This window comes from Talpa occidentalis, unplaced genomic scaffold (assembly GCF_014898055.3).
Source record: "Talpa occidentalis isolate TD23 unplaced genomic scaffold, MPIMG_talOcc4v2.1 talOcc4.11, whole genome shotgun sequence".
Classification (NCBI taxonomy): Eukaryota; Metazoa; Chordata; class Mammalia; order Eulipotyphla; family Talpidae; genus Talpa; species Talpa occidentalis.
Genome location: NW_023601104.1, coordinates 29,326,539 through 29,810,505, shown reverse-complemented (window position 1 = coordinate 29,810,505; position 483,967 = coordinate 29,326,539). Strand labels below are relative to the sequence as shown.

General features: G+C 42.2%; 9 protein-coding genes, 1 non-coding gene and 1 pseudogene across 27 annotated transcripts; 7 read left to right on the top strand and 4 right to left on the bottom strand.

The window, feature by feature from the left end:
- Positions 1–679: 679 nt before the first annotated feature.
- Positions 680–79,465, bottom strand: TRIP4 (thyroid hormone receptor interactor 4). Of its 3 annotated transcripts, none has more exons than XM_054688042.1 (15): positions 79,403–79,465; positions 79,010–79,053; positions 75,890–76,027; positions 57,435–57,604; positions 56,369–56,502; positions 49,139–49,351; positions 46,574–46,652; positions 42,996–43,125; positions 39,796–40,011; positions 35,700–35,826; positions 31,817–32,004; positions 27,776–27,900; positions 24,612–24,703; positions 7,423–7,525; positions 680–984 (listed from the first exon to the last, which is right to left on the bottom strand). In XM_054688042.1, exons 3-15 carry the CDS (start codon positions 76,015–76,017, stop codon positions 917–919), a joined length of 1,773 nt encoding a protein of 590 aa, XP_054544017.1. In that variant the 5' UTR covers positions 76,018–76,027; positions 79,010–79,053; positions 79,403–79,465; the 3' UTR covers positions 680–916. The 3 variants fall into 3 exon arrangements, with proteins under 3 accessions (XP_054544017.1, XP_054544018.1, XP_037358593.1); XM_054688043.1 differs by having other exon boundaries at positions 79,010–79,025; XM_037502696.2 differs by lacking the exons at positions 75,890–76,027; positions 79,010–79,053; positions 79,403–79,465 and adding an exon at positions 59,666–59,813.
- Positions 63,612–76,794, top strand: PCLAF (PCNA clamp associated factor). The gene is made up of 4 exons (XM_037502694.2): positions 63,612–63,774; positions 64,064–64,144; positions 66,452–66,614; positions 73,347–76,794. The coding sequence occupies exons 1-4, from the start codon at positions 63,729–63,731 to the stop codon at positions 73,390–73,392; spliced, it is 336 nt and encodes a 111-aa protein (XP_037358591.1). The 5' UTR covers positions 63,612–63,728; the 3' UTR covers positions 73,393–76,794.
- Positions 67,858–231,695, top strand: CSNK1G1 (casein kinase 1 gamma 1). Of its 14 annotated transcripts, none has more exons than XR_008549166.1 (14): positions 67,858–67,953; positions 127,421–127,821; positions 154,068–154,108; positions 159,959–160,028; positions 187,580–187,731; positions 189,054–189,288; positions 194,137–194,222; positions 196,311–196,395; positions 196,664–196,812; positions 198,009–198,116; positions 213,871–213,981; positions 219,044–219,150; positions 219,264–219,694; positions 219,891–220,010. XR_008549166.1 is itself a non-coding variant. In XM_037502693.2 (13 exons), exons 2-13 carry the CDS (start codon positions 127,641–127,643, stop codon positions 225,975–225,977), a joined length of 1,380 nt encoding a protein of 459 aa, XP_037358590.1. In that variant the 5' UTR covers positions 79,620–79,782; positions 127,421–127,640; the 3' UTR covers positions 225,978–231,695. The 14 variants fall into 14 exon arrangements, 5 of the variants coding, with proteins under 5 accessions (XP_037358590.1, XP_054544024.1, XP_054544025.1 ...); XR_008549168.1 differs by lacking the exon at positions 67,858–67,953 and adding an exon at positions 68,851–69,181; XR_008549165.1 differs by lacking the exons at positions 67,858–67,953; positions 219,891–220,010 and adding exons at positions 79,620–79,782; positions 225,923–225,939.
- LOC119238723 (coiled-coil-helix-coiled-coil-helix domain-containing protein 2-like) lies at positions 165,887–166,415 on the bottom strand (annotated as a pseudogene).
- Positions 231,696–234,838: 3,143 nt separating the features above from the next.
- PPIB (peptidylprolyl isomerase B) lies at positions 234,839–240,936 on the top strand. The gene is made up of 5 exons (XM_037502677.2): positions 234,839–235,048; positions 235,730–235,843; positions 236,708–236,801; positions 239,897–240,081; positions 240,595–240,936. Exons 1-5 carry the CDS (start codon positions 234,914–234,916, stop codon positions 240,715–240,717), a joined length of 651 nt encoding a protein of 216 aa, XP_037358574.1. The 5' UTR covers positions 234,839–234,913; the 3' UTR covers positions 240,718–240,936.
- Positions 239,327–244,168, bottom strand: SNX22 (sorting nexin 22). Its single transcript, XM_037502678.2, has 6 exons — positions 244,094–244,168; positions 243,696–243,779; positions 243,181–243,285; positions 242,571–242,665; positions 241,956–242,023; positions 239,327–241,532 (listed from the first exon to the last, which is right to left on the bottom strand). The coding sequence occupies exons 1-6, from the start codon at positions 244,166–244,168 to the stop codon at positions 241,411–241,413; spliced, it is 549 nt and encodes a 182-aa protein (XP_037358575.1). The 3' UTR covers positions 239,327–241,410.
- Positions 244,169–257,763: 13,595 nt separating this feature from the next.
- SNX1 (sorting nexin 1) lies at positions 257,764–293,403 on the bottom strand. The gene is made up of 15 exons (XM_037502675.2): positions 293,209–293,403; positions 278,746–278,857; positions 274,577–274,701; positions 274,002–274,068; positions 269,081–269,124; positions 267,262–267,403; positions 266,222–266,300; positions 265,687–265,762; positions 263,975–264,088; positions 263,672–263,765; positions 262,433–262,638; positions 259,944–260,087; positions 259,287–259,367; positions 258,818–258,889; positions 257,764–258,199 (listed from the first exon to the last, which is right to left on the bottom strand). Exons 1-15 carry the CDS (start codon positions 293,365–293,367, stop codon positions 258,149–258,151), a joined length of 1,566 nt encoding a protein of 521 aa, XP_037358572.1. The 5' UTR covers positions 293,368–293,403; the 3' UTR covers positions 257,764–258,148.
- LOC119239591 (U6 spliceosomal RNA) lies at positions 275,328–275,437 on the top strand. Its single transcript, XR_005123877.1, has one exon. It is a non-coding gene; the product is annotated as a U6 spliceosomal RNA (small nuclear RNA).
- LOC119238718 (spliceosome-associated protein CWC15 homolog) lies at positions 285,692–287,886 on the top strand. Its single transcript, XM_037502676.2, has one exon. It carries the CDS (start codon positions 285,749–285,751, stop codon positions 286,442–286,444), a length of 696 nt encoding a protein of 231 aa, XP_037358573.1. The 5' UTR covers positions 285,692–285,748; the 3' UTR covers positions 286,445–287,886.
- A 1,171-nt stretch (positions 293,404–294,574) lies between the features above and the next one.
- CIAO2A (cytosolic iron-sulfur assembly component 2A) lies at positions 294,575–308,650 on the top strand. Its single transcript, XM_037502674.1, has 5 exons — positions 294,575–294,880; positions 299,834–299,998; positions 301,780–301,829; positions 306,190–306,235; positions 308,187–308,650. Exons 1-5 carry the CDS (start codon positions 294,757–294,759, stop codon positions 308,282–308,284), a joined length of 483 nt encoding a protein of 160 aa, XP_037358571.1. The 5' UTR covers positions 294,575–294,756; the 3' UTR covers positions 308,285–308,650.
- A 19,521-nt stretch (positions 308,651–328,171) lies between these two features.
- DAPK2 (death associated protein kinase 2) lies at positions 328,172–434,862 on the top strand. Of its 3 annotated transcripts, XM_037502671.2 has the most exons (12): positions 328,493–328,528; positions 337,099–337,195; positions 392,607–392,828; positions 400,348–400,486; positions 414,303–414,432; positions 416,026–416,074; positions 416,861–416,887; positions 418,979–419,131; positions 420,057–420,102; positions 431,290–431,379; positions 431,490–431,573; positions 433,705–434,862. In XM_037502671.2, exons 2-12 carry the CDS (start codon positions 337,119–337,121, stop codon positions 433,783–433,785), a joined length of 1,098 nt encoding a protein of 365 aa, XP_037358568.1. In that variant the 5' UTR covers positions 328,493–328,528; positions 337,099–337,118; the 3' UTR covers positions 433,786–434,862. The 3 variants fall into 3 exon arrangements, with proteins under 3 accessions (XP_054544002.1, XP_037358568.1, XP_037358566.1); XM_054688027.1 differs by lacking the exons at positions 328,493–328,528; positions 431,290–431,379; positions 431,490–431,573; positions 433,705–434,862 and adding exons at positions 328,172–328,202; positions 421,415–423,481; XM_037502669.2 differs by lacking the exons at positions 431,290–431,379; positions 431,490–431,573; positions 433,705–434,862 and adding an exon at positions 421,415–423,481.
- The last annotated feature ends 49,105 nt before the right edge of the window (positions 434,863–483,967 follow it).

Genomic DNA, 483,967 nt, shown 5'->3' with positions numbered 1-483,967 from the left:
CTGAGATTCTGACAGCTCTTCTGAACGGCCTCAGAAAAATGTGCTTCACTAAGTGAGGCCAGACTGACTAGTGAAAAACCTCATTTCAAACCAACCTCCATTTTTTTCAAAGCTCATAGCTTCCTAGGGTGTGGATGTTTCAATGGGTTTGTTTTCAGGATTTGAGTTATTTGGATGCATTTGCTGAAGGCATTTTATTTTTCAGTTTGTTTCTAATTTACTCCATCCAAATGATCCTTATGCAATACTAACAAAATAAATAGTTTTTGTGCTGCTTTAGCAGGTGGCTCCACCTCCTTCCAGTCTGATCCCTTTTATGTCCTAATGCCTCAAACTCACAGAACAAAGTGGTGACACCTCCTCAGGTTATTCCTTCCAGACAAAAATCTGCTTGACTTTTGAAGACTGTTCACTTCAAGAGATGTTGAACTGGAGCAGGAAACTTGTTAAAAAAATTGTCCAATCATGGGATTGTATAAAGCATAGTATTCCTCAAATGTTTTAATACTCTACCAGGCTATCCCTTTGAAAATATACTTTAAAATTCAAGTGGCCCCCTCAAAACATCGCTAACCTAGGTTAAGAATTTTCCTAACTACAAATCCAAGCCTCAGAGAAAAAAGTAATTTCCAACTTTTCCCTTTCTCTTCTGATACCAGTCTAAGAAAAATGTCAAAGATTTAGAATTTTTTAAAATACATTTTTATAAATAATGTATTCAAAGATTTTGACCCACTACATAAAGTAAGAAGCCCATTCCTTAAGAAAAATATACAGATTTTGGTAAGAGTTTAAATTCTGAGAGATTTAAGCCTGATGCCACTCCTTCAGATTTCTGCTTCAATTCCAAAGGACCAGTGGATATCAATTTTAGTACACAAAACTCCACTATGCTATATAGTTCCTTTTTCCTGGGTCAGACAGCTTTATTCTGCTTCATTAACCCCTTCTTTGCTCCTTGATGGATCTTGGAATCCAGTTTCCCTGTAAGGGAGAAAAAGAAGCCTCATTATTTATTTTTTATATTTGCAATGCAAATCTTTCGTGGCCTCCCAGGTCTTCTGGTTACTGTGTTCCTGTCACATTCAATTATCTTGCTTCAGGACTCAACAATTTCAAACCTCAGTGTTTCATTCTATAAGAATGAGGAAGCAGTGGGAACATGTTATAGGGACAAACAGGTGTGCGCGTGCATATACACAATGAATGCTGGCATAAAGAATCTATAACTTAATATTTCTAATTTTGTATAGAAAAGAAACACATTTTTTCAGGATGTCTGATGCTAAGGCAGGTTTTAAAAGAATACACACATACAATAAAGGAAGGCATTTCACACAGTAGGAAACCCATTCCTTTGACCTGTTAACTGGATGAACATAATGCATGAACCTCCCGCACAGTGAGAAAAGCAGTTCAACTCACCCTTTTGTTGCCTCACACTTAATAGGGGGAGTGACCTGAAACAGTGGAGTAGAATCCACATGAATGCTTTACTGACAAAGGGCCCCTATCACCAGCTAAGAAGGGCAGGGGGCATAGGCTTGAAGACACTTCTAAGTGTTAAAGTTAGAAAACAAGCAACCTTCCTGTCCCAGGTGACCCTAATGAGAGATACTTCACTGATGTGGTCTCTGACCCCTGACTCCTCAGATCTACCAGAATAGAATTTGGTTCAGTGGCAGCAGCTCAGGAGCCATCCATCTCACAAAGAGAATTTTAACAGAGTTCCTGTCTGTCTGGCTTGAGAACAGAGATTGTAGGCTGCTTTCTCCCACAAAAAGTCTCATTTAAGACAACATGAATGAGGTTGATGAGAACAGAAACAATTCAGTTCAGGCTCAGCTAAAATAAATAAATAAATAAAACAAAACCAAAAAACAAAACAAAACAAAACAAGAATCTCCACTTCAAAGACAGCCAGGTATACTAAAGGTCCAAACCTATAACCACTGCCCCTAGTATGTTATCATCCTCATTTGCTGTAATCAGGTATAAAAAAAGCACTTTCTTTCTTTATGGGCCAGGAGTCAGGAGACCTAGTTTTTAGTCCACCCTTGTCTGGTATTAACTAGCTGAAGGACCTAGGGCAAGGCATGCAGTCTCCCTGGACTTCAACATCCTCATTTGTCCAACTAAAATAAAAATAATATATCCTCACTACTGCACAAGGCGATTGTGAAAAAAAAAAAAAAAAAAAAAAACATCAACCTAACAAATTTCCCTGTTAAGATTAGTTTCTTTTGTTCCTCCACATCTCTATAGGGCTACACCTGCCTCTAGAATAACATTCCCTTTGCTGGACTTCCTCGGAAACCATCACTAAGTGATACCCTGAATGCAGTTACAATGCCGTTGACTTTAATTTGGGCTTTAGAGCACAGAGTATTCCCAGGGATTTAGGAGTTCTTTCATCCCCCAGGCTGCCTGGCTGGAAATCCAAATATGTGCCAGCAATCTGGCAAAGAGCTCTATTATAAGGCAAGTTTGTCTTTGTATCTCTAATACTACCATAGTGACTGCCAAATGGTAGGTGCTCAATAAATGTTTTCATTAAATCAATTAAAGAAGGTAAACATTACAAATTTCCAAAATCTTTCAGTAATATGGACTAAGTAATCAAACATAGCAATAAACATAAATATCAATGAACATAAGAGTACCCATTGTAAAGATAGTAGTATCCAGAGGTGCATAATGCATGTCATTCAGCTTTTTAGGATAAGTTAAAACAGAATTTAGAATTCCACCTAGGACTATAGACTTGTAGTTCTCTGTGTACTGAATAAGTTAGAAGACCAATTCCCAGTTTTAGTTTTGTGACTATCTAGCTGTACAACCTTGAGGAAGTTACTTAGTGACTCTTGTCCTCATCTTTTCCCATGCTAAGAGGAAACTGGACTACCTAGTACTGAAGGCCCCTTCCAGCTCTTATGATATTGTGCCCTAAAACTGAAATATAAAGTGGAATAATTAATTTCTGAGGCAATTTAATAAAGTGAAAAGAGCAGGAAACCTAGAAGCAGAAAGACTTAAGCAAAATACAACTTCTGTAAACCTGTTTATTCAACTGTAAAATGAAAGGAGGTAAAAGTTCCTGCTAACTTACAAAATTATTGAGAGGATTACAGTAAGTGCTTCAGATATATATAGCATTATGCCAAATATTTTACATACACTAAGTTGTTTAAAAAATAAATAATTAAGGGCCTCCCCAGTGGCACAGCAGTTGAGCACTGGGTTGCAAAGCTACGCACAGCCTCTGCAGCGCCGGTTCGATCCCCGGCCGCTGGGCAAGGGTCCCACATGGCGCGCAGACCTCTCCTGCCGTGCGCTGCTCCCGTCAGCAGTGTACTTCATCGGTCTGCCTGTTCTGCTCTCTGCTCTGGCTCTGGTGAATTCTCTCACCCTCCCGTGCTTCTTACTGATGCAGTGCTTGTATAAATAAATAAATAAATCTTTTAAAAAATAAATAATTGAAATAATACATGCTAAAGTGCTTCATATATGCAAAGTCTTCTGAAAAAGCCAGGATAGTCATATTGTTGATGCTGAGGTTTAGGAATTATGTTTCTTAGTTATGGTCTTAGCTTTAACTTCTAATTTACCATATAAGTCTAGGGAAGCCTCAACTATTTCAGCTTCCTACATTTAAAAAAGAGACCTTATCTTCATACTCTCAAAGCTTCACTGTTTAAGAATAGTCCAAGTATAATTTACAGAAAAGACCTCAAGTGAAACTAGTTCAGCTTACTTCTATGCATCAGAACAAGCATTCAATGGCAGACAAATTTATCTCTGGCTTCAATGATGATGTCAGAAAATGAATAGGAGGAAGGAGAAAAAGAAGAAGAAGGATTTCCATGGCATTCCCAGGGGTTCAAAAATTCTTTCATTCCTTAGGCTCCCTAAGCAAATGAGATATATGCCAGCAATATGTGAGCACCTTAAAAGTGGGACTTCTTTGGATCACACACATTTACAAAAGTGACTACCAATATTGGCAATTCTTAGGCCAGAGTGTGGGAATAAAGATAAAGGCCTGGGAATTCTTGCATAAAGAAGTGGTCATGGCTGCGCTCAGATTGCAGGAACTCTGAACTCTGAGTTCTAGTTCAGCCTAGAACTTGGGATCTGGATATTTATACAATAAACATCCTAAACCTCTGTATTCTTAAAAGCGGAGTGATAGTGCTTAGTTTATATATTTCCCCAACATTTTTGCATTTAGTGCCTAAAGCATTTCAGTGTTAAACTATATCCTCAATAATGGTGCAAAAAGGAAAATCAAATGCATATGCAGCAGATGAGAAGTTAAAATGGGAAATAGTAGTTGTCATTAATTGATATAACTCTCTTAGGGATTCTCACATGCGTTGCATAAGATACATGGCATGAGTTCATTGAGCATATCGTTTATTTAAAGAGATAAAAATATTTCCCATATCTCTTAGTGCATTCAACATATATATTCTACTATACTTAACTTTTTTGCATTTCCTAATTTGAGCAGATATAGTCAAGTGTTATCATATTGTATATTGCCCATTTTAAAATTATTTCAAGAAACACAATTACCCTCAGGTCACAAGAGTTCAAGTTTATGTCCGAAAACATAAATCAAGATATATGCATTTAGGGGGCCTCCATGGTGGCGCAGGGGTTAAGGGAGTTAACACACATGGTGCAGCAGACCTCTCCTGTATTGCCCACTGTTCCCCTCAGCAGTGAATTTCAGTAGATCTGCCTGTTCTGCTCCCCATTCTGTCTCTGGTGAGTCCTCTCACCCACCACAACTCTGGCCTACACCCCAGTTCTTGTATGCATAAATAAATAAATCTTAAAAAAAAAAACATACATACATTTAAGGGGTTGGGGGGGTGTGTGAGAGAGAGAGAAAGAGAGAGAAAAGTAAATGGTTTGTATTCTAAAAGTTTATATTTTCCTCTGTGGCAGTGCTTAAAAACTTTTCCATCTATAAACTACTGGAGATAGCTTATACCCTAAGGGAAGGAGGCTCTGGCAGAGTGTAAAGTAGTTAAATATGGTAAGGAAGGATAAAGGAATGAGGAGTTAGATAGGATACAGGAATGAGGAGTTATAGGGAATAGTTTGTTTGTATCAGACAAAATCCTCAGGTAGACTGGCTCCTCTCAACAGAAATTTTGGTCTGAGACACACAGGAATTGATTAGCCTGTTTTTTCTCTCTTTTTTTAAATTTTTGCTGCCTATTGTTTAAGATCAATGTTTTGCCTTGTCTGGTCTACCATGGAAGAATCTGCTGACTCACAATATCTCTTTAGCCCAACTGTTCCCAAAACAAGCATACAGCTCATTTTGGCTTTTTAAAGGTGCTATTATTTTTTTAAATTTTGTTTTTTATTTTTGTGTAGAACATGGGTATAGGTGGCAGGTAGGGGGAGGAATGAGAGAATTGATCAGAGTGGGGAGCAGAACAGGCAGATCTACTGAAATACACTGCTAAGGGGAGCAGTGGGCATGACAGGAGAGGTCTGTTGTGCCAGAGATTGAACTTGGGTCATAGCAGTGATAGCTCTGAGACTTAAACCCCTAAGGTGACCAGGGAATTCCTTTAAAGCTATTATCTAAGAGAGGGTCTCCCTGGTGGTACAGGGGTTAAAGACAGCGCTATCAAGCTATCGCCAGCCACTGCAGCACAAGTTCGATCCCCGGCTGGTCAGGGAGCTACCCACATGGCACAGCAGACCTCTCCTGTCTGGCCCACTGTTCCCCTCAGCAGTGTATTTCAGTAGATCTGCCTGTATTGTTTCCTGCTCTGTCTCTGGTGAATCCTCTCACTCCACCCCTACCTCCACCCCCCGCCCCACATCTCTGACCTGCACCACAGCTCTTATATACATAAATAAATAATTTTTTTAAAAAAAAAGCTATTATCTAAGAGAAACTGACAAAAAAAGGCAGGAGACTATTAAAGCTTTCTCCTAACAGTACCACTCCCTCCGCCTTTATTAAATTTTTTTTCACCTTTATTAAATCTTTTTTTTTTTTTTTTTTTTTTTATTTATTTATACAAGCACTGGGTACAGTCAGAAGCGTGGGAGGATGAGAGAATTCACCAGAGCCAGAGCAGGGAGCAGAGCAGGCAGAAGGACTGAAGTACACTGCTGAGGGGAGCAGCGGGCGGCAGGAGAGGTCTGCGCGCCATGTGGGACCCTCCTCTGGTGGCCGGGGAGCAGCCGGGGATCGAACCGGCGTCGCAGAGGCTGCGGGCAGCTTCACAGCCCAGCGCTCAACCGCTGCGCCACCGGGGAGGCCCCACCTTTATTAAATCTTATGGAAAAAATGAAGACCACATATGCATTGCCTTTGAGTAGAGAAAGTACTGAAAAAAAAAATATGAGAGAAAAATATCTAAACTCTATTTACAGAACATATTCTCACAGGAGCTTAAGCAATAGATGAAAACCAAGATAGGGTAAATACCTAGGAAAAGTAACTGGTACTAAAGATAAAGTAGCAGTGCATCTGGAAAAGAAGACCTATCACATTTTACTCCTGCCATCACTGTTGCCATCAGTACCTAGAGTAAGGTGAGAATGGAATGAAGTAAGGAAGGGTTGAGTGCCACAACTCAAAAAGGAGAGGAAAGAGAGATTTAACTTCTCAACAGTGGATGTGAAAAAAATGATTTTCAAGACCTACTGGTCACCAGCTGGAGCAAAGTCTAAAGTAAGTAATTTGTGTGAGTCAAGGGCAATTCATGTTCATATTTTCTGATTTGTGGGTATCTCAGGAATATGCCTCATAATTCATGGTGGTTGTCTGAATTTTGTAGTGAATAAAGATTAACCCAAATTCATACTTCAGGCATTTCATTTTGTGATCAAAAACTGTATTACTCAAAGCTTAGTCAGCTGACCAACAGCATCAGTATCACTTTGGGAGAGGGCCCAAAACAAGTATTCTAACAGCTTTCCAGGTGATTTTTATTTACATTACAGTGTGAAAAGTACTTCCTAGAAAATAGATTATAAAATAGTTACTTAGTCCCCAAGGTACAGGGTGAGGTAGAGTGGAGCACAGCTGATGACAATTCACACAATAGGAAAGCAATGATACAGAGTCACGCAACTATAACTGACATGAGCAAATGGGAGAGTTACTGATGTTGTTTTTAAAAGGAAATTAGGCAGAGACACAATTGTTTCTTGAGATTTCTCTGAAACAGAAAAGACTGCTATAGGATTACACAAAGGAAAAAAAGTTGGAACTTGAAAGGCCGTATTGTAGCCAACCGAACATTAAAGTTATTGATAAATAAAGTTATATTAATCTTCCAACACTTGAGATGCCATAGAACAGGGCAGAAGAGAATATTTTTCAAAAGTTTAATGAGATGTAAAATAAAAAGAAAAAATTAGATCAAAGCTGTGACTTACAGATTTTTGGATTTCCTTTAATAGGAAACTTCACAATCATTTCCTGGGGATTTGTGCAGATGAAAACAAATGGAGAATCAGATTCTTGACTCATGTCTGGATACTGTGAAATATAAAAATAAAAAGTTCAAGCTAATTGGGACATATTTTGAATTTCAAGAAGCTCAAATGATGTCCTAGCTTTCACTTCCACATTCTTATTATAGTACTCTCCATATCAGGTAAAGAGGACTATGCTCAACAAGCAAGACCAAAGCTTCAACTTTCACCAGGTCTCAGTACAGTGTTCTATTGCAGTCTGTTGCCTAATTTTCCTAACTTTCTATAATGATAACAACTTCAAAAAACAAAAACAAAAAAAACCTGACATCTTCCCTGAAGAATCAGAACTGATTGTTCTTTTAATATAAGTGACTGTGAGATAGGAGACTCAGAGATCTTCAGGAATATTAGGCACTCCACCCCCACCCCACCCCGGCCCCCAACCAGGTTCAATTCAAATGAAGCAATGGAAGACTTAAGAAAAAGGAACATTTGTGGAAATTATGCCAAAAACAGTCAACAGAGCCCTTCTCTCACTAAAGGGAAGGAAAACAAAACAAAACAAAACAAAACAAAAAAAAAGCAAAAAAAAAAAGTAAAGGGAAGGCAGATGATTCATTCTGAAAGGTATGAACAAGCAAAAGCTGTTTTGCTGGATGCATTCCAGGTTTTCTCAGGGTGAAAAGGTAAACTGGTAGAGCAATTCTGAAAATTATTTAGAAACCTCCTTTGGATGTCTTATCACAAAACAAATCAGTGTAAATACTTAAGACTCTTATTCCTTCTGCAAAGAAAAACAGAGAAGCTCAAATAAGACTATGCTGCCATTCATTCACAATTTCAGGAACTAAAGATTTACAGAAAGTACTCTCTAGCAATGCCCAATTGATCTGATGTTTTACTACTTCCTATCTTGGGATGTCTATGTGTGGCATGATGGACAAAAATGACTGATTATGGGTCAGATTTCACTACCAGAAAAGCCTTTCTCCTAGTAAGTACCATCATAAGTATGAAATTATTTTCCACTCTTACTTAACTGCTATGTCCCCTAAAGACCTGAGGTTCTAAAGAAGAAATGAAGGTTTTAGTAAAATAAGAAAATTTAAATTTCTTTGTAACTAGAGGAAGTTTAAACAGTTAAGCTTCTTTACTGACCACTCTGTCATAGATGGTAATGCTGCAGAGAAAGGATTTTTAAGCTTTTGGTCCTGCTTACATATCATCAGTATGGGACAGAGCGCAAGTATTTTGATAAAACATAGCTTAATATCAAGTATCTGACACAGCTATATCACTGGCAGGGTTTAAAAAGTTCAGGGCCTCCCCTGTTGGCGCAGCGGTTGCACGCTGGGCTGCAAAGCTGCCCGCAGCCTCTGCAGCGCTGGTTTGATCCCCAGCCACTGGGCGAGGATCCCACATGGCACGTTGACAGACCTCTCCTGTTGCCTGCTGCTCCCCTCAGCATTGTATTTCGGTCCATCTGCCTGTTCTGTTTCCTGCTCTGCCTCTGCTGAATTCTCTCACCCTCCCCTGCTTCTGAATGTACCCAGTGCTTGTATAAATAAATTTAAAAATCTTTTAAAAAAAAAGTTCATGGTAGAAAATGAAGACAAAAGATGAAAGGGTAAATTCTCTACTTATCACCTCATGTTTAGAAAGAAAAGGAAGGTCAGGGGGCCTCATTGGTGGCCTAGGGGTTACATCCCAGTGCTATCACCTCTATGGCCTGAGTTCTATGCCCGGTCAAGGTACTAACCCACATAGCACAAAGACCTCTCCTGTCTTGCCTGCTGCTCCCCTAAGCAGTGTATTTCAGTAGATCTGCCTATTCTGCTCCCCACTCTGTCTCTGCTGAATCCTCTCATTCCCTACTCCTTTGGCCTACACCACAGTTCTTATATCCATAAATAAATAAAAATAAAGCTTTAAAAGAAAAAATAAAAGAAAAGCAAGGTCAAAGAAAAGCTGAGGTGCTCTTGCATAAATAATACCAGAGGCTGGCGCAGCAGACTTCTCCAGTATCGCCAGCTGCTCCCCTCAGCAGTGTATTTCAGTAAATCCACCTGTTCTGCTCCCCACTCTCTCAGGTGAATCCTCTCACTCCCCCATCCTAGTATCTCTGGCCTATACCCCAGTTCTTCTATGCATAAATAAATAAATCTTCAAAAAATAAAACCAGAGGCTGCCATTAAGATCTTTTTTTTTTTTTTTTTTTTTTATTTATTTATTATAGAGGCATGTTTTATTTATTTTTTTCTTTGTTTGGTTGGTTATACATGCACTGGGTACAGTCAGAAGCGCGGGAGGGTGATAGAATTCACCAGAGCGGGGAGCAGAGCAGGCAGAAGGACCGAAGTACACTGCTGAGGGGAGCAGCGGGCGGCAGGAGAGGTCTGCGCGCCATGTGGGACCCTCCTCCGGTGGCCGGGGAGCAGCCGGGGATCGAACCGGCGTCGCAGAGGCCGCGGGCAGCTTCGCAACCCAGCGCTCAACCGCTGCGCCACCGTGGAGGCCCTGCCATTAAGATCTTAAACCTAATTCAACAGAAGACAAACCAGCAGCAGACTCAATTACCATCTCCTCAATTCTGCCATCTTCTCTTTGTATTAGAAAGTGTTGAGCAAAGGACAATATTGCCAGGACCTCACAGCTCTGCTTTTCCAAAACTACAAGCCATTTTAGTTATTGTCTCCTCTTTCTTCTGCAATAAATGTTCTATCTACTAGATCAAACCCAATAACAAACATACATTCTGTAATGTCCACCATAAACAAAAACTCCTCTCCAGATCCCACATTCTTCTTCAGTAACTGCCCAATTTCTCAGATTCCTTTTACAACAAAATTTATTCAAAAATTATTTGTACCCTGCCTCAAATTGCTCTCCTATTTTTTCTTGAATTCACTATGAACAGGTTTTCACTCCTATCACTCCACCAAAACTATTCTTGTAAAGGTCATTGTTCATTTCCATTTTGCTAAATCAAATGATCAGTCTCCATTTTCATCTTAATTGACATATCTGTAGATTTTAACAGAATTCATCTCTTCCTCATGGTTGAATACACTCCTCACTTGACTTCCAGAATATTATTTTCATCCTGGTTTTGTCCCTTTAATGACTGTTCCTCATCTTCCCATGCTTTAAATGTTATTTGTGCTGCAGGGATCAGGCTTCATACCTCTTCTCTCTATATATTCACAATCTTGGTGATCTCCTTCAGACTCAGAGTTAAAAAATAAGGTCCAAAGGCCTCCCTGGTGGCACAAGGGGTTAAGACGCAACCTATGAAGCTGCCCACAGCCTCTGCAGCAAGAGTTCTATCCTCTGGCCGGCCAGGGAGCAACCCACATGGTGCAGCAGACCTCTCCTGACTTGCCCACTGCTCCCCTCAGCAGTGTACTTCGGTCAATCTGCCTGTTCTGTTCCCCACTCTGTCTCTGGTGAATCCTCTCTCCCCCAACATCTCTTGCCTGTACCCCAACTCTTGTATGCATAAATAAATGAATCTTAAAAAAAATAAGGTCCTAGATTTATAACATTGCGAAGAAATGGATGTTAACTAAGTATATTGTGGTAATCATTTGAAATATATACATATTGTGCACCTAAACTAATCTTGTAAGTCAATTATATCTCAATAAAACTGAAAATATAAAGTCCTGAAATGCTAATCAAAACCCCAATGAGATACCACTTCATACTGACAAGGATGGCTATTATAAAAGAAAACAAAATTTAAAAACAAGGGAAAAAACAAGTATTGGTAAGGATGTGAAGAAACTGGAACCCTTGTGCACTGATGGTGTGAATGTAAAATGGTGCAGCCACTGTGGAAAACAGTTTGCTGTTTTTCCATTTTTTTTAAAGATTTATTTATACCAGAACTGGGGTACAGGCCAGATGTGAGGGAGGGTGAGAGAGGATTCACCAGAGACAGAGTGGGGAACAGAACAGGCAGACTGATGAAATACACTGTTGAGTGGAGCTGCGGGCACGCCAGGAGAGGTCTGCTGCACCATGTGGGACCCTCGCTGGCCAGCCGGGATCGAACTGGCACTGCAGAGGCTATGGACAGCTTCACAGCACTGCGCTCAACAGCCTGCGCCTCCAGGGGAGGCCTCTTTTCATATATATATATATTTTTTCCATTAATATTATATATATATTAAAGATTTATTTATACAAGAACCAGGGCACAGGCCAGATGCGCAGGAGGGTGAGAGGATTCATCAGAGACAGAGCAGGGAACAGAACAAGAAGATCTACTGAAATACACTGCTGAGGGGAGCAGTGGGCGAGACAGGAGAGGTCTGCTGCGCCGTATCGGTTAGCTCCCTGTCCAGGGATTGAACTCATGCCACAGTGGCTGACAATAGTTTGATAGCACTGAGAACCCCTGCACCACCAGGAAGGCTCCCAGTTTGCTGGTTTTTCAAAAAGTTAAATATAAATTACCACATGATCCAGCAATTCCACTACTATACCCAAACATCTGAAGGCAGGGACTCAAACAGATAATTGTACACCAATTTTTTGTATAGCAGCATTATTCACAAGAATTTCCACAATCCAATATCCATAAATAGATGAAAGGATAAATAAAATATAGTGTAGGTATACAGTACAATATTATTCAGCCTTAAAATGAAATTCTGATACATAGTACAACATGGATGAACGCTGAAAAATTATGCTTAGTGAAATAAACTAGACACAAAAAGGCAAATATTGTATGATTCTACTCATATGGGATACTAAGAATGACAAATTCAGAGAGACAGAAAGTAGACTACAGGCTACCAGGGAGTAAGGGAAGAGGAGGAAAGAATTATTATTTAATGGGTAGATAGTTTCTCTTTGGGATGATGAAAAAGTTCTGGTGATGGTGGCACAACAATGTGAATGTACTTAGTGCCACTGATCTGTACACTTAAAATTAAATTTTATGTAAAATATACCACACACACACACACACGCACACATAGAAGTCCTGGATATCCTTTCAAACCTGAGCCTCTCTTATTCATACCCCTTTAAAATAACTAAATCACTATTCTATCCTTCCAATTACTTAAGCCCAAAATCCCACAACCAGCCCACTGGGAAATTCTGCCAACTCTACCTTCAAAATATATACAGTATCTCACCACTTTTTTTTCAAACACCACTTTTTTTTTTAAAGATTTATTTTTATTTATTTACACATACAAGAGGTGGGGTGAAGGCCAGAGGTTCAGGGGGTGAGAGGATTTCACCAGAGACAGAGTGGGGAGCAGAACAGGGGCATCTACTGAAATACACTGCTGAGGGAAGCAGTGGGCAAGACAGGAGAGGTCTGCTGCACCATATGGGTTAGCTCCCTGGCCAGAGATGGAACTCATACTGCAGTGGCTGGTGACAGCTTGATAGTGCTGAGACTTTAACCCCTGCATCACCAGGGAGTCCGTATCACCACTTCTTAATACCTCCATGGCTATTACCCTGGTCCAAGCCATCATAATGTCTCCCTGGATTATTACCACAATAATCTCCTAATCGTTTTGTTTCTGTCCTTAAACTTCCTCTTATCTATCCTCAACAGAGCAGCCAGAGCTATTTTTTCTAAAAATCAGATCATGTCACTCCTTCACTTACAACTCATCAACAGCTTTTCATCTCAGTCAAAGTCCTTACCATAACCTACTCTAGACAATATGCCTCCACTCCCCCACTTTCTTTTTTTTTTTTTTAATTTTTATAGAGGCATGTTTATTTATTTATTTGTTTGTTTTGTTTTGTTTATACAAGCACTGGGTACAGTCAGAAGTGCGGGAGGGTGAGAGAATTCACCAGAGCCAGAGCAGGGAGCAGAGCAGGCAGAAGGACCGAAGTACACTGCTGAGAGGAGCAGCGGGCCGCAGGAGAGGTCTGCGCGCCATGTGGGACCCTCCTCCAGTGGCTGGGGAGCAGCTGGGGATCGAACCGGCGCCGCAGAGGCTGCAGGCAGGTTCGCAACCCAGCGCTCAACCGCTGTGCCACCGGGGAGGCCCCACTCCCCCACTTTCAATGTACTCTAGCCACACTGGCTTCCTTGTTCTTGCCTCTGGGTTTTTGCATTTGCCTATTCCCTCTTCCTGGAATATTTCCTCCCCGAAGGTATCCACGTACTTCCCGCCTTCTCTCCACAGGACTTTGTATAGATATCAACTTCATAATGAATATTCCCTGATCATTTTATTTAAAATTGTACCACAAAATTAATAATCTGGAACTTTTAAAACTCCTATCCTTCTTTATTTTTTCTGATAGCATTTACAATTATCTGATACTATATAATTTAATTTTTTTTTAACTTGGCCTCCTCTTACTAGCATGAAAGTTCCATTGGTGGCAGGGATTTTTATGTTTATGTCTGTCTACTCCACAGCACCTACAGTCATGATAAGTATAGCTGAATGAAAGAAAAATGAATTTGCCAACTTAAACATTAAGGTTATCTTTTTTTTTTATAGAGGCATGTTTTATTTACTTATTTATTTGTTTGGTTTTTTTGTTTGTTTGTTTATACATGCACTGGGTACAGTCAGAAATGCGGGAGGGTGAGAGAATTCACCAGAGCCAGAGCAGGCAGAAGGACCGAAGTACACTGCTGAGGGGAGCAGCAGGCGGCAGGAGAGGTCTGCGCACCATGTGGGACCCTCCTCCTGTGGCCGGGGAGCAGCTGGGGATCGAACCAGCGCTGCAGAGGCCGCGGGCAGCTTTGCAACCCAGCGCTCAACCGCTGCGCCACCGGGGAGGCCCAACATTAAGGTTATCTTAATCATGCTAAATATGCACAGGCTGAGAACTGGATACTCTTAGACTATAACTATGGGTAAAAGCAGGGGCTACATTATAATCTGTTATCCCTCAAGCTAAATTAAAACTTTTTGTGTCTTGGTGGCAAATGGCGAATGAGGTTCAATGTTTAATAAAAGCTATAACAGAATAAGCAAATGTCAAATAATGAGAATTGCAAAAATGATGAGTAAATGAAATTACAGAACAAGAGGTTCCTTGGATACATTCATGCCTCGCAATAAACATAAAAACCAACTTTCCCAATTGAATTTATCCAAGTTTCACATGAATATCCCTTTTCCCAAGCTCCTCTGCTGTACTTCAGGGGCCTTTCAAGAAACAGGTGAAAAGCAAGGCAGCCTGTGAGGAATAAAGAAAAGTAAAGCCTATGCATTGGGAGACTACCTGGTAAGATACATTAAAGCAAAGTTAGTCTGACAGAGCCTCAGCACTTCCAAAAAAGCATAATCTCTGCACATAGTCTGGGCACTGTGGATCACATCATACACTAACAAGTCAGAGACCTGCAAGAAAGGGATTTGGGATCTGAGCATCAAATGACCAAAGTGCAGCTGGCCCAGAAAAAGAATGCATTAAGAGAAGGGAAGCTCATGTTTGTGAAGAATGTAGATAAACTCTGGATGTCATATTATCTAATTTAGAGAGGATACTAGATTAAGGGTCACTGAAAGCACAAAATACAGGTTAGGAAATGTGGGTTCTAGGATCAAGCAACTCAAAAGCAACCATTCAAATTTAGTAACAGACTATTCAGGAAGTTGCTGCTGTTCTTGCCTATAACAACATGACTCCTATCACCTAGTTTTCAGCCTGACAAGTGGGGGAGGTGGGCTTACTCTTCTTTCACGCCTCATAAATTTCATAGCTGTCTAACATAACAGGTAATTAACTACTAAACAACCATTTTCTTCTCCTCTCCAGAGAGAAATTGTTCACCAGTCATCTAGAAAACATTTCTTTTGTCATTTTCTTTTTTTTTTTTTTAAAGATTTATTATTTTTATTTGTTTATACAAGCACTGGGTACAGTCAGAAGCGCGGGAGGGTGAGAGAATCCACCAGAGCCAGAGCGGGGAGCAGAGCAGGCAGAAGGACCGAAGGACACTGCTGAGGGGAGCAGCGGGCGGCAGGAGAGGTCTGCGCGCCATGTGGGACCCTCGCCGGTGGCCGGGGAGCAGCCGGGGATCGAACCGGCGCTGCAGAAGCTGCGGGCAGCTTAGCAACCCAGCGCTCAACCACTGCGCCACCGGGGAGGCCCTCTTTTGTCATTTTCATATGAGAAAAGTTTAGTATTTTTTGGCAACCACAATTGATTCAGAGCCAAAGTGGGCATTTTCACCAACTGTGCAAGCTTGCATTTAGTCTGTGTACTGAAATGATCAGTAACTCCTAAATGATGTCACAATGAATCCCCAGATGACCTGAAATCTTACACCTGTCTCCTGAGGATTAACAGCTCAAGCATTCAAGAAGGAATTCATTGACAAAGAACATATATTTGCTGTAGGTTTTCTTGGTTTGAACTTTGGGGAACTAGATAGGGCATGAAATCAGGCTCTGAAATCTACTTAGTTGAAAACCAACTCCAAGAAGACTGAAGTGATAGTACTCAGAAAAAGAGAAGGAAATGAGTCTGATAAAAAGGCCATAAGCAAAACAGAGCCAAAGAAGCATATCCTGAAAGTAACTGTGTTCTGTAATAAATAGTTCTCATTTACATTTTACTTCAAAGCAATTTAAAGTGTTCCTTGGATAACCAAACCTCAAGCCCCACTCTGGTGAAAGGTTTAAAGATTTTTCACATCAGAGCAACACACTGATCATGTCACTTTGACCAGACAACTACTGTGTATTTTAGTGGGGCTGAATAAAGATGATGCCAGCTGGTGCTAGTGGGATAAAACTCCCAAGCATCAGTACCAGCACAAATCATGTGCAGAGCATCAGAGTCAGGGATTTCAGCTCAATGCTACAAAGACAGTGCATATCTGCTCCAGGTGAAAAGAATAAGGGACTAGCAACACACACATTATGGGTCTTCTAGTTACCTATGGAAGAAGATCTCAAAGTCACATAGTAATCCATTTTCCACATTACTACCAGAGTCCTTTTCCTCAAGCAAGGATCTGACAACCTTTAAAACACCTGTTCCCCATTCCACAACAGATTACAAAAAAGTCTTACCTCAGTAAGCTATCCACCATATAACCATAATATACTTTTCCATCCTTATTTGCAGCTTATTCCTTTTCAGCTATACTTTTTCTTTTTAAAAGATTTATTTATTTATGCAAGCACTGGGGTACAGGCCAGAGATGCGGGAGGGTGAGAGAATCCACCAGAGACAGGGCAGGGAGCAGAACAGGCAGAAGGACTGAAATACACAGCTGAGGGGAGCAGCGGGCGAGACAGGAGAGGACTGAGCGCACTATGTGGGAATCTCCCTAGCCAGGAATCAAACGGGCACCACAGAGGCTGCAGACAGCCTCACAGGGCTGCGCTCAACCCACTGCGCCACCGGGGAGGCCCTCAACCACACTTTTTTCTAAACAAATTGGTTTGATATTATTCCCCTTTAGGGCCCATAACTTCCCACTGCACATTACTTCTTCTCCTTGGAATACGCTTTTCTATCAACTAAGTAGGAAAATTTAACAGCAATCCCAATTCTACCATTTACTAACTGATAGTATGCAAGCTATTTTAATTCTGAGTCTTATGTTATATTGTCTCTAAAAAAGGAGTAAGTATATCTTGCTTGGAGTTGTGAGCATTAGAAAATAATATACATATAAGTATGGGCCTCCCTGATGGTGCAGGGGTTAAAGTCTCAGCACTATCAAGCTATCACCAGCCACTGCAGCATGAGTTCAATCCCCTGCCAGGGAGTTGACCCACATGGCACAGCAAACCCCTCCAGTCTCACCCACTGCTCCTTTCAGCAGTGTATTTCAGTCAATCCGCCTGTTCTGCTCCCCACTCTGTCTCTGGTCAGTCCTCTCACCCACTGCACCTATGGCCTACACCACAGTTCTTGTATGCATAAATAAATCTTAAAAAAAAAAAAAGTACTGGCACATAATAACAGATCAAAATGTGATAGGATTTTTTCATCACTATCCTTGAAGGCTAATATAAAAGCCATCTTTTTAATAAAATCTTTGAGGAACCCTCCCAACTGAAAGCAACCTTTTCTCCCCTCAAATTCCTTGGAAGAAGTCTTTACTTCTTTTAAGACGGTTATCTTTGTTTTGTATTTTTTATTTGATTGTTTATATATCTTACCTACCTAGTGGTCTTGCAAATAGCCTGAGGACAGAACCATTGGCTGATCTACCCTTTCTTTTCCTTTAGTGTCTAAAATAGCGTGGAAATATATAGCAGTCATTTAAGTATTTTTTTTAGATTTATTTATTTATTTATACAAGAACCGGGGTACAGGCCAGATGCGCGGGAGGGTGAGAGGATTCACCAGAGACAGCAGGGAACAGAACAGGCAGACTGACGAAATACACTGCTGAGGGGAGTAGTGGGCGCGACAGGAGAGGTCTGCTGTGCCATGAGGGACCCTCGCCAACTAGCCAGGATCAAACTGGCACTGCAGAGGCTGCGGACAGTTTCACGGTGCTGCGCTCAACCGCTTGCACCACCAGGGGAGGCCCAGTCACTTAAGTATTTCTTAATGAAAAAATACACAGGAAAAAGAATTACATGTTGATTTTCAGGTGAAAAGTGAACATTAAAGAGTTAACATAAATGCACAAAAAAGTAGTAGTTTTTCCCTCCTCTCTTCAGGATAAGTACAACACAAAGCAAAAAGCTCTTTTTGAATTCTTAAAAAATATACACTGTCTTTCTTAAATCATTAAATGAGTACTTGATAATCAGGTTACAAACAACTCTAAAGATAGTCTGTTCTGATCTAGAAACTCTAACAAATGATCTAGTCTTCATTAGAAATCTGAAAATAGGGCCTCCCCGGTGGTGCAGCGGTTGAGCGCTGGGTTGCGAACCTGCCCACAGCCTCTGCGGCGCCGGTTCGATCCCCGGCTGCTCCCCGGCCACCGGAGGAGGGTCCCACATGGCGCGCAGACCTCTCCTGCCGCCCACTGCTCCCCTCAGCAGTGTACTTCGGTCCTTCTGCCTGCTCTGCTCCCCGCTCTGGCTCTGGTGAATTCTCTCACCCTCCCGCGCTTCTGACTGTACCCAGTGCATGTATAAACAAAACAAGCAAACAAATAAATAAATAAAAACATGCCTCTATTAAAATAAATAAATAAAATTTAAAAAAAATTAAAAAAAAAAGAAATCTGAAAATACACTTCCTGTCTCAAGTGAGCTGTGATTTAAAAGAACTGCCTAGGAGTAGGCTAGTTGTTGCAGACATGCAGTACCCCTCTAAGCTGGGTCTCCAATACAGACCTAATGATCCCTTAAAAATGTCTATTTTAGGTCCAGGGATTAGCATATTTTTCTCAGTAAAACAGAGAGGACATCTTCACATCTTTAAAAAAAGAATTTGGGGGGCCTCCCTGGTGGTGCAGGGGGTTGAGCACAGCACTGTATGCTGTGCTTATATGCACCCCCAGTTCTTATATGCATAAATAAATCTTTAAAAAAAATTGGGGGGCACTGAATTTTTCAAGGCCAATGGCTAACTTGAATATTGCTTATTACTTCCGTCATTCTCTAATCTCTCACCTCAGACTTATAGACAGTTCATTGGCAATAAAAGTTTATGATTTACACAAATGAAGTGATATCTGCAATATTCCTGAAGGTCTGCATGGCATTGATACTCTCATAGAAAAAAGGATAGGGCCTCCCTGGTGGTGCAGGTGGTTGAGAGCAGCGCTTTAAAGCTATCCGGAGCCTCTGCAGTTCTGGTTCCATCCCCACCGGCCTCGAAGCAACCCACATGGTGGGGCAGACCTCTCTTGTCTCGCCCACTGCTCCCCTCAGCAGTGTATTTTGTCAGTTTGCCTCTTCCCCGCTCTGTCTCTGGTGAATCCTCTCACCCTCCCATACATCTGGCCTGTACCCCGATTCTTGCATAAATAAAAAAAATAAAACTTTTTTTAAAAAAGAAAATACTTTAAAAAAAGAAAAAAGGATAAGTAATACTACTGTCTTTCCCAGTAGAAGATTGCAATTCTATTGCTGATGTCAATATAACCACCCAGCAGAAGTGCTTCAGCATAATTCCTTAAGGATAGGATCCAGGCTATTACAAAAATCATAGTATCAAATGGACTGAAGGGTCAGTAAGCTGGTAGCAGAGAAATGGTTCAGTACAGAAGAAATAGAATAATCAATGACCTTGGAGATTTCAGGCAAATCAGATTTTCTATTGAAGGCAGGGATAAAAATAGCATGAACACAAGACAGACACTAGAAACAAAAGCCACCAACTCAACTTTTTGTTTGAAAACTTGTTAGGTCTAGAGAACTGTTGAAACCACAGCTGCTAATGGTTATGGATTTGGCAATCAAAATGTCTTTGTTAAAAAAAAGTTTTAACTGCCTTACTATTGAGGTTACAAACCACAGCCTGATGCACTGTTATAGTCAACATCCTCCCTGCTGTTTTTGAGAGCTTACATCTGCTGCTGGGAGATAAAATGCTGGCAAAAGGCATGGGCTCCTTCCAGGGGAATACAGGAGAAGTTTTAACTAGATGGCTCTCATCTACCTTTCTCCCAAGAGTTGAGCCCACAGCCTTTTCTTAATCATCACTATCTTGTCTAGATAGATCCCCTGCCATGATACTCAGGAGGGTTGAGGGTTTAGTGGGATTTTTTTCTGGCACAAATCAGCCATGCCAGCCATACTAAACTTAGAAGATAAAAGACAGACAAGTTCTTAGCTCAGGGGAAAATATTTGAAGCATATATTTTTAAAGTCACTTTAAGTGCACTTGATTTTTAACAATCACTAATAAAATTTTTTGTGCATTTTTTAAAGGAAAGAAATGATCACACTACACCAAAAATAGTAAGGGCTTAGTATACTTTAACTAATCAAAGAAAGGCCAAGAATGTGATGTCAGGAAGTAAATTACTGAGTTTCTTTGGCAAAGGAAGGTTAGGAACAGGATGGGGAAGTAAAATGTGGTCCAAATCACATAGGAGATTAATTTCAGTTAAAATAAAAATTACTAGATCTGCAGAGGTTTTCAAAGAAAATGTAGTTCAGCATGTGGAGATGCAGAAAGAAGACATAGGTCAGGAAACTGTTTCCTGAATGGTTCTCCCTCAGTGAGCTGTCCCATATATGAAGATAAAGGAAAATCAAATATATCCAGATTAGTACTTCCTAGACTCTCTATGCCACAACATATCAGCTTTGAACTATGTAAGTAGGTAGTATGTGTGGGGGAAAGATTGTATAGTCAAAAAATTTGGGGGGCCTCCCTGGTGGACTAGAGGTTAAGTCTGAATGTTATCACCACTAAAGCCTGAGTTCCATCCCCAGCCAGGGAGCTAACCCACATATGGTACAGCAGACCTCTCCTGTTTCGCCCACTGCTCCCCTTAGCAGTGTATTTCAATAAATCTGCCTATCCTGCTCCCCACTCTGTCTCCAGTGAATTCCCTTACTCCCCCACACCTCTGGCCTATAACCCAGTTCTACTACACAGAAAAAAAATTTGGAGAACACTCATGTTACTTTCACTAAATATATCAGTCATAATACTAACTAGTATATAAAGCACTCTAAAAGTTCTGCAAAAAACAAATCTGTTTAATCCAAATACACTGTCCAAATGTATGTCTCAATTAACCTAGAATAGTTTGGGAAATGTTAGTCTAGAGCAATCATTCCTAAACTCTCAACTCATTTTTGCACAAATAAGAATATTGGTCACAAAGACGATGCAATCACATTGCTCACATCATAGAAACCCAGTACAACCAGAAATAGGTGGATCACCAACAGATGGTTGAGACACTTCCCAAAAGGAAGCCAAATACCAAAAGTACTACTTTTAAAAGTGATAAATTCCTTTCCTAATACAAAATCCTCAAACAGTGCTAAAATCAGTTCTGGATACATTCAAACACAGAAAAGAAACCAAAAGTACAGAAAAGTTTATCATAGGGAAAATGAGAATGGGATTCCTGTTTGATGAGGATTAATAATTTTTGGCATTTTGGGATATTCAATATCAAACATCAGAAATGTATAAGGAGTTGCCAGAACCTCCAGCTGGGAACATATGGGATGATTTCTACACTTCTATGTATTGCCCTGAGCATTCCCAGGATAAAAGATAGAATATAAACTCAAGGAGGAATATCAAGTTGACCTGAAAGAGAGGTATCCTTGAGAAACAGAAAAGATTTGTTTTATCAGATTTCTAATTCTTGTGACACTCCATAATCAGGAGTACAGTTTCCTACGCTTCTCTACACAAATTTATATAACAAAAAAGACTGGTAACTGTTCAGTGATTGGCCTTGTATCAGGTAGTGGTTTGAATGATCAACAAATGAGAGTAAAGAAAGGGCCCTCACTAAAACCAGTGGGTTTGTGCTGCATACAAGAATATCCTAAGAAGAAAATATCCTTAGAATATCCTAAGAAAAAATATAATTAAGTTATACTAAGTTGTTAACAGGTATGAGAGCTGGGCCTCCCCTGGTGGCGCAGGTGGTTGAGCGCTGCATTGTGAAGCTGTCCGCAGCCTCTGCAGCGCTGGTTTGATCCCGGCCGGCTGGTGAGGGTCCCACATGGCGCAGCAGACCTCTCCTGTCTCACCCGCTGCTCCCCTCAGCAGTGTATTTCGTCAGTCTGCCTGTTCTGTTCCCCACTCTGTCTCTGGTGAATCCTCTCGCCCTCCAGTGCATCTGGCCTATATCCCCATTCTTGTATAAATAAATCAATAAATCTTTAAAAAAAAAAAAAAAAGAATATCCTAAGAAGAAAATATCCTTAGAATATCCTAAGAAAATATAATTAAGTTACACTAAGTTGTTAACAAGTATGAGAGCTGGGCCTCCCCTGGTGGCGCAGCGGTTGAACACTGGGCTGCGAAGCTGCCCACAGCCTCTGCAGCGCAGGTTCCATCCCCGGCTGCCAGTGAGGGCCCCACATGGTGCAGCAGACCTCTCCTGCTGCACTCGCTGCTCCCCTCGGCAGTGTATTTTGTCAGTGTGCCTGTTCTGTTCCCTGCTCTGGCTCTGGTGAATTCTCTCACCTTCCCGCACTTCTGACTGTACCCAGTGCTTGTATAAATAAATAAATAAATCTTTAAAAAAAAAAAAAAAAGTATGAGAGCTTCCATAATTATAAAGCTTATAACAGTGTAAGGAATTTTTAGTTTTTATTTATTTATTTTTAAAGATTTATTTATTTATGCATATAAGAACTGGGGTACAGGCCAGAGGTGTGTGTGTGGGGGGTGATTCACCAGAGACAGAGAGGGGAGCAGAACAGGCAGATTGACTGAATTACACTGCTAAGGGGAGCAGCGAGCGAGTCAAGAAAGGTCTGCTGCGCCATGTGGGTAGCTCCCTGGCCAGGGATCGAACTTGTGCTGCAGTGGCTGTGGATAGCTTCATAGGTTGCATCTTTTTTTTTTTTTAAAGATTTATTTATTTACTTATATAAGCACTGGGTACAGTCAGAAGCGGGAGGGTAAGAGAACTCACCAGAGCCAGAGTGGGGAACAGAACAGGCAGAACGAGAACCACACTGCTGAGGGGAGCAGCAGGTGTGGCAGGAGAGGCCTGCGTGCCATGCCGGACCCTCCCCAGGGGCCGGGGATCGAACCGGAGCCACAGAGGCTCCGGGCAGCTTCGCAGCCCAGTGCTCAACCGCTGCGCCACTAGGGGAGGCCCCATAGGTTGCATCTTAACCCCTTGTGCCACCAGGGAGGCCCTATAATTATTTTTAGACTAAATGAAAGGGAGAAGACAAAAATGGGCAAAAGGCCCATAGAGGAATAAAATGGGCTCAGGGTATGGAAGACAAAGAAACTCCATGTCAATGGTTTTGCCTAGGTCTGAATCACACAATGAGAGCAGAACAAAAGGCTAAGTCAAAGCTTATGCCAAAATGCATACAACATAAAAGTAATCAGAAAAGGGCTCTGGAGGCAATCCATAACAAAATGAACGATAGAAAACTAGAGGGATAACTGTTGGCTAAAATCTTTAAGGAAAGGGCAGAAAGGGTAAGACACAAATAGTTGGTTTTTTTTTATTTAAAGCAGACAGTAATAGGGCCTCCCTTGGTGGGATAAGGGGTTAAGTCTCAGCACTCTAAAACTACAGGCAGCCATTGCAGCACAAGTTCTATCCCAGCCAGGGAGCTGACCCACACGGAGCAGCAGGCCTCTCCTGTCTCGCATGCTGCTACCCTCAGCAGGTATTTCAGTAGATCTACCTGTTCTGCTCCCCACTGTGACTTTGGTGAATCCTCTCACCATCCCTCTCCCCCTGGTACCTCTGACCTACACCCCAGCTCTTGTATGCATAAACAGATAAAATAAATTAAAAAAAAAAAAAACAGACAGCAATAGCAATACAGAAAAGCAAAAAAGTCTGGAAAACAAAGTATTGAGAAAATTAATATTTAAGCACAATTTCTTAAACACAGCTGTGGAAGTCCTACTGCCTAAAGTAATACAATTTCCTATTCCTAAAGAATAGGAAATGCACACAATTAGATAAGACATTTCATGGTTCAAGGATGGACTTTCTCATTTTGGATTTCTGCTAGTCTGTGTCTAAACATGAAGGCGGTAAATTGAGTTTCCAATTAAGTCCTCCAGCTCCCTCTGCTGTTCATAAATATATTTTAGTTATGTATATATACCCTCCTCCCCGCAACTTTAGACAGTACAGGCAATCAGAGTTCAAACACAGTTGCCCATCACAAATTCTCTGTCCTGAACCAAATGTTCCTGAATAACAAATCCTATGAGCCCATTACCCAAAAAAAAGCATTCAAGGGATAATGAAGGGTTTCTTTACCAAAAGCAACAAGGTTTTATTAAGGCATGAGAATCCTATACTTCCTAGCTGGATTGTGTCAATAGCTTTTTATGCAGAAATGTATATATTCCAGTTCCCAATGACCAGAAACCAAAGCATGACTGTTTTTTGTATTTCTGACCTATTCTTCTCTCTCCCTGATATTTCCTTATCTTTTAATAAGGAATCTTTTAATTCTCCTCATATGTGTAAATCAGATACCAGTATCTTACTATCTCCAGGATATTCTGCTTTTTAGGATGTACAGGTCAGTTTTGGTGGCAAATCAAGTATCTGTCCAAGAGAAATATTCTTTACTCACCTGATCCTTAAATTGATTCTGGGACAAGCAGTCAATTAGGTCCACACAGCCCAGGAGACAACCTGATGGATAGTCGTTGGGAAATTCCACATCTGAATAAAAAGTAACAAAAGGATTGGATAAACTTCATGGGTAAACCTAGAACTCATCAATATGTAATTCTGAACAATAACTTTATTATCTATTTGTAGACACAGGAAAACAATGGGGCTTCTACTTGAAATAAAGCTGTTTGTATTTTAACAATTTAGTGAATGGCTGGCTGGCTTGGTCTAACTACCCACATCCTAAGCTAGGGAATTACCTCAAAGAGCCATCAAAGTTCATAGCCATCCGACCTGAAACCATAAAATATATAGAAAGAAATATAGGCGAAACACTACATGACATACACCTCAGTAACATCTTTAAAGACACTCACCCAAAGCAGTGATAGTGAAGGCAAAGACAAACAGCTGGAACTACATCAAATTAAAGAGCTTCTGTACAGCAAAAGAGAAAATAACAAAAACAAAGAGAAACCCCACCGACTGGGAGAAAATTTTTGCACATGACACTAATGATAAAGGACTGATCACAAAATTCTACAAAGAGCTGGTGAGACTCAACAAAAGCAAAGAAAATAATCCAGTCAAAAAATGGGCAGAAGAGCTAAAAAGAAACTTCTCCAAAGAGGAAATGCAAATGGCCAACAGGCATATGAAAAAATGTCCAACATCACTTGTAATCAGGGAAATGTAAATCAAAACTACAATGAGATACCATTTTACACCAGTGAGAATGGAACATATTAAAAAAACTAGCGGGCCTCCCTGGTGGCGCAGCGGTTGAGCGCTGGGTTGCGAAGCTGCCGGCAGCCTCTGCACTGTTGGTTCGATCCCCGGCTGCTCCCCGGCCACCAGAGGAGGGTCCCACATGGTGCGCAGACCTCTCCTGCTGCCCGCTGCTTCCCTCAGCAGTATACTTCGGTCCTTCTGCCTGCTCTGCTCCCCGCTCTGGCTCTGTCTCTGGTGAATTCTCTCACCCTCCCGCACTTCTGACTATATCCAGTGCTTGTATAAATAAATAAATAAATCTTTAAAAAAAAAAATAAAAAAAAAAAATAAAAAAACTAGCAACAACAAATGTTGGCGAGGATGTGGAGAAAAAGGAACTCTCCTGCACTGCTGGTGGGAGTGCAAATTGGTCCAACCACTATGGAGAGCTGTGGAGATTCCGCAACATGCTAAAGATGGAGCTTCCATATGATCCAGCAATTCCACTCCTAGGTATTTACCCAAAGGACACAGAATCATTAATTCAAAAGGGCACCTGCACCCCTATATTTATAGTAGCACTACAGCTATGGAACAGCTAAGCTATGGAAACAACCCAAATGCCCATAAATAGATGATTGGATCAAGAAGATATGGTACATATATACAATGGAATATTGCTCAGCAATAAAAAAAGATAAACTCATGCAATTTGCAGTAACATGGATGGAGCTGGAAGGGATCATGCTCAGTGAAATAAGCCAGATAGAAAAAGAAAAATAGCACATGGTTTTACTCATAGCAGGAATTTAGAAAACCTAAATAAGGGACCAGGAAAAAGACTAATAATAAAGCAAAAATCAAAATCAAGAAGCAACTATAAACCAGAGACACACTATGGGGTAGGGGGTCGGGGGAAGGAGGGAGGAGAATCAAAACAAGGGAGGTAGGAATTACACGGCGACTATAACCAAGAAGAAAATGCATACATTGTACAAAAATGAAAAATGATGTAAAAAAATATATAAAATAAAATAAAAATGCTAATAATAAAAAAAAGAGCTATCAAAGTTCATTCTAAATAATCAATTCCACAATACTCACCTGGATTAGACTGGAGTTTGGTAATGATAGATTTTAGAAACAACATACAGGTGTCAAAAAAATTTATAAAAGTGTAGTAAAAACCATAAAAATATCAAAATAAATTTAAAACAAGTAAGTCATTATTGGCCAAGTTAGAAAAGTGTTTTAAGGAAAGATACACTTTTGATTTCTGGTGATTTCTTGAGCTTAGTTTCTAAAGAACTTTTGAAGTTCTATAGTCCTATAATTACCTCCTCACTCTACTTTCAAAACTATGTAAGCTAGGTAAGGGGAGGGAAACAGGCCATCCAAGAGTGAGAAATGTTTTTCAGGATCCAAATTTAGTGTGCTTAGGGTGAGTCTCAAAATATGCTGCTTAAGTCAACCAACTTTGATTTGTCCAAATTTGAAGGCAGATGTCTGCTTGGGTCACTTCTCATAAAAAATTCTCATTTGTGGTTGTTCTCCCCAATCTGAAGATTCTAGAGGTTAGTCATTTAATTCTTATAATAAGAAATATAGAGAGCCTCCCTTGTGGCGCAAGGGGTTAAGACACAACCTATGAAGCTATGTGCAGCCACAGCAGCACAAGTTCGATGCCCGGCCAGGGAGCTACCCACAAGGCGCAGCAGACCACTCCTGACTTGCCCGCTGCTCCCCTCAGCAGTGTATTTCAGTCAATCTGCCTGTTCTGTTCCCGACTCTGCCTCTGGTGAATCCTCTCACCCCCCACACCTCTGGCCTGTATCCCAGTTCTTGTATGCATAAAATAAATAAATATTAAAAAGAAAAAAAAAAAGAAAAGAAAAGAGGGTCTCCCTGGCCCAAGAGGTAAAGATGCAACCTGTGGAGCTGTCCGCAGCCTCTGCAGCACAGGTTCGATCCCCGGCCAGGGAGCAACCCACATGGTGCAGCAGACCTCTCCTGCCTCATCCACTGCTCCCCTCAGCAGTATATTTCCATCTATCTGCCTGTTCTGTTCCCCATTTTGTCTCTGGTGAATCCTCTCACCCCCCACACCTTTGGCCTGTACCACAGTTCTTACATGCATAAATAAATATTTAAAAAAAGAAAAGAAAAGAAATATAGAGAAAACTTTCACAAATTAAGATATGCTGGTAGATTTCTGGTGTTTGAGACAGCTATTTTTATTTTCACCAATGGCAAGTCAATGCTTTGAAAAGGTGTCCAATTTGTTGCTAAACAAACAAACACAAAGTTTATAGTCTCTTTCAGCCACAAAAGCCACAGGAAGAAGAAAGTGACAGAAGATGAATGTGAAGACTGCTCCAGAGAGTAAGACTAAAAGAATACAGTTGTTACCTTTCCCACGAAGAAGATGATATGTAGCCTGGAGTTCTGAGACTTCTTGAGGGGAGGGTCTTTTCGCTGTGGCTGCAATCCAAAGTCGTCCTCTGTGAGGAGTGTACCAACTTCTGCCCTCCACCCTTAAACAAATACAAATTTAGTAAGAAATATCCAAATTCTGACTTCCTGGAAGATCTCATAACAACAAACCTCGTGCCAAATTATGCAGTTGAGTCAAGAGATTCACAGATGACAACTCACCAGGAAGGTTACTTTTGGAGAAAAACATTTCTCCGACAATACCCTTCACTTGAGTATGAACTCTGTTCTCTAGTTTCTCCTATCATAGAACAAAGATAATCCACCTCTTTGAGCTCCTGACTAATTTTCCCCTGATGTCTGTAACTGAAATTTGGGGCTTTCAATAGCCCTGGGATTTTTAAAAATATTTTATGCATCCACAAAAATGGAAACGCTGCTTTTGAGACTAACGTTTTAGTCGAACTTGAGGCTAACTTATTCCTGGAGGATGTGTTAATTGTTGTCAAAATTAACAGATAAATATTCACCTAAACATAACTCCCTAAAAATGGTACTTTTGGGACCTTCCTGGGGCACAAGGGGTTAAGTCTTAGCACTATGAAATTATTGGTAGCCACTATAGCATGAGTTTGATCCCCGGCCAGGGAGCTAATCCACACAGTGCAGCAAACTTCTGTCTCGCCCACTGCTCCCCCCAGCAGTGTATTTCAGTCAATCTGCCTGCTCTGTTCCCTACTCTGTCTCTGGTGAATCCTCTGACTCCCAGCACCTCTGGCCTACAGGCCAGTTCTTGTATGCACAAGTAAAAGAAAAATGTTTATCACCTTTACTCTTTAAATTTCAGGCACATCCATTTATAGCCCTCTAAGTCTTTTATAAAGGGTTATGATCTTTGTGGAAAATTAAGCAACTAGCTTGCTATTTTTAAGTATAATAGAATACATTCAGGAGTCATTACTCTCCAAAGGCTGTAAGATGTTTCTCTTTTAGTTCCCAACAAATAAAATAAAGTACTTTTATGATATAACCTGTTATACCATTCTTATTATAGGAAATAGAGTTGTCAATTTCTTCTCTTAGTTTTCTAAAAAAGATGAATTGGATGAGTGCCAGATTTATTGGTGCTCAATTAATGAGGAATGACCAATATATCTCTTCCCTCTGCACCAAATAATATGAAGGGTTACTGGAAAAATGGCCCCACATATGTGGTGAAACCACCCACTTTATCTCTGTGGGATTAGGGATTTGAGGCTGGACGTTGCTCATCCTGCTTGTCAGTGAGAAAATCTGAATAACACATAACCAAACAGAATAAAAGAAATGTAAACATCCTGATTTTCCCACAATGACAGAAGTCAGGCAGTTTAGTTTTCTTTGGAAAAGAAAGACACCTAAATTGCAGAAAAATGAATGAGAAGAACAGATACAGAAGACCTATTTGCCCCAGATCTTCAAATGCCATATGCATTTTCTGTAATGCGATACACATATGGAATACGAAACAATTAAGAACCAAATCAAGAAAGCCTGGCCTTTAAGAGGAAAAAAAGGGGAGGGGGGGAAGAAGGTAGAGCATAGCTAATAATGCAAATACTGAGGTAGAAATTATTAAATGCTGAAATAAATTTTCTTTCAGAAAAGCAGAGAAATGACTTACACCAAAAGTGTAAGAGTGGAAGAATACTTTGAAAACTTGAAGCCTACTCTGTTTCAAACTAGCTTTAATTCAGACAAAGCTACTGTTCTTTGCCTGTTCTCATTTGTCCAAGATGGTAATAACATTGGTCTGATCTATTTCATAGACCCACTGCTTTGAAAACTGTAAAAGTTCTACTTAAATATAAGGTAGTACAAGTTTGGACACAGTTAGACATACGAAATTATTATTTTTTAAAGATTTATTTATTTATGGATACAAGAACTGGGGTATAAGCCAGAGGTGCAGGGGGTGAGGTGAAAGAATTCACCAGAGAGAGCAGTGAGCAGAACAGGCAGATCCACTGAAATACACTGCTGAGGGAGCAGTGGGCTAGGCAGGAGAGGTCTGCTGAGCCACGTGGGTTGGCTCTCTGGCCGGCTGGGTATTGAACTTGTGCTGCAGTGGCTGGTGATAGCTTGACAGCACTGTGTCTTTAACCACTGCGCCACCAGGGAGGCCCCAGACATATAAAATTCTAATAGATAAGAAGAAAAGAGATACCTGTATCCCTATGCTCACGCAGCACTATTTACAATAGGCAAGATATGGAAGCAACCTAAGTGTCCACTGACAGATGAATAACAAAAATGTGGTATTGTATATACAATGGAATATTATTCAATCATAAAAAGAAATTCTGTCATTTGCAACAACATGGATAGACCCTGAAGGCATTATGCTAAGTGAAAGAAGTCAGACAAAGATAGACAAATATTGCAGGATCTATTCCACTTACAGGTGGAATCTAAAAAGACTGAAGAGAGGACAGATGGAGGACTGACAGAGGTGGAGGGTAGCAGGTGGGGGAAAGGGGTAGAAGTGGTTAAGTCCTAGAGCAAGTAAGTGCTGGATGGAATGTACAGCATGGTGACTGCAGTTAACAATAATGTATTGTGTATTTGAAAGTTGCTAAGAGACTAGATCTTAAAAGTTGTCATAAGAAACAAAAAAAATTAACACCTATGTGAGGTGATAGGTATTAACTAAAGGTACTGTGACAATCATTTTGCAATGACTGTCAAATCATTATGTTGTACACCTTAAACTAATACAATGTTATATGCCAAATATTGCTCAAGAAAATGGGGGGAGGGAATGATTGTCATAATAAGTGAATAAAAAGGAAAACAAGTATATATTATGACCTAACTATGTAATAATTTGCACAGGAAAAGGAATAAAACTCTTCAAAATGCGGGTCTCCCTTGGTGGTTCAGCAGTTGAGCGCTGGGTTGCGAGGCTACCCGCAGCCTCTGCAACACCAGTTCGATCCCCGGCCACCAGAGAGGGTCCCACAAAAAAAAAAAAAAAAAAAAACTCTTCAAAATGCTAATAATAACTGTTTCTAGACTACAGATGGTCTTTTGTTTTCTAGCTCTTTTCCAATTTTGTTTACATTTAGAAAAAAAGGAAAACTATTTTTAAAAACTGAATTGAGAAGAAGCATATAAAACCATGGAATAGTAGTCATTACTATCACTGAACGCTATAATACCTGTAAAAGGTAGGACAACTCAACTCTGTTAACACAGCTACTTCTCCCACTTTTCACAGAAAAGGAATTGTGATAAAATGTAGCTTTTTAATAAGGTTACCCAGATAGGTAGATATATATATATATATATATCTGAAAAACAATACCAGTTAGGCTGGTGTCTTAAAAAATACATAAAAACTTTGACTTTCAAATAGGATCAAACCATTATAAAGTTCCTGAGTGGTATATTAGAAAGGTAAAGCTAAGAGAAGTTTTATCAACAGACTTTCCTTCCAAACATGAAAAAAAAGAGGTATTCTATACTTTGTTATGATTAGAATCATTAGTCTTTCTAACCTCAGTTTTTTAAGCAATTCAGTAAAACAACTACCAAGTATGTAATGCGAATATATTGCTTAAAGGTCTGTGTATGGAAGACTATTACCGTGAGATTGGGGGAAATTAAAATTTTTTTTAAAAGATTTATTTGTTTGTTTGTTTATACAAGCACTGGGTACAGTCAGAAGCGCAGGAGGGTGAAAGAATTCACCAGAGCCAGAGAGGGGAGCAGAGCAGGCAGAAGGACCGAAGTACACTGCTGAGGGGAGCAGCGGGCGGCAGGAGAGGTCTGCGCGCCATGTGGGACCCTCCTCGGGTGCCCGGGGAGCAGCCGGGGATCAAACCAGAGCTGCAGAGGCTGCGGCAGCTTCGCAACCCAGCGCTCAACCGCTGCGCCACCGGGGAGACCCAGGAAATGAAATTCTATTCCATACTTCTAAAACAAGTTTATGCCATATGAAGATCTTCTACTGCAAAAATAAATTTCTGTCCTTACCTTTTAATCCCTCGGACAAGCAGAGAAGCCCAGGGCTGATGCATAGACAGGCACCAACCACCATCAAAGCCTTCCTGAAATTCTTGGTCCTGGATTCGCAGCTGGTGCCGATGGGAGTTGAACTCTAGCTCTGATCCTGCTGCATGGAAAATCTTCTTCTGGGAAGTTGCACCTGTCTGGTCTATCCACTATAGAGGAAAGAAACCAAACATAGAGTTCTGTCTAAAAAGGAGAGAACCAGGGTAGATATACAAAATGAGATGAATGCTAATAATGAAGAAAACATAGTGGGAACATCTTAGAAAAGTTTATCCCATCTTTGTCTGAATTAAGGACAAAAAAGAGAAGAAATAAATTCAGTAGGAGTCCCAGGTATAACAAAGTCCCATTTTAAAGGATTACTAGAATACTGAAATCTTGGCTTCCAAATATTTCAACAGCACAATTCTCAGATCGGAATATTAATCTGTAATTATTACCACTTTTTACTTATTAATGATCCATATTGGATTCTGAGCAATTTCCAATATAATCCTATGAGTCAAATTAGGGTAATGAGAGACCCAATATTTTGGTCCACACATTCTTTGTGTGCTTAGAGGCAGAGTCATATGCTGATAATCGTGATACAGCAAAAGAGATGCTGTCAGGAGCAGTAATTCTACGTGAAGTATTCTCTTACCCTGAAATGAACACGTGTCCCCCAATAGAGGATGGAGCACTACTGAAACAAGGTTCCCATCATGGAAAGAGAATAGAAAATTACAGGGTACAGGTAATTACAGGAGACTGAAGAGTCCTGGCAGTAGTTCAGTCACAGAATGACATAGGTTAGTTTCTTCCAGGACAAGAAAACTGAGTGTTCAAAAATGAAAGAAAGAGAGAGAGCCAGGCTCTATTAGGATAGTGAGATTTGGGTTAGCTGTCTTAACATTTTGTTTTACCTAATTACCTAAAAATTTATAAGAAAAAATGCTAGAGTAATTACCTGGAATCTCTAAACAATAATTTAACCTATAAAGGTTTCAATTTTCTTAACTGTGAAATGGTGGTGTTAAATTAAATAAATCTCTAAGATCTTTCCAGTAAAACTTATGACTCTAAGCAGTTGTGTCATCTCTCTAAAAAAACATGTATTGAAAAGTACTGAGTAAAAAGTATTGAGTATCTCACTATATGAAAAGCATACAAAGTAGAGAGCCATAGAAGATATTTTTTAAAACAGGGGTCTTGCTTTCAAGGAACTTACAATCCTAGTAGAAGACAAACACATAAATAACTATCCAAAATATAAGGTAGAATTGAGTAAACACTGCACATGGATTTAAGTTCTTAAATAGAAAGACAGGAAGAACATCAGAAATAAGTGGTTTAATAAAAATGTCAGTATTTGAGTAATTCAGAGATCCAAATTCTCTGGTCTATCTCTACTGCAGCTCTTATTTTTATTACCTGATTTTTCTATTCCCACAGCTACTTTCCTAGATTAATCTCTTATTAAAACAAAGAATCCAAGGGAAAAAAACAAACAAATCAATAAAAAAAACCTAGAAATCTTACTGTAGAATTGTGGCTACCAAAGGGAAGAGGGAGGGGACACAAAGGACTATGGTGGAGGACTGTGGGTGTTCTTATGGTAGGTGTGGTGTGCTGACATTCATTTGAGGAGCTGTGATCCTATGCCTCTGAATCACATACAATATTGTAAACCAATGTAACCTCAATTTGAAAAAAAAAACTGTCACAGAGGCTGCTAACTGGTCTCCTCACCTACATTTTTAGCTTTTAAATAAATCTCTAGAGCTACAATGCTAATTTGGGCACTTATCATCTCTCCACTGTGTCGTTGCAATAATCTTAGCAATTTCCTTGCTTCTAGTCTTATTCTTCCCCCCAAACCATTCTCTGCATAAGCATGGATGATATGCCAATCTTTTGCTAAAATTCTTCAAGGATTCCTTTTTGTTTACTTTACAATAAAAACTCCTTGGTATAAAACATAAAGAAATTCATAAGATGTTGCCTACTGACTGGATTAAATAGTATCCCCCCCAAAAAATTTGTGTTCACCCAGAAGTTGTGAATGTGAACTTATTTGGAAATAGTCTTTGAAAACGTAATCAAGTTAAGATAAGGTTATACTGGATTAGACATCAAATCCAAAATGGTGTCATAGAAGAGGAACATACAGAGATAAAGACACACAAGAAGAAGGCCATATGAACAAGGAAGCAGAGATTAAAGTGACACAGCTACCAAAACATGGGATGCCTGGGGGCTACCACAAGATGAAAAAGGCAAGTATTTTCCCATAGAACCTTTGGAAGGAGGGTGGCTTTGTCAACACCTTGATTCAGACTTGCAGCCTCCAGAACTGTAAGAAAATAAATTTCTGTTCTCTGACGCCACTCATCATTTTGCTATGGCTGCCCTAGGAAAGTAATACATTGGACTACTAACTGAATTACTAATAAAATGAACTTCCAACAATTACTTGTGATTTCCCAAACCTACAAAGCTCGCAAGCTAAGCCTTTGTCTATGTTATACCTTCCACTTGGAATTTCTTCCCCATATTTGTCAGCTTGGAAATTATTATTCACCCCTCATGTCTCCTCTGAAACACTATTTCTTTTGGGACTCCTCTAGTGAGTTTATGAACACTCTCCTGAAATCCTACTATATGCATGACATCTATCTATTAAAGCAACTATCTTAAGGAACTGAAATATCTTATACTTTAACATGTTTTTCTACTAAATTTGAAGCAATTAAATACTGGATTGGGCTTTTACCTTTTAATTTCCCAGCACCATATATGCAAAAAACCTTGCATATATGTAGGCTGAATGAGTATCTCCAGTTAAGCTGTTCAGAGAATTGCCCTGATTGCATCTCTCTGCTTAAGTACCCTTTATGATTCACATTTATAAAATAAAAATGTGAAAACTTTCTAGCTAAAATTATAAGTTCTTTTGTTCAACCTATCTAATCCTACTTTATTCTCCTAATAATCCCTTTTGTGAGTAGTATCTAGGCAGCCCAAATTCACATTCCATATATGTGAAATATATGCTTTGATGATACATGTTTATTTATTTTTTGAGAGACATGCTTTCATGATGTACATACATGTATATATGTGTATGAAAGCATGGGTGATATATATATGTATATACGCATACATACACATATATATGTATATACACACATATATACATATACACATATATATGTATATACACATATATACATGTATATATCACCCATGCTTTCATGTAACCATTCCTAGAGATAATTCTGCCCAGAAAGAATCCCCCCCATGCTCAAAAGACACATTTTAAAAAATATTTACTTTTAATGAATGCCAACTTCCCTCTAAAACCTCTTTTATCACCTTCAACAAGAATTAGACTCTTCTCTGAGTTTCCACTGAGTTTCTTTGTATCTTTTCTAGTATTAAAGCTGCTTATGTAACCTTTTCCCCTATTAATCTGTAAGGTTTTTGAGGGTAAGAGCAGTATCTGCCTGATGACTTACTACTGTGCTTGTAAATGGCATATGCTCAATGAACTTTATGGTAAAATGAATGACAACAATGAATATGTGAATTAATGTATTAATTTAAAATACCACTCTATGGGCTACCCATATTGTATAAGAGACAAAGAACATTAACAAAATCCTCTCTTGGGAATTAATCAGAAGATAATACAGGTCAACTTGCCAGAAGTGCTGCAAAAAAATTGGGCCAGGGAGTAAGACAGGAGGGTGAGTTAAAATAGCAGATGAGCATCTAGAGCCTACAAAACAGACACACTTGAAAGGAGAACTTTCTGGGCCCAATCTTCTTTCATTATTAGTTACAACAAAAGTCCACTAACCTGGGGAGGGGACTGGTACAAGTTGGGATTCACCAGAACTCCCAAAGGTTCATCAGAAGATCTATCCAATTTGGTCATTGGTTGGTACAAGGTTCCATTGGCAATGGCCTGTATTGTCTCATCTAGTCTGTGATAACAAACCAAAAGGATGCAATAATTGGTAATGTTCAATGCACAGTATTTTCACCCACATAAAAACATTCAACAGTAATAAAATTTGAAATTCAAAAAGGAGTCTCTGTGGGGGCCTTGCTGGTGGTACAAGGGGTTAAGACGCAACCTATGAAGTTGTGCACAGCCACTGCAGCATGAGTTCGATTCCCTGGCCAGACAGGGAGGTGACCCACATGGTGCAACAGACCTCTCCTGACTCGCCCGCTGCTCTCCTCAGCAGTGTATTTCAGTTAGTCTGCCTGTTCTGCTCCCCACTCTGTCTCTGGTGAATCCTCTCACCCCCTGCATCTCTGGCCTATACCCCAGTTCTTGTGTGCATAAATAAATAAATCTTAAAAAAAAAGGAGTCTGTGGATGATGTTCCCTGCTCCTCCATCCCAACTTCTTTCTCTTCACTCCACAAACCCTAAGCAATGTGAATTTGTAAAAATTTTGAAACACCAAGAAAATGGGTAGGGCACACTATAATTCATCTGTTTAATAAGACCATTAAAAATGCCAAGATTAGGGCCTCCCCGGTGGCACAGCGGTTGAGCGCTGGGTTGCGAAGCTGCCCGCAGCCTCTGCAAGTGCTGCTTCGATCCCCAGCCGCCGAGCAAGGGTCCCACATGGCGTGCAGACCTCTCCTGCCGCCCGCTGCTTCCCTCAGCAGTGTACTTCGTCAGTCTGCCTGTTCTGTTCTCCGCTCTGGCTCTGGTGAATTCTATCACCCTCCCATGCTTCTGACTGTACCCAAGCTTGTATAAATAAATAAACCTTTAAAAAAAAATGCCAAGATTATAAAAGCTGCCAAGAAATAGTCCAATCCATAGAAGAGTCTCTATGATAGGCTATTTACATAACACATTCAATTATTCCTCTGCCCATACTGGATACCCTTCACTCCTCCCTAATTATCTGAATTCTATCCTGCTTCAAGGCCCAGAAGTTCTAAAGAGGCCCTCTAGTGGCCAAGCATAAAAGTTCTTACTCATTTTTCTGAAGTCCTGTAATACCTATTGATATAATATCTAAATAGTAATCACATACCTCCCATGTTATCCAGTATTAATAGTGTCTGTTTTCAGTATTTGGCTTAAACATATGGAAGAAAGTGATGGTTCTCATTTCAATACTGTGCAACATTCCCTACTGGTAAGAGATAATAGGTCCTGCAGAAACCTTACCCTATTCTATATTTTAGCCCCACATTATTTATTGATATATTCCATAACCAGATGCCTGACAAATGTCTGTAGATAGTAATTTTGAGGCACAATATAAAGCTTCTACTAACAGGAAAGGGTGAACTTGACCTTAATACAATTAAAGAAATATCTCATACACAGGACTACTTAAAGGTATGCAGGTCATGGTTCATGCTTACAAGAATTTTTTAATCTAATAACAGGTTTAAGACAGTTATAAAGATTAATAAAATGTGGGTGAAAGTACTTATTACTATGAGCAGGCACAATCCATCTGATAATTATTATCACATCATCCTATGTGTTATAACAAGTAGGTTCAAGGGAAAGGTAGATATTTGAAAGGCAAATACTAAGGGAGGGATTAACAAACCAAGGTAAAAATAGAAAGAAAGGCATGAAACTTAAAAAATAAAACAAATACAAGAATTAAAATTTGAAGAAAAGGTGGGGTGCCCTCCTGGTGGCACAAGGAGTTAAGTGTCAGCACAAAGAAGCTATCCTCCACCACTGCAGCATGAATGCAATCCCCAGCCAGGGAGCTACCCACATGGAATAGCAGACCTCTCCTGTCTCGCCCGCTGCTCCCCTCAGCAGTATATTTCAGTCAATCTGCCTGTTCTGCTCCCCATTCTGTCTCTGGTGAATCTTCTCACCCCTTCACCCCCACGCCTCTGGCCTATATCCCCGTTCTTCTCTGAGAAAATAAATAAATCTTCAAAAACATAAATAGGGCCTCCCCTGGTGGTGCAGCAGTTGAACACTGGGCTGCGAAGCTGCCCGCAGCCTCTGCAGCACTGGTTCAATCCCTGGCCACTGGCAAGGGTCCTACATGGCGCAACAGACCTCTCCTGCCATGCCTGCTGCTCCCCTCAGCAGTGTATTTCATTGGTCTGCCTGTTCGATCCCCGGCCACCGGCGAGGATCGCCACCAAAAAAAAAAAGAAATCTTAAAAAAAAAAATCCTGGGGCCTCCCTGGTGGCGCAGGCAGTTGAGTGCTGCCCTGTGAAGCTGTCCACAGCCTCTGTAGCATGGGTTCAATCCCGGCCAGCTGGCAAGAATCCCACATGGTGCAGCAGACCTCTCCTGTCTCGCCCATTGCTCCCCTCAGCAGTGTATTTCGTCAGTCTGCTTGTTCTGTTCCCCACTCTGTCTCTGGTGAATCCTCTCACCCTCCTGCGCATCTGGCCTGTACTCTGGTTCTTGTACAAATAAAAAAATCTTTAAAAAAAAAAAATCCCATTAGGGCCTCCCCGGTGGCGCAGCGGTTGAACGCTGGGTTGTGAAGCTGCCCGCGGCCTCTGCGGCGCCGGTTCGATCCCCGGCTGCTCCCCGGCCACAGGAGGAGGGTCCCACATGGTGCGCAGACCTCTCCTGCCGCCCACTGCTCCCCTCAGCAGTGTTCTTCGGTCCTTCTGCCTGCTCTGCTCCCCGCTCTGGCTCTGGTGAATTCTCTCACCCTCCCGTGCTTCTGACTGTACCCAGTGCATGTATAAACAAAACAAACAAACCAACCAGCAAAACAAAATAAATAAAGCATGCCTCTATTAAAAAAAAAAAAAATCCCATTAAAAAAAATAATAAAATGTCCATTTTCCTGATATCTGGTTGGGCATCTTTTCAAATGTTTATTAGCTATATGTATTTCACTTACAAATTGTCTTTTTTAGTCTCTGCTTATTTTTCTACAGGATTTTATTCTTTTAATTTGTAGGTTGTTTTATATAGAATTGGTAGTGCTTGTTGACAAAACAACTATCTTTTGTCAATATAGTACTATCATTTTTACCTTATTTAAAATACTGCGACTTTTTCACATTGCTTGTCTGATAGGCTAAGTGTCCTTCCATATTCCCTAGGCAACTGAACTACCTCAAGCTCTCCTTGGGAGGAACAAATTTTTATTTTGTTTTAAATTTTATTTTAAACCCAAATGTCTGAATGCTTTGCAATGTCTAAGAGTTTAAGGCCCCGGGTTTTTTGTTGTTTCCTTTTTCATGGAGTGGTTATATTCATGGAGGGCTTATATTGACAATAATATATAATGCACATTCTTTTTTTTTTCCTGAAGAAATTTCCTTGGACTTTTTTTTCTTTTTTGGTGTATGAGTCAATGTGTGTAAAAGTAGGATTCATTGATCAAAAGAGCAATATGTTTTTAAAAAAAAAAATCTTAGGTCTTTTTGATTTCTGGGCTTTGTATCTTACTTTGAAAAAGCTTTTCACACCAAAACTGTAGCTATATTCTATATTTTTTATTGCTTTCTAATTCTTTTATTCCTTATACCTTTAACTATTTAGTCAAACTTATTATCACAGATGGTTTGCAGTAGAGAGCTAGTATAGACTTTTTCCCAGCTATGCTACCATACGTTTAATTCTTTCCTTACTGTTTAGATAAATCACAAAATTTACACATATATAAACACATGCCCTCCCACAACACATATACACAGGTCTCTTTCAGTATTCTACTTAGTTTCATTGTTCTGTTGCTATGCTCAAATTATACCTCATTAATTTAAAAAGTTTCTTATAAAACTACAGGAGTTAAATAACTTTCCTTCACTGTTCATTTTCAAAACGGTCTTAGCTATTACTACATGTTTTTATTCCAAATGAATATTTTTAAAATCAACAAAAATAACAGATTTACTTGGTGGGGGTGGGGCGGCAAATCCTTTACTGTCAAACTTTTCCTTCTTTCAGACCCTTTCTGGAGCTACCTACTTACCTGCTGTGATACTCAGCTAATGGATTTTCATCTTCCACGATCTTCCTGCCTGCAAAGTCAATGGTGATCTTCTTAGAGAGGCGAGAGGCATGTCGAAATTCTCTCAGCTCTTCCTCTCGCTTTTGCAAAGTTTCTCGCTCAATTTTGGACAACCACTGGTTAGAATCACTGGCAAAGTAATCTGACTCGTCATCAATGACTTGGGTCCTTCGAATGCTAAGAAAAGGGGGAAAAAGGAACAAATGGTAATTAGATTGAGAAACAGGGACTTACTCTCTGGGAAATTGTCTCAAGGTAGCTCACTGTTACAGTTATTGCCTTAAATACAGATGACTAAGAAGGTTCCAAAAATCAGGTCAAGTTCTGCTTGGTCCCCCCTAATCCAGCACTGCAGTTTGCACATGAATGAGTGACTACAAGTGAGTAAGTGGGGAATTCTCTCCATCCAAATTGATTTTCCTGGGCCTCCTGGTGGCCTAGGGGTTAACTCTCAGTCAGTACCAGCCAGGGAGTTAACTCACATATGGCACAGCACACTTCTCCTATCTTGCCAGCTGCTTCCCTTAGCAGTGTGTTCCAGTAGAGCTACCTGTTCTGCTCCCCACTCTGTCTCTGGTAAATCCTCTTACCCCCTGTACCTCTGGCCTACACCCCAGTTTTTCTAAAAACAAATCTTTAAAAAAAAAAAAAGTTGCAGGGTAGTATCCTCTTGGTAAGAGCTTCTTATTCAAAAATAGATTGAGAGCCTTCCTGGTGGCACAGGGGTTAGAGTCTCAGCTCCATCAAAATATTGCCAATCACTGTGGCCTGAGTTTGATCCCTGGCCAGGGAGCTAACCCACATATGGCACAGTAGACCTCTCCTGTCTTGCTTGCTGCTTCCCTTAGCAGTGTATTTCAGTAGATTCACCTGCTTTGCCCCCCATTCTGTCTCTGGTGAATCCTCTCACCCCCGCACCTTTGGACTACACCTCAGTTCTTGTATGTATGAATAAGTGAAAATAAATCTTAAAAAAAAGATAAATTGAAAAACAAGATATAGGCATCCCAAGTAGAGCATCCAGCTCTTCATTTGCTAGAAAACTCTTTCATACTCCACACTAAGAAGGTATCAAATGCCAAAATGTTTCAATGGCTAAAATCTGTGAACTAATTTATTTCTTAGCATTTGTTATTCTAAACATATCATACCTAATTCTGGGGCAGAACTGGACAAAAGACCTGAAACCATAAAATATATAGAAGAAAATATAGGTAAAACACTACAAGACATACATTGCAATAACATCTTTAAAACTCATCACCCAAAGCAAAGAAAGTCATGGAAAAGATAAACACCTGGGATTACATCAAACTGAAAAGCTTCTGCACAGCAAAAGAGATATTAACAAAAACAGAGAGACACCCCACTGACTGGGAAAAAATCTTTGCACTCCAGTCAACTGATAAGGGACTGATCACAAAGATATACAAAGAAGTCACACAACTCAACAAAAACAAAATAAACAATCCAGTCAAGAAATGGGCAGAAGAACTTAAAAGACATTTCTCCAAAGAGGAAATGCAAATGGCCAACAGGCATATGCAAACATGTTCAACATCCCTTATCATCAGGGAAATGCAAATTAAAACCATATTGAGATACCACCTTACACCAGTAAGAATGGCACATATCAAAAAAAACAAGCAACAACAAATGTTGGCGACAACAACAAAAGTGGTGAAAAAGGAACTCTCCTACATTGCTGGTGGGAGTGCAAACTTGTCCAACCACTATGGAAAGTTGTCTGGAGGTTCCTCAGTCTACTAAAAATGGAGCTACCATATGACCTGGCAATTCCACTATTAGGGATCTACCTAAAGGACACAAAAACATTGATTCAAAGGAACACCTGCACCCCTATGTTTATTGCAGCACTATTTATAATAGGTACAACCTGGAAACAACCCAAATGCCCAAAAATAAAACTGGATCAAGAAGATGTGGTATACACTATGGAGAGCTGTGTGGAGATTTCTTGACCTACTAAACATAGAGCTGCCATATGATCCAGCAATTCCACTCCTAGGTATTTACCCAAAGGACACAGAAACATCAATTCCAAAGAGCACCTGCACCCCTATGTTTATAGCAGCACTGTTTATAATAGCTAAGCTTTGGAAACAACCCAAATGCCCAAAAATAGATGACTGGATCAAGAAGATGTGGTACATATACACCATGGAATATTACTCAGCATTCAAAAAAGATAAACACATGCAATTTGCATCAAGATGGATGGTGCTGGAAGGGATCATGCTCAGCGAAATAAACCAGAAAGAAAAAGAAAAATACCGGATGGTCTCACTCATAGCAGGAATCTAGAAAACTTAAATAAGAGACCAGGAAAATGAATAACTATAAGAAAGTAAAAATCAAAATCAACAAAAAACTATGAACCAGAGACACTTTTTGGGGGGTGGGGGGCGGGGAGGGGAGGGATTGGGGTCAAAATAAGGGGATTGCAATTGTATGGGGAATATAAAAATAAAATTTATTTAAAAAAATAAAGAAGGAAGGAAATAAAAAAAAGATGTGGTACATATACACAATGGAATATTATTCAGCAATCAAAAAAGATAAACTCATGCCATTTGCAGAAATGTGGATGGAACTAGAAGAAATTATGCTCAGTGAAATAAGCCAGAAGGAAAAAGAAAATATCGGATGGTTTCACTTATAGCAGGAATATAGGGGAACCAAATAAGACATCAGTGTGAAAAAATAGTAACAGTACAAAACACAACAAAGTGAAAACAGACAATTATAAATTAGGGAAATACTGCAGGGGAGGAGACAGGAAAGGGATCAGAGGGAGGGAGGGAGGAGCACAGGGGACTGAGGTGATGGTGCATGGGTGCATTGGTGAAGAAAACTCTATGGGGACTACACCTGAGGGGGTGGGGGGAAGCAAATATCGTTTAAAAATGAGGGATCAGAGGGAGGGAGGGAGGAGTACAGGGGACTGAGGTGATGGTGCATGAGTGCCTTGGGGAAGGAAATTCTATGAGGACTCAATCAGAGGGGGTGGGGGGAAGCAAATATTGTCTAAAAATGTAAAAAATGATAACTGTTAAAATAAAAAATATATATATATAAAAAGAACAATGATGGAAAAAGTAAAAAAAAAATTAAAAATTAAATAAATAAACATAGCATACCTAGTTCTATCAAACTCTAACAGTTTGTCTTTATGCTGGATAGCCTTCTCCAAACCAGACTTAATTCGCAATTCTTGATGAGGAAGCAGGTCCTTGGTAGGGATATCAACCTTTCCAGAATTCTCTGTCCCTGAAATTCAATAAGGAAATCAAAGAGTGTCATTCTATAATGCAAATTAGTTATATCACTGTGCCACAAAGAACAAAATATTAGACCTAGCTTTGTTCCTGGAGGTCCAGATCATTTATTTCAATGGAAAACAACCAACCTGCAGATCAAGTTTTAATTGTAAAGCATCAAGCAGTGGTTGGCATATTAATAGGTTCTTAGTAAATGTTAGGACCCATTTCTTTCCTTATGGAAAGATGAATCACTAAGAATATCAAACACATATTTAACAACACAAAATAAAAATGCCTTCTAAATGAGAAACTTTTCTGAGTAGCGCTGAATAACACCACTAAACATACTTTTACATAACAAAACTGAAAACCAAATAATAGAAGAAAAAAGAAATGCAGAAAAAGTGACAAATTAATAATGAGAACCCATTAGATGCTATCACACATAATATATTTTGTTTTTATTTTTTAAAGATTTATTTTTATATTTTTATGCATACAAGAACTGGGGTGTAGGCAAGAGGTGCAGGAGGTGAGAGGATTCATCAGAGACAGAGTGGGGAGCAGAACAGGCAGATTACTGAAATACACTGAGGGGAGCAGCTGGTGAGACAGGACATGTCTGCTACGCCATGTGGGTTAACTCCCTGGCCAGGGATGGAACTCATACCATAGTGGCTGGCAATAGTTTGATAGTGCTGAGACCTTAAACTCTGTGCCACCAGGAAGGCCCACTTAATATATTTTAAAAGCATAGTAAATATCTCACAATAGTGGACCTCCATGGTGGCCTAGGGGTTAAGTCTCAACACTATCACCGTGAGGGACTGAGTTCAATCCCTGCCAAGGGAGCTAACCCACAAATGGCACAGCAGACCTCTCATATTTCGCCCACTGCTCCCCTTTGCAGTGTATTGCAGTAAATCTGCCTGCTTTGCTCCCTACTGTGTCTCTGATGAATCCTCTCACTACTGCACCTCTGGCCTCCAACACAGTTCTTACACACACACACACACTTTTTTTTTTAAGATTTATTTATTTATACAAGAACTGGGGTACAGGCCGATGTGCAGGAAGGTGAGGGAATTCACCAGAGAGAGAGCAGGGAACAGAACAGGCAGACTGATGAAATACACTGCTGAGGGGAGCAGCGGGTGAGACAGGAGAGGTCTGCCATGCCATGTGGGATTCTCGCCAGCCGGCCAGGATCAAACCCATGCTGCAGAGGCTGCAGACAGCTTCACAGTGTGGTGCTCAACTGCCTGTGCCACCAGAAAGGCCCTAAAATTCTTAATTAAAAAATAAAATCTCACAAAAACACTGTAAGGTAGCTTGTGTTATCTTTGTTTTACAAATAAACTGAAGTTCACAGATGTTAACAAATTTACTGATAACACTCAGAAATTAGAAAGTAGAAACTTAGGTCTGTCTAACTCTAAAGCCCACATTCATTCCTTGGACCATGTACTATCTTCTTTGTGACAGCATATCATAAATCTCTGTATCTCAGGAAATTTCTGAGCCAGAAATTATGATAAAGTCAAGATTTAAAATGTGTTAGGAAAACAACTAGGCTATAATGAAAGCTGACCTGTCTAAAATCTCAGGCCTGTTCTAGGTTCCATCGAATTGTTTTAAGAAAAAGAGATTCTTGTGTTCCAAATATAAGAAAAGTATTTAGAACTACCTTTTCTCATAATGATCTGAAAGAAATCATAGTTGAAAAAATATGGAAACATGTTTAATCTCAATAATAAATTTAAACCACAAAAATTAAAAAAATTTGAAATGTCAAAACTCAATAGTGACTTCAGAATTTATTCCAAGGAAATAAATAGATAAATTAACAAAGGTGATCACTTGTAGTGTTATTTATAACTTGAAAGAGTCAAAATATTCAGTAACTGAGAAACAGGCAATCAAATTACAATAAATCAAGTTAGACTATTTTTAGTCATCAAAAACAATAAATATATGGGCCTCCATGGTGGTACAAGGGGTTACGACACAACCTGTGAAACTATCTGCAGCCACTGAAACACAAGTTCAATCCCCGGCCAGGGAGAAACCCACGTGGCATGGCAGATCTCTCCTGACTTGCCCGCTGCTCCCCTCAGCAGTGTATTTCAGTCTGCCTGCCTGTTCTGTTCCCCACTCTGTCTCTGATGAATCCTCTCACCCCCCACACCTCTGGCCTGTACCCCAGTTCTTGTATGCATAAATACATCTTTAAAAATATATATATATATATGAAGATATAAACACTAATCATAAGGTATTAAGTGAAAAAAATGAAAAGAAAAATTCTATATACATTATGTTGCTACTTTATAATACCAATCGATATACCCGAAAACTGAACTAAAGTGGAAATAAAATATTTTTATAAGTGGAAAGTAATGAGTACATTGTTTTTTTCCTTTAAATAATGTCCTAACTATATTTATCATGTGTTCTTTTTTAAAGATTTATTTATTTGTTTATACAAGCACTGGGTACAGTCAGAAGTGCGGGAAGGTGAGAGAATTCACCAGAGCCAGAGTGGGGAGCAGAACAGGCAGAAGAACCAAAGTACACTGCTGAGGGGAGCAGTGGGCGCGGCAGGAGAGGTCTGCACGCCCTCTGCAGGAGAGGGTCTGGGACCCTCGCTGGCAGCCAGGTATTGAACCAGTGCTGCAGAGATTGCAGGCAGCTTCGCAGCCCAGCGCTCAACCGCAGCACCACCAGGGAGGCCCAATCATGTGTTTTTCAACTATAACCGACTTAAAGAGTTGAAAAAATTGTACAGTTTCTGTGTAACTTTTATTCTGCTTCCCTATTAATATCTTATCTTACATAATCATAGTACAATTTTCAAAACTAAGAAATTAACATTAGTACGATACCATTAACGAAATTACATACTTCACTCCGATTTTGAGATCTTTTCCATTATTTTTCTATTCTGGAATCTAGTTCAGGAGCCTACATTGCAGTACATTGTCATGTCTCTCCAGTTTTCCCTAATCATAATTCTTCAGTCTTTTCTTGTCTTTCATGACCTTGCAAATATCATGTTCTTAAATTTTCACCCACTGTTTTGCATTCATTGGGGAATCTTGCCTGTGGCAACTACTACTACTGTGGTGTTCTAATGGTGATTTCTACTCCCCTCATTCTTTTACTTCATTAAATGGAATTCTGTAAGAAAGAACTGTTCCTTCTTCTCTATTTACTGACTGATCCAGTTTATTTATGAGAGTATGGTCTCATATATTAATATTTGGGCTATAAGCCAATACTATTATTAATTTTTTGCTCAGTATTATGTGATTTTAATAATAACTTCTAAAAAAAGTACTTATAGAATAAATGAGTGAATAACCTGCACATCAGAGTATAGGAAAGAAAAAAAATCACGAAGACAACAAAATGTATCCATCATCATAGAGATCCAATCTGGGATTGTTGCTCACCTGACATGAGCTTCTTCAGCAGTTTCTGGCTCTTGTTTGAGTCACGCTGTAAAATATCCTGTTCCTCACGAGTACATACCTATAAAGTAATAATCCAATACTTAAATATATTGTTTGCTTGATATATCCCCAAATTACATATTAGATATAGCAATGACACTGTTTTTTTCCCCAAACATGCCAAAAAATATATATCCTGATGAATTTTGTCCCAATCTCTTTCCATTTCTCTCTTCTTTTATAAACCATAGACAAAACTGATCTCACTGCAAGTATACCTGAATGACTTCATAGTTTGAAAAAATACCTAACCTAGTTTCAAAGGACAAAAATTGGCCCTAAAGGACAAAAAATGGCCCACCATTGAGACCTTTTCGTCACAAGATTTATTTTATTTATTTATGCATACAAGAGCTGGGGTGCAGGCCAGAGATGGGGGGTGGTGAGAGGATTCACCAGCAACAGAGTAGGGAGCAGAACAGGTGGATCTACTGAAATACACTACTGAGGGGAGCAGCAGGCCAGACAGGAAAGGTCGGCTGCAGCATGTAGGTTAGTTCCCTGGCCAGGGATCAAACTCGTGCTGTAGTGGTTGCTGATAGCTTCACAGTACTGACATTTAACCCTTGTGCCACCAGGGAGGCCCAACACTTTTTTTTTAAGTCTTACATTTTTAACCATGAAATCTAATTCTTACAGGAGAAAATGTATGCAGATGTCTTATAAGAAAAAAAAAAAAAACAGAAAAAGCAAATTATGTTGCCACCAGTGAGAACCAGTCTAGTTTTTATATTTTCTTTGCCTTTGCATATTATCTACTTAAAAATTAATATATTAAACAAAGAAATACTGTTTGCTTACAATAAAATCACTGCAATTATAAAAAGGGGAGCTAAGAAAAGATTACTTAAAAACAATTTCATACTGAGGCTATAAAACTATAAGATGTCAAGGTCAATCTGCTTTATATTACTGTTTATTGAACTGAACAATTCAAGGAAACGGAAAACATAATACTTCCTAGGCTTTGCCTCAGTGGCATAGAAACTTCCTCCCAGCAACTGTGAATGTTTCTCTAGAGAAAGTCCCCCAAGGAAAAAGATTCACCAACATTTTATTAACATTTTTAATAGTAGGCACTACATTTTTCAGGTTATATACGATCAGTTTATTCTATGAGCATATTGAAAAATTAAAGATTTACAGACAAGAAAAGCAAAAAAACATAAAATGGGTGCTTTTACCAACTCAACACCAAATGCCACTGCTTCTGCCAGCCAGCTCCACTGGCACAATAAACTTTCTAGACAACTCATTAGAATGTTTGTAATCTAGTCATTACCACAGTACTCTTGAGGTCATTCTCTCAGACAAAGGAGGTATCCTGAAAACAGAAGCTATAATGACCTAAGATTATGTCACAGTGGCTGTTTCCCTAGCGGCATGAGTCACATCTGACGACTTGGACAAATTTTGATATTTCTGGCCCTTAAATTTTCTTGAACTTAATCTAATATAAGACTTAGATCCTTCGGGCCTGCCTGGTGGCAAAAGAGATTAAGTCTTAGCACTATGAAGCTATCTGTAGTCACTGCAGCATGACTTAGATCCCCAGCCAGGGAGCTAACCCACATGGTGCAGCAGACCTCTTCTGTCTGGCCTGCTGCTCCTCTCAGTAGTGTATTTCAGTAGATCCGCCTGTTCTGCTCCCCACTCAGTCTCTGTTGAATCCTTTCACCATCCCCTCTCCCCTGCACCACTGGCCTACACCCCAACTCTTATATGTATAAATAAATCTTAAAAAAAAAAGTCTTAGAGGGAGCCTCCCTGGTGGCGCAGGTGGTTGAGCACCACGCTGTGGGGCTGTCAGCAGCCTCTGCAGAGCAGGTTCGATCCTGGCCAGCCATCAAGAATCCCACATGGCGTGGCAGACCTCTCCTGCCTTGCCCACTGCTCCCCTCAGCAGTGTATTTCATTCAGTCTGCCTGTTCTATTCCCCGCTCTGTCTCCAGTGAATCCTCTCACCCTTCAGCGCATCTGGCTTTACCCCAGTTCTTGTATAAATATATAAACCTTAAAAAAAAAGTCTTAAATCCCTCAAAAATGTAAGTTTTCAAAACTCTTCTCAATGACAGGCCTTAGTATTAGGATAAAGCCTTGAGTTTTTGACTAATCAAATTCCTGCTACTATAGTTTACTGAATATCTTAGAAAAGAAATTTATTAAAAAAAGAAAAATGGGGCCTCCCCGGTGGCACAGTGGGTTGAGCGCAGCGCTATGAAGCTGTCCACAGCCTCTGCAGCGTCAGTTCGATTCCTGACCGGCCAGGGAGATTCCCACATGGCACAGCAGACCTCTCCTGTCCAGCCCGCTGCTCCCCTCAGCAGTGTATTTCAGTACTTCTGCCTGTTCTGCTCCCTGCTCTGTCTCTGGTGAATTCTCTCACACTCCTGCTCCTCTGGCCTGTACCCCAGTGCTTGTATAAATAAATAAATATTTTTAAAGAAAGAAAAGAAAAATGCTAGGAATGTGAATGGCGTAACAAAATAGAAGAGAAATATTTACCAGCGAACCACAGAATAGGCAGGGGCCAGAACCCTCTTGTTCACAGACAATACGTCCACAGATCAGACAGTTATTGATCAGCTTGTGCTTCTGGCCCAGGCAATCACATGGGTGGCGGCCAGGGATTAGGACTGCAAGTCTGTCCTGTCCCTCTTTTGTATATAAACTGACAAACTTCGTCTTCTTCTTTAAAGAGTAGTTGTTCTCTTGAGCCTAATTGTACAAAGAAAAATGAAATAACATCAAGTAATTAATGACAGTGAAAATATTCAAGAGGGAGAAAACTTTATTTCTGTTCAATAACAGCTTATATACTGCTTAGGAACCTTGAAAGAAGGGAGGAGTGGAAGAAAAATAAATTAGTTATAATCAAGGGTCTGAGGAATGGTAATGCTCTGGAGAAACTAGGTTATTACCTTGCCTTTTTTTTTTCTTCTTTTTTTTAAGATTTATTTATTTATTTATTTATTTATTTATACAAGCACTGGGTACAGTCAGAAGTGCGGGAGGGTGAGAGAATTCACCAGAGCCAGAGTAGGGAACAGAACAGGCAGAAGGACCAAAGTACACTGCTGAGGGGAGCAGCAGGCGGCAGGAGAGGTCTGCGAGCCATGCAGGATCCTTGCCAGCGGCCGGGGATCGAACCGGGGCTGCAGAGGTTGCAGAGGTTGCAGAGGCTGCAGCAGCCTCGCAGCCCAGCGCTCAACCGCTGGGCCACCAGGGGAGGCCCTTACCTTGCTTTTTTTGCTAGTAGCTTTCATCGTCTATTACAGTTGGAGGGGGGTAAATGTAGTAGGAAAATCTGTTTCTATGATATATTTAATCAGAGCTAAATTGGAGATCATAAGAAAAAAATAACTCAAAAATGATAAGATTTGAAAATATGAAAAATAAAACAAGAAAAAAAAATACAAACTGATTTAATAGAGAGAAGACAAATAACATGATAGAAAAAAAAAAATGGGTAAAAGACCTAAACAAGAACTTCATAAAAGAAAAAGCCCAAATGGTCAAGACACTTGAAAAGGTGCTTTAGTAATCAAGATAACGTAAAATAAAATCATCATGCACTACATACCAACCATAATGGCTAAACTGAAAAAGACAGAAAATATGGAGTGCTGGCAAGGATAAAAGTACGATTAGGAGTTCTTGGGCCTCCCTGGTGGCGCAAGGGGTAAAGCACCGCACTATGAAGCAATCCACAGCCTCTGCAGCAGTTCAATCCCCAGCCTGCCAGAGAGAAACCTACATGGGGAAGCAGACCTCTCCTGCCTCGCCCCCTGCTCCTCTCAGCAGTGTTATTTCAGTCTGCCTGTTCTGTTTCTTACTGTTTCTCTGGTGAATCATGTCACCCCACCCCCAGCATCTCTGGCCTGTACCCTAGCTCTTATATGCATAAATAAATAAATTTTTAAAAAAAGAGTTCTTGTACACTATAGGAGGCAGCATAAACTGTTATCTACTAAAGTTGAATATGTGTATATCCATGACCCAGGAACTCAACACTTGGATATATATAGTCAACAAAAATGCAAAATACATTAATCAAAAGACATGTAGAGGGCCTCCCCTGGTGGCACAGGCAGTTGAGCGCAGCGCTGTGAAGCTGTCCACAGCCTCTGTAGCACAGGTTAGATGCTGGCTGGCAAGAATCCCACATGGCGTGGCAGACCTCTCCTGTCCAGCCCGCTGCCCCCCTCGGCAGTGTATTTCAGTCAGTCTGCCTGTTCTGTTCCCCACTCTGTCTCTGGTGAATCCTCCCACCCTCCTGCACATCTGGCCTGTACCCCAGTTCTTGTATGCATGAATATATAAATCTTTAAACAAACAAACAAACAAAAAGACATGTAGAATGTTTACTGCATCAGTGGAACTAAAAACTAGCCAGATGTTCAACAGTAGAATGACATATTCACTTAATAGAATTCTAAGTAGCTGTGAAAGTGAAAAAGTATTACAATATAAAACAATATGGATAATTCTCATACGCAGCGTTAAATGAAAAGAGTACATAATATTTAGCTTAATTTATACAAAGTTCATAAGCAAGCAAAACTAATCTATAGCATTCAAAGTCAAAAAAGGCGAGCCTCCCTGGTGGCGCAAGGGCTTGTTAAGACGCAGCACTGTGAAGTTACCCGTAGTCACTGCAGCACGAGTTTGCCCCGTGGCCAGGGAGGTGACCCACGTGGCGCAGCAGACCTCTCCTGACTCACCCACTGCTCCCCTCAGCAGTGTATTTTAGTGATCCTCCTGTTCTGTTCCCCACTCTGTCTCTGGTGAATTCTCTCACCCCCAACACCTCTGGCCTGTACCCCAGTCTTGTATGCATAAATCAATCAATCTTAAAAAAAAAAAAAAAAGAAAGAAAGTCAAAAAGGTGTTTCCCCTTGGTGGGGGTTGTCATTTTGGGACATATTGGGACACTAGTCTAACAGGGTGGTCCCCAGGAAAGGGGGAGGTTCCAGGTTTCCTGCCCCATCCGAAAGGAGGGTGGAGCTGAGCAGGAGAGAAGAAGCTGCAGAGGAGACTGAGGAAGGAAGGAAGCCAGATGGAGAGCCAGAAGGAGAGCCAGAAGGAGACCTGGAGGAGGCACATGGAGTGGAAAGACACGTGAAGAAACTGCCCTTGCCTTTTGGTTGTGGACTGGTTGATATAGATGTGAGTGAGACCCACAGGGAGGTGACAATGGCAGTTTTGGTCTTGATTTTGATTTTGCTCTTTTCCTCCCAGACTTGTCTGATCGTTTCTGATCTTTTTCTGTGGGTTCCCACTGGAAGATGCTTTAGACCTTTGGCAGGCTTTGGGGCCTTGTTCTGGGCCAATCCTGCTTGGGTGGACTTTTACCCACGAGGGGTCGGGTAACTTTGGGTGCTCGATTTAGAAACTATATTCTTTGCCTTTTCTGTATTGTTTACTAATTGTATTAAAGTTCCTTTACATTAAGTCTCATATGTTTTGTGTTGATGCAGCAGATGGCAGAACCCATTTAGAGCAGGCAGGTTTACGGGGTCTGGGGTGTCCCTCTCCCTGCCCTGTACATAACGACTAGTAATGTGAAAAATTATCTGTTTATGTTATAAACACATCTGTGTTTATGTTATAAAATAAAAAGGTTTTGGGCCTCCCCAGTGGCGCAGAGGTTGAGCGCTGGGTTGCGAAGCTGCCCGCAGCCTCTGCAGCGCCGGTTCGATCCCTGGCTGCTCCCTGGCCACCTGAGGAGGGTCCCACATGGCGCGCAGACCTCTCCTGCCGCCCGCTGCTCCCCTCAGCAGTGTTCTTCGGTCCTTCTGCCTGCTCTGCTCCCTGCTCTGGCTCTGGGGAATTCTCTCACCCTCCCGCGCTTCTGACTGTACCCAGTGCTTGTATATATAAATAAATAAATAAATAAATAAAATAAATCTTAAAAAAAAAAAAGTTTTAAAAAAAGGAAAAAAAATAAAATAAATAAAATAAAAAGGTTTTAAGCAGAATCATATTTTCCAACCTGTCTTAATCCACTCAGGTTGCCATAACAAAAAATCACAGATTGGGTAGCTTATAAACACCAGAATTTTATTTCTTATAATTCTGGAGGTTAGAAGTGCAAAGTCCAGATCAGGGTGTCGGCATGGTTGGTGAGGTCATAGGTCACAGAACTCCTCACTGTATCCTCACAGGGCAGAAGGAGCAGGGAACTCTATGGGACCTCTTTCATAAAAGCCCTAACACCATTCATGACGGTTCCACCTGCATAACCTAAGAACTTCCTAAAGGTCCCACTTTCTTTTTTTTCTTTTTTAAAAGATTTTTAATTTATTTATTTTTGTGTAAAACAGGGGTGTAGGCCAGAGGTGCGGAGATGGGGGATGGTGAGAGGATTCACCAGAGACAGAGTGGGGAGCAGAATAGGCAGACTGACTGAAATACACTGCTGAGGGGAGCAGTAGGTGAGACAGGAGAGGTCTGCTGTGCCATGTGGATAGCTCCCTGACCAGGGACTGAATTCATGCTGCAGTGGCTGCAGATAGCTTCACAGTGCTGAGACTTTACTCCTCGCGCCATCAGGGAGGTCCCTGTTCTATTTATTTCATGGCAATTTTCGCAGTGTGTAATTACTTTAAAAAGAAAGTCTGATTGTCTTTTGTAATTTTCATCCAAACCACTAAAATATAAATGCTGAGAGCAAAAAAAATTAATAATTTAAAAAATTACGATATAAGGCTTTAATAATTTCACCCATTATTTTATCACTCTGACTAGACTAGCTATTTTCTATATACTTCCATTCTTTCACTTTATTAAGATTATGCTTGGAATCAGCACTTAAAAAAATATACATTCATATACATATAAAATATATCTTTTACTTAAAAAACAAGTATTTTACAGATAAGAGTAATTTTTTAAAATACTCAAAATTATGTTCAGATAATTACAAACCTACATATAAAAACTTCTGAATTATAACAAGAAAATTTAGGAGCCTATCTTTTACATTTTGGAGTGGGAAAAATGTCGCAAAGGCTTTAAGTATGAAAAACAAAAAAATACAGCAACATAGTTGACCACAACAAGATTAAAAATTTCTGTGGGTCAAAAGATGACACAGGGGCCTCCCCGGTGGCACAGTGGTTGAGCGCTGGGTTGCAAAGCTGCCCGCAGCCTCTGCAGTGCCGGTTCGATCCCCGGCTGCTCCCCAGCCACCGGAGGAGGGTCCCACATGGCGCGCAGACCTCTCCTGCCGCCCGCTGCTCCCCTCAGCAGTGTACTTCGGTCCTTCTGCCTGCTCTGCTCCCCGCTCTGGCTCTGGTGAATTCTCTCACCCTCCCGCGCTTCTGACTGTACCCAGTGCATGTATAAACAAAACAAACAAACAAATAAAATAAATAAATAAATAAATAAACATGTAGGAAAAAAAAAAAGAAGACACAGAAGACAAAACACAGACTAGTATATATTTCTACATATAACAAAGGATTAACATATATAGTCATATATAAGAATTTTTATAAATTAATTTGAAAAGACCATCAACCCAGTAGAAAATCAGGTCAAGGACATGAATAGGTAATTCAAAATATATGAAAAAGGCAAAATCAACAGATCCTCCAAAATGATACTCAGCAACTATTCAGAATTCATGGATATGCAAAGTTCAGTGAGATAACATTTCTTATATTTAAAATGGGCAAAACTTTAAAAGTCTGACAATACTAGTATTGGCAAAGAAAAAGAAAAATCTCTTACACTGATGGTAGGAAAATAAAACTGGAACAAGTACTTTAAAGGTTAATTTGGGAGTGCCAATGAAAGAAAAATTAACAAATCCTATGCTATGACAAATCAATTTAAATAATAGGTAAAAAGAAACTCTCAAATATACACAAAGGAAATTTGTACAAAAAAGCTCATTACAGTACTATTCATAATAGCAAACCATTATAAACCACAAAAACATAAACTTATGGAGAATAAATGGAAAAATTAAATCAGTGGAATATTATATAGGAGTTCAGAGAAGTAATAAAATCAGTGGACAATTCTCAAAGCTGGTATAAAAAAGGTTTGCAAAATGACAGTATATCATTTATCTACATTTTTAAAAAAGATTTTTTAATTTTATTTATTTTTGCACAGAAGAGCAGGGGTGTAGGCCAGAGATGCAGGGGGTGAGAGGATTCACCAGAGATAGAGTGGGGAGCACAGCAGGCAGAGTTACTGAAATACATTGCTAAGGGGAGCAGTGGGCGGGACAGGAGAGGTCTGTGCCATATGTGGGTTAGCTCCCTGGTCGGGGACCCAACTCAGGCCATAGAGGTGATAGTGCTGAGACTTAACCCCGAGGCCATCAGGGAGGCCCCCACCATTTATCTAGATTCTTAAAAACTCACACAATACCATATATTCTTAGTAGACTCTTACACATGAAAAAGTAGTATACTAGGATTTATAACAAATTCATGATAGTAATCACCTCAACTCAAATGACTAAAATTGAATCTGCCGTATGACCCAGTAATTCCACTCCTAAAAGACAAAAATACTAATTCAAAAGGAAACCTGCACTCTTATGTTCATTGCAGCATTATTTACAATAGCTAAGATATGGAAACAACCTATGAGATGAGTGGATCACGAAGATGTGGTATATATACACATACCTATTCAGCAATCAAAAGATAAACTCCTGCATTTGTGGTAACATGGATGGAGCTGGAAGGGATTATGCTTAACAAAGTTAGCCAGAAGGAAAAAGATAAACATCAGATGGTGTCACTTATATATATGGAATATAGAGAAACCAAACAAAGGATCAGTCAAAGACAAATATTAAAACCAACTCTTGAAAGCTGACCATAGATCTGAAGCATCCAGGTTTGGGGAAGGGTGAAGAAAAGGAGTTGGACGAGAGCACAATGGACTATGGTGGAGAACTATGGGTGTTTCAGTGGTGGGAGAGCAACAGTGACCACACCTGAGAGGATAAATCCTATACTGTGAAATATTAACAAAGATGTAAAACATGGTACTTCATTAAATTAAAAAAAATAAAAGATGTGGGCCTCCCCGGTGGTGCAGTGGGTTGAGTGCTGCACTATGAAGCTATCCGCTGCCTGTGCAGTGTGGGTTCGATTCCCAGCTGGCCAGAGAGATTCCCACATGGCATGGCAGACCTCTCCTGCCTCGCCCACTGCTCCCCTCAGCGGGGTCTTTGGTCCATCTGCCTGTTCTTCTCCCCACTCTGTCTCTGGTGAATTCTCTCACCCTCCCGCGCCTCTGACTGTACCCCAGTCCTTGTATAAATAAATAAATCTTTAAAAAAAATAATAAATAAATAAGATGATAATAATGACAGTGACAATGGTAGTGTGGTGATGGTGGTATAGCTAGAACCGTGCATTCATTTAGTATAAATACACACAAAATGTTGAAACTGAAGCTCTGGTACACCTCATTAAATATTTTCCATCACACATATATGTGTGTATGTATGTACATATAGATATACATAGATATCTATATATCCCATCTCTAAGCAAAGATGTCCTTAAAAATAGTTAATCAGGCTACCAAAGAAAACTACCATATAGGTAGTGTCATCATTACCACTTTCTCTCCATAAAACTCATGCATTGGTGAAAAACTGCCATTCTAGACCAAACTGTACACAATGTTTTTTGAAACTTATCAGTCATTTCCTCTTCTCCATAAGGTCAGAAATAGGTTCATTATATAAGCACCCACCTTGGCCAAATCAAAAGGGGTTTTGACTTCTGTGGTTGTATCAGATTCAGCAAATGCAGGAACTTCCTGTCTGTTTCTCCCTTTCCTCCTACTCCGCTTTAGTTGGTCTCCTGATCTCTGCCCATCTAAAGTTTCTTGAAAGAAAAGGGGGGAAAAAACATATACAAAGATAGATTGCTAATAGTTAGATTTACTGATCAATAGCTAATGAAAAAAGGCAATAGTTAGAAAACAATATGAAGAGAGATTTTTAAATTACATTTTCCTCTCAATTCAAAATGAAATTTAAATCATTATTTTCAATAAAGACTACTGGCTAAACAAAAAGAAGACTACTGGCTAGAATTAAGAAGGTAGACCACCCCAGTGGTGCAAGGGATTAGGTATCAGCACTATGAAGCTATCAGCAGCCACTGCAGCATGAGTTCGATCCCTAGCCAGGGAGCTGACGCACATGGCAAAGCAGACCCTTCCTGTGTCACCAGCTGTTCCCTTCAGCAGAATATTTCAGTCAATCTGCCTATTCTGCTCCCGGCTCTGTCTTTGGTGAATCCTCTTACCTCTCCCCGCTGCACTTGTGACCTGCACCTCAGTTCTTGTATGCATAAATAAAATAAATATTTTTTTAAAGAATAGATTAGAATTAAGAGGGTAAATTAAAATCTGAATATTGTAGATTATATAATAATAATGACAAATTTATTTTGGTGTTCACCTTTTGCACTAAATAGTCCTAAATGCTATTCATATTAAAATCAATCAAAATTTACTTCATACAGGTATGTATATACCTGAAAAGTATTTCTTTAATCCATGTAGAATTTTTTCCAATTGTTCTGAAGCAGATATATTTGTATCTACAAAAAGATATATTTGTGATATTTTCTAAATTATAAGTCTGAACTAGAACAAATATTCATTAGACTGAGAACTGAACTAAAAATAAGCTTACATAGGCTTCTGCTTAAGTTAGCTGTGAGGAAATACAGGATGACAAAAGTACTATACACCAGTTCATTTATCAATAACATTTCAACCTTTACTTAGTTATGTTAACTGAACTTACCATCTTTTTTGAAGGACTGCAGCAAAGCATGAGAAACCAACTCTTGATCATTTCTTTGCCATTTGGTTATAAGTTCTTCTATGAACTGACCTTTTTTGCCCTCATTTCCCTGAAGGAGGTCAGTAACATATTCTCGAATCTCTTCTGCACTCTCAATTGACAGAACATACCTCAGGAAACAAAGTTGTTGAAATAAAGTTAGTTTATGCTATAAAGTCATTCATTAATCCATTACAGTACTTACTTTGAGCCAAGTTTTTTTATCATATAAAAAAAGGATATAAATTTAATTAGGTAACTAATCATCTACCTAACCTTGTATTTCTAGAAGCAAATCAGTGTTTTGAAAATAGGACGGTAGGGCTATCCTTAACATAGGAATACTTCCTGTAACTACTTATTTGCTGTCATTATCATAGGAACAATACAAATTACTTAATCTTTATATTGGAATATCTGAAATTTCTTTTTTGCTAAAAATACGAATATATACTACAATCTAATAAGGTATTGATATAATTGGTTAGTCGATTTCCTAAGAACCAAGTCAAGATTACATCAGAATAAGCAGATCTATTTTAAGGAAATGTAACAAAGGGTTTCCAACAGTGGAAAATAGCCTTATGTGCAATAACCAGTGAAAAGATAGTAAGTTGTTCAAACAGTGTATTTTATGTAGCTTTAGTGCTTATTTTAAATTTTGGACACTTTCATCTAACATATTTATGAAGAATGTAGGTATGTAGCCATACTTCATGCTTCAACGTTTTGTTTTGTTTTTCAGTTCAGTAAATGGAATGGTTTTCTAGTGCTTGAAATGTACAAGAAATTTCAGATCACTCCTCTTTCAGGAGTGTAAGTTGAGCTGAGGAAAAAATAAGGTCGCAAAATGAGCTGTTAAACCACAGCCTATGAGAATTAGAATTTTTCTGATACTGGGTAAACAAGCAAAATACAATTGGATTCTGAGATTGAGAAAACTGCATTTCTCCACCTCCATCGTAGATTCATCAAAAATAGCCTCAACCTTTTTTTTTTTTTTCAACTGATTTCTTTGGCATATTGCAAAGTCTCATCTCATTTGATAGCATTCTACTGTTCAAAAAAAAAAAAAAAAGTTTGAAAACTCCTTAATCTGATCTTGCCTTCAAACAAGAATTAAGTCAAGCAATATGTTTTGACTGGGTTTGTTTGTTTGTTTGTTTTGATAGTCTGTTCCACTTTTGCCCTCCCCCAATCTTTTAAAACAGGCTCTCTTAATTCTTTTATAAGTTTGTTTTCTCCCAAACGCTGAAACTCACCTACAGTAATCCTAGATTTCCAATTTAGGTTTCAGAATCAATGAACAAGGAATAAAATCAGGATACACTTTCAGAGTCCTTGATCAAGTAAAATTTTTGTAGACTTTGTTTCCCTCAGCCTGAACACTGTACTCCCATCTAGTCATATTTTAGTTCAGGTGAAAGTCATCTCTTGAAGTAAACTTCCCGAGTTTTCAAACCAAATCAGGGTCCTTTATTCAGTGTTCCCACAACCTCCTGCACTTCCCCACCTCAGCACTCATCAACCAAACGAAACCTAATTGTTCCAATCATTGTTGCCCCAGCACCTGTCAAGCAGTGGCGCAACAAACATTTGTTAAAGGAAAGCAGATTAAATCATGTCACCATCTCCATTTCATAAGAATTATAAAATATTAAAGATAACTATTCATTTAATAGATGAGGAAACTAAAGAGAGAAATTAAGTTGCACAAGGTTCCAAAACAGGTAAATAACAACAAAAAACCGAACCAGAACTCCCGAGTGAGGAGCTATTTTCCAAATACCACGCTGCCCCCACTTATATTTTAGATCCTATTTGACACAATCCAAACCGGGAAAACTAAAATGTTCATAGTAAGGATTTTCTCTACAATTTGGCTCCCCCCTTCTCTCCAGAATTTATAAAAAAAATGACTCCTGGAGTTGTTTTACAGGTCTAATTACCAAGAATTTGGTATTTTCCTAAGGAGGAAAAAAAAGCGCCACCGGCCGACAGTAGACCGTGAAACTCTATTACACAAGCTAAACTATAAAGCAGGACGTCAAAAACCTGCGCCTTAGAGACGGATAGCAGCCCTTTTATCATTTCTTTACTCTCTTCAACTTTTAGTCCTCCCCGCTTTCCTGTTCGCTCAACCAGTGTACAACCCGGCCCGCCTTCCCGCCTCCGACCCAAACCGGTCTCACTGCATGATCTCCTCGCTGACATCCAAGCCGAAAGTTTTCCGCAACTGCTGAGTACACCAGCCCACCAGCTGCTCCCGGGACGCCGCCCCAGCCACCGCCATTTTCCCCAGCCGGAACCAGCTGGGCTGCAAAAGCCGCGCGTCCTTCTTTATACTAGTCCCCTTCGCAACACTGACCTTGATCAACCGGGTTCCGCCAGCCTGCACCGCCCCCTCCCCGCCCCCGCGATAGCTCCACCCCCCACCCACCCCTGCTTAGATCCCGCCCATCTGTACCGTCTCATTCTCCTGGCTCCCTGGTTTGATTACTCTTGCGCTAAAACTTCATCCGCGCGCGATTCTTTCACAACTACGGATGTAGCACTCAAACATTCTGCTGACCAGACAGCACAAATACCTATAAAAATTATAGTTTAGGGAAAAAAAAAAAAAGCTGAGGGTGTGTGCGGTGGGGCGGCTTCCCTGATGGCCCAGAGGTTAAAGACAGTCTTAACAAGCTATTGCCAGCCACTGCAGCATGACTGATCACTGGCCAGGGAACTGACCCACATGGGGCAACAGACCTCTCCTGTCTCCCCCCCGCTGCTTCCCCTCAGCGGTGTATTTCAGTACATCTGCCTGTTCTGCTCCCCACCCTGTCTCTGGTGAATCCTCTCACCCTCCCACACGTCTGGCCTACATCCCAGTTCTTGTCTGCATAAATAAATAAATCTTAAAAAAAAAAAAGAAAGAAAGAAAGCGGGGCCTCCCTGGTGGCGCAAGGGGTTAAGTCTCAGCAATATGAAACTATCAGCAGCCAACCGCAGCACAAGCTCCATCCCCAGCCAGGGAGCTGACCCACATGGCTCAGCAGACCTCTCCTGTCCTGCTTGCTGCTCCCTTCAGCAGTGTATTTCAGTCAATCCGCCTATTCTGCCCCCCACTCTGTCTCTGGTAAATCTCACCTTTCCCGCACGTCTCTGGCCTATAGTCCAGCTCTTGTATGCATAAATAAAAATAAAATCTTAAAAAAAAAAACTGTTCTGTCCATTCATGTAAATTAAAAAAAAAAAACCTGAGGGGCCAGCTTTTAAACTGTCCTGGTATTATGTAAAAATTTAAAATGGCCCTTGTAAGCTAGATAAAGTTTGAAGAATTTGCTCTGGTGGTAGTGGTTTTATTACTACTCTGTGTAGTCTGAAAGTACACTACTACAATTTCTATTTAATTTTTTGGGTCACGTCTTTTCCAGGAGAGTGAAGACAACTCAGCAAGTTTGAGGGGTGGAGTGAAGAAGGACTGTAATAAAAGATGCTGGGTTTGGCATTAAGACCGTTCATGTGAATTCCTTAAATTAAAAAATAAAATTCTTTAATTTTTAAAGAAATTAAAGGTGTTTCAACTCAAGGCGACCAGATTTAAGGGTCTTTTGCTATTCCCCACTCCACTGGAACAGACCAGGGAAAGTAGCTAGACTTTTCCAGAGAACATACTGTCTTCACATATACTTCGTCCATAAATTTAATTGGTGTCTTTGTGTTACATTTATCGCTTCTTCATTAGGCTAGTTAGGCTCAGTAATTACATTAAATTGACTGCTTTTCACAAGTTTGTGCTATTTTCATTGATACAAATATCAGTAAAAATAATGAAAATCATATGACTGCATTGAGTTACATTGACTTTAGATTGTCTTTGTTATTCAATTGTAAAATACGTGATTCTTTAAAAAAAAAAAACCCACAAGATCCTCTGTGGGTGTTCATTAATAGTTGGAGCAGGTTGTCTGTCTTCATGAAAATCTGCTACATATAATACTAGTAACATACCCAAATCTTTTATCTGTTTCTATATCCTTTCAGTTCCATAACTAAACAATTTCTTGAGACAGACTACAATCTAACTTTTTTTGCACGAATTTATACATTATGATGAAACGACTAGATCCTCAAGGATAGGTGTTCTTCCTTCATATGGCAAATATTAGTGATTATAATCTCAACTTCCTAATGTATGTAATGTAATGCCACTTATAGTCTTATTTAAAAAATAATTTTCTGCCTGAGCAAAGCAAGCATACCTACCTAACATTATTTAAAAGTATTCTTTAGTATAAATTTGGCCCGAAATTTCATTCACACATACTAGTTTTTTCTGAATGGTCTAGGCTTTCAAATTTTTCAGTTTCATACTATACAACTTTTTTTTTTAACTGCAAAGGAGAAGGACTTCTGCAAAACTGACATTTAAATTTAGAATTTTGAGGCCTCCCTGGTGGTGCAAGGAGCTAAGCACCGCACTATGAGGCAACCGCAGCCTCTGCAGCACAAGTTCGACCCCCAGCCTGCCAGGGAGCAACCCACATGGTGCAGCAGACCTCTCCTGTCTCACCCGCTGCTCCTCTCAGCAGTGTATTTCAGTCTGCCTGTTCTGTTCCCCACTCTGTCTCAGGTGAATCCTCTCAACCCCACCCCCCCCGCCTGTACCCCAGCTTTTGTATGCATAAATAAATCTTAAAAAAAATAAATTTAGAATTTTTACTAGGCATCGCTGCTTTTTCCTATTTTTTCTCTAACATGCGTCTTTTACTATCACAATCATTGTTAAATAAACACACAAACAAAAACAAACACAGCTATAGTATTGAATAATGTGTAGACTGTCCCTGGGTGCAAAGATTTACTTGAAATTTTTCCTAGCAGCTTACTGGGCCTGTGGACTAGGGGGAAAGACTAGCAGATCAGCTCTGCACTTCCAATAACTGCAGAGATCTGGGATATGACTTCAAATTAAGTGATTCAGATTACTTTGTGAAGCCACTTTAACGGAAAAGAAAATTACCTGCATTGAAGAAAAACTGTGCTTTGAAAGCGGTATGAGGATAAATGACAAAGGAATTCCCTGGGGCTTGTTGATTTTTCCTGTCGGAATTGGGTTGTAATCTTAGACTCCAGGGTTTAAACAAAATACAGGTAATTTCCAATACACTTCCTATTATTCTAATGTTAATTAGCCTATTGTCTCAATTCTTTAATTCTAAAACACAAAGGAGTTGTTGATTCAGTTAAAGTACTGAGCAGCCTGTTTTCTAAGTTCCTAGTACCCTATTTTTAGGTTCAAGCACATTTCTTTGGAGACAATCAACATCGTGTTTTACACTTTCAGAATTGCCTTTCATGTGAGCATTTAACAAAATTCATCACAAGACAAGCTTATCTAATGTTTTATGCATGGTATTCACAGTGACAATCACGCCCTGGGGTATTTTGAGTAATTAGAAGATAGGCATAAGGACAGAGAACAATCATGTGCTCCCATTCTAGAGTACACTCACGACATGCCAGGGATGTACCTTTAGCACATTTGGCAAATTTTTCAGGGCTTCTGAGACCATTCAGGTCTCCGGAAGACATTTTATTGATCTGTTTCTTTCCGGTGTGTATGCATGTAAAAGGCATCCAGTTTCCCTTTAACCCAGTTTTTCTCCTTAACCTCGCATTCTAAAGACGTAGCCAAATGCTGTAAATAAACTGTCTCTGCTTCCTTTTCACCGGAAGATTGAGTATGTTTTAGTGTGCGTGTTGCACTGAGCATTCGTGCCTGAGGCAGCCACGTTCTCTTTATTTCGCCTGGCAGCCAAGAAGAGTACGCTTTGTTTCAGGTTTTACTCTCAGGAGTCAGTCAGGGAGGGGTCTTTGGAAGAAATATTGGAATTCACCGTCTCCGCGTGGGTGTCTTTCTCAGCCGGCTTACGCTCCCCAGCTCAGAATCTGAGCCCCCGAAGTGTGCGCCCGGCGAGGTGCCCGGGCCCCGCCCGCCCGGGGCGGGCACGAATCACAGGCGCCCGCGAGTTAATGGACGGATCCGCGCGGCGCCTTGGCCGCGGCCGCCCGGCTGGAGAGCGGAGATTGGTGGCGGGAGAGCCCCGCGCGCCCAATGGAGGCTGCCGCCCTGGCGGGTCCGCGGGGCGCGCGGGAAACAGACCAATATAAACTGTGGCGGGAGATTCGTTTTCGGGTCCTTGTCCCGAGCAGCACCCTCCGCTGGGAAGCCAGTTGGTTGCTCTCCTCTGCTCGTCCGAGAACATGGTGCGGACTAAGGCCGACAGAGTCTCAGGCACCTTCAGAAAAGGTGAGGCGGCCAAGCGACCACCGGAGAGAGGGGCGGTCTTCTGCGCCCCGGCCGCGGGTTGGAGAGGACCGGGCTCCCCGCGGCCCGGTCCAACGTGTCCCACCCTCCACAATAGCGCCTCGGCCCCTGGACCAGAAGGAGCGGCGGGCTCGGGGGAGGGTTGTCCCCCTGGTGAGGGTCACGGGCCTCTGCTCTCTAAGAGCCTAGTTGGGGGGCCGTGGTGGGACCCAGACTGGGGTCCGCGCCTTGCCGCCCCAGTTCTGAACGTTTCCTTTGCCTCTCTTCGCAGTGGTGGCTTCCCGAGCCCCCCGGAAGGTGCTTGGTTCCTCCACCTCAGCCACTAACTCCTCGTCGCTTTCGTCGAGAAAAGGTACAAAGCGCCTCTGCATGCTCCTGGACGAAACTCTAGAAGGGCATCAGGCCTGGCACCACAGTCCTCCTGACCGGCGAGAGCCCTGACCCACAGTGGAATTTGTTCCCCCGAGATCCTAACGCCTGAATTTCTAACTTGTCCTCTGTTTATAAGGAGAGGACTTGGCCTTTGGCGGGCTGGGGTAGAGGTGGGGGTTGCTTGGAAAAACATTTCAAATCTCGGGGTTAGGGACGTGCACGGTTGCGCTTCAAATCTGTTTTTCTTTTCTGGTTTAGCGTTTTAAGTTTTCTTAATATTGACTCTCTCTCTCTCTCTCTCTCTCTCTCAAGCGATTATGTAAGTGCTCTTTTACAAGATGAAGAATTAGAACGATAGTTGAGTGCTTGAGTGTAAATCATGTCTTGTAAGTGTAAACGTTCATTTCTGCATGTTTTTCTTGATCTCTCTCTGCCCCTCTCTCCCACACTCTCTTTTCCTCTCTTTCTCTCTCTCTCCCCATCCACCCATTCTCTCTTTCTCTTTCCTTGCTTACGTGTGTGCTTTCCAACTCTGCCGCTGCTTTGGGACGGTAAGAGCAAAAACTGGGCCTGGGGAAACAGCTTCACATGCTTCTTCTGTGCAAGGAGAGTTTATGAAAATGCTGTGCCATCCAGCGCCTCATTCCTTTCAAGTAGGAAGCTGGGCGGGCAAGAAGATTTAATTCCAGTGAAGTAGATACACTTTTAAAGTAGGAGCACTTTTAAAGGTTTCATGGGTTAAGTTAGCTTAGAATTTCCCCTATTGTGAACATTTCATTAGAAAAGTGTTTACTGTTTTAATCTCTTTAGATAAAAAGAAATAGGTCAAAATTGTGAAATACATGAATTTATTGAGAATGGCTGATTAAACTCCAATTAAGACCACATCCCACTGTCCACTATTCAACCACTAGAATCAGCTGATCAGGCCCTGAATATGTGTGTGGGACAAATGCACCCATTAAGGCATTTTACAGATTTCTATTTTTAATAAGCAAATGTATGAAATTGTTAGCACTTTCATTTTAAAGATAAGGAAATGGCTTGCATACATTGTCATGCAACTAGTCAACAGAGCTGGGTTTGAATCCTGTACTGAACTATGGTTTGCTGCTATACACTTTCTAGTAATAAAAGAATTCCCATAAGGTTCCTAGGAAAATTACAAATGAAAGGATCGCTGCTTTTTAAAGGCCATTTGTACCTTTAAAAAAGTACAAGCAATATAATTTCAGTCCACACAGAAGCAATTTTTGCAAAGTTGCAAAACTGTTAAAGTTTGTGACAAGTGTGTTTGAAATAAAAGATAAATCTAGTAAACTTGCTCCTCTTGGTCATCTAATTATTACTTATAAAGGAGCAGGGCTTTTTTCTTAATTGTCCCTTTATAATACTTTTTAAAAGTAATCAAGGGCCTCCCTGGTGGCGCAGCAGGTTTTCTGTAGCGCTGTGAAGCTGTACGCAGCCTCTGCAGTGCGGGGCTGATTCCCAGCTGGCCAGGGAGATACCCACATGGTGCAGGGAGATACCCTCTCCTGTCTCTCCCAGCTGCTCCCCTCAGCAGTGCTTTCGGTCAGTCCCCACTCTGTCTCTGATGAATCCTCTCACCCTCCTGTGCCTCTGGCCTGTACCCCAGCTATTGTATAAATAAAAAATAAATCTTTAAAAAAATAAAAGTAATCAAAATTGGATATATTTTATGTACTGAAAAGGAACCAAATGCTTTGGAAAGTGGAACTTATTTTTGTGGAAACTTGCACATTGTTGTATACTTGTCTTGCCTTTTACATGTACTTTATCTAAATTACCTTATATAAAAAATTGGCATTTTTTACACAATGCCAGCTTATATTAGGAAAAATGTGTGAGACTTTAGAATGTTCTATGTATTATTTAAGTGCTCTGTGGATTAAATATGAAAAATATTTTCCAGTTGTAAAAATTCTACTGACACTATTTTTCAGAATAAATGATAACTGTAATAAAGAATTATACATTATATCTAATAAGATGCACAATACACTATAATGCATAATACATAATGTAGTGTTAGTGATTTAATAGTTTCATTGTCACATTTTTTAATTCTTTAAGATGGATGTAATAATACATAATGTAGTGTTAGTGATTTAATAGTTTCATTGTCACATTTTGCAATTCTTTAAGATGGATGTAATACCATTTAATACCTTTAAGATTTGATGTTAAAGAAAGAATTAAGTTTCCCTATATGAACTGGAGTTTATATTCTTAGTTCTCATTAGTTCCATCTTTTTATATTTTATAGCTGAAAATAAGTATGCAGGAGGGAATCCAGTTTGTGTGCGTCCAACTCCCAAGTGGCAAAAAGGAATTGGAGAATTCTTCAGATTGTCCCCTAAAGATTCTGAAAAAGAGAATCAGATTCCTGAAGAAGCAGGAAGCAGTGGCTTAGGAAAAGCAAAGAGAAAGTAAGTTTTTATACCCTGGAATATAAAACAAAAATTTATATTCTTGAAAATAAAAGGCTATTTCATGTTGAATAACTTTAGTTTTTCTTTGGTCGGATAAGAAAATACAAAGGAGGTTCTTAAAAATTGTTCTAATCTATTATGAGTCACTCCAAATTTCAAAATGTAATTTTTACTCATAGAGGATCGTTTCCCATTTAGATAAGTGCTATATTATTAACCATGAACTTCCTGTATTTATTCTTCAACTTTTACTATCTATTTTCTATAGCATGTTTTTCAAAAAGCAATTTCCATTTGGTTTTTCTAACTTGAGTTCCATTAGTCCCACCCCTCAAAAAACTACTACTTCAACCTCCACAAGAAACATATAACCAATGTAGAAAAGCTGGAAAATATAGAAATGCCCTGCACTTAGAAACAATAAAAACTAACACCATGGTGCATTATTTTTTTAACAAGTTCTCTATAAATACATAAGAATACTTCAAAACAAAACAAGGTGGAAATAAAACTACACAGAGTTCCATGTGCAAACTGTTAATGAAAATAATTAAGTCATCGTTTTAAAGCTTTAATGACATGGGCCCTCCCTGCCCCCCCCCCCCCACTTGAGTGCTGTGCTGTGAAGCTGTCCGCAGCCTCAATAGTGTGGGTTTGATTCCCAGTCCGCCAGGGAAAAACCCACATGGTGTGGCGTCCATCTGCCTGTTCTGCTCCCCGCTCTCTCTGGTGAATTCTCTCACCCTCCCGCGCCTCTGACCTATATTCCAGTTCTTGCGTAAATAAAAAAATCTTTAAAAAAAAATAAAGCTTTTATGACAGGAAAATACTCAGAAATGTTAAGCAGAAATTCTAGATACAGAAGTACAATATTTATTGTGTAAAAGACATGTATATAAATAGGCCATATCTGTATAAAATATACTACATATCAATAGTGGTTATCTCTATATAAAAACCTCTCCTCACACTTGCGTACTCTGTGCTACCAACTTTCAACAAAAACATACTTTTAAGAATTAGGGAAAAATTAATGCCACTTGGAAAAAAGAAACAACGGAAACCTGCCTTAAAAAAACAGATTTATAATTCATGGCTTAAAAAGAGGTTTATAAATCTAGGCTCTAAATAGCTTTGAAATATTTTGTTTCAAAAACATTAGTTGCCTGGGGTTGAGGGTAGTGAGCACAGGTGGGTGGGTGGTGCTGCTCACTGTCACTGCCATTGTGATACCCCTTGACTTAAGACCCTCTAGCTACCTTCCTGGCATCAGTCACCCCTGGACCAGCCACCCCTCCACCAGCCAGAAGCCTGTGGTCCTCCAGCACACCAAACAGTGAGCCTAACCCAAAGCTCAAGTCACCAGCATGGGCAAGGGGCTAGTGGTTATTCTCAGTCTGGGGCTGCTGCTTCTGGTGCTGCTGCTACCCATGACTTAATCGTTTGTACCTTTATATAGCTGGCCAGATCCTCCACCCCTCCCCACAACACAGCCCAGCACTGGCCTGCAGCCAAAAGTCAATCTCCTTTTGGTCTTGTTTGCCCTTTTACATCTCTACTTTTAAGAGTCAGATCAAGGAAATATCTATAGTTCACCAAGTCCAGTGTGGCAAGGGGAAAACAGGTCTTCATCAAATCTACTAATTCTATTAATTAATGCAGAAAATATTGGGAGTTTCAAATTGGACTGGTTTAACAAGCATCTTAAGGATTTGACAAAATAATGAATGCCAATATTAAATCTGCTGGACTTTGATGAACAGTACTGGAGAAACAACATCGAAAAAAGTCAATGATGTGATTAAATGTAGCTTAAGAAATATGGACACTTAAAACTCTACCTTGAAAAATCAGAATAATTTCACCCTAGTCATGTGAAAAACGATGAGCTGTGGAAAGGAAATTTTGTTTTCACTTAAATCTAGACAGCCATAAAATTATAACTAATATAAAAAGCTTCCATATTTCTATGTATGTGTACTTTGAAAGGAACCACCAGGTGTTACTGTAAATCTTCTTTGTATTGTGTCACCTTTCTAATTTAGTGATGATATACTCTTTTTTTTTTTTTTAAGATTTATTTTATTTATTTATGCACACAAGAGCGGGGGTGCAGGCCAGAGGTGAGGGAAGGTAAGAGGATTCACCAGAAACAGAATGGGAAGCAGAACAGGCAGGTTGACTGAAACGCACTGTTGAGGGGAGCAGTGGGCAAGAGAAGAGGTCTGCTGTGCCATGTGGGTCAGCTTCCTGGCCGGGGATCAAACCCGTGCTGCAGTGGCTGCTGACAGCTTCACAGAGCTGAGACATAATCCCTTGTGCCACCAGGGGAGCCCTGATATATTCTTCGTAAAGTTTTACACTTTTAAGTTTTGACTGTTCTCTTGGGAACGTAACCCTTTGCCCTGGGTGTTTTGTTTTGTTTTTTTTTTTTTTAAGATTTATTTATTTTTATGCATACAAGAGCTGGGGTACAAGCCAGAGATGCGGAGGTTGAGAAGATTCAACTGAGACAGAGCGGGGAACAGAACAGGCAGATTGACTGCTGCTGAGGGGAGCAGCAGGTGAGCCAGGGGAAGTCTGCTGCACCATGTGGGTATTTCTATGGCCTTCCGGGGATTCAACTCATGCTGCAGAGGCTGAAGATTGCTTCATAATGCGGTGCTTAACCCCTTGCGCCACCAGGGAGGCCCCTGCCCTGGGGTTTTTGATTTGACATTGCATTTGACTTTATGTAGTTACTGGCATGTGCTGCAGCAAAAATGGATTTGAATTTACTACAAATCCAAACATGGGTACTTCTTGCATGTACACGTAAAAGTCAAAGAACAGGTATTTTCTATCATACATCTCATCCAGGAAGAGTTTCAGATTCAATTAGCAAACTTGGGTCACTAATTAGATTCCATAGATTAGATGTGCATGAACTTTAATCTTAAAATACTGCTTTTTATTTCTGTATATGTTGAATAATTTTTATAACTTAAAATGTGATCTATTTTGAAGGCATATTTGACAAATCTTAAGATTAAGATACAAATATATGAAGTGGGCAAAAATATATTTGAGGTTTTAGGGAAGTATAGGCTGGAAACTTGTTGCATTAAAATCACAACTCTTGTGCTCTTTCTGTAAATATTAAAAGCCAACAATAAAATTATGAGTCAGAATAGCTACATTTGGAATACATTCTGTATCAGTCAATATTTTTAGATAGCTAGAATCTGGTCCTGATTCTGGATAGTAAAACTTTACAACCGCCTCAATGTACAGATACCTTTTTAGAAACATACACTCCATGAAATCTTTGGTTCACATGTTCACACACTGATGCTTAGATGTTCTGGTATTCAATGTGGACAATAGTATTCTTAATATGTTTTAAGCCAGTATTAGCCATCTTTAAAACCTACTTGGAAACAGCCAGATCCAACATATCTCAAGCTAGTAAGATCTTTGTGTAAGAATGAACACTCATCCTGTTTTGAGATGTACATTGTATTTGGAACTGATTTGCATTGAACACAAACTGAACAAAAATAAATGGCTGAAAAAGCAAAATACTTGACATATAAAATGATTTTTATGCATATAAAGTTTAAGAATTATTGAATACTGTTCATGAGATCATTTAGTAAGTAGTTATTGAGTGCCAGCTATCCATTTTATGAGATATTTAAAAGGAATGTCATATGCTGGAGAAGTAACTGTATCTGAAACTTCATGCTATATGATAATAGTGTTATTCAAAAAAATCAACAACCAAAGGGAATAGACTGGCCTAGCCTCTATGTAAAACAGTATGGCGGTTTCTCAAAATATTCACAGTAGATCTACCATATGATCCAGCAATTCCACTCAAACCCAAAGAATGCAAAAACTCTAATTTGAAGGGGTATATGTACCCCTATGTTCATTGCAGCATTATTTACAATAACCAAATTATGGAAACAACCTATGTGCCCAAAATCAGATGAGTGGATTAAGAAGATATGGTATGGATGGGCCTCCCCGGTGGTGCAGCGGTTGAGCGCTGGGTTGCAAAGCTGCCGGCAGACTCTGCAGTGCCGGTTCAATCCCCAGTGGTTCCCCGGCCACCGGAGGAGAGTCCCACATGGCGCGCAGACCTCTCCTGCTGCCCGCTGCTCCCCTCAGCAGTGTTCTTCGGTCCTTCTGCCTGTTCTGTTCCCGGCTGTGGCTCTGGTGAATTCTCTCACCCTCCCGAGCTTCTGACTGTACCCAGTGCTTGTATGTATAAATAAATAAATAAATCTTTAAAAAAAAAAAAAAGATATGGTATGGAACCACAATAGAATACTATCAAGCTATAAAAAAAAAGATGAAATCCGGGGCCTCCCTGGTGGCACGAGGGGTTAAGACGCAACCTATGAAGCTGTCCCCAGCCTCTGCAGCACGAATTCAATCCCTGGCTGGCCAGGGAGCTACCCACATGGTGCAGTAGACCTCTCCTGACTTGCTCGTTACTTCCCTCAGCAGTGTACTTCAGTCAATTTGCCTGTTCTGTTCTCTGCTCTGTATCTGGTGAATCCTCTCACCCCACACATCTCCGGCCTGTACCCCAGCTCTTGTATGCATAAATAAATAAATCTTTTTTAAAAAAAGATGAAATCTTGCCATTTGCCACAAAATGGATAGAAATAGAGGGGATTATAGTAAGTGAAATAAGGCAGAAAGATAAATACCAGATTACTTTACTCAGTGCAGAATAAAAAGAAATAAAACAAAGTAACAGACAAAGCTAAACTGAAAGAAACCCTAGAAAGTTGACTGCTGAATTGAGGCTGGGGAGGGGAGATGGACAAAGGACTATGGTGGAGGATTATTGGTGTTTTGTTGTGGTATGGGTGACATGTATCTGAAGAGGTGTAAGCCTATTATATCATAAGCAATTTGTAAACCAATGTTACCTCAATAAAAAATAATACAAAAACCCACAAAACCTCAAGGGATATGTTTTTGAAGAGAGTTCTTAAAAATAGATTTCTTTTTATGATTCTGTAAGTCTGTTCTAGTTCCTTCTCATTATCTGGCACCATTCTTCCATTGTCGTTCCCCCTTCTAATAGAAACAAACTAATAGTCAATACTAGCTTTAGACTATACAATCCTCTGGGTTTTTTTTTGTGATTTTCATTAAGGAAATAAAACATTTGGCACTATAACAAAATATGCCTATATCATTGATCATTATAACAATAAAACCTCTATTACAGGTTTTCTATCACATAAAGGTTATAGTCTCATAAAGAATTTTAATCCATGGCATAACAAATCTGTGACATAAAATTAGGCAATTGAAGTTTACTTTATTCTGTTAGGTCACATTCTTAGATTTAGTTTAGGAGTGTTTTAATTTACCCCTTTAGTGAAAAAGGAAATCAGTTTAAAGAAGTTTACAAGTCAGATAAATTCCCTGATTCATGAGCTGGAATATGGCTATTCCTATTTTAATTTTCTCACAAAGGCAAGGTAAACATCCATCAGTTACATTGGGAGAGTCAGAATCAGGCTATCTACTCAAAACCTTGATCAGTACTATCATGCCTGGTAAACTGTTAACTCAAAAAATAAAAAAGTTACAGGAAGGAAAAAAACAAGGTTATAATGCCTAAGGGATAATAACAGGCTCTTTCAAAAAGAAGGTTTGGGTAATGACAGCGTTCATTATCTTGATTTAATAATGCCCAGGAAGACACAATGAAGGCCTCTTGGTGAGCCAATAGTTAACCATAAAAATACACCATGTCAGAATACCTTCACTTTAACTTACTATTTTTCACTAGCTAGTTCTAACACCATGCAGTCTTACTGGATTTAATTTCAAAACTCATTATTTTAGAGTAGGTCTCACAAATCTCCATCAGCTCTAAGAAGCAATTCTGACTTAATGATTGTTTTTTTTTTAAGATTTATTTATTTATGCATACAAGAGCTGGGGTACAGGCCAGAGGTGTAGGGGTGAGAAGATTCACCAGAGACAGAGTGGGGAACAGAACAGGCAAATTGACTGAAATACACAGCTGAGGGGAGCAGGGAGCCAGTCAGGAGAGGTCAAACTGGTACTGCAGAGGCTGTGCACAGCTTCACAGGTTGCGTCTTAACCCCTTGCGCCACCAGAAAGGCCTCTTAATGATTGTTTTTAATTGATTTTTTTCCCTCTGAAAAGTGTAGTGGCTTTGAGATAATACATGTTTTTTCAAAAACTATGAATCTCATCAACTTAAATAATTTGGGGTTTTTTCAATTTGATAGTATACTAATATGGTTCAAAAGGGTATATACAGTTAAATATGACAACTTGCTATATATTTTCTCTGCTCAAGTGGATTGGTTACTTTTTTTGCCTTTTATTATCACAAACTTCTTACTGAAGGATCATGCTGTTTATCAATCCACTTAAAAAACATGTTGAAAAATGCTATAGAAATACAGATTCTCTTTTTTAATAAAAATAGCAACATATCCTAAATGAGAAGCACTGACTCAACAAAATGAACAGACAAAATAAATTGTTAAAAATTTTGTTGCTTACAATTTGAAATTTGTAGATGTTTGTATAATGAAATTTGGTTTTCTCTCAATTCTGGTCACTTGACCAGACCCACTATATTATCAATTAATATTCCTGATTATATATAAGCTTGTAAATACCGTTTTTTTAAACAGTTGATGTTCAGGTGACTATTGAAGTTCTCTATTTTTTTCACAGAACTTGTCCTTTGCAACCTGATCTCACAGATGATGAAAAAGAATAGAACTTTCTTATTCATCCTTGATTATGTCTTCTGTTTATTCTGGTATTCTAGGATGTAAATTTGCATTAATGTATTTGTTTCAATTATCCTTGCTGAATAGGTATTTAATTAAAAAAACAGGACTTACATTTAGTAAATCAAAAGTAAGTGGTTATGATATTGGAGAGTTTACAAGATTAATTATGGTTACTTAGCTTAGTATTCAGTCTATGCAGTTATGGTTTCTTTTACCTGTTATTAGATTCTTGTTATTGCTAAAAACAAATCATTGTATGGTATTCTAACTATGAATCTGCTGTATTTGAGATTTGCTTAGATCTTTGTACTGCTGAAATTTTTATTGGCATTTGATTATTGGAATGGTGCCATGTTTTATTTGCTCTTAAAAGCAGTTAGATTTTTGCACATTAAAATTTTTCAGTATTAATTAAACTGAACCTATACTTTTTTTTTTTTAAGAAAGGGGGCCAAAGATGCATTGTTGAAAAAATTAGGATGACTATCTTTTTAGAAAAATTTTAGGGCAATTTGATCCCCGAAGACTTAAATGGTTGATCAAATTCTAACAACAAAAGGAAAATACCTGTACAAAACCAGGCAGAAAGATTCCATAGACTACATTAAATGAGAGGCATTCTCCTAGAATATGCATTTGATTTAGTGTCATAGACCTTTGAGCCTATGATTTTAAAGTTGAAAATAAATAAAAAATGAAAGGCATATCATGCCATAAACTTAGAGATATGTCTAAAGTCCTTCAAACTACCATTATATTTTTCAAGATAACTAAGGCTATAATTGAAGTGGTGTATTACTTAGTGTTAGATACTCTTCTTTCCTCATTACACTTTTTGCTCACATATTGTCAAAATTAACCATGTTTTGATAGGCATGTTTTTTCTGATTTGTTTTTAATAAAATAATACTTATTTTCACAATAGGCTATCCATTTGTGGATTTTCTAAGGTTATATCCTACTAGATCCATTCATTCCTTCCAAATACAATTCAATGTATTGACCTGATTTTATTAACTTCCAAACCAATGATTGTAGATCATATTTTTTGCTTTGTCTTTTAGAGATGGGTACTGAACAAAATGTTTCTGGTACTGAGCAGTTTTTATTCAAAGTACTTCTTTGGTAATTAGGCTTCTTATTAAAGAGTAGCTCAAACCAAATCTATTAAAGTCAAATTTTGATGGGTCTGCAACATTTGCTGTTTTCACTTACTGAGAGAAAAATATGGCAGTGTGCCCAGTGAAGCCTAATTTTGATAGGTGTTAATTGATAGTCTTTTAAAGTATATCTTACTTGATGATGTGTTAGTTATTATGCAGAGGTCCCATATAATCTGTTTTCTTGTCAAAGCTTTTCAAAAATGTAGATTGCTCCATAGGAACTATATAAAACCAATAAAGTTCAAATGAGTAAAACTTTAAAAAATAAGCTATTTTTTCTGAAAACAAACAAACAAATCTAAATTAGGCAAGTTAGCCTCTTCTAAATAAGGGAAATACAGAAGACTCCCTATTTACATTGAAATTGAATTAAGAAATCAAATTTATAAGTTAATAGCAATAAGATAATTAAGTTAAGCTTGTAATTTTTTAGTGTTCACAAAGCTTATCTGGTTTTCCGTGTGTGTGCGTGTGTGTAGAACTGGGGTGTACACCAGAGGGGTGGAAGGTTGGGACATGAGAGGATTCATCAGAGACAGAGTAGGGAGAACAGGTGGATTTACTGAAATATACTGGTAAGGGAAGCAGCAGGTGAGACAGGAGAGATCTGCTGCAGCATATGTGGGTCAGCTCCCTGGCCAGGGATTGAACTCAGACTGTAGCCATGATAGCTCTGAGACTTAACCCATAGGCCACCAGGGAGGCCGTTGATTTTCCTCTTTGAATGGATTATTCAAATTACTATTGCTAGTGATAAATTCCTCACTAAGCAATGGTTAAAAATACTTTTCTGGAACTTTGAATGCTAGCATAATGTGAGGATCATATGTATTTTGTGTTTCCATAGTTTCACAAAGGAAGAGCAATATTATAGTAAAAATTAGCATGCTTAAAAATATATTTACAAGATGTCAAATGTGTATCATTTTTATTTCGTTTAAAGATTTATTTATTTATACATACAAGAGCTGGGGTGCAGGCCAGAGATGTGGGGGGGTGAGAGGATTCACCAGAGACAAGAGTGGGGAGCAGAACAGGCAGACCTACTGAAATACACTGTTGAGGGGGGCAGTAGGGTGAGACAGGAGAGGTCTGCTGCACTATGTGGGTTGCCTACCTGGCCGGGATTGAACTCAAACTCGTGCGGCAGCAGAGAACTTCACAGTGCTGAGACTTAATCCTTTGTGCCATCAGGGAGGCCCGTGTATCATTTTTTAAAAGAGAGAAAATAAAGCTTAAATTAACTGGACCTTAACCATATGTCTACCTATATCAGTTACAAATCTCACTACACTGAGAATCCTTTAGGGTAACTCACATTTGGAAAAATTGAAGTTTCAGTTGTGCCTTGGTCGAATCAACTTTGGTTCCTTTTACCTTTGAGGATAGCATATAGAGGTGGGAGAAATCTTCACAGTCAAAACTGGGCAGAATGTTAAAATTCATCTTGCTCAACCTAAGGCAGTAGCAATTATTCATTAGATGGTCTGGCTTTTTAGCTAACCACTTTAATCGTGAAAAATATTATTAATTAAAAGTCTGAATTTTTCTAACTCCTATTTTTGTTTCTGTCCTTGAAATAACAGAACAAGTAATTTTTTCCACATGTCCTTCAAGTATTCAAAGAAAGCTGTCACATCTTTAACTTTCTCTTCCTAAGATAAACATTCTATTGTTTATGTCACATGCATGTCTTTTGTGTAGTATACTGCTTAACTAAAATGGATACATTTCTCCTAGCTGATCACAACAATTCATTAATTAAACTCAATACTAGATTCTAGTTTTGGTATCTTTTATATCTGGAGAGGTAAGTAGAATTCAAGTATTAATTATTTTAAGAATGTTACTAGTTAATGAATAACAATAGTGTTTCCCAAAAATAAATGTTAGATACCTTAGTTCTTAAATGATTACAGAGCACAATAAAAACATGAAAAAAGTTTTCAAGAGACTGGGAAAAAAGGCTGAACATCCCATATAATCTTTAGGATGACGGTATTATACTGACTATGAGGCTATTTGATCTGGCAATATTTATTGTTTCATATTAAGAATATGGATCCTGGGCCTCTATGGTGGCACAGGGGTTCAAGTCTCAGAGCTATCAAGCTATCGCCAGCCACTGCAGCATGAATTCAATCTCTGGCGAGGGAGTTGACCCACATGGTGCAGCAGACCTCTCCTGTCTTGCCCACTGCTCCCCTCAGCAGTGTATTTCAGTAAATCTGCCTGTTCTGCTCCCCACTCTGTTTCTGGTGAATCCTCTTACCCCTCACACCTCTAGCCTGCACCCCAGTTCTAGTATGCATAAATAAATAAAAAAGTAAATCTTTAAAAAAAAAAAGAATATGGGTCCCCCTAGTGCTGCTCATAAAAATCTTAAAAGGTATAGTCAAAATCTTAAAAGGTATAGTCAAAACCTTTATAGTTACATCTTTATGTGTGGATTTTGCTGTACGTCTATAGAGGTCCCCAAGAAACTAGCACGTTGAAATGATATAATTACAGAAGTCATGTGACCATCTAGGAGTCAAGCCAGTTATTCATATACCTATGTGAAAGTGATTGAATAAATAAAAGTTGTAGGAAAAGTCTAAGGGAGTAAGTCCTATTTCTTCAGGCAATAGGAAAAATGAATGATTCATTGGGATTTGCATTTCTATTGGCTTGAATTACCACATTTAATCTTTTTTTAACCACATGTAATCTTAACTATTGATTTTAACCAATAAAACACTTCTTCCTATAAAACACATTTACTATAATCATGTTTAAAAATTTTTAGAGAGAGCCAAAGTCCACCATAGTTTTAAATGAGTCATTGCTCATTGGACTTATAGTTTTATTTGCTTTTTTTTAAAAATTATTTATTTAGTTATACAAGCACTGTGTACAGTCAGAAGCGCGGGAGGGTGAGAGAATTCACCAGAGCCAGAGCGGGGAGCAGAACAGGCAGAAGGACCGAAGTACACTGCTGAGGGGAGCAGCGGGCAGCAAGAGAAGTCTGTGCGCCATGTGGGACCCTCCAGTGGCCGGTGGCCGGGGAGCAGCCGGGGATTGAACCGGCGCTACAGAGGCTGCGGGCAGCTTTGCAACCCAGAGCTCAAGCGCTGCGCCACCAGGGAGGCCCAGTTTTATTTGCTTTTTTTAAAAAAAATTCTATTTTATTTTATATATTTTTTACATCATTTTTCATTTTTGCACAATGTATGCATTTTCATCTTGATTATTGTCCCCATTCAATCCCCCACCTTATTTTCACCCTAATCCCTTCCCCCATTTGCTTTTTAATTTAAAGTTTTTTTGATACTTAAACCTGTTGGCAATTAAAATATCAAGCACTAGTTTAACATGGTAACAGGTTTATCACTTGTCACTTTAAGTTAGGTTTTTAAAAGAACAATTAAGTACTCAATTACTCAGATTCCATTTGAAGTGTGTGTATACTTCCACAAATATGCATGTCCACAGCAAGGTTTGAAATGTTTTAGATTCATTAAACAACCTACTACTGACATTTGAATCTCAAATGATATCCTAAAGGATTTGCTAAACTAACTTCTAGGGTGAATCCATTTAATGCTGTCTCATGTGTACAGGAAACCAACAGACCTGCTGTTTCTTTAAAGTTACCAAAGCTCATTTCCTCTGCCCCAGCTGAGGTGGACAAGAATCTAATATCAGTGACTAAGAGGATATAATGACCAATAAAATTTGAGTCTGCATTTAAGTATACAAATATGCACACAGATATGAATATACATATAATCATTTCTGAAATGTGGACTTAACCACTTACAGTAAGTAAGTTTTTATTATGTATGTAAAGTCTCATTATGACCACTCTGATAAGTATCAATATGTATAACCTTAACCTTAAATGTTCTTGTGTGATATATAAACTTTAATTCCAAAAAGAAAAAAAGTTGGAGCCTGCATTTACAAGTTCATTCACTGCCACAGAATTACGTTTCTTAGGCAGGCATATTCGAGGAGAGTCATGCCAAGATTTTTATTCATTTTTCACGGAATACCCAACTACACATTTCTGAATATTTAACTGAGATAATGATATGGATAATTTTTCTAAAACATCATTATTAACTACAATTCCCTAGCTAATAATTTCCCCAATATTTCAAAGCCTTTATCATCCCAAAACAAGAATAAATGAGGTCTCATTAGTATGTTTCCTGTCCACAGTGTAAGTATGAAAGTATTCTGAGAGGAGGATTAGATGTCTTCCTCCTTCCCAAGCTGGATTACGGGCTTTCCTTTGGTCTTTACTTAATACTTCTAAGTGGTTATTAAAATTACTCGATTCACAGTGAATCTTCGCTTTCCACTTACAATTAGCTAGGTTATTTTCCAGATCATACACAACATGTACAATCCCTACAAAAGAGAAGGAAGGCGAAGACAAAATTTTTCTCACCATTCCGTTGCAGGGGCTGTCACAGAAAGAGGTGCATGAGAAAGCTTTCATAACATATAAAAGGATATTTAAAAAAAATTCAGTTGAAACTCGACTGAAAATCCACAAGAGGGAGATGCTTGCTAAACCGCCAGAAAATAACTCCCACGAGGGACCGGATAGAGCTTAAGCAGGAGCCACTGAGTCTGCCTCAGACTCGGCGTGGGGGTGGGGAGAATGCGGGGGGGGGGGTGGCAGGTGTATATAGTATCTAGGGGCTGGAGGGAAGAGTCTAGCTGAAGGGATAAGCAGGATGGGCTTCGTGACTCTGACAGGGAAGCGTGTGCCCGTCTCAGAGTCCAGAAGCAGAAGGTAAGAGGGTGTAGCCAAAGAGGAGCACACGTTCCCAGCTACCTCCTGGTAGTCCCAGAAGAAATGGGGGTGGTTGTCTTTGAAGGTACTTCCGCTTAGCAACCCCACGCGGTTACTAAGGAGGGGCAGTGGCAGGGGTGACCCGGAAGTGGTAGTGTCCATTTCTCCCAGTCGCCTTCAAGTTCGTCCTATCGCGAGCGCCAGGGCGCCGTGCGCCGGGCCGAAGGCGGGGCCAGGGCTAGTGGTTCCTGTTCGGCTACAGCCCCCCCTCGGCTCCTCGCCTTCCCCCTCCCCTCCCGCACCTCCTCCCTCCCGCTCCTGGGAAAGAGAAGCCGCCACTGCGGGTGGGTAGAGAAGCACTAGGCACCTCCAGGAGGGGACTGCGCTCGCCCCATCTGAGTGCCGGAGCACAGCCAGACCAGGTACCCGCTTCAGCTTCGATGGGGTCCGGGAGGCTGGAGCCTGAGGATGTGTGTGTGTGTGTGTGTGTGTGTGTGTGTGTGTGTCTCTGTGTGTGTGTGTGTGTGTGTGTGTGTGTGTAGACTGGTGGGGGGGGCCCCGCTCCGGGTCCGAGCGGGGGACGCCGAGATCCTGGGTGGGGCGCAGGCCGGCAAGTGGTATCTCTGGAGGGTTGTAGGGTGCAGTGAAAGGTCTGGGGGACACCCCTGGCGTAGTGTTTGGTGTGGCCGGGTGAGGATGCGGAGGAGGCGCCCACCCTATACTGAAGACTCCGGCCGGTGCGGACGGCGAGTTTGCCACCTGAGGGGCTCGCTCTGAAAGAGGGAGCATCTTCCACGGCCAGGAGCAGGACATGGACCTCCGCTGGGTGACTGGGGCAATCCTGTGCTCCCAGCGCCAGCTTCCCCTGCCCACCCCGCTGGGACAGAGCCCGACTTCGAGGGGTGGGGGTTGCGAGTCGGCTGGGCACAGTGGGGAGCCGCCCTTGGAGGAGCGAGGGCTGGTGAGTGGGTAAGAGACCTCCCTCCACCCAACTTCCATGCGCTTCCCCCCACTTCTTCCCTTACTGCTCTTAATCCAGCGTCCTACCGGAGCGGTAGCCCCCAGGTGGGCAGGCTGCTCAGCGTGAAAGATAGGGGGTGGAACTAGGTTTGTTGTCCCTAAATGATACTTCAAATGTTTGGGAAGTGCCAGAATAGCATATTCAACGAAGTCTCCCAGTTTGATAATAAATCTCGTATAAATTATCATAGAAAAGTGCAATTATGAGAAACACCAAGGCTAGTTTGGCATAACCTTGTTCGGCAAATATACGTGTCTATAAAAAAAAAAAAATAGACTGGGGGAACCGTAGAGGTCTAGGCGAGACATGTTGAGGCAAGCCTTTTCTAACCTCTTTCTTACCTGCCATTAAGCCTGCCCTAGTTTACATGAAGCAAAAAGATTCTCCACATTTATATTTAAGTCAGTGACTGAGTTGTAGGTACGGTGTGGTGATAGATGTCTCAGAATAGATATGTGAACGTTCAGAAGATTTTCTGCTGTTGAGCCTGCCTCTTAATCTTTTAAGGAGATAATTGTGGTCAAATGCAAGTATTAGCCTTAAGGTAGGTAAATCTGGGATTGAACCCAGACTGTGCCACTGGGTAGTTGTTGACCTTGGGCAAGTCATGGAATTTACTAGAGATTCAGTTTTATCATAAGTAAAATGAGTTGAAAAATTCTTACCAGTGTTGTAAGAGTCCACTTCAAATGGAAGCATTTTCTAGTTGAAAGATGAGTTATTAGCATTAATCTTACATAGTAAAGGTAGCACAATTTTGTGGAATGAGGTTTGAGAAAGGAAGGGAACTAGGTAGTATTCCAAAACATACGTGACTTCTAAAAATTCATCCAAAATAATAAATAACATGAAATTCAATTATCAATTTCTGAAAAACTCTTTAAAATAAAGCAGAATATGTGCATTTATTGGAAAGACCAAGGTATGTTTCAGAGGTTTTTCTCAGATTTGTGGTATGCTTAGTGTGGATTGATAAGAAGACATTTAAGGGCCGCCCCGGTGGCGCAGTGGTTGAGCGCTGGGTTGCGAAGCTGCCCGCAGCCTCTGCAGTGCCGGTTCGATCCCCGGCTGCTCCCCGGCCACCAGAGGAGGGTCCCACATGGCGCGCAGACCTCTCCTGCCGCCCGCTGCTCCCCTCAGCAGTGTACTTCGGTCCTTCTGCCTGCTCTGCTCCCCGCTCTGGCTCTGGTGAATTCTCTCACCCTCCCGCGCTTCTGACTGTACCCAGTGCTTGTATAAATAAATAAATAAATAAATAAATGTAAAAAAAAAAAAAAGACATTTAAAAGTAATGTATGTAAATCTTAAACATCATATGTGTCTGAAGAGAATTGAATTTGGGGCATAAATGGAAGTAGTATTTGTAATTGTAAGATTAAAATCAACAACACTAGCATGACTCATCTTAAAATTAGATTTAAATGATTAACAAACTTTACAGAATTCTTATATGTATAATATGTAAAATAAATGGAATGACTTTCTGCCTTTAAATCATTCGTGATGAGACTATAGAAATTTCGGAAACATGACGTCTTTGTTTTGTAGACAGACTGTAAAGTTATGTGTAACCTGTCATATTTCCAGGGAATGTAATTTGCTTTTTGATGTGACTTGGTATTTTTACATTTTAAAGTACCTTGTATTCAGAGACCGAAAATCACATAATTTTAATCATAGTCTTTTTTGTGTGGCATGGGTAGGAATTTTGTAGTTCAATACATCTTTTTAGAGAGGTTTATAATTTTGCATAATTTTAAGTTATTTTCAAATTTATTTCTTCCCCATTTCTTTATCTTTTAAACAGTTGAACTTTCCCATTGTTAATAAAACTCTCCAACTTTATTGTATGTTTCTTTTTTTTAATTAAAGATTTATTTTTATTTATTTATGCATACAAGAACTGGGGTGTAGGCCAGAGGTTCAGGGAGTGAGAGGATTCACCAGAGACAGGGTGCGGAGCAGAACAGTCAGATCTACTAAAATCCACTGCTGAGGGGAGCACTGGGTGAGACAGGAGAGGTCTGCTGTGCCATGTGAATTAGCTCCCTGTCTAGGATAGAACTCATGCCACAGTGGCTGGTGATGCTTGGTAGCTCTGAGACTTTATACCCTGGGCCCCCAGGGAGGGCCTGCATGTTTCTTTCTTTTTTTTTTCTAGTTTTTTACTTTCTAAGATTTTTAAAATTTTCTTATATTGTTCTTTATTTTTGTACAATAGTTGATTTCTCTGCTCTTGTTTAGTCCCCATGAATCTCCCATCACCACATCACACGTGAACCATCACCATAGTCCCTTATGCTCTTCTGTTCCCTATTTTGACCCATATCCCTCCTCTTCCCCTGCTATATATTGCATGTTTCTTGAAAGGAATACTATCCATTTTTAATTTTATTCACAACAGTATTGATCAAATTGATAAGTGGAAAGCCATATTTAAAATTATTAAAGTATACTGTTTTTTGAAAGAGTTGAATTCTGCTTTTGCTGTAGTAGCAGATTCTTTTGGTAAGGTTATTCAACTTTGTAAGTGACTTTTCTGAGACTGTAAAGTCTTTGATGTATAGATAAGCTTTTTGCGATGTTATTCTGGATCATCATCTTTGGACTTTTGAAGTTGGCCATGTTATCTTGTTTACTTAGTAAAATGATCGGAAGTTCTGCTTTGCCTCCTATCTCCCACCTTCTCATAAATTTTAGCAAACCATTTATTTTGTTATAAGAGATGGGATACTAGATTGTAGCCTACAGTAGAGACTATAAGACATGGTCCTTTTTTCAGTGACCTTTTCACTCAAACTAAGTATGTGGCCATTCCAAGGATCTTTGCAGTTGTCAGTTAATGGAATTTGCTTGTCAGGAAATCTAAAAATGACTAAACCTCCCTTTGCTATCTCTTAGATAACCTCAAAGTTTTAGGAAAGATTGGAAAGGTTTATATACCATGTACTAGAATCGTATAATAAGCACAGTACAGTTGATTTTATTGGTACTTTCAACTTGGGAATAAAATAATTACTGCGGAAGTATTTTTAAGAATGCCAGACAGGACTTTCTCTTTACTGAAAACAAATTAGTATTCTTTCAGAGCTTTTTACTCCTTTAAAGCATATTTCTTTTATGAAGATACAAGTTAATTTCTAATAAGAATAAATAATCAGTGCCCAGAAAAAAAAGACTGATATGATAGACAGATTTTATTATTGCCAATCTTAAAAGAAACTGCTTCAGTGGCTTCAAACAAATAAATAAAAGTAGATTTTCATTAGAGAATTTCAGAATGTGTGGAACAATAGTTTTTCTTTTTTTTTTTTTAACTTCTCACTTATCTCTACTCATTTTGGCCTAATATAGAAACTTTGAGAAGCTGGGAGGGAGAAAATGAATGAACTTACTTCAGAATTGCCATTTTAAGATTATTTGGAGAGCTAAATTGGATTTTGACATTATTGGGATTGTATTCAAGATGGACTCAGTAAAAAAAAAAAAAATAGATGCCATCTGTTTCAGATTCCTTATTCCCTCACCCCCTTCATATTTTGTGTTTTTGAATTCATCAGATTATTTTTCAAAAATAAAAATCCTCAGTAGATTCGTTACATAATTTCAGCTCTGTAAATGAACCATGTAACTAAAAAAACTTGCATTTATATTGACTCACATAGAATGATCATGTACATTGGCAAAAGGTAACATTTATTTCAAACTATCTGAACATTAGGTGGCTTGATGCATTTTTGTCAGCATTCACTTAATAAACCATGTTTGTCAGTAATGCTTACCATAGTCTGATTGTTGATAGAAGTTTCTAAAAGTGGCTTATGGAAAAAAAGAATAAATCTTTGTTCTCTTGGTGACTTAAAACACCAGAAGAAACGCTTCTACTTAGGTTTTTAACTTAGTGATAAGTCTATTTAAACTTACTCTCTCAGTTTTGTCTTACCTTAGCCAACTGCTATCGTTTTCATCTATAGCATACATTGTTACCATATAGTTCATAGGGTGCATATTTACCACTTTTCCGGAGGACAGGCTTTTGGGTTTACTGAGATGGAAAAGACTGTAACTTGTTCTGGTTAAGGTACTTGGCACCTAGAGTGGACCAGAAAGATTCAGGCATTTTTGACAAACTATGAAGTAGAACTAGTGTGGTGTCCCAGAAATGGCCTGAAGAAGAAGGCATGTGGATGGGAGAGCCGAGCTTTGCAGGAGGAGGTTCTGGTGTTGTAGGAAGACAGGTGGACTGCCCCTACACTGCTGAAGTCTCTTCCTAACCCTGAAGCTCCAAGTAAGCAGGGTAGTTATCACAGGAGCTGGGGTGTCAGGGATGGGAATTGTTCTCCAATAATTGCTCATCCATCACAATGGAGGCACAGACACTGGGGAAAGGGCTATTCTCTTGGATTTTGCTTTGGCCAGAGAAGCTAAGTGAACAGGTAGCCATTGCCCTTGCCATCAAAGAGAACTTGGGGCAACACCTCTGGGTGCTGGGTAAGCTGTCAGAACATTACAGTTTGATGTAAATTTTCCAAGAAACATAACCACATAAATTTTCCAAGATACATAAATAGCATTGGATACACATTGATTTCCGTAGCTTGCACATTCTAACTCTTTAGCCTAGAAAAAGGGATGTTGAGGACTTTTGGAGCCTCTGAATGAAAGAAAGTACCACATATTTTTGTCTGTCTTGATAAGTTTACCATTGCACATTAATTTGTCTATTGGCATTGATGAATGATGTGAAAGTGTTTTAAGTTTTTGTTTGTTTTGTGTTTGTCTACGATCATCACCAGGTCCCATTTAGTTCTTTAGTTCTTTTGGCTAAATTGCTAATTGCTAACCATAACTGTGGTCAAGCTGGATTTCTTTTCTTTTTCTTTTTTTAAGATTTATTTATTTATACAAGTACTGGGGTACAGGTCAGAGGCATGGGAGGGTGAGAGAATCCACCAGAGACAGAGTGGGGAGCAGAACAGGCAGAATGACCAAAATACACTGCTGAGGGGAGCAGTGGGGGAGGCAGGAGAGGTCTGCCGCGCCATGTGGGAATCTCCCTGGCCGGGCTGGAATCGAATTGGTGCCGCGTAGGCTGTGGACAGCTTCACAGTGCTGCGCTCAACCTGCTGCGCCACTAGGGAGGTCCAAGCTGGATTTCTTACTCATTTCCTAGAAGACATTCTCTAATCTAGGTGCTAGCAATCAGATATGTGTGACTAGTGATAGGAAAACGGCAGAGAATTAAAGTTAATTTTTTTTAATAGAAACATGTTTTATTTAATTGTTTGTTTGTTTTTTGTTTTGTTTATACATGCACTGGGTACAGTCAGAAGCGTGGGAGGGTGAGAGAATTCACCAGAGCCAGAGCGGGGAGCAGAGCAGGCAGAAGGACCGAAGTATACTGCTGAGGGGAGCAGCGGGCGGCAGGAGAGGTCTGCGTGCCATGTGGGCCCCTCCTCCAGTGGCCGGGGAGCAGCCGGGGATCGGGGATCGAACCAGCGCCGCAGAGGCTGCGGGCAGCTTCGCAACCCAGCGCTCAACCGCTGCGCCACCGGGGAGGCCCTAAAGTTATTTTTTTATTTAAATATTTTACATATTTAAAGTTAATTTTTTTTTACTTTGTTAGAGTTTCTATAAGTCTAATGTAGCAATGTCTGCTTTTTGAGATTGTAGATGCCCATTTTAAAAAATATTTTTTAAAGATTTATTTTATTTATGCATACTAGAACCGGGGTATAAGCCAGAGGTGCGGGGGTTGAAAGGAGTCACCAGAGACAAAGTGGGGAGCAGAAAAGGAGAATCTACTTAAATACACTGCTAAGGGGAGCAGCAGGTGAAACAGGAGAGGTCTTGCTGTGCCATGTCGGTTAGCTCCCTGGCCAGGTATCGAACTCATGCCACAGTGGCTGGCGAAGCTTAATAGCACTGAAACTTTAACCCCTGCACCACCAGGGAGGCCTAAATGATGCCCGATTTTTTAAAAAACAATTAGGAGTTTACTTTATAAACAGATTTAGATTTACAGAATTTGATCAATAGAGTTCCGTATCTCAAATCTATATACCATATAAACCATGCCATTAACGTCTTGCATTACTGTGGTGCATTACAGTTAATGAACCAACGTTGATGCATTATTATTAACTCTAGTCCATATTTTTCATTGAGGTACACTCTTGTATAGTTCTGTGGGTGTTAAAAAATGCATAGCACGTATTCCACTATTACGATTTTATGTAGAACAATTTTACCACCCTTAAATCTCCTGTGCTTTACCTATTCACCCTTCTTTTCCTAATCACAAAATCCCTGGCAACACTGATTTTTTTTACTGTCTCTGTGGTTTTCCCTTTTCCAAAGTTTCATGTAGTTGGAATCATATAGTGTGTAACCTTTTTATTTTATTATTTATTATTTTTAATTTTTAGTTTTTTAAAGATTTATTTATTTATGCACACAAGAACTGGGGTGCAGGCCAGAGGTGTGAGGGGTGAGAGGATTCACCAGAGACAGAGTGGGGAACAAAACAGGCAGACTAACTGAAATAGACTGCTGAGGGGCGCAGCAGGTGAGTCAGGAGAGGTCTGCTATGCCATGTAGGTAACTCCCTGGCTGGGGATCGAACTCTTGCTGCAGTGGCTGCAGACAGCTTCATAGGTTGTGTCTTTTTTTTTTTTTTTTTTAAAGATTTATTTATTTATTTATTTATTTATTTATTTATTTATTTATTTATTTATTTATATAAGCACTGGGTACAGTCAGAAGTGCGGGAGGGTGAGAGAATTCACCAGAGCCAGAGCGGGGAGCAGAGCAGGCGGAAGGATCGAAGTACACTGCTGAGGGGAGCAGCAGGCGGCAGGAGAGGTCTGCGCACCATGTGGGACCCTCCTCCAGTGGCCGGGGAGCAGCTGGGGTTCAAACCAGCGCTGCAGAGGCTGCGTGCAGCTTCACAACCCAGCGCTCAATCGCTGCGCCACCGGGGAGGCCCCCGGAGGTTGTGTCTTAACCCCTTGTGCCACCAGAGAGGCCCAGTGTGTAACCTTTTTAGATATTTTTTCCCCTTAGTAATATGCACTTAAACTTCCTCCATATTTTTTTGTGTCTTGTTAGCTCATTTACTTTTATTGCTGAATAGTTTTCCATTACATGTATATACCATAATCGTTTATCCCTTTGTCAGTGGGCAGACTGATGGGCACCCCAAGACTCTCAAGCTTGCATGCTCTAAATTAATTTTGCCATCCACTGCCTAAAGACAAAACATACTCTTAGTGTGTAAGACCTTCAATAGAAAAGAACTTTAATAGAATTAGTATGCAAGAGAGGGGCCTCCCTGGTGATTGAGTGCAGCGCTGTGAAGCTGTCCGCAGCCTCTGCACTGCCGGTTCGATCCCTGCCGGCTGTGGAGCAACCCACATGGCGCGGCAGACCTCTCCTGTCTTGCCTGCTTCTCCCCTCAGTAGTGTATTTCAGTCAGTCTGCCTGTTCTGTTCCCTGCTCTGTCTCTGGTGAATCCTCTCACCCTCCTGCACATTTGGTCTGTACCCTAGTTCTTGTATAAATAAATAAAGATCTTTTTTTTTTTTTGAAAAAAAGAAATAGTATGCAAGAGAGAGAAGAAAGGATAATAGTTTCCCAGTGAGACCCCCAAAGTTACCATCCCCTATGGGTTAATGGCATTGGCCCAAAGCAACAAATCCAAGGCACCTTCTGGTGGAGAACCATAGGAAAGAGGCAGAAGGAGCCAGGCAAGTCTGAAAGGAAAGGAGCAAAGTCAAGGTACAAGTCATGATAAAGGCTGCAATTGTCGACCTTCCCATGGGTCTCTCACCCACATCTTTCAAGTGTCTCCTTCCATGTTCCCCAAGTTACCAGTACAAGTCCAAGGCCCAGAAGCAAGCATGGCTTCTTCACATGTCTCTGTTTCATGTGCCTCATGCAGGTCTTCTCTTTCAGTCCTTTCTAGCACCCTCTTCAGCCCCCACCTTTCAGCTCCACCCTTCATTAAGTGAGGCTGAGAACAAGGAAGCTTCCCTTTCTATGGAGATTATACTGTTTCATCTTCACTTGTTGAAGACATCTCTACTGCTCCCATTTTTTTGACAATTGAGAATAGAGCTGCTATAAATACTTAGGTGAAGGGTTTGGTGTGTACATATGCTTTCAGCTTCTTTGGGTAAATACCTGGGAGGGTGGTGGATTATATGATTGGTGGATTGTGTGATAAGGCTGTTTAGTTTTGTAGGAAAATGCCAAACTATTTCCAAAGTGGTTGTACCATTTTGCATTTTTATCAGCACTAAATGAACATTCCTGTTCCGCTTTCTTGGCACAATTGATATTGTTAAAGTTTTGTACTTTAGCCATTCTAATAGGTGTTTTAATTTGTAATTCCCTCATGGCATACGATGTTGAACACCTTTTCATATTTTTATTTGCCATATTATATCTTTGGTAAGGTGTCTGTTCACATCTTTTGCCCATTATTAAATTGGGTCATTTTCTTATTGTTGAGTTTTAAGTGTTCTTTTTATATTCTGGATACAAATCCTTTATCAGATATGTTTTTGCAAATATTTTCTTCCAGTCTGACTAATACAATGCCTTTCATTGTACAAAGGTTTTTAATTTTAATAAACCCCAACTTATCAAGGTTTTCTTTCATCAATCATGCTTTCGAGTATGTATCTAAAAACTCAATGTCAAACCCCTAGATTTTCTCCCATGTTAACTTAGGGAATTTGGTAGTTTTGCATTTTACATTGAGAAAGATCCATTTTGAATTAATTTTTGTGAAAAAGTTAAGACTGTCTGTTTTTGTCTTTTTGCATAAAAATGTCCATTGTTTAGTAAATTTTTTCCTGTCCTACAAATGTTAATAAGGAATTTTTTTTAAAAATTTCATTTTCGGGCCTCCCTGGTGGCGCAGCCATTGAGCGCTGGTTTGTGAAGCTGCCCGCAGCCTCTGCAGTGCCGGTTCGATCCCCGGCTGCTCCCCGGCCACTGGAGGAGGGTCCCACATGGCACGCAGACCTCTCCTGCCGCCCGCTGCTCCCCTCAGCAGTGTGCTTCGGTCCTTCTGCCTGCTCTGCTCCCCTCTCTGTCTCTGGTGAATTCTCTCACCCTCCCGCGCTTCTGACTGTACCCAGTGCTTGTATAAATAAATAAATAAATAAATCTTTAAAAAAATTTCATTTTCCACAGCAAAATTGAGAGGAAGGTGTAGAGATTTCCCATCTACCCTCTCTTCCCCCCCCCACATGTGCAATGTCCTCTGTTAACATCCCCCACCAGTGGTACTTTTGTTACAATTGATGAACCTGCATTAACTAACACATCATAATCACTTAATCATCTATAGTTTACACTAGGGTTTATTTTTTTATATTGTATGTTCTGTGAGTTTGGAAAAATGCAAATGATATCCATTAGTTTTATATCAGTGGGTTTTCACTGCCTTAAAAATCATCTGTGCTGGGCCTCCCTGTGGCGCGGGGTTAAAGTGCAACCTATGAAGCTAGCCGCAGCACTGCACCATGAGTTCAATCCCCAGCCAGGTAGCTACCCACTTAGCGCTGCAGATCTCTCCTGACTTGCCTGCTGCTCAGCAGTGTATTTCAGTCTTTCCTCCTGTTCTGTTCCCCACTCTGTCTCTGGTGAATCCTCTCACCCCCCCGCACCTCTGGCCTACACCCCTGTTAAAAAAATAAAATAAAATGAAAATCATCGTGCTGTGCTAATTCATCCCACTTCACCCCAGTTCCTGAGCATTTTTTCAGATTGATTTATTTATGCATACAAGAACTGGGGTACAGGCCAGAGGTGTGTGTGTGGGGGTGACAGGATTCACCAGGGACAGAGTGGGGAGCAGAACAGGCACTCAGAAGTACACTGCTGAGGGGAACAGCAAGCGAGACAGGAGAGGTCTGCTGTGCCATGTGGGTTGCTCCCTGGCCGGCTGGGGTAGAACTTGTGCTGCAGAGGCTGCGGAAAGCTTTATAGTGCTGTGTCTTAACCCCTTGCACCACTAGGGAGGCCCACCTGAGCATTTTTTATAAGAAACTAAAATACATAAAATATTTTGTTGAGGGTGATATTGAAAAGATTTTTGTAACATATCATGTAATTAGGACTGTTGTTCAGAGTCTTGATTTTCCCTTTCAAAAAGCTTGATAGTAGGTCATTAAATGTTCATGGCAGTGCTTAATTTTTTGAGATATATAATAGGACATTAGAAAGTAGGAGCAAATGTGGTACCACCCATATGACAGTTGCAGGTGATAGGAGCTCTAAATTCAGAAATTTTGAACTGTCACTAAAGTTACGGTCTTTTGCCACATGCGTTTTATTGTGTAGGGTTTCAGCTATATAGATTTTTTTTAAAGATTTATTTATGCATATAAGCAATGGGGTACAGGTCAGAGTTACGGGGGTTGAGCAGACTCACCAGAGACAGAGTGGGGAGCAGAACAGGCAGATTGACTGAAATACACTGCTGAGGGGAGTAGTGGGTAAGACGGGAGAGGTTTCCTGCATCATATGGGTCACCTCCCTGGCAGGGGATTGAACTTGTGCTGCAGTAGCTGCGATTGCTTCATAGTGCCAACCCTTAACCCCTTGTGCCACCAGGGAGCCCCCTCAGACATATAGGTTTCATGACTGTCTTCTTCACTGTTTGCTTCTTCCTATTACCCGTGTTGAAGACTATCCAGAAGCTTGAGCTGAAAAGACTGAGTAGGAAAAGATGTCATGCATACTGCTGGACTTGCCTGATTATATCCAATTCTTACTCAGTGGACTGTCTATTCTAAAAGTAATGGAATGCTGTCCTGAGACACTTCCTCACATAACCCAAGTAGTAGTTGTTAGCTAGACTCCTCTTTCAGTTAACTTTATAACTGTCCTGAATTTCTAGGATATCTTCTGTTTTCCAAAGCATTAGCCTTGATTGGTATTATGACAGCCAAATAGTCTAGTCATTTATGCAAAAAATGTTTTAGTAGGTTCACATTTGTTGGATTTTGTTTGCTTTTTCACCTAGTTAATAATAGACACAAGGAAGGATCCATTTGCGTGAAAGCACTTAGGTTTTCCAGAGATAGATGCTCTCCAAATCAATCAATACGTAAGTTTACTTTGTCTTTAACGGATCCATCTGGTTAATGCTGTGTTTCTTGAGTTTCATAGATTATGGAATCATGAAGCCTAAAAGAAAACATGGAGATGGTTGTAGATAGAGGCTTTAATTTTACAGCTGAGACATCTTAAGTGGAGAGAGGCTAAGTGACTTGTTCAACATTGTAGAGCTAACGAGTCAGACTAGAACCCAGGTTTTCTGAATTGCAGTTCAGTTCTATTTCTGATGTAATACAGTAAATTGTTCATTTTAGTTAGTGAAGAAGTTAGAATTTTACAGGAGGTAAAATTACCAAGATTATCAAACTATTACAGTATTAGAATTAAAATATTTGATTGAATTCTTAATTTCTGAAGTTTGTGGTTTTTTTTTTTTTTAAGTACATGGTGTCACTGTATCTTTAGAGCAAATTTGTTGTTTTCCGTATTCTAGGTCGAAATCAGCTAACTAAAAAATAATGAAGATAGTATAGCCTATATTTAGCAAGCACTCATTGGCTGCATTAAAATAAATCTTAATGTATTTTTTTTTGCACAGTGGAGATAATTGGTTAATATTTAATGGCACAGAGCAACAAATGAAATGCTCTATGTGGTGTGGTGTATTTATAAAACCAAAGTGAAGTGTTACGTAAAAACTTAAAGTGCGGATTAATTTAATATGCATCTGGTGAAATCAGGGTTTGAAGGATGCACATCTGTTGAGAAAACAAATCATAGAGCTATTCAGAGCTTCAGCATCATTAAGTATGTGTGCTTTGATTCTAACTAACTGTTTTGAAACAGTTTAATAGATTTAGAAAAGGACATTTGCTCTAAGGAAGCAACTATGAAGCCATTATGATGCTATTAATCATTTTATTATAGCATTTTGATATAGGAGTATTTTTCTTCCTAATTCATTTATTGGGGGAAGGAAGGAGTTAAATAACTTGCCATAACAAAATGAGTTTGTTGCAGAACTGTATTTAAAAGGGGGGAGGAGTACAGTTTCCTAAATTGGGTAAGTTAGAAATATCTTAAGCCTCTGAATTCTCATTAGAATTCACAATCAATGAAGAAATAATGACAGTTCTTACTGTGTATTCACTCTCATATGAGTGCTGTAGGAATACAGAAAATGAAACTATGATCTTCAACGGAGTTGGAGAAACATGACTTAAAATGAAAGGTAGAGAGTAACACAGTTGGATAGGTAATTAAGCACAAGTTTCATGATATATAATATGGAAACTCCATAGGAATTTAGAGGGGAGAAAATTCAATGAATGTTCATATTTCTTTTTTTTTTTTTTAAAGATTTATTTATTTATACAAGAACTGGGGTATAGGCCAGAGGCGTGGGAGGGTGAGAGAATTCACCAGAGAGAGAGCAGGGAGCAGAACAGGCAGGCGAACAATAGACACTGCTGAGGGGAGCAGCGGGCGAGTCAGGAGAGGTCTGCAGCACCACGTGGGTATCTCCCTGGCCTGCCGGGAATTGAACCGGCGCTGCAGAGGCTGCCAACAGCTTCACAGCAAGGTGCTCAACCTGCTGTGCCACCGGGGAGGGCCATGTGTAGAATTCTTTTGTATTACTAAAAGATATGAATGAATAAGGCCATTTGTACAGGCATAATTTAGTGGATATAATCTAGCAGCTGCAAGGGCCTGTCCTAAAAAACTGTTAGTGAAAACATGAAATAGTAATAAGGGTGATGGCAGTTCATTGTAGTAAATGCTTTGATTGGATTAGTCTTTTCATAGGCTGTATGTAAGTTTCCCTTCCTACTAACCTTTGCTGTCCAAAAAGTAACTTCATTTCATTCTCACAGCAAGCCATGAGGTGTGGCTTTTATTCCCTTTTTACAGATCAGGCAGTGAGGCAAAGAAAGGAAGTTTTCTTCTGAAGTTCACACTGCTGATTAGTCATAGGGTATCATGCTCAAATATCTCTTTTCTAAAGTCTCTTTTAAAGAACCAGCTAATAATGTCTGGAGATTTGAGAGATAATGAAGACTGATTCTGAAAAGTTTTAATCCCAAATGAAAAGAGCAGGAGGGGGAAGTCACAGTAGGAAGGAAAATAGTGCTTACAGTGGCTAAGAGGGCAAATCATTTAGCCCATTTAAAACTGCCTGGTAAAAATTATTGAGAAATAACCAATGGAAATTTTTGTGTTGTGCTTTTTTTTGGGTAAGGTTTATTTATTTATGCATACAAGGGCTGGGATATAGGCCAGAGGTATAGGGGATGAGAGGATTCACCAGAGACAGAGTGGGGAGCAGAACAGGCAGACTGACCAAAGTACAGTGCTGAGGGGAGTAGCAGTCGAGTCAGGAGAGGTCTGCTGGGCCATGTGGGTTGCTCCCTGGCCGCCCGGGGATGGAACTCAAGCTGCAGAGGCTGCGGATGGCTTCATAGGTTGAGTCTCAACCCCTTGCACCACCAGGGAGGCCCTGTGTTGTGTTTTTAAGGTATGAAATTCCAAGTAGCTTGTTATAACTGAGTTTCTGGATTTTGTTTGGTCTTTGTGCTCATGGAGACTAAATTTGAAGAAGATAGCTCATCCAACTTTTAAAAAGTTATCTTTTCCATTTTATAGTAAATAAGTTTTTGAGTAAATTATGCCTGAGAAGCTTTCTACAATACCACTCTTCCCTCCCTGGAGAAATATTGAGATTTAGAGAAGGGCCAGGAGCATCTAAATCTTAAAATAATTAAAAAAAAATATTTTAGTGTTACTTTGTTTTAGTTGGGAAGCAGTAAGTAGTAAAATAACTTGACATGTTTGGGTAATTGCTTTCATAAGTTCTAGTGTCCTCAAATTTTATTTTTTGATTTTTATATTGAGGTAGAATTCATATAACATAAATTTAGCCAAATGAACAGTTTGGTGGTATTTGGTACATTGACAGTGTTATGAAACCTTAATCATCTTCTGGTACCAGAAATTTTTCATCATCCCAAAAGGAAATCTCAAACTTATTAAGCAGTTACTTTGTTTTCCCTCTCCACAACCCCTAAAAGACACTAATCTATCTCTATGGATTACCTATTTCAGATATTTCATATACATGAAGTCATTCCATATGTGACCTTTTGTGTTTGTTTCTTTCACTTTGCATAATGTTTTTTAGGTCCATCTATGTTGTAGCAGGTATAAATCTTTATTTTTTTTATGATGGAGTAATATTCCATTGTACGGCTATCCCGCGTTTATTTATCCACTCATCAATTGATGGATGTTTTGGTTGTTTCCACCTTTTGATTATTGTGAATAGTGCTCCTATGAACATTATAGTACAAGTTTGAATATGTTTTCAGTTCTTTTGGGTATATATGCCTAGGAATCCAATTGCTGGGTCATACGGTAATTCTACATTTTACTGTTATGGAGCTGCCAAACTGTTTTTCACAGTAATTGTATCATTTTATATTCTCCTCAGCAGTGTTCAAGGGTTTCCATTTCTTTATATCTTTGTTATTTTGTGCCTTTTTCAAATTATAGCCATCCTAGCAGATATAAATGGTATATCATTGTGGTTTTAATTTGCATTTCCCTAAAGTGACGAATGATGTTGAGCATCTTTGCATGTTCTTACTGGCCATTTGTTTACCTTTTATGGTGAAATGTTTAGGTCCTTTGCCAATTTTTTTTCAAGTTTTCACTTAATTATTTATAATTGGTCAGATTTTATACTCTTAAGTAGATACTCATTAAATGTAGTTCTCTACCTTAAGCTGCCACTTTTCTGAAGTGATTACTCCACAGATTCATGTAATGGTTCCTTCTCTTCCTATATTTGCTTTTCTTAAAAAATTGGTGGTAAAGATTATATAACCTGAACTTTACCATTTAACCTTTTTAAAGTGTACAATTCTAGATGCTTGTATAACCTTCACCTTTATGCATCTCCAGACTTTTCCATCTTCTACAGCTGAAACTCTGTTGAACATGGTTGTGTGAATATCTATTTCAATTCCTGTTTTTATTTCTTCTGGGTCTGTACCCAGAAACCACCATACCATTTTCCACAGCTGCTTTATCATCTTGTATTCCTGTCTTAGTGCTTCTAATTTCTCCACTTCTCCAACAGTTATTGTTACTTGCCATTTTAAAAACAAATGCTAGTAGGTGTAAAGTGGTGTCTTGGGGTTTTAATTTGCATTTCCCTAGTCACTAAGTATCTTTAGTGAGATAGGTACTAAAATTACTAACTTTTAAAGATAACTAGAAGACAGTTATTTCTTCTCTAATCACTAGAGATGCTCAGCATCTTTATCCCTCTTGCTTCTTGGCAATTTTTTTAAAGGATTTATTTATTTATTTATTTATACAAGCACTGGGTACAGTCAGAAGTGCAGGAGGGTGAGAGAATTCACCAGAGCTAGAGTGGGGAACAGGCAGAGTGACGAAATACACTGCTGAGGGGAGCAGCGGGAGCGGCATATTGGCCATTTTTATAAGAGTTTTACAGTTTTAGCTTTTACATTTAAGTTTTTGATCTGTTTTGAGTTATATGGTGTGAGGTAAAAGTCCAACTTCATTCTTTTTGCATGTGGGTATCCAGTGGTTCCAGTTCCATTTGTCAAAGAGACTGTTCTTTTCTTACTGAATTGTCTTCTCATTTTTGTTAAAAATCAGTTGACCAATAAATAAATAAATAAATAAATAAAATCAGTTGACCATAGCTGTTTGGGCTATTTCTGGACACAAGGTTCTGTTCCACTTATCTGTCTTTATGTCAGTGCCACTCTGTTTTGATTACTCTATCTTTGTGGTAATTTTGAAATCAGGAAGTGTCTTCTGATTTTCAAGATTTTTCTAGGTTCCTTTTTGGCGACCTAAACCCACTTCCAAATGATGCCATACTGCTTATGATTTGTGCAGGTATCTTCTAACAGGATTCTCAGTTCCTCTCTCTTGTCCTCATGACATTTGTGGGTTCATTTTGCTTATCCATAATCTATAATCACCTAATAGATTTTATTTGTATTTTGAACCAGTAATTATTATATTTATTAAAGAAAAACATTTGCTGATTGATATTCATCTTTCTTCTTTCTGAAGAAGTTCTTTTGATGTTTCTTGTTAGGCAGGTCTAGTGGCAACTCAATTTTTCCTAGAAAATGACATTTTTTTTTTTAAATAATAAATTTTATTTTTATATTCCCCCATACAACTGCACATGCCCCATTCTGACCCCAATCCCTCCCCTCCCAGCCCCCACCCCCCAAAAAGTGTCTCTGGTTCATAGTTTTTTGTTGATTTTGATTTTCACTTTCTTATAGTTATTCATTTTCCTGATCCCTTATTTAAGTTTTCTAGATTCCTGCTATGAGTGAGACCATCCGGTATTTTTCTTTTTCTTTTGGCTTATTTCGCTGAGCATGATCCCTTCCAGCGCCATCCATGTTGCTGCAAATTGCATGTGTTTATCTTTTTTGAATGCTGAGTAATATTCCATGGTATATATGTACCACATCTTCTTGATCCAGTCATCTATTTTTGGGCATTTGGGCTGTTTCCAAAGCTTAGCTATTGTAAATAGTGCTGCTATAAACATAGGGGTGCAGGTGTTCTTTGGAATTGATGTTTCTGTGTCCTTTGGGTAAATACCTAGGAGTGGAATTGCTGGATCATATGGAAGCTCTATGTTTAGTAGGTCCAGAAATCTCCACACAGCTCTCCATAGTGGTTGGACCAGTTTGCATTCCCACCAACAGTGCAGGAGAGTTCCTTTTTCTCCACACCCTCGCCAACATTTGTTGTTGCTAGTTTTTTTAATATGTGCCATTCTCACTGGTGTAAGATGGTATCTCATGGTAGTTTTGATTTGCATTTCCCTGATTACAAGTGATGTTGAACATTTTTTCATATGCCTGTTGGCCATTTGCATTTCCTCTTCAGAGAAGTTTCTTTTTAGCTCTTCTGCCCATTTTTTGACTGGGTTATTTTCTTTGTTGTTGTTGAGTCTCATCAGCTCTTTGCAGATTTTTGTGATCAGTCCTTTATCATTAGTGTTGTGTGCAAAAATGTTCTCCCAGTTGGTGGGGTTTCTCTTTGTTTTTGTTATTGTCTCTTTTGCTGTGCAGAAGCTCTTTAATTTGATGTAGTCCCAGCTGTTTATCTTTGCCTTCACTATCATTGCTTTGGGTGATGTGTCTGTAAAGATGTCTTTGATATGCAGATCACGTAGTGTTTCACCTATATTTCCTTCTATGTATTTTATGGTTTCAGGTCTTATGTCTAGTTCTTTAATCCAAGAAAATGACATTTTTAACATAATGTCACAATTCTAGACAAACAATTCCTCCCCTCCACTTTTTGTTGCTGCTTGTTGAGGTGGTGGTTGTTGGTTGTTTAGTGTCTTTTCTAAACGACTTTCATGAAGCGTGTATGGTCACTGAAGTCTGTTCTGTTAACTAGTGTTTTGTTTTTTTTTAAAAAAAAAAAGATTTATTGATTTATTTATACAAGAACCGGGGTACAGGCCAGATGTGTGGGAGGTTGAGAGGATTCACCAGAGACAGAGCAGGGAACAGAATAGGCAGACTGACGAAATACACTGCTGAGGGGAGCAGTGGGCGAGACAGGAGAGGTCTGTCGCGCCATGTGGGACCCTCGTTGGCCGGCCGTTATAGAACCGACGCTGCAGAGGCTGCGGACAGCTTCACAAGTATGGCGCTGAACTGCCTGCGCCACCAGGGGAGGCCCTCAACTAATGTTTTAATCAAGTCTGTGCATGTTTGGTGCTCAGGAAAGAAAAAGTGAAAAAAAGAAAAAGATACTCTCTTAAATTTGACTGAATGATTCTGTGTTTGGGCACTCCTTGAACACTTAGCCTGACTAAGGTTTGCAACCCTGCCTTAGCCTTCACTTCCTGGTTTGAGGAGGCAAAAACTTAGTGTCTTCTTTAGGCCTTTTCTGAGCATGCATCCGGATCTGGGCATGTATATTGCCTTGATTTCTTGTTAAATAGAGAACAAGGACCATTTCTCCCTACATATCTCCTTTCTCAATCTCTTCCTTCCCAGGGCTTTAGTTCTGTGTCTTATCCTGTTTTCCTCTGCCCCAGGTTGATTGACCTTGGAATGTGCCAAATCAGGCAAAAACAAAGGTAAAGTCCTTGTGCCAGTCAGTCCTGGAGAAGGTTGCCTGTCAGCTCATAACATTCAACCACAATACTTTGAAATGGAGGTTTGTATTGCTCTCCTAGTACAGTTGGCCACATTAGGAGTCCAGCTGCCATTATCACTGCCTCTGCTCCACTGAGCAGTGGGGATGATAGGTGAGCAATTCACAGCCTTGCAATACTCTTTTACTGCAAAGTAGCAACTTCTTTCCTTGCTAAGTCTTCCCTTGGTTGTGGTAACTTTTTGACTACATTTTAGAGTTCAATAAAATTTGATTCAGACACTTGGGCCAACTTAATTGTTTTTTGTGGAGGGGATGGAGCCCAGGTTTTCCCTTCTCATCACCATTTCTAGTGATGTTCCTGCTCCCCTCCTTTTTTTTGTTACTCTACTGAATCTTTTCAAAACTTCCAACTTAGTCTTTATATCTTTTCAAGAGCAACAGCATATATAAGAGTCATAAATAAAGAGCAAAAGTAAACACTGTGTACCTGTGACTCAAGAAAAAGAACATTACCCAAGGCCTTAGAAGACTCTGCCCCTTCCTTTTTCTCTAATTGCCTAATACGTAACTACTCTCCTGAATTTTGTGTTAATTAGATGTGCAAATAAGTAGGAAAATAGAACTAGAAGAAAAATTAATAGAAATGGGCACAGAAATGCTGAGATGATGGAATTAACACACAATTATAAAGAAATGAAATAATTATAAATGAATATATTATTTAAAGATTAAAGTCAAATGTGAAAATACTGCAGAGGGAAATGGGCATAGGTATAAGAAAGAACCAAATAAAACTTTTATTTTTTTAATTAAAATAATTTTAATTATGTTTTTTATTGTGATATTTGTATAACACTGTGTATGTTATAGGGATCTAGGTCCACACTTCCACGTATTTATGTTCCAGATAAAACTTAGAGGGCCTCCCTGGTGGCACAAGGGGTTAAGATGCTACCTATGAAGCTGTCCGCAGTCTGCAGCATGAGTTCAATCCCCGGCTGGCCAGGGAGCAACCCACATGGTGCAGCAGACCTCTCCTGACTTGCCCGCTGCTTCCCTCAGCAGTGTACCTCGGTCAATCTGCCTGTTTTGTTCCCCACTCTGTCTCTGGTGAATCCTCTGACCCCCTGCAACTCTGGCCTGTACCCCAGTTCTCATGTGCATAAATAAATGAATCTAAAAAAACAAACAAAAAACTTAGAGCTCAGAAATACCTGAACTGTTGTTTTTAATTCAACATTATCAGTTTTTCTTATGCAGGTTGTTTATATAATCTGCCATAGTTCCAAAAATGGAATTATAGTTCCATTTTTCCCCTTGCAAGTTTTTTTTTTTTTTTTTTGGTATGATGATTCTCAAACATTCCTGTTTAACCAGTTTTGTCCTTTTTTAGATATTAATTTTACCCAGTGTAATAATTTTTAAAAACTGGAGTCATGATTTTATCTTAATTTTAATTTAACCAAATGAAGAATATCAATAACACTGTTTTTCAGCTAATAAAATATAAAAATATTAAGATTCCAAAAATGGGCATGTAACCAAGATGAATGTTGCATTAGTAAGGACCAATTATGGGTCAAGTAGGAGCTAAGTATTTATGACAGAAATAGTTCAGAATGACCATAAGCAGAAATTGTACTTCATGAAACATATCCACAATTATACTGTATTTATAGACTTAATACAGATGAAATATATTGACTTAGTATATTTTAATTAATGTGATAATAAATAACATTTTATATGTTTACTGTATGTGTAGTTAGCCATTATCTTAATCTTGAACTACACACTTTTAATTTTGCTGTGCTATATCCTTCTAGAAACTTCCTGTTCTTGTGATGGTACCAACAGCGTAAAACTCTATATGCACTCAGCTACGACTAAACTAAGGTTCACATCCTTGGTATTAAAATACTACCTCCAAATAAAATAAAATACCACCTCCCAGCTACTAAATTTTTCTTAGTTGCTTAAAATCTTTCTAAGTTGTCTCAGTTACCAGTACTGATTTCAGGGCCCATTGCAATTTGTCTTTGTATGGATCAGGATAAGGTTCACATTTTTTCCTTTTGCTTAAAAATTTTTAATTTTTTTTCAAATATTTTGGACGTTTTTGAATATTCACATCAATTAATGGCTATGAAAGTTGAGATAACAAGTATTGATTTAGACCACTGGCTTTTTTATGATTAGAATTTAGATTTTTTTAGCCCTTAGTTCAGTTCTTGCATTCAGTTCTTTTTTATGAGATGTTCTGCCCTGTCTCACAAAGGCACAATCATGTGTACCTTTGATTTTATTCCATCAGGTTTTTTCGCATTAAAATGTATTAAAGTGTTGAATTGGTTATTTAGAATCAAGTATTTTTCATTTGTAGGGAGCTAAACATAGAGTCCATGAAACCCTTAATACTAAAATTACATTCATTTTACACATTGTTATGAAAATCTGTGTCTAGGATGACCAGTTATAGAATTCAGAGAATTTAATTTTGTCTTTGACTAGAGTGCTGGAGACCTCAGATTTTACTTAGACTTGCGTCTGGTCTCAGGTACGCCCAATAAGAAATAATGTGGGCCTCCCCGGTGGCGCAGCGGTTGAGCGCTGGGTTGTGAAGCTCCCCGTGGCCTCTGCGGAGCCCGTTCGATCCCCAGCTGCTCCCCGGCCACCCACCGGAGGAGGGTCCCACATGGTGCGCAGACCTCTCCTGCCGCCCGCTGCTCCCCTCAGCAGTGTACTTCGGTTCTTCTGCCTGCTCTGCTCCCTGCTCTGGCTCTGGTGAATTCTCTCACCCTCCCGAGCTTCTGACTGTACCCAGTGCATGTATAAACAAATAAACAAACAAATAAATAAATAAATAAAAATACGTGCCTCTTTAAAAAAAAGAAAGAAAGAAAAAGTTCTGGTTTTTAAACAATAATTATACCTCTGTTAATAGTTGGTCTTTGTCAAACTTGAAGTAATTTTTCAAGAACTACAGTACATGTACAGCTTTACTGTACATATGACTGATAGTTTTATAACATTCTGAATCTAATATAATTTAATTGCAATATGACAATTAAGTTATAAAAGATAAATAAAGCTTTTGACATAATGTGTTCTAACCGGTGACTTCTTGTTTTTGTGGTGGCACTTTCATTTAACTCTTGGGTTACTGTTTCCTTGCAACTGTCTTTGTTAATTGAAACAGTAAGAGTTTCTGTTATTTGTAAGCTGTTTACAGAGGTAAAACATCTTTATAAAGTTTCAACATTTTCCATTTTTTTTAAGATTTATTTATTTATGCATACGAGAGCTGAGGTACAGGTCAGAGATGCAGGGAGTGAGAGGATTCATCAGAGACTGAGTGGGAACAGAACAGGCAGGCTGACTGAGACACACTACTGAGGGGAGCAGCAGGTGAGATAGGAGAGGTCTGCTTCGCCATGTGGGTTGCTCCGTGGCTGGCCTGGGAATTGAACTCATGCTGCAGAGGCTGCGGATTGCTTCATAGTGCTGTGCTTAACCCCTTGCGCCACCAGGGAGGCCCCATTTTCTAAATTTTTAACAAATTATAAATGCTTGTATTTTTACCTCCATTGAGACATTGGCAGTTTAAGGTGTATTTTCTCAAATTCAGTATCCCTGTATATGTCTATATGCTTATATGCCTATATATACACATATATATGTATGTATGTTGTTTTAAAATTCTCTTCTTATATTATGGACCATTTGTAACTTTCTCACTTAAAAACACTTTGTTTTCCCCTTAATATTGTCTCAGCATTTTGTCATTGTTTTAAGGGTAAGATAATTGTTTGATTTGTTTTTTCAAGTAATTTATATGGGTATTTTATATGAAAGCATCATAAAAATTTTGAACAATATAGGAAAGTTATAAAGAACAAAATAAAATCATGTATAATATGTCCGTGAGAAGAATTATTAGTAGTTTTCAGTTTGCTTGACTATATGAGATGTTTATAAAATATACAGATACGTAAGATGTATCAGGAGACATGAATATGTTTTTAAATAGTATTTGAGAAATCATTCCATATCTTTAGCTAATTAACAGCTGTATAATAAGAATTGGCACTTTTTTTTGGTTTTTAGTTTATTTCAAATTTTGCTGCTATAAATCCTTAAATAAACATCTTATTTTTTTAAAAGATTTATTTTTTGTTTATACAATAGCCTGGGTACAGGCTGGAGGTGCGAAAGGGTGAGAGGATTTACCAGAGACAGAGCGGGGAGAAGCACAGGCAGATGGACCAAAATATATTGCTGTGAGGGGAGCAGTGGGTGAGGCAGGAGAGGTCTGCCTACCATGTGGGATTTTCGCCAGCTGGCCCGGATCAAACCCGCGCTGCAGAGGCTGCGGACAGCTTCATAGCGTTGTGCTCAACCCACTGCGCCACCTGAGAGGCCCCTTAAATAAAAATCTTTTAATGTTAAATTTTGATTATTTCCTTAAGCTTTTTTCCTTAGGACTTAACAGGAAACTTGGTAGTGTCTGCTGATGAGACCTCCTTTAGTTTTTTGTTTTTTAAAAAAGATTATTTATACAAGAGCTGGAGTACAAGCCAGAGGTGCAGTGGGGGGCGGGGGGGAGAGGGAGAGAGGATTCACCAGAGACAGAGTGGGTAACAGAACAGGCAGATTGAATGAAATGCACTGCTGAGGGGAGTAGCGGGCGAGTCAGGGAGGTCTGCTGCACCATGTTATTTGCTCCCTGGCCGGCCAGGGATTGAACTTGTGCTACAGAGGCTGCAGATTGCTTCATAGTGCTGTGCTTAACCCCTTGTGCCACCAGGGAGACCCCAACTTTAGTTTTGATGTGATGCAACTAACACGTGGTTCTGAAGGTTGTTGGGTTTTCTATTAAGAATTATCACCAACTACAGGGAAAAAGCCTCCATGATGAAAACAATTCTTTACTAAGCAAATTATTGGTAGAATCAAAATCATAGAGGCACTGGCTAACTTAACAAAGAACAATTTGCTTTAGAGGCACTTATATTTGACTAATTATAGATACTTCCTAGTATATGTATTAGAAATGTACTCAAATTAAAAAAAAAATTCCTGACTTGGTTTTGAATATATAAAATTGCATATCTTTTTTACTTTGCTTTACTGTTTTTAAATGATTGTAATTAATAAGTTGAGAAATGCACATTGGGCTAATCTTCAAGCTAGTCTGCCTTTTTAAAACCTAAGCAATCTCTTAGGAATTAGGAAAGCAGTGATCATTTTCAGAACACAAATCATATATTTGTGGACTGCTTCTGGATCTGTTGTATTTCACCTAATTATGAAATGAACTGGCCTCTGCTTACCCAACCATAGTTTACACTCATAGGAACTTTTATAGTTTTGTTTTCCTAGAAACTTCATATATACACCGCTGAGAACTAAAACTTTTCTTAAGAATATACTTCTGAAGTTTTCAGGAATACAGTCGGCTAGGACTGCTGCATGAGTTCCATCCCCAGCAAGGGAGTAACCCACATAGCACAGCAGACCTCTCCTGTCTCACACCCTGCTCCCCTCAGCAGTGTATTTCAGTAGACGTCTTTTGCTTCCCCCTCTGTCTCTGGTGAATCCTCTCACCCCCCACACCTCTGGCCTGTACCCCAGTTCTTATATGCATAAATAAATAAAAATAAATGTTTTTTAAAAAGAGAAAAATACAGTATTTCTCAGATATCAGAAAGGGTAACCTCACATCATTTGTTTGATTAAGAGTTCATATGTGACATAATGTTCTGAAATTACTTCCTCCTTTTTGATATTTCGTTTCTTTTTCTAATTGAATTGACTAGGAACATTGGTGGTTATTTTTATATTGGTTTCTGTTTAAGTATAAAGTATGTACATCTTAATCTTAGTTTTAGGGTTTAAAAGAATAAACTCCAGTTTTCTGGCAAATTGATCTCTTAAAATTGATCTCATAATTTCTTAGTGATTAGACTAATGAGGGATTATTATACTTAAAGATATTTACATCTGTGCACACATAATGTTTGGCATATACACACACAAATAGGTATGTATTTAGTTAGACATACATCTAACAATTATGGTAGGTAGAGGTATGACTAGATTAGAAGGTGGAACAAGGTGAAAGCTAATTGTGGGAATGAGTAGAAAGATTATGTAGGTATGTGTGATGCGTAGTTGGGGGAACCTTTAGATCAATACCTAATAATTTTATCCTTGGAAGAGTCATTAAAAGAGTTTTTCATTTTTTATTTTAATATCACATTTCCGGGCCTCCCCGGTGGCGCAGCGGTTGAGCGCTGGGTTGCGAAGCTGCCCGCAGCCTCTGCGGCGCCGGTTCGATCCCCGGCTGCTTCCCGGCCACCAGAGGAGGGTCCCACATGGCGCGCAGACCTCTCCTGCCGCCCGCTGCTCCCCTCAGCAGCGGTCCTGTACTTCGGTCCTTCTGCCTGCTCTGCTCCCCGCTCTGGCTCTGGTGAATTCTCTCACCCTCCCGTGCTCCTGACTGTACCCAGTGCATGTGTAAACAAAACAAACAAACAAACAAATAAATAAAAACATGCCTCTATAAAAAAAATATATATCACATTTCCTTTTGCATTATGTACATATCATATTGTACATATCATACAAAGATATTGTCTTTCAGTTGTTCAGTTTTTCAGTTTTTAAGAGTGAAGATTTTATGTAACTGGTTAAAATGATTTATGATTATTAACAAATGGTATAAAAGGAAAAGGGGAAAGTAAAACCCAGGTATCTTTTATATAATAGTATTTTTCCTGTTCTCAAATTGTAAAGCATTGTTTTGGGCACAGACTTTTTTGCAACCAAACGTACAGATTTATGTGTTTTACTACACTGTCTTGACAATTGAATTTGGCCCAAGCTTATGGGAATTCTGTGGGCGTGTATGTTTGACCTCTGAACAAGCTGCTAAAGAAGGGTTGGTTTTAATTAATGCTTCCCAAAGCAATGCTAAAATATGAATTTTGGCATGGTCTTTGTTTGCCGTTTTGTTGTGGGCCTCCTAATTGTCTTCCTTTGTGCCTTTCTTGGTTTTAAAGAAGAAACATCCTTTTTTCTTAGTGTTTTTAATATTTCAGAGTAAAACTGATATACTTGTTTCTTATTTTAATATAATGGCATTGAATAAAGAGTTAGTGACACCGACACCTTTTCTTTTGAGTAATGTGAGCTTCTTTTCTCTTCAACTTCCTTCAAACATTTTTTCTTGGGTTTTTTTTTTTTTTATGGGGTTTTCAATTGAGGGTTTTTTTCCCAGTCAAACTACTACTACTGCAGATAGACACAGAAGACTTAATGACTTCTTTTTTTTTATTTTAATTTTTATTTATTTATGCCTACAAGACCTGGGGTATAGGCTATAGGTGCAGGGGGTGAGAGGACTCATCAGAGACAGAGTGGGGAGCAGAATAGCCTGATTTACTGAAATACATTGCTGAGGGGAGCAGCAAGCCAGACAGGAGAGGTCTGCTGTTGCCATGTGGGTTAGCTCCCTGGCAGAGATCTAACTTGTGCTGCAGTGGTTGCCCATAGCTTCATTGTGCTGAGACTTAATCACTTGCACCACCAGGAAGGCCTCTTGTGTTTTTCTATAAGTATACCTAATGTTTGTTGTTTGGCGATAGTACCATAAACACATTTTTGCAGTCTGTAAAGCTATCTTTAAAAAATTAGGACTGTTGGGAAAGTTTTGGGGTTTTGAAAATTGCTGGCAAGAACTTGAAAGTAAAAAAAAAAAAAGACTTAAAAAGGAATTTTGGATGAAGTAGAAGAGTAAGGAAATGAACTGTACTAGAAAGGTAGAATTTCAGAATCACTGGTGTAACAGTGTTGCATATATTATCAGCTCAGGAGCGATAGTTAAAAAGTCAATAGATGAAAGGAAATAATAAAATTCTGAGAAGTTAATGACATAGAGTTCAACAAGACAGTCAAAAAGACCAGTCAAGAGTTGGTTCTTTGTAAATAAAAAAAAAAAAAAGAGTTGGTTCTTTGAAAAGATTAACAGAAAAGACACACTTTTAACCAAATTCAACAATGAGAGAGAGAAAATGCAAATTAATTAAACTAGAAATGAGAGTTTACAGCAGATACTACAGAAATAAAAAGGATCATAAGAATATTACAAACAATAGCAACAAATTGGACAATCTAGACCAAATAGACAATTCTTAGAAACATACTGCATTCTAGAACTGAATCAGGAAGAAATAGAAAACCTGGAAGACCCATGACAAGTAAGAGAAATCGTAATTAAAAGCTTTCCTCAAAACAAACGCTAGGACCAGATGGCTTCATAAGTGAATTCTACTAAATGTTAGAAGAAGAATTAGTAACTATCCTACTCAAATTCTTTTATAAAATTGAGGAAGGAAGGGGTCTCCCTGGTGCCGCAAGGGGTTAAGTCTCAGAACTATGAAGCTATTAGCAGCCACTGCAGCACTGAGTTTGATCCCTGACTAGGGAGGTTACCCACATGGCGCAGCAGACCTCTCCTGCTGTGCCCCTCAGCAGTGTATTTCAGTAAATCCACTTGTTCTGCTCCCCACTCTGTCTCTTGATGAATCCTCTCCCCCCCTCCCCTGCCGCACTCTCTCTCTGGTCTACACCCCAGCACTTGTATACATAAATAAATAAATCTTTAAAAATAAATAAAATAAAATTGAAGAAAGATAACTTCCACAGATTCTATAAAACCAACATTACCTAATTTTGAAATCAGGTAAGGACATCACAAAGAAAACAGCAGTATCTGATGAACGTGCATGCAAAAATCCTCAACAAAATCTTGGCAAACTGAATCCGACAATATATCAAAAGAATCATAAATCATGATCAGGTAGGATTTATTGCAGGGATGCAAGAATGGTTCAACATATGCAAATCAACACATATGATGCGCTATGGAAATAAAAGGAAGGACAAAAATCATAATCTAAATAGATATAGAAAAAACATTTTACAGAGTTCAGCATCCTTTTATGATAAAAATACTCAACAAAATCAGTCGATAAGGAGGGTACTACAACTTAACAAAGACCATATATGACAAACCTGCAATGAGCATCATACTCATTGTTGAAAAACATTTCCTCTGAGATCAGGAACAAGACAAGTATATTCACTGTAACCACTACTATTCAGCTGTCTTTTTTTTAAAAAAGATTTATTTATTTATGCATACAAGAGCTGGGGTGCAGGTCAGAGGTGCGGGGGATGAGAGGATTCACCAGAGATAGAGCGGGAAACAGAACAGGCAGACTGACTGAAATGCACTGCTGAGGGGAGCAGCGGATGAGACAGGAGATGTCTGCATCACGAAGTGGGTTGCTCCCTGGAGGGCCGGGGATGGAACTCAAGCTGCCAAGGCTGCAGATTGCTTCATAGTGTGGTGCTTTAACCCCTTGCGCCACCAGGGAGTCCCCACCACTACTATTCAATATAATGTTGGAAGTCCTACCCAGAGCACTTAGACAAGAAAAAAAAGTTGGTCTTTAAATAGGAAAGGAAGAATTAAAACTATCACTGTTTGGGCCTCGCCGGTGGTGCAGCGGTTGAGCGCTGGGTTGGGGGAAGCTGCCCGTAGCCTCTGTGGTGCCGGTTCAATCCCTGGCTGCTCCCCGGCCACTGGAGGAGGGTCCCGCATGGCGCACAGACCTCTCCTGCCGCCTGCTGCTCCCCTCAGCAGTGTACTTTGGTCCTTCTGCCTGCTCTGCTCCCTGCTCTGGCTCTGGTGGATTCTCTCACCCTCCCACACTTCTGACTGTACCCAGAGCTTGTATAAATAAATAAATAAATCTTAAAAAAAAAAAAAAAGACACAACTATCACTGTTTGTGTTGTCATGATATGTACATAGAAAATCTCAAAGATTCCAGTAAAAAGCCATTTGAAATAATGAATGTATTCAGTTAACATGCCTAACATAGAGTATTGGACTGTATGATAATAAAATTTACTTCACATATTAATTCAGCATCCTCTTGATATAACTTGAATATATTTATATATGAAAATGTACTCATATTTCCTAAAAGAATAAATTTTCTTGTGATAATCTGTGCAATTGTTACACAGTCAGCTATGAATCTTAAGAACTGTTGAAGAAGTTGGATAGGACTCATTTATAAACTCACACTACAAGAGTATGCCATCTGTTTCTCTTCCTATAGGTTTTGGTAATCACTATAGTGTTTATAAAAGCACAGTAGTATGACTCACATGGACTCCTGAGTCAGTTTGAAGTGTCCTGACCCACTGCTTCTTAGTTTTGTGATATTTTTACTTGGTTTCCTCATTTGTGGAATGAGGATTATAATAAAAATCTTACTACTTTACAGGCAGAAGAATTTAATGAATTAATATATTTAAAGCACTTAAAGAGTGTCTACGGCCCAATAAATTTTAGATATTATAGTTCTCACTATTGTGCAGTGTGACAGATATGAACTGTTTTGAATTTTTCATTTTGGATTATGAAGTATATTTGGGGAATAATAAAATTCATTGGGAAAGAATGATATTGTTTGTATTTAGAATACTGGGAGGTATCTATTCCATTTGATCTGTCATGTAAGCTATAAAATAAGAGAATAAGTAAATAATGGCCCTTTGAAGGAAAGAGAAGAGTAAATATAATTGAACATTCTAATCTGATGGATGAAGTTGCTTAATGTTTAGACAATGCTTAGTAAATAATTCTTTGAGACTTGACAAAAATTAGTGTAGTACTTAATGCTACAGCAGATTTTGAAAAGCAGCTCTTCAAGTTACCAGTAAATATTGTGGAACCATGAAGACTCATTCAAGACAAAACTGATATAGTGTGGTACATTTTATATTGCTGTGATTAATGCACAGTCCTATATTAAACTGAGAATAAAAACTTGGTTTGTATGAACCAATTAAGAGGCACAGTGTTGGCATCTTTAAGAGAAAGAACCAGATTCTTTGTGGATATTTCATGTATAAAACTCAGAGAAACCTAAATATGGGGACATCAGTATTATAAGCCTTTATGCTCTGCAAGAGGAGAAAAAACATGTTATAGAAAAAGGATTTCAGAAGGTGAAAGATACTTACTATTTAGGATAATTGAGTTGAGAAAATGGAATAAAAATACACTGAAATGTTACATAAGATCTAATTAGAGCCTAGAGGCACATTTGTGAGATTCGTTACTGCTCTGTGTGGCTGCCTTATCAGTAAGCTAGAGGGAAATAAAGAAAATTTAAGCTTTTTGTACAGAATCATTTTAACTCCAGTCCTCTTCCTTTTTCTGTAACCCAAATGCTGCCTTGCTTGCTCAAGGAAAGTTTAAGGCTATGTTCATTTCATAATGAAAGTCTTTATGAGAATTAATGTTAAATCTTTGGCTAGACACTTTTAGAAGGGAATTTGCAATGTCTGTGACCTTACTTAACTCAATATCAGAAGTAGCTATTAATCATCAACCACGGATTTGTAATTTTTTTTATATTATAACCTTTTTCTTTTATAAATCCATTTCATTGTATAAGTGCTGTGTTATCTAATGTGGGATAATCTTTTATTTTGAATGCTGTTCATTTCTAAATTCAAATGTCTTGTCTCATTTGGATTTGACATTGAGAAATGGGGATTTTCTTTTGAATAAGAAACAGAAGTGAATTAAATTTAATTGGCATTACACCCATAATATTTTGAACATCTCTGTAGAAAGCATATTCATTATTTCGGATTCTCACTTTCCTCATTAAGAGTTGTTTTTAACAACAAATGTTGGTGAGTGTGTGGAAAATAAGGAACCCTCATCTACTCTCTTAAGAATGTAGATTGGTTCAGCCCCTTTGGAAAACAGTATGGAGATTTTTCAACAAAATTAAAAGTAGATCTATCATATAATCCAGCAGTTCCACATCTTGGTATCTACCTGAAGAATGTAAAAACACCAATTCCAAGACATACATGCACTCCTGTGTTCAGCACTAACTACAGTAGGTAAGCTTTAGGAACAACCTAAGTGTCTGAAAACAGGTGAGTGGATTAGGAAGATGCTGTGTGTGTGTGTGTGTGTCTGTCTGTCTGTGTGTGTGTGTATACATACATATATAAACATATACACACATGTTGGAATATTGCTTAGCCATAAAAAAAGATAAACTTCCCAATTGCAATAACATGAATGGAACTGGAGTGGATTATACTACATAAAATAAGTCAAAAGGAGAAAGACAAATACCAGATGGTGTCACTTATATGTGGAATGCAGAGAAACAAAACAATGGATCAGATCAAACCAAACCAATGACAAATGCTAGGAATCTGTGGAGGTGAGGCTTTCAGAGGGGGAGAGCAGAGTGGAGAAGGTGTACAATGGACTGTGATATGCGTTTATAATTTAACAAGAATAACAAAAGTTACAAAATTTTATGAAGTAGCAAGAAGTCAATTCAAAATCTAATGGGTGAGAATTTGGATTAAACTAGAATTTATCCATCTTCACCGTCAATTTGAATGTTCAAAGTAAATAGTACTTGAGGAAAGAAGATACTGTAAATACAGGCTTATACCCATTAGCCTTCAACAACTTCCTCCCTAAGAATAGAAAATAATGAATTAATAACAAAGTAATACTAAAGGAGTAATTATTAGAATGATAAAAACAGATAACAAACAGTCCTAATTTCGTGCTATAGATTTCCAAGGAATTCTTCCAGCAACAGTATACTTTGGACTAGATTGAAAGAATACAATTGCACTGTTCTTTCCAAGAGGAACATAAACTATTGTGAGAACCACAGTTTGAAAATGTTACTATTATATCGAAAAAAAGTTATGGACATGGTTTAATTGTATCTTGAGGCCAAAAGAGCAGAGTCATAACAGAAACTATATATGACTTATATTAATTTATTTCTAAATACTTATATTTAAAATTATATGTGTGTTTTTCATCCCTACTGATAAAATCTTTTTTAAAAAGATTTATTTATTTATGCATACAAAAGCTGGGTTACAGACCAGAGATGTTGGGGGGGAAGGGGTGATAGGATTCACCAGAGACAGAGTGGGGAACAGAACAGGCAAACTGACTGAAGTACACTGCTGAGGGGAGCAGCGGGTGAGACAAGAGAGGTCTGCCTTGCCATGTGGGTTTCTCTCTGGCTGGCCTGGGATCACACTCATGCTGCAGAGATTGTGGATTGCTTCATAGTGCAGTGCTTAACCCCTTGCACTACCAGGGAGGCCCCTGATAAAAACTTGCTGTCACAATTGGTTTACTTCTATATGGAAGCAGCCTGTATACCAAATTTATGTGAACAGGATTTAGAGATAAGAATCCAAGGCAGGAGAAATAGTTTCAACTATTTAGCATTTGCTTAAGGCACTAGCTCTCTGCCCATCCCTGTCCAGGTGGTGAGATAAATGCAGTAGAAAAATTGATGAGATAAGTATTTTCCAGGTAAGCAAACTCAAGAGAAAAATAATTGTATTAATTCTGGGACAAAGATAGACCCCATTTGGTATCTCCAAGTTAAAAAATTATTTTTGAAACAAAAGATATGATTTAAGTAGATTTATCATAATGTATGTGATTTATGTCTCAATAAATTATTTAAAATACACAAATGAGATCTCACAAAGAAATTTTACCATAAAAAGAGGGCATAAATATATAATTCAAGGTCCTCCCCTGGTGGCATAGTGGTTGAGCGCTGGGCTGCGAAGCTGCCCGCAGCCTCTGGAGTGCAGGTTCAATCCCCGGTCACCGGATGAGGGTCCCACATGGCGCAGCAGACCTCTCCTGCCGCACCCGCTGCTCCTCTCAGCAGTGTACTTCGTCAGTCTGCCTGTTCTGTTCCCCACTCTGTCTCTGGTGAATCCTCTAACCCTCCCACGCTTCTGACTATACCCAGTGCTTGTATAAATAAATAAATAAATAAATAAATAAATAAATAAATAAATAAATCTTTTTAAAAAGATATATATATATATAATTCAAGTGATGAAGAACATCAATGCAGCAAACAGAAAAAAAATTTTGTCACTAAAAGGAGAAGTAGACCTGTTTCCTAACCAAAAAATTCATAGACATACTTAAAAATCACCATGTACTTTTGCTTTTCATTGTTCAGGAGTATGGTCATAAGGCCAAGAACTATAAAAACTTTGAGTTAATCATCATATCCCCAGTGACTATTCTAGTATAGACATCTAGGAGGCACTTACGAAGTTTTGATGATTGAGTTAAGGACTCTTAGTAAATAAAGTTGCTTTTACTTTTCCTTTCTGAGTCCTGGGAATTATACATGCTCCTTCAATAATTGCTGTAGTTCCTTAGATTTTTTTTTCCTATTGAAGCTCTTATGCACTAAGAGTCTCTTTTGTCTTTATGCAGTGGATGGCAGCCCATTTAGAGCAGGCAAGTTTGGGGGTCCTAGGGTGCTCCTCATTCTGCCCTCTTAACACTATAGTATGTAGCATTTTCATATTGGCATATTTCATTTACTTTAGGCTTCCTTTATGTCTTTTCATGGCCTGATAGTTCATTTCTTTTTAGTGTTGAATAGTATTTCATTCCCTGGATGTATCACAACCTATTTATTCATTCACCTAGTGTGATGGACATTAATGTTCTTTGCATATTAAGAGTTATCTTCAATTCCTAGTCTAATAATTATCATCTTTGCGATGGCTCGTTCTGATACATACTCTGTCTCTTCAAATTGGGTTTTTGTTTGTTTGCTTTTTAGTATACCTTGTAATTTTTTTTTTTTGATAGCCAGATTTGATGCACCTAGAAAAAGGAAGTGCTGTAAATAGGCCTTTAGTAATATCGTGGTGAGGTATGAAGGGAGAAGCAGCATTCTGTAGTCCTGTGAATAGATGAGCTTCACAAGTATGCCTCAATTTTTTCCTCCCCCATTGGTTGGGTCAGGATGACTAGAGTGGTTTGGAGTTAGGTATTTCCCGTCTACAATGTAGAATGCTAGAGGGCACTGGAGTTGAGTGCCCTCAACTCTTTCAGAGTTTTCAGTATCTCTCCATCAATGTTGAGTCATTAGTGCTATCATTGTTTTGATTAATGTTTTAATGTTTGTACAGTGATTAGAGGTGGATATTTTAGAGCCTCTGGAAGGACTAGGTTGCTACTTGGCTCAAGCTAGAGCTTTCTCTTTTTATCATATAACAACAACTATTAAATTTCTCGTATTGTTTTTCATTTTCTGAGGCCAATTGTGTTGGGTTTCTCCAGCCAGTTTTCCTAAGTTATTTGGGGAAATGTCTCTTTGCACCACAATAGAGGTTTGGCTGCTACTGGTTCCTTTAAGAGGAACATTCTTTGTGTAATTATCAGCAAGGTGATTTCCTTTAACTTCCAGAGAATCAACTTTAGAATGCTCCAGAATCTTAATAGTAGCCAAGGTAGAACACAAAAGTATAGCATCTAATAATACCTAAACATAAGGGCTGTTTTTAATTATATCTCTGTTAGAAGTAAGGAAGCCTCATTGCATCCACAAAATTGCAAAGTCATGAGCTACTCTGAAAGTATATGTTCATGCTACTGGTTTGGTTTCTGACTATAATATCCTATGGGTTGATAGTTGTCCCCACTGTGTTTTTGGTTGATTACCCCATGGGTATTCCCTTTCCTTTATATGTAAAAAAGAAGAAGGGAATGTGGTAATTGGGATGTCCAAGGGCATATGGGTTCATTAAAATCTCTTCTAGGGTTTTATTTTCTTTAAAGATTTATTTATTTATGCATACAAGAGCTGGGGACAAGCCAGAGATGGGGGGGGGGTGAGAGGATTCACCAGAGAAAGAGCAGGGAACAGAACAGGCAGACTGACTGAAATACACTGCTGAGGAGAACAGCGGGTGAGACAAGAGAGGTCTGCCTTGCCATGTGGGTTGCCCCTGGCTGGCTGGGGATTGAACTCCTGCTGCAGAGGCTGTGGATTGCTTCATAGTGTGGTGCTTAACCCCTTGCGCCACCAGGGAGGTCCCTCCTCTAGGGTTTTAAAGGCCACCTTGCCCTGTTCTTCCATAGAGTTGGAATTGATCTTTTATTTTTTTAGTATAGTAACATTGCATTATAACAGGTTTCAGGTGTGCATCATTAAAAATCAACATGTATATACTGCATTAGGGATATCACTAAATGGGGTGGTTGTTTTTTGTGGAAAAAAAAAAATATACAGAGGTTTCGCCATTAGAGAGAAATTAAAATCCAATTTCAGCAATAACTTGCTAGTCCAAGAAAATCTCGCTGTTGACATTTAGTTTTGGGTTTGGGGAAAGTTAGCCTGTGTGGATTTTAATGTAGTCCTTTTCTTTATACTTGATCCCCTAAATACTGAATTTGGGCTTGGGCAAACTACAATTTTTCCTTGGCAACCTGTGTACTTTTAAGACTATTTGTGTTAACAAGTATACATTGTCTTCCTGTAAGGTGGTATGGGAAGGAAAGCAAAGCAGCAAATCATCCACATATTGCAAAAAGAGGTAGAGCCCCTGGAGTACTTTATATTGTCCAGATAAGTCTTCAGGATTTGTAAGAAATAAGAAGGTAAAATCCTGAGGCATCACTTTCCAGAGAGGTAATTTTAGACTTATGTTAATGTTTGGAGGCTTCAATTGATGAAAATGCTTTCCATTCAGTTTTGGCAATTTCAAAGCCATGGTTGTCCAAATTGGTTTTTTTTTTTAAAGATTTATTTATTTATGCATATAAGAATTGGGGTATAGGCCAGAGGTATGGGGGGTGAGAGGATTCACCAGGGACAGAGTGGGGAACAAAAAAGCAGATTGAGTGAAATACACTGCTGAGGGAGCAGTGGGCAAGACAGGAAAGGTCTGCTGCGCCATATGGGTCACCTCCCTAGCCGGGGATCGAACTCGTGCTGCATTGGCTACGGATAGCTTCATGGTGCTGCATCTTAACCCCTTGTGCCACCAGGGAAGCCCCAAATTGGTTCTAAAAAAACCAATTTTGGGAAGTTCAAAAGTTCCTCATGATGGCCATTGGTATTCTAGGATACTTCTGGTTAATTTAGTTAGAAATGCGCATGAGGGAGGGCCTTAGATTTGATACATGAAGCCTTAAAGTGAACTGCCAATAAAATATTGAGATAAATAGGATCCTTTTTTTTTTTTTTAGAATCCTTTTTTTTTTTTTGAGCAGAAATTTCCAAATGGCACAGCCCCAATAGGGACAGTCTGTACAAGGAAATCAGGCTGAAGGCCAACCTAGTACTCAACAGAAGCCACACAATTCCAGTGGAATAGCCTGTTCCCAGAAGTAACTGAGTGCCCAGATAGATGTTATAGTCCTAGTGGAATGATTTCAAATGAATCAGTCAGACTATCACAGATCTAATAGGATGTCCTGATTTCCAGAGGATATTAGGCCAAAGTACCAAATGGGAACCCCCAAAGAGAACAAGGCTTTAGACAAAAGGAAAATGTCTGAATAGCCATGAGAGCTCAAACTCCAAGAAGCCATGGTTGGATCCAGAAGAAACTTACCCTCAAACTCTAAGAATGGCAAAAAAGCAGTGAACTCAGTGGGTAATGGCCCCTCTTTGTTCATCAGCCTTGGAGTTGTTGGGCGTCTTCTCTGCATCCCCATAGGGGCCACCAGATATAGTTACCTCAACAAATAAGCAAATAGTTCATTAGAAAAATGGGTTTATTCAGAAATAACAGAAAGCACTTATGAAGTATGGTCTCATGATGAAACACATGTATACTTCCTCAGAATAAAAGAAAAAAAACTTTTAATAGATTTTAGAAGGGGCTGTTGTAAATGAAGAATCCTTTGGGGGAAACTGAAAGTTTGGAGTGTAGTGACTTCTCCTTTGGGTTATGATGTTCTCACACTGTACTGAGCAAGAAGTAGCAGCTTCCACCTTCCTCCTGTTGAAGAAACCAAACATAAAGCATATCTCCTCTGTTTGGATTCGGGATTCTGTAATGTACACTAGTGCTTATGTGTGAGAATTCTTTTCTAGATTCCTGACCTCATTTAAATAAGACTTCTGTATATTAATTTTCACAATGTGGAATCTAAAAAAACTGAACTCTTATAGAAATAGAAGAGATTGGTGCTGCTAGAGGAAAAGGGTGGTGGTGGTGGTGGTAAGTGAAATGGATGAAGATGATTTAACTTCCATTTACAGATAAAAGTTAACAGTACTCTATTGTATATTTGAGGTTTGCTAAGAGAGTAGATTTTAATTCTTACCACACACAAAAAAAGCATAGCTATGAGGTGATAGATGTTAAACTAAATTTATTGTGGTAATCATTTTGTAATATATACCCATGTCTAATCATGTTCTACACCTTAAATTAGTGCAATGGTCAATTATATATATCAGTAAAACTAGGGAAACTAATTATCTGGTGGAAATGGACTAATAGGCAGTGAGGGATGTAGTAGTGAGAATTGGAGATTCTCAATTAACACTAATAATTGTTATTTATGGAAAAGAGAAACGATAATAATGCCAGAACATGTGTTGTTCTTCCTTTTCATTATAGCACTTAGTATTTTTTTACTAAAATAAATCAATTTGATTACTTGCTAGATTACTTAAAATGAGGTTCTTATTGTGTCCTTTTTTGGGGGCAAAAACCAAAGTGAGTTACGAGCCTTTTTTTAATGGTCTTATAATTTTTTTGTTGTCATAATTTTTAAAAAGATTTTCTTAGCACACACACACACAAGCTTGTGCAGATATCATTTTTACTGAATGTTTACTAAACACCTTCTTTGGGTATGATACTGCTCTTGAAATTTATCCTTTGTTCTAAACATCAATTTAAGTTTTGATCTCTGAGGAGCTTGCAGTGGGTATTTCAGATATTGTTGCAGACACTTTGGGCAACTCAACATAAAAGGGATTTTGCTAGGGATTCTGGGAAGAATTTTCAACCTTAACCCAAAATCAGACACAAATAGCTATTGCCCTTTAATTTCTGTTTTGTGTTCTGGTGTGGAAAGTGATCCCTGATCCTGAAACTTGCAACCAAACATTCTGTTGTACTGTGGCGCACATAGAACTAAAACTGACATATGGTAGATGAAGGAATGATAGAAGAGTCTGGTCACTTTGGAAATTGTTTAAACATATACCCTAACATACAGTCCAGCACCTATATTCAATTTCATCATAAGTTATATAGGGAGAGATTTAGAAGCCTAATTGTCTTGACTATCAACAAAGGTCAAATGTGTTGAGGTGTTTACCCTAAGTGAAATAAATTAGAAAAGAAAGATAAATATCTTATGATTTTACTCACATATAGAATATAAAGAAACAAGGCAAATGACCAAACAAAAATAAATGCTTAGATTCTAACAACAGCTGATGGTTACCAGGGTGGGAGGAGTACAGGGGGAAGGTAAAAGGAACTGGTAGAGGGGATCTGTTGGGTGGTGGTAGATGGTAACTAGCATGGTGTGATGTATACATTGTTGAGACGTGATGCTTTCCCCTTGAAATATATAGTATTGTAAACCAGTATTACCTCGATGAAAAAAGTAGACTTTAAAAGTTAAGTTTCTGTCTCATTTTTGACAAGGCAAATATATGAGACTAAAACAAAATATAAATCAGTGATCTATTTTCACATGCATCTGTTCTCTCTTTTAGAGTGACTTTGGGTCAGGTTAAAACTCTTGGTTTTGATCTGTTTCTTTTATATGTTGATTTGGGCTATTTATTAAAAATATAAATTTCTCCCATTTCAGTGTGATATCTTCTAGAATGGTCTATGAAAGAAACTTTCTCATTGACCGCTGCTGAAGATAGCCCTGTTCCTTAACTCTTACGTAAACCAGGCAGATTTGATATCAGTTCTGCATCACAATTTGATAAATTGGATTAGTTGATTTTACTACTAGTAAAATTGCTATTACTTTGCTTTTTAGTATTATTTTTTTTCTTTAATTGAAGTTAACTGCATAAGTTCTAAGGTTACATTTTCTTTTTTTTTTTTTTTTAATTTATTTGTTTATTTATTTATACAAGCACTGGGTACAGCCAGAAGTGCGGGAGGGCGAGAGAATTCACCAGAGCCAGAGCTGGGAGCAGAGCAGGCAGAAGGACCGAAGTACACTGCTGAGGGGAGCAGCGGGCGGCAGGAGAGGTCTGCGCGCCATGTGGGACCCTCCCCCGGTGACCGGGGAGCAGCCGGGGATCGAACCGGCACTGCAGAGGCTGCGGGCAGCCTCGCAACCCAGCGCTCAACCGCTGCGCCACGGGGAGGCCCTACATTTTCTAATATATCCACATTCAAATATCCCATCACCAATTATTCGGCCTTTTTTACCTCTTCCCTTCTCCCCCCAAATTATTATTCTTTAATCTACCAGAGAACTTTCACAATTTCCAGGTCAAGTAAGGCATGTGTACGAATCTATTTTAATTCATTAAGTAATTAGTGCTTTATTGATGAGAGTGAGCTTTCTGGAAATGTAAAGCAGTTCCTGAAATGAATAACTTGATTATAAAAGTTTGTGGAAAAATAGCTTTCCTTTAACTTAGCCAAGCTACCATACATGAAAATCAACTCAAAATGTTTAAAAGTCATGATTGTAAGATCTGAACCTATAAAATATATACAAGGAAATATAAAATGCATAGAAGAAAACATACACACTGCATGACATAAACTTCAGAAATATCTTTGAGGATTCACCCTCAGCAGCAAGGAAAAGAAAGAGGATAACATTTGAGACTACATCAAAGTAAGAAACTTCTGTATATTGAGAGAGACCCAAACAAAGAGATACCCTGCAGATTGGAAAAAAATATTTGCACACCATGCATCTGATAAGAGACAGATATCAAGGATCTACAAAGAGCTCATACAGCTCAACAACAACAACAAAAAAACCCAAACTAATCAAAAAATTGGCGAATGAGCTTAATAACCACTTTTCTGAAGTGGCCTACCTTGGAAGACATTTTTTTAAATAAGACTAAAGTATAACTTAATGTTTAACTGTTTTTTTGTTTTGTTTTGTTTTGTTTTGTTTTGTTTTGTTTTACTTATTTATTTATACAAGCACTGGGTACAGTCAGAAGCGCGGGAGGGTGAGAGAATTCACCAGAGCCAGAGCGGGGAGCAGAATAGGCAGAAGGACCGAAGTACACTGCTGAGGGGAGCAGCGGGCGGCAGGAGAGGTCTGCGCGCCATGTGGGACCCTCGCCAGCAGTAGGGGATTGAGCCAGCGCTGCAGAGGCTGCGGGCAGCCTCGCAACCCAGCGCTCAACCGCTCAACCGCTGCACCACCAGGGAGGCCCTGTTTAACTGGTTTAAAGCTAACCTTTTCACATATTATCTGCTAGTAACTATAAAGAAATCATTTTATATCCTTGTGAAATGAAAATCCTTACTTGCCTATGTCTTAACAGTAACTAAATGAAATAGCAACTACCTTCTTGCTATGATGAATCTAAGTGTTTTTAGGTTTCATTAGGACTCTCTTTATATTTATTATTTTGTATAAATATTTAGTAATGTCAGTGGGAGTCTGTTTTTTGTTAAGTAGGGCCATCAGAATTATTATTCAGTATTTATTAAGTTCCAATTATATGTAAGAAGCTAAAGGAAGTATGACAAGATCCTTAACTTCCAAGACTTACAGTCAAATTGGATATTATAATACTTTTCAGTGTAACCTGGTACATGATCAGTGGCAAACGTGTGCTACTGTGATGTTTCCTATGTCCTTCAAAAATGTCATAAGAATTATAAGTGAGGGCTTAGGTAGGAGGCCATTCTAGGCATAAGGGTTGAGAATGGATGCTCCTTATGTTTATATAGTAGCTTTTTAATGCATGCATTTAGTGATTTGAAGTGATTTATGATAGAGAATTTGTAATTGGGAGTAGAAAGTAGTTTTGATCAGTGGGTGGTATAAACAAAATAGGACTTTTAAGAAGTTAATCAGTTAATTAGTTCTATTGCTTAAATAATAGGTACCACATAAAGTAGTATTAAATATAATTCATCTTTTGTGTTTATAAGTAAATTGTACTAATGTCCCACGTATCGATTATAAATTTAAAATCATAACAAAGAAATTTAACATCATAAATGTGAGGTTTTGCCATGTTTGTGAGAGTAAAAAGGATTCTTTTGGTCTGCAAGCAGGAGCTGAAAAACATCCTTTTCTCAGATGAACATGGTTTTGGTTTTATGTAGGTTTGTAACTTGGCAAGTACCGTATGCTTTTGTAATATGTACATGCAAGTAAACATTAGTATAGCAAGAGCTGTGTGTGATTACTCCACCTAATGTTATAGGAGTAAGTGCAAAAGAGAAAGTAAATGACAATTATTATAAATTATAAAAATAACCTCCATGCATTAGAAAAAAATCACTGAACACAAATGAAAAATATGAAGAGTAGTAGACAAAGTAGGATAGTTTTCCAGATCTTACAGTGACAATTTATGAAAGTTTGGCAATTAGTTTAATTTTCACAAATTGTCTGGATAAACTAAGATGCATCTGTTTTCTGTGCTCAGAACAATATATAAGGTAGGAAACTATAACCTTATTGCTTCTCATACATAGATACAATCCCATCAGTTACGATGAGACTATCTAAACAAAACATCTAATTTGGTTTCTTCTTTTTAAAAAGAAAATCTCAAAATTTAATTTACCTTTCAGTATTGTGTGATGGACTTTAAATTAACAACAAAGATAATTAGAGGATATTAGATACCATTGGCAGTAAGAATAAGGCAATAAGAATGGGGAAAAATAGAAATTTATAAGTTCTTATGGAATTCTAGTAATTGCTGACCTCTTCTCATTGCCCTGATTCCCCCAAACCCAATACATATAGTGAGTATGGATGTATTGCTCCCTGAATTCAGAGAAATACATTTTATTGATGATTTGCTTTTTGGAAGCCCAAATCATCATGCTGTTTTAATAATGCAAAGTTTATTATAATGAAGTAAATAGTTTCTATTCTTACATCATACGTCTATTTGTTCATTTTATTCACAGGTTTGTTCTTGTTCTTATACAAAGCAATTAAACCAATTCTTCCTTAAAATTTTAAGAAAATAATTAAAGTGACACATAAGTATGTGTTTTATGTAATTGATGATGACAATATTTTTTGTTAAGGATTCTTGCCTGGATTATCAAAAACGGCATTGAGGGGCCTCCTTGGTGACGCAGGCGGTTGAGCGCCGCACTGTGAAGCTGTTCGTAGCCTCTGCAGTGGGTTCGATTCCGGCCGGCCAGCAAGAATCCCACATGGTGTGGCAGACATTTCCTGTCTCGCCTGCTGCTCCTCTCAGCAGTGTATTTCGTCAGTTTGCCTGTTTCTGTTCCCCACTCTGTCTCTGGTGAATCCTCTCACCCTCCTGCGCATCTGGCCAGCACTTGTATGAATAAAAATTTTTTAAAAATCTTAAAAAAAAATGGCATTGAAAGGAGATCGTTTCAATCTGATCTCAGATTCAGTCCTGATTTGGGACACTGATGAATTCCAGGAGGGATAAATTGTTAGGTTTCTTTTTCTCCTACCACCATCTCTTATAGCTTCCGCTTAACATCAGAAACTTCACTTTTGTAATTACTGTCCTATAGCTTTTATACATGTTTTGTTGAATCGTCTAATATGTAATTTTTTTTTAAAGATTTGTTTATTTATGCACACAAGAGCTAGGGTACAGGCCAGAGATGCGGGGGGAGGGGTGAGAGGATTCACCAGAGACAGAGTGGGGAACAGAACAGGCAGACTGACTGAAATACACTGCTGAGGGGAGCAGCAGGTGAGATTGGAGAGGTCTGCTTTGCCATGTGGGTTGCTCTCTGGCCAGCTGGGAATCGAACTTGTGCTGCGGATTGCTTCATAGTGTGGTGCTTAACCCTCTACACCACCAGGGAGGCCCCATTTACTATGTAATTACCCAATATTGTCTTTGTCATTCTGATTTGGTTTCCTGAACATCATTCCCTCAAACTCTTTCCATTTTGCTGTAAATGGCAACCTTTTGTTTTATGGCTGAATAATAGTATTGATTGTGTGGATATACTACATCTTTTTAATCCAGTCCTCTATTGCTGGGCACTTAGGTTATTTCCATGTCATAGCTGTTATAAATAATGCTACAATTAACATTGTAGAACACATAATTTGGGGATTTATGGTTTCAGGTTCTTTAGAAACATACCCCAGAGTGCGATTGTTGGGGAATACAGTAGTTCCATTTTTAGGGTTTTTTTTTTGCTTTTTTTTTAAAGATTTATTTATTTATGCATACAACAACTGGGGTACAGGCCAGAGGTGTGTGTGGGGAGGGGTGAGGGGACTCACCAGAGACAGAGTGGGAAACAGAACAGGCAGATTGACTGAAATACACTGCTGAGGGGAGCAGCAGGCGAGTCAGGAGAGGTCTGCTGTGCCATGTGGGTAGCCCCCTGGCTGGCCAGGTATCAAACTTGTGCTCCAGTGACCGTGGATAGCTTCATAGATTGCATCTCAACCTCTTGTGCCACTAGGGAGGCCCTCCATTTTTAGTTTTTTAAGGTAAATCCAGATTGCTTCCCAAAATAGCTGCATCAATTTATACTACTACCAGCAGTGTAATAGGGTTCTCCTGACTCCTCATCCTCTCCTGCACTTGTTGGGGATCTTTTTAATATGTACTATTGTTGTGGGTGTGAGATGATACCTTATTGTGGCTTTGGTCTGCATCTACCTTATTAAAATAAATGATAAACATTTTTTCATGTATCTATTGCCTTCTAAATACCCTCTTTGGTGAATTGTCAGTTTAGATCTGCTGCCTATTTATTTATTTATTTTTAAGATTTATTCATTTATTTATACAAGCACTGGGTACAGTCAGAAGCGCGGGAGGGTGAGAGAATTCACCAGAGCCAGAGCAGAGAACAAAACAGGGAGACTAACGAAGTACACTGCTGAGGGGAGCAGCGGGCAGCAGGAGAGGTCTGTGCGCCCTGTGGGACCCTCACCCGGTGGCCGGGGATCGAAACTGGCACTGCAAAGGCTGCGGGCAGCTTCACAACCCAGTGCTTAACCTCTGCGCCACCAGGGAGACCCGCCTATTTATTAACTGGGTTTTTTCTTTTCTTTTCTTTTTTTAAGATTTATTTATTTGTTTGTTTGTTTGTTTTAAAGGAACCCTTGGTCTTTTTTTTTTTCCCCCGAAGATTTACTTATTTATTTACATAAGCACTGGGTACAGTCAGAAGTGCGGGAGGGTGAGAGGATTCACCAGAGCCAGAGTGGGGAACAGATCAGGCAGACTGACAAAACACACTGTGAGGGGAGCAGCGCCATGTGGGACCCTCGCCAGAGAGCCAGGGATCAAACCGGCGCTGCGGAGGCTGCGGGCAGCTTCACAGCCCAGCGCTCCACCGCTGTGCCACCAGGGGAGGCCCAAGATTTATTTATTTTTATGCAAGAGCTGGGGTACAGGCCAGAGGCGCAGGAGGGCGAGAGGATTCACCAGAGACAGAGCGGGGAGCAGAACAGGCAGACGACCAAAATACACTGCTGAGGGGAGCAGTGGGCAAGACAGGAGAGGTCTGCCACGCCATGTGGGCATCTTCCTGACTGGACGGGAATCGAAACCGCGCTGCAGAGGCTGCAGACAGCTTTACAGCGCTGCGCTCAACCCGCTGAGCCACTGGGGAGGCCCTCGTTTTCTTTTTTTAATATTTATTGCATAGACGTGTAGGTCAGAGGTGCAGGGGTGTAGGTCAGAGGAGCAGGGAATGAGAAGAGAGGATTCACAGAGACAGAGAGGGGAGCAGAAACGGAGGATTTACTGAAATACACTACTGAAGAGAGCAGTAGGAAGACTGGAGAGGTCTGCTGAGCCATTCATGGGTTAACTCCCTGGCTGGGGATCAAATTCAGGCCACAGTGGTGATATCACATGCTGAGATCCCCCTGTTTGTTTTCTTTTTAAAAGTATATCTTCAGGGGCCTCCCTGGTGGCGCAGCGGTTGAGCGCTGGGTTGTGAAGCTGCCTGCGACCTCCACGGCGCCGGTTTGATCCCCGGCTGCTCCCCTGCCACGGGAGGAGGATCCCACATGGCGCGCAGACCTCTCCTGCCGCCCGCTGCTCCCCTCAGCAGTGTGCTTCGGTCCTTCTGCCTGCTCTGCTCCCCGCTCTGGCTCTGGTGAATTCTCTCACCCTCCTGCGCTTCTGACTCTACCCAGTGCTTGTATAAATAAATAAAAATAAGTCTTTAAAAAAAAATAAATCTATTCATGTTTTCTTTTGCTGTGTAAAAGCCTTTAAAATTAGATAATTCCATTTGTTCCACTTCTGTTCCTTGTCATAGGGGTTGATTCTCCCACAGACTTGCCAGTGTTTTCTTCTATATATTTTATTGTTACAGGTCTTGTATCTAAATCTTTAATCAAAATTAAACGTTTTTTTGTTTTAGAGTTAGAGAGTGATGCAGCTTCATTCTTTAACATGTGTCCTTTGTCCTTCTAGTTTACCCAGTACCATTTGTTAATAGATACTTTTCCCCAGTGTATGGTCATGGCTACTTTATCATAAATTCAGTACTGATAAATTTGTGGATGTATTTCTGAGATTTTGATTGTTCCATTAATCCTTGTGTCTGTTTTGATGCTAGGACAATACTGTAATTTCTGTTGCTTTGTGGTATGATTTAAAGTCAGGTGAAGTAATGCTTTAGCTTTTTTCCTTTCCCTCAGAATTGTTCTAACTTTTCTAAGACTTTTATGGTTCCATATAAATTTGATTATTTTTGTTCAATTTTTTTAAAGAATATTTTTGTTATTTTCATGAGTGTTGCATTAAATTTACTGCTTTCGGTAGACATTTTGACTGTATTGACACTTGCCATCCATGAGCCTGTTTTTCTATTTCCTTATGTTATGATCAAATCCTTATTGACATCTCCTGGTTTTCATTGTGGAAGTCTTTGTTTTTTTTAATCCGACTTTTCTTTATTATTATTTTTATATTAATTTTTTATTTTTTACATCATTGTTCATTTTTATTTTTTATTTATTTTTTAAGATTTATTTATTTATTTATACAAGCACTAGGTATAGTCAGAAGCACAGAAAGGTGAGAGAATTCACCAGAGCCAGAGCTGGGAGCAGAAGAGGCAGGGTGATGAAGTACACTGCTGAGGGGAGCAATGGGCGCGGCAGAAGAGGTCTGTCACGTCATGTGGGACCCTCGCCGGTGGCTGGGGATCGAACCGGTGCTGCAGAGGCTGTGGGCAGCTTCGGAGCCCAGCGCTCAACCACTGTGCCACTGGGAGGCCCATTGTTCATTTTTAAACAGTATTTGCTTACCCCCACCCCCTTAGGTGTAGTCCCCATAGAATTTCCTTCACCAATGCACCCGTGCACCATCACCTCAGTCCCCTGTGCTCCTCCCTCCCTCCCTCTGATCCCTCTCCCTCCTCCTTCCCTGCAGTAGGTCTCTGACTTATGTCTGTTTTTGTTTTGTTGTGTTTTGTACTGTTACTATTTTTTTACACTGATGTCTTATTTGGTTCCCCTATATTCCTGCTATAAGTGAAACCATCTGATACTTTTCTTTTTCCTTCTGGCTTATTTCACTGAGCATAATTCTTTCTAGTTCCATCCACATTGCTGCGAATGGCACGAGTCTATCTTTTTTGATTGCTGAATAATATTCCATTGTGTATATATACCATGTCTTCTTGATCCAGTCATCTATTTTTGGGCATTTGGGTTGTTTCCTATTGTGTAAGTCTTTCTCCTCCTTGTGGCTTTGGCCTTAGTCATGAGTTTTATGTTTAAGATTTTTTTGTATCTCAGTTGTTTTTTTTTTAACTTTGGGTTGAGCTTTATGAACCGTTAGTCTTGGACTACTTTATACCTGTAGGGTTTTGGAAAGTCCTTCATAGAAGTAGTTCACTGACTTGTTTTGGATTGTTTGATTGCTGTTAGTACTTGATAAATGGTGGGGATGGGAAGAGGGAAAATAAGTAACTTCATTTCCGATAGATTCTGTCCAAATTAAAGGAGCTTTTAATTATATTGCTCTCAGTTTATTTAATTTGCTTTAATCCCACCATATCTTCCTGTTAGTTGATATTGAAAAGTCAACAGATAACTTTCTTTTGGTTCATATGCACTAGAAAAAAGCAATTTATATATTTTGCATTCTCTTAGCTGCCATGGTCTGCAGTCCACTGAGCTAATTTTTTTTTAAAGATTTATTTATACATACAAGAACCGAGGTACAGGCCAGAGTTTTGGGGGTTGAGAGGATTCACCAGAGACAGAGTGTGGAACAGAACAGGCAGATTGACTGAAATACACTGCTGAGGAGATCAGCGGGTGAATCAGGAGAGGTCTGCTGTGCCATGTTGGTCACCTCCCTCACCGGGGATTGAACTTGTGCTGTAATGGCTGCAGTGAGCTTCATAGGTTGCGTCTTAACCCCTTGCACCACCAGGGAGGCTCCTTCACTGAGCTAATGTTAACAGATGAATAACTGGTTTAGATAAACCTGTTGGAGGACAGCAAGCCAGAATTAGTATATAAAACAACAAAATTAGTATATAAACAGAACAACAACAACAGAATTAGTATATAAAACAACAAAATAACAACAAAAAGTTATTCCCCTTGCTCATTTTTTGATAGAATCCATTCTCATTAGTGGTAACTTTCTTAATTCATTTTAAAATTTAATTTTTAACTGTATGTTTTCTTGATTTTTTACCTAGGTTAAAAATACCTTTCTATACATGAGACCTACAGACTACATGTTCTACAAGAACTAATCAATGGTTTTCTATTCCCTGGAGCTACATTAGAAACATAAATATGGTGCCAAAAGAACTCCTTCCCTTTCTCTAACTACAGTTAATTTGAACATAATTATATATTGAAGAGACGTATACACACTGAGGCTACTCATTGCACAGAAACTCTGCGTTTAAGATCATGGACCATACTAGTAGGGAAAAGGATGAAAGACAACGGACAACCAAATCCATGGCTCAACGGAGTACACACTCTTCCCGACCATCTGGCTCCTCAACATCCTCTGGGGTTCTTATGGTGGGACCCAACTTCAGGGTTGGCAAGAAGATAGGATGCGGGAACTTCGGAGAACTCAGATTAGGTAAGAACTTACTGGCTTTCACTAACAGCAGCAGCAACTATACTATCCTTGGTGTATTTTAAAATAAGCAGCTATAATTTTATGAGAAATTTTTCTTTAGGAGGACCTGTTACAAGAACTAGAGAATTTGTGAAGGAGACTATAGTCATTATCTTTTATAAATGTTATTTAAGTTAATGTCTCTTCATGTCTGGTAAATTTAAAAATTTCTCACTACTTCTGAGGTTTTATGATGTAGAGCAGTCTGCATACAGATAACAGTGTAATGAAGATTTTGACTTAGTTGTTCTAAGATATAGAACTCTGAATTATTTCTAATAAACTCTTAAATATTATTGGTCCATGATAAGACCTTGTTTTAATTCATATTCTACTCCTAATAAGGGAAGAGTAATGCTTACTCATAATATCCAGCGTTAGTATGCAAGTATATGCATCTCTTTCAGAGAGGTTTTCCTGCTGATAAATATTTAGGTTTCTTCTTGGAAACCCCTCCCCCCACCATATCAGGATTGAGGTATAACTCCACGGAGAAATTATACAATTTTATTTCCCAATCAAGGAAGTAGACTGTCTAATATTACATATGACTTTATGAGTAAAATAATGAATGATGATAAATCAACCAGTTTGAAGATGTGGAATTGCAGAGAAAATACTTTGGTTATTTATATCCTTTTTAAGGATCTCCCTGGGTGAGTGGGGAAGAGAAGATGAAACATAAACGTATGATGTTGGACATCAGCTTGAAGAGTGTGAAGAGGTTTCCTTTTAAGCTAAAATATTTTCTTCTTCTTTCAGCTAATGAGATGATGGGTTATTGTCATAAACAGGAGGATGGGAGAATAGATTATTATTGTTTGTTATCTCTACTATCGCCAATGATTTTGAGAGCTTCAGGGAAACATCATTGCACTAGGCAGAGATCACTCAGTACAGAATTGAATTTAGGGATGCTGAGAATGAATTTATTTTTACCAGTAGAAGGCTGGCAGCCTAGCATTTAAAAAACCTGACTAGGATAATGAAAGCCTCTTTATATTTAGTGATGTGTTCATGTTCAGCTTAGCAAAACCAGCAGATGCTACTGAGAACAGGAGTAAGATGTGTAATTTCACACTGTTTGACTTCCTAGCGACTCATGAGTTGCTTTAGCAGTTAGTTCAGTGAATATTCATTTATGGAATGGATTGACTTTGCTCTAACATCATAGTAGTATTTGCATTAAATAGATTATGATATAAACATGTACAAAATTACTGCTGAGAGGCAGTTTATAATGCCTCAGTTTATAAATTCATGCATTCTTAAAACATCAAAAATTGTTTAATTCCTATAAACGTGATCAAAAACGTTGGCTAGTAAAAACCAGAAATCTTTTGTATTTAACCACTTAAGTCTGGATTTATATTTCATGATCTTTAATTTTACATGAAAATGAAAAAATCCATTCATTTAAAAGGATAAATCTGTAGTCCATGTGTATTTTCAGAGTATCAGAATGATGTGTTTTATTTCCTCTCATGAATCTTAGGGTCATTTTGTAGTTCTCTTTATGATTTGCTTTGTAGTAAGTAGAAAGATCTTACCTTTCTTTTCATTTGGTTTTATTCTTGTGTGCTTATCAGGTTTGTAAAGGAATTATATTTAACAGAAACCAAAAAAGATACTTTTAGAATTATTTGACATCTATCTAACAATAGAGTGTGCTGTAAGTCATATTTTATCATTCTCTTGCTCTTATGTTAATAAGTAGAAATTTTTTTTTTAATTTTTTTTTTATAGAGGCATGTTATTTATTTATTTGTTGTTTGTTTGTTTGTTTGTTTATACATGCACTGGGTACAGTCAGAAGCGCGGGAGGGTGAGAGAATTCACCAGAGCCAGAGCGGGGTGCAGAGCAGGCAGAAGGACCGAAGTACACTGCTGAGGGGAGCAGCGGGCGGCAGGAGAGGTCTGCGCGCCATGTGGGACCCTCCTCCGGTGGCTGGGGAGCAGCCGGGAATCGAACCGGCACCGCAGAGATCTCGGGCAGCTTCGCAACCCAGCGCTCAACCGCTGCGCCACTGGGGAGGCCTGTTAATAAGTAGAAAATTATGTAGACATTAGAAGGAGTAAATTAGGAACCATAAAGTCAACGTGGGTGCAGATAGGATTTGACCATGACTTTCATGCTTTCTTCTTTAGTGATACTTTCTCTTATGTCCCTCCACCTACAAGTGCATTTCTGCATCTGAGTGTTTGCCCTTACAGTTCCTTCTGCTCATAGAATTTTTTACCCCCAGATTTTGCTTAGCTGGTTGCTTCTCATCCTTCTGGCTTTAACTTATATTTACCTTCTCAGAGAAACCTCTGTGACTTCTCCCCCTTCACCATTTAAAGTAGAATGTTTCTCCCCTAGCCTTATTCTGCCCTATCAGACTGCTTTATTTTATCCATGTTTTCTTCTTAACTGAATATAAGTCCCTTTATGGCCGGGGATTTTATCTTTATTTGTTGTTGTTTTGTGTCTGTTGGAAATACAGATAGTAAGATGAATGATAAGAAGGAAGAAAAAAACTATGTGATGTGAACTTAGTGTATTCCCTTGATTCCAGACCAAAAACTTAGAAATAATGTAATGATTAGTATGTTAGTTCTCTGTAAATCCACCCCATCATCCACATAGCAAACATGCCTGTTTTGCTATTCTTTGGGAAAAATACAACAAATAACAAGACATAGTTTCTATCCTTAAGAATCTCAGCCTAGTAGGAGAGGGAAAGAGAAAAACAAAATACAGTATAAAGTAATAAGTTTATAATAACTTTTATAAAAACTACACTGGCAGAGGAAGTTAATGAAAATTTCAGACAGGAAGTATTCATTGATAGAGAGCCCGAAAGTACTTAACACTGTTGGACACAAGGAGGAAGCCTCTCCAGTAGCAGACTAGTTATATGTCACCTGATTATGGGGTGTGAAGTGAAAGAAAAGCAATTGCTGAGGCTGTTAGATAGGTTGGGATCAGACTGTGAAGTGTTTGCATGATATTAAGGAAATTGGACTTTATTCCTTTAGCAGTGGAGTAGAATCATCAATGGTTTTACAAAATAGTGCTATGATCTGGTTTGTATTTTTTTTTTAAGATTTATTTATTTATGCATACAAGAACTGGGGTATAGGCCAGAGGTATAGGGGGTGCGAGGATTCACCAGAGACATAGTGGGGAGTAGAACAGGCAGACTGACTGAGATACACCACTGAGGGAAGCAGCAGGCAAGACAGGAGAGGTCTGCTGCGCCATGTTGGTCACCTCCCTGGCGGGAGGTTGAACTCATGCTGCAGTGGTTGCGGACAGCTTCATTGTGCTGCATCTTAACCCCCGCGCCACCACTGGTTTGTATTCTTAAAGGATAATTCAGGTAGTTGTAAGATTAGATCAGATGGGAAAGAGGTTATATTTTATGGATCTTGCTCTAATTATAGTACTTGTCACATCATATTATCTTATTTAATCTCTCTACCTAAAGAGATGCTTGATGGTAGTGATTTGTTTTATTAATCGTCATATTTTCAACTCCTTTAACTGTGTGGTACTTATGAAATATTTGTTTGACCTTTTAGCCCAAGTCAAAAATGACTGGTGCCTAAGTTCTAGCTTTGAAAATGACAGCGGGAGGGAGAGGAAGGAATGAAGGAAGGAAACATTTCGGAAGTAGACTATAGGGAAGATTTGCTCACCAGCTGTTTGAGAAGGTATCAAAGATGACTGAATTTGCCAGCTTGGGGAGACTAAATGAGTGAGAAAATCTTAAATGGAGAGAGAGGAAATATAGGACTAAAGTAGGTGGAAGGGAACAAAGGTAGAATTTGTGAATATATTGACTTTGAGGAATGTACATCATGTATGTATGCATAAATGTGAACCTAGACTTGTTCAAGCTTGAGATACGGATTAAGAAATCACCATGTAGGTGTTAATGAGCCCACATCATGGATGATGCTTTGTGGAGCTTATATGAGTGGGAAGAAGAGGATGCGTTTAAGGGATGCTGGAAGAGGAAGAACCTGCAGAGTAGAGAGATTGAAGAATAAAGAGAAAACTTTTTGAAGGAGTGCGGGTGTTAATAAGAAAAGTCTTAAGCCTTAAGGTTAAATAGGTGCCAACTAATTAATTATTGTCATTGGTCTTTCACGTCTGGTTATATATTTCTGAGATGCTTCATTTTTTTTTCTTTTTTTAAAAAATTTTTCTTTACCCTGTCATTTTATTTTTAAATGAGTACATTTATTTTATAACCTGAAAAAAGCAAAAATATTCCTAAAGCATGATTTTTTTTAAAAAGCTCAGCATATAGTGGTGATTTTTTTTTTAAGTTTTATCTTTTTTGCATAGAACTGGGGTGTCGGCCAGAAGTGTTGGGGGTGGGGACAGGACGCACCAGAGATGGAGCAGGGAGCAGAACAGGAGGATTTACTGAAATACACTGCTAAGGGAAGCAGCAGGCAAGACAGAAAAGGTCTGCTGCGCCATATATGTGGATTATCTTCTTGACCAGGAATTGAACTCAGACCATAGCAGTGACAGTGCTGCGATTGAACCCCAACACCACCAGGGAGGCCCCACTGTGGTGATTATTATGTTTATTGACATAATGTTGAGTTACAATTCTGTGTATGTTTTAGGGATATAGCTTCACACCTCTGTCAGTGTACTTTAAAATGAAATTTTTGATTGATTGCACATAGCTCACTGGCTTACCAGGTCCTTTATGCAGGTCATTATACATGATGACACCAATATAACACAAGTTCTAGTTTGGGTGTCTCCATTTCCTTCCCCTGAGTTGTGATTCCCCAGTGGCTGCCAAAGCCAGATCAGGGTTAGAATAGGGTATATGGTCATCCTGTAGGATGGGAAAAGAGGAAGGTTTCACTTCTTTACAACCAGAACAACATCCTCGTCCTTCAACGTACAGTCTTCATCCACTTTTTGAGGATTGAGTTTCACAGAGAGACCCCAGACCAGAGTGTATTTAAATTCTTTGAAGGGCCTCCCTGGTGGTGCAAGGGGTTAAGACACAATTTATGAGGCTACCCACAGCCACTGCAGCATGAGCTCGATCCTTGGCCAGAGAGCTACCCACATGGCACAGCAGACCTCTCCTAACTCTCCCGCTGCTCTCCTCAGCAGTGTGCTTTGGTCAGTCTGCCTGTTCTGTTCCCCACTGTCTCTGGTAAATCCTCATCCCCCAACACACCGCTGGCTTGTACCCTAGTTCTTGTATGCATAAATAAATCAATCCTTTAAAATAACCAAATGCTTTGAAAAGATTTTGGGGATTATTTATGCAGAAATCCTCCACAGTGATCCTGGAGTAAAGTAGCACTGTTGGAGATGTGTAATCTGGCAACTGACCTTTGGGTTTGGTATAAGTCCTCATTAGTTTTGGACCCTTCCAGATCATTTCCAAAAGATCATCAAAATTCTAGCAGTGATGGGTAGAGATGGGTACGCCATGAGGCACCTTTTAGGTGATATCCAGTTACTCATTGGAGATCTGTTCAATTTTATTTAACACATAGATACAAGAGATATAAACTTATCTCCTTTCATCACGTCACTGAGGTCGTCTGCTTGGTATCACTATGTAGAGTAACTCTGGCATTACAAATTTTGTTTTCAACCAGACTGCTCTTCACGGTTTCAGCATCCAGCTCACTTTGAGGGCGGTGGAAGTGAGATTAATGCCTCTTTTATCATTTTAAAGCCAATTTTAGGGGGTTTGTTATAAAACAAAAATTTTGAAAAGAAAGTATCATGCTTGTTGTCACAAAATTGTTTCCATTTCTACTTTAGAAGTAGAAAGTAGAAGTAGAAAGTACTACAGAGATAACCACTGATTTTGTTTACTTAATTTAACTTTCCAGAATTTAAAGATGTATATCAGGACATGCATTAGAAATATTTAGAAATGCAACCAACTTGTGCTAAGTACAATAAGCCTGTCTTTAATCCTTAATAGAGAATTCGTTTCAACTTAAAAATAGATCATTCACTTTTAGTCTTTATATTCAGGAATTTATTTGATGAATCTCAATATACATATAAATTGTTTCTGCTTTTTAATATTATAAATAACACTATACTGAATATCTGTGTTGAAACTTGTAGTACATCCTTCTGGTACAAACGATATTTTCTTAGGAGAAGTTCTGGAAGTTGTGTCAGAGGATATACAAATTTGCAGTATTATCACAAATTGTCAATTTGGTTTCTTTGTATTTGGAGGGGTTATTTCCCTACTTCTTCAAAAACCTTGAAAATTATATCTTTTCATCTATGATAGTCAAATAGAGGTAAATGGCATTCCATTAAATGGGCTTATGTTCATGACTGAACATAAACATCTTTACACATTGCGTTTCTCATTTTAAGAGTTGCTTCTTTGTGGCCTTTGCCCATATTTGTATATATGTTTCATAGAAATTAAAGCATTTTAATTGAAAGAATTTTGAAGATTTGAGAAAGATTGAAGCATGATTATGGATAAAATCCATGGGAGGATGCAAAATCCATAGGAGGACACAGTGGAATGTGAACAGATTTACAGGTTGATTTTTGTTTTTTATTAATTGAGAAACATGGGGTATATTTTGAGGGCTTATTAAACTTTTCAGTCTTCTGCTGAATCAGGTGTGGACACAATCCTGTAAACATTAAGATATGATTGATTCCATTTCTCCAGAATTAAGAAAATAAATGTCTCTAGTCTACAAATAATGGCTTGTTTTCCTTCTGTGTTGGAAGAATAAGTAGATAAACTTTCTTTCACATCCTAATAGGTATGTACCTGTATTTATGGGAGACCCCTTAGACTAGATAGTCTTGCATATAATTTTAATAGTCTTCATATTATCCTTGTGAGTATTATAAGATATTATAAGAGAATGTTTTTACTTGGCCAACAAAAAATCAAGGTACCAAGGAATTGACCTTTTTTTGCTCTTTTCTATCTTTGGCATCTGGTAAAATGTGCAAAAGTACATTAGCACTGAAAGATGTTTCTAACAAAGGTAAATTGACTAAAGGTAGCAGTTTGTCCTGTGACACACTCCTCCCTGGCTTCTAAAATAAGACACTTATTCCTATGACTAAAGTAGGGTGTACACTGACAATTTCTCTGCATATTGTCTCCATATCTGAATTATCTATCACTCATAAATCCAAGTTGCAATATGTAACTTTAGCTATTTTGGGCAGTTGTGATCATTAATAGTTTACAGATGCATGTGAACGATTGCATGTAAACTTAAAGCAGTTAGTTGCATACTTAATCCCTATTTCCCCCTACAAGGAAATGGGAAAGGAAAATGAGCAGGCAAGACTGCATTTGTTATCTATTTTATGTATTGAGTTTTCAATAAGATTTTTGAAAGATAGATACAGTTCTGCTACATTTAAAAATTTTAATAATCACTCATCTGAAGGAATGTAGGCTTAAGATTATGCATGAGATTTAAGTCTTTTTTCTCTATTTTTGAAAGTAAAGGTATTATAAAATCAAATGCTTCATTTTTACTCATAATTTCTTAGGAAATCTAACATTTTGAACAAATAGAACTAAGATTAAGGTTTTGTGTTAAGGTTTTTCTATAAATTTTCAAGTAATTAGGATCTGAAAACAGATTTTAGAATTCAGGCCATCCATTACTGTGGTTATAATTAAGAATCCTGGAATCAACTTGTCTTTTTAAGTTTCTCCCCCCCCCCCCCCGTTCTAAGATGAAGACAGTAATAAAATCTGTCTTACAGATTTTTTTAATTTTTAATTTTTTGTATTTAAAATTTTATTTATTTTTGTGTAGAACAATTGGGGTGTAGACCAGAGGTGCAGGGAGTGAGAAAAGTCACCAGAGACAGAGTGGGAGAACAAGCAGATCTACTGAAATATAGTACTAAGGGGAGCAGTGGACAAGACAGGAGCGGTCTGCTGTGCCATATGGTTGAGCTCCCTGGTTGGGGGATGGAACTCAGACTGTAGTGGTGGTAGCACTGAGTCTGAACCCCTAGGCCACCATGGAGGCTCTTACAGATTTTCTGTGGAGATATATAATTGCCTGAAATTGATGCATATCGAGTTCTTGGCTTGTATACGTTATACAAAATACTGTTTAATATTTTGTTCTGATTTCTCCCCAGCTTTGTGTGAAGGAAATTTTAAAAAATTTATGAGATGTTAAAAAGAATAGGAGGAGGGAGTAGGATCAAAACAAGGGGGGTGGGAATTGTATGGGGACTATAACCAAGATGAAAATGCATACATTGTGAAAGATGAAAAATGATGTAAAAAATATATAAAATGAAAAAAAATGAAAGAAAAAAAAAACAAGGAATGTGGAAACAATAACCATAAAGAAGAAATAGGATGGTGAATGTTTATTTATTGACCAGTTGTTAATATTTTGTCTTGTGCTTTATCTCTTTGGAAATATATGTATATATGTGTGTGCTTGTAATTTTGAGTAAGTTTCAGACATGACAAAATACACCCTTCCCCCATAGAAAGGGATGTTTATGTTACAGACATGACAAAATACACCCTTCCCCCATAGAAGGGGATGTTTATGTTTCCATTTTACAGATATATATATATATATATATATATATATATATATATATAATAGATTACATTTTTTGTTTCAGTTTCACAATATTTTGTGGAGGGACTCAATTTAAAATTATGACCTCAGATAAATTCATTTTAACTTTATTGGAAAATTTACAAATGTGTATAAAATTATTGTTCCTAGAAGTTTAAATTTCTTTTGGAATTACCCCCTGTTCTAACTCAACCACAATTTGTTGAGGTTGAATAGCTTTAATTGGATCTTGAGGAGGAATTCTTTCTGTCAGTAGCACAATTCATCAAAAACTGGTAGGAATAAACCATTTAAATCACTTTCACTGCTGCACAGTATGTCACTTTAATATGGTGATTTTGAAATATCACAGACATGGAACTCACATTATTATGCATGGACATCTTAGCTATTTAATCAAGAGAATTTAACAGTAAGATTTCCAGGCTTGCTAAACAAATTTGAGCAGGACTATGTAACTAGGATGATTATGAACAACACCAGTTTATGGAAAGAAGGTTTGATTATGAGGAGAGTTCAGACTCATTTAAATGATGTTATCATCATGTATCCGAAGGAGAAAACTATCTGAATTCTTCTCGCCTTACTGTTCCAGAAAAACACAAAATTCTTATTAAAGGAAGGTCAGTGCACTGCCAGCCATAGTGGACTTTCGAAGAGCAGATTGTTTAGATTAATTCATTATTTTCCCGAGTGGAGTTATTAGGGCAAGAGAACGCCATAGATACATATTTTTTATAATTTAATTTTAATGACAATACCATGTGACATAGATCTTAAAGCCCTGATTACGACAGGTAAGCATTTCAGCTCCTTAAAGCATGTCCTATACATACCTCTTTTTCTCTAAATATTGGATTTTTTTTTCAAAATTAGATATTGTTTATTGATTTTCTCTTATACACCTTCCCGATCACATATACTCTTCTCACAGTCTCTCATTACACGTATGTCATACTTTGTTATCTATATGCCTTTCATTAATTCTTACTCTCAAGTCACTAACAAAATTATAAAGTTCATGTGAGTATCATTAAGTAAGCTTACTGTTTAGATTCCCCCACAGTATATGTCAGTTTTGTCATGTCTGATAAATCACTTATCCTTTACCTATTCACATCTCATCTTCCAAAATGCTCATATCTCTAGTCTGTTGTTTTCCTCGCTTGCTTTGTTCTTTCTCTCTCTCTCTTTCTTTTTGTTTCTTTGGTCATTTCAGTGAGGTTTTTGAAACAATAGAGATAAATGCCTATTTCTTACCTGCTATGTTAAATCATATGTCTCTGTATTATACTTACATTTATTTGATAAGCTTTTGTGATATTCTAGTTACACATACAGAAACATGAGCTAGATTATAAGGTAAGTAGATTTGTAGTTTATTTTCATTAATCATCTTCACCAAAGAGAATTAGTTAGTGGATCATTGTCATTACTGATGTTTAACAGTTGAATTCTTTGGTTTGATTCCATTCAATTCAACCATAAATTGAATGGAGAACTTTGATATGAATGTAATCCTCACATTACACAGAGCTTGAGGTAGGGCAGCTAATACACTGGTGGTTAACAGAATCAGGACTCTGAATTATCTTAAAAAAGCAATGAGTTAATCAAAAAACCTGGCCATGATTCTGGCCATGATTCAAAATCTTACTGTACAATTCCAGGTCTAACAATTAGATTAGCAATAAAAGATGACTGTTTTTAGTAAGAAATAGGAGTTTAATAAGAAATAGATGTGCAAACTCCCAAAAAAGCTCATGGTAATGTGGACTGATTTTATATGTGTATATATATTTATACACATATACAGACACATATAAATTCATATTTACATCAAAAATTCCAGAAGAGTTAAAGTAATATTTGATTTTTAGACCTATAAGAAACCTTGGCATTGTCTAGTCCAATCTTTATTTTAAAGATGAGAGAAACTAGATCAAATGACATGGTCATGATAAAATAAACTAGCTTGCAATGGGGTTGAAACTAGAGCCCAGATCTGGACATCACAAGCAGGTATTTCCATTATATACTATAGCCTTTTGGCTAAGTGTGCTGTTGAAAATACCACATGCTGAGGTAGGAACATAAGCTTTAAAAGGACATTAGAAGAAGTGTCTAATTCCAAAGGTGATAGTAATTCACATTTAATACAGTTACCTCTCTGGCTTTTAGGGTAAACTGACCCCACCTTTAATCTTCAGTGATTTTCTCTGTGGGGAGGAAAAGCATTGATTAATTGGTTAATTTATTTTAATTATTGCAAAATATGTATATTGAAATTAAGAATAAAAATGAAAGTAGAGGATATTGTAAACCCCAGTACCTTTCTCTACCCCTAGTCTTTTATTTAAATAAGGTGTACAGTGGGAAGTGAAGTTAGAGATGTGAGAGTGCCTGTTCTTGTCTAGCCGTGGGCCATGGTACAAATTTTGTTTTTATTCTGTAGACAGTGAAACAATTGGAAGGAATTCCATGTCATTGCCCTCCCCCAAAACCCCTTCCAGCATAAATTAATTAAAATGTCTGATCTTGCTTTCCTTTCCCCAAAAAAGTGTAATTTTTCTGTTTTTTTTTTTTTTTTTTTTTTTTAACATGGAACTATCTTTTATTCAGGGTGCTGATTACTAAAGAATTTTTGTGGGAGTTGCTCCAATTTTTCTGCTTGGCAGAGAGCTGAAGTAGTAAATGCTTTGTGATTTAAAGTAATTGTGTTTCTTTTATTAAAGGTCTCCTTGGTATATGCCCAAGAGAAATGAAAACATATTCACACAAAAATTGTACATGAGTGTTCTGGCAGTATTATTTCATAACCAAAAGTAGGAACAACCTAAGTGTCCATGGCCTTGATTAATAGATAAACAAAATGTGATATTATTTGACTGTAAAAGACTTGTTGCAACATGGATGAACATTATGTTAAATGGAAGTAGTCACAAAACCACGTATTATGTGATTGCATTTATATGAAATATCCAGAATAGGCAAGTCTGTTGGGACAGAACATTGATTAGTGGTTGTTAAAATGCAAGTATTGGGAGGTAAGGAATGGATGGGACAATTTTTGAGTGTGTAGGTGATAGCTAGAGAGTATTCTTCATGAGATGATAAAAGTTTCTGAAATTGATTGTAGTGATGGTTGCGTGAACTCTGGACATACTAAAATGCAGTGAATTGTACACTTAATGGATGAATTATATGGTGTATATGAGTTACATTTCAAATCATTACCCCCAAAAGTATATAGACTTAAAATCGATATGTAGACTTTCTAGTATAATTATGTAACTTCATACAATATTATGTTGGACTTGTTTAGGAAGTAGTGTAATCACTTGGTATATATTAAAGTGATTTTTTTCTCCCCTGTGAGGAGTTAGAATTAGATTTAAAAGTTTCAAATCCCATCACATTTGAGAAAATTTTAGTTTTTAGTAAATTATTTTTTTTTAAGATTTTATTTTATTTATGCGTACAAGAACTGAGGTGTAGGCGAGAGGTACAGGGGGTGAGAGGATTCATCCATCACAGAATGGGAAGCACAGGCAAATCTACTGAAATACACTGACTGCTGAGTGGAGCAGCGGGCAAGAAAGGAGAGGTCTGCTGCACCATATGTGTTAGCTCCCTGGCTGGGGATGAAACTCAAGCTGCATGGCTGGCAATAGCCTGATAGTGCTGAGACTTTAACCCGTGCGCCACCAGGGAGGCCCTTTAGTAAATTATAGATTAAAGATGAAACTTCATTTATGGTCAGTCCTAAGTTTTACATTGTGAATCATGATTTAGTATTCTTTTATTTATTTCACTGTTTTCATATCCACTTTAATAACAGAGGGAGGTTGTCTTACTATTTTTTTTTTTCTATCAGGCTTTTACTGTAAGATGAGACAATTCTTGAATAGAGATGGTATTGCTTTGGTGTTTTTTTCTTATTCCCCACAAGGAAAGCTTTTTTTGACTTTGAAGAAGAATCTGGTGACCATCGGCTAAGAACCATCAGTTCTAGCCACTAATGCAACAAAAGTTTTACTAAAACATATTGCACTTGTCTAAATTTCTACAAGTTATTTAGCACAGTCATTGAATTGTTTAGGTTTAAGTTATTTATACTTTATTTGAAATTAAGTTGTTTGCTTTTTTTTTTTTTAGGTATAAACTCATTTTTTATGATACTTTGATGTGGTCTCTCGAAGGACTGTTCTCCCATTACATTTAGGGTGTGACTCAAAATGACAGTAGTTGCTATTACACTCACAGATAGGTCTAAGAATTTCTTGTTTTCCTAAAAATTATATTATTGGGTCTGAAAAGAATTACCTGAATTTGTTTTTTTTACAGCGTTATAGGAATACAGTGTAAAATCTAACATCTTAACCATCTTTAAGTGTACAGTTTTGTAGGGTTAAGTATATTCATTTATTTGTCAAGCAGATCTCCAGAACCTTTTCATCTTCTCCAACTGAAACTATATTTATTAAACAAACACCCCTCTTTCCCTTTCCCTGCAGCCCCTGGTAATCACCTTTCTGTTTCTATGAATCCGGCTACTTTTGATAATCTTTTTTTTTTTTTTTTTTTTTTGTGGGACCCTTGCGCTGCAGAGGCTGCGGGCAGCCTCGCAGCCCAGCGCTCAACTGCTGCGCCACCAGGGGAGGCCCTACTTTTAATTATCTTAAAAAAGTAGAATTATACAAGTCAGAATGACTGTTCTGCCTAAAATGATAGTACAAATTTAATTAATCTCCATCAAAATACCAGCAATATTTTTCAAAAAAACTGAACAAGATATATTGAAATTTACATGGAACCACAGAGGCCTTGATTGCAAAAGTAACCCTAAGAAAAATGGAAAGAAATAGAGGTCTCATGTTACTTGACTTCAGACTTTACTGTAACACACCAATATTAAAAACAATAAGGTATTGTCACAAAAACAGACACATGGACCAGTAGATCAGAATTAAAAGCCCAGAAATAAATCCACATGAATACCTAATGTATGGTAGCTCATCCATGACCATAAAATGGGGAAAAGACAGTCTCTCTAATAAATGGTGCTCTTTAATAAATGGAAAGCTACACATTAATAAATGAAGTTGGATTACTCACCAATACCATACATAGAACTAAACTCCAAATGGATTTAAGATTTAGATATAAATACTGTATACATAAATATTACTATAAAATAGAGTGGAAAACATTGGTGAAACGTCTCGCTATTACTCTGTTGGTGGGAATGTAACTAACAATAAAGATACTTTTGGTGACTCAATCCCTGATTGGAATTAGATTGTTAAAAAGCTTTCTACACAGCAAAAGAAAATGCGGGATAACTTAAGACATCCAACTGAATGGGAGAAAATAGTTACATAATATGCAAGTGATAAGGGGTTAATATCCAAGATATATAAAAAGCTCTTAAAATTCAACAAAAAGAAAATAAACTCAATTAACTAACAAGCAACAGGTATGAACAGTTAATTCGCCAAAGAGGATATCCAGAATGCCAAAGACTCATGAAAAAGTGCCTGTTGCTGCTTACAGTAAGAGAGGATGTAGGTTAAAAACAATGAGGTACCATCTTGTGCCTTTGAGAATGGCACATAATACAAAGACCTCAAGAAGTGCTGGAGAAGATATAGAGGGAATGGAGCCCTATTACAGTGGCTCCATACAGTGGTGGGAATGTAAACTGGTGCAACCATTATGGAAGGCAATCTGCATTTACCTTAAAATATTAAAAATGGAACTCCCATATGACCCAACAATCCTACTCTCATAGTAGCATTATTTACAACAGCTAGAATGTTGTTGTTGATGGGTGATTGAACCAAGAAGATGTGGTATTTCCACATCATGAAGTGCTATATAGCCATAAAATGTTGAAATACAGATATTTTCAACCAAAATTGAGGAAGTTCGAGACAATTACAGGTAACAAAACAAGTCAGAACAATAAAAGCAAATACTGGGCATTGACTTAGTAAATAATTTTACACACAAAATACTTTCTAAAACCTGTGGATGTCGGGTCTCCCCAGTGGCGCAGTGGTTGGGCGCTGGGTTGCGAGGCTGCACCTCTGCGGCGCTCGTTCGATCCCCTGCCACTGATGAGGGTCCCACTTGGCGCGCAAAACTTTCCTGCCACCCGCTGCTCCCCTCAACAGTGTACTTTGTCAGCCTGCCTGCTCTGCTCTCCCCTCTGGCTCTGGTGAATTCTGTCACCCTCCCGCGCTTCTGATTGTACCCAGTGATTGTATAAATAAATGAATAAATCTTTAAAAAAAAAAAATAAAACCCGTGGATGTCGATAAACATCCTGAGGCCCCTGAAGTTAAGAGCAAGTAGGTAGAGGGCCTCCCTATTATACCTATTTATACCTATTTATTGTATAAATAAATTTATACAATTTATTGTATCAATAAATAAGTAAATCTTGTATAAATAAATAAGTAAATCTTTAAAAAAAAAAAAGGGAGTAGATAGAGAAAGGAACCAGGGGGTATAAAGGACAATGGTGGGGAAAAATAGATAACAAATTTGTTAGAGAAGTAAAACATAGACATAAAAACTTTGAAGATGGTGCTTTCTTAAAGTCTATTATATACTCAACAAGTACAAATAAAATATTCTATAAATGACTTAGTGGAAGAAAATAAAAGAGTGTGTTGGGCCTCCCAGTGGCACAGCAGGTTGAGCACAGTGCTGTGAAGCTGTCTGCAGCCTCTGCAGTACTGGTTCAATTCCCGACTGTCCAGGGAGCAACCCACATGGCACAGCAGACCTCTTCTGCCTCCCCCGCTGCTCCTCTCAGCAGTGTATTTCAGTCAGTCCACCTGTTCTGCTCCCTGCTTTGTCTCTGATGAATTCTCACACTCCCACGCCTCTGGCCTGTCCCCCATTGCTTGTATAAATAAACAAATCTTAAAAATAAATAAATAAATAGTATATGTCAGATATGAAGAAACTTATAATGGCCTGGATTGAATACAGCACCATGACCGTCACAACCAAAGCAAAATGTATGTTTGCAATATTGAAAAAAAAGTGCTGAAACTGACTTCAATGCTGTATTTATTGCTCATTCTGTGATGTTTGCACAATGACAGTGTCAACTTATTTCTCAGAATGTATCCCAGACATCAAGTAACGCAGGACTGTAATGTCGCGCAAAAGAAACCAGACCAAAAAAGAATGGCTATCATATAATTCCATACATAAATGTTAAAAATAGGCAAAATCACTTTTGTTCAATTGCAGTCAAAAAGATTACTTTTGATGATGGAAGGTGGTGAGAATTATTGACAGGAGAAAGCACAAGAAAACCTACTGAAGTGCTGCAATTGTTCACCCCTTGAGTGGTGACATAAATCCTGTATGGTTATATTAAAAAAAATCATCGCTGAACTGTGTATTTAATATTTGTGTACCTTATATAAGTAATAAAGTACCTCAATTAAAAAAGAAAAATACATGTAAAAATGCCAAAAAGTCATATCATTTGTAGAAGAGGATTGAAGTTTGTTTTTCAATATCAGTTCTATGTGTCAGTGACCCTCACATAACTTTCCAACTGCTGTTAGGAGCACCTTCATCACAATCTCTGACTGTTAACAAAACTGAAAATACTGTGTTGGACTCTTTAGGAAATTGTTCAAATAATTAACAATAAAGCAAGACTTTAAAAGAGAGAAAGAGAGTAAGTTAATATCCCTATTTATGTAAATAGTTCCATTAGGATGAGAAAAGAATTTTATATAAACACGGGACACAATGTGCAGCACTGGGATCTGCGATGCTTTTAGCATACTGACTTTTCCAATTTGTACATTCGATGAATGCCTAATTTTACGTATAAATATTCTACTCCTAGTATAACTTTGTTAATAATACCTGTATTTCCCATTAAAATTTGCATTAACATATAAAAAGGGAGGTTTTAGTTCTTGACAGAAAACTGTTAATAAAATATTAGCCTATTTTGGCCTAATGATTAAGTCCAGGTCATTGATAATTGATGATCCATAGTTTTAGTTCTTCTAGAATCAATTGATTTACCTTGAATTCTGTTCATAGTTTTTTAACTTTTAACCCTTTTTATTTTCCTAATGAACATCTGGACTTTTCTATTTGAATAGCTGAAATGTCAGCAGTATTGTCAACATCTCTTGTCTATAGGTCTCCATTTGGTCTTTTAATTTTCCAATTTATACAACAGAAGTCTTCAAATAGCAAGTAATCCTTTTCTGAAAGAGCACTTCAAAATCCTTTAGAGATCATAATGAAACCTTTATTGATGAAATGATAAAATATCTGGGATTTGCTTCAAAATAATTCAGTTATTGAAATTGGGTGAGGTTACATAGGGGAATCATTATATAACTGATATTTTGCATAATAAAAACTTAAAATTGCATAATAATTTTTTAAAGGATTTCAGTATTTTTCTGCCTCAGAGCATCACGATTTCCAGAGTGATTCATTCTAATTGCAACAGGGTGGTCCCCAGGAAAGGGGGAGGTTCCCTGCCCCACCCAAGGGAGGGTGGAGCTGAGCAGCAAAAGAAGAAGCTGCAGAAGAGACTGAGGAAGGAAGCAGGATGGAGCCAGGAGACCTGGAGGAGGCGCATGGAGCCTAGAGACACGTAAAGAAACTGCGCTTGTCTTTTGGTCGTGGACTGGGTGACACAGATGTGGGTGAGACCTGTGGGGAGGTGACAATGGCAGCTTTTATCTTGATGTTGATTTTGCTCTTTTCCTTCCGGGCTTGTCTGGTTGTTTGTGACCCTTTTTTGTGGGTCCCCACTGGAAGATGCTTTAGACTTGTAGCAGGCTTTGGGGCCTTGTTCTGGGCCGATCCCATATGGATGGACTTTTACCCACGAGGGGATGGGTAACTTTGGGTGCTTCATTTAGAAACTAGACTCTTTGCCTTACCTGTATTGTTTCCTAGTTGTATTAAAGTTCCTTCCCATTAAAGTCTCATATGTTTTGTGTTGATGCGGCGGATGGCAGAACCCATTTAGAATAGGCAGGTTTGCGGGGCTTGGGCTACCCCTCTCCCTGTCCTATAACAGAATCTTTTTTCTTACCATTGTAATATAGAAAGTTACATGCATTTACTTTGTAAATAAAGCATAGGGTTCTATAAGTACTTCACAGGCTTACCCTCTTGAATTGGAGTATGGGTTTCTTCTTTGACCTCATTTACAAATGACTTCCCTTGTCCCCCCTTATCTTACTCTACTCAGCCTCACTCCAGATCTTCAGCTGCCCAAGACCCTCATTTTTCTAACTTATTGCTCAGAATATTATGTTTAATAGTTAGGAAACATAGAGTCTAGTCCAGTCACTGACTTAAGCTTTTCATCTCAAAATGAAATAATTAAAACTCCTTTCCAAAAGTTTTTTATTGATGATGGCTTTTTTTTAAAATTATGGTCCAACTAAAAAATAAATACTAAATTGTGACCTAATATATACCTAATTAAATAATTAAATAATACCCTCAATAGGAGTGATGGACTCTGATATTTTTTATGTTATATTTTTTTTCTTCATACAACTTATTGGTCTAGACCCAGTGAATTTATTTATTGCACCCTCCACTAATGGATCTCGCCTTGTAGTTTAGAAAATATTTTTTTGCATGTTAATAGTAAACATGCTGTATGTTATTACTAGTGATGTTAAGCATGATTTAATAAGATTTTTTATAATAAACTGATACTGATAAGTAATCTTTTCATAAAACTTGACACACAGAAGAAATTATCCTTGCTGTTAACTGCTAACCATTTGTGAAATGTTTTTGTATAGTATATTAATACACTAGTAGAATTAAGTGAGTTAAAATTGAAAAGGCCTCTGACCTTTTTCTTTAAGGTTGTAATGCTCTTATCTTCCTTCCTCTCTAATTACACTGCCCACTTAAAAGGATGCTCTTTGGGTGGTGGAGGCAATAGACCAGTCTGTTCTCTGTGCCCTAAATAGACATAGTAACTGATTCAAGTTACATGAAAGTGGTTTCTTGTTTTAATTACTAATTGCTTCAAGTTCGTTTGGCTGGATTTTTTTTAACAAGTTCTAGGTAGTAATTTATAAATGTACTACTTTTACTTTAGGGCAAGAAAATGTGACAGCTGGAGATCTAACTAAACTGGGAACCCGAGGCTGTATGTTCCTTTATCAGTGTGACTCTGAGAACTGAGACCTGCTGGTTCTTTGAAATAATGCTGTGTCTGATGAAGCTTACGGTAAATGTTGTCTCTGTAGGTCACATACTGAAACAGGAAGTCTTCATGCAGTGAGTTTTATTGGTAACATCACATCTAGGACTGCTCCTTCAAAGTTTAAGATATAAAGCTCTAAAAAACTACGTGTAATGCAGTTTCTTTTCCATTATCAATGAAAGAACCCACAGCCAGGAAGTGAGCCTGGGAAAGCATTATGGATTTTATGCAACAGATAGTAGAAGTTTTGATTGCTTGAGATTGTGCCATCTTATTGATGGTATTTTTCTGCTCATTAAACTACCTGCCTTTCTTACAGTTATTGATAAATGTTTTCTCTTTTTAGCTAAAACAATTATTTGTTTTCTTCTTTTAAAAGATTTATTTATGCATACAAGAACCGGAGTACAGGCCAGAGGTGCGGGGGTGAGAGAATTCACCAGAGAAAGAGTGGGGAGCAGAACAGGCAGATTGACTGAAACACACTGCTGAGGGGAGCAGCGAGCAAGATAGGCGACATCTGCTGCACCATGTGGGTATCTCCCTGGCCGGCCGGGAATTGAACCCACACTGCAGAGACTGCGGATAGCTTCACAGCACTGTGTTCAACCCTCTGCTCCACCGGGGAGGCCCTAAAACAATTATTTATTTTAAATGAGCAGGATTTTAACTGTCTTTCAATTAAATTTTCCTAGAGCAAAATTTGTAAAGGTGAAGCTGAATGATAATCTAGATTGTTCCACATGACAGCATTTTGTATTGGCCTTTTCAGTTTTGATGATGCCTCCTAGCAAAGGTATTCATTTGAGTGATGCATAGCTAAAGAGAATTACTCAGTCGCCCCTAGTGTCTCTTAAGAATAAGGGTAATTGCTTTGTAAGAGGGTGACATTTGTTCCATTCTTCTGGTGCCCCCAGAAAAAGTAAATACAAGAAAACTAGCATTTTGTAATCTGCTAGCCATCGTATTTGGTACTGGCTCTCTCATTTATTATACTTCTGTAATTATATTCTTTTATACAAATATGAAAACTGAACCTGAGAGGCAGTTCATAATTTGTTACTTTAAGATTTAATGAGAACTTGGAGGAAGGTATCGTAGAATGAACATTGCCTTCTCTTCTGGTTTTCTTTCTGCTCTCTACTAATTAAGAATATTTTTTTGACCCTTCTTAACCACTTATATTTACATGTAACCCAAAGATTGTAACTTTTTCTTCAAAATGGCTTGGCTATAAATCCTTGGTTTTTTTAAGTTCTAGGAATATTGCTTATATCTACAATAACAATAAAAGTGATAAAAAATAAGTGTAGCTAGCACTTTGCAGTTTACAAAGTATTTTCACATATTTTACTTGTGTGATTTTCATAACCACACTGTATATAGTAGATATTATTCTTTAAATAGTCCATTATAAAAAAATTCCTATTCATCTTTTTTTTCTTTAAAGATTTTTTTATTTATGCATACAAGAACTGGGGTGTAAGCCAGAGGTGCAGGTAGGAGGTGGGTGAGAGGATTCACCAAGGAGAGTGGGGAGCAGAACAGGCAGAGCTACTGAAATACACTGCTGAGGGGAGCAGCCGGTGAGGCAGGAGAGGTCTGCTGTACCATGTGGGTTGCTCCCTGGCCAGCCAGGGATCAAACTAATGCTGCAGTGGCTGGCAATAGCTTGTTAGCGCTGTTTTTAACCCCTGCGTCACCAAGGAGGCCCTCATCTTCTTTCTAGGTATTCCCCCATCTCTTCTGTTTTACATACTGGGACCAGATTAATACTTTTTAAATACAGATTTCACTGCTACTTTCACTACTTTTTCTCTTAGCATGAGAACCTTGGTAGTTTCACAGCAGGCCGAAGTATGAAGTAAAAAACTCCTATATTCATAATCTAATTTTAAACTAGGAATAAAACAGTGAATTGAACATTCTTTTTTTCCTTCAAGAAATTCACTCCCTAGGGGAGGTAAAAAGATACATGAACAATTATATGTATGGAAGTTTGTGAAATTAGTTGCTGCCTCAGTTTTACAAAGTATATTTAGAAAAGGGATTTTTTAAAACATAGAACCACAGAGAAGCAAAAAAAAAAAAGACAAGACAAAAACATTAGAAATGGTTAAAAAAATTGGAAGCTGTAAAGGAGATAGTTAAGTAACTGACTTAGCATTTCAGAGAGAGCTGAATGACTGAAAGGGTAGGCAGTTTATAACATCAGCTATATCAGTTAGGTTCAAAAACTGGAGACATTAGAAACTTGAGAAAGTTGAGATGCAGAAAGAAAAATGTTAACAAGTCTTTGTATGAAAGCAATTAAATAGCTGAATGCTCCTATGAAAACTGGGCTGCCCTGCTGAAACCCAAGGAAAATGAGAAAAATGTTTCACATGGAAAGATGAGGCCACAGGCTATGAAAGAAGCAGTACATGTCTGGGGGTTCTATGAACTCTTGCATTTTTCCTTCAAAAAAAGCTTACTTATAATTTCTACAGTATAGGAATTTTGTTTTACTGTAAAAAATATTTTCCCAAATCTTCAAAGAAAAGTGAAGATCCAGGAAAGGTGTATCTTTATTATCCTATAGTGTATGCCCCGGCACACCTCCATGTACCTTTGGTTGTGTATACCTTACAGTAAGAAACTGGCATTTGAAGTTATTCAGACCCTGTCTCTATTGGATCTTTTTTTTTTTTTTTAAAGATTTATTTATTTCTTGTTTATACAAGCACTGGGTACAGTCAGAAGCGTGGGAAGGTGAGAGAATTCACCAGAGCCAGAGCGGGGAGCAGAGCAGGCAGAAGGACCGAAGTACACTGCTGAGGGGAGCAGCGGGCAGCAGGAGAGGTCTGCGCGCCATGTGGGACCCTCCTCTGGTGGCCGGGGAGCAGCCGGGGATCGAACCGGCGCCGCAGAGGCTGCGGGCAGCTTCGCAACCCAGCGTTCAACCGCTGCGCCATCGGGGAGGCCCTCTATTGGATCTTTGTGGCTTTGTTTCTTACCATTTCTTCCCATATGCCTTATGCTCCATTCATATTGGTCCACTCACAATATGTCAAATTCTATCATTTCCTATCATGTCTGCACATCACCATTCAAATTTGTACACAGTTGTGGGAATGTGGACTGGCCTAACCCTTATGGAAAACAATATGGAGTCTTCTCAAAATATAAAAAGCAGATTTACTTTATGATCCAGCAATTCCGTTCCTAGGTATCTACCCTAAGAGTGCAAAAACACTAATTCCAAGGAATACATGCACTCTTGTTTTCGTGCATTGTAGCACTATTTACAATTCCAAGTGATGGAAACAACCTGAGTGCCCAATGATAGATGATGGATTAAGATGTAGGGTGTGTGTGTGTGTGTACATACATTTCACATATGCAGTAGAATACTAAACTATTTAAAAGAAAAAAGATGAAATCTTACCATTTGTGACAACATGGATGGAACTGAAGGGGATTATACTAAGCAGAATAAATCAGGATAAAGACAAATACCAGATGATTTCACTCAGGAATATAGAGAAACAAAACAAAGATACAGACTAAACCAAACAAGTCCTAGAATCTGACTATAGAATTGAGGCAACTGGAAGTAGAGGGTAGAGGTGGGGGGTAAAGGGGAGAAGAGGCACAGAGGATTATGGGTGCTGTGGGTGTAGTGCAGTAATATAAATCTGAAGAAATTTCAGCCTATATATCACTGAATCATACAGTGTTATAAACCAATATTACTTCAAAATATACAATAAAAACATAAAGTGACTTAAAAACCATATTTTTTTTATATGAAATGTTCTTTATTCTCCCTTAGTTGATCCTTCAATCTCACTTCAAGTGACACTTGTGCATAAATGCTTTCCCTTCCCTCCTGTAAGCTCCTTTCTTAACTTGTTCTTTTTACATACTTATGACATTTAATATGATTTATTTAACAAACTTTTGAACCACCATGTGCAAGGCCATGTGTGAGGAGCTGGAATACAGTCTTTGAAGATGAGAACTGTTAGTCATCTGAGGTATCTATTATCTGCATATGATTGGTATTAAATATTCAAGTTCTTTCCCCCAACTCTGGGTCTCTTGTTTTTCTAGCTAATCTTTTCTGTTTCTTCACAAATTGTTGTTCAGAATCACAGGTCTGATCTTGTAACTAACTCAAAAAACTTTTATTTTAATCTTTAAAAGAGCATCGACAACTTTCCTAATATTAACTCAACCTTGCTTTCCTATTCTTTTACTGTCCTAACTGTTCCTTGCCCTCCCTACCCATCCTGATCCTCTTGATGCAATTTATTGTCTATATAATCCCCAGACCATCCAGTGTTCTCAGCCTATACCATCCCCTTTCTCATTTTTTTTTTTTTTGCTCAAGCACTTTCTTCATCTGTTAAATGCCTTCTTTTTTTAAGGCTCTGGTGGTGAATTTAGTCTAGAAATAAAGTATTTGCTTCCAGAGACTACTGTAATTGCCTTTTTTTGATCACAGATCAGAATACAGATTTATTATTCTGCTTACACTTAAACTACCACTTTACTTCACATAAAAGTGTCTGCTGCACATACTGTGAATGTTAATTCTTTGACAATGAAGGCCTACTGTACCCTGAATGAGTAAGGGATGAATTTTGGTGCCCACACTTCCCCATCCCTAGTAATTACTAGTTCTAAAACTTGGGGGAGGGGTCCAATTTAAGACCTAAACGCATTTACACTTTTAAACTTGACTGTTTCCTCTTATGGTAGGCCTTATGCAAAAATTGGTTTTAAGTTACAGTAATAGCTTTATACAGAGCCAGGAAGGGCTCTCCTGAAAAATCTTTACTAACATCCTATGTGGTATAAAAGAAGTATGTGACCAAATGGGAGTTTTAATCTGCCTTGGAGCTGACTGTTAACACTTCATCTATTCCTCCCTTTTATTAGTATCCTTTTCACGATTTCATCATATATTTTTAAAAAACACTTTTTTGTGGGGATTTTATTCAGATACACAAATTACCTTTTGAAGCTTAGTGTAATTAATATATATAGAAAAAAGCCTAGTTTTGCTTATGCTTTTTTAAAAAAGTTGTTCACCTTATGGTTTCATAGTTGCTTATCTGGCAATCTGAGAGTTCTCTTATGTTATTTGCAGATAAAAGTTATTCCTAAATTAGTGTGCTCTTTGACACATAACGTGTCAGCTTGATAGCAGTATTAAAATATAGTGATATAGTTTGCAAAGGGCCATCTGTTGTCTAGACCTTGGTAAAAATAGCAACTTATATTGCAGTTTTTCCCCAAAATGAAGTTTTCCAACAGGTCTTTGAATAACATAATTTTATTATAATGTTGATGAGAAAAACAATCCTGGTGAGCACTGAAAATAATGATATTATTCAACCACCTGCTTTTGTTTCACTTAAAGTTGCAGATTCCAAGCACCTATTAATAAGATTTACTGTGCATCTTATAAAAATCAGAAAATATTAAGAAACAATAATTTTAATTTCTTAATTTATATCTTTTCCCACGAATGTTCACATATGTAATATTTATCTTTTTTTTAAAGATTTATTTATGCATACAAGAACTAGGGTACAGGCCAGAGGTACAGGGCAGGGTGAGAGGATTCACCAGAAACGAAAGTGGGGAACAGAACAGGCAGACTGACTGAAATACACTGCTGAGGGAGCAGTGGGCGAGACAGGAGAGGTCTGCTGCGCCATGTGGGTAGCTCCCTGGCAGGCCAGAGATTGAACTCATGCTGCAGAGGCTGCAGTTAGCTTCGTAGTGCTGTGCTTTAATCCCTTGTGCCACCAGGGAGGCCCTGTAATATTTATCTTTATCTTAAAAGTAGTCATATGTACATACCTGTAACTTTTGCTTACTGAAGGTGTCTAAGATTGCAGAACTTCATCTTAAGTACTATAGGGAATTGAGAGAACTATTAGGTAAAAACTATCCATGAAGATATTCATAGTCTAGTGGATTAAGGTAGGACAAACTATGTTTCATATACTAAACACTAAGAAGGAATTAAAATTAGCCTTTAAGAGTAACTGGAGGTGGGGAGGTAAAGTGGCTTAGACTCAGCATGTTACATAGACACACTAAGTGATAGCTGTTCTAATCCACATCTTCAAGTTCTTGCACTAGATGCCTAGAAAATATTGATTGCATTTACACAAGTAGAAGAGTTGAGTGGAAAATCCATTAGTATTTCAGGAAGAACTTTAAGATGCTTTTTTTAATGCCTTCTTTTTTTTAAAGATTTATTTATGCATACAAGAGTTGGGGTACAGGCCTGAGGTGTGGGGGGGTGAGAGGATTTACCAGAGACAGACTGGGGAGCAGAACAGGCAGTTCTGAAATACTTTGCTGAGGGGAGCAGCAGGCGAGGCAGGAGAAGTCTGCTGCACCATGTGGGCAGCTCTCTGGCCGGGGATCAAACGCCTGCTGCAGTGGCTGAGGACAGCTTCATAGTGCTGGGACTTAACACCTGTGCCACCAGGGAGGCCCTAAGATGCTTAACTGTTATGCAGATAGAGAGCTGTTACCTGCAGTTCTTCATATAGTGAGTCAAAATAGCTTTGAAAATCATCTACTTACAAACATTAAATGAGTTTTTCAAAAGGAGGGTTGGACAGTATTCGGTTTTATTTCACAATGTCCTATGCCAAGTATAGTCAACATTAAATACTGTGGCAAAAATACAAATCCCCATTTGTCAGTGAGTTAGAAAAATGAGGATTTATTCGGGTTTATTATGCCAAGAGTTAAAAAATGTATCTTTGAAATTCTGGCATTTGTTATTCATTGCTTAATAGTTGTGAAATATTAAATAATAAAATGTGTGTGAGAGGGAATTTTTGTTTTTTTTTTAAAAGATTTATTTATGCATACTAGAACTGGAGTGTAGGACAGAGGTATAGGGGGTGAGAAGAATTCACCAGAGATCGTGGGGAGCAGAACAGGCGGATCTACTGAAATACACTGCTGAAGGGAGCAGTGGACCAGGCAAGAGAGGTCTGCTGCACCATGTGGGTTGCTCCCTGGCCAGCTGGGGATCTGCTGCAGTAGCTGTTGATAGCTTCATTGTGCTGAGACTTAACCCCTCTAGCCACCAAAGAGGCCCCTTCATTTGTTTTTTAACAGAAATTCTCTACTTAAATTTCCAAATTCTCAAGCTGTTTTTGTTCTTGTTGTTCTGGATCTCATTACTTCTGTTTAACTTTTCACTTATAAATCATGTTTCATACATGTGAACAGCATTGGGAATGTGACCTTTCTCATAACCCTGTAAGCTAAGATTTTTGCTTTGCCTTTCCCAGAATGAATGTCACTAAAACATATGCATTCTGCTTTTCCCTAGGTAAAAATCTCTACACCAATGAATATGTAGCTATCAAACTGGTGAGTAGACTCTATTTTTGTGGTAATTATGTTTTGGTGCTCTCACCTCTTGTATATCTTTTTTCAGGAAATAATTGCATTCATAAAAATACTGAATTTTTTCTCTTGCAAATGATACAACATAGTAATTTTCCTTCATCTATAGTGTTACAGTGATGAATTACTACATGTTTTATAATGCTATATACATAGCTAAAAATGCTAAGCTAGTATGTTATCAATGATAAATCAAAAAATAATAAAAATAACTGGAAGAAAAAACTTAATGGGTAACTAGTAATTTCTGTGAACTTTGTATCTTTCTCAGTGCTATTTTAATAGATAAAATCATTTGTGAGTTTCTTCTTAGACGTGACTGATCTGTTTTTGAAATGTAAGGTATTAATATACTTAGTAGTAGAGAATCAAATGTCATCTAATCATTGCCTTAAAAAGTTGTGAAGAGTGAAAAACACATCATGTGGTCAAATTTGAAGCAGAGAGTTCTGGTTTTGTCAGTACTAATCTTAAGAATAACGAAACTAGTCATTAACATTAGCTTCCTATCAAGAAAAGAGAATTCATAATTATTATTTTTGGAGAATTAATGAGTCTTTAGCTTATATTTAAGGTTGATATAAAACTGTTTCTAGTCATATGAAGTTATCGCATATGAATAGTTTCTATAAAACATCCATTTTGTAAATCATTGTTAAGTTGGAAGTATGAGGAATTAATGGTTGCAGGAAGGGTCATGTGATATCTGAATGCTGTTCTTTTCTAATGAATTACACTTAATACATCCACACCTGTCTGTGGTTGTTTTTTTTCCCCTCTCTCATTCAACTTTTAAGTTTGTAGGAGAGTTAGAATTACTTTGTAAAGAACTAACAGTTACCAGATTGATTCTCTATGGTGAAGTGGACAGGGAGCAAGGCTTAGAGCAGATAGCTGCTAGGGGACCATATAAACATATGTTGACTCCAAACTCTTGTTGAAGAAATGGGAGCAGGAAGAAGTAATTCGTGTGACAGTGCAGGCCAAGTATTTTCTAAGATTGAATATCAAAAGATTAACCATATTTTTTCACTTACAGGAATTTGCTTATTCTGTGAAAGTGTTCTCTAACTCATTTTTCTTTTTAGTTTTTCTGTTTTATTACTTTGGTAAATTAGAATAATCTCAGATTATTTGGAATTAGAAGTAGCCCCTAAAACACTTCATAAAGCATTGCCTCAAAACTGTTTATTGTCTCTATTTAGCAAAGCTTCTTTTGAGGCTTTCTGTTAGGGGGTTTTCTTTTCATCTCAATTTCTCCTTTAATGTTCATACTAGTCAACTTATATAGATAAGTTTACTTAGCATATTGTTATCATGACTAATCATTTCATTTAGATTTTGTTAAGCCTTTATTTTACTTTGTATTTAATTATCCAGTAGTTAATGTTTCAGTAGTTAAAGCTAAAAATGTATTTGTTATCATTTAGATGGCACATCTCAATTCATTTTTCTTTCAAATAAATCTTATATAAAGGTATTTTAGAGGATAGCAATCTTGTTTATGAACCTTCTTGCTGTGGCAGTATTCTCTGTGGGAGATATGAGGGCAATAGTTGAGCCCCTTCCATTGTACCCCTACCAGGTTGCTGTCTTCTGTTGGTTTAGGATTTCAGTCAGGCATGAGTGTTGCAGAATAACTGTGATTTGGCAAATAACCAGCCTTCTATGAAAATGTAATCACCATTTGGCACATAAATACAAGGAAGCCCTGCTTCTACTGTTTAGTTCTACTTTGGATCTTCATTGTAGGCACTTGTTTCTTGGATTTCAAAGAACCTTTTTAAAAAATATACTGTGTAAGGGAAACCCCTCCTTTCCCCATCATGGAGTTTCTAGGCTTCTTTTTAATGGAAATTTTCTAACTATTGTTTTCAAGCAAATAAACAAACAAAAAACCTCCATGTGCTAATCTTGCTGCCACCATAACTGTAGACTAAATGTTTACAATGTCCTCTATTATAGTGCTTCCAGAAGAGCACCTTGAAGCACTCAGTTGGCTGAGCAGGCTACAGCTATATGCAAAAGGGCTTGGTTAAAGGATATAAATGCTTTGGTTTGCGATAAGAAGCCCCTCTTGTCCAAATTTATGTGATGTGTACATCCATTTTTAGCCCTCTAACTCTAAGTGTTTTTCCTTTTTAAAAATCTCGTAGCATATTTACTCAAGGCCAGGTTGAATGTTTCTCATTAAGATTTCCAGAATGAACTTTGAGAATACTGTCTTCAACAAGATCTATATATATTTTTTTAATTGACTCTTTCTAGAAAGAACATTCCTCTTTCTAGTCTTTAGGGCAATTTGGTTCCATACTGATTTGTTTTCACTGTTCTTTTTTTGGTTTCTTGTGTATCACTGGTGATTTTGCTCAGGGTAAATTCTGTAGTTGACTGCTTTGATAGTGATATAGTAGAAGATCTGAAACCAAATGGAGACTTTCAAGAGTGATTTGTTTGTATCTGAAATGATATGTAAAGAAATAACTCCTCACTATAATTTTATGTACTATTGAGTATAATCTTGAGAAGATTTAAGTTCAACCCTGCTGATTTTACAATCAAAGAAGGGTATATGTTCTTCTTTCATATCATTCTTTTGGAAGATGAAAGGAAACTTCTGAATTCTTTGACTTATGGATTAATTCTTTATCTTAGAAAAATGCAAAACTTTCAGGTGGGTTCAGAAAGAACCTTCAAAGATGAATTCAAAGAGCCTAATAAATAGGACTGATTAGGAAAGTTTAAAGGAATTGAAACTATTTGCCTATATACTAAGAAATGATTGAATATTGAGGACATAAGAGAAAAAGGCTTAGGTGTTAGTATTAGGAATTTAAATAGGATATTAAGACCTTCCAAATCATGAGACTTGTTAAATATTAACTGAAATTATCAAGGGAAGCTATGGAAGCTCCTTCCTTGGAGATTGTCTTAAACATAGGACAATAGGGGCCTCCCTGGTGGCCTGTGGGTTAAGTGTCAGTGCTGTCACTGGTAAGGCCTGAGTTCTAACCCAAATAAGGTGCAGCAGATCTCTCCTGTCTCTCCTGCTGCTTCCCTTAGCAGTGTATTTCAATAAATCCTCCTGTTCTGTTCCGCACTGCCTCTGGTGAATCCTCTCACTGCCTGCACCTCTGGCTTACACCCCAGTTCTTCTACACAAATATAAATTAATAATAAATTCAGGATTGTGTTAGGGTGGGTGGTGTGCTTCTAACATAGATCCTATGGCTGAAATTAAAATATAGAATCTGGCTCTCCCTGGTGGTGCAAGGGGTTAAGTCTCAGCACTATGAAGCTATCGGCAGCTACTACAGCTCCGATTTCAATCCCTGGCCAGGGAGCTAACCCACATGGCACAGCAGACCTCTCCTGTCTCACCCACTGCTCCCCTCAGCAGTGTATTTCAGTAGATCTGCCTGTTCTGCTCCCCACTCTGTCTCTGGTGAATGCTCTCATTCTCGCCCCCTCCTCCCCTGGACTACCTCTCAGCTCTTGTATGCATAAATAAATAAATCTTTAAAATAAAAATAAAATATAAAATCTATTTAAAAAATAGGACAAGTAGCCATATTGGGGAAAGGACAATTTTTTTTTTTCAGTAAACGCTGTTGGAAAAACTAGATACCCACCTACAACAAAGTGGAACCTACTCAGCTTACTCAAAATGGATCGGAGACCTAAACATAAGAGCTAAAACTATAAATATCTCAGAAGAAAGCTTTGGGGAAAAACTTTGACTTTGGATTTAGCATTTTTTTTGGGTATGACTAAAAAAGGACAAGGAACAAAAAAGGGTAGGTAAGTCAGAGTTCATCAAAATTTAAAAATGTGCTTTTCACTTTAAGCTGTGAAAAGACAACCAATGAAATGGGAAAAAATACTTGAAATTCATATTTCTTATAAGGAGTTGATATCTGGGATTTACCTTGTTGTTGTTTTTTTTTTAAGATTTATTTATTTATGCACACGAGCTGGGGTACAGGCCAGAGATGCGGGGGGTGTGAGGATTCACCAGAGACAGAGTGGGGAACAGAACAGGCAGACTGACTGAAATACACTGCTGAGAGGAGCAGCGGGTGAGACAAACGAGGTCTGCTGTGCCATGTGGGTTTCTCCCTGGCCGGCCGGGGATCGAACTTGTGCTGCAGAGGCTGCAGATTGCTTCATATTGCTGTGCTTAACCCCTTGCGCCACCAGGAAGGCCCGGATTTACCATTTTTAAGTGTACAGTTCAGTAAGTAGCATTCAATACCTTCACATTATTAAGCAACCATCATCCATCTCCAGAACTTTTTCATTTACCCCAACTGATATTCTGTACCCATGCAACTTTCCTTTCCCCATTACCCACTGTGTGCTGGCAGCTACCATGCAACTTTCTTTCTGAATTTGACTACTCCAGGTACCTTTTATAAATGGAGTATTTGCTCTTCTCTGTCTGGCTTTTTTCACTTAGCACAATGTCTTCAAGGTTCATCATGATGTAGCATGCGTCAAATTTCTTTCTTTTGTAAAACTGAAGAATAATCCTTTATATTGTATGGAACAAAATCACATTTTGTTTATCCATTCATTTGTTTTTAGATACTTTGGTTGTTTCCACCTTTTGACTATTTTGATTAATTTTGTTATGAACATCAATTTGAGTCCTTGCTCTTGACTCTTTTGGGTATATAGAAGTGGAATTGCTGGATTGTGTGATAATTCTGTGTTTAGTTTCTTGAGAAATTGCCATACTATTTTCCACACAACATTTTCCATTCCCATTATCATTATGCAAGGATTCCAGTTTCTTCTCATCTTTGCCAACACTTGTTATTTTCTGTGTTTTTGATAATAGCCATCATGATGACTGTGCAGATGTATCTTTTAGGGTTACATTTGTGTGGGGTTTTTTTGTCTGTTGCCTGGTATATTGTCAGTTCAAAATAATTAACTACCCAATTTTCAGAGTTTGGTGTAGAGCAAAATGTGGTAGTTTGCCTGCTTGATCTCTGGGGTCTTTAGAAAATTGTTTTTGAAAACTTGAATACCATGTTGAAGAAATTACCTGTTTTAGCTGTGTTCACCATCTTTAAGAATGTCCTTAACAGCATTATTCATAATTGTGCAAAGTGAAAACAGTTCATATGTACAAAAATCATGGTGTGTATGTATATATATCCATACATACACACATGGAAACTTCACAATCATTAAAAATAATATATAACTGTACTTGTTATAGAACAATTTCATTATTAAAAACATTACGGAACAACAAATAGAGTGTGATCTTATTTATTTAAAATTACATTTTAAATCTGTATTGTTTATAAATATATATGTATAAATAAATATTTGGGAGAACATCAAAATGTTAATTTAATAATGCTTCTCTTTAAGATGTCAAATTTCTAATTGTCACATTTGATTTTTTCTGAGAAAATAACATTTTTCTAAAATTAATAAAGCTGTTTACCACATAAAATTAATATTAAAGCAGGTAGGAAATACACACTAGAATTTAGTGAAAAAGAAAGATTTTGCATCTGGTTTCCTAGAAGGATACTTCTTGGTAAGGGAACTAACTTTGAATGATGGCCCATCCAAATTATTTTTATTTAAATATCCCTGAAAGGGGTTGTTAAGTAATTCAGCATCATCTTCTTGTAGCTGTGCTTTGTAAGAGAAATTGTGGTAAGAAAATACTATCATATTTGAATATCATCTCTAAACATTAAGTGATCTTAGTCCTGGTTTACTCTGAAACCTGGGAATGGAAAAATACTCTTTGTCTAGATCTGATCACAATTTCTCTTTGGGTTTCAGGAACCAATAAAATCACGTGCTCCACAGCTTCATTTAGAGTACAGGTTTTATAAACAGCTCGGCAGTGCAGGTAAGTCAAGTCTGTTTTCTCCATTTACTTAAAGTATAACTTACTAGAAGCCCTAAAATACACAGATTTTCTTGTCTAATCTTTACCAGACCATATTTCTCCTTTGCTTGTTGAATAGGTAAATAAACCATCGTCAACTAAAAAACTAATTGTTCTCTTACTCCTGGAGGAGCAGTTTTTAAATTTTTTATAGTTAAATTTATTTTCTTATATCATTGTTCCTTGTTGTACAATATTTGATTTTTCCCCTCAGGTGTAGCCCCCATAGTTCTCCTACCACCATAGCACCCCTGATCCATCATCATAGTCCCTTGTGTTCATCCTGCCCCTGTTTGGACCTCTTTACCTTGTTTTCTCCTGCTGGATGCCTCAGATCTATGGTCAGCCTGCAAGTTTTATCTTTTTCTTGACCCTTTGTTCTGTTTGAGGGGCACTTTTCTTAATTGGAGTCTGTGATGTCATGACCTTACTCACAGACCAGCTTTTTTTTTTTCATGATTATTAACATGTTTTTAATAAAGTAGGACTAATTATTTTAAAATTCATACTGTAGTGATTTTGCATATTGATGCATATTACTCATTTTCTTCATTTAATTGATTGTAATTATATGTATCCTTCAGCAAAATAGATGAGTAGAAATACATTTTGGAAGAGAACCAATTTATTGTTTTCTTAACAGAGAATCCAATCATATTACTAAAAAAACAAGTAATGAGATCATATGTATGTGTGTGTATGTATATATATGTGTATATATAGATATATCCATAAATGTTCTCATTTAATTAGAAAAAGAAAAAAATTACAATTTCAGAGCCATACAAAGAAGGAAAAGCATTATTATTGATTTGTGTATAATCATTTTATTAAGTTTAATTTTGGGGCAATTAAAAACTGTAGAAAACTTTTAGATGCAGTATCCTGCTTAGATTTTTTTATCTGCAAAATTGGATCATTTTAAAGAACCTTTGAGTATAGAAACTAATTTTAATTTATTCTACAGACCAGCTTTTGAATGTTTTCACACACCTGAATACATAAAACTTGGGCTTTTACTTTTTTGGTAGTTTATTCATACTATTTTTATTTTTTTTGTATATATCAAAACAAAGGAAGAGGATTTGCAGGCTTTATTTTACCAAATTGAGACTATATCTCTTTTAAAGATATATGAAAGTATGCATTCCAAAATATCCTACTACTGTCATTTTGTACATTTCTCTCATTAATTCGTAAGACCTATTCAAGTGATCATTAATAAAGTATAACCTTTGAGTATTCTTTGCAATTGAATTTATAAAATGACTATTTTTTATCTAAAAGCTCTAATTTATTTTTATTTTTATTTTATACATTTTTTACATCATTTTTCATTTGTGCACAATGTGTGCATTTTCATCTTGCTTATAGTCCCCATACAATTCCCACCCCCCCTTGTTTTGATCCTACTCCCTTCTACCTCCCCCTCCACCGTAGTGTTTCTGGTTTATAGTTGCTTGTTGATTTTGATTTTTACTTTATTATAATTAGTCTTTTTCTTGGTCCCTTATTTAGGTTTTCTAAATTTCTGCTATGAATGAAACCATCCAGTATTTTTCTTTTTCTTTCTGGCTTATTTCGCTGTAAAGGCTCTAATTTCTTAAACTTGCTGACTTGCAGAAAAATACCTTGACTAAGCAAACGTTACCAATTCTAAAGAGATTATACCTATAGGATACCTCTCTCAAAAAATGAACTCTTTTAATACTTGTTTTATTAATTGACATTAGTAGACATTCCTCTCCTTTATGCTTTTTCCATTTTAAAGGTATTTTATATGAATGTCTGAAACTTGGCTTCTATTGCAATTACCATTATTGAAGGTACTACTGTAGGAATTTGAGTGTCACTTTCTAGAGTATACAGAATTATTTAGGAAACACTGGATGTTATTCAAGCTTTGTTATGCCCTGACCATGACAGTAATCAACCATAATCATAACTTAGGGAGTCCAGAATGGGCATTTGTTTTTCATTGCACTAACATGAGTTTTTGCTCACAGTAGCCTCTCATTATTATGTCTTCAATGATTGTATACTTAAATATGGATTCACTCGTATAAATTTGGCAACTGTGAGTTCATAGGACATACATATTTAACTTGAGCCTAGTCTTCCCACAACTAAACTTTAAAGTTGGCTATTATGTTGTTTCTGGTTTCATAAATTTCAGATTGATAATGATCACAGCAGACTTATGATAACCATATTTATACATGTCTCATAAATCTGTGGTACAGGTAAAAACATGTACATCTAATCCAGTTTAGAAGTTTGAGTGGACCTGGGGAAGTCCAGACCATTTTGTAAGATTTCCTCTGTAAACCCTTCCACATATACCCACCAGATCCACAGGCCCATCTTCCCTTTTTAATCTCATGTACCTGCTCTGTAGGAATAAAAACTGTGCTTCTGGGTTTGTTTCCTCTCCAAATACAAGACAACATTGAAGATTCTCCATGCGCTGAAAACAAGGGTTAAATAAGGAGAATGTTGAAAGAAAGGGTGCTAAAGCAATTATCTCTCTCTTAAGGCAGCAAGAGAAAAATGGAACATGTGAGACTAGAGTGTCCATTACAGTCACTGGGAATAGAATGAACTGTTGTAATAGTCAGGCCAGCTATTGGCACATAGTCAAGAGTAGGCTGACCATCATTGGTCTCTCTCCATGTACCTCTTCTTACAGTCATCCTAAACAAAATCTTCTATATCTTAGAGGAAGTTCAGTAGTAATTCCTGACCTTTTTCCTGCTTTTGGTGATTGTCCCCTTCTCTTAAAGTAGCTCTGGTTGATTGGTGTCATCTTATTGCTCTTGCCTACAACGAACAAATAACCATTAGCTTTTCCAAGATAGGAGGAACTTTAGAGATCTGTTACAAATTTCCACCCTGTGTAAAAAGTGTACCTCGAGTTTTTCTAACAGATGGCCATCCATTTCTGCTTGACTACCATTAATCATCTAGTTTATTGCTCTTCAAGGTAATTCAGTGTTGAAAAGCCCAAAGTACTTGGAAGTTCTTCATTTTGGGTTAAAATTTGCCCTTTTGTATTTCCATGATGCTCAAAAGCATTCATCACAGAGGGCCTCCCCGGTGGCGCAGCGGTTGAGCGCTGGGTTGCGAAGCTGCCTGCGGCCTCTGCGGTGCCGGTTCGATCCCCGGCTGCTCCCCGGCCACTGGAGGAGGGTCCCACATGGCGCGCAGACCTCTCCTGCTGCCCGCTGCTCCCCTCAGCAGTGTGCTTCGGTCCTTCTGCCTGTTCTGCTCCCCGCTCTGGCTCTGGTGAATTCTCTCACCCTCCTGTGCTTCTGACTGTACCCAGTGCATGTATAAGCAAAAAACAAACAAATAAAAAAAAATAGATAAAAAAAAATGCCTCTATTAAAAAAAAAAAAAAAGCATTCATCACAACTGTTAAGATGCTGTTCTCTCTAGTACTCAGTTCCAAATCTTCTTTTGAGCCATACATACTCAATTCCATCAGTCTTTTTGCATAACATGATTTTACAGATACTTCGCTGTCATTGCTCCAGTAGCAAACATCAGTGTGTGTGCATGCACATACTTTCCTAGTTTTGTGATGTTCCTTTTAAATGAGTCTCATAAAACAACACCAGTAACTGGATGTTGAGACAGTGGGGTTAGTATCTTCCTTGATCTGGACACAGTATTTCTATTAATTTACATTAGCTGTTTTAACAGCCATTTACCATACTTAACTGATTATGCTATTATGGAGTTTTACTCAAATAGACCCTAGATATCCTCTTTATATATAAGCTGCCATCAACCCAGGCTTTCTGTATTTTGTAGTTATATAATTGGCTCTCGAGCACCTAAACCTCTTAAATGTCATCTTATGCCATTACTACTAACTATTGAGGTACTTCTCAATACTGATTCTGTTACTGAGTATACTATATTTTAATTGCAGTTATATTCCTCATAAAACTGTAACATATTCTTGAGAACAAGGCTTTCTTCACCCTTATGTCACAAGTGTATCTCTAGGCCTGACATAGTCAATCACTATGTAGTAGGCACTTGGGAGGTATTTTAGTAACAGAAGTTAGGAAGATTTGATAAGCATGGATTTTTAAAAATTTTTGCCAAGTAATTAATAAAACTATTAATTATGGGTGGCCAGAAAAGAGAACTTATTTTGAAAGTAGATTAGTTGGCAAGAAAGTAGACAAGATTTCACCATGTCTCATTATAAGTGTGAGCATGAACACTAGATCTTGTTCATAACTTACAAGCATGAACATTTTGCTCCCTGTTTTTCCAGAGTGAGTTCCCAGCTATAAATGTGACTCATTAGTAGTTAATGTTTGAGTGGCCAAAGCACATATGCCACTGTCTTCAGAACCAAGGTGATGTTGTGGCATTGTAAATAAACAGCCTTACATGTCAAAGGCATACAGTGACCAAAATAATGTAATCAGTGTTTTCACTCACTAGTGCTTTGTCATTATTATCAACACCAGTGATGGGCAAAATATTTGGATACCATGACAAGGAATACCTTAAAAATAAAGTCTATTCTGACATAAGTTTGTTCAAGGAATTAATTGTAAAATTAATGAACAGAATCCTTTGGGAGAAAGGATTATGAATCTGAAGGACAGTGTTATTGCTGTTGTGTTAACAGAACTTGAGACTTTAAATTCCTAAAATAAGAACTTTTAAAAAAAATTTTATTTATTTATGCATACAAGAATTGGGGTATGGGCCAGAGGTGTGGGGGGTGAAAGGATTCACCAGAGACGGAGTGGGGAACAGAACAGGTGGATCTACTGAAATACACTGCTGATGGAGCAGGTCTGCTGAGCCATGTGGGTATTTCCCTGGCTGGGGATCGAACTCATGCTGCAGACGCTGTGGATAGCTTCATAGGTTGCATCTTAATCCCTTGTGCTACCAGGCAGGCCCTACAATAGGAACTTTTTGTTGGCTTAAAGGTATGCTCATTTCTTCCTTAAGTATCCCATGTCTTAATTATTATCTTGGATTTTGAATCTAGAAATTCATATAGTTCTCTACTCAGGTGGAGATAGGACAAAAATGGCAGCACTGAATGATTGTGAATGTAGGTCAAGTTGAAACTCTTTCTCATTGTCCCTTCTTTTCCTTTTTGATCTTTAACTCCTTCCCTTCCATTCCACTCTTTTCTATAAGAGGTAGTCAAACTTCAGACTTACATTTGCTGAATATAGCTTTCCCATCAAGAATTTTAAGACCTGATTATTTGATTTGCCATGAGGATTAATACCTCTAAGATAATTATTGAACAAAGTAAAAGGGGTCTTGACGGTCTTGAATCTGAGGACCTTGATCTTGGTTTATCTATCAACATATCAAATAGCTATCATTTTTTCCTTTTTCATTTATTATTGAATCCAAATTATAAAACATTGATGGATATTTTGAGAAAAATGATGATCCACTCTCAACACGCTAAGTCTGCTGCATTTCGCTTGAATATATCCTTTCCATATGCAGACATATTTCATAACATTGGTTCACGTATAACTGCATGTCTTTCATTTAACATTATAGCATTTGTCATGATTATGTGGTCTTCATGTTTCTAATTTTTTTTTTTGGAAGAAAATCACTTTTTTATTCACACACACGCCACAAAAGCAGATTTAAGGAAGTCAAACATTTTTCCCAGCCCCAAACTCAGTATCATTTCAGTGAACTTCTAACAATACCTTCTTCCATTGTAATGAAGCCATTAGTGATAGATTTAGCTGGTAGCTTTATACTTTGCATTTCACTATCATTTATATTTTTGCGTTAAATTAACTTCGTCAGGAGAGGTGATTTTCCATGCCTTCAATTTGAACTTCTTGATTAGGCTAATCCATTTGCAAATCTGCACTGTTTGAACACCTCACTGAAACCCTCACAAAACTTGAGGTCACCCTGGTTCTGGGCACACTCCAAAAACTGCTTCATCTCATAGTGGCATGGGCCAAACTGCTGCTGCTGCTGCTGCTGCTGGTATGCTGGTATGCTGGCTGGGTTCCCTGAGGTTCCTGGTAAGTGATGTCAGGCCTTAACGGACCCAGCATTACTTCCTCCACTGAAACCCCCAGTGATGGCATGACCTATTGTGTGTCCAGCAGCAGAGCCCATAGCCACACCTGCTGCAGTGGTTGCCATCTGGGCCATGAGTCCTGGCTGACGGGGAGCAGCAGCAGTTATGCCAACAGCAGATGGGGGAGCTGCTGCTGGCAGCTGAGCTGCAGGTGCTGGCCTGGGTGCAGCTCTCATCTGAAGTGCCCGGCTGGCCGGATGGACCATGCCGGAAGTGCGTCTCCGGCTTCCACGCGGCATAGGAGCGGCACAGCGGCTCGGCGTCGAGAACAGCGGCACTCAGAGACCCAAACTCCATATTTCTAATATTTGTACAATTTCCCATTACGTTCATAGACTATAATTTAGGCACCCATTTTGTGTTGTCAGACATTTATATTATTTTATTTGAAGAAGTCATTTTCCCCTAGTGGTTTCTGCTACTTGAGTATTGTAACTCAAATCTTTTCTGTCTATATTTTCTTCCATTTACTCCCTATGTGGTATGAATATTTTTATAGGCTTAAAGAGCTATTAAGTGATAGATTAGGTTAATTCCAAATAATTCCAGAACAAAAGTTTTTGAAATAAGTTACAAGAGGAAAAAATATTAGAGGAAGATAAAGTTTGACTTTGTGTAACAGTGTAAAAGTAATATAAATATTCATTAATGTGGAATTGGATAAATGATCATCTATTTATATCATAGCTTTAACTATTAAAAGAAGATAGCCCTGTGTACTAATATGGAAAGATGCCATAATTTATATATATATATATTTTTTAATTTATTTTCTTACAACATTGTTAATTTTTGGACAGTATTTGGTTTCCCCCCTCAGGTGTAGTCCTCATAGTTCTCCCACCACCATAGCACCCGTGATCCATCTTTACCACCCTTTGTGCTATTACCTGCCCCATGTTAGCCTTCTCCTCCCGCTCCCCTGCTGTATGCCTCAGATCTATAGGTCAGCTTGCACGTTTTGTCTTTCTCCTAACCCTTTGTTGCCCCATAAACTTGTGGTGAAAGGGTTTGCAAAACACTGTAGCATTGTCCTATTACTACAAGAAAAAATGTATAATGCATGTCCGTAAGCGCATAGGAAATACCACAGTGAATATACAAAAAGTGTAATGACAATTACCTTTTAGAAAAGTATTAGAGCAATGGTAAATAGTGGCATTCCTAAGTTTTTACTTTAATTCTTTAATAATCTTGTATTTTTTGTCCTGATCATGTATTATTGTTGTTACTATTATTAATTTTGAAAGGACTGCAGTGAATTAGTCCTTAAATTATCATAGCCTCATTGTAGAGAAAGTCCAAGGAACCTGTCACTGACCCCATTCATTCTGAGCCTTCAGTTAAATCATAATAAAGTCTTGAAATATTTCCTTTCTTTCCAGATCTCTTCTTGTAGGAAGAAAAAACCAAATTGTGAACTAGAATGAGTTGTCTTACGCAACTGGGTTTCTTATCTTTTGTGGGGAGGGCAATTACCATGCATAAGTTAAGTAGTCACATATCCTGAAGGGAGATTTGTACACTGGGTAGAAAGAAGACACGACTTTTTATTTTATTTATTTATTTATTTAGATTAATTAATTTATTTATACAAGCACTGGGTACAGTCAGAAGTGCGGGAGGATGAGAGAATTCACCAGAGCCAGAGTGGGGAGCAGAGCAGGCTGAATTTCCGAAGTACACTGCTGACGGGAGCAGCGGGTGGCAGGAGAGGTCTGCGCACCATGTGGTACCCTCCGGTGGCCGGGGAACAGCCGGGGATCGAACCGGGGAGCAGCTGGGGATCAAACCTGCGCTGCAGAGGCTGCGGGCAGCTTCACAACCCAGCGCTCAACCGCTGCACCACTAGGGAGGCCCAGACACGACTTTTTTTTTTTTTTTTTTGGAGAGAAAGACTGAATTCTTTATTTTTTCTTTTTTTTTTTTTTTTTTTTTTTTAAATAATAAATTTTATTTTTATATTCCCCCATACAATTGCAAAAGCCCCATTCTGACCCCAATCCTTCCCTTCCTGCCCCCCACCCCCCAAAAAGTGTCTCTGGTTCATAGTTTTTTGTTGATTTTGATTTTCACTTTCTTATATTAATTTTCCTGGTCCCTTATTTAAGTTTTCTAGATTCCTGCTATGAGTGAGACCATCCGGTATTTTTCTTTTTCTTTTTGGCTTATTTCATTGAGCATGATCCCTTCCAGCGCCATCCATGTTGCTGCAAATTGCATGTGTTTATCTTTTTTGAATGCTGAGTAATATTCCATGGTATATATGTACCACATCTTCTTGATCCAGTCATCTATTTTTGGGCATTTGGGTTGTTTCCAAAGCTTAGCTATTGTAAACAGTGCTGCTATAAACATAGGGGTGCAGGTGTTTTTTGGAATTGATGTTTCTGTGTCCTTTGGGTAAATACCTAGGAGTGGAATTGCTGGATCATATGGAAGCTCTATGTTTAGTAGGTCCAGAAATCTCCACACAGCTCTCCATAGTGGTTGGACCAGTTTGCACTCCCACCAACAGTGCAGAAGAGTTCCTTTTTCTCCACACCCTCGCCAACATTTGTTGTTGCTAGTTTTTTTAATATGTGCCATTCTCACTGGTGTGAGATGGTATCTCATGGTAGTTTTGATTTGCATTTCCCTGATTACAAGTGATGTTGAACATTTTTTCATATGTCTGTTGGCCATTTGCATTTCCTCTTCAGAGAAGTTTCTTTTTAGCTCTTCTGCCCATTTTTTGACTGGATTATTTTCTTTGTTGTTGCTGAGTCTGATCAGCTCTTTGCAGATTTTTGTGATCAGTCCTTTATCATTAGTGTTGGGTGCAAAAATGTTCTCCCAGTTGGTGGGGTTTCTCTTTGTTTTGGTTATTGTCTCTTTTGCTGTGCAGAAGCTCTTTAATTTGATGTAGTCCCAGCTGTTTATCTTTGCCTTCACTATCACTGCTTTGGGTGATGTGTCTGTAAAGATGTCTTTGATGTGCAAATCCCGTAGTGTTTCGCCTATATTTCCTTCTATGTATTTTATGGTTTCAGGTCTTATGTCTAGTTCTTTAATCCATTTTGAGTTGATTTTTGTGTATGGTGTGAGGTAGTGGTCAAGCTTCAAACCTATTTGAACTTTAAGAATTAGACTACATGTTACTATATAGTATACATCCTGTGATATTTATACTTGGAATCTTTCTCAATTCCAGAAGACATAAACATTCTTAGGCACTAATTATATTACAAATATAATGCTGGAAAAATGGACAGTGAATCAAGATGGGAATACTAGCTAGTATTTTTACATCGATGGCCACAGTTAGGGGGTAGATTTTTATTTGCAATTGTGCTTCAAATTATTGAGCCTATGATTGTTGGAAAACCTCCAAACTTGCTTCAAAGAAAAACAGTAGTTTTAAATGTTAAACTCTGCAACTATATGTAATGACTATGAAAAATTATGTTTTTTTTCCTTACTGTTGAAAAGTAAAAGTTTTAGATTTTCTTCATGACTAAACTAAATACATTCTTCAGTTTTGACTTATTTTTTGTTTCATTCTTTGCTATAGCACTGTATTTTAATTTTTGAAGACACAAAGGGCTTTGGCATTGAGCACAGTTGTGCTTTTCTTTTCAGATGTTTCTTTAGATTATTCTGAGTACACAAGATTAGAAGTCAGGGACTTAAAGATTGACTCTGGATTCCCTGGAATTTGCTTGCCCTCCTGGTAGCATCTATATTTGTTTGGCGCAATGGGCCAGCTTTACAAGAAAGAATAGCAGTATTTAATCATGGTAATTAAAGGCTAGAAGCCTTGCAGTCTGCACATGAAAGCAGCCTGTGTTGTAACCATCTTTCATATTTTCTTCAACCATCAGTGTTGGATTAATTGTATTATAGTCACCATGGATAAGTCCCGAATGTGTCTTTCCTATAATGAGACTGTTTGTAGATTTCCCTGTGTTGTCATGGCCATTTACTTAGGAAAGTATATACATTGTGAATATTTACATTTCCCAACCCACAAATCTCTTAGCCACTACCTCCCCATTTTTATTTGTATTCTATTATATAAGATAGATATGTGACAGGTTTGGGGCAGAGATAGTCAAAACCAGTCACCTAAACAGAGAGGAAGCCTACACAAAGGAAAGGAATAGTACGTATATAGGGATCCATGGTTGGAAATGTGCTGGTCACGTGATAAGGGCCTGTAGATGCTTGGCGATTATATATAAAACAAATAAACCAGAACCAAGCATGCAGCTAAAGTGTCAGGAGACTGGAAAGGGGGGGAGAGTATGAGTCAGCAAGGGCAGGAACAAATTGAGAAATGGAGGGAGATAATAGGGAAATTGCAAGAAAATAGGACTCTAGGTACAGAAATGAGAATGCAAGTAGATAAAATGTGAAGACCTCTGACTTAGCCCACAGGAGCTATGAAGTTGCTTTCTATTCCTTTTTTATAGCTAACTTTCTTAGGAACAATAGCTTTAAGCAGTAACTTTGACATTTTTAGTAAAAGTATTGGAATAGGTTATGGTAAATTCTCACCACTTCACTGAGCATTTAAAAAGGCATAACTATAGTACAAGTACATTACAGTGATCTCTTTGCTTCTGGAGCCTTCTTAATTGTACAAAGAAATCCTAAAGGTCACAAAGGAACTCCCATTGGTTAGACATTTAATTTTAACTCTACCCAGAATCCTGCCTGAGGACAATTTTCAAGGGCTCTAGGAATAAATATCTTAACATAACTGATCTGAGCCTGACCTGCCATGTCCTGGCATTCCAGCAACTATACTAATGTGCTAATGACTGTTCTGCTTTGGCTCTCTTATAAAGGAGATTCTCATCCTCAAGCAGAGAAAAGACAGCAAGATACTTAATTGAAATTTCATAGTGCAACAAAGCCCATGTAAAATCTCACTGGACATAGACAATAAGTAAATTTAAGTTTCCAGTAGGTATTTTATATGGTTGTCTCATTTTTGCCATCTTTGAGCACAGGGAAATTTAGTAACTTATGTAACTAGGATCTCGGAGTAGGTAAACCTGAGGCAGGAATGAATTTGGCCCTTGTTTTTATATAGACATTTGTCTTGTATATATTTACCCAGCAAATGCCTACAACCTTAGTCCCATTATTCCTTACCTAATTATAATAAAATGGTGGAAGATAAGTTGTGTAACTTAACTTATTTGAACGATTTCTTTCTAAAGTAAATTAATCCTTTACATTGCGTGTGTGTGTTGTGTATTACAACTGAGAAACTCAGAGTTACCCTATGCCAGCCATTTTCACCCAATGAAACCTTTATGCTGTAAATAAAGTGTTGATAATCAGAGTTTGCAATTTTGAAGTTGCTGGAAGGGAATGATTTTATATGCCTTCAAAAAATTCAGGAGGTGCTGATTGGTACCAGAAAAAACATTGAATCTAGGCAACTGTAAACTAACAGGAACATGGTTCTACTTCAGTAGAGAAATAAAGTCTAGATCTGAAGAAATTGTAAGGAAGTGTGGGATTGACAAAACCTTCCTATAGTGTTGTAAACTTCCTTAGAAGTGCATTATAAGTAAGCTGGGCAAACACAAACAGTTCACAGGAAAATTAAGAACCTCAGAAGAGATACTGAAATCATGAGAATCTTAAAATAGAAGTGAATCTAGTTTCAAGATTAGTTCGAAACAAGTAATGCACCTCAATATCAGAAGTCCCACCATTAGGAGTACTCAAGGAGTTTAGAAGTAACCTTTCAATCTCCGTTTGTGTATATTAAGTTTAGATAGCCATGAAATAAATGGTGAAATAGTGAATTTGGTGAAAAAGTAAAATCTGTATCCATTGTGGCCATGTGTAAGTTTTTCCAGAAGTCTCTTTGTCAAAGATAATTATGTAAGGAAGAGACACATACCATTTGTATATTTAGGGAAAACTGTATTTATTAATTAATATAAATGGACAGCCCTGAAATTACATCTTGAGGACTGTGGAGATAGACACTTGCCACCTTTAATTATAGGCAGTTTAGCTAAGTAGAGACAGCCAAGAGTTGGAACAAGGAGAAAACTTTAGCCCAAGTTTTTCAGTTTTCTCTGACTCAGAGTTAACCATGTACGCCACTCAGATACCTCTCAGATTAATTGGCTGCTGGAATAACCTAATAATCAGGCAAATAGCTAGCTGTTATAGATCACACCTATCTGCTAGTTTATATGTATCTTATTTAAAATGCAAGGATTTTTTTTAAAGATTTATTTATTTATGCATACAAGAACTAGGGTACAGGCCAGAAATGTGGGAGGTGAGATTTTCACCAGAGACAGAGTGAGGAACAGAACAGGCAGATTGACTGAAATACACTGCTGAGGGGAGTAGCGGGCAAGTCAGGAGAGGTCTGCTGTGCCATGTGGATTGCTCCCTGGCCAGCGATCGAACTTGTGCTGCAGTGGCTGTGGATAGCTTCATAGGCTGCTTCTTAACCCCTTGTGCCACCAGGGAGGCCCTAAAATGCAAGGATTTTTTTGTTTGTTTGTTTATACATGCACTGGGTACAGTCAGAAGCGCGGGAGAGTGAGAGAATTCACCAGAGCCAGAGTGGGGAGCAGAGCAGGCAGAAGGACCGAAGTACACTGCTGAGGGGAGCAGCGGGCAGCAGGAGAGGTCTGCGCGCCCTGTGGGACCCTCCTCTGGTGGCTGGGGAGCAGCCGGGGATCGACCCGGTGCCGCAAGGTCCGCGGGCAGCTTCGCAACCCAGCGCTCAACCGCTGCACCACCAGGGAGGCCCAAATGCAAGGATTTTTAAGAGAGAAGGTTTTTGTACCACATCTTCTTGATCCAGTCATCTATTTTTGGGCATTTGGGTTGTTTCCAAAGCTTAGCTATTGTAAATAGTGCTGCGATAAACATAGGGGTGCAGGTGCTCTTTGGAATTGATGTTTCTGTGTCCTTTGGGTAAATACCAGGGAATATTACTCAGCATTCAAAAAAGATAAACACATGCAATTTGCAGCAACATGGATGGAGCCAGAAGGGGTCATGCTCAGCGAAATAAGCCAGAAAGAAAAAGAAAAATACTGGATGGTCTCACTCATAGCAGGAATCTAGAAAACCTAAATAAGGGACCAGGAAAAAGAATAACTATAAGAAAGAAAATATCAAAATCAACAAACAACTATGAACCAGAGACACTCTATGGGGAATGGGGGGAGGGAAAAGGAGGGCTTGGGGTCAAAATAAGGGGGTTGTAATTGTATGGGGAATATAAAAATAAAAATTTAAATAAAATTTTTAAAAATAATAATTAAAAAAAAGAGAGAGAAGGTTTTTGTAAGGAAATCAACATTTAAATAGAGTGGTGTCATGTGAGGTTGGGAGCTAAAGTTAGCACACAGGTGAAAATCACCACAGTCAAAGTTAGCCTTGAAAAATCCCTTAAATCCATAGAGTATATTATTTAACTAGATTTGTATATATGATCATGTTCTGTAAATATATACTACCTATTATAGTAGGGATGTATTGTATATAGAGTGGTGCAGAGTTTATTTAATACGGTAGACAAATCTGAAAATTATTTTTTTTTTATTTTCTTAAACATTTTTTGACCAAGCATAGATTAAATTCAAAAAAGTAAATTGGGTTTTGTTTTTTTTTTTTGTTTTTTTTTTTTTGCCTTTCCACATCACATTCCTCCCTCACCTTAACTAATTTTTATGAAAATCTTGACCACTCAATACTGTTAACTCTTTTATTTTCTATTTTTTACTGTTAACTCTGCCTATTTTCTACCTGTAAGCTCCCTGAGAACATAGTCTGTGTCTCATTTATCCTTTTTTCTCCACCCCACCCCCCGAATCAGCTAGTGTAGTGTCTTGTACATAGTGAGTGTAGAAGGGGCCTCCCTGGTGGCTCAAGGGGTTGAGATGCATCACTATGAAGCTATCCGCAGCCACTGCAGCACCAGTTTGATCACCGGACAGGGAGGTTATCCACATGGCGCAGCAGACCTCTACTGTCTTGCCTGCTGCTCCCCTCAGCAGTGTATTTCAGTACATCTGCCTGTTCTGTTCCCCACTTTGTCTCTGGTGAATCCTCTCACTCCCCCACACCTCTGGCCTGTACCCCAGTTCTTGTATGCATAAATAAATAAATCTTTTTTAAAAAATTATAAAAATTTAAAAAATGGTTAAAGAGGAGGAAGATGTATATTTCTTGGTCAGTGCCACTTTGATTGCAAGTGGCAGAATCTTCTCATTTGAGCTTAGACCCAAAAGGGAGATTTACTATAAGACTCCAAGAATATATCTTGGAACCAATACAGGAAATACATGGGTCTCACCAGGGGTGGAACAAAACACTTGGAAAACGTATAAGGACCAAGACAAATACTCTTTGTTCTTGACTTTCTGTCTAGCTCTTGCTGACTCTGACAGTCTTTATTTTATTCTCTTTCTGACTAGGGTCTCAAGATCCCTTGTCTCAACCTCTTTCACCTTTTTTAAATTTTGCTCAACATCACCAGCCTTCTCTGTTTCTCTTTATATTTGATAGAAAATATCCTTTCATATAGCCCTTATCCTTGATTGAAGAACCAGCAGAGATCATCTGTCCCAGTTGCAAGTCTCTGGAAAAGAGACTGGCTGACATCTTTGCAGTCTTGGTCCAGGTGTCTTATCTTAGTTGGGAGTTAGAGTCATGTGTACTCTACCACTCAGCAGAGAGCAGGTTCTCTAAGAATGTGCTTAAGAACTGGGAGAAAATAAAAAATGGGAAGCTTACTTTTCATTTGTTCGCTAAAAAGCAAAACATTTTGCTTGAGACATTTTAACATCTTGATATTTTCCAAGTGGGGAGTAGAGTTTGAAAATAACAACTGTGTGGTGTTCTGGCATTGTGCAGTGAAAACTCGTAGACAGAGCCTCTTTTACAACTAGTATGCCTGTATTTATTGTACTGACATAGTCTTGTTAGAAAAGAATAATCTTAGAGGAAAACTGCTTTTGTCCTATCTTAAACGATGCAGATTTCCTACTTTTGAGGGGTCTGGAATGATGAATTGAGATCTAAAGCTGTTTGTGCCTAACTTTCACCCTTTGAAGGATCCACTCCTTTCAGGGTGAGTAGCCTGTTTGATGTAAGTAAACATTAGGACAACAGCAAACAAAGGTTATAGTCCTATTCTCTGGGTAAAGGGTGAGGAGGATGTTTGAAAATATCCTAGCCTTTGAGTGCACTTTGCAGAAGGAGCAGCACCAGTGTGGCTGGGAGCAGGACCTAAATATAAATATATGTCTGAGGTGGTAATTCAATAGCAAGAACCTGCAGTTGGTATATGAAAAGCATCTCTGTCTTATAGTATCTGGAACAAATTTCAGACAAGGAAAAGTCTGATGTAGTTGTGTCTTTTCCTTTGAGAAAGAGAGGGAGAGACTGACAAAGTCTGCATTGACCAGTGAGTGGGGGAGTTAGTGTGCGTGTCCAAGTCTACATCTACATTGTCCAGAAAAAGAAAACATTTTTAAGGGACAATTAAAATGCTTCCGTTGATGTTACAGTATAAGTCTTGCATGTGGCAAATGAATAATTTCTTCTTTTTTTTTTTTAAGTAGAGTTGTCTTATTTACTAGACTTAGAAAGGTGTGATTCACATACTCAGTACTAATAAATGCTACTCCTTAGTGGAGCTAATTTAGTGGTGACGGTCCTCTGAAATTCTATCCATTCTTCCAAGGAGAGAACATCATGACCTTAACCTTTATTAACTACTAGGTAGCCAAAAAAGGAACTCTTTCTGAAGCCCAATACTCAGTACACTATTGGGCTAGATTAAATTCTATGGTTGTGTGTCCTTTGTGTGTATTTTTTGTTGTTTACAGCAGTGGGATAGTATTTCTCATGACTAACAATGTGCTTTATGATATGACAAAATCTTAAAAAAAATTCACATATAATGCTGTAAGAAAATTGCTTATGTGTTAGAGTCAAACCCCACATGACCTTTCTCTGCCTCTTAAAACTCTCAAATAGCTCTTAATAATGTGAGGCATATAGAGTAGTACATGCCTTCCACCACATACCTAAAGGTGTCCCTCTGCCTCCTGCCAAAAAAAGAAAAGCAACTTCTATTTTCAACATTTTGTTGGTGAAAACTTATCCAATAGTTTAATTGCAAATAGAGTGTTGTGAGTTTAATATAGAAATTGTTTAGCTTGCATACACTTAACAGTAGCATGAAGTACTAACACTTTTTCATTGCATTGTTTTGCAAAGTGTAGAACTGCTATTTGCTCAGTGTGAAGGCAGAATTTGGTACTTGTATTTGTCTTCCTTTAAGGAAATAGAAGGTAAGTTTCCAAAAATAGATTCAAGTAACATTTGTAAATGGACTGAGCTAGAGAGTTGTGATTAGTTCCAGAAAACTGTAAGTGCTCATGCAGGCAATGGTTTGGAAAAGGTAAATTACAGAAGCCTGTCAGTGCTTGATTGTAAATCAACACAGATCCTAAAAGTTCTAATGTCTTATTTCTCCCTTAATTCTAGGTTATACTTTTTTTGTTTTTTCCCCCCACAGTTGTATGTTATTGTTGTTATAATTGACATATTGTATTAGTTTCAGGTGTGCAGCATAATGATTCAATATTTGTATATATTGGGAAATGATCTCCACAATGAGTAGTTATTTACTTTTCGGTTTTTGTTCTTCCCCCTCCTTTTGTGTACCTGATTGTTTCTCTTCCTTCCAAACCCTCATAGACATTCTTCAGGTATTAAGCATGGTTTAGTGACTACCCTTAGAGAATGTTTGTCGAGGTTAAAAACAGGAAAAGTTACAGTTCATACTAAGTTCAGTGAGTATCATGGGACTGGCCACAGCCCTCAGTCACTAACTCATGGTTTCTCACAGTTAATCATTAAGAAGGATCTTTGAGCATCCCCCCAAATTATGAAGTACTCTGTAATGAAAGGGATGAATCATAGAAGTGAATTCTTATCGGCTATGAGAAGGTAGATAGATGCATGTACTTACTAACTTGCATTAAAACTTCATGAATTCTTTCCCACTGTCTGTCAGTGTCATTGGTAAGAGAGCATTTTCCTTAAGTTCCAGTAACAGACTACATAAATATAGATTACTTCTCACACCTGCTATCAAAATATTAACCCATAGCTAGCAAAGCCATTTCATATTTGCAGAAAATAACCTGTAGCATGCTTCAAAACCAATGAAAAGATCAGTTTTTAACATTTGGGACCAATTACATTGCCATCTTCTTTCAACAACTCCTAACCAAGAAATTTATATTCCAGCCACTTAAAAGAAGTGTTCAACTCTGTGCTCCTTCGTGCTTTCAACATTCTGACACACTTTAAACATTTCCCTACATTTTCCGCTTTCTTTATTCATCTTATTGCTATAATTCATCATACTTTACCAACCTGTAGCAGTCTCTTATTAATAATTACTTTAGTCATAGTACAAGTAGATGTTTTCACTAACAACACATGCTGACCATTAGTTGTGTCCATAGTACCAGGCTGGATAATTTGGGGGGCGGTCACAGAGTTATAAATAAGATGGTCTCAGCCCTTTGGAAAACTAAAGATACAAAGGAAATTTAATGTTTACTGAGCTGTCAGCATTTTTTTTTTTTGTAAGGCAATGTTTAGCTATTCTTTTTTATTTATTTCTTTATACAAGCACTGGGTACAGTCAGAAGCACGGGAAGGTGAGAAAATTCAGCAGAGCCAGAGCAGGAAGCAGAACAGGCAGACCGAAGAAATACACTGCTAAGGGGAGCAGCGGGCTCTGCAGGAGAGGTCTGCGCACCATGTGGACCCTCGCTGGGGATCAAACTGGTGCTGCAGAGGCTGCGGGCAGCTTTGCAGCCCAGTGCTCAACCGCTGCGCCACCAGGGGAGGCCCGTGTTTAGCTATTCTTTTTTTTTTTTTTTTTGAAGATTTTATTTATTTATTTATACAAGCACTGGGTACAGTGAGAAGCACGGGAGGGTGAGAGAACTCACCAGAGCCAGAGCGGGGAGCAGAGCAGGCAGAAGGACCGAAGTACACTGCTGAGGGGAGCAGCGGGCGGCAGGAGAGGTCTGCGCGCCATGTGGGACCCTCCTCTGGTGGCTGGGGAGCAGCCGGGGATCGAACCGGCGCTGCAGAGGCTGCGGGCAGCTTTGCAACCCAGCGCTCAACCGCTGCACCACCGGGGAGGCCCCAGTGTTTAGCTATTCTTAACAAGAGTTCACTAATGTAAGTATCTGGCTAAAAGTGAATTGATATTTTTTGAAAGTATATATAAAATGATGTGGAAGTTCAAACGGGGAAATAGTTTCTAATTCTGACAAATAGAAGGTTTGCTGAGAGGGTGGGAGCTGTGGGGCTTTGTAAAAGGGGTATGATTTTTTTTGTACATGTTCAAGTAGAATAGTAAAGAAAGCTTTCCAAGTACAAACAAGCTTAAGGCCCAAAGGCTCAGGTATGTGTCTGTTCATGCATTTATTAAAGGAGTATTCCTTGAACATCCCACTTGGGGTAAGTATTATTCTAAACTAAGCCCTCAGGATACAGTAGTGAAGAAGCATATGCACTGCCCCTAACTTCTCTTCTAAAAGTAGACAACCTGTGATTGACTCTAGATGAGCAGAACAAGTAGTTCTATAGAGTTAAGGGGGAGAAGAGAGTTGTGGGCTTAGAGAAGTCTTCTTGGTTGGATCATGCAGATTTGTAAGTATAGAACCTGCTTCCTTCTCCATTTTTCTACGTAACTCAACCTCGTTTATAGCTTTCATAACTCCTTAAAGAACTGAGAACATGTGCCTTTTGAGCTCCTGAAATGTAGCTAATCTGAATATGCTGTAAGTATAAAATACACACTGAATTTTAAAGATTTAGTTCTCCTCAATAAAAAATTGATTATAATAAATCCAATTTCATCTGTTTTTTCTTTTTAAAATGTGGATTCTAGAAATTTTTAAGTTAAATCATGGTTTTCATTTGTAGCTTATATTGTATTTTGGTTATTCTGCTGAAGTGTGTTCCTGATACGTGCTTAGAAGAAAATACTAGGAAAGTATGCATTAAGGCAATGTGGGTGTGTAACAGAAAAAAATCCTTATTTTTCCTTTTTTATTCCTTGGGTCTTTTTATTTGCTCAGATATCTCAGACTTTTCAACTTTATTAATGACCTCTGCCACCATTTTTAGCAATATTTGTTTAATCAACTGGTAGTTGAAAATTAAAAGAAACTACAGATGAAAGCAAAATAGTCTTAATTTTCATAGTTTCGAAGAGCTCTTTACCCTGCTTTTACCCCTGTGCTTTTAGCAATTTACATACTTGTACCCTCAGCCTACAAGATTCACTCTCCTCTCTAGCCTAGTCAGCTCTTAACCTTCCTTCAAGACAAAATTAGCAGTCAAACTATAAACTGGAGACATTCATTAGGGGAAGGGGAAAGAAGGGGATCAAAACAGGAGGGAAGAGCATAAGAGTTTGTCTGTGGTGGTTCACGGATGTCTTGGTGGTGGTAATTTTATGGGGACAACACTGTACAAAAATGAGCAATAATGTAAAAATAAATACATAAAAGAAACAAAGAAAAGACAACCTATGAATCCTGCTCTTCCCCAAGCCCTCAGGCAATGTTAGATAACCCCCTTTCCTATTCCCATAGCACTTTGTTCTCACTTGTGATGTTTGATGAATGGACAAACTGACCACCAGACTCTGAATTTGAACTTGAAAGCAGGTACATTTCAGCACTTAGTCCTCAGACTAACTGAAAATTGGCAACATTAATGAGTTCACTTTGCTTCCTTGCAAGTCTTCCTGCTTCCTCAGTGACCAGAACTATAAGGTTATCTTGAGTATTCCATCTTTTCTTACTGGAGAGATATTTGGGTAAAGGCTAAAATGAGAAAATGATAACAGCCTGCAGCATCTGTTTAGTTGACTGGTTCTGCGGCCAGCCACTTAAGCTCTGCTTTCCTACTCATAAAATGAGGGTGACACTTGGTACTTTATTCTCCCAGGGCTGTTTTGATGCTTAAGGAAGGATGTTGAAACATTAGAGAGCTCAGGGGTAGGGATACTCTGCTTTTGTACTGTGATTGGACTGTGTACCTTAGTGGGTTTTGTTTTTTCGGTTATACTATACACTTATTACCAGGATGCTTCTAGGAACAATCTGTTAAACGGGGCCAAAGTTAATGAAATCCTATGCTTTTTCTGCTTTTTATACTTTCTGCATTAATCTAAGGTAGCCAAGCTGCCTTCTGAGTTTCTAAATGATGTGTTTAACTTCTTAGACTTCATTTGTCTCCTTGGTAGTGATACCAGGAAAATACCACTAATGCACTCCTGATGTGGTCTTACCATGCTTTTGTAAGGGAATATTGCTTTCTTTATTACTTGAGTTTATAATCTGTCAGCATCACCATTATCTTGTGATTGTCAGTTAGATTCATGCACAGACTATGTTTTTACTGAATATTTATACAGTCAGTTGAGCTCTTATCAAAATAATGTGACCGACTAATATTTACTGCCATTCAAGATGGCAATGAACTTGGGACATGGGTAGGTATATGTGGTGTAGTAAAAGAACCTGAGACTTGGAGGCAGAGTTGGGGTTTTAGGGCTTCACTGTACCACTCACTTACTGTATGTCCTGAGCAGGTTCAAAGCTTTGAACCTGCTTTGAGACTCAGGACCTTAGTGATTGTGTGTGTGTGCACGCACACACACACACATGCATGTGTAATAGAGACACTATAAAAGCTCAATTTCTATGCCTCAGAAATGTGAGATTATTCCTCTGTTCTTGCTTATCCTTACCTTTTTGTCCCCCCCTCATAAATTTGAGCTCATGTTAGCAGCAGATGTCTAGTGATATTCCAGTTCACAAGAGACGTATGAACAAGATGATTATAAAACGTTTTTCATTATAGTACAGTGTATCCTGACTCCTTAATTCTGGGTCTGGCTGTTTTTCTTTATTAAACCAGCATTTTGAGTAGTTCTTGTGTTGGACTGGCTTGTGTTATAAAGAGGCATTTTTCAAAGTCAGAAGTGAGAGGGATTCTATTTTTTTTAAAGAGAAATATAGGTATTATCTCATATATTTTTTTTAAGATTTATTTTTTTATGCCTATAAAAGCTGGGGTACAGGCCAGAGACGCAAGGGGTGAGAGGTTCCACCAGAGACAGAGTGGGGAACAGAACAGGCAGACTGACTGAAATACACTGCTGAGGGGAGCTGCGGGCGAGACAGGAGAGGGCTGCTTCGCCATGTGGGTTTCTCCCTGGCCGGCTGGAGATCGAACTTATACTACAGAGGCTGTGGATTGCTTCATAGTGCACCTCCCTTGCACCACCAGGGAAGCCCTTATCTCATATTTTTGTAATGAGTAATGCATTGCATAGATTTAGTTTCAGAGTTTTGAACTCAGTACTTTCCTTTTACCCTTTCATTTCTTCCAATGGAATATTATATTGTTTTTTCTGCCTATTGTTCCTGCTCTCTTAAGTGGACTTTAATATTGTTATTATCCCTATTGATAATTCCCCATGTATTATACATTAATTCTCTGATCTCTCACAAATGCTAAAGAACATTCAGTAGTTGTGCCGCATACCACTACCATTGATGAAACCAAAGACCATTTAATTTTTGAGAGAAGCGATTCTACTATCTTTAACAATTAAAAAATCAAACTGTATAAACAAGACAAGAAGAGGGGGTTGCTAATGTCATGTCCTTTAAGATTTTCTCAAGCCCTGGCTTTTAAAAGATAGTCATCACCAATATAAACTTAATTTTTTCATAAAAACATTAATATAGATGTTATTTTTATATCCACATATTAATGTAGGTATGGGACTTACTTGAATTTGCTTCACAGCTAGGTAATTTAGTTTTTAAAAAAGAATGAAAGGCTAATTATTAGGCAATAATGTGATCAAATTACCACAAGCTTCAAGGTGGCTCTATTTCAGTTCTCAGCCTTGATGTGCATTTAAAAATATCTCTACTTAGAGTAGTTACTGTTCATAATGTATTTTAGAATCTTTTTAGGTAACAGCTTGGATGGTGATGCTTTTTTTAAAAAAGCCATTATCTTTGATTTGGTGTATTTAACCCAAGTTAAATTTATGACAGACTGAAAATTAGCTATAGTGTTGTACACCTCACTTCCTGTTCTGTGCAATTTGATGTATGTGTGAGCCTTGTGTCCTGCAGGTTTTATAAGAATATGTTACTAATGGATGAAAAAGCTGTTTCATAGTAACCTGCAATAATATACAAGTTAACATGTGCAGTATGTATATGTGCAAAATATATATTATATATGCAAAATATATATTATGTACTATACATGTTATATATGTGTTATATGTAATATACAACAGACATATAATATATGTCACATATATGCAGTAGTTTGGATTTCTAAGAGAATTAACCCATGACTAAAGGAAATAAGTTGGAATTTAGTGGAAATTCTTCAGAAAAGGAAATTTTAGGATACACTTTTTTAATTTCCAGGTTTTTACACTGTTGATCAGTTTATGAGGGAGACCTCATTAGTGCTTTATTTTCAGAGCAGTTGAGAGTTTATAAATCTACCTTGGTTTCTGAAATACCATGAATCAAAGAATTCATCACATTCACATACACACACACACACACACACACACACACTCTCACACTGCTCATCTTTCTTACTTCATTCCCCTTATCTCATAATTACTTGCAGGTAGTATCTTGTTTACTACATGTATAGCTTGTGTTGCATTTAAGAGCCTGCCCTCATACCCAGTCTTATTAAATGGATTTCTCAGCATAATGTTAATGAATTAAACATCACTACTGGGTTTGAGATGATTCTGCAAAAGATATGAAATATAATACACAAGATCTCTCATTTAAATGCAGTCTAGGTGATAAGTCATTACTCTGCCATAATCTCTGACCAAAGACAGACTTTCTTATTAGTCCTGTCTGTGTCTTTCACTACCAGCACTACCAGGGCAATCATGCGAGAAATGAGGCACAGAATGAAACTTGCGTGGGCATCTTTCTGTACAGATAGTTCTAATGAATAACGGCTACATTTCCCAAAGAGACTTTCATACTCATCAGCAAATTTTCTTTGATATCTAAGAAACCCTAAACAGACAAGTCTTTTAACCAGCCTTTAAATGGTTACCTTCAAAAAGTATGGAGTTCAGTTCTGATGTGAAAACACCTTCTGGGAGACTGGTCTGTAACAGTTTTCTGAGTCCTCAAAATATTTTAGTTATAAAGCAAAGCAATGCCCTTTTTTTTTACCTGTTGGATAGAGTTTTCCAGCTGAGGTTGCACTTCAGATTCACCTTTGAAACTACGATTATGTCCATAACTAAAAAATGTGGTTTAGTAAGTTTGAATTTAGTCACTGCATCTGTTTTGTAAAGATGTTTCTCATAGACAGACTTCCAGTTGAGTACTTTCACCAACTGACAGTTGAATTTGTACCACACCTATTCTGTATATTGTGGAGGTAAGTTTCATTCATACTGGTTCTATGGGTTCATAAAAAGGAACATAGAAGATAGCTACTTTAACTATAGTGAGGGTTTTCAATTTTAAAGGGAACCAGTCGAACCCACTTTTCCTCACAAATGAAAAAAGCAGAGAGGTGAAGGAATTTTCAAAGTTGGTAACAAAGAATCAAATACTACATCTAAAGCTCTGACTTGTGCTTTTTCTAGCCATCTAAAACCTGGACCTAATCCATCTCTGAGAAAAGATTCCAAGCCATTCAGTAGTTCAGAAGTTGTCTTGAGCATCCCATAGTCTGCCTTTGTATTGCAAAGTCTCAGTATTTAATAAAAGTAGCAATAATGGAGCCAGAGGAGCTCCTCACATCTTTGAAATAGGAGTGATGTAACTCATAGCTAGAAGTTATAGATGAGAGCCTCCCTGGTGGCACAGGCAGTTGAGCACAGCACTGTGAAGCTGTGCAGCCTGTGCAGTGCAGGTCAATCCCGGCCGGCCCGGGAGATGCCCACATGGTGCAGCAGACCTCTCCTGTCTCACCCGCTGCTCCCCTCAGCAGTGTATTTCAGTCAGTCTGCCTATTCTGTTCCTTGCTCTGTCTCTGGTGAATCCTTTCACCCTCCCGCACATCTGGTCTGTACCCCAGTTTTTGTATGCATAAATAAAATAAGTAAATCTTAAAAAAAATGTTACAGATGACATCCAGATTGCTTTTGTGAGTTCTTTGTATACATGGACATTTCTGATGAGAAATGCCTAGTTTTACTACTAAAGATTGTTGAGAACAGGAAGATCAATTTTCTAATTTAAAATGAACCTTAAGTATCTGGCAGCAAGAGTAACAAATTATGCCAGTGTATTTCCAAGCAGACCTGACTTTGAGCTTTTGCTTCAGAAGGAGAATATTGTGCCCAGATTTGCAATCTCACCAATTAAAGGAGTAATGTATTTATTATTAGGATTAGGTTTGGTTGTTAAAAAATCCAAAAAGTGAAGGTTGATATTTCCTTAGGATTAAAAATGTTGGGAATCCCAACATTAGTGTGGTTACTTCACAGCCACCTGGGACTCCAGTTCTTCTCTTTGTTCTATCCTTGGTACTATGTCACATCCTCACAGTGTGTGGTACTTCTAGATGGTTTGGGGAGCATTAACAATCATTAGAGGGATACCCTCCATTTGAGTCAGCTCCCTCGAAAGAACTTTTCTTGAAGCATCCATCCAACAATTTCTGTTTCCTTTTCACTGGTCATTCCTATTATCAAAGGAGTTATAACAGAAAGTTATAACAGAGTTATAACTTTCTGTTATAAAGTTATAACAGAGCAGGTTGAAGTTATTACGAAAGAAGGATGAAATGACAATTGGGCAGGCAGCTAACAGATCTCTTGTAACCTGTTTTGAAGAATATGATATTTATATTAGGAAAGTTAACTTTTAGTGACATCAAAAAGTATTGCATAGGTTATAAATTTAAAATGATTCTCAGTATACTTCTACTATGTGTCTGATTAAGAACAGGACTAAATCTCTGTTAGTATTCTGCTTTGGATTTCTCAGAAGAGTTCATTGGGAACAGCTTTTAGGTTTTGTATATTTTAAATAAACTGAATGAGTTTTTCACAACAACAAGGGGAAAAGACACTTCAAATTAAATCCTGTTTCCTCTTGGAGATGGGGAGAATCAAAACAACCACAAGGACAATTGAACGAAATTTATTGAACTAGCAGAAGCAAAGTGTACTATATTAGATAATATGAGCTAGGAATGAACATATTAAAACATACAAGTTGTTTAGCATCTAAATGGAACAAGATAGGGCCTCCCCAGTGGCACAGTGGGTTGAGCGCAGCACTGTGAAGCTGTCTGCAGCCTCCACAGCGCCGGTTTGATTCCCGGCCGGCCAGGGAGAATCCCACATGGCGAGGCAGACTTCTCCTGTCTCACCCGCTGCTCCCCTCAGCAGTGCTTTCAGTCCATCTGCCTGTTCTGTTCCCCACTGTGTCTCTGGTGAATCCTCTCACCCTCCTGCATGTCTGGCCTGTACCCCAGCTCTTGTATAAAAACAAACAAATCTTTTAAATAAATAAATAAATGGAACAAGATAAACCGATACAGTACATGAAATAATTAAAGACATGTTATAATAATGAATCATACCAATTCTAGAGAGACCTACCCTAGAGAGCAGAATGGGCACAATGTTAGAGTTTCAAGTACTAGATTTTTTTTTTTTTTTTCATTTGGACTGCTCTAACAAAATGTCACAGGCTGGTGTGACTTATAAACAACACAAATTTATTTCTCTCAGCTCCAGAGGCTAGAAGTCTGAGGTGTCACAATGGTTTTATTCCATGAAGGCCGTCTCCGGGATTGCAGGCACCTGACTTCCTGCTAGGTCCTTACATGGTGAAGGGGACTACAGAAAACTACAGGGTCTCTTCTATAAGGGCACTAGTCCTATTCATAAGGGCTCTGCCCTCATGACCTAATTACCATCCTAAGACCCCACTCCTTATATCAGCACCTGGGCATTTGGTTTTAAGCATATGAATTTTGGGGGAACACAATATTCAAATCATAACAGATATAAATTATCTTTCTCTTTATTCTACCTGTACATGAAAAGAGAGTGGGAAGGTAGAGTGAATTTTGATATCTAAAAAAATTGAAAGCAGTAGCAAGGAGTAATCTACAGCATATACAACTGTAGACCACAGTATACATAAATATATAAAGTGGAAGTGTTTCTGCTCTATGAGACCAGATTTTTAAAATATTCTGTAGTCTCATTTGTACCTACTGTTTACATGGTGCCATTAAATGTATATTTACTAAATGCCTCATATTTACAATACACTTTGAGGAAATTCATTCGTAAATTACCATTTAGATAAGAAAGTCTACATTTTGGCTTCTTATAGCTATGAATTTCAGACCTAGGGAAAATCTAACCTGTGATTCCTCGCTCCCTTCGTTTTTCCTTTCATAATTACATATCAATAATCAAGCAAGCCCTGTCTTTTTTTTTTTTTTTAAAGATTTATTTATTTATGTATGCAAGCACTGGGTACAGTCAGAAGTGCGGAGGGCAAGAGAATTCACCAGAGCCAGAGCAGGGAGCAGAACAGGCAGACTGACGAAATACACTGCTGAGGGGAGCAGCGGGAGGCAGGAGAGGTCTGCGCGCCATGTGGGACCCTCACCCGGCAGCCGGGGATCCAACTGGTGCTGCAGAGACTGCAGGCAGCTTCGCAACCCAGCGCTCAACCACTGCGCCACTGTGGAGGCCCTCGAGCCCTATCTTTTGACTTTGCTCCTGCTGATAGAAAACAGACTCCCCACGAGAAGGGCCAGGTTGCACCCCTTGACCTGAACCCTTCAGTCTGTTTTCCTTGGGCAGCAGTTGCAAAGAACTCATGTGGCAGTAAGCAGAGGGCGTGCTAATGAAACCAGCTAATGCAACAAGTGCTATTAGCCTTGCCTTTGACCTTAGTGAGCCATCCTTTGAACCTTTTGTGACAGGGCACTTTTGAGCATCCTTGGAGGAGAAATAGTCTACTCTGATCCACCAGTGGATCAGGAGCCATTCTCTGTCTTACATAGCAGTGGAAGGGCGTATGGCACTCTGACATTAACTCTTATTTGAACACAGCAATGATTTAGCCTTTCCCACCCGTTATTTGTTCCCTTCAAAATTGTAGCGTTCAATTTAAGTTCTTTAGTAGGGATTATGAAAGAAAATAGAAATCTCATAAGTTATACTTTTTTAATATCTACTTAGTGTTGGTACAGCTGTCTCACATTTTGGTTTTTGTGTCACCCACTCTGTATCCCATTTCCTTTCTACTTTCAGGTGAAGGTCTCCCACAGGTGTATTACTTTGGACCATGTGGGAAATACAATGCCATGGTGCTGGAACTCCTAGGTCCTAGCTTGGAAGACTTGTTTGACCTTTGTGACCGAACTTTTACTTTGAAGACTGTGTTAATGATAGCCATCCAGTTGGTAAGTTGGCATTGCCATTATGCACAAGGATAGATGGGTCCGCTAGGGACGTTCTTGTGTACTGTTTGGCGATTTACCAGCTGTAATGACACCTAGTGAATTCATATTTACAGACTTGATGGCATTCTAGGAAGCTGACTGAAATAAAAAGGGTTATTCCAGAGAAGTCACACTGCATCTATTGTTTGCTCTATTTAAAAAATGTGTACCTTCAAGCAATACCCTGTCCTCAACTGAAGTGGAAGTATATGATTTAGATTAGGAGAAAGAGGATGATTAGGTAAAATTATACAAGTACTTTTTGATGTTTTATTTGTAAGTTTTAAGTACTTGCTGTAAGCTTTCATCATAAACCTCCCACTTCCCTCGCTCTTAGATCCAAGAAAAGATCAGAGGTGACACCCATTGCCCTAACACTCAGATTCCCAAGTTGTGTGACCAAGAACTAACTTACCTTAATTCTCTGGCTTCCAGTTCTCACAGAGATGGACACAGCTGAAGAAACTGTTCTCTCAGATACTGTCAAATTACATACCATTGCCAGCTTAAGGAGTAGTTATGACAGTTCCTTTGAGAAGTTTGTCAACCCCTCAGAGGCAAGATGCACTTGCATCTTTATTGATTTGAAATCATAAATGGTTTTACCTACTGTCTAGTAAAAACTTGGAAATGTTAGAAAATTGACCATGACCTTTCAGTACAAAATTCATGTCTGAGCTTTCCTTTCTATACTAAGTAGAAAAACTTTGTTGATAGAAATGAAATTTGAAATAATTGTATGATTACTATTTGGTGCTTTATTTACTTTGAGTATAAACACTGTACTTCTACCTCTGTTACTAACTAGCTGCATGATATTTGTCCATTTCTCTGGGCCTCTCTTCCCTTATTTCTGCAACAAAGAGAGCTGGGCTCTAGGGAGTCCTGTCAGACTTGAAGGTAGCATCTATCTTCCAAGGCCATCCACACATTCTGATATCCTATCTGGGAATGCTTCTTGCCTCTCAAATGGTTACCTTCTAAAGGACCATAAAAGCAACTAATTCTGTTCATTTGTGAATTGTGACAAGAGATAAACTAGCTTTCTACCTGAACTGTCCCATCCAGCTTCCTTTTATCTTGATGTTACATATGTATTTGTATCAGAACATATTTTCTGGTTTGCAAGAGTAAAATGACTTTGGGTGGTAAAGAAGAAATTAGTTTCATTTTTTTATGTCAGTAATAAAAACCTGGGCTAATAAAAGAAAATGTTTTATTTTCCAGTATAGTTCCTTAGAGTATTTCCATTGTGTGTGTGTGTTTTTTTTTTTCTCTTTCAGCTTTCTCGAATGGAATATGTGCACTCAAAGAATCTTATCTACCGAGATGTCAAGCCAGAGAACTTCCTGATTGGCAGACAAGGCAATAAGAAAGAACATGTTATACACATAATAGACTTTGGTCTGGCCAAGGAATATATTGACCCTGAAACCAAAAAACACATACCTTATAGGGAGCATAAAAGCTTAACTGGAACTGCAAGATATATGTCTATCAACACTCATCTTGGCAAAGGTGTGTTTATTTTCTGCTCACAAAAGGTGCAGGTTGTTAAAACAACTCTTTATTCCAATAACTTTTTTGTCCCCATTGTGCATTACAACTTGTGGTTCTCACTGCTTTACACGGTAAATGATTTTTATACTTGAGAAGTTAAGATGGTAAGTTAGTGCCTGTCCTTAGCATCCTATTGACAACTTAAAGATTTTTAATTCTTTACATTTTACTTCCAGAAACTTAGTTTCTCTGCAGTGTGGGTACTTCATTGTTGTATTAAGTCAATAGCATTCTAGTAAGTTTGGTAATGAGTTTGGCATTTACATAGACACCATCCAAAAAATGTCAGTCCTGGCATTTACATAGACACCATCCAAAAAATGTCAGTCCTGAAAAGGACATATGGCTGGTATCTGCTCTGTGGAAGAATAGTTTACTAAGATGTGGTCTAGGCTGCTGTTCACTGTGCATAATTCTGTGAGTATTTCTTCACGGCACAACATGTGTCTTACTCAGTGAAAATATATTTGCTTCCCATGAGTCTTACATTTTATTCAGGAGAGACACTTTGTACATGTATTGATTAAAAACTCTAATCAAGGCAGAGGGCTTTACTTGAACTACCAAATAGTCATTGTAGGCAGTGTGAGCCCAACAATCAGCTCTGGACACCTACTTTTCCACAGCCAGAGGGTCTTTGTGATTTTCCAAAAGTCCAGGGAACTTCTTTTCCATGAGTACTCTGTCAGATCCTCTACTGTTCAATAACCTTTATTTTCAGCAAATTTTTGAAATGTGAACATAATTGTTTCCATGGAGTGTTCTATTTAAGATTGCATTTTGTGAGGTGTGTTGAAATCTTGGCCAGGAAGCACAAGGGGAACCCTCAGCTGGGACAGTCGTATTAATGAAATTTTGTGCACTAACAAGTCTTTTACAGACTAATGCAGATATCTAAACAGTTGCCTCACTGAGTAAGCTGCTTAGGTATTTAAATGAGGGTTCTAGTACCAGTGAAGAGTAAAAATGACATTACAAAGTAGTTGATAGAACTTGAGTTGAAATCATTAATGCTGTCAGGGTTTTTTGGCAATTACATGGAGTTCTCATTAAGTAAATATAGCATTTTAAAATTAAACTAGAACGTCCCCTGACACTTCTTATTGTCACTTTGGACAACTTACTTGATCTCCTTGGAATTTATCTTTAAAACAAGAAGAATAATTCACAAGGATATTTTGAGGATTAATGGGTAATATATGTAATAAGCTCCCTTACATTGTGCTCACTATTCCTGTGTCATTTCCTTTTTACAAGGAGATAGATTGTGCCATAACTAGTAAAATGATGGTTGTTTGGTTTAGCTAACAAACTCTGGAAGTTGTTCCAGGGCTCAGCAATTCGTATTCTGATTTTATTATTGTTAAGAAAGGCAAGAACAGACAAGGGATGAGTATCCATGTTATGTTTGTGTAAGATACAGTATATTGGTTAAGAAAAAGGATGGAAATCCTGACTCTTACTTAGTAACTGTGATTTTGGTGCAATAATCTTCCTCCCCTGACCTGTTAACTATAAAATGGGTGTGATTGGTGACAATACCTTATAAGGTAAAAGGATTTTATGAGCCGATATATATATAAAGTATTCATCATAGTGCTTGATAACAGTACAGATTCTGTAATCGTAGTTGTAATTTTTTTAGTCAACGAAACATTTTAAATATCTCTGTCATCATACTGGGTTCTTTTATCTTTTGTCATATAGTCTTTCTTGCTGAAACTTTGAGATTGTCTCCAGACTTGAACTTACTGAATTCTAGAGTTTTTCAGATCTGTTCCAACATATCGCCTTATTTTGTCATTTCCACATTATAATGAATACATATAAGTGGCTGTCACATACTCTTTATACTCTGGCCCAGGACTCAAAGCAGAGAGGTTTCCATGGAAATTCTAATCCTATTGATTTTTAAATATGTAGCAACCTTTACATTGAAATGAAAGAAGACTGGGAAGTGTATCTTCAATGACTTGGAGAGAATTACCTGTTAATTTTGTGAGGGAGGAGAACAAGGGATGAAGCCTCCTAAACCTGACATTACCATATCAGCCACCCTTCCATTGATTAAACTCTGATTACAACAGCCCATTTTGTATTATTTACTATACTCACGCTAACAACCAAAAATAGGATGAGAACACTGGGTCACTTTGCCCCTTTTCTTCAATAAAATATATTCATCCTAAATAAAATCAAGAATATGCTTCATGGGTTCATGGGCCTCCCTGGTGGCACCAGGGGTTAAGACGCAGCACTGTGAAGCTATCCGCAGCCACTACATCATGAGTTTGATCCCCGGCCAGGAAGGTGACCCACATGGCACAGCAGACCTCGCCTGTCTCTCCTGCTGCTCCCTGCAGCAGTGTATTTCAGTAGATCCACCTGTTCTGCTCGCTGTTCTGTCTCTGGTGAATCCTTTCACTGCTTGCATCTCTGGCCTGTGCCCAGCTCTTGTATGCATAAATAAACAAATCTTTAAAAAAAAAAAAAAGAATGTGCTTCATGTAAACCATGCACATCTTTCTGATTGGTTGAAAGTAAACTTTTTTGGTATTGAAGAATTTGTGTTTTTCTAGTATCACTGGTGTGGAAGCATTTCTCCTTTTGAAATGAAAATATCCTGCATGAAAAAATGAGGGTATGTGGGAATGTGAACTGAGCAAGTTTGGTGTGTTCTGAGAAATGTGAAAATAAAGCCTGGCTCTGGTTTTCATTCTTATTTTTTTTTCTTGAAAGGCCTTAATGACTAACGTTATCATAGATTATTTTAACACTTTAGATCTGTAAAATGACTTCCCAGATTATCTAAATCAACTACTTTATTTTCAGATTGGGAAACTGAGGGCCAAACTAGGGCATTTGGCCATGCTTAATTTCATATGGATTAATGAAAAGATGAGCCAAGACCTCAGGAATTATGGTTTCTCCGGTTATTCTATATTCCACAGCTGTTTTTCATGGCCTCTGGTGTTTGCAGTTATTTATTCCAGTGGGGTGTGAATGTGTTTATTTCTTTTGTTTTTTCATTTTTTAAATGATCTCATTTTATGATGGCGCATTCCTCTGAAGAGAATTAGTTCTTGTTTATACTGAAAAGTTGGGACTTTTTTCTGTAGGCTTAATCAGTACTGAAAATATGGAGAGTTTTGCCCTCTAGTGCACAGCCAACTAAAGTGCAACCATTTGCCCAAGTTTTTTTTTTAATTTACATTTTTTAATTTAAAATTTATTTTTATATTCCCCATACAATTACAACCCCCTTATTTTGACCCCAATTCCTCCTTTCCCCGCCCCCACCCCCTATGTCCAAAATTTTTTATTACCAAGGGGCCTCTTGTTACAGGAAGTGGATATAAAAATGGAGAGGCCATGAATAGGTGTGATCCAGTGTGAGAAACTAATGGATGTGGTTTCTCTTTATGCCTTGATTTTTGGGAGACCTCAGCTCACCCTGTTTGTTTGTTCTTTTTTTATTTTTGCATCTTTAGGTTCTCTTAACAAACTGTTGTTGTCTAATGGCTTTTATTTTCAAGTAGATATGAAATTTATTGCAAACTTAAAGCAAACCATGTAGCAAAAAAGCTTCTGATGATGTTGTTTTATTTCATTCCTATAAGATTTATTTCAATTGATGTGCATTCTTCTATTCTGTATCATTTTATCTCTTGTCAGGATGCCTTCCCTTCCTATTCATGATGACCTTTCAAAAAACTCCTTCAAACTGCAATTTAGAAAATTGCTTTTTCTTTCTTCATCTACCCTATAGATTCATTCTTTTTCATGCAAATTTCTCATAATTGGAAGCAATAGTTAAACTTGTGCTTTTTGTATATTGAGTTAGTTGGATGACATTTCCCTGCCTCTTTGACTCTCTTAGGTTTTATTTTCTGCACAAAGAAAACATAGTAAAGTTTAAGGTAACTGCTTGATCACTATTCTGTAATTTCTTTTGAAAAAGCCCTAAACTTGAATCTGAAAAATATATAAAATGAGGTGAACCATAATTGGCAAGTTATAGATAAAGGCATGTACTCGTTATATTCAGTCTGACAACCAAAGAATATATAGGATGTTTTCTGAGATGCAGTAACAGTTCTTAACAGTTCTTAATCATTTTCAGCTTCCCAATTAAAAGAAGGAAAAAAACAGCAACTGGTTTTACTTAATAAGCTCCCAGAATACAGGAATCCTGCTAATGTGCCTATAAAGGGCACCTTAATAATAAATTAAACTTTTTTCTTTAGGTGACTATGGAACATGGTACAAACGGAATGGAACCAAGAAAGTTTGCATTGATGTTTGCTTCTATAAAACTAACTTTTAAGTGTTAATTTTTCTGATGAATACAAAATGCTAGGCATTCTTCAGCTTGGGTCTTTGCAAGGTTAACCATGATGGATTATATTAATCAGCTACTTAATCTGCTTCTCACTTTTCCTAATGGTAACCAAAGAGTAATTGTAGCCCGTATGCTGGAAATAACATTTCATTTAAATTATTTTACTTTCAGGGAAGTAGCAGCATTGAGTGGAGGTAATTACTTACTGTTTAGTGATTTGGACTTGGTTTTAGTTTAGGAGTCACTCTTTTCACTTGAAATGTACTGCTAGTGACAGACCTAAGCAAAGGAAATACACATTGTTTTTCATTTTTATTTAAAATACTATCTCTGGTTTAGATATACCAGAATTAGTAAGTAGAGCCTTTCCAGAGCAAAAGGGTTTCTGAAGGGATTACTTGGTTTTGAACCCCTCTCTGCTTTAATAACTGCAAACATAATGTGTGATCTGTCTTCCCTTTTAGAGCAAAGCCGGCGGGATGATTTGGAAGCCCTAGGCCATATGTTCATGTATTTTCTTCGAGGCAGCCTACCCTGGCAAGGACTCAAGGTATCCTTGAAAGTGCTCAGTGGAGGGCTTTGTTTCAACACTCAGTTGTTAATGAAAGGGATGCTGGCTTGAAGTCTGTAAGAAGCAAAAAGGGGAAAATAGGCTACAGAGATGAGAAGTGGGACTAGTTACAGTAGTCTCTCCCGTAAATGCTCACTTGGGCTTTTTCTATTAATCCTTCTTTCTGGTTTTTTGGTTTTTTGTCTCTTCTCTCATGCCTCCCAGCCTTGGCAGTGTTGCTTTTCTCTGTGTGTCAGTATTTTTCCTCCATTGCCATTATGTAGCAGGAAGACTGTTCCCAATGTGTTGGGAATTTGTGGAACAAATTGATGACAGCAGCTGCTACACATTTTAACAGCAAGGCCAGCAGGGCTGGGTGTGTCCCTAAGGGGAACTGGAAAATATGTGTTCATTCTAAGTAGGCTAGAGCCCACCTGAACTAAAATGAAAATTCAGGCTTAGCTTCTCTGTTCAAGTGTTTTATTGAATAAATACCTGTGCAGACAATAGCCACTCCTTGTGAAACATGTAATTTAAATAGCTTCCCTTAGGTAGGTGTCAGTATAGTGCATTTGTGTCAAAGTTTAACTTTTAATTATAAGTGTTGTAATTATTTTGTGCCTCTAGCTGTTAGGTTAGGAAATGGTGCACTTCTAATCCATTCTAAGTCCCATTAGATAGTTAAATGTGAGACATATTTTTTTACTTGTAATTTATTTCAACATGTTAATATGGAAAGAAGATTAATCAGTAGCTTTGGGTACTCCTACACCCCCTCCCTCCCTCCCTCCATAAGGGCAGAATGATTCATTTTGCTGTGCTTTCTAGGACATTATTCTGAAAAGTAAGGCTTCTTTTTACCCCTTCCTTTGGGGAAGGTATTTTTTCTTACCTCTTTAGTTCTTCTACTATCTCCATGGTCTTTTCCTAATCAAATTTATGTTCTTATTGATATTGACAGCTGTCATAGTCACCTCTTATTTGTCCCATTATATAGCTAAATAATGCTTTTCTGTGTTACTGCCAAACTTTCTCATGGTCCATAAATTATTTTAGTGGTAGTTGTAGATGTAAAGTTTCTTCAGCTTTAAAACACTATTGCTTAAAATTGGGTGCAGCAGACTAGAGCCTCACGAGAATCCCTAGAGAACACTGTTGGTCCAGAGTCCCGGAGCCTTCTCTACAGCCTTGAGCGTACCAGACTTGGCTGCTTTGAGCCTTTGACATATGTCAAACCTCTTAGCCATTCCCTATCAAAAATAACACTTTCCCCCTCTAAAAGTACATTGTGAAAAGGCACTGTTTTCCATATCTTGTTATATTTTCAATTCAGCTTCTCAATATGTAGTGCAACCACCGATCTGCCCCACTTGGATTAGCAATATTTTTAATCTTATAGATCTGATCTAAGAAGAGAAAGGCTGAATCACTACTGAACCCCAGTGACCATAAGGTTACTAAGAGAATACTGAGCTGCTGCATTCCGAAAATATTGCTACATAATATTTTTAGTTTCTTTTTTGTTTTTTAAAGATTTATTTTTATTTATTTATACAAGCACTGGGTACAGTCAGAAGCGCGGGAGGGTGAGAGAATTCACCAGAGCCAGAGCAGGGAGCAGAGCAGGCAGAAGGACCGAAGTACACTGCTGAGGGGAGCAGCGGGCGGCAGGAGAGGTCTGCGCGCCATGTGGGACCCTCCTCTGGTGGCCGGGGAGCAGCCGGGGATCGAACCGGTGCTACAGAGGCTGTGGGCAGCCTCGCAACCCAGCACTCAACCGCTGCACCACCGGGGAGGCCATATTTTTATTTTCTTATCCTAGTTATTCATCTCACTATATTTGTTGGTATTTGTCTGACGCTACTGAATATATTTGCAAGTGAAGTGTTCCAAAATAGAGCAGATGTTTATACATATCTAAATACATCATCCCTACTGTATTTCTTATTTGTTAGTGGTAGAGAGAAAAAAATTAAGGCTAACAAACCCTGCCAGTTTGAGTGAAACAACCATTACATCCCCAAATATATTGGACCTCCCATATTTACCACCTCTTTCCAAATAACTTTCTCTCTTTACTCTCTACAGGCTGATACATTGAAAGAGAGATATCAAAAGATTGGTGACACCAAAAGGAATACCCCCATTGAAGCTCTCTGTGAAAACTTTCCAGGTAGGATACTAAAAAGACATAGCCATTGTAACTAAAACTTTCAAGCAGGTGGAAACCATGATCTGTAGCTCTAGATAAGACCATTCTCCCTCGGATTTATATTTCCTGTTATTGTTATTTAGACCAAGATAGGTTTTATCAATTCGTTTGGTCCACAAAGAAAATAGTAGTGTCAGATAGTTTGCACAGATATTTGTTGCTTGACCCATAGCTTCTCCCCATGGAAGGTTTCAGCCAATGAGATGATCTTTCACCTGTCTCTTAACAGAGGAGATGGCAACCTACCTGCGATATGTCAGGCGATTAGACTTCTTTGAAAAACCTGACTATGAGTATTTACGGACCCTTTTCACAGACCTCTTTGAAAGGAAAGGCTACACTTTTGACTACGCCTATGATTGGGTCGGGAGGCCTATTGTAAGTATCCTCTATTACCTCCTCATGTCAGTCCAGCATTGCTCCACCCCTTTGGATTTGCCAGACTTTCTGCTTAAGTCTTTGAAGAAATAATTCCTTTGACTGTAGACTTTACATTTACCTGCCTTTTCAGGGTGATGCCATAGGATGCTTTTACTAGCAAAAGCAAGTAGAAATAAGTTCTTTATATATATATATATATATATATATTTAAGGAATAGAAATAGCTTTTTGTAAAAAAAGATTTATTTATTTATACAAGAACTGGGGTATAGGCCAGAGGCGCAGGAGGGTGAGAGAATTTACCAGAGGCAGAGCTTGAGGCAGAACAGACAGACAGACAGAAGACACTGCTGAGGGGAGCAGCAGGCAAGACAGGAGAGGTCTGTGCGCCATGTGGGTTTCTCCTCCGCCGGCAGGGAATGGAACTGGTACTGCAGAGGCTGCGGACAGCTTCATAGCGCTGCACTCAACTCTCTGCCCCACCAGGGAGGCCCTTTATATGTTCTTAAGATTATCACCAGTATGGGCCTCCCTGGTGGTGCAAGGGGTTAAGCACCACACTATGAAGCTGTCCGCAGCCTCTGCAGCACAAGTTCAATCCCCGGCCGGCCAAGGAGCAACCACATGGTGCAGCAGACCTCTCCTATTTCGCCTGCTGCTCCCCTCAGCAGTGTATTTCAGTCCGTCTGCCTGTTCTCTTCCCCACTCTGTCTCTGGTGAATCCTCTCACCCCCCCACGTCTCTGACCTTAACCCCAGCTCTTGTATGCATAAATAAATAAATCATTAAAAAAAAAATAAGAGTAGCACCAGTATGTCCTAAAATACCAGAATCCTACATAATCTGTTAGGGTGCTTCGCGTCAGCAGGGGTGGAACCTGGCACATTAAAAAATTTCCAAATTTGCTCTTCTGGTCTGGGTTCTATGGGGCCTGAGTTAATATTAAGAGACACTACCGCAGGACAGTTGTTTTCATCCCCCCCCCCCAAAGATAAGCTACTCTAGAATGAACTTTTGAGGGCTAACTACCTCCCTTTTACAGATATGCAAACTGAGAAGATAGGAGGGCTTGACACTGCTCTTGGGGGCCGAAAAGAATAATTATTACAACAGAATTAGAATAATACTGTCATTTGCAGAGGCATTGACTTGGACCTGTTTTCCCTCTTTGACTTACTGTCATATTTTTCCAGCCTACTCCAGTAGGGTCAGTTCATGTAGATTCTGGTGCATCGGCAATAACTCGAGACAGCCACACACACAGGGATCGGCCATCACAACAACAGCCTTTAAGAAATCAGGTATGTGTGGGACTCTTGTTTCAGACATTCCCCATTTTCATGGCTAATACTACAGCCCAAATTCTTCAGCTTCTTTTGTTTAAGACTACTTTAAAGACAAAAGGCTTGCTGTTTCTCACTGATGTGGTGGGCTACCTCTCAGGACTGTGTAACAGCTCTGAGATATGATTAGGTGCCTTGCATGAAACATTCACTCTAGAGAATCTGGGCCTATTACAATCTATTGACTGATGATATGCAGGGTTGCCCTCTTTGGGTATCATCTGTAGTTGAGTGTGGAGCTCTTGCCAATGATGTTTTTCCTTGCTAGTTAAGAAGGATGGGGAATTTGGACTTCTAACTGACCTAGACATGAACTGGCATTCCTACCCCACCTTTGTCCCTGAACCCAGGTTCTAGAGCTAGCTTAAGATCTGCACTGGACCTGCAGTGATGACTCAGCATTGCTTTAGGTCACTCCAGAAGAGTCATCCATCCTTTAGTGTTCATTGTTTGGGGAACTAGTGATCTGAATGAGAGACATATCTCAACCTAAAGACACAGGAGATAAACACACACAAGAAAAATATTGGGGACTTCCCCGGTGGCGCAGCGGTTGAGCGCTGGGTTGCAAAGCTGCCCACAGCCTCTGCAGTGCCGGTTCGATCCCCGGCCGCTGGGTGAGGGTCCCACATGGCGTGCAGACCTCTCCTGCTGCCCGGTGTTCCCCTCAGCAGTCTACCTGCCTGTTCTGCTCCCTGCTCTGGCTCTGGTGAATTCTCTCACCCTCCCGCACTTCTGACTGTACCCAATGCTTGTATAAATAAATAATCTTTAAAAATAAAAAAATATTGGCAGATCTGCCAACATTTAAGGAAAGTGTAACTGAGAAGTTAATATGACAGTGATTTTTTATCTCTATATCACATGTATTACTAAGAGAAAAATGAGGATTTTAGTAAATGTATTTATACATAAACAAGTTTATATCTGCACACATACATAGGTACACATACACATAACTATCATCACTTATCAAATGAGTTTGTTCTGCCTTACCTGGACCTCACTTTTGTGTTCACAGTCATTTTTACAGTTAAATGCAAAAATACATCTATCATCTCACAGATGAAAGGGTTGAAGAGCATATGTTAAAAATAATATATAGAAGTACATCTTCACACTGAACAGGTATAGATAGACACACCAATAAACCATATTCTTGGCAACATGTATAGCTTGGTAGGTAAGAAAAAAATCTGTAAAAAGGAAGGAAAACTGTGTATTAAAGGATAGGTAAAAAGATGGTGTTTAGCCAAGTATGGACACTTTTTGGGTACGTAGGAAATACTTTTTAATCAAAGTAGTTGGTTAAGGATTATAATTTGACTTCTAATTTGACAATAGAATACTGTTGATTTCTGCAGTTGTTTTCTCCCACTTCCCTTTTAAAAGTATAGTTGAGTACAGTTAAACTGATACTTTTATACATTGCTCTTGACTTTGCAAATGTCACAAATTCTCTAGAAGGTAATTTGATAGAGTTACTGTCTTCTCTGATATAATAATCTTATAATCAGTCATCATAAAATAACCCAAGATATAGATTGTTATATTCTTGAAACTGTTGCAGTGTCGTTTGTAGCAAAGTTTTAGAAATGATCTACCTACTCAGTTACAAGGGAATGGTTATACGGATCCAGCTCAAACCCTTTATGGTATAAACTGGATTATAATAAATATGATTTGTAATGCATTTATTTAGTGGAATATTGTGTAGCCTCTTAAAATAATACTTGGAAGACATGTAGCTACATGAAGATGTTATGGTTTATATAGTGAAGAAATCAGAATGCAAAATGATAAATGCCTCATGATTTCAAGGGAAGAGAAAATCAGTGGGAAGAAATGCCAAAATATTAATAAAAGTAGTGTAGAAGAGATAGTATAGTGTGTGATGTATCTCCAGACTATTCTATAATGAAGTTATGTCACTTTATATTGCAAAATGCATTCAAATAGGAAAGTCAGAAACCTACTGGTCTCTGGGAAGAGTTCCTGGAAATTGAGATGACTGACTCTGCTTCATCTCAATAGGGAGGCTTTGAAAATATTGTCCATTAATTGCTGTTTTCAGAATTACCAGGGAAACCTGGGTTCTTGACCTTCTCAAGACCTTGGCTTTTCCTTAAAAAGAAAAAAAAAATAGAAAAGGTATGGAAAGGAAGAAATTTAAGTGATCAGTGAAGTTAAAATCAACATATCTGCCTACTCAGATATCAAGAATATTTTAAAACTAAAATATGTATTTTCTATAGTTTTCTTTGTCTTTTCAGCTTTAGTAAAGTCATAATCAATGCTACTTGTTTTGAATAGTTTTGTTTTTTTTTTTAAGATTTTTCTATTTATTTATACAAGCACTGGGCACAGTCAGAAGCGCAGGAGGGTGAGAGAATTCACCAGAGCCAGAGGGAAGAGCAGAGCAGTAAGACTGACGAAATACACTGCTGAGGGGAGCAGTGGGCAGCAGGAGAGGTCTGCACGCCATGTGGGACCCTTGCCTAGCGCCAGGGATTGAACTGGCGCTGCAGAGGCTGCGGGCAGTTTTACAACTCAGCACTCAACCGCTGCTCCCCTGGGGAGGCCCTGTTTTGAATAGATTTTTGTTTATTTTTTTTTTAATTTTTTTTAATTTTTTTTTTAATAGAGGCATGTTTTATTTATTTATTTATTTGTTTGTTTGTTTGTTTGTTTGTTTGTTTTGTTTATACATGCACTGGGTACAGTCAGAAGCGCAGGAGGGTGAGAGAATTCACCAGAGCCAGAGCGGGGAGCAGAGCAGGCAGAAAGACCAAAGCACACTGCTGAGGGGAGCAGCAGGCGGCAGGAGAGGTCCGCGCGCCATGCGGGACCCTCCTCAGGTGGCCGGGGAGCAGCCGGGGATCGAACCGGCGCTGCAGAGGTTGCCGGCAGCTTCGCAACCCAGCGCTCAACCACTGCGCCACCGGGGAGGCCCTTGAATAGATTTTTAAAGGATGGGAAGAGAAATGGTTAAAAATAGTGATTGCCATGGTAAGAAATAAGGTCATACTTAATACCTGAGTAAAAGTACAGTGAATTACATTAAATTTTTTACTAAAAGCTCATTACATCAGTATTTGTAATTAGGAAATCTCACCTCCAAGACAGTATAAGCTTCTTTATGAAAAACTGAATCTTTGTCCTGAGCGGAGAAATCAAACATTGTACAAAAATTAACAACGATGTAAATATAAACAAGTAAGATTTTTTAAAGATTTATTTATTCATACAAGAACTGGGGTACAGGCCAGATTGTGAGAGGATTCACCAGAGACAGAGTGGGGAGCAGAACAGGCAGATGAAATATACTGCTGAGGGGAGCAGTGACGAGTCAGGGGTCTGCTGTGCCATGTGGGTCACCTCCCTGGCCGGGGATCGAATTCATGCTGCAGTGGCTGTGGATTGCTTCATATTGCTGCGTCTTAACCCCTTGTGCCACCAGGGAGGCCCCTGAATAAATAAATTTTTAAAGAAACTGAATCTTGAAAATCTCTAACTTTTTTCTTTAAGGGTATTTAGTATCCCTCATTTACTAAGGGATTAGAATTCCCCACATTAATACAATTTTATATCTCCTTCACAATAGGGTTCTGAATCCTTGCTAGTAGAATTCCTTCTTCTTTGTTCACTGTGGGGAAATGGATTTATTATATCTATTCAGCCTTTACACTATATCTTAATATGTGGTCTCATTGTTTTAATTCCATCGTTAGGGTTGTTTTCTTCTGATTTTTTTTTAATTGAGCCAAACGTGTCCCTTTTATGATTCCAGGAATTGAAAGCAGTATGATTTATTTAGACTAATCCTTTTCACATATTGAAATTAGCAAAAGGAGAAAACAAAATCTCTCCTTGGAGATTTAAAAATGGTACTTACATTACTTTAGGGACAGCTAATTTTTTTTTTTTTTTAAGCAACGTTGACTCAGTAAATCTAGCTGAGAATCTGCTATGTGAGAGTATGTTTTGGTGAAACTAAGATAAGTTAGGAGTTCTTGACCTCAAAGAACTTGACATGCAAATAAGCCAAGTAGCCAAGTAACTATAACTAAGTCAGTCACCAATAATTATCCCTAGCGATTGGAAAGAAGCGTTTCATCTAAGCTGAACATTACAGAGTTTTACCCCCCCCCAAAAAAAATCCTGCATTTGAAGTGTTTTTTGAAGAATTAGGTGGAAATAAAAGAAGCATACCAACCAGAAAGAATATATGAGCAACAATAAATGTATCTGATTCCATTTTCTAAAATTCATAGTGTGAATAAAGGAGACACGGCTCCAAAAATGAGTTGAAGTCATTTGATGAAACTCTTGGAATGCTGAACTGAAGAGTTGATACCTAATTTCAGTAGGAAATAGACACTAAAGTATTTTGGACAGAGAGGTGATGTGATCAAAACTTTGCTCTAGAAATTTTTTGACACAGATAGTAAGAGCCCAGCAGCTAGCATTATGACCAAGAAGACAGTGAGTTTGCAAGTGGTAAAAAGGGCCTAGATACATTGTAGTAGTAAGAGTGAAATAATTAAAAAATAATACAGGGCTACAATCCACCAGAATTAGCAGTCTACATGTTGCTAACATTTTCAGCCTGAATAATTAGAAGGTAGATGTGAAAGTTGGAGGAGGAACTTGGAGTTCAAATTTAGATGTCTTAAGTTTGAAATACTGTCAGTATATTTGAGCTGAAGATGGCTATCAGGCAGATGATGGCTGTCAAAAGAGCCAGAGAGATACTTGAAAATCAAAGCATAGAGATGACATTGATGGTAATGCCTAAAGAGACTCCTTATTCTGGGTGAATCTGCCCATCAATCATGTGTTAGTGGAGCAAGCAGGGGTATGTGCAGGCTATTTAGTCCCATACTTAGACTAGAAGGAGAAAGTAGGTTTTACCTTATCCCAAGACTTACCTTTTTGGGGCCTCATCTTTCTCAAGTATGTAAGCCTTTTAAGGCAGAGATTTTTGTTTTGTTCACCTCGATATCACCTAAAACAATGTTTGCAGTAGTAGGCACTTGATAAATAATTGTTTGAATTAATCTGTCAAATGATGAGTGTAGATGAAGCCCAATGTTTTTTTAAATACAGATTTTTGTTTAATCTTCTATGAAAAACAAATTTTAAACTTTCCTTCCTACTTATTTTCAGTTCCCACAGGAACCATTCTGTCTTGTTTGGCAGCCAGAATAGGGCTGGGTTGTCTGTTGAAGGGGAGGGGTGGAAAGAAAACACAGCATGCTCATGCTGCAAAGTAAGTTTCAGTGATTGTAATAGTTCTCCTCTGCCATTAGGATGAGAATTTTGCTTTGGTGGCCTAGGTTGCAGGTATGTGAGTTGAATACTATTGGTTCTTAGATACATTAATAGACCCCAAGTATGATTCTCAAAGAATACATTTAAACTCATCTATATTAGACCTGATTCTAAAACTATTTTAAGGGCCTCTCTGGTGGCATAGGGGTTAAGTCTCAGCGCTGTCACCTCCACCCCTGAGTTCTGTCCCTGGCCAGGGAGCTAACCCACATATGGTGCAGCAGACCTCTCCTGTCCCTCAGCAGTGTATTTCAGTCAATCTGCCTGTTCTGTTTCCCCACTCTGTCTCTGGTGAATCCTCGCACCAACCCCCGCCCTACACCTCTGGCCTACACCCTAATAGTTCTACACATAAATAAATAAAAAATAAAATCTTAAAAAAAAATATTTTAATACCAAGTGCTTAACCACAATTTTTTTGAAGATTTACTTTACTCACATAGAGGAGTGTGATTAAATCAAAAGTTTGAGTGCAAGGAATATTCCTTAAAGCTAGAGCCATTCAGAAAGGTCACAATTGGGTTATTAGCTTTTTTCATCATTCTACCCTTGGCATTTGTCCTTTCCCAGTTCCACGAACAGCTCATGTTCCACTGGCTGTTCCTCTGGTTCCTCTCTAAAGAACTCTGCATTACCATCCAGATAATGAAGATAATGAAAACTTTAATAATTCCACCTATTTCTACCTGCCAAAGTTTCCTTTGTACTCTAATCAAATTCAATCAAGAAGTAAAGGCTGCCCATATCCAGAGATCTAATATTAGAGTGCAGTTATCACACTGTTGAAGGTATTCATTGTGCTTTTTCAACACATTAAACTTAGTCTATTGTGTTCACTGGAATGTGCATGCAGCAGTACTCTTTCAGAATGTTAAATCTAAGCTTGTGACAATCCTTGCCTGGGTTAATGCTACACAAACGTATGCTACCATTACTCAGCAATTTTGATAGTTTCCTTTTTCTCCCACTGACCCCTTTTATTTAGTAATTTTCTGCTGTCATGTGAAGCAAGGGAACTTTTCCTTTAGAAGGTTAGGGAAAATAGCTCTGTTCTGAGAATATTGGCCATCAAGAACCATTAAATTGTACCAGACATGGTATTCTATCCTTGATAATAGTGAACCTCAAATATTACTTGTTCATTTTTATAAATACAGCTATGTTTTAAGAAAGGAGCTTATTTTTTTGTAATGTTCTACTACATGAACTGTTCTCAATAAAGCTGATCGTTCATCCTTCCAGGAGAACCACATTTAAAAGTACCTCAGCCTCTTAGAAACACACACACACACAAAAAAAAAAAAACTTAAAAGGGTCAGGGGTGGGAATTGTATGGGGAATATAACCAAGATGAAAATGTATACATTGGCAAAAATGAAAAATGATGTAAAAAATAATTTAAAAAAATAATTAAAAGGGTCAGATCATACTGAGTTTTGAAGAAGAGCTGCCCCTAGTAAAAAAGTGGTTCAGATTTCCTTGTATCTAGACTCCAAGGGATTGGATTTGTGGAACATACAGCTTTAGAAAAATACTGTGTTTTAGTGCCATCATGTGCTTGCTTGATGAAATTTGTCATGAATATAACTTTTCCAAAAGGGAGATCAGGCCATATTACCAAATAACCAAGATGACCAGAGATATCATAATGAAATGGTTATCTTTTATCACTTTGTGCTTTGAAGTTCTATTGCCTTAGAAGATCAAAAGCTAATTATTTCTTTTACATAATAGTGCTTTATTTTCAGCAAAGTTCAGAATTTGCTCACTGAAGGGACAGATACGGTTGCTCAGAGATAACTTGCCTCCTTCTGATCTTTGTGTAATTTCCTAACTTGCTTAGCAGGAGCTCAGGTGTAGAGATTGCACACTCACCCTGTCACTCTCCAGCACAGAGCTTTATGCAGAATGGTACTGTTCCTCCTCGTTTCTGCACTTTGACTCCAGGGGGAACATTGAAACAAGCAAGTACAAAGCTAAAATAAAATCTTCTTAGCTTCTGCCACCTAGTCAATGCTGCTTACTTCTGCTCTTAATTCTCTGTTACATATTAAACATTCTCTTCTGTCTATGTGCATTCTTTAATATTTTGTATTTCAGTAGACCCCATGGTCTGAAACATGTCCTTGTAATGAGTGACCTGATTCTGAAGTAATCCTACTTAGATAAATCATCGTTCTTTAAGGGAGTGAGCAATCTCATACCATTTTCAGTAGGAATGGAGCAGAATTTGAGTAGAGAATTGCAAGCTTCTAGAATGGTTCCTATGATTTTTCTTAGAGAGACACAGAAGTGATAGTATTGTCTCTATAGTACTGCATAGTATTCAGCATGAGAATAATTCCTTCCAGATTGTTATCAGTTATTTTAAACATCCCAATATTTAATCATTTTGTAGAATGCAGAAAGTCACTGTTTACATATATACCAGGTTGCATGAAATAATCCCTTTCTGGCATGAGAAAATTGGTTCCATTCATGAGGTTAATAGAAGGAAGTTTTAAATTTTATTACAGCATATACTTTGATAACCATGTCAACTTTTTTCATTTCGTATCTGTTGCTTATATACCAAAAAAGTTTTTTTTCCCCCTTTAAGGAAAAAGTTTTTTTCCCCCTTTACCATTATTGCTGCCTCATACCCGTACTACCTTAATTTTTTTTTTTTTAATGTGGAAGTATGGTAAGACAAAATGTGATCTAGTGTTTCTGTTGCTAACCTGTTGGTACTAGTCAGTCTCTGTTTTTGTTAATTATATTTGAACGTTAATTATGAAGGAAGCCTGAATGGTTGAAATGCGAGGTCAAAATATTCTGTACAGGTGTCAACTTTAGAAGTATTTTTGGAGTCCAGAAATAAATTCACACTTTTCTGGCAGTTAATTTACAAAAAAAAAAAAGGGGCCAAGAGTATAAAATGGAGAAAGGAAAGTCTCTTTAACAAGGGGTGCTGGGAAAACAATAGCCACATACAAAAGAATGAAACAAGATCACTGTCTCAAACCATATACAAAACTTAACTCAAAATAGAATATACTTGGCTGTAGGATCTGAAACCATAAACTACAGAGGCAAAACACTACAATATTGGTTTTAGGAAGTCTTTAGGAACTCGACTCCAACAGCAAGGGAAATAAAAACAAAAGTAAACAAATGGGACAGACTACATCACACTAACTGCACAGTGAAAGAAATTTTCATAAACGAAATGACACCTACTAAGTGGGGGAAAATATTGCACATAATACATCTGACAAAGGGCTAATGTCCAAGATCTAGAAAGAACTCCTACAACTCAGCAAGAAAACAAACAGCCAACTAAAAATGGACAGAAGAGCTAGACAGACACTGCTCTAAAGAAGTGTGGCCAACAGGTACATGAAAAAAATGTTTGTCATCAGGGAAATGCAAATCACACCAAAATGGGATACCACCTCCTATGAGAATGGTCCTTGTCAAAAAGACCAGTAGCACCAAATACTGGCAAGGGTGTGGAGAAGACACACTGATGGGAATGTAGACTGATGCAGCCCCTATGAAAACAGTATGGAGATTTCTGGAAAATATTAAAAATAGATCTACCTAAAAATAAAGAAATAAAAATAAATTTACAACCCAGCAATCCCACTCCTACATATCTATCCCAAGAGCACAAAAACACTAGTTTGAAGGAACATATGCTCCCCTGTTGCAGTACTATTTGCAGTAGCAAAGTAATGGAAACAACCTTAGTGCCCAACAAAAGATGAGTGAATTAAGATGTGTGTATATATAGATATATAGAGAGAGGTGTGTACACACACACACACTTACAAACACAATAGAATACTTAGCTTTTTTTAAAAAAGATTTGTTTATGCATACAGAAGCTGTGGTGTAGGCCAGAGGTATGGGGGGGGCGGGTGTGTAAGAGGATTCACCAGAGACAGAATGGGGAACAGAACAGGCAGACTGACCAAAATACACTGCTGAAGGGAGCAGCAGGCGAGACAGAAGAGGTCTGTCTCACCATGTGGGTTGCTCCCTGGCCGGCCGGGGATTGAACTCATGATGCAGAGGTTGTGGATTTTTTCATAGTGTGGAGCTTAACCCCTTGCGCCACCGGGGAGGCCCCAATAGAATATTTAGCTTTAAAAAAAGATGAAATCGGGCCTCCCCGGTGGCGCAGCGGTTGAGCGCTGGGTTGCGAAGCTGCCCGTGGCCTCTGCGGCACCGGTTCGATCCCCGGCTGCTCCCCGGCCACCAGAGGAGGGTCCCACATGGCGCGCAGACCTCTCCTGCCGCCCGCTGCTCCCCTCAGCAGTGTACTTCTGTCCTTCTGCCTGCTCTGCTCCCTACGCTGGCTCTGGTGAATTCTCTCACCCTCCTGCGCTTCTGACTGTACCCAGTGCTTGTATAAACAAACAAACAAATAAATTAATAAATAAATAAATCATGCCTCTATTAAAAAAAAAAACAATTAAAAAAATTTTAAAAAGATGAAATCTTGTCATTTCTGACATGGATTTAACTGAAGGAGGTTATGCTAAGTAAAATAAGAAGAATAAAGACAAATACCCATGATTTCACTCATAAGTGGAATATAGAGAAACAATACAAAGGAACTGAAAAAAGTAAACCAAAACAAATTCTAGGAATTTGACTGCATAATTGAGACTTCTGGGTGGGGAGGGTGAGCCAATGGGGGGAGGGGAGAATTGTCTTAGAATATTATGGGTGTTTAAGTGGTGGGTGTGATGTGGTGACATATATCTGAAGAGGTGTGAATCTATACCCTCAACTCTTACAATGTTGTAAACTATTGTCACCTCAATATATAATTAATTTTTCAAAAGATTTAAAAGTATTTTGGGCTTCATAAACATGAAATGAAATGTAATCAAAATTAATTTATCAAAATAAGTTTTTATGAATAATAGGATCTGGTCATGAGTTTGCTATAGCAGGAGAAAGATGTTTGCCTATCTTTTGCTTCACAACAATAGCATTATCTCCAAAAAGGATTTGAAATAACTTTCAAGCAATAAGTAAGGGTAGTGTCTGCAGTATTTTCAGACTATGTTTTCCTGCCCTCTTATTAGTGTCAGTCTCCCCACGGTCTGTCCACCCATCCCTTCCAAATGAGTGCTGGCAGAGATCTGTTTCTTCTGTCCTGAGTACAGGTGATGTGGTTTTTTTTTTTTTTTTAACCAGGTTTCTATGTTTTCCCTTAAGTGTTTTGTTAGTTTTGCCTCTAATATATTAGGTGTTGGATTGCTGCTTTCTTGTTTCCCCATTGACCTACTGCATGATAAACCAAGCATTTCCTTGCAGGTAATACAATCACAACTTAAAATTTTAAAACATTCTCCCAAGGAATTTCTACTACTTGAGATTCTAGCTCCTGCCTTTGGGGACTTAAATATATCATGCAGACCTTTCCATTTTAAGTAATGCGGAGAAATTGATTTTGTTGAATGACTCTTTTAGCCATGGAATTTCTGATTAGCTTTTAGATAAATGAATGCATGATCAATCTTAAATATGTAGGGTTTTCATTTCAATCTCCTCTACTGGTTTACTTAGTATAACCATTGATAGCTCCTGTGCTGATTGTGCATAGTCATAACTCCTCTGTACACAGAATTGCTTACAACACTTTTCAAGGGAAGGTATACTTGGAGAATATGGTAGTTGTTGACATTATTTGGTTTCACCTAGCTCCTACACGCATAATTGCTTTCTAAAACTAACAGATTGGTGGCAAACACAGGCTGCTGGCTGAGGCTATATTGCTATAGCCTGAGTTTGATCCCTGGCCAGGTTGCTGACCCACATATGGCACTGCAGACCTCTCCTGTCTGGCCCACTGTTCCCCTCAGCAGTGTATTTCAGTGATTCAAAAGACCACCTGTACCCCTATGTTTATTGCAGCACTATTTATAATAGGTAAAACCTGGAAACAACCCAAATGCCCAAAAATAGACGACTGGGTCAAGAAGATGTGGTATATATACACAATAGAATATTATTCATCAATCAAAAAAGATAAAATCATGCCATTCTGCCTGTGCATCTGCCTTTTCTGCTCCCCACTCTGTATCTGGTGAACCCTCTCAATCCCCTGACAAACCCCCCGCCACCTCTGGCCTGCACCCCAGTTCTTCTATGCAAAATAAATAAATAAAAATATTTAAAAAAACTAAAACTAACAGATGACCATTTTCATGATGTCAACATCTCGATAGCAGTCTAAGCTTTATATGAAAAAAAAATTCTCTAGATAGTAAGCCAATAGTATCAGGTTTCATGCCTGTCACTTGATTTTGCTGCATTCAGTGGATATAGCAGGTGCTGGAGGGGAATACTGTGGTGCAGTGTGTTCCTCATTTGTCACAGTGGAAGCACTTATGATATAATCTGCAATGTTAGCATTTTCCCCCCCTCTTAAAAATGTGCTATTTAATGGCACATATCAAAAAACAAGTAACAACAAATGTTGGCAAGGATGTGGTGAAAAAGGAACTCTCCTGCATTGCTGGGAGTGCAAACTTGTCCAACCACTATGGAAAGCTGTCTGGAGGTTCCTCAGCCTACTAAAAATGGAGCTACCACATGACCCAACAATTCCACTTTTAGGGATCTAAAACACTGGTTTTTAGGACACAAAAACACTAATTCAAAAGAGCACCTGTACCCCTATGTTTATTGCAGCACTATTTACAATAGGTAAAACCTGGAAACAACCCAAATGCCCAAAAATAGATGACTGGATCAAGAAGATGTGGTATATATACACAATAGAATATTATTCATCAATCAAAAAAGATAAAATCATGCCATTCGCAGCAACGTGAATGGAACTAGAAGGAATTATGCTCGGTGAAATAAGCCAGAAGGAAAAAGAAAAATATCAGATGGTTTCACTTATAGCAGGAATATAGGGGAACCAAATAAGACATCAGTGTAAAAAAAATACTAGCAGCACAAAACACAACAAAGCAAAAATGGACAATTATAAATCAGAGACATCCTGCAGGGGAGGAAGTGGGAGAGGGATCAGAGGGAGGGAGGGAGGAGCACAGGGGACTGAGGTGATGGTGCACAGGTGCATTGGGGAAGGAAACTCTTTGGGGACTACACCTGAGGGGGTGGGGGAAGCAAATATTGTTTAAAAATGAACAATGGGGCCTCCCTGGTGGCGCAAGGGGTTAAGCACTGCACTATGAAGCAGTCTGAGTTCAATCCTCTGACCAGCTAGGGAGCAACCCATATGGCGCAATGGACCTCTTCTGTCTTGCCCGCTGCTCCCCTCAGCAGTGTATTTCAGACTGTCTGCCTGTCCTTCTCCCCACTCTGTATGTGGTGAATCCTCTCATCCACCCATACCTGTGGCTTGTGCCCCAGTTCTTGTATGCATGGATAGATGAATCTTTAAATAAAAAACTAAAAATGAACAATGATGTAAAAAAATTAATTATTAAAAAAAGCACTATTTAAAAAAATAGCACATTTCTTTGAGAATGGAGATGGAGTGTGACTTTAAAGTCTTTGAAAAATGTCTTGTTATTTTTGTGTAGACAGAAATCTTAATTCTTCAAAAAAGTTGCTTAGCTCAAGTTGTTTAGTTGATATAAATAAGTACGTAGTCCTGTGAATCATACAGTAGCATCAAACCAGACTTCTGATACTTGTATCAGTAAAAGAAAGAAATGATAGTCAATCAACTGTCCAGGGTTTTGTTAAGTTTAAACACATATCAGTGTTTTATGTACATTTCTTGGCTTTCTCAAGTGTATCTGCCTTAAAAGCAAATGCAAAACAGAGAACCTTTATGAGAGAACTAATTGTATTGATCATATATGTCATAGAACTCAAAACAACACTTAATGACTTATAAATATCTGAATATTTTTTAAGCATCTACATTTTTTGGTAGCTGACAGTTCTGTAATAGTTTAGGTACTTAAATATTCCAAAACAGAAAGGTCCTCTAAAGAGAACAAAAGAGGCTATCACTAACAGATACTAGTTATAAATATTCTAATATTAGAGCAGATTGATTATCAGATCTCTAGTAGTGAAAATAAGTGGGATTATGTGCCTCCCTGGTGGCGCAGGCAGTTGAGCGCAGCGCTGTGAAGCTGTCCGCAGCCTCTGCAGTGTGGGTTCGATCCAGCCGGCTGCAGAGATACCCACCTGGTGCGGCAGACCTTCCCTGTCTTGCCTGCTGCTCCCCTCAGCTGTGTATTTTGGTCAGTCTGCCTGTTCTGTTCCCTGCTCTGTCTCTGGTGATCCTCTCACCCTCCCGCATATCTGGCCTGTACTCTGTTACTTGTATGCATGAATAAATAAATCTTTAAAAAAAAAAAAAGAAAAGAAGTGAGATTAAATGCCCTCCAAATATAGACACTGTCAATAAGTTTATAACATAGTTATCATTATGTTTTATGCCACAGTCTTATTTTAGAAAATGAAACATCTGAACCTCTGTTGGCAGAAATAATTGGAAGAGAATAATATCTTGGGTAGCTTTGATTCTCTTGAATATTCCTAGCAGCTAAAACCAAACCCCCCTTTTGTGAGCATGTATAGCTCTCAAGTTAATATATAGCTGCCTTCTTACAGCATAAGCTCAATTCCCTCAGCAATATCAGAAAAAATGGCCAGAATTCCTCAAAGTGCTTTTCCTCATGTGCCTTCATATTCCATTAATAGAGAACATAAGTAAGTTATAGCTGGTATATGAGACATTTTGGTGACTTACAGATGAGCTTAAACAATTGTCAATGACATACGGGAGAGGGAGAGTGAATATAAACCTCAAACCACTGCTTCACTTTTCTTTTTTATAGAGCACAACATTTATAGCTCTGAACATTTCTAAGATTTATAGCGTCCTGACTTGTTTTCATGTAGAGCAGCAATATCACATCACAACCCCTGCTGCTGTTTATATCAGCAGCAATTAAAATTTGATTTACTAATCCTCCTTTGCTGCCTCTTGAACTCCTCATTTTCCATTTTTGGAGAGCCTTAGAATTGTTACAGCCGAGCATCATGATTTTAACACCTCCTCAACCATCTGGCACAGGGAAAGAGACATCTAAACAGATTCTTTCAAAACAAAAATCACATATAAGCAAGATCAGAATAGTGAGAGCTAAAACAAGTAAAGGAATGAAGAGAGCCTGAATGACAACAAAGGATAAAGCAGAACCCAAAAGAGGGTTTGAATTGAAAGTCCTACTTTTCTTCTTTTTTTTTTTTGTTTTTTTTGTTTGTTTGTTTTTATTTTTTACATCATTGTTAATTTTTAAACAATATTTTCCCACCCCCACCCTCTCAGGTGTAATCCCCATAGAGTTTCCTTCCCCAGTGCACCCATGCACCATCACCTCAGTCCCCTGTGCTCCTCCCTCCCTCCCTCTTCCCTCTCCCTCCTCCTCCCCTGCAGGATGTCTCTGATTTATAATTGTCTGTTTTTGCTTTGTTGTGTTTTGTACTGTTATTTTTTTACACTGATGTCTTATTTAGTTCCCTTATATTCCTGTTATAAGTGAAACCATCCGATATTTTTCTTTTTCCTTCTGGGTTATTTCACTGAGCATAATTCCTTTTAGTTCCATCCATGTTGCTGTGAATATGAAAGCCCTACTTCTCCTGGGAAAAAAATCTGCCTTTGTTTTCTAGAAGAAGGAAAATCACAGTAGTCATAACTAGAAACTTTTTCTAATTCCAGACTAGAACTGTTCACTTTAGGAATCAGAAAAATGTTGTAATGTGTTTTGTTTATTTGTTCCACCATCTTTTCATTCTCTTAACATATGAATTTGCTTTTAAAATTAGGCTTTATTCATTCTTTTAGATAAGAAAATGTATTTCAACCACTGCCACTGTCATTTTATGTTAGTAGAAAGTCTTGTGAAGGTTTATTTCGAGAATAGAAGATTCGCTACTTAAGGAAAAGTCATATTATTTTGATCCTAATACCTGATATTTTCTGCTTTGAGAACTGTCCATGTAGATAGATCTTTAATCAGTGAAGTGATTTTAGGTATGACTGTTCAACAATCTTCTTATTCTGAATTTGATCTGCTTAGTGGCTATTGAATTTTTACCATTATGCAATCCTTAAAAAAATGATTCAAACTTCTGTTTTTTCCCCCATTTTCTCTTAATTATTGTTCATCTTTGTCTGGGTGAAGATGATGTGCTATAGATAGTCATGTGTTGGCTGAAATGAATGTGGGCAGGCTAACGTGGTGCTTTGCAGCAGTCAACTTGAAATAAAAAACAAACCCTCAGGGACACCAATGTACTTGATTTTGTTATTGCTTGCTGTTGCTTCATCTTTCCTTCCATAATCTTGCTCTCATGCTGCCTCATGCCTGAGCAGACTGCATCATCAGAGCGTCGAGGAGAGTGGGAAATCCAGCCCAGCCGGCAGACCAATACCTCATACCTGACGTCTCACTTGGCTGCAGACCGCCATGGGGGATCAGTGCAGGTACTTACTGCCTTTACTGCATTTTCTTGGCCATCCCAGCTTTATTGGTAGAATGTTGGCTTGCTTCTGAAACCTGGGTTCCTTTGGAATGGAAACTTACAGTGAGGTTGAGCCTCTTCTGTAGTTAACTGAAATATTTGTATACTGATTTTCTGCCTAGATGATTTGTAAGAGTCACTTGTTAATGATTGTTGCTTGTTCTCATTGACTAAGAAACATCTATATTATCTCTGATGTTGATTTTTGGTTAAACTAATCCTACAACCTTGAACCACTAGGGATAAACCATAAAAATAAAAAAGTAGTATTGTGTTAGTGCCAAATCTGTGAGTTCTAAAGATCTGAAACATATAGTTAGTATTTTTTGGACTAGTATTTAAAGGACTAGAGAACAGAGGACTGCATATGTGGCTCCTTCCATGATGATCTGTGCCTTAGTGCATGATAAGGTGAGAATGTTAGAAATCTGGCTGTTGCATTTTTCTCTGTGGTATAAGTGTGGTTTTGGAGAATTGTTTCTGATTTCATTTGGATTATTTTGAATCTCTGTTCACTCTAGTCCTAAGAATATCTTGTGTCTTTTAGTTTTCCTTATATATCACTATCTGATCATCTTAACCTAAGTATTGCTTTCATACTGGTAAGTGACACCACCTCAAGTGAACCCACCACAAGTAATCCCAGAGCTACCAATATAAATTCTTACAAAGGGGAAGATAAACCTGTTGCATATAGAAATGCACTTTTAGCAGGCCTGGTTGTCCAAGATATGCCTTTACAGGCAGTGATTCACTGAAGATCGTTTTTCTATAGGAAGTTAGTACAAAACTTTCATCTATAAAAACCTCACAGGAGCATATAGGTAAAAAATAACAGATCTACTCTGACCCTCTCCTAATCCAACACTAGAAGAATGGTAAAGGGAGTTTTAAGGCATAAATCCATATATGGAGAGAGAAAACAGAAGAGACAGAAACAGTGACAAATGTTAGAAGCCAGAAAGCAGCTGGGCAGGCCCAAGAAAATGGATTTCTGAGAATCTCAAAACAATGGAATCATGAACCAATAACGGAAAAGCCTAAGGAGTCTATTTTCCTTGGAAAACTCCCAAAGGTTCAGGAATTAGCCTAATATAGGGAGAGGAAGGTGTGGAAGGGCACGCGTTAAAATAAAGATTGGTTGAAAGTTTTGTTTTTGTTTTGTTTTTGAAGCTATAGACTTCTAGATGTATTCCTCCTCCCTCAGCAAAAACAAAGATTTCTTCTCTGGAGAAGGCAAAATAAAGGGGCTCTAGGTTTGGGGGTACAAGGCAATTAGAGGAAAGTATTATATTGAAAACAGGAGATTAAATGAATGTGTGCTAAGGAAAGGTGAGTTCATCTGACATTAAAGGGCTGTGTTGTGTTCAGAAAAGAAGGACAGTAGTATAGGCTACTGAGTGGGATATAAACACAAATAAGAATTGTGTGCAAAAAAATGAAAAGAAAAAAAGTATTCATACTGGACTGCCTTCTTCCCCCATTTAGTTTCAGAATGATGATATTCAGGCAGGCGATTACATCAGTCTTAGGGACTCTGACCAGCCCATATGAAAACATTGAACATACTGATAACAGGGTTTCCCTGATGAAGTGACCCAGCAGATCCTTCTGCAGTGAGATCCACACTTAGTGTCCCCACCCATTTGTAAAAATTTTTAAGTATAAAAATAACATTTATCTACCATTATTTTGTTTTGTTGTTTTTTAAATTTATGTATACAAGAGCTGGGGTGTAGGCCAGAGCTGCTGGGAGAGGTGAGAGGATTCACCAGAGACAAAGTGGGGAGCAGAACACGTGGATTGACTGAAATACAATGCTGAAGAGAGAAGTGGGCAAGACAGGAAAGGCCTGCCAAGCCATTTGGGTCAGCTCCCTGGCCAAGAGCTACTACTCATGCTGTAGTAGCTGCAGATTGTTTCATAGTGCTAAGACTTAATCCCTTGCGCCACCAGGGAGGCCCCTGATCTACCATTGATTTCAACAATGGTAATACTGATTTCAATAAATGTAATATCAATTACAATTCTTATGGAGGGTAATTTGTCACTATCAAAATCTTAAACCTTTGTATTTTCTGATAGAGTGACTCTAGTGTCAGATAAATATCCCTCAGAAATGGTGGGCCTTTCTGTTGGCCTAGGGGTTAAGTCTCAGTGCTATCACTGCTATGGCCTGAGTTTGAGCCCAGCCAGTGGTTTGAGAAATTGTACCTGCAACCTGAAATAGTTAAGTGAGTGATCTAAAAGCTCAAATTAGTGCATTAATTCTCAAGCGTAATTTAGGTGCTATTAAATTTAAGGTTATACAACTGGCAGTAAGATTCCCATTTGTGCCTGAGTCATTCAGGATCAGATGGTCATTGATATAGACAAGATGTCAAATCTCTAAAATTGGAATAACCTGCTCTTCTTTAGATTACCCAGTGCCATTTCCTGTAGGCCAAGTGGCAATTCATAGCAAGGAGGAATTAAAGCGTATCAGACATGTGAAATTTGGTAAGCAGACACCATGACCTAGAGTCGCCAGGTAACTCACAGTGGTGATGCTTGCTTCTGCTTTGTTCGTGTTGTAGAATCCAAGACTTTGTATTTTATATCTTGTCTAGTACCTGAATTATTCATTAACAAACTTAACAGTGATTTCTCCTTTAACCATTGTGCTCAGAGTAAACTTAGAGGTATTATCACTAGTGGGTAACAGGATGTGCTCACAAGAAGCAAATGGAGGATGGAGAAATGACTAGGATAGCATTTTTTAGTGCAGGATCTGTGGTCTTCCTATTTGTAAACCCTCTCTCTTCAACTTCTTGTTTTCACTGAGCTTTTGTCAATTTTTTATTTTGCAATTCTCAAGTCTACAGAAAAGGTGTACAGGAAAGGTGGGGAGGGATGCGTGGGATGCATTAAAGTTATATAAATTCTCAACCTAAATTAACAAGTAATATTAAGATATTTGTCTTATTTGCTTTAATTCTGTGGAGAAGGGTATTGTTGCTAAACTATTCGAAGTGAATCCTTACATTTCATTTCAAAATACTCAGCCTGAATCTCCTAAGAACAAAGACAATAACAATTGTCATATCTAAGAATAGTAATAAAAATTCCATAATATTTGACGTACAGTCCATATCACATTTCCCTGAGTTGTCCCCCAAATTTTTAGTATTCAGAATCTAATCAAGTTTCATGCATTGCATTTGATTGTTATGCCTCTTCAGTCTCTTTCAGTCTGTAAGTCACTCCTCTCTTAAAAGGAAAAAAAAAGATTTTTAAGATATAAGTTTGTTTTGTTTTGTTTTTGAAGCATCCAGACTTGTCCTAGAGAATATCCCACATTTTTGATATGTCTTTTTTTTTTTTTTTGTAATACTTACATTACTTTCATGCTTGTCATTATGAGGTAAAACCTTTGACTATACAGTATTTATACTAACATTATGTCATGTCAGGAGATAAATAAGGTTAAGTAGTTCCACTAATCAGAGATGCTAAATTTGATCACTAGAAGAAATTTGGGTCTCCCTTGGTTAAGTTCAAATGTAGGCTTCTTTGACCAACCATATAGTATTGTTTTAATTTTTTTTTAACATGCATTGAGACTGCTAGTAAGTAGTATTCACTTTTTCTCTTTACCCCAAAAGCTGCTTATACTAAACATTTCCTACCTTCCTCTTTATGACTATATAGGAAGCTTTTACACATTAATTGCTGCTTAATTGCTGGTGAGGACCCGAGATGTAGAGGGAGAGAAGAATAACATTAGTGGAGGGGGAATAACAGTAATATGAACATTTATTGAGCCATTACCGTGTACTGTGACACTGGGCTAATCACTTTTTATGGATTGTCTGCACAGTAACCCAATTAGGTAAGCAGCATTGTTTCCCCATTTTACAGATTAGGAAGCTCAGGCAAAGAAAGATTGAGGATCATGCCCAAGGACCCACAGCAAGTAAGTGGGTTCAAATCCAGGACTAAGTAGAACCCCTTGCTTACTTACTGTGCTCTGCTGCCTCCATTGTTGTACACATTGTAGCAGACACTGTCTCGTTCATTTTCTAGTGTGATGCTCATCTCAGCTAGTAAGAAACAGTCTCAAATAGATGAAGTTACTTATCCAAGGGCATATGATATCTGAACCATTTATCCTATTTTGTGGTTCTCTTCCATGTTTCAGCCAAGGTCTTTAACAGCAGAGTGATTTGTCCAGCGGGGTCCCTTTTCCCACTCCCCAGCACCCACATAAGCAGGAATCATGTGCTGGAAATGAAACCAGGTGGCAGAAGCAGCTGCACAAGCAAGAGAAGCCTGCTCGGTTCCACAATACCCAGATGACAGGAGTGAGAGCCTTCAGTTACAATTCGGGGACCATCAGTGAGAAGTGGGATGACACTGAACCTGAAATAAAAGGTTGTTGAAATAAGACTGGCCTTCCAAGGGAGAGCGTTTCCTTACCGTCTGCCCTCTCACCCAGAGCACATGTGGCAGTTTTGTTACTTGAGTAACTTCAAACCAGTGATCAAAGCCATGAAGAAATTTCTGAAGGAAAGTGTGATTGCTTGTAGTTTCTTGTGCCCACTATTGGTTTCCTTTTTAGAATTTTTTAACATCATCACTATATCTATATATATATACTTATAGCATAATACACTGAGACAAGTAGAATTAAAGAGAGTTACATGACCTATTTCATAGAATTTTTGTGAGGATTGAATTTACAGATTCCACACTCTCACACACACACAATATAGCAGAGTGCCAAACACAGTAGGCATTCAGTATGGGAGCTAATTACCATTAAATCATTACATTGTTGACTTTTGTGTTCTCGCATGATAAAGGTTTGGGAGCCTTCTCTAAATTAGGACAGTTGGTCCCTCAACCCAGGAAAACACTCTAGAGACTGCCTGACTAGTGCCTAAGCTAGAGACTAGATCTCCCTTAGTGACCCTTTCTTGCACTGGCAGGAGACTGACTCCTTATTGCCATGGTATGTGTCACACTCTGTCTTTCTTTTTCAGGTGGTTAGCTCTACCAACGGAGAGCTGAACGTTGATGACCCCACAGGAGCCCACTCCAATGCTCCAATCACAGCTCACGCCGAGGTGGAGGTAGTGGAGGAAGCTAAGTACGTTCCTTTCTCAAGGGGGCTCTTGAGTCATAGGTTGAAATCTTTTCTCTGTCTCCTCTTCTCTGTGTGCTGCTCATTTCAGACTGGTCTCCTCATGCTTGTATCCACAGCTTTCTTCTTTGGACCATTTTGTTTTTGCATGGTACCTTAAGGCTGCTGCTGCCCTTCTTTAGCTGTGATTTCTGGGAAGACAATCACATTTTTCCAGTCCACATGGGGCAAAGGACATAGTGAATCAAAAGACTCATGACCTGAGAACTACACTAGATAGTAACCATGGGCCTCTTGGGGCCCTGGAACTTCTTGTTCCATATGGAAGACAGAGAAAAGTCTGCTTCTGGACCATGCTGAGCAGCATTCAATTTCTGGCTCTTAGCTAACAACTCGGTGTGGTATAGTCCTGGAGCAAGGGTTTCAGAACTGTTCTGTTCTCCCTTAAACGATTTTGAGTTCAGAAAGACTCACAAAAGTCAAGAAAGAAAAATACTCCTGCACCTGTGAGTGAGAGTCTTGGAAAGGAAAGGAAATCACTAACCAGAGGGTAAGGAGGTTGCCCCACTCCCTTTTCTGCTTCTCTTGCATGTGTATGTCTTGCCTTGCCTGTCTCTTGCTGCTCTCTGCATGGTCTGTGTTTAAACTCTTAGAATCTGGGTGGAAGGTGAAATAACTGCCCATTCTGCTACAAAGTCAGCAGTTCCTATCACTTCTTTCTCTTTTTTGTCCCATTCCAAATTTAGATCCAGATTTAACCCCAAGAAGACATGAGGTAGTGAGAGAAAGGGGCTCTTGACGAATCAGCAGGTGCTGCCACGCCTGATGTGGACCACCTCTTGTATAACCCTCTGAGAACATTCAGGCTATGCAAGTATCTTATTCTCTGAAGCACACAACATATTGATAGAGATATTGTGCCCAGGTTGTCTCTTGGGTCCCCAAATAGCCTAACTAAAAGACATAACATTCTTAGACGTATAGGCATAAGGCAGTGAGAGGCCAGTGAACCCGACCTGCATTCTTCTTCCTTCCAGAGATATATACTTTGCATGGTCGTCCATGCTACCCCCATTCCTCTGCTTTCTTGCCCATCCTTATGATGAGCTCGCTTTGCTTGCAAGAGGTCCTTTTCCTTGGAAAACCAGGACTTGAGGATTCTACCCAGTAGAAAAACTGAGGATGTCCAAAGACTCTCTCCTGTTGAGTCCCTCTTGCCTATAGGCAGCTTCAAATGTTCTTTTCCCATAAGGAGGGCAGGGGGAGTTTTTAATGCCAGGAGGAAACCGTTTTTAGTAGACAAACATGCTCTTCATTTGCAGGAACTTTGGAAATTTTAATGATACTCATAGTTTTTCAGTTTCCATAACAAAACTTCATTCTTCCAAATAAGCTACCTCTGGGTTCTCAACCTTGGCTGCACTTTGGAGTCACCTGGGCATGTTAGAAAATACAAATACCTGAACCCAGGTCCTAGAGTGTTTCATTTAATTTGTCTGGAATGTGCCCTGAAGAACTGTAAAAGCTCAGGTGATTCAAATATAGCCGGTTGCAAATACCTACACTAGGTGTATCTGATCTAGTGTCTGGGCTTGAAAGATGGCCATCCCCATCCTCACCCCCACTTCACTCACACATCACCTTTCTGACTATTGCTTTGAAGGCTCTGTATTAATAGCATACTTTGAATACCACGAGTGAATAGGCTTTTAGCCTTATAATATGCACTATACAGGTTTATCTTTGGAACCCATTCATCTCATTTCATTTGGTAAGTGTGTACACTAATTTTGTATGTGGTATGGTGTTTGTGTCCTGTGTGTAAGATGGGGGCCATTCACACAAAGAGATTCCAATCTGGTGTTTTCTGTTCTGTTATCATCTAAATCCTAGGATATAAAAAGTTTATGGAGTTGGCAAAAAGAACCACTATGTTTCTTTGCTGCTACCTCCTTAAAGGTGGCAGCAAAGGTGTGGAAACCAGAGGGGAGCAATTGTGTTTGATTGAATGTCATCCAAAAAGCTCATAGTTCAGAGTGTTTGTCTGTTGGTTTCCCTAGTGACTTCTTGAGCTACCAATCCAACTTGTTAAGAGATGTTAAGGCATAGCCACGTCTCTTCCTTCTTGGTCTTCTGTGTATACGGAGGGGAAGAGAGAGCTGGATAGTAGCCAGGTGCTTGGTCATTTTCAGGGGGAGAAGTCACAGCTGGAAAATACGAAGTGCCCCAACCAACCCTCATTGAATGCAGCAGTGATGCCTTTTGCCCTTTCTTTGTGCGACAAAAGGGTGCTGTCACTTATGTTAAGATTCAGCTCTTGGGTACTGAGGAGACTGTGTGATACCTTCACTTGTAAGATTCTGTTTTGGGGTTTCTCACCCAGCTTGTTTTGTCTGAAGGAAGATTGAAATAACAGAGTGTTGGTTTTTGCTTTATATACCAAATGAACATCAACCATCTCTTTTTCTCTAGCTATAGAACTCAAGTCTTATTTAAGTGTGATTGGAAAGGTGGTGAGCCAAGGCAGCTTTATGGTTGACTTTTGTTAGGGTTAAGAACACAGGAATTTTGTGGTAGCTCTGACTTTAGTTATAACCTAGCAATTGTGGACCTCATTTCCCTTAACAATTAACAGGAGTGAGATTTAAGCCCTTCTGTGGACTTACTGAAGGTCTGATACCTTCTCTCTCCCTCAGAATAGTTGGGAGATTAACATCATACAGTAAGACTTCTTGTGGGAACCAAAATGACACGGCCTCGGTATTTGATTGAATTCTTACATGCAGGATCATATGTTCTTTCTTCTTCTTGGAAGTTGCCCAGGAAAGCCCACCCTGGAACTCCCCACTCTTTTCTGTTTTGCCTTACCCCTTGAGAAGGCAATTCCAGTTCCCACTTTGATACTTCTATCAGGCTCCTGTCCCCTCCACTTCAGTGTGGGGATCAAATGGCTTGGGCCTACTCACCCTACCTCGACAGAGGAAGAAAGTAAACACAGACACATACTGCATGTTTGCATGGCTCACAGGGAGTCGCTTCCCTCTCACCTCTGTGGACTAATATCTCTCTTTCTCTTCCTTTCTGTGTTTTTCTCTTTATATACTCTGTAGCTGCCTGAAAATGCTCAACCTGTGGTGAGTCCCTCTCTCCAGTCCACATGCTAGGGGAGCGGACCAGACTAGGCTGGGATTGGCCAAGCCAAACAAAATGCCTTAGGAACACTGAATGGCTTCCCTATGCCACCTTGTGCCATAACTACCCAGACTGGGGAACTAAATCTACAAGGTGGGGATGGGTAGGCCTATACCCAGGAATCAATCTCTTCCATCTTTCCTTTTAAACCTACCCAATTGCTGCCTCCTTCTGTCAAAACAGTGTCCCATGGTATCCAAAATTATTTATTGTTAGCTGAGCGAATTTTCTCCCAAATTAGTACAACCAGATATTATTATCAGACAGAAAGGGACAGAGGTAGGAGGATGAGGTTACTCTATCAGTTGTTTAGGTTATTTCTCAACCTGAAAGATAAGTGTTGCCAGAACATCTCATATTCTGCAGCTTGGTCTCTGACCTGGAAATTGGCTGCTTTGGAAAAATCTTGTCTGATTCACCTGGTTCTTCCATCTATAAAACAGGAATCTCTTGAAGAAAGAGAACTCCTTTTGGGGGGAGAGATGGACATTTTGTTGTTGTTTGAGTTTTTTGTCTGTTTTTTCTTTCTTTTTCTTTCCTATAAGAGAATATAGTGGGTCAAAGGCTAATTTGTCTATGAGATATGGAGCCTCTCCTTCCCACTCCTGGGAAAGACTTCTTGAAAGCCTTCTTAGAAACTCTATGGGGTGTATGGGAGGAGATGCCCTGAAAAATTAATGTTTGGTGAGTCACATTCTTGCTGCAGGACAGCGCCCCTTTCCCAGCCCTCTTCCTGGACACTGTCTGTGACCTTCCAGGTGTTCCTGAGCTAGTCGGTCTGTTCCAATCTGAAACTGTTAACTCTCCCTCTTTGTCTGAATGCATAAGGTCATATTCTCTGTACTGATGACAGCCTTCTGGACTCTGTAACTACCTTGTTTCTGCTTGTCATTGGTGACTGGGTTGGCCACCAGTTTCTGAACCCCAACTGTCTAGGCCTAGTTGCTTGTGGGATTTCTCTGGAATAGGGCTATATTGAAATTAACAACTAGGTTGTATGGAGATAGTTTATAGTCTCTGACTTCAAAGCACATTTGGCCCATTTATTTAGCAAATATGTGTCTGCATAATCTGACATTACTATGGTCTGTCTTTTCTTGTGAGATGTCAGTTCACATGATCCTTACTGCAAATACCAGGCCTACTGTGTGCTCATCCAACTCTGTGCTTGGAACTCTATGGGTCCCAAAGCCTGGCCCAGAGAGTTTAGGTATGAGCTGGCTGGAAAGATAAGATACACGTATTTGAATAAAACATGTAGTTCTCCAAGACATTTACATTATTGTCCCTTGAGATCACTGTGAACAGGGATGGTCAGGGAGGTCTTCATGAATACCATGGAACCTGAACCAAGTATTACAACAGGGGAGAATACAAATACAGCAAAGAAGAGCAGAATAGCAAAGGAATAGCAAAAGGGGACAACCCAGGACATAGTGAGAGAACGGTATGACAAAGGTAATGGCTCAGAGGCCTGGGGGAAGAGCACTTGCTGACTTGTAAAGAGGAGAACTACATCAATTACACATCACAAATTTATGATCATCCAGTCAAAGCATCAACTAAAAGGAAACCTAAGACATGAAGAGGGTTCATCACTTTCCTTCATTCTCTTCTGAGAGGAAAATAACTATTATATAGTCTGTCAGTGGACTTGGTCCAGATTCTAATCCAAATTAACATTTCCTGTTGCTTTAGTCACCAAGGAAACCCAAGGGTTGAAGAGCAGATTGGGTAGAATTATTAAAAGCTTCTGCTATTGTTTGAAGCTTTAGCTATAGTTATTAGCAAAAATTAATCTGGGTCTATAAACCTTAGCAGACTCCTCCAGTTAGATGAATTAAGCATTGCACATGAGGTTATGATATGCATGTAAGCAGATACTGATTCTTATCTGGAGTTGATAAAAAATTGTATAATTTATAATGGGCCAAAAAGTATTTCACATTATTTTATGACTGCTCTTACTTAAAAACACAAAAACCTCCTCCAAAAGTAATAAAAAGAGAAATTTACTTAAATGCTAGTAGATCCCTCTGAGATGATCATGCTTAACAGGAAGCAGGGAACTCTATTAATAAATACTGGCGCTTCTGTGAAATTTAATTGTCTCATTTAATACTAATACTGTTTTAAACAATCAAAAGCATTAGTCATTTTTATTTAAAAGAATTTATTCAGTCTCCAAATACACTAGTATTTCCTTTATTTCAGTGCTTAATTTATAGATAAGATGAACATTGTGTTGCTGTTGTGTAGATGTCTATTTCTGCATTCTAGGAAACTTTCTCTGAAATTTTAATAATTCGTCCATCGGGTGTATGAGTACCAAAAGTTCTGACTTAAAAAAGGAGGGAATCTTAGTTATACTGGAGAATTTAGGGGTGAAGGAATTAGGCAACAGTTCTCTATTCCCGTATGAATCCTATATGAATATTCCTGGCATTAAACCCAGAAGAATCAGACAAGAGACCCAAAGATAGTTTTCTCAGAAAAGCTTTTTTGTTCAAAGGTCCAGCAATTCTGCATTATATTTCCAACTTTATTCCTTTTCATCTCCTGGCATCTTTGATTCACCCACCTTCTACCCCTCACATTCTCATTTCTCATATGTCAGCTTCCTGAAAAGGACATATCTTTTGCACTAGCCATGCACTAGCCCTCATCACCACCTTCTGGAGTAGTTGCAGCCTAAGCAAAAGATGCTTCCTGTTCAAAAAGAGTAAGGAGGGGACACTCTGGCTTAGGGATGTGCCAGAACTGTGACTGTTGCCCAGGAGTTAGCAGTTGCACGACCGATGAGGAGAGCAGGTGCAAAACCTCCACCCTAAGGCAAGGCAGTCCTTTAACCTAACCTGCACAGCAGCAGTAGTCTCAGGAAGATAAATTGAGAAGGATCCTGCAACTGATACTCAGCTCCTGGGCTGTGGCATCAACTCTCTCTGAAGGAAGAACGGGCTGTGCTTGATTTCAGTCAGGAGATTTGGACTTGGTTTGTCACTATTCATGAGTCAGGGCTTTTGTCTACTCGAGGTAGCTCAGTGGGGGTGGGGCTGGGACCTGGAGAGTTCTTAATCCTTCATTGATAACATCATGAAATTCTAGAGTTCAGTCATACTTTCCATGGGATTTGTGTGCCTTTAGTAAACTCCATCCCCACTGGCTGTAGAACTTGCCAGTGAACCTAAGTAATTTTTTCCTCTGTATCAAGGAGCAGGCTATTCTTATGTAGCCCAGAGTACCTCCAGGCTAGGTATTAGATAGAGATGAAGCATCTGGGTAAGGTATTAGACTAGGAAGTAATAAGCCCTTTTTGTCCTTCTCAAAAGCCTGTTTTGACCCTTATGAGCCTACTACATTTGATAGGTTTGGTGGCTGCAGAGTGAAATGAAGCAGCTATTTCCTTTGGCTTTCCTGGAGAGAATTGCCCACTGCTTCCAAAATGTGCATTTGTTAATGGCCAGCAACCCTGTGGGTGGGTGCCGCTGGGGGAGAATTCCATCCCCTGCCATAAGCAGAAGCAGGCAGAAATCTTTCGGAAGCTGCCAACCTCCTGCACTGACTTGCAATGTTTCTTGTGCTCCAGGTGCTGCTGTTTCTTCAAGAGGAAAAGGAAGAAGACTGTTCAGCGTCACAAGTGACCAGTGCCTCCCAGGAGTCCTCAGGACCTGGGGACTCTGACTCAATTGCACCCGCAGCTCCTGCCATTTGTCATTGGAAGGGACTCCTCTGTGGGGGAGGGTGGAGATCCAAACCAAAAAGAAGAAAACAGATGCCCCCAGAAGGAGCCAGTGCGGGCAACCTAGGCCCAGTGGGTCAGTGGCTGTCCCCACCTGCCTGAGGCTCTGAGCAGGTCCCAGAGCTGCTGCTCCTAGCTTGCCCGTGGGGCTGCCTGGTTGACTCTCCTTCCTATTGTTTACAGTGAAGGTGTCATTCACAAAAACTCAAGGAGACTACTCTTCTCTTCCCTCCCCTCAGTTTACCCCTAGTTCTTGCCCTCAGTCCCCTCCAGCGTTAAAGCTTGTGAGTTCAAGTCTTTGTCTGCTGAAGGAGCTCTAGAGGCTGGGAGTGTGGCCAAGAAGGTAGGAGGAAGATGGCAGAAGGGGACTGGAGAAGAGCCTTCTCTACCTACCAGTTGTTACTGACAGTATGGCTCCCTCTTCCTCTGTGCCTGTGCAGCCTCCATCCCCAGCTGGCCGAGGGGTGCAGGTTACCCTTCCTCTCCCCTTATCCTGTGAAGTTACACTGTAGGACACAAGCTGTGAGAAATCTGCAGTCTACTGTCCCTATGTGTTGGCATTCTTAGCTTTCTTGACAAATGAACTCTGTTCTCCAGATGGTAGTAGGACAATGCAAATTGTTCTGAGCAAAGGAAAAAAAAAAAACTGACTTTATTGCACTTTTAGTTGTTTTTTTTTTTTTTTTAACAAAAACATGGCAGATGCATATTGTGTCTGGTTATATTGGGAGTTTCACTTTTTTTTTCTGTTTTGAGTGGGATGGGGCCAGCCAAGCCATTCACAGAGAACATGGGTCCAGAGGACATTCTCAATGGAAAGAGTTGGGTCTGCAGCACCCAGAAGAGAAGAAGCCAAACTCTCTGTCATTCTGGGTGGAACACTCAGGTTGGCAAGGAAACATACTTGAATTTTCATTCATCTTCTCAGCTGCTGAAGAATGTCCCTATTGGAGCCTCTTGACCTCATCAGCCTGCTGTTTGGACAGCTTAGCTCTCTGGCACACAGGATGAGCCCGCCACGCCAGACTGTGATCAGGAGATAGTTTATCCCAGAGAAGGAGATGCTTAACAGAATATCTGATCTGTTTCCTCCACTGCCAGGGATTTCCAACTAGATAGCCATCTGACTTCCTTAGTGACTTGGGGAACCAAATTAGGATGAAATAGCCCCACCATATGACCACTAGTGGACAGAGAAAGGAGGAAAATGAACCTGCCTTCCAATTGCCAGAGGAACCTCGGATTTGGCATCCTAGGGCCAGGAAAAGAAAATTGGTGTGTACTGTCTGCCCCAATAGCTGAGTTACAGCATTTGGGCTGGTCTGCCTTATCACAAACTGGGCCCCTGCAAATGCTCTCCCAGTAGGTCAATAGCAGTAGACTTAGGACTCAATACATGGGACTGCAGTGAACAAGAGTGTAAGGTCTGTTGGTGCTGGGAAATTGTAGGGAAAAGGAAACTGAAATGAAAGGTCTTCAGTTTTCTTCCTGGAAGGTGGCCATGTATCTAGAGCATGTTCTCCCCACTGAAGTGTCCACCTCCTTCCATGGTATGCTCGCCTAACATACTAGCACAGAGGGTCTTGGTTCTTCCTCACTGCCTGAAAACTCAAAAACAGAGAGAGCCAATCTTCTCATGCTCAGTTTTCATTTGAGTTCCGTGGCTTGTCTAAACAGTGACCTTTCATTCCAGGTATCAGAGAGGAAAGAGGATTATTTACATCAGGGAACAAGCTCTTGTTTCTTGGAGTAGAAAGAGCTAACTACCCAAGGAAGATAATGGCCAGCGACTTAGTCTGATGAGTTTTAGAGCACAGAAAGCACTGCCTCTGGCTTGAGTGTAGGGCTGTCACTTAGACTAGAGGATGTAGGGGTTCTTTCTGTTGTGTTTCCTGACAAGTCCCTGATGTACCTTAGGTGGAACAGAAATAGCATTAGCATGAATGAGTTATTGCACTTCACCTGTTCCATTAGGCTTTGGCTAGGAAATGTCATTTTACTGGCTTCAAACCTGCTTAGCTTATGGAAAGATAGTAGTTTTTCATTTCTTTAAAAAGAAATTTTCTGCATACAAATCAGTGTGGCTGGGAGACTCGGTGTCATACCCGTTATCCATACAGGTTTTGAATATTGGGGTTTGCTTCCTTGACATTACCTAGTAATGAAGGCACCATCACCAAAACTTTCACAGTTTCTCAGTTGGCATTTGGACAACTCTAACTTCCCATATAGAAATTTTAATTTCCTCATCCCTGTATAGCAAAAGCCTTGCCTCTCAAGGGAGGGCAAGGGGAAATGGTGGCAAAGTCTGGAGCATCCTGAAACTCCATATGCCACTAAGTGCCTCCCCACCCTCCTCCTCGTGCTTCCACAAAAAGCAAAGGCAGTGGCCAGCTTGGCTGCAGGGCAAACCCCCCTTGCAACTAGGCTTGTGACGTTTTTTGGTCTTAAATATTCTTAAAGGCTAGCTCTTGAGGGATTGAACCTGAGCATTTGAGGAGGTTCTTCCTAATGCACTGTTCTCACATTCTGTCCCCCTCAAATCTTTTACTAAATATTTGATTTTTATAACAAAGGTGAAGAGCCCCAGGACCTTCTGGCATGGAGGGTAGTAGTGGTGATCCTCCCAGGACCTTTGTAACTCCAGAATGGTCCCAGGTGCCTGAGAAATTATGTTGACTTTCCTTGAAATTAATAATACATAAACACACACCTAAGAAGCAATGTGGCCATCAGTTCCATCCCCATCAGGTCATTAGCCCCATGGCTATAGTTGCTTAACTATAAACCTCAGCCAGATTTTTGGGGTTGGGCACTTCACCCACCCACCCAAATCCACTAGCTCTATAGTTTTGAGCTTTCTCCATTTCAGAGCTATGATTCCTAGGGATCTTTTTCCGGAGGAGATGGAGGGAGCTGTTTGAAGCAATTCTTTCTGAGTTAGCATTAAGCACTAGCTCAGCATTTGTTCGTTGAAAAAAGCCCTTCATGTTCATACCATTAAAAAGACTTCTTCCAAGCCCTGTAATCCCTCAGGCATTACATCCTGAGCAGATTGAGACAAGCAGTACAGGAATCCACTAAGGTATAAAGGGTCCTTTTCCTTGTCACCAAAACATGACTTGCGGCTGTAGCCTAAGCACCTAAGGTTGATGGCCTGCTATACACACTTTCCCAGTGACTTCACTCCAAACGGTTCTGCAAGGGTGGGCAGAGCACACCAGCAGCCAGTGTGCTTTCATGGCTACCTGAATTAACATTCTCCTGCCATTTTGGATCTATCTGGGAGTAAACAAGGTCTAGGGAGGTGAGGCAAGTCAGCCAAAGGAAGTGTCTTGTCCGTAAGTTGCAACAGTTCAGTGGAAACATACACTGGTAGTGCATATTCAGTGTTGATTCTCAGAGTTAGTAACCACTTTTAGTGTCAGAAATACTCAGTGATGGTATGTTCTATCAGTTCTATCTATCTTCTTACTAAAGATCATAGCCTTAACTTTTTTATATGCAAAAGATATAACCTATTCCCCCTCCCAGTGAGCAAGCATGACCCGTATTTTTCAAAAATCAGTACTTCCATGGCAGTCCAGAAAGCATCTCTTCAAAGGAACTTGATCTTCTGATGTTCTCTCCCACGCCCTCAGGCCTCCTGTTTCCTAGTCAGCTCTTCCATTTTCATATTATTTAAACCAGTTTCCCATTCCTAAGAAGTTGCCCTGACAGTGTCCTTTCCAGCGTCAGAGCCATGTTAGGGCTAGAGTTTTTCAGATCAGAAGCTTGTAGCACCATGCAGCCAGCATTGCCTTGGCCAGGCTGGGGCCACCATCCCCACCATTGCCACGAGCTGCGCAGATGAATTCCAAAAACCCTTCGGGAGCCAGGGCTAGACTCCCCACCCAAACTGGCTATGTGAACACAGGTTCCTTTCTCGGAGGTTCTTGATTTTGTTAACTCTAGGACTCCAGGAAAGTCCCATCTAGAGGTTGATGGCAGTCCCTCAGTCTTTCCTGTGATGGGTTGGTGGGAATCAAAATGGGATATGGTTTTGTTTTTCTTGCATTTGGGGAGGGGATGATTTTGCTTCTGAATTTAAAAAAAAAAAAGGCAGAAAGCATGGCCCTCCTGAGGGTTTGCAGTTATAAGCAGTGTTTTAGCCATAAATAAGGGATCTTGGAAGTCTTTTCCTAACTGCTTTACAGGTGACTGAAAGCAAAAGAATAGGTTTCTCCATTGTATTCAAAATAGTAAGTAGATTGCCATGAATATAGACAGTAGTAGACATATTCCCTAAAAAGCAACCAGGAAATCCACTCCAGTATTTGTGTGTCAGCTTACAAAGGAAAAAGTGAAGATGTGCTCGATTTATTTCTAGTTTGATTATCAAACTTGGTGTTACAAAGAAACCTCAATTCTGTGGACAGAATTTTTTTGTTATTTTCCCTTTTTTACTTTACTCCTCACAATCATCTTTCTGGTGCCATTTCCACTTTCAAAGTCTCAAGAGTAGAGGGTTATTCGTGGTAATCAACGGCGGTGTAGTGCAGCCATCCCAGTGACACAGAGGACAGCTGTCCTGACTGCCCGTTCCCCCCCAACCCTCTTTTTCAGAGCAGGTGAGACATTTTCAGTGTTCCTCTTCATGAGCTCAGACCAAATCCCAGGCCAGCCCTTGCATGGAAATATTTTTTAAGGAGCTTATCAATCTGTTAGGAATGTCTCAGGAAAGATGAGCCATTTCTTTAGGGGGAAAATACATGTACAGATGGGTGTGTGTGGTGGTATTAGGATGCCTGTGTGTGTTTGTGTACTCATCTGTGCGCATTTCACTCCCATAAAGACTCAGCCCAGGCTGCTGGGACCATGTGTTCCTGAATATTCTAGTAACAAGCAAGCTTCTCAAATTAGTGTCAGAGCAAGTTGGCTTTGGGTATGAGCCCCATTATCAAGCAGAAGAGTAAACAGAAAAGATAGAGATGAAACCAAAAATATTATAAACCTCCCCCAATGGAAAATAATGTTGACGTATGAATTCCCATTGGAAATATTACAGTGCTCTAATTTATTATATTATTATTTTGTCTGTTTCTTTAATCTTTTCCATTGTACCTTTAAAAAGATGCTGGGATATTGATTGCAATTTTTGGAAACTAGATGATGTATAAATCAGCTGTGGAAATCAATTTTAATTGATGTGTGGATGTGTCCGATTATTGTTAAATGCATTTTTTTCGCCCTTTGTTTTAGATGTGTAATGTTTCATAAACCCTGGCACTGGTGGAAAAGCTCAGCTGTGAAAATGAAACTTGTAGTATTTTTTAACATGAATGTCAATTTCAAGTGTATTTGAAATGGTTCCTTCAGGAGAGATTGTACACTGTTAGGAAAAACTCCTCTGCAGAGGAAGTAGCCTTCTTTGGAGAAAATGGAAAATGGGTCTTGATATGTTATCTCAGAGTAGCCCATTTCCTAGGGCACCATGGAAAACACAAATGTGATCTTTAAGTATAATTCTTCCCCAATTTGGGGGAGGAAAGGATTCAGTTTGCACCCCTTTTGTATGTAAAATAAAATGTCTTACCTTTGTTGGCTAATGCTGCTTCGTTCCTTCGTTCGTTGGTTGGTCTAGTTTTACTCTCCCCTGACTAACTTTTTTTTTTTTTTAATAGAGGCATGTTTTATTTATTTATTTTTTTATTTTGTTTATACATGCACTGGGTACAGTCAGAAGCGTGGGAGGGTGAGAGAATTCACCAGAGCCAGAGCGGGGAGCAGAGCAGGCAGACTGACGAAGTACACTGCTGAGGGGAGCAGCGGGCGGCAGGAGAGGTCTGCGTGCCATGTGGGACCCTCCTCCGGTGGCCGGGGATAAGCCAGGGATGGAACTGGCGCCGCAGAGGCCGCGGGCAGCTTCGCAACCCAGCGCTCAAGCGCTGCGCCACCGGGGAGGCCCAACTAGGACTAAATTTTAATTTAAGGCTCCAGTGAATGAAAATAACACCTGATCCTTTAGCATTCTGACTTAGTCCTTTGAGTTGAACATTGCTGTCTCCTATGGGTCACTTTAAAATAATTATTCCTGTCAGAATTTGGACATTCATCATTTACGTATTAGTTAGGTGGTAAAACATTAGGAAGACAGCATCTGCTTTATGGAGCAGCTTTGGAATAGTAGCACTATACTTCTGGACTAGTCAATACCTGTACAGACTGATGCTATAACAGGGTGTGCAATGTAAAACCATAGTATATGGCCACAAAAGAACTACCAATCTGGGTATCATTGGATGTTTTAGATTTTTCTGTTACTACTGAACTACATAGTCCTCAATGTTGTCAGCAGGGTCTCAGAAATTGAAATTGAAGCAAAGTAACAACCAATTTTACCAGTAGGCTAATTGGTGAAATGAGTTAAGTTTGCACAGCATTATTTGTGGTCACAAAAACATCACCAAACTTCTAAATAAAGGCCCAAATCACTTCCAGTATTAAACAATCATTTGTACTTGTTCATTCACTAATTTCCCAACCTACATATTCCTGTTCAAGGTGGTGGGTGTCTGGAGCCCACTCTGGCAGGTACAAGGTGGGAACTGACCCTGGACAGGGTGCCCTTCCATCACAGGGCACATTCATTCACACTCACTCGGACTGGGACAGTGGGGACCCACCCGTGAATCTAACCTGCACATCTTTGGGGTGTAAGAAGAAATTTGAGTTTCAGAGAAAATTCAGAGCGACATGACAAGAATGCGCAAACCACACTGACATTGGCTGGGAATTCACTTTTTCTCATGAATGTTATAACAATAATATGAGCAAAAAGACATTATCGGAGGACTTGCATTACTTAATGATTTGTTTTTTCACAAAAGAAGCAGAAAACACATTTAAGATCATCATGAGGAAAATCTCACATTCAGAACATTTTATCCATCAAGCTTATTTTTTTCTCTCAATAGTGGATAGGTAGGGGAAAGGCTACTTTCATGCCATTTTTAGCACTCACTCGTGGAGGTCGGCACACATTTTTCTCTCACTGGATAGCAAGATGAGACCAGAGAGTGGAAAAAGCGTTGACCAAAAAAAACAAAACAAAACAAAAACATAAACAAAAAAAAAAAAGGGAGGCAGTTGTGGGCAGGGTTGTTTAGAAGATGATCTTTGTTAGTGTGACAGTTTTACCTGACTGAGGTGGTCTGGACCAAGGTGTGAGGATTACAAATAGTAAATATGATTTGTATTAATAAGAGAATTGTCTGTGGAAGCTCTTCAGCCTCCCTCGGTGACCTCAGTGTAAGTTGATGCCAGTGGCTATGCATAAGCTCACACTCAGGTCAGCATCTCATATAGAGACCAGAGTGCAGAGTTCATGCAAACAGTAACATGCCTACTTAGAATCTTGCTGTGCAGACCAGGAATTTTTATAACATCAATCTTTGAAAATCAGTTCTCTCTAGAACATTTAATAACAGCATAGATCCAAGTTCTAGAAAAGAGATGTGAGTGTGTAACTTTTATTTTTCTGGGTAAGACTCCCGCTATTGAAATATATATTGTAGACTGGAATACCACCAAGTGTGGGCGTGAAGATCTGAAATAACACTTGGGGATATCAGATGACTGACTCCACATTTCTGAGGGTTTCTAAGAAAGGGATACTCAGTCTCAGTCATTTGCTTGTATTTCCCACCTCAGTGCTAATGTGAAGATACACAACCAATATTCATGGAGCATTGAGCCCCACAGTGGGGTTGGGGGAGCTGTATACAAAATGAGTGCAATACAGTCCCTTGGAGACACACACACACACACACACACACACACACACACACACTGTAGTTACTTGGGGAAGTAGGTAATAAAGTATGTTAAGAATCAGAGGATACAATATACACTGACTCATACTGTAAGATCATACAAAGGAGTGAAAACTGGGTAATAAAATGACTGGGACTGGGCCTCCCCGGTGGCGCAGCGCGTTGAGAGCAGCGCTGTGAAGCTGTCTGCAGCCTTTGCAGCGCGGGTTCAATCCCTGGCTGGCCAGGGAGATAACCCACAAGGCCCGGCAGACCTCTCCTGTCTCATCTGCTGCTCCCCTCAGTGTATTTCAGTAGATCTGCCTGTTTTGCTCCCCACTCTGTCTCTGGTGAATCCTCTCATTCCCCACACCTCTGGCCTACACCGCAGTTCCTGCATGCATAAATAAATAAATCTTTTTTAAAAAGAAAAAAGTTTTTGAAGCAAGTTTTACAAGACTCATAAAAAAGCTGTATAAGGGTAACTATGAATACCCTGAGTTTTTGTAAGCTGCCACACTTAAACCCAATCTGGTAGCGACTAATGCTTGACTAGCCCAATACAGACGACGACAAATGTCCTTTGCCCCTATCGAGGGAGTTTCTAACTAAGTACCTACCTACCAAGACCCGCCAGACTTCCACTCGGGAACAGGGAAAGTGGAGCCCGGCCCAGCCGCGGTGCATGCTGGGGCTTGTAGTCTCCTCGGGAACCCAATCTCCGTGCTCTTTGAGGAGGCACCACCTTCCGCCGTCCCAGTGGGCGTGGCAAACTGGGGAGCCAATGAGGCCGCACTAACGTGGCAGCCACCCACGAGTCCGCGTCTCCGCCCGCCCGCCGGCCAGCCGGGCTCCGCCCCCCGGCGGCATCTACCACCCGACGCCGATCTAGAGGGGGGAAATGGGCCTCGCGTGCCACGAGGACGTGGGAAGAAGCCCCGGTCTCCCCTCCACGGCTGCTCTCAGTCGGCGCCGCTGTCCACGCCGCCGCGTCCCCACCCTCTTCCGGCTCTCGGCTTCCGGGCCGCTTTCCCTTCTGCCGTGGATGCTGCGCCTGTCGGAGAGGAACATGAAGGTGCTTTTCGTCGCCGCCGTCATCGTGGGCTCTGTCTTCTTCCTGTTGTTGCCAGGCCCCTCTGCGGCTGATGAGAAGAAGAAGGGCCCCAAAGTCACCGTCAAGGTCCGGCCGCCCCACCCCTCTCCCACTTGCCTGGCGAGGCCGGCCCTCCGGCGCCCCTGGGTGCTCGTGTTCCAGGCATTTAGGCTTCAAGAGCTCGGATCTGGGCGTCCTTGTCTTTGGCTCAGCCCCTCCCGAGGCTCCTAGCCGGGACCTCGGGGATGGCCGCCCCCATTCCGAGAACGACCCGAATCCTCCCCTGACTTCACAGCCCCTGTCTTGGGGGTCCAGCTGGGACCGGCACTGTCAGTTTCTGCAGCCTTTTTGCAAATGAACCGCTGTGCTGGGGAAAGGGCGAAAGATCAAGTCTACTTGCCAAATTTTAGGCACTTGCAGTTGCAAAGCACAGCAGTTAGTTTTAAATGTGCATGGTGAGGTTAGGCTCTCCTCCTTAATTTTTTTTTTTTTTGATCTTCATTTCTAGACTCTGGACCCGTTATTTAGAGCAAAAATTGCTATCCTGTAGTCCAAGGAGAGCGTAAACAAACACTTTCCAGGAAAAGGGTCTGGAACTTTAGATTCTCGTAGGGTTTTTTGTCACCCTCTTCAGAACCACTGCTCGAAAAATAGGGCTATTTTCTCTCCTAACCTTAGGATAGCTTTTTGGGCCCGACCCTTCTCTAGCAACACCACCACCCTTCCCACCCCCAAAGATGCTAAGTGTGAAATGATCTTTTTCCTCAGGTGTACTTTGACCTGCGCATCGGAGATGAAGATATAGGCCGGGTGGTCATCGGTCTCTTTGGAAAGACTGTTCCAAAAACAGTAGATAATTTTGTGGCCTTAGCTACAGGAGAGGTAAGTGGCCAAAGCAGAGTAGTCAACTCAGAAAGCAAAATGGTGAGCAGAGTTGGCTCATCCAGAGCTATCGCTGAGGACCAACTGCTGTCCTATGACACTGGGAATTCAAAATTAACGTAGAGATATTGTGCATTTTTAAGAAAATTTTTCATCTTTAAGACCTCGCAGCGACCAAAGAGAACATATCTGTGGAAACTAGTTTGTGCTCCTTGAAGCAGAGTTTATTCTTTTTTTTCTTCAAAGATTTAGGGTGTAGGCCAGAGGTGTCGGGGTGGGGGGCAGTGAGAGGATTCACCAGAGACAGAACAGGGAACAGAACAGGCGGATTGACTGAAACACACTACTGAGGGGAGCAGTGGGTAAGACAGAGGTCTGCTATGCTATGTGGGTCAGCTCCCTGGCTGGGGATTAAACTCATGCTGCAGTGGCTGGCGATAGCTTGAGACTTTAACTAACCCCTGCGCCACCAGGGGAGGCCAGGGTTTATTCTTAAGAGTCAGGTACTGAGAGCTTCCAGGTGCCCCATTTAAGAAAGTTGGTGTTCCATCTTCCCATTGAGTCATTGTGTGACCCTTTTTGGGGGATTGGGGGCATTTTTCTTGCATCTGTTCTTATAAATAAAAAATAAGGGAGATGCATAAAGGCAGAGAATGTGGAGTCTCAGCCTTTCCTGGATCTGTGTGATCCATGCCTGGCCTTTTCATAGCTGCTCACTCCATAGTAGCATACTGAATAATGACTGTGGCTGGCAGCGTTGTCTCTTGTGTGAGCAGTTTCTGTGAATGGGGTTCCTGCAGGGATTATTACTTGTCCATATGCTACCCCATGACACTTCCCCACCTTCTCATCCTTATTTTCTAGAAAGGATTTGGCTACAAAGACAGCAAATTCCATCGTGTGATCAAGGACTTCATGATCCAGGGTGGAGACTTCACCAGAGGAGATGGCACTGGAGGTAACCTCAGGTCCTCCGGGTAGAGGGTTCTGTCAGGGAGGGCTGGACTGTGCTGGTTAAACAAGGCCTCTTTCCCAGCAGCAGGCCTGTCACCAACATTGAGACCAACTACACCTTTCTTTGTACAGGGGACACAGGCTAAAGGAGAGGGAATAATTTGTGGGGGCAGGGGGCATAAGAGGATCTTGTCTAGCTGGACCTGCTGGTCCAGGTCTACAGCATTAGTGACTTCTCTCTACTCCTCCTGGGGATAGCAGACTGAAACCTGTGGGTAGCTTAGCAACATCTGGGTGGGCCACCTTCAAAGGGAGGGTGGGAGAAGTTGGTCCTCAGCAGTCTCCCACCATAGCCTCGGTAACAGCTAAGTCTTACCTCTGTTTCACTTGTACACATAGGACAGACAGACACACCCTGGACTCACCACAGTTCACCTCACAGTCAGGTGTGCAGCTTGCTGCCTCTTAGACAATGGCTGCAGCTCACCTAGCAATGAATATTCATTGGGCCAGGCTCTGGTGGTTGTTGAGGACACACAATAATTCCTTCACACTTCATTTTTTTTTTTTTAACTTTTTTTTTTTTTTACTTTTTTTTTTTAAGATTTATTTATTTATGCATACAATTGCTGGGGTACAGGCCAGAGGTGCAGGGGGTGAGAAGATACCAGAGACAGAGTGAGGAGCAGAACAGGCAGATCGACTGAAGTACACTGCTGAGGGGAGCAGCGGGCAAGTCAGGAGAGGTCTGCTGCACCATGTGGGTTGCTCCCTGGCCAGCCAGGGATCGAGCTCGTGCTGCAGAGGCTGTGGATTGCTTCATGGTTCGGTGCTTAACCCCTTGTGCCACCAGGGAGGCCCTCCTTCACACTTCTAAAACCTGAAAACTCACAAATGGGCCCCAAAACAGCTTTCAGGATTTAGGCTCAAGTGTATCATCTAGGTGGAAAGAACTGAGAGAAAATACTGAAAGCCACATGACATCACTAGAATTAAGAACTAAATAGCAGCAGCAGTGAAGCGAAACAGACAAATCACTGTATTCATGAGTCATGTTGGGTGGGATCCAGTGACTGCCACCTTTTCACTTCATTGACCTCGGGTGAGTCCTCTGGGCTTCGGTTTCCTCCCTGTGAAGTGGGTAAGAATTATGTGTGCTGTGCGGGCTAGGGGAGATCTTGAGTGTGAGGTGCTGGCACATGGTCAGTGCTCAGGGACTGTCAGCTGTGAACCTTGTGAATAGGGGGAGGGATCAAGATGGGTCCTGGCTGGGGAGGATGTGAATGGGGAATGAATAGGGTTAAGGTGTGAGCCCCGCTTTGGTCTTGGCCAAAGGTGGAGTCTGGGGAATGGACGCAGAGCACACATCAGGAGCCCAGAGTGGCAGCCCGCTTCCTCCAGGCAGTGAGGATCCAGCACAGACCTGAGAGAGGGTGACCTCTGGTTGCATGAGAGAAAATGAGAGCATGAGAGAAAATACTGTAGAGATAGGAGCAAGCAGATGCTGGGGGGATTAGTGTGGCTCTCCCTCAGGAGCACCATGCGAACCCCGGGAAAGGATGGCCTAGGGGGTAAACAGATTCGAGAGGCAGACCACTTTGGTTTGAATCCCAGCTCTGCACTTCCCAGCTGGGGTACTTTAACTTTTCTGTGCCTCAGTTTCTTCACCTTTGAAATAGGGTGGTTTTCCTGTGTGTAAAAATGCTTGTCACGTTTGTCTGGCTTGTGCTGTTAGCACCGTCAGTGTGAGCTATCACTGCAGTGGTTCAAAAATGGCATGTGCAGGAATGGTAAGAAAGAGGAGTGGGGGATGGGGGTGGGGACACGGACAGTGCAGAGGAAAATGTCAAAAGAATTAGCTGAAGCTTAGAGAAAAAGGTGATGTTGAGTTTCAAGTGAAGACCTGTCCATTTAAATTTGGAACTCCTTGCGATTTTTGGGAAATGGTTGGAGTGAAGGACATAGATTTCAGGGTTTTCTGGATAGCCACGATAATTAATATCATGCAGTTGGTTGAGAGTTACAAAGGGGATTCTCAAAAATAGAGGCTTCTAGATAGCAGGAGCCATTGCCTGCTGGTGGTCTAGTTTTCCTTCCAGGTGGGAGTGAAAGGGGGAGCACAGGCCAAGACAGCCCCACCCGCCAGAGTCTAGTAGTTCTTAGTCTTCAGTCTTTCCATTTACCACACAATCAAAAATACCTCTCTGATTCACATCAGTCCAGGATAATTTCCTAAACTGCCTTTATTCCCTGGAAGCCCAGGATGAAAATAAGTGTACTGAGGAGGAAAAGAGTTTCATATGCAGATAAGTTTGAAAAGTGATGGATAGAACAAAATGAAAATGACTTGCATCTGGGTCTCTTGGGCCTTTAGGTCACCGCTGGCACGTTGCACCTCTCCTGGAGGTTGCAGGAGAGAGGGGTGGGGTATTCCTCCTGGAACCAGCTTTGGGAACTGGTTAGGATGTCTGGTTTCTTTTGTCATATGGCCCGACCCCAGACCCCGCACAGACAGACACGGTACACATTTATAGTCACCTTTTATTTTCTGTTCATTCACTGATAAGGGGCTCTTGACTTTCTGGAACCTCTGTGAAGCCCCTCAGCCCCTTTTCTGCCTTTCCCTGCACTCTCCCACTCATCTCCCTGCTTTCTAGCTTCTCAGTGTCTTGTGGTCCTTGGAAGAAAAGATGTTCAACCACAGCAGCCCTCCTTTTCTGGAGCATTCTTATCCCCACCCCACACCTGCATCCTGCCCAGCACCTCTCTCCACCGAAATGTCTCCTTGACAGGCCTCTCAGACCCTAACAAGGGCACCATATGTTAAATGTGCTTTATTTAAAAGCCATAACACTATATTCTCAAAGTAACCTATCACATGAGTCGCTCACTAAATTATCCCGGACTTGTACCCACTGGGTCTGTCAGCATGGTTTGGCTCCAGAATCAGAGGATGGAAGAAGACAGCTTTTATGTCCTGGTAATCCACTTGAGCCTGGCCTGTCACAGAAAACAGGTTGAGGCTCTGGAATCCTTACCCCAAAGATCTGTTTGCTTTGAGTTGACCCAGCTCCCTCAACCTGTTGTCTCTCTTCCCAGGTAAGAGCATCTACGGTGAACGCTTCCCCGATGAGAACTTCAAGCTGAAACACTACGGGCCCGGCTGGGTGAGCATGGCCAATGCAGGCAAAGACACTAATGGCTCCCAGTTCTTTATCACAACAGTCAAGACCGCATGGCTCGATGGCAAACACGTTGTGTTCGGCAAAGTTCTAGAGGGCATGGTGAGTTCGGGAGACGAAGGCTACACCTGGCGACTCTCACCAGGGACTTGGCGCAGATACGGGGCAGGGGTTCCACCTATAGGTCATCACTTTCCCAAAAGAAAACCCGCAGATTCAGACCAGTGTTTGTGGCTTTAAACCTGGAGGAGGCCAAAACAAACAGCCTGCTTCTCTAGACCTGCCAAGTTCTAAATGCTTCCAGGAGACAAGCAGAGGCTGCACAGCTGCGGGTGTCCCTTCTGGTCACCCCCAACCCCATGCATCCCCCCACTCTCCAGCCACCCTCTCCCTCTTCCCCATTTTTGGCCCATCCTGGCTTGTACTTCTGAGGAGCAGAACTGCTGGCAGCCTCTAGTCAAAGCTGGGTTCTCCCTGTCCTGGGCTGACACCTGGCTTTGGATCCAGTAGAATCTTGGTGCCTTGGGTTTGTTTCGTCACTTGGGGGTATTGGCTCTCCCAGCTATACACTGGGGCCTGGCCCCTCACCCTCCTGCTTCTGCTTTTCCATCCCAGGAGGTAGTGCGGAAGGTGGAAGGCACTAAGACAGATGGTCGGGACAAGCCACTGAAGGATGTGACAATCGCAGACTGTGGCAAGATAGAAGTGGAGAAGCCCTTCGCCATCGCCAAGGAGTAGAGCCCCAGGGACTGCTTCCTTTTGAGCGACTGTCCTTGCGGCCCTGTTGCCCTTCTGGGAGCGATGACAGCCCGCCACAGGGCTCCGTGCTGCCTGGGCCCGAGTGCTGGCATCTGATGGAGTGGACCCCTCCCCTCACATTCCATGGACCACCGGCCCAGTTTTGTAACAAACTCCTACCAGTGCTGCCCAATAAAAAATAAAAGGTAGGGTTTTTTTAACCCGTGTGGGGGCTGGGTTCTTGGGGCTACAGCGCCTTTCCCAATTCTGTGTCCCAGCATATCTGGGACTCCAGTGGCCATGGGGGCCTACCCCTCCTTGGCCTCCAGCCTGAACCCTGGCCTCAGATGCTACACACAAAGGATCAAACAGGAGCTTTAGCTCCTTCTAAGTTTTACCTGTTACTGTGCCTCAGCCTTTATTTGCTCCTGCCCCCTTTCTCCTGGTTATGAAATACATTCACAGCCTGTCTAATTTGATGTCTCCTTTTACTCCTTATTCTCTGCTGTCCCTGCCCTGAGTGCAGGTCAGCCAACCCCAACACCTGCCCCTGCCTACTGGGTGCACCTGAGTTTGTACCTTGGGTGGGTAAATCTTGGGCCAAAGGGAACCAGGGCCATGTCCCTTACATTGGGCTCACAGGAATGAGGCATGTGACTGCTCTGGCAGGTGGCCCAAAGACCTTTGGGCTGGTCAAGGCATTGGTGGCAAAGCAGCAGCGTGACAGGGAGCCTCTTGCTGGACTTGAGCTGGACAGGTGCTAAAGCTGTAGAGGCCCTGTAGCACGCCGTTTACCACCATGTTGGGCAGAAGCTCTGTGGGATGGAAGGAAAAGAGAAGGGGTAGTGGGCCACAGGAGATGGGCCTGGCCTCTGACCTGCAGCTCTTTGAGGACCCATAGATAGGTTCAGCCCCCTTGGGACCAGGAGCCCCTGCCAAGGCAGCAGGTAACAACTGACCACCCCAAGTGAAGCCTTGGCATTCCTGGTTCACACTCTGTTCACATCTGCTTGGCAAAGCCAGGCTGCTGAGGAGTGGAGAGCAGGCTTATTTCACTACGTCTGTTCTCTAGGGGAAAACTCAAAGCAGGTTCTGGGGTGAGTAGCACAGGGGCAGCAGGGTGTGTGTGGCATGAGGGAAACAGGAGGTGCTGCCTGGGAGCTAAGAAGTGTTAAGTCTCCCCTCTCCTCACCTCCTGCGCCCTAAATAAGGATTCTAGGTCAGAGGAACTCTCTCACCTTGGGAGGGGGTGCAAATGTAGGGATCCATGCAGAAACTGATGACAGGCCTGTGTTGCAGGTGTGAGCTAGAAGGAAAAAGGGGATTGAACTTTAGAAGACAGGGCAGGGATCAAGATCACCACAGACCCAAAGAGGAGAGTGGGAAGTGGGCTGAGAAGCACCAACAGGAAAACCTGGGCCACAGGGACAGGCCAGAGGCTGCAGGCCTGGCACCTGGTATGTGGCCACCAGGGGGCAGCAGGAGCTGGGTGCTGGCTGAGCATTGACTTGCCTGCTGTGGCTAGGTAGGAACTCCCCCAGGGAGCTGAAAAGAAGAGAGCCGCTGTGAGTGCCTGGGGAGGCTGGGGGAACAGAGAGTGAGGAAGGGGTGGAGACAAAGAGGCCCAGAATTTCACCTCCCAGGAGACCATTGATTCTATTTCTAACAAGCTCAGTTCCGGAGGCAGCTGGGGTAACCGCGCTCTCCAGAAAACAGCCCCTCACCCAGGTCAAGAAAACTGACAAAGGAGATTATGTCTCAAAGAGTCAGGTTAGGGTCTGGCAGAGGTGAGACCCTGTCCTCCCCAACACCAGCCCCTCTTGTGCCAAGTCACGGTCCCTGGGGGTGCTCACCCCCAGCTGCTGGCCTTGGGGTCTGTGGGGAAGTGGCGAAGACTCAAGAATTCCAGCAGCTCCTTGGGCACATCTTGGTTCATGTGTAGGACACCCTGGAAAGGAAGACAGGAAACCTGTGTTCAGACCTAGCTATGGCGATACACATCACACAGTGCAAAGTGAAAATGTGGGGCCCTTCCAAAACGACTAAGAACTGCACAACAGCAAAAGCAGAGCATTAAAGCAAGGTGGGGGCACTTCTGAACACTGCCCTGGGTGACTAAGTGGGTGGAACCCCCAAGAAGCCAGCCAGGCCTGCAATCAGCCTCACTGTGGGGGGATGGGGGCAAGGGTCCTCACCCTACATCTCCATGAGGCGGCAGCACAGGATCTCACGCTGGAGGGGGAGAAAACTAGCTTTAATTGAACAGGGAACACCTGCCTTCTGGTTCCCTCATTCCATCCTACAATCCAGAGAGGGATGTTTGGACCCATCCCTCTGCAGAAAATTGGTGCCTGGGTGGGAAATAACATGCTCAAAATGTAGGTCCCTCCCAGGTTCCCGTAACTCTCTGGGTCACACCTCTAGGTCAACAGTTTGGGGGCCACCCAGCTGACCCATGCTCACCTGGATATAAGCCTCCAAGCCCTGCCTCCTCTGTTCCAATCCTCTGGTCCTCCAGTTGGGCAGGCGTTTCGATGGGAAGTCGGGCACTTTGTACAGTTTCTTGATCTGCCAGCAGGTTACCGCGGTGCCATCACAGCATAGCAACTGGGCCCCAAAGCTCACTTCATCCTAACCAAGCGCTCTCCCCAATTCCACCCAGTCTCTTCCCCCGCCCCACCCCACCCCAAGGTTCTGCTCTGGGAAGCCTGGGATGATGGATGGTTAGGACAGGAGCCAGAGAGGTCCCAACACCCCCAGTCGCCTGAGCGTGGACCCGTCACTCTGGCACATGGATAATGGGGCTAGGACTTGCGCCCTCCCCGCAGGGCGCCCGGGGGTCCGTTCCCAGGACCAGAGCCCCCCAGGGACTGGGGTGATGATGGGGATGGCCAGGCTGGGAGCCCAGCTCATCTGCCTGCTTCCCAGAGGCCGGGCAGGAGCCGGGCGGGGTCGCTGGGTGGTCGGCGCCGCCTCACCCGCTTGTGCAGCGCGTGGAACTCGCTGTAGCGCCTCAGCACCGTGTGCCTGCGCCCGCGGCACAGCACCTCCACGCGGAACACCTGCGGGCGCGGGCAGCGGAGCGCGCGCGTGAGGACCTGCCCCGCGACGCACCCCCTCCCGCGCTCGAGGGCACAAAGCGGCCGGGAGCACCGCCGCCCTCCGGGGACCCTCCCGCGCTCCCCACACGCTGGCGCGGCCGGCGGACCCGCCCCTCTGCTCCGCTCTCCGCGCGGGACTAGCGAAGCCCGGCCGCCCGCGCCCCTCGGCCGCCTGTCCCCCCGCAGCCCGGCGCCCCAGCTGGGGCACCCGGTCCCCCTGGGCGCGGGGAAGTCTGGCGGGTCCCCGCGCCGCTCGCAACCCGGGCTCCGCTCACCATGCGGCCTTTCTCTGCGCTCTGCCCGGGCCCCTCGGCCTCGGGCCCCACGGACGGGATGTGAACTTCCAGCATCCGCATCCAGCGCTCGCCCCTCCGCGGGTCGCTGCTCCGCGGACTCAGCCGCGAGACCCCCGCGGCCCCGGCCCCGCCCCTCGGCCCCGCCCCCGACCCGCCGGCCCCGCCCCCGGGCGTTCCCGGCCCCGCCCCCGGGCGTTCCCGGCCCCGCGGGGCCTGGCGGGGTGCGATGAGGCTGCCGGGGTGGCCGGAGCCGGGCGCCGCCCCAGAGCCTCGGGAGGCCGCCGCGGGTGTGGGGCCCTAAGCCGGAGACGCACCCGTCTGTCCCATATTTACTGAGCACCCACTTAGGCCGGGAAGGCGGCGAGTCAAATGCTCCTCCGCTCCTTGTGGAGCGTCCACGGAGGACTGGGACCTGCGGGCTCCGGGCAGCGGCGGGGGCGGGCCCGGGTGTGGGCACGGCCCCCGGGCCAGTCGGTGACGTTCCTCACACCTTCCCCCCGGCCGAGGCGCTTCCACCCCCTTTCCATCGCGTTGAACCTGGACCCCGGGAGCGCGGGGTGATGCTTAAGCCAATCTGACTTTGATGGCCTCCTGCTCCGGCACCCACAGTTCTCTCCCTTCGTTCGGTTTTTTCATCCATCCTTTCAGCCCTCGCCAATTTCAGGTCCAGTTTGCTCGCAAGAGGCAGTTTAGGGATCCAGGCTTTGCTTTGGGACCTGACTACTTGTATTTCCTTAATTTTCTTGCTTGTTTGCAAAACCGGGACACTCTTTTTCCAGCTGGAGTGTGTGAAAACGGAATGAAATGAGCTGTGTTAAACCCTTAGCACAGGGCCTCCCCGGTGGCGCCAAGGGGTTAAGACGCAACCTGTGAAGCTGTCCGCAGCCTCTGCAGGACGAGTTCGATCCCCAGCCAGGGAGAAACCCACATGGCTCAGCAGACCTCTCCTGCCTTGCCTGCTGCTCCCCTCAGCAGTGTATTGCAGTCAGTCTGCCTGTTCTGTTCCCCACTTTGTCTCTGGTGAATCCTCCCCCTCCCCAGACTTCTGGCCTGTAACCCGGTTCTTGAATGCATAAATAAATAAATCTTAAAAAACAGAAAACAACCCTTAGCACAGTAGGTAGAGACAAGAAAATGGCAATTTGGTGCCTGTCCTGCAGAGGTATGTGGTGATGGTGTACAAGGCCATGAATGGGGGAAACCGGTTGTGTGGTAGCACTTGGCCTCTCTTGCCCACCTCTTTAGGCAGGGTCTTCCAGGATATGTGGTAGGACTCAACCGATAACTCTCACAACCCACCTCTCAGCCTTAGGGGCTGTCCCTTCCAACAGCACCATGACAGGAGCACACCACTCCACTGACTTCCTCTACAAAGACCTGGGTGGATGGGCGCTTCTGCCTCTAAGAAGTCACACCTAGCTGAAGGCCTGGTGGGAAGTAAGAAGCAGAGACGTCTTTGGGGGTAGAGGACAACTGACTCACCCCTCCCCCACTAGTGCAGAGGCGCTTCTGTGATGGAACAGAAAATCTCCATTCCCACCCCCAGAAAGAAACTGAGAGGATGACCCCAAAAGGAGGCAGGTGGTCTCACCAATACTGTGTCCCTCACTTTCTTCCCCCAAACTCCATCTCATATGGGCTCCAAAATCAGGAAGTTTTACCAGATCCCGGTGTGGCCCCCGGAAGGGAAATGACCCACCATGAGGGGAAGTGCTGGAGTTTCATTTCCTACTTGGGCCCATCACTCAGGGGACCCAACCCTTTTCCACCTGCAGGGCCTCCCCTGCTCCTGCTGTCCAGGGAGCACTCTCTTGTGACTCTCAGGTCTTCTAGATTTCTGGATCAGCCATCCTAATGAGTATTCCTCTGTCTCTACTACCACCCAGAAAACTGTCTCCTAACGCACGTTTTCCTTTCCTCCCTCCCCTTCTATGCCTAGCATCACAAGCTGTCACAGCATCTGCTTAAAACCTTCCATTGCACTTAGAACAAAACCCACTTCCCCACCCCAATCTACGAAATTCTAAATGACACCCTTCCCACCCCTGGCCTCCAAGTCACATCTCATTTCCTACATTAGACTCCAGACACAGCAAACTCCAGTTCTTCAAACCTAACAAGCTGTTTCCTGTGTTAGAGCCTTTATATGTGTGGTTTCCTCTTGCTGGAACATTTCCCTGACTCTTTACCTGATGGACTCATCTTCCAATTCTTAGCCTAACGCTCATCTTCAAAGAGGCCTTCCTTCCCGACCCCATCATATTACCCTAGCATATCACCATCGATGCTCTTATCCCAAATGAAAATACTGTTCCTTTATTGTGGGTCTCCCTTGCTTTTCCCAACTCTGCCCTGGACAGAGCCCCAGCAGGCCAGGGACCTGGTCTGTCTTGTCAGCGTCTGTCTCCACGGTGCTAAACATTTTTGTTGGTTGAAAGATGATATGAATGAATGTGGGAGGATGGGTGTTGGGAAAAGGCCAGCGAACAGAGGAGGGGGGCCTGGGAGAGAGACAGGGTGGCAGCAAATCTTGCCAAGAGGGTAGAGGAAGGCCTGCAGGAGGTAACAACAGGACTTCTCTTCCTCGCTGCAGAGGTACGCACCCAACCCACACATTCTCTCTCTTTTTGCAGACTGTTGTCCACTTTAATAACTCACTGAATTTTCACGTGTTCCTGATAACCCTGGAGTCAATGGATTGTCATCACCAGTTATGCAGGGAGATCTGAGGTAACTGATGTGCACCACATCTGCTAGTAAATCTGCAGCGCCTAGTGCCACAGCGTTCATGAGTGATGGTTGGAAGGAGACATTTAAGACATTTAAGATTATCTTTGGGGACTATTTTCTTTTTTAAAAAAATTTATTTATTTATGCATACAAGAACTGGGGTACAGGCCAGAAGTGTGGGGGGGTGAGAGGATTCACCAGAGACAGAGTGGGGAACAGAACAGGCAGACTGACTGAAGTACACTGCTGAGGGGAGCAGTGGGCATCAGGAGATGTCTGCTGCGCCATGTGGGTTGCTCTCTGGCCAGGGATTGAACTCATGCTGCAGTGGCTGCGGACAGCTTCATAGATTGCATCTTAACCCCTTGAGCCACCAGAGAGGCCCAATGGTAACTATTTTCTTATAAAGAGGAACACATGACATGATTCTCCAAACTCCAAAACTGTCATTATGGTTAAAGGAAAAGCTTATTTTGTGTACACTTTAAGCATCAGCCAGCTCAGTGTGTGAGCATCATGCTAAGTTCCAGACTCCATGCAATGGGTGTGGAGACCGTCAAAGTGACTTCTAAGTTTAGAATGAGTTGCTTGACAGCACAAATGCTTTGTCTTTTCTCCATCACTAACATTTGAATTTGTTTTCCAAGTTTCTGGGTGAAAGTTGCTTTAAATTACTAGAGCAGTGGTTGTCCAACTTTAGTGGGCATTGCCATCTACAGGGCCTGTTGGACCTCATTTCCTGAATGCTGAGACCTGGCAGGGTGCCTGACATGGTGCGTTTTTCACAAGTTCCCCGTGAAAGCTGCTAGTTGGGGAACGCACTGAGGACACCTGTCTCGACTCCTATGCTAGCTCCCCTAGGGAGCAGGTCACACCCAGCCCCCTGAGTAGAAGTGGGGGCTAGAGGGCCTCCCCTGGTGGCGCAGCGGTTGAGCGCTGGGTTGAGCACTGGCCTGCAGCCTCTGCAGCGCCAGTTCAATCCCTGGCCACCGGAGAGGGTCCCACCAAAAAAAAAAAAAAAAAAAAAGAAGTGGGGGCTAGAGATGAGGACAAGTCTGGAGCAGAGGGCAGGAAAGACTGGGGGCAAAGATGCCCCCCAACACACACACATACTGTTCCTGTGGCTGCATGCAGAGCCTCCCCACTCTGCTGTGACTACACAAAGCCCCCTTTCACTGGCAGGACTTCTCAGGTTTGGTTAACCCCGCTAAGAAAACAAACAGCTCTTGGGGCACAGCGGCGCCACTGGCACAGAAGCTGATTCTTCTCCTGCGGCAGCAGAGGCGGTCAGGGCCAGAGGGGGACAGCCACCCAGGTTCCCAGTGCCAGGCTGGTCCTGGGAGGTCAAATCCAGGTTACCTGGGCAGCCTTGGACACTCCCTTATCTGCACAATGGAGACATGTGTCACTGAATGACTTCATGCTTCGGAAGTGCCTATGGTCTTGCACACAATAAATGTTAGCTATTCTTATTGGCATTACACAAAGTAATTGTTTTTTAGGCCCCTATGGTGGGACATTAGCAATTACACATGGTTCCTCCTAATATCTTGTTAGTGATTAATTTTTTTTTTAAAGATTTATTTATTTATACAAGAACCAGGGTACAGGCCAGATGCACAGGACGGTGAGAGGATTCACCAGAGAGAGCGCGGGGAGAAGAACAGGCAGACTGATGAAATACACTGCTGAGGGGAGCAGCAGGTGCAACAGGAGAGGTCTGCCGCGCCATGTGAGACCCTCGCTGGCTGGCTGGGATCGAACCCACGCTGCAGAGGCTGAGGACAGCTTCACAGTGCGGTGCTCAACCTCCTGTGCCACCAGGGAGGCCCAGTGATTAATTTTTGAAATAATAAAACCAACTTCTATTCCTCTTTCAGTACCCAGATTACAAGGTAAGCCTTGAAAAAAACTATTAGCTATTTCAACTACTAACTCTGACTTGGATTTTCCTTATTTTCTTAATGTCATGCCACCAAAAAAAGAGTAAAAGAATAAATTGGGGGGGAGGGTGGAGAATAAATGGAAAGCAGAGGTTGGTGTAAACTGGCAACTATCCTGTTCATCCTCACAGACTCAGGGAGTATTTAATGACTGCCTTTTTAATAGGTACAGCTTATACATTTGAAGTAATATAATAAACATTTTTATGTTTTGAATATTGGCCTTTGGTATAGATGTTGAAAACTAGTTCTGCTGCTAAAACGCTTCAAATTATCCAGTTAGTCTAAATTCATTTTATAGGTGGAAAACTGAAGTGTGAGGAGGATGTGGGTCCTGGAGAGGCCTGTGTTAGGAAGGCGCCTCTGCCAGGCATGTCCTGCCCCAGCCATGAGCACAAAGTTGGGGACAAGTGGGCTCTCGCCCTGGGGTTGCAGCCAGCAGTTTCCCGCCTAGGATCTCCCTGCTCCAGGTGACAAAGCAGCTCATCTGCTTCAGACCACATAACCCAGGCTGAGGCAGGGGCAGCAGTCAGAGGCCACCCCAGCCACCTGGCATCCAAGGCAGTGCAGTTTCTCAGGAAGATTTTTCTAGTGCCACAACTCATACCTCTCAGACTGAGTGGACCAACCAATCCACCCCTCTGGTGTGCCCAGCACTGGGGTTCAAGGAACAAAGACATACCCTCAAGTCACTGGGTTGTATCATGAAAAGATCTGTGGGAACGAGAATTGAGGACAACAGCATAATCAGGCCAAAGGCCAGGATGGGCGCAGTCCCAGGCCTGGAGGTCTGGAACGGAAGCGCCCCCGCCTCCCACTCTAGCCCTGGGTGCTGTGGTTTCTCAGCAAATGGAGTTTTCAGTCTCTGCCATGAATAGTTTCCAACTACTCACCAAGCTGTCTTCCAGCTTCTGCTCCTGCTCCAGGCTGGGCCACACTGTGCAAGTCTGGGGAGAGTGTATTTGACAGGGGCTGAAGAAGCTCAAACACCCACAACATGAGATGGGTAACTTGTCCTTAACAGGCCACAATAGCATGGATTTAAGAGAACAGCTTCGCAGGCTAATGTTTAGGATCCTCTTATCCATCCCTGGCAGGATTGTGGGGTGGGAGGATGCTTGGCAAACATTGGTCAAGACATTTGGGTTCAAGTCTTAGTTCATGGGCGTGACCTTGGGAAAGGTGTTTAAGGTCTCTAAGCTTCCATCTTTTTTTTTTTTTTTTTTTTTTTGGGGACCCTTGCCGGCAGCTGGGGAACGAACCGGTGCTGCAGAGGCTGCTGGCAGCCTTGCAGCCCAGCGCTCAACCACTGCGCCACCAGGGGAGGCCCTCTGAGCTTCCATCTTTAATGTAGATAAAGGTGCCCACTTGGCAGGGCCATGGAGCTGGATTAGAGAGGATTCAAAGCCTGAGGGCACAGAGTATGTGGCTTAACATGTGGCGACTCTAATTATTAGGGGTGGGAAGGGACAGACAGGGGCATCCTGGAATCTGTCCTGCACATGTTCCTGGCTGCTAGATGCCTCATCACTTTCTTGGGGAGACACTGCCTATGTGCCTGTGGGAGAGCTACTGTGAGGCCCCTGTGGTCATCACTGCTGTCACTCATAATGGAAGAGGAAGCTCAGTGCTCTGGAGCTAGGACAGCAGTCATTTGGAAACAAACGTCACAGCCCTTTAGGGGAAAGATCCTCTCAACTTGAACAGGGTCTCTTCTGTGGGGTTTTTCCTGGACTCCAACTGCATTGCATGGAGGCTGAGCTGCTGGTTTCCTCTGAGCAAATCTCAGGTAAATTGGTGGGGAGGGGTGCTTTCTGCCCTAGAGGTCTGACCACCAGAGGAGAGTATTTCCATAACAGGTAAGGCAAAGGGGAGGAGCCCTGTCTGGGGCAAGCTAGGGGGCAGGTGGCTATTACTTCTCAGCCTGTGGGTTCCACCTGGGGCACTGAGCACCAATCCTGCCATCCACAGCAAGTCCAACTAAACACCAAATTAGGCCCAATTTCTGAATTTCTTGAAAACCCCCAGGGTCCGCAAGCTTGTATAACAATCATCACCAGAGCTGAGGAGCAGTCACCGGCCCTGGGAGGCGAGTGAGATCATGTCAGTGATATCACACACACGGGTGAGAAAGAGCAGAGGTTAGGAGGACACAGGCAGTGCCATACCAGAGTTATAGACAAAGGGAGGGCTTCCCATCCAGTCTGAGGTGGGTTGGACAGGATCAAAGAAAGCTTCCCAGAGGATGTACGTATAAAGTAGACCTCAAACGATGCACTGGGTTGTTTCCCCATAATGAAAATAGTTTTATTTAATTTTTACGATTATCAAAATACATAGAACTTCCAAGCAACATAAAATGGTATAAAAATTTTAAATAATGCAAAAGCTCATCCCTAGAGGTAATCATAGTTAACATTAACAATTCAATCAACAGCCTTCCCATATTTACATAATTTTATATAAACATGGACCATGCCATACATGTAATCTCTAACCTACTTTTTTTCCTCTCAAAAATGTTTTCCTAGTCAATGAATACATCATCTCCAATGGCTATATAAGATCCAATTATATTATGTACCATAATTCATCTAATCCCTTCCTGCTGTATGTGTAGAATGTCAGTTTTTTTTAAAGATTTATTTATTTATGCATATAAGAACTGGGGTACAGGTGTGGGGAGTGAGAGGATTCACCAGAGACAGAGTAGGGAACAGAACAGGCAGACTGACTGCAATACACTGCTGAGGGGAGCAGCAGGCAAGACAGGAGAGGTCTACCTCGCCATGTGGGTTTCTCCCTGGCCGGCCCGGGGATCGAACTCGTGCTGCAGAGGCTGTGGATTGCTATGAAGTGCGGTGCTTAACCCCTTCAGCCACCAGGGAGGCCCTAGAATGTCAGTTTTTATAACTACTAGCAATACTATGATGGGCATCTTTTATAGCATTCTTCATGGACTTGGTTTCCAGAAGCGTCTATGGGAAGCACCAGTGAATGTTCTCACACGTTGGCCAGTGCCTTCCATCTCTATTACACTTCCATCCCCACTGGGAGATGGCCTGTTTCAGAGAGGTACCCTTCTGAGACTGCACAGGGAAGGGAGCTGAGAAAGGCTGCTGCAGGCACAAAGCCCACCATCACCAAGGCTCTCACAGGCCCCACGGAAGTGAGAGAGGCAAAGCATATCAGGGGTCAGTTTCCATGAGGTGTCAGCGTTGTGGTGAAGGCCCAGGTGACAAACAGGGAAAAGGAGAGAGACCTGGGTCCTTTCACAGATGGCTGTGCGTGCCAGGTGGCAGAGTCTGCAATTAGAAGCCACTCAACAGCTATCTATTGGACACCTATTTTGAGCCCGAATCTTTGTTGGGGGGCCATGGAGTTATAAAGATGTACCACTTCAGAAAGTTTGGAGGAAAGCCACCAGAAGAACCAAACACCTGGCATCACAAGACATTGAGAGCTCATGTCTGGACCATCCCCTGGGGGCAAGGACTGGAATGAGTTGTCCTCATCTATTTCTAATTCAGCTCAGGCTTGACTACCCAAACATGGAGCAGAGAATTTTTAGTCAGTGACTCAGACCAAGCCTCGGTCATGCACGTGTCCTTTGCTCTGGGACGGATCACCATTATCCTCCCCTCCTTCCTGTTCCCCTAGACTGAGGTCTATTCCCACCACCTTCAGGCCGATATCCCTCAAAATCCACGAGCTTTACTCTCCAGTGGGTCCTAAGAACACTCGCAAAGGACACTCCTTTCACCCAGCAGTGCTTTCTCTTCCACCAGGTCCTGGTCTAGTCCCCAGCAGATCTGCTCTCCCTATTTGAGTTTCGGGCCTCCCTGGGGGCGCAGGGGTTAAAGACAGCGCTATCAAGCTATCGCCAGCCACTGCAGCACATTGATCCATAGATCCTCGATCCCCGATTCAGGGCCGATCCTGGCCAGGGAGCTACCCACATGGCACAACAGACCTCTTCTGACTCGCCCATGCTCCCCTCAGCAGTGTATTTCAGTAGATCCGCCTGTTCTGCTCCCCACTCTCTTTGGGGAATTCTCTCACCCCCGCACCTCTGGCCTGTCCCTCAGTTCTTGTATGCATAAATAAATCTTGAAAAATTTGAGTTTCTGTGAAGGTATTCTTTAATTTCTTTAGGTTTTCCAGCTGCGGGCTGCATTCAGAATGAAAATCTCCCAGAAAGAGCTTGAAGTTACAAGTATCTATCTGTAAACAACACTTCCTATCATTTCTTTTTTTTTTTTTTTTTAAAAGATTAATTATTTATTTATACAAGCACTGGGTACAGTCAGAAGCGCAGGAGGGTGAGAGAATTCACCAGAGCCAGAGCAGGGAGCAGAACAGGCAGAAGGACCGAGGTACACTGCTGAGGGGAGCAGCGGGTGCGGCAGGACAGGTCTGCGCGCCATGTGGGACCCTCGCTGGTGGCCGGGGATCAAACCGGTGCAGCAGAGGCTGCGGGCAGCTTCGCAGCCCAGCGCTCAACCTCTGAGCCACCAGGGAGGCCCAACACTTCCTATCATTTCTACTCATTTATTTTGTCATTGGATACTTGTACGGACTGTTGGGGTCTCTTCAGTTCGGAATCCTCATCATCAGATTTTGAAGCCCAGAGATTCTTGGGGGAAATAACCCCAGGGGAAGCCCAGGCTTATCTCCAGCCCTTTTCTCTGAATCACCTGACTCAAAATAGGTAAATAAGATATCCCCATTTGAGAAGGCTTTGTCTGCTTTTCACTCCCTTCGGTCCTTTCCCGAGCCCAGCAGTGAAGCTCCCTCCTCCTGTGCTCAGGACTCCATTTGCTCCCAGACAGGCTCTGGTGACTATTCCCTTTCTCTCCTCTGAATCTTATTAAGCCAAGGAAGTCTGACTCACCTTTCAATAAAACAAAGCCTCCTTTGCCTCTGCATTTCCCCACCTTTAAACACCAGCCTCCTTCCCCATTCAGAGGAGACTTTTCCCACCACCATCTGAACTCTCTGTCCCTCTGCTTTGCTTCCCTCCTCCTGCTCCAAACCATTTTTGTCTCCGGCATTACCTCTGTCATAAGGGCTTCACCCTCGACCCTGAAACTTAGGCCAGAAACCTGTGGGTCATGTTAGCGCCCACCCTCAGGTCTCTCATCAGTGACCAGGTCCCAGTGGTTCCATCTCCACCTCCCTGGACACACCTTTGAGATCCAACCCTATTACTGCTGTCCTCCTCAGTTATCTGGCTGGTGGGGAATCTGGTTGTCTCCTTGCCTCCAGTCTTAAGATATGTCTAAATCACACATGTGATCAGGTCATTTCTTAAGTTCCTTCAGTTGTTCCCCACACGCGCAAGGTCATGTGTTCTAAGTTCCCCACAAGTCTCATCAAGCACTATGTGATCCAGCTCCCGCTTCTCACTCTATGGGCCACCCACTGACTTGATTCTGGCCATATAGCCACTTAAATTTCCCTGGATGCACCTACCTCCCATTGCAAGGAGAGAGAGAGGCAGAATGTCCCAGCAGAAGGGGCACACATCTGTTCACCCTTAAGACACAGTCCTAGCATCCCCTTCCCTACAGATTTCTTCCTCCTGAGGTTCCAGGTGGAATGACTCTGTTGTTTGTGACATTATTCCCTGCACAAGCCTTTGGTTCAATGCTCTTAGCCACAATTGGCTATCTTGATTTCCAGGTCTGTGAGCTCTGCACAGAAATGCACAAGCACTGCAGATTTCTGGCCCGGTCAGTCTTGGGATGCAGGAGGCTGAGAAGTTCTGAAACCAGGGGAAAGTCCATCCCTCTGGATGGACTTGTACATCAAGATGATCAATGGATGGAATATAACAAAGCAAGGAGAAAAATTTAAAATAAAGTCTCTTTGGAGAGGAATTACAAATATAGAAAAGGGAAAAGACTAGAATAAATCCTATGGGGCATGTCTGGAAGGACTAGTGGTTTTTAATAACGAATTCTTTATGCCATCTCTCTCAATATTCCCATGTGTCATTATTTCCTTGCTCTGTACGCTGAAAGCCCAGAAGCAATGACTCTACTGTACCAATAAGCACACTTAGAACTCAGCTCTTGGTTTCTAAATATGATTTCCATTAAAAGGTACCAAGACTCCCTGGAGAAAGGGTTGATTCCAGGGAAGACATAAGATAAGCCTGGAATATTTATCTTATCAGGAAGTAAGAAGAATTCAAAAAATGAAGGGGACATGTTAAAAACACGTAGGAGCCTGCTGGAAATCTGGGATGGTTTGAGAATCAAAATTAATCAAAGCGATACCATGCATCTTTGAGTAAAATAGTATTCCCTCATCCATGTGATAAAATGGACTAATATATAAGAGGAAAAAAGATGCTTGATTTTCTTCAGCAGTAGAATGTCAACCACAGAAAAAATTATGGATTAGATAACCACATTGGGTGAGGAACAAAATATCTGTATGATCTCAAAGTATCTCCCCATAAATAACTTGTTAATTACAAAGGGGTAGTTTAAAATGGAGAAGGCTGGCAGACATAAAGTGATCTTAACTAAGAGATCAGAGTTAACAACAATGAAAGGATGGATCAACATCATTTACCAACTTACAAAGTACTGAGGAAGGACAAATCATGTCAGTGACATGCCTGTCTTAGTCATGTGGAATCTCGAGACCAATCTAACTTGTGAAACATTCCGCAAAATACCAGGCCTGTATTCCTTAAAAAAATGTCAAGGTAGGGCCTCCCTGGTGGCACAAGGAGTTAAAACGCAACCTATGAAGCTATCTGCAGCCACTGTGGCATGAATTCGATCCCCATCCAGGGAGCTAACCCACATGGCACAGCAGACCTCTCCTGACTGACCCGCTGCTCCCCTCAGCAGTGTATTTCAGTCAGTCTGCCTGGTTTGTTCCCCACCCTGTCTCTGGTGAATCCTCTCACCCCTCCCCCACACCTCTGACCTGAACACCAGTTCTTGTATGCATAAATAAATAAATCTTTAAAAAAAAAAAAGGTCAAGGTAAAGAAAGGCAAAGGCTGACAAATTCTTCTGGATCATAAGGGACACACATGTCATCATGTGTTACAAGTAAACGGAACACATGATCCTGCCCCAGGAAAAAGAGAATCACTATAAAGGCCATTACTAGGAAAATTAACACAATTTAAATATGGACCCTGGGTCAGAGAACAATGTTATTATCTGTGTTAAATTTCCTTAACTTGATAACTGTGCTTATATTTAAGTTATGAGAGAATGTCCTTGTTCTTAAGGAAATGGATACTGAAGTTTCTGGGGTAAGGGCATACCATGTCTGCAACTTAATTCTCAAATAATTCAAAAAATACAATATGTAAATATAGATATGGAAAATCACTAGTCATAAAGCAAATAGTGTAAAATGTACACACTTGGTAAATTTGGGTTAAGGAAATATGAGGGTTCGTTGTGATATTCCTTAACTTTTCTATAAGCTTGAGATATTATTCAAATTTAAAATGTTACCAAACAAACCAAGACGCCAACAACAAGGGATTAATCAGAATTATGGTACAGTTGCTTTATGAAAGTTTTAAAATTCTATAGCCTTACAAATAATGTTTGTGAATATATAACAGTGTAGAAAATATACTATATACATATACAGTGTTAAGGATAAAAGATACAAAATATTTTGTATGAATATTATTACCACTATGGAAAAGAAAGACTGGAAAGATAAAATCAAAGGTGGTAATAAGGATAATGTGAATAAGGACAAAATACCTTTTTCTAAGAAAAAATTGAAAAAAAATACTGCCAGCATTAACCAACACCCCTCCCCTGCCCACTCAGGTGCACCAACTGGACATTTGGGCTATTTCCCATATTCTTGCGCCTCAGGTTGTCCTTCCACAAACTTTAACCACCCACCAAAGAGTCCGAGTGGTTCTAGAGGGCCTGTGGCAGAGGCAGTAGGCCTGAGAGCAAAGAGGTTCCCATGGCAGGCGGTGTGCCAGCTGCCCCACAGAGCAACCTGGCAGTGCCTCTGGCCAGTGAGTCTAAGCAGCTGCGGACACAGCTGAGGGGAAGCCGGCAATTATGCATCTGGGATGTGAGCCTCCCAGCCTCAGCACTGACACTCCCTTCCCCCACATTTGGGCACACTTGGGGCCTCTTGTTCGCATGTTCTCTCCTGAGCACAGTCAAGCTTCTTGAAACCTCTAGAGGTTTAGGAGCTTTTGGGTGCTCTTATCTAGAGGCAGAGTCCTGGCTCTGGTGTCTGTGGGGAGAAAAGTGTTAAGTCCTTATCAGCCCTTTGCACCTGACATGAGCCACTCCACCAAGGATGTGTAGATGGGTGGCAAGAGTGTTTAGAACATGAGACTTTGCTTTCACAAGACATGACTCAGAGAGCCCTGGAGAGCTTAAGGAAACAGGAAAGAAAGAAAGGAGAAAGTCTGCCTCCTTTGCAAGCGACTCAGTTTTGCCCTCACAAGAGATGTCTTTTAACACATTTTCCTTAGGCAGCTCTTTCTGCCCATGTGTGTCTGTGTAAGCGTCTTCTCCCTTCCTTTTCCTAATAAACCTGTCCTTTTAAAATGTCAAAAACCAAAAACAAACTAAACTTTTCCCCTAAAGAAGTACGGGTATGAATTAAACAGACTAAGATACCCTCAGAACAGGCAGATCAGGTAAGGAAAGAAAAAGAAATCTGGGGTGAGGGAGCGTAGTAGACTGCAGTGGAGGTGGGAAACCTGTGGTGATCACACCTGAGGGGAGAAAGCCTATACTGTGAACAAACAGGGTTATTGAAAAAAATTAAAAATTAAAAAAAGAAAAGAAAAAGAAATCCCTGTTCTATAGGGAAGCAGCAGCAGAAGTCTGTGAGCCCCACTGGAGAGAAAACCCTGCACCTGGGCAGTTTCTTGTTCAGGCATATTCCAGACCTGCTTCCCAAGTGCTCCCCAACCTGAAGTGAAAAGCACCACCATTCTGAGTCACATGACCTGATTTTAAAATATTTTATTAAACAATCTTTTCATGGCACCATCAGGAGTAACAGAAAACATTATTCCCAGTTCCTAACCACATCCTGAAAAATATACATTTGTATTTATATATTTATATCAATACTCCACCCAATCTCGTAATTCCACCACCTATTGTAGGTCTTCTGCTTAAAGCAAGAAACTATTCTCTCAGGTAAGAAAATATATATAGAAGCTACATGAAGTAATGGTTAGAATGACTGGGACAACGTGGTCGAGGGGCAGGGAGGAAAGGGTGGAGTCCAGGCTGGGCAGGATGCATCACTGGGGTCCAGCAGAGGTGGAAGAGGACAGTGTATAAAAAGGCAGCGTCAGGCAGGTGGGCTCTGGTGTCTTGGTCCATTAGGAGATGGCCTTTGCCTCGGGAAGGAAGGCTTCCCAATACTTTGCCAACTGTAGAGAAGTAGGGACAGTAAGCAAGTGCCCCCATCCAGTGGCAGAGGCTGAGTCTTGGAGGGGAGCAAGTATAGTCTGGGCACTCCCCAAGTGCCTCAGCCATCCAAAGAAAGGCTTGAACTGAGGAAAAAGGTCAAGAGTGCACCTGGAGACAGATTAGCCAGTTGGCCACAATGCCCTCATCTCTCTCTTGACTTAGGGGCAGCATCAAGTACAAGGACAGTTTCTGAAGAAAATCCTGGTTCTGTCCCATGACAGTTCTGTGGGGGCCACGGCTTTGCCTTCCTCAGTTAGCTCCTTACAATGGGGGTCATTGTCCCACATAACATCTGGGATCTCAGCCTCAAAAGGATTAGGTGTTCTTACTAGGAGTAGAATTTGGGGTTTGTTCTTAAAACCTTGCTCATTGTAGGATCAGGGCAATACTGTTTAGCAAAAGACTATGTTGGATGCTCATGTTAGAGCAGCAGGGCCTACTGTACCTACTGTGCTACTATAGTACAGTAGAGTAGAGTAGAGAGTAGAGCAGGGCCCAGCCTGTCACTGAAGGCCCAGGCAGGCAGCTGGTCTTTGGAGCAGGTAGTGGAGTTAAAAAGTCACGCACAACTGACATACCTGCTGCTGTGAATACAGGAGTGTCTCAAGGTACTTGATCACGTGGTTTTTGAAGTCCTTTGATTTCTCTTTCTGTAGGAGACAGGATTCGACACTGACATCTAGGCCATCACGCCTTTCCCTCTTGATAGTGTGGTGATGTTTACTGCTGACCAAGGTCTGAACACAACCTCAGAAAGCAGAGTAAGCTGCTGAAATCACTTTATTTCCAGCCCAACAGCCTCTGCCAAGCTCTCCAAGGCTTTCTTGGAGGGTGGGAGTTGAGGAAAAAGGACAGGTACCTGAGGGTATTGGCAGCTGCAAGGTTTGTTTTGTGTCCAACTGCTGTGTTCAGCAACCCTCCCCCCACCACACACACACACACCCCCATTCAAGACAGCCAAGTCACTGGCATCTCCATCTGTCTCCCTGTTCCACATTCCTAAACCAAGCACTGCATCCTATGTGAGAAATAGGATTTCCATCTCACCTCAAATCGTATCACCTCTTTTCGGACCACAGTTGAAATCCTTTCAAAGTCCCTTTCATACTGAGTCACTCGAGACTCCCACTGGGAAGAAAATAGGAAAGAAAGGATCACAATGTTAAGGACTCTTGCTCAGCCTTTACCTTTGGACAGCTACTGTATACCTGAGATCCCAATGGGTCATTATGTTTGCCCGTCCCTCTGGGTAAGATCAGCTATCATGTGGAGATTCAGCATATAAGTCGGCATCCAATGGAAGGCCACTTCCGAGGTTGGCTGGTAAGAGACGCCATATGCCTCAGGCCACGCTTGGTCTCCAAGGAAGTTCTGATACTTCAGAGCCTCCAGTCAGGCTCACCAGTCAGGCTGAGAACCCCAGAGAAGTAAATTTATCTCTAACCGGGGAGCCTAGCTGACTCACCTTGGGACTTTTCAAAGACCCAGGACCACTCCTGGAGAGATTCTGATCTGGCAAGTCTGGGTAGAATGGGTAGAAATGAGGAGGGTCAAGGCCTCAAGGTGAAACTTCCTCAGCAGACATGGTCCTTAAGACTAGATCAGTTCCTGGCCTGATCTGTGGGGTTCTGGGCATCTAAGAGGGATAGGCCCCAGGCACTTTCAGGTCCCACGCACATGTCAGACTACCTTGGGGAACCTTACCTCTACAATTTCATCCTTGGCCTGTTGCAGCTTGTCAGGCTTATTGGCCCACAGCAGCCGAGCCTCAGCCTCTCGCTTCTTCTGCAGTGTGGCCTGAGCATCCTGCCAGCGCTGCCATGTCTTCATGCGCTGGTCAAAGGCAGCCTGTGGGGATGGGTTGGGGGTGTTGGGGAAGAGCACGACAGTCCTTCAGGAGCTCCGCTGGCTCTCCCAGCTGCTGTGCCAGGGAAGGACTGAGCAAGGGCAGGTTCTGCAGCCATGTGTTAGTGCCCAGCTGGGAAGTTTAACATCAAAAAGCACAAGCTTGGGTAAGACTCCTCTCCAAGCTTCCAATGGGCCAGGGCCATGCTGCTTCATGCTACTCCCAGGACTGGATGGCTGGGAGCATGTTAGGTGGTCTGATGCCAGTACTCAGTGATATGGCTTCTGAACTGCCTCCCTCAGATCAGGCAGGAGTCTACACACTTTCCCTGAGTGCCTGCATTTGTCAGAACTAAGAATATAGTAGAGAAAGAACCACATGGTCCTGCTTTCATAGAGCTTATAATCTAATTACCAATAAATAATTACAAGCATGGAGAGTACAGAGAAAAAAGCATGGTACTATAACAAAGCAGGAACTAGCTCAGTCTGGGAGATTTAATCAGGGAAGGTCAACCTAAGTAAGCAACCTTTAAACTGACACCCAAATAACATACTGGGTTAGCAGAACAGATCTTTAAATAGACATTAAAAGCCACCACAGGGACACATTGCTTTCACCCCATCTATACACTCGACTACTCTAGGCTACCAAGGCCCCAAGCAGCAACTTGAAGTCTTCTAGCTAGTTTTCAGTGTTACCTGTCCCTTGACAACTATCGACATTTCCAGAGGACAGCTATTGGCCTAAACAAACCATCCCCACTCCTGCCAACCTGGATGAAAGAAATGTGCCTAGAGTTAACCCCTTCTCTCCCCTACTGTTTTCTTCCTCATGTTTTCCTAGATATTTTCCAGGCCTCTTTAGTGTGGGCCTTTGCCAAAACTTAAATCTCAGGGAGTAAAAATGCCACCAAATTCACCTTCCCTGGCACTGTTACTGCTGCTTACCTGTAATTTAACAACTCAGTGTTAAAGGTTTAGGTAAAGGGTGATTTCTTATCCAAGTAAGACTCAAGCCTAACCCCCCGGGCTAAAGAGGTATAGCTTCAGGTGTAAAGAAAGGCAGAAAAAGAAATATTTGCAATCTCTCTCCAATCCCACTGACAGTCATCAAGAGGGCAGGTGAAGGGTCCCTGAGAAAAGACCAGCTCACAGTCTGGGCCCAAAGGCTGCCCCCGTTCATGAAGCTCTAGGCTAGGCTTCCGTCACTCCATCCATGCAGTCCCACCCTGCCTGGTGGTCGTGTCCATGAGCTGTGCTCTGCAGTGACCCCCAACAATGCTCCTCTCTGAAAGCTTCCCCAGAAAGTCTTTCCATCTAAGCTGCCTGACCAGTTCTAGGACTTCAATAGCAGGTTATTCTGCCAGCCTCTTATCACTCTGGACTAGCAGCAAAACTAGCAAACCAAATAGCAAAGGGAGAGGACAATGAGCAATCTCACAGGCTATATTAGCAACTCCACCGTGGAGGAAAAGGAGGGCCCTGAGAGCAGCTCTGCTCTTGAAGACACAGGATCTCCCAGAGAGGGAGATGTTGGGGATAGGGAATGGCGGTGACTTTGTTCCAATTCAGAGTCTCGTGCATCCTGGTCCCAAGACAATCAGGGCCATACTCAAGCCCTTATAGGGCAGGCACCAGGCTCCCTCTTGGCTCTTTCCTGTTTCAGGGAGGCCATGCGAGAGCTAATTCCACTGCCTAGTCAAGCTTCCTTGGCCACTCTGAAAGGTCATGGGAAACCAGACTGCCCTGGTCAACAGGAGAAAAGGTGGGGTGCTCGACCTGAGGGGCAGGCTGCAGTGTTGTTACCAGTGCGGTTTGCACAGCACAAGAAGGGCTCTGGTGACAAGCTCTCTCAGCCCTTGGCCACACTCCTCCATGCAACACCAAGCCAGTTCTGTGCAGTTACCTGACTGCCCGCACTGGAGGACAAGCGGAAGCCAACAAGTGCTCTTACCAGGGCAATGTCGTCGCTTACTGTTAAGGAGGCAAAGACCAAAGGACTGAGGAAGTCACTAATCCAGGGGCCAACTCAGCAGGTCTGTAATAAGCCTTGTTTGAAGAAAGGAGCATAGGGAACACTGTCTAGCTTCCACAAAAAGAGGGGGGCCTACCTGGAAGTACAAGAGTGGTCTTTTCTCTAAATTCACTTAACAAACTGGCTGTGGGTCTCGAAATGCCTCAGTGATTACTAGCTAACAGTTAAATGGATTTTCTGGTTCACAGGATACCCTCTTTCTTGAGAGAAGGAAAAATTATGCCTGTTTCAAGGTATAATGGATGAAACTTTCTTAGGAAGGTGATGAACAAATTGAATGAAGGGAAGGAGAAAGAGGATTCAAGCTTACTCGGACTATGGCCAGGAGGCGAATGTAGTCACTCAGGAGTTCAGCAAGGAGGAAGAAGTCATTGTTGGCCTGTTCGTGGTGGAGTTGCTCAATTTTTTCTTCCACCTCGGCCAGCTGAGAGAGTGCCCGTGACAATGCTGTGTTGTCCTCGGAGCTCCCAAGCATGGCTAGACTCTTTGCAAACTGAGCTGTGTTCAATGCTAGCTCTGGAAGGAGGAAAACAGCAGAGGTCTCTGATCTCACAGGAAAAGGGACAAATGAGTATGTACTGCACAGCCTGTCTCAGCAATGCAACCCCTGTGCATCTGACCACTGTGGCTCTGCAACCAGGTTACTTACACTACAGCCAACCGTATTCAGAAAGTGAGGGGAATGCAGCCGGGTCACACAAGCAGGGAAAGGCACACACTGTCCTAAGTTTCACTAGGTTAGGCCCACCTAGAAAAAATGGTGCCAATATTTCTAAAGAACCAGGGATCAGTTGATACAAACAGGACAAAGAAATGACTTTGATTTTTATATTAAAGCCCACAATCAATAGCCTGTCTGCTTGAGAGAAAATGAATGCACATGCACACCGCATAGTCCTGTATGTCCTAGAGCAGGACAAACTTATTCTGTGAAGAGCTAGATATTTTCAGCTTCAAGGGCCACATCTGGCCTCTCTCTCTTTCTTCTCATCCCTTTGTAATTGTAAGAATCGTGCCGAGCTCACAGCAGAAGCACCAGGGCCAGATCTGGCACACGGGATCGGCCTCATTCCAAAGGATTTCTGCCTGTTTAGATTTCTGACTATTGCTAAGTGTAAGGCAGAGAAGGTAAGCATTCAAACTTGGCAAATTTCACTAATTCTTAAGCAAATCCCACCAAAGGTAAAGGGTCAGGAGACATCTCTGGTTTCCCTATAGTGCAGGCTTGACCATGTAGCTAAAGCATGTGATGTCATTTGGATACAAGTCATCAACTCAAGTCACACCTACAGAAGCCCGTGTCCTGTCTCTGAGACGGTTCCCTGCATCCCTCCCAGGTAGAAAGCACAATGCCCAGAGTGGCTGAGTCATGTTCCGTGCCAAGAGGTACAGGGCATATCCATCTGATCAGAACATCAAGGACCAAGTGGGCTGAGAATTTCAACTTGACTGGCCTAGAGGCAAGGGAACGGTGTGTCCTCTCATCCACCTCCAGTTCACTAGAGACGTCAATTTACCCCAGTTTCAAGTGCATTTCAGAGTTTGTTACCTTTCCTATGGTTGACTAGAGTTTCTACAACAGCATGCAGTTTCCGTAAGCGCTGCTCCTCACACTCTACCTCCTGGAGCTTCTCCTCAAACCACTGAAACACACAAGTCCACAGCTTTTAATGGAAGTTATTCATATAGGTGCAGAGCAGTTTTTCCATAGTAATTTTGTTTTGTTTTGTTTTTTTAAAGGGGACTGAATTGTCTTTAAAAGTCTCAAGTCTCAGAAATTTCAGGACTCCTCAGGGCCTTTATCCCATAAGCCTGAGGGGGGAAGGAAATTGAGAGGCTCGGGGCTACTCACAATGTCCGATTCATTCATCTTGATGGTCATTTTGCTGACTGCATCTGTGGCTTTGTTGAACATCTTTAGGAGACCAGCGCCACTCAATGTCTGAGTACCCACGGCGCGTGGCAGCTACAAGACCAAGAAGGCGGGGATGGCAAGTTATCTGCTGCCCCTATTTTAGGTTCAGAAGAATTAGTATCCATCAGATGGCATGCCCGAAACTTGCCAAACAATATTTTTGAACTGTTGTTGTTTTCAAAGGCAGACAAATCTATGATGAGCAAGTGTAGAAACAAAAATCAAAGGACCATGTTAAAGAGAATTATAGGAAAATTTTCAGCTTTTGATCTGTGTGTAGAAAGTAAAGTAAAATATGAATAATATGTGACCTGATGTTGAGAGGCCTGCCCACCTGGGCATGAAAAGCTTAAGCATGCTTTCATTAGAAGTAAAAAGTTCCTTTAGATAAGCAAATTCTGTACAAGCTGGACTTAAGTACAGAATATTTATTTGATCAGAACATCAAGACTTAAATATTACTCTTGGGTATTTCTCAGCTTGGGCTCATCGCGCTCCCTGGGGGACATGTGGCCATATCTGGAGAGGGGGTGCCATTGGTATCTTGTGGACAGAGGCCATGGATGCTGGTAAATCTCCTATAATGCACAAGACAGCCCTACAACAAAAGAATGATCCAGCCCAAAGTGTCAATAGTGCCACTGTACAGATAGCCATATTCTAGAGGTCAAAATTGGAGATGAAGGAATGAAAAGGAAAAATGAAGTTAGGAATCCCAGAGGAGAAATGAAAAGATCGAAATGGCTACACAGAAAATTTTTAATTAAAAAATTTCATTGGGTAGGGGGGAACTCCATATCTTTAGTGCTGTCTTCTTTGTTAGCATGATATATAATATGCAAATTAAAGAAAAATAAAACAAAATGAAGAAGTAAACAGGATAGTCCCACTGTATCATTTATTTCCTTCCAGTTCTCTTTCCTATCATACAAGTGTTTTATTCCAGTGTTTCTTTTGCTCTTTAATGACTCTTTATACAGTTGTATTTATATGTTATTTCATTTTTTATAATTCTTTTAGTATATGTTTCTAATGAATATATATGAATGTTTCAGTATACTTTCTGTTTATGATGAGAAATTTGTTGTATTGGTATATTTTACTTAATTCTTTAAGTAAAACAATTAAGTTAGCTACTGGGCCAACTCCAATTTTTTCATACTCAAAACTAGCCAATGCATAGCGTATAAGAGAGACCGTCCATTTGAATCAATACTTTTCTTATGTGGCAGCTCTGTGGTCGTGTTAACTGCACCAATGCCACTCAGCTCCTGGCAAAAAATAAGCATTCAATTTGAACCAAGCAGCAACTTATGAAAAATATGCCACGGACTTGCCAAATGATCACTTTGTTAAGCCAGTGGACAAAACCAGGGTGCAGTTTAACCTCTACAACCAGCTGCTTTTGACTATGGACAGAGCTTCTGTTATTTCAAAGGCTGAAAATTACCTGTTACCTCTTGGAGGCTTACAAACTAGGAGGTAGTCTGGAAGATTATGTGTATGTTAAGTGTTTAAATATTTGTACTTTTTTTCCCCACACTTATTCAAATTTTACTAATGTAGATGTAAAATATTTATTAAATGAACTAGCTTCATTTTATTAGGAATACATATAATTTATATAATTTGGTTTGTACAATACTGACCTCTTCTTTTTCCAAGAACTCCCTGACATCAGGGTCCTGTAACATGGTAGGATGGTTCACAATCCTCTGAAGGTACCTATAAGGTAAATCATCATTGGGTGAACTGATTTGCTCAAGATTTGGGTCACACAGTGCTGGCAGAGATACAACGTCTTTTATTAGTTGAAAAAGTCCTCATATAAGGAAACTTGAGTATGACCCTGCTCATAAACACATTCAAGTTCATGTTCTTCACATTTCCAAAAATGGAAGAAAAGTAACAGCTCTGAAAGAGACCCTAGAACTATTCATACTGGATTGTCCAAAAAGACTATGATGGTCTGCTCACTCAGAATGGGGGGAAATAAGACAGCCCATTTCTAAGGCAGGAAAGTAAGAGACTAAGGAAGGGTTAAAAATAACACAGAGGTAGAAATCCTTAATTCACTCAAGTTTCCTCTTTATTAAACTAAGCAAATGTCTCATACTTAAGCCTCAATTTCAGCTTCTCATTAGTCGCTGTGCTAGTCAGGAAAATAGTCACATGGCACTTAACCTTTCTAGAGCAGCCCTTCGTTTTTCAAGAAATTCTGCAGAAGAAGAATCTTCTTTTCCAACTTTCACTTTTGTCATTCCTGGAATGGAATTTAGAAAGTAAACTAACCATAAATCGTCAAGAAAAGGATAAACCTGTAAAAAAGAAGTCCACAGATGGAAAAAAATGAGAACACTACAAAACACAGTCTAATGCCACTTCTATGCTATGAGTAGGTTATTTTTTTCTTTTTTTGAAAAAAAAAAAAAAAAAAAGATTTATTTATTTATTTATACAAGCACTGGGTACAGTCAGAAGCGTGGGAGGGTGAGAGAATTCACCAGAGCCAGAGGGGAGAGCAGAGCAGGCAGACTGATGAAGTACACTGCTGAGGGGAGCAGAAGGCGGCAGGAGAGGTCTGCGTGCCATGTGGGATCCTCACCCGGTGGCCGGGGATCGAACTGGCGCTGCAGAGGCTGCGGGCAGCTTCGCAACCCAGTGCTCAACCGCTGCGCCACTGGGGAGGCCCATGAGTAGGTTCTTAACCTACTCACAGGTAATGATTGCTCACAGTGATCACTCATTGTAGTGACTGTAAACTATTCATGAGAGCAATTGCTTCAAAGTGCTGAAGATTCTGAACTCTAGGATTTGCAAAGTGCCTATTTTCTAAGAGGGGGCCATGAGACTCTGAATATAGATTAACAAACATCAACAGGCTAATGGAAGGCTTCTTGCCTCCCTTGCCCCCACCTAAAAACACCATTTAAAACACACACACACTCTCTCTCTTTCTCTCTCTCTCTCTCTCTCTCTCTCTCTCTCCCCCCTCTGGAAGCTAAAACCTGAGCTTCCTACTGCACCCAAGGAAAAGAGAACACGTGAAAACATGCTCTTTCTCCAGATTCCATGTCATTTATAAGAGAATGCTGGAAATATTTCTTTTCTAAACATAAGATTCTAAAATGTTAATGGAAGTAGTCTCATACATTAAGTAGAAAGTATATTGCAGAAAGAATGTAAAGGAACAAATCCAAGCAGAATTAAAGCCACAGGCTTACCTATTAGGCTCTTCTCTGGTGGAGGAGGGACAATAAAGCCATTCTGAGAATGTTTCTCTGAAAGCTTCTCATAAAGACCCAGAAAGTCACTAAATCTTCTTTTCACTGCAAATTGTTTACTTCTGAACATTGGTAAGCTTGTCTTGGGAACAGAAAAAACACAAGGCAATTTCATTTCAAATAGGGGATGTATATCTTTAAAGTAATCCAGTTGACATCAAAGGAACCCATGCCCCAGATTCCTGGCCTTCAGCCACCAGGCAAATAATTTTCTCCAAGGCTGAGATTCTTAAACTTTTTTGAGCTATATTCCCCTCTGGTTGTTTGGAAGTCTATGGAGCTCTTTTCAGAACAATGATTTTAAATGCCTAAGATAAAATATACAGGATTACAAAGGTACTAACTAAATCCAAATACAATTTTATTCCTAGGTTAATAAGAACCTCTGCTCTAAGGTAACAAGATGCTGAATTTTAGTTTAAAGCTAGAATTGTATGGTCATCTACAACCCATTCATCCTGCACTGACTTATTTAGACTATTAGCTACTGTAATTAAAAGAGTCAAACTAAAGAAATAATTAAACATTATTTCTAAGAGGGAGGAGAATAAAAATCCATACCATAGACACTTTAACCTCTAAAATATCACAGGATCCAGAACTCACAGAAGGTAGGCCAACAAGTAGTATAACAACAATATAAAGGAGACTCCAAGTAAAAAGTACTAGGCCTATATCATGATGAGAGATTTATTTAATACTCACCACATAGGCAAAATTTCAGCAGGTTGACCTTGCCAATTGTTGGCAAAAAAGAGATTAAGCGGGAAAATTTCACACACCATTGATATGAGTATGAATTGATATGAAAACTTTTTAAAAGACTGTATTCCTTTTCTTTAACATCTGTACTATCTATGACCCAGGGGAATGACTCTTGGTTATATACCTGAGAGAAACTCTCCTATGTGTAAACCAGAAGAATGATCATAGTTCATAATTACAAAAACTGTAAACATGCCAAATATTCACAGGAAAACAGAGAAATGCATTATTCTATAATCACAGAATGGACTAACCACATCTATACATAGCATGGATAGGTATGAGAAACAACGCTAGTAAAGAAAGCACTATTTTCAACATGAAACCATTTTTTATGAAACCCAAGAACAAAGAAAAACAGTATATTGGCATGAGATACATATGTGGTGACTTTCCATAAAAGAAATGAGGGACAACTCAGGAGTGGTGGCCTCTAAGGTGTGAGGCACGGGTATGATAGGGAGAAACATGCAGGCAGATGCAATGGTACTCATCTTAATACTGGATGGTAGGTTTGGGGCTTCATTTTTTTATGCTTCATAACCTGCATACAACACTGTGGGCATTTTGTATGCATTAATATTATATAAAAAAGGAAGATCAGGCCTGAGGGGGAAAAGTTTAGGTAAAGTATTGAAAGAAGCTTCATATATGAAACCTCCAAAAAAAATATGAAGATTTGAAACAGGTGAGATAGTTTGGGGCAATCCATCAAACTAGTTTTAAGCCTGTTCCTAAGAGGGACAGGACTTTATCAGATAAACCACATCTTAATTAAACTTACGAAGTTTCACACGGAAGTGTTAGCTCTCTGGAAGAAAAGCGGAAAGGCTCAGGTGAGGTTACCAAGGGAATTCAGGCTTGCTCCATCTTGAGTAAACTTGAAGACGTTGTCAAAGAAGGTAAGGAAATACCCAGAAATAATGTGAATGATGACCTTATTGATAAGAGTACCCTAATCACTGTGGTCATCAGCAGGGTCACTTGGACTCACCTGTGTTGTCACTTTGTAGGCTACATAGGCGTTCATACCATCTCCTGCGGGAGAACAAGAAAGCAGGATTATTCTGTAAACCAAAGCAGTGCTAATCTTGTTAACATTTTACCAGGAATCTCAGGCCAAGGAGCCCTGTATATGAAGGGATACTTGTTGCATCTCCAAACTTTATTTACTATCCTATAATCCAGTTCCTACTTTGCCTCAGGACCTCTGTGGTGCATGTTAAGCCCCCACAGATGCTGGCTGGGCCCCAGTTTGAGCCAGACAAGAGAGTCAGCCCCCTGTTCCAAAGCCAGGCTCCATTTATAATCTCCACAAAGCAGCACTGGATACTGACAATCCATTGGTTGTTACCATGCCAATATTTGGGCTGATTACACACATCTGTCCAAAATCAAACAATTCTCTTGCTGTGTATAGCAGGAGGAGGAGAAGGAAGCAACTGATGTAAAAGGAAACAAGTAGTTCTACCCAAAGCTAGCTCTGGGCTTGATTTGTTCTTTCAGAAACACTATCCTGGTCCCCTCCATTGGTGCTGCAGGACACTGACCTCTCTCATCTAGCATGTTCACCCAGAGCAAAGGGCCTGGCAGGAAGACACTTTGGCGGTCTGATGTCACACAAATCTCTCTTTTCTGGAGGAATTATTTTTCTGAAAAAGCCTTTGACTGTTAAATAATTTGTGATTCAAGCAATTGTTTTTCTCTGTGGTAGTGTTCTGACCTAGACCACTTAGGGACATAAAGGCACCATTGACTCCATGAGCACTGAAAAGACATACATTGGATTCTAGACAGATGCGGCTGTAGTGCTGGACTCTGATATTTTAGATTTTGTTCCCTTCCTCCAATCCCTCAATTTTCCCCACACCAAACAGGAAAACCTAGGTCAATAATTATGCTGCTTATGCTTCTGAACTGATCCTAGAGTGAGGACCCAGGGGAAGAAGGGCCAGTACTGAATCAGCAGGGCCACATTGTACAACTTGGTTTCACTGAGATAGCTAGAAATGTCTGCTTTTGTAAAGTTTACAGAGGTTGGCGATTATACAGGACTATCAATTCCTACCGAAAGAGTGTGTATAAAATGAAAATCATAACCTATGCTTTAGAAATTACCTTATACTGATTACTACTGTTAGTTCTCCTCTAAACCACTTATACTACATTGCCTAATACTCTAAGAATGTTCACCACTAATGTAAGAAAAATAAAATCCTAAACTTTCAGAATAAGTATTCAAAACTTCACTGGCAGCTGAATAGTCATGGTCAAATGTGCAAAAAGGTCAGTTCCACAATTTAATTTCTGCAATTAAATTTTTTTCACAAGAAAATCTAACTGCAAACAAAAGTAGCAACAGGCATACTTCCTGTATATCAGCTGCTTTTACTGAGGCAAGATGTGTGAAAATAGACATACTTGCATGCATATACAGAGTTCCTAAGATCTGAGATGGGCTAGTAATACAGCAGTCCTAAATTTACATTAATTTCATAAATCATTTTAGAGTTGATGATGGCAGATACAAGTTACTAAGGCTCTAAAAAGCACATCCTGGTAGAAATAGGATTCTAATTTATTTAGATGTGTGCAAGAATGAAAAGTACATGTTGAATAAACAGCCCACACAAACAGAAGGTGTTGTTACAAGATCAGGCCTTGAATATGAAAATGCCCTAAGCAGCTGGTTTCTTGGTATCACATTGACTAGGAATCTAGACTATGGTAAAAGAGGATGAAAGCTTATCAAGACTGATTTGGTTTAAATAAATAGGATCTGAGGGATGTTTAAATTACTGCTCTGGGTTAAACTGACCCCTAAAAAGGATATGTTGACAGTTCTAACCCTCAGTACCTCAGAATGTGACTTTATTTGCAAACAGAGTCTTTATAGAAGTAATCAAATAAAAATGAAGTCACTAGGATGGGGCCCTAATTCAATTTGTTACAATAACTGGTGTTCTTATAAAAAAGGGAAATTTGGGGGCTTCCCCGGTGGCGCAGCGGTTGAGCGCGGGGTTGCGAAGCTGCCCGCAGCCTCTGCAGTGCCGGTTCTATCCCCGGCTGCTCCCCGGCCACCGGAGGAGGGTCCCACATGGCGCGCAGACCTCTCCTGCCGCCCGCTGCTCCCCTCAGCAGTGTACTTCGGTCCTTCTGCCTGTTCTGCATCCTGCTCTGACTCTGGTGAATTCTCTCACCCTCCCGCGCTGCGCTTCTGACTGTACCCAGTGTTTGTATGAATGGATAAATAAATCTTTAAAAAAATTAAAAAAAAAAAAAAAAAAAAAAAAAAAGGGAAATTTGAACAGAGAAAGACACTCACAGAAGGAAGAATGCCAGGTGACAACAAAGGCAGAGACTGGAATGATGTATTTGTTAAGTCAAGAAATACATGAGGCTACCAAAAGCTAAGGAAGATATATCAAACTGTCCTTTTCTAAAATATTCAGAGGGAGTTTGGCCTTACTGACACCCTGATTTCAGACTTCTGGTCACCAGAACTGTGAGAGAATATATTTCTGTTGTATTAAGCTACCCAATTTGCTACAGAAACCTTCAAAAAGTAAAACATTCCCTCTTCTGGTTCCAACATTATCACTTGTTAAATATTAAAAAAAAAAAAGTATTATTTATTAATAATTTGCCTTATTTTATCAAGGATTTAAAAGCTATAAGCTAGCTTAAAAATCAATATGCTTGACCTAGGAATCTACCCAAAGGACACAAAAACATTAATTCAAAAAGATACTTGTACCCCTATGTTTACTGCAGCACTATTCACAATAGGTAAGATATGGAAACAACCCAAATGCCCCCAAAATAGATGACTGGACCAAGATGTGGTATATATATACACAATGGAATACTATTCAGCAATCAAAAATGATAAACTCATGCCATTCACAGCAACATGGACAAAGCTTGAAGGTATCATGCTCAGTGAAATAAGACAGAAGGAAAAAGAAAAATATCGAATGGTTTCATTTACAGGAGGAATATAGGGGAATCAAATAAGGGATCAGGAAAAAAAGATAACAACAACAATAATAAAACAACAAAACTAGCAGGCAACTATAAATAAGAGACATTCTGCAAGGGACGGGGAGGAAAAGGGATCAAAACAGGGGAAAGATGAGCACAAGGGACTATGGTGATGGGACACGGGAGAATTGGTGGTGGGAATTTTATGGGGACTACACAATGATGTAAAAGATATAAGTAAAAAAATAAACTATAATAAATACCCCCCAAAATATAACAGCATAAAGAAAAAAAATCAATATGCTTGAAAATGTTCATAAATATTAGAGAGGCAAAGAGAACCTTACACATGTAATCCAAAGTTCTGGTCCAGGTTTTACCATGGACCATACTGCGACCTAGCAGAAAAGTTTTGTTACACCTGTTGGTCCTCAATTTCCTCTATTATAGTATAAGATACTCATAAATATCCTACCAATGCAACAGTCTAGGACAAGGTTAAACTCCACAGATTAACAACAAACCATTTGGCATAAAGTCTAACTAGACTTGATCATTTCCTGTTACTATCTCAGAATAGACAAAGGGCTAGACGTTACATTTTTCTCTTAACCGTGTAAATACCACCCCCTTTTTAAGGAGGACAAGGTAGCCTCTCTGTCAGGAACTAAACCTGAAACAAGGAACTCAAGGCCTATTGCTCACTGCTTACTAATAACTCTAACAACATAGGAAGGCTATTTTGAAAATCTAAGTTCCAGTCAAAGTTAAGTATTGTGATTTTTGAAGATCTAATTTCAATTTGCCCAAAATTTAATCTTTACCTGTAAGAGAAAGGTGCTTGGAAACAGACATGCATACTTCACATTTTTTCAGGCAATTCTTTAGGCAATCAGGAGTATATGACAAATTATTTAGAGTAAGAATTCTAGAGGCCTCCCTGGTGGCCCAAGAGGTTAAGATGCAGCACTATGAAGCTATCTGAAGCCACTGCAGCATGAGTTCGATTCCCAGCCAGGGAGGTGACCCACATAGTGCAGCAGACCTCTCCTGACTCTCCTGCTGCTCCCCTCAGCAGTGTATTTCAGTAGATATGCCTGTTCTGCTCCCTACTCTGTCTCTGGTGAATCCACCCCCCATACCTCTGGCCTGTACCCCAGCTCTTGTGTGCATAAATAAATAAATCTTAAAAAAAAAATTCTAAACTTCTCGGGGAAAAATAAATTCAGTATCCCAAAATTTTAGAATGTGTGTTTTTAGGGTGCTTAAATAGATTTTATGATCTCAAAAGGGAATGAAAAGGTCCATTAACTCTTTGGGAGAGGTAATATTTGAGTTTTTAAAAAGGACATTCTAATAGAATTTGATGTCTCTGATTTTTCTTCTTCTTCTTTTTTTTTTTTTTAAATAGAGGCATGTTATTTATTTATTTATCTATTTGTTTGTTTTGTTTATACATGCACTGGGTACAGTCAGAAGCGCAGGAAGGTGAGAGAATTCACCAGAGCCAGAGCGGGGAGCAGAGCAGGCAGAAGGACCGAAGTACACTGCTGAGGGGAGCAGCGGGCGGCAGGAGAGGTCTGCGCGCCATGTGGGACCCTCCTCCGGTGGCCGGGGAGCAGCCAGGGATTGAACCGGTGCCGCAGAGGCCGCGGGCAGCTTCGCAACCCAGCGCTCAACCGCTGCGCCACCGGGGAGGCCCTGATTTTTCTTCTTAAAGCCAGGAAAAGGCTAAATAAAGTACTGGGATAACTACTGTTTCAGGCCTTAGAAGCATAGCAAACAGTATAATTTCATAAGAAAAATAATGATAAAGTAGTTTACCCTGTCTAGTTCACCTCTGGGGGAAACCATTGCATTAATGATTCATTCCACAGCCTAATATCTTAACATCACACCCTAGCATTACAAAGAGTCTCCAAAACACTTACCTATCTTCTCAGGATCAGTTATACCAACTGTCAAATCAAACTGGTCTTCCTGTTCTTCTTCCTCTAGCTTTTTAAAGAGAAGACAAATTATAAGAGTTGATACAATAAAGCTCTAATTTTACCCATCAATCTTATATCAAAATGACATTAATATGTATCATTCTACCCATGTTCAGCTCTGTTCATTCTCAATAAGCCCTATGAGCCAACTCCCATAATTTAAGTTGGAGGCTGTTCAAAGTTCTCTGTTACATCTAGTCTCTTAAAATCTTATTTTGACCAGTGAGTAATTACTAGATTTTGGATGACTTGCCTCTGCCTGGCTAAGTAGAGAATGCAGACACTGGACTCTTGAATGTGGGTGCTTCAGATAAAAAACATCATTAGTGTTATCCTCTAGGTAACAAATACTCTGCACAAAGAAGAGTTCTTTACTAGATTCTGGCTGTCCACTATCCATCAAGGTCTTCTTCAAGAGTCATAAATATTTTATCAAGGTTCATTACCAACTGAACTTCAGACTACAACAATTCCTAAAAATCCAAAGAAATAAGACCAATACCACAGAATCTCACCTCCTCATAGCTTGGTTGGGACTTGGAATTTGTGGCTTCCTGCGGAAGATGAGAAATGAGCGTTTTGGCTGGCACCTTCTTCTGATTATTTTGTGTACTGTCGAGGGATAGTTCCACTGTGGCATCTAAAATTAGTGGATATTTAAAAATGAAGGTCAACATTGGGTCTTTGCTGGCTAAACTTCAGTTCTTCAGGCTGAGAGGCAAGAACAGCAGCAACTACTCTCGATACTTAGAGGTTCTCAAACGAGAAAAACAAGAATCTAGCTTCACGTGGATAAAAGGGTAAGAAGTGTCTTAGTAGAATAATCTCTTTCCCTTCCAGATACAAGTACTTGGCTACCCTCTCCTACCTAGAACTTAAACAAGACCCAGGTAGCAAGCAAAAAGACCACACAGACAAAATAAGTGTGTTAATTTATTCCTAGGAATATTGTTTTAGAAGCTATATGAACACTATATTCTTGTTATAATTCTTTGTGAAAGAAGATGAAGTTTGGTTATTGGCTTTATAAGCCAATAAGATAAAATAAACAGGTATACTAATAGCAAAAAAAATGACATCAAAGAAAGAGTGAGAATACATGGATTCAAGATACAAACACAGTAACACAAGAAAAAGTACTACTGTCTTCATACAGTTTAAAAAACAGTTTAAGAGTTGCCTTTGTCTACCTGGGAAAATCTCAGCTGAGTAGAGCAATTCATTTCCTAAGTGTTCTAGCGAGGAGACTTTAAAAAGAGCATTATGGTGGTACATTCTTCACCAGCACATATACTAAAATTGGAACTATAAAGAGAAGATTAACATGGCCCCAGCACAAGGATGACACCAAAATTTGGGAAGTGTTCCATCAAAGTAGAACATTATGCACCATTTTAGGCATTTTTTTTTTTTTTTTTAGGAAAATAAAAAGAATGCACTTTGAAATTGGAACAATGGAGCTAGAAGTTCAAAACCTAAACAGCTCAGAGAAGGAAAACATAAATAGCTATTTGGGCTTTCAATTTCAGCCTTAGGGAATCCAAAGAAAGGGTTTCTTTTTCTTTTGTAGACTTTCATTTGGACTAAGATGAAACCAGGGGTGAGGAGGTGGGGGCGGGGTGGTTCTATAAGACATAACCAAGGCCTGGATCAGCCTTCTAATCTTAGAAACATGCCTACAAACAAGGTTACCATACTGTTGGAATTCAGTCCCTCTGAGGAAAAGTATCTGACTCCGGTGTGGGAGTACAAAACAGAAAAATGAAGTATACATAAAGAGCATGTCAGAATGGTAGGACTCTTTGAAATAAGCAACTAGCTGACGTGTATTTAAGACAGTCCTATCATGCAGGTTCCCTCATAAATAATTAAAAAATGAAATAGGTGGTACTGTTCATTGAAAACCTTTGGTTTATTAAAGTGCTACTAAAAGCCTTTTAAGAACTGCACCTGTTCTACTGAAATTAATGTGACAAAGATGTCGCAATTTACATTAAAAATGCTTTGTTATTAATACTTTTGTAAGAGTGATGGGAAAGCCTTTGGACTGTCAGAGAGAGCTTGAACATCACTAACCTAACTATATGGAAAATAAAATCAGAACATTTAAAGTCCCATAGACAGCATCTAAAACATCAGAGAAAGCACTTGAAATCCTAAACTAAAGGTCTCATTGTATACATTCCTTCCCACAGGCAGCTAATGTTCCTTTTGTAGTACTGAGGCAGATATTGATTGCTTATGAAAATGGCAGGGGAAATGAAATAAATCTTCTTTAGCAATAAATATATCCCTAATAAAGGTCTTCCTTTATTCCATAAAACTCACATAGAGGCAACTCAGTCTCACTAAGATTTCAGGACTTCTTGTAAGGAAAGATAACATAAATGTCAAGATCCCAAAGACAGAAAAACCTTAAACTGCCATATAACTAAAGACATTCACTATTTGTATTTCTCTTCCAGAAACTTATTGAAAAAATCATTACCAAAATGAATAGTGTGCACTTCAAGTTTCAAAGATGAAAGGAAACGAAAAATATCCTAAATCTTTATAGTCCTTCTTTTAACATATCCCTTTCCTTCAAATCTCCTACCAGAGTTCAAATGTCAGAGTCTTGACAAGATTTCTTCTCCACCATCTCTTCTCTCCCCTTCTTCTCTATTGTCTCCTTTGAGGATCTCATTCAAGGCAATTTCAACTACCACCCTAGGAAGAACATTCCCAGATCCCCAGTTCTTTCTTTCCCCATGTAGAGTACCACAGTGCAAATCACCTTCTGGGCATTTCGCCTCACACTTCAAATATCTAAAAGAACTTCCCAAAGCCAGTTTCTTCTTTAGAATCTGTTTCTTGGGCCTCCCCTGGTGGCGCAGCAGTTGAGCGCTGGGTTGCGAGGCTGCCCGCAGCCTCTGCAGTGCCAGTTTGATCCCCAGCCACTGGCGAGGGTCCCACCAAAAAAAAAAAAAAAAGGATCTGTTTCTCAAACAGTGTAATTTTCTTCCCAATTCTTGGAATTGAAATCATTGATTTTATTTTCAATACCTATTTTTTTAGACACCCATTATATCCATTCACTAAAACTGGACTTTGTTGATTTCTTTTGAAAAATTTCACCATTCCCTTCCTACTATTATCACCTTATTTTTGGTCTATGCCATTTCATTCCTCAACTAAGTTGTGACTACCTTCTAAAGTCTCCAGTCTTTGGCTGCTATAATCCATTTATACAATTCTACTAGATCAGTTTCCTAAAATATTACTTTATCGCTGTCACTTTTCCTTGTCAGAACTGCTGATGGCTCTTAATTGGCAAGGGTAAAAAAAATCAAGCTCTAGGGCCTCCCTGGTGGCACAGCCGTTGAGCACTGGGCTGCGAAGCTGCCCGCAGCCTCTGCAGCGCCAGTTTGATCCCCGGCTGCAGGGCAAGGGTCCCACATGGCGCGCAGACCACTCCTGCCGCCCGCTGCTCCCCTCAGCAGTGTATTTCGTCAGTCTGCCTGTTCTACTCTCTGCTCTGGCTCTGGTGAATTCTCTCACCCTCCCGCGCCTCTGACTGTACCCAGCGCTTGTATAAATAAAAATAAATAAATAAATAAATAAATAAATAAATAAATAAATCTTTAAAAAAATAAAAATTCAAGCTCTAGTTATTATTGACATCTAAAAACCTCCTAAACTGCATTTCCAGGTTTTGCTTCCATGGTTTCTTTAAGAAACTCCTGCTTTGGTCTACCAAGTTTATTGACTATTCCTTGAAAATACATCTGATACCTCTTACCCAACCATTTATACTCTTTTTTCCTTTATAAATCCTGTTTTTTCCGGAAGTCTTCCTAGATCTAAAAGAGTTTCTCATGGGCACTACCAACATTCTGGCCTGGACAATTTCTTTTGTGCAGGGCTGTCCTATATACTTTAGTGAGTTTAGAGCATTTATGGTCTGTATCCACAAGATACTGGTAAACCTTCCAAGTTTACCAATAATAACCCAAATATCTCCAACCCAAAATATCTCCAACCATTGCCAAATAATCACCCCTAGTTGAGAACAGGAAAATCCCTCTCAAGAAAAAAATTTTGGGGCCCCAAATATTAATAGTGTTGAGATTGAGAAATTCCACTTTACTCTAGTGTTTTTCAAATTGCAGGTTGTGGCTCATTGGTAAATTATTAAATAAATTCAATGGGCTGACACAGCACTTAAAGAGAAATAACAGAAATTCTCATATTGTACTGAAAATAGAAAAGGGCAAGGTATTTAATAAAAAGTTGTTTCAGCTATGTACAAATGTTTTTGGATTATGATACAAAATGATATGTCATGGTCAATATAAGTCAAAAGTCACTATATACTTTAGTCTGATTTCAGACACCTCTGAGTTCCCGTGACTTAATATTCCTAATCTTTCCTCTGGGCATATCTGTATTATTATTTGACAGTTTACTGTTGAAATAACTGTTGAAATAACTATGTATTTATATCATACTCTTGAAATAACTGTGTATTTATATATCTTATTTCCTAAGCCTGTAAGAATCTTAAAGGCAGGGACTGAATTTTACATGTTTTGGGATTCTCCACAGTAGCATCTAACATAAAATTGTGTACAAACACACACACACACGAAACACAATTCTACATATATATTGGTTCCTAGTATAAGTTTGACTCCATACTTGCCTGCAAAGAGATCTTGTGGCTCTTGATCTTGTTCCTCATGAATCCCATTTTCTTTGGAGCCATTGTTGAAGGGAAGAAGGGTAGTAATTCTCTTTGGAGACTGGGGCTTACTCTGAAAACAAGTAGATACTCTAAATAAAATGGTACTATTAAAAACAAACCTAGGAAGTGACTTTTAATGCTTTGCTCATTTGCTCTCACAGATGATTAGGGAAAGACAGGCTCACTGCCAGTCAGTTCAATAAGCAGCAGCAGATCATTATTAATGATTGAAGTACTGCCTCAACGATCACAGAACTAAAAAGAATAAATAAATAACCTTGTGAATTTCACGGTTAATTTCTAAAACTGTAATCTTGCATTTCAATCCTACCCCAAAGCACATGATACCAATTAGGTATGTGGTACAGATAACTTTTTTTTTTTTTTTTAAAGATTTTTATTTATGTATACAAGAATCGGGGTACAGGCCAGATGTGTCGGCAGGTGAGAGGATTCACCAGAGACAGAGTGGGGAACAGAACAGGCAGATCTACTGAAATACACTGCTGAGGGTAGCAGCGAGCAAGCCAGGAGACACCATGTGGGCTGCTCTGCCGCCGATGGGGATGGACCGGCACTGCAGAGGCTGCGGACAGTTTCACAGCACTGCACTACAACCCGCTGTGCCACCGGGGAGGCGATAATTTTCAAAAGAACCGGTCCAAATGCCTTTCTCCTTCTTAGCTGATGACCTTTATTCTTTCAGATGTTGATGGGTCACATTCTAGTGACCAGGACATCACACTGGATACTCAGAATTCAAGCTCTGATCCTTGATTACTTGTGGCGTTGGCTAAACTGTTCACTGGCACCCAATGTTGTGTATATTACTGACCCTTCCCTCCAAAGGCGAAAGTGTTACACTTTACATCTAATGTTGCTATAAAAATATCTTTATCTAGGGTCTCCCTGGTGGCACAAGGGTTTCAATCCAGGCCAGGAAGCTAATCCACATGGCACAGCAGACCTCTCCTGTCATGCCCACTGCTCCCCTCAGCAGTGTATTTCAGTCAATTGGCCTGTTCTGCTCCCCACTTTGTCTCTAGTGAATCCTCTTACCCTCCAGCACCTCTGGCCTACACCCCAGCTCTTGTATGTATAAATAAATAAAATAAATCTTCAACAAAATCTTTATCTTTTCATCTTTAACTTAGAGGACACAATTCTGAATCACATGAACCTCAGGCTATAATAAAAACCAGTCATGCTTAGCCTAGTGGACACATGGTGAAAAACAGTCAGTTGATGGCCTTTATCAAAAGCTCAATGATCAACCACAAACAAGAGGTGGGTGGGGCACCAGAGCCTCAACAGAGTGAACAAAGCTAGATTGTACAGAACTGAACAGAAAGCTGGGAATCCAGCTTCAAAAGCCATGATGTGGTATTGCGGCTTTTGAAGTCATACCCCAAGGCCAAAACAGTTAAAAGACCTGACATAAGGAATTTTTTATGAAACATTTTCTTAACAAATCTAAGGGCATCTGTTCCTCAGAAACAGGCCTTTTCTGATCCAATAGCGCGAACTGAAATGACAGACCTATTGGGTACTCTGAATTTGCCAGGAAAATGACTTTAATCCAATATTAGGGCCACCCTCTGGAAAGAAAATGCTACCAATATTTAGATTTATATTAGTGAACAATGCTTCTACTGGATCTTTTCTATGCTAATAAAGTTTAATGAGCACTTAGTTGTATGTGCCCGAATATTTCTAACAATTCTGTTTGACAGTAATTTTGCCTCCTAGCTGCTGTGATAATCTTACAACAAAACAAATCTTAAAACAAAACAACTCTGCAGGAGTCACACTGTAGAGACTCCTAAAGCAAATAGGGCAAAAACAAAACCCATGTTTCCTTATGCCTCATACATTGCCAACTATGTTCCTACCTATACATGTCTTTCTTAGATATACTCTTGTATAGGAATCTCATAAGAAGCCATTTGATTTCTTTTAATTCAGTTTCTACTGAGTCCAGAGATCTAGGGGAAATTTAGACCCAATATATATTTAAGGATATATGTATACAAATGTAATTTACTGGTAGTTCTCTAGGGAGACTAAAGCAAGGGGAAATGCACAGGTTAAAATTCAGCCATTTTCTAAAACACTGAGAACCCATTCCTGTAATACAGAGATGAATAAAGATAGCTTTCTATTTCTGATTTTCCACCTAAATAGGGAAGGTTAATGACTAAGAACATTTTCCAGAGCAAAATTAGAATAGTAGTCTGTCTTTTCCTGTTCTAATCAGAAGAGATAGAACTACCTGTAATCTCTCCATCAGACCCCCTTCAAGCCCAAACTACAGGCTGCTAGACTTAGAAGTGTAATAAAAACAAAAAAAGACATGCACTCCCATAATAAGTTAGGTAATAACTACTTAATGAGAACAGAAAAATGCTTCTCAGAAATCCTGAGATTCCATCTCAAGAGCACTCACAGCTAAGTTCTAAGAAAACTGAAGATAAATTATTATACTGACTACCCTAACCCTTTCTCTGTGGTTGTCTTAAGAAGTTAATTGTCTACATATGAAACATAATATTGTCCCTCCCTGCCCTGAGACTTTTCTCATGTTATTAAGAGTAACATAAAATCCCACTTTTAGTGACTTACCCCTCTATTGTATGGGTATACTACAATGTAAGTCATTTCTTAAGGATGGACATTTTATCTTATCACAAATAATGGTGTGATGTGTGATATCCATCCCTATATGTAAATCCACGTCTGATTATTCTTTGAGATAGATTTTTAAATAGAATTATAAGGCATAATTTTTTCAAAGGCTCTGCTGCCTTCCAGAAAGACCACCAATTTACAGGTGTTTCCTGGCTCCCACCAGCCGGCCTGCCTCCAGCAACATGTGAGAGTGCTGCACCCATGGCAACATTAAGCATTCTCTCTTTTAAAAACTCTTTGCCAGACTGACTGGTAAGTTATTTTATTTCCAAATGTATACTGGCCACTGAAATTGACTTGTCTTGATGTCCTTTGCCCATTTTTCTATGCTATGTTAGCATTACTTACATGTATACTTTTCTTACATAAGTATGTTTTTTAAAAAGATTTATTTATTTATGCATACAAGAACTGGGTACAGCCCAGAAGTGCGGGGGGTAAGAGGATTCACCAGAGAGAATGGGGAGAACAGGCAGACTGAGTGAAATACACTGCTAAGGGGAACAGCAGGCGAGACAGGTGGTGATCCCTGGCTGGGGATCAAACTGGTACTGCAGTACCTGTGGATTGCTTCATAGTGCTGATGCTTAACCCCTTGTGCCCCCAGGGAGGCCAGGCACCTCTTACATATAAGTATGTTAACATCTCTGTGGCATACTGTGCAATACCCCTCCCCCAACTGTACTTCTTTGCACATTTGTTTTACTTTTTGTCTTATCAAGCTTATTTTCAGTTGATTTAGATTGGCATCTAAGCATTTTTCTTTAGGCTGATGATTATATCCAACATACAGTTGGTCCTCAAGGCATACCATTCTCACATGTTACTTAAAATCAGATTCAAAAGAAGCCGAGAAGTATTTTTAAGGATAAGATGAAATGGACCTCTGTTCATGGTATCCTACATTCACACAGGGCAGATAACAGAAAACAAGTCTCCCATGAGACTAGAGTCTGTAAGAGTTTACCTGTCATCAAAATACATATTCACCTGGGTGTTAGAACAGAAAACATTTTCTATGATGTGTCTACGATTAAAAAGCTAAGTTTTAATCAGTAGTAAGGCATTATTTATATTAAAAAGCTAATTTTGAATTGCCAGTTAAAATTTTAGGAAGGACTTATTTTGGGGACAAGGAGGACACGGACTCAGTGTAATCACTGAGTGGCAAAATCAATACTAATAAAAGTCTAGATTTATAATTTATATTAAAAAAACCTTTTAGGTAGTCAATACTTCCCTCTTGGTCAATAAGTCACATAACTATTCATCTGTTTTGAAGAGTGCTAAATTTCTTTTTATTTTTTTCTTTTTAAAGATTTATTTTTATTTATTATGCACAAGAGCTGGGGTGTAGGCCGGGGTGGGGGGCTGGGGGGAGGGTAAGAGGATTCACCAGAGAAAGAGTGGGGAGCAGAACAGGCAGATGTACTGAAATACACTGCTGAGGGGAGCAGCAGGCACGACAGGAGAGGTTTGCTTCACCATGTGGGTCAGCTCCCTGGCCAGGGATTGAACTTGGGCTGCAGTGGCTGGCGATAGCTTCACAGTGCTGACACTTAACACCTTGTGCCACCAGGGAGGCCCAGGGCTAAATTTCTAAGCAAAGATAAAACTAATCAGTGATGAAAATAGTGTGCCTGTGATGTCATTCTCAAAGGATGGCCCTGCTTACTTGCCCCTGTCACTTTCTCTTTTTTTAAATAAAGGAAACATTCTTTCTTTTAGCAATAAAGTCCTAGGCTAGGATATCCAACACTTGCTAATTCCCTCTGGCTCTTAATTCTAGCAAGTGGTTCCACGGATAAGTCTGACTGAAAGTTTAAGTGCTACTTTTATAATTACAAGAGCAGACTGAGAGCCTAATTATAATTCTCTGCAACTGAACTTGTATTACGAACAAACAGGTATTACTTCCAAATTACCAGCCTCAAACAATGAGGCTCAAGCTACTAAGACAATATTCTTATCTCAGGGAATGACAGCCATGGGTTTGCTATCCCCGAGAGCTGACAAAGGCATTCGGTACTAAAAAGCATCATTATGACTCTGGGTTGCTTCCTTTTAGGTTAACCAGTTCTTCCTCATGTTGCTCAATTGTTACAGAACCATTGTATTACATTTAAGTGCCCTCAAAAGGGTAGTACTATTACAAATCCAAATTAAAAGCTCAGGTAACACTACTTCTGAAGAACTATAATATTCATTTCTGATGGCAAAATAGCAAAGTCTAGTAAGGCAAGATGGCACTATGAAATTGTGAGATCACTCTAATATAAAAAGGGAAAGACCATCAGGGATAAGTCAACCCCAGAAGCTATACCCGTTGATAACTGGGCAGTCTTACCCTTGACATGAAATATTGATCTGGGCCCCCCTGGTGGCCTAGGAGTTAAGTCTCAGCACTATCACCGCGATGGCCTGAGTTCGATCCCCAGCCAGAGAGGTGACCCACATAAGGCACAGAAGACCTCTCCTGTCTTGCTCACTGCTCCCCTCAGCAGTGCATTTCAGTAAATCCGCCTGTTCTGCTCCCCACTCTGTCTCTGGTGAATTCTCTCACCACCACCCTCAACCCACACCTCTGACCTATATACCCAAGCTCTTCTATGCAAAAACAAATAAATAAATATTGCTCCTTTAAAAAAAAAAAAAAGATTTATTTATTTATTTATACAAGCACTGGGTATAGTCAGAAGTGCAGGACGGTGAGAGAATTCACCAGAGCCAGAGCGGGGAGCAGAGGAGCCAGAAGGACCGAAGTACACTGCTGAGGGGGGCAGTGGGCGGCAGGAGAGGTCTACGCGCCATGCGGGACCCTCTTCTGGTGGCCGGGGAGCAGCCGGGGATCGAACTGGCGCCTCAGAGGCTTTGGGCAGCTTCGCAACCCAGCGCTCAAGCGCTGCACCACTGGGGAGGCCCAATATTGCTCCTTTTGCCATTTTTAGTTCTAGAAAGAAATGAGTGAAGTGGGGTGAGTTTTCTATTGCTACTGTGACAAATTATCACCAATTTAACAGATTAAACCATTTAAAATTTAAATTTAAAACTTAAATTTTATAAATGTATTACAGTTCTAAAGATGCAAACACAGGTCTCAATGGACTTTAAAGTTAAAGTGTCATCAGTTCCTTTTTTGAAGTCTAGGGCGGAATCCATTTTCTTGCTCTTTTTAGCTTCTAGAAGTTGCCCACATTCCTTGACTCACTGCCCACTTCCTACATCCTCAAACCCAACAATGTTACATTTCACTGTACAGCTCTTCTAAGAGCAGACATCTTCAGAAGTCACTCTTTAACTCTCTCCCCCATTTCTAAAGGATTCTTGTAAATGACACTGGGCCCACTAAGTTAATTCAGGATAATTTCCCCACCATTTAAAGTCCCTGACTAGCAAACTTAATTCCATCTTCAACCATAACCCCTCTTTGCTTTACAGGTTTGGGGATTAGGAAGCTATCTGGGGTAGTGAAGAGAGGGGGATTATTTTGCCTACCAAAGTCTTTGACTTCTCTCCCACACTATGTTTCCAAAATGGCACAGATGCACTAAGAGCTGCTATTCTTTTTATTTTTTAAAGATTTATTTATTTATACAAGAACTGGGGTACAGGTCAGAGGTGCGGGAGGGTGAAAGAATTCACCAGAGGGAGCGGGGAGCAGAACAGGCAGACGGACCGAAGACACTGTTGAGGGGGGACCGAAGACACTGTTGAGGGGAGCAGCGGGTGAGGCAGGAGAGGTCTGCCACGCCATGTGGGTTTCTCCCTGGCCAGCTGGGAATTGAACCTGCGCTGCAGAGGCTGCAGACAGCTTCACAATGTAGCACTCAACGCACTGCACCACCGGGGAGGCCTGAGCTACTATTCTTGAAAGGACTCAGTGTCCATTGGATTTGAGAATAGGATACATCTTACCTAACAAACTGGGTGATTATATGATTAACCAAAGATTTCACACTAGTAGCCCCTCCCATAGATTACGGACTTAAGAGTAAAGGGTCCTGGATCGGCCGCCGCCCGGGGCCACACGGCGCGCGGTTCGCTTCCGGGTCCGGGCGGGCCGGCGCGGAGGCTGCCGGGAGTGGGGCCGCCATGGCGTCCGTGTGAGCTCGGCGGTTGCAGCGTCGGACTTCGGCCAGCGGAGCGGCCCGTCAGCCCCGGCCCCCCGAAACGCAGCCGCCAGCGGCCCGTGCGAGGCCCCAGAGCCAGGTGCTGCGGGAGCTCCTGCCGTAGCCGCGCCCCAGGACCCCGGCCGCGTCGCTGAGGCCTGAGGATGACGACCGCGGCGAGGCCGACCTTCGAGCCTGCGAGAGGGGGTCGCGGGAAAGGCGAAGGGGACTTGAGCCAGCTCTCCAAGCAGTACTCCAGCCGCGACCTGCCTTCCCACACGAAGATAAAATACCGACAAACCACTCAGGATGCCCCTGAGGAGGTTCGCAACCGTGACTTCAGGAGGGAGCTGGAGGAGAGAGAGCGAGTCGCGGCACGAGAGAAAAACAGAGATCGGCCAACTCGGGAACATACAACCGCCTCTTCAGTGTCAAAGAAGCCTCGGTTAGACCAGATTCCCGCTGCAAACCTCGACGCGGACGACCCTCTGACAGATGAGGAAGATGAGGACGAGGATTTTGAGGACGAGGGTGATGACGACGACACTGCGGCCCTCCTCGCGGAGCTGGAGAAGATCAAAAAGGAGAGGGCGGAGGAGCAGGCCAGGAAGGAGCAAGAACAAAAAGCTGAAGAAGAAAGGATTCGAATGGAAAATATCCTCAGTGGAAACCCGCTCCTGAATCTGACCGGGCCAGCCCAGCGGCTGGCCAACTTCAAGGTCAAAAGAAGGTGGGACGACGACGTGGTGTTCAAGAACTGCGCCAAGGGCGCCGACGACCAGAAGAAGGACAAGCGGTTCGTGAACGACACGCTGCGCTCCGAGTTCCACAAGAAGTTCATGGAGAAGTACATTAAATAGCGCAGTTTTATGTGCTTGACGCAAGACTGAATCGGAGCCCTTCCCCGTTTCACGGGGCGACGCGTCTCCCCGCCCCCGTCGTGCCACCCCCTCGCCGTCCCCCGCCTGCCCCCGGCGGTCTGTCCCCGTGTCCACCCTCTGCGTGTTTCTGGTCGTGTCCCTCGCACCGGGAGGGTCTGCTCGTAATAAAGCTCTAGTGACCGGCCAAAAAAAAAAAAAAAAAAAAAGAGTAAAGGGTCCTAGTACTGGTGAGGGGGGAGGGCCTATGGGTAAATCTATGAACTTGGATGGGAATAAAATTTCAATTTAATTTTCATTAACTCCTAATTGCAATTCAGCATTTTAATCAATTATAAAGATTACAATTTCATTTTCATTAACCTCTAACTGAAATTCAGCCTCTCTTATTCAATTATAAAGAGAGATTATATCGAATTTTCTAGTGTAATTTCTCTATGAAACTTTTTGGGTTTCAAACTAATATAACTTAGAATGGCCAAGAAAACTGCAGAAGGATCTGAGAACTAGTGGGTGCCTTAACTCCTAAGTTGACAAAACAAACCCAGTTCAAATCTGCTCTGAAAGCAGAAGAAGCCCCAGCTGTCCATTTGACTTAAATAAGCCAGAAAAAGTTGAGCAACAGGCTTTGCCTGAAAATGAGATACTTATGGCTACTTGCTCTAGTAACTATAAGCCATTCATGATTTATTTATGCTAAGTTACTCAAGAAGTTTTGAGAACCAAGGGACAGAAATTAGAGTGTTCTTTTTCCTCTCTCCCCCACCAATCTAACAAATCATACATGGCTATCTTAACACCCAAGTAAATAAAGGGGCAATAAGTCCCTACAGAAACCACAAGTCTGACAGCAACCTATGTTGCTTCTCTTATATGTGCCAAACTTGAATTTTAAATACATTTTAAGTTTGGTTCTTTTTAGTCATCTTTAAAAGACTTTTCTCATTTTCTTTCCTCCAGAAGTGCTTTGTAACTACTTTTATTAGTTTTTCCTCCATAACTTTGAAAGCCAGTTAACTGCTAGTACAATTCTATGACTGAGAAGTCAAAGAAAATCCAAATTTATGAGAAATACTGGTTTATAATTTGAACAGAGCATTAAATTGAATCTTTGGACCTAATACACATTCCTGACTTTTCCAAAAATCTTTTATAAGACCTGTGTGAAAATGTGGAATTTCAACCTCTGATTGTTTAACCAGATGTGATGATCATATGATGTGATCTTAGCTTCAAAAACAAGTGTTTGACAGGGGTGGGAACAGCACAAGGGATATGGTGAGGGTACACAGGTGAATTGATGGTGGGAATTTCACCAGGACTATAATCAAGATGAGAAAGCCTGTGTTGTACAAAAATGAAGAACGATGTAAAAAATATAAAAAATAAATAAAAAATAGAATCACACCAAAAAAAGTGTTTGAGACAATATAAAGGAAATACTACACACAACAGAGACATTTACCCATGATTATCTACTAATACTAGCTGTAAATGACTACACCTTTAACTAAAGAAACTAAGCAACAAAGCTTTGTTTAAAAAGACTGTCATGTAGATTAACACTTTCAGAAGACTAGTTAAGAACAGAGAACGGTTAGTATCAAGAAACTTACTGAGAACACAGTACACTAAGCATTTTTCATAACAGGAACTAAAATACTAGCCAGCTAAACTATCCATCTCATAGGCGCTATAATAAAACTTCTAAATTCTGTCAGATCTAAAGATAATGTCCTTATAAAGTTGTCTTAAAAGAGAGCTCAGGTGGAATTGTAAAATGGCATAACCACTATGGAAGACAGTATCGAGGTTCCTCAAAAAATAGAAAATTCTTTTCATGAAGATGGCACCGAAAATAAGAAAGCTCCTGCCCCTCCCAAAGCCAAAGCCACAGCAAAGGTTTTGAAGATCAAGAAAATAATGTTAAAGGCATCCACAAGTACAAGAGTAAGATCCTCAAGTGACCCACCTTTTGGAGGCCTAAGACACTGTGGCTCTGGAGGCAACCCAAATACCCTAGGAAAGGCACTCCAAGGAGAAACAAGCTTGACCACTATACCATCATCAAGTTCCCCCTGACCACCAAGTCAGCCAAGAAGACAGAAGACAATAACACACTTGTGTTCATGGTGGATGTCAAGGTCAACAAGCACCAGATCAAGCAAGCTGTGAAAAACTCTATGACACTGAAGTGGCTGTCAACACCCTGAAGAGACCTAATGGAGAGAAGGCATATGTTTGACTGGCTCCCCACTATGATACCAACAAAATTAGGATCATCTAAACTGAGCCAAGCTAGGTAACTCTAAATATAAACTTTTTCACTATTAAAAATATAATCATCATATAATCCAGCAACCCCACTTCTCAGATATGTATCCAAAAGGACTGAAAGCAGAATCTCAAGGAAATAAATGCACACCTATTTTTATATGAGCACTATTCACTAGATCAAGAGGTAGAAGCAACCCAAGTGTCCATCAAGGGATGAATGATAAACAAAAAATGTGCTACATACACACTTGATGAAATGTTATAAAGCCGCCTTAAAATAGGAAGGCTATTCTGACATATGACAGAACATGGATGAACCTTTAGAACATTATGCTAAGTAAAATAAGTCAGTCACAAAAAAGAAAAACACTTCATGATTTCACTTATATGAGGTTATCTAAAGTGGCCAAATTCATAGAAACTAAGTAGAATTGTGGTTACCAGGAGCTAGGGAATGGGAAAAGGAAATTATTTAAAGGACACAGAATTTCAGAATTCCAAGATAAAAAAGTTCTGGCGATATTTCACAAAAATGTGAACACACTTAACAGTACTGAACTGTATACAATTAAAAATAGCAAGATGGTAAATTTTGTGTTTTTACCATAATGAAAAGAAAAAGCTGATTGTTCCCCCTCAGGATATATGTTATATTGACCACAGATGTGTAAGACTAGATTCTAAAAATACCATACATGCTCTTTCCTATCTGAATGTTAATAACTTATGTTTATGTAATTCTCTATAGCCTATCCTGTCAATCAGAAGCCAATTACTATCCAAGACTTATGAATGCCAATAAAAGTTAGTGTTCTCAACCTTTAAACCCCAGTGGGAATACAAAAATAATTCATATATATATATATTTTTTTTTTAAAAGATTTAATTATACAAGAACTAGAGTACAGGTCAGAGGCGCGGGAGGGTGAGAGAATTCACCAGAGACAGAGCAGGGAGCAGAACAGGCAGACGGACCGAAAACACTGCTGAGGGGAGCAGCAGGCCAGGCAGGAGACATCGGCCACGCCATGCGGGTATCTCCCTGGCCCGCCAGGAATTGAACCTGCTCTGCAGAGGCTGCGAACAGCTTCCAGGGAGGCCCACAAAAATAATTCTTGATTAAGCAAAGACTAATTATTCATATGATTTTTTTATGTCTTTTGCTATTCCTTTTTTTATCCTATATTTTTTCCTGGTCATTTCTCTAATTAATAGGTTTTCAAATCAAGAAGAAGAGTAATGGGGAAAATCAAAAGAAAAAATTACCAGATTTGGTCAAAATCACTCATCTATGTTTTCCTCCTCAGCATGAGAAAGCCTCCCCCAGTTTTCCCCTTTTATATAGAAGGCAAATCTGGTAGTGGTGCCAGCACACTGCAAAAAAGAGATGAGCATATAAGAACTGCTGGGAAAGCAAACAAAGAAATTGTTTCAATTTTATCTTTCAGGTTTAGAAGTACACAAATAAGATCAGTGATGTTAAATGAAGTATAAAAATATATGTAATTTTTTTAGAAAGATTTATTTATTTATATAAGAGCTGGGGTACAGGCCAGAGGCGCGGGCAGGTGAGAGAATTCACCAGAGACAGAGCAGGGAGCAGAACAGTCAGAAGGACGGAAACACACTGCTGAGGGGAGCAGCCCGTGAGACAGGAGAGGTCTACCAGGCCATGTGGGAATCTCCCTGGTCAGCCAGGAATGGAACTGGCGCTGTGGACAGCTTCACAGCGCTGCACTCAACCCGCTGCGCCACCGGGGAGGCCCAAAAATATACATAATTTATAGTTGTTTTAACATGATAATTTTAAGAATTAGGAAAAACAAAGAATGGCTCCAATTTAGACTCTCATTTTGCTAAGGGAAAAATAAATGCTGTCCCAGAACAAAGAAAGTTTTAACTGATACATATTTGGATTCAGGTCCACATCAAGATTCAGGTAATACAGATTCAGGTAATATATTTAGAATTTCAGACAGTAAGAAGTGGAAAGAAGACAAGGTCTGAAGTATTTTTTAATTATCAGACCTTCCCAACTTGATCTTCAGTCTTAAATCAATATCTTCAGATTTGTTTTAACAGTTCTATTAACTCCAGTCGCTCCCATTCAAGTAAACAACTGGTTGCAGATTCTGTGATTTACACCTATCTTTGCATCACATGGGCTGCTCTTTTGATTATAAATCAAACCACATTTTTCTTACTGTATTAACAAAGCCTCTTGGTCTATAAAAAAGAGCAGATGGGATGATTAACAGCAGCAGCTGTTACACCCTTGTCCAGGAAATTATATGCATACCGGAAATGAGTTTTAAATTTTACATGCTTCAGTTTCCCAATTCTTTAATGCCCCTCTTTGCCTCCAACAAAACAGAGTATGAAAATAAACTTAGTTAGATGTTACTGACATCATTTGATAGTTTTTAGTTAATCAAATCAATTACTAGTTTGATAAACTATATTGATCATTTTTAGGGTTAACTAATCTACCTTTCCTTGTGCAGTATTACATTTTGTGAGTTTTATGATTCTTAGAATTATAGTTTACAAAATGTTCAATTGTTGTAAGTGTTTTACAGGTACTCTAATTTAATCCTCATAATAATGGTGGAGGTGAAGTCTATTATTATTCACATTTTACAAATTAAGCACCTTCCCCTGGTTAAGCTAGCTAATATAAAGCTTAGATTTAAATCAGACTTCAAAGCCCACCTTCTTCATTACTTTATTCTTCGATGTAGTTTCTTAAGATACAGAAGTATCTCCTTACATTGGCTCATAACTAAAGCATTTATTGGAATATAACTGGTATATTTAATGACTACTTAACAAGAAATTCACACTTTAAATTGTGAAGAATCCTGGGGTGTTGGCTTCCTTAAGACCTTAGATTACCATTCGGGCAGGGAGCTCAAAAAATGGCTCAATTCCTCAACAACTCTTATTTTCCTAGCTCGAAATCTAAATAAAAATAATTATGCTTTCCACAGTAGAACAAGGTCATTCTCACCACCTCTGCTTCTCCTTAGCTGGAAATCAGACAGAAGGATTTTTACAGTACTACAAGAGAGCACTGATGGCTCTAAAATAATATGGTGGGACCCCCAAATCTCAATTATCTTGAACTTCTTTTGAGAATTCTAGAAAAAATAACTCCTTCCAGGTCCCGTTTTGGGAATAAACCATTTGTCTATGTGATCAATCAGTTTAAGTGCCAGACATTCTATTTTCAGTTATTCAATCTGAATATCTACCATTCCAGCAGTTATCAACAGTAGTTTTTCTTCTTTGCTTATGGGAGAATTACTAAAGATTTGTCTTAAATGGGTAAAGACTAAATTAGCAGCAAGTTATTATTTCTTAGAATAACAGACTTCATTAAACAGTCTGAGCTATTTATTAGCATCAGCGAATAAACTTTTTGAGATGGGATTATGATCTCAATTTCTGAATACAGTATAGGGAAAATTCTAATGAATGGTCACAGAAGTCATTTCCAAGAACAACTTTTTTCCCCCCTGAAATAGACAAATCTCACACTTTTCCAGACACATATTGTATAAAGAATTTAAGGCTGTTTTATTTAGGCACTCACATTCTGAGTAGTCACTATGAGGAAAAGCATTATCCAATATAGAATGAAGCATAAATTCACAAAATTAGCAATGAATAAGTTTTCAACCCGGAATGAATTGTACCAAGGTCGGTATTCTTATAAAACAGCCCAAAACATCTCTACTGGTTGCAGAACTAATTACAGGTCTCCACATTCCACATATAAAGATTTATTTTTTTCCAACACCCAATACTCATTGAAACCTGCATATTACTACGGGAAACACCATTTCTTCCTCCCTTTTGCTCTCACTGAGGTACTGAAGCACTTTTACATGCCTTTCAAAGAGCACTACGAAGTGATTTATCTGGCCCTTTAAATCAACCAACCTCTGACCGGGTTTTCCTAGAGATCAGAAGTCACCTCACCCTTACAATGAAGATCCAGGCAGGGCCTCTGGAAAATACTGTTAAGAGTTGAGCTAATCGAAAGTATTTGTGGGCGGGTCACTGCCCTGGGCCACTCCAGATAACATTATTCGTTCCAGAATCAGTAAGATCCGGCAAAGGAAAGTCTGCATCCTAGTCCCCTGTCGTGACCTACTAATGTAGCTGGGCAGGAAACCACTTGCAAATCGGCCCTGTTGGTTCATGGGGTCATCGCTCCGCAGGGCCAAGAGCCGGGCTCAGCGGTGCTTCGCTGTCAGAGACCTCGGGAAACCACCACACCTCCCGCTCATCACGGTCCGTCCCAGGGATGACTCTGTCCCGGCATCATCCAGGGCCCACGAGGGACGACTGCTGTCCCCGATGCGGGGTCGCCGGGCCCACCCGCCCGGCCTGGCCCCCCTCGCCAGGACTGTCCTCCCTTTCGGGCCGCCCGCCCACCGCCGCCCCGAGGACTGCGAACTCACGGTCGCCGCGGCGCCGGTGAAAATATCCTCGCCCTCGGTGTCACTGTCCTCAACCTCGGGATCCGAACCCCCGGCCGCCCCCTCGGACTCCGGCTCCAGGCCGGGGAAGGGCGGCGGGAGTCTCTCCGAGGCGCTACAGCCACCACCTCCCGACGCCATCTTCCTCCACCCGCGGCGGAAGCCGCAACAACAACTTTATAGAGAGAGCGCGCGGCGAGCAGGGCGTTCCAGGCCGGCGGGGCTGGGATGGCAGCCGCGGGGCCCCGGGAGCCGCGGGGCGGGGGCGCAGGGGCGGGGCCTGCGGGGGTGGGGCGGAGCGGCCAGCGGCTGCAGCCCCCAAATCCCAGTCCCGAAGGGCGACTCGGAGCTCTTTACCCAGGGGTCAGAGGGGGCAGAAAAGGAGGATCGAGCCTCGCTCAGGTTTTTAGGGCTCTGCATAGCTTTATTTTACAGGCTTCTTAAAGAGATGCACTTTGAATAAAGTAGTCTGAAACCTCTATATGCCACTTAGCATGCCAAGTACATGCCAAGTACACGTGCCCTCATAGATTCAATAAATATTTTTGAGGTCTCTGACCAGACTGCACTAAAGTTTCACCCTTTATCCTTTGGAATTTAGTGAAGTCATTCAATGAAGACATACTGACCACCCACTGTGTGCTTGCTATCCGGCCATACATTTGAAATATGCAAATAAAAAGGCCCACCGCAGCTGACACTCACTTCAGGCCTGACTTAGGAAGAAAGCTTTCACCCGGAGCGTCTCTCTTGGAGAAGTAACCTTGGAATCTCCAGCACACGCTCCTCCAACACTAGCAATCAAGATCTCCTTTCCCCAGGATTCATCTTTAGCTTATTGAAGGCGCTGAGAAAGGCAGCAGTGGCGAGTAACAGACCGTTACACACACACACACACACACACACACACACAGCGGACACTACGCGTCCCAGAATACAGCTCTGGTTTTGTTTTTTTAAAGATTTATTTATTTATGCACACAAGAACCAGGGTACAGGCCAGAGATGGGGGGAGAGGGGTTTGAGAGGATTCACCAGAGACAGAGTGGGGAACAGAACAGGCAGGCTGTCTGAAACACACTGCTGAGGGGAGCAGCAGGCGAGACAGGAGAGGTCTGCTGCGCCTTGTAGGTACCTCCCTGGCCGGGGATCGAACTCGTGCTGCGGTGGCTGCGGACAGCTTCATAGGTCGCGTCTCAACCCCTTGCGCCACCAGGAAGGCCCCACGGCTCTGCTTTTTGACGAAAACATCTCACACGCCCCAGCAAGCAACGCGCCTCACGAGCCACGAGCAATTTTTTCTCGCGTCCCGCCGAAACCGAGCAAAGCATGCTGGGGCTGGTAGTCCCCGCGGCTTCCTTCCCTAGGTCCTCCGCGCTGCTCCGCCCGGCCCCGCCTACTCTCTGCTACCCTGGACTTTTAGGCTAGACTTGGCCGGTTTGAAGACCAGGAAGTCGATAAATCGCGGTACCGGCTGCTGAGAGACGGTGGCTCGGGTGGGACAGTCGCCAGGGATGGCGGAGCGTGAGGATGGAGCGAGTGTCCGGGCTTCTCTCCTGGACGCTGAGCAGAGTCCTGTGGCTCTCGGGTTTCTTTGAGCGGGGAGCTGCCCGGCAGCCCCGGATCATGGAAGAGAAAGCGCTAGAGGTTTATGGTAATTAATTTTATTCAGGGCAGCATTTTACGCGGAGGCGGGGGTAATGAGGCCCTCACCTGAGGGCTGGGCGTGGAGACTGTGGTTTTCCCTGCTGTCTTCCGGCGCGTGGGAAGCGTTTCTCCGGGGGTCCTTGAATCTGGAGGCTATGTGACTCTTCTCTGGACTCGGGCTCTTCCTAAACTGTGGGGCGGGCTGAACCTGGAGATCTTAAAAGCTTCTTTCCGCTCGTCTGTCCTACGCCCTAGACTTCTGAGTACAGTACAGGTCGACTAGAGTGCTTGGTTAGGAAGCAAAACCGGCCTGTTTGCATTACTTAATTGAATTCTTCCTTCCTGTCCTTAGTTTCTACAAAAACACTCCTCTTGCCACAGGCACTGCTGGGTGACTGCCCAGTTGGGGACTGGCCCAAGGTCACAGCTACACTTCTGCTGCAGAAGCTATAGGCAGAGTCCCCCGAAAAAGGAGAATGAGAGAGGCTCCTCAATAGGCGTGTCTTAACCCAGTCAAATCTGGAGTGTTACACACACACACACACACACACACACACACACACAGAGCACAATATATATTGCACTGTGTGTGGGTATATATATATGCAGATATATGGAATATATGTGTATATATATATATATATATATATATAAAACATCTATATCATCTGTTTAACCCTTGGGACAGTTTTCATTGTACAGATGAGGAAACAGAGGTTTAGAATGGGTAAACTGCTTCCTGGAGTTCACACTGCCAGTACAGAATCAGCCACGACCAAAGCCCATGTCTTCTAATCCAATCTTAGTGCCCTTTCCACCACTTCACAATTGCCTTGTGATTCTCCTTTTTGAATTTAAGTAGTAGTATTTTGGAAAAAAACAAGTATACTGCCTCTGCCATTCAGAGATTCATGTCGACCAAGGGTAAAAAATCAAATGAGAATACAAACATAATTCAGTAAGGTTTATAGGCCAATAGAAGAAAGTCAGGGATGGAAAATGCCTTTGGAACTAATCCAGTTTATGTCTTTCTTGATGGAGCAGGACTTAATCCCAGCCAGATGATAATTATGAGTGGAATCATCTGCACTGGGCAGGTGGACACATTCCTCTCCTGTCAGAACTGTGTGCAGCATCTAGAGACAGCAGGCACCTGGGATACAGCTTTGGAAGAGTGATGATTCTTGTCCTTAAGCTTATTTTGAGGGAGACTTGCATATGTAAAAACATAATGTTTCTTACTATATATAGTAGTATATATAGTATATATAGTAGTATTCCATAACCTGGAATACAAGATACAGAAATTCAGAGGAAGGAGAGATACTAATCTTTAATTGTGGGATCTGGAAAGATTTTAAGAAGTGTAGGTAGTATATGGATATATCATGGGTAGTGGGCATACTCATCAGAGGAAAGTAGAGCAGAAGTATGGCAGTGAGAAAATAACATGTGTAGGGGAATGGCAGATAGGTGGGGCTAGAGAACAGGAGGGTCTGTGGTGAAAGGTGGAGGGGTCATCAAAAATTGTTTTGAACAGTAGGTTGGAATTGGACAGTGAAGCCTTAAGTATTAATGAAGACTTCAGTATTAGTTCAGAGCCATAGAAGACTTAGTAATAGGAGAGCAACATTACTTTCTTTTTTTCAAGAAATAAATCCAAATCTCACAAACCACTAAAAAACTAGAGAACTTTAATAAAGGGTAAGTTTTAAATCAGGGGTAAGTAGAAGTGAGCCTTACAGGGAGAAGATGTAGAATGAGGGGCAGCAAATTCCTTTTCAAAAAATCCTTGTTTCCTGGAGCTCCGAGATGACACAGTCTTCTGAAGAAGCTTTGTCCTCTTTTTCTTGCCTTAATTTTCAAATTCTTTTTTTTTAAAGATTTATTTATTTATTTATGCATACAAGAACTGGGGTGTAGGCCAGAGGTGCGGGGAGTGAGAGGATTCACCAGAGACAAAGTGGGGAATCAGAACAGGCGGATTGCCTGAAATACACAACTGAGGGGAGCAGTGGGGAGACAGGAGAGGTCTACTTTGCTGTGTGGGTTGCTCCCTAGCCTGCAGGAACTTGTGCTGCAGTGGCTGGTGAGAGCTTCACAGCACTGATCTTTAACCCCTGCAACACCAGGGAGGCCCAAATTTTCAAATTCTATTTGTAATTGAGTGATGAGCCTTAATTGTTGGGGGTAGAGGGGTGTAGGTAGAATTTGGTTGATTAGTTTTTCCCAGTTGCAGTTCTGATTACAGGGGTGCTATAAATATAAAACAAAACCTGAGGCTTGAGAAGATCATGCCCGTTTTATGTGAACTCTCTCAGTTTGTCTCGCTTTCTAACTCATCATTTCTCTTTATCACTCTCCTTCCATCTTTTTCTATAACCTCAGACTAAGAAGGAATTATTGTCCTCTCTAAAGCCAGCTCATATTCCCACACCCTGGGTCTCATTCCTTTGCTTATTTTACTAATCCCCTTACCTCCCCTTCTAATAATTTCTTCCATTTGATCCTTCCCTTTGTGTTATAAAACAGTCATTTCCCTTATTCTTGGCACTGTTCTAACTTCTTCTTAACGCTTGTCCTTCCTTTGCCCCCCACCCCTTCCTTGCCAAAGCTGTAGAACTACAGTTCCGATTCACTGCCTCTTTTGCAAGCTGGCTTCTGCTATCACCTCTTTACTGAAACCTGTTTGGTTTTTTTTTAGGTGACCTCCTGGGTGACAAGTCAAAGACATGTTTTAACTCTCACCAACCTGAATTTTTCTGCAGCATTTGATTTTGTTAACTACCCCTCTCTTGCCCTGCTTTTTGTTTTTCTTTCCCCTTCATTTTTTTTTAAAGATTTATTTATTTATGCATACAAGAACTGGGGTACAGGCCAGAGGTGTGGGGGGTGAGAGGATTTTCCAGAGACAGAGTGGGGAGCAGAACAGGCAGACTGACTGAAATACACTGCCGAGGGGGGCAGCGGGCTGGACAGGAGAGGTCTGCTGTGCCATGTGGGTAGCTCCCTGGCCATCCAGGGATCCAAGTTGTGCTGCAGTGCTGTACTCAACCCCTTCTGCCACCAGGGAGGCCCTTCTTTCCCCTTCTAATCCTTACAATAGGCACTTCTCATAATGCTATCCTTGGGTCCCTTTTGTCTTTACACTACTGATTCTCAAACTGGGTTGTATATAAGAGTAGCCTGAAAAAATTTTTTTTAAGTTCCAGTGCTCAGGTCATACTCCAAATCAGTTGAACTGGAAAATCTGGTGTGGGGCTCAGACATCACTTTTTTTAAAAGCATTCTTGGTAATCCCATTGTTCAGTGAAGGTTGAAAACTTCTGTTCTACTTACTGTTCATAACATTGTTGAATCTTACAGGTTCAACAATCATTCTCATCTTTGTACTCTCTTAAACTGTATGCAACAGTATTTGCTGTAATATTCCATTCGGTTGTCCCTGAAGCACCTCAAAATCCTTACATATAAAATTGACCTTATTTACCCTAGCCCCACCACATTGTCTTTTTATCTTGTCAGTATTCTTCTAAGCACTTACACTTAAAATCTGAGTCATCTTCCTTTCTTCTCTTTCCTTGTCTTCTATATCCAAACTTTTGTCAAATTCTGTTGGTTCTGCCTCTGGAATTCTTCATATATCCCTTCCCCTCTGTTACTATTGTCATATACCTGTTTTAGGCCTAGTTTTTCAGTAGGTATACCTGGCTCTGCTCTTTAGTTCTGAGTGTCAGGTGGTCCGTGAGTTATCAGCTGGCATTATAATGACGTGATGTCTCTTGCCTGTAGCTCACTGAAAAAAGCATTGGTAGTTTGACCCAAATCTTTATATCCTCTTTACTTATACTGGGTTCCAGGCAAACTAAACTTCTTTTTTTTTTTTTAAAGATTTATTTATTTATACAAACAGTGGGTACAGTCAGAAGCGCGGGAGGATGAGAGAATTCACCAGAGCCAGAGCAGGGAGCAGAGCAGGCAGCAGAGCAGGCAGAAGGACCGAAGTACACTGCTGAGGGGAGCAGTGGGCGGCAGGAGAGGTCTGTGCGCCATGTGGGATCCTCGCCCGACGGCCAGGAATGGAACCAGCGCTGCAGAGGCTGCGGGCAGCTTTGCAACCCAGCGCTCAACTGCTGTGCCACCAGGGAGGCACCAAACTAAACTTCTTGTTCTTTACTTTCCTTCACCTTCAATATCAAATATTGAAATATTTCCGCTTTTTAAAGACTTGATTCAGGTTCCTTTCCATAAATCCTGATGCCACTTTCTCTCAAGCTAAAAGTTATTTCATCCTCTTTAGCTTTCTCTTTTTCTTTTTTAAATTTTAATCCATGGAAATATTTCCAATTTCTAATTTTTTTTTGAGATTGAATTTACTTAAAAAAAATCAGTCACTTATATTACTATATACTTCTTTAGCTTTTTTTTCTTACAGATTTATTTTTATTTATGCATACAAGAACTGGGGTACAGGCCAGTGGTGGGGAGGGAGTGAGAGGATTCACCAGAGACAGAGTGGGGAGCAGAACAGGTAGATCTATTGAAATATACTGCTGAGGGGAGCAGCAGGCAAGATAGGAGAGGACTGCTGTGCCATGTGGGTTAGCTCCCTGGCAGGGGATCCAACTTTTGCTGCAGTGGCTGCCGATAGCTTGATAGCGCTGAGACATTAACCCCTGCACCACCAGGAAGGACCTACTTTATTAGCTTTTATAATGATTTTCCCATTATATTCTCTCTGCAGTGTGGGATCTAAGAAATTGAATATAATCTAATAATTGTCCAAGAAAAATTTTCTCCAAATGAAAACAATAGTAGAAATTTCTGTTAGAACCTGGGGAGTTGCTATAGTATTTACTTAAACAAAAAAGAGGTTAGCGTTTGGGATTAGAACTGGCAAAATCATCCTTATTTAGAATACCCAGGTTTTAACATAATTCCTTGTCTGATGATTTTGTAGATTTGATTCGAACTATCCGGGACCCAGAAAAGCCTAATACTTTAGAAGAACTGGAAGTGGTAACCGAAAGTTGCGTGAAGGTTCAGGAGATAAATGAAGACGACTATCTGGTTATTATCAGGTTCACACCAACAGTACCTCATTGCTCTTTGGCGACTCTTATTGGTAAGGTTTTATATATGTATATTTGTGTGTCTGTATGTTTTTGTGTGCATGTGTGTGTGTAAAATTTTCTTAACTATTCTAGCTAATATTAACCCAAATAATAATTAGCATCATGTATCACACTTCATGGTTTACAGAGTATTTTCATGTATTCGTCTTCTGTGGTCTACTAGAGAGTTGATATATTATTAATTTTACAGATGAGGCACCTGAGGCTTAGAGTTTAAGTGACTTTCTCAGAATCATATAGCCAGAAAGGAGTGAAGCTGAGGCTCAAGCCTAGGATCTCCTGACTCCATATGTGTTTCTCCTATAGTTAGGCCATGTTGGTTCTCTCTTTATTTTTTTAAATATTTATTTATTTTTGCATAAAAGAACTGAGGTGTAGGCCAGAGGTGTTGGTGGGTGAGAGGATTCACCAGAGACAGAATGGGGAGCAAAACGCTGCTAAGGGGAGCAGTGGGTGAAACAGGAGAGTTCTATTGCACCATGTGGGTTAACTCCCTGGCCAGGAATTGAACTCACACTGTGGTGGTGTTTATGCTGAGACTTAACCCCTAGGCCACCAGAGAGGCCCCATGCTGTGTCTGTTAAGTGTACATGCCAACAATTACTGGGGAGTGAGTGTGGATCTGTTCCTCCTTCCAACTCTGGAGATTGAAGTGAGTGCTTCTGACTAGCACTGCCTTCATCACCATCTTCTCCCTTTAGCTGCTGTACTGGCTTCCATGTAGAAGACCTGGTAGAAGGGTTTTTTTGGAGGTAGTTTTCTATTTGGGAGGCTGCATTCCCAAAATTTTGGATTAGTTGGCAGTAAGATATAAAATAGGTGGGCCTCCCTGGTGGCGCAAGCACTGGGTTGTCAGGCTGCCTGCAGCCTCTCCAGTGCCGGTTCGATCCCTGGCTGCTGGACGAGGGTCCCACATGGCGCGCAGACCTCTCCTGCTGCCCACTGCTCCCCTCAGCAGTGTACTTCTTCACTCTGCCTGTTCTACTCTCCACTCTGGCTCTGGTGAATTTTCACCCTCCTGAGTTTCTGACTGTACCCAGTGCTCGTATAAATTAAAAAAAAAATTAAATAAATAAATAAATATATAAATAATAAAAAAGATATAAAATAGGTGTCTTTAACTATATATATTGTTTTAAGGAAGATAAAGAGAGTTTATTTCAGACCACATTCATCAGTAAGGGATTGCATAATCAAGGATGGTGTATATGGGGTGAAGCTGAACTTTAGATGAGCTTTTAGGGAATTAACTCTGTTTTTACCTTGCAGGCATAGAGGGTTCCAAATTTGAGAGGCTTTTGTGGTCCTTTTTAAGTTGCTTCTATATGCTCCTGCTTAGTTTAAAATTTTTTGCATGGCCTGACATGTTGCAAGCATTCAATAAAATTTAATGAGTAAGTTGAATGTTGCTTGAAGGTAAATTGATGTACTAGAAAGGATCTTGGCTCTGCAGTGGTCTTTGGTTCAATCCAGCTCTTTCTTTCTACTGTCTACTAACTCAATGACCTTGGGCAAGTTACATTGTGACTCAGGTTCATAATTTGTAGAAGAGGATTGGTAATACCTTTTCACTGAATTATGGCGAGCAATGTGTTAGTTGATATATTAAAATTGCTAGCATGGTCCCAGATTCAAAGGCTCTACATTGGATTGAGCTAAAAATGATTTCAGATACCATATTATATGGGGCCACCTCCACACTTGAAAAAACTGTATGCTTTTTCAAGAAACAATAAGAAGAGATAATTACTTGGGACTCTTTTCCTTTCAGGGCTGTGCTTAAGAGTAAAACTTCAGCGATGTTTACCATTTAAACATAAGGTAAGGAAAATGTGTTTTGTTGTTTTATAATAGCTTTACTGAGATTTAATTCACATATATACAACTCACCTATTACAAGTGTACAGTTTAATGGTTTTTTAGTGAATTCCCAGTGTTGTGCAGCCACCACTACTATCAATTTTGGAATATTTTCAATACTCCAGTAAGAAATCCTAGTAGGGCCTCCCCTGGTGGCGCAGTCGGTTGAGCACAGCGCTGTGAAGCTGTCCGCAGCCTCTGCAGTGCTGGTTCGAACCTGGCCTGCTGGCGAGGGTCCCACATGGCATGGCAGACCTCTCCTGCCTGCTGCTCCCCTCAGCGGTGTGTTTCAGTCAGTCTGCCTGTTCTGTTCCCTGCTCTGTGTCTGGTGAATCCTCTCACCCTCCTGCGCATCTGGCCTGTACCCTAGTTCTTGTGTAAATAAGTAAATAAAAATCTTTAAAAAAACAAAAAAAGAAATCCCAGTTAACAGTTGATTGCCATTTTCCCCCAACTCTTTTGTATCCCTAGGCAACCAATGATCTACTTTTTTGTTTTTGTTTTTATTTATTTATTTATTTATTTATTTATTTTTAATAGAGGCATGTTTTTATTTATTTAGTTAGTTAGTTTTTTTGTTTGTTTGTTTGTTTATACATGCACTGGGTACAGTCAGAAGCGCAGGAGGGTGAGAGAATTCACCAGAGCCAGAGCGGGGAGCAGAGCAGGCAAAAGGACCGAAGTACACTGCTGAGGGGAGCAGCGGGCGGCAGGAGAGGTCTGCGCGCCATGTGGGACCCGCCTCCAGTGGCCGGGGAGCAGCCGGGGATCGAACCAGCGCCGCAGAGGCCGCGGGCAGCTTCGCAACCCAGCGCTCAACAGCTGCGCCACCGGGGAGGCCCTTTGTTTTTGTTTTTAAATATCTTTGTTCGGGCCTCCCCTGGTGGCGCAGCAGTTGAGCACTGGGCTAAGAGGCTGCGGGCGCCGGTTTGTTTCCCAGCTGCCGGTGAGGGTCCCACAAAAATAAAATAAAATAAATAAAAAATAAACATTTTTGTTTATTTTTTCCACAATATAAGATGTCTTCCCTCAGGTGGGGTCAACATAGTTTTTCCACCACCAAAGTACCTACAGTCCTCCACCTTATTCCACCTTATTTTCTCCCCTCTCTATTCTCCCCCTCGCCCTCCTCCACCATCCCTCCTGAGTGTCTCAAATCTATGGCCTGCTTTCCAGGGTCAGTCTTACAGTTTGTCTTTGTCTGATCTTTTGTTTAGTTTCTTGAGATTCCATATATAAGTGAAACCATCCAGTATTTATCTTTCTTATTCTGACTCACTTTGCTTAGAATAATCCCTTCTAGTTCCATCCATATTGCCACAGATGGCATGAGTTTACCTTTTTTGATTACTGAGTAGTATTCTACTGTGCATATGTACCATAGCTTCTTGATCCAATATAGAATTTCTCCCCTTAGGTGCAGTCACCATAGTTTTCCCACCACCAAAGTACCTACAGTGTTCCATCTGTTCTGCGGCATTTAGGTTGTTTCCACATCTTGTCTATTGTAAATGGAATTGCTATAAATATAGGAGTGTAGGGTTCCTTTTGAATTAGTATTTTTGTGCTCTTTGGATTGATCTATTTTTTTTATCTATAGACCTATTGTGGATGTTTGATTTAGCTGGAATTACATAATTTGTGGTCTTTTAAGACTGACTTCTTTCACTTAGAATAGTATCTTTAGGGTTCATCCATGTTGTAGTATATATCAGTATTCCTTTTTTTGTTGTTGTCTTATACTATTCTCATGCATAATTTTCAACTAAAGTAAATGAGTATAGAATGACTTTTTTAGAGATTTTTTTTTTATTGTTTCCCTGTCAGATATAGAAAAGACTGCTATGTCCAAGTGCATACTTCTTTCTTTCTTTATTTTTAATATATTTTTATATCGTTCATTTTTAAACAATGTTTGCTTACTTCCCCTCTTCAGGTGTAGTCCCCAGAGAATTTCCTTCCCCAATGCACCTGTGCACCATCACCTCAGTCCCCTATGCTCCTCCCTCCCTCCCTCTGATCCCTCCTGCCTCCTCCTCCCCTATAGGATGTGTCTGATTTATAATTGTCTGGTTTTTGTTGTTGTGTTTTATGTTGTTATTATTTTTCCCCCTGATGTCTTATTTGGTTCCCCTATATTCCTGCTATAAGTGAAACCATTTGATATTTTTCTTCTTCTTTCTGACTTATTTTACTGAGTATAATTCCTTCTAGCTCCATCCATGTTGCTGTGAATGGCATGAGTTTATTAAAGATATTTTTTTAAAGATTAATTTTTTTATTTATCCATACAAGAGCTGCGGTGTAGGTCAGAGGTGTGGGGGTGAGAGGATTCACCAGAGGCAGACTAGGGAGCAGAACAGGCAGAGCTATTGAAATACACTGCTGAGGGGAGCAGCAGTCGAGACAGGAAAGGTCTGCTGTACCATGTGGGGTTAGCTCCCTGGCCATGGATTGAACTCATGCTGTCATAGCTTGATAGTGCTGAGACTGAACCCGTTGTACCACCAGGGAGGCCCAGTATAGGATGATTTTATACTTGTTACTTTGTTGTCTTATAATAAGGGCTAGTGTTATGCTGCCAGGAAAATTTATGTGGTGTTTCATCTTTTAAAAAAGATTGCATTAGATGATCTCTAAGGTCTCTTACCCATAATAGGGTAAGATTTTTTTTTTTAACCACATTAAAAACGTATATCTCAGTAGTTGGATTTAGTTCATGTTTTAGTGTTCTTGGGAGAGTAGACATATCTTTATAGTATATGTCTATATAAATACATATATAAATAAAGCATATAGCATGCTTTATTTGCCATAGGATTTGTAGTAATTTGTGGACTTGTCTCAAAAGCTTTCTTTCCTGGAGGTTAGCTAATTTGAAGGAAATTAGCTAATTTGAAGGAAATTTGAAGGAGGTTAGCTAATTTGAAGGAGGTTAGCTAATTTGCAGGAAAACTAGGAGGGATAAATGTAGCCTGGCAATACTGCATGAGAAAAGAATGATGCTATATATATTGATTCCATTTTGTGAAATAAGAAACTTCCAACCTTGGGGGGGTGTGTGTATATAAAAAAGTCTGAATTAGATTATATAAGTATGAAAAATGTGTAGAAGAAGTGTTATATAAGTATGAAAAATGTATAGAAGAAGTGGGCCTCCCTGGTGGTGCAGGTGGTTGAGCGCAGCGCTGTGAAGCTGTCCACAGCCTCTGCAGTGCGGGTTCTATCCCGGCCGGCCAGGGAGATACCCACCTCGGCAGACCTCTCCTGTCTCGCCCGCTGCTCCCCTCAGCAGTGTATTTCAGTCAGGCTGCCTGTTCGGTTCCCTGCTCTGTCTCTGGTGAATCCTCTCACCCTCCCGCACATCTGGCTTGTACCCTGGTTCTTGTATAAATAAATAAATCTTTAGGGCCTCCCTGGTGGCGCAAGGGGTTAAGCACAGTTCTATAAAGTTATCATCAGCCACGTCAGCACGAATTCGATCCCCAGCCTGCCAGGAAGCTACCCACATGGTGCAGCAGACCTCTCCTGTCTTGCCCACTGCTCCCCTCAGCAGTCTATTTCAGTATATCTGCCTGTTCTGCTCCCTACTCTGTCCCTGGTGAATCTTCTCACCCCCACACCTCTGGCCTGTACCCCAGTTCTTGTATAGAAGAATTACACTAGATTATTAATACAGCTTTCTTGGGACATGGGGCAGGGAGGAAGTTTAAATACTTTTGATACTGATTTAAGAGAAAGAGGTAGAGTGCAGGGAAGAGATATCCATGAGTAAAATAAATATAATCTGGGCCTCCCTGGTGGCCCAGGGGTTAAGTCTCAGCACTACTACCATGAAGGCCCACTGTGACTGCCTGAGATTAATCCCAGCTTGAAGCTAACCCACATATGGTACGCAGACCTCTCCTGTCTTACCCACTGCTCCTCTTAGCAGTGTGTGTCATTAAATCCACCTGTTCTGCTCCCCACTCTGTTTCTGGTGAATCCTTTCACCACCCCACTCCAAACTTCTGGCCTATATCCCAGTTCTTTTATGCAAAAATAAATAAATAAATAAATAAAAATCTTTAAAATATATATATATAATCTCATTTGTTTAAAACTGTATTTGTATTCATAAAAAAAATATTTAATGTGAATACCTTTTGTAGACCTTGCCCATTGGCCAAAATTTAAAAATCCTGCTAATTTCAGTCCTTGTTTTAGAAAAACTTGTCCCTAAATAGGATTTGGGCTTTTATCCCTCAACTCTTGAGTTCACTTTACATTCTTCTTCACTTATCATTTAATAAATATTTTGCTGTTAATATTTTTCTTCCAGTTGGAAATCTACATTTCTGAAGGAACCCATTCAACAGAGGAAGACAGTAAGTGAACCTTGAATTATTATTAAAACACAACTTCAGGTAGTACTTTATTTTGGATACCAGGTTATTCTGCTAGCCAAGTATTTACTAGGTTGTTTGCAAAGAAGCATAAAAGTAGTTACTAGTTAGTTCTTGAGGTATAGAAATAGAGGTATTTCATGGGAGTAATTTTGTCATTGGAACTTCACGTGAACTAGAGCTAGGCCCTAAGGTTATTAACTAGTCGAGGCCAGTGGCTCTATTATCTATAAAGAATATCTAATCCCACGGATCTTGACTTTTAAGCTCTAAAGAGGGTTTGCTTCTTTTGTGGCAGGATAGAGGGCTGTATACTTGAAATTGAGGTCTAGCAAGTAAGGCTTTAGGGTATCTTGGGGGTAAATATTGTCTCTGTGGGTTAATGTACAAGAAAGGGAGTGGGAGATCTTCTTTATAGTGAGGATCTTTGGCTACAGAGAGAAATCAATCAGTAACCACTTAATAGCAGAGCTGGGGTTTGGGGAAAGCACAAAACAAAATGTTCTACATAGTATTACATTAAAAATAACAGAATTTTATCTATAAATGATAAGAGTACAAATGAGAAATACATTTAAAATGCATATTGTACTTAGCTTTCTTCTCTGGGTAAATTGAGAGGTCAGAAAGCGAGTAGAGGAGAGGAAGAAAGAGTCAGTAATAGAATAAGAGCAACAATAAGAAACACAGAGAAAGACCAGACTCAGAAAGGCATACACAGTAAGAGTTGCAGAGGGGGAAGCTACTGCTTTCAGTGGAAAAGCCCATCCAGGAAGCTCTTTTGGTACTGTCACAGAAACTTAAAACCATCTCCTATTTTCACAGTTCCAGACATCATATAGATTATTTTATTCCTCATCGGCTCAATTTATTCAAATCCCATATGCTAATGATTTCTGTCTCATAATTTAAAGAATAAAAGAATAAAAATAATATCCACATAGGATATTCTTTTGAAATTCCTCTTAATTATAGGATTAACTAACAGCAATGGTATTAAGCCTTGTGATTCTGGGTTTTACATTTAGTAAGTATTTATTGAGTACCTCCTATATGTGGGCACAATTCTACTTTTGAGATATATCTCTTCCCTCATAGAAGAAACAATGAATTGAAATCATTCAAAAGGAGACATTTTAGCAGCATCCCAGAAATGTTAGCCCACATTAAGAATATGGACATTTCTTGAATTCTGTCATCAAGAGTGCTTTTTGCAAATTATAGACAGCAGATAATAGGACAAGCTTTATTATATGAAGGACAGTGCAATCTGTTTTCAAATAAAAAGACCCAATAATTTAATAGAAAGAGACATGAACAGAAAATTCACCAAGAATTAATAAAGATGAGAGAATGTTCTCACAATTAGTGAAGGAATTGTAAATTACAATAACATGAAGCCGTTTTTCACCTCCTGTTATAGATGTGTGAGTGTTTTTATTAACAATGCCAAATATTTCTAGTAACCCGAAAGCTCCGGTATTGCTGTTGGCAATATGAAGTGGTAAATAATATTGAGAAACAAAATGATATGAATCAAACCATAAAAATAAGGTTGTATGTTTAAAGGTACTTATTCTAGCATAGTCTTCAAAATTAATTTAGTATGCTTGTAATGTTCACTGTGCTAAATAATTCTGAAGTTTAAAAAATGGAAGTATAGGGAATAAAACTATGAATAAAACTATATGGAAATATATATGTATATATAGATATATATAGGCAAAAACTACAAAGAAAATTACAAATAGTTGTGGTAGAATAGTAAGATTATAGGGCATACTTTCCTTTTAAGTCTCCCAGAACTTATGAATCGCCATAACCAGGTTTTAGTTCTCAAGGAGTTAATTCTCTGTATTAACATACTGATAAAAATATTGTGTGGGACTACATGTTGACACAGTTCTGCTAATGTTTGCTGTGTGTTTTGCAGTCAACAAGCAGATAAATGACAAGGAGCGAGTGGCAGCTGCAATGGAGAACCCCAACTTACGGGAAATCGTGGAACAGTGTGTCCTTGAACCTGACTAATAGCTGTTTTAAGAGCCACTGAACTATTGTTTAATGTATGTGTTTAAACTCTTTGTAAAATGCAAAAGACTCATGTTTAATATGTAGTTGATTTGTACCTCAAAGCATTTTTTTAAAGGATTATTTCCAACAAGATTTAACAATAAGGCAGTACCTAGTTTGTTTAGTATATAACATTCTCAGGATTTGTAACACTTAAATGAGCAGACAGAAAAATATTTTCTACTTATTATGTGTAAGATGAGTTGCTATTTTTCTGAGGTCCATACTGATACAACTACTTCTCGTGTCAAATAGTTACTGTGCCCAAATGTATTCAGTTTAAATCATTGCTCTATAAAATAAATAAAGAGATGATTCTTATAATGATGCATCTTAGAATTTGTTCGTTGAATTGTAATTTTCAGTGTAAATGTAGGTTCAAAGATATTTCCTTTTTTTTTTTTTTTTTTTTTTGCTGATAATTAAGTATAAATAGAGATCTAAGCACCAAAAGGAACTCTTTAGATCAGACCTAGACCATGTCTTCCTCAAGGAGAGTCCTGGATCCATTCATAGATGTGAAACAAATGTGGAGAGGATCAGCTATCTTAATGTAATTCCAAAGATCCAGAAATCCTCCAAAGAGTTTTAATTAGACTGCTCTAAACGTATGGGCTCTTGCACTTCATTCCGTTTGTTTGGTCATTTAAAATTTAACAGGGTGAGGGCCTCCCTGGTGGTGCAGCGGGTTGAGTGTAGCACTGTGAAGCTGTCCGCAGCCTCTGCAGCATGGGTTCGAGTCCCAGCCAGCCACATGGCGCAGCAGACCTTTCCTTCTTGCCTGCTGCTCCCCTCAGTAGTGCTTTCGTTCCGTCTGCCTAATCTGCTCCCCGCTCTGTCTCATGGTGAATCCTCTCACCCTCCTGCACCTCTGGCCTGTACCCCAGCTCTTGTATAAATTAAATAAAAATCTTTAAAAAAAAATAAATTTAACAGGGTGGTAGACAGCCTCCAAGATAAACCACCAGTGAGCCTTACTTCCTGGTATTCATGCCCTTGTATAGTTTTCTTCCATACTGAAGCAGGGCTGGTTGGTATAATTAATAAAGAATGGCAGAGGTGATAAGAGTATGACTTCTAAGGTGTTGCAGCTTTCACCTTGAACCTCTCAGGTTACACATTCTATGGGATTTTAGCAGCCATGTTATGAGAGCACACAAGTAGTCCTGTGAAGAATTCCACACGGAGAGGAACTGAGGCCTCCCACCAACAACCAACATCAATGTCAGGCTGACATCTTGACTAGAGCCTCACAAGACCCTGAGCCAGAACTACCTAGCTAAGCCACTCCTGAATTCCTGACTGAGAAGCTGTGAGTAATAAATGTTTTTTGCTTACACACTAAGTTTTGGAGTAAGTTGATAGGCAACAGTAAGTAACTAACATACAAGTTATTAGAATGGAGTGCTCCTGACTCTATTTTTTAATTTTTTTAAAAAAAGATTTATTTATTTATACATACAAAAACTGGGGTATAGGCCAGAGGTGTAGGGAGGTGAGAGGATTCACCAGAGACAGAGTGGGGAACAGAATAAGCAGATTGACTGAAATACACTGCTGAGGGGAGCAGCAGGCGAGATAGGAGAGGTCTGCTGTGCTATGTCGGTCACCTCCCTGGCTGGGGATTGAACTTGTGCTGCAGTGTCTGCAGATTGCTTCATAGCGCTGTTTCTTAACCCCTTGAGCCATGAGGGAGGCCCCCTCTCCTAACTTAAATTTAATTGATACTAAGGGAAAAACAGGAGAACTTGTTCCATGTCTTTTTTTTTTTTTAAAGGAGAACTCTTGTTTTTTTTTTTTGTTTGTTTATTTATTTATACAAGCACTGGGTACAGTCAGAACCGCGGGAGGGTGAGAGAATTCATCAGAGCCAGAGCGGGGAGCAGAGTAGGCAGAAGGACCAAAGTACACCACTGAGGGGAGCAGCAGGCGGCAGGAGAGGTCTGCGCGCCATGTGGGACCCTCCTCCAGTGGCCGGGGAGCAGCTGGGGATCGAACCAGCGCTGCAGAGGCTGCGGGCAGCTTTGCAACCCAGCACTCAACCGCTGCACCACCAGGCCCGTTCCATGTCTTGTAAACCTTTTTACCCTCTTTAGTAATACAAGTTTTGAGACCAGAGAGAGGTTTGGTAAGAACATTGATGAAGAAATAATTTATGGTGAAGTTGTTGCTGTGCTGCGTTCCAACCCTCATTTTGACACCTTCTACCACCATCTGCTGAGGGGAATTTTTTTTTTTTTTATTAAATAATAAATTTTATTTTTATATTCCCCCATACAATTGCAAACGCCCCATTCTGACCCCAATCCTTCCCCCCCCACCCCCCACCCCCCAAAAAGTGTCTCTGGTTCATAGTTTTTTGTTGATTTTGATTTTCACTTTCTTATATTCATTTTCCTGGTCCCTTATTTAAGTTTTCTAGATTCCTGCTATGAGTGAGACCATCCGGTATTTTTCTTTTTCTTTTTGGCTTATTTCGCTGAGCATGATCCTGCTGAGGGGAATTTTAAGGGAAGGGCTCAGAGTTTGGAAATGGGTTCTCTCTAGTCGGGTGACCTAAAAAACTGATACCTGACTTGTCCCTGGGAAAGAAAAGAAGTGGGCTAAAGACTGGGGTCTCCTGCCTAGGAAGTTGAGGTTGAGTGAAAGGCAAGACTAACTACTTTGATGACAGAGCCTTCATGGCAAGGGATCCATGAATGTTTTTGTGGACCCTGCTATGTGCAACCATATTTGACATTATTCAACAGGCCATCTGCAGAGCCAAGGAAACAGCAGAAAGGGTCTGGACCTGTACTACCTGAGGCCTGGGGACTGAGGAGAGATGACAGCAAATGGAGATGCATCTGCCAGGGTAAATGGTGCAACAGGAACCTGGTAAGCTTATGAAAATTTCCACCCAAGAGAAAGAGCCAGCTCCAATCACCAGGCAGGCCCAGTGAGCACAAAGCCAACAAGTTAAGTAAGAACTGTCCCATCTCTCCCTCCTCCTTCCCTCAAGGTTTTTTTTTTTTTTTAAAGATTTATTTATTTATGCATACAAAAACTGGGGTACAGGCCAGATGTGTGAAGGGTGAGAGGATTCACCAGAATCAGAGTGGGGAACAGAACAGGCAGACTGATTGAAATACACTGCTGAGGGGAGCAGTGGGCGAGTCAGGAGAGGTCTGCTGCGCCATGTGGGCAGCTCACTGGCTGGGATTCGAACTTGTGCTGCAGAGGCTGCGGACAGCTTCATAGGTTGCGTCTTAAACTCTTGCGCCACCAGGGAGGCCCCATTCCTTCCCTCAACTTCTTTTTTTGTTTGTTTTTTTTTTAAGGATTTTTTTTTTTTTTAAGATTTATTTCTACAAGCACTGGGTACAGTCAGAAGTGCAGGAGGGTGAGAGAATTCACCAGAGCCAGAGCGGGAACAGAATAGGCAGACTGACGAAACACACTGCTGAGGGGAGCAGCGGGCGTGGCAGGAGAGGTCTGCGCGCCATGTGGGACCCTCACCAGCAGCCGGGGATCGAGCTGGCCCGCTGCAGAGGCTGTGGGCAGCTTCGCAGCCCAGCACGCAACCACTGCGCCACCAGGGGAGGCCCCTCCTTCCCTCAACTTCTAAAGCAGTAGAATAACTAGCAAGTAGGGTAGTTGAAAGGAGAAAAAAGGAGAGAACAAAAACTCTTTCCTAAATCTCTATTGTAGGTTTCAAGCCTGAAGCAAGCTTAAGGTAGCAAACTAGTTAATGCCAAATTTGTAGTTTTGACTATTAGATGTGACTAAATACACAATGAGATTTGTGTGATTAAAAGTAACAGGATTCATAGGTCTGCCCAAACCCTCACTCATGGGCAGAGGAAGATCATGCCTTCTCAACAAAGTTTCAAAGGTTAATAGGGGACAAAAATAAACATACAACACTGGTTATGGAAGTCCTGTTTCAACCATCTTGGCTTCTGCCAAAGCTCTGCAACTGTGGGACTGTCTCAGCATAGCTTGATCCCTGTATTCTTTTCTCTGGAGATTGTTAAAAATACAGGGCTTCCCTCGTGGTGCAGAGGTTAAAGTCTCAGCACTATCAAGCTATCACCAGCCACTCCGGCATGAGTTCGATCACTGGCCAGGGAGCTAGCTTACATGGCGCAGCAGACCTCTCCTGTCTAACCTGTTGCCCACCTCTGTAGTGTATTTCAGTAGATTTGCCTGTTGTCCTCCCATTCTGTCTCAGGTGAATCCTCTCACCCTCCTCCACTCCCCCCCACTCCCCATACCTCTGGCCTACACACCAGTTCTTTTTTTTTTTTTTTTTTTTTTTACATTTTATTTATTTATTTATTTTTTAAATATTAAATTTTATTTTTATATTCCCCCATACAATTGCAAACGCCCCATTCTGACCCCAATCCTTCCCCTCCCACCCCCCACCCCCCAAAAAGTGTCTCTGGTTCATAGTTTTTTGTTGATTTTGATTTTCACTTTCTTATATTCATTTTCCTGGTCCCTTATTTAAGTTTTCTAGATTCCTGCTATGAGTGAGACCATCCGGTATTTTTCTTTTTCTTTTTGGCTTATTTCACTGAGCATGATCCCTTCCAGTGCCATCCATGTTGCTGCAAATTGCATGTGTTTATCTTTTTTGAATGCTGAGTAATATTCCATGGTATATATGGACCACATCTTCTTGATCCAGTCATCTATTTTTGGGCATTTGGGTTGTTTCCAAAGCTTAGCTATTGTAAACAGTGCTGCTATAAACATAGGAGTGCAGGTGCTCTTTGGAATTGATGTTTCTGTGTCCTTTGGGTAAATACCTAGGAGTGGAATTGCTGGATCATATGGAAGCTCTATGTTTAGTAGGTCCAGAAATCTCCACACAGCTCTCCATAGTGGTTGGACCAGTTTGCACTCCCACCAACAGTGCACAAGAGTTCCTTTTTCTCCACATCCTCGCCAACATTTGTTGTTGCTAGTTTTTTTAATATGTACACACCAGTTCTTGTATGCATAAATAAATAAGCATTTTATTAAAAAAAATTTTTTTAAAGATTTATTTATTTGTGCATACAAGAGCTGGGATACAGGCCAGATGTGTGTGTGTTTGGGGCGGGGGGGGGTGGTGGTGGTGAGAGGATTTACCAGAGACAGAGTGGGGAACAGAACAGTCAGATAGACTGAAATACACTGCTGAGGGGAGCAGTGGGCGAGTCAGGAGAAATCTGCTGCACCATGTATGTGGGTCAGCTCCCTGTCCAGGGATTGAACTCGTGCTGCAGTGGCTGCGGACAGTTTCATAGTGCTGATGCTTAACCTCTTGTGCCACCAGGGAGGGTCCCAATAAATAAATCTTTTAAAAAATGAAAAGAGGGCCTCCCTGGTGGCGCAAGGGGTGAAGACACAACCTATGAAGCTAACTGCAGCCACTCCAGCACTAGTTCAATCCGCGGCCAGGGAGCTACCCACATGGCACGAGAGACCTCTCCTGACTCGCCTGCTTCTCCCCTCAGCAGTGTATTTCAGTCAATCTGCCTGTTCCCCACTCTGTCTCTGGAGAATCCTCTCACCCCCAACACCTCTGGCCTGTACCCCAGCTCTTGTATACATAAATAAATAAATCTTTTTAAAAAAAAGAAAGAAAAGAAAGTTGGTTTTTGAGGCAAGTTTTACAAGATGCGTTAAAGAGCTGTGTAAGGTCATACTCCAGGTAAATAAAAAATAAAAATACGGCTGTCAGAGAAACCATTGACTTTGTGACACTGGAGCGGTAGCTTTGTGGAAAATGTCATTATCCCTGAATATTTTGCTATGAAAGTTCTCCTTGGCTCCTCTTGGTAACAGATCTTTAAATCTGTTACCCAGCATACATAAATAAATCCAGAAATACTAAAATATTCTGATTTTTAGTCATCACTATCAGTATTTCTTTCTAAATCACAAGTCCACTAGAAAAGGTACTTAGGACAAGCACTAAGTTTCTTCATGGAAGTCTATAATCCAGGCCCAGGGCAAGAGCAAGAGTTAAATGTACCTGGTATATAGCCTGTTTTATATTCTCTCACCCAGTGCATTGGTGTGCATGCAAGTGCTTTCTGACTAGCTGTTTGCTTCTAAAAGATAATAGTAGTCATCATTGGAGGGGCTTTGGACCTTATCTCCCAGGGTCAAGTTCACAGTAATCTCCAAGTTCTGACTATTTCTTATCACTGGAGCCTGATGGCCCAGAGAACTCAGGAAGCCATATATAGAGTTTGAAGAACAGGGCTGTCTCTTCCCCCCTTTCACAAGACCCCATACATGAAACTCATTGCCAGTATAAGATGGCTGATATCTACTGGAATGAGAGATCCCCCAGTCTATGCTTTCCCCAACTTATTGGTGTTCTCATCAATAGATAATTAGCACTTTTTAAGTACCAGGCACTCTCTTAGGTGCTAAGTTTTCAAAGATGAATCAGCCCCTGTTGGTTGTCCTGGAGTTTTTATTTAATGGCCTCTGCTTTCTGTCCCTCTCTGCTGCAAGCAGTGAGTGATGTAGGCTCCATCACATCTAGTACTGAGTTTGTCCTGGTCAGGTAGAAACAAAGGTCACATAGCCAAAACCAAAAACCTTAGGAACTATCTGGTGAGAAGATCACTGATATACAACCAGAAATGGGTCACGTCACTGCAGCTTGTGGGAGTTAGAAGTGATTGCTGTAATTTTGCTTCTGCCAAAAGTCTCTCTCCTCTGCTCCTGCTGTCTTGTGTGACTCACTCTGGATTCATAGTTCTAGGCAGGATCTCTAATAGCCTGATCCCAAGTCATATGTCTGTGGCTGCCAGGGAGGCAGGAGAAAGGAGAATCTATCTTTTTGGGGGCCTGACTCTTTCCCAGCAAGACTCACATGGTGGTAATTCCTCAGTTCCAGTAAGAGGATTCTGATGACTAATGTCCACTACATTAATAATACAGCTAAATGAATTTGTACTTTATCAGCCTTAACAGCACCTACATACAATAAAAAATAGGGTATGTGTACTCACAAGATGTGTTATCTATTTCCATCTCTGGCAGGATCAGCAAACTTTCTTGGAAAAGGGTCAGATAGTAAATATTTTAGGCTTTTCATCTGTGTTGCAACTATTCAACTATGGTGTTTGTAGTGCAAAAACAGCCATGACAATTTGTGAATAAATGAATGTGGCTGTGTTTCAATAAAACTTGGCTTACAGGCACAAATTTGAATTTCATATAATTTTCACATATGAGTTATTCGTCTTGATTTTTTTCAACCATTTAAAAATATAAAAACCATTCTTAGCTTGTGGGTAGTTCAAAAGCAAGCATTGGGTTGGAGTTGGTCTGAGGCCATTTGCCAACCTCTGTTCTTTAAGACTGATTCCTAAATATTATGGTAGATCTCAGACCTCTTTGAGAACTTCATAAGCTTTATGATGGACCAGAACCTCTCCCTAGAGGAAAAAGACATAAAATTTTGCCTGTCACTCCAGGACTTTCATGACTTCACTAAAGAGTCAGTGGCCCTGGACCAATAACTCTTTTCTACAAATAAGACTAGCTGAGCATTTGGTTTTCTCATTCCCTATTAACTCCTCAGAGCCCAGGGGTTCACGACCTTCTTAAACCATAACATGATCGAGAAGTTTTCTCAGCTCCAGTGTGTAACATCTGCTCTGTTACCCACACTGCAGATGTTTTTGGCAGGATACAATTAAACTGTAATTAGGGAAAGACTGTTTATTAGGAAGAGGAAAGCTTGCTATGAAAGTCACATTGCATTCATAGCCCAATTGGTGTCCCTTGTGTTAATCTAATAGCAGAAAACAAGACAGTGAACTGTGAGGGTTGAAATTCATCACTCATGTATCAGTACTGGAAATCTTTCTTAAATTGCTGGTGCGTTTGAGTATTTGTTATGTAATATCTTGCACATATGAAATATTTTACAAATGAAAAAAATTTTTAACTCATGGGCTTTTGCCTAGGCTAGTGGTTGTCTTTGACACAGATAAGACTGCAGAGGTGAACCCAGTCCCTGTGGGAACTTATTTGGGGCAGAGGGGAAGGAGGAGAGTAGCTATTACATGTGAGCTGTGATGTTCTCTGTGCTTGCTAGAAGCATCTTACAGAACTTTGATTCTTACAAAGGAGGTAGCTCAGACCACAGAACCTAATACAACTGCCACATTTTTCTGATCCTAACCTAAGCCACATAATAGCTGTGTGACCTAGGGCTAGTTACCTGACCTCTGTACCTTAGTTCCCTCATCTTTAAAATCAGGGTGATAAAAGTACCTATTTCATAGGATTGTTGTGTTATGAGGATTAAGAGGGAATGCTTGTAAGTGCCTAGCACAATGCCTAGAACATAGTAAATGCTTTATTAGTGTTAAATAAAAATAGAGGAGAGGGCCGCATGGTGCTAAGTTACTTGGAGGCCATTGTTTTCCTTAGTTGGAAAAGACCAACTGACTGCCATTACCTGGTGAGCACTAGATGGCAGTAAAGCACGAGTCTTTAGTGCTGGATTCCAGGTTTCCAGTTGGTCATCCAGTGCTGACAGCATCAGCTGCCCTGAGTATCCCTGGTGCCTGCTCAGCCCATCGCCCCCACCTTCCCTTAACTCTTTCCCCTACCACCACACACATGCACATTCACTGTCATGCTAACCAGGCTGTGCCAAATGGCGCCAGATCACACTGGGTACATTGTAGGCTGCACCATTGTTCGAACGAGGGTGATTAATTATAATCACAGGTTAATTACCTTAGATGTAGAATTATTTTGTAAAAGGTGATGAATAATTTTGAGGCTTATGATACATATTGCTGAATTGCCCTCTGAGGAAATCGTACTGATTGATATCCTACTAAGAGTGGGGATTTGTGTCCCTGCCCTGCACTAACATTGGGTGTTATTATTTTTAAAAAAACCTTTGCCCAAGGTGGAGGATTAAAAAACATCTTTTTCTCATTTATATTTGTTTGCTGAGATTAAACACTGAAAAACATTTTCCAAAATATTGGGATTTTAAAAAATCAGTGTTTATATCCTTTCCCCATTTTTCTATTTATAGATGTTTACTTTTTAAAAAGTTATCTATATAATGTGGATTTTAGCATTTTCTTTTTTTTAATATTTATTTACAATATTATTTACAATATTATTTACCCCATACAAGAACTGGGGTACAGGCCAGAGGTGTGGGGGGAGGGGTGACAGGATTCCCCAGAGACAGAGTGGGGAACAGAACAGGCAGATGGACCGAAGAGGAGCTGCTGAGAGGAGCATCATGTGGGCAGCTCCCCAGCCGGGGATCGAACTCGTGCTGCAGTGGCTGCGGACAGCTTTGTAGTGCTGACGCTTAACCCCCTGCGCCGCCAGGGAGACCCGGATTTTAGTGTTTTCTGTTACATATACTGCCAATATGATTCCCAGTGTTTTGGTTGCATAGTCATGTTCAATACCTATTCAGTTTTGAAGCCAGGTGATATTGAGCGACCTGTCCACATTCAGGTGGTTCAAACATTTAAAAAGCATTTTTCCTGTGTTTCTCTTGAATAATTTATTTCATTTTTTTTTTAGCATTTCAATCTATGAGCCATTTGGAATTTATACTGGTAGACTGTGAGGAGTGGAACCAACTCAGTTTTTATCCAGATGGCTAATTATTATCTTGACACCACTTGTGAAATAGCCCACGTTAACCCTGATCATTATTTTCAAATCCTACTTTATGAACCTTATGACCAAGGCATTATTTTTTATAATGAAGAATGTACAACTTAATTTCTAACAACTGGTAAAGGGTTAAATAACAAACTTCATCCATTAATGGAATCTTAATGTTTTCAAGGACTTTTATTCTTTTATTGGGAGAATTCTCAAGATAAAATTAAGAGAAAGGGAAATATAAAATAATACATACCGGGCAATCCCCTTTAAAAACAAAATGCTTTTATGTATAATGTAGCTAGAAGGAAATGTATAAAATTTAAGAGTAGTTATTTCTGCCTTAAAAATATTTATTTGCGGGCCTCCCCGGTGGCGCAGCGGTTGAGCGCTGGGTTGCGAAGCTGCCCGCGGCCTCTGCGGCGCCGGTTCGTTCCCCGGCTGCTTCCCGGCCACCGGCGGAGGATCCCACATGGCGCGCAGACCTCTCCTGCCGCCCGCTGCTCCCCTCAGCAGTGTACTTCGGTCCCTCTGCCTGCTCTGCTCCCCGCTCTGGCTCTGGTGAATTCTCTCACCCTCCCGCGCTTCTGACTGTACCCAGTGCATGTATAAACAAAACAAACAAACAAAATAAATAAATAAAACATGCCTCTATAAAAAAAAAAAAAAAAAAAAATATTTATTTGCAATGAATGAGTATGTTTTCTTTTAATAATTTGGTAACTCCTATATGCAAAAATACATTATTTTTTTTTAAAGATTTATTTATTTATTCATTTATACAAGCACTGGGTACAGTCAGAAGCGCGGGAGGGTGAGAGAATTCACCAGAGCCAGAGCGGGGAGCAGAGCAGGCAGAAGGACCGAAGTACACTGCTGAGGGGAGCAGTGGGTGGCAGGAGAGGTCTGCGCGCCATGTAGGACCCTCCTCCAGTGGCCGGGGAGCAGCCAGGGATTGAACCGGCGCTGCAGAGGCTGCGGGCAGCATCGCACCCCAGCACTCAACCACTGTGCCACAGGGGAGGCCCAGCAAAAATACATTATTAATGTGGGAGATAAAGAAAATGTATTTTTCCCTTGGGGAAGTTTCCTTTACTTTTATCCAAACTCCTTGGACCTACTGCTCTAGCACACTACTCACCTTCTTGGTCATCTTGAATTTGTTGTTCATTTCCTGCCTATCTCCTTATATGCTCTATATATCTTCCAAGCTTGTGGTATAGTGTTTGAATATATTATAACATCTAAAATTTTGTGTTGAATTATTTCAGACTCATCTTAGTCCCAGCAAAGGTATTTAGCCTTACCTAGGGCTTCAGCCTTTGGCATTGCATATGAGGATTGTTCATTGGAGGCCTCTTTCATTTGGACGCTACCCTAGAAACTGTGAGCTTGGATAAGTCACTTTCCTTCTTTGGGCCGCCTTCTTCCTTCTATCAAATGAAAATATTAAGTAATCTCTAGGGTTCCTTCAAGTTTTAAGTTTGTAACTATGAAGGCACGATGGATCTGGCTTTTTGGGACTTTGAAGGAATTATTAGCATCATTTACAACCACAGGAGTGATTAATACTGATTTTGGTCTACAGTTAATAATCCATTGATGTAAGCAGAATTAAAGATGAGTATAACCCTTTAGAAGGCTTATTAGTTTTCCTTTTTTAAAAGGAATGTTATTGTTCTTAGGTTTTTGTTGTTGTCCTGATAAAACTAGGCTAAATTGGGTCATATCAGCTAAGTTGCCATCTTGCTGGATTCCTGGGGTCATATTATGTTCCTTGTCTACATTAAGGTGAGGTCTGTTGAGATGAGTCAAAATATTAATTGAATATCGTGTCAAGCTCAAGGTCGCCTGCAGGGTGAATCTTACCAAGTTATGGAGTCTTGCTGGACCTTCATCTCTCTCCAGCTGAAATACATGGCTACATCAAGGACTGTGAGTAGAATTTTGTATTAATCTAATCCTTCTACTTCATTTTATAGGTAAAAAAATGGAAGCCAGGTGATGTTGAGTACAGGATTAGGACATATGGAAAGTGACCTGGTTTCCAACTGAGCATTTGCCAATATTCAGTAGCATAATATGGGCAAGTCGTTTCTACCCACTTTTTTTTTTTTTTTTTTAAAGATTTACCCATTTATTTATACAAGCACTGGGTACAGTCAGAAGCGTGGGAGGGTGAGAGAATTCACCAGAGCCAGAGCGGGAGCAGCCGGGAATCGAACCGGCGCTGCAGAGGCTGTGGGCAGCTTAGAAACCCAGCGCTCAACCGCTGCGCCACCGGGGGAAGCCGTTTCTACCCACTTTTAAAGTGAATTAAAGAAGAAAATGTGAAACTTTCTAGGTTCCTGGATTATTTTGTAAGCTAAAGTAGGGGCTGGATAGATTGACATAGAACTTCCTGGCAAAAAAGAAAAAAAGAAAAAGAAAAAGAAAAAAATAGGACATAAAAATTTTCATCAATTTCTGAAGGATGTTACATCCTCATGTGTTCACATTAGTGATATTTTTAAGCAATTTATTTTTTCTCTTAGAAAGATTTAGGAAATACATGCAATGCCCTTTAATAAGTCCTGATACTGAGTAGAAATGAGACTGAGAAAGCCTAATTGAGTCTAAGAACCTCACTACTTATTAGTAGGTCTGAAAACTTCATGAGCATTAAAGGTCATTTAATGAGATGTTTGTTAATTCTTTTTTGGAATGAAAAGGCCTGCATGGATATAAGCTTACTATCCTCAGAGCAACCTCTGTTGTACATATTTTGTTTTATTAATTAATTTAGTTTTCTTTAATTATAGAAGTAAAATAGAAGCATAGCAAAAACAGTTCAAATGAAATATCAAATGAAAACTAAAGGTCTCCCTTTTCACCCACTTCAGTGCTATTCCCCCAATACAACCACCTTCAACAATTTTAATTCTTCCGCTAATTTTTTTTTTAAAGATTGATTTATTTATTTATACAAGCACTGGGTACAGTCAGAAGCGCGGGAGGGTGAGAGAGTTCACCAGAACCAGAGTGGGGAACAGAACAGGCAGACTGACGAAATACACTGCTGAGGGACACAGCGGGCAGCGGGCGGCAGGAGAGGTCTGCGCCCCATGTGGGACCCTCACCAGCGGTTGGGGATCGAACCTGCGCTGCAGAGCCTGCGGGCAGCTTCGCAGCTCAGCGCTCAACTGCTGCGCCACCAGGGGAGGCCCTTCTGCTAATTATTATTATATATTTTATGTTTTATTTTTCCCATATTTTAATTTTGAAAAATTTCAAACTTACAGAGAAGTTGTAAGAATTCACCTAGATTTATCAACTGTGACTAGCTTGCCATATTTAGTGTTCTCTCATTGTACATTTATATGTATATTCTCCTCTTTATTGAGCTGAGGCGCAATTGTAGCTACATTACCATTTTCCCCCCAAAATGCTGCATCATAATGCTCCAAGATTAGGACCGTCTCCTCCATAACCACAATATAATTCTCCCACTCCAGAAGCCACCTGGTTTGAACTCTTGAAACTTTTTTTTTTAAGATTTATTTATTTATGCATACCAGAACTGGGGTACAGGCCAGAGGTGCAGGGTTGAAAGGATTCACCAGAGACAGTGGGAAACAGAACAGGACTGTAGTACACTGGTGAGGGAAGCAGTGGGTGAGACGGGAGAAGTCTGCTTTGGCCCTGTAGGTTAGCTCCCCAACCCTGCCAGCCTGAGGCTGTGGAGAGCTTCTTGAGCTTCATAGTGCTGAGACTTAACCCTTTGTGCCATTTGGAAGGCCTCACTCTTGTTATCTGGTGCCACATTTCAGAAAAAACATTATGTTTTCAGCATCATTGTGCTATTTATGGCTTTGTGTATATATTAACTATTACCTGCTAGAAAAGATGAGGATTTATTACTCAAACTTTCCCCCATTCCCTAGCCTACTCTATTAATATAAGATGAAGTCACCGTAGACCTCTCCTGTCTCGTCTGCTGCTTCCCTTCACAATGTATTTCAATAAATATGCCTTTCCTGTTCTCCACTCTGTCTCTGGTGAATTCTTTCATCCCATACCTCCAGCCTACTCCCAGATCTTCCCAGCAACATGTAAGTTATCCAGTCCAAAGGGATGATTTAGTGTCAAAATAAAACTGGTTATCCAAGAAAAAAAAAGATAAAAATGTATTGTTCACATTATGATACGAAAACATTACAGCTCAAAACTGTGAATTGTAGTGAACATTTCCTTAATTATACATCTTCTTGTTTTCTTTTATAGGATTAATAATCACTTTGTCACTTATTCCTTTAATTCTAAGTACCTATAATAAATCCGTTCCCCAAATTTCCTGTCAAAAATCACCACTTAATAGGTGAAAACACATTCCTGCTATACAGGTTTCACTTATTTTCTCAGAGACGTTGTTCCTGGAGCTCTCTGTTCTCCTAAAGTTTCCCTTGCTTGAATGGAGACTAGTTACTTTCTTGGCCTGCTGAACTGCCATCTTGAGACTTTTGTTCTGCTCTCTTTTCTGTTGAAAGCTCTGTGATGTAGTGGAAAACTCAGTGTGAAAGATGTCTCACTTGACTGCTGGTGCTTCAGCTTTGAGCACATTCCTGTCTCCCAGGGTCAGTCGGGTTCCAGCCAACTCATCATGAAGAGATGTACTATAGGGCTCGTGGGATTCAGAATCAGTGGGAGACTGGAATAGCAGGAAACAAAAAGGTTCTAGAGGCTGGAACAATCTGTTCAGGATGCCTCCACTGCTACTGATGTTGACTGAACATCTTGGCATTACTCACTTGGGATTCAGAGTGCCGGGCAGAAGTATCTAATTGGCCAAGTCAATGGTCTTATAGACACTGGGGCTGGAAGAGGGAGGATTTTCTCCTTTCAGATTTGGTGGTGGGTAGATGGTGCATCCCTTCTGCTTATACCCTAATACCACCGCTGGAGTTGTTTCCTCTCAAATAGGAACAGGACATTGAAAACGAGGCAGAAATGCAAATGTCTACTATACTCTTTGAGTCTCCATTTCCCCATCAGTATAAATAAAAATATTAACAATAAGTCTATAAAAATATTCAACCTGGGGATTAAATGAAATGGGAAAACAGTACTGTGCCTGGCTCATAGTAGATTTGCTATAATTGTTGGTTTGATCTGGGTAGAAGGATGAAAATATTCTGAGGATGGAGTGATAGAAGCCAAAAAATATGAAGGGAAAGAGCTGAGGGAGACTGGGGGTCCCTTAGCCTGGAGGGCAGGTCTGGAGAGAAAGAAGCAAGGGCCAGCCCATTTATCAGAAGCCACTGTAGACATCTGGACTTGACCTCCTATGCCTTTGTCTCCTGGATGCAGCTGCTCCTGGGTCAGGATCTGGAGTCAACATGCAGACCTGGAAAGGCAGGGCAGGGGCCCTGAGTGTGTAAGCTAGGCTACACAGAGGTCAGGGGTTATCAAGGGTGTAGAGGGAGCCTCCCTGAGAGTGCCCAGGTCTGACCATGGTTTCCTTCAGAGGAAGATGAGGAGGAAATGCTTTCCTGCCATCCTTCTTTTGTGAATCCACCAAAGGCCTCTAGTGGGTTCAGCCACATTACCAGCAAAGTGTGGAGAAGGATAACAGGAATGTCTCAAAGGCCTATTAAACACATGAAGGTAAAATCATATTATCACCTCGCAAATAGGACTGTGACATCTAGGAAGAGTTCTGAGGAACTTCCCTGTCTCTGTCCCAGGCACTCAGGGACCACCCCTGCCACATTTGAGCTCCCTTGGGGCTCTTCCCAGGCTCTGGCCTGGCCCCAGAACATGAGATTTATGTGATTTGCTCCCAGGATCTCTCCTCTACTTGACTTTGAGCTCCCAAAATGAGGGAGAAATGAGGGCCTGTACTTTATTTCTCTCAGAGTACTACCCTGGGCCTGGTCCAGGGTGGGCATGAGGAAAGGTTTGAAAAATAAATGAGACTGGAATTGAGCCGTGGATAAAGAAGGGAAAAGGAAGAGAGTATTTCAGACAGTTGGCAGGGATAACATGGCTGGGGAGATATGGCACAAGTGACAGACTATCTTGAGAGATAGAGAAACATCTGTTCTCGGAGGGAAACTGACTTTGTGCCAGTGCTTCCTTAAACATCTTGTGTGGTCCTCAGGCCAATCAGGCCCAAGAGAAAGGTGTAATTATTCCTATTTTACAGCTGAGGCAACTGAGATGCAGTGAAGGGAGGCGACATGCTCAGAAAGTGGCTGAGCAGGAATATAAATAGGCCTGTCTGATTCTTGAGCCTAGAAAAGTATATGGGTGGAAGTCATAGCCCTGAAGGTGGGCACAGTATGGGGGTCCTGGTAAATCATTCAGTGCCCGTGTCACCAACCTCTGTGTCAGACAGAAGGCAGTGACATTTCCTGGATCATGATCCTACAGTGTGACCCTGTCCTGACTTAGGTGGAAATCATGGCAGGTGTTTTTCGCTCTCCCCTCTCCCTTTGGTTTGTTTTTATTTTATTTTATTATTTTCTTGGCAACTGGTTTCATATCCTGGCCCTTTGCACATTTAAGGTTCCTGCCTGCTCTCACCACACTTACTCTCCTACTCTTAAGTTTAAATCAATCTTTCCCTGATGGCCCTTTGTGATGCCTGCTGGAGTAGATCTGATACAGCTTACCCCCCCTCAGCACCTAGCTCCAAGACATGCCCTTGGATGTTTTCAGAGTGAATGAGTGTGCACGCATACCCAGGAAATCTCCGTCCTCCATAACTTCCAGTGAAAGGCAAGACCTCCCAGGCCCCAGCCTCTATCTATGCTCTCCCTTCTCTACTCTATCCCTGTGGTGGGGTCAAGGCCTTGCTGAGTCTATCAAGGCTAGAGATTGAAGCAATTGCCTCTGGGTGCAGGAGCCATTGGAACTTTCTGAGGAAAGAAGGGCTGCCAAGTCAGCTCCATATCCCTAATCCTGCCTGGCCAAGCATAGGAGAGCAGCAGGCCCAAGGCAGGGTGGGCAGGGCTGGGTAGAGCTGAGAAGCCAAGCTATCTTTGGGAGGAGGAGACATCCTGGCTGTCTTCCACCAAGGGGGCAAGCCAGCTGGGGAGGAGGCTGGAACTTCCCATGCCCCCTCCTACCCAGATAGCCTAAGAAAGGAGTCTGAGCACAGGAACCATTGTCAAGAAGTCTGCATCCTAGACTTCATTTAACACTTGCTAAGAATCTGCTCTGGGCCAAACCGGAGAGGCATGGGATGTGAAGATGGGTAGGATCCATTTCTAGGGGGGCACATACTAGGTGTTTAAGAAAGAACACAAATAGCTACTACTCATTGAGCAGTTTGTGCTCAATGTGCCCATTGCTGATCTAAGTCCACACATAGCCATAACTGATTGAATGTTCACAACAACCTGTAAAGATAAGTGCTATCTTTGGGTCCATTTGACACATGAGTATAATGAGGCACAGAGAGCTCAAGATAAGTAAGTAGTGTGCTAGGAGGCATACTCAAGCATCTGGCATCTGAGTGCCTGCCTTTTAACCCTCTGTGCATCCTCTATGACACACATGAGCATCTGTTTTTTTAAAAAAAAGATCTATTTTATTTATTTATGCATACAGGAGCTGGGGTACAGGCCAGAGGTGTGGGGGGTGAGAGGATTTATCAGAGGCAGAGTGGGGAGAACAGGTGGATTGACTGAAATACACTGCTGAGGGGGGGCAGTGGGCGAGCCAGGAGAGGTCTGCTGCACTGTGTGGTTAGCTCCTTGGCTGGGGATTGAACTCCTGATGAAGTGGCTGCTGATAGCCTCATAGTGCTGAGACTTAACCCCATGAGCCACCATGGAGGCCCCTACACACAGTGGCATCTTAATCCCTGCCCACTTCTTGTCAGTGGGTTGTCAGGCTCTGTATGCTTGCCAGACACCTAAGTGTGCTCTAGACTATCACCAATTTTATTGCCCTCTGCTCCCTCTCACAGTTACATCTTTCCCTGTGGGCTTGTCTTCTCATCCTGTGGATGCTTCACGCTCCCAGGATTCACCTGTCTCTCATTTCCTTGGAGTGGCTTGCACAAAGCAGGTGTTCTGATGTCTGCAGATTGGTGGGTTGCTGGAGAATGCTTTCATGTCCCTAGGTCTCTGGAAATGAACAAAGTGGGCCTCAGTGTTGGGGAGGAAGCTAATCTTCCTGTACCCTTCTAGGTCTGTAAGCTGGAGTAGTAAAATTGACACAAGAAAGGTTAGCAAAGAGGGCCTCCCCGGTGGTGCAGTGTGTTGAGCGCGGCACTGTGAGGCTGTCCACAGCCTCTGCAGTGCGGGTTTGATTCCCGGCCGGCCAGGGAGATTCCCACATGGCACAGCAGACCTCTTCTGTCTCTCCCGCTATTCCCCTCAGCAGTGTTTGTGGTCCGTCTGCCTGTTCTGCTCCCCACTCTGTCTCTGGTGAATCGTCTCACCCTCCCGCACCTGTGGCCTGTACCCAGCTCTTTATTTATTTTAAATAAATAAATCTTGAAAGAGAGAAAGAGAGAGAGAAAGGAGAGAGAAAGAAAGAAAGAAAGAAAGAAAGAAAGAAAGAAAGAAAGAAAGAAAGAAAGAAAGATGAAAAGAAAGAAAGAAAGAAAGACTTGAATTATGTGCCCATAGAGACCCAACCATAGAATAGTGGAACCTATCATCTGAGGGTATATAGTTTTTTTATTTATTTATTTATTTATTTATTTATTTATTTATTTATTTCTCTCTGGTGAGAGAATTCACCAGAGACAGAGTAGGATGCAGAACAGGCAGACAGACCGAAACACACTGCTGAGGGGAGCCGTGAGCTAGACATGAGAGGTCTGCCACGCCATGTGGGAATCTCCCTGGCAGGCCGGGAATCAAACTGATGCTGCAGAGGCTACAGACAGACTCAATGACCCATCCAGCTGCAAGTTCTCAGACTAATATTCCAAGTGTCAAATCCAAGCCCCTTGCGTCATGCAAAGGGCTCCTGCTGCTGAAAAACATGTATTAAGCATGAAGTTCAGAGGAGAAGAGATGGAGGGGCTGTATATACTTGGACAATGTCAACTGAGCCCAGTCTTGAATTCATAGCCCAGTCACAGTCCAGGTGAATGAAGAAAACTCCAAAATATTCCAGACCCTTGCCATTCACGTCACTCCTAGTTGCAGCTCCAGGCATTGTGAAACAGGGATAAGTCATACAGGCTGTGTCTGTATGACTGACCCTCAGAATTCCTGACCCTCAAAATGCGTGAATCTAACAAAATTGTTATTTCCTGCCAGCAAGGCTGGGGTGGTTTGTTACATAACAATAGACAACTGGAAATGGGGGAGTAGATGCTTCATCTGAGGATGAAGGTCTTCTTTATGCTGGTGAAACCTTACCATGGGCTGTCCTCCTCCGCCCACTGACTTTGAGAGCCACCTTTAGTCTTGGAATTACTCTAGGTAGCATGATGATCTTGAGAGAGGAAACTCAGAACCTTAAGTGTCCTAGTAGTTGTAAACTTTAAAACTGGAAACTCTGGGATCTTCCTGCAGGCTGTCCCAGAAGCTGGAGTATTGGTCAGCTGGGCTGGGGTAGGGATGGGGTAGGGGAGGGGTTAGGGTTCATTTGTACTGGTCAATATCCTAGCATAGGAAAGGCTAAAGGGGTGTGGGGGGGTGGCTATGGAACAGGGTCATTTACACTGTCGAGGTCTTCTGGGCACATTTTACACTCACTTCAGCTCCACAATAGCTCCATTAGACACTATAAAAAGGGCTGTTTTCCCCACTCCAAGATGAAGAAAAAGCTCAGGTGCCATGCCCAAGATCACACACATGGCATGGCAGCGCAGGACTTTGAACCAAAAATATGACTGAATCTACCACTCTTTCTTCTACGACTGTTTAGAGGAGCCCTGTGTGTGAATTAGGGATGGGAGCTCTGGAAAAACATTTTCATTTCCTTTACCTAAGCTGCCTCTTGTCTCAAGTAAAACTACTGAACTTGGCTTAAGTCCTGCTTCTGCTTCCCACCATCCCCTCCACTCCCATTACTTTTTCCCTCTAGAGAGGGTTGACAGAAGCAAGAGAGGAAAAATTCACTCCCAAGTCTTATTAGGAAGGAGCAGCACCAAGGATAGACCACTTCCTGAGCGGTGGTGCCCGGCGACATCGCCCATTTAAGCCAGTTCCCAGGTGAGGCTCGGCGAAGGGAGCTGACCCGCCCACGGCCACGCAGGGGAGCGGCAGAGCGGGTGAGGAAGTCCCGAGGGTCTCGGCACTGCTCCCCTCGGGGGAATCCCGAAGGTGTCTGCGGGGCAGGCAGCGGGGCCCGCCCCGGGGGCCGTCCCAGGGGGATCCCAGCAGGGGGCGCCGAGGTCCGGCCGGGGCTCGCCTCCAGCCGGCGCCTGGGACTGGACGGGCCGCTCCGCCCCCTCGGCTGTTTCCCGGTGGAGCTGGCCGGCGGGCCCCGGGCGCCGGAGGAGAGCCCCGCGCCGCGCACACCGCCGCGCCCCTCGTGCCCGCCGCGACCCCCGCGCGCCTCGTGCCCGCCGCGCCCGCCGCAGCGCCGCCTCCCGCCGTGAGTAGCGCCCCCTCGACAGCTGGACGGGGCGCGCTGCCCGACTGCCGCGGCGTCCCGGAGTTGGGTTGGCTGGGGCCAAGAGCTTCGGGGCGCTTTTTTATGTACCCGGGGGCCAGCCGCCACGATCCCAGACGCCACCTCACGGTGTATCGGGTCGTGGCCCGGGGCGCCTCAGGGCGCGCTCGGCAACCTGGCACTTGGACCTGAAGGGGGTTGTGGGGGCAGCGGTCCCAGGCTCGGCACCCCGAGAGGAGAGAGAGACAGAGAGGAAGAGAGAGTAAAAGGGAGAGAGAGAGAGAGAGAGAGAGAGAGAGAGAGAGAGAGAGAGAGAGAGAGAGAGAGAGAGAGAGAGGGAGAGAGGGAGAGAGAGAGCGCCTCCAATGCACTGAGGAGTTCTATAACGCTGGAGTCCCCTCTCTTCTGTTGACAGCCCCCTCTGAGCCCGAGGGTGATGATTCCCAATAGGGGAGGGGTAAGGAGACAATTGTCCCCGCGCCCTTGCCATACGCTGTTTTCCCGACTTGCACTGGGTGAGGTGGGGTGATGTTCCCAAAGAGTTCAAGAGCCTGAGCTGGGACCAGAGGAGGAGAGGACTTAGTGGAGGCTGAGGATTTCCTCTGGGGTGATCCTAGCCCTGGAGGCCTTGTAGGTTGTCCCTCAGGAGACCATAGACCTCCCCAACTCTGGTGCCAACTTTGGAGGGCTTGGGGACCTGTCAATAGAAGCCTGGGAGCAGCAGATGGAGTGGCTAGCTGTGTGACTTTCCTAAGCCCTTTCCGCTGTCTGGACCTCAATTTCCTCCTTTTGTCAATCAAGTGGGTTAAACGAAATGGCAGTGGCTTTCAGATATTTTCTCTCAAAGTAATCCTTACATTGAACCCCAATGTAAAGTATGAAAAGTAGAACTGCTCCTGTTCCCTTTCTTTATGGCGGTGGCCCTGAAGCAGACTGAAAATCCCCTGGATTACCATCGGGGTCCCCTTTCTGTGTGGTTCTAAGAAAATGCTGAGCCCCCAGAAATGTTACCTATTATTAAGGCTGGGGAAAGGAAAGAGGATTCAGAGAGTCCATTAAGAGAATTGTAGGCATTGGGCCTCCCCTGGTGGCACAGCAGTTGAGCGCTGGGCTGTGAAGCTGCCCACAGCCTCTGCAGCGCCAGTTCGATCCCCGACCACTAGCCAGGGTCCCACAGTAGAGGTCCAGACCTCTACTGCTGCCTGCTGCTCCCCTCAGCAGTGTCCTCCATCTGTCTGCCTGTTCTGCTCCCCGCTCTGGCTCTGGTGAATTCTCTCACCCTCCCATGCTTCTGACTGTACCCAGTGCTTGTATAAATAAATCTTAAAAAAAAAAAAAAGAATTGTAGGTATTAAGAGGGGCTTATCCTTAGAAACTTGGAGCTGATGGTCTTTGCCTTTAGCCAGAAATTGTAGCTGTGTCCCTCCCCTCTGCTGTGTTTTGTCTTTTCAGGGCCAAGAAGGTTCTAATTGATCACTACACTTTTATCTCATTTTCTCCCCTTTGATTTCATGTTTCTAAACTGGCAAAGTGCAAACTCATCTTGGGGAGAAGTGTTAGGAGAGAACTTTAAGTCATTAGCAGCTGTTTTTTTTTTTTTAATTTAATTTTATTTTTATATTCCCCATACAATTACAACCCCCTTATTTTTACCCCAATCCCGCCTTTCCCCGCCCCCACCCCCCCATAGAGTGTCTCTTGTTCATAGTTGTTTGTTGATTTTTTTTTTTTTTTTTTTTTTTTTTTTTTTTTAAGATTTATTTATTTATTTATACAAGCACTGGTACAGTCAGAAGCGCGGGAGGGTGAGAGAATTCACCAGAGCCAGAGCGGGGAGCAGAGCAGGCAGAAGGACCGAAGGACACTGCTGAGGGGAGCAGCGGGCGGCAGGAGAGGTCTGCACGCCATGTGGGATCCTCCGCCGGTGGCCGGGGAGCAGCCGGGGATCGAACCGGCGCTGCAGAGGCTGCGGGCAGCTTCGCAACCCAGCGCTCAACCACTGCGCCACCGGGGAGGCCCTTAGTTGTTTGTTGATTTTGATATTTTCTTTCTTATAGTTATTCTTTTTCCTGGTCCCTTATTTAAGTTTTCTGGATTCCTGCTATGAGTGAGACCATCCGGTATTTTTCTTTCTCTTTTTGGCTTATTTCGCTGAGCATGATCCCTTCCAACACCATCCATGTTGCTGCAAATTGCATGTGTTTATCTTTTTTGAATGCTGAGTAATATTCCATGGTGGATATGTACCACATCTTCTTGATCCAGTCATCTATTTTTGGGCATTTGGGTTGTTTCCAAAGCTTAGCAATTGTAAACAGTGCTGCTATAAACATAGGGGTGCAGGTGCTCTTTGGAATTGATGTTTCTGTGTCCTTTGGGTAAATACCTAGGAGTGGAATTGCTGGATCATATGGAAGCTCTATGTTTAGTAGGTCCAGAAATCTCCACACAGCTCTCCATAGTGGTTGGACCAGTTTGCACTCCCACCAACAGTACAGGAGAGTTCCTTTTTCTCCACACCCTCGCCAACATTTGTTGTTGCTAGTTTTTTTAATATGTGCCATTCTCACTGGTGTAAGATGGTATCTCATGGTAGTTTTGATTTGCATGTCCCTGATTACAAGTGATGTTGAACATTTTTTCATATGCCTGTTGGCCATTTGCATTTCCTCTTCAGAGAAATTTCTTTTCAGCTCTTCTGCCCATTTTTTGACTGGATTATTTTCTTTGTTGTTGTTGAGTCTCATCAGCTCTTTGTAGATTTTTGTGATCAGTCCTTTATCATTAGTGATGTGTGCAAAAATGTTCTTCCAGTCGGTGGGGTTTCTCTTTGTTTTTGTTATTGTCTCTTTTGCTGTAAAGAAGCTCTTCAATTTGATGTAGTCCCAGCTGTAGATCTTTGCCTTCACTATCACTGCTTTGGGTGATGTGTCTGTAAAGATGTCTTTGATGTGCATATCATGTAGTGTTTCGCCTATATTTCCTTCTATGTATTTTATGGTTTCAGGTCTTATGTCTAGTTCTTTCATCCATTTTGAGTTGGTTTTTGTGCATGGTGTTAGGTCGTAGTCAAGCTTCATTCTTTTGCATGTAGCGACCCAGTTTTCCTAGCACCATTTATTGAACAAACTTTCTTTGCTCAATGCATATTCTTTGCTCCTTTGTCAAAGATTAGTTGACCATAAATCTGTGGGTTTATTTCTGGATTTTCTATTCGATTCTATTGGTCTGTGTGTCTGTTCTTGTTCCAATACCATGCAGTTTTGATGATTATGGCTTTGTAGTACAGTTTGAAGTCTGGGAGTGTGATGCCTCCATTCCCTTCTTTCTTTTTCAGGAGAGCTTTGGCATTTCGGGGTTTTTTGTGATTCCATATGAATTTCATCAATAATTGTTCTATTTCTTTGAAGAATGACATTGAAATTTTGATTGGAATAGCATTGAATCTGTATATTGCTTTTGGTAGGATGGCCATTTTAATAATGTTTATGCTTCCAATCCATGAGCAGGGGATGTCTTTCCATTTCTTTGTGTCTTCTATTTCTTTTAACAGTGTGTTATAGTTTTCTTTGTATAGGTCCTTTACCTCTTTTGTTAGATTTATTCCCAAGTATTTGATTTTTTTTTGTTTCAATAGTAAAAGGGATGCTTTTTTGATTTCTTCTTCTTCAGATTTATTGTTTGTGTATAGAAAGACTACTGATTTTTGCGTGTTGATTTTGTATCCTGCCACTTTACTGAACTGATTGATGAGTTGAATTAGTTTTTCTGTGGAGTTTTTGGGGTTCTTTATGTATATTATCATATCATCTGCAAATAGTGATAGTTTGACTTCTTCTTTTCCTATTTGGATTCCTTGTATGTCTTTCTCTTGTCTTATTGCTCTGGCTAGGACTTCCAGTATTATATTGAAAAGCAGTGGTGAGAGAGGACATCCTTGTCTTGTCCCAGATCTTAATGGAATTGCTTTCAGCTTTTCGCCATTGAGAATGATACTGGCTGTTGGCTTGTCATATATGGCCTTTATGATGTTGAGGTATGTTCCTTGTATCCCAAGAATTTCAAGGGCTTTTATCATGAATGGGTGTTGCACTTTGTCAAAAGCTTTCTCGGCATCTATTGATATTATCATATGGTTTTTATATTTCTTTTTGTTGATGTGTTGGATAACGTTGATTGATTTTCGGATGTTGAACCATCCTTGTGTTCCTGGAATGAATCTTACTTGGTCGTGGTGAATTATCTTATGGATACATTGTTGGATTCTGATAGTAAAAATTTTATTGAGGATTTTTGCATCAGTGTTCATTAGGGAGATTGGCCTGTAGTTTTCCTTTTTTGTGTTGTCCTCGTTAGGTTTTGGTATTAGTGTAATGTTGGCTTCATAGAACATGTTTGGTATTATCCCTTCCTTCTAAATTTTTTGGAAGAGTTTGTGAAGGATAGGCACTAATTCGTTCTGAATGTTTGGTAGAATTCATTTGTAAATCCATCAGGTCCTGGGCTTTTGTTTTTGGGGAGGTTTTTGATTACCATTTCAATTTCGCTGCTTGTAATTGGTCTGTTTAGGTGTTCTATTTCTTCTTTATCTAGCTTTGGGTGATTGTAGAGTTGTAGGAATTTGTCCATCTCCTCTAGATTGTTGAACTTGTTTCCATATAACTGTTCATAGTAGTTACTGATTATTCTTTTGATTTCTGCTCTGTCCGTTGTGATTTCTCCTTTTCATTTATGATCCTGTTTATTTGTGCTTTCTCCTTTTTTTCCTTTGTGAGCCTGGCTAGGGGTTTGTCTACTTTATTTATTTTTTCAAAGAACCAGCTCTTGGTTTCGTTGATCTTTTGGATTGTTTTTTTAGTTTCAATTTCATTTATTTCTGCTTTGGTTTTTATTATTTCTTTTCTTCTATTCGAGATTAGGTTGTTTCTTTGAGTTCTTCCTTGTTTCTTGATGTGAGCCTCTATTGCTATATGTTTTCCTCTTATTACCATTAGCAGCTGTTTTGAACTGATGAGGAAACTGAGCAACAGCCTTGAGAAGAGAGGCTGGGACATTAAATTGAAATCAACCAACATCTATACAGTGCTGGAAATTGCAAGGGGACAGAGGGGCCTCCCTGGTGGTGCAGGTGGTTGAGGGCCTCACTGTGAAGCTGTCTGCAGCCTCTGCAGTGTGGGTTTGATCCCAGCCGGCCGGCGAGAATCCCACATGGCACAGCAGACCTCTCCAGTCTCGCCCGCTGCTCACGCTCAGCAGTGTACTCTGTCGGTCTGTCTGTTCTGTTCCCTGCTCTGTCTTTGGTGAATCCTCTCACCCTCCCGCACATCTAGCCTGTACCCTGGTTTTTGTATAAATAAATAAATCTTAAAAAAAAAAAAAAAGGCAAGGGGACGGAGGTGAGATTGTCACAACCCCTTCCTCACAGGCTCCAAGACAAAAGGTGGGAGGGAGGAAACTCACATTTGTTGGGTCTGTCCAGGCGCTATTTAAAACACCTTACATTTGTTTTCTTGTTTTTCCCACAAAGAAGATATTAGACTTATTGTTTCGTTATGTAAGATTTTGATTGCATATAAAAGTGTGCATCCTATATATCCACATAACTACCACCCAGAGCAAGAAACAGCATTACCAACACCCAGAAATTCCCTATTGTTTTGTTCCAGGATAACCCCCACCCCTACCACACACATGTCACCACTATTCTGACTTCTAGTATCATAGGTTTGTTTTACAGAATATGGAATCAACACAGTAAATAGTCCTTTGTGTCTGGTTCCCTTCATTCAAGTCATGTTTGAGGTAGTGAGTTTTGTTGCAGGTAGTAGGAGTTTGTTTATTCTCGTATTCCATTGAGGATATACCTCAGTTTATGTGTCCATTCTTCTATTGATGGCCATCTAGTTTTTAATGCTTAACTTATTACTAGTAGTGCTACCATGGCCATTCTAACGTGGACTGCTTTGGAGATCATTAGCACACATTTCTCTAGGTATGTCCATAATAACTGCCCAATAATTTTCTAGAGTGGCTGTGCCAGTATATACTCCTCTAGTACTGTGTGAGAGTTCTAGTCACTCCACTTTTTAACAACACTAGTTTTTTTCTGGACTCATTTTCCATGTAAATAATTTGAAATTTAGAAAACTTCTGTGTTCTGAGTGTGTTAGTATGTGGCAGAGGTGGGATTCGAACCCAGGCCCTGTGACTGTGAAATCTGTGCTCTCTCCCCCTGGATTAGACATGGACAAAGATTATGATGGACCAGAATATAATAAGTTCTAACTCCCAAAAATGTATGACGAGCCCTCTCTGGGCTTTTAAAGAGAAGGGAATTTTAACCTGTTCTGCTGTGGAAAAGGGTCATGGAACCTCACAAAGATGGTAGCATTTGCATAGGGCCTTGCAGGAAATGGGTAGAAGGGCTTTCCAGAGGGGGCCCTAAAGGAAAGGACTCAGCTTGAGTGAGGCATGGTGGGGTGAGTTTTGGAGAAATGGGAAAGGTTTATCTGGCTGTAATATAGGCTATGTGAGGAAAGGGGGGAGCTAACCTGGAAAGGTGAGGTGGGGTCAGACTGGTGGATTTAGTTTGTCTGTAGGGAGCTTTCCTACCCCCCACTTCTGGTCATCCAGATGTGGAGTCCAAAGCAGGGGCTCTGGTATTGCTGGGGAGCTGAGGCTGCTTCGAATCCAGCCCAGCTCCTGACAGAGCAAATGGAACTGGCCTTTTGCCAGTGGAGAGTCTTAGCTGTTCCTGGGACCACTCTCAGGTTATGTGACAATAGACTTGTTTGGAGTTTCCTGCTTCTGTCTGGCTGTGTGGAATTAGTAACTCCACTCCCCTGACCTTATCCAAATGGTTTATGTGGAGATAATTTTTCCCCAGCAAAAAGAAGATGGCAGATAAGAGCCCTGCCTCCCTCTGGGTGAGGGTGGTGGTGAGGGTGGATCAACCTTCTGATTCTGCCCAAGCCAAGCTTGCCAGGAGACCCCAAAACTTTTTCCTCAGAAACGACCTGAATTGGTTGTCACAAGGATTGTGTGAGGCCACAACACAAACAGTGCCCTGGGATGAGTCATCCCATACATAGCTTATCTACACCAGATCAGTCTAGAATAGGACTCCTGGAGCTGTTCTTTTCTATATTCTAGGCTTGCTGGGCCCTGAATGGGCACAGAGCAGAGACCAAGCATGGAGGAGGATGTGTGATGGACTTTGGGCACTGACAGGAAGAAGACTGGCAGATTAAGGCCTGAGAGCTTGGTCAGCAATGCCTGGAGGTCTTCAGGAATGTATGTGGGAGGGAGAGAGGCAGGGGGGTTTTGCAGGAGGGCAAGGGTGGAGGACAGAGGGGAGATGATACATGTCCTAGGAGTTAGAATAGCTTCAGCCACATCACATCGATGAGCCGAGATGAGCTCTTATGTAATGGTGCCTCCACCCAGTCTGGTGAAAACAGTCTTTTGGAGCTCATGTGGCCCAGGCGTGGTTGGTATCTGATTGGCAGGCAGAAGAAAAGCTGCCAAAGCTAGCCAAAATGATCTCTGAGAGGTCATTTGCTTATAACTCCTGAAAGATCCATCCACAGGTAGCTGGTTTTATCTTTGTGATTTGAAGACTGTTAATGAGTCCTGTCCTTGGGGTGTTGTCCAGGGTGGCAGGTGGCTGTCCCAAGGATGGGTGAGCTCCTTGGGGGAACAGGGACCCCACAGTAGGATGCAAAAAGCCTCTTCTGGTGGACTGGTTGGTAAGCATTCCCCCATGACTCAGAGCTGTCCTTTGGTTCCTGGGCAAGGCAGAGTTAACTCTATCGTATAGGTGAAGAAACTGAGGCTCCTCTGACAAGAGATGAGGTCACAGAACTTGTTGCAGGCAAAGCTAGAACTAGACCTCAGGCTCCTGACTCCTGGTGCCTGTTGTAATTTGTCACACCCCTCCCGCCCTTCTTTCCCTTGGGGTGATGAGTGAGAGTTTACAAATCAGTTCAGACTTGCAATTGTGTGTCACAGCCCCTGAGGGAGCTGAGGTCATGATAATCCCTTACCTTTCTATTGCATTGGATAGTTTACAAAATAATTTCGTGATTTGCAGTGTTTTGTTTTTTTTTTTAATAGTAGTAACCCCTTTTACAAATGGGGAAGTTTAGTCTCTGGCAGTTTAAATAACTTACCGAGCAAAATTGGGACTGGAACCTGGAAAAGCTAGTGTTCTTTTCACTGCATCACAGCTTTGTCTTTTCTCAGTAGTTCTGAATTTCATGAGAGCAAATTGCCAAAGCTAGTCATGAGTCTGTCTCTGAACTTGTTCAGAGTAGTTCTGAAGAAGTGGGGAGGACTCTTTTTCTGTTTCTTTAACACAGCTGAATTAATATCAGTCAGATAGGTACCATGCATCATCAGCTACATGCGAGACAAGGCTTAAGGGGGCAGTTCTTGAGGAACCAGGTGATTTGTTCCTACAGGAACCTGTAGGTGATTACTCTGAGGCCCAGACTCTTAGGCTTGTGCCTGTTTCCATGGCCATCCTAACCTCAGTTTTGTTACTGTTTCAGGTTTGGATGTCTAGGCCTCAATGAGGAGCCCAAACATGGAGACGTTCAAGCAGCAGAAGGTGGAGGATTTCTACGACATTGGCGAGGAGCTGGGAAGGTAAGAGGCTGTGAGAGGTGGAGGGGGTGTAAGACAGAACCCAGATTCACTTCTCTTGGTGCACTTCAGTTTGGTGTTGGGGAGCCTGGGCTTATTACAGGACTCATGGGAAGCTGTAAATACAACCCTGAGGTTTATTCAATTCCATGGGCAGCTCTGCAAAGAGTCATCTGTCTGAAAATAAAGACTTGCTCAGCAGACGGTGCTAGAATTGTTGATGCTGTGTTTTTAGTATAATCTACAGAATCTAAATGATACTTATTTTTTCTGGTACTTTTCACACAAAGCCCTCGCCACACTCTGGACAGAGACCTGACCTGTTGGTTTTCTTCTGAGTCCCACTTAGTATTCTCCGTGGTTCCCAGGATTTTGTTTCCTAAGCTCAGAGCCTGAATGGGAGGTGAAGTAATCTTCCTGAAAGTGGATTTGCATTGAGTAACAAGCCATATGAGCCTAGTTGTGAAGGTTCCTGGGCTCTGAGCGTCTGGGTACCTTGTCAGGTTGGCTAAGCCCAGAACATAGCCAGGGATAAACTCTGAGATCTGAAAGTAGTTACCAGTTGGAGAGAAATGAAAATTTTCTGAAGTTCTCCTTGCCTACCATTTCTAACAGTTGCTAATATTTAGATGATGTTTTAATGATTATAGAATACCATTCCTGATGTTTGCTTCTCACAACAGTGCATGAAATAGGATTTATTTTTATCCTAGTTTTTTAGATGAGGAAACTGTGGTCCATAGAGTTTAATCAAGTTGCCCCAAGTTGCTCAGATAGGAAGTGACAAGATCAAGATCTGACCTCTGTGTTTGGTGTCTGCATGACTATTATGTGCTCTCCTGTGATACAACATTTGCACACTCACATATATACACCTGTACACCCAATTCATCTCTTCACACACCCCACAGAGTAAAAACCTGGGCGTTTTGGACCTTCACTGTTTCCAAGACACAAACAGGAAGCCTTAACTCCTTTGTAGAGCTCTCTCCAAAGAGAGATCTTTGTAGAGCTCTGCTTATGACCTCTTCCCTCCACTCTCCTGCCGTCTCTTTCTTTTTCTTCCCTAGACAAAACAGAGAGAATTCAAAGTCAGAGGAATCTTAGTTTGAGAAAAATGGGAGGCAGAGTTGCTTTAGTTTCAGGGAATGCTTTACCTGGCTGGCTGGGTAGAGGAGCAAGTAACTGCAAAGACCCTATAGGGACATGATTCCTTAGCCTTCTATCTGAGACAGCTGCCACTGGCTATGTGGGGTCTAGCAAAGAGACTGGGGTTGGGGGGTCAGTTGGTGTATGAATGGAAAACCAGGTTCTTTTAGCCCCAGGTGCTTCTTCTGTGCTCAGTGATAGCAGGGAGAAAGTGGCACCCTCAGCAGCAGGCCCTACCAATGACATGTGATTTGGTGCCTCACCTTGGCCCCATCTCATGCATAGGGTCTGTGCTAAGTGCTGTTGGTACAAAGATGAGCAAGATACGGATAGTCTCTGCTCTCCTGGAGCTCAGCCTGGCAGTGGGTGCAGCCCCACACATAACAAGGGTGGGGCTGGATAGGACTAGTATTGGATGGGCTCAAAACTGAGAAGTAGGGGTGTGGGTCTCTAAGAAGGAAGTAGATGCTGTTTCCTAGGGAATTCATCCGTTATTTCTTCTTAGTCTTGTCTCTCCCCTACTCTGTGCTTGAGAGCTTTTAGAAGTGGAAGAGACCTTATGTTTTCTGATCCTCTACATGCAACAGAATGGGAAGACCCCATATACCTCATAGCCTGGTGAGCTTTGGGTGAGTCCCCCCTAAACACATCCTGGATATAGGGTAGATAAGAAGCAGTAGAGGCCTGAGGCCTTTGGGATGACTTTATATCCTAGGATTTGTGGTCTAGAGATCAGATAAAGTGGAAGACCTTTAGAAGGCCTTTTTTCCAGGCCCTTCATTTGATAATTGAGGAAACTAAGCCTCTGAGAGGGACAGGATCTGCCTGGGGCACTTGACTTCTGAAGTCCCCTCTCTCCTCCCCTCCTTTTCTTCACTTAACATATTCTTGTGCCATAAAATGGTAAACAGACATGATCCTGTCCTCTTGTAGCTTATGATCCATTGGTGGAGAAATTAAACTAAACAAAGCAAGTGAACACTTGCTATTGAAGTGAACTAGGCTATGGAAGAGAACTAGGTGCTCTGAGAGAAAATAGGGTGCTTCGTTTAGATGGGGAGGGCTGCCCTGAGGAGTAGCTGAAGAGTAGACACACAGGCTAAAACAACTGCCTGGACACAGGCCCTGAGGTGAGGAAGAGCCCCAGGAGGCCAGTGTGACCTTGGAATGTGAGCCGGGGGTCCGTGGTGCTAGTTGAAGTTGGGAACATAGGTGGGGGCTGGATTTAGCTGGTGAGCTCCCTGCTAACATAGGGTGGTTGGGAGGTTCGGCTTTCCTTAGAGCTCACACAGCTTGGGGTTTGGGTCCTCTTCCTAGCTGTATAACTTTTAGGACAAATGACTCAATCTCTCTGGGCCTTAGTTTCTTAGTAAGGATTAATAGCAGCACAATCCTCACAGTTGTGGGGACTAAATTAGATGCTGAGTCTCAGGTGTCCCTCACAGAGCCAGGCACAGGGCAGGTCTCAAAGACAAGAGTTTTTGGCCTTTGAAATAAATTTGGGGCCCAGACTCCCACCTCTGCAGTCCCCTAGGAGGAAGGTGTGGGACTGCATGGAAGAACAGTAAGAGGGATTATTCTTATTTTGGAAGAGCTGTTTGTAAACCCTGCCATCAGTTGAGTATCTGAACCTAAACTTAGAGCTGCCTCACTGGTTTTAGCTCCTTATTAAGTCCTTAGCACACAAAAATGAAAATGAATGACAATAATTTTTTACTTTAACTGTAATGATGGATGAAGCTCACAAACAATGTTCAATAAAGGAAGCCAGACGCTAAAGAGTACTGTATAATTCCAAAAAAAGGGCAAAATGAATCAGTTGTGCTAGAATTCAGAATAATGGTTATTCTTGGGGGAGTAGTGACTGGTAGGGGGTATGAAGGCAGTTTTGGGGTGGTGGTAGGTATTGTTTTATTTCTTAACCTGGGTGCTTATATCATGGATGTGTTAATTTCATGAAAATATATCAAGTGGTATAGGTATGTGTACATTTTCCTATATGTTATACCTGAACTGAAACTGTGTGTATTAACAAGCAGTGACCTTGAACTCCACTCCCTGCCCCAATGTGGTTCCTGAAGAATGTGGTTCTGATTTCTTTGGAGGCCTTGTCTGTCATTATCCTACAAGTAAAAGAACATCTGTGAGAAAAGTTGCAGAATCCAGCTTTGGATCTGGGTAGCATGTCCTGGCTGGAGAGTCCCACACTTACTGGGTCTCTTCCTGACCCTGTACATCTTTCCTCATTCTGGCTCCCAGTGCTGAGCTCGAATTCTGGGAGTGGACACTTGGCTGTGCTTGAATTTTGGCACCAGCCTGCTGGGGGGTGCCTGCAGCTGCATGCTGTTGCTGGGAACATTAGGTGGAATGCTAGCCTGCAGATTCTCACCTCTCACAGCCTTGGTAGCCAGCATAGGGCAGAGCAGGGGAAAGTAGGAGCAAGGCTCATAAAGAGAAACCCATTTAAACCCTTGTTTTTTAGATAATGCTAAAACCAGAAGTGTCTTGTTCCAGGTCACACAGTGAACCAGTAATAGACCAAGGTGGGACTGGGGATCTGACTCCTACTCTAGGGCTTTGGCCACTATACCATGAAGAGCCATAAGACACAAAATAATTTTTTCATTTCATTTAAATGCTTCTGGAGGGCCTCCGTGGTGGCGCAGGAGTAAAGACACAGTGCTATCAAGCTGTCAGCAGCCACCGTAGCTTGAGTTTGATCCCCGGCCAGGGACCTGACCCATGTGGCGCAGCAGACCTCTCCTATCTCCCCTGCTGCTCCCCTTAGCAGTATATTTCAGTAGATCTGCTCCCCACTCTGTCTCTGGTGAATCCTCTTACTCCCCTCACCCCTGGCCTACACCCCAGTTCTTGTATGCATAAATAAATAAATAAATAAATAAAAATCTTAAAAAAAATGCTTCTGGGCTTGAGGGAGAATAGATGGTGTGGTGGTCTTTTCTTTTTGACCTTGAAGGTAGGGTCAGAGTGAGGAGGCTGAGCATTTGGGAAGGTGTGATGTTCCTTCCCCAGGGGAAGAGCCCTGATGGATAGCCCAGAGACTGCATGCCCAGGATCCAGGTCATTTAATGTTAGCAGCATGATCAGTGGTTTCTTCTTTTCTGTACTTGGATTATTAGATTAACATAAAATGTTATAGTTGAACTAGATGGCAACAAAAATTTAGTACCAGTCTCTATTCTATAGATGAGGAAAGTGAGGTCCAAAGACGGGAGGTGATTTGTCCAAGGTCACAGAGCAAGTGATACAGGAGGTAGAATTTAAAGAACCTTTTTACCTACACCATGCGGGTATAAGTAAACAGGCAAACACTTATCTTTATCTATCTTCAGTTTTTATCCATAGCCCCCACGTCTCTCAGAGAACCTACGTTACTCTTACCCCACAGAGCCTATCATCCCCTCCCCTCTCTCCTGGCATAAACCCCACTACTTAGAGCTGCTGGGTGCGAGGCGCCCTACTAGACACTTAATCTGAAGAATCTCCTTTTGTGGGGACAGGAGCCTTGGTGCAGGGAATGAGTCACTGCTCTCAAGCTCACCTTCCTAAATGGACTGAGGAATTCCCTGCGAGAGCCCTAGTGATAGGGCGGCCTGGCACGTCTGAGTCTCCCGGCAGGATTCTCTGTGGTTAAATCACACACCACGCTCCGAGCTTAACGAGGGCCGCCTCTTTCAGGAGAGAAACAAAAACCTACAGAATATGTGCTCAGATTTACCCAGGCTGGGTTCCATAGCATCGTCTGGCCTGCAGAGCACTATGGTTAATGTTACAAAGTTCTGAAGAGCTAAAATGAAAAGCTGGGCTCTCTCTGCCCTCCCTCCAAATCTCACACCCCACAGGTAGACTTTGATGATAATTTGTTTTCATTGACTTTTTGTTGTTCATTTGTTTTTGTTTTTATTTATTTTTTTTTTTATAGAGGCATGCTTTATTTATTTGTTTGCTGGTTTCTTTGTTTGTTTGTTTATACATGCACTGGGTACAGTCAGAAGCTCGGGAGGGCGAGAGAATTCACCAGAGCCAGAGCGGGGAGCAGAGCAGGCAGAAGGACCGAAGTACACTGCTGAGGGGATCTGCGCGCCATGTGGGACCCTCCTCCGGTGGCCGGGGAGCAGCCGGGGATCGAACCGGCGCCGCAGAGGCCGCGCGCAGCTTCGCAACCCAGCGCTCAACCGCTGCGCCACCGGGGAGGCCCTGTTTTTGTTTTTAAATGGAAACTTTATTCTTTTTTTTTTTAAATTCAGGTAACACTTGTGTACAACACTGGATGTGAATTAGGGGAATAGGCTCACCCTCTATTCTGTTGTCTTTTTTTTTTTTAAGATATATTTATTTATTTATACAAGCAGTGGGTACAGTCAGAAGCGCGGGAGGGTGAGAGAATTCACCAGAGCCAGAGCAGGGAGCAGAGCAGGCAGAAGGACCGAAGTACACTGCTGAGGGGAGCAGCGGGCGGCAGGAGAGGTCTGTGCGCCATGTGGGACCCTCACCGGGCAGCCAGGGATAGAAACGGTGCTGCAGAGACTGCGGGCAGCTTCCGCAACCCAGTGCTCAACCGCTGCGCCACCGGGGAGGCCCTATTCTGTTGTCTTTTAACTTTTCTAAGTAAAGCAAGTGGACCCAGATGGGATCACATGACATAGCAACCTGCAACTTGCTTTTTTCCTTAATGAAATATGTTGAAAAAAATTTTTACAGCAGTGCCTACAAGACTATGAGACTTATTTTAGATGAAAGTTTTTTTAAAATGAAAAACTGCATAAGACAATTTAAGCCAACAAAAGATTAGCAGCCTTAACCCAGCAGCTATTTTTATTTCTGTCTACCCTCTAATCTGTCCATGGCTATTTCTCATGCCCACACATTCCCTCCTCTTTTGTGTCTACTTGAGGCACACACATGCCCAGAGCTAGCATTCCCTGAAATGCTAAGCTACTGGGCAGGGTGGGGAGGCCAAGGGGCGTGAGAGCAGCACTCGTGGCTGTGGGAGAGCCCAGTGATGAGAATAGGTCTATCTCACATTTGCTTATACAGTGCTGTCAACTCTTTGAAGGCAGGTCCGCATCTGTTTTCCTACTTTGAGCATCATTATTACACTGAGACAGAGGCTAGAGCTCCTCAGAGTTTCTGTGACTTTTCTTTGTTTTTGCTATTTCCGCAGTCTGTTGTGTATTCTCCTATACATATCAGAAAGCCTGAACCTTTTCTGTTGGGTGATGATCAAATGCCACATCCTTGACAAAGCCTGCCATGAAATACTCAATCCCACACCTCCCTTCTTCTGTGGGATTTGATTAAGTGCTAATGTCTCTATTAAATGCTAATGTCATCATGCCTCATGTGCCTCATGGTACACAAAAAGGTTTACCTGGCCATCTTTTCCATTGTACTGAAGGTTCCTCCAACCTGGGCTCTACATAATTCATCTTTTATCCATGCGTCCCCTCTGTTCCCACCACATGGTATCCTTCTGCTCAGGCCTTTCACAATTGATAAATGTTCAACTCTCACAGATGTGGTAGAGCTGTCTGGATCCTGCCTTGAGTTAAATCTGAGGCAGAAAACCTCAGCCAAGCCTCCAGTTCTATAGACCTTGGAGTCCATGAACATCCGGGATTCACCAAACACAAAGTGGGAAACATAGTGTAAAATTTACCTCCATAAACTGGACATCCATTATTGTATTTAATCTTTGCAACACCTTGTGAAATAGTTACCATTCCCATCTTATGGATGCAGAAACTCGGTCTTCGAAATATTAGGTAACTGACTCAAGAAAGACTGACTGAAGACCTTATCAAAGAGAATATAAATGGGAAATTCTACTCTGTGCAACACAGCAAATATCAGAGAAAGTCAGAAATAAAAGCCAGAAACGTATCTGGACAGAGTCCTGTGTGTCTTCCTGGGGTAGGATTTTTGTGCCTCTGATCACACACAAACTTGTATTTCCTGCTGCCAAGAAAGTGAAAGTGACTGACACATTAAGACTCTTCTGCTATGTGTTAGTGAGTGTGCTGAGTACTTCCCATTCTTCTAGAACAATATGAACTGGATCACATGCCATTTCACAGATAAGGAAACTGGTTCACAGTTGTGCCCCAAACAACCCCAAGGGTGAGTGAGTGTGTAGATCAGTATGAGTCTGTGCTCTAGGTCATTATCACAGCCCATTGACTCTTTGCAGATACCCGTGTGCAATGTGCACCATGATGAGTGTGAGACTTAGGGCTCAGCCTTTCCCCTACAGAGTTTCAGGCTTAATTGGAGCCCAGGAGTACTCTACTCAAAGGCTCATGAAATGAAGGGATGGAACAGGCCACGAGCATATCCCCTAAACATGTGCTGGTAGTTCAGAGGAGGAAGCCATCTCCCTGAATTGAGCTCCTGACTGTTCAGCATAGGAAATGGGCAGATGACCACCTCAAGGAGAGGGCTCTGCCCAGGTCTGAGAAGCAGTAGCCTGGGCTTAACCTAGACCTAGAGTCGAAGGGATGGGGCTGCCAGGACAGGGGACTGGATCACACAGGCTGAGGATGAGAGAGGGAGGCACTTATAACACGCATTGTTAGGAAAACAAAGCACAAAGCCACTCAAAGTGGCTGCACTGCACAGGCTTCAGCTGGCTCTTGGAGCAAATGGCTTGCCCTAAGGGGTCGGTCTCATCGAGCTGTTTGCTGTAGGGAAACTGTCAGAGCTCTTGTGTGGGGGTAGCTGAAAACATTACATGCGCAGTCTGTTGTGTGTTCTCCTATACTTAATTTTCCACAGTTTGTGAATTGTGTATTGTGGTTTTTTGACTCAAGATTGTTTTATGTATACCTTTCAATGTATCCAGATATATAACTTAAAGATAGTTTCAAAATTAATAGAAAAATTGTAAAAATAATAGAACTTCCATATCACCTTTACCAGACATAGCGATTTTTAATATTTTGTCACCTCATCCACCTTCCCCCATCCCCTCTTCTCCTCCTCTTGCTTCTTTTCTCCTCCCTTTCTTTTTTGCCTGTCTAATTGTCTATTGTTGCTTCTGATCCATTTAAGAGTAGGTTGTAGACATTATATCTCTTTATGCTTTTCCCCCCTCCCTTACATATCTCTTTATCCTTTAATCCTTGGTTTGCGTCTCCTAAGGAAGCGGATATTTTCAGAACCACAATACAGTTTTCAAATTCAGGACATTTAACTCTGACATAACATTTTGATCTAAGCCCTCCTTGCTTTAATTTGTCGTTTTTCCTACTAGTATTTTTTATAGTAGTTTTTCTCTTTGCAGTTCAAGACCCAGTACAGATCATGTACTGCATGTCATTTTCACAGTTTCCTTTAACCTGCACAGTTCCTCAGCCTTTCTTTGACTTTCAAGACACTATTATTTTTGAAAAAAATAAAATAAAATAATGCTGGCCTTTTGTAAGAAAAAAAAATAGATCCAGTCTATATACTTTTGTTAACTTCATAATATTCTGCTGTATGGATATTTTCAATTTATTTAACTTTCCCCATTGTTTATCTTTGATTAAAAAAATATATAAATGTTTCTGTGAACATATTTGTTTAATTTCCTCTCTGTACATTGTTTCTGTTGGCTGTATTCACAGAGATGGAATACCAGGTCAAAGCTTATGACTGTGTAGTGGTTGAGACTAGAAATACTGGCCGAGTTTACCAGATCATCATCGTGTACTTATTTCCTTATGGCTTTGCCTACACTCTTTCATTGCTCTGGTGTATCTTTGGTAGTTTCAGAGTTCCGTGAGGCTACATGAATTTTTTCACTATGGGAAAATTAAAAGTGGTTGAAGTCTTCTATGCTTAACTTCAAACTTGATTCTCTCTGCTGTATTACTTACTCTCATGGTCTTTACATTTCATTACATTTTCAGTCATATTTTCTTTCTTTCCTTTTTTTTAAATCAAGTGCCATTGTTTTACATGCTTGTTAATATTTTGACAATATAGGATTTCTCCCCTCAGGTGTAGTCACCATAGCTTTCCTACCACCAACGCACCCACAGTCCTAACCCACCCACCATATACAGTCAGATTTTCATAGATTATCTGAAGTTCTGATAGCAAGGCAGGTAAAGCAATTGTAAGAATCTCTGTATAGAGAAAATGGCCCTGAACATTTACTGACCCAATCCAGTCAGAACCAGAGACAGAGTTCTTCCCTATGTGGACTGATGGTATTGTCTCTCTTCCTCAGAAGTAGAACGGATGAAAGGTCTTCAGGGGACCCCAGATCTCCCATAAATAGGTCCATTTCTTTATTTTATGTTTGGAAGCTTGTTGGGAGGGCTCTATAAGAAAGCTTTCTGAGAAAGTACTGTTGCGGGAGAGACTGCTAGAGAGGGTAGGACTTTTGAAGACAAAGGAGGGAGCTCAGTCCCCTTTCTTCTGCTGCTGGGGAAGCCAAAGTGAGGGCTAAGAGCCAAGGCCAGTGTAGAAGTGGGCCTGAGGTACCCATCACCTCAGCTGTAGTAAAACCTCAGGACTCTTGCAGCCCTGGGAGGTGGGAGATGCTGCAGCTTCTAGGGCTCCCCACTGAGGTGATGGCTAGGGCCTTCAGATTCTCTTCCTGAGATGGTCCCAGACCCCAAAGCAGCCTTCAACAGGCTTTGGAGCCCAGGAACTTAACCTTCAAGGACTCCATGCTGTCTGTCAGGTCTCAGAAAACTAGATCCTCCAATATATTTCAATAAATCTGCCTTTTCTGTTCTCCACTCTGTCTCTGGTGAATTCTTTCACCCCATTGATTCTTCCCCACCAAAGAGAGAAAGAGAGAGGAAAGGAGAGGAGAGGAAGGGAGGGGAGGGGAAGGGAGGGGAGGGGAAGGGAGGGGAGAGGAGAAAAGAGGTACCCCAAGGATAATCTAGTCTGCCACCTGTTTGTGAATGGCCTTAAAGTTAAAATGGGTTTTACAGATAAACAGTTCCAGTAGATTGATGACAGGGAACACTAACTTTGGCTTCAAATCAAACAAAATGTTACCTACCCCTCCTCCCAAAATTCCATTCTTCAAAGACCTGTATTACAAAAAAAAAAAAAAAAGGCAAAAAAAAAACCAAACAAGGCAAAACAAATTCAATTCTTATATTTTGAATGGTAATCAATTAAAAATTTGTTGAAATTCCATTTTCTCCTTTGTTATATAAATACCTGCTATATAATATATAATCCTCTAATAACATCCACAAGTTTCCTTCTAGGCCCCTAATGCCTAAAATAGTTACCATCTGACTCTTTGTGGAAAAAGTGTGCCTACTCCTCACCTATTTCAGTAGGGCTTACGATTAAAGCAGCAACAATTTCCAGAAGTGGGGTGGGGGAGCAGGAGGTAAATGAATCCGAGTGAAGTTGTAGTTTTGGAAACGGAGGCAACAGGGGTGAGCAAAGATCCAACTGCCTCCCTTCCTTGCTCTCCTGCTCACAGACCACGAGGAACCTCTGAGAAGCCGTTTCAGGACCACTCCCCTAGGGGGTCAGTCCTGTCTTCAGAGAGGCTGGATGGGAAGGAAGGGAGGAGCTCTGGGCATTGGGACTGGGTATCTGCTCTAAACCTGGTCCTGCACTAACCAAGGGGGGCATTACCTGGTTTAATCCTCTTGCAGCCTGATGCGTGATAGGTATTTCCCCCATTTTACACACGAGGAAGCCAAAGCTTAGAAAATTTAATGAACTGGATGAGGGGTAGGTGTCCGAGCTGGGGTGTGAGGCAATGGTAACACCTAACTCCTGCTCCAGTGCTCTCTGGGAGGTACTAAGCTGCCTAAGATTTTCTTTCTGCCTGTGACCCTTGGGTCCCCTCCAGAGAACAAGGAAGGAGGCTGATAATATAGTTTAGTGCTCTTGGTGTTTTACTGGAGAAACTGCTTCCCTCTTGTCCTATGTGGAACTCACTTCCAAGACTAGCACTGTCTCCCTGCTCACCCCACCCCCACCCCCTTGCTGCCAGCATCTAACACACACACACACACACACACACACACACACACACACACACACACACAGCTCCCTCCCTCTCTCCCTGACCTCTGGACCCTAATGTTGAATCCTGAGTGACTGATTCCTGGTGGTGTGGCCACAGGACCCAGAGAGTGATGAAATATTCATGAAATGTCCCTTCCTTCTTGGGGTGAGGTTCATTTGGGGCCCTGGGGCCAGGCCCCCTGCTAGAGAGGAGAACTTAGCTGCTGAGGAGCTAACATGTGGTTCTAAGAGGGAGAACATTCTGCTAGTCATCTGGAGAAGACAGGACAGGGCAGAGGGGTGATGGGCAGGGAGAGACCCTGGCAGGAGTATGGGCTGAGGGCAGGAGGATGACTCGCCCTAGTTGGTGGTGACTATTTGGGCACTGCCCAGGTTTGAGCCTGGTTCTGCTACGGTGAACAGCGAGACTTCGGGCAGCTTTGCTCCCATAGGCTCTGCTTCTTCCTCTTAAGATGGACCTATTTCACAGGGTTGTTGAAATACCACATGGAATCTGAGTTGCTTCATGTTTTCCAGCCTTCTGGGGTCCCTGTCCTTTAATAACCACATAAGAATAACCAGTGTTCCATTCCAGGGCAACAGGAAGCCCTGTTCCAGACCCTGCCATTTGGACCTTCCCCAGGGGATACTCACATCCTCCTGGGCACCTTGGTGCTTGCACTCGAGGACCCCTTCCTCCTGTGTAACAAGGCTGCTCTCCCTCCGTGGCCTATCTCTGCATGGGCTGAGGCCCATTTCGCACTGCCTCCACTGCCACTGAGACTGGCTCTAGGGCAAACTGAGTTTCATGTGTGGCTTTAGGGGTAAGGAGAGAAATTTCTGCACAGAGAAGGAAATGGCTTTAAATGGGGTAACAGACACTTCTGTGTTTTGACTTTTTTTTTTTTTTTTTTTTTTACCTTTGCTATGATCCTGTGGCCTTCTGGGATCCCCTTCCAGGCTCCAAATATGCTGCCATTCTTTATACTTATTGCCCAAGGGAGACCCCCAGTTTTTTCACACACAGGTGGTTTAGCTTCTCACTGTAACTCCTCTCTGAATGGACCCTGGGCCTCTCTTTTCCAGAACCAAAAGCCCTTTAGAGTTTTTCACAAACAAAAAGCCATCTCTGAGCCCCTTCTCCCACATGACAGAATTTTCTACCTTTCTTGGCATGTGGTAACAGCTCTGAGTAGCATTCAAAATAACAATTCCCATTTCTGCATGGATGTAAGAGGGATAACCTGGCATGCAGGAAGCCCCCAGCAAATGTTCATAGATATGGACACCATTATGCTGAAAGTCCAGCAGTCAGTTGTTTTGAAGCCCTCACAAGGAGGAGTTGGGCTGGGCAACTTCTGTTCTGTTATCTCATTTGATCATGAGACTCCTCATGGGGTAGGTAGGCAGGTGAGAAGTCTATTTTACAGGTAAGGAAAAAGGTACAAAGACCTAGTTGCTATCCTTGAGAGCAGGGAGGCCAGATGTAATGGAGATAAGGCTGTGTGTCCACTGGGGTTTATAAACATAGGCCCAAGTATGAATCCCTGGCATGTATGCATGTATGTTTATTTATTTTACATTTCTTCTGTGATTCACATATACTATCTGTGATGACTAAAATTTAGTATCTCTAAATTTTCTTAGAGAAAGACATTTTAGAATGCACCTCAGAGCCAGCTAACTGCATTTCCAGAGTTTGGGGTAGTGAAATTCTTTCTCATGTTTTATCTAAATTCTGATGTAGGATCTTTCCTGGGCTCCACACATGTGTCTGCTAGTAAGGAAGCATTGCCAGGCCTGGCTCCACGCCTGAAGCCCGTTGGTTCTCAATGCTGTTACCCTCCAGGAGGGTCTGTGGCTGGCCATCTCTATGAGGCCTGAACACCCCCCTCCAGTACAGTCAAGAATTCATTCTGCAGGATTGGGAATCACAGCTTGCTACAAAGCACCCCAGCTTTACTACTGACTGCCTCTGTGACCTTGGGCAAGTTCACTTCTCTCTACCTAGTTTCCTTATCTGTGAAATGGGAAACATACCATCTACTTCTCACTCCAAGATCTGAGCCTAGATCTTTCCTGATTCTAGAGGACTGAATGAGATTATGACTGAAACATGCATGATAATGGCTGTCATCTCAGATAGTATAAGCGAATCACAGAAGAAATGTAAAAATAAATAAACATACATGTATGTATACATGCTAGGGATTCAGATTTAAAAGATCTGCGATTAGGCTCCCCAATTTATAAACATAGGCCCAATGTTCAACTGGATCCAAGATCACTTCTTCAAAATGGTACTTGAGACACATAGTAGGCTCTCCGAAATGTTAACTTATTTTTTCCTCCCCTTGATTGAGCAAGTCTCTTTATTATTCTCTATCCCAGCTATGTCAATTTTACCGCTTCACCATTACTTGCGCCACACCTCTCCTGGGACACCAATAGCTCCTCAACACCCCTACCCCTCCACATGTGCATGGTGACTGCCACACCCAGCATTCCTTTCTTGCTAAAACTACCCTCTTGCTTCTCCTCACCCTGCCTCTCACAGTCCCCACCCCATAGAGTGGAGCTGGGCCTTGTGCAGCAGGAGCCCCTGATTGGAACAGGGTTGGTCATCTGACCCAAAAGTGACCCAGTCATTGGCCAGTTGGTATTCTATGAGATGGCTGACCTTAAAACTCCTAATCTGCCCATTAGGAGTAGTGATAACTAGCTAAAAAGCCAATTAGATGGTCTCTTTCTAAGACTTGATGTGGAGTGTGAGGAGGGACTAGAACTGCTACTGATAATGCTATTTTCTTTGTGACATCTATGTTCTCTTTCTATTCCTGAGTGTATCCTTCTATTGTCTCCTTTTGCCTAGAACCTACATAGTATACTTTTCCTGTCTTATCTTATCCCACCAGTGCTCCAGTGTCCGCCTACTCCATTTGTACCCATGCTCAAGTTCTGCTTCCTCCTGGAAGCCTGCCCAGACTACCACAGACATGTTGACTGCAGGCAGGATTGGGCGCACCTATTTTATATTTCTATATCATGTTAGGATTCCTACTTTTCATGATTTGACTTTGAGTTTGCCACCCTCTTCCACACTGCCCTTTGAAAAAAAGCTACCCCCAAACATCTCATATTCCAGTGAGCTTTCTGATTGTGTCATCTGGTGGTCTTTCTGCTTTCATTTCTCAGGCCTTTACATGATGATGGGCATATAGTTCGTGCTCAAGAAATATTCAGATGTGTTCTGTTTTTAGTTGACTCCTGTGCGCTCTATTCTGGCTTTTATGTTAGAACTTTAGCCAAAATTCTCCTCTTCTGACCTTAGTCCTTCCCCCTGCCCCAACTCTAAAATTTCATGACTCAGTAAAATACTAATCACACATGTATTGGGAGAGAGAAGCTGTGGTGGGCACTAGAGAGGGCAATGAATGCTAAGATACAGTTTATATAACCCTTCTAGGGGCTTACAGAGCCATTGCAGAGGCAAACAAACACAACCCATGAGAATATTGGCCTCGACAGCAACTCAAGAGCTGTCAGAACATAGGGAAGTGGAAGGAATATCTAGACAATACAGGTGATGCCCATTTAGAACTTGCCAGCTTCCCTGGCTTGCAAAGCCAGAGAATGTTTGGGGAGGTGTAAGCTAACTCTGAAAGATGCATGGAATTTACATTAGCTGAGTACGGGAGGGGTTGGGCATTGCAGAAGTAGATGGCTATGAGTCTCCTAAATGGATAAGAAAATGCGAGGTGTGTTTTTTTTTGGGAGGGTCCCCTCAAAACTAACAGCTTCTAGCAGAGAAATAGTGGGCAATCTCCAAGTAGCAAACAAGATGAACAATAGTCTAAGCTAGCCATTAAGGTTTTTTTTTTTTTAAAGATTTATTTATATTTGTACAAGTACTGGGGTACAGGCCAGAGGTGCGGGAGGGTGAGAGAATTCACCAGAGACAGAACAGGGAGCAGAACATGCAGACAGATCGAAAACACTGCCGAGGGGAGCAGCGGGGGAGGCAGGAGAGGTCTGCCGTGCCATGTGGGTTTCTCCCTGGCCGGCTGGGATTGAACCCACACTGTAGAGGCTGCGGGTAGCCTCACAGCTCTGCACTCAACCTGCTGCACCACTGGGGAGGTCCTAGCCATTCAGGTTTTAATCGTATTGGTCACAGAGGTGGCAGGTAGGAGGGTAGGACTAAGGATAATTAAATTTTTTCTTACCTGCACTTTTTTGCATTTTCTAAATTTAAAATGTTTAATGTGGATTTCTTATGTCACATGGAGTAAATTGTTTTTTAAGTATTTCTTGCTCAAGAGCTTGAACTTCTTTGTGATTTTGAGCTGGATGTCAGGAAAGGCTGACGTGATTGGATAGAGAAGGGACCTGGGAGGCAGGCCAGGGAGAAATAAACTGCTGTAGAATGTGAGGCAACAAGGACCTGAAGCTCCTCATGGGAGGAGTGGAGGCTTCACTGTCTTATATTCTTTGCACAGAAAGCAAAGGCTAAGTAAACCCTTGCTGAAAGATAGTAAGTTAGGGTGGCAGCCGCTAAAGGGGAAGGTAAAGAGACAATGAGGATTCCATGCTGGTAACTACAGTGAATCTTTCATCTCTTGTACCAGGAAAATTCCCGGCAGAGATATTCAGAAGGAGGGGTTGGAAGAAGGGCTTGTCTTAGAATTTAAATAAGAAGGGCTTCAAGATACCATTTGTTAACCCCCTCAAGGCACTGAGCTCTTTAGAGTAATTTTTAAATGTTAAGTAGTCTGCTCTTCACAGAGGTATCCACCATACATAAGCCCTTTCTTGTTCCTTAAAGAAAGTGACTTGACTTCAAAAATTCTACTCTTTAGGAACTTATCTGTTGGATAAAATGAAGTATACGTGTATATGTTATGCTGCAAGTCCAGTTAATATTGACTGTAGGAAGTGCTTCATAAATAAGAGCTTCCAGATATAGACCTGGGGCAATTTTGCCTAATGCTTCTGAGAATAGCACTTAAACGATTTAAATGTTCATAATTTCAGGTGCTCGTTTAAGACTAATAGTATTATATATTTTCTTTTGTCTCTCCAAGATTGCTGAGTAGCACTCACCTATAGCATTGCCAAGATTATCAGACCCTCGTCACCATTAAATGGCATTTGGATGGTTACACTTGTGACATTGTACTCTGTGTCCACAGGTATATGTCTCTAATGTGTTTACCTTCCCTTTTTGTTGCCACCTTACTTTCCTCTTTGCAGAGTAAGTGTTTCCAGGCCAGTATCTAAGCCATGTCTTCCCTATCTTTGGTCTGATAGAGTCAAAAATAAGAGGCTGACAGATTGACCTGAAGGATGTGGCTTAGTCCCAACTGCCACTCATCTGTACAAACTTACCTCTCAATACTTCTCAACCTTTCTCCACTCTAGCTGCTCTGTTCAGGCCTTGTGAGATGTTCTTTTCCTCTTTCTGAGTACCTTCTCATTCACCCCTCTTCCTTTCTTCTACTAATTGTACTCAACTCTCTTCCCCTCTGAAACCTTCCCATGGAAACTTTTCCCCAACCGCATCCATCTCTCCAGTTTCAAATATCCATTGTCCTTAGAGATTGTGCCTCATACCTAATGTTCTGAAGTAGAAGGTTTTCTGAAGGTTCATTCTGTGTTCCACGTCAGACTGTGTGTCCCTTGAGGACGGGGGCTGAGCTTTGTATTTCTACCACCTCTAGCATCGGACTCGATCCACAGTAGGCACTCAACAAACAAAGGGGCCGGTGCATCCATCAGTTGTGCTCAGTCAGCCCTGAGCCCCAGGGCCTTGAGTTTGCAGCTACAAGCCCAGGAGGTAGAACTGCAGCAGCATGGTTTTCATCACAGCCTTCCTCACATGACCGTCTTTGTTTTCTTGCCTGGAGGGGGCGGAGCAGAGGACCAGGCCAAGTGTGCAGAGCTGTTTGACATCCCAGCAGCTGTACAGAATGCTCACTTGTTCTCCCTCTTGTGTGCCAGAATCGCCCCATATCACAGCTTCTTCCTGCGCTGCTTGTGGTCTGGTGGCCTCTGTCCTGCTCTGCATCTCTAGGGGCTGAGCCTGATTCTGTGAACCCACGTGGAGCATCTCACCCCAGGGAAAGATCGTACCAGGATTTCCCCTTGGGCGCAGTACCTGAGCTTAACTGAGGGGGTGAAGAGAAGTCCTAGTGCCACGAAAATTCCAGCTCAGGGTTGTAGCTGTTTTGGGGCTATCCGAGGATAAGAGGCATGGAAAGAATCATTTGTGGCATCTGAGCTATCAGCCATGGACTTGGAGTAAAGAACTTGATTCAAGCCTGACACAACATGTGTGGCTTTGGGCCAGGCAGTGCAGCATTTTGGTGGTCCAGGTGGGACCTGAATGCAGGTGTCCTCACTCCAGGTCCTTTCCTTTTTCTGCTGCCGCACAGAAACACTACAGGCTTTTGCATCTTACTGAGTCATTTTTCTTTTCCCATTTGACTTATTCCTTTTAGTTCCTGAGGTGCTTTTAGGAATAGGGACTGTTTCCAGAGGCTGGCTGTCAGAGATCTGTCCCCAAACCATCATTCCACATTTCCTTCCTATAGTCATTTTCCTTTAAGCCTCAGACTTCCTTGGGGCTGCCTAATAGGCCTGTCTCTTGACAACTGCAAAATGATCCCAGAAGAGGCGGGTAAGGTATGCTACTTTGGTAAAGCAAGTAATGCTTTCCATTGCTGGACACAATAAAAATTTGTCGTGAATAGATGAATGAATGATTGAGTTGCAGCAAGAGGCAAGAGAATGGGTGATGCTGTGGTATCACCTTGATCATCACTGTAAGAGACCAAGCCGCTTTTGGGAAGACCCTCTGTGAAACTGCTCAATCTGCAGTCTGGGGAAATGGGTTCTGCTCCCCGCTGTTGTCTCAATTTTTCCATGTCCCTGTATCCCCAAGTTGAGGCACTCAACGAGACAGTGCGATGAGGGGAATGCTGGTATGGGAGTGAGGGGGTCTAGTCTTTGGTTCTGGAGCTGTACATTCTCCTCCTCCTCCCATAGGATTTCGGCTTCCTCGTCTCTGACGGCTAAGTGTCGTCTGTGACTTTGTGATTACGTGCAGCATGCTTGGTGAGCACCTGCTCAGAGAGGGCAGGAGTCTCTCATCCAGCGCTGTGGCCCATGGCACAGTAAAGTCTCGGGTGCTGCAGAGACTGCTGTTGTTGAGGTTAGACAGGGAAGCTTGGCATCCAATCTGCGCTCTTTAAAAAGTGCCTGTTTTAGCAACACGATTAGTAAATATTGACTCTGTGGCACAAAATGGAAAGCATAGATGACTGTGTTAACTCACTCCAAGGGTAGAAGTTCACCAAGCCCTGATAAGACAAGAAGTAATTATGCAATGGGTAGGTGTGTTACTAACAAGTTATTTAGAACTAGCGAAAATGGAAAACAGGACAAGGAAGTCTTCTGCTGGAGGTCCGTAGCTGCTTTCCTGTCAGCACTGGCAGAACTGCTTATTTGTTTTTCAGTGAATGAATATCCATCCTTAAGGCATATAGAAAAAGACTGCAAGGAAATACACCAACACATTTCACTGTGACTTTTTCTAGAGATGGTGAAATTGCACCAATGTATTTTTTTCATATACTTTTCTTATTTTTGCACATTGTCAATAATGATCATATAGTACTTTTATAATCAGAAAAGGGCAATGTTTTAGACTTTGAAAAGTCTGAAAGAACTTCCAGACTCTTGCAAATACCACAGGCCTTTGCCTTTTACCTACTGAATGTTTTGCAGTAACTTAGTTTTCAAGAGATAAGTCCATATGAGAGAAGTTGCTCTTTGACTATATCCTCATTTGAGTGTATTTACTTACTGATTTGTATCCATGAATGCAAAATGTGGTGGGGAAAAATTCCAATCACTTAAGATTTCAGGATTTTTTTCTAAGTTAACAAACACTTACTGCTATGAGTGCTTTCTGTTTGCCAGCCCTGTACCCTGCAGTGGCCAGGCCTGGTTTGGCCAAGAACTGGGCAGGTCTGAGATCAGGTCTCTCTGATAAGTGGCTATATGTGAGCAGAAAATTGGGGTGCCAGGTATGGAGGAGAGACTGGGCCTAGAATTTGGAGTATGGTGTGGGAGTGCCATTATTCTAACAATTACCACTGATTAAGCACCATCCATCTATCAGGAGTCTTTCACATATTATTACTGACTCTTATAAAACTTTGTGTACTAGACATCAGAGATGCCTATGAAGGCCATTTTAGGGATGGGGAAACCAAATCCAGGATACTCAACTCTCCAAAGCTTCATTGCCAGTCAGCAGCAGGCCCAAATTCAAACCCATGTCTGCCTGGCTGCATTTGCTTTTCCCACGATGATTCAGGAGTTTGCACTAGAGAAAAAAAAACCTCCAAAGGGAGACTGAACTAACAAAGTGCCTTTAGCCTCCATCCAGGACTTAATTTGCAGGCACCTGCTCAATTAGGGTCCTAGGAACTGGAGAAAGAGGGAACCCAAGTGTAAGGAATGCTTAGCTGAAGGTAGGATACTGGTGGATCAACCCTGAGCCCAGGACTAGGTGTGTCTGCCCTCTGGGGCCCTAGGGTGACTGAGCAGAGCCAGTGGGGCCATAAGAACCATGAGCCAGGTCCTTCTGGCCAGTCTGGAAAGGGCCCTTGTCAGCTGACTGCTTGTGCAATGGGGGAAGCCAACCGTTGGTGTGGGGAGGGAATTGGAGTGTGAATTTTATTTTTAAGGCCTGTGAGTGAGGAGAAATGGATTTATAGGCCTCTTTTTTGTAGTTAAAACAGCCAGGAAAGGAATCTTCCTGGTTTAGCTTACTTTTAGCTAGGTTATTAGAGCTAATTTCTGAGTCTGAGGCAGGTACTATCCTCACATTCCTGGGACTGACCAGGAGCCTCAACCCCTCGCCCACCTACCCAGAAAATCCTTACCGACAAACTGTAACTGGAGAATACTGTCTGCTCCCCTCGCCAGGAAGGTCTGCTTTCCCAGAACAAATATCTCAGAGTTAGGTTTTACTGGAGTTGGTTTCCATTTATTTTATTTTCTTAGGAGAAAGGTTGTGTGCTTTGGAGGAGGGGTTGAACTGTGGTGTGTGGTGTTCTTAAAAAGCTATTTTTTGGTCCCAAGCAGTCATGTTGATTGAAGCCCAGAACGTCTCATTATGGAGATTGCTTATCTTGTGGTTCTCCAGAGTTGTGGCTAGAATATTTTTGGTTTCTTGGCAAAGTCATATAGGATTTTGAAATTGGATGGCAAAGGTTTCAAAGTTACCAGAATTGAAAGTGCCTTCCTCCTTTTGGCCCAGGAGTTGATGTTCCTCTGAGGCTCACATGTGAATGTCTGTTTTTGACCTAATAAAGATAATGGTAATAATCACCCACATTTGGGTAGAACTTCACAGTATACAAAGTACATTACATATATTACCTCATTTGATTCGCATGGTCGCATTTCTAGATAGGAAGGGGCAGTGAACCCTCTGTACAGAGGAGAACACTGAGGCTCCTAGAGTTTAAGTGGCCTGGTCACATGCTCGGAAGAGGTGGGCTCAGAAGGTGAACCAAGGTTTTCTGACTCCAGACCGGGAAAGGCAGGAAGGTTTGCACCAGTTTAGGATATGCACTGGGACAGTGCTAGAATGTAGTTTCTCCTGACACAGGATTCACAGCCTCACTGTGACTTTCCTGGGCCCAGCAGCACCAACCTCTGTAGAAGGTGGGACAGTCTTCAAGGCATAGCTCAGGATTGTATGGGGCTTTGACTTCTGGGGCCTTCTATGGCCATTGTGTCTATTTGGTCTAGACAGTCGCTCTGTAAGGCAGTGAGGTAGGTAGATGCTATTAGTCCCATTTACAGATGAGAAAACTTATGTTTCAAGAGGTTGGGTGAGTCTCTCAAAGTTGTTTGCTCATTGCTCACAAAATAAATATATATTGGATGCCTATTGGCATAGGTTACTGAGGTCACAGTGAATGACCTGGACAGGAGAGGCTTGAAGGTGAGTAAGAAGAGAGAACACAGTAGGTGCTCAACAATTTTGCTGAGTGACAGCCCTTGAGGGTAGCCTGTAGCTTGTGGATTTCTTTGTAATCACCGCAGCATTGAGAACAAGGTAGACTGAGGCCAGTATTCCAGAGAAATGTTATTCATGTAAATAATGATGATGATTGCTACCATGTACTATGCCCCTGCTCCTGTGGTCTAGCAAACCATAGGCTGGGCCTTTGACATGTGCTATTTCTCATCAACGTAGTAATCCTGTGTGGCAGTATTTTTTTTTAATCCCACTTGACAGATGAGTAAACTGAGACTCAGAGAGGTCAAATCACTTGTTTCTCAAGTCACCCTGGGATTGAAATCCAGGTCTGCTCTATTCCAAAGCCAGAACACTCCTCACTGAATGACACTGCTTCTCTTTGATAATGGGCCTTGAGAAACTTGCTCAAGAGGATGATCCAGTTACTTTTGGGGTGCTCATGGATAAAGAGGGTCAAGTACAGGGGGACAAGTGTGGGTAGGCATTACTGTGAACTCTGCTGATGGTAGCTGGTGCCTGATTAAAGAGCAGAGTTGGTCAGGATGGGGTGGGCGGGTATACTGTTCATGGCCCTTGCATTAAGCAGGAAAGGCCTCCAGCCAGGTCTCCCTGGGCTATGTGAGCCCAGCAGAACAGAGACTGTTTGTTCCTCTTGGATACTGTCCTGTGAGGGCCCCACTACCAGAGTCCTCATGACCCCTTTTATAGAAAGATGTTCTTTTCCCAGAACTCCTGAAACCCCTAAAACTCTTTCCTGCCTTATTAGTTTCCTGGGATTACATAAAAAATTAGCACACACTAGGTTGTTTTAAAATAACAGGAATGAGTTCTCGCAGTTGTGGAGACCAGACATCTAAAATCAAAGTGTTGACAGGGGCTGCTCCTGTTGGATGCTCCGAGGGAAGGTGGCTTCCACCCCTCTCACATAGCTTCTGGCGCTGCAGTGATCCTCAGCTTGTGGGTGCATCATCAATCTTTGCTTCAGTCTTCACATCGTCCTTCCCCCTTTGTGTCTTGGTATGTCCTCCTCTTCTATCCAATCTCCCCCTACCTCCCTCTTATAAGGGCACCTGAGTAATCCATGAGGCTTTCATCTAGAGGCCCTTAAGTTAATTACATCTCTAAAGACTCTTACCCCAGATCAAAGCTGGGGTGGGGGGAAGAGCACAAGGGACTATGGTGATGGGACATGGGTGAATTGGTGATGGGAATTTCATGGGGACTACACCTGAGAGAAGAAAGCAACCATTGTACAAAAATGAAGAATGATGTAAAATATATATAAAATATAATTTAAAAAAAGACCCTTTCCCCAAATTAGGCCACATCCATAGGAATAGGACATGCCATTATTCAATCTGCTTCACCTGCCACCCCTTTTTCCTCCTGAAGTTGCTTAAGACTTTTGGGGTTGGTACTCTCTAGCACTGCAGGCTGGGCCCTGTATGCCAATACAGATGCTTCCTGTCCCCTAGCAGCCCCTTAAGCCTCATGGTCAAGTGGGTCTTGACGTCCTCCCTTGTTCCCCGTAGACCAAGGATAGGAGGATCTATGTAAAGACCTCATCAGGCCCTGGAGTTAGCTGCTTTTGGACTTCAGGGCCATGTTTCCCATCTAGAACATGCTGTCCTTGTCCTGTGTGGCATAGGCAGGAGAGAGGGTGTCCTTGGCCAGACAAGCCTCGTGGGTCAGCCAGGCTGTAAGTCTCTTGCCAGTTTGCATCTGGAACAGGTCCCTGACCATGGAGTATCCTTTCCTGCTGGACTTACAACCCTGCAAAGATCAGCTCTGCTTTGGTCAGATCTCCCCATCCTTCCCTTTTGCTTGTTTATTACCAGGCATCTGGTAATTTCTCTCTCCCTCCTCAGCTGTGGCAGGTCTTGATTTTATTTAATAATATGAACTTTTCTGTGGGGTCGGGTCTTTCAGTTAGGTGGCAGCTCCCCTGCTGTACCTTGCCTGTGGGTCTTTGATAAACATCTGTTGGTGCCTGCTGGCTGCTCACCTGCCATAGGGAAGTGTTTGTGGATTCCTGCTCCTGTCCAAGACCTAAGATCTCCCTCAGAGACCTAAGAGCTGTTGGGCCAATCACACAGTGCTCAACCTGAAGGGAACATTTGAAAGTATCTTACAGTTCAACACTCATTTTCTAAAGATAAAAATGAGGACCCAGGAAGTGGGTGACAAATCACCCACTAATTTAGGAATGTTTCTTCCTCTGGAAAACCAGAGCATTGGACTGTTAGATACCCTCGAAGGTCCCTTTTAGCTTGAACATTGTATAATGGACCCAATAACCCTCAGTTTTTTTGTTTTTTTTTTTAAAGATTTATTTATTTATTTATACAAACACTGGGTACAGTCAGAAGGGCGGGAGGGTGAGAGAATTCACCAGAGCCAGGGCGGGGAACAGAGCAGGCAGACCAATGAAGTATACTGCTGAGGGGAGCAGCGGGCAGCAGGAGAGGTCTGCGTGCCATGTGGGACGCTCGCCCGGCGGTCGGGGATCGAACTGGCGCTGCAGAGGCTGCGGGCAGCTTCGCAACCCAGCGTTCAACTGCTGCGCCACCGGCGAGGCCCTAACCTTCAGGTTTTTGAAGGATTATGTCTGATACTGGTGGGGCCAGGGCCAAACTGAAGTTTCAACCTGAAGTGCCTAAGATAGGGTCAGAGATACCCACTCCTCCACTGCCTCTTGTCCCCAGTGGCTCTGCCTCCTCAGGTAGTATTCCTCAGGCAGTATAAAGACAAACTGCAGGATGGGCCATGCCTGTCTCAAGTGGTCTGTGAGATAACTCACTTCCCAAGGGTCAGGTTCTCTGCATTGGGGAATGGCTATTGTGGGCCTGGTCAGAGGAAAAGAAAGTAAATAAACATTTGGCCCATATCACTGCAACCTTAGTGAGGATTCAGGCGCCTAGACTTCTAGCCCAGAACTTTAGCCAGAAGGTGTTTCTTTCTGGAGAAGTTGCCAGCCACAGCCAAAGGAGATAGGGATTTGCTAAGTGAAGTGACTAATTGGTCCTGAGGTGGGAGATTCCTTTCTGCTCACAATGGCATCATGATTTATTCATGTGAGACCAGAATACTTGGAGGGACTAGGCCCTTATTTCCTGTGGCTTCCATGTGATGTGCAGACAACTGTATTTTTCCAGAATGGATAATTTCTTAAATCTAGCTTGTTTCCCCTGTTGCTGCCAGGAAGCCTATAACTCTGGTCACTTAATAGTACCCTCCTTCTTGGGGTGTGTGGTCATTTTAGAAGGAATGCATTCTTATCTGAGCCTCCATTCCTTCTCTGGCAATGTGGAGGTTGGGTTAGATGGTATCTTGGGGCCTTCCAGCCCTTAGCTTCTTTACTTTTAAATTCTTGCCCCGTCCCCCAGCTAACCCTTCTGTTTTCTTAAGGTATTTACTTCCATAGGGCTGCTGCAGGGTAATCAGAGCCCTCTTAGCTGCTTGCAAGCCTGACGCCTGGTTTCACTTTTCTGCCCAATTACCAAGTTTTAAAGGCACCCAGCTTAGTTTAAGCTGCCTCTTTCTGGCCTTCTGAGATTTGTACTGTTTCTGTCTTCCAACTTTCAACTCCCAGCTTCAGATCTTGTTAAAAAGAAGAACAAGGTCTCAGCCATTTCAGAGTTAAGGCGGGTGTACTTCATTTCTTCACTCTTTCAGAATGAGGAGTTGGACCTTTTTCAATTAACAGGACATTTGCAATGTTACTGTGACTTCTTCTGAGCTCTGGCTGTGCATTGTGTAAGCTTCTTAATGATTTGGTTGTCACTTTATGGATTACAGGGGATGGGGTGAGTAGAGGGGGATTGCAGGGGTCTCAGGCCTTCCTATAGGGACTAGATTGTTCCAGGCTGTGTCATGGTTTTTCTTCTGTGTTTTGTTTTGTTTTGTTTTTGTCTGACCTTATGATTGCACCAAAGATAGAATTTATATCCTGTTTTCCCCAATTACATTACAGTGTGAATGTTTTTCTCTCTATTATTCACTCCACAAATATACTTATTGGCCATGTGACAGTCAAGATAGAATTTTTAATCCATAATTATGTTTAACTTTTCCAATTGAAAAGAAAACTAGTTAATAAAAAAAAGTTAATTGAAAAATTCCCTTCCCTACTCTTCTTAACCTCTCTAATCCCAATCCTCAGAAGAGACCATTGTTAAGTTCCGGTGTGTCTTTCCAGAAATTATGCATATATAACCGTACATAGGCATATTCTGTATTTTTAAAAATTGTAGATGGGGTCAGAATGTTGTTCTGGGTTTTGATTTTTTTATAATCTGCTGCATTTTCCTAGACCAGAGTTTGTGTATATCACATGCTTTTTAACAACTACATAGACCTATATGGATGGGCCGTGATGACTGTGACCAGTGCCTTTGCTGATAGATGTTTAGGTTGTTGCCACAACAAGCACCCTTGTGCATACATCTGCATTCTTCATTTGCTCACCTTCTACCTGCCAAGTATGGTTCTAGCCCTGAGTATTCTTTCTTGTGTCACACTCATATCAGTATAATTGTCAGATAAATTCTGGAAGGTGGACTTGTCTGGCAGATTGATTTGTCACATTTATTGAATGCAGGTAAACCTCATAGACTGTTTTATTGAATGTTTGATAAATCAGTGGCTACCTGAAACTTTCACCTTCCCCTGGCCCTTGCCACATGATCTTTATCTTTTCTCCCCAGCTTCCCAGTGACTTTAGAATGTCACTACACAGTGATGGGTAGTGATAGTAATGTGGGTTTGCCAGCACCTTTAGGGTTCCTTAAGATATAGCTTTGCAGTGTGTCCTCACAACTATGTAGGGAAGTCAGAGTGACTGGCTTGCACTTTACAGATTGAAATGGGGCACAGGCAGATGGGACTGGTGAGCTAAGCATGGTGAAGAGACTCCTACCTCCCCACAAAGCTGGTTGGTGGCAAGGCTGGGATGAGGACCTGAGGGGAGGGACTCTGCATACTGTGACTTCTTTGAGGGGTGCTCAGAGTTTCTGCCATTTTAATTAAAGCATGTTAAAACTGGAAGATTAAGTTAATTTTTTTTTCTTTTCATTTACTATGTGGAGACAGGGTTCTAAAGGACTTGCATTTTTATTAATTTATTTGGTGCTGTACTGTGCAATGATTAGCCACCAGCCACCCGTGTCTATTTAAATTTAAATGTAGGGCCTTCCTGTTGGTACAGGGGGTTAAGCACCGCACTATGAAGCAAATCCACAGCCTCTGCAGCACAAGTTTGGTCCCCGGCTGGCCAGGGAGCAACCCACATGGAGCAGCAGACCTCTCCTGTCTCGCCCGCTGTTCCCCTCGTCAGTGTGTTTCAGTCAGTCTGCATGCTCTGTTCCCTACTCTGTCTCTGGTGAGTCCTCTCACCCCCCGCATCTCTGGCCTGTGCCCCAGCTCTTGTATGCATAGGTAGGTAAATCTTTAAAGAAAAAAAAATAAATAAATTTAAATGTAATTAAAATTAAATAAAATGATAAATGAGTTCCTCAGTCATAGTATCAAGAGTGCAACTGCTTGGTAGCTGTAAGTGGCTGGCATTTTTGCATGGTACAGCACACTGAGAGCACACTTCCATCATCCATGGCGTTGACCTAGAGTGTCCGTAAAGCTGTAACATTTTTTTCCTCCTAAAACCTTGAATGTTTATGGGAAGAATTTTTGCGCTCATCTTTACTTTCTGACTTTTCAGGTAGGGAAAGGAGGCTGACAGATGAAAGCTGAGGAAGTGATGAATACTCAGTGGTTTATGATGGAGAGATAAATGGGGACCAGTGTCAGACTGAGAGGGTGAAGAATGCCTATAACTCTGCCTCATAGGGTTGCTCTTGCTCTGGAAACTGTAATTGGGAAACCTGGCAGAAAATACTAAGTAGATGATAACTCTTGTTAGTATGACTTGTAGTAATACTACTAGTACTACTCCTGGTAATTAATACTGGTAGAAAATACAACAGTATTATTACTGTGGAAGACATTAGTTAAAAATGATATCTATATGCAGTTTTTAGAGGTAGAAATAACTGTTCTTCCTGGTATATGAGGAAATTCCTCTTTGTTTTATTCTAGTGGTTCTTAAATTTAGTGGGCATTAGAATCACCTAAGTTTGTTAAACCCCAGGTGCTGGGTTCCATATTCAGAGGGACCAATTTGAATGTTCCAGGGCCTGAGAAATGACCTTTCTGACAAGTTTCCAGGTAATGGTGCTGCTACCTATTTGGGGAGCACACATGGGATGCCCTGAATCATACCTCCAGGTGCTAGGGAGTTTGAGTTTTAATGGCATCTATTTAAATTGTTAAGTCCTTGTTATAAGCCCTTTTACCTAGGCCCACTGTGCCAGCTGCCTGGAATGACCCTCTCTGTACCACCTCTGTAACACTGGTCATTCTAACCATGACTGTGTTTCAGATGTTCAGGCCTAAACACCTGTATGCCTTGTGCTTCCACAATGTGCCTGTTGTACAGTGGGTGCGGTGGGTCACACTGACGAAGTGTGAGACACTGCCCTGCCCTTAAGAAGATTAGTTTAGTTTGGGGGTGGGGAAAAGGCAAACATGGGAAAGAAAAGGGTACAAAAAGATAATTACATGTACTCAGCTTTGGAAGCTGACACATTTGGAGACCAGGATCCTTAGGAGGTGGCATGATCAGGGAAAGCTTCCAGGAGGAGCTGGAACTTGAACTTCAGCAGGGGTAGGATTTGGATAGCACAGAGGCATAGGGAACTAGGACTACTAGAAGCCTGGAGGTGGGAATCAGTGTTGGGCTGTGCTGAGTGGGAAGAGAGAGTACAATTGGGCAAGTAGAATGGGGTTGGGTGATGACAGGTCCCTGGAGCCCAGCCAAGCCGCTCAGGTTTGATGGGGAGAGGAAAACAGGTCTTGAGCAGAGGCATGCTGATGACATCAGCATTTTAGGAAGATGGGCTGAGGGAAGTGTGGGGCTGACTGGGTGGAGGACCACAGGCAGGAACGCTGATCAGTAGGTTGTGCTTAGCGTATTAGTTTGTACAGGCCTAGATCAAGAGGGTGGCAGCTATGAAGAGGGTCTAGCCAATTCTATTCAGAGACCATGTACTATAGACCTACTGTGTGTCCAGCACTGTGTTGGGTGCCTGGGGGTAGAAAGGTGGGTGATTATGGGCTCTGCTCAAGGAAACAGAAAAGGGCCTTGTGTTCAGGACACAAAGAACATTTCGAAGGAAAGATCAGTAATGACTAAATAAATTCTGGTCAACTTTTTGGGCTCCTTTCAAAAAAAAGAAGGTCTTTTGTTTGCAGACTAATAAAGAGGTGCTGCCCTTTCCTCCCTGTCAACTATAAGGTGACCCTGCAGAGGTTGCTGCCGGCCCAGAGCCCAGCCCTGATTCAGTAATTACAGTGTTCTGTTGTGCGGTTGGGGGTGTTCATGCAAGTGTTTATTTTCTCTTTTTTCTTTATTGTTAAAACAACACAGGAAATTTTAAAAGGAAAGCTTTCGCCCAACTATTCATCAGTCTAGCATGTTTTTGCCTTTGTGTTCTCTACTATTTTTATGCCACATGCATATAATTAAAACAGAAACTGTAATCAAACTGTACATATCATTTGTGCATGTTCACTTAATATTATTTTATAAACATGTCCCACAAATGCTATTTATCATTTTAATGTTTGTGTAATCTTCCATTGCATCTGGAACAGCTAATTGCTACACTGCTTCCTTAATGGAGGATATCTTGCTTGTTTCCAGCTTTTCCTTGTCTGTAGTACTGTGTTCTTTCTTTGGAAACCTCTCCATTTCCAAAGAACACTGCACTTGGACACTTGGACTGAGATCATCTGATTTTAAGTTCCAGATATGTGGCTCTTCAGTTATGTGGTCTTAACTTTCTGATTCTCAACTCCCTGGTCTGTAAAATGGTGACAAAACCAACTGCGCAGGGTGTTGAGATACGACCAATACATGCGGAAGAGCTTCATAAAGGACCTGCCGATTTCGGCACTGTTGACGTTACCTAGTAAGAGCACGTGAGTGAATATTTTGTGGTTCTTTTAAAAAACTATTTTAAAGTAGAGATATGATTCACACAGGATGCAGTTCACCACTTGTAGTATATACCTCAGTGTCTTCTCATATGTTTCCTGAGTTTTGTGTCATTATCATCATCATCAATTTTAGAACATTCATCATCCCAAAAGAAATCCCATTTCCCTCAATCCCTCTAATCCCAGGCAACCACTAATCTACTTTACTTTATTTACTTTTATTGAAATGCCATTGTTTTACATCTTTGTAAGTGTTTGACAGTACAGTATCTCCCCTCAGGTGCAGTCCCCGAGGCTCTCCTATACCAAAGCAACCTAGTCCTCCAGTGTAGTTCATTGTGTTCTCCCCCCAATACTCTACTTGTGTCTCTCTGACCTTGCCCATTCTGGTCACTTTACATAAATGGAATCATATAATAAATGGCATTTTATCAGTAATTTCTTTCACTTAGCATGTTTTCAAGGCTCATCCACATTGTGAAATATACTTCATTCCTTTTAATTGCCCAATAATATTCCTTTGAATGGACAAAGCACATTTTCTTGATCCATGCATCAGTTGATGAATATTTGGGTTGTATGATTCTTGATATGTTGTGCTAAGTGGCATCTATCTGATACCGATGCATGCCCCAAGATGTTTGGTAGTCTTGGTGTGTTTTTTGAGAGTTAACAGTTAAATAAACTGCAGAAATTAGGTGACTATTAGGAGACCTGTCAGGGAGCAGCCCTGGTGAGATTCGGGGAATTCTACTGCAGGATAAGGGCGTACCCTCTAGGAGGGGTCTCTGCCTCCCTTCCTTTTGCTAACTTTGTTCATGCTTGGGAGAACAGAGGAGGGACTTCAGAAGGCAAAGAAGGCTTCCTGGAGGAGGGGGGCTTCAAAGAGAGAAAGCTCTGTCTGGACAGACCTCCCTGGTGGCGCAGGGGTTAAAGACAGTGCTATCAAGCTATTACCAGCTACTGCAGCACGAGTTTGCACTGCAGCATGGGGTGAGTTTGATCCCCGGCCGGTGGCCAGCCAGGAAACAACCCACATGGTGCAGCAGACCTCTCCTGCCTCGCCCACTGTTCTCCTCAACAGTGTATTTCAGTAGATCTGCCTTTTCTACTCCCCACTCTCTCTGGTGAATCCTTGCACCTCCCATACCTCTGGCTTACACCCCAGTTCTTGTATACATAAATAAATAAATCTTAAAAAAAAGAAAGAAAACTCTGCCTGGAACTTGACAGAGATGGACATTTTGGGCAGGTGTAAGCAGGGAAAAAGTTGCCAATATAGGAGAGCAGAGGAAAGATTTGGGGGCATTTAAACTGGGGGGCCAGGCTACAGGTTAAGGAGATCTTATGTCTTTCTGTTATTTAAGGGGTACGTGAGAGAAGTTTGTCTAGTGCTGAGCTTGATGAAGTGCAGATGAGCCCACCACTTCTTTTAGCCTCCCCCTCCCCTGAAACTGATGGAGGTTTTTCTGAGTGAGCACTGAGCCTCCTGGTATTTTCATTGGCTTCCTGAAGCCAGGCTACCTGTGGGTGGGAATGAAAAATAGGCTCTACTTCCTTCTTGGCTACCTGAGAGTTGATGTCATTTGGACTTGGCCTTCTTCTTACCCAGCTTCTAGGCCTTCCCTGTGCAGGCGCCCAGTTTGTGCTGTCTGAAACATGAGGCAGGTGGGGCGGAACAGGGACTGGGCTGCTTGTCTTTGTCCTGGATCTGTCACTGCCTGGAATAGTAGATGACTTGGGCAAGTCCATTTTCTTTGGTGGGCCTCAGTTTCCCCATTTGTAAAGTGAGAAGGATGATGAGAAGTGGTCTTTATTTCCATGGGTCCATGAAGTTTGCCAAGTTTTATCAGTGCTAGGGGATCTTGGACAATTTGGCTTGGTTGCTACTGTCCTGTGTGGGGAAGCTTGTGGCTTCTCTTGAGGGTTGTGATATAGGTGTTGGAACCACATATCCTTAGATGAGAGAGGGTGGTGCCCTGCAGGGGCATATATAGAGAGATATATAGACATATAGACATGTAAACCTGTATCTATTTATAGGCCAGGATATAATATAAAAAGAGAAGTTGTTTTGGTGTCTTCTGCTCTCTGACCAGTCAATCTAAAGGCCCGAGTTTCTGATGGCAAGGGATTCTCAGACTAGCCAATTTTTTACCAAGCTGGTTAAAGCAACATGTGTCAGGATGCTGGTGGGTTCAGACTTTGGTGGTTGTGCTGCTGTGACATCAGAGGGGTCAAAGTTGGCTGGCCTAGGGAGGGTGGGTGGGTCAGTGTTTTGAGCTGGGACCACTCAGTACAGGTTAGTCCTGAAGGCTTTTGGAGATGATAGGTTGCCAGAAGATGGCACCAGCAGAGGTTGGGTGACCTGGTTTCCCCTGTTGCATATATTCACATGAGTTGGGTTTGGTTCCCCTCCTACATCAAATCCTTGTGTTCACTTCCTTTTTTTGTGGGCAGGGAGCTTCTTGTTTTTTCCCATCCCACCCCTATCTTGGCCTTCTGTCTTCCAGTGCTTGTCATGGTTCTTAAGCTTGAGGGACTCTGGGCAGATTGGTACAAGCCCATTCCAACTTGGGAGGGCATATGGCTGTCCTCCCAGCTTCGAGGTTGTTTTAGGCATTCCTTTCTACATCTCCTCCAGCACCTGCATGTCTTTCCTGAACTGCACATGGTTTTCCTGGAGCAGCAGCTGGAATTAAGGGAGGATAATGTTTCTGCCCTTGTTTCTAATATCTATGGTGACTGTATTTACTAACTCCATGATCAGAACACAGCACGCAGCCTCACACACAGAGCCTGTCACTAGAACAAAGAGTTTGAAATTGCTGCTATTTGGGAAAATCTAGGCAGGATGATTTGCTGTGAGCAGAGAGAATACCCCTCCTGATGAGAGTCTCCTGGTTCCCCCAACATCACAGGATGGCTATCCCTTGGGGATTGGACTTTCTCAGAAGGCATGTTTTGTCTTGTTAAAGGCAAAATTTTCCCCCTAAGTGCATACCTCAGGTCAGAGCAGGACAGCAGGGAGATCAGCCAAGCTCTTTGAGCTCAGTTTCCCTGTCTTGGGAGGGAGGCTCTCTAGTCACTTTTCTTACTCATTTAAGCTCCAGGAGAATTAGGTAAGGGAGTGTTTTGAAAGATCACGAAAACCCTCATCTAAAAGGAGCTATGGGAGTAGAAGGAATTAATATTTCAATGGAAAGAAAGAGGAGTCGTCATTGATTTTGGCCCTGGAGCCAAGAATGTGAGGCAAAGAACAACTTATGGCTGCTGAAAGGGAAGGTGTGGCTCTCAGAGTTATAGAATCTTTGGGTTGTGTCCATGGCTGACTCAGAAGGTACTTCTGCACGTGCTCAGTGCATTTGTGTGCGTGCCCTGGAGCCTGAGACAGCTCACCACCAAACCACAGGGCCCACTGTTATCATAGTGATGAAAGCAGAAGGGGAGACCCTACCAAACCAGCCAGCAGTTTCTATTGAGCTATTGCAGAGATGCTATATCCACTCCACGCACACAGAACAGTGACATTTGAAAGTCTGTGTTCCACTAAGGAGCTCAAAATCCTGGGAACTCTTGACTGGTCTAATAAAGCTGTCACATTCAGGTAAAATTCTCAACAGGTCATGGGTGATGATGATAAAGAATGATCCCCCTCCACTGAATTAATGGAGCATCAAAAGTTGCTAATAGCACAAACAAAGACAACCAGAGTGTACTTACCTCCTGAAGGACAAGCACAGACAGTATTACTCTCATTTTTCTGAAGAGGAAACTGAGGCTGAGAGATTTTCTGACTTATCCCAAAATGACAATTCCTTTGAGGGAGCTGGCACCAGATCCCAGGTCATTTGAATCCTTGAATCACACATCCCACAGCAGATGAGGAGTATCTAGGGCTCAGGATGGGGGTTCAGCCTGTGCAGGGCTTTCCTGAAAGTCTATAACCACCGGTGACTGAGGTAGAAAAGATCCTTCAAGAGTGGCAGCCATTCTTTTATTTATTTTATTTATTTTAAACAATATTTGCTTCCCCCCACCCCCTCAGGTTGAGTCCCCATAGAATTTCCTTCCCCAAGGTACCCGTGCATCATCACCACAGTCCCCTGTGCTCCTCCCTCCCTCCCTCTGATCCCTCTCCCTCCTCCTCCCCTGCAGTATGTCTCTGATTTGTAATTGTCTGTTTGTGCTTTGTTGTGTTTTGTACTGTTATTATTTTTTTTATACTGACGTCTTATTTGGTTCCCCTATATTCCTGCTATAAGTGAAACCATCCGATATTTTTCTTTTTCCTTCTGGCTTATTTCACTGAGCATAATCCTTCTAGCTCCATCCATGTTGCTGCAAATGGCATGAGTTTATCTTTTTGACTGCTGAATAATATTCCATTGTGCATATATACCACATCTTCTTGATCCAGTCATCTATTTTTGGGCATTTGAGTTGTTTCCAGGTTTTACCTATCGTAAATAGTGCTGCAATAAACATAGGGGTACAGGTGTTCTTTTGAATCAATGTTTTGGTGTCCTTTGGGTAGATCGCTAGTAGTGGAATTGCCGGGTCATATGGAAGCTCCATTTTTAGTAGACTGAGCAACCTCCAGACAGCTTTCCATAGTGGTTGGATGAGTTTCCACTCCCACCAGCAATGTAGGAGAGTTCCTTTTTCATCACATCCTCGCCAACATTTGTTGTTGCTTGTTTTTTTTATATGTGCCATTCTTATTGGTGTAAGGTGGTATCTCAGTGTGGTTTTGATTTGCATTTCCCTGATTATAAGGGATGTGGCAGCCGTTCTTTTGATGGAACCAATAATAAGTAGAAACTCAGGATGATATTTCTTTCATGGCCAAATTCCCAGAAAACTGGTGATGTTCAGGGATGCGTCAGACTTGGCTTTCAAAGTGGACAGACCTTCTGTCTCATCATCTCTCCCCAGATTACTGGCTCCTTTCCACCTGGTCCTGCTCCTTTTGATGATACAGTCAAGGTTAAGAGAAAGGTTCTGAGCCAGTCCCTTTGGGTTCAAATTCCAGCTTTGTGCCTGCCTATCTGTATGATTGGGAAATCACTCCCCTTTTCTATGTCCCAGTAATCTCACCTGTGAACAGGGGCAATAGTGATACTTCCCTTGTAGGGTTGTTTAGAGTAGTGAAGGAGTTAATACATTTTAGAATGGTGCCTAACATAGAGAAATAAGTAAATGTTAACTATTTAAAAGTAGTAAAAAGTTTTTATAAACAAGATCTATAAAATAATGTGATTGGTTATTGTTTTTAAATAAACTAGAGAATCTTTCAAGAATGCCAAAAATCTACAAACCGTAGAGACAATCAGATGCATTATGGTCTTACTCTATGAAACTTCAGTTAACTGCAGTCCTCTGTTGAATGGAATTCTGTGTGTGTATTCAAGACCTAAATAAGCAGATTAAAAGAAACAAGATGATATCAGGAATCTTGTTTAGATTTTAGGGGTAGAACCTCTCCGTACTCATACCTGTAGCTCAGTTTATGAGCTTTGCCAATGAGAGGTGAAAAGGCATGTTCTAATAAATTTGCCATTTGGTCAACCATTTATCAATTAATTGATTTAAAATATTTATTGATAATTATGTGCAAATTACTGTGGTAGATGCTATGGAAAACACAGTGGTAAATAGGAGAAACTTTAAAACCTTCAATATCTGTTAATCCTCAAAAAGTATTGGATGAAAGCACCTGTGCCGGTTATTGCCATTACTGGACAGGGAAAGCCTATTCACGTTTCCAACAAGACGGCCCCAAAAGAAAAGGAATTTCTGAAGAACTCTGTCATTAAACATTTTAAAAATCAGATCATCCTTTCCTCCAAATACCATGGCTAATCTGTGTTGAGCTGGGCCATTTCCATGAGATGTAGATCCTAAGTGCCACACTCAAGGCTGCCTGCTTCTCTCCGAGACTCCTGAGCTTGGCTCCACCTATTTCATCAGAGTCAGTAATACGGTCCCCAAGGGCCTCCCAGAGGTTTGGTGAGTATGAAATAAGAGAACTCATATGAAACCACTTCTAAATCATAAAACCACTCTTAAAGTGTTACTTATCGTTACTCATGGCGTTAGCTGTGAATATGAACAAATATGTATCAATCCGTGTTTGCTCATTGTACTGCTTTTCCAAGGTCTGAAAACAGCCCCATGGGTCCAAATTTCCAGCAGATTTCCAAAGAGAACTTGGAGTGAGTTTTGGGGTAACCAGTGTTTTAAATTGCAGATTGAGAGGGCTTATTGTAATATTTTCTGAAATACTTCTTCTCAAACTTTAATATATCCGTGAATCATCTGGGAGTCATGTTAACACACAGATTCTGATTCATAGTGCTTGCGGGGAGGGCGTGTGAGGGTCTGCTTTTCTGACTAGCTCCCAGGGGAAGCCAGTGCTCCTGGTACAGGGACCACACTTTGAGGAGCAGTATTCTCAGGATTGCTATGTCTGGCAACTGGGAGAGGACAAAAGAGGAAATACAGCCCAGGACCCCTGGAGAAGAGAGATTTCCAGGGCAGTTGTGTTGGGAGCTGTGATTACAACTCAGGGCCTCCACTTCCTTCCCATCCCTGGTGGCAAGAGGCTGTTGTCTTCCCTGGCTGTGTATTTGCTCTGAAGTCCGGAGGGAGAAAGTGTGCATTGTGAGTGGTATAGGGAAGAGGAAGAAGGGAAACTGCTCCATCGTGTATGGTGACTCCTTTTAGGGAGCAGGCTGCATTTCTCCATGACTGGACAGACACAAGAGACAGCAGAACGTGCTACTTCTTGTCTTCTGCATGCAGAATCCAGTGTAGGCTAGGACTTTTTTTGTGTGTGTGTGCCATTTGTGGAGGTAGTTGAGAATGTTGACTTAAGTGTTTTGAAGAAGGGAAGGAATATGCAATCAGAGGGTGCTCCCACCCCCTTCTTTTTGCATTTCTCTGACACCTTTGTCATTCCCTGTTTCCAGCTTGCCAGTTGCCCTCTGGTACCCTAAGGAACTCCATTGCTGAGCCTGGATGGCAGCGGAGTGACTATGTTCTCTCTGCCACCAACATTATCCTTTCTACTCTTCTTACACCAAAATTTCCTACCCCTCCGCCAAGCATTACTAAATTCTGACAGTTGTTAGGAAAGCAGTCTAGTTTAGCAAACTTGCACTAAGGCATTAATGAGTGCCGATCCAACCAGTTATTATTTGAATTTTCTGAGCCGTGGCATACAGGAATACTTCCCTGCTTCTCTTCTCCAGCCAGAGTCTAAGATTTAATAGAAACCCGAGGCTCTGTAGAAGTCTCTTGCTATAGATGGGGATATGACATGTGTCTGAATGTGGAAAAGCAATAGGGGAAAAAACAGGTACACCTGCTAAAGGTGTGTTTGGTCAGGAAGAAGGGTTCTCTCTGCCTTAGCAGGCTCCCAGTGAGAGCAGGAGGTTGTGATGTAAGTGAGGTGTGATGTAAGATTTGCTGTAGTGGTGTGGTTTTCATGTACAGACTTAGGGACTGTTTTGTGTGTGTGTGTGTGTGTGTGTGTGTGTGTAGTAATCTATCAAGTACTTTTGTTATAGGACAGGGAGAGGGGCAGCCCAAACCCCGCAAACCTGCCTATTCTAAATGGGTTCTGCCATCCGCTGCATCAACACAAAACACATGAGACTAATGGGAAGGATCTTTAATAAAACTAAGAAACAATACAGGAAAGGCAAAGAGTCTAGTTTCTAAATGAAGCACCCAAAGTTACCCGTCCCCTCGTGGGTAAAAGTCCATCCATATGGGATCGGCCTAGAACAAGGCCCCAAAGCCTGCTATAAGTCTAAAGCATCTTCCAGTGGGGACCCACAGAAAAGGGTCACAAACAACCAGACAAGCCCGGAAGGAAAAGAGCAAAATCAACATTAAGATAAAAGCTGCCATTGTCACCTCCCCACAGGTCTCACCCACATCTGTGTCACCCAGTCCACGACCAAAAGACAAGCGCAGTTTCTTTACTTGTCTCTAGGCTCCATGCGCCTCCTCCAGGTCTGGCTCCATCCTGCTTCCTTCCTTAGTCTCTTCTGCAGCTTCTCCTCTTCCTGCTCAGCTCCACCCTCCCTTGGGAGGGGCAGGGAACCTCCCCCTTTCCTGGGGACCACCCTGTTGCAATCCCCCCTTTTAATTTTTATTCCACCATATCTATGGTGGCACAATCTCAGGGTGTAGTCTTAGGAGACAGTCTTTTTTTCAGGGTTACAATGTGTGTAAGAGAAGCAACAATTAGTCAGCAGCATTGTCCATGAATGTCCAGTATGACAGTTTCATTACTTAAAAATAGTTGTTCCACTTTCAACCAAAGTATCTTTGCTTTGATCTATTTTGTGTACTAAATTTCTATGAAAGAATTGTTTAAAAAAAATCCTTAAATTTCAGAAGCCTTAAAAATGGTTGACTCTGGTAAGCATAGCTGGGGCAGGAGAGGAACGGGGCAATTTGGGGCCAGGGGATAGTTGTTACTGATTCCACTCTAATGTTTTCCATGCAATTTCATTTTTATTTAACTGTGTTTATGTGTGTGCGTTGCTAAAATTAAATAATTTAAAGGAAAAGTGCTCTGCTGCTAGAAAGAAATTGGAAATGTTGTCATATTAGAAATACAGGGAACAGGTGCTGAGAGACCTATGATCTCTGGCTACCCTCGTAAACCTCTCAGTGACTTTGGGTAAGCTGCTCTGAGTGTTTCCTCAATTCTGTAAAGTGTCCTTCCTCTCCCCTGCAGTTTGACCCTGCAATTCTGTGAGAAGCAGCTGTTGGCAGCTGTGGGAAGGAACTGACTCCCCCATTCCCCTGTGCACCTTGGAAACTCATGAGTCTGACACTGAACTTGTGGATAGTCCTGACACCCTCCCAAGTTGGTCATATGGTAGCTGCACTGGAGGGGAAGAGGAATTTGACCAAATTGCTTTGCTTCTTACTCAACTTTAGGACCTATAGGAAAATACTTCCCAGAACAGAGAGCAACAGGATGGTTTCCAGCAGTGTCCTTGCAGCACTGCTGCACACAGTTTAGTCTGTGTTAAAGTGCCCACTGTGTACATTGTGTGAGCTTAGGTGCCCTGGGGACAAAAAGAAATGCCACAAAACAGCTCTGTCCTCAAAGAGCATGGGAGAGAAGATACACAGAATATTTAGTTTAGAGAAGAGGTATGTAAAGGGGCTTCCTTCAAATATTTGGTGAGTTTTGCATGAATGAGGAACTGAGTCCCATTTAATTTTGTGCCTATAGCTAAGGCTCATTTATTCAGCTTGTACTGATTAAGCACTTAGATGCCAAAAGCACATCAGTGAACAAGGCAGTGCCATCCGTGCCTTTCGGGAATTTCCAACCCACGGTGGGGGAATCAGGCATGTATACCATTAGAAGAGTTCAGGGTAGTAAGGACTGTGGAGGGTGCTGCTGTGCAGGCAGAGGACACCTGTTCTTACAGTTATTGCAATCTCATGGCTGTGCTTCCTGACAATTTCCTTTGGGCCCTTAAGAGGCCCGGGGACACAGGCAGAGGGCTCTGCTTCTCTGGGTGACCCTTCTCCATGTGGATCTAAGCCTTGTCAGTCATATCTAGTATCCAGCGGGAGACCCTGCAGAGTCCCTGACAGCAGGAAGCAGTATGGAAGCAGGAGGCCCGAGGGAGATAGGACATACCCTGACTCTCCCGGGCCTAATGTGTTGAGGCACGGTCTGGTTTCTCCCTCTGCTCTGAAGAAAAAGCTGCGACCTGCCAGCTCTCAAGATAAGGCAGGAATGTGCTAGTCTGAGCTTTGTGGGAGCCAATGACTGCTCTGTGTGGCCTGTTACTCTGAGAGCCGAGGTGATTTTCTGGGATATTGAGGGGCAGGAAAGGGTAATCTGCAGCCATGGCAGAAATGTCTGCTCACTATCTTCATTGTCTGATTTATTCATTGTCATCATTCAGAAACTATTCACTGAGCACCAGGGAAATGCCAGGCTTTATGCTGTGTTCTCACATTCCTCTAATTAACATTTATCAACAGTCTTGCAATGTAAGTGTATTATTTTCATTTTACCTTTGAGGCGACTGAGACCCAGAGAACTAAAATTAAAATCATGCTTATTGATGATTACCATACGCCAGATGCTATTCTGGATACTTACATGAGTCAATGCATTTAATTTTCATCATCACCTATGAGCAGGTGGTCATCCCCAGCTTATTGATGAAGAAACGGGGTCACAGAAGTTAAGAAACTCACCCAAGTTCCCAGAATCAGCTAGTAACAGAGTTGGACTGGAGTTGTTCTGGGGTCCTTTCCAAATCTGAGCTCCTGTGCCCCCAGAGCACTGCTGATTAACTAACCTTTGTCCACCACTCTCACCCCTGCCCCTTGACTCTAGTGTGGGCCTTATGGGTGAGGGCAAGACCATCTTGAGGCAGCTAGGTTGGGAGGTCTGGCAGGTGGCTTCTGGGGGAAGGGCCATGTTAGAGGCCAGGGTCCTTCTAGATTTGCAGTTTGAGTGGAGAGGGGAAAGTGAAATCATGTTGGATGTGACTGCATACCTTTCCTGGGTCCCACCAATCAGGCTGGACGGAAACATGTCAGGCAGTGCCAAATCCTTTAATGCCTTATAGCAAGTTAGAGGAAACCAGCAAGGAGTGGCAGCCCTGAGGGCGCCTGGTAGCTGCTAATTGGGGCTGGTGATGACAGAGGAGGTGGCACAGCCGCAACTCTGAGCTGTTGCCCAACAGAGCTCTGACTTCTGCTGGGAACACAGGGCTGGGTGGGAGGAGAGTTCGGAGGGAAATAGACTTCGAAGAGGACTTGGACTAGTTCCCTGCACCCCCACCCCACCCTCCAAGCTTGTGGGTACAGGGAGGCTGGGTGTGACTCCTAAAGTCAAATCCCTTTGAGGGTGGGGATGAGGAATGGGCCACCTGTGAGCTCAGGAGCAGCTGGGGATTGGGGTTGGCACGATTTTATTCCTGTGGGAAATGCCCTTCTGCTCTGCAATCAACCAGCTTGGCTGTTGGGATGGACTAGACCACCAAGGGTGGTCCTGCCTTGGACAATACCTTTACCAATTTGGGACCTCCTTTAGCCATCTGTGGAATGGATTGGTTGCATCTTTGTCAAGACTGCTCTGCAATTCGCTATCTTTCTCTGCCACAGCGATAGTAACACAGAGCCGTTCCTCTTGCTCACACATGGTAAGGATTTGAGGCAACATACAATAAGAGGCACATAGACAGAATTGGAAAATAAAGGTAGAAGATCAATTATCACATCCTCCCCCCAAAAAAGATTATGATTTATCAAAACTGTGTTAGGAAAAAACAAGGCATCAGCATTTTCAGCCAGCTCCCCAGATGATTTTGATACACCTCCAAGTTTGAGGACCATGGGCGTGCAGGAAGGAAGAAGAAAATACACCCAAGGGGTAGACTGTCGTAGTTGTTGTCATCAGCCAAGACAACAGAAGGGGAATAGTCATTTTCATGATCTGATATGAGCAAATGTATCCGTTTTTCAGGGTAGACAGACATCTTCATGATACTGATTTCTGAAAGAAAGTTGTTACATGCATTCTATTACAAAAGACACTAAACAAGGGAATGGACAATTTGGGGAAACAGGAGATATGCTTTCATCCCTATAGGGGTGTTTTGTGCTGGTCACCCCCACAGCTGTAGCCTACCCTGGGCACACTAGACCTACTCTGCCCCAGGACCTGTTCACCCTCTGATGCTATCCCTTCCTGTCATCTCCCAGTAGGAGGGACATTGCCAGGGGGAAGACTAAGGTGACTTTGAGGAAAGGACAGGTGTGGGTGTGAGTGATGACAGTGGTTTCCTCAGACCTGTGCAGGCAGTTTGAAGGTATAACCTGGAAGGAGTGCTGAATTACTAGCCATGTCAAGAGCTTCATTAAGACATAAGACATTTCCATTCAGAGTGCCCCTAAGGCACAGCATTCAGGTGACTGAAGTGCCAGGTAGGAGCAAAGAGAGGTAAAGGGAAAAAATTAGTTCATAGTGACTGACGCCGAGAAGCCCTAAAGCTCCTGTAGATAATACAATCAGGGCAAAAACCTGCAGCCTACATGATGAAAGATTAATACCACAAATATGTAAAGAGTTTTGCAAACAATAAGAAAAAAGTAAACAACAAGAAAAATGCGAACACGCCAACAGGAAAATTAGCCAGCCATATGTGGGTAGGCAGTTCAAATTACCAATGAACATTGGGAAAAGATGTTCATTCTTACTAGTAATTAATTATAAATTAATTAACTTAATTCAATTTAAAGCAATGTGATGTCTTTCAAGTATCACAATGGTAAATCTGAAGAAAGTAATGACCCAACATTTGCTGAGATGTGTGTGAGGAGGGAAGTGGGGTTCCCGATGATATTTATGGCTATGTGAGAGTATTATTGGAACAATCTTTCTGGAACAATCTATCAAGCATCAAAAACCTTAAATGTGTACACAGCCTTTGACTATGCATTCTACTTCCTGGAGTTTGTCTTAAGAAAATATGGTCGGGGTGTTTGCCAAGACTTCTACTTCTAATATGTCTCATACTGATACATGCGTTCGAGAACCCTAAGAGAGTGATCTGGAGTGGGAGTGGGGACCCTGAAGAGCCATCTTGGTTCCATCCTTTTTTTCAGATGAGGAAACTAAGACCCCAAGAGAGAAGGGGACTTGGAGGTTGGTGGCAGAACTGGACTCATAGCTCCGTATTCTACCACATGTCACTTTTCTTATTCACAGCCCTGAGTGTTTGGGAGAGGTGATCTAGGGCTTTGTCAGGTAGTGAGTGATAAGGAAGCAAACTTGAGATGAAAAATTTCACAGAAATTCTGAGGAAGAGCATTTATCTTAGATGGCTAAGTGTTGAGTATGTCAGTGAAGAAGTATATCAATGTCCAGATTACCCTGGACATTAAGATCCAGGTTGAAGAGAATTGGCGAGAAATAATTGATTATGATTTGCACATACATCCACATTCACCAGCTCATGCTGTTATAGGGCAGCCCCGATATTGAACGGGTTGCCTGGCTGTGGGTCCTCACCCGCGCGCTTACAAGGGACTTATGAATACTCCACTACAGGCACACGCAAAAGGTTCATAAAAGGTTTATTTACAAGGGAAAAGGAAATAAGGAAAATGTACAACTCAGGGAGAAAATAGGGAAATAAAGTCTTTAATGCGTCCTACCCGATCCCCCAACCTGGAAACCCAAAAAGCACTCTCCGAGCTGGCCAGACGCTGCGAGCTGGTGGAGAGTCAAAATGGGGGATCCCCCAAAGCCCACGTGTCTGGCTTTATACCAACCTGGCTGCTTAATCCCACCCTCAGGTCCTATCCACCTTCCCTTTGGTGGTGATGGGATTTGGAGTTCCCAGTGTCTTTGGCTTTGGCCTGGGGTAGGAGTGGAGTCCACAAAGCCTGTATGGAATTAGCTTTAGGACATCCTTTTCCCCCTAACAATACCACATAGTTAGTTTTCTGCAGAGCCACCCATATGCTGTGAATTTCAAGAAAGTGGAAAGACCTTTTTATCTCTAAGCATCTTCTCCACTTGCCTATAGTGTAAGCAAAAGCCCATGCTCAAAGATGGCTGGTAACCCAAATGCCCAAAAATAGATGACTGGATCAAGAAGATGTGGTACATATACACAATGGAATATTACTCAGCAATCAAAAAAGATAAACACATGCAGTTTGCAGCATGTGGATGGAGCTGGAAGCTCTATCAGCGAAATAATCCAGAAAGAAAAAGAAAAATACCGGATGGTCTCACTCATAGCAGAAATCTAGAAAACCTAAATAAGGGACCAGGAAAAAGAATAACTATAAGAAAGAAAAAATCAAAATCAACAAACAACTATGAACTAGAGACACACTATGAGGGGGGAGAGCGGGGAAAGGAGGGATTGGGTTGCAATTGTATGGGTAATATAAAAATAATAATAAAAAAAAAAGATGGCTGGTAAAATGTGAATGTGTTGCTTTTAGCCCTTTGGAGTTCTTTGTCACTCTGTGAATTACAGAAAGGTTGTAAGTCATGGAGATGTGAAATTGTCAAGGAGACAGCATGAGTACAAGAGAACCCTTTGAACTAGAAGGGAGGGGATTTGGCAAGGTGGGAAGGAGGTATTCGCAAAAGATAAACAGCTCACTTCCCCATTTTACAAGGGATGACTCTATCCCCCCACAGTAATAACAGAACTGCAATCATCCTGAAGTTTTCTGTCTTTCCTCTGCACTTCCTTTTTGACTCTGCAGCATGAGCTCATGTGAAGATCTCATCTATCATGGTCCAGCCTCCTGGACTTTGCCCAGCCTGTGAAGGCCAATTGGCTTCATGGTTAAAGGTGGTGAGAAGGGGCCTGGTTCTTTGACCTCTTGCTCTCCCTTTCTTCCCACGCCACAGAGAGGAAGGGCAAGCTCAGCTCCCTGGCATATTTCCTCAAAAAGTGGCCACTTGATTGGGAGGAAGTAAAGGTAGAGAGGTGGTGACTTGGGGCCTCCATAGAATAAAGTATCTGTGTATCACTCCCTGCCTGGCTCTCCAGTTGTGGAGAGCCGTTCCCCCTTTGCCTGACTGAGCCTGCCTTTTCTTGCAGGTCTGGTTCAAATCCCACCTGCCCCCTCAGCAGCACTTGTCCTTCCCTCTGCTGAACTACTCCAGCTCTACTGAATGCCCCTCACTTGGCCTCAAGGTGGATATTTCTGCACATTCTGCAATATTTCTTTTCCATTAGTGCTTGCCTAATCTTCTCAGTTGACTGTAAGCCCTTCACGTTGTGGAGTATTTCATGCTTGTAATATTTAGGACACTGATTGATAAATGAAGGATGGAGGAATAAATTAGTGAGCGAATGGTTTGGAGAGTGGACAGTTGGGTGGGTGGGTGGGCGGTACCATCCACACCTAACACTGCCACAGTAGCATTCTGTCAGTGTCTGGAATCTAGACTCTAGACTGAGGGAAGCCCCAGAGGAAACTGAGCTGTGTTTCTGGTGAAAACTTTTCTCTATAGCCAAGTCTAACTTAAACTGAGCATAATTTATTTCAGGCCTTGGACTTGTGGGCTCATATCTGTTTGACAATAGCATCAAAAATGTGCTTATACTTAAAAATAGATTCCAAAACATCATCCGACCTCAGCCTCATTTGGCTCTGTTCAACAGTTCCTTTCTTTTTGTGCTTTAGAACTTTTTTATGTCCAAAAAAGAAAAGAAAAAAAAAAAAACACCACCACAAAACTTTGGGAGGAAGGAAGTTAGTCTGCAGGCCAGAGAATTAAATGAGCTAACTGGTAAAAGCAGCTGCCACAAGCCAGCACCGGCAGACACCTGTGATTTTGTGGACAGAGGCTGTGTGTGGGTCAGGGTTCAGCTCCCCAGAGACTTCTGGTTCCTGATGTGTATCCTACATGTATTTTTTAGTGTTGACCCTGATCTTGGCTTGGTCAGAGTGACTTCTTGAAAGATTAGATAATAATTTTGAGAGGCATCAGTTTTCTGTCGCTTTCTTTTTTCATTTACAGTTTGAAAATACATCAAAGAGTGGGTTCCAAGTTATAGAACATACTTCTCAAGCTATGTTCTTTGGGGGTTCCACAAATCCCCTTTTGACTTCATGGGCACTTTAGAGTGGATTGAGAAAGGGAGAAATTGGCACTAGCCCCAATTTCTTCAGACTTTCCTGGCACCTCTGCTCTGACTAGGTAGGTTCTGAGAGCCTTTCCCCCAAAATGAAGCACACTTTTTGCGTATTGGGTTCATGTGTAAGATTTATTGGAGAGAGGTTTGCATACTTCAAATAAATTTAAAAACTGTTGTCAGGAGACTAGAAATGCATTGGTAACATCGTCAGAGAGGACGGTTTGGGTCACTAGCTGGGAGAAAAGGCCTTTTGAATAGCCCTGGCTTATCTCATGTTAGCAGATCTTGTGCTGATGTTTCTGTGCCCCAGCCTACTGGTGTTGCAGCTTCCTTGTGCTTCTCATGCTTACTTGCCTGTCTACTCCTCTATGTGCTGCCCTCCTGGCTAGTGCTAACTTGTTGCTCCATACCCTCATTCCTTTGCAGGCGCTGCTTCCTGCTACGATTTCTGGTAACTATATTTCTTCATCCTATTTTGGCTTCCTGGATATCTGGTCCCTTGTTTATCCTGACTCTGGTAACTGTGTCCTGAAGTTTTCTCTAACCTTTCTGGATTCTAGCAATACCTGGCAACCCTGCTTTGCAGATGCTATGGTCCCCCTTGATATTATTTTTTCAGCTGGGATTTGAGAATGGGGTTCATATGACTAAGATCAGGTTCAAGAATATGCTGGGATGCGAAAATGATGTGAAGATCCAGTGGATAGAAAGTATAATGCACATTTACAGATAGAGTTTACATAGTGCTTTCACATACTTGTTTCATTTCTTTGTCATAACAGTCTGGTGAGCTTGGGGTATTCTTATTGTTGTAGAGCAACCCCGATACAAAACGGGGTGCCTGACTGTGGGTCCTCACCCGCGCGCTTGAAAGGACTTATCAATGCTCTACTGCAGGCACACGTGAAAGGTTAATAAAAGGTTTATTTACAAGGGAAGGGGAAATGAGGAAATGTACAGCTCTGGGAGAAAAGTGGGAGACAAAGTTTGAAATGAGTCCTACCCGATCCGCCGATCAGGAATCCCAAAATGGCGCTCTGAGAGCTGGCCGCCAGCCAGGAGCCGTGAAGCCAGGAGGCGAGCGATCGCGAGCCAGAGAGAGCCCAAGGCCCACGTGTTTGGTTTTTATATCCAACCTGGCTACCCAACTCCACCCTCAGGTCCCAGCCACCCTCCCTTGGTGGTGATGGGATTTGTCTTTCCCAATGTCTTGATGGCTTTAGTCTGGAGTTGGGGTGGGGTCCACAAAGCCTGTATGGGATTAACTCAGGACATCATTTCCCCCTAACATTATGTCTGTTTTACACACAAAGGAATAGACTCGGAGCTATGTGATTTACTGAAGGCAGTAGAGCTAGAAATAGAACCTGGGTCTCTTGACTCTAAATCCCGGACTTGAGTATAAGTAATCTAAAACAGTTTGGATGGTAAGTTGGGGTGGGGTGTGGGGGCCAGTTTTATTCATGGGAATTAGGAGTAGCCTGGCTAGAGGTTGGATGGATTGGGAAGGGAAGAGGCATAAGGGGCAAGGTCAGCACAGAGGCACCACAGTCAGACTTGGCCAGGCAGGGCATGGGGCAGAAACTCCTCAGTGATACCATCCCCAGATAAGCTATTGCCTTGGGATTGGGGTGTGCGTCCTCTGACATCAGGCTGACCTGGTTTCCACTGTAGATTTGTGCTACTCCTCCTCCTGCCTTTGAGACTTGGGTTAGCCAAAGATCTTACTTCCCCACATGCTGGGTTGCACCTGGGGTGGCCCTGATTGGAAGCTTCTAAGCATTATCCCTGCCCTGCGGCCCTGAAAACTTGCCGGGTAATTCCAGAGGAATCAAACTCATTGTTCTCCAGTGTGTGAAGAGGAACTGCAGTGACCCTTGGGGGAAGCAGAAGGAGGAACCTGGTCTTAACATCCCTCTGCTTGGAATACTTCCTATTGATACTGCTCCCTTCACATGGTATTAGGTCCCTGCATTCTGCAGAGCTCTGCCTCATCTCCACCTTGATAAACTGGACACCTGGGGGCAAGCCACTCAATTTATGGATACTTTAAAGTTGTCTGAGAAAGGGAAGGAGTTAGGCCCACTCTATTCACAGAACTCCTAGGACACTTTTGGCAGTCGGCCCTTGGTGGTTGCCAGAACAAGACTGGTTGGCCATAGTTTACCACGAAAGGTAAAGAAGATGGACAGTGGGAGTGGTCTGCCTCCAAGCGGGCCACAAGGAGTACCTTGTCTTTGGAAAAATAAAACCTATGAAAAAAATTGAATGCAAATCTGCCTGCTTTCTGTTATCACCATGCACCAGCAATTCAGTAATGCCAGTGATGAAAAGTCCTCCATTCTTTGGTGAGCCCCTCTCCTCACTTCTTGGCACATACCTGCTGGTTACTTACCTTGAGAGTCTCACTGAAGCTGGAGTCAATTGACATGGCCTTAATTGGCATGGACTTATGTCCTGATACCAGAGCCTGCTACCTGGCTCACCTACCAAAACTCTTAACTTCCCTAATCTTCAGTATTTTTTTTTCTTAAGGTATCATTAGTTTACAACTCTATGTAGGTTTCAGATGTATAATTTCTCACCTCAGCAACTCTATATATGACACCACACCTATCACCAAATGTCCAGCCATCATCCACCAGCAACCAATTGGCCTGCTGTATGTTACCACCCCTTTCCTGGGGACCACCCTGTTACAAACCCACCTCCATTCTTCCCTTCTGGTAGCCACTGCTCTGTTGTCTGAATCTAGAGTTTGGTTTTGTTTTAGTTTTGTTTGCTCATTTGCCTATTTTCCCTTCATATTCCACAAGTGAATAAAATCACATGGTATTTGTCTTTCTCCTTTTTGCTTATTTCACTTACCATGACTTCAAGATCCATTCATATTAATGCAAATGGCAATATTTCACCTTTTTATGGCTCAGTAGTATTCCATTGAGTGGATACATCACATCTTGTTAGGCACTTAGGCTGTTTTCCATAGTGGCTACAGCAGTTTACATTCCCACCAACTCTGTTGGAAGGTTCCTCTTTCTCCACATCCTTGCCAATACTTATTTCTTGACTTTTTGATAATACCCATTGTCACCAATGTGAGGTGATATTTCATTGTGGTTTTGGTTTACATTTCTTGGCACTAAGTCATTGTTCTAGATTTACTTCTTTTTTTCCCCCTGATTCCCTGGCAGACAGCAGGAGACCTTCATGGGGTAACCCCTGGGTCCCACTGAGTTCTAGACTGAGACTCATCTCTCTTTGACATTCATGTCTATGCAGACTGCTCCTTTTCCTGGAGTGCTGAGTGAGTGAGGAGCTTAAAGAGGGGTGTGTTCCTGACATAATTGCAGGAGAAGAGTGCTGGCAGAAGGAGGAAGGTAGTTTCTGTATCTTGCAGATTTACTCTCCCTCCCTAAACCCTCTACGTGACTTTTGCAAGTCAGCCTCGGGCACAGAGTTCCACCCTTCCACGCCTTGTGCCTCTCTATAGTACTGGGTGGAAAAAGTCCTGTCTCATACTGTTACCGGGCAGGGTAAGGGGCACCCCAGTACCCCAAAACTGTAAATAGGTTCTGCCATCTGCTGCATCAAGACAAAACATACTTTAGTGCATAAGACATTTAGTGGAAAGGAACTTTAATACAATTAATGTGCAATAAAGAGAAGAAAAATAATAAAATTTTAAATCAAACACCCAAAGTTACCCATTCCCTTGTGAGTAAATGCCCAGCCAAACAGGGTTGGCCCAAAGCAGGACCGCTGAGGCTCAAAAGTTTGCCACAAGTCTAAATCACCTTCTGGAGGGGACTCATTATAAAGGGTCAGAAATAGCCAGACAATCTGGAAGGAAAAGAGCAAAATCAAAATCAAGATAAACACTGCCATTGTTAAACTACCCACGGGTCTCTCACCTCATTTGTTTAAGCGTCTTCTTCCATGTCCCCCAAGTCCCTGGTACTGTTGTACAAGTCCAAGACCAAGAAGCAAGTGCAGCTTCTTTACATGTCTCTGGTCCATGTGCCTCCTCCAGCTCTCATCATTTTGTTGTAGAGCAACCCCGATACAAAACGGGGTGCCTGACTGTGGGTCCTCACCCGTGCGCTTAAAAGGACTTATCAATGCTCTACTGCAGGCACACACGAAAGGTTAATAAAAGGTTTATTTACAAGGGAAGGGGAAATGAGGAAATGTACAGCTCTGGGAGAAAAGTGGGAGACAAAGTTTGAAATGAGTCCTACCCCATCCGCCGATCAGGAATCCCAAAATGGCGCTCTGAGAGCTGGCTGTGAGCCAGGAGCTGTGTAGCCAGGAGGCGAGTGACAGCGAGCCCCCCCAAGGCCCACGTGTTTGGTTTTTATATCCAACCTGGCTGCCCAACTCCACCCTCAGGTCCCAGCCACCCTCCCTTTGGTGGTGATGGGATTTGTCTTTCCCAATGTCTTGATGGCTTTAGTCTGGAGTGGGGGTGGGGTCCACAAAGCCTGTATGGGATTAGCTCAGGACATCATTTCCCCCTAACAATTTTCCTTCTTTTTCCTTCCTTCTCCAGGTCTCCTCCCCATCTTCTCTTCTATCCTGCTCAGCACCATTCTTCCTTGGGTGGGCCAGGGAACCTGGAACTTCCCCTTTTCCTGGGACCATCCTGTTACAGTACATTTGACAATTGAGGAAACTGAGTTTCTGGGAGTTGAACAGGCTGCACAGGGTCATAGCCAATGAGCTGTAGGGCTCTGACTAGAACCCTCCTGACACCAGCTAGAGATAGAAATTTGGGAGTAAAAGGAAAGTCTTTATTTCTGTTCAGAGTGTTCACAGGTTCTTTGGAGCTTTCTGACAGTAAGCTTTCCAGGGTGAGCCCTCAGGTGGCAGGTGGAAAAACGTGAACAAGGAAGGTGATTCTGTGTCCAAGTTCACAAAGCTTTGGTGGCAGGTCAGGACCAGGAATCATCCCTCCTGACTACCAGATCTTTGCTGCACTAGACCTTGGGTTAGGTATTGACTGTTGCTCAGAAGGGGGGTGGGGGTATTAATGTTTTAGCACTCCCATAATTTTTGAATTAGTGTTGACAATGACCTCCTTTAGAGAGTAGGGTGACTCCTCTGCTTCCTCCCTAGATGACACCCTGGGTGGTTCCGTCCTAACCTAGAGGAGCCCTTTCTAGCCATCCCTTTACCCCATCGCCTAGCTGAGCAATTTCTGTACCTTGGGAACAGAACTCTAGTTTTGAAGCCTTCCTGAAGAACGAAGAGGGGCCCATCACCTTTACTGCTTTCACCTGCCCGCGGGTCTGCCGGTGCCCTGACAGCACCTCAGGTCAAGCTTTTGTGCACCTTCTGTGAGTACACTCACTGGGGGGTGCCTGTCTGCAAACATCCACTCCCATTATCCTTGAAAGCCCAGGGTAATTTTTGTCTTGATTTGCACATGAATGTTGGAGCAGTTAGACTGGCTGTCCCTCAAGCATAAACTATCCTGGTCAGAGAGACAATATTCCCTCCACTTCTCTTTCTCCTTCTCTCCCTCCCTGGAATCATCACATTAGATCAAAGAACTAAGGGAGAGGGTAGCACTGGAATGGACAAGGAATAATAGGAGTAACAGTGGTGGTTTCTCCGTCTGTAAAATGGAGATCATCATAGGACTTGTAATTTGGTGTTTCTCAGCTTTTGACTGAATCAGAATCACTGGGGAACGTCTAAATCTCTATTCCCAGGCGCAGCACAGACCCAGGAGAGCAGAATCTCTGGAGATGGAAACCAGCCAGCAGAAGCTCTTGTTTGGGAGCAAAAGAAATAATTTTTTGCCCCTTTGGCTCTTCTCAGACTGGGTGAATAATCAAAACAGTATTAGACAGTTTAGCAAAGGAAAAATCAACTTAACTACATACATCTGGAGAATTTTGCATGGTTGTAAATTCTAAAGAATCATAGAGCAGACCATGAATATTTATCTGGAGTCTTGGGACCTGAGACAGCATGCACAGGAAGATGCTTCACATGATAGACCAGAAGTTACCTCATCCTTATTCTCAGAGTAAAGATAAGATTTTTAGAGAGGATAAACCTATAACTGGATGAGAGCCTCCAAACTACTCTTCTAGGTATCTCTTCTTAGGGAGGGGTGAAGGACTTAGGCAAGGACAAAAACTTCTAGCCTTTACTCCTCTCAACCCAAAATAATCTGCATTCTTTAAGTAATGGTAATAGGCCTCTTGAGGCTCACAGGGCCTTGATTGACTTCTGGTTCTCATACCAAAGTGACTAGAGGCACACTGAGAAAGCCTATCTGACCCTCTTCAGGGGATTGACTCCACACTTTAAAATTCCCCAGATATTGCTTCTTGGACTTTTGGCTAAGATTAAGTGTGAAATTCCCCAGATGACTCAGATGTACAAGCAGAGTTGAGAACCACTGCTCTGAGGATGAAAAAAAATTGTTTAATTACTTCGAAAAGAAATATCCCATATCTGGCTGTATTTGATCTGTAATCATCAGGGGTGGGGGGTGGGGCATCTTTTAAAATTGCCCTGGTTCTCTGGCCACACATCACAGATGATTTAAATTAGTGACATCTGTGTCAGTGCTTCTTGCTTAACCTTTACATGAGCAACAAACTAATAACATAAATAACAGCTACCATTAGTGATTGTGGGCCACCATCACAGATACTTCCAGTCTTCACAATTCCCTCGTAGAAATCATGAGCGCCATTTTACAGATGAGGAAACTGATGTTCAGAGGTGGTAACCACTTGTCCTGGGTGACAGCGTAATTTCCTGAGGTCAGGTCAGGGCTGTCTGATCTTGAGGCTTGCTCTGGTTGCCCAAAGCCTCCTGTGACCTGGGGGCTACTCTAGTGGGGCATGTTCTCGACTCTTCCCAGTACCCACCCCAGGAGAGGGGTAAGCCAGCAAGTAGCCCTCCTGAGGCTCTCTACCCTACCCCCAGCTCCCAGGTGGTTGAGCTGAGGACTCCTCCCCCATTGTTATAGGGCAGCCCCGATACAAAACAGGGTGCCTGACTGTGGGTCCTCACCCATGCGCTTAAAAGGACTTATCAATGCTCTACTGCAGGCACATGCGAAAGGTTAATAAAAGGTTTATTTACAAGGGAAGGGGAAATGAGGAAATGTACAGCTCAGGGAGAAAAGTGGGAGACAAAGTTTTAAATGCGTCCTACCCGATCCGCCAATCAGGAATCCCAAAATGGCACTCTGAGAGCTGGCCGCAAGCCAGGAGCCGTGAAGCCAGAAGGCGAGCGACAGAGCGCGCGCCCCCAAGGCCCACGTGTCTGTTTTTTATAACAACCCTGGCTGCTTAACTCCACCCTCAGGTCCCAGCCACCTTCCCTTTGGTAGTGACGGGATTTGTCTTTCCCAATGTCCTGATGGCTTTGGTCTGGAGTGAGGGTGGAGTCCACAAAGCCTGTATGGGATTAGCGCAGGACATCCTTTCCCCCTAACGCCATGATGAGAATGAAGACGAGGGAGGTATTGCCTGGTATTTGCCTCAGTATTAGTCACCCACTCTCAAAATACCTTCTTTTGGCAGAAGAACCATGCCCGCATGTTAGGCCTAACCCCCAGTCATCTCTCATTGCCACACTTGCTCTTACAAAGGAGAAAACTCAACCAGGAGAAGCAAACACTCATTTGCTTTTTTGAGAATTTGAGGAATTTTTCAAGCATGTGCTATAGAAAAATGTGCTATAGTGTCTCCATTTCCCTCATAAAAGAGGAAGTTTGTCAAGGTGAACCTGAAAGATTTAGTTCTGCTTTATAAAAACCCTGCACAGAGGTGGTTCTGTGCTCTGCAAGCTTAAATAAATTGCTTAAAATCTTTAAGCTTTGGTTTCCCCCAAAATCAGTTAGAAAGAGCAAACCTTGTCTGACCTCAGGGCTGCTAATGCCAAGTGCTTAGAGGTGTCAGAGAGAGAAGAGGAGCCTGGTCATGATGACCAAGAGACTCACAGTTGCCTAGGAATGGAAGCTTAGTCAAGTGTTTGCTGGCATCCACTAAGGGACCCGATGTACCCCGAGGCCGAGAGTGACTTCAAGTGACCATCTATGTTGGGAACTTGCTGAATGTGTTCGCCCTGGCTTTGGGAAATCTGGCTTCACTCCACCTGCGTCAGCCTCTACTGAGTGGACAGCCCAGAGCCAATATTTGGAGGCAGAAATAGCTGAAATTGTAGAGTCAGTGGACAATGTAATATAAATTTTGTCCCACAAAACCTTCCTTGTCTAGCTCAGCCTGGCCCCAGGCCCCCTCTTATGGCAGAGCTTCCTCTGAACCTGTTGTCTTGGTCTCTGCCCCAGGGCCTGGCATGGAACAGGTGCTCAGGCAACATTAAGTGATGGAACATAAGGGGGTAGAGAGATAGGTGCCTGGGTATTTGGTGACATCTCTAAGGTCACTGCCAGTAAATGTTATTAAGTGTTGGGTATCTATTTCTAGCTTTTGAGTTAACTTGGGATTTTTTGGTTTGTATTTGTTTTTTTTTTGTCACTTAAGTTTCTTTGAAGTCTGTGTCACAAGGACTGGATGGTTCAGATAAAATGCCATTTTCTGAGGTTGAGGCAAATATCCATGTGTATTTCACTATGTGTAACTCTTACCACAGACCCACTGAGAGAGTACATCCTAAGTGTGGAGATTGGTGGCTCCCTATTAAGCTAACTCTTAAAACTTTCTGTGTTCTATCTCAAGCAGTGGGTATTGTGGGTGGCAAGAGAAAATGGAGCAATGGTGGAAAATTATAGAAGGGGGGTGGGAGAACCCCCAGGAAAAATGTCCATTGGTGGTTTCCAGGGACTTAGTGCAGCCTGAACTGAGACTGTGAAGTGGAAGTTTGCTGTCCTTCCCTGTGTGGCGGGAGGCCCTGGGAACGCTGAGGGACGCTGGCTCAGGGCTGCCTGCCGTGCCAGCAGGGACATCATTCCACGGTAGCTCTGTTGATCCTGGGAGTGAAGAGCTTCCAGGCCCCTCCCTAAAGGGCACTAAGTATAGCCTTATCTCCAATAACCATCTTTTTTTTTTTTTTTAAGATTTATTTATTTATTTATACAAGCACTGGGTACAGTCAGAAGCGCGGGAGGGTGAGAGAATTCACCAGAGCCAGGACCAGAACAGGAAGACTGACGAAACACATTGCTGAGGAGAGCAGCGGGCGTAGCAGGAGAGGTCTGCGCGCCATGTGGGACCCTCGCTGGTGGCCGGGGATCCAACCGGCGCTGCAGAGGCTGCGGACAGCTTCGCAGCCCAGTGTTCAACCGCTGTGCCACCGGGGAGGCCCGACTCCACTAACTATCTTATAGGCTTTGTGCACAGCGGGCTGGGCCTGGCTGTGCCATTAACTCTGGTGACCTTAGGGGAGTCACTTGACCTCTCCTGTGGCTCAGTTTCCTTACATTTTACAACTCCATGTTCCAATCAGTCCCCTACTGTGATGAACTCCCACTATGCTTATCAGTATCTTCTCCCCTCAAGAACCTCCCCCCAGCTGGTTGAGCCCCTGTCTTTTTTTTTTTTTTTTTTTAGAACATTTTTTTTTTTTTAATAGAGGCATGCTTTTATTTTATTTTATTTTACTTGTTTGTTTGTTTGTTTTATACATGCACTGGGTACAGTCAGAAGCGCGAGAGGGCGAGAGAATTCACCAGAGCCAGAGCGGGGAGCAGAGCAGGCAGAAGGACCGAAGCACACTGCTGAGGGGAGCAGCGGGCGGCAGGAGAGGTCTGCGCGCCATGTGGGACCCTCCTGTGGTGGCCGGGGAGCAGCCGGGGATCGAACCGGCGCCGCAGAGGTCACGGGCAGCTTCGCAACCCAGCGCTCAACCACTGCGCCACCGGGGAGGCCCTTGAGCCCCTGTCTTTACATTATTTGCTCTTGCTGCTTGGCTCAGTTCAGGTCATTGAGATTATATTTGTTGGGGGAGTGCTGGGGAGAAAGGTGCACGCATGAGATGATAGGGCTGTTTGTCCCCTCACAATTCCAAGCAGACGCATCTGTGCTTGCTCCAGCAAGGCACACCAAAGGGAATATTGCTGCCATTAGTATTTTGACCATGCCGATCTTTTTTGGTTTTTCTTAATTCATCTTTTCTTTATATGGCCTCAGCCTCTGTAAACTGATTTCATCTGATGCATACCAGACTTAAAACTGAGGCTTTGGGAGGAGGAGTCTGTTGTCACCTTGATCAAATCAAACTTTCAGGTCCCGCGTGTTTACACATGTATATTGGGAATAACAGCATTCACATTCCTTCACAGTAAAAGGTAAAGGAATTGTATGAACAGAAGGGAAGCCCCTTTTCCGCCCCATCTCAGTTACTGGGGCTGCTAGCTGGTGGCATGATTTGTCCTAGGCTGGCAGCATGACTCTGAATGAGTGTGGCCTGGAGCTAACAGCCCATCACTTCACTCATGGCCACGGCGACACCCTAATTGTGTGAGTCTGTGTCCCCACAGCGGCCAGTTTGCCATCGTGAAGAAGTGTCGGGAGAAGAGCACGGGACTGGAGTATGCGGCCAAGTTCATCAAGAAGCGGCAGAACCAGGCCAGCCGGCGGGGCGTGTGCCGGGAGGAGATAGAGCGGGAGGTGAGCATCCTGCGGCAGGTGCTACACCCCAACATCATCACGCTGCACGACGTCTATGAGAGCCGCACCGACGTGGTGCTCATCCTGGAGTTGTGAGTGGGGTCCTACAATGTGTGGGGAGCAGCCGGGGCAGTCAGGGCAGTGAGAACTTCCAGCATAGACCCCAGAGGACAGCAGAGGCCAAGCTTAAGCTCGATCCCAAGGAGATGAAGTGGGGGCAGGAGACATGGAGGGAGGGGGGTGAGGGGCAGGCACTCTTTTCCTCCTTTCCCTCCATCCTCCTGAACCTGGGCCAAAGCAGGGGCCAGCTTGCTGAGCTGCAAAACAGGACAAGGGTCTAGGTCTGGCTTTCATTGGACCCTAGGGATCAAAGGGAAGAAATGACTGACTCTGGGGTCATTTCCTGACTGAGGGCATGTGGGAGGATGAGAGGGGGCTGGAGAGGAGACGGGGAGCAGAGAAGCCTGTCAGGGAGGGGTCTGTTTTATGAGGAACGGAAGAACAAACATCCTCAAGCTCTGCCAAGCCCTTTTCTAGCCCTTTCCTGGAAAAATCTGCCACATTTGTGCTGTGTTTGGTGCCTTTATTATTATAATGATAACTTACTAGTGAACCCTACTTTAAACCAAGCATTTATTAGGTGTTTTGTGGTTGTCATCTTGTTCAGTCCCCACTGTGATGAGAGATGTGTCCTACTGCCATGGAGCATAACTTTGTGTTCACAGTGTCTCATTACACTTCAATTACACAGAGACTATTAGCCCCATTTTACAAATAAAAATACTGAGATACCAGGTCACCTACAAGGTCCTATAGCCAATGGCTGGAAGTGGCAGATCCAGGACTTGAGTCCATGCTGCCTGTATAGACAGCTATGAGTCTGAGGTGTCTCTACTGGAGGTATCTCCATGGAATGGGGAGCTGGGTTCTGGAAGACAACAGTGTTTGAGTTGGGCAGTGGTGCAGGTCACGGTAGCTGTCCATTCAAGCAGCAACCCTTGTTAGGAATATTCTGAGGCTCTTAGGCATGTATAAGTCTGCTGTTTAGCCAGGGAGTGGTTGCATTTGTTTCAACAATCCCTGACTTTGTGACTGTGGGCAAGTCACCTCACCCCTCTGAGTTTCAGATCTTATCTGTAAACCAGGTAGCCATCCTTAACCTGCCTATAGGTTGGGTGCACCACCTAACATTTGAGATCATTCTAATTAAGAGTTGTATTCTGGTGTTGCCAGGATGTATATTTTTGTAGCAGATGGGTATTTGCATACTCTAGCATTTGATTCTTAAATTTTCGATCTCTGTATTTAAATGCACAGAATCACCCATTGCACCTCTCCCTTCTCTAACTCCCAATTTCCTCGTGTTTCTCCTGTGGACCCCTCAGCCTTTGGGACTAGACAAGCCTGGTGGATTCCCACAGGTGTGACCAGACATGTGGACAGCCTGAGGGGTGACATGGCCCAAAGTCAAGGGCCAGCAGTTGGCACACTGGTTTCCAATAGAGAATGAGATGCATATGTTTCTGGGAAGTCCAGGCCACTTCTACAAGTCTATTATCAGAAAAACTTGGGCCTCCCCGGTGGCGCAGTGGGTTGAGTGCAGCACTGTGAAGCTGTCTGCAACCTCCACAGCGCAGGTTCCGTTCCTGGCCAGCCAGGGAGATTCCCGCATAGATTCCCACATGGCGTGGCAGACCTCTCCTGTTGCGCCCGCTGCTCCCCTCAGCAGTGCTTTCGGTCTGTCTGCCTGTTCTGCTCCCCGCTCTGTCTCTGGTGAATCCTCTCACCCTTCCACACCTCTGGCCTGTACCCCAGCTATTGTATAAATAAAAAATAAATCTTAAAAAAAAAGAGAAATATTCTAAAAAAAGAAAAAGAAAAACTTTACAGCATCTGATGAGAAATTATATTCATAATCCTACCACCCGAACAGTTATTTATGTTTTTCTGTGGTTCCTCTCAGTCTTTATCTATGTGTATTCTATCACTAGACTTGTACAATTTTCTGCGCTGCTTCTTCCTGCTTAACATAATTCCATAAATAGTTTTCTTTTTATTTTAACTGACTATATTATGTTTCATTGAATTACATACTCTTTATTTCCCTCTTGTTGGACTTTTGGGTTTTATTTTTCCAGCTTTTAACCATTATAAATTTTACTGTCATAAAACAACCCTCTTCCCATAATTTACCCTTTTTCTTTTGAATTAATTTTTTAAAAGATTTATTTATTTATATATACAAGAACTGGGGTGTAGGCCAGAGGTGCAGGCAGGTGAGAGGATTCACCCAAGACACAGTGGGGAGCAGAACAGGCGGATCTACTGAAATACACTGCTGAGGGGAGCAGCAGGTGAGACAGGAGAGGTCTACTGTGCCATGTGGGTGAGCTCCCTGGCTGGCAGGATATCGAACTCAAACTCGAGTTGCAGTGGCTGATGGTAACTTGATAGCGCTGTGTCTTTAATCCCTGCGCCACCAGGGAGGCCCCCTCTGAATTAGTTTTTTTCAGAAAAATCCACAGGTATGGAGAGATGAAGCTGACATTTTTAGGACTCTCAGTGGCCTCACTTTATAGAAGGGAGTTGCTTGACCAGTAATACTTGTGACACAGGAGCATTCCCACTTGCCTGCCGCCTTGCTATTCCTGGGTCCTTTGTTTTAAAACAGGGATCATTATTTATTGCTCTTTATAGTTATCAAATTATATTTCTTACCATTTTAACGGCATTTCTCTAATTACTGGGTAAATTGCCTGCTTCCCTCTGTTTGTAGAATCCCAGGAAGTTGGGATCTGAGGTGCTTTTGAGATGCACCTCCATGTCCCAGCAGAGCTCATGTCAGCAAAAGTTGTAAGTCCTCTTCTTGTGAGTTGTCACCATACATGGCATTATTTGTCACTCTGGTGCTTCCGTGACTTGTGTGAGCCTCTTTATTTGTTGAATTCTGTCTGTTCCTAGTTCCTCTCTCTCCTCCTTTACTTGCATGCTGTTTCATTGCTGTCAGAGTGCTTGTCCAGGGAGTGCTAGGAATTGCTAAGCCTGTGCCTGAGCATTGTGACCAGGGTCTGAGAAGAGAGACTTTAGTGTTGGACTTTAGTGTTGGAGTTGGTGACCCTTGAAGGGCTAATCAGGAACATTTGGTGTCTTAGTCTTTTGTGTGCCCTAATAGGGTAGAGGGTTTGCCCAGAGGATCAGCGTGAGTCATTTGCAGGCTTTGTGGATAGGTCTCTCATGATCCACTGCCCCTCTCAGCAGCTATGGTCTGGTGCAGGCCTTCTTCCTGCTTTCTGCTAAAGTGACCAGTACTAGGGGGACATGACCAGCCCTGATTTAAGTTCCTTTCAGCTGTTATTACTCTATCTACCTCTTCAGCAATAGCCATTTCTGGTCAGGCCTCCTGAAGGCAGGATTGAGAAGAATTTAGTTGTCCATATAAGCTGACTTCTGTATGGCATAAAGGATATTTTAAATATCTCATAAACTCCTGGGCCCGGAAGCCCCACCTTTCCCAAATCGTTGCCTATGCAGCTCTTTTCAGCACATGTCCTGGAAAAAGTTCTAAGAAGAGTGTCTAGCAGGCAGAGCCACCTGCAGGGAGGAAGGAGGCACAGGGGTTATTGAAAGCAAGAGAACTGAGCCTGGGGACACTGGGAGGAGGCAGAGGAGGTCAGGCTAATAGGTTTTGCTTTTCATATTTAAGCTAAAAAAGTTTGGGATGTGAGTCAAGAGAAGCTTGGGAGGAGCTGGGAATGACTCCAGGCCAGAAGTCCTGGGGCTATGAAGCCCTTGGGAGAAACTCTTAGGGAGAAAAATAAAATCCAGGCTCCTTGATGGCCTTGAAAAGAGATGCTTGAGCATTGATGTGAGCTTCCCTGGCCTAGGTGTCCAGGGCTTGGCCAGTTCTCCCATAGGCTCATCTTTCTCCCACCTCTCCAAGTCTCCAGGGGAGCTCCTAAAGGGCCGCCTTGGCTGTTCCCATATTCATCCAAAGGAGACCATGTCTTACTGCATTTCCTGACCAGATCACCCTTCAAACAGAATGGCTGGTACTGTCCCCCAAGTCCTCACCCAGCCTGGGCCTCTACATCAGTGGCTTTGAGTGACTGGACATATCCACATTATCATATTATTTTACATTTATGCAACATTCTACTTAACATAGGAATGGTAGTATGTACTTGAGGTTATAGCCTCACATGACCTGGCAGGGGCTGGGAGTATTAAAAACAAGAGTCAGGCAATGTGCCGAGTGCTTCAGAGGGAGCACTGGGGATTTGAAAATATGCAAAGAACTCTGGACCTGTCTTTTAAAACTATGAAGGTTTTATGTCCATATGATATAGAATATTCTATGCCATGTTGATATTTTTAATGCGTTGTTTCTTTGCTTTGTTCTTTTATTCACCAACTTTTTACTGAATGTCTTTTGTGCACTTGTGCTAATGCAGCAAAGATAATCTAGTTGTGGAGACAGAAAATGACAGTCCAGTATCACAGCCACACAGATGCAGCTGAACAGGGATGTCAGAGGACTACCCAGCACTTGGGGTGGTTTTGAGCTGTCCATTTTGTACCAGCAACTCAGGGTTTGTAATGTGGAGAGAGCAGAGTGAGAGGAACACACAGTGAACTGGGTGGTTGAAGTCCAGGTCTACAGCCAGACTCTCCGCTTATCAGCTGTGTGACCTTGGGCAAGACTCTTCTCTTGGGCCTCTACTCCCTTACCTCACAAATGATTATGGATGTTCTACCTTCCCCTTGGGGTGCATATGAGGCTCAAATGGGAGACTGCTTGGGCGGTACGTTGCAGAGGTGGCAATCTAAGTAAACTAAAGGAAGCTCTCTTCCACCACTGCCACCTGACAATGACATGGTGTGTGATATTTATTTCAAGGACTTTATCAAAGCTCTCATAGCACCTGTCTAACTTTACCTCAAGATTCCTCCCACTCCTATCCAACCCTCGTCTAACACTAAAGGAAGCAGTGACTGGGTTTTTCCCTCATTTCTGTTTTACAAGAAGAAAAGCTGAGTCCTGGAACTGTCACATGCTCCACCCCAAGGTGAAGGTTTACTCTATGTTGGGTCACTGACCTGGTGCTTTGGTCCAGGCCTGCAGAGCAAACTCAGGGTTACCCCTGTAGCACCAGTGAGGATGCCCTAGGTTGCAGTAGCTGCCCCAGGTGGGCTGAGGCAGATGGTGACCTCACCCATGAGACACAAGGGAAAATAGTGCACTAGCCTAATGCCCCTACTTGAAGGCAGCTCCTTCCAGCCATACTTAGGTCACTCTGAGTAGAGGGGTGCTGCAGCTCTACCAGACTGTACTTACGTGGGCCATCGTATCTCACTCTCTCTTCTTCCTTCACCTTCCCCCTTCTCCCCGCCCCCCCCCCCACTTTTCTAAATATTTACTCAGCATCTGTTATGCATTGGATGCTAGACACAAAGACAAGCCCCTAATTTATGCCCTTGAGAGGCTCATATGCCAGAAGCAACACAAACTTCTGACACCCACTCATCTGCTTAAGGGAGATCATTTTAATCCCATTTGTCAGATGAGAAAAGACCAAGGTGGAGGTGGTGGCAGACCCAGCATTCCAGCTGGGCTCCACTGCACCCCCAAGGCTGGCCTGTGCACAGGGACTTGAGGCCACATACCTGCCCCGTGCTCATCCCCATCTCTGTGCCTTCCCTTGTGCTCTCTCCCTTCCTGCCTCACCTGTCTTCGTCCTCTTGTTTCCTCCAGGCCCTGCTCAAGTCTCTCTGCTTCCCCAGCACCTTCTCCCACCATTCTAGCCACACAAAATAAACAAACACCATGATGGAGGCCCCGGGGATGGGTGTTGTCATGTGCCAGTCACTGTGCGGAGCGGCCCACTCCATCCACCAGCAACTTTGCTCCTTGGAACAGACCAAGCATGTAGACATTCTCTTTACTCCCAGTGTCTGGAGACATCGATGAGAGTTAAGACAACTCTTCCTCAGTCTTACATTAGCACTTGGAGGCAGTGTTGGACCGTGGACTGGAGCTTGGACACACTCCCTTCCCGGGAGACTCCTGCATGACTGTCTCCCCTCAGTCTCCTCATCTGTTAATGAAGAACTTTCAGGCGCTGATAGTTATTGTGTGGGAGGGTGACTAAGGGAGAATGTGGCAACTCTTCCTCTCAAAGTTTATTGTTTCCTTCTTCGAGGATTTTAAACATATACAATAAGAGAGACAATATAAGGAACTCTCATTTGCTGATCCCCCAGCTTACATTATCAACGTTTTGCCAACCTTGTCTATATAAAACTCCTACTCTCACTCCCAACTGGAATATTTTAAAGCAAAGGTGAGACATCATGTCATCTTACATGTACATACTTTTGCATCTGTAACTGATGACAATTTTTTTTTTAATGTGGCCATCGTGTATTTATTACACCTGGTGATAGGGGCAGGAAATGAGGTGGGAGTAGTTGAGTTGCAAACATGTCCAGGACAGCACAGGGCCCAGAGATGGTGAGTCCCTGCCTGGAGGAGAGAGTAAGTAACATGAGGCCCACCCCACCAGCCCAGACTGACAAAAGATGTGGCTAGAACAAGATCCTGTCTCCTGAGGAAGCAGCTGTGAGCCTCTGAAATTGGAAAATAATTGCCCTTAGCTTATAGGTATTGCGATGATTAAATGAGATGGTGTACATAAAACACGTAGCTTTGTTTCTGGCACAGGGCCTATAGTGTGACCTGGGAATCTGCATTATGAACAAGTTCTCCAGGTGATCCTGAGTTCTTAGACCTTTGGCCAGCTCTCTCCTGAGAGTTTTGGGGATGCCCTTGGACTCTGTCTTAACTCCAGAGATGCATGTGTTGGCTGGACACCCCAGCATCTGGTGGAGAATGAGCAAACCCTGTAAGGTTGCCACATTTAGCAAATAAAAATCTCCTATACTATCTATCAACCCTAAATCCCTAATTGAGATAAAATTCTGTCGCTTTCTATTCCTGTCATGTCGAACACTGAGTGCAAGAGCATATGGAGTGAGAGGCCAAAAGTCATATTTTAGGCTTTTAGAGATGGATGTAACTAATGGGTCTTTATGTTTAAATTAGAGACCATGCCTAAATTCTCTTGAGCCTTGGAAGTGGCCATCTTTTATAAAATCAAAGAAAGGGGCTTCAGAAGCCATCTAGGCCAATCTGTTCATTTTGCAGGTGAGGGAACGGCCTGCCTGGAGAAGGAAAGTGAGTTGTCCAAGGTCTGTGACTAGGAGTTAAGTCTCCAGTTTCTGGTCCAGTGGTTATTCTTTTTTGCATCCCATAGTACTTGTTCCTGTCATCTGTCACCTCAGTTATATGGAGAGGGGAATGGGTAACAATCGGGATAACTGGGGACCTGGGCCTAGAATGTGAGCAGAGGCCCTTCTGTTGACACAGTAAGGATAATTCTTGCCTTTGTGATCCAAAGGTAGGAACACAGCTCACAAAAGTCAATCCCTGTTGTTGGCTAAACAAAGCCTCAGTGATGGGTGAGGGGGTCTGTGCCTGGGGGTCTGTGTCAGGAGCCCACCCATTGTCCTGGCCTCCTGACACGCAGGGCTGATGGGCCTGCTGTCTTGCAGAGTGTCTGGAGGAGAGCTCTTTGACTTCCTGGCCCAGAAGGAGTCGCTGAGTGAGGAGGAGGCTACCAGCTTCATCAAGCAGATCCTGGATGGGGTGAACTACCTTCACGCCAAGAAAATTGCTCACTTTGATCTCAAGGTCAGTGAGGGGGATGAGGGAAAAGAGACCATTTAGGAAGGATGGGTCCAGTCTCCACCAATGTCATTGCCAGGAGGGGCTCAGCTCCCGCTTGGCCTTCCCCTCCCCACTGTTGGACAGTTGAAAAGTCTGAGCTCCTGGGAAAGAGACAGTGCCCTTTCTCACCTCTTCAGTTTCATTTCACAAGTCAGGCTTTCCTCACCTAGGGGATAACTGCAAGAAGCTTCTTAATCAGACCACAGGCTTCTTATCTCTTTCAGGGAGCAGATAGCATGTAAATGTTAAATGCGCAAACCAGTGATAGGAAACTTGAAACCTAGCACATTTCACAAGACTGAACTTGTCAGCGACCAAAGAGCTAGCTCTGGTGCAAGCAGAACTAGAAGTGCAGAGGAGGGCTGCTGCGGTTGGCCAGCTCTCCGGACCCAGCACAACCCAGCCCCCAACATTCTCTGATTAGAGGTTCTAAATCTTGGGCCCAGGGACTGCTGACTGTCCTCCCCCACCCTGCCCCATACTGTGTAAAACTGCTTCCAGGGGCCATCATTATTTGGGGTAACTGGTTTCCAGGGTTGAGGAAGTTCACTGTGACTACATAGGACTTCATAAAGCAAGAGTGTGGGCACAGTTGAAGGAACGGTTCCTGTAGTAACTGAGCTCAGTCACATAGACTGATGAGCTTTTGCAGACACCCAAAGCATAAAGATACTGAATCCTGTTTACTGGGTGGAGATCCATTCTTTTTTCTATCCAGAAATTCATGCTGTGTTCAAGCATTGTAATGGGCTTTCTACAGATACACAATCAACTGAGACCCTTGTCTGGGCTTAGTTCCTCTTCTCCAAGGAACTTAGTGCAGGAGATAGAATAGAAAGATGAACAGTTCTAAGTGCTATGATGGAGGAAAGTACAGGGGCACTGGGGAGCATAAAGAAGACATCTCAGTCATGCTGGGGTATCCAAGGGGGCTTCCTGGAAGAGGTGATATTTGTGTTGAATTTTGAAGGACTAGACTGACAGGGTTTATTAGAGGGGGAGCTTCTTCTAAGGAAGAGAAACCAGCAATGTACAGTACATTCAGAGAAAAACAGACAAAAGGCAAATATGCTGAATGACTGGAGAAGCCAGGAGGAGAGCAGGGAGTGGACACAAGGCTGTGGGAACTAAACCAAGAAGGTTGAACTTTACTCTGAGAGGTGGGGATTGAGAGGGCTCAAGGGTGGGATGTCAGGTGAGCAGGGAGGTATTGCGAGCAGAGGTGTATTCAGATGAATCCCTCAGGTTGGTAGGATAGGTAAAATGGCAATAGCTTAGAGGTGGGGGTCCAGCTACGAGACTCATAAGTAATCCAGGTGAGATATGGCAAGAGGCAAACTAATTTGAAGAAGAGATGGATTTCAGACCTGTTACAGAGGTTGATCTTAGGACTGATTTGGTACCTACTTAGATGTGAGAGATAATAGGAAGGGCAGAGTCTAGGCTGACTCCCAAATTCTGACTCAGCCCAGGGAGGGCATGGCATGCCCATGGTCTCACAGTGACTGTGCCAGGACCTGGACTCAGTTCCCTCACATGCATCTTTCCCCAGCTCTTACTCAGCCCTGTGGGGTATCCTCAATGAGTCTCCTCATTGCAGTTTCCCCCTCTTTATGTCAACTGTTGCAATATTTTGAATTTCTCTAACAGAAGACATCTTGCAGAGTTTCATTCAGGTGTTTGGGGGTAAAAGTCAGAGTAAGGGTGTGGCTCGTGAAAGCCTTTGGAGCTCAGGGTGGTATGACGCCAAGCAGGAAACAGTCTACCTGGTTGTGCCTGTGTCTCCTTCCTGATAATATGATGGGCAATTAACTTGTCTTTTTGTATCTTGGTTGACTCCAGGAGATTGGCTTCCAAATGGCTCCTTTGTCTTGATCTAATGGGTCTGGCAGAGGAAGGAGGTAGAGGAAGAGAAGTCAGGGAGTCCCGCAGGTCTCGTGGCTGCACCAGGTTCATGCTGATACTTGACATGTGGGGCTGCTCGACAAGGTGGAGGAAGTGCTGCCTTGGAGTCAGGCACATCAGAGCTTGATCCTCACTCTACCATGCAGCAGGGTATAAATGAATCTTGGTTGTGTGTGTCTATGTGTTTTCAGCTTCAATGCAGATAGTAATACCTACCAAAAAACAAAACAAAACAAAAAAAACAACCCTAAGGGCAGAGTTGTTTTAAGGCTTAGAGAGAAATAGCATTAGGTTCTGAATACAGAATAGGTGCTCTGTAATAGCAGCTAGTATTGTTCGTTCCCTTCCCAGAATAGAAGGGAAGAAAACACAGCTCTTATTACTGTGTTTTGGGTCTGGATAGACTAGGAAAACAAACCCTGCTGGTATAATTCTCATTGCCCAGCAGAATGCTGAGATTTGTTGCTAGGTGGGGTTGCTGCTGGGGGCATGTCTGGCTCCTGGGCTCAGTTTGGACATTTCGCATGACAACCTGGAGACAGTTTGGGTTTCCCCTGGATGCAGGTAGGGTGAGGATGCTGCACTTCAGCCTATGTTCTTAGAGTGTGTAGTCGCCCATGCGTCTCCCCGCCCATGCGTCTCCCCGCCCATGCGTCCCTTGGCTCAAGCCCAGCTGGCCACCTTCAGAGAGTGATGAGTAGCTGGAACTCAGTGGGATTACCTCATGGTTGGGTAGACACTTCCTGGAGCCAGAATGTGGGTATGTGTGCTCCCTGCTTCAAGTTTCCCCAATTGAAGTGGATCTTGCAGAAGGACCAGAGCTGGTAGCTTAGAGGGGACTTCTGACTCCATGTTATTTCCCACCATATAAGATTCATTTTCTTTGAATATATTTTTCTTTCTGGTTTTCATTCTCCATGGGGAGCCTCTATCTACCTCTCCTCTTGTATTCTATAACTTTCCGCCAAGTGAGTCAGACTAATCTTGCTGTCTCATGGACACAGCCACCATGTTGTCTCCACGCATCTACTTCCACATTCACCTTCCAGCCTGGAGGAGCTGGTGATGGGAGAGGGTCGGCCTTTGGAATGTGAACAATCTCCACCGCTTGCTATTTGATAGGCTCCTTTTATGCTCAGCCATTATGCTAGGGATATGAGACTGTGTCCTGCCTTAAGATGTGCTTCCAGGGCCTCCCTGATGGCGCAGCGGTTGAGCGCTGGGCTGTGAAGCTGCCCACAGCCTCTGCGGCGCCGGTTCGATCCCCAGCCACCGGGTGAGGGTCCCACATGGCGGGCAGACCTCTCCTGCCGCCCGCTGCTCCCCTCAGCAGTGCACTTCAGTGCTTCTGCCTGTTCTGCTCCCCGCTCTGGCTCTGGTGAATTCTCTCACCCTCCTGCGCTTCTGACTGTACCTAGTGCTTGTATAAATAAATAAATAAATCTTAAAAAAAAAAAAAAAAAAAGATGTGCTCCCAGCCTGGTGGCAGAGCTAATGAAATGGACAAATTAATATACAGTAATCATTGTTGCTAAGACAGATTATGGCATGCTGTTGCCCAGAAACCTGTGGTGAAGCCTGTCACCCACAGAATAAATGAACCCATTCTCGGCATGGCACTCAGGACTTTGTTACATATCCTTAGCCCTGTTTCTGGCCTCATGCACCTTTCCCCACTCCAAAACACTACTCATTGGGAAGAAGACGACTGAGCTCTGACTGGTGCTCCCTTCCTTCACTCATACTTTTCCCACTTAGGCTGCTACTGCCCCTCTTTTTTCCTTCCAGGCTCAGCAAAAATGCCATTTCCTCTGGAAGCCTTTCCCACCCATGTTACCACCTCCTGCTCCCCTTCTCCAAGCTTTGCTAAGAACTAACCTGCCCCTTGACCTCTTTGCTTCTGTTGCTGTTTGCATAGTCTTCTGCTGAAGACGTTTAATCACTAGGAGTCACGTTCCACTGCCAGTATCTAGCATGGTTTCTGCACATGATGACTTGTTCAGTGCATAAGTGAATATCTTAGTTGGATTAAATGTACAACTTGATGGCAAAAGCCTTTCATGCCATCTGGAAACTGCAAGAGGTTAAAGGCAGATTTCAATTGGATGATTTAAACGGTTATTGAAGGACGACTGTATACCCAGGGGATAGCGTGACAAACAGTAATGTGATGTGGTACCTGGCCTTCCACATGCCCACTATCTACTGGCACCAGTGAGACTTGGTGGGGAGACGACCTGAATTAAAGGCTAACTTTGATTCCAGCCAACAGAAGTTCACTTCACAGACATGGTGCTGTTTTAAGTTTAACTTGTATCATTAAGTGATCTTTTCCATCACAACTTAAGTTTGGAATCAGGAAGACAGTAACTCAAGTCCTGATTTGTAGTGTCTTCCAGTTTCTGTGGTGGAAATCAACCTGCCGTGGTTGATTTCAAGAGACCAATGTGACCACACTGACTAGAGTTAGGAAGAGGGGTGCAGTAATACCCGATTATGTAGTGTTTCCCCAATACAGAGGTAAAATACATCGATAACCTCAAAAGCAGAAGAAATACTAAATTATAATTTAAAAATAGGAATCAATTAGTCTTAATGATCATTTTAAGTATAATTTATTTAAATATAAATACATTATCCATTTTAATTTTTAATATTAAAATAATATTCTTAATAGCTCTGACAACAGGCCCACAAAACTTCTGCAAATTTTATAGTCAGCTCTCATGTACCAGAAGACTCAGCTCGTCTAACACACCCCTGCTTCTCTGATATCCTGAAGGTGAATGCATTTTGTAAATAGGATAAAGCTCTATTTGGGCTGACTGTGGTATAATTATAATAATGGCAGCTGGGCTGTATTGAGCAGTCTCTAAGTGTTTAGTCATTTTATCCACTTAACATCTGTGAGGGAGTGTCATGCCTATTTGCAAAAAGGGAAGATTGCTAGAGAATGCCTCGGGCTTCCTTGGACCTCTGCCTAAGCTCTTCCACATTAATATGCCCATTTTGCGGATGAGGGATGCAGGGCTCAGAGAGGTGAATGACTTGCCAAGGTCACACAGGGCAAAAGTGCAGTTCAAACCTGTGTCTCTCCAACAACAGGGCCCCTCTTTAATACTGGTTTCCAGGGCCTCCCCGGTGGCGCAGCGGTTGAGCGCTGGGTTGCAAAGCTGCCGGCGACCTCTGCGGCGCCGGTTCGATCCCCGGCTGCTCCCCGGCCACTGGAGGAGGGTCCCACATGGCGCGCAGACCTCTCCTGCCGCCCGCTGCTCCCCTCAGCAGTGTACTTCGGTCCTTCTGCCTGCTCTGCTCCCTGCTCTGGCTCTGGTGAATTCTCTCACCCTCCCGCGCTTCTGACTGTACCCAGTGCATGTATAAACAAAACGAACGAACAAACAAATAAATAAATAAAAAAAAAAAAACATGCCTCTATAAAAAAAAAAATAAAATAAAAAAAAAAAAAAAAAAAAAATACTGGTTTCCAAACTATTGGGTACTGATTTTGACTTCTTGGAGAACTTGCTTTACAAAAATGATTCTGGAGCCTTAGTCCCAGCGAGATGATTTTGTTGGTTTGGTATTTTTAGCATAGTCCCCAGAGGATTCTGATGACCAACTAGCACAGATGGGGGCCCTCAAAGCACAGCTTGGGGCTCCAAGTGATTGGCTCCAGGTCCAGATACCTTGCTGGTTACGTGGAGGTATAAGCTACCCCCAGCTGGGTGGCCGTGAGGACCTTATAAGTTGATGTGCAGGAAAAGACCATGGCAAATGCTAGTTATCATGTGGCACAGACAATAAAGCTGATATTGCTGAATGCCACTGGTCCTGGAATGGCCTGGCAAGTGAATTTTTATTTTCCTTCTTCTACCCAACAAGAGCACAGAGACAGAGTGAATAGTGGTTTTCCCTCTTGCTTTCCCGGGCAGGGCAGCAGGTCAGAGCCATGCAACAGCCTCCCGAGTGAGTGGCCAGAGGCCGTGATTTAACAAATCCAAGTGAAACTGAGTTGGAGCCCTTCCCTAAGCCACAAACCCTAAGCTATGGGTTTTCTGGGAAAACATGGAGCTGAGGCAGCAAGCTGATGAGGTACCAGCACAGAGATGGAAATGTCCACCTTGCCAGCAGGCAGAGATGATCCCAGCAGTCACTCTTGCACCAGCTAAAGGAAAGGAAGTAACATGGGAAAGGAGAGAACACACAGGATTTGGGGTGATCCTGAGCTTGAATCTCAGCTCCTTGGGCAAGCACTTAACCTCAGTGAGCCTCAGTTTCTTCATCTATAAAATGGAGTGATGACAATGCCTGCTTAGAGAATGAGAATCAAATAAGATGAGTGTGAATGCTGGTAAACTCTAAAGCACTATGGGTTTTGCTTTGAGGAATACAGGAAGAGCATGAGAAGAAGGCCCTGACCTCAGTAAGTGTGCAATCTAGTGGGCTAACACACAGATTAACACACAGGGCTCTTGGCAGTGGGTGGTGCTTCAGGTTGAGATTGCTGCATGAGTGTGGGGCAGGAGATGGAAGGACGGCTGGGCTGGGTATTCAGATGAGGCTTCCTCATCTGCTGGAACACACTTCTTAACAAGCTTCCTCTCCTTCCTTACCATCACCCACTCCAACATATCCACACTAGCATGGCTTCTGACACCTCCTTAACACATCTAGTTCTTTCCACCCACAGGCCTGCGTGTACCCTGAATTGCCTCTGCCAGACAATCTATTGTGCTATAATGAACATCCTTACGTGTCCTCTCCCCACAATACCAAAGCCCTATCAGGGAAGGCTTGCCTCTCATTTCCATCCCTAGAACCCAAGAGTGGATGGGGATGTGTAGGTACTCAGAAATTGCTTACTGGATAAATGAGTGACTGAACCAATGCACACATATGTATCTCCTGTACATCCTGCTTTTGGAAATCAATATAGATAATGACTAAGGGCCTTAATACCTGGATTCTAATCCAGTTTTGTCATTTACTAGAAGTGTGACACCAAATAAGTTACTGAGTCTTTGTCAGCCTCAGGTTCCTCACCTGTACATTAGGAATAATAACAAGAGTACTAAGAATCAAATAAGGCATATAAGGTGGGATGTAGCTATTATCATCATCTTTGTGGTTATCTTTATGATTTGCTATTGAATACATTCATTCTTCTATGCCCTGTCCAAATTCTATGTTCTCTAGGAGACAGAGTGAACTGGCCTTGAATGATAGAGGTGGAGATTGGGCCTGGGCTACTCTGAAGCCTGTAGAGAGGGTCTGCCTGTGGTCTCACTACATTGTTCCAGGGGGAAAGTGTGTGCAGCACCATGGAAACCGGCCCACAGAGGCCTGGCACGAGAGATCCTGCTTTCTCAGGTTGCTGGGCACTTCCTGAACAATCTGGGCCTGTGCCTGACATTTCTAGTGAAGGTTCAGCTTCCGTGTCACCATAGCACAGACCTGGCTGGGCCCCTGCCCTCCTAAACTGAGCAGCCTCACCTGGCAACAGACAGGCCATGTGGGCACCTGGAAAAGAGGCTGGGCCAGGAGTCAACTGGTTTGGGCTCTGCTCCTTTCTCAGAGACCTTAGCAGTTTCTTGACCTCTCTGCACTGCAACATGCAGGGATTAAATGATATGAGGTTCTTTGTAGTCCCAACGTTGTGAGTCTGGGGGTGAATAGAGGAGGGGCAGGGAAGCAGAAGTTGAGTGGGGGAGAGGTGGGTCTGTGAAAGGGCATTTTTTCAGTTGTGCAGATGATTCAGCAGGGATTTGGTCGAGTTCCCAGGGATGACTGTCTTCAATGCTGCATCCCAGGAAGGAGTGAAAAAACATAGCCACCATTCTCTGAAATCTTACTGGGCATCACTTCTTACATCGACCATTTCTCTAAATCCTAGAACAATTCTGTGCCATGGTAAGTGTTGTCCCATTTTGCAGATGGGAGACCAAGTATACAAGAGGTCCAATGCCTTTGGCTAGCGACAGAGCTGGAATTTAAACCAAGACCTGCCTGACTCTAAGCCCTGATATTTTGCAATTTATTACATACCCCCCCACCATGGCTGCCTTCACCTTGCAGGGGCTCCTCGACATGGTGTGCTGGGCTGGTGTGGACCACCCTTCTGGTTGGCACCATAGAGGGTACCTCTGGCCAGATCCACTGGGACTCTGACAGGCACATTGCTCTCCCACAGCTGCCTGCCTGATGTGCTAAGTTGAGTGTGTTGTTTTGACAGTCAGGGGCAGTCCACCTCCTGGCAGTAGCTCCTCAGTCCTGGGCTGGGCAGAGGTGGTACCTATTGAAATTTGATCCCTCTCTCAGCCGTGCTTTGGAGGTGATGTCAGGTATGTTGGTGAAGTATTTGGTTGAAGTAAATAAAGCTGGAGGAGAGTGCCAGGAGTGAGGGAGTGTGGCTAGATTTGTACGACTCCAGAGGGCAGACTGCTTGGGCCCGGCAGCCTGTGTTTGCAGTGGCTCATTCTTTTTTCCTGACCTGGGCCTGGGAGACCTTATATGTCTTGCTTTGGGGTCCAGAGCAATGGGAATTTGCTCAGCCAGCATGGGAGGTTGTACTAGCTGGTAATTGCAGAGCTTCAAATTTGAAGGGGCTTTGGATATGATCAGTGTTTGTTTTAGAGTTGGGGGACGGAGGCCCAGAGGAGAGAGCCTGCTTAAGCTCACATAGCCTTGGGTGGTGGAGCTGAACTGGAGTTTCCCAATACCCAGGCCTGGGCTTTTTATCACCATCCTGCCCTGTCTGGGGAGGGGGAAAGCAAAACAGCTTTCACCAAACCCTTGAGGGAATTGCTGCTTAGCCTGTCACCAGGTTAATCTTTGGAACCCTCCTCTAGTCTCCTCTTCCTCCAACACAGCCAGCAACACAGCCACCCTCTGGGGATGAGTGTGCTCGAGCGCCCCTAGTGGTAGTGAAGATTCTCCAAAGGCAGAAGGGGAAGAACCACTGGGTCTCAGTTCTTTTCAGTTCACATGGGAAATATTATGCAGATGCAAGACACCATCAGGGATGCCAGGGAAGTTAAAACCAATTAGAGCTTTTCCAGGGAGGCTATCATTTAGAAAAATAGAATCACAATATGAGAGACAGCGTGCAACTTAGGACCTCTTGCTCATAAGAATTGTCAGCATGGAGGGATCGCTTCATTGAAAAGTAAGGGAGAGAAAAAGGAGGCATTCTAGGCAAGAGGAAGAGCTGGAGCAAAGGATAGAGTTATGAGATGTTGTTCCAGGTGTGCTGATACCACCCAGAGGGTGTGCAGGATGGTGCAGGCAAGTGATGGGCAGTGAGACTGAAAGGGCAGCATGGAGCAGCTAGTGCAGCCTTAGTTGACAGATGCCTCAGCTATCAGGCAAGTGACTGGCAAAGACAGGCCATGTGGGCATCTGGAGAAGAGGCTGGGCCAGGAGTCAACTAGTTTGGGCTCTGCTTCTTTCTCAGAGACCTTAGCAGTTTCTTGACCTCTCTGCACTGCAGAGAGGTCAGTGGGACCACTAAAGATATATAACCAAACTGGGGGATGTGGAAAGAGCAGCAGCTGGAATGTGTGGGAAGCCCAGCCTGACTCTGCCAATATGAGCAGGCAAACTATTATAGACAAATTTCTCAGCTCTCTGAGCCTCTGTTTCCCCATCTGGGAAGTAGGAATAGTAACGGAAAATACCATTCCGGGTGGCTGCAAGGGTCACATCGTGCCCTAGTGCATTGCTTGCTTTGCTAAATGACTGGTAAATGTCAGTCCCTGCCTTGCCTCCTGGGTGTCATGAGGTTATTAAGGGAGGCTGGGTAGCAAGAAGGAGGCCTTTATGAAAGCAGGAGGAACTGCACATATGGGGTTTAAATCCCCTGGGTAGACTGAAATCTCCCTGTGATCTGGGAAAGAAGCTAGAGACTTTGCCCAGTGACAGGGAACCTATGGCCTCAGTTTACTCCCAGTTAGGGCAGAGCTGAGCCTGGAGCTGCATCTGATCCATGAGTGGTGATGTGGGGACAAGAATCTAGGTCCTGACCACCCAGCAGAGCATTCTTGCTGCCCATAGCCACCTTTCCCCCAGGCCACATCGCCTTATCCAGATCCACCTTGAGACTTATTTGCCAGGCCTTCTATTGTCTTACTGAGGTGAGGTGGCCCAACTCAGGGGGGCCCAAGGCTCCTTTCTGAGCCTCTGGACACCACAAGAGGACTGGGTGAAAGCACACCTCTGGGTGAAAGCATGACTGTAAGAAAGAAATTAGGGGATGGGAAGCAGGTGTCAGGGCAGGAAAATAGCTGTGTTTAAGTTAGGCTGCCAGGCTCACGCGGCACTCACATTTCTCCAGGGATAGATTCCCAGTACCCTTGAAGAAGCAGGGAAGGGGGATCATTCAGTCTAATGATTAGGAGCACAGCTTTGGAGTCTGACAGATAAAGGTTGAAATCCCCGTGTCTACAGTGCAGTCTTTCAGTATTGGTTTCTTCTGGGGGAAAAAAAAAAAAAGGAATAATAACATCTGCCAGATAAGAAGTTGAGAGGGTTCAGGGAAGTATGGGGTGTGTTACATGCTTAGTTAGCTAGCACTGGGCCCTGCACGTTGCAGGGGCCTACTAAATGGCCTTTACTCGGGTTTAGTTACTGATGGATGCCAGGCTCTATACCCTGCTTTGGGTAGATGACAGAAACAAACCCTCAGGAAGCTCAAGACACAGTGGGGGAGACAGATAAGTAGGCCCTTGGAGACAGTGGGAGAAACACTGCGATGGGGAACAGGATGTTACAGGAACTAGGGAGGTGGTGTGTGTGTCCTTCTGGAGGAGGTACTATTTTCATGCAAATGAGAACAAGAATTAGCCACTGTTTGGGGTAGGGACAGAGCAAGGGGGAAGTCACTGTATGTTAAGTTCTTGGGGTAGACAAGAACTTGGGGGGGGACAAGGAGGTCTGAAATTGAGAGGACGTGACCTTGCCCTGAATTTCTCACAAGCTGGTGGAGAGGCTATTTGCCCAGAATACAGGCCACAGAAGGGAGAGGATGTGAAGCAAGGATCCTTTTCCCCTCTGAGTGCATGCTTCCTGAGCACACTCCAGTTGTTCTTCCTTCCTCCCTGTCATTGCTTGTTCTCGACTCTTCTGCCCCACTGCTTTGGTGTGTCCACCTCTGTCTACTGCAGTGCCCACGACCTTTGCTATGTGGTGGTATCTGGCCCCTGAACTGACTGATAGTTAGAAAGATCCCAGTCCTGGCTCCTTCACCCCAGAGAGAAGCTTTAGGGCCATTCTTTGGAGGAAAGGAGCAATTCCCAATAGTGTGGCCGAGGAAAGGAGTGGAATGGAGGGAAGAAAAGATGCCTGTCTGGGAGATAGTGGCCAGTAGGATGGGCACAGCTCACTGCACAGGATGTGAGGACCCTTGGGGGCCAATGGGCAGTGACCCTAGGACTGGGCTTGCAACCTTGGAGTGGGGCCACCTGCTTGGGTCCTGTCTCTTGACCGCCTCCTGTTCTCACTCTCCTTTCTACAGAACCTAGGAATCTAACTCCTTGGAAAAGGACTTTGACACATTTTCAAAATAAAGTTGAAAGAAATCTCCAGAGGGAAAAAGAATAAACAAACTTAAAAAAATGCCAAAGGAAATGTATCTTTTATTTTTTGAAAAAGAGGGCCTGTCATCTCACTTGAGTTGAAGTTTTCAGCCACTGTGATATGAGGGCAGAGAGACTTCGAGGAGATCTGGAATATCTTCAGTCCAAATTCAGAATTGCTCAGCTAACAGGTGGGGTCACCCTCAGCCTGCCAGCCTCTGCGCTCTGCCCTGCAGGTGAAGAAGCAAGGGACTCCTTCCAGCTGAGGATCTAGTAGGGGAGCTATGACAGAAACAACAAGGACTGTTAGATGAGGGAGACTGTGACCAATGTCACAAAATAAAAGGTTCAAGTAAGCACAGAGTGACCTGGAGATGGGAGGCCTGACTTCGGGTGGGAGTGGGGAACTCATGACTGGTGAGGAAAGGTTTCAAGGACGTGTGGTTTGAGTTAGATATTCAAGCCCAGGCTGGGACTCAGTAGGCAGAGGTTGAGGGAAAGGTTTTCCAAGTAGAGCAAATGATGTCAGCGAAGATGCAAAGTGCAAAATTCTTTAGTGCTTTGAGAAACAGGGCCATTCAGTTTTCTTAAACACACATACTTTTTTTTGTTTATTTCTATCTATGTATGTATGTACTTACTTGTTTTATTGAAATGTCACATATACAATTTATCTATTGAAAATATACAACTAGGGCCTCCCCAGTGGCGCAGCGGTTGAGCGCTGGGTTGCGAAGCTGCCCGCGGCCTCTGCCGCGCAGGTTCGATCCCCGGCTGCTCCCCGGCCACCGGAGGAGGGTCCCACATGGCGCGCAGACCTCTCCTGCCGCCCGCTGCTCCCCTCAGCAGTGTACTTCGGTCCTTCTGCCTGCTCTGCTCCCCGCTCTGGCTCTGGTGAATTCTCTCACCCTCCCGCGTTTCTGACTGTACCCAGTGCATGTATAAACAAACAAACAAACAAATAAATAAATAAATAAAATACGTGCCTCTTTAAAAAAAAAAAAATGTACAACTAACTAACAATGTAAACTAACACCAATTTTATAATTGTAGAAACATTTATCACCCCCCCAAAGAAACCCTCTACCTATAGCAGTCACCCTCCAATTCCCCAATCTAAGGCAGCTACAAGTCTTTGTTTCTACGGAACTGCTTATGCTAGAAGTTTCATGTAAATGGAATCATATAATTTGTAATCTTTTGTGACTAATTGTTTCACTTAGCATGTTTTCAAGGTTCATCCATGCTAGAGCATGCCAGTGTGCTTTGCCTTCTCTTTTTCCTTTGCCTTCTCTTTTTTCATGGCTGAATAGTATTCCACTATACAGCTGGATCACATTTGGCTTATTTGCTCATCAGTCATATTCACTTTGGGACTGTCATTCTGTGGACCCTTGTGTACACGTTTTTTTTGTTTTTTGGTGGATCCATGTTGTTAGGAAGTTCCACTTTGAGTTCAGTTTAGGGCAGTCCTGGTGGGAAATGGAAGAGAAAGGGTGAATTAGGGGACCTTATTTGTCTATTTTGTACTCTGAATAATTGTGTAAGAGAGACAAGGGTAGGCTCAGGGTCTTGTTCTGGTTTCACTGGAAGCACAGGGTGTGTGAGGCCAGGGCAGAGCACCCCCACCTCCACCCCCCACCAACACACACCTGTGCTGTTGTGTCAGACCCGGCAGCTGTTGGTCAGGCTGGAAATAACCTGGGCAGCTGATATTTTCCCTGGAAGTCAGGTGCATTTTTTCCTGTGTCATGTTAAAGGTCAAAATTAATTAAACTTATAGAGAATTGTGAAGTACACAGTTAGTCTAGAGGAGGGGCAGGTTGTCAACAGGAAACTGGGCAGTTAGGGGAAAGAAGTGGTCAGGAAGACTAAGGTCAATAAGCCAAATGTAAACCCAGCCTGAGCTGCACCACCCCCACTCCATCGCGCTCACACAGCCCGCAGTTTGTCTACAGGAAATGCTGCAAGTATCTCAGTGGACCTATTCGGCAGTTGGGAAAACAGAGGCACTGCATTACAGGGCTCTGCTATTTGGAGACAGAAAGGGGGTTAGAGCCAAAGTCTCTAGCTCTGTTGTTAGAAAAAGATTTGGTAAAACCTGTGCCTTGTTCTCAGCCCTATGCCTGATTTTGAGTTCATAGGAAAAGACTGAGGACACAAAAACATGGAAGAATGTATGCTGTTTCAGTCTCCTAAAAAAGAACACCAAGCCCCACCCTAATCCCCAAGCAAAAATACAAAACAGGGCTTTAATTACCATCCTTTAATTCCTTTCCCTCTCTTTTGTTTCTGTTCTCCAGCCAGAAAACATTATGTTGTTAGACAAGGATATTCCCATTCCACACATCAAGCTGATTGACTTTGGTCTGGCTCATGAAATAGAAGATGGAGTTGAATTTAAAAACATTTTTGGGACACCAGAATTTGTTGGTGAGTTTTTGGCCTATTTTTCTCTCAGCTAATCATCTGGGCTGAAAAGGTAGAGAAATCCCAGGAGCAAACCCTGGTTCTGGCACCATGGCCTCTGGACTGAAAGATGAAGCCTTAGAAATTCCCTAGAGACTTACTGGTTGGGGAAGGAATGTCATGCTGGGCCTCTGGGTGAGGGTACAGCCCTCTGGCTTTTAGTGCCCCAAAGGGCAGGGGGAGGACAGGTGGGGTTGCAGGCCTTTGCAGAGTTGACCTTGCCAGTATTGGCACCATGTCTTGCTCTAAACTGAGTTGATTATAAAGATTTAAAATTACCTTACCCCTTTGCATGCCTATAAACTCAACCTTTTCTGGAGTAGCTTTTGATTTCCTGGAAAGGAAAAAGGATATCATCTGCCAGATGCCAGATCCACCCACTTGCCTCTGTGTGCCTGACCTTTATTCCTGCATAGGAGGCCAGCTCCAGCAGGGCCTGGCAGCTCTCTCTTCCCGCTGTTTCTTGAACCCTTGGCCCAGGCCCCAGAACCTCCTCATGAAGCTTGGGCCACAGGTTGGGGGTCAGAAAGAAAGAGGCCTGCAGAAAGGAAAGGAATGAGAGTTAAGAACTATCATCTCTTTGCTTTGGGGGTTGGATATCAGAGAGGGAGGGAAGTCATGTTTTCTTCAAAACCTGGGACTAAAACCTCTAACCACAATCTAATAGAAATGAAAGAAAGAATGTATCAGACCACTATGCTTGGTGAGTTTTCAGGCCATATATACCAGCTCTGTAGCCACTATGGAATGGTACCATGGACCCATGGACCCAGGGCGGGGGAACCTTGCTATGTGCCAGGTACTGTGCCTAGTGCTCCACATTGTCTTAGTTAACTCTCAAATGACCTCACGAGCACATTTAATTATTTTCTCTATCAAGTACCTTGTTCAAGGGAAAACAACCAGTAGATGGTAGAGCTGAAGTTCAAAAATTGTTTACACTAATCTTAGCTCCTTTTCCCACTCAAGGCACCCCTTACTCGCAATGAGTATGAATTCACCACTCACCTTCCAGTGCTCATCTGCTCGATATCTGGGCAACAGTCAGTCCTCTTCTCTTCTCACCTAGACCCTGTACCCTCTCCTGGTCATCATACCTTCCCCTGGGTACCCTTCCGGTACCAAACCTCCTCATTTTAGTCGCCCCCAAGAATGTTCTACCTCTCGGGTAGAAGGTGTCAACTTTCAGACCAGACTGTACTATCTTTTCATGTCCATCACATCATCTTGCATATAGGCACTAACCTCACTGATTTCCACCAGAGAGTTCCAAAGCAGGCCTTGTCTCCTTGCCCCATCTCCTCTTGCTTCATCTTCCTTTCCCATCCTCCTCTTCTTTTTCTTTGTGGTTTCCTTCTTACTACCAAAATCTCTGTAAAGTTTCCACAGGATAATAGGCAACTTTCTTCCTCAAAAGCCTTAGACCTAGTTTACCTCCATCTGCTGCTCTCATTTTCCTTAGTGAGGATTCAGGATGGGACATTTGATATCAGTTCCCTACAACCATCTCTTCTCATTTTCATATTCCTGCTGACTCTTCAAAACGGCTTCTTTCAGCTCCGGAAATCGTGAATTATGAGCCCCTGGGACTGGAGGCTGACATGTGGTAAGTGGTATAGGCAACCAGGTTGCCTAGGGACCCTTCTAAGGCAGGAGGCCTCTTACCCTGGCTCCACCTGACATCTCCCTTGACCATGAGAACCCCTTTCTCGACATTCACCTGTCAGAGCCTCTGGCTGATCCAGATGTGCTAGACCTGTGGCCTGAGCAGCTGAGGGTAGCTGGGCCTGGATCTGAGGCTAGTTAGAATGGTGAGTGAGGCAGAGAACACAGGGAAAAGTAAGGCTCGAGGTGCAGCTCACCCCTGAGGCCTGCCAAGGCCACGATAAAGATACTGGTATCAATAACTCAGTCAGCCGGCCAAGTGATCACTAAGAGCCTCTTATGTTCTAGTCACTGTGTTGGACCTGGGGCTACCTCAGCGAGTGATTCTGCACAGACAGGACTTGTTTCATTTGAACATGCTTTAGAATTGACTAAGCATCTTAATTGCTGGTTTTCTGAAATCTTGCCAGCAGTCCTGGAAGGTAGTTATCACTTTCTTCATTTTATGAGGAGAAAGAGACTCACAGGTGATAGGAACTTGCCCTAATCTCAGTCTACAAGTGTAGGAGTCTGATCTCAAACCTGGGTCCTCATACTCAAGTGTCCAGAGATTGATGCCTCCATATGTATCCCTGCTGCTGCTAAAGAGAGGGCTGGGGTGGAGGGTGCATCCCAGGGTCCTGTGGGGCGGGTGAGGGGGAAGTGATCACTACCCCTGAGAACCGTGTGGGGAGTCCCTTGCTGGTTGGGGATTAGAGTCTTGACCTGACTGTTCTCTATTTTGCAGGAGCATAGGTGTCATCACCTACATCCTGTGAGTATGCCTAGGGCCCTGACCCTGTTTAAATCTGAGGAGCTGGGAAAAATGGGAAAGGAGCAGGCAGATAGACATTTCTGGAGCATCCACAAAAAGCCAGATGTGTTAGATCCACACAATAAACTTGAAACTAATTTCTCTTAGCTCCATCTCATACATCTCATCACCTGGGGTTGAGGTTGGGCAGCAACCCAGGAGAGCAGCCTGCGGCCCTCCATCTGGCTCAGCTTGCATCTGATACCCTGCCATGGTCAGGCATCGACCTCTTAGCTCCACTCAGACAGAGGTTTCCTGTGAGAATGTCAGCTATCACTGCGAGGCCTTGGGGCAGCTCTGCAGCTGCTGTGTGCTCCTGCATCCTGCCTCTTTCCCTGCCCTGTCCCCTTCCTCTCTCTAGCGCTCACATTCTCTCTCCTTGTTCCCCAGAGCCTTTCTTTCCTTTCTGTCCCCGAAGTACTGAAGCAGAGATTTCCTGCATAGCTCCATATGTCGTGGATCTGTCACTTTCCATCTCTGTGGCCTTGGGCAGATGCTTAACCTCTGGGCCTGCTTTTCTCATCAGAAAAATGGGAATCACAAACTTCCTGCCATGGGTGTGCTGTGGGGGTTAAATCAGCCGACATGCAGATTTCCTAGCGCTGCTCTGGTGTATTTTTGGCTGATTAGTAGGTGTTCATTCCATTAGAGCTTTCTAACCATTTTGCTCACCACTCACAAGGAAAGTGCTGTTTCATGGCGCCTGGGTAAGCACAGGGCGCACCAGTGCCGTCCAGCTGTGGGCGTCATTCTCTCACCACCCCTGTAACAGTTCCCTGCCTCTTCCAGTGGGGCTTGGACTGGAAGCTCTGTACTAGGTGGTGCCCCCACTCCCGAGCTTCAGCTTGGAACTTCAACTGTGGCTGCCCACTGAGCCCACTAGTACCCCAGGTTCAACTTTTGATGCCTTGCTCAGGAGTTTAGATGTGATCCTATAGAAAATGGGGACCATGGAAGGCTTTTTGTGCTCAGTAATGACAATAATAATGGCCTTCAATTCCAGAGCCCTTTGTATGGGCCAGACTTACCTGAAACATTTTATATTTATTTAGTTTTCACAATAATCATGTGAGGTGAAGGCATTTATTTTCTTTGTTGTACAAATAAGGAAACTGTAGCTCAGAGAAGTTGAGTATCTTACCAGACTTCGTGTTAGAGAACTGAGATTCAAACCCCGAATTGAAATATCAGAATTTTTTCCAGTACATCTTCGTTCTGCTATGGACAGGGAATGGGAGTGGCCTTTAAGAAATATTTGGTAAATGGAACCAGCAAGACATTTGGGCCAGTTTGATGTTTCTAGGTAATGGAAGGAAGTAAGAGATACCCCTGTGTTTCGAGCTTGAGTACATTTGTGAAATAACATCATTAATTGAGGCAGGGAATGCAGGGATAAGGGTTGGGCACAGTGACTTCTGGGACAATGGCATCTCCTGGGTCAGAGGTATCCCATATGCAACTGGAATATGAGTCACGAAACAGTAAATTCAGGAGACACTATTTGAATGACACATCCTTGACAAATCTTTCAGGGGAACCTCTCAGAACCTTCTGGTCACAATGGGCCATCTATTTCCATACCTCTCAGACTTTGCTCAAGCTACATTCTTAGCTTAGAAGACCTTCCAGCTCCTTCTCTGATTGCTGGCAGCCTCTTCATTTTTCAAGACACAACTGGTACAAATGTCAGCTCTTCCAGGAAGCTTTCAGAGGACTTCCCCCCTCTCTTGTGCTCCCCCAGTCCTTTGCCCGGTCTTCTGTTGTATTTTGCTTTGTCCTACTGGGCATGATGATATAAGCCATGTCTCTGTTTCTGTTCCCTCCTCTTTTGAGTTTTTGAAGGCATAGTTTCTCTGACAGATCCTTTGGAGTAGCTCCATAAAGTGTATTGAACTGGACTCAGTTGAAAAGCCTGCTGATTGGCTGCCCAGAGTGGGTGGACTGTTGCTGGGAGCCTTCAATACCCACACATAGTAGAAGTCAGGGATCCCCAAGTCCATTACCCCACTTCCATTTACTTTCCTAGTCACATGTTCCTTCTTGTGTGCTCAGCTTAAGTGGAGCATCCCCTTTCCTGGGAGACACAAAGCAGGAAACACTGGCAAATATCACAGCAGTGAGTTACGACTTCGATGAGGAATTCTTCAGTCAGACCAGTGAACTGGCCAAGGACTTCATTCGGAAGCTTCTAGTTAAAGAGACCCGGTAAGAGAACAGATAAAGGCTTCCCAGGTACTCATATTCTCTTACCGCCTCTCCCATAGATGTCAGTCTGTCCCTGCCCTGCCATGGCTGTCATCAGCACCATTGTGGTCTAATCTGAGCAGCTCCTGAGAATTGTGGACTGGTTGTGATAGTTTTCTCAAGTTTTCCTGCTGAAATGCGAATAAGTGTGTGTGTGTGTGTTTTGAAGTCAGCCTGGGTTTCTCTAGGGCTCATTATTTTTGTGTGGCTTGTCCACTTGGAACTAGGAATTAACAAGGAAAGTGGCAGTTTTCAAGCCTTTTCAGGTGGGAGTGGGGGTAGGCAGGCTCTGAGGGATCCATACAATGAGAGGATTAGACACACTAATCCTACCCCCTTTTCAGTGCCCAGAGTGAGCTGTGGGGTCAAAGGGAGAAATGCTCAGGGAATTGTAGGGAGCAAGGTGTTCAGAGCATAGCCTAGATAGGGCAGGGTAAAGGTCCAAGGACTCTTGGTCATATCTTCTTGGTCCACAAACTTCCAAGAGGTCTAGAGTGAGGTCTTCTAAAGTGAAGGGGCCAAATTTCCTCTTCTAAGGGCAGTGAAGGGCAGAGAAGAGATCTGGGAGGCAAATAAAAAAAAAAAAAAACAGCCAAAGGTGTAGAGAGGAGACCTGGAAGTTCAGTAGAGCATTTATAACTCTGCTATATGTGGTGTTAGGCCCTTCAATTTTGGGACCAAAGATGAGGTTTCCCTAATAGGGGTCTGCTAGGACCACTTTCTCTGGAGTACAGCCAGTTCCCCATCTGTCACTGTATTCTCCATTATCCTGATTTGGTGGCAGTGGTCAAAGAATGCCAAAACACAGGTCTAAATGAGTATGAGTGGAGATGTTGCGCTGCTTCTGTCCTTATGGATCATCACTGTTTTCTGATCCTCATTATAGGAAACGGCTCACAATCCAAGAGGCTCTCAGACACCCCTGGATCACGGTAAGGGCACACTGATGAATTCCAGGGAGTAGGCAGGTCCCTGCTCTGTCACCTAGGCTGGCTGGGGCAGTGAAATGCAGGAGCATCTGAGCACTGCCGCCCTCAGGCGCAGATGAAAGCTAATGGGGAGGAGGCAGGCAGAAAGCCTTCTACAAATAGTTTTATAGGTTTAAGTTTGTATTTCACAGGTTCAGATGACTTATGAAACAACCCCCACAAGCCTCAGTTGAAACCCTTTATCTTTGGGGCTCTCTTAGAAAGTGTAAGTTGGAGGATGTGTCACCGTTGTCCTCAAAGGAGAAATCAGGACTCCCTACGTTGGAGAGAGATCAGCAACCATTAAGAACTTCAACAATACTATCTTACCTCCTTCCTATGACTTTTGGAGCTCTGAGTAAAAGGTCTCACTTAGACCAGCCACCTGGCTTCCACAGGCTCATTGAAGCCTGAGAGAATGGGGCTCCAAGACAGAGGCCTGATGGGAAAGAGTGGGGACACCAAGGTGAATCCCTGCTTAACCTGCTTTGTATGGGGGCTTCCAGCTACTGTTTTTGAGAGGGTGATGTCCTCCAATCACAGTAAGATGCTGTGAGAAGCACTTGACAGGATAGGAATCAGGAGTGGGGATAGTGGCACTAGTTCTACTGGCTGTTGAAATGTGCACTCCCAGAGATGTCACCTGACTCCCCATTCACCGGACTCATGATGTGAGAAAGCTGGCGAGGATGATCAGGGGGTAGAGACCTGTGGAAGGTGGACAGTGGGGAGGGTTGGTGTGTTCAGGAAAAGATCAAATTCTTCTGCTAGTTGAAAGGTAGGGAAGACCACGAGCCCTCCAGGTTCAGGGTGGGCCCAGAGCAGAGAGCTAGTGAGTCTGTCATGATGCCTCCCTGCTCAGCATGCAGTGTTGCCAACGCCTTCAGAGCCAACTAGTCCTGAGAAGGGAGGGCTCTCAACCTCCCTCTGTCAGCCATGGCCTTGTGTGCTCCAGCCCTCGAGTGGATGCCTGCAGAGTCCTGGCTGTAGCCTGCTTGTCTGTGCCAGTTCCCCTTAAATGCTACGCGTGTGGAACCCTCTCTAATGACCAATGGCCACCCTGCCCTGAAGTAAGCAGGCAGCTTACTTGAAGTGCCACCATGTTCCTTGACCTTCCTCATAGTGTGTGGGGATGCTCATCCCCCCCAGCCCTGGTCCTCTCCTCCCGCATGTGGTGAATGCCAGAGGTTGCGCGTGTGCCTTCCGCCTGCACCTTGGACTGCCCTTGGAGCAGGCATCCAATTAACTCTGGCTCTTCTGTCCAAATATCCACCAGTCCAAAGAAGTCAGAGCCCCAGAGCAGCGGAAGACAGAGCCCACCCAGCTGAAGACCAAGCACCTGAGAGAGTACACTCTGAAATGCCACTCAAGCATGCCCCCTAACAACACCTACGTCAACTTTGAGCGTTTTGCACGTGTAGTAGAGGACGTGGCTCAGGTGGACCAGGGATGTCGTGCCCTGGCGGGCACCCATGACACCATCCAGGACGATGTGGAGGCCCTAGTCTCCATCTACAATGAGAAGGAGGCTTGGTACCGAGAGGAGAGCGAGAGGGCCCGGCATGATCTATCCCAGCTCAGGTATGAGTTCCGCAAAGTTGAGTCCTTGAAGAAGCTCCTGCGAGAAGACATCCAAGCCACAGGGTCCAGCCTTAGAAGCACAGAAAGGAAGTTGGACCAGCTGCAGACACAGTTTGAGGCTCTGAGGCAGGAGCTCTCAGCAGACCTACAATGGATCCAGGAACTGGTGGGCAGCTTCCAGCTGGAGAGTGGGAGCACAGATGGCCTGGATTCCGTGTTCCACCGGGATGCCAGTGAGTCCCTTGTGGAGCTGCTCAACAGATTGAGCAGCAAGGAAATCTTGGCCAGCTTGAAGTCCTGAGCACCAGAAGCCAGTCAGTAATGCATCCTAGATGGTTTGCAGAAGCGCATTCCCAGTTGCCATAATGGAGATCAACCGGAATTATCCTGCAGAGACGTGTTTCGGTAGCAAAGCCTTTTCACCCTCTTCATGGAATCTAGGATCACGATGTGTTAGCTAGTTATTCACTCTGCGCCTTCCTTCAACAACCTGGGAGGGCACTAGTGGGGCAGCCAAGCTATTAAAGCAAATGTGAATACCTGCCCGTCCCCATACCCTTCTCTAGAGGGAGGGTGGCTGGCGCTGGAGAGCTGCTTGATAATTGATTTGCAATAATGGATTTGTTCACATCTCACTTCCTGCCTACAAGCCTTTTGGATTTCAGTTCTTGGGTAATATTTGTGTTAACTAGGGGTTACAGTAAATCAGCTTGGGGCTTTCCTGCTGCAGAAGAAGGAATTTAGAAAGCTAAGAAAATAGTACCTTTCATTTGCATTGATTTTTCACTTACCAAGTACTTTTGTCTATGCCTTCATTTGATCTTCAGAAGAACTCTGTGAGACAGGAAGGTGGGTGGTCTGATTATTGTTGTTACTATTATTTACATGTATCTGATGGAGAAACAGAATCAGAGAAAGAAAGTGACTTACTCAGGTCATTCATAGCTATTTGATGGAGAAAAAACAGAAACCCAGATTGATGACTCTAGGATGCCACATCTCAGAGTAAGGCTTTGCTGCCATTAGTCACCTTAAAGTACAGTTCAGATGGGATACCTCATACTGTCAGATCATTCCAAGAAGCGTGCCTTAGAAGGCACAGTTCATTGGTCCTGTCCAGTCCTGTCACTGTCCAAAGATTGGCCTGCAGAGCAGTAATAAAGGGCAACCCTTCTCCACCTCCCTAGTTCTGACTCAGGGCTTCAACCTCAATGAAATTTTCTTTTCTTATGTACCTAGGGAATAAGAAACTTCATGAGAGTTTTTGAAGAGGGTGGGTGTTAAGATTGGACCCATCGCTGTTCTAGAAGCTTGGGGTGGAGGAACAGGTTGTGTAATTTCAAAGGGCCTCACAATCTTACAAAACCCCCATGTCAGATGGGCAGGGTAAATGTCATTCCCCATCTGGAGATGAGGAAGCAGAGTGGATGCAATTTGCCAGAGGTGGCAATAATGCAGTGGAGGGAGCCTTCTGTGATAAGTCTGCTGCTCTTTCTGCTCTCCTTAACTGTTCCAGGCTCCAAGAATTTACAATCTGCTGTGGGGCAGCTTATATCCAGATTCAGCCATCCATCCATTTATGAACGGCACCTACCCACTGCCAGCCACTCTGCTTGGCACTGGGGATACAATATTGAGTGAAAATGGGCACATTTCCTGCCTTCATGAGGTGCAAAGTGCAGTGACGGAGTCTAGTGTTAATTAAGAACTTTCTGCAAATGTGGAATCATAGCTGCGGCATACGTGATGAAAGAAGTAGCAACACCACAAGAGCCTGCAATGGGGTTTTGATCTTGTCAGGGAAGGTGTTCCTGAGGCAGTGATACTGGAGCTGAGATCAGCTAAGCAAACCAGGGAGAGGAGTGTTCCTGATGGGGCTGTTATCCAGGGCTCTCTGGTGGGAGGGGGCATGAGAGGCTGAAAATGTGCAGTAAGAAGAAAGCAGGAGGGGAGAAAATAAGAGTGTGATGTAGACACAGTGGGAGAAGACCAGGACCAGCAGGGCTTTGCCATATTAAAGAGCCTGTCTTTAGGCCTAGAGTTAAGGGGAGTCATGGTGCTGACTAATCAGGCTAGTTAGCAGCCTAAGGTGCTGGGGGTCACATACCCAGTGAGCTGCACAGACAGGAAGTGTGAAGTTTAGAATGAGACATGAGATTTTGATCCCATGAAACCATTTCTTCAAAACCCTATCTCCCATTCTATTATCATTTCAAATATTACATATAATATTTGTAATGAGCTATTTTCACCAAACAGTTTGGCCGAAGAGATCACGATTAAAAGATGCATCTTTGTCTTATCTATCAAAAATAAGAAAGAACCAAGATGGGAAATCCAATAGGTGACCCCACACACAAAGCTGGGACAGCCTCATGAAGAGAGTGAATGAGAAATAAAGCCACCAGGCAGAAAGGGAGAACAAGGAATGTGCATGTCTCTACCTTGATGCTAGGTGGAAGGATGAAAACTCCTCCCCCTGAAAGTAGGCATCCAGGTGAGCCATACTCATGCAAGTTTGCTTTCTGCACTGGCATGATCAGGGTTATCCAAAAGAATCTTGAGAAGAGACTCTAATGTCAGTGGTCCCCTGGCTGGCAGAAGCAGTGTGATCATTTCCTAGAACCCCTACCTTCACTTTGCACTACTAGTAATGATAGGACACCATCTATTGGGAGATGCACCTTGATTTCAGAGATGGAAAAATGTGCATCTTCGAATCAGTGAAAGGTACAGCCCTCTTTCCCATGTCCTGCCTGGGAGAACTGGTATAGATGATTCATCCGTGACCTCTGCAGGGACTTGCCTGCCCTGTCATAAGGTGTAATGTATTTGTTTGGCTTAAGACACTGCAAATGGTCAAAGTCCCTTTGGCCTTGTCAACAGAACTTGGCCTTCATACAATCAGATTTCCTAAGAAATGGAAACTCCCAATTGAAAAACTCAGGCTAACTTTCTTGTGAAGATCAAAATAAAATGTAATGAAGGAGTAAGATGTTAATGATTTGAATTAGGGGGACTGGGAAAAGGGGAGAAGAAGTTGTTTTAAAATTGCGGCATCAGCCACACTCTGCTGGGAGAGCCCACAGAGGTGAGCCACTTGACACCGTCATTTTATTTTATTTTTATTTGTTTTTTTTTAAAGATTTATTTATTTATGCATACAAGAACTAGGGTACAGGCCAGAGGTGTGGGGGGTGAGAGGATTCACCAGAGACAGAGTGGGGGACAGAACAAGTGGATCGACTGAAACACACTGCTGAGGGGAGCAGTGGGTGAGTCAGGAGAGGTCTGCTGCGCCATGTGGGTAGCTCCCTGGCCGGGGATCGAACTCGTGCTTCAGTGGCTGTGGATAGCTTCATAGGTTGCGTCTTAACCCCTTGCGCCACCAGGGAGGTCCTGATACCGTCGTTTTATAGCATTTTATGGGACAGGACTGTACAAGACTGAAGTCACTCGGCTAGTCAGCCCCAGGCCTAGGGTCAGACCCATTTGGATTTTTACTCCCAGTGGTGGTATGTTCCTCTCCGTCCATGTCCAGTCTTTGGTAACAACTTGTTATTTAGATCTTCTATGAACAGACCCTTTTTTGGACTAAGAACTTGCAATGACAAGTCAAAGTGAACTGAGAAATGCCCCCAAATCTTTCAGGGAAAGCAGAGAAAACTGTCACCTTGCCAGCCCAAACCCCAGATACCCTTTGGCATTAGAGCCTGATGCCAAGGGCACCCAAGCAGACCTTTGGGACTTTCAGCCAGAAGACTGGTCCCACAGGCCCACAGCTGGCATTTTAATGGTGGTACTGATGGTGACAGGATGGGGTGGTAGGAGTGGGCTGTTTCACTGGTATCTAGAGGGAAGGCCTGAAGGGGAGCTGCACTGCTCTGTGGGCAGACCCCTCTGACATTGCAGAGGATTTTCCATTTACTAGGCTATGAATGAAAGCTTGACTTCTGGCTCTGCAAACGCCACCTGGGCTGTTGGGAAGGGGGGAGGGTGATTAGGTGATAACTACTCCCAAGGAAGGTGGAAAACCAGTGGTGCCTGGAGAAGGCAGCAGCCTGTCCCTGCTCTGAGGCAGATGCACATGGCACATGATGGCCTGGCTTTGCCTTGGGAAGGGCAGAGATGGTGTGGTAACCAGTGATTCTGCAGATGCAGGACTGGCCATGAAGGAATGGGACAGAGCAACAATGACAGGAAAAGCCAGAGTCACCTCCAGGAGTCCCCTCCCCAACCCTACCCTTCTTCCGTGGGTATTATGAAGACGGTGGCTTCCTACCTCACTCCATCGCACAGCCAGTCGCCTGTCTGTGGAACAGAATGGCCTTTTTCCTCTGTGAAACTCTTGACTTGTGGAGAAGATTCTCTGCCGTGGGGAGGAGACCCAACAGTGGGCATATCTTGGGAGCAGAAGGGTCCAGATCAGTTGAACACTGACTGTGTTCTGGCAGGGGGTGACAGATAAAGAACACAGCAAGCCCTGAATAAAAGACTGTCTGAGATGGATGGGGACCCAACCAACTGGGAAGTGGGAAAGGTCATGAGGAGTAAGCAATGAAAGAGAGGTAGCCAACATTCCAGAAGACAGGAGAGAGACAAATTCTGATTGAGAAAGGATAAGAGGAGTGGCCCGGAGCAGAAACCTTCTGAGGGAAGATCTCCCCACCAATACTCTCATCCCCCAAGCTATCGTCTTGCTGAGAAAGTGCCCAGTGGAATTTAGAGGGAGGGGACTGCTTCCAGATTGGAGTCAGGAGCGCAGAGCTGCTAGGTGGAGATTAAAGAGAAGATTATGGAGATTTAAAAAAAGGAGAGTTTTTGTTTCTAACTTTGTGTGAATGGGGAATGTTCAAAACTTGTCTATGAACCTGGAGAATGAAAGAGTGGGTTCCTGCTCCGAAAGAAGCAGTCCTCTCTCATTCATCTCCACACTACTTTTCCTAGAGTATTTTAAGGAGATTTCAGACTTGTTAAACTCATAAATCCTTCTTCAGCCTGAATCCCCGATGAGGACTTTCTTTTTATATTACCACTGTGCCATTATCACACTGGCAAACTCAAGAATAATTCCTTACTATCACCCATTCTGTCCTCAGGTCCCCTCTTTCCTCAAGGGGATCCTATTGGTTTGTTCAAATCTTGATCCGAATGCCATCTACCCATGGCAGTTGGTTGTTATGTCTCTCAAATCTCTTGTCTTGAGTAACAGTGCAGAAGGGAGGGCTTTTGAAGCCTTTCCTGAGGAGAATAAGTTGCCCAGAAAACAAGTTTCTGTGGAAGAGAATTAAAAGAGAGAGTATTCATGCTGAGATCTGTCTTAGAATGGTGAGCCCAGGTCACCGGGTCAGAAAAGTAAGGGACATTCCTACCTCGTCCCCACTGGCTTGTTCAATGTAGGGGACAACCTGCCAGGGACACAGCCTTTCTGCAACTCCCCTACCCAGAGGGAGAGACGCAGGCACCAGGAAGCCTTTCCTGGGAGAACAGGGTGTTGAGGCCTGTCCAGAGACTCAGTTAAAGGAGATGGAGAACTGGAACCAGAAGGGACAGACCTGGCCAGGGAGGAAGTGGGTGTTGAGGTGTCCTTAGCTTTGCGTGGAGGATGGGACTGGAGAAATGGCATAGATGGAGCTTTAAAAGTAGCAGTTTGTTTGCAGTTTCCAGAGGGGGTCTGGGACTTAGAGAAAATCAGCGGGGGTGCCTCTTCTGTCAAGCCAGGACTCCTTTCTTATGCCTTGGAGGATGGCTGCTGCTTCCTCCCCCTGCTTTGTGGGTGTCGTGCCTACCCGGTACACCTGCTGGACCTTTTCAGAGGCCTTCACGTCTGCTTAAACAGTCCCTGGCTCAGCCACAGCTTTCTAACTTCTTGCATCCCTTTCCAACATTTTTCTCAAACACCAAATAGGTACCTAGGAGCCTGGTCAGAATTGCCCAGGCTCTCTGGTTTCACCAGTGAACCACAAGAATGGAAGGTGGGCACTGTCTGTTTGCAGAGAAGGGAGGGGAGAGAGAATACACGCCTTAGTTCTACACACACACCCTTACACTTCCAATTTATTCAAAACTGTTGGTGCCACTTTCCTTCTGGAAACAGATTTTGCCATAGAATTACCTCTCTCTCTGACTTTCAAGGTTTAGATGACAGCACCAGCATTAGGTGAGCCTCTCAGCAACCCAGGAAGCCTCCCTCTCGGGGCTCAGGCCTTTGTGTGTGGCATATAGACAGGACCCTCAAAGTAATTGTGTCACCCCCTTTAGGGACCTCTGGGAATTGTCCTACCCCATATTATATACTTATATAGTTGGGCCTCTGGTTGGTAGCAGGCACTGCTGGGCAGTCAGAAGGTGGGATTCTCATAAACACATTCCCCTTGCCTTCATGTGGGCCTTCCAGCCTTGGGGTTTGGCCATTTCTGTCCTGACAAGGGTGCCAATTAGGAAAGGGGCAAACGAGATCTCTTCCCTCCCAGAGTGTTTTTCTCATCTCACCAAACTCTCCAAGCAAAGTCCCAGAGACCCCTGCAAAGGTCAGGTGCAAAGGTGGATCGCAGATGTTAGTGAGATTCTCAGAAATTATCTGTGGGTTGGGCGCCACAATCTAGGGAAGGAGTTAGTGGTTGATGGGAGGTGGTGGGTGGGAACTAACACAAAAACACATACAGAAAAAGTGTTAGACTGTGGCTCATGCTCTGAAGAAGTAGGGCTCAACCACAATTCTGTCAAAATAACTGGGTGCTGCTTTATATTGGGTGGTCAAGGAAGGCCTCCCTGAAGGGTGACATTTGAGTAATGAGATGAACACATGACATGACGACATGAAGGAGCAAAGGCACTGACCCCTTGGCTTCTTGAACCAGGAGATGTATGTGATGGGAACCACAGAAACAGAGGGAGAGGGTGAGGAAAGAGAGGAAGGGCTGTAGAAGCACCCAGGTGGTGTAGACCTGGGAGGTCTTGGTGAGCTTGACGGGTTCTATCAAGCATGCCAAGAAGTTGCTGGCAGGCTTTGATACATGGCATTAGACATGGCCAGTTTTCTTTGTATATTAGTTCAGCGTCGATCAGTTGCCTCCTGCCCTCCTTTGCATCTCCCTTCCAGGTGTGACCTCCACCCAGGGCTGGGCTTGCCAGCCCAGTCCCAGGTTTGGCAGACTTGGTGAGAAGTGGTTAAGGAGAGAACTGGGAGATCCGGGTATGACTGGATGGTCCCCTCAATCTCATCCTTCCCTCTTCTCTTCCCCCTGTCTTCCCCCTTACCCTCCTCTTTCCTCCTACACTCTTTGGCCCAAGCCACTGTGTTTCAGTTTGGAGGGTGAATAGCCCCCTTTCCTGTTAACCTTGCTAACACCCTCCTCTCTGCCCCCTGACCCCACAAAACTCTGCTGACTCCCAACAGAGGGAGTCACTGTATCATGGCACCCTGATACCCACAATGTCGTGGCTGGGCAGAGAAGGGAGTAAGCAAGTCCCAGGTCCTGGTATTTCATCCCACTTTGTCTCTTGAGCAATTCAGGGACCCAGCTTAACCATATCACTGCTAGGCACCCACTGCTGTATTTTCTGGGTGGAGAAGGGAACGTTGACAAAAACATGAATTCCTTCTGTGCCAGTGGGCGGCTCCTGCAGTGACCTGGCCAGGATGGATGCTGTATGTGAGAGGGGAGCTTGCGTGTGTGTGTCTGGGGCAGAATGGGGAGAGGGAGGGTGTTTCTTGAAAGTTGTCTTAGAGGAGGTCACGTTTGAATTGGATTTTGAAACACAGGACACATTCCAGGGAAGGGGTTTGAAGTGGACATGGGAGGGACCTCCTGTCAGAAGACGTCAAACCCAGAGCTGTGTGGTTCAAGCAATAGGCCTTGGTGACTCCGATGCTAGTGTCATGATGATAAATAAATCGGAATGACAGTGTGCTCCAAACATGGTTAGGAGGCAAGACTAACACTCAGAATTCACTGAAGTGCTTCTCGTGATGGCTTCCTGTGAGGAGACTGTCCGAGCAGAAAGAAAAATAGAACAGATAGGACCTGCCCACTCATCCTGGGCAGTCCATTGTTTTGAGGTCATGGAGTTCTTTGCAATTTGATGAAAGCTGTCAGTTCTCCTCAGGAGAAATGTGTCTATCTGTACATGCTACATGTTGAAATATTGAGACATAACTCACAAACCATAAAATTTTCCATTTAAAAGTGTGCAATTCAACATATTATAATTTAGTATATTCGCCAGGTTGTACAACAATCACTACCGTCTAATTTGAGAACATTGTCATCACCCCAGAGCATACTTTATACCCTATAATAGTCATTCCCCATTTTTTCCTCATCCTTAGCTCTTGGCAACTACTTTTTGTCCCTGTGGATTTACTTATTCCAAGCATTTGTGTAAATAGAATCATATAATATGTAGTCTTTTGATTCTGGCTTCTCTTGCTTAACATAATGTTTTCAAGAATCATCTGTGGTGTAGCATATATTAGCACTTCATTCCTTTTCATGAACAATATTCTGGAATAATCCATTGTATGGATATGCATATGGATGGATATTGCTTATTCCTTCATCAAGTGATACACATTTCAGTGACTTCCACTTTTTTCTTTTATTATTATTTTTTCTTTTGATTTAATTTTGTTTCTACTTTTTGACTCTTACAAGCAATGCTGCTATGAAAATGCACGTATAACTTCACTCACTAAAATTTGGCCTCCATTTCAGGAGGCCAGTATGCCCCTGAACCCCATCTCCTGGCCTCTTAATCTAGGAAAACTTTGTTTTACAAAAGGGGAGGAATTCAAGAGGGAATGAACAACACTGAATTGTATGCATTATGTATGACTCGTTTTCTTTGTCTATCAATCATGTCTCCATAAAGCTATTTTAAAAATAAAACAAGTTTTAAAAAGAAGCAATGGAGAAGTTAGGAAGACTTAATTTAGGAAGACTTGCTTACTGAGCAGCACTTCCTGTGCATATCCACACTCATTTAATACTAAGCAACCCTACGCCACATTATAGATTACTACCCTCACATTATAGATGAGAAAACTGTGGTTCAGGGAAGGCATTCCAGGCTTCTTGGAGTAGAGAGGGTTTAAGTTGAGTCTTGACTGCCAGCCTGTGAAAGGCAACTATACACCCTATCTCCTCCTGGCCCCACCGAAGCCCCTATTTCCTTCAACTTACTTCTGAATGGAGTGCTAATGCCCTGTCTGCCAACAAGGCTTCTGTTTTGTTAAGCCCAGAACCGGCCCAGTGCATAGTGGGTATCCTAGACTGATGTAAAATGACCCTCCCCCAGCGTGATCCATGATTAAAGGCCTGCCTCCCGCCAGCCAGCGGGTGTGTCTCTGTGGTAAGAATAGCTCAGGGGCACCAAGGGCCTCTCCCAAAAGGCTGAGACATCTGCAACCTTTGCCTTCAGTGTGACTTCCCTCTGTATTCCCTGTCCAGTGGGGTGGTGGTGTCAGGCTCAGGCTAAAGAGGGCGTGTGGTGGGAGACTCTGTGGAGAAGGGGGTGGCTGCCTTCCGAAGCCCAACATCAGCTGCCACACTCTAATTTGTCTCCTAGCCAGTGGACAACCAGCAAGCCATGGTGCGCAGGGAGTCTGTGGTCAACCTGGAGAACTTCAAGAAACAATATGTCCGAAGGCGGTGGAAGGTGTGTTGGGGTTTGGAGATGGGGGGCAGGGTTTCGAGGTGGGTTCATGGTTGTCTCTAGGGTCTCTGTGTACTTTCTCACCTGACAAGTTCCTTCTTATCCCCCCTCAGCTCTCCTTCAGCATCGTCTCCTTGTGTAACCACCTTACCCGCTCCCTGATGAAGAAGGTGCACCTGAGGCCAAGTGAGGACCTGGTGGGTAATGCAGTGCCCTCTCCTTGGGAGGAATTCTGGGTGGTCTGGAGCTCAGGGATGGGGGGAGCAGGTCGGTCTTTGTTTTCAGTCACTTCTGTTTGTCCTGTCCTTCTCTGCACAGGAATCAGCAGAAGCCAAGTGCTCAGGGGGACCCTAGAGTGGTGCAGGGATTGGAGGGGTTCCAGTGAGGGAGCTGGAGCCTCTAGAGGACCCCAAATGTTTTCATGATTAGCCTTAAATGTTTTCATGATCAGCTGCTGCCACTCCATCACCCCAGCCTTTCCCTGAGGACTGGAGACTGTGGGGACCTGCTGGAGACTGGGGGGGACTCTGGATACTCACAATACCACAGACTATTCAAAATTATTCCTGACAATCCAAAGATCTGTTTCAGCATGGGAGCTTTATATTCATTTTCCCATTTCTGTATTGATTTAAGTTACCATTTATGTTGACAATAATGTGATATCTTGTATTTGAGTAGCTTGTACCGTTTTATGTAGTGAGGGACTTATAATATACTGGCCAAGGGTATGGCCTCTGGAGCCAGACTGCCAGTATTCAAATATGTCATTTACCATTTGTGTGACCTTGAGTAAGTTACTTAATCTCTCTCTGCCGAAATGGCATTGTTTGTAAAATGAGGATAACAATAGTTACTACCTCATGGGGTATTAAATGATGGGATTAAATGATGACATACTCTTATAACATGGCATCGTAAGTGCTCAGTACATTATTAGCAGTTTTTGTTGTTTAAAATCCTACTGTAGGCTTTAAAATGCGGGGACAGCTACCTGGAATACACTGTTAGTATTTCAGCAGGTAGAAGTTCCCTGGACAGATGATCCCCTCTGCTCACTCTGTGTGAGGAGGGCTGCGGGAGGGTCTGGGATGGGGACTGGAAGGCAGTTGCTGAGACAGATGAGCAGTCAGACTTGAGACGCACGGCGCTCAGGCTGCACCCCAGGACCTACCAGAGACCCTGCGCTCCCCTTCCCACGCACATAGCCTGCGTCCTCTTTCTTGAGTCTGGGCTCTTGTTGATTCTTGCCCAAAACTTGAGGATTTATGGCTCCAAAGGCCTGAAACAACTATGTAGCTTTGGCCAAGCCATGTCCCTTCTCTGGCCACTTTCCTCTTTTGCAATAAAGGGGACTGAAAATCCCTGTTACGGACAGGCAGACCTGCCCCTTTTATTGGTTGGCTCTGACTTATGCTAAAAATCTGCTATTCAGCAGAGCTTGAGTTACTTTTATTGTTATAGACAGGCTTGGTCCAGGATGTATTTGGCTAAAGTTGATCTTGACCTTGGATTTCCAGCTCGTTGGGGTAGGGGTGGGACCTGAAGGCCTTGAGAGGGAGCATGGCAGACAGCAGGCGTGCCTTTCAGGCTGAGTTACCCAGAGGTAATGTCCATGGAGAGCGAGCACCAGAAAGTAATTGAAAATTACCAGTTTTCCCTCTAATTTTTGTTCTTGTGCAGACATTTTAAAATAAGCTTCACTTTACTCAAACACTTAGCATCATCACTTATGTTTTTCTGAACTAGGGGCCTTTTAATAATTTTAATAATTTAATGAGATCAGTGTCACTTCCAGGTGTCTGCCTTTACCCTGGTTTAGCTGATGGACTGCTTTCTGCTCTTTTCCTTTTTCATTAAAATGAAGCACAGGACATTTCCTGAACAAAGTGCATGGCAAGGCTTGCTGAATAAAGTTGCAGCTAAATCTTGGAATGTGGAGTGGTGACCCTCAGAACTTGGGGAGGGCCCTATGGCTCACCAACTCCTCACATTCTCTCTGGGCTGAGTTCAAGATACCCATCAGACCACTGGCTCCCTATCCAAGTGGTCTTGATTGTGGCAGCAACAAAGGACACCAGATACAATTTTTATGATTGTAATTTGGTCTCTCCTGGTGCCTGATTTCCTTCCTCCTGGGGAAGACACCCCAAGACCATTGGTCTTTCCCCATTTCCAGTCCCTCTGTACCCCACCCTGGGTCTCTGGACAGAGCAACAACCTTTCCTACAACATCGACCTCCCTAGCTTGCAAGTGCATCTGCCCAGTGTGATTCCTGTTCCTGGCATCTCATGACCCTCTTGCCCTGGGCTTCTTTTTTCCCCCAGAGGAATTGTGAGAGTGACACAGAGGAGGACATCGCCAAGAGGAAAGCCCTCCACCCCCGGAGGAGGAGCAGTACGTCCTAACTGACCAGGGAGGCCCAGGCCCAGTGGTGCTCCCTTCGTGCAGACTGTTGGTTCCTGCTCATCACCAGCACCCAGGCATTCTGCATCCCTGACCATGTTGCAAGAGAGATGGGCCTGCAAAGGAGCCAGGAGACCCTGGGAGCTGTGACTGTCTCCTGTGGAGGAGGCGCTGGCATTCCCAAAGCTTTTAATTCTCCATAAAATAGGCTTTCATCTGTCTGCCGACCTCAGAAGATGAGGTGGGGATGTGGACTGGGGGAAATGACATCAATGAGCATCGTCATGAGTGAAATCAGATTCAGGCAGCTTTCCTCACAGGATGAGAGAGTTCACAACCAGCCTGTTCAAAAATTATACCAGGAAGACAGACCTCCCCCATGAGAGCAGAGCAAGTGAGTGAAGTGAATCTTGGAGTGTGAGGGACCAATCCTGTGACCTCCCAGAACCCACATGAAGTTAGCTTGTCAGGCAGAACAACATATCAGACTTTCTAAAGTAGCCCATTGTATTGTATTTTTAAATTTTTTTTTTTAAACTTGGGTCTTACCTGATGCTTGGCTTTTTTTAGGGCTATCTGCATCTGGCTTTTTTAGCTCAGTTGCCTATGATTCTGGGGCAGCACTCAGGGTTGGGGTGCTGAGTGGACAGTGCCTCAGAAGTTTATACTCAGCCACCCCTTCTGGACTGCAGGGTGCCTTCCTTCTATATCCTTCCCTACATGTGTACAGCCCCAGAAAATCAACCCACATATAGCGTATAAGGCTTGTGTTCCCTCTACCACTGCTACCACCACCTCTGCTGGTATGGACTGAGGGGTTGAGGACTAATGCCCAGTTCTGTAGAATGTGACCCTATTTGGAGATAGGGTCTTTAAAGAGATGACTAAGGTAAAATGAGGTCAATATGACTGGTATCCTTACCAGAAGAGATTAGGACAAGAGAAAAGGCCACGTGAAGACAAAGCGAGAGGGGGCATCTGCAGGCTAAGGAAGGAGGCCTCAGGAGAAACCAACCCTGGCGATACAGCAATCTCAGACTTCTGACCTCCAAAACTGAGAAAATAAATTTCTCTTGTTGAAGCCACCTTGTGTCTATGCTATTTTGTTCAGAAAGCTCTAGAAAACTAATATAACTGCCACATTGGGTCAGGATAGGGACAAGAGACTTAAAAGTGATGTGGATGGAGAAGGGCAAAGAAGGACCCACAGGGAAAAAGGAGAGGAAAAATAGATGGATCACCTGGCTATGGCGAGGGGATCTAATGACAGAGGAATGTGGGCCCTGCTCTGCAGGCCAAAAATGTGGTGGTGCTGACCAGAAACCTGAGAGAAGACCCTTGAAAGCCAGAATAAAAAGGATCAGGATGAGGCACTGACACCGAGAAAGTAGAGGGGAAAAGGTGGAATGAAAGGAAGAGAGGTTTGGGAAGGTGATTGGGGAACATGAGCCAGGAAGTACTGGGGGTGGGGTGGTGAGGAATCAAAAGGGCAGCAAGGAAAAGGCCCTGAGAGAAAGAGAGGCATCCTTTCCCTTTGTCAGCATCTTGTGAGAGAGTGGGCTAAACTGCTTTATCCAGGGCATGGATCCAGAGCAGAATGACCCCACAGGAACAGAGAGGCTGTCCAGTTTCAGAAGAGATTCCAACCAGAAATGACGTGGACTGACAAGCAGCACTGGGCCTGTAGTTTGTGGGGCATCCCCAGTTTTCAGGCAGAACCAGCTCTGTTACTCCAGCTGCACACAGTGTACAGAGCCCCTGGGTCTGAGAGGGGCTCTTGCTGTGGCTAGTCACATAAATCTGCAGGGAATGTTCTGGAACTGGAGCTCACTGGGAGATCCTAGGAAGTAAATTGTGGTTGGCGGTAGGGGGCTGCCTCCCACAAGGACAGAGAGCAGTGAGTGGCTTTGACAAAGCCTGAATTGAGTTTCCTGTCATGATTATTAGGTTAGCCTTACAAAAAAAAATTTTTTTTAAAGATTTATTTATTTATTTATTTATTTATACAAGCACTGGGTACAGTCAGAAGCGCGGGAGGGTGAGAGAATTCACCAGAGCCAGAGCGGGGAGCAGAGCAGGCAAAAGGATCAAAGTACACTGCTGAGGGGAGCAGTGAGCAGTGGGTGGCAGGAGAGGTCTGCATGCTATGTGGGACCCTCCTCCAGTGACCGGGGAGCAGCCGGGGATCGAACCGGCGCGCCGCGGAGGCTTCGGGCAGCTTCACAACCCAGCGCTCAACCGCTGCACCACCGGGGAGGTCCATAGCCTTACAAAATTTGCCTGACCCAAGTCTGTATTTTACTGAAAAGGAAGCTGAAACCTAGAGAGTGGAAGTGACTAGTTCTGTGTCACATAGCAAATTTGTGAAACTATCTGATGAAAGCCCTGACTCCTTTTATAGAGCTTATTTTTTCAGTGTGGTAAACTGGTAGCCATTTCAGGAAGTGGATGAACCACTTGTCTCATCTAAACATTCTCTTGTTTACCCTTTACTGTATCCTGCATTGTCCTTCATTGCTGGAAATGGAAGGAATTGTCACAGTTGCCTCTGTTCATCTGTTAACAGTAAAGGGTCCCATCCGTGGGTGGGGAAAGCTCAGCAGTCAGCCACCATGGGTTGCACATCAATCAGTGAACTTATATTTATTTATTGGGCTCCCCCCATGTGGTTGGCACTCTACTAGATGCTGGGCTAGTACAGCAAATGGAACAGATGTGGTCCCAACCCTCAGGGGGTACACATTCTCAATAAGTCTTGGGAAATCCAGGACTCTGGCCCACCACAGAATGCTCCTAGCTCACTTCTCATAAGGTATGTAAAACCCCATTGACCAAGTAGCCTCAGCCCAGCTATCTGGTGTTGGATGGCACCTGATGGTTTTCCCAGAATTCCCTGGGTGGCACTGGCCAGGTTTTGGGCAGAGAGGGAGCCTTTGAGGATACATATCCTTTGAGAATGTCTTTAATACCCTATACCCAGAAGCCGGGTGTTCCTTCCACTCCCATACAGGCCTCTCTGCTGGCAGCTGGCTGGTGCCCTCCAGTGTGAGACTGAGTGGAGTTGCTGGCCCAGGGCATCCAGGTATGCTCAGTTGGCTCTGAAGATGGATGTGTTGATCAGCTGACATTTGAAGGCTGAAAGAGACCATGGTGTGCTCTGAGGCAAATGGAACATTTCCAGTGACAAGAGCTGTGCTGGTCTAAAGTGCAAGTCTTTAAAGAGCTCTGAGGGTGTCCTGCCCCAGAGAGTTTGCCTGTGCGTTTGTAGGATGCTGCATTAATATTTCACAAATGCACATATAAATATTTTAATGGGTTGGGTTTTAATGTCAATCTCACTGACTTTCTGAGTCCAGATCTTAGGTTGCATTTGCCTTTTTCACTCAGATATTTGCTGAAAACCTGATTTTGGAAGCAAATGAAGGCCATGCCATAAAAGGTGAATCACAGAAGACAAGAAAAACCCTGTGTTCTACAATCAAAGTAGGTCCATGTGAAGATTGCTAATTTGAGGACTAGGATATTGCAAGGAATTTTATTTGGCACAGACCTGTAGAACTTCCTTTCCATCTAGTTCCCAGCTTAATATCGTTGGGACATGGTTCTGTTCCCTGTTGGAAGAGTAATGTCTTCCTTGGTGGTCTGCTAAGACGGTACCATTCTAAGCAAACCGAATAGACTTAGGGATTGGAGCAGTTGAAGAGCTGTAAACAATGGTTAATTGATAATTCAAAAATGGTGACCTCCAATTAGTAGTTTCTCTCTTCCTGGTTTTCCCTCTAGTTTTCTTTCCTCTCCCCCTCCATGTGTTAGCAAGTCATAATGTGTATTTTAGTAAGGTCTTCATTTTATTGAATAAAATTTGTGTTCCCTGTTCTTAACCTGAGAAAAACAGTTTGTTATCTAGGGAGAAATGATTTCGTGCTGTTGCGCTTATTAATCAGTGAACCCCCTGAGTGATCATAAAAATGAAAGAAAGCAGTTGACGATAATTTTTTGAAAGCTGTTCAGCCATAGAACACTTCATGAACAACATTTTATTTAGTCCCCTTAGTAACCTTGTAAGGGAAACATAAGCCCCCTGTATATAAATGAGGTAGCTGAGACTCTGTGGAGTCAAGAAATTTGCATGCAGTCGCACAGCTGGAGTACCTGAAATCTGGCTTACCATGCAATTTTTGCCTACCCCCAAATCCACATTCTCTGCTTTTCTGGAGAAACAGTGTTGAATGAAAAAAAGCATCCCAGAGAACCACATACAGAATGATACCATTTTTAAGATTTATGTATTTATTTATACAAGCACTGGGTACAGTCAGAAGCACGGGAGGGTGAGAGAATTCACCAGAGCCAGAGCGGGGAGCAGAGCAGGCAGAAGGACCGAAGTACACTGCTGAGGGGAGCAGCGGGCGGCAGGAGAGGTCTGCGCGCCATGTGGGACCCTCGCCGGTGGCCAGGGATCGAACCAGTGCCTCAGAAGCTGAGGGCAGCTTCGCAGCCCAGTGCTCAACCGCTGTGCCACCAGGGGAGTCCCAGAACTGCATTTTAAAAACAAAGTAATGAAACACTCAAAATTCAAGGTGAAGCTTATGTTTTGTTTTGTATCCAGCCTCTGAGTACCCCTGGGAGCTGTGGACCCCAACAGGCACAGGCTACCTGGGTGTATAATCTCAGGCATGTTGTGTGCCTGACAGAGCAGGAACTGGCATCTTTGCTGGTGTATTCCAGGCACCTGGAAGCATCGGAAGCCTCGGTCAGAGTTGGTGCTGGTGCCCAGTGGCTAATGTTTGGGATGCTGCAACTCTGCTGCAGTTGGTGTATACACGCACATTCCATTCTACTTTTATAATGAAATACTGATTTTATTGTGTATCCAAGAAAGTGTTAATTGATTTCAGGGGAGTAGTGGGTTAAAGTGAGGAGGAAGTGGAGAAGAATTAATTTGTTGTTGACAGTTAAAGATAGACTTCAAATCACTAAATTAAGAATTTCATTGATTTGGCTGCTAAACCTGTCTCCGCACTTTGCCCCAGGGGCAGGCACTGAATGGGGCAGGGTTGTTCTGAGGCCAGTGGGGAAGAGGGAGGGAAGCTGGAGTGCTTACAAGGTTTGTCCAGAGGCGCTGACAACATGTTTCCTCTCTGTGGACCAGAGAGATTCTGGATAGAGGGCTTTTGAGAAGGACTGTGTCCAATTCATTTATGAAGACTCCATAATGTGCCTCTGCCTGGCACATGGTATGATTACTAAGGAGCTGAGTGGGGAAGGAAGGGAGGAACACGGGAAGGAGGTGAGGAGAGAAGTATGGCAGCCAGGCCATCCTGCTCAGCGATCTCTCAAAGACAGAACCCCAGCTGCCAGTGCCTTCTGAGGTCATGCACTCCCCGGGCTGCTTTCAGCTGATGATTAAGCATGGTGGTGAGGGGTGGGGAGGAGAAAAGGTGGCAGGTTCTAAACCAGGCCATTCTTGTCCAGTGTGGGGCCTACCAGTCCTTGCTCTGGGGCTCCCCAGTTCACCTGCCTGAGGCTCAGAGGGGCACTGCAATCTGAGGCTCTGCCATCAAATCCTCCCTCCTTTCTTAGGTGTCACTCCTCCTTTGTGTGTGGTCTGAAAGCTCTCCCTGGTCCATTCCTTCTCTCGTGCCTCCTGTCTTTCCTGGGCAGCCCTCTCCCCAAGTCTCTTGCACTTCTGATTCCATCTTGGCATCTGCTTCCCAGAGGACCTGAACTGACACAGGAGAGAGGGAGACAGAAGGGAAGTTTGAATTTGGGCCCATTTTCCTCTCCACTGACCTCCTTTGGCAGGCATAGACTGACAGCTGTCTCCCTCACCTTATAGCTGCCTTCTCCCTGCGTGCAGAGAAGTCAGGGCTCAATGAACGTCCTTTTAACAAGCCAAGAGTGGTTTGTGTCTTTGGCAAAAAGACATAAGTAAAAGGAAATCTTCTGTTTCTTTTCTTTCTTCTGTCCTTGCCCTTGAAGCCTCAAATCCTGAACATGGCGCAGATTTTGGGCCCTTTGCTCACAATGCTCCAGCTACCAAACAAGGAGCACCTGGTGTTTCTCACAGATACTGGCTCCTTCCTCCTCTTCAGGACCTGGGCAGATGTCTTCTGTCCATAATGTCCCTTACCCACTCTACCTGTTTGGAGTTAACTTCTTTTTTTTTTTTTTTAAGATTTATTTATTATTTATTTATTTATTTATTTATACAAGCACTGGGTACAGTCAGAAGCGCGGGAGGGTGAGAGAATTCACCAGAGCCAGAGCGGGGAGCAGAGCAGGCAGAAGGACCGAAGTACACTGCTGAGGGGAACAGCGGGCGGCAGGAGAGGTCTGCGCGCCATGTGGGACCCTCCTCTGGTGGCCGGGGAGCAGCCGGGGATCGAACTGGAGCTGCAGAGGCTGCGGGCAGCTTCGCAACCCAGTGCTCAACCGCTGCGCCGCTGGGGAGGCCCTGGAGTTGACTTCTTACTCTTTAAGTCTCAACTTAAATGACACTTCCTGTTGGCCTCCCCTCTCCCCATTTCTGGAAGAGATTAGGGTTCCCTCCCAGGATTGCTCATTGTACCTTTGTGAATAAATACTGTATTCATTTGCTGGGCTGCCATAACAAACTACCCCCAACTGGGTGGCTTAAACTACAGGACCTTATTTTCTCACAATTTTGAGGGCTAGAAGGCCAAGGTCAAGGAGTTAGCAGAGTTGGTTTCTTTTGAGGCCTTGTAGATAGCTGTCTTCATAAGATCTTCCCTCTGTCCAAATATCTTCTTATAAGGACACCAGTCATAGTGGATTGGGGCACACCATATGATCTCATTTTACCTTAATTACATCTTAATACAGGTAATTTATCTCCACATATGATCGAATGTTGAAGTCCCTTTAGGACTGCAACATATGAATTGGGGGGAGGGGTTGGGAGAGGACACAACACTAACAAATACTTATTTTAAGAATTACTTGAATTTTGCATGTCTGCCTCCTCTGATGGAGTATGGCTTCACGAAAGCAGGACTGTATGTCTGTGTTTTCTATACTGAGTCTGTGAGTGCTGAGTACTGGTGGAATGAATCAATGAATGAGTGATCTTCTGTTGGGTGATGCGCAATGGTTCCTGCCAGTCTGCAGGATCTGACTGGCAAGAAGCCAAAACAGAGCCCTCAGAACCTGGCCCTGGGCAGCCACCCACCCCCAATATGACCATCTCTCAAGAATGTCCTCAGTATAATATGCACTGGTATTGAAGACCTACTATGTGACAGACTTTTGACTGGGCCCATGGATGACAGGGCATTTGTTGTATGGACAAGAAAGGGAAAGTAACTAGAAAGAAAGAAGAGCTGAAGAAAGGCCAAGCCATATACTCTGAGAATGCTTGGGAGCTGCTGCTCTTTCTGATGGGGGACCTAGAGGTCTGCACGGACAGAGACACTTAGTGTGGCCTTAATAAGTAGGTGTGCTTCTGATGAGAAAAAGAAAAACCAGGTATGGATTAGTGTTCTGATTGCTAATGCCTTCCTGTGGCTGGACTTTGGCAAGTTACCAAATAAATGAAAGTGTAAAACTTCTTTTCTGGTATCAAATGAGCAGCTCCACCTCTGACCATTGTGACCCTGGTCCAGGTCAGAGACCCAGAGGACCTACCAGTGAGCCAGTGGCCGCCTGTCAGGGTTGGAAGACGTTTTCGAGGTCAAGCATAGAGGACAGAGCTGACTGGCTGGAGTCTTTGGAAGAGCGTGTGTGTGTGTGTGTGTGTATGTGTGTGTGTGTTCCTAGCTATCTATGTGTGGATCTGTCTCTGTGTGGGTGTATTTGGGGGGGTTGTGTGTATCATTGAATGTGTCTGAGTTTTCTGTACGTGAAGGTCTGTCTTCATTTCTCTGTGTGTGCACTGACTGTGTATCTGGGTGTCGGGGTATGTGCATCATCCCTGTGTGGATATATTTGGGTGTCGGAGTGTTAGCCAAAAAGACTCATGGGAAAGTGCCTTCTGGGTCCAGGCCTTGCAGCATCTGTTCTAGCGCTGTCAGACCTCTGAGGCTGGTCTATTTGACATTCCAGGGGACAGCATTGAGGACAGCCGCATCTGCTGAGTCACAAGGATATGAGCTCTCTGTGTTCACGGTTGGACATATCTCCTTTCACATCCACAGAGGGGGAATTTCAGACGGTCTGGCTGACCCTGCATTCCTTCAGAAGGTCGTGACCTCAGCCAGCCCCAGGAAGGAGCGGAAATGGGAATGCTCATGAGACCTAGAGGTTGACAGAAGGCAGCTGAGACCCGGGTGTTCCATGCTGGGTCCCCTGGGTCACAGCTTTCTCAGGCTGTTCCAATAACCAGGCTGCTGTCTTTGAAAGTGACTGACAGGCAGTTCTGGTCGGGGAGGAAGCCGGGTGGATTTTCTTGAATGGTATGAACTGCAGCCCTCACCAGATTCTTACAATCAATCAGTGCTGACCCTAGAAGGCCCCGCCAAGCCATAGAGTCCAAGTCTGGAAAATCCTTCTTTCCCTCTCCAAACCAACCAATCCACAAATAAACAGAACACTCTGCTTGGTATGCTTAGCCACAATGCAATCAAGTGAGTCTTTCAAGCTTGTCTGATTTAAACAGGAAAAGTTCTCCCAAGGGTGGCAGGGGTGGGCTGGTCCTTCTCAGGAGGTGGCAATCAGAAGACAGGGGGAGGCTGGCCTGAAGCAGGGGGTCCTCATCACTGGTCATGTCTTGTATTTAGACAGTGAAGTTCTCTGACAAAATTTTCTTTTCTACTTACCTAGAATTGTTATAGGACAGGGAGAGGGGCAGCCCAAAACCCCGCAAACCTGCCTATTCTAAATGGGTTCTGCCATCCGCCGCATCAACACAAAACACATGAGACTTTAATGGGAAGGAACTTTAATAAAACTAGGAAACAATACAGGAAAGGCAAAGAGTCTAGTTTCTAAATGAAGCACCCAAAGTTACCCATACCCTCGTGGGTAAAAGTCCATCCAAATGGGATCCGCCCAGAACAAGGCCCCAAAGCCTGCCACAAGTCTAAAGCATCTTCCAGTGGGGACCCACAGAAAAGGGTCACAAACAACCAGACAAGCCCGGAAGGAAAAGAGCAAAATCAACATCAAGATAAAAGCTGCCATTGTCACCTCCCCACGGGTCTCACCCACATCTGTGTCACCCAGTCCACGACCAAAAGACAAGCGCAGTTTCTTCACGTGTCTCTAGGCTTCATGCGCCTCCTCCAGGTCTCCTGACTCCATCCTGCTTCCTTCCTCAGTCTCTTCTGCAGCTTCTTCTCTCCCTGCTCAGCTCCACCCTCCCTTGGGTGGGGCAGGGAACCTGGAACTTCCCTTTCCTGGGGACCACCCTGTTACAGAATCACTTACCTTATGTTAGGTCCAGCTCACCTGTGGCACCTTGTCTGGCACCTTGAGTGGGTCTGGGATACAGGGCAGTGGGTTCCCCTGGGAGAGATGGACCTGAGAAAGAGGCTGGGGTGGTCAGTACCTGCTCAACCAGGGGCTTCAACGACTTTGTAAATGTTCATCCAAGCCCAGGGAGGAAGCCCAGAGGTGACAGGGAGCTCATGATTTCCTGGCAATCTCCTCAAGAGTTGGTGTCAAATTGTTCATGTTACCTCAAGTTCTTTCTCAGGTTGAGTTCAAAACTGCCTCCCTGGAGATCTATCGATTGTCCTGGTTCTGTCTTCTGGGTCACATCCATTTAACAAATACGTAGATATAGATGAAAATGATAGTTTATATCCTCAAGGAACCCACAGACCATGACATGGGCAGCTGATCCATTACACGGGGCAGGGTGAAATAGGGGCTAAGCTGGGAGGTGAGGGAGGAGTCCTTCCTTCAGACTGAGGGGTGCACAGGTAGGCATCCAGAGGAGGTGGCATTTGAGGCAGGCTTAAAGGCTAAGTGTGGGGAGGTTATAGAGTTCAGGCCAGAAAGAGTTGAGCAAAGACAGAGATGGGAGGGAGCAGGGCATCTTCTGAAGGTGTGGGATTGTCTGGCAGGGTGGAGGCTTCAGGTGAAGGGAAAACTTGAAAGTGATGTGGGCAGATCACAGAGGGGCTTGAACCCAGGCCTGGGCCTTTATTCAGTGAGCCACAAATTATGAGAATTTATCAGAGCTGTGGTTCTCAAAGTGAGGCCAGCAGCAGTATCTGGGAATGTGTTAGAAATGCAGATTCCCATCCGTTGCCCCTGCCTCCAAACCTGCTGACTCGGAAACTCTGGGGGTAGGATCTAGCTCTGCCTTAACAAGCCCTCTGCGGGATTCCCGTGTGCTGCTTTAGAAAAATAACCCCGAGAACTAGAAGCGGTGGTGGGGGGTGGGGTCTAGAGGAGGAAGAGCAATTAGGGGCTATTAGAATCACCTGAGAGAAGCAGGCAGCCGCCCTGACTTAGGGAAGGAGCAGGAAGAGTTAGACAGATCTGGGGTTCAGTGAACCCTTCACCTTCATGAACCTTGGTAAGGGACACACCTTTTCTGAACCTCACTTTCTGCATCTTCAAAAAGGAGCCACAGTGGAGAATGGTAAGAGATACCACCCCCCCCCCCGGGGGGTGGGGCACACAGGACTTTCAGTGCTAAAGTCATAAGGGTCCAGGGCAATCTGGGATGGTCGGTCACTCTAGCCCCAAGAGAAGCTCTGCTCAGTGTGTTTATGGAGGGCCCGTGGAGGGTGAATTTGCTAAGGGGCCATTCTCCAGCATTTTGGTGGCAGCTAAAGTTTCCCAGCTCTCTTGCACCTATTTCTGATGCCCACGGGGCTTAGAGGAGCCCTCCCACAGGCCTCTGCCCTGGTCTGGCTCTGGAGACCAGCAGAAAGGGAGGATGGGCCAATGGCAAGGACACAAGGTTGGCTCCCCGTGGCCACATCGCTGGCCTGGTGCCTAGGTCACATGAAATATAATATGGCTGATGCCTCTCAGACCTTGCTGATGCTGTCGGAGGCTGAAAATACCCAGTGCCCTGGTCTGGGTGCCTGCCTGACTCTCTGGGCGGGCGTCATCGGGGTGGGGGTGAGGGGCAGCAGCTGTGGTGATTGTGTCCCCACTACTCTGGTCTTGACTGTGTTCTTGCCATTTTAACCAGTCACCCTTTCCTTCAGGTTGAATGTTTTAAAACCAGGGCCTGAATGGGACCTCCCTAGTGGCACAAGGGGTTAAGTCTCAGCGCTATCAAGGTATCGCCAGCCACTGCAGCATGAGTTTGATCCCCGGCCAGGGAGCTGACCCATATGGCACAACAGACCTCTCCTGTCTCGCCTGCTGCTCCCCTCAGCAGTGTATTTCAGTCAATCCGCCTGTTCTGCTCCCCACTCTGTCTCTGGTGAATCCTCTCACCTCCCCTCCCCCTCTGCACCTCTGCCCTGCACCACAATTCTTGTATGAATAAATTAAAAACAAACAAACAGGGCCTGAAGTATAAAGCTAGAACAGTTACTTGTGGAAGTGTTCCCAGAAAATTGGGGTGCTTCTTTCTGAAGACCCCAGGGAGGCTCTCTTGTGCCTCATTGGTCCAAATGCTCATCCAGGCACCAATAATGGGTTCTGGGAAGGGGAGAGAGGCTCTGGTTTAGGCCTGAGACTCTGAGTCTTAGAGCCTGGGACTGAGTCAGCTTTCTTCAAAACTGGTGGGGGCGACTGGGGTCATCGCCTTGAGAAAAGGAGCATACATTGGGAGGGAGAGTCAGTGTCTCCTTCAGCTCTCTTCTCTCTTCCTGCTGGGTGGTGCTCTTTACCTCATGCTGCCCTGTGCTGCCCTCCACTTGTCCATGGTTGCCTAATGAGCAAAGTCTGGGGTTCTAATGAGACTCCCTGCTCCCAACATGCATATACACCTACCCTGGAACTGGGCCTGCTGCAACCTCCAAAACCTGCAGGCCCTGCCCTCCCCCTCGTCCCTGGAAAGAGGCTTCAAGCCCAGGCAGGTGTGCTACTCAGGTGTGCAAACACTGGATTTGAAGTCAGGCCAGACCTCTGGGTTTGAATCCCAGTTCTGGCACTTTCTTGGGTGAGTGACTTTCAGCAAGGAACTAAGCTTCAGTTTTCTCTCTTGTAAAATGGGGATGACAACATGTTCCCTGTGGGGCTGCTGTGAGGATTAAATTGAATGACCTAATGCTTGTAAGTTAATACAGTAAGTACCCAATACACTGCACTCAGAAAGTGGTTACTGCTGCAACAACCGTGGTTCTTATTGACATCATAGGGTCAAAAAATAAAAATAAACCCACAAATGAAGAAACTGAAACAAAGAGAGGAGGAGAGAAATTCCTTGTAATATTTCTGTCCTGGTAACCACTCTGGTGACTGCGAAGTGTGTTTTACTCATGAGGAGACTATGTCTCCTTGGGTCCTTGGTCTCTCCACAATGTGGTTTGGGGTGTGTGGCCCCACATTCTGCACGCTCTGCAAGTTGGGCGTAGTTCGCAAGTCTCACTGCCCGGCTGCACACATATTCTGCTTTCCACATATCTGCATCATTGCCCAGAAATCCACGCCCCCTCCGTGACCTCTGCCAAATGCAAAGGAGTCTGACCTGGGGTTTGCAGCAATCACCCTCCCTGCCTGTGGCAGGAACAACTTGGGTAGAAGTGGTGATAGTGGCCCCACTTGTCATGTGTACCAGGTGATTTGCATATGCTATCTTTAGTCTTCACAACAATTCTGAGAAAGAACTATTATCTCCATTTTACTGATAAAGAAAACTGAGGTTCAGAGAGATGAGTGGCTTTTCTAACACCATAGAGCTAGCAAACTCACCAGGGAGTTTAGGCTCCAAAGCCCCAGTGCTTCCCATCAGGCAGTGGGAAGAGCTCAGAGGCACAGGTCAGGGTCATCCATTAAAGTACCTGGGATTGGGGCAAGCTCCTCCCCTTGCTGGACCTTAATTTCTTCACCTGTGAGTCACGTGATGCATCAGGTCAGGATTCTCTTCTGTCCTCTGACTTCTTTTCCTGGGGTCTTCTGCTGCCATGGCTACATAGCACAGCCAGGACAGAATTGTGACACAGGTGGCCTGGTATTTCCCAATTTCCTCTTGAGAGCTCTTCCTGTGGCCATGCCAATGTCTTCCCACTGCCAGGCAGACTTGAAGCCCATAGTCAACCCCCTCAGGCTGCTCTGCCCTGTCCTCTGAACATTCCTGCCCATGGCCTCAAACAACACAGTCTCAGTCTAGTGTTTCATCTCCCTTGTGTTCTACAAACTTTGAGAAGACCAAGGAGGGAAGCTAAGGTGCTAACCTGAATTAAGGTGTGGAGAGCTAACAAGTTCTTATGAGGAGTTTCTTTATCAGGGGTTTCTAGAACGGTTATCATAACCCAAAGAAGCAAGTGGCCAATTTAGAACTGCATCAGTCCCTTCAACCACCTGCACATTCATTATGATTTTTGTGTTATTTGGCTCTCCCCAAACTGTGTACCTGCTGAGGACAAGGGCTGGTACTTGCTATCCTTTCAGAGAAAATGCCTGGTGGAGCGTCCAGGCCTACTAGGGGGATGACTGACCCAGATCTGACCCTGCCTGTGGGAACTGCAGCTACTTCCTGAGCTATTGCTCCACCTTGGCCAGGCCTTGAATTTATTCCATGGAGGCTAAAGAAGCAAAAGGTGGAGGGAGGGAAGGAGAGGATTTAGAAATACCAGAAGCATATGGATTTCTTCTTCTTCAGTCTTTCTAATCCTTGAGCTTCCCTAGCAGTATCTGGTCATGGGAAGCTCCCAGATCCAGGCTGTTCTCTTTTTGGCAATGAAGTAAACTGATCAGAAGTGACATAATATTTATCCAATTCTTGCTATATACAGGCATTGTTCTAGATTTGCATGTATACTATATCTGTGCCCATTTTCCAGATGAGAAAATTCAGGACCTGAGAAATTAAACCCTAAGAGGTATCCAGTCTAGTAGATGGTAGAGCCAGGGTTTGAAGCCAGATCTAAGCAGTCCATATGCTCTGTGCTCCCGCAGGGTGCTTCTGGGTGGCTCCTTGGGACACAGAGGGCTCTGGAACTCTAGGAGCTGTGTGTCCTGTTCCAGTCAAGGCTCAGATATGCAGCTCTGGGGCCAACCATGTGCCCACTGGAGCCACCCAGCCTGTGGGCATGGGTTACCCTCTGTTCTTGTCTTCCATCTGCTAGGTGTTCCCACAGATTTTTCAGAGGGATGCTTGGAGGCTTATCTGACTATGGCCACCAGGTGGCGCAGCACAGGCCATGGGACCTTGACTCCGGGATCTAAGGCTGAGCAGGTTCTTCGGATCCTCTGTGGCAGTTAGGATTGCCTGAAGAAGTTGCTGGGGAACTCTTTAAAAATACAAGCCCAATCCCCAAGAGTTTGATTTGGCATTCTGGATTAGGATCTGGAAATCTGCCATAGTTTTTAAATTGGGTTTCTTAACTTTCTGAATCTATAAAGTATCATTCACATGGTTCAAAATTTTATTTTTTCCTAGGAAAATACAAGTTTGCTTTATTTCAAAACAGCATCTTCCTTATATTGGAGCACTGATGCAAATTTGAATTTCTCAGAATGTCAAAATATGCGAGGTGAATTTTCTGCATTTATTTTAAAGACAGAATTTTTCGACCATATAAAACAATTAGGAACAATGAATATGAAGAGCATGTGTAAAATAAGCCACAGTTCAAATTAAGCTGAATAACCAAACCATGCAAGTCACCTCAGCTAATATTTGCTAATATTGATAATGTTGCAAGTATTTTTAATAACTTAAAAGTGAATGTCTTTCTACTCTTCCTACCTCCTAAGCCCTGTAGGAAGCATAACTTTTTACAATTAGATGTAAATAATGAATTAAAATATTAACTCATGGTAGGAGATTCTGGCATTAATTATAGCTGAGTTTAACAGAAATAAAGAAATAGTGAAAATTTATAAGCATTTGAAAATGAGCACTTATAGCAACTGCTTAAAAAACCCTGGGTGGGAAAAGCAGTTCTCCACTTTCTAATCATGCCTAAGGTTTATGCTGCATAATGTAATTCAATGGCATAGTATTGTAACCAGTGAGAACTGATGGGAAATTTTTTCCATCTATTCAGTGTTTTATTATAAAGATAATATTAGTTTAAAAAAAAAAACCTAAAGTATGGGCCTCCCTGGTGGCAGAAGGGGTTAAGCACCACACTATGAAGCAATCTGCAGCCTTTGCAGCATGAGTTCGATCCCCAGCCAGCCAGGGAGCAGCCCACATGGCGAAGCAGACCTCTCCTGACTCATCTGCTGCTCCCCTCAGCAGTGTACTTCAGTCAGTCTGCCTGTTCTGTTCCCCACTCTGTCTCTGGTGAGTCCTCTCACCCCCTTGCATCTCTGGCCTGTACCTCAGCTCTTGTATGCATAAGTAAATAAATCTTTTTTTTTTTTAAGATTTTATTTATTTATATAAGAACTGGGGTACAGGCCAGATGCGCAGGCGGGTGAGAGGATTCACCAGAGACAGAGTGAGGAACAGAACAGGCAGACTGACGAAATACACTGCTAAGGGTAGCAGTGGGCGAGACAGGAGAGGTCTGCAGCGCCATGTGGGACCCTCGCTGGCAGGCCGGAATCAAACCCAGGCTGCAGAGGCTGAAGACAGCTTCACAGCGCAGCGCTCAACCACCTGCACCACCAGGGGAGGCCCAAGTAAATAAATCTTTAAAAAAAACAAACAAAAAAAAGCCTTAAAATATGAAATGATATGTAGAGAAAACTCTCCCTCTCCTCTTCATTTGCTATTCACTATTAATAGTTACATGTGAATCCTTCTAGAAATGACGTGTATATATGTAATAATAAATATAAAATCATTTGTGTATAATCTGTAGGAGTGAATACTATGTATATAACATATAAGGTTATATATTCTTTGCTCTTTTTTACACAACAGTCAATTGCATACATTTTACTGATTTTTTTCATGCAATTTCAGAATTCTATATCTAATCATAAATTTTATAAGGAGAAAAGATGTATTGCAGTCATTCCTTTTATTATGAAAGAATTTGTGGCAATTTTTCATATTTTGAAGTTCTATTTCTATTTCCTTTTCTGTGATTTGTCTATGAAATCTGTCATTTATAAAATATTTCTCACTAAACCATAGGCAAGACCCCAAAACACAAAACCTTAGGAAAAGGAAAAGATGAATATATTTAATTAACCACATTCAAATCACTATTCACTATTATTTTTTATAGAGCAAACAATACCACAAATTTTTATATAGCAAACAATACCACAAAAAATTTGAAAGACGTAACAGGAAAAAACATTTGCAAAATGTATTACCAATACAACTTGTAGTGGATTTTTAAAGGAAGGGAAAAGATCAGAGTTCTGACTGGCTACCCTTTTCAGAGCAAGGAGAATACCGACCCCATGTGACTCCTCCAAAGGGCGCTATGAAGGGGGTGAATTAATTTCACACGTGAAGACTGTAAACTCAGGGTAGTAAAGTAACCTGCCGAAAGTCACACAGCTGGGCAAGGGACTCAGGTGTGTCTCCCCTGCACACTGTTGCCTGTACCACATGGAGACTGGACTTCCACTATGTCTTGGCCACTGCCCCTGGATGATTTTGGGTGATCTCTTATCTCTCAGCCTCTGTCTTCTTGTATGTAGACATCTGTGTAGGGTGGGGTTGGTGGAGGAGGGTAGGAGTGAAATGTAGGGTGGGATTTGTTGGGATGCCCCGAGGAGGTGTGTTCACAGTGGGGAGGTAGTGAGTGGACCTGTGTGCATGTGTTCAGGAAGGATACTTCTACAGCCTCAGTGACCCATCCGGACAGTCCACGGGCTCTTATAACATGGTGCTTCCATCTAGAGCTGCCTCTGACCCCTTTCCTGTCTACAAGGCCCCAAAGCAATGGGGACCTGGAACCATCACTTGTTTTTGTCTCCAGGGCCTTCTTGCTGTGCCTTCTCTCCATTTTCCAGAGCTTAATGTGCTTATATTCTTCCTCCCATTCTTCTTGATTTGGAAGATAAGGGAAAGCTCACCCTTTGAGAGAGGTACATTCTAAGGAGAGGTCAACACTTTGCCTTGAGGGAAGACTGCCATATGCAGCAGCTGCAGAGGAGGCTGAGATTCTGGGGCAAGTAAGGGCTCATATCCCATAGCTAATGATCCAGAATGTCTGTCACACTGGGGCTCACCTTTCCACTATTCTGCTCTGGAGACAATCTGGACACCTGATCTTAGCTCTGACTGGAAGGCAGTGAAGTACAGTGGTGTTGTTGAGATCCAGCCACATAGCCTTCTGGGCAGATGTCCCTAGAGCCAGGCAGGGCTGGGGTGGGAATATAGAAAATGCCAGTCTCATCCCCAGTTTCTCCCACAGCACTTCAAAAGAGCCTAGTTTGCCCAGCATGGTGCATAACTGCACTAATGGCCAACCAGCCTTCTCTTTGAGAAAGAAAGAGAACAGAAGAGAGTGAGGGATGGAGGAAGAAGGAATGTGAAATAGAAAGGGATGGGGCGAAGGAAGGAACAAAGCACTGGGTAAACAAACTTCAAAAGCAAAAATGGACAAATTGAATATGATAAATGAACTCATAAACTTTTTAAAAAGTTCAAAAGTTAAAATCAAAACCAAAAAATAACACAGATGCTTTCTATAAATACAATATAATGTTCCAGAGTTTTAGGTGGGCTTAGGTCTCTATTATTGCCATTAGTCCTGGGCTTCCTAGAGGGTCTGCATCTCCTGGGGCATCACGGGTGGTGGGGAGGGTGGGGCCATCAGAGGAAGGCCTGTAGGGATCTGCCAGAGGCTCTGCAACTTTCTGAATAAAAAGAGCTGACCCCAGAGCAAGACCTGACCCTGCATCTGCCTAGAGGCCCCCACCCCCAGGCTCAAACCTACCTTAAAGCAGAATGTCTCAGGCCAGGTCCCAGCTCTTTAGGCCCCCTCCCCCCCCCCCAGGCCTCCTGCCAGGAGACTGGCTCTCAGAGAAGCTGCTGAGGGAGGGTAAGGAAAGCTGGGCCTTGGGGAAGGAATTGCTCTAAGGAAGGAAGCGGAGAGCAGGGTTCAAAAAGAGAGAAAAGAGACACCTCCTTTGGGAAACTGCAGCAACTGGGGTGGGGATTTGCTGGCCTCATCACTGAACAAAGACTCGTTTTCTCACCTGCAGTTCAGGCCCTGAACACACCAACCATCTTGCCCCCTTCCTTCTCTGTGCACTGAAATTTTTGAGAGGCGCTGGAGGCAATCAGGAGAATAACCCTCACTCCTGCGTCTGGGAGCCCACAGGACAGACTTTGTTAAACAGATTTAGAGACAGTGTTAGGTGAGTGAAGAGATGGGAGAGGCTCCTGAAAAGTGAGGGCAATAGTGCCAGATCCCACTTATGTAAAGTACAAGACGCACCCCTCATCTATGGTGTCAGGATAATGGTCCCCCTTAGTCCCCCTTGGTCAGAGGTCTCGGAGGTGGTGGTGGTGACTGGGAAAAGGAGCAAGGGGTATGGCCTCTCTTGAGGCCAGGGAGGCTGAGGGAAGGGGGACTTGAACGGGGTCCAGAAGATGGGAGGGGTTTCCTACACCCCCAAAAGGAAGTGCAAGTCTCCTCCTTTCCCCACTGCCCAAGTCGAGAGCTATGAATTCAGAACTTAGAGAAAAACCCAGGGGCCCCTCTCAGGGGCTGGTGGGGGTCTGCATTCCGGCAAGAGTGAAGAGCAGCACTTCCTGTGGCTGCGGGGAGAGATTCTGGATGTGATCTCAGTTGCATCTTTGCCAGACCAACAGTTGACAATAGATTTTCATCCAATGTTCACCAAACATCCCCATCCTCGACCTGTAAACACAGGAAGACAGAGGCCAGAGCCATAAGGAACTTGAAAGTCAAGCCTGCCACGAGTCTGGAATTAGCTACAAACCACTTGTTTTGGAGGGTATAGACCCTGATCAAATCATAGTATCTTAGATCCTGAGTACAGTCTCCATTTCACGTGACAGTTTAGCTCAAGTTCTACTTAGCTGTGTGACCTTGGGCCGCTCACGTGACCCGTGCCTTTCTTCCCTGCCCCCATTAGGCTTTCTTACCCCTGCCCTCACTCCATAATAGGACCTATTCCAAATGCTTACTGCCCACAGGGCTCTCTCGCTAATGACTTTGTTGAAATACAATTTGCATACCATAAGTTTACCCGTTTTACATGCGCAATTCAATGGGTTTCAGTCTATTCAATGGGTTTCAGTCTATTCAATGTAATCTCAGTAAAATGTGAAACCTACACTGCTTTTATCAAATTATCTAATATAAATATAAGTGTCTTTGTAGATTGGAAAGTGCTGTAAACAGGTTGGTTATAATATTAATGAGCTATGCTACACTATTCACAATAATCCAAAGATGAAAGCAACCAAAATGTCCATCAGTGGATAAGTGGATAAAAAAATGTGGCATACACATACGATGGAATATTATTCAGCCTTAAAAAGGAATGAAATTCTGATTCCTGCTACAATATAGATATATGACCCCACTTGCATGGTACTAGAATAGTCAAAGTCACAGATACTGAAAGTAGAAGAGTGGTTACGAGGGAGGGGGTTTGGGAGTTGGTGTTTAATGGGTACAGAATTTCACACAGAGGACCTTGTGATTGTTGCCTCTTCCACCCTCGCCTACCACACTAAGAGCAAAACAGCAGCCTTTACCCCTTCATTCTCATTTTCTTCTTCAATTCAACATTTATTAGGTACCTGCTGTGAGCAAGCACTGGGGAAATTCAGTGCCAAACAAGACCCATTTCTGATCTTTGAGGAGTTTACAGTCTACTGGGCCAGGGCGACCCAAGAATGCAAACCATTATCCAAATCACATGAAGTGGACCATGAATTAGCTGCCAGTAAGACTCTGTGGGAGCTTCACAGCAGCAGGGAGTCTTTATTTATTCTTAAATGAAGACTTGTGTTTTGGTTCTGAGAGTAAAGAGTCTTTGTGAAAAGAGAAAGCAGGTAATCCTAGCACCAAGACACAGTAGATCTATTTTCCATCAGTGCTGGGGTGACTTGTTCTGAACGGGCAGTGTGGTCAGGAGGTGGCATGTGAGCTGTGAGCAAGTGGGGGGCACAGCATGAGCAATGCAGGCTCCTGCTACCTACGGTCTGGTACCCTTGAGATAACAGCCGCTTCTTCCTGGAATGGAAATTACAGAGTATGGCAGGTGGAGATGCCGGTGTTTAAGTCCTGGCCCAGCAAGTCCAGCCTGTCCTGTCACCTCGATGGGCCTCAGTTTCTCTATATTTAGAATGATAACCTTGTTGTAGAGCAACCCCGATACAAAACGGGGTGCCTGAAAGGACTTATCAATGCTCTACTGCAGGCACACGTGAAAGGTTGATAAAAGGTTTATTTACAAGGGAAGGGGAAATGAGGAAATGTACAGCTCAGGGAGAAAAGTGGGAGACAAAGTTTGAAATGAGTCCTACCCGATCCGCCGATCAGGAATCCCAAAATGGCGCTCTGAGAGCTGGCCGCCAGCCAGGAGCCGTGAAGCCAGGAGGCGAGCGATCGCGAGCCAGAGAGAGCCCAAGGCCCACGTGTTTGGTTTTTTTATATCCAACCTGGCTGCCCAACTCCACCCTCAGGTCCCAGCCACCCTCCCTTGGTGGTGATGGGATTTGTCTTTCCCAGAGTCTTGATGGCTTTAGTCTGGAGTGGGGGTGGGGTCCACAAAGCCTGTACGGGATTAACTCAGGACATCATTTCCCCCTAACAACCTCAGCATTTTTTCTAGGTTTCACCCTAGACAGCCTGGCCTACAGCTGGCTTCCTGCATTTGTTTGTTCACAGTCAGAGTATTCTGCCTTGTTTTCTTGAATAACAAATGGAGGAAAGCAAGGCCAAATCCCTGTCCCTCTCACTCAGCAGCCCCTGTCCTCCCCACTCTCCTGACTACTGGAGTCCCTGGCGGTTCTGGGGCAGCCCTGGGCAGGGGAACTTCCACCTGGAGTTGTCTCCCACAGCCCTTATCCTGATGTCTTGGAGACTGGAGACCATCTGCCTCTGGCATATAATCTGTGCTCAGCAAAGGGTGGTGATTATCACAAAGGTCCCGTCAACCTGTTATAGGACAGGGAAAAGGGTCAGCCCAAACCCCGCAAACCTGCCTATTCTAAATGGGTTCTGCCATGCGCCGCATCAACACAAAACATAGGAGACTTTAATGAAAAGGAACTTTAATAAAACTAGGAAACAATACAGGTAAGGCAAAGAGTCTAGTTTCTAAATGAAGCACCCAAAGTTACCCGTCCCCTCGTGGGTAAAAGTCCATCCAAATGGGATTGGCCCAGAACAAGGCCCCAAAGCCTGCCACAAGTCTAAAACATCTTCCAGTGGGGACCCACAGAAAAGGGTCACAAACAACCGGACAAGCCCGGAAGGAAAAGAGCAAAATCAACATCAAGATAAAAGCTGCCATTGTCACCTCCCCACGGGTCTCACCCACATCTGTGTCACCCAGTCCACGACCAAAAGACAAGCGCAGTTTCTTTACGTGTCTCTAGGCTCCATGTGCCTCCTCCAGGTCTCCTGGCTCCATCCTGCTTCCTACCTCAGTCTCTTCTGCAGCTTCTCCTCTTCCTGCTCAGCTCCACCCTCCCTTGGGAGGGGCAGGGAACCTCCCCCTTTCCTGGGGACCACCCTGTTACAAACCCTCCTGGTTCTGGCAGAGAAATTTTTGCAGGCCAGGCTGACTATGGAGGCCTAGCGCTCTGGTCACTACTGCCCTTTCCTCACTCCCAGAGCCTGTAGTAACCCCAGAGAGGAGTAACTTATCCAAGGGTGGGGGTGGGGGGTAGGGTGTAGAAAGCTGGGACAGAAACCCCAGGATTCCAGATTTCTGACTGGATGATGTGTGAGGCTGTCCCCTCATGAAAGAGGGGAGCTGACCCTCACAGGGTCAAGTCTCCCACCTGCTTATTCTGTGCTGAGCAGAGCATCTTGCCTTAACCCCCCAGGGCTGGCTGTGAGGAGGTCTGTGTAACATGGTTTCAGGGGTATGCTCATCCTCTAAACAGCCCCTGGTCCTGCTTCCTGACCCTCATAACCCCCAAATTAAAAATTCTTCTCTTTCATGCTTCCCTGTAGAGAAAAACATTTTGACTTGTTCGTCACAGGGAGTAAGACGGGAATGAATTTAGGAAGATTCTTTCCCAAAGAGCAAGCTTCTGTGGGGGCATGGGAAGAAGGCCATATTCCTGGGCACCATGAACCCAGTGAGTTGGAAGGAGCTGGAAAGGTACAAAAGACTGAAAGGGCTTCTTGGACCCTTCAGCCTCACAGTTGTGCCCAGGGCCAGATCTAAGTGTGCTTCTCAGATTTTGAGAAAGATAGTAAACATTGTAACACTTTTCCTTTGTCAGTGAAAAATGAGCAGTATACCACCCCAGGGTGCCTCAACTGGTGGTGGGAAAATGGACTTTTCCATGAGACAAACTTGGATCTGAACTTGATTCTTTCACCAACTCAACATGTGGTGCTGGGCATGTGACTTTACTCCTCCAAGCCTCAGTTTCCTCTCCTTTTAGAATAGATCTAATAACACCCACCTTGGGCCTCCCGGTGGTACAAGAGGTTAAGACGCAACCTATGAAGCTGTCTGCAGCCACTGCAGCACGAGTTCAATCCCCAGTGGGCCAGGGAGCAACCCACATGGCGCGGCAGACCTCTCCTGACTCACCTGCTGCTCCCTTCAGCAGTGTATTTCCGTCAGTCTGCCTGTTCCGTACCCCACTCTGTCTCTGGTGAATCCTCTCACCTCCCACACCTCTGGCCTGTACCCCAGTTCTTATATGCATAAATAAATAAATCTTTAAAAAAAAATAATAACACCCACCTCAAAAGGATATTATCAGAATGAAAGGAAATAACAGGTCAAAGATGCAGCCCAATATCTGTACGCTCTAGGCCTGCACTAAAAACAGCTTCCTTTTTTCTTCCCTCTCCCCTGTGCCCAGTCTGGATGGTAAGGCAGAGAGTTCTGCAGTTGAAAGCAATAGCAACTGGCTGAGGAGAGGGTAGGGGTGGGGAAGAGCATTGGGAAGTTACTGGGTAATCCACCAGTGCAAAAGAAAATGAAGAAAGCAGCCTCAGGACGGTTAGGATCTAGGTGATGGCAGGGATGGGTCAGGAACCCAGTCCTCTGAGGTGCTGACTGGGGAGTGCTCATCAGTCTCCCATCAGCAGGTCCCTCTGCACAGGAGTCCCAGGACAGAGCATGTGATTGGGTTACAGGCTCACCCTGGGTTCTTGGGGCATTGGGATGGACAGTTTCTCCAGGACAATTGAAATGGGGAAGAAGCAATTTCCCAAAGGTAAGCAGAGAGAAGAGAAGTGGTGGCTGGGAAATAACAGCATGTATTAAACCTTCCAGATGGGATTTCCTACACAGATGAAGACAGACTGTAAAATGTTCTTTGAATTTAAAGCAGAGACAGGACTCCAGCATTAGAAAGGCCAAGAGAAACATGGGGCTTAAATTTGCTCCTATCAGTATCCCAAGGCAGGAGTGGAATGGGAAGGCAATAAAACAAATGAAACTCACAGGAAGTTTTAAGCTCAAATCCCAGTTGTGCTACTTACTAGATGAGAATCAGGCAGGTCACTTCCTCTCTTTGGGCCTCACTTTCTTCATCTGTAAAATGGGACCGATCCTCACAAGGATGAGGCTTCAATGAAAATGTCTGTCAAATAAGATTTTGAAACTGTAACCTGCACTACAGATTAAGTGGTAAGGGCTTGCTCTTTGTTAAAAATCTGACGTTGAAACCTGACCTGCATTTACAATGTTTTGAGTGACATAATTTGGCAACTTTACCTGCTGTTAAGAATGCAAATCACCTGGGAATTAGTCTTGGCTATTAGTGAATGTATTTTATAGAGGGTTAAGTTGAATCAGCAACCAACCATAGTGCTCTATTGGAACTATTAGACGCCCAGGCTGTCCTGTGAGCCAGTAGGGGGAGGGGAAAAAGGAAAATTAGCCCAAATCGAAGTCTCCTTTCCCTCTGTCTCTGAGCCCTGGTTCTTAGCAGGGGTTCTTGCCTCTTTTTATGGCATGGCCCCCTTTGGCAATCTTGTGAAATTAATGGCCCCTCTTCTGAGTAAAGAAGTTTTTTACACAACTTGGAAACCTTTTACTTGCTGAGACAGCTTAGGTAAAGGCAACTGCAAGCCAGTAGGATGAATTGCCCTGGTCCCGTTTGAACAGGTGGACTGAATCGTGGCCTAGCCAGTCCTGTCCAAACAGCATCGCCCATTACACTGACCAGGAGGCCCCAAGCTAGATGAAAGGCATTAGATCCCTCCAGAGTAAAGATTTTAAATGTATGAACTAATATATTGAGGTTTATTGAGGAAATCAATGATCTTCAATATGATTATAAAAATATTTTAAAATGAATGTAAAATATAGTAATCAGTGTATTTCCTTATTGACACTTTCAATAATAAAATCTAGCAGTGGGCATAATAACTGAAAGTGATGAGTAGAAATATTTTGAGATACCTGCAAGGAATTATAATGTGATAAAATAGTTATGATTTCTCTTAGTGAAACAGATATTGCTAATATTCCTAAGGTTTATTGCTGTAGTCACAATTAAAGGAAATGCTTGCTTTCAGACAGAGGTTAATGATAATAAAGATGTAATTTTTAAAAACTCGCATGGACCCCTGATTCACACCCACAGTATATATATGTTTTCCAAAAGCACAGGAATGAATATCAAAGAAATTAGCTTGCTCCTGGGCTCAGTCTATCACCATCAGGGAGGTGATCTACATAACAAACAATGACCATTATAGAAGAAAGAAGGAAGTTTAGAAAGACAGATAAAGGATTAAAGTTTGTAGTTCTAGAAAGACGAAAGACGGGATAAGATTTTTAGCATTCTTGTAGTGGTTCCTGGTGGTCGTTATCTATTGATAAGCTTCTGCCTTTTCAGGGAACTTCCGCTGAACTTCCTCTGCTTCAGGCTGTTCTCCCCCTGAGCGCTGGTTGCCCAGCCGGATCTAGGGACCGTGGCGAAAGCCATTCCTAAAGATCACTGCGGGGGGAGGTGCAGCAGGTAGGGTTTTGCTGTTCTTCCCCTGCCCGCTGGTTGCCCAGCCGGACCTAGGGCCGGTTAGCCCTAAAGGTCACTGCAGGGGGAGGTGCAGCAGGTCCCCCTTTGTTTTTAGAACGGAGCTGGAAGGCGTACATATCTCGTTGAAGACGATGAATGGACCTGTGAAGTAAGCGGACACAGAGGGGAAGGAGTAAACAAAGGAGTAGGGAAAGAACAATAAAGGAGAGAACGAGGTGATACCAGTGAGTAGGAGTCAAAGATTGGAGAGTGGAAGCTAGAGAATGAGCAAAGGAAGAGAGTGAAGTGTGCAGATGAGACTTACTGATAGCAGAAATTTCAGCTTGGAGAGACGAAAGGTCATGAGAAAGGTCATTGTCTTGCCAGATGCCCAATAGGTGATGTTTGGTAAGATTCCAATGTAAGGAGGAGTTATAATGTAAAGGCGTAACACCAATGAAACGAAACTGAACATGGCAACGAGTAGACAGTTGTTGTTTGAGAAGTTGAACCTCATTGCCAATAGCAATAACAATTTCTTCCAGAGCATTTAACTTTCTTTCTACTTTATAATCAATGTCCCGCTGTATTGCGAGCGCCATGGACACGTTTTTGGTAAGGTCATTTACAAAAGCTGTCTTAGCTTCCTGAATTAAAGCAATGGAGGAAGCAGCCAATGAAGTAACCAGGGAAATCAGGGCAGCAATGCCTAAAATAAGGGTAACAATAAAACGTTTAGGACGAAGAAGAGCATGTACCTCATCTAAAACTTGCATGGCAATATTATCATACCAAGGCATATCATGTAAATCAACGGGTAACATAACATAGGAGGGTCTTTTGAGCAAGACCACCACAGGATATAGACGAACAAGAGAGGGGATAATACAATTAGTAACAATGCAACTGGAACAATGAATGGAGTAAGAAGTCCCATGCGATTGAATGCGTGTAGCTGAGGCATTCCCCAGAAGTATAGCGAAGGGGTATCCAACGTAGGCACGCACTGGGATCTTAGTGGTGTCCTGTCCAGGTTGTTTGAAGTGTACATCAAAGGCAGCGAAAAGATGAAAGAGTTCAGGCTTTATGACAGAGCTTTCTGTTCAGGGAACCGGGTTATTCAGTCCTGCCAATGGAGGCAAACTTTCTCATCATTTTCAGAGGTGTCTGGAACCCTACGAACAAAGCAGCAGTTTCTCCACATTTTAGTTTAGCTCTATGTCAACTCCCTGGAAGAATTGTACTCAAAGCCACACAAAAGGTTAGCTCTGCTAGAAAAAGAAAAAAATATATATATATATAACATTGCTGTAGAGTGTGGTCAGTCAAAACAAGAAAACTTTGTTGAATTAAGGCAAAAAAAAAATGTAAAAACATTTTCAATGTTATGCCAAACAAAACAGTAAAAATCAGGTTTATATCCAACAGTCTATATATCTACAGTCCTTTGTAGAAAGATTTTTACTCTCAAAAGTTTATCATTTTGAATCAATTGAGGCCTTTTCTTCTTATATTGTGTAGAAACAAGTGCTGCAGACATTAAATCATTGAAGTATATAATATTGCAAGGCAACAATAATCATTGACAATTTACATATATCAGGTATTGAAAGATTTTGTTTTAGAAAACCAATGTTAACATTTTTGTACATATTAGAGTTTTACCATTTTTTCAAGTGACAGTGGTTTCCTTGTAGTGTAACTTTACCAGGTAAACCAGATAGGATAAATTTATCTAATGTCCTTCCCAGGAGGAAAAGGAGAAAGTTTGTGGAGTATCTCTAAAGCTCTGCTGAGGTTCCACAAAATTTCCTTTAATTGGTTAAATGACAGGCTACCAAATTTTTCTTTAATTTAGATTTTTGGGAAGCTGTGTCATAAATACTTAGAAAGCAGCAAAAACAACCATATTTAATTTTTATAAAAATTCTAGCCCTGAGTATAATATTGACAATCAAATCATAACCTTTAATTGTCATCTCAAAAATCTTAGTTTTTCAGACACTAGAAGACATTATGTACCCAAAATCATTAACCTAGACAAGGGCCAAGATTATACCCAATGTTAGTGTATAAGTACATGTTTTGAAACAACCCATTAGATTAAAACTCAGTTATTATTAACCAAAAATTATTTTAGCTAATGTGTTCCCAAAATACTAAAATAATATAAATCATTTGAGTATACAAAATTTGTTTTTTGTAAAATTTCTTCGAGATTTTTAACACTTTCCTTAGCCTTGTTACTTTTTAATTCTTTTAGACCTTCAACATTTGCTTTCACTTATCACTTTACTTTTAGGACCATTAAAATATCTATTTTTAATACATGTTTTTCTTTGTAAACACACATTTTACATTACATCGATTTAGGATTGTCACATCTTTCATTAGCAGGCTGTTCTTCCCCTGCGAGCTGGTTGCCCAGCCGGACCTAGGGCCGGTTAGCCCTAAAGGTCACTGCAGGGGGAGGTGCAGCAATTGGTCACTGACCTACTTGACAAAGTTGATTCTGCTGATGACGTCGGTGTTCATGGCAGTCCCAAGTGTTCAGCACGTTCAACCACGGGCCCCCTGGAGTAAGCACAGTCGAGGACAGTCCCAGATAACCCACTTGAAAACCTGCTCCAGGCTTCAGCACCGGTACTCGCCAGGCCACTCAGACCTTTATGGTGCTCTCAGTGTACTGGGGCTGCTCTCTGACTTTCCCCTAGAGCAACTATGACATGGGAATCCTTCCTCTTCCTGAGGCCAAGGAAGAGAGGAAGGGAAGGAGGGAGGGAGGGAGGAAGCCACAATGACTGAGCACCTATTCATGCCACGTATCTTTACCCATGTGTCTATCCATGGTCTGAACAACCTTGGATTTATCATTCTTCCACTTTTAGCATGAGGAAACTGAGACTTAGAAAGATTATCCCCAATTCTCTCAACTAGAAGTTGGAAGAACCTGGCTTTGAACTTCACAAATTATACTTATTCATTATAAGGTCTTAGGGCTTAAGCTCTTTCCTTAGCTTCTGGAAAGATGCATCGGGGACCACATTTATACTAGAGTGCAAATGAACTGTTAGAGCTTAACAATATCCTTTTCCTCAGGTGGCTCCAACATAAGGGTCTAGGTCTGACCTCTGTCTCACAGTCATGGCCTGGGATGATCCTGGGACACAGAAAGCTGGTTAAATGGAACAATTTTTTTTGGAATTTCCCATAAAGCTGGGGCATTTCTCTCTAGATGTCACTGGAAAGTTCCCAAAAGCCTACTTCCCTACCCTCTCTATCTAGTAACCTTACATCAGACCAAAGGCCAAGGTAAGAATCGGCAGTTCTGAGGCTTGGTCTGCCTCTCCCACCCTCAGCTTGTCTGAGGTTTCTGCACAAGTTCTGTGATTTTTCAGGGCCAGGGAATGGAATTTTGCTGTGGAGGTCAGAGGTAGGGGGTATGATTTAAAATGCCTGATTCCCTAGGGCCAAGCCCTGATGTTAATTGAGTGAGATGTGGATGGAAGCAAGAGAGTCCTGTAAAAGCACTGTGGAGCTCCCAGGGGGCCCTGCAATGGAAATTATCCCTTTCAAGGTCTCCAGGCTTGAGGAGAGAGGAGAAATTTGAACTTTGGAATCTGAAAGATTGGATTTGTTTTTTGTTTGTTCATCAGTTTTATTTCTTTACCTTCCACAAGTCCCCTGCCAGGAGCAATCACAGCTTCTTTACATGTCTCTGCTCCATGTGCCTCCTCTGGGCCTTCTTGCTCTCCATCTCTCTCTGCTTCTCCTTAGCCAGGTTTTCCCCTCCTCTCTCAGTCCTCAGTCTTGTCTAGCTTCCCTCGCTGCCCCCAGCTCCACCCTTCTTTAGGGACAGGAAACCTGGAACCTCCCATTTCTCTGGGGACCACCCTGCTACAAAAGAATCCAACTCAATTTCTTCCCCTCAGTACGACACCCATTTTCTAAATAACGTTCAGCCCAGTTCTGTACCAGAGGTGGGGGGATTAGGTTAGGCTGAATGTGGGATGATCCTTCTCCTCAAGTGGCTGGGGAAGTAAAGATTAAACAACTTTCAGTGACTGACATTTAAAAGGTGAAAGGGAAAAAGGGAGCAGGAGGCTTCCCAGCTGGGCAGGGGGTCCCCACTGCTTACTTGTCCAGGGTCCTCTCAAGGTTTGCTGATGTTTGGGGTCCCCAATTATGCTGTGGGTACCTCTGACCCCATGGGGGAGCTCCTTGAGGAAGGCCCCTTTTCCCCACTGACTCTGAGGGCAGAGCTGCTGAGATCAAGGTCCCTGGGGCAGGGGTTCTGGGAGCCGCCACTAGGCTTCTGTTGGCATATTCCCCACAGCTTTCCTGCAGCCTGTTGGAGTGCTGGCCCCAGGGAACTCCCCTGCACCACCCCTGCCTGTGGAGAACTGCTCCTGGTGCAGAGGAAGAATGAACGGCCTATCCTCAGGCCTGAGAGAGAGGCAGCCTTGGCAACATGAATCTGAGGGAGGGGGGGAGTGCCTGGCAGTTCACCTGTGGACTCAGCTAGCAGCTATCCCTGCTGCCAGGGGTGAGGGCACTGCCTGCTCCCTGCTCCCAGTGAGAAGTCAGAGAACTAGAGCCAGGGGACCTGGATGTACCACACAATGTGAGAAACTTGGTATATTTTTTTCCCAAACTATTTCTCCTTTGCAGATGAGGGAACTGAGTCCTGGGGAGGCTCGCTGAATTGCACATAGTCACACAATGTGAATTTTAATCCTGTTCTGACTCCAAAGCTGGGACTGTCTTTACCCTGTTTACCTCTGTGTCTGACCTCCCATTTCTTCCTCATCCTGTAAAGAGGCTACACTTGAAAGGAGGAGGCAGGCAGGGTGCCCTGCAGCTAAACAGGGCTACCCATGTCCCTTACCCACCCCGGGGCTGCCATGAGAGCCACAAGGCCCAAGGGTTCCCGACTCGACTCTGAGATCTTCACGGGTGGGTCCACACTGAGGCTTCTAGTTTTCTGGGGGTTCACTCTGGAGTGGTTCCACTAGCCTCCCCCCCCACAGACCTACCTGCACTGGCTCCAGCTCATTCTGTGTGGACTGTATTTTTCTGCCTCCCTCCCGTTCTTTCTCTCCCTCTTTCCCCTTCCTTCCCTCCTTTCTCCTTCACCAGCTGGGCCAGAAAATCAGCTTAAGGAGGAAAATACAAATAATGGCATTTCTCCAGGGATAACTTTGATAACAGGAGAAGTTATGACCGGGACCAACTTTCTGCTAACTTTTAAGGCTTCTAGAGGGTCTGTCTCCACCTGAAGGTCTCCGAAACCAGGCTCTTCCTCCCCTCCTGCCGCTGCTGGAGACCAGCGCGCCCTGTGTCCTCTGTTGGCCAGGAGACACTACTCGTCAGGATTCTAGAAGAGAGCACCCTCCTGCAGGCCCACGGCCCTTTCCCACAACACCTTTCTCACAACAGCCCTGCTTTATGGTGTCAGGAGAGAGAGGGCTCAGAGGCACACAACTCCACAGCTGTCTGACAGATGAAAGAACTGAGGTTGTACAACAACTAGGAAGTAGGTCTTCCATTTCCAAGTCCTGGCCCTGTGCTTAGATGAGTGACTGTGGTGTTCGGTCTAGTAATTTGATGCTTGTGTCTCCAGCCTCCATGGAGTTTTCTGGAATACAGCCTGCCTCCCTGGGTTTCCCAGGTTTCCCAAGTTCCCAGCAACTCGTCAGCTGGCTCTGCTACAAAAATTGTTCCATGCCCGCTGACAAAAACATTCTTGAATTTTGTTTCTCCCCCAAATGAAATTGGAAACTTGTCGGCCTGATGGCTCATCAGAAAATACTTCTGACCATCTGTCCTTTTCTCTCTCTACCCAGAGGAGGAAACGACAGTACCCCAGGACACGTGCCATGGGAAGCTGGGGGCAGGGCTTTTTTGCTGCCCTGGGGATCATGTGAATCTGGGGAACCAAACACTTGCTTTCTCCTTCTAGATAAGACAGAAGTCTCATCTGGAGCTTGTTGGGGAAGGAGTGGAACTTGCCAGTTGCCAAAATTGCTAATGAGGCCTCAGGAGAGAACTTGCCTAGTGGAAAGAACACTGAGCTTGGAGTCACAGAGGGCTCCACTGATTCCCAGAGGTATGATGGAGCAAATCAGGTCGCCTCAATGAAACTGCCTTGGAGGGTTGTTGGGAGATGAGGAGACAACACTGAAATGCTCAAGGGCTTAAAATGATGCTGCTGAGGGCCTCCCTGATGGTGCAATGGGTTAAGCCACAGCACCATGAAGCTATCCACAGCCACAAGTTCGATCCCCAGTCAGGGAGGTGACCCACATGGTATGGCAGACCTCTCCTGTCTCGCCAGCTGCTCCCCTCAGCAAGTGTATTTCAGTAGATCTGCCTGTTCTGCTCCCCACTCTGTCTCTGGTGAACCTTCTCACATACACCCTCATTGCACCCCCACCTCTGGCTCTGGCCTACATCCCAGCTCTTGTATGCCTAAATAAATAAATCTTTATTTTAAAAAAAGATGCTGGGCCTCCCCTGGTGGCGCAGTGGTTGAGCGCTGGGCTGCAAAGCTGCCCACAGCCTCTGCAGAGCTGGTTCCATCCCCAGCCACCAGCGAGGGTCCCACATGGCATGACAGACCTCTCCTGCCATGCCCGCTGATCCCCTCAGCAGTGTATTTCAGTTAGTCTGCCTGTTCTGTTCCCCGCTCTGGCTCTGGTGAATCCTCTCACCCTCCTGCACTTCTGACTGTACCCAGTGCTTGTATAAATAAATAAATCTTTAAAAAAATAAAAAAAAGAAAAGAAAAGAAAAAATAAAAAAAAGATGCTGATGATATTTTGGTAGAAAAAACAACTTGCAAAACCATGTATATAGTAGGTCCCCATTACTGTGAAATACAGAAGAAGAGCTAAGAACTGTATACCACATGCTAATGGTGCTTATTTTGCATGACAAGCCTTAGTATATTTTATACTTTTCCATTTTTACTTTCTTATAGTTTCTAATTTTTTTCTATAATGTGTTTTATATATTTATTAGCTGTTGCCACCATAATGCTGCCTAACTAACCATTGCAAAATATCAGTGTCTTATAATAAGGGTTTATGCTCACACACACAGGTCTGCGGAACAACTGAAATTTCTCTGATCCAGGCTGTGTTTTGCAGGGTTGCTTCTTCTGAGGCAGGAGGTTGGTTGGGCCTGTCTCCTTACTGAGGCTCAGTTTCAGGCCGACTCCATGCAGCTTCATTTTGGGGCTCTAGCTGAAAGGACAGCAGCAAATCTAGGACTTACTTTTCCTTCCAGATCACCAGAACCCAAGACACAAGCCAAACTGTATAAGCACATATAAAGTCTCTGCTTCTATCATTTCAATAACGTATAATTGACTAAAGTAACAAGTTGGCCAAGCCTAACATCAATGAAGCAGGAAGAACAGTCAGAATGAGAGAGTAAAGATATGCTGAATAGTAGCCCAAAACATATTACTTATTACTTGTATAATAAAACAAGCATGATCTCCTTAATTCATGCGATGTATTCATATTATCCACCAGAGAGATTCCCATAGGACACTTTAAGAACCATTTTAATAATCTTGTTAGACATAAAATAAATATAAAGTATAAGCTGACCCTGTCTTCCTTCATCCTCTCTGTCCCTGTAAGATGACTGGACACTACTATTTAGGGCACCTGTAGTCCTGCAAAGGAAGGGCAGATTACTGGGTAATGAGAGTCAAAGACAAGACCTTTGCTAGTTCCCAATAAGACCTGTCTGAATCCACTTCCTGTTGACTTCTTTCAGCTCTCTTACTTCATTCAAGACATATTTATTGAGCATCTACTATGTTCTGGCACTGTGGTTATCTTAGTGAGCAAGGTATGGGGAGCTGAGGTGGGTGCCAGGAGTTGAGGGAAATGCTTGGGAAGTTGATTATAACAAATAGTGTGAATGCTAAGAAATAAAATAGGGTAGCACACCAGGAAGGGATAGGGCAGGGGATGTTTACTGTGGATGGTGAGATCAGGGACAGTTTCCTTGAAGAAGTGGTGTTGAAAGTTACTGGACAGTGCCTCTTGGAAACTGATGGACTTCCCAGATCTTGAATTTGAATCTCATTCGAGAACTTGGCTTAGATTTCCGCCCATCAGCTCACTTTCCTCTTTGGCCTACCTCGAGGAGCTCTCCTTTTCTACCTGTCTTTTAGAACCCATCCCAGCTTCCCATTGGCAGGACTAGCCTAGCTAGGTCTCAGCCAAGAAGAGACTCAGAAAATCCTATAAGATTAAGCCAAACATTTACTGAACTCCTATTGTGTACACAACTAGCAGATATTTATTGAGCATCTTCTGTAAATCAAAACAATAGGCATTTGCTGAGGACCTATTGGATGCCAAATCAACAATCATTTATTGTTACTGTGTATCCACGCCCACATGTGTTTATTTACTGTGTGACTGGAATTGAGGAAATATAAAAGTTTTAGCTATTTCTCTCTGAAGAACTTGCTATTGAGTTGTGGAGGCAAATGTTCCCCGAGTATAGCCACAACAGGCAGGACTTTATTCAGAAAGTACTACATTGTACAGAACAGCCTTGATCCAGGGTCATTTAGAATTTATGATATTTCGAGGGATGGGGGTCAATGGTCTCTTATTTCTGGAAGTAGGAAGAGTGGAATATTACTCTTATTACTTTGATAGCTAATATATTCTGCCTTCCAGAAACCAGTGTAAGAATATTAGAACTTATAAAACAAAACTAAAGAAAAATCACTGTTTTCACACTAAAAGTATTTATTCAGCTCCCACTCTGTATAGTCTGGAACTAGGAGGAAGGGAGAATAAACTAGGGTCAGGGTTCCTATAGATAAGAAATCCTTTTACCTCTTGAATTTGATTCATTTTGCAGAAAGAGTCTATACAGCTTTCAGGAAACTTGCTTTTTCCCCCTGTGGATCCCTCTGTATCATCTGTAGAATTACTTTATATTTCATTTATACTCAGGTTACAAGGACTGTGCAAAACCTCAGGAGCTTTTGAACATTGCTGGTGTAGAGGGAATTGTTTAGACCTTGAGCAAAATAAAAATGGAAACTGAGAAGTGGTGAAAATAGACTTGGAGATTCATTCTGAGAGGGAAATAAACCCACACAGGCTTTCTTTTCCACTGGAATCCTGGGGGAAAGTGAGAAGCAGCAGGCAGATGCCCAAATTGCAGCGTCATCTGGAAGGAAGCAAGTGAGCTGCAGAAGGGAGGGCACTTCAGGAGCTCTGTATTGTGCATGTTTACAGAAAACCAGGCAGCCAGTTCCACGTTCAACCCAGAAACGTGTGTGTCATGGCAGGTGGCACACCTTATGGAGGCGAAAGTGTGGGTGACCTACACCCAGCCTGCCACTCACCGCCGTGTGGCTGAACTAGCACAGGTCTCTGAGAAGCAGATACCAAGACAGGCTTCGATATGCAGAGGTTTATCAGGCAGGGGCCCGTGTGCAAAAATAGAGAGGCAGCTGGGGAGGCTGGGGAGCCATCCAGACCTCAAGGCAGGCCTGACCGTGTGGGACAGGGAAGGAAGGAGCAGGGGTGGAAGGGTGTAGACTGCACAGCAGGTCGGAGAAAGGTCAACAACACTAATGTGGGTCCTCAGGTGAAAGTCTTCCTTTAGAGGAGTCCCCTAAGTTCCAGATCTGACTCAGTATCTGCCTGGGAGCAGCCTGTGGGAAGTATGAACTTAGCAAACACCTTAGGCAAGTTGTCTCACCCATCTGAGACTGTTTCCTCAACTGCAAAAGTGTTTGGAGGATTAAATAAAAGCACATTTAAAGTGTTTGGAATGGAGTCAACTGCCCAGGAAATGTTCAATGAACATAAATCCCATCAGCCTCATCAGACTCATTGAAGGCAAGTTTAGCACAGACTTGACCTCTCCCCCGAGCCCTTCCCACAGCCATCCTTCCTCCTGCTGCCCCCAGCACGACTCACAGGTGTGTGCGTCTCCAGGCCCTAGTCAGAGGGCTTGGGCTTTGGCAGCTGGCCCTTAAGCCTCTATCACAGACATCTTGGGGCTGGTCTATGACTCGGCCCTGGGATAGGGAAGCAGGACACCCCAGAGGAATAGATGTCATTCTTGCTTAGGGGAACATAGAGCATATTGGAGTGAAGAACCACACCCTCTGAGGAAGGCCCTCAGGGAAGTTCTGCTACTAAATGCCTCAGGACTATGGAGTCTCTTCCCTCCAAGGGAGACTTTGTGGATGGCAGTTCAGTGGTAAAAATTAAATGAGACAATGACAAAATCACCTTGTAAGGAGCCAGGTGAGTGTCATTGTTAACATAGACACTGGTCCATGAACATATACTACAGGGGCCAGCACACAGTGTGGCAACATGGAAGGAGAATTAGACTTAAAGGCAGAACACCAGCTTCTGTCTCCACTGCTGGGCTGTGTATCTCTGAGCCAACCAAAGTCCTTTCTGGGCCTCAGTTTCCTCCCTTGTACCTAGTGTGGTTTCTAGGTGCTCTCCTGGCTACGCCAGCTTTTCAGAGGCTCCGGGTCCTGAGCTCTGCTGGAGTCATTGGAGCTCTAAGGCTCTGCCAGGCTCCCGGGCTGGACAGCTCCTATAGCATTTCTGGAGACATTGAAGGCTCCCAAATCTCAGCATCTGGACAGCACCTCAGACCAAAGGGATGGAGTCCCAGCTGACACCAGGTCTGGGCTTCCAAGCTGGGTGTAGGAAAGTGGGGAGCTCCTGCTAGGAGGAGGAATATAAGAACCAACAACAGCAATGAAGATCTCCAATGTCAACCTCAGAGGGCAGGCGGGAGAGAAGTGTGGACAGACTCTAGCCCCTTCAGGGAAGAACTAAGAGACTACATTTTTGGGGTGCTGCCTAAAATCTTGAGAGCCAAGATCACCAAAATGATTCAGAAACTGATGTCTTTTTTTTTTAAAGATTTATTTATTTATGCATACAAGAACTGGGGTACAGGCCAGAGGTGGGGGGGGGGTGAGAGAATTCACCAGAGACAGAGTGGGAAACAGAACAGGGAGATTGACGGAAATATATTGCTGAGGGGAGCAGATGGTGAGTCAGGAGAGGTCTGCTGCACCATATGGGTAGCACGCTGGCCGGGGATCGAACTGGGCTACAGAGGCTGCAGATTGCCTCATAGGTTGTGGCTTAACCTCTCGCGCCACCAGGGAGGCCCCCTGATGTCTTTTTTTTATTTTTTATTTATTTTTTATTTTTTTTATATATAGAGGCATGTTTTCTTTCTTTCTTTCTTTCTTTGTTTGTTTTTGTTTATACATGCACTGGGTACAGTCAGAAGCACGGGAGGGTGAGAGAATTCACCAGAGCCAGAGCGGGAAGCAGAGCAGGCAGAGGGGACCGAAGTACACTGCTGAGGGGAGCAGCGGGCGACAGGAGAGTTCTGCGCGCCATGTGGGGCGGCAGGAGAGGTCTGCACGCCATGTGGGACCCTCCTCCGGTGGCCGGGGAGCAGCCGGGGATCGAACCGGCGCCGCAGAGGCCGCGGGCAGCTTTGCAACCCAGCGCTCACCCGCTGCGCCACCGGGGAGGCCCCCCCCTGATGTCTTGATTGATCTTAATCCAAATATAAGATATAGGATTCTCATTTGATGCTATAAAAATGCTTCCACTGTGAATGTTCAGAGTCTTGGTTATAATCTAGGGCACACAGAGCAACTTTTTCATATCCTAGATTATAGGAACTTGAAAAAAAATCCTTTGGTGTGTCTTTAATACTGGATCTAGTAATTGGTTGTTAGGTTTTAAGGCTTGGCATTTCCATTGTGAGTCATTATTGTTCACTGACATACCTCATTTATTGCTTGATGTCATTTATAGCCTCCAAAGACAACATGCATTGCATAAAAACTTTTAAATACTGTACTTCTTTAAAAAGTTTATATACTTTTTTTAGGTTTTTCATCCATTCATTTATCCCCAAGTGATCTGCTTAAGTCTCCTATATGCTGGAAATATTTACACCCATCATTTTATTTAATTCTCACACTCACTCTCTGAAGCAGGGATTATTCTCTCCTCTCCTCCCCACTAATAAGGGAAATGTTTCTCAGCAAAGTTAAGTGACTTACCCAAAGCCACACAGCAAGTGACTGAACCAAGATTTCACCTTAGGCTCTTGAACTTCTGTTTCATGTTGGTTAGCTCTCTCTTCCTTGGCTTCTCCCACCCTTGTCATAGTCCCCATGCCTCATTCCCTACTATTTTGAAGCAGGGAACATGGAGAAGAATCATGATTTAGTAGATGGGACACAAAAGGACATTGTTCAGATTTTATTTTTTCATTTATCTATTTTTGTTCTTAACATAGGTTAATGAGAACTGGCTAGACAGGGACACTTCATTTTAGCCTAGAGAATTAAAGGTCATGGTCACCTATTACATGCCAAAATAGGGACTCATTAGCATCTACTCCTGAAAAAGAAGGGGGAATAGAAAAGAGGCACAGATAACCAGCACTCAGACTGGAGTGAGGAGAAAATTTTACCTATTTGAACCAATGTAGGAACAGAATAAAAAAGTCTTCAACTCAAAATACTCTCTGCTCCCATGAATTGCATGAACTTCAGATTAAGGTAGGATATATAGTGGCAAGACTGGGTATAAAATGCTATCTTTGGGAAGGAGGTGTTGTAGGAGCACAAATAGAAGAATGTTGGCACCCATCAAATCCTGGGCAGGCTCTCAGGCAAGTAGCTCTTTTGGCAATTGTTTCTTTAACTGGAACAGTGAGTAGTTCCTGACGTGTCAGGATATGACTAGAACATACAGAACATCCCCCAAAGCAGGGACTTGAACAGATAATTACATAGCTACAGTCACAGTATAATGACCCACAATAGCTGAAAGATGCAAACAACCAAAATGTCCATCAACAGATGAAGAAATAAACAAAGTGTTGTGTATGTTTGTAAGTATGGAGACTCACACAACAGAATATTATTCAGCCTACAAAAAGAAGTGAAATTCTGACACATGCTATACCATAGATGGACCTTGAAAACTTCATGTCAAGTGAAATAAGGCAGATATGAAAGACAAATATTGTTTGATTCCTCTTGTATAAGGTATCTAGAAGAGTCAAATTCATAGAAAAAAAAAAAAAGAAAAAAAGTAGAATAGTGGTTACCAAAGGCTAGAAGGAAGGGGGTGGGGAATCGCTGTTTAGTGAGTACAGAGTTTCAGTAACAAGGAGTGAAGAAAAAGTTTTGATGATGAAGGTGAGGATGGGTGCATAACAGTGTGAGTGCACATAGCGCCACTAACCTATAAGTCAAAAATAGTTAAAATGGGGCCTCCCCTGGTGGCACAGCGGTTGAGCGCTGGGCTATGAGGCTGCCCGCAGCCTCCGCAGAGCCGATTCGTTCCCCGGCCGTCGGCGAGGGTCCCACAAAAAAAAAAAAAAAAGTTAAAATGATGAATTTATGTTATATAGATCTCACCCCAATAAAAAAATGATAATATTCTTTAAAAAGAAAAAAAGCTGTATATAGATGGGAAAGTGCTTTGTAATCTGCAGAGCAATATAAACCAATCATATTGTTAGAGCGTTTAGGATGCAGTATTTACATTTCTATTAGAATCAGCCATCAAGATCGGCACCTGCACCTGGGACTTCTACAGCCTTTTCTCTGCCACAAAAAAGTTGAAAGTGATTCCTCTGGGAAGCAATAAACAGGAAAAGTGGGGACAGCTGTTTTTCCCAACAGGCTTTATAGACCCATTGGACTCTTGAAAATTGTGCAGATATGCATTTTGCAAAAACAATCATTCGTTTTGGCCTTATCATAGAACAACACACAGAAAAAATAGATGTTTTTAATTCCTTTTTTTTTAAATGTTCCTCACTATCAATTCTGAGTCATTGATTTTCATGCCTTAATAAAATTGAACCAGACCATTGAAAACCCTGGTTGTTACTGTCAGGAAGAGGTGGCCAAAACATTGAGCACTTTGTGCTCTTCTCTGCTTGCCAGGTAAAGGGAAGGGCTGCCTAATGTGTCCCCCTTGGTAAAGAAATCAATTGGCCTTCCTGTTTAGGAATCAGTCTCTTGAGAATCTGGAGCTGGGGCCTGGTTAGTACAAGTGAACTTTGCCAATGATTTGACAACCTCTAAAACCAGGACCAGACCCAGGATATAAGGGGCCCAACAAGGTGCTCTTTGAAGCTCTGCCTGAAGCAGCCTGGAGGTTGTGGCCCTTTTAATTATAACACTTGGGGTAAAAAATTAAATGATGAGGTGTGTGCTCAGAAGTTAATATATACCAACAAATGAAAAATAACTTTGGCTGTAAGTTGGCACAATTTCTAAACAACACTCCATGGGCAATAACTCATGAATGTAGTAAGATGTAGTAAGAATGTAGTAAGAAGTAATTCACCCACCATACGGTGTACCCACTTAAAGTGTATAATTCAGTGGTTTTAGAACATTATGTCTTTTAAGATTGTGGTCAAAGATAAATAACATAAAATTTGCCAGGTTAACCATTGTAAAGCATCCAACTCAGAGCATTAATTACATTCACAATGTTGTTTCATTCAGTCCTTGTGAAGACACCATTTTACAGATGAGAAAACTGAGACTGAGCGAGGTCAACAAATTTGTGCAGTTTCTCTATAAGGAAATAACCAGGTAGCCTCTCAAATGCAAATCTACCAACCCCAAAAGCTGAGCGCTTCCAGCATGTTGCACTGCAGGCCACTGAGCAGAGAGGTTCCTGGGCAGTTTGGTGGGCTGGTCAGAACTCAGGCCATAGGGTTCTTTTTCTGGGATGCTTTGAACTCAGATTGCAGGAGCCCTTGAGAAATGCTCAGACCCCAGCCTCTGAGAACACCCTAGGGAAGCGACTCTCAGGCTGTGGGACTTATCAGGGAAATGCACCAAATTCAGGCTTGCAAGGTCTCCCCAGGGAGTCATGAACTGAGACAGGGCTGGGGGAGGAGGAGCTGCTGCGCTCAAGTCCAACAGGACAGTTGTGAGGACTGCACTGAGCTCACGTTATGGGGGCTTCGTGGAGGGATCAATGAATTCAGCTTATGATGTTTCTTGGGTAGTTCACCTAACTCATGCTGCAAACCTGGAACTTTGCCTGCAGATTCAGTCCATGGGGTTTGCCTCTGCTATACAAACCTGTAATTACAGGACCTATTGACAGGCATGGACAGACTGCACTCACCCGTGGGATTAGTCACAGTCTCTCTCTCTTTCTCTCTCTCTCTCTCTCTCACTCTGCCTTCTCAGCCCCTTCTTTTGGGTCTTCCATCTCTAAACAAAAGAGTGTGAAAGCTCAGGACAGACACAGAATTGCTCAGTAGCTTCAACAGACAGGAGAGGGAGAGACATGGGGGAGAGGCAGCTGCAGGATATGTGAGCATGGTATAAGCAGGGAGGAAAAATCAGGCCGAAATTATACTTTTGGTTTAGACTTAAACCTGTAGGGCAGTATTAATACCCACCTTGTCCAGGGTGGGTATGAAGATGAAATAATGCAGGTGAAGGACTCCTTGCAGTGCCTGGAATCTAGGAAGGGCTCGATAAATAGTAGGTTGTTATTCCCACCACCATCTCCACCATCATGGTTACTACTGTTACTACTATTACAACTGACGCTTGAACAGTGTGAGACGTTAGAGGCGTTGGTCCTCCCTCCCTGATGCAGTTGAGAATCTTCATCTGACTTTTGACTCCTTGAAAACTTAAATACTGTTGTCTGGAAGCCTTACTGTCTAACTTAAAGAGTCAATTAGCGGGCCTCCCCGGTGGCGCAGCGGTTGAGCGCTGGATTGCGAAGCTGCCTGCAGCCTCTGCAGCCGGTTCGATCCCCGGCTGCTCCCCGGCCACCGGAGGAGGGTCCCACATGGCGCGCAGACCTCTCCTGCCGCCCGCTGCTCCCCTCAGCAGTGTACTTCAGTCCTTCTGCCTGCTCTGCTCCCCGCTCTGGCTCTGGTGGGTTCTCTCACCCTCCCACGCTTCTGACTGTACCCAGTGCATGTATAAACCACAAATAATAAATAAATAAATAAGACATGCCTCTAGAAAAAAAAAAAAAAAGAGTCAATTAGCATTTTTAATTTTATGTTTATTTTTATGTTTATGTAAAAATGCATACTACATTTTTACAATAAAGTATGCTAGGAAAAAGGAGATGATACTAAAACTATAAATGGATTATCATGAAGGTTTTTTATTCTCATCATCATGAGAGGAGGAAGAGGGGTTGAAAATAATCACTGTATACCTGAACCTGTGCAGTTAAACCCTTGTCCAAAGGTCAGCTCTGCTAGCGCTAATGTTGGTGCTACTGCTGCTTGTCAACAACAGCAACAGCAGTGTCTGTGGCTGACAAGCAAAGTAGGTGCCACAAGAAGGACTAAGAGAGACATCAGCAGGAAAGAGGATGGGATTAGGAGGGAGAGGGTGGAAGTCACAACTTCAAATTGCCCTTTAAAACTGACTTGGAATGAAGCCAGGCTAAGGACTCTTGAGGTTGGGGAGATTAACATCTGCATTAGTATGTCCAAGATCTGCACTGGATCTCGGGGTGCAGCCGCCAAGCTCTGACACCTTGCCTCGGAAATACAACCAAAGCCTTCTGTCTATGCTTCTGTCTGGCTTGGGGCTCTCAGTCCATGCCTGGAACTAAGGGAATGCAGAGACATGACAGAGCCCAGAATTCAAGGCACTGGCCCTCTGCTCTGGGAGACAAACCCAGACCGTAAACCCAATTACACATTCATTTCCTCACGTTGCTTGTGAACTGAGAAAACAAGTCAGGCAGCCAAGTCAGGCAGGGCAAGGTACAAACACCTCCTCGTTATCTTTCTGATTTTCTCTCAAGGACCTCTTATGGTTTAGAGTCCCTCCTTGCTTCTTTTCTTTAAATGTATTTTAAGGCAACAGGAAGCTTTTCCTTAAGTCCCTGGGGTCTGATTAGCAACACACTAAGACATGTGGTAAATATTTTTAGCATAGGACACCACCTAATTTGGTGGATAAGAATCTTCCTCCAAAGTCAGATAAAAATCTGGCCTCACACTCTCTCATTTTGCCACTTTTATTTTTTAAAGATTTATTCATTTATACATACAAGAACTAGAGTACAGGCCAGAGATGCAGGGGCGGGGTGTGTGTGTGAGAGAGAGAGGATTCACCAGAGCCAGAGTGGGGAGCAGAAGAGGTGGATTGACTGAAATTCACTGCTGAGGGGAGCAGTGGGCGAGACAGGAGAGGTCTGCTGAGCCATGTGTGTTGCTCCCTGGCCGGGGATCGAACTTGTGCTGCACTGGCTGCTGATAGCTTCATAGTGCTATGACTTAACCCCTTGTACCACCTGGGTGGCCCCTGATTTTGCCACTTTTTAACTGTGTGGCCCTGGACAAGTTTCTAACTTCTCCTAGCCTCAATATCCTTATCTTTCAAAGGTTACAGTAGCAGCTAACTTCTAGGGTTCTTGTAAGGAGAAATTCATTGATGGTATTCATATACTGCTTAGACATTAGCAATTGTGGCAATCTTAGTTATTTTTGCTGTTAGTATCATTGTCATGTTATTATTTTCAGAAAAAGCTTTTACTCAGGATCAGAGTCAAAACACAAATCTAGGTAGCTTGGCCTTACCTTCTGTGTTGCAGCAAGGGCCTGACACCACATGATGGGCCAGGTCAGGCCCCTTTCTCCTCCAGGGCTCAGGAGAGTGAACAGCTTGGGGATTTTCTGGATAGGTCCAGCTATGTGCGGTTGTAAGAGATAGGGAAGAACTGTTGACATGTTCCAAATGTACTCCACAGCTGCTGTAGTGGGGACTGGTGCTCTCTCTTCTATCAAATTTTTTATTGTTAAAAAATACTGCTAAGAAGCTGGTTTCTAACTTTAGGTGTCTCTGAGCAAAAGATTGAACTTGTTGACTGGCTAATTCAGTTACAAAAGATGAAAACATACCTGAGAGATCATGACCTCTCAGGTTTATCTGACACGTGGCTAGAAGCCAATTTCCCCAGTCTATAAACAGGATATAGAGAATGAGTCAAATGACATTTGGGCTTTGAATTCACACCCCAGAGCAAAAATAATCCATGGAGTGCAAGGAAAACAGCATTCTCCTTCACTGCTGGTGAAAGGAAATCGCTATAACCTTTGGGAATGTAATGTGGCTATTGGCATCAAAGTATTACCTTTGGCTTACTGATTCCACCTCTGAGAACCTACCCTATAGAAATCCACAGTTTAGGGCCTTCCTGGTGGTACAAGGGGTTAAGTCTCAACGCTATGAAGCTATCGGCATTCTCTGCAGCCCGAGTTTGATCCCTGGCCAGGGAGCTGCCCACATGGTGCAGCAGACCCCTCCCTTCTCACCCGCTACTCCCCTCAGCAGTGTATTTCAGTTAGTCTGCCCGTTCTGCTCCCCACTCTGTCTCTGGTGAATCCTCTCACCCCCAACACCTCTGGCCTGCACCCTCAGTTCTTGTATGCATAAATAAATAAATCTTAAAAAAAAAAAAAAAGAAACCCTCAGTTTAGAAGAGTCACATGCATATATTTGTTCCTTGCCTCACTGTATGTAAGAATGAGAAGCTGGAAACACCCTAAACATTAACCTGTCTAACAATAGGAGGTTTGGTTAAAAAAATGACAGCTCATCCCCTTGGTGGACTAGAATGCAGTCATTGCTAGTGAGTATCACGAAGCCCATGCAGCATACATGAAAAGGCTTGTGGCATTATATCAAGGGATAGGTCAGACATTTCAGTATAACTACGTGAAAGACTGTTAATAAAAACTAGTTTGGAAAGAGTTACAGAAAGATAGTATTAGTGATTGTGTTGGAATGATGGAAGAATTGTGGATAAAATTTTGTAATTTAACTTGTGTGGTGCGCAGAACAAAGACTTTTCAATGATTTCCACATCCTCTCCTGGGCCCTGTGCACTTATTATCTTCCCTGGCCAAAGGAATTTTATAAATGTGAAAGTAAATTAAAGAGTTTGAAATGGGGAGATTATTCTGGATTATTCAAGGGGGTGTAATGTAATCACAAAAGTTCTTATAAAAAGGAGACTGGAAGATAAGCATCAGAGACAGATTAGAAAATCCTACACTATTGAGTTTTGAAGATGGAGGAAGGAGGTTATGAGCCAGGAAATTCAGGTAATCTCTAGAAAATGGAAAAAGAAAAGGAACAGAGAGGAAAACTCCCATCATCCCTTCACCCTTTTGTGTATTTATTCCCAATCTTTTTTCATACATGTATTGTGTCAGTGAGGATTCCTGACTGTAAGCAACCAAAATGCAACTCAAAGTAGCTTAAATTTATTTTTTTTATTTTTTTTATTTTTTTTAAGATTTATTTTTATTTATTTATACAAGCACTGGGTACAGTCAGAGGCGCGGGAGGGTGAGAGAATTCACCAGAGCCAGAGTGGGGAGCAGAGCAGGCAGAAGGACCAGGGAGGCCCGAAAGTAGCTTAAGTTTAGAAAAGGACATTTGTGGGGCCTCCCTGGTGGTGCAGCGGTTGAGCGCTGGGTTGTGAAGCTGCCCGCAGCCTCTGCAGCACCAGTTCGATACCCGGCTGCTCCCTGGTCACCGCAGGAGGCGCAGACCTCTCCTGCCCACCGCTGCTCCCCTCAGCAGTGTATTTCAGTAAATCCACCTGTTCTGCTCCCCACTCTGTCTATGTTCAATGTCTCACCCTCTGTACCTCTGGCCTACACCCCAGTTCTTCTATACAAAAATTAATTATTTAATTAATAATTTCTTAAAAAAAAAAAAAAAGGGTTGTCAGGCTAAAAGTGAGCACAATTCATTTTGGCAAATTGTTTTCCAGGAGGGCTGCACATATATGAGAGTGCCCCAGCTTCTATGGCTGGAGGCAAAGTTGTGCTTACTCTCAGGCCTGGAAAATTGAGGTGTGTTGAAGGAAGAGCACAAACTGATGCCCTGAGGCCATACCAAGCAACAAATAGGAAATATACTTGTCCTGCAAAAAACTGAGATAAAATGCTAAGGCACTTGAAGTTAGGAAGATGCATGTTATAACACTGAGATGCCGTTTTCCATCCATCAGATTGGAAACACCTGAAAGGGCTGATAACAGGCAATGCTGTGGGAGCTGGGGAACAGGCGCCCTCATACTCAGTGGATAGAAGTGGGAATTATTACATCCTTTTGGGAGAATAATCTGGCCCCATGCATTAACACTGATCTGTGAACACCTCCGCTATGTCACATAATTACCATTTCTCTTGTGGTGAGAACATTTAAGATCTACTCGCCTAGCTACTTTCAAGTAGATAATGCAGTACTGTTGCATAGAATCACAACAAACTTATTCATAAGATCCCCCAAATGTATTTATCTTCCAACTGGAAATTTGTACTTTTTGAACAACTCTTCCCATTTGTCTCATTAGCAACTATTCAGTTTCTATGAATTCAGCATTTTTAGGATTCCACATATGAGTGGTATATAATCTTTGTCTGACTTAATTTACTTAGCAAAACATCCCCCCGCCCCCGTTTCACTCATATTGTTACATATGGCAGGATTTCCTTCTTCCTTATGACTGAATAATATTGCAATAAATTTAAGCATGTCAAATCAACATGTTGTATAGCTTAGACAATTATATCTCAAGATTGAGAAGTTGCTATGAGAACCCCGTTTTTCTGATTCTATCCTGTAAAAAGGAGATGCCAGGCATACTTCCTATTAGTGTTAGTTTCTTTCTTTTTTTAGTTTATCTTTTTTTTTTTTTTTTACAGTTCTCTGCCTGAGCTGATTCATCTTATGTTTTTGGCCTTAGGCGGTATCACACCCATCTTTGTCTTAAGCAACTAAGCATTTGTGCTTAGACTGTGGCAAATATGCAAAACTGCATCCAGGGACTAAACTCAGATTTGGTCCTTTTGGCAAAACTTGTACTGTGTCAAATATTACGTACAATAACAGTTTCTTTTTTACCCCTTCTTCCTTTAGTAATGGATGCCGCAGAGTCTATGACCACCCAGCTGGAGACCATATTACCCAGCTTCCCTCACAGTTAGATGTAGCCATATTAGTAAGTTCTGGGCAGTAGGATTTGGGTGGAAGTGATGTCTGAGATGGAACCAATTTGTTCATCTGGAAATTTTGGCTTTTGAGAGCATCAATAAATATCTGCTGACCTCCTGAATTGAGGAGAGAGTCTTAGAAGCCACAGGATGGCTGCTTTCTGCCATGGGACAGAAACAAGGGGAGGTGGTTTGCAGAGAAATGAGAATGGAGCTGATGGGAAATAAGATGCAGGATGGGACACTGTGAGGTCCCAAGATGCTCAGAAGAGTTGTTGTTGTCTTGGCTCTGAAGCCACTCAGCTCCTGTCTTTGCTTTCTTTTAATAGATTTTTCCATTAGCAAATTTGAGTGATTTTTTTTTCTGTCATTTGCAAGAAAAGGGAGACATAAAGCTAGAACCCCTCAGAATAACCCTTTCTTTTGTACTTAATAATCAATAAGATATGGGAGGAAAACTTATTGAGATTTTTGTATTTTGCTTTGACAGTTGTGAAAGAATAACAGTTCTTTATTCTTGGAATTTTATCCCTGTTCTGAGAAGGTTGACAGGCTTTTGAGTTTCCTGTCTTAGAGGAAGTTTGAGTTAAGTTTGAGATAAGTTGTCTAAGCAGTTCACTGTTTCTCAACATTTTAGTTCTTTGGAGGGATTATTCTGAAGTGAGAGAGACTGTTATAGGGTAGAGTAGGTAGAAGTAGAGAGAATGAAGGGAGAGTCCTTGACATAGGACAGGAATAAAAGTCTGTAGATTCTGTGGTATTTGGGAATCTGTCCCCTAACCCAGCTAGTCCTAGGAAAATGCCAGGACCTCAGAAAAGACCAGCAGCCTGGTGCCTCCAGAGAGGCTGGATTCTGCCTTTCCATGTTTCACTGTTATGTCCTGATAATATAACTTTAAAAACAGTGGAAATTTGACAGATTTGCCCATAGACCAATTTGATAACCCTTGAATTAAAATAGCATTATTTAACAGTCCTCAATGTACTGATGGATATGAACATTAGGCATCAGTAATGTTCATATCATAAAAAGCAAGACAACCAGGCTTTGTGTGACTCCTATGGTCTTGTCCAGTGCTCCTGATGTCTTGTTAAAGGGACCAAACCTGAGTCTAACTGTGTGTGTGTGTGTGTGTGTGTGTGTGTGTGTGTAGAAGAACTGGGGTATAGGCCAGAGATGCAGGGGGTGAGAGGATTCACCAGAGACAGAGTGGGGAGCAGAACAGGTGGATCTTCTGAAATACAGTGGGTGAGACAGAAGAGGTCTGCTGCGCTACATGTGGGTTAGCATCCTGGCCAGGGATCAAATCCAGCCAGTGGTGGTGAGAACGCTGAGACTTTAACCCCTAGGCCACCAGGGAGGTCCCAAACCTGAGCCTAGCCCAGTGTCTGGATGCACCTGCCTATCTGCAGGAAATGTAGGTAACAGAGAAATATATTGACTGCACCAAGAGAATGCAATCAGCAAAATCTAGACTATGGGAAGACACCTACGTCAAAAGGATTCGTCAACAGATTGGTAAAGGAGAAGAGAGAGGAATGTGAAAGAGGAATATATCAGTTTGGAGAGGAATGGGTAGGGCTAACTCCAATTTAGGGATGCACATTTGGGATGCACATCAGAATCTGGAAAGGGTTGTGATTGGGAAATAGATGTGGCTTCTGGGATAGATGACAGGAGTCTGTTTCCTGATTTAGAGGGCTGACAAGATTGTTCACCTTATATCAATCTATGTATGTTTGTTTTTTTGGTATTTGTGCTTCATTTTGTAGTTTAAAAAAAAACAGTTCTAAGTTCTGGGTAATGGAATAACATAAGCCTGGAGCTACCAGGTGCTATCAGTTCTTCTATTTGCAGAGCTACTAGGGAATGAAGCTATGTCATAGGAGCGTAGGACCTAGAGTTAGAATGTGAGACATGAAATCCACAACACTCTTGTTTGATTATATGCATCCAGCCATTTCTGAAGTTGGGTATATTCATGGAAATTTCAGATGTCATTGTATTTATATATTCAGATTTATCAAAAAGTCCTATTTTATTTATACTGCTTTGGTTGATAGCCAAAAGAATCTACTTACATATCTGTAGATTCTCAAAAGGCTGGTGAATGTTTCTGAAGCAACTACTGATTTTGTTAAAAAAAAAATTTCAGGTGATTTTTTCAACTGTCTGTCATAACTCATATTAAGTTACTCATAGGCAAACCTTTTCTTCTTCTGTCTCCCAATTCTATTGAAAGCTTATTCCATATTTCATAATGATGGAGTCCATTGACACTAACTGAGTCATGGGTCAATATGACCTTGTTTGAAGATCAGCATAGCTCAGTGAGAGGGGGGCTGGGAAGGGATATTCTGCCAAAGGTGTATAAAAACCCTGTTATCTGGAACAGTTGCACATGTGTTGGGTTAGTCCGAGGCTAGGGGGGAGGGGGAAGTTATGTATTTCAGGTTTCATTCATTCATTCATAATATATTTATTGATTTCTAAGAACTGAACATGACATCCCCAGGTTCAGCTCTCAGGGAACTCACAGATGGGGTTGTGGGCTATGTGACACAACCTGGAGGACTCTCAGAGGTTTCCTTATTTCGGGTATGGTCCATCCCACTCTTGCAGGCTGTGAACTTTCCATTAATTGAACTATTTTTAATATTGCCCAATACACACAGAAAGTCCAATTCAGAATGTGAAATGCATTTCAAATGTGTTAACTAGAGGGAAGAGCACACTTTAGGATACAAGGCGTTTTAGTGCAGAGTTGGGGAAGAGAAAGTATATTTTGAAGAGAAGGCAGTCTTTAGGAAGAGTCTGCAGCCCCAGGGCAAGGAGATTTAATCTAAGGTGATGGAGGGGTATGACCATGGCAAAAAGGGTAGGGGAAAGAGAAGTTGAGCAGTGCCTATTCTTTCACCAGTTTTCTCAGATTTGGGTAGTACCATATCTTGAATATCTCTCCCTGTAAGGAAGTAGGATTTATTTTGTATTCAGGTTTTAAAGTAAACCAGACCTATGTTTGAATTCCAGTCTTGCTACTTACTAATTGGTGACATGAACCAATCACTTCTAAGCCCTTCAGCACAGAGCCCAATCACATTGATATTGCAGGGTGAATGTTAGTTCTTGTCATTGCTTGAATCATCCCAGTCATTTGACAGCATTTAGGTCAAAGAGATGAGAAACTTCAAAAAGCCCATTAGTTCAGTTTTACAGTTGGACCTTTTTGGGGGGAAGTTCTATCCTTTAAAAAAACAAATCGTGGGCCTTAACTGCTGGTGGCGCAGCAGTTAAGTGCTGGGTTGCAAAGCTGCCCGCAGCAGTGCCGGTTCGATCCCCGGCTGCTCCCCGGCCACCGGAGGAGGGTCCCACATGGCGCGCAGACCTCTCCTGCCGCCTGCTGCTCCCCTCAGCAGTGTACTTCGGTCCTTCTGCCTGCTCTGCTCCCCGCTCTAGCTCTGGTGAATTCTCTCACCCTCCCGTGCTTCTGACTGTACACAGTGCTTGTATAAACAAATAAATAAATGTTTAAAAAAAAAAAAAAAGAAAAAAAACCAAATTGTCCTTGATTTGATATTTCATAATCACATTTCTCAATATACTGCTTTCTATTTACTTTGTAGTATTGCTCTTCCTGGCCTATTTAGCCTCTATAAAGTCAGACAGACCCTAACTGACCTCTTTATGGGAGAGACAAGGCGTCATATGTCGAGTTCTTTCCTTCATTTGTTTTTGTTTTCTCAAAGTATTGGCTTCTGGTGCCCAAGGCAATTGAGGAAATGAGGGGAGTTACCTTTTCTGGGCAACAGATAATTTAAAGTAATGATACACTGAGTACTGGCTGTGTGCCAGGTAAATGGGCTCTGCATTTTACATGAGTTCTTTAATCGTTACAATAATCCTGTGAATGGGATTATCATCTCAGGTTTATAGAGCCCTATAGGGCTGTTTTGAGAATTGAAAGAAACGATGTTTTGAAAGTGCTTTCAACACC

What these genes read in the sequence shown, in the direction of transcription:
- PCLAF (XM_037502694.2), top strand. Translation starts at nt 63,729, where the DNA reads ATGGTGCGGACTAAGGCCGACAGAGTCTCAGGCACCTTCAGAAAAG. An exon ending in CTCAGGCACCTTCAGAAAAG is followed by an intron (nt 63,775 to 64,063) that starts GTGAGGCGGCCA and finishes CTCTCTTCGCAG; the next exon opens with TGGTGGCTTCCCGAGCCCCC. An exon ending in GTCGCTTTCGTCGAGAAAAG is followed by an intron (nt 64,145 to 66,451) that starts GTACAAAGCGCC and finishes TATATTTTATAG; the next exon opens with CTGAAAATAAGTATGCAGGA.
- TRIP4 (XM_054688042.1), bottom strand. Translation starts at nt 76,017, where the DNA reads ATGAATTTTAACATTCTGCCCAGTTTTGACTGTGAAGATTTCTCCCAC. An exon ending in GCAGTCCTTCAAAAAAGATG is followed by an intron (nt 56,503 to 57,434) that starts GTAAGTTCAGTT and finishes TTTTCTTTCAAG; the next exon opens with AAACTTTAGATGGGCAGAGA. An exon ending in GCTGAAGAAGCTCATGTCAG is followed by an intron (nt 43,126 to 46,573) that starts GTGAGCAACAAT and finishes ATTGAATTTCAG; the next exon opens with GGACAGAGAATTCTGGAAAG.
- CSNK1G1 (XM_037502693.2), top strand. Translation starts at nt 127,641, where the DNA reads ATGGACCATACTAGTAGGGAAAAGGATGAAAGACAACGGACAACCAAA. An exon ending in TAAACAGCTCGGCAGTGCAG is followed by an intron (nt 160,029 to 187,579) that starts GTAAGTCAAGTC and finishes TTCTACTTTCAG; the next exon opens with GTGAAGGTCTCCCACAGGTG. An exon ending in AACAGCCTTTAAGAAATCAG is followed by an intron (nt 198,117 to 213,870) that starts GTATGTGTGGGA and finishes ATGCCTGAGCAG; the next exon opens with ACTGCATCATCAGAGCGTCG.
- PPIB (XM_037502677.2), top strand. Translation starts at nt 234,914, where the DNA reads ATGCTGCGCCTGTCGGAGAGGAACATGAAGGTGCTTTTCGTCGCCGCC. An exon ending in TGGCCTTAGCTACAGGAGAG is followed by an intron (nt 235,844 to 236,707) that starts GTAAGTGGCCAA and finishes CTTATTTTCTAG; the next exon opens with AAAGGATTTGGCTACAAAGA. An exon ending in CAGAGGAGATGGCACTGGAG is followed by an intron (nt 236,802 to 239,896) that starts GTAACCTCAGGT and finishes CTCTCTTCCCAG; the next exon opens with GTAAGAGCATCTACGGTGAA.
- SNX22 (XM_037502678.2), bottom strand. Translation starts at nt 244,168, where the DNA reads ATGCTGGAAGTTCACATCCCGTCCGTGGGGCCCGAGGCCGAGGGGCCC. An exon ending in CCCAAGGCCAGCAGCTGGGG is followed by an intron (nt 242,024 to 242,570) that starts GTGAGCACCCCC and finishes TTTTCCTTCTAG; the next exon opens with CTCACACCTGCAACACAGGC. An exon ending in CATTTGCACCCCCTCCCAAG is followed by an intron (nt 241,533 to 241,955) that starts GTGAGAGAGTTC and finishes TCCATCCCACAG; the next exon opens with AGCTTCTGCCCAACATGGTG.
- LOC119238718 (XM_037502676.2), top strand. Translation starts at nt 285,749, where the DNA reads ATGACGACCGCGGCGAGGCCGACCTTCGAGCCTGCGAGAGGGGGTCGC.
- SNX1 (XM_037502675.2), bottom strand. Translation starts at nt 293,367, where the DNA reads ATGGCGTCGGGAGGTGGTGGCTGTAGCGCCTCGGAGAGACTCCCGCCG. An exon ending in AACTGATCCTGAGAAGATAG is followed by an intron (nt 269,125 to 274,001) that starts GTAAGTGTTTTG and finishes GTTCTCCCGCAG; the next exon opens with GAGATGGTATGAACGCCTAT. An exon ending in ACCAGAGAAGAGCCTAATAG is followed by an intron (nt 266,301 to 267,261) that starts GTAAGCCTGTGG and finishes ATTCCATTCCAG; the next exon opens with GAATGACAAAAGTGAAAGTT.
- CIAO2A (XM_037502674.1), top strand. Translation starts at nt 294,757, where the DNA reads ATGGAGCGAGTGTCCGGGCTTCTCTCCTGGACGCTGAGCAGAGTCCTG. An exon ending in GAAAGCGCTAGAGGTTTATG is followed by an intron (nt 294,881 to 299,833) that starts GTAATTAATTTT and finishes ATGATTTTGTAG; the next exon opens with ATTTGATTCGAACTATCCGG. An exon ending in CTCTTTGGCGACTCTTATTG is followed by an intron (nt 299,999 to 301,779) that starts GTAAGGTTTTAT and finishes TTTTCCTTTCAG; the next exon opens with GGCTGTGCTTAAGAGTAAAA.
- DAPK2 (XM_054688027.1), top strand. Translation starts at nt 337,119, where the DNA reads ATGAGGAGCCCAAACATGGAGACGTTCAAGCAGCAGAAGGTGGAGGAT. An exon ending in GTGGTGCTCATCCTGGAGTT is followed by an intron (nt 392,829 to 400,347) that starts GTGAGTGGGGTC and finishes GCTGTCTTGCAG; the next exon opens with AGTGTCTGGAGGAGAGCTCT. An exon ending in TCAGACACCCCTGGATCACG is followed by an intron (nt 420,103 to 421,414) that starts GTAAGGGCACAC and finishes AATATCCACCAG; the next exon opens with TCCAAAGAAGTCAGAGCCCC.